Source organism: Dama dama, chromosome 1 (assembly GCF_033118175.1).
Source record: "Dama dama isolate Ldn47 chromosome 1, ASM3311817v1, whole genome shotgun sequence".
Lineage (NCBI taxonomy): Eukaryota > Metazoa > Chordata > Mammalia > Artiodactyla > Cervidae > Dama > Dama dama.
Window position 1 is genome coordinate 10,096,405 of NC_083681.1, and position 576,716 is coordinate 10,673,120.

Consider the following 576,716-nt stretch of genomic DNA (forward strand, 5'->3'; position numbering starts at 1 on the left):
TCCTCACAGTCCAACTCTCACATCTATACATGACCACTGGAAAAACCATAGCCTTGACCAGACGGACCTTTGTTGGCCAAGTAATGTCTCTGCTTTTTAATATGCTGTCTAGGTGGGTCATAGTTTTTCTTCCAAGGAGTAAGTGTCTTTAATTTCATGGCTGCAATCACCATCTGCAGTGATTTTGAAACCCAAAAAAGTAAAGTCTGACACTGTTTCCCCTGTCTCCCCATCTATTTCCCATGAAGTGATGGGACCAGATGCCATGATCTTAGTTTTCTGAATGTTAAGCTTTAAACCAACTTTTTCACTCTCCTCTTTCACTTTCATCAAGACGCTTTTTAGTTCCTCTTCACTCTCTGCCATAAGGGTGGTGTCATCTGCATATCTGAGGTTATTGATATTTCTCCAGGCAATCTTGATTCCAGCTTGTGCTTCCTCCAGCCCAGCGTTTGGTTGCATGGCAATGAGATTGTAGATAATTTCCTTTTTTCAAATTTCCTTAATCTGTTCCAAAAATTCTCGAATGACACAGTTTATGAAACAATTTGACCAGATAACTACATAAATTCCTTTTCACGAGTTCGCGGAACCTACCAGGAGGTGGTTGGAAGGTCAGAGCTTAGGATGAAATTTTGGAGCCATGCACAGATGATGAGACTACCCACATGGTGTTTACAATAGAATACAACATATAAGGTGGAGAAGGAAATCGCAACCCACTCCAGTATTCCTGCCTGGAGAATTCCATGGACAGCGGAGCCTGGTGGGCTGCAGTCCATGGGGTCGCAAAGAGTTGGCCACGGCTGAGCACACAGCACACAACATATAAGGCAAAGGCATGGACAGTGGGAACTTAAAAGAAACTGTTGGAAAGAAGATGAAGAGTCAGAAGAGATATGCTTCAAATAAAAAAAGCAGGGGCAGGGGGACCGGTGGAGAGAGAATTGCCCACGGCAGATTGTACAGAAAGTCAAGAAAGAGTCACTGCGTTTAAGAATGAGGACATCGTTGATGGCATTACTCTGCTTTATAAGCACAGTGGATATATAAGCCCAGTTCCAATAAGCTGAGGAGTAAAGGTTGAGATGGTTGGATGGCATCACCGACTCGATGGACATGAGTTTGAGCAAACTCCGGGAGTTGGTGATGATGGACAGGGAGGCCTGGCGTGCTGCAGTCCATGGGGCCACAAAGAGTAGGACATGAGTGAGCGACTGAACTGAACCGAACTGAGGAGTAAAGGAAACTGATTAAAGGCTGCAAATGCAGATGACTTTTTCACCAACTTAGATGACAAAGAAAGGGATGAAGTCAAGGAGAATTTAGAGTGAGACACACAGTTCCTTTTTTTTTTTTTCTTGATTCTGGAATTTTTGAAATGGAAAAGCTTGAGGAGAAAGAAAGATCCTTGAAAGGGGAGCAACTGAAGATTTTAGGAGGAAACTGATGGGGAAGGTTTGAAAGCAGGTAGGAAGGAATGGTTTTAGCAAGCTGCAGTGAGCACCGTCTAATGGGGACTTCTCTGAGACACTGAAGAAGGAGGTGCTATTGTAAATCATTTAGAAACAGAAAAGAGATAGCTTAGAAGCATTCCGGCTGCAGATGGTTCAGGCTTTTTTCCTGGATGTTTTTGACAGAGGAGTGTAGAGAAGAACAGCCTGCCCTTAGACAAGAGTTACATCTCTGAGCACCATTTAAGTGTGTTCTCTAGAAAGGATGGAAAAATCTTGCTTTCTGTTCTCTCATGAGAAATCAGTGCAGAGTCAAGATAAGTGATCATAGATAAATAGGTAAAGTTACACACACTTTTGGGCTTCTCTGGTGCCTCAAACAGTAAAGAATCAGCCTGCAATGTGGGAGACCTGGGTTCAATCCCTGGGTTGGGAAGATCCTGTGGGGAAGGATATGGCAGCCCCCTCCAGTATTCTTGCCTGGAGAATCCCCATGGACAGAGGAGCCTGGCGGGCTGCAGTCCATGGGGTTGCAAGAGTCGGACGCGACTGAGCGACTAAGCATAGCACAGCACAAATGCTTTTACTCCCACAGTCATTCCTGTAGCCTGAAAAAAATATATGTATATAAAAATTAAACCAGAGTCCAGTTAGAAAGTAGCATGCAGTACATTCCACTGATCTAGTGGGCATGGTTGTGGAGCTTCGTAACTGCTCTTTGGAGAGGGGCAAGAGAACGAGCACTGGTGTGTGAGAGTGGTGTTGGTGGTTTAGTCACTAAGTTTTGTCTGACTCTTGCAACCCCATGCCTGTAACCCACCCGCCTCCTCTGTCCATGCAATTCTCTAGGCCAGAATACTGCAGTGGGTAGCCATTTCCTTTTCCAGGGGATCTTCCCGACCCAGGGATCAAACCCAGGTCTCCTGCATTGCAGGGGGATTCTTTACCCTCTGTGCCACCAGGGAAGCCCAGTATGTGAGAGTACATGAATATAAGTTTGTGGAGGAATCCATTTTGGAGCAAAGACTATCTGATTTTCTAAAAACGTCCCAGGTCAAGAATCATTTTGTTATTTGCTATCTCGTAAGACATGGCCTTTGTGCCATTTGTCATTGCAGCGTAGCCTTTTCTCTCTCAGTTAAGCACGCATTTAAGGTACCTCTGTGTTCCTTTACTACTAACTTCAATTAAAAGAATGGATCTGATTTTAACATCAACTAATACAAAGTACTGGGCTTCCCAGGTGCTTCAGTGGTAAAGAATCTACCTGCCAAGCAGGATAATTGGGTTCATTCCCTGGGTCAGGAAGATCCCCTGGAGAAGGAAATGGCAACCCCCTCCAGTATTCTTGCAGGGAGAATCCCATGGACAGAGGAGTCTGCTGGGCTGCAGTCCTTGGGGTTGCAAAAGAATCAGATATGACTTAGTGACTAAACAACAATATAAAATACTATAGGAAAATTTCATGGTATTTTAAAATTGAAAATTCCAACTTTTAAGATTATTTTTAAACAAGCTGATGATGTTAAAAAGTCTCACAGTCTATTTCATAGGAATTCAGTGGGAAATAAAAAGTGCCAAAGGTGAATTTTCTAGTCAATTAATATTTATATGTTTAAGCCAACAATTTTTTTCATTTTCATTTAGCCTAAATAAATTAGGTTTCTCCATGCCTTATTAAATATAACATATTTTGGTTTAAATAATCATCATTGTTGAATATTAAATTTTATTCCAGACTTTTTGAAGGGTATGAGTAACCACTTATACAAAAACCCATCACAAAATGAACACAGGGTCATGTTTTACCCTTATTTCTTCTGTAATTCTTCTCTCCTGTCCTTCATTGAGTTTTTCTTATTGTTTTAAATTGTTCTCCCTTTATCATTATTTCTCTCCATCCTGTTTTCTAATTTTAGCCAAGATAAACCAGACAGTAAAGTCAGTATAATCAGTGATGGTTTTTACATGCTATTCAAATTCATGAGATTCTTGAAGAGTGAATTTGCTCCAAGATTTTCCAAAAGAATTAAGCACATAAGTTTTATTAAAAAGTCTATCACAGAGACTTCTTTGTCTATACCTGTTCTTTTGACAGTTTATATGTTAGGAAAAAAAAAGGTTTTACTGGAACTTGACTATCATAACACACTAATGCTTATCAGCAACACGTACCTAATCTTGAAATAACGGTTATCTAGACATTCTGATGCTGACACCATTAATAAGATGCACAGAAATATTTTACAAAAGATTTTTAAAGGAGTTCTGGAATTAGTTTCTAAGATGTGTTCCCCTCATTTAGGCTCCTGAAGGCACAGGCTTATTGAACAAGTTTAGAGCATGACAAGCATTCAGCTAGGCCGAGCAAGAGGCAGGCTGAGATAGTCATGCATTTGCTAATGTGCACCTCTCCTCTTTTTGGTTGTCACTGCATAAGCTTTCCAGCAGTCTTTGGATATTTTAAATAACTGTTCCTTTTTTGTTGTTTTTTAGGACAGCATAACTACTTATGTGCTGGAAGAAACGACTGCATTGTTGATAAAATCCGCAGGAAAAACTGCCCAGCGTGTCGCCTTAGAAAGTGCTGTCAGGCTGGCATGGTTCTTGGAGGTAATGATGTTTTCATCAATAACTGTCTGATATTTATATTAACTAAATTCTGTCTGATATTTGTGTCATAAAACTGTGGGTCAAAAAAAAAAAAAAAAAAAAACCTGTGGGTCAGACGATCTTAATTTTCTTATTTCTGTCTTGATTATTGGTGTCTGGATGAAGCAGTCAATACCATTTTATTAACACTGTTGGATTTCCAGCAGTTGAGGTTTGTCATAGATACGTAGTAAACCTCCATTTGTCTATATTGCTTGTATGTGGATGTTATGGGAAGGTCGGGCTTTCCAGGTGGCGCAGTGGTAAAGAATCCGCCTGCCAGTGCAGGAGTTGCAAGAGACATGGGTTAGACCCCTGGGTCAGGAAGATCCCCTGGAGTAGGAAGTGGCAACCTGTCCCAGTATGCTTGCCTGGAAAATTCCATGGACAGAGGAGCCTGGCAGACTACAGTCCGTGGGGTCACAAAGAGCTGGATGTGACTGAGCGCAGCATGGGAGTTCACCAGCCTCTCGTTAAGTGACCCGGGTTGAAGTGTAGGCTCTGCTGCTCCCCACCATGTGGCCTCAAGTACATCACCAGCCCTTTCTGGGCACCAGTCTCCGTCTGCAAAATGAGAGCAGTGAAGTCCCTTCCAGCTCAAATACTGATTCTGTGAATTGGATAAGTACATTAATCTCCATCTCTTCCTGCCTCCATCAACCCCTCCCTTTCGATGACCTCCGTCATTCTCTTTAAATAACTGAATATTGAGCCCTTACACTTACCAGGTACTGTTTTAAGTTCTGGGAGTTCTACAGTGAACATAATGGACCAAATCCCAGCCCTCATGGAGCTTATACTCTAGGCAGAGGAGAGCGATACATATATGTATATATATCAAGTGATGATAAATGCTATGCAGTGGATTAAACAGGGTTCATTAATGGGAGTGTCAGAGAGGGGCTTCACTCCTGAACTCTTTACTCTGATTAATATTTTCATTTTAGTCATTTCCTAAGCAATAATATCTCTAAAATCCTGAATTTGATGTAATAGTTCTAATTTTTCTACAATGAGTTTTAAAAATTCATAATTTATTGATTACATATTTAATATACTACTGGCCACAGTTCATATACCATAAATGGTATCTGTTACCTTGAGAAGGAGTGTACGAGACCCACATTTTTTGACTCCTCACTGTGTTAAGCACCCTGCTTAGTTATAGCTCTACTGCCTGTGAACATGTACAGTCTAATCCCTAATAAATAATTGTCAAACAGAAGCGTGAGTGATTTAAGAGTGGTCCCAAACATTATTATGCAGATAAAACAAAGGAATGAATTAATTCTACCTGAGGGAACTGGCAAAAGCTTCCGAGGGGAGGCTTTCAAAGAATGAATACAAACATTATCAATGGAAAAGGAGAAAAGTATTTACAATGAAAAACATGATACATTGCAGTGACGATTTTTCTGGAAAGTCAGTTATTTAGTGGGAACAACAACAAATGAAGCTGCAAAGAGTTGAACTTGACTTAGCAGACAACGTACTTGCATGCATTCTTGAATATAAGGTCCAGTGTAGTCATTACTAGAACACAAGAGTGTTTGGAGGAGGCAAAGGGGATGTGATTTCATGTAGTGTTTTTCATTTTGAGGAAGGGTGCTAGCCCTTTAAGCAGTCTTCCATTCCATGACTGATTTTATTTTACTGGTCTTAACTGTTATAATGGAAAACTGATTTAAGATGGACCAGTGTAAAAATGATGAGACACCTAGCCACTGAAAAACGAATTTGTTCAGAAGAGAGACGTGGGGGTTCCAACCAGCAACAAGATAGATGCTCAGTATGAAATAGAGTGATGAGGAGGAGAGAACTTCAGAGAAGACTCAGAACCAGGATGAAGCGGGAAGGTTCGATTCTAGGGACAGAGCGTAACACAGCATCAGAGCAGGGTCAGCAGCAATAAAAATCCTTCTACCTGTAACTTTGTGTGTATTGATTGAGAAGTTCTCGAAGTTCTCTAGGCTGTATATTTAGAAAGGTAATCAATTTCTGGTCCACTAAGATATTGTGTACCTTTAACCTTACTGTTACCTAATCACCAAATTACCCTCCAGAGTTTTTGCTTCTACCGATCTTTGAGAGCTCTTGTTGTTACGATGTTATGTATCCTTACCCGTATTTTCAACCTTTTAAATTCTTCTAATTTAATGGTCCTAAAGTTGATGTCTAATTTTGTTTTGATTTGTGTGTCCTAGATTATGGTGAGCGCAAATATTGCTATATTTTTTGGCCACTTGTACTTCCTGTTCTGTGATTTAGCTATCCATATTTACTGACCATTTTTCAACAGTATTGTCTTTTTTGTTACTGATTGATACAACTTACCTCTGTACTCTCCTAATTCTTTATTAGCTACATACAATCTACCTTGACTCTTTACTTTGTTTATAATATTTTTTTTCTAATTTTTATATGATCTCATGTGTCAGTATTCTCCTTTTGTGTTTCTTAGCCCTGAAATTGTATAGATAATTTACTGAAAATCATCTAAAATCTTAAAAGTTTATTTTTATATTCAAGTCCTTAATTTCCCTACAAGTATTTTTTTTGTGAAGGGAGATAAGAATGAAACTTTATTTTCTATATGGATAACCAATTGCTAGAGCACATTTACTGATAAATGGTTTTCAGTATTTTTTGATACTGCAGTCCTATAAAAGTAAAAATGTTCTGAGCCTCCACCCTGCCTCAGATCTAGTCACAAGTAAATTATACATATATACTACTATCAAATTATATATTAATGATACTTAATTGCATTTTTTTCCCTTACTAAAATATAAATATTTTTCTAGTACTCCAGTTAGAAATTCCACTGGAACTTGTAGTGTTATATCTGATGTATATCAAATTTCCATATGTATTTACTTCTCTTCCTGGTTTCTCTGATCTGTTCCATTGTTTATACCTGAACCACTACCATACACTCTGAAACTCTCTGAAACTGCTCTCAAACTGCATTTCAATACCTGGTAGAATAATTCTCCCTAAATTATACTTTTTCCAAATTATTGACTCTTGTTGGCCCTCAGAATTGTACTTTTAAAATTTTGATGCTTAAAAGGTTTATTCACAATGGTATCTAACACTTAAAAACATGAGTTCTAACCCTTGGGACTTAGTTATATATCAAAATTCTTTGCCTCTTTTTTTCCCAACAAATAATCTTTAAATCCTGTGGTCATCATCACAGACTGGGAAATACCATTTAATTATTTCATAAGTGGCTCTTCACAGAGGTTTATTAGAAAGAAGCTGGCAGCACACTCTGATATATCTGTCATGATGTTATTCTTCCTGGGAGAGTCAGTGGCAAGAGTCTGGGAGTCAGTAATCCAACTCCTGGAAACCAGGAAGAAGGTAGTAAATTCACTGGATCAGATTCTAATTGCTAGCCCTGTGTTAAATTTCTGGAGTAAGGGAGGATGTACTTGTGGTCTTTTGAGAATGAGAACTTCTTTTCATGATGATGAGAATTGCTCAAAGTTCAATTCTTCTATAATTAGAAGAGTTTCACTGAAGTAATAATTGCCTAGACACTGCTGAAAATAGAGCCTGTGTTCTGTCCCTCCTTCTTTCCATGCATCCTTCCTTCTTTTCTTCTTTCCTTAGTCATGTTTGTCACTTTTCTGAGGTTTTGCATTCCTAATATAGTTGTTCAGTCACTTAGTCATGTCCAGTTCTTTGAGACCCCATGGACTGCAGCACCCCAGGCTTCCCTGTCCTGCACCATCTCCCGGAGCTTGCTCAAACCCATGTCCATTGAGTCAGTGATGCCATCCAACCATCTCATCCTCTGTCGTCCCCTTCTCCTCCTGCTTTCAATCTTTCCCAGCATCAGGGTCTTCTCCAGTGAGTCAGCTCTTCACATCAGGTCGCCAAGGTGTTGGAGTTTCAGCTTCAGCATCAGTCCTTCCAATTAATATTCAGGACTGATTTCCTTTAGGATCGACTGGTTGGATCTCCTTGCAGTCCAAGGGACTCTCAAGAGTCTTCTCCAACACCACAGTTGAAAAGCATCAGTTCTTCAGCTCTCAACCTTTTTTATTGTCCAGTTCTAGTGCATGACTACTGGAAAAACCATAGCCTTGTCAAGATGGACATTTGTCAGAAAAGTGATGTCTCTGGTTTTTAGTACTCTGTCTAGGTTTGTCATAGCTTTTCATCCAAGGAGCAACCGTCTTTTAATTTCACGCCTGGAGTCACCATCCGCAGAGATTTTGGAGCCCAAGAAAATAAAGTCTGTCACTGTTTCATTGTTTCCCCATCTATTTGCCATGAAGTGATGGGACCAGATGATAATAGAGAGTCATTTGAATAACAATAGATGAAAAAGAAGAGAACATTGACTATTGTAAACAAAGCTGCAATGAACATGTATTTTCTAGTTAGTTTTTTTGTTTTTCTTCAAATAAATATCTAGAAATGACATTACTGGATCATATGGTAGTTCTGTTTTTAGTTTATTTGAAAACTTCCATGCTGTTTTTCCAATTTAAATTTCCACCAACAGTGCATGAGCGTTCCCTTTTCTCCACATCCTCATCAAAACTTGTTATTTCTTGTGTTTTTCATGATAGACATCGTGACAGGTGTGGGGTAATTGTCTCAGTGTGGTTTTAATTTGCACTGCTGCTGCTAAGTCACTTCAGTCGTGTCCAACTCTGTGTGACCCCATAGACGGCAGCCCACCAGGCTCCCCGATCCCTGGGATTCTCCAGGCAAGAATACTGGAGTGGGTTGCCATTTCCTTCTCTAATGCATGAAAGTGAAAAGTGAAAGTGAAGTTGCTCAGTCATGTCTGACTCTTAGTGACCCCATGGACTGCAGCCTACCAGGCTCCTCCGTCCATGGGATTTTCCAGGCAAGAATACTCCCCTGATATTAGTGATATTGAGCACCTGTTCATGGCCATCTCTATGTCTTCTTTGGAAAAATGCCTATTTAGATCCTTTACCTATTTTTCAATTAGATATATGATTTGCAAGTATTTTCTCCCATTTAGAAGTTAACCTTTTCAATGCAACATTATTTACAGTAGCTATGACATGGAAACAACCCAAGTGTCTATTGATGGGTGACTGGATAAAGAATACGCGCGCACACACACACACACACACACACACACAGACACACACACACACACACAGTGAAATATTATTCAGCAATAAAAAATGTCATTTTTGGCAACATGGATTCGTTGGACCTTAAGGGCAGTGTTCTAAGTGAAATAAATCAGAGAAAGATAAATACTGTCTTATCTCACTTCTATGTGGACCATAAAGAAGGAGCTCAGAGATAGAGGACAAATTGTTGGTTCCCAGAGGCAGGTGATTGGGGTGGTGAAATGCGTGAAGATGGCCAAAAGGTACAAAGTTTCAGTTATGAAATTAATAAGTCAGGGCTTTCCTTGTGGCTCAGTGGTAAAGAATCCACCTTCCAATGCATGAGATGCCGGTTCAGTCCCTGGGTCAGGAAGATCCTCTGGAGAAGTAAATGGCAACCCACTCAAAAATTCTTGCCTGGGAAATCTCATGGACAGAAGAGCCTGGTGAGCTATGGTTCTTGGGGTCACAAAAGAGTTGGATACAGCTTAGCGACTAACCAACAATGTAATGTATAACTTGGTGACTAAGGCTAATAATATATATTGTATTGTATACTGTATTGTATATTTTAAAGATGCTCAGTGGGTAGGTTTTTAAATTCTTATCACAAGAATGAAATGATTAGTAGCTATGCATGAGATGGATGTTAACTAGACTTTATTGCAGTGATCATTTTGCAATATACACAAATAATAAATCATTATGTGATACATCTAAAACTAATATGTCAATTTTACCTCAGTAAAAAAGAGAGAACATGAAAATATTTAAAAGAGTTGGTAAAATCTTATGATAGAGTATCAAAGGTCAGAAATGTTAGTGTTTTTTACATGTCATGGCATAGATTTGCAGGTTTGCTTCAGCAGCTGTGATCCGGCTATGAGAATTATGTTTGAGCTACTTGGTCTCTGAGTTGCATACGATTCCTGTTTTTAATGGCTCACTGCCCTTACCTTCACCAGGTCACAGTGAACTTTTGCATTTTGTTCATCCCTGTACAGTACTGAGTAGGAAAGAGAGTTATACTCTGAAGGATGGTAATATATCTTCTGGTTTAAGTGTTCTGCTTCTAACTTATTTCCTTTAGAAAACATTTTGTGTAACAACTCATAATTTTTTTTCTGAAATGAATATAGCTCTGCATTTTGTATTTATTGTAAAACTGTTAAACTATTATAAACATAATTAGCTCTTTCAAAAATAAGTAGCTTTCTACATAAAAAAATGATTAAATGCATAGTTATATTGCTGATTTTTTAAAGCTGGAGACTATTTTTATAGGTTTGTTTTTGTTTTGTTTTGTTGGTAGAGAGGCTTATCCTCAAATTTTAAAAGGTTATGTTTGAAAGAAGTTTCTCTCTTGCCTCCTCCTACACCTAGATTGGCTTCATTCTCTTGGCAAAGAGCTGCAACTTTCTGGGCTGCGGGATCGTGTGGTAAAGTGTTCTGTTTTCTCCTCCTTCTGCACTTGAAGACAACAGAACCTCCATTTCTTTTCTGAAGAAGTCCAAAATTCTTGACTTTGGGATGCTGAAAAGTACCTTTTCTGGAAGTTCAGATGCCTCCTCTATGCTTTTGATTACTATTTAAAAAATGAAATCTATCCTCTCTACTGCAGGAGTTGCTGTGAGTGATGCCTGCCACCTACCTCTTTAGAACTCTCATGGTCTTCCTCTGATGAGCACCGCCTTTTCCACCCAAACCCTAGTCTTTGCATCAGCAACCCCCGCAGAGACAGCACTCACACTGCTTCCCCACGTTAGCGTATGGAAGCCTGCAGCTAAATAATATGTTTTGGTCGCTGCCTTATTGTTCACCCTAAACTTCATCCCATACACGCTTGGTAAGAATATTCCTTAGAGCGGTCATTCTCGCTTCTTTGCTTCAAGTTTTATGGGCATTTGGAGGCGCTGCTTTTGTGGCTGCCAGCCTGAACACTTCAGTTGTGTCTATCAGTATCTCCCTTTCTCTAGACACAGTAAAAATTTAGGGCTGAAGGGTACAAGGATTCCCTTCCATTTGCAGTCTGGCTTCTTTGAAAGATAGCGACATTTACTCTTTTAAAAACTCAACTCTAATATACTTGTTTGGCAAGTACATATTTAAATGTTATACTCCCTATTCTTTAGCATTTTTGAGGTATTTTGATATGGCAAGTAGAATTAGATCCTGAAGGAGGAAACACAAGCTAAGTCAGTGCTGTTAGGGGTTGTGAGAGCATAGTCCCAGGGGACTGATCCCAGAAACATCATTCTTTTGCTAATCCAAAGTAACTGCATGTATCTAGACATAATCTACTGTAAGGATAGTTGCTGGTAAATTCACCCAAGCTACAGTATCATGTATGGATGTGAGAGCTGGACCATAAAGAAGGCTGAGCACCAAAGAATTAATGCTTTCAAATTGTGCCGGAGAAGACTCTTGAGAGTCCCTTGGCTTGCAAGGAGATCAAACCAGTCCATCTTAAAGGAAATCAGCCCTGAATATTCATTGGAAGGACTGATGCTGAAGCTGAAACTCCAATACTTTGGCCGCCTGATGCAAAGAGCTGATGCCTTGGGAAAGACCCTAATGTTGGAAAAGACCCTAATGTTGGGAAAGATTGAAGGCAGGAGGAGAAGGTGGCGACAGAGGATAAGATGGTTGGATGGCATCATCAATTCAAGGGACATGAGTTTGAGCAAACCTTGGGAGATAGTGAACAGGGAAGCCTAGTGTGCTGCAGTTCATGGGGTCACAGAGAGTCAGACACAGCTTAGCAGCTGAACAACAACAGTGATGCTTATTATAATCCTCATAATGTCAAAGGATTTGCACCATTACTTGTCTACTGATCTTTACCCTCTATTTCCCCATTTGATTCTCGAAAAGCATTCTGGCTGTCATAAAATTTCCATTTCAATATCCTACATAAAATTCTTCACTTACTTCTACTTAGCAGGTCCAGCATTATCTTGGGAGATTTTACATCTCAATCCAATATAAAATATTTTTGCCAGAAGTAAGACAAATAGCAGAAAGAAAGGCCCGGCAAAGTAAACAGCACACATTTTCAAACATGATCTAGAAATAATACTCAGTATTATTTTATTCAGTCTAGTAGATTACCTACATATTTAACTATTTGCTTGATTTTTTTCTAATTCACAAAGTCATTCAGTTTATTTTTGAAATAAACTTTATAAGTTCCTTCTGTAAGAATTTGTGATACTCATTCACTCTATATGTTTTAGAAAATATCTCTATTGCAATTTTAATTAATAATTTTGCTGGTTATAAAGCTGAGGGTTGAATTTTTTCCCCTCTACTTCTTACTAATGGAAAGGAAATGGCAACCCACTCCAGTATTCTTGCCTAGAGAATTCCATGTACAGAGGAGCCTGGCAGGCTACAGTCGATAGAGTCACAAAAAGTCAGACATGACTGAGTATCCATACCACTCCTAACTAATGTTAGTCTGCTGTTTTTGCTTGTATAATTTTTTCTGAGAATTCTCCCATGTATCTAATAGTTGTTTCTGTGAGGTGATAATTTCTCTGAATTTGTAGACAATGTTTTTTATACTTGGTTCTCCACTTTCACTGTAACATAACTAGTTTTAAATTTAGTTTTGTTTAAATCATTTTAACTTCTAAATCTGAGAATTTATGTCTTCTATAAGTACCAGAAGCGTTGAAACCATCCCAGTATTCTTCAAATATTTCCTTCCTTTTCATTGCCCCTTCCAGCTCCAGACGGCCTGTTAGACGTGTGTTAAGTTAGTGCATGTGTCTTCCCTATCTCACTTTTCCTCTTTCATCATCTTTCTGTGCTATGTTCTGTGTAATTTCATCAGTTCTGTCTTCCAGTTCACCATTCTTTCATTTTAGTGATGGTATATTTTTTGTAAACATTCTACATGGTTCATTTATAAATTTACCTATTTCTTTTTACTAGCATTTCCATTTCTGGTGTTTTCATTACTTATCATATATCTTTAATAATTATAGCATATCTATTGCAAATATTTGTGTTCGGTAACTTCAGAGCCCCATAACTCATCATCTCATTGTGCTCTTCTGATGTGGTGGCTAAAAATGTATCCTTGATTATGGAAATGGTTTCTCAGTGAGTTTTAATTTTTTGTAAAATCTGTGTGACCTTAATTGAGGGGGTTTCTCTCAGGATTTTCATTTTCTTCTTCCAGTTACAAGAGGGATTTCATCAGCAAAGGACCACTTTTCACAGTTACTTTTTGCCTCTGTGTTCCCCATACCTTGCACGTAGAAATAAGAGTATACCATCAGAACAGTAGGATTTGATTTCAGTTTCTCCAGTAACAGCTGCTGGACCTCAGGCACCTACACCACTTTTCACATCTCTATTTTCATTTCTATTATGACCACACAGTGAGAGTTATTATGAAGGTAAATGAAATGATGCACCTAAAGCATATAGCACAATGGCTGGCCTGCAAAGATTTCTTCGTCGTAGCTTAAAATAGCCTTTATTCTTAACATCATTTAGTGCAAACTCTATCATTGTCAGACTAAAGGTTTAACTTTAATGCAAAAGATATTCTTATTTCTTTTAAAGTGTTTCATTATTTTCTTGTAGGAATCATTGAAAAATCAATGTAGATATCTTGGAATTGAAATTAATTTACACAGTCATAGCCAGTAGAGGTGTTTACTTAACATAATAGTTATTAAATAGTCATTGTATATACTTATGTTCTCAAGCCATGTTTCCCATGGGAAGATGATCTGAAAGGAATGATATATATTTCACGTAGCAAAAAATTTTCTAAATGATTGAAAATATTCTTTAGTTGAAGATTTGGGAGTTTTGATTTTTTCCTTTAAAGGAGAATGTCCTATTCATATTGATTTTTGTAAGTGCTTTGATAAGCTGTTTGGGATAGAGCCTGTAACCCCAGGAACATGCTGGGTTATGAAAGATATTTGCTAATTTTATCCATCAAAGGCAAAGAGGAGAATTTGTGTGGTTTAGGGTGAAGAGAAGGAGGTAGGAGAAGTGAGGTGAAAAGGGAAGATGAAAGTGAGATGCCTACTGTGTGTACTACTTCCCATGGTCTTCCAAATCTTCATTAAAATACCTTCCCATGCTGTTAGAGCACGGGAAATGTGTATATGGCCCTTCCCATGAAATCTGTATATAATGCCATCATCTTTTTTATTAAAGTGTAGTTGATTTACAGTATTGTATTAGTTTCAGGTGACATAGCAAAGTTGTTCAATTATATGTATTTTTTAGGGTATTTTCCATTATAGGTAATAAGATATTGTGTTCAGTAATACATAATAAATCTTATATATAAGATATATATAAGAATATAGTTCCCTGTGCTATACAGTAAATCCTTGTTGCTTGTTTATTTTATGTACAGTTGTTTGTGTCTGTTAATCTCATACTCCTGATTTATCCCTCCCTCCTTTTTGTAACCATAAGTTTGTTTTCTGTGTCTATAATCTGTTTCTGTTGTGTATTTAGATTCATTTATATTAATTTTTTAGATTCCACGTACAAGTGATATCATATATTTGTCTACCTCTGACTTACTTCACTTAGTATAATATTCTCTAGGTCCATCCATGTTGCTATGGATGGCAATATTTCATTCTTTTTATGACTGAGTAGGATTCTACTGTGTGTGTCTGTGTATCACACCTTTATCCATTCATCTGTTGAAGGACATTTAGGTTGCATCAATGTCTTGGATATTGTAAATAATGCTGCTATGAACATTTGTATTTTTTCAGATTAGAGTTTTTGTCTTCTGATAAGGGCTTAATATCCAAAATATACAAACAGTTTAAATAACTCAATATAAAAAAGTCCAATCAAACAGTGGACAGAAGACCTAAATAGATATTTCTCCACCAATGGCCAACAGGCACATAAAAAGATGCTCAGCATCATTAATTATTAGAGAAATGCAGTCAAAGCCACAAAGAAGTACCACCTCACATTAGTCAGAAGACCATCATCAAAAAGTCTACAAATAATAAAGACTGGAGAGAGTGTGAAGGTAAGGGAACCCTCATATGCTGTTGGTAGGAATGTAAACTGGTGAAATCACTGTGGAAAACAATATGGAGGTTTTAAAAAAAAACAAAAACTAAAAATAGACCTACTTATGATCCAGCAATCCCATTCCTGGGCATACAATGCCATTGTCCATAGGCTTCTAATTTAACTGAAAATAAATCTGATGTTCTAATTTATTTTTCTTTATTGATCATCTGCTTCCTTTGCCTGACTGTGTGTTTCTTAATCCTCGATTTTCAGAAGTTTCATCAAGATTTAGCTCTAGCTTAATCTATTAATTTTCTTGAAACAAAGTAAGCTCCTCTGGGTCTGAAAATTTGAGTTTCCTTAGATGTTAGCAAAGTATTCTCTTAATATTACCTTTGAATCTTTTTTCCTATTTCATGTTTTCTTTCTCTTTTTCATGATCCCCAAGAATAACTATATGTTGATTCTCTATTTATCTGTCTTCTATATCTATCTCCTTTTCTCTATTAACATTTTAATCCTTTGAAACTTCATTTGACAGTTTTTCTCAAAACCTTCATGTCTGTGGTTTAGTTTTTACACTGGCAGTTCTCCTTTCTTATTCTTATGACAGGTTTTAAAATCTACAATGACTTTATTTATATTTTTTAATTTATTTTTTATCTGAGTATAGTTAATGTACAATACTATGTCAGTTACTGGTGTACAGTATAATGATTCACAATTTTTAAAGGTTATATTCCATTTACAGTTATTATGAAATTGGCTATACTACCCCTGTTTTGCAATGTATCCTTATGGTTTATTTTATGCATACTAATTTGTACCTCTTAATCTCCTACCCTATGTTGCTCCTTTTGCCTTTTCTCTTCCCACTAGTAACCACTAGTTCATTCCTCATACCTGGGGTTAAGTTTCTCTTTTGTTGTATTCACTGGTTTGTTGTACTTTTTAGATTTCACACGTAAGTGATACCATCCAGTGTTTGTCTTTCTCTGTCTGACTTATTTCACTTCGCATAACACCCTCCAAGTCCATCCATGCTGCAAATGGCAATATTTCTTTCTTTTTATGGCTGAGTAGTATCCCATTATATATATGTACCACATCTTCTTTATCCATTCATCTGTTTAGGGACACATATCTTAGCAATTGTAAATAATTCTGCTATGAACATTGGGTACACATATCTTCTTGAATTAGTGTTTTCAGTTTTTTTCAGATATATATACTCAAGAGTAGAATTGCTGGGTTATGTGATAGTTCTACTTTTAGTTGTTGAGACAACGTCATGCTCTTTTCCACAGTGACTGCACCAGTTTACATCCCCACGAACAGTGTCTGAGTATTTCTTTTTCCGCATCCTTGCCAACATTTATTTGTGTTTTTTTTTGACGATCGCCATTTTGACAGGTTTGAGATGATGCCTCATTGTGGTTTTGAATTGTGTTTCCACAATGATTAATGATGCTGAGCATCTTCTTATATGCCTGTTGTACATCTACATTTCCTCTTTGGAAACATGTCTGTTTAGTTCTGTCCATTTTTGGGCTTCCCTTGTGGTTCAGCTGGTAAAGAACACTCCTGCAATGCAGGAGACCTGGGTTTGATCTCTGGGTTGGGAAGATCCCCTGGAGAAGGGAAACGCTACCCACTCCAGTGTTCTTGGGCTTCCCTGTGGCTCAGGTGGTAAAGAATCTGCCTTCAATATGGGAGACCAGGTTTGATCCCTGGGTTGGGAAGTTCCCCTGGAGAAGGGAAAGGCTACCCACTCCAGTATTCTGGCCTGGAGTACTCCACAGACTGTATAGTCCTTGGGGCTGCAAAGAGTCATACACACCCATTTTTAATGGGGTTGTTTGCTTGCTTGTCTTTTTTTAAATGTTGAGTTGGAGCTGTTTGTATACGTTGGATATTAAATTTCTATTTCTGATAGTTTGTTGTTAATGTGTAGAAATTGTTTTTATAAATTAATTTCCTTTATTTTTAAAAACTTTTTCTCTGCCATCTCCCATTTTATCTCATTCTTTTTTGTAATTAATTTTATCTTTTATTTAATGTTTTTGTTTCTATTCTTTGATTTCATGAAATTGAGATGCCACTTTATCTTTGAAATGCAGTAAAAGGATTGCATAAGGCCATTTCCTACAACAATTCTTACTCTACTTTGTAATCATCTGATTTTTGATTTTACATTCCCTTTTTATCATTTCTAAAAATATTTTTGCTTAAATTCCAAATATGCTTGCTACTTACTTCATACTTAAGTCTACATAATTCTAACTTGGTCTGCTGTTAGACTTAGTAATTGCTAGCTGATTCTCCTTGTTTTCCTTTCTTGTTTGACTATCCATTTATAATTTGAGCTAGAAGATATGAAGTCTCAGCTGTTTGGTTTGATATGGAAAGAGAGAAACAGTGTTTGGGGACATAAATGTAGCTATTTTAGAAAGATTGTCAACAGCTGGTTTGCAGGCATATGTGAACCCAAACATTCTACTATAAAGTATACTACATTTTCTGCCTAGATTGTCTCTTTTACTAAAGGGAAATTCCACTTAGAGTTCTTCCTATTATTCAAGAAGTGGAAGTAATATGGCAGGAAGCCAGATTATTGTTCAAGCCCTTGTGGCAAACAAATTGGTTTGTTGCCATGCAGTTGTTAATTTGTTCAATAAAATGATTGTGTAGTGCTATATGCAAGTGCTATGCTTTTAGTAAGGAGCTTATGTTCTAGTTCAGGCAGAGATGATTATCAAAATAATTACGTAACATAAAATATTATATCCTGATAGGAGATGATAAATATTAAGAAAAAATAAAACAGGGAAGCAGGTTTGAAGGCATAAAAGGTTACTGTACATTTGCCTCTGCTCAGTCAAATATGACCAGTAACTCCAAAAGTAATTCTCAGTTTTCTGTTGCTTCTCTCTCTACCTCTTGTCTGGTTTGCCCCTCAGATTTAGGAGACCAGGTCATGGGGCTCAGCAGTTGGTATGACCACATAGTCCTGATTCAGTTGTCTGTTGCCATTCTGTTATGAAAATGGACTAAAGGACTTAAGTTCTCTGCTTTCCCTGTAGTCGTCATGTGCCCAAGTGGAGGTCCTCTCACTCACTACTTTTAACATATATTAAGGTGTACTGCATGAATTTCCTAGGTGTTACTGGGTTCTGCATTCTATTCTGATTATCTATATAACTATTCCATGAAACTATTAATAATTTAATAGTTTGGGTTACGGTAGTATTACTGTAAATTTTAATACATAGTATGGCATATATTAAAATGACAGTTGCTCTTTTAATGAAATTCTCTTGCCTACTATCACACACATTTATTCTTCTAGTGGTTGTTCATTCACTCAGTTGAGTCTGACTCTTTGCAACCCCAATCAAGTAGCCAAAATATTGAAGCTTCAGCTTCAGCATTAGTCCTTCCAAATACTCCGGGTTGATTTCCTTTAGGATGGACTGGTTGGATCTCTTTGCCGTCCAAGGGACTCTCAAGAGTCTTCTCCAGCACACAGTTTGAAAGCACCAATTCTTCAGGATTCACCCTTCTTTTTGTTCCAACTCTCATAGCCGTACATGACTACTGATTTATTCTGCTAAGTGAACAGTAAAACCATCATTCCTAATTCTAAAAAATATTAGATTTTTATTGAAGCAGTATAAAATATATGTATGAATTTGGACATATTGACACTTTAAGGTTTTCAATCCAGGTACAGATGTCATTTCATTAATTCACATTTTCTGTGTGTCCTGTGACAGAATTTTACAGTTTCAATACAGGTCCTATGCTTTGCTTCAATATGTTCTTGAGTATTTTGTAAACTTCATTCCTTGTGATAGAATATTGTCTATTTTTCAAGTGGCAATTGTTGGAAGCAATAAATCTAGTGATCTTTATAAACATGTTCTTTCTAGCCATGTAACTTAATTATCTCAATGCTTTGATAGATTATTAGTAGTTCTTTCAGTTTTCTATAGTCATTTTATCTAGAAGTTAAGTATTTCATTATTAATATTACTTCTACTTGCCACGTTTTGTATTTTCCTGGTTCATCTTTTCTCATCTTTTAATTTTCAGCTTTTTTTCTATTTTTTTTTTTTTGCATTTCTGATAAAAACTACAAATAGAATTTTGTAACCCAGGCTGACCTTCTTTGATGTTGACAGGGAAATTTAACCCATTAACATTTGTTGATACGATCTGTATGCAAAATTTTAGTTTCCTCCAGCACATGTTCTATTTTCTGTTCACTGTTTCTTTTCTTACTTTCCTGGCTTGGTCACATTTCTCTTCATTTTATTTTCCCTATTCAATCCTCCTTGTTAAATTGTTAAGTTTTACTCCGCTTTCCCATTTTGCTAATGCTTAACATCCCATCTTGATGTCATAATGAAATGTATATTCCTTTGTTATTATATAAGAATTAAACAGTAACTGTGACTAATCATTTAACCAATTGTTTTATTAACATATACTAAAGAAGTTCATAATCTTTTGTTCCTTCTCCTCCCCACTCTTACATATCTTTTCTCTCTCAAGAACCTTTCTTAATACTTATCTTACAAATTCCTACTCATGGTAACAGCATCTATTCAGATTTTCAGTTATGTATACTTCAAGAATAATTTTACAGTACTGTATCCTTAACTCAACATTCAGAAAACTAAGATCATGGCATCTGGTCCCATCACTTCATGGCAATAGATTAGGAAACAATGGAAACAGTGACAGACTTTATTTTCTTAGACTCTAAAATCACTGCAGATGGTGATTGCAACCATGAAATTAAAAGATGGTTGCTCCTTGGAAGAAAAACTATGACCAATCTAGACAGCATATTAAAAAGCAGAGACATTACTTTGCCAACAAAAGTCCATCTAGTCAAACTATGGTTTTTCCAGTGGTCATGTGTGATGTGAGAGTTGGACTATAAAGAAAGCTGAGTGTTGAAGAATTGATGCTTTTGAACTGTGGTGTTGGGGAAGACTGTTGGAGAAGACTCTTGAGAGTCCCTTGGACTGTAAGGAGAACCAACCAGTCCATCCTAAAGGAGATCAGTCCTAAATATTCATTGGAAGGACTGATGCTGAAGCTGAAACTCCAATATGTTAGCCACCTGATGCAAAGAGCTGACTCATTTGAAAAGATCCTGATGATGGGAAAGATTGAAGGCAGGAGGAGAAGGGGACAGCAGAGGATGAGATGGTTGGATGGCATCACCGACTCGATGGACATGAGTTTGAACAAGCTCCAGGAGTTGGTGATGGACAGGGAAGCCTGGCGTGCTGCAGTCCATGGGGTCACAAAGAGTCGGACCTGACTGAGCTACTGAACTGAACTGACTTTATGCTTTCTTTGCATGCTGTTTGAATGTCATAATTTTACTATAAAATATATTATTGATATATGACAACTTATGCATATAATGCATATGACCCATATGAAACAATGTAATGAAAATCCACATATGAATTCATCTGGCTTAGGAAAGTTTATTACCAATGCTCTTGAAAATGATTGTGTATTTCCTTCCTGGTCCTTTCAGTTTTTCCAGGAAACTTCTAGCTTAAATTTTAGGTTTTTCATTCTGTTGTATAATTCTGTAGGCTGTCTGATTATCTATGTGTCCCTTAACAATATATTCTTAAGTGTGTTTTGACTTTGAAGGCTATTGCATACAGTGCAGCTGTGAACATTCTTGAGTCTCCTGGTGCTCATATGCAAGAGTTTCTATAGGTAAGGTATGTACCTGATTATAGTATATGTTCATCTTGGTTTTACTAGATAGTGCCAAACTGTTTTCAAAATAGTTATACCAGTTCACATCCCCTATCAGCTCTGTATGAAAGTTCTTATTTTTGTGTCTTTGCCATGCTGGATAGGTCGTTTTCATGGTAACCTTAATTTGCATTTCTGTAGTTACTAATAAGATCAACTGTATTTTTGGTCCCTGTTTTTATTTTTTCGTCCTCTGTAAAATGTCTGTTTATGTCTTTCTCTTTGATTTATAGGGATTCTTTGTATACTGCCTGGAGAAGGAAATGGCAACCCAGTCCAGTATTCTTGCCTGGAGAATTCCACAGACAGAAGAGCCTGGCTGCAATCCATTGGGTCACAAAGAGTCAGACATGAGTGAGCTACTGACACTTTTGTATACTGTGGATATATATGTTACAAATATCTAATTATAGAATGAGAAAGCATAGCCTATCTGATAAAGTGGTTATGGTTATTGTTTAGTCAGTAAGTAGTGTCTGACTCTTGTGATCCCATGGACTGTAGCGCTCCAGGCTCCTCTGTCCCTGAGATTTCCCAGCCAAGAAAACTAGAGTGGGTTGCCGTTTGCTTCTCCAGGGGCTCTTCTGAACCCAGTATTGAACCTGCATCTCTTGCATTGGCAAGTGGATTCTTTACCACTGAGCCACCAGGGAATTTTAATCAAGTGATAGTTGGGCATAAGTCTAAATGAAATGAGAAATGAATCTTGTACATATTACATGAAAGACCATTTCAGGTAAGGGAAACCGAGTGAAGGCCTGAGGAAGGAACAGAATCAAGTTCCTCAGAGCTCAGCGAGTTCCAAGAACATGGGCATCAGGTGGATGGGGCTTGGGACGCTGTAAGAGACCCTCTCTTTGCAAAATGATGCCGGGCTCTGTAGAGTCTGATAAAGAATTTGGACTTCATTCTAAGTAGGATGAGTAGTCACTGAAAGTATTGAGCAAGGAGTAAAATAACCCGAATGAAGTTGTTGTTTTTTTTCCTCCATGGAAAAGCATTTTATTTTTATTATAGCAGTGTGTACATGATTGAAGTTTTTAAAGGCCCATTCAGCTCAGTAGAGAATAGGGTGTGGGGTACAAGGATGGGAGCTGGGAAATCAGCCAGCACATGCTGCGGTAATACAGCTCTGATGATGGTGGCTTAAACGATGGTGGAAGAAGTGGAAATGGGGAGAAGTGATTGGATTTGCATTATTATTTCATCGTAATGCACCAGGATCTGCTGATGAATTGGATATGAAGTGAGAGAATAAGTGATGGATAAGGATCACTTAAGCAAGGATCATCCATAAGCAAGGATGACATCACAGTTTTTCCAGAGCAAGAATGTGGATGGAGTTGAAAAATGGAACCTTCAATCTGGGGGCATGTGTATCAAAGTCTGCTTTAAAAACATTAAGTCTTGGGGAGGGTGTAATTAGATATACAAGTAAAAATGCTGAATAGTAAGTAAGATAGTTGAGTCTCGAGTTCCCTGAGAAAGTTGAAGCAGGAGTTATACATTTGCAACTGTTCCGTATCTACATGGCATAAAGATATGAGTAGATGCAGACACATATAAAGAGAGTGTAGCTGTGTAGGAGAAGTCTGAGGACTGAGCTTTGGAACTTCATGATTTAGAAGTTGAGAAGATGTAAAAAACAAGCCAGAGAGACTAAAGAAGTGGCCACAAGAGGTATGTGGAAGCCAAGAGAATAGAGTGTTACAAGTAGAAGGAAATGATCAGCTGTGTCGAGCACCACTGATGGTTTGGTTAAGATAAGTAGTAAGCACTGACCATTGTTTTTTTTTTTTTTGACCATTGTTTTTTGACCGGTGGAAATCATTGGTGTGCTTGCCAAGAGCAGTTCTATTGGAGTAGGGAGAAAAATCTGACTGGAATGGGTTCCAGGGAGAATGGGAGGAGAGAGAGTAATCTCACTTCATTGGATGGATCGTGCATGAGAGGAACTATTAGAGGGTGCAGGCAAAAGGGCAGACAGTTGCAGAGACAAGTCCTTGAGTAGATGAAAAAAAACAAAGATTTAGTGTTGAAGTGACAGGGGCACAGGCAGTCCATGCATTGTAGCAGGAAGGAAGCAGAGTATCGGGCTACCAGTAGTGTACATTGATTACAAAGAAAACATTCTCTAGATGGATCTCCTCTTTCCCTCAGCCTCAAAAAATTAGCTCCTCTGCTTTTGCTCCCATCCTCAAAACCATGTCCATTAGGTGGAATGAGGGACAACTATTAAGTCTTTCTCTCCACATTGTTTCTTACACCTCCACGCCCATCCCTTAGCATCTAAGCCCAACTTCGTCCTTCCAGCAAAACAATGAAAACTCCTGAAGATAGATGCCCTCGGGGGTGAGTCAAGGGTGGCTGCTGGGCTCACACACCTAGTCTCTACTTAGGTTACCAAACCACCAGGTACTGTTATTTTTCAGAAGTACATAAATAATATTACAGATTATGCAGAGTTATTCTGTATTTTCCTGAATTCTGGGTGCTTTTACCATTATCTTTTTTCTCAGTCAACAATCATATGAAATTATATAGATTTATTCATTATGTTATTTAACAGTGATTTTTGTACATGAAGGTTAGGAATCACTTCTTTGAAAGACCACCTTATATGAAATTCAGCAAATCAGAAAAAAAAAAAAAATCACATTGCTGTTCCCATTCTCTTCTTAGTATTCTTGCTGAGATATTCCTTTTTCAAGCTCTATGTTAAGCCAAAATAATAACTTCAGTAGCTCAAGAAACATTCCCTGGTGGCCCCCTGTGCGGTAGGAGGTTTGGAAGACTTCAGGTCTGCGTGGATAACTGCAGGAGACCTGGCCCCTGTCCTCATGGGGCCTGGTGGGGTGGAGGCTGTGTACTCTGAAGGAAGCAGATACAGCAATGGAGAAGAACTACAGAAAGACACAGTCATCTATTCTTTCATCCATTCAGCAGAGATTGATTGAGGCAGTACCAGACACTGAGTGAATACACAAAACTGACAAAGAGGCGGTCTCATCTTTGCAGATCACTGTAAAGAACAAGGGAAATTTTTTTTAACCCTCGTCTTCTCTTAACATTATCTTCCCTTGTGGACTCTGATTTGTATCTACAACAGTGTAAGTGGTTACAATGATTACATATCTAAATTTAAATATCTATCCGAATTTTAATCTAATGTTGTCCTCTGTGGGGCTCTGGACCTTAACTTAAAATTGCCATTTGTGGCAGAAATAAAGAATACCACTCCCTTCTATATTTTGCTCTATGATGAAACAAAGGCAATTTAAAAGTAAGATTGGTGCAGATGTACCTGTGTTTCTATGGTTCACATTTTATATAATGTCAAAAGGAGTTAAGGTTAACTATTTTTAATAACAGCTGGTTGTTTTATTTAACTTGCTAAGAGAAGAGTCAGAGACTGGATGCTGGACAATGGAACTAATGAGGTCCAACTCATAGTGAAAAAGTGTTAGTCACTCAGTCATATCTGATTCTTTGTGATCCCATGGACTGTAGCGCACCAGGCTCCTCTGTCCATGGGATTCTCCAGGCAAGAATACTGGAGTGGGTAGCCGTTCTGTTCTCCAGAGGATCTTCCCAATCCAGAGACTGAACCCAGGTCTCCCGCATTGCAGGCTGATTCTTTACCGTATGAGCTATAGGCTTGATTTCAAGTGCAAACATCGTAGAGAAAAATATTCTGAAGTAGTGTTTTCCAAACTGTTAATTCCCTGAGATACTAGCAGATCTTTCATCAAGTAAAAAGGCCAAATAAACTTGGAAAGCATGATATATTAACATTTTTCTCTTAGCGATCCATAATTCAATGTATTGAAGGTTCTGAGATACAGGACTAAGTAAGGTTAGGATATCACTTTAACTTTATTAATACAGTGTTGCTTAAACATATATGCCCATAGAAGCCTGTGTTGTTTGTTTGTTTCCTTGGGTTTTGGAGGGAGAGGAATATACGTGATTAGGAACATGTTTTAATGTCAGAAAATTCAAACAAACAAAGTTATAGTTTCACTTCCTCTCTCAATTCTTTCTAATCATGTTTCAAAAGTCAGAGCTAATGTTAGTGAGTGTCTGCTATATGCCAGGCACTTGACCACATACCTTACGCATTATCTTACCTGGACTGATGACAGTATTAAGAGGTAAACTCCCTATTTAAAAGCTAAAATAAAATAATCTACTCTCCATATAATGCTTTTAAATGATAGGATTCATACACAGATATGGCCAACCCAAGGTTCATTTTTCCCACATGCCACACATTCATGAGCTGTAGATAGATGAGTTATTACATCTCTTAAGATATGTTTTGGGAAGAACAAACATGTCTTGTAGGGGGTGGAGTGTAGAGGTGGCAAGATTGTAGCAATTTAGAGCTTCAGAAAAAGTGCTTCAAGAAAAGCCAGAGGAACAAGAGATCAAATTGCCAACATCTGTTGGATCAACAAAAAAGCAAGAGAGTTCCAGAAAAAACATCTACTTCTACTTCATTGACTATGGCCAAAGCCTTTGACTGTGTGGATCACAACAAACTGTGGAAAATTCTTAAAGAGACGGGAATACCAGACCACCTGACCTGCCTCTTGAGAAACCTGTGTGCAGGTCAAGAAGCAACAGTTAGAACTGGACATGGAACAACAGACTGGTTCCAGATCTGGAAAGGAGTACATCAAGGCTGTATATTGTCACCCTGCTTATTTAACTTCTATGCTGAGTGCATCATGTGAAATGCTGGGCAGGATGAAGCACAAGCTGGAATCAAGATTGCCAGGAGAAATATCAGTAATCTTAGATAATGCAGATGATACCACCCTTATGGCAGAAAATGAAGAACTAAAGGAGCCTCTTGATGAAAATGAAAGAGGAGAGTGAAAAAGTGGGCTTAAAACTCAACAGTGAGAAAACTAAGATCATGGCATCTGGTCCCATCACTTCATGGCAAATAGATGGGGAAACAAGGGAAATAGTGACAGGCTTTATATTTTCGGGCTCCAAAATCACTGCAGATGATGACCACAGCCATGAAATTAAAAGGCACTTGCCCCTTGAAAGAAAAGCTATGACAAACCTAGACAGTATATTAAAAAGCAGAAACATTACTTTGCCAACAAAGTTCCATCTAGTCAAAACTATGGTTTTTCCAGTAGTCATGTATTGATATGAGAGTTGGACTGTACTGAAATCTGAGAGCCAAAGAATTGATGCTTTTGAACTGTGATGTTGGAGGAGACTCTTGAGAGTCCCTTGGATTGCAAGGAGATCCAGCCAGTCCATCCTAAAGGAAATCAGTCCTGAATATTCATTGGAAGGACTGATGATAAAGCTGAAGCTCCAGGACTTTGGCCACCTGATTCAAAGAACTGACTCATTGGGAAAGACCCTGTTGCTGGGAAAGATTGAAGGCAGGAGCAGAAGGGGACAACAGAGGATGAAATGGTTGAATGGCATCATTGACTTGATGGACATGAGTTTGAGCAAGCTCCGGGAGTTGGTGATGGACAAGCAGGCCTGGTGTACTGCAGTCCATGGGGTTGCAAACAGTCAGACATGACTGACTGAACTGAACTGAACTGAGTGCTTCAGGAAAGCAATTGTTAATAATACTGTACATTTATTCAATTCTTTAAGTTAATTTTCCTGGTGTGTAAAGTTCTCTTTTAACATACACTGTTTGATCTGCTCCAAAAGAGTCATTAGCCTACAGATTTAGAGAAATAAAGGCTATATGAAGGGGCAGCAGTGTGGTCTTGTGGAAAGACCATAGTCTTTCCCTGACCATTTTAATTCTGTCTTGTTCCCTCAGGTCACTTTCTATTACCATTACCCATTTCACTCATAGTGCACACTATTGTTTGGTATTATCTTGCTCTTTATTTGTTTACAGGTCCTCTCCATATTCCCCTCAGAATATAAGCCCCACGAAAGCAGATACTTTGTCTGATTATTCAGTGCTGCAGTTTCAGAACCTTAAATGATGCCTAGCAATAAATATTTTATGAGTAAGTAAAAGAAAGGCTAAAAGGAATTAACCTTTGATTAATATCTCTGCTCTGGCATTTATTATCTCTATAAACTTAGCCAATTACTTAGCCTCTGTAAACCTATTCCTCATCTTAAAAAATGGAAATGCTTGTGTTTATTTCAAATGGTTGAGCATCAAGTTAAATTATATAAGATAGATATGTAAATGATCTAGTTCAATGTTAGTTCACCTTTCAATTTGCTTTTATCACATGTTCCCCCTTCTTTTTCACTGGGATTCATGAAAAGACTGGATCACAAACAGAAATGTGAGCATTTCTATATTAATTCAAATTGCACTTTATATTATCAACATGTTAGGAACTTCTCTTGGAATTTATTTTGTGTTTAAGAGTTTTTATACTGATCAAAGTGTAAAAAATTTGCTTTGGTTTTCAATAGAATTCCATGGTTTCATAGTGTAGTCAAATCCTGATAAAACCAGAACTAAACTCAGCTATAAAAAGGAACGCATTTGAGTCAGTTCTAATGAGGTGGATGAAACTGGAGCCTGTTATACAGAGTGAAGTAAGTTATAAAGTGCAACACCAATACAGTATATTTACATATATATGGAATTTAGAAAGACGGTAATGATGACCCTATATACAAGGCAGCAAAAGAGACACAGATGTAAAGAACAGACTTTTGGACTCTGTGGGAGAAGCTGATGGTGGGATGATCTGAGAGAACAGCATCGAAACATGTATGTTGCCGTATGTGAAACAGATGATCAGAGCAAGTTTGATGCATGAAGCAGGGCGCTCAAAGCAGGTGCTCTGGGACAACCCAGAGGAATGGGGTGGGGAGGGAGGTGGGAGGGGGGTTTAGGATGGGGGACACATGTGCACCCATGGCGGATTCACGGCGATGTATGGCAAAACCCATCACAATACTGTAAAGTAATTATCCTCCTATTAAAATTAATTCATTTTTAAAAATGAAAAAAAAGAGAAGGGCGGATAAAGTAAATTAAAAAGACAACCATGTTGGAGTTGTTGGGGAGAGAAGGGGCTGGTAAGGGTGTATGTCTTATTTTCTGTTAATCACAATATTTTAGGATTGGAAGGAATCAAACCTCTGTGCTTTTTTCCAGCATCTCTCACCTAAACTTCTTTTTCAGAATCCCCCCAGATGACCATGAAGTCCTTGCCTGAAAACACAGGGAGATGGTGTGAGAGAGAGTTTGAACTCAGAGTCCACATCATCCAAGTTCTGTCGCTCTAATGTTGGTCATGCCATCTTCTCTACTCTTCTTCTTCCTAATTTATAAACAGAATTAATAATTCCCACTTGCTGTGAGGCAACATGATACATATATAAAGCAGATACTCCACAAATATTAATTCTTTCCCCTCTAGGAACTCATTCCTTTGCAAAGAAACCTGCTTCATCTCCTTAAACACTTCTGAATCCTTTCTGTGTGTTGACTGACATTTGTTTCTCTGTCCCCTGCAGGTTCTAGCACAATTTGGGGGGACTCCATAGAATAAATAGAATCCTTTTTCTTAATAAGAATGCCTGAGCTGAGAAATCACAAGGGCAAGTGCTTGCCGAATCCAGGAAGGTCATTTAAGTGGGCAGAGTGATCCGATTTAAGAAAACTGACCAAAGGCCTACCACCAGTTTGCGGGCTGTCTGTGCCTCGTCCAAAGCAGCAGCTGCAGCGTGGCTTTAGCAGATTGGTGCCACCCAGCTAATTCAGAGATGTTTTCATAACTCTGGGAAGAATTGTGTGAGCCGAAGAAAACACGTCTGTGAGCCAGAACAGGCGTTTGAAGACAGCCTACTGCAACCTCTGCTTAGATGATTGCAAACCATTATCAAGCCTCCCTTAGCCTTTTTTTTCCTGGTGGAACAACACAGACACTTGATACCATTAAGCAGCCCATGCTGGCATAGAGTCGGCAGAGGCTGGAGTCCGGCCCGCCCTCTGATCCCCCCAGGGCCTCTGGGAACTAGCAGCGGCCCAGCTGTACATCTTGGTCCCCTTCAACCACTCCTCACATGGCGGATTTTCTACTTATCTTCCTGTCAGACCATTTTTCTTCCTAACACATCACAATTCAGCAGTGGAGAGAATTCTAGAAGTAGAAATTCTAGAAGTGGTCTAGAAATACAAATGTGGTCTGACCAACACAAGATGTGGACTCTGTCCCCCCTTAATTTAGAAATGAGGTTCTTTATTTTGGATCCTTAGATCTCATACTAGTCTGTGTATTGATTTCAGGGAATTTCAATTGATCATGAACTCACTGAAATTGTGTACAAGATTTTGTGGGGTTTGCATGTGTATATGCATATCCTTTAACAGATTCTTAAAAGAATAAAATTCAAAATAAGACTCAACATCTACTAAAGGTTATGTTTTAATTAATGTAGTTTTTAGCAATAATTTTGGGACAATTTGGTCAGAATAATAATAACTATTCTAATACTCCTATCAGAATATTGACCAACACTGAACTTGCGTGCGTGCGTGCTAAGTTCACTTCAGTCGTGTCTGACTCTTTGCAACCCTATGGACTGTACCCCACCAGGCTCTTCTGTCCATGGGATTCTCCAGGCAAGAATACTGGAGTGAGTTGCCATATCCTCCTCCACGGGATTTTCTAGACCCAGGGATTGCATCTCTTATGTTTCCCACATTGGCTGACGGGATCTTAACCACTAGCGCCTCCTGGGAAGCCCCCAAAACTGAGATTAGTCTCTACAAAGAGCCATTTGTCTTTTCTACATGGTTTTTTTTTACTGCAAAGCTCCATAACCTTGCCTTGGATACTGGTGTAATTACCCAAGCCTATCCAGTGAATGCTGCTGTAATTAATTCTTTAATCCTTGTCTGAGACTTAACATTTTTACTTAGTAGGTCTCATTGTATTAGACTGATACCAAAACCTATAATGCTATAATGCTGTAATTTTAAGACATCAGAAATAATTTTATGCTGGACTATTTAGCTTCTACGTATTTACATGATCTTCCTTTCTTCTTTTTTTTTTTCTTCTCTGTAGGCCGAAAGTTTAAAAAGTTCAATAAAGTTAGAGTTATGAGAACACTGGATGCTGTGGCCCTCCCACAGCCGGTGGGTATTCCAAATGAAAGTCAAGCCCTAAGCCAGAGAATCACCTTTTCACCAAGTCAAGAGTTGCAGTTGTTTCCCCCACTGATCAACTTGCTCATGAGCATCGAACCAGATGTGGTCTATGCAGGACACGACAACACCAAACCTGATACCTCCAGCTCTCTGCTGACAAGTCTGAATCAGCTTGGCGAGAGACAACTTCTTTCAGTGGTCAAGTGGTCTAAGTCACTGCCAGGTAATAATAATTTGTATATAATAGCACGTAATAAAAATTTTTACTATGGCTTCATACTAGTGGGTGGCTAAATAAAACAGGCCATGCAATAAATTAAATGGAGTGTAAACAGGGGGTTGTTGTGTGTGTTTCAGCAGTTCAAAATATTTATCTAGGACCCTATATTATATACTGTTTGTCTAGGACCCTAATGTGTGCTTTGGAAATAAAAAAGACATAGATAACATTTTGAGTCTTATTGATGAATTAAGAATTACATATATGAAGAAGTTAAGGAATAGCATAACTCTGTATTATCTACTAGATAGTATCGGAGTTCAGAAAAAGACAAATTGACCATCTTCTCAGAAATGTCTAGTTCATTCCAAATCCAAATTTAACCAACCTCATGTGGTTGAAAAATAAAACTGAATGTATCTATTCATATAACAAATAAAAATAGTATTCAGAGTGTAGCAAAGTATCTAAAGTCAATCAAGAATTAAAATTGCTAAACCTAGAAGAAATAATTTGGACACAGAGAAACCTCCAGTCACTATTTTTGTGAATTTATACCCAGAAAGTGAGAATTTAAATTATGTCATCATGAAAGGATTTTAATCACTTTATTAGTTACTTCTGCTCTCTCAGCACAGTTGCATAGGAGCCAAGAGACTGAAAGAATTACAGGGATGTAGTTCTCACCGGCTAAACCTTGGACTGCAGAGCTGAGATTAATATGTGGGTAGTAATTACTTGTCAGCTGGCGCTAGTGGTAAAGAACCCGCCTGCCAATGTAGGAGATGTAAGAGATGCCGCTTCGATCCCTGGGTTGGGAAGATCCCCTGGAGGAGGGCATGGCAACCCACTCCAGTATTCTTGCCTGGGGAATCCCGTGGTCGGAGGGGCTGGACAAGCTATGGTCCTTAGAGTCACGGAGTCAGACATGACTGAAACAATTTCACATGCATGTCCACAGTTATTTGTGGAGGCATTAATCCCATAATTAGAAATAAAACCTTTTTTACAGTTATTTTCTCTTTACACTGATAGTAACCTTATACTCCTTTAGACTAGTTTATTTCCAATATCTGATCGAGAATTAAACATATTATACATTTTAGTCTCCAAGTAAATTTAATAGCCTTTTTTTTTTTAAGAAAAGATTTCATTTCCCAATTTGCCTTAATACTATTTCTGTTATTCTGCCTGAAAGGTTTGAAATATAATAGACGAATTGTTATTGAAAAGTCAAGTTTACACGAGACAGAAAGAAAAACAGATTCATGTTTGTTGACTCTTTAAAAAAATACATGTTGAGAAAATTAATTAAACTAACTATTCTAGTGAAGATAAAGTAACATCAAAAATCAAAATACCCAGGTTCTTATTAGCTTCACTCTTGTTGAAAAGCTTTGGACAGGTAATTTTTTTTTATTAAGAAAGTTCTAAATTTTTTTTAAAGTTTACTGTAAAGTGGTTATCAAATTTGATAGATTTTTATTAAATTAAAATATTACAATAACATTGGCAAACTTTTTCAGTTTTAAAATGTGAGTGTTTATGTGTTTAAACATGTTTTTCTATTATTTGGTAAGGTTCTTTCTTTGATTTTTGTTGACATAGCTCATATTTCTTTTGTTTTCATTTTGTAGAGTCTCTACTGTCAAAAAAAGACTATTATCATTTGGCAAAGTTAGAAAATAACCAATTATAATTACAAAGATAATTTATTCATTTGGAAAAAAACTAATTGAGTCTCCTAAGTTGAAATACAACTGTCTGTCTAGGTATTTGATCCCCACGCATCCTCCAAAAGAGTGAGAGAAAATTTTCACATTGCATTTGGTGGCAACTTTTTGAATGTTGCAAAATGTAATTTGTGTATAATTACACAAAGAATTACACAAGAATGATGGCATCACCAGTATTACATATGTTGTTTTCATTAACTGTATAATAACTGTTATAATAAGGGAATAACTGTATAATAAGGGAAACATTAAAATTATCAAAGTACTGAGTGGCCCATGGTCTTTTAAAGCATATTTTCATGGTCTGAATTCTGAGAGTAACTTGAATGAATGTTCAAGTCAGTGAAGCAGAGTGACCATACTGACCTCTGTGAGAGGACTCAGAAGGACACGTGCATAGCAATTTGCTCTCAAAGCTACTAGCTGCTCAGAAACTTCCAGCTTTATTCACGTGAGTCACTCGAGAAGTGTCTATTGCATATATCTTTGTGCAAGACGTAAGCATTGCACGGTAGTGTTAGAGAAGCCAGCAGGCTGGGCTCCTGATGGCGTTGCACTGTGGTGCAGCACGTCCTTGCCCCTGGTCCTCAGTTCTGTACATAAGGGAAACTTATTTCATCTATTCGTTCACAGTGTTATTGGTCCGTGAAAGATGAACTTAGTTAAATGAAGCTTATTGATAGTTTACTTATTTAAAGTGGAAAAACAAAATATTGCTCGGAAAACATGTAGGTAGATCAGGCAGTTCTTTCACAAACAGAAAGTGTATTTGGGAGTCAGCTTAAGATAAGGTTTCAGGCATTCTGAGGCATCAGAGAAGAGAAATCTGCCCTGAAGCTCCAGGGAAAGTAATCATGGCCCTAAACTAAACAGGGACAGCACTTATTCACAATGTCCTGTGTTGTCTGGTTAGGCTCGTTTGAATAGTAGACCTGTAGGGATTTGAAGTGAAAACACTGTATGTAGTAAGTATTTGTTCAAGACCTAAAATTCCTTGGGTATATATGTTTATCCAGATAAACCAATGCCATTTAACTTTGCAAAGAAGAAAAAGATAATTTTAAACATTTCTTTGGGGGAGAAAAAGATCAGATGCAGGCTGATAATCATTACCAAGGTGTCAGCACGCATGAGAGCCACAGGGCGTGTGTCTGCAAACCCCCGAGAGGTCTTGTGCTGCCTGCCCAGGGACTCCGATGGCATCTTGTCTATGCTCTTCTTTTGTCTTTGACAAAAGTTACACTGATCACAGCATATCTGACATCTTTACCATAGTATTTCAGAAGTATCTTTGTTTTTCTGTTTAATGGAGACTCACAAAATATGCCTCGTGACAGTACATTTACAAGTGATCTCTGAGGATACATTGACTCTGATACATTGTGTCTACATATGAATGATTTTACATTGACATTTAGCTCTAACTTCCATGGGTAATGTTTTCCTTTCTGAAACTTGAAGTAGCATAGTATTTGCAAAATTTTAAAAATGAGCAAGATGTATTCCCTGTGTTAAGGAACATTCAAAACAGTGGAATGAAAGATACTCAAAAAAGTGAAAGTGTCGATCAGTCATGTCTGACTCTTTGTGACCCCATGGGCTATAGCCCGCCAGTCTCCTATGTCCATGGAATTCTCCAGGCAAGAGTACTGGGGTGGGTAGCAGTTCCTTACCAAAGGGATCTTCCTGACCCAGGGATCGAACCCAGGTTTCCTGCATTGCAGGGAGATTCTTTACCATCTGAGCCACCAGGGAAGCCCCAAACAACTATACAATTGACCCTAGTACAGCGAAGGAATTAGGGGCACTGACTGTCCAAGCAGTCAAGAATCCATATGTAAAGAGAAAGCATTCTGAATAGAAGGAAAAGTGTGGCTAATACTGTAAAATAAGGAAATCAAGAGGTATGTTTGGTGAGTAATAAGTTAGACCAGTTCTGCACCCACAGATTCAACCAACCATGGATCATGTAAGACTATAGTACTAAAAAACAATCTTGAGTAAGTGGACCCATGTTCAAATCCATGGTATTCAAAGATCAACTGTAGTAGCATGTGAAAGTGACATAAGGTACAGATATAAAAAAATGGGGACAGAAGAACATTTTCAGCTTTAGGGACAAGAGGAGGGTCCAGAGACAAGGTATCAGTTAAAGTACACCATGAAGGAGAAGTGAGACTTTGATAAATAGTGTTAAGAAGAGAAAGCATTCTGGATAGAAGGAATAGTGTGGCTGATGGTGTAAAATAAGGGAATCATGAGGTGTGTTTGGTGAACAACGAATTAGACCAGCATAAGAATGGTTCAAAAGTGAAGGTCCCTTAGTAACATAAAAATGTTATCATACCTTCCCCCCACAGTCTAGTAATTAAAATTGTTAATAGTTGCTGATTGAGAGATTACATTGTGCACATGGTTTCTCAAACACCACTGGCATTCTGGGGGTTTCATCATCCAAGAATTAAGAAACCACTGAGAAAATTACATTGGAGAGAATTGAAGAAAGTAAATTTAGAGGTGTACATTGTGGGCAGAGTCAGGGTAGGCTTTGGATACTGAATGTTTAAGTACTCATTCCAACGTCATCCTTATTCTTTATTCTGTGTATTATAGCAGAATACATCGTACCACAATTGATGTGAGAGAGAGGTTCAGGAGAAATATTTCGTTTGCATAAATTTTGCCTTGATTCTTCTATTTATTTGCTGGAAAAAAAAATATTCAGGCCAATGCTTTGACATTTGTAAACATATCTTACTTCTCAGTCAGACTACTTGCATTTGTCAGTATCAGAAGACTAGAACAGTCCTTTGCCTGGCTTTTTGCCTTTGAAGCATGCCAAAATATCTTTTGAGTCAGTGATAGCAATTTCATGCATGACAAAATATTTTTGTCTCTCTCCCCAAATCAAATGAAGAAGTTAAACTACTTCTCCCAAAAAAAGTGATGGAAAAGAAATGAGATTAGCCCTCTTGGAGTAAAGTCGGGCTTTGAGAGTATTTTCATGAAGACATTAAAGCATGATTTTCTAATATTCTATTCCACTGAAACTACTATTGTCAATGTCACCAAAATCTTTTGTCACATCAGTGAATACTTTCAGCCCTTACCATGTTTCGCATACCCCTGAAACCATGACGAAGTAGCCATGTCTTGCCGAAACTCTTCCTGTAGCGTTCATTCCCTTGCAGGCAGATATGTTTCTCTCAATTTACACAGCTTCCATTTCCTTTGTGGATTTGCTCTCCCATGAATTTGGCATTTCCTGGTTCCATCTTCTATTCCAGTAGTTCCTCAGTCTGCAAGGCTGGATGTGCTCACTTACCGCCTTTCTTCAGCTCCCATTATATTCTCATGATTCCTACTTAACATGGTGACAACCGAGGTCCCCTACAGAAGTATTGGACCATATATTTCTTGTGCTTATTATACATTTCCACCTGAATGAACTTCCAAGCCAGCATGACCTTCTACTCCGTAAGCCTAAGACCTTTCTCTGTATCTTGAAATGGCACTGCAGACCAAATCTAGGTTATAATCCTTCACTCACTTTTTTCCTTCACCTCTGTCAACTCTGCTTATTATATGTATGATTCATTACACATGCTATTTACCCTGCTACTACCTTGGGCTATTTTAAGTCCTTATCATTTTCCCCTAGATTTCAGTCACAGCCCCCGACTGACACTATTATCACACTTCACACTGCCCGCAGACAGTCCTCAATTCTGCCACTAGGATCATCTTTTCAAAAGCAATTATAATCTGTTACATTATTCCCTTCCCTTTCCAGAACATCAAACTTCTTAGCCTTAATATTTCAGGTCCTTCCGGCTCCTGGATTTACATTCTGTCTCACCCTCCCACTTCAAATACCTCTGAGGCTTGGTTCCCACAAAGCTCTTTGCTCAATTTCCAGCCTTTCTTCATCCACTTTGTTTTCCCTACATGGTGGCCCTTTGCTTCTCCTACATTTCCACCTGACTAGTCCCTAACTAGTCTTCAGGATGTTAATCAGCTTGCCCTAGGAAGATTTCTCCAAGCCTCCCCAGATTGAGTCAAAGGTCCCTTAGTTTTCTGAGAACTGTGCTGCCTTAAATCTTTGCACATCAAGTTCACATTTATGCATAAGGTCATCAAACGTATGGTAGTGATTACACTTGCTGTGATGAAGCTTCCTTGTGTTCCTCAAAGTTCATAGCTTGTGTGGGAAGATGCTGAGATAGTTGATGCTCTTCCCTTGTTATAGATTAACTATTTCAGTACATGACAGTTTTTACAGGAGCACAACCGGTATATTTTATCAAATCTTTGGGATTAAGCCAGAAGAACCTAGAAGGTCATGTAGGCTAGGTATCACCGTACACTTTCTTTTCAATTTGTTTTAGGCATTAAGGGTTGGACAGTTTGTGACAGAAATTATCAGGTCAAGTCACTTAAAAGGAAAGAGCATTTTTCTTTACTACTTGTTGAACACAATTATGGGTCATCCATCACTTCTCTGTGTGAAGGTTTTCATTTCGATCCTCATCTCAAATGTACTGAGTTTACCTGATCATTATCATCAATGGGAATTTGATCTCAGTGTTCCCGTCTTTGTTTCAGTATAAAGTAATGAATGATATTACAGTTAATGGTTAAAAAAATTGCACTTCTGTACTAAGCATGTTAAAGTCAATTTAACATTGTACACTTAGATAAACACACTTAAAGGGGGAGTAAATAAAGCTATTTTTCTGATCTTTTTTTCATTCTGTTACATAGAAAGGATATACTTTCTGCTATAAATATTGGTAATTTTATATTTTATTTCACCAAGATTTGCCTTTTCTATTATAACATACCAAAAATAAGCCAAGTCTATATGTGCCTCCCTTGAGGGAGTCTTGCTTTTCAGGAATGAGGAAACTTTATTATTTATCTCTTATCAAATGATCCTAAACTTAATGGAAGAAGTAATTACCCATTTTTTAAAGCCTATAAAGTATGCAGTTTACAAGTGGCATTTCTGTACTAGATGTATTGAGTGACTCATAATTTAAAAAACAAGTAATATATAAACATGAACTTCAAGATGCATGTATGACATGAAAATAAAGAGAGAATTATGAAAATTGCATGCCAAGTTTTTCTTGGCTGGTTATTTTTAGAGAGTCTTTCTGCACCTGAGCCAGTCAGGAAGTAAGCAATAAATACCAACTCTACTAAGTTTTAAAAACCAAAAACATCCTGCTATCAAAAACCAAAGAAAAAAGAAAAACATAATTTTCTGAAAAGACGTCAGGGATTCACTGAATAGAAGGACAAGTCTGAAGAGTAGGCAGAAACCAAGGTCTCTCTGGAGGGCCAAGACAAGCATCACAAATGATCCCATTGCATCCTGCTGTCATTAGGCACCACCACCATCATAAGTAAAGCCTAACCGTATCTTGATCTTTGCTTTACTATTTTTTGCTTCAAAGTCCAGGTAGTAGGTAGTCTATGGATCAAACCTAGGTCACAAGCCCAGGGAACCAGAGGCCTTAGCCAGCTTCCTTGTGGGAAGGTAGGGTACTTGCTTTTGTAATTTGGTTGACCAAACTGCAAACAATGGGAAGCTGTTCACATAGAGGGGAAAAGAGATGGGGAGTCGGAGGGAGGGGAGAAGGTGAGCACTGGAGAGGCCCGCCGCCTCTAAAGGGCAAATACCTGCTGCGGTACCGCTGATTATGAGTATGTGCTAAGGATGTTTTCGGTCCCTCTGCGACTAAGAATTTCCAGGAAGAAAAGAGTAGTCTTCCTGCTATTCATACGAAGATGGGAATAGCAGGAAGTACATGAAGGGAAGATAGCCTTTTCTATTTTGAGATAATTAACCAAATCAGGAAATATAGTTCTTTTACACTTGAGATCTAAGGAATTAAGTTTGACTCTTGAAATAGGTCATTTGTAAGTGGACTTTAGCAGTCTTAGAAAAAGTAGATGTTATTTGAAAAGTTTTATAGAACATGGTTGATGATCCTACCAAAATATTTGTTTTCTTTATACCTTTAATGAAATATTTCATCCACTTTTACTGTTTCAAGTACTCAAGTACAAATAATTAAGAGTTTTATATCTTTTGCTCGATATCTCCCCATACCTCTAATTCCTATGCAAATGGATCTTCCATTGGTCCCTCAAACACAGGTCCAAAGTTTACTCTTTTCTCTCTCGCCTGTTTTTTCTCCTTTATTTTGTCTCAGTAATGCTGTTATCATCATCATGCACCATCCAAGTAAAAACTGAAACATCTGTTTGACTTCCTCATTTTCCAGTCTATATACAGTCAGTTGCCCATTTCTTTAATTTTACTCTTTAAAACTTTCTCCTATGTGCTCTATCTTCTCTACTCCTACCTGTTGACTTATTTCGAGCTTTTATCATCTCTCTCCTGGTCTTTGGCAATAGCTCCCAACTTCTCTCCCTAACTTCAGACCTTTTCCCTTAAACACATCCTCCATGTGGCTACCAGTGAGCCGTGCATAGCGTAAATTAGGCTATATCACTCCCTTTGCTGCTTCCTAGGTGTGCAAGACCACCCATGATCCAACACCAGCCCACACCTCCAAACACCTCTTTGCCTTACCCTCCTTTATGTTATCAGTGCTGAACTGGTTATTTTTCCCCAAACGGGCAAAAAGAGAATTGGAAAGAGAGGGGAAAAAACGCTGACTATGTAAGTCAAGATACCTTTGCCCTTTTCCTGCCATTCTTCCCCTGCCACCAAAACCAGAGAAAGGCCTAAAAGGGAGAGGTTGTGAAGGTGTGAAAGGCCAGGACACACACACCCCCACACACAGCCCCCCCACACACACACACATACACCCCCCACACGCAGCCCCCCCACACACACACACACATACACCCCCCACACGCAGCCCCCCCCCACACACACACATACACCCCCCACACGCAGCCCCCCCACACACACACACATACACCCCCCACACGCAGCCCCCCCCACACACACACACACATACACCCCCCACACGCAGCCCCCCCACACACACACACATACACCCCCCACACACACTCCCACACCCCCCCACACACACACACCCCACACACACCCACACACACCCCACACACACACCCATACACACCCACACACCCCCCCACACACACACACACATACACACTCACACACACACACACACACATACACCCCACACACACACTCCCACACCCCCCCACACACACACCCCACACACACCCACACCCACACCACACCCACACACACACCCATACACACCCACACACCCCCCCACACACACACCCACATACACACTCACACACACACACACACACACACACACCACACCCCCACACACACACCCCACACACACCCACACACACACCACACACACCCACACACACACCCATACACACCCACACACACCCCCCCCACACCCACACCCACATACACACTCACACACACACACACACACATACACCCCACACACACACTCCCACACCCCCCCACACACACACCCCACACACACACACACACACACCACACCCCCCCACACACCCACACACACACCCATACACACCCACACACCCCCCACACACACACACCCACATACACACTCCCACACACACACACACATACACCCCACACACACACTCCCACACCCCCCCACACACACACCCCACACACACCCACACACACCCCACACCCCCCCACACACCCACACACACACCCATACACACCCACACACACCCCCACACACACACACCCACATACACACTCACACACACTCCCACACCCCCCCACACACACACCCCACACACACCCACACACACCCCACACCCCCCACACACACCCACACACCCCCCCCACACACACCCACATACACACTCCCACACACACACACACATACATACAGACTCTAAAGCTTTTAAGCCATATCAGAGTTTAAAATGAAACTGAATTAAGTTTCAGAAAGCAAAAGTGATCAGAAACCTATGGAATCCACTCAAACTTTAATTAAGAGTTGTGCAAGAAAAATTAGACGTAGCAAAGCTGAAAACAGTGGTTTTACAAAATAAACCCAATTTATGTTTAAATCCTGGAGAATTGCGATTCCTCAGCAGTCTGACTTTCTTCTGCTCAGGTGTTGTCTCTGTCTGGGGCAGTTTTCCCACTCTCTCTACTGCCTGGTGGGTTCCTTCTTACCTTCTCTATCTTTTAAGATTCTTTTAAGGGCAAGGGTTTTGTCTTACTGATCTTTTTAACCCAGTGTTTTAACACGGTGCCTGGTCCATAATTGACTCTCCATAAATAAATGTTGCATGAATGAATGATACATGTTTGATTTAATTAGTGAGTTCCCAGAAATGCTAAATCACAATGACTAATTTTAATGAATTCCAGTCTCTTATCCTTTTTAGTTTTTCCTGACTTTATTATTTCCTGATTTTTTTTGTATGTAAATATTTTGACTGAAAACTTTACCCTTGTTCTTGTTGTTCAGTTGCTAAGTCGTGTCCAACCCTTTGCAACCCCATGGACTGTAGCATAGCACACTTCCCTGTCCTTCACTGTCTCCCAGAGTTTTGCTCAAACTCGTGTCCATTTAGTCGATAATGCCATCCAACCATCTCATCCTCTGTCACCCCCTTCTCCTACACTCAATCTTTCCCAGCATTAGGATCTTTTCTAATGAGTCAGCTCTTTGCATCAGGTAGTCAAGGTATTAGCACATACCCTACTTACATCTGTTTTCAAATGTTTATTTTTCAGGTTTTGACACAGTGATTTTTGATACAGTGATCATTCTATTTTTAAATTTGTTTTGTAGGTTTTCGGAACTTACATATTGATGACCAGATAACTCTCATCCAGTATTCTTGGATGAGTTTAATGGTATTTGGACTTGGATGGAGATCTTATAAGCATGTCAGTGGACAGATGCTATATTTTGCGCCTGATCTAATACTAAATGAGTAAGTAGTAACTTGACTTTTGTTGTTATTATTATCAAAGTGTATATGTAGGATAATCTTGAAAACTACATTTCAGTAGATGATCATACACCTAGAGTCCTAAATAATAAAATTTTCCTGAAGTGTTTCTCAGAACTACCTCAAAATATAACTTGAACTGACAATATTAGTAAAAATGTATTATCAGTGATTTGATATTTAGAGCTTTTTCTTTTATTTCAATATATAGTAGTTGTCACAAATAAAAATTTTTTACCAAACTTCAGAAATGTATCAAGAAATACATTTGGTCTTCTTAAAGACCAAATAAATGTTTAGTTTATCAAATTAAAATTTTTACATTGGCAGTAATGAAGATAATGAAGTAAACGAGAAATATTTTTGCTTAAAAGTATTGACTTACCTTCAAAAAGTAAAAATATTATTTGTCTTCCTAGAGGATAAATTAGACTGGTAATTTATTTAAAACATTGGAAGATAATAAAATTGAATCCAATTTGCTTGATTATATTGGAATTACTATAATTAACTTTCTACATACAACTTTAAACTGAATAAGAATCTTTTCATGAAAGTATTTGTACTGTCCTAATAGGGACTGTTGACTCAGAATTATATAAAATGATAAGTTATAATTGTATAAGTCTTTACAGATTGCAGGTAACTTTCATATATGTTATTCTATTTTATCCCACAGTCACTTGAAATTTGTAAGGAATCAGCACCCTTTATTTCACAGTTCAGACAACTGAGGCAGAGGAGACTTAATAATTTGCCAAAGAATCCAAGTGATGGTTGGGATTAATTTTATCTCTCCTGAGTCAAATCTAGTTTTGCCTTGTTTTTCCCACCATTCCTGATCACTTCTTTGACTAGTGCAGATATTACAAAACAGTACATAACTGAGGAAATACCTTAAGTAAATGTCCTCAGTATTAAGAATTCATGTTTGTCTTGTCGATTATTTAATGCTGCTAATGTTCTCTTTTCTGTATCACCATATATTTCCTCTAAAATCATTCACAGTGCAGCCATTTTACATGAATATTCTAAACTGAATGCACTGAAGTATTCTACACTACTCAATTTCTGTGAATTGAATTCACTCTCACGTTGGTTTGCACACAAAATTTTATATATTTTATCCACAAGGAAAAAAAATCAGTAAATAAATATTTTCTGAGTGTTTCTCAGCACCACATTTTTAACTGCTACAACTTTGCTGTCCTTTCTTGGGTTAGGTTTTTTAAATGTGATAGTAAAAGTGAATAGCATCATTAGTCTTAGTTAATGTGTGTTTAAAATAAACTTCTAACTTCAAAATTTTTTAATCTCAAAATCCATTAGTGTGAGTAAATTTAGAAGACATTTAAAATTCCAAATATTGAGTTTGTTTATAAAAAGTCATGTTCAATAAATCAGGTGATAACTAAAACTCATAATCTCTCATGAATTACATAAACTAGCTAAGACCCTGTGTGTGGTTTTTCTCCCCTGTTGTTTTTTCTTCTGTGTGTTGTGTGTGGTGCAAGACAGCGGATGAAGGAGTCGTCCTTCTATTCCTTGTGCCTTACCATGTGGCAGATCCCACAGGAGTTTGTGAAGCTTCAAGTCAGCCAGGAAGAGTTCCTCTGTATGAAAGTATTGCTGCTGCTTAATACAAGTGAGTGAGCATAAGTAACTGAATGCAAGAGGTTTACTTTCTTAATTTTTAGCTCATTAGGGAAGTCTCAAACAGCAGTACTATTATATGATTATAGATGAGTTATGAATCTTAATGAGTTGGAAACTGCAAAAGAGAAGCATCCATAGACTATAATAAAATTACTTCATATTTGTCAGATTTTGCCTATCACTTAATATGAAAATAGCCCATCAAGTAAACCAGTTTCTATTCTTTTCTAGGTAAAACATGATTATATGACTTTTTCATATTCATCCAATTTAGTATTACAAACTAATTAATACTGTGTAAACACAGACTATGCTTCCCTTCACCCCCACCCTGCAAAGGATTTACTCTAGAAAACACACAGTTTTATTTGTAACTGTTCACTTTATGTCAGGATAGTCTAACAGTTATAACACATAACTGCAAGAATCAGTAGACAATATAATAGCAGTTTGTGTGTCACTCAGAGTCAGTCCAGTGGGTTGGCCAGGAAAACTCAGGCTCCTTTCATCCAGAGGCTGTACCCTTAGCATCAGCTTGGAGTCTTCCGTTTTGTCTGACTAGAAGATGAGCAGTGAGTAAGAGAAGCTTTGGAGACTAGATCTGGAACTATCTTCCCCCACGTTCTACGGTCCACCCTGACTGGAGGGGAGCTCGGGAACGCGCCCTAACTGTACACCCCGAAGAAATCGCGCTGGTCACCACAAGAGTGGGCAGACATCCGTTCATTCATTTTCACACACAGAGGACATGTGAACCTCTGCCTCCGAGGATCTCCCAGGGTCTGAGTGGAAAACTTTTTAAATTGTTTCCACATTTTACGCTTTCCTGTGCCCTTCCCGCACACAGGTAGACTCAGCCTTGACTGTCTGAATTGGTGCCTCCTTCAGTCCTTGTGACTTGAAAGGAAACCACAGAGAGCTGTGACCTGAGGTAGAAAGTGAGGCAGGAGTCTTTCTCAGAAAAGATTTCGGCAAGGACTTCCTTCTAGAGGCATGGATCTTACACGGTAGGGCCGGGGGAGTGTATCAAGAGGAAAGATAGAAAAGCCGAACTCTTAAGAAGGCAGTTTACCTCATGAAGTCTGTGCCCAGACACAGGTTAACACAGGATCTAGGGAACCATAGCCCTTTACCCAGCCCTTGGAAACTCTATCCGGAGCACAGATCTTCAAGCCTAATTTGATTAAAGAAAGCACAAAGTGGAAAAAGGAATTGATATGGGGCTGGCCAACAGAGTCAACTGAAAGAACTTTAATAATGCAGCAGTGAACTCCTGCCATGCTTTTCTTGATAGTAATGAACTCAATAGTAGATATATCATAGATGGTCCTAGATCTCCCAAATTAGTTGATATCATTAACGTAATACTGTATTTATGGGTAGGCTACATTATGCAGGGAACCAAACAAGCCCTAAACCTCAGTAGCTTTCAAAAATTTTTAAGTACTTATTCTTCTTGCTGTATTTTCACTGCAGATCGACAGGGAGGCTCGTTGTTATCACTCAGGTGTTCAGGCAGATGGAGGCATCACCTTGACACCTGCCTCCATAATCACTAGGGCAGTGCTGAGGGAAGACAGTCATAAGGAAAGGAAGGCACATGACTTTCACTCACATACCATGGAAGGCAAGGTTTTCGGCCATTTGCAACTTTAAGAAAAGGGGAAATCATGTACTTAGTTAATAGTATTACATATATACATATATATAATTATATATTGTTATATGTAATAATCTGTGTAGTAAAATCTACACAAATTTTAATGGAATTTTGAGGAGACATTTGGCATAGCTATTGAAATTCATCTTTAAATCTTAGAAAAATAGGTAAGTATTACAAAAATATGGGGGTGGGGAGAGAATTAGAAAGTTAGAATAATTAATAATGTGGAAAATGAATACATACTCTGAATTCTTAGTCAAATCAGACTAGCATATACTAGAACTTTATATCCTATAAAGAAACACTAGAAGTCTTTGAGTATGGAACAAATCAATATGGTTGAGAAAAGAAGCTTTATGTTTGAGGAAAACTTAGTTTGAATATTTAGCTCAAATTGTATCTCAAAATAAGTGGCTCATAGTTGTAAACACTTTAGCTTGTTAAAAATAAGCTAAAAGGAATAAAAATGAGAAATCTCAACGAATACTTTTAAAAAATATATGCAATAGAAAAGTTGGCAAAGGAAAAGTTCAGTGACTTGATAAGAATTTAAACCACCCATTTGCCATTAAAAATTAAAGTACAGATATCCAGGAAAATATGGCAGGTTGAATACACACTTAAATCATTGTTCCTTTTAAGCTACATAAAAATATTAGTCAAAGGATTTCTTAAAAAATAAAATAAAAAGTAAAGAAACTGAAAGAAATATCAGTAGCAATAAAATCCCGCAGGCCAGCAGGCAGAAACTAATTCAGTGTGCCTGAGAAAGTGGAGGGCTTCCCGGGTGGTTCAGCGGTAAAGAACCTGCCTGCCAGTGCAGGAGACGAACAAGATGCAAGGTTCTATCTTTGGGTCGGGAAGATTCCCCTGCAGGAGGAAATGGCAACCCGCTCCAGTATTCTTGCCTGGCAGAACCCATGGACAGAGGAGCCTAGTGGGCTAAAATTCACATGGTCTCCAAGAGTCAGACGCGACTGAGGGAGAAAGTGGTTTCTAAGCCAGAAGTAAGAGAAGTCAAAAAGCAAGCACCTTGATTTGTATCACTGAACCTCTAGCATGTTTTGCAGGTAGTGACAACAGTGATTTCTTTTTTTTTTTTAATGAGAGTGAAAGTAGAATTAAAAACACCAAGTTCTCTTGAAAATCGGTTTCTAAATATCCACCAACAGTGCAGTTGTTCTACAACTAAGGCCGAGATTGTAGGTTTATTCCCTGAAAAGGATGTAACTGACGGCAGTTGGGTTGGTGAACTGCAGGCACTGATGAGGGTGAAGGGGCATAGTGAAAACAGATTAAGATTATATCAAATATTGAGGCAATATCCTCCAAAATCACCAGTCCTCTAGAACACTGTCATCCAGGTTTATATTCTCCAGATAGGAAAATGAAAGATTCTTTTATAAAGAATTTATTAAGCTAGAAAAAAAAAGAACTAAATATTCCAATAGCAAGGCTTTCTCTTTTAAATAGCTCAGCCAGAATGCCCTACACTAAAGCTTACAGTCAATAATAACTACTCATTCAAACAGAACTAGCAATCAGCTTTTTAGTTTCCACGCCTGAATAAAAATAAACAACCAGGGCATCTGAGGAACATCTTTGATATCAAACATAAAGACAAAATAGAAAAATAATTTAGAGGAAAGAGAGAACCCGGAAGAATTTAAAAGCTATACCTTGTTGTTGTTCAGTCGCCCAGTCATGTCCGGCTCTTTGTGACCCCAGGGACTGCAGCACCCCAGGCTTCCCTGTCCTTCACCATCCCCCAGAGCTTGCTCAAACTCATGTCCATTGAGTCAGTGATGCCATCCAACCATCTCATCCTCTGTTGTCCCCTTCTTCTCCTGCCTTCAATCTTTCCCAGCATCAGGGTATTTTCCAGTGAGTCAGGTCTTCGCATCAGGTGGCCAAAGATTGGAGTTTCAGCTTCAGCATCAGTCCTTCCAATGAATATTCAGGGCTGATTTCCTTTAGGATAGACTGGTTTGATCTCCTTTCAGTCTAAGGGACTCTCAATTCTTCTCCAATACCACAGTTCAAAAGCATCAGTTCTTCAGCACTGAGCCTTTTTATGGTCCAAATCTCACATCCATACATGACTACCATAAGTGAATGTTGCTCAGTCATGTCTGACTCTTTGCAACCCCATGGACTATACAGTCCATGGAATTCTCCAGGCCAGAATAGTGGAGTGGGTAGCCCTTCTCTTCTCCAGGGTGTCTTCCCAACCCAGGGATCGAATCCAGGTAGCTTTGACTAGACGAACCTTTTCCAGCAAAGTAACATCTCTGCTTTTTAATATGCTGTCTAGGATGGTCATAGCTTTTATTTCAAGGAGCAAGCATCTTTTAATTTCAGGGCTGCAGTCACCATCTGCAGTGATTTTGGAGCCCAAGAAAATAAAGTCTGCTACTGTTTCCATTGTTTGTTTACCCATCTATTTGCTATGAAGTGATGGGACCAGATGCCATGATCTTCATTTTTTGAATGTTGAGTTTTAAGCCAGCTTTTTCACTCTCCTCTTTCATCATGAAACTCTTTAGTTCCTGTTTGCTTTCTGCCATAAGGGTAGTGTCATCTGCATATCTGAGTGACTGAGTGAGTGAAAGTCATTCAGTCATGTCTGACTCTTTGTGACCCCATGGTCTGTAGCCTGCGAGGCTCCACTGTCCATGAAATTCTCCAGGCAAGAATACTGGAGTGGGTTGCCATTCCCTTCTCCAGGGGATCTTCCTAACCCAGGGATCGAACCCAGGTCTCCCATAGTGCAGGGGTTTCTTTACCATCTGAGCCACCAGGAAAGCCCTATCTGCATATCTGAGGTTATTTATATTTCTCCTGGTAATCTTGATTCTAGCTTGTGCTTCATCCAGCCCAGCATTTTGCATGATGTACTCTTCATGGAAGTTAAACAAGCAGGGTGACAGTATACAACCTTGACGTACTCCTTTCCCAATTTGGAACCAGTCCATTATTCCATGTCTGGTTCTAACTGTTGCTTCTTGTCCTGCATACAGTTTTTGCAGGAAGGAAGGAAGTTGGTCTGGTATTTCTATCCGTTTAAGAATTTTCCAGTTTATTTTGATCTACACAGTCAAAGGCTTTAGCATAGTCGATGAAGCAAAAGTAGATGATTTTCTGGAATTCTCTTGCTTTTTCTATGATCCAACAGATTCTGGCAATTTGATCTCTTGTTCCTCTGCCTTTTCTAAATCCAGTTGAACATGTGGAAGTTCTCGGTTCATGGACTGTTGAAGCCTCACATGGAGAATTTTGAGTATTCCTTTGATAGTGTGTGAAATGAGTGCAATTGTGCAGTACTTTGAACATTCTTTAGCATTGCCTTTCTTTGGGATTGGAATGAAAACTGACCTTTTCCAGTCCTGTGGCCACTGCTGAGCTTTCCAAATTTGCTGACATATTGAATGCAGCACTTTTACAGCATCATCTTTTAGGATTTGAAATAGCTCAGCTGGAATTCCATCACTTCCACTAGCTTTGTTCACACTGATGCTTCCTAAGGCCCACTTGACTTTGCATTCCAGGATGTCTACTAGGTGAGTGATCACACCATCGTGGTTATCTGGGACATTAAGATCTTTTTTGCATAGTTCTGTGTGTTCTTGCCACCTCTTCTTAAAATCTTCTGCTTCTGTAAGGTCTATACCATTTCTGTCCTTTATTGAGCCCATCTTTGCATGAAATGTTCCCTCAGTATCTCTAATTTGCTTGAAGAGATCTCTAGTCTTTCCCATTCCATGTTTTTCTTTTCCACTGAGCCATCTGGGATGCCCTAAATACACGCTGACAAAATTTAAAACTTCGGTGCATCAAAGGACCCAAGACAAAGAAAGGTTAATCCATTGATTTGGTGAAAATATTGAAAAAGATATCTGCTAAAGTAAGAGTATTAATATTCAGATGACATAAAGAATCTCTATAACCCAACAACAACAACAACAACAAATAAACCAATTTAAAAATAAAAGCCTCAATAGGCATTTCTCAAAAGAAGATTTACAAATAGCTGTTAAGCACATGAAAAGATCCTCAGCATCACTAATCTATAGAGAAGCACAAAAGCCACAGGTGTATACCACTTCACATCCATCAGTATGGTTACTTACTCTCAGCAAAACAAAAAAATTATACTTGAAAGAAATCCTAGTGTATTCTATATGACTTGACTGTGGTAGCATTTTACATAGCTAAAATAATAAACACTGAATATTGATCTAACAAATATTATGAAAATTATATTAAGAAGATGAGGAATAGGAAGCTCTTCATATATGAGTATGTGATTGTGGTGTAGGGGTGATGATCTGGAATGTGAAAATAGAGCTATAGCCCTATTTTCCATACTGTTAAGAACTCAAGTAACAGCAATATAAGGGTATTGCTTAAAACTATGGAAGGAAAGATCAAAAGAAATAGTTGAAAAAATTGAAAGCATTGGCTTTCTGAGCATGGGAAAATTGGGGTTGCCTAGGTAGTACTCTTTGCCTTAATAAAGTTACAGCACTGATTAAATATTTTAAAACTGGGCTTTAAACCACAAACTTAGAAAATATTTTAAATATATCTTAATACAAAAAAAAACAAGTACAAAACAGAAAAAAATTTTAAATAAAACCAAATCACTAATGAGCACTAAAAAATCATTCAAACTCACTCACAATTGGAGAAATAAAAATGAGATTATATTTTATTTGTCTCTATAAAAAATAAATTACCCTAAATGAAAATTGCTGAGAACCAACCACCCAACAGTTAAACAGTAAGAAGTGTTGATAATTTAGAAATATATATTTTGAATGTTAAGAAAGTTAATGCCTTTTACTCTAATAATTCCACTTCTAAGAATATATCCTTTAAAAATCAGAAATGACATTTTTCATAGTTCAGTTAGTTCAGTTCAGTTCAGTTCAGTCGCTCAGTCATGTCCGACTCTTTGCGACCCCATGAATCGCAGCACACCAGGCCTCCCTGTCCATCACCAACTCCCGGAGTCTACCTAAACTCATGTCCACCAAGTCGGTGATGCCATTCAACCATCTCATCCTCTGTCATCCCCTTCTCTTCCCACCTTCAATCTTTCCCAGCATCAGGGTCTTTTCAAATGAGTCAGCTCTTTGCAGCTCTTCAGGTGGCCAAAGTATTGGAGCATCAGCTTCAACATCAGTCCTTCCAGTGAACACCCAGGACTGATCTCCTTTAGGATGCACTGGTTGGATCTCCTTGCAGTCCAAGGGACTCTCAACAGTCTTTTTCCAACACCACAGTTCAAAAGCATCAATTCTTCGGTGCTCAGCTTTCTTCACAGTCCACCTCTCACATCCATACATGGCCACTGGAAAAACCATAGCCTTGACTAGACGAACCTTTGTTGGCAAAATAATGTCTCTGCTTTTTAATATGCTGTCTAGGTTGGTCATAACTTTTCTTCCAAGGAGCAAGTGTCTTTTAATTTCATGGCTGCAGTCACCATCTGCAGTGATTTTGGAGCCCAAAAAAATTGTCTCTCACTGTTTCCATTGTTTCCCCATCTATTTGCCATGAAGTGATGGGACCAGATGCAATGATCTTAGTTTTCTGAATGTTGAGTTTTAAGCCACATTTTTCACTCTCCATTTTCACTTTCATCAAGAGGCTTTTTAGTTCTTCTTCGCTTTGTGCCATAAGGGTGGGGTCATCTGCACATCTGAAGTTATTGATATTTATCCCGACAATCTTGATTCCAGCTTGTGCTTCAGCCAGCCCAGTGTTTCTCATGAGGTACTCTGCATAGAAGTTAAATAAGCAGGGTGACAATATACAGCCTTGACATACTCCTTTTCCTATTTGGAATCAGTCTGTTGTTCCAGGTCCAGTTCTAACTGTTGCTTCCTGACCTGCATTCAGATTTGTCAAGAAGTAGATCAGGTGGTCTTGTATTCCCATCTCTTTCAAAATTTTCCAGTTTGTTGTGATCCACACAGTCGAAGGCTTTGGCATAGTCAATAAAGCAGAAGTAGATGTTTTTCTGGAAGTTTCTTGCTTTTTTGATGATCCAGCGATGTAAGCAATTTGATCTCTGGTTCCTCTGCCTTTTCTAAATCCAGATTGAACATCTGAAAGTTCACAGTTCACGTACTGTTGAAGCCTGGCTTGGAGAATTTTGAGCTTTACTTTACTAGCATGTGAGATGAGTGCAAGTATTGTTTATATTAGTAAAATATTGCATGATGTTGCATGATCAAGTGTTGAATAATAAAATAAATAAATTGTATTTACTATACATTTCTGTGATATTAAATTTTATGTGAGAATTAAAACATTCATTTTTGAATAATTTTGAATGATTTAATTATGTAACTATTCTCAATATAATACTATTAAATATCCCAAACTATTGGATTGTAGGATCTCAGGTGACTTATAGTTTTCTTTGTATTGTCAGTATTTTCCAAAATTTCTCTAATTTTGGAAAATACACATTATTTTTAAATAACTAAACCAAGAATAAGCATTATCTAAAGTAGTCTCATCTAAAATAGCAAGCATATGGCTGACTGCCCTTCACTCACTCTCCCCCACTTGCCACTAATATATTTACAAGAAATGCTGAAAACCCTCATATGGAATCAATAAGAATCTCAGAGGAAATTCTCCAGTCATGTATTGCTGAGTGTAATAATTAAGAAAACAATGAATTAATATAAAGAGCTCAAATAAAGTATAAATTTTTTTTAGAGCTGGTTCATCATCAATCTGAAATCTAAGGAAGAGAGTAGGAGACGAAAATAATTTTCAGAGATATACCAGGAGCATAGGATGAGAGCCTAGTGATTAGATTATCATATCCTCGGAGTGTGTTGTTAATGGTTGATACTAATAGGATGAGACAGGATGAGATTAGGTCTGATTTTCTTGAAGCAAGGATAATTGCTTCAAGTCTGGTCCTCAACAGGTAGATGGGTAGAGTCGAAGACTTTGGGTTACTAGGTTTCCAGCTCTTTAAAGTGCAATGAGAAAACAATACTTCAGTAATCAGAAGAAAAAATAATTTTATAGTCATGTTGAAGAGTGAGGGAGATGTGAAAATTGGTTGGGATGTTTAAAAAGAGTTATAGATGTTTAAAATAGATACTATATTAAGTAAAGGGAATAGGTTATGATACTATATGTTATGATACACATAACATATACATACAGTTAAGTTTTCAATTGGCACAAAAGTGTCCTATTGCCCAAATTACCTGTCCCTTTTATACTGAGGATCTGAGCTCCTGAAGACTCTAAACCAGAGTTAACTTTTAGTTTCTATTGGCTTATTATCTCCGGCCTTCTTTTTGCCAACGGAAGTGGAAGTCAAGGTCTCTTGGGATACAGGGAATAAAGAAAGAGGTTTTTAAAAAGCTTTATTTATCTACCTTTGCTGGAGACATAGAGTTGACTTTGCTCAAATGAAGTGCACTTGTCTCTAGAAATATTGCTAAAGGTCAAGATCATAAATATCTATATGCATAAATCCATAGATTATGTGATTTTTCTTTCAGTAATCTGGACATAGTTGCACGAATTTCACTTTGGTTGAAGATTTGTTTGTGGGACAGTTGAGACCAAAGTAAAAGGAAATGAGGGAGCTGGGAGTTCTGGTGACAGAGTTGCTAAAGAAATCAACCAGGACGTCTCAGACAGGTGACAACAGAAGAGCCGGGAAGACCTAGGAGAAAGGCTGTAGGTTTACTGACTGTGTAGTGGAAACAAGAGAATGGCCTGTAATAGGACGTTGTGCCTAAGATGTGGATGTGTGAATTAAAGATTTCTGAGGTAGAAGTGTGAATTACCAGTTAACATCATAATGGAAATGAGAAGCTTTATATCAATAAAATCAGCAACAAAATTGGAGTATTTAGTATTACTGTTATTATTAAATATTGTTCTGGAAGACTTAAACAATGTATTGAACCATGAAGGAGAAATGACAGCTACAACTGTTGGAAAGGAGAAAATAAGGATATTATTTGAGTATGGTCTTGTCGTACACCAAAAAAAAAAACAAACAAAACGATAATCCAACAAAAACTGTTAGATTTAACAATATTAGTAAATGAATAAATACAAATAACATATAAAATAGAGTATAGCCAAGTGGCTGCATATAAGAGAAAATTCAAACATCAGTGACTTTCTCTCGTATCAATAGTCAGGAGACAAAAACCAAAAAAGACACAGCATATGTGTATTTGTAAGCTTAAACTAAATATTTGAGACAGGAATGTACAATAATGTCAGATGCTCTTTTGAGCAGATGCTAAGTCAAATGAGTAATCCATTGATATGGTTCTAAAATAAGCTGAGATGTTCTTTAACTTAGCTAGCTGTTGGTACCACATTCTTCAAAAGTACTGGAAGTTTTACATGTCCTAAAACTGTTAGTAGCACTCTTTTCTATTTCAGATATTTGTTTCTAGAGTTGCATATTAAAAGAAATCACTGTACAGTTCAGAAGTTTATATTATAAAGTATTAGTGTCATCTTTTTAAACATAACTGCCACTTGTAATTATCTTCTTACAGTTCCTTTAGAAGGACTAAGAAGTCAAAACCAGTTTGAAGAGATGAGATCAAGTTACATTAGAGAGCTCATCAAGGCAATTGGTTTGAGGCAAAAAGGAGTAGTCCCTAGCTCACAGCGTTTCTATCAGCTTACAAAACTTCTTGATAACTTGCATGATGTAAGTATTTTGGTTTTTAGAATATCAGCGATTATTTTCTGAATTCCTATCTATTACTTCTTAAGTATGAAGTATAAGTTTTACTTCATGGGTGTTTGTCAAATTTATGTTTGTACTTACACTTTAAAACAGTACTTGCAAAAAAAAAAAAAAAATAGTACTTGCATCATACTGTTCAAAATTTATATTGTGCTTTTTTCATTTTCAGTATAGATCACTGGAAGATCCTTTTACTAGTATTTGTGAAATTTGAGAGTAATTTAATGGTTGATAGGAATTGTGATACATATTCCTGAAAATGCTCCAAAATGTTTTTGTCTTAAGTTAGAAAATTTTATGTAAACTGGAAAAGCAAAGATACAGATGTGGGAATACCATTTTGGGTGGAGTTATAAATCAGTAACAATGCTAATGGACAATCTAGCAGTGTGTGGCAATAGTTAAAGGTTGTATGCTTTTCAAATTCCCACTTTTTAGGGTTTATCTTAAATAATTAGGCAAGCATTTAAGATATGTATGCCTCACTGCTTATACAAGAGAGAAAAAAAAAAAAAAAACAGTTTAGAAATGCATAACACCAAACTGGATAAATATATAGGGTTAGTCAAGATGTATTGCATACAAACTTTTATCATTACTGTGTTCAGAAACAAGACTACAGTAATAATCAAGGCATAGAAAGTTCTCTGCTCACTAGATCAAATATGAGGCCTCACTGCTAAATGTGAACAGCCAAGAATTATTAGCTATTTAGATAAAGTCTCTCAAATCTAAGGCACAGAACAAAATAAACAAACAGAAAAAAAAAAAAAATGTAACTTGAAGGAAAAAGCTCCAGTGCAGATAACAGAAGAAAGAATCAAAAATTAAAATGCTCACAGAAGTAAGAATGATGTTGCATCCATGTAAAAAGAATAGAAAACATTTTAAAAAGAACATTTAGTGAGAAAATACTTTTGGATAATTAAAGGAGGGCATAAATTAAAAATTCAATATAAATATAAAACTCAGGAAATATAAACCTCAGGAAAACTCAGATAAAAGTAACAAAAAAGATAAAGATATGACAATGTAGAGAGATAGCAGATTTAAAATATTAATCCACAGGGCTTCATTTTCCAGTTCTTAGTAATTTCCAAAAGAAAGGATGGAGAAAATCAAGGAGAGGAAATTGCGTAAGTGATCTTAAAAGAAAGGTTGTTAGAACTGAAGGATATAAATTTTCTGAGTGTAAGGGCCCGGTATACAGACTCAACCCAATTGAACCAAGGCACATTATTGTAAAATTTCAGCATACTCAGAATAAAGAGGGCATCCTAAAATATACCAGTGAAAAAAGAAGCAAGTCACATCAAACCATCAGGATTCAGAATGTTGTAGGACTTCTCAACAAAAATACTGGAACCCAGAAAATAATAGAGAATTTTGAAGGAAAGAAAAATCTTCAAAGAATTTTGTACCAGCCAAACCATCAAACAAATATGATGACATCATGAAAGTATATTCAGACTTGCAAGGTCTCCTAGACCTTACTTACCTCAAATACAGCCTTTCTCAAGGGTATCTGCAGGATTTCTTACAACAGAACCCTGGCGTAAGCCAAAGAAGTATGAGATTCAACCCAGGAGAGACGCCAAGCAGTGTCCCAGCACAGTAACTGATGCAGAGTTTCAGGTTACTAGCACCAAGGGAAAAAAAAGTTAGATTTGAGATATTACTAATTGTATGAACATACTGAAGTAAGTTTTTACAGTTCTGTCAGAGAATTTGACTATGGCTTTGTGATAAATATAGAAAAAACAAACAAAAAACCCACAGAAACATGAGGCAATTAGCCCTAGCAAAATTAAAGTAACTCATATAGGAAAGGAAATGTAATCCAGCAAGAAACAATAAAAGTCTTTATAATATAAATGCTAGATATTGATTTAGCCAAAAATTGAGATATTTCTATATAGAGAATAGGAAGAAGAGAAAGTGTGTGAGGAGATGGGTGTATAATACAAGAAAGCTAAACCCTTATTTAATAGGATCTTAATAATGTAAACTTTGGGAAATATAATTTATTGGAAATACAGAGGTAAATATCAAATGACCCAGACTAAAGTAATTCAGAGTGGTTGCATCTGTGTTTTTGCTCCTGTGGGTCTTGCAGTACTATCTGACTTTCAAAAATGTGTGCATGAATTATTTTGACAGAATTAAAATTAGATTAAAATGATGCTTTCCTGGCAGCCCAGTGGTTAAGACTCTGTGCTGCCAGTGCAGGGGGCATGGGATCGATCCCTGGTTGGGGAACTAAGACCCCCATGCAGTATGGTGTGGCCAAAAAAAATTAGACTAAAGTGAATCATGTTGGGTTGTTTGTATTGAAATAGAAGAGTCTGCCTATTGTTATGTGGGAAAGGCTGGATTAAGAAATAGACTATAAAGTAATTTCATTTATGGAAATATAAATATACATATATATTATTATTATGCATATATATATATTATGCATGTACTTGAGTATGTGTAAACAAAAAACTTGAAATATACCAAATGTTCACACTGCTTATCCAGTAGGATTACAGAATACTTTCATTTCTTTAAATCTTTCTGTATATTAGAATATTTCATCATGTGTATGTAATATTTTGTATATTACTCTGGAAATGGAGGGAGTTTTCATTTCTGTAAAAAAGCAACACCTGAAGTATTTCTATTATTAGGAAAATAAGCTGCCATGTTTGCATAGTATAGGAATTTACTATTTTTCTTACGTGTTTCTTATTTATTTGTTAAACCGACAGCTTGTCAAACAACTGCATCTGTACTGCTTGAATACATTTATCCAGTCCCGGGCCCTGAGTGTTGAATTTCCAGAAATGATGTCTGAGGTTATTGCTGCACAATTACCCAAGATCTTGGCAGGGATGGTGAAACCTCTTCTCTTTCATAAAAAGTGAATGCCATTTTTATCTTTAAAAAATTAAATTTTGTGCTATGTCTGTTTTTTTGGGCGGTCATGATTATGAGGTCGAGAGTTTTTACTATGCTTTTCTCAGAGCCTTACATTTATAACGTATCATACTGTGTAAATTTCAAAGAAAAGTTGTGAGGTTTCATTGTTTTCCTTTATAAAGCATAATTCAGATTTTTAGTGTTTTTGTGCACCCATATTTTCCTTAAGAGTTTGCAAGGTTAAAACAGTACTAAAGTGATTGTTAACGTTAATCTTATCTGTATCATTTCATATCGTTCAGTGACATTTTTAACTTTCACATATAACAGATCCACTTTAGAGAAAAGAAGAATCTTACACGTAAAAACAAAAAGCTGTTCTGTGTTCTTTCTCTATAGCTCCTTTTGTCTCCCTGATTATATTTACAAAAATGAAACAAATCGGTATGCAAAATTGTATCTTTATGAGTGTATATACTTTTTTGTGAGAAGGTAATTTATAACCTTAGCTGTATTTTCCAAAGGGTTTTTAATGCAAAAAATATATAGAAAAAGAATTTAAAGTTCTTGAAATAGATTGATGCTCCTCAAACTAAGAAAACCAGCTTATATGTTAAGACTGTTTCCCAGATCTGAAACACAGATCTCTAAGGAGGTTATTAAGGAAGGAGAGCCATAGCCTTATGACAAGTACATCGTGAGTTTTGCAGTTTTCTACTAGCCTTTTGCGGGGGGAACTGTCCTTTAACAAGGCATTCCGAATTGAAATAGGAAGCCAGAAAGTCTGTGGTCTAACTCCACCCACTACATCTAGGGCATGTGGAAAGTCACTTATCCTTACCAAGTCTCTATGATATTTCCTCATCTTTAATACTGGTGTAATAATAAGTTTCCTGCAGAATGTTCCTTTTGGCCAGAGCTTGTTAGTCAGTTTTCACATCAAAGAAGAAAGGGAGGGAGGGTAGGTGAGGAAACAAATAAAAAGAAGGGAGGGAAAAAAAGAGAAGTATTATTCTCTTTCTCTACTGAGTGGGCATAGTGGACAAATCACAGTTAAAATGTTTTCAGTGTCTCTGATCCAGTCTGATATAGTTCAGGAAACATTAAATACTGGCTTAAAATAATACAACCAATAACTAGAAAACACACAATTCACATTGTTATATGAGCTGAAAATATCCCTTTAGGAGACACATGAGTTTTTTCTGAGATATCTCTGGACACCTAGGTGTCACTATTTTAAACAGGTCTATGTTAAAAAAAAAAAAAAAAAAAAGGCATCACTATTTTTTTAAATTGACCTATTTTTTAAAAAATACACACACACACATATAAAACAGAAAGAACCACTGGTAACAACAAAAACCAATCATTTTTTTCCTAAATAAAATAATTTATACCAATTTTAGGTACATATATAATTTTTAACAGTTCAGAAAAACTAGTAGACCTAATTCTTTTTTGAAATTTCTTTAAAATTGGACATTCCCTTATAAATAAAGCAGATTATATACTTTATACAGATTAATAGTTGTTAATGAGAAAAATCAAAAAAACTTTGAAAACAACATAGGAAACATTTACTAAAGCGTCTGATTTCTTAATGCATTTTTAAATTACCCATTCCCTTCAACTGATAGATACTTAAAGTTTACCAAGGGGCAATAACATAGAATAATCTTAATGAATAATAATATGACCCCCAAAACATGATAAAGTGATTTCATCTGACCAAAAACCCCTGACAGACCATAATGTTACCATAACTGTTTCTTGCGAGTAACTTCTTCCATTTTCAGAATGAATTAGATATAGAGCAACTGTAGACAGTGAATCCTCATAAGGCATTTGAAATAGGGATTAAAATGATTTCTAACCAGGACCCATGGCTTGAGTTCTTTAGGTCCATGTGCCAAACAGGTAATAAACAAATTTCATAATGCTTGGTTATAACGTTCAATAAGAGTTTAAACCAAGAATTTCAAATAGTCTTAACTAGTAAAAAAAAAAAGGTCTCTTCCTTAGTGTGTCTGTCTACATGTCTTTTTCAGTGAATACATGTGTGTTCCAGTACAATGCTGACTGCTATTTAGTCGTTCAGAGTCTTAAACAGAAACTCATTCTCTCTCCGTTCTCCAGGCCAAAGTTATTTTCCTAAAAAGGATCTAATTTTGACATTTCCTTACTGGAAAATGTTCATTGACTTCCAGTCACCTACTGCAGTGTTTCTCAACTATAGATATAGCTGCACATTACAGTCTCTGAAAGAGTTAATCGCTCAACTGTGTCTGACTCTTTGTGACCCCTGGACTGTAGCCCACCAGGCTCCTCTGTCCATGGAATGCTCCAGGCAAGAATACCAGAGTGGGTAGCCATTGCCTTCTCCAGGGGATCTTTCTATCCCAGCGATCAAACCCGGGTCTCCCACAATGCAGGCAGATTCTTTACCGTCTGATCCACCAGAGAAGCCCACTACCGTCTCTAGGAGAGCTTGTTACAATTACCCTTTCCTGGGATCCACCTTCAAAGGTTATATTTTAATTGGTCCACTCTTCTTACCAATGCAGTGACATAGGAGTCACTCTGAAATGGTGTTCAAACATCGGTTCCTGTAACTTGACTCTCTTTATCCTCCACTGTCATACATTCACCTTTTATTCCAGCCGCACAAGTCTTTAGAGTCAGTCTTCTGCCTTTATTTCCCCCTTTTGATACCAGTCCTGTCTCAGCTCAAGGCTCAGCAAAACATCACTTCTGTTGTATCTTCCCTGCATCTTCCAGAGAGTGACTTATTTTCTCCTAAGGTTCCCCAGATTTTGTGCAGATCTGGATTACAATAGTGCATTATTCTATATTCTTACTCTGCTACTAGTCTGAGAGCCACTTTGATGTAAGACAGTCGTGTACCTCGTCGGGGAGTTGAATGACATGTTCTCTGGGTTTGGTGTTACAATTAATTCCATGTGTGTTTGTTGCATCAGGACATGTTTCTGTGTTCATGACTTGATCACTTTCTCTTCCCATGGCCCCTATCTTAATCTCTTCAAATATCCCACCTTTTCTTTTCCTGCTTTGTGAGTTTTCTCCTTGTACTGACTATAACATAGAAAATATAAGTACATTTTTCATTTAGTAAGAACACACTTTATGCTCCCTGTTCTAAATTTTAAAACAGAGTGGAGTATTATTTCCCTCCCTAAGAAAAATTCCACAAACATAATTATTTCTTAAGAAAATATAAGTAGCTCTAAATTGTATTCTAAATACAATGGAGGTTTGTATTGAAAACCTCAGTATGCAAAATTTTCTCATGTCTGATTTCATTCAATAAATATTTATTGAGTGCCTGTTATAGCACAAGAAAATGAAGGTGTCTAAATCCTAGGATTTAATATTTCAAGCTAAGGTTTAAAAAAATTAAAGCTTTTGGAAAAGAACATGACATCAACCAAATGAAGATATGTTGTAGGCTCTAAATCTTTTCCTCTACAAATTTCTGCTTACTAACATTCCTGTTCCTATGTAGTTGCATAACTTTTATATTAATTTTATAGGTCATATGCTTTCTATAGGCTCTAAAGTGAAATTAAATCACAAGAAGAAGGTTATATATCAGACAATACTTGAAGGATACTGAAATAGATGATTGAGTTAATAAAAATATTTCCCTGAAAAAGGTTTGAGAAGCCATTTGGGTCTGAAACAATTATACCTCCAGTGTCTGTTGTTGCGTAACAATTGTGTTTTTATCTTTAAAATGGCACTTTTAAACTAGGCAGTACTATTATATTTCATATTTCACATTAAAATAATTAGTTGCTGCACAGATAATATGCAAATATGGTAGGTAGTATGCTTTCTACAAAAGGAATGCCTTTCAAATAGCCACACCATGTCAACCTGTAACTTCTAAACAGCTGCAGTGGATAGTGAGTACTGTGTAGTTCAGTTCAGTCGCTCAGTCCTGTCCGACTCTTTGTGACCCCATGAACCACAGTACACCAGGCCTTCCTGTCCATCACCAGCTCCCGGAGTCCACCCAAACCCATGTCCATAGAGTTGGTGATGCCATCCAACCATCTCATCCTCTGTCATCCCTTTCTCCTCCTGCCCTCAATCTTTCCCAGCATCAGGGTCTTTTCCAATGAGTCAGCTCTTCACATCAAATGGCCAAAGTGCTGGAGCTTCAGCTTTATCATCAGTCCTTCCAATGAATATTTAGGACTTATTTCCTTTAGTCCAAGGGACTCTCAAGAGTCTCCTCCAACACCACAGTTCAAAAGCATCAATTCTTTGGTGCTCAGCTTTCTTTATAGTCCAACTCTCACATTCATACATGACCACTGGAAAAACCAGAGCCTTGACTAGATGGACCTTTGTTGGCAAAGTAATGTGTCTGCTTTTTAATATGCTATCTAGGTTGGTCATAACTTTCCTTCCAAGGAGTAAGCGTCTTTTAATTTCATGGCTGCAGTCACCATCTGCAGTGATTTTGGAGCCCAGAAAAATAAAGTCAGCCACTGTTTCCACTGTCTCCCCATCTATCTGCCATGAAGTGATGTGACCAGATGCCATGATCTTGGTTTTCTGAATGTGAGAGCTGATCTATCCCTGCTGTCCATTTCTCTGCTGTTTAATACTGGATGAGCTGAGCAAGTCTGAGTAAACTGGCCTGTGCCAATTGTTTTGAAATTAACAGAAATGAAAATGAAAAGAAATACACAAGTGTTCAGAAATAGTAACTGCTATTTTTATTTTTTCTTTAAGCCATAGTTCTAGCTATGATTTTATCAGATTAATCTGGTATAGTCTATAGTGAAACCAAGGAATCTAGAAAATGAAGTTGCTTTATGGCTACCTCTGTGTGCATATGAATATTTAATATATTTGATTTGAAATTAGAGTTCAAAGTATTCAGTTGATTTCTTCCTCTGAAAAAAAATATAGTCTTTTGAGTTTGTGGCCTGCTTTAACAAAAATCTGAAGAGCCTGTTCCATTCATTATAATACAAAGAATAAAGGTACTGATTTTGACCTTTTTAAAGAAGTATTTCTTTAAAATATAGAGAGGTTGAAATAAAACACAGCCATTCTAAAAATCTATGCTATATAGTTCATGCTCAGATTATTTTTACTGTGGTAATAATTCTGCATAAAGGAACAATGGGTCTGGAAACATAATGAAGTTATCAGCTCCCTGAAAAACATTCCTGTTCTTAAGGCTACGTTATAAAATTCCCAGAAGAGATCTTCGTGTCTGCTTTGATCTTGCATTCTTTTGGTAAGAAAGCTACTAAATTTCTAGAGTTTTTGCTGTGAATACCTGAGCAATTTCTCTCATGTGTACTCTTTACATACCAGATTTCAGGATAGAATATGAATTCTTTTAAATAGTCATACAATCTCCAGGGAATTGTGTATAAGTACTCAAAGTAACTTTTTTTTCAATTTTAAAGCTATTTTATTTTTATACTTGAGACTCACCAACCAAGTCTCCATTGATAAAGTTAACGGATAAGCAGACAACCCAAGAAAGGGTAACTACCAGTGGGATATGGGGAATTTTTGCAGCTCTTAAATTTTGCAGGAAATACATAGCCAGAAAATCTCAAAGGTTTGCCAAGTCCTAAATTGCTTATCCACACTAGACTAAGCCATGTAATGATTTTAATGAAGATAATATTGCTTGATTTCTGTGGTTTCACCATGTTTGCCCTGCTCAAAGTTTAGTGAAAAAGACAGTCTCTAACTCTCCACCTTGCATCCATTATCTATTTAATATACCATTATTCTACACTCTCTGGTCCTTATCAAATTATCAAATTTCACAAATTGAACAAAAAGCAGTAAAATAAATGACTGCTTGCTTCATATTATGGAATCCAATCCAACCTGGATTGGGCTATGTCCATATGAATCCGGAATGTGAACTGGGTCTAGATAACTGCATTCAGGTTGGCCCACGTTCCCATTTAAACTCAGGAAAAGTCCTTACAGACCATCAGTTACTTGGGGCCAATAAAACCCGTACGTCCGGAGTTAGGCATGAAACAGTATGGCCTTAAAAACTTGAAAGAAAAGAGGCTAAATGTAGTTTTCTTTAATAATTTGTCTTCTCTATCATTAGACAAGATTTGAGAATTTAGGGAAGGGGGGCATTGGTGATAAGTTAAAGAGCAGCAGTTCATAGTCGTTCAGCCGCTAAGTCATGTCTGACTCTTTGTGACTCCATGGACTGCAGAATGCCAGGCTCCTCTGTCCTGCACTGTCTCTGGAGTTGCTCAAATTCATGTCCATTGAGTCAGCAATGCTATCTAACCATCTCATCCTCTGCTGTCCTCTTTTCCTTTTGCTTTCAATCTTTCCCAGCATCAGGGTCTTTTCCAATGAGTCAGCTCTTCGCATCAGGTGGCCAAAGTATTGGAGCCTCAGTCCTTGCAATGAGTATTCAGGGTTGATTTCCTTTAGGATTGAGTGACTTGTTCTCCTTGAAGTTCATAGTGGCAGTGATTTAACATGTATGATACCTAGATGTCCTATCGCCGAAGCAAAGACAATCTCAAAGGGTTCTGCTCCTCTCCTCGGAGTTGATCGCGTTCCAAGGCAGCGCTCCGGGCACTTGCCTGGAGGCTGCGCCCGGCTCGTCCACACCCTCTGCAGCTGCGGAGCTGGGAGAGTGTTACAGGCCTGCTGGCTTAGCCCCAAATGTCAACCTCATTTTCAGTTTACTGGCTCTTGTTGCTTTATGTCATGCTGACCTTACATGAGTTTGTTTGCTTTCTTTCTACTCATGGAGAGATGGGAAGGCATTACTTTTAGCTTTTGAAAGCTAAAGCTGGTTGAAAGCTTTAACTGACAAAAGACTTACAGAGAAATGTGAATCAAGCAGCTGAGAAAGCTTACCCTGTCCATTGCTTTAAAGAAAATGATTATTAACTGCAGTGTGATATCAGTATCATGGTCCACATTTAGATATATATGAGCAAACTATTTAAATGGTATTGTAATCTTTTGAAATTGCTCTTAATACATCAAATCCTAATATATCCAATTTAGCAAGCATAACTTTTTCTAAATGAAACCTACTTAAAATGTTTTCCTCTTGTCAATTACATATAAAGCTTTTTTCTTTCTATGAAATCTACTTACCTGTGAGTGGTTTTTGTTGTTGTTATGGATTATTTATAGAAAGCAGTAGTTTAAAACTTTTTGCCATTAAACTTTTACTAACTTCTCCCTCAGGAAGCTAGATTTTAAAGTATCTCCCCACCAAACTGTATTCATATTAAGAAATAATTGTTTTGTTTTCTTCACGTTTATTATTCAAAGAAATATCAATTAGAGTTGCTGAGTAATCATGTTGCATAGCAATCATGTCCACACTGATTTAATGGGTTTTGTGTAACTTTCACTGGGTAAATGAAAAAATGTTTTTTAAATATGTAATAGAAAAATAATCAATGGGCAGCTATCATAGCTTTCTCTAAGAGCTTTAAAATTCATGAGAAACACCAGAAGTTTTATGTAAAGTTAATATAATCATACCATATTCTCATCAAAACAGGGATATTCAGCTCTGCTTATTCTCTGTAGGCTAAGAATAGTATCCAATATTTACTTAAAATGGTGAGTCCTATATTTGATATAACTGAGGGTAGAAAGAGATTTTCAAGTGGCAGTCTTTAGAACTCATCATTTTCACCAATTCAGTTTCTTCTTATGAATTCCAATGCACATTTTCACTTTTTCTGACACATGCACATCCAGAAGAAAAGTCAGAACATAGAGGTTTTTTTTTTTTAATTTTTCATTGAAATTTGGGGAAAAAATAAGAAAAATATAAAAATTCTTCATATTTTACAAGGAGTATATACAATTTACAGAAGTGAAATGGAGAAGTACTCTAAACAGTAGTTTTTCGCCTTTATTATTGAGTGAACAATCATGCTAATGATACAAAATATGAATGATTATCTACAGTGATAACAATGTAAATGTTAGAAAAATAATCACATACTCTCCAATCATATAAAATATAAGTATGCCCGGAAGCTTACTTCTTGATTTTTAATAAAGATGACCATTTTCTAATTTGAGGGTACATAGTTTAGAAAAAAATCACTGATCTCTAAGTTTCTGTTTAGCTGCCAGTTAGGTGTCAACACTTAAAAAGCAGGGAGAGAAAAAGAAGAGGGGAGAAAGAGACAGGGAGAGAGAAAAGAGAGGGGGAAAGAAAGAGAAAGAGGGCAGGAAGGGAAGAATGAAGGAGGGACTACAAGAAAGAAAGAAGGGAGGAAGGGGGGAGGGAGGAAAAAGTTAGGAACAAATTATCTATTTCAACTCTGAAACTAAAAAAAAATTATTAATAGATTACATTAATATAAAGTAACTGACTCTCAGTTATCTATGTTAATAGAAAGAAAAAAGAAAAAGCTCTGAAATACAAAAACAAAAAGTTGTGGGGATTTTTTGCAAAGTTGAAAAGTCTTACATTAGGAGTCAGTTTTTAAATTTATTTATCTTATTTAGGAATCACTTTGTTCTTCACCAACCAGTTACAAACATTACTGTGTTGCATGTCGGTTATTCTACCAGAATGTGGAGATAAGCAATGCATACATTAGACAGCAATCCTACCTTCTCTGAGTTTACAGTTGGATGGGGACTGGACTCGGGTAGATAGATAGTTACAATGTTGTGTATTGAATGTCATGGTAGAGAAAGTACAAGGAGCGATCGGAGCACATGAGGGGCACCTAGGCTGAATTTAAGAGTGGACAAAGGCATCTTGATAAAAGGTTTCTCAGTCATGATCTAAAAGTGGTTTAATGATTAGTTGAGCATGCAGAATCAGCAGACCCCCAAGCCAGGATGAAAAGAGTATTCCAGGCAGGAGGTAACAGCACAGGCATGGACCTGACGGTGAGAGTACGGGGTGTGGGCTGATGATGAGGCAGAAGAAAACAAGGTCCAGGAAATTAGTGGTCTTGTACACCATGTTCAGTCATGTCGTCTTGACGCCTGTTTAAACAGGAGAGCAGCAGTTGCAGTATTCTAGTGGAAAATAATGGTCATAAACATAAGAGTTGGAGGTGATCATTTCCTCCTCCCTAGTTTTCCAGAGATTTAAAAAAAAAAAAAAAAGAATTGACAGAGTTTATGGAAATAGGTAAAATATGCCATATAAATTGTCAAACATAGGTCAGATGCCTGTTCTGTCACTGTTGAAATTTCAAAATTTTCTTTAAAAAAGATGATTAAAAAAACTAAGAAATTTAGTATACCAAGTTCTAGAATCCTATCAGTCCTTACCCCTCTGCCAATATCCTCACCTTTGCACATCTATTAAATCTCAAGATCCTGGGTTTTGCACAAAGGTAAGACTAGAACAGCTTAAGAATCAGCAAATGGGGGAAGAAAGGGAAACTAAGCTATATCCAGCTAAAAAAATAAATAAATAAAGATCTTTTGTATAGATCCTTCTTCAGATGCTGTTATTCAGTATAGTTGCAAGATAGTACGTACAAAAAATGCTTAGTTCTCTGCAAGGAGTCTTGACTTCTTGATAATGTCTTATTCATGAAGACTTCTTCGTGATGCCATCACAGAGTGAGGGGAGTCAAGGAAGGAGGGCTGGTGAGTGAGAGAGTGGGGAAAGAACTTGGCATGAAAATAGCATATTTATCACCTTTCGTTTCACAGAGGCTTATTTTGAATTACCTCCTGCAGTTTCCATCCAGTGCTGGTCTTCCTCTTCACTTCCACTAACCCGCGACAGCTAGGAAAAGGGAGACACTTACGTGGGGCCGTGGCCCTGGGAAGGGGTCTTCTTTCTCCTGGACCTCACTGGCCTCGCCCGTCCCTCACCACGCCTGGTCATCAGAACCCACCACTGTCACCTCTTGATTAAGACACTGGCTCATAAACGCATCTGTTCTCTTTTATCCAGGAAGGCAGGGTGCTGTGACTTGTCTGATTTTGTCTGATTGTCTGACTTGTCTGATTTTGAAGAAATCTTCCGTTCCTTCCTGGCTCAGCACATCCTTCTGAGGCCCAGCTGCTTTCCCCATCTGGCTTCTGTGCGTGGTCACCTTTTCTGCGAAGCCACCACCCAGCTGGCACCATGTTGAATCCAAGCTTTCCTGAGATGCTTATAGACTTTATAGCCATGCACAAAAGCCATGGTTTTCTTGGATTTCCCCTGACTTGTCTGGGTGTTCTTTAGCTCATCCCACTTCCTTCAAAACTGGGATGCTATCATACTCTTCCAATTCCCTCTTCTGAATCACAGATGCTTCTCACTTCCTCTTCCTGTCTGTTGAAAGCTTCCCCTGGGTCTTAGACTGAGTCTTCTTCATCTATTCCTGGGAATCCTTTCTGTTTGAGTCCACCGCTTGAGGATGTCTTTGAGATTTAGAGAATCTTTTTTTTTTCCCCCCCTTGGAAAGTCCCATTCTCCAGACTTGTCTTGCTCTAGATTTCAAGGACCGATTGTGCAATGAGAAGGTGAATATCAATTTCCTTTAAGCATTTCTGCTGTAACAGTTCTAATTCTTCTTGGAGCAACATGGCTGCTTCGAACTGACTAGGACCAGGTGTCAAAATAAAAAACACAAAAATTAATATAGCTCAATAAATATATTCTTTGGATGTGCTTTTGGAATATGAATTTTTCTGTCAAGAGGGTGACCCTCTCCCTTCCCCTGTACAAGCCTGGTTCTGTGTGTGTGTGTGTGTGTGCTCAGTCATGTCCGACTCTTTGCAACACCATGGACTGTAGCCTGCCAGGCTCCTCTGTCCATGGAATTACTGGATGATAACAAATGCATACCTATAAAAATTATAGCATAGTGGGCTTGTAATGGCATCATCACACTTATTTTTAATCTAATGCTTTGCACTCACCTGAAAGATTTAGTAGACTTCTTTACACATAGTTGATTTTTACATTTTGTTATGTTGAAGTTGATGAAAAATCCTCTCTATTCCTTGAGTAAAACTAGTGTAATATTTGGCAAGAGATACAAGGAATCATCATTTTCCTCTCTCAAGATCCATACCCCTTTAGGTTTCCATTGCTACTATCCTATTTTCAGTAGATTGTAGTGTTAATACAGAAGATTTATACCTTGAAAGATATTTTAGCCCCTATATACTTCTTGAGTCCAGTTCCACACTCCTAGATCCTCATTTTTAAGTGGAGAGATGATATTTGAAATTCATTTGAGCTTCTTATCGAGAGGATTAGACTCTCCTTTTATGTATGCCTGGCACGGGTTCCCTGGTGATGGTCGGGTGACAAATGCAAAAGTAAGAATCAGGCGATAGTGAGCACCTGATGATATAGTTACATACTTATTTTCAATCTAATGTTCAAAATTCCGCTTTGTTTTTACACTAGAGGTAGACTTCAGAGAAAATATTTTGTGATTCACATGAAAAAACTCAGTCAGTCTGCTCCACTTGACCAGGGGTCTGACATTAAATTGGTTTGTAGTTTGAAAGTGAAAAAAATATATATTTTCCAAACAACAATTTACCACTAATTAATTAGTATTCTTACTTGTTTGTTTGAAGTTAAAAATAAACACGTCTGTCTTTCTTAATGAATTAGAGCACCTGAAACCTCAATACAGTTATATACAAGATGCATAAGAATCATCAGTACATTCTATTTTATGAGTCACTTTAAATTTATAATCAACATTTCAGGTTGTATGGTAGTGAATGTGGTAAAATTATATAGGTTATATATTATATAGGTAATATACTTGACTGTGTATGTTTTAATGAAGCAAGGACTGACTCTCAAGACAATTACATTGAACCCCGCTAATTGTTCATGAAGACAGAATGCACTCAACTGTTTTCTAATAAGATTCAATAATGCAGTGTATCACACTGGTGAAGTAAAAGGTTTAATATTTATTATACAAAATATTATTGATTTTCATATGAAATTTAATGTACTTAACATTAAAGTGAAAAGAATGTAATTGTTAACAAAGTATTTCAGACAATTACTGTGAATTTGGTTTCATTACTATAAATATAGTTTAATACTGGACATATGCAAATATGCTCCTTTGGTAAATAAGTTCCTGTTGAAGTCATACATAGTTGTTTAAAAACATTCCCTTGATAGCTCCTTGTAAGATCAGAAAACATCCCTGCTGCTGCTGCTGCTAAGTCACTTCAGTCGTGTCCGACTCTGGGCGACCCCATAGACGGCAGCCCACCCGGCTCCCCTGTCCCTGGGATTCTCCAGGCAAGAACACTGGAGTGGGTTGCCATTTCCTTCTCCAAACATTCCTAGCATCAGTGAAATACGGTGTGAGTATATATTCAGTCTTCATTCATAGAACCCCACTGCTTCTGCTTCTTTTAATGTGTTGATATCAATTCCTGCTTATTTAGATCAGGAATCAGTATGCATTCAATAAATATCACCAGTGTTTTTAGCTGCTACTTAAGTAGATGCTGTGCACAGACCTTGTATGGGAAGGAGTTTTACATACATTATCTCTAGTTCTTATAGTAAGCTTTGCAAGTTAAATATTGAGTTCCATTTTACAGTAGAGAAGACAGAGGTTCAGAGTAGTTCACTAAATTTGAAAAACAATTTCTTGCACTATTGCTCTTCAAAAAAAGAGAAAAAAGGACATCCTGTCACTTTTTTTCCAAATTAAATTAGTTTTCCTGGCATACATATTAAATCTTTTGTAATAGTTTTTATTTGAGAAATGAAAAAACAAAATCGCGCTTATTAATAGATGTGCTGTATGTTTAAGCCTCATGAAGGTGAATTGGCTTTGGAATTCTGACTAGAAGTATAAAAAGCTTCTGGAATGGGGAGTCACTTTTCTGGGGAAACCAAAATATAAATAACATCAATTTCCCAACATTATAGCTTCTGTTCAGGAATTCATCAAATATCCAAAGAAGCTCAGCTCCTCCCCTACTAAATTTATTACTAAAGATTTAAGTCAGATTTAATCACTGGAAATTATATATAGAGAAAGACAGATAGAAATTTGTGCAAGCAGTTAATTGACATGGTCTGTGTAGTTGTAAAAATGGGTCTTTTATTGATAGAGAAATAACTTTGGATTGAACAGTTCACTGATAGCTTCTAGGTCTTAAAAATTACTAGAATACAGTGCCTTTTGAAATATATACATATTAAGGTATATTTTAAAATCCTACTCAAAGTGAAATTAGGGAGTATAATATACATCCTTAAAAGTCAAAGTTTCTTGATTTGTAGCCTCAGGGTGGCTCCAAGTGCCTTGGCAATGAGTGCTTTTTAGTGGTCGGAATTTTGAGGATATATTCTCAATATTTCCATTATTATATTTACTAAGTGGTTTTGATAAATTGATGCCTTAGTGCCTGTCCTACTTCAAATATCTTGCTTTATGTTTTAATCCTTATGTACCAAAAGGTTAAGGTAAATAACCATCTAATCTTTATTTAAAGGTAAGACAGATATAGACACAAAGTATTTTTGTGGAAAATTACTTAAAGCTGTACCGTGTTCTAGATAAAGAGAAACAATTGTGATAAATATAAAATTATTCATAGAATTCATATTTAAATTTTGAAATTCTTCCTGAATTTATTGACGGTTTTAGCGGAACTGCATGATGAAATTGTTTCTTTTAAGTAAGATTTAAATCAGACCAATGTGGATGATATGGAATAGAAGAAATGTTTTTATTTGTCAGACTTATTTTGTTTTTCACAAATTTTACACATTTCCTAATGGTGACAATGACTTAAAGATGTACTCTTCTTGCTGAAACATTATATAGTCATAAATAATTTATCAAAGGAAAGAATAATTTTAAGAATTTGGATCAATGTCCAAAAAGTATTAGATTTTTTGTGAAATTTTTATAGTTTACAAGCCATTATTACAGTTATTCAAGTTCTTAAATGACATTTAAATTACTGAAATTATGCATAGTAAGAAATTCATATTATCTAAATTCCCACAAAATGTGAGAAAATATAGAAAAGGGGGAAAATCTATAAATTATGCAACAAAATTTAAGCTGAGGGTAGAACTACTATATTCACATTAAATTGAGCCATGGTATCTACAGTTAGCTTGGTCAAATTTCGGAATTTTGGTTGAAGTATGTTGTTCATTTATTAAAGGATAATTATCACTAAGAATTTTTAATAATAATAATAATAATAATAATGACCTGGTTGATAAAAGGTAAACATGGAGTGAACCAAAACATGCATACTTGTTTATCTCGTAAATAGAGGTCTAAGCACCAGTTTCAAATAATTCTTAAGATTACCCAAATGCATGTAGAAAAAACAAACAGCAGTATTGCACTTAGTTTTAAAAGATTCGTCACTTCCCTAAAATGTAATGCTTTGTGATCATAGTATCTGTCTCCAATTCTTTGAAGCACAATGTCTTCACCTGTCTAGCAGAGAATATTTCAACAGCTTTGCTTTTAAGTGAGATGTCTATAAAATTCCTTCGCACACTGTAAAACACTATATAGATATATTTTTTCTAAGAAATAGATAAGCACATGCTGAAAATCCTTAATAGTTACAACATATATTTTATGAGGTAGGTAGTTAACATTAGTAAATCAACCTTTGGTGGCCAAACAAATATGATTTTTGATGACCAAACCAATAAACTCACTGATACAGCTCCTTATTTGTTGAAAAGCCATAAAAGTGAAAATCCTCACCCCGCCAGTGAGAATGCTGATCGGGCAGAGAGGCCGGGAGAGCAGGCAGTGTGTGGAGTCCCGCTGGGGGCTGGGCCCCCCAGTCCTGTGTGGACCTCCAAGCTGCTAAGCGCAGGCTTGAACTTGTGCACCTGCTCATTCTGCTCCACAACGACCTGTCACAGGCGATTGCTAAGAGGGCTTTTTCTTAAAAAAAAGGAGTCTTGTCCAAAATGGTTGTTTGCACATCCCGTGAATTTTTCTTCCTTCCAAATGGAGACTCATGTTCATAACTACTATTTAAAAGGACTTCATTTAAAGCACATTTTATGAAAATAAAATAATTCCATGTTTAACGTTCATGTATACTTAATATCTTCTCTACAAGTAACTCAGTTAATAGAGTGTTTTTTAATAACAAATATGTTTCACAGTGAGGAAACTGGCCCAAGTAGAGGTGTTCTGGGGACAGGAAGAGGTTATTGTTTGTTTCTAAATTATCTGAGTTGGCCATCTAAGACTCTTGTCTGGTGGTTCATTTTACCGTTGCTGTGGAGATACAAAATAAATTTCTTCCAAAAACGAAGAAAATACTCAATTCAGAAGCTATTCATATTTACATCATTTTTCATATTTTTAATAACTTTCTTGCATAGAATAAAGTTGCATATATCATGTGGAACTATAACTCTAACTTATTGCAATGTCAAGTTATCTATACCGAAGTAGGGCTTTTGTTGAAAGTATTCTGGGATGCAGAATGTCTCAATTCCACACGCATGCCTGAGTGCAAGCTCACATACACAGCAATCTAGAGAAAGATGTAGCTAAGTTCCTTTTACAAGAGAAAACAAGGGTCATCAGTGCAGGCTAAAATACAGGCTAAAAAACTTGTGTCCTACACTGTGCTCTGACACTTCCTCCTGCGCCAGTGTGAGTTACCCGACAGTTACCCTGTCCGAACCTCATTTTCCCTGTCTGAAAACTGAGGACATATGATATACAGGTATCTCAAACGTTTGGAACTTACAGTGCTGTTCACTGTATTGTAGACTCTTTAACTTTGCCTTTTCTTTACATTGAAATCTAGACAAAAGTAGTTCAATCTAACTTTTAACAGATCTTTAATTTATATCTTGGCTTTGTTTAACTTCATGCAATTTGAACTTGAGTGTTCCCATTTAGTTTCTGAAAAAAATGAAAGGAAAACTTACTCTTTATTTCCTAAACATCTGTCAATAATCTGAAAATTATAGTACTTAAAGAAATTTCCCCAGAGTGATTTTTACCCTCTCAGTTATAAAATTGGATACCTATAGTATATAACACTAATGAATCTTAAAATATTGACTTCTGATATTTTCAAACCTAATGTATTTTTCCTGCATTAAAACCTACTTTTCTGTACTTTATTGTCAGTAAATTCTAATTCTCTGAAATAGGGATTTGTGTCTGATACGCAAAAACAATATTCCTTTCGTCTTTCCAGCTCCTCTCTACACATTCCCTTTAATAACACCTTGGTTCTGAAAAACAAATTACGTTTTCCATTATACTTTCTTGAAGTTGATTTTAATGATATAATTCAAAATGTTAATTTGCATTTTAATTCTTCCCAGTTATATTCATATTATCCTATTGTTATAACTGCTTAAAATAATAAGCAAATAGCTTCAAACCATACCCCAAGGATAAATGGTTTAGACGGGAATACAGAAGTAATTTTATTAAATCCAAGTTAATTGTGAAATAATTTCAACTGAAGATTAACAGTGTGCATGATAAAGGTAAAAATTATTTAAAAATCATCTTCAAAATGTGTATTTCAAATTAATAGTGTCTTCTGTATTAATTTGAAAGTCATTATGTTTTAATTGTTCTCTGAATCAGTATATTTTTCTATATGGAATTTTTGAATGACATGAAAAGAACATTGTACCTCTAGAGATGTATAAGTTAATTCATCTTGTAATAAATAGAAGTTTATCATTTAAAACATTACTGTTAAAATGCGTTATTAATGCTGATATATTTTATTCACTTCTGCATATCAGATTCATTATTTTAACCACATTCCAAACATCACAGTCTAGTATCTAAATTGATCCTCTTACCCAGATATATGTTGTACTTGAATATCTTTTTAATTATATATGTAATATGTTTCTTCCCTTTTTTCTCTCATTATACTGTTTAAGGTGATTTAAAGCAAAAGTATGTTCAGAGAGTCATAGGATGTTAGAGTTACACTGGCCTTTAAAATTCCTCTGGTTCATGAGTTCTGTATCTGTGGTTCAAGGAGTGGCTTTGAGGCAGCATAAATCCCAAAACAGTCTGTGTATAATTTTAGTGTTCATATATACATGTGTTTTCCATTGCTTTCATTAACTTTTTAACTCAGCAACAACAACAAAAATTTGTAAGGAAACAAATCAATTCTACCACCTCATTTTGCAAGTAAAGAATCTGAAGCTCAAATGAGAGCACAAGTCATCCAAGGCCATAGAGGTTGTGAATGTAATAGTTGGAGTCAGGTACCAATTTGTAGGTTGACCACTGAATGTCACCAATCAGGTAGAACTCCCCACAGAGGTGGGTTTTCAGCTGATATAGAGGCTGGTAAATTGCAAGTTCCCTTTAATTTTTGTTTATATAGATTTGAGTTTAGTGAATTTAACCTCCCATTTCAGTTAGCATCACAATATTATTATGATACAACTGTAAGATAATTATCATTTTCTATCCATATTTTATGGATTAATATGTATAGCAATAAAATATGGATTTTTTGAAAAATTGAAATGAATTTCTCATATTTCTGCAGATAAATGAAGTTGTTTTGGGACACGTTAAACTTCTATCATGCTTTTTCTCAACCAAAAACAATGATAAAATGATAGAAGTAGGCATTTCTGCTCCACTGATGATTATCTTGGACCTAGTCATCAATAAATGTGTGAAATCTTTTACTTTCTTGTTTTCCAGGCTAAAAGAGAGACAAAAGCAAAGATCAGAATAAAGTTTAATGAAGAGTTTATTAGTTCTAGAAATTTGTAACTTATCTACATCTCTCATCACTAATTTGCACAAAATTCAGTAGAGTGATTTCATATATAAAATGAATAAATGAATGATCTCTGTATGTATTTTTTGCTTTGAAATATTTAAAATCACAGTTTTGTAGACCTGGAAGAAGAATGAAACTGCATTGTCTTTCATAAGTGACCAAGATTAAAAAAAAAAGAGGAAGAAGATGTAGGTTGTCAATTAAATGCTTGATCCAATGACCTTTAAAATAGAATCCTATTTTAATGAATGAAGGTCTATTAATAAATTGATTAAATTTATTAATTTAATTTAAAAATTAATTAAAATGATTAGGGGGGAATGAAATAGAAAACATTTCTTCAGACCATCTAAGGACCTGAAAAATGACAAGATGGAATGTCCCTCACTGTTCCCAAGAAATTAACCAATATACATCAAGGTTGTATCATGTGCCATTCAAGATCTTAAAGGGTTATCTAAGTAGAAGACAAAGTCCATCCACATTTAACTCATGATCTTATTAGAGCTGAGGAGTACTACACACATGATAAAAACTCAAGGAAATTTATGCCATTTTATAACTGAATCTTAAATCATAGGTTTCAATTCTAGTGTTATAATTCAGGGAAGAGAGAGTGGTTAGTGTAGCCCAAAGGAACGTAATCTGGAGCTGAGTCTGTTGGGCTTGGAAAAGCTGACAAAAAAGAAAATAGCAAGTCAAAGTGGTAGCATGAAATGCTTCATAGTTGCAAACTTTTGACAAAGTCCTTGGAGAACAAGGGCAATGAAAAAGCCAATGAACACAGAAGTGCTTGAGTATCTGAGAACTTCATATTATGAAAACAACATATTATTAAGAAGAGGCCTAAGACAAGTATCTTAAGTAAGAAAACTACCATGGTTTGACAGTGTCATTAAAAAGATGTTAAATAAATAAGAAAAACAAGAAAGATTATTCAAAGAGAAAACTTAGGACTTGAAAAAAGAATTAAACTGTATTATCACATGAAAAATGTTGCAGTAAATAAATCTTGTTCCCACAGTCTTCTGCAAGAGCTTTTCATTTTAGGAATTATTTGATAGCTAATTCTTCCTCAAAGCTCTGTTGCTGCTATTATGACTTATTTTTGTGTTTATTTTCCAAATAAAAATTTCAACATCTGAGAAACACAAACCCAACTATGTCAACAGAGCAGCCACTCACTTTACAAGCTACCCAAAGAGAGACAGAAAAAGAGCCTGAATACGTGCTGGAGGTGGGAGGCAGGGTGGGTGAGTTGGTCCCACAGCAGACTGTGGTCCCTTGTGGCGTCAGAGTCCTTTCATTGCCAGGAGAGGCAATTGAAAGGAAAGGTAACAAATCAGCTTCTCAATTACATTAACAAAGGCCTCAGCTTCCTATGTACAGTACTTTTAACACTCCTCTTGTTCTAGCTGTGAAGGTCAATGACCATTCCCATGAATCTTTGTGTGTTTATATCAGAAGTACAATGTGAACTTTGGCAAAGAAAGTGGCTCTGGGTTAGCTGGGCTTTTTAGGTAGTTACTGTAAATACAATTGAAAGCTAGCTAATTTTACACTATTGCTAAAGAATGAACACGTTTATTAATGGCATCCAAAGGCTCAGAAGTGATCCCAGAGAGCTGTGAAAGCAGAGCTCTGTCTTTTGCACCCACACTGCTACTGTGTCTCTGCCATTTCCCTTACGGCACCTTCCACGTGTCTGCAGGGGCTTAGGAAACTCAGTCAACCCCAGGCACACGAGCCTGCCCCAGCCCAGGTATTTGCCGCACACTATACCTGTCCACACTCACTCCCTGCAAACCCACTCAGAGAACTGCTTCATAGGAAGCAACTGATCAATTAGTAGTCTCAGAAGTAAATAAATTAAAAAATATACACCTTCCTATCACATCTATTTCATAAAGGAAAACATGTCCTATCCATAGGAAATAGTGTGATTTCTGTATTAGGCATAGGCCTCTTGGGGAGAGGTTTCCTGGATAGGGAGGTCTTGGAATTTAGTTCAATAAAAAGGTATTTTTGAAAGGATTACATTTTTTGGTGATGAGGGCTCCTATGGCTAGAAATAGTCCAGAGTAATGAAGGTCTAACATCTCTCCAGTTACTGCTATGAGAGAAGATGCAAATACTTTCCAATGAGATTAAAACTGTTACACAAGTGGGCCCTGATAACACTTCCACATAAATAAATGTGTATTTATTTCTTAGGGTCTGTTGGAGATCCTGAGAAGTAAATAAGACAATAAATGTGTTAAGAGTCCACAATTCATGTTTATTGTTTTAAGTGTCCAAACATCTTACAAATAATAGACTTTAGGGCAGGAAAGGACTGGGAAACGAAAGTGAACCCCACCCCCCCCTTTTTTTTTTACCTTGGCAGATTTGTGGGTGTTATGAGTTGGGTTTTGAAGGGAGCAGTATGGTTTAGAGTGAATCAGTACCCAGCTGAGTTCCACGGGTCCAGCCAGCACCTATCATTTACTCCATCCCTTGAACTGTCAATGTGCTCTGTTTTTTGTTTTGTTTTTTTTTTTCCTTCTTAAAAGGTCAAAAAGAGGTGCTTCAACTAGAAATATGCTTTTTAAGAGTACATTAATTCAGGTAATACTTGCATTCTACAACATAAAGTTTTAGCATATATCAATTGTGCATGTAAGTAGGCAAGTTGTACCACTCAGTTAGGTATAATTCTTAAATTTAAAACAGGTGAAGAGAAATAAGAACAATGAAATCAATGGTAACAATTTCCCATGAGTGTCCTCCTCTGCTTTGCTATTTGTCTTTTAAGTCTTTTATATCCTTTGAGGATTGAATCGAAATCTCCTTTCCTAGGATGATTTCCCTAATCCTTTCAGTAAGGAGCAATGTCACCTTCCTAGGAAGACCTTTCTTAGTGTGGTGGCCACAGAAGGCCAAGAAACACTGGAGAGGCTTTGCTGAGAGACAGGGGCCAAACACTCGCCAGTCAGTTTTGCTTCCCAACATCACTGACTCTTTTGTTACAATATCCCAGGAAATACCTATTGTGCTCTATGGAACTCTATGGAAAGGTTTTAATAAATGAGAGTCTTAGTTTGTTTAAAAATTTTATAAAGAAATTTAAAAAAAATTAAAATCCAAATATTTTAAGCTGTTCCTTCTTACCTCATACTATTTATTCTACTTATCTATTAATAGTATATTTCCTATAGGACTATCTTTCATTTTAAATAAGACTCGGGTATCTTTGAGATTTAAAGCACCAGGAATAAAAACAAAATAGGCACTAAATCTTTTAATGGAACATGAAAAAGAATATATATATATATATATATATTTTTATGTGTATGTATCACTGAATCACTTTGCTGTACAGCAGAAATTATACATCAACTTTGCTTCAATAAAATTTAAAAAAAAATAAAAAACAAAACACATAATGACATAGAAGTAGTAATTCAACTTCTCCCCTTAAATAATGCCTATGGATTCTTACACCATTAGAATTTAATTTAGCATGCCTTCTTCACTTCTTCAAGCAGCAGCTGACATATTAATAATTGCTCATATTTGGATTGACTTCTACCATTTGAAAAGCTTACATAATCACTGTCTCGTGTGTCGTCTGGAAAAGCATCCCTGATGGAAAGCAAGAATTTATTATCACAACATTTTTGAAGCACAGAAAATGAAACTCAGAAAGCTGTTCCGCCTCATCCAGTGGTAACGAGCTGAGCATGAGAAGGAAAAGCTTTAGTCCCTCTTCCAGTCCATTCCACTCTCCTCTTTCAGCTCCAGGTTTGCTTACGGTTAGACTAGCCTCTTCTTTGTTGGAACAGGTCAGTCTGGAGAACAATCATAATTCTATTCTTAACATTCATAGAGACGCTGGCTGCCAGTCAGGCTGACCATGTGATTTAATTTTTAAATTTAAACCATTTTCTAGAATTTTTTAAAAACCGCGTGAAAAGCTTTGAACAAGCATACCTAGCAGTGTTGTTTTCCTCCACCATTAAATGAAGGTTTTGAAAGTCTGGTATTTAAAACTATATTTATCCTATTCATCTATGTTATCCCAGGCAGCAGTGGGATAGCTAGCCTTGCTAGCAACATGGAAGATTTTTATTTAGTATTTTTGATTCTCATCTGAGAATGCCTACCTATTAAATTTGCATCTTTTAATGCATTTCTAAGACAAATCACTTGATACAACCAAGAAACCGAGCACACATTAGGCCAGTTCTGGTATCGTGATTAAGAGGAAAATTATCATCAATATTGGTGGAAATTATGCCTTAACTAGGGCTAAAAGAAGCAACGTGAATGTAACTTCCCATGAGAGGCACTAGTTATGAAGAAAAAATAAAGACTTCTAAACTTATACTTTCTTGTTATTTGTTGTTGTTTAGTCGCTAAGTTGTGTCTGACTCTTCTGTGACCCCTCGGACTGTAGCCGGCCAGGCTCTTCTGTCCATGGAATTCTCCAGGCAAGAATAATGGAGTGAGCTGTCATTTCCTTCTCCGGGGGATCTTCCAGACACAGGGATCAAACCCAGACCTCCTGCATTGCAGGCGGATTCTTTAAGGTCTGAGCAACCAGGGAAATAACCCTTTCTTGTTATTGCAGTTTCTTAAATTTATTCCACGTCTGTAAAATTTAGATAATACTTTTCTTTCTAGGATTGATATAAGAACTGATAATAATAGAAACTGTTTATTAAGGGGGCTTCCCTGGTGGCTCAGACGGTAAAGAACCCACCTGCAGTGCAGGAACCTGGGTTTGATCCCTGGAGAGGGAAGATCCCCTGGAGGAGGGGCTAGCTGTCCACTCCAGTATTCTTGCCTTGAGAATTCTGTGGAAAGGGAAGCCTAAGGACCATTTCTTGTAGTACTAATAATCTATGGGATATTTTATTAGTGTTCCTGTGTTATAAGTTAGAATATTAGGGTTTAGAAAATCAAGATTCAAATCCAGGAAGTTGGAGTTTAACCACAAGTCTCTCTGCCCTCTGTGAGGTGATTATACTGACATAGAATAAAACCATCAATACAGGTGATGCTCACAAGAGGGAAAAAAGTCAAGTAGAAGAATTCTATGAAAATGTAAAGTCCTTACCCAGAGAACAGAAAGTTCTTTTTTTCCCTTTTTTATTACTGAGCCCTTTGACTATCATTACATAAAAAGGAAACAAGCAGCTTCCAGGATTTCTTGCATGAGTCTGAAGGGTCCCAGGTCTATACGCCTGAAATGAAATGACTAAAATGACAGGCTAGCCTGGAGCCCGGGACAGTCAGCATTCGAGAGGTGAGGCCCTCCCTTCTCTTTGCAGTGGCCATGCCCCACCCCATAACCGCTCCACTCTTACTCAGAAACAAGCAATTCCACGCCGTGAGGACATTTTTTTAATTTTGAAGAGTTAATTCTAATAGATTTAATCTATGTTTTAAGAAGAATTTGCCAAATCCCACCTCAGCATAGGTCTGTGGCGTCCCTCGCCAGAACAAAGAAGTGGCAGAGAAAACTCCTCTCCCCCACCGTCTCTGAGTGGATGCTCCTAACGAGAAAACAGAAGGCAGTGGTATGGGTTAAAATGTGGAGGCAATGATATTTCAGTAAAGTGTGCTTCACAGTCACAAAGACTTGATATTGATTACAACTGGTCCTGAACCTGAGGATCTCAGGCTGAAAGATGCTGGACACTGGGTAAAAAATTCAAGTTTATTTATTTTTTTTCTGAGACCCCAGTAAGCCTCTTTTAGATGACCGTTTAAAATGTTCATGTTCTTGACCACCTCCTGGTCACACGCAATCATCTTTATTTCACACAGAAGCCAATTTTTCCCCTGCCCACTCACTGTGCCAATGAGATAATGCAGCTTTTCCTCAGCACCTTTAGTGCTCTCCTGTTTGTCCACAGCTATCTGCATCCAACTCTGCCAACTAGACATTTTTTTTTTCCTAATGGAGCCTGTCTGTTTACTTGTAAGGCAAATGAGGAAGTTGTGTTGGCGGCAAGAGCTTCAGACATTGGTAAGAGTTTCCTCATTCAAGAAGACCTATTCTTCAACCAGAAGAAAGGAACAGAAAGGTTGAAGCCTTCCCCTAAATTTACTGAACTCAAAGACCATGAACGGTAGCCCACTAGCTGCATTTAAGATTGTGTTGCTTGGTCCAATAAATCTTTTAACATTCTGAAATATCTGCCAACACTCTGAAAGCAAGGGATTACAGACAAATACCCAGATTTCAGCATCTCTCAAAAAATCAGAAAAGCCTACATTTTTGCATGGCGACACCCACTTATTTAATCCCCCAATAGTAAGTAAATGTGGTGAGAGGACATCTGTTCTAAAGAGAGGGAAACTGAGGCACAGAAAGACCATGTAGTTTTCCCCAAGTTACAGATAGTAAACCAGAAGGCCGGGGCCTGAGTGCAGACGGTCTGGCTCCTGAGCCCCTGAGTTCCACATCTCTCCTGTCTCCTGCACTGACACCAGCAGGGAAACCTTGCTTCTCTCCAGCCCCACCTGTTAGGGAGGGAGGTAAACCTTTGGGGTTTTCCCAGGTGGCTCAGTGGGAAGGAATCTGCCTGCCCACTGTTTATAATTGCCAGGACATGGAAGCAATCTAGATGCCCATCAGCAGACAAATGGATAAGGAAGCTGTGGTACATATACACCATGGAATATTACTCAGCCATTAAAAAGAATACATTTGAATCCGTTCTAATGAGGTGGATGAAACTGGAGCCCATTATAGAGAGTGAAATAAGCCAGAAAGATAAACACCAATACAGTATACTAATGCATATATATGGAATTTATAAAGATGGTAATGATAACCCTATATGCAAGACAGAAAAAGAGTCACAGATGTATAGAACAGACTTATGGACTCTGTGGGAGAAGTCAAGGGTGGGATGATCTGAGAGAATAGCATTGAAACATGTATATTATCAATTGTGAAACAGATCTCCAGTCCAGGTTGGATGCATGAGACAAGTTCTCAGGGCTGGTGCACTGGGATGACCCAGAGGGATGGGATGGGGAGGGAGGTGGGGGGGGGGGGTGGGTGGCGGGGATCGGGATGGGGAACACATGTAAATCCATGGCTGATTCATGTCAATGTATGGCTAAAACCACTACAATATTGTAAAGTAATTAGCCTCCAACTAATATAAATAAATGAAAAAAAAAGAAAGAAATCTGCCTGCCAATGCAGGAGACATAGGAGAGATGGGTCCAATCCCTGAGGCAAGAAGACCCCCTGGAGGAAGAAATGAAGCCCACTCCAGTACTCTTGCCTGAAAAGTCCCATGGACAGAGGAACCTGGAGGGCTACAGTCCATGGGGTCCCAGAGAGTCAGACACGGCTGAGCAGCTAAGCACGTGGAAATCTGTTAGTTGTTAGTAGGTCTGTGCCTTTTAAGTACAGCATTCTCTAAGTCATGACAGCCTTACTTGGCTCACTTTGCACTTTTATATTACCTGCCTGAACTCTAAGTTTGGCTGTAAGATCCCTGCTAATCCATGCTTTCTTGGCCATATCCCTGTCAGTAGATTCTGTCTTTCACCTTTTAAATTTTACTGAGGAGTACTCTGGGAGGAGAAGTACACCAGTTTATAAAAGTTTCATAACAAACTATATGATAGATATTATCTCTATTTTTTCTGATGGAGAAACTGAAGCTAACAGAGAAGGGCTGCACAGAATTAGACAACTAAGTCCATGGCTAAATGAGGACTCCAACCTGGTTTTCTGACCCCAAGCCCAGCCTCATCTCCATTTAATTGCTATTGACCACTGAAGCTTGTGTCAAGACATTTGGTGACAAGAACCAAATGACTGGAAGAATCAACACATATACTTAAATACAATTTATACTTAGAAATTAACGAGCAAACATGTTATGTGAAGCTAAGGAGGACTTCAGTCTTCCTTGACAGTGAGAGAGCTGAGGCTTTGCATAAGTGCAGAGAGAAACACTGGGTTGGGAGCTGGGAGGTAGGGAAGCAGACCCCTCCAAGGCACCCACTCACCGGGTCACTTTGAGACGGGCCTGGGGCCTGGGGCCCTTTGCTGCCATGCTACGATGCTTGCACCTGAGCACACCTCTGCTTGAGCGACAACATACAAAGAGACTCTGTGGAACTATAACTGCGTGCATGCCCAGCTGGGGCAAATTTTGGACCCAAAAGATACAAGGAGACCAAAACACCCAACTGCCACTTTTGAGGAACCTGGGGTCAAAAACAGGGTGTTGGGAGCAGAAGCAGGATACTGACACGCCCCCTGCACAGAACACCACCTAAGGGGTGGGCAAAAACAAGCCACCCCTCTGGCCCAACCCCTGGGCAATCCTACCTTCACTCTACTTTCACCTGCAGGAAGGGAGCACCTAGGGAACCTGGTGTCTGTTCTGGCTCCTCCCTGCTTGTTGGGGCAGGGGCCCCAACCAGCCTAGCGTGAGTTTCTTGTCTGGCCTCCATCCAATTTCCACTGGGGGAGGCCAAGAACTCTAATTGGTAACAGCATGAAAGTGAAGTGAGGTGAAGTGACGTGCAAGTTGCTCAGTCGTGTCTGACTCCTTGTGACCCCATGGACTATCCAGATTGTGGAATTCTCCAGGCCAGAACACTGGAGTGGGTAGCCTTTCCCTTCTCCAGGGGATCTTCCCAGCCCAAGAATTGAACCCAGGTCTCCGCACTGCAGGCAGATTCTTTACTAGCTGAAAAGGTCTCCTGTTTATCCCACACCTCCGTATGTACTCAGCATTTTATAGCAGTCTTCAGACATAAGTGGCAGCATCCTCCATTCAGAGACAGTCAGCTCTGTCTCTCTGCAACCCCTAAATTTTCTCTTCCTTCTCCCTTCTCCCTCTTTTCCCCTAAGTCTACCTTTTCTGACTATTTTCCCTGGCCTTTCTGTCCTAAGTCTATTTTGTCCATCTGAAGTAGAGCATCTCTCTGGAAAGTACTTAGAGATGAATACAGAGAAACGATTTATAATAGACAATGAACTGTATCTAGGTGAAAAGTGTTCCTATGGGCCATTTGCTGTAATACATACCTTTTAAAGCAGATTTATCATATTCTTATGGAATCACAAATAAAACTCATTATTATTAACAAAATACTCATTTTAAAGGTTAGTTTACAAATCTATATTATATAATTGCATTGGTGATTTCAGCATTTGAACATATAAATGGGGAGAAGCATAACACAGTGAAGGTCTGAAATGGGTACATTCATCAACCATACGTATTAAGTCATATCTCAAACATTGAGCCTTTCATATCAGGGTTCCTGGTTCCTTCAAAGATGCAGGTGAAACTAGCAGCACTCAGCCACCATGTATGTTAAGTACAGCATTTTTTCATGATTGATATTCTTCAGTTCTGCAAATGGTTTAGTAGAATCACTGACCGTAGCTGAAACTCAACTGTACTGCTTAACCAAATATGGTTTTTTCCTCACAAAACAGCACAATTTGCAGTTATATTCCACAATAACATAAATAACCCAGGCTCTTTCTTGCTTTCACCTTTAGGGCCACAAAATAGGTGCTTCACCTCCAGGCTCTCATCCAATTTCCAGGCAGGAAGAATAAGAAGAGAAATCACAATGAAAAAGGGTGTAGTACTTAATAAAAAAAAAAAACAAAAACTGAAACCTGCACAGAAACTTCCCATTTATAACTTTTACTTACATATTAGTGGCAGAAACTGCATCAGATAGTCTTCATATTGCAAAGGAGTCCAGGAAATACAGTTCTTCAACTGGGCATATCATCTCCTTGCTGTGCTGTGCTTGGTCACTCAGTACTGTCTGACTCTCTTGAGACCCATGAACCAGGCACCTCTGTCCATGGAATTCTCCAGGCAAGAATACTGGAGTGGGTTGCCATTCCCTTCTCCAGGGGATCTTCCCAACCCAGGGATTAAACCAAGGTTTCCCGCATTGCAGACGGATTCTTTACCATCTGAGACACCAGGGAAGCCCAAGATTACTGGAGCGGGTAGCCTATCCCTTCTCAGGGGATCTTCTCAAGCCATGAATTGAACCAGCGTCTCCTGCATTGCAGGCGGATTCTTTACCAGCTGAGCTAGCAGGGAAGCCCACTGTCTCCTTAAAGGAAATCTAAGTTCCATAAGCATGAGGGAGATCAGATTTGGGTAGGCCACTTACACAGTGCTCCTTCCCTGGGCTCAGAGAATGTGGTTTCCTGGGGCTCACAGTCTAGTGACTCACAAATAGCTACCAGAGAGATACAGCCCAGATGATGTACTCTGTGATGAAGACGTGATTCAGGTCGCTGCACACACTTCTGAATGTGCTAAGATCCAGAGTCCATTTCCTTAATTTAGACCACATGGAAGCCACATACGGGCTTCCCAGGTGGCGATAATGATAAAGAACCCACCTGCCAATGCAGGAGACCCAAGAGACAAGGGTTCAATCCCTGGGTCGGGAGGACCCCCCAGGTGAGGGCATAGAAACACAGTATTTCTGTGTATCTCCAGTATTTCTGCCTGGAGAATCCCTTGGACAGAGGACCACAGTGGGCTACAGTCTAATGGGTTGCAAAGAGTTGGACACGACTGAAGTGACTTAGCATGCATGCACGGAAGCTATATATACTCAGCTGGAGGACACGGTTTTGTTTACCTATGAGGGTTCCAGGTGCTGGTGACTAACTCCCCAAGCTAAGTAGCCAATCATGCCTACTTCCAGTTATTCCCTTGGCTGCCCTTTGACCTCCTGGAAAGCTTCTAGGGAAGCCCCTAGGTTTATGGCCCTGTGTCCCTCTTCCTGGCATCACTGCTTCCAAGATCTGTAGGTAAGCAGAAAATGAATGTATTTGTTAGCGTACAGATGCAGACACACGCAACAGAGGCTTTGAACGAAAGAGAAGCTTCTCTTTCATGTAACAGGCAGGTGGTCTAGGAGGACGGCAGCTCTGCTCCAGAAGTCATGAGAGGACTCAGACTTTTATCTTGTTGCTCCAGCCACACTTCCTGGGCAGCACAAAAGCACTCATCTTTCAAGAAGCTGGATGTAGGAACAGAGTGAAGAAGAGATTGTCTCCTATCTTTAAGAGTCAAGAAGGAAGTGGTAATTATTTATTCTCTTATTGCTTTGTTGGAATTTCATCGCACAGCCACACACAATACCAAAGAAGGCTGGAAAATGTAATTTTCTTTTGAGCTACCATGTCACAAGCTAAAAAAAAATGAGGTTCCTATTACTGTGAGAGAAAGGACGTTGAGAGTGCTGGGAACTGACAGTGTTCACCACACTCAGCTACAAAGCAGAGGAAGTCAGGATTCCCAGGGCTTGGGGCCCATGAGTATTGTTTCAATGATCTACATAGTCCCATAATTATTGTTTCAATGATCTATGAAAGTGAAAGTGAAGTCGCTCAGTTGTGTCCAACTCTTTGCGACCCCATGAACTGCATCCTACGAGGCTCCTCTGTCCATGGGATTTTCCAGGCAAGAGTACTGGAGTGGGGTGCCATTGCCTTCTCCAGCCAATGATCTATATGGTCCCGTAATTATTGTTTCCAGGATCTATTGGCTACACAGACTGTGCCAAAATTTGGTGGCTTAAAAGAATTCATTACTTGTCGTGCTTTTCTGTGTCAGGACTTGAACAAGCGTGTTGTTGTGTTCACAGGAGTTGTCTGGGGCCACACAGAGCTGGCTCCGGGGCTGGAGCACGCCACACTGCTCCTCCTCACGCCCTATTCCTGTGGCTCCAAAGAATTGCTCGTATTAGTCTCAGCTTCTTCACAGCGCAGTGAGGGGCTAGCTTCCCCGAGCTGGCCCAGAACCGGCACAGCACTTGTACCACGACCACGTTCTGGTCGCCACGGCCGGCCTACATTCAGGAGGAGCGTGATCGGCTCCAACTCTGGAAGGGCGGAGAGGAACGCGTGCGCCGTGAAGACTGTCTGCCACTTCTGGAAGACTATTTACCGCACTCACCAAGCACAGGTTGGAATTTTGATTCTTCCTGCCTCTCCTTTCCCTCACCCCTTGCGATTTTAACAGGCAGAAGGTGGAGGCCAGTTGGTCCTTAAGCAATTACCCACTATTTCCATGAATCAAGTTTTATTATCACTAAGAAAGGCAACTCTTAAAGCATCCATTATAAGAAGTATCAGTTTATTTAAGGTGATGTTTCTCACCTAAAAAGACCTGATAACTATATAGTTCTTTTTAACATATATTGGGGGAAAATGGTTAACATACCAGACGTCATAAACATTGCTATGACAAAACTAAAAATAAAATCCTCTGCCACCTAAGTCAGTTTCACTCACTCTACAACCCCTGCGCTTCGTGCTTCACACCACTCATCACTCCCTGGGGAGAGGGAAGACTGGTCTGCCCCAGGAGTCCCCAGACGCCCACCATCAGAGAGAGGGTGTGAAGGTCCCTCTGCTCTGCCAGGACCAGAAAATTCCTTCTGGCATAAGGATCTCATGAGTTCCCAAAGCAGAAGAAAGGCCACCTCCTCAGCTTCTAGGTCATAACTTGGCCCCAGGCAACAGGCTGGCACTGGGGTCTAAAGCCCTGCAGCCGCCTCTGGCCCCCGTTAGGACCATCCCCTCCATGTGTGCTGTGGTCTCAGCATTTCCTCATCAAGCAGCTGCAGCATTTGGCTGGCATTAGCTTTTGAGCTTAGTCAACAGAGCCTCATTCCTTGGGTCAAGGTGTCCCCACTCAAATTCCACTCCCACCTTCAGGGTCAACCCTTGGTTCTGACAGACACGCTGGTCACAAATGTTAGCTTCTATGTATGCAGCAGCATTTGGTATTCTTGATATTGGAGAAGGTATATCAACTGATTGCTGAAATTTGAGAGTTTGATCATATCTGTGGACCCTCTTGCTGAGAGGAAAAATGTGCATATACTGAGAACCTAGGAGCCCCCTACCCAGGAATCCTATCCTTTAAATGCCAGTTAAAGCCCCTGATTTTGTGCGCTGCACTAAGCAGTCAATCTCTTAAGCATTGCCGCTGGGCAGTGCCTGGAGTCAGCCCCTCAGAAGGGCTCAGGCAGGTGCATCCCATCTCTGAGCCTGTTACGCACGTCCACCACTCACGGTGCCCAGGGTTTCTGGCTGTTTCTTTCTGCATTGATAGTTTTGCCCGTTGCCCGTCGCCGGTATTGCTGTTCCTTCCCCAGTGCCCTGCAGACATCTGAGCCACATTTGAATCCCCTAAATTACTCATTCAAACAATGGCCATGTCATGTCACTTCGACCTCTGGAATGAATCATTTCCTTGGTCTGGCCCTGTTTGTCTTTCAGGGTTGAGGCAACATTGCCTCCTCAGCTTGCAGGGCCTGAGACACACACTCGACACTCAAACACAAGCTCACTCTGCTTTCTGGTCTCGGTAAAGCTCATCTGACCACATCTTTCTCCCTGAAGCCTTCCTGCCGTTCCAGATTGGCCCTTGTGAAATCAGCTCTGCTCCTTTGTACACCATCCTGTCCTCCCACCACCCCCCTTTAATCCTGAGTGGAGAAACCCCATTCCACTCTTCTTGGTGCTGGTGTTCAGTTGCTTTACAATGTTATGCTGGTTTCTGTTGTACAGCAAAGTGAACCAGCTGCACATATACATCTCCCCCCTCTTCCTTGGATTTCCTTCCACAGAGCACCAAGCAGGGTTCCCTGTGCTATACAGTCGGTGCTCATTAGTCATCTATTTTGTACATTGTAGTTCACATATGGGGCTCCCAGCTGGCTCAGGGTTATAGCATTTGCCTGCTCTTGCAGAAGATGGAGGTTTGATCCCTGGGTCAAGAAGGTCTCCTGCAGAAGGAAATGGCAACCCACTCCAGTGTTCTTGCCTTGAAAATCCCATGGACGGAGGAGCCTGGCGGGCTGCAGTCCATGGGGTCACAGAGTCGGACACGACTCGGTGACTAAACAGCAAGACCAGTGGACATGCGCCAATCCGGATCGCCCAGCTCACCCCACCCCCCACTCACTGTGAAGTCTCTGGGTCTTTCCTCCTTTTATTCCTTGCCTGTGTTCCATTCTTGAAGGTCTACTGAGGACACTTCCTTTCATGTGTAAAAGCTTTCACATGTGTTTCTCTATCACACTCACTTCATTTGTACCATTGTTTTTAATTCATGTCTGTCTCCCTCATTGAGCTTTGAACTTGAGAACAAAGACCATATCTTTTTTTTTTTTTTAAATGGTGAGCAAGTAGAACACCGTTTGGTGCTACGCTTTGTTATTTGAAAGGATGAAGACAGGGAAAAAGAGGACGTGCAGCTCACCCCAGCCCTTCCCCACTCCCCATTCCCGTCCCTCCCTCTCCCCACCCCTCACTCTGAGCACCTAGCTCTGTGTGAGGGGAACTCCCACCTGCCTGCAGAGCCCTGCCCGCTTCCGCTTCTGGCTGGATTAAGACATCCAGGCGCGGTCGCCCACACGTCTCTCTCTGCATGCAATCTACTAGTGTATTCCTTGTCATCACCTCTCCATCTCCTGGATTCAGAACAGCACCCCTCCTCTGGGGTCTCACAGCACACAGTACTCCATCTTTTCAACATTTCGGCATTTCATCGATTTTTATTTATCTGTTGTCCCAATAAACCACGGTCCTCTTGAAAGGAAGAATAATGTCTAATTTACTTGGGCTCTCCAATGAGTTGCATAGGTCCTGGGGCTCAATGATTGTCTTTTGAGACTTTGTCTAAATTCTTTTTTCTGTTTTTCTTTGTGAAGCCCTGACAAATGGTGAGTCATCCAGATGCACTTACACACCATGATGGAAAGCTGTGGTTTGAGTTCTCTCCTTGAAGTGTTAGTGATAAAACTACTTTTGAAAAAGCTTTGCATCAATTTTTATGACTTCTTCCAAGGGGTCTTATCTTTGGCCTTTAGAATAATAAGACATAAGCTCTGTCTCTTCTTGCCCTTAGATCTCCCTGAAAGCCTCATCAAAATTTCAATAAATCAGTGCTTTTCCAGTGTGGTGTTTATACAAATGCACTTGAAATCTTATTACAATCAGATGCTGCTTCAGAAAGCCTGAGAGTCTGCATCTCTAAACAGCTCTTGTATGGCTTCAAGGTTATACATGGAGTAGCAATACTTTGGTCTAAAACAATTTTCACAGAACAGGGCTTGTATCCTCTCACCATCTTCAGCTTTCTTCTGGGTAAGGTTGAGTTTGCCAAAGACCTCTTTCAAATGCAGTGGTCTGTGAGTTTTTACCATACCCACTTAGTGTAGCTCTTGGTGGTTCAGCTGTATAGAATCTCCCTGCAATGCAGGAGATACTGAGGAGACCGGATTGGACCCCTGGGTCAAGACGATCTCCTGGAAGAGGAAATGGCAACCCACTCTCAGTATTCTTGCCTGGGAAATCAAATGGACAGAGGAACCTGGTGGGCTACAGTCCATGGGGTTGTGAAAGAGTCAGACATACTTAGTGACTAAACCACACACTGATTATAAAGACTGCTGGGTTTCAAAGCAGACACGTGGGCTTGAGTCCACGCTACAACCATCAACTATCTGACCTTTGGGAAGTTGGAGAAAATAGCCTTTTAGCCTCAGTTTTCTTAAAAAAAAAAAAAAAAAGACATCCAATGTCTGTGTCTAGTAGTTGGAAGAAGGATCAGTGGTTATGTACCATGTTTTTAGTGCCATTGTTTAATGTCTATTATTACAATTTAAGGTTCCACTGGGTCTTTTGCCATTTACATCAGAAAGTTGCAAAACTGTCATACACCTAATAATAATTATTATCCAGTAGTATCTACTAGGTACAAGGCATTGGGCTAGATATTTTATATCTACTTTTCAGAAATTCTTGCACACCAAAAATAATTTTTTTCTTCCTTTTATAATAGCCAATGCTGGTGAATATTATCTTTTGCCTTCCCGTTCCATGTGTACCCATCAGGGAAGACACCCTTAATCAGAGGATATCCTTTCCAGATAAAGTTAAGACTTTTCAAAGGTCAAAGCATATAAGAAATTAAAATCTCATCTAAAAATTAGTGGTCAGATCACAGCAGAGGATTCCAGGATTCCACTGAAAACACACTTGAGATGGCCATCAGTTTTCTAATTAGTGATATGAGAGACTTTGACTCATTTCTAAATCTCGCTTTCAAAAGCCTCAAGGATTCTAGATGCCAAAGGCTGTGGGCCTGGATGGGGGGACACGTGGAGATGTACCCACTAGCAGCTGGGCTCACGTGTTTACATACTGGGTTCCAAGCATGAATTATTGAAGAAATATTTCTGCTTTTGTTTTTCCATAAATGTTTGAGAGACATTTGAACGGTAGTTGCTAAGGCAACATACGACAATCTGTGAAAAATAAGCTTGTCTATAGATACGTGACTTAGTGATATCAAAATCCATGATGAGTATTGGGAAATATGTTATTATTTTCCTTTCTCTAGCCCAGGCTGACCCAGGGAATCTTCTTTAGTAGACTGGCTCCTGGTAATTTGGAAAGGTAGAAAGTTTCAGGTAACTTATTTCTATCAACCAGCAGAGCCCTGCTGAACACCATGCTTGGCTCATTGACATCAAACACCCAGAAACAGCATTTGTAAGTATTCAATCAGTATTTTGGGAACTTGTGTTCCCAAGGGTGTCCCATATGAAGAGGTTTCAAATGTTCTCATCTACATTGTCTTTTTTTTTTTTCTTAAATAGGAAGAACTGATGTGTTTTGCAATTTTAAGAACTCAACTTCTCCGGTCCAAGAAATTCAATTGTAAGTTTAGCATAGCTTAATTTTCAAATTTTGGGTGTTATTTTATATGGAATGGTTTAGAAAATTGAGCACCTCCACATCGCTGCCAAATCATCCAGCTTAATTCAAATATTTACAGGCCTATCAGAAGATCAGAGACATTACTTTGCCAACAAAGATCCGTCTAGTCAAAGCTATGGGTTTTCCAGTAGTCATGTATGGATGTGAAAGTGAAAGTTGCTCAGTCATGTCAGACTCTTTGTGACCCCATGGACTGTATAGTTCATGGAATTCTCCAGGCCAGAATCCTGGAGTGGGTAGCCTTTTCCTTCTTAGAAGATCAAGTCTTATATAATCTCTATACGTAAGAACATTATAAAATGATCATGAGGAAGGGTATGTTTTCTCCATCAATATATAACTCACTCCAGTGTAAAACCATGCATTTAGGGGATGTCAAAGAATGAATCCCATTATTCCTGGGCAAGGAGACATAAACACAAAGGCAACACAAGTGGATTCTCCAAACTCTAGAAATGTTTATTAGTAGATTCATTCACTTAATGAAAGGGGCTGACCCTACTGTAGACCAAGCTCTGATCTAGTGCCTGGATTCAGTGATGAATAGGCAACATGTCCCACACACAGATCCCAATTTAGAAGGGGGATACAATTAAAAGTATTCGTCTTGAACAAAAGCAACTTAAATTCCACAAAGGAAATAAGGTACCCCCAGTTCATGTCACTATCTTGTGGCTACTTTCTGTTACTGTTTTAAATTTTTACATTATTAACTAAACTTTAGATTTTCTTTGGACATCATCAGTTTTTTCATTTATATCTTCTTTCCTTTCTAGAATGCAATCCACGGATCTAGTCTTCCAAGTCTCCTCTGATCTGTGACTCTTTCTCTGTATTATCTTATTTTTCAAGACTTTGACAATCTTGAGACGTACTGACCTAGTATCTATCCTGTAAAATGTTCTGCATCTGGATGTGTCTGACATTTTTCTGATGATTAGACTGGAGTTATGGGTTTTGGGAAAGAAAACCAGAGGTGATATGCTCGTCTCATCACATCGTCTTACAGGTTACAAGACAACCACACAATATCCATGATGATAATTTGTATCACTTGGTTAAGATCTTGTCTGCCAGCCTTCTCCTCTGTAAAGGTACAATACTTTTTCTGAACTCTATTTTTAGAAGCTAGTCATTAAACCTAGCCTATCCTTAAGTGGGGAAGGGTTTAATTCAAATCCCTAGAGGAAAAAATAATAAAATATCAATTGTTATTTGAAATTCTTCTGTACAGAATATTTGTCTCTTCTCTATTTTACATTTATTTATATAAATGAAATTTATTGCCATTTCCTTGCATCAGTGTGGTTATGGACATTTTACACTTCAGGTTATAATCCAATTAGCCTATACTACATGACTTATTTTGATGTTTAAATCATTCCAGATTTGCCTGTTAGGATCTATATAATACCTTTAAAAAATTATTTCTAAAATATCAGTTCTAAGGGATTCCATCTAGGCCAGTTCCTTCTAACCTAACACTCTCAAACAGTAGCTGATCCACAATGATCTCTAATACCTATCCTACAGTCCTTTCCTTCTTAATCATATGGGAATTTATTCACTTTACTATCTTTTTATTCCAACAGATCTTTGTCATGAATTTATTGCTTCTCCTCTTGATATGGAAGAAAGCTACAGTTCATTTGAATAAATCAGGTTGTATGCCCAATGACTCTGTTACTAACCCATCAGGCTTAGTTTTTGCAATATGATTTGTTACAATCTAATCCACTTAGCACCAAAAAATAAACACATGATTCTCTTTTTTGAGGGAGAAAATTAAAATTTCTAGCTAGAAGTCAGAGTGACCATGCGTGCTCAGTCGTGTCCGACTCTTTGCAGCCCCAAGGACTGCAGCCTGACAGGCTCCTCCGTCCCAGGCAGGAATACCTCCTACTCCAGGGGATCGACCCAGGGATCAAACTCCTGTCTCTTGCCTCCACTGCATTAGCAGGCAGATTCCTTCCCACTAGCACTGCCTGGGAAGCTAAACAATGACCAAAAGAGTCACAAACTAATAAACATCTAAGAGGATTATGTGTATGCTGATACGTCTTCCTGGTGGCTCAGTGGTAAAGAATCTGCCTGCAATTCAGGAGCTGCAGGAGACACAAGTTCCATCCCTGGGTCAGATGATCCCCTGGAGAAGGGCATGACAATCCACTCCAGTACTCTTGCCTGGACAGAGGACATGGACAGAGGAGCCGGGAGGGCTGCAGTCCAGTGGGTCACAGAGAGTCAGACACGACTGAGCACGCATGCTCTTCTTTCACAGTACACTTGTGAACTTTCATGTATTTATTTTATTTCAGGTAAGCCTACATACCTGTTTTTTGGATAATTTGTTTATGATTTATTTGCTGCTTTTTCCTGTAGACATCCGCATTATTATTCCTTTTAAAATTTTTATTTGTTTTTATTTATGGTTGCACTGCATCTTTGTTGCTGTCCACGGGCTTGCTTTATCTGCAGCAAGCAGGGCTACTCTTGCTGCGGTCCGCGGGCTTCTCATGGACGTGGCTTCTCTTGTTGAGGAACACAAGCTCTGGAGCCCAGGCTGCAGCAGCTACAGCATGTGGGCTCCAGAGCACACAGGCTTAGCTGCTCAGTCAGCTGGAATCTTCCGGGACCAGGGACTGAACCTATGTCCTCTCTACTGGCAGGCAGATTCTTATCCACTCTGTCACCAGGGGAGTCCAGTACCCACATTACTAGGAAGTTCCAACATTACAGTTGCTCAGGAAAGATCCAATTATCAGGAAAAAGTTATCAGTTCTGTTATGATTTTTCCATTCAGCCATACCCAAAATGACCATTCACAGTACCTGAAACTTTGATTTTTCTCTATATGGGTCCAAGACAGCTGCCCTCTAACACAGTGGGTTTTCAAATACAAAGACTAAATTAAAATGTGCTAAACATAGTTTATTTTTAAAGTAATTTAAAATACAGTGTAAACATACATTAAAGAAATTGTGGCAATTCAGATAAGGAATAACATGAAGTTATTTACATGTTTGTATATGTATGTGTGTGTGTATATATATATATATATATACACACAAAGTGCAGATAAATACAAGACACTACAAAATAAACAAAAAATTCAATATGATAATTTACTGACAATCATCTTCATACTTATTATTTAATTTGTTATGTTAATTAATGGCTTCAGACAAATTCCTAATACTGAAATATATCATCTAAATATTCAACTTTTATATAAACTATAGTACCTCAAATTTAACAGTATATAAATAGGATTTGAATTAAAAAAAAAAAGTCATCTTCCCTGCCACACTCCCAATGTATTGTAAAGGCTTCAGCTTAGAGTTCAAAAAGGCTCTTGAAATCACAGCCCTCGATATGTGATGACTTCTCAGCTGTTAAGCATAAATCATGACCGAAGGTACAGAGGCAGACATAAAATCTCCAACATTCTGCATCTAAAAAACAACGCACAGCATTAACCTTAGAGACAATGGATTCAAGGCAGAGCTGGGCTCTGGAAGGGGAAAGACCATGGGAACCTTGTCAAGAGATGGTGCAAAGGCAGAAAGTGGTCATCTACCTACGGTGGGGCAGGCACCGCCTCCAGCATCGGCGGTCCTCCCGTGGCCCTGGCCGTGACCACCGAGGATGGTGAGGGTCTGCAGCACACGCAGAGACCCTGTTCCTCCCTAAGGCACCGAGGAAAGGACGCCCAACCTCTGAGCGTGGTGTCCCTCCCGTGAGTGCCACGGAGAGAGGCTGATCTGTTAAGACTCCCTAAGTCACGCAATGACTTCTAAACTTTGGACCAGAACATGTAATCAGTTTTCTGCCTATGGCTTGCTGTGAGTGCTGTCAATGTACTTGAGATTTCTTGTTTAAACAGTGAACACAACAGTCCAAAAAAAAAGGTGAAAAATCCTATTTATTGATCTGATCCTCTAAAAGTCCATGCCATCCGTAAATGTGAATTTGTCCAAGGTTACTACCACGTAGATCTGAGGCAGGGAGATACTGGTGACAACAAATGGATACAGTGAATGTGGTGAAGAGATGTGAGAGTCGTTGACAAGTACCTGAATTATGTCTGAGGATCAACAGGAGACAGGTAGGATACAGATTATTCAGAAGTCTACTCAATAGGCTAATAATTCTCTGGGAAAAGTGTTTTGATTTTGGAAGGTAAGCAAACAGGGTAAGAGGGAAAAGTTAACAGCAATATCTACTCAAAGTGGGAAACGTATACTAATGAAGAAAATAACTTCTGGACAGTAATTAGGTCTCTACTTTTTTCCCTTAGCAAATGACATGACTTTGGGGTCTAACTCAGTGATGTTAGGTCATAGTAACAGCTGCAAATTACAAATGCATTGTAAAACTAAGGAACAAAACCCGTTCTGAGATGAGTCCACCTCTAACTTCAGTCAACAAAGTACAAATCAAGATGGAGTTCTAACTGCTGATTAAGGCACCCCAAATATCGAACTGGGGGAGGCATGCTAAAAATGGAAGGGGTTTGAAGAAAGGCTCTGAGGGACCCTTGTAGACCAGCATCCTTGTGAATGAGACCCTGCACGTCAGACACGCACAGACCTGAAGAAGGCCGGGAGTGAGGAGCTAGCAGGTTTTATTTCCCAAGACTGCAGAGCAGATTCAGTTTCCTGACATCATGGTGGATTTTTAGGGGGCATGCCACAATAAGTAAAAGCTATTACCACAAATCATTATGTCTCTTTGCCTTCTTTTCCTATTTGAGAACCTGGAAAGTTTGGAAGGCGCATTTGGAAAAAAAAAAACCTCTACCCTTCCTGGAAGAGCCATCAGTGAGCCACGGTTGGGATCCTGGTTATACCCATTCACGGTGCGAGGCAGAGAGCGAATACAAGGGTAAAAGCACCTCCGCCAAACAAGGAGAAACGGTACTTCCTCATGCCTCACAGACTTCAGAGCGATACAGCGATCATCTCACTGCTCAGGCATTCACACAAAACAAAAGCCTTCACTTAACCGACTGCTGCTTATAAGCCGGCAGATGTGGTACAAGGGTCACCTGTGAGACACAGGGAGGTCTTGTACTCAAGGATATCTTCATCTAACAGATGAGATGACTGCCTTGGACTCGTCAGTCTCCCGCACCCTCATTCTACTGTCAGCAGTGATTAGGGTGCCCACCTGGCCTGAAGTTTCCAAGGTGTGGATGTGGCAATTCTAAGGTATCCTCACTGAGTCTCTGAAAGGCTACAGTTTCATTACTGAAACACTGTTGTCATTTCAAATGTGATCTTCTTGTAGTGACTGACATGTACCTTCTGGTGTAATGACTATTCCATGTGATCACAGCACATGCCCTGGTTTTCTCAATGTTCATAAATACTTTTATCTGTTGGAAACATTTCTAGGGAAAAGCAGCTTCATTTGAGCGGTAGCATAGGGCCATGACTTGCTTCCATGAACAATCAATGTGATGGAAAAAGAACCATTCTCACAAATCTGTGAGATTAAAACTTCAAACAAAAGCATAACTGGGACAAGCATTTTGCAGCTTGTTTCAAAAAAGGGACCATATCAAGTACTGTCACAGCATATGACTCACCATGAAGGAGAGGGGCTTCATGCCCATGACTTTTAGAGCAAAAGGTTTAATTCCTCACTGACCATCTGTAGAATTAGCTCACAGACAACTCGGAGGCAGGAACACGCTGGCCATGTTAAAGGAAAATGAAGGTTGAGATTTCTCTCTGCAGCAGCAAGTGAAGAAGGACTCTGAATCTCTTTTCAGAGTCAAGTTGGTCTTTGAAAGAAAATCAATTTGCCTTAAGAGGCTTTAATTTAGCAGGATGCCAGATGCTAGCAAGGTGCTTAAACTGAGGGTCCTGTGGATGAAGAACCAGGTCCCCTAGAGAGACCACCTCTGTTCCAGCAGAGGGCAGTCAGGATGCCAGCAATGCAATTTCTAAGGACCACCAAGGATCTAGAGGTCAAGAAGCTCTAGCAAAACATAATCATAGTATACAAAAATCAACAGTAGCAGGTAAAAAAAAAAAAAAAAAAAAGGAGACAAATGTATCCGATTTTTTCATTATATTACTGATTTTTACAACATTAAATATTTTCCATTCCTTTATTTCCATGCTGATATTTATTTCCGGTTGTAATTCTGCCTACTGTTATTCTCTTTACCTCTAAATCCTAATCCATTATTCCATTTTTAATTTTAAAAGCATAAATGCTCCAAGGCATAGTTGTGTATGTATATAATTTAACCTATTAACTCTAGAAACATTAACTTAAAGTAGAAGAGATGGAGATTACAAAGCAGTATCATGTAAAAAGAACTGTCTACAGTCAATACCTGAGTGTCTATACAGTGAAGACCTTTGAAGTAGCATGTACAATACTGTGGCCAAGCGGGCCAGTGCTGTGGCAATCCGTGGCAGAGAACCAGCTTTTGGGAATCTTGAGAAGAAAGGCTCTTTGCCACATGCAGATATGTTAGAAATAGTATGAGGGTTATTAAATAGAAATAATAGAAGAAGTGGTCAACATATGACCAGATAATTATGGTATATATAAATGTATAGTAAATACCTATTTCTATGCTCTATAAACACAGTGAAATTTCTATTAAAGGCTGTAAATCGAAAGGCATAATGGAAAATTATATATGACTTTATTCCTGCTAAAGATGATGAAATAATTTCAAAATAATTTAAGAATCCTGTACCTTTATGTTAAGATTATGCCTCAACTAATCATAGACTTTAGAAGGCATAGTGTTCCAACCACTGTCTTAATACATCATCTTTATCATTTGGAGCCAAAAGGGTATCAATAAAATCCTTGGACACATTACAGAATAACAAGTAGAATTTAAGCTGTATGCTTGTATACTGTACTTTTCCATCATTTTCCTATCATTGTAATTACACATTTGTGATACCACTGTACTGATTCTAGCAGAGGGTATGTGCATATCACTTATCAGTATTTATGTTAATGGAGTAAAATTTCATAAAATCTCAAAGTAATACAGACAGTTTTACACATCCTCCAAACCAGGGATCAGCAAACCATGACCCATAAGTCAAATCTGGCTTGCCACCTGCTTTTGTATGGCACATCAGCTATAAATTTCTATTTTTAAATGGATTTTTTTTAAAGTCAAAGAAGCTTAATATCTTATGGCATGACAGATTCACAATTTCAGATTTCAGCGTCACGAAAGAAAGCTGTATTGATACACAGGCACACCCATTCACATGTTGTCTGTGACTGCTCTCCACTACAACGGCAGTCTGAACAGGGTGATGGAGACAATAGGTCCTGCCAAGCCCAAAGTATTTCCTATTAAGCTTCTGCAGAAGTTCTTTGCTGATCCCTGCTCTAAGCACATAGATGGCATCTGGAATGCTGGACAGAGTGTTTACAGCAGAATCAGTGTATGACTTAACTTGGTTTCATTTACAGACACCATATACATTACTGCTTTTGAACATTATCATTTACTTGGTAAACAAATAAAAATAAACTTATGTCAAAAAAAACCCTTATTTCTTGAAATGTTTAGGACCAGCAAAACAATCATATATAAAAGCAGTATATTTTTAAGAAAAAATAATAAATGAACAGATTAAATTACATTTTTTTAGCAATGATTTCAAGGTTTCTCAGAGAATACCAGACAGTAATGGGCAGGTCTTAAAAGTCTTATAGCAGATTTCTGGTTTCCAAATTTCTGGGATGTAGTACTTAACACAGTATTTGAGATTTTTATAAATGTTATTAAAGAGACATTGTGGAGAGTTACTTATTAAAAAAAAAAAAAAAAAAAAGCAGGGGATGGGGATAAGCTATTTCAAAATAAGAAATCAGCCCAAGATAAAAAAAGAATGGCAAACAACTTAAACATTTTTTTCCCTTTCTGTTAATGCAGCTACATATTCTGCAGTGGAAAACTCACTAGAAATGGATTATTTTTCATTTTAATGGGCTGATCCTTATATCTGTGTCAGATAAAATCATAGCACTTATTACTTGTTACCATGGATACCATGAAGATACTGCCGTCCACTAAATAGCATTAGAGGAAGACAACGTAATTTTCTGGGACGAGTCCTGTTTTGCCTTCATAAGTTGCCTTCAACCATCCTGGTTCCACTGATGGGTACACTGGCAAAGATAAAAATACATGAATAAATACCACTCAGTCAACATTAGCTTCAAATAATTACACACACAAATGGCTAAAAATCCACATCAGATCATATGCATATACTCAATTTGTCAAAACAACGTCACAGGACCTGTAAAGCTGGAAATGCCTTTTGCATTCATATAACCAATCACTCCGGTAAGGAAGATCCCCTGAAGAAGGGGATGCCTACCCACTCCAGTATTCTTGCCTGGAGAATCCCATGGATGGAGGAGCCTGGTGGGCTACATAGTCCAAGGGGTTGAAAAGAGTCGGACACACTGAGTAACTAACACTTTCACTTGCTCTCTCTCTGCCACAGGAGAGGAAATCTGTTCCAGGGGAATCTGATGTGTTTACTGGTACAGCTACAAAAGGCAGGCCTGGGCTGGATCCTGAGTCTCCTGGGTGTTACTTTAGACTGCTCCTGTGTCCTTCAGGACGGTAACCTTAGCACAGGGAACGGGTGGACTTACCGTTAGAGAATAGCGCCCCCTGTGGGAAGGAAAGCTCATGGCTGTGCTCTGCTTTACAGGAGTACATGGCTTTGGCTTGGCTGAAAGAGCAAGAGGCAATCTGTGAAAACTGCAACACTCAAGGATGTTTGCACTGGACGCTATTCTTAAAAAATGACACTAGCTTTCAGTTATGATTGAAGCATGATATACACAGTGTGCATACAGAAGCGTGCATGAGTGCATGTTACAAAGTGCACACGCCCGTGTAACCAGAGCACACGGACAGCACAACCAGAGCCTTTCTCGTGTTTCCAGGCAGTGCTCCCAAGAGTAACCACCTGACTTAGAGCAAATGAAGTAAGCTAGTTTTAAAGGATGCCAGGATTTGTTAGGATTCTGCTAAAGAGGCTATTTTCCAGCTCCACAGGGGTTCACAGGTACCTTAAAGCATGATGCATTTACTTGCCACTTTAATTTCAGAGTATCAGAGGTAAGCTCCACATATTAAAAGGCCTAGAGGGTATGGAAAATTAAGTGGGCGTGACATAAGAAAAACAATAGGATAAGCTGATGATGATGGGGATCCAACAACAGCCTCACTGTAAGGGGGACAGGAGACAGGCCTTTGTAAACCACAGTATACACAGCTCTCTAAAAGGGAAGCCAGTACCCCTCTCCGACATCTGTTCCCATATGGGAGTTCAGTCTTCATGTAGGCAGATACTCTGGCTTTTTTAAACAGGAGTCAGAACTTCCGAGTTTTGTATGAGACCTCCTTAAAAGGATCTGAGCTAACACTAAAAAGCCATCATCTGAGGCTGCTAACCAAGTCACCTAATCAGTGAAGTCGCCTTTACTCTGCAACATCGAATGACCTGACTACACTCCTCACCATCTCTACTTCAGCCGGAGTCCAAGCCAAGATCATCTCTACCATAGCTCATGGAATGGCCCCCTAACTTCCTAAATCCTCTGGGTTTCTTTCCTCTCCTGTCCCCTTGCCATCCATTCTACACAGAGCAACCCAGAGGGCAGTTTGAAAGGTTTTGATGATCACGTGGACTTCCCTGAAAACCACCCACCAGCTGGTTCCCAACTCTGGCCTCCACGCTGTACCCAACCAGGCGCCTGCTGGGGTCTCCTGCTTCTTCTGAACCTGCCTCTATGTACCTGCTCTACTTGCGTCACACTGGCCTGCCTTCTCTCCCTCAAACACGCCGAGCCCATTCCCTCCTCAGGGCCGGCTGAGATTCCTCCTGGTCTTCACTCAGCTCTGGCCTTCTACTTTACCTTAAACCTCCTGAGCGTCACTGAAGGCCAGGTCTTCCCTGCAACACACTCTAAAACAGTCCCAGGCAACTTCACATTCCCCTGTTTTAAGTCTGAATGGTATTCTGTTGTCATTGTTGGACAGAAAGTTATCTTCTCTTCCAATCAGAATGCAACCTCTGTGAACAATGCCTGATGCTAAACAGTAACTCAGTAAATACCTGCTGAATGAATGAGTATTTAAAAAAAAAAAAAGGGAAGATGCTGTGGTCCCAACCTTTTTGGCACCAGGGACTGGCTTCATGGAAGACAATTTTTCCATGGACTGGGGGTGGGGGGTGAGGGACGGTTTCAGGATGATTTAAGCACGTTCCATTTACTAAGCCGCCACTGATCTGTTGGGAGGTGGTAATGAGAGCAAGGGAGAGCAGATGTAAGTACAGATGGGGCTTTTCTCGGCTGTCCACGCTCACCTCCTGCTATGCAGCCCTTCCTGACAGGCTGCCGCCGGGCACCGGTCTATGGCCTGGAGGCTGGGGACCCCTGCTATGGACTCTTTCCACATGATGAGTCCTTTAAAATTTTCAAGGTACCCTGTCTTTCCTGCCTGAGGTCCCAATATTTTATCTGCGAAGAAGCATCAGCAGTATTTGCATTTGCATCCTCTCAAAGCAACAGTGTAACATGATGATTACATTTCTCTGTTGGAACAAAACTCTGGATCTTATCTCCATACTTTCAGGATGAGGCTCGGTCACCTAAACCAGGGTTTCCAAGTGGCTACTGAAGATCAGAAACGTTAGAGAGGAGAACTATGGCCCTGCCCCCGGAGTCTTTTTCTTATGAGGTGGGTCTCAGGCTGTACTTTCAAGAACTTGGCTAGGAGGGTCTGCAGCAAGCATGTTTAAGAAGGACTGACCACTAGCCCACACAACCCAACTTCCCAGTTAAACGTGGCTCAAAGGAAGAGCTGATGAAGTGGACACATGCCGAGAAGGACAGAGCTTCACAGTAAAGGGGAGCCACGCGCATGCATGCTGCACGTGGGTGTGCTGGCTGACACGGGCTGGGGGCAAGGAGAGGGTGCCGCCAAGCTACGAAGACTTCTGAGGATGAGACTCGGGACCTGACGCAGAAAGAACGTTAATTGTTCATATAAATCTTCCAGTCAAGTATACTCATTTGATCTGATATAATCTGGTGTATCTTGATCTGATATTCATAAAAAGAAAAACACTCTTCACTATCACTTATATATGGAATCTTAGGAAAAAAAACAACAAATGAATATAACAAAACAGAAACAGACTCACAGATACAGAGAACAAATAGTTGTTACCAGTGGGAAGAGGAACTGGGAGATGGGTCAAACAGGGGTGGGGACTAACGGATAAAAATTACTTGTATAAAATAAATAAGCAACAGGGATATACTTTATAGCACAGGGGCAAACAGTCATTATTTCATAATAACTTGAAATGGAGTATAATGTACAAAACTATTATATCACTATGCTATAAACCTGAAACTTATATAATGTTGAATTTTTAAAAATGAATTTTCTAGGGACCATTCTCAGACTTATTACACCAGAATCTCAGGTGTGGAGGTGGGGGTTGGGAGCTGTTATTTAAAAAATATAACCTTAGGTGATTGTTCTTTTTTCTGAGCTTCATTGAGATATGACTGACAAATAAAACTGGATATGTTTATTAAAAAATAATTTGATCTGATATCTGATACAATTGAAGGTTGCAGAGCCATTTCTCTAAAAATACGTAAAGACTTTTTAAAATGTCAAATTTTCTAGCAGCAATGATTTCCACCAATAAATACTATCTTATTACCTTGAATTATTAAAATAAATTAAGAGATACATAAGGAAACAAATTCTAGAGTTATAGAAATGATTAAGATATAGTAATTCTTGCAATGATATATCTCATACTTCAAATGCAACCTAATTAATTTATAATAATATTTCAGATATGAGTGTACTTAGAGTATTGTATGAGACTGGATGGTGAGGGAACACATGCAGAACAATATCACTAAATGAATGGATACTGTTAAATGTGTCAAAATACACCGCACAAAGTAATATCTGTTACAACTTTCCAATTATCGGTGCATATGACTTAAACAACTATAATTTTCTTCCACTGAGATCTGTAACTACAGGTCACAGCTCAGTTCAGAGCTCTGATGATTTAATGTAGAATTCTGTGACAGTGAAGTTTTCTTTCCAGGTGCTAATGCTTTTTCTTTTACTGTCTTGGTGTATTGAAGAAGATGTGAAAATAACACTGTCACCTATTGAGTCTGTTCACAAGATTGTAATATCCTTTGAAAAGGATTTTGAGGATCCTACTTTCTGTTGCATTGGAGAGTAAGGTAATGACGCTTGCTATCCTGAAAGCCCATTTCTTCCCTTATAGTTTTGAAGATGATCTGTTCACAAGCCCCATTCCTAATGCTAAACACTGTCTAATGCGAACGAGTGGACTTACACAGGTTTGACAAGGTCAGTGTGAGAAATTCACAATGCTCATCTTAATCATAAGCAAAATAAAAAATTCACCAAATCAAAACTGATACAATGTTTTCTGAAGGGCTACTTAACAACGACACACACACGCACACATGCCATCTCTCACATACACTTTTTGTATGCTAAGAATTTCACTTCTGAAGAGAGCGGGATGGTACTTCTGAGGGGAGAAGAAGATATAGTCAGAAGGGCAGCAAAGAAGTAACATACACAACAGCAAAGTTAAAAACAAACAGATCGCAACAATCTAAGTGTTCATCAGTAGAGAATTTAATAAAATACACCAAATTCAATGAATTAGTAGGTAGTTATTATGAATAAACCTACAGAGGAACACATAACAGGAGCAGTATTAGGAGGTAAGGCAAGTACTTTACAGAAAAATTAGTCACCAGCAAGACCTCTCAACTGCCCAAGATAATCTGCAATAAACATTTATAAATAATGCAATAAACACACATTTGCTTCTTGGTCACTGGTTGGAGACTTTTTAAAATTAGTTACACACCCTTTTCTTAGGTTTTTGTCAACAAAAATGAGCTGTTTCTGGCTTGGATATCTGAGTGTTGGATGCCTCAAAGCTACAAGTCTCTCATGGGAGCTTGTAGAGTTAAAGCTGCCATGTCAAAGAAAGAATATTGCAACTCTAATAAAAATGAACTGAACATACCAACAAAGTCTTTTAAGGTTAAAATGTGTATTTTATCTATTTACCCAGCAGTTCTGTTGAGCGTCTACTTTGTTGGGCACCATGGTAAGAGGAACACCATGAGCACCACCTTCCTGGGTCTTTTTCTGTGCTCTCCACAGAGGAGCGGGTCTCTAAGTGCTCTCAAGGGAATCTGGAAGGAGGGGCAGGCGGGACCTGAGAGGCACTGCTCTGACAGCTAATGGAACGTGTATGATGATCCATTTATTTCCCACTATGTCAGATATTAGGGCTTCCCTGGTGGCTCAGCTGGTAAAGAATCTGCCTGCCATGCAGGAGACCCAGGTTCGATCCCTGGAGAAGGGAATGGCAACACACTCCAGCGTTCTTGCCTAAAGAATCCCATGAACAGAAGAGCCTGGAAGGCTACAGCCATGGGGTCGTGAGTCAGACACGACTGAGTAACTGACACTCTCATGGCAGATATTTAGGAGATCTGCAGAAACGTAAAATAATGACAGTTTAGGGGACGAAATGCAAGTTTAGGGGATGAAATACAAGTTCCAGGCGATGAGCATTGTTAAGGGACAGAGGCTGACTGCAGCTCGGAGGGTGCATGGGGACAGCAGAGGAGCAGACTTCTGTGTGGCTTAGCTCAGGGGAAGAGGGAAAACAACTGTTGTCTTAGAAATATGACCTTTGGAAGAGGGAAGAGATGGGAAGGTGAGACCCTATTATGACCTTAGGGGTAGGCACATAAACTTTCTAACTAGGTTTTACAGAAAACAGTGATCCCCATATACTGGGGGTCTTGTGATCATCCAGATGACTTCGGTCATATAATGAGTTTGGATTTTGAAAGGAAACTTACATATTTCTTTGGTCTAACCTCTATAATGTGGAAATGAAGGTCAAGAGAAATTAACATTATGGCAGTCAGGCTAAAACCTACATCTCCTGATTGCTGACCTAGTGCATATCTGGTGAATCCACTTAAATGTCATCTGTAAAATCCCAAGATAACGTCACTGAGAAAATCACTTCTATTAAAAACAGCTGACTGTTAATGAAGAGTGAATAATCACATCTACACAGTGCTATTGTTATATTTTAGTTATATGAACTTATTTTTATTTTAAATAAATTCATAAACATTTAAAATTTTCTCAGTTTAAATTTCTAATACCACAAGTATTAATAGATATAACTCACACAAACAAAAGCTCTTTGGAGATGGTCAGTAAGTTTTTTAATTGTGTAAGTTGTTTTGAGACCCAAAACTTTTGAGAACCACTGTCAACTGATAAGACCAGATGGCTGTGCATCAAAATGCAGTTCTCTTTAGGGGATGAAATGAGTGGTGATTTTTTAGTGTTTTAGTATTCTCCATATTCTCTTTAAAAAAAAGAAAAATATAGCTATTCTTAATAGCCATGGCTTCCTTTGTCTTCCTTATGAGTGTTCTATCTTATGTGTGTCTCACATGCGTCACTGTGCTCTGAACCAGTGACCTACAGCCTTTTATTTATTTATTTTAAATTGTGTATTTATTTACTCAGCTGTGCTAGGACTTAGCTGTGGCAAGTGGGATCTTCAATTTTAGTTGCAGCATCAAGTTATCTAGCCAGGAATTAAACTGGGCCCCCTACGCCGGGAGCACAATCAGAGCCACTGGACCACCAGGGAAGTCCTCTCACAGCCTTTAAACAGTCAGATTCACTAGACGAGAAGACTGTGCTGAGGCTTGCTTTGTAATCATAAAAAAAAGATACTGTTTTTAGATTATTGTAATAGAAAATCTGACTGCTTATAATGAGTCAAGCACTCAATTCTTAATTAATTCTCTTATTTCTCAAGCATGTAATTCTCAATTAAATCTTCAGAAGATATTGGTATACCTTGCCTAAATTATAATACTTTAAAGTGCATTTCCCCACTGCCCAACTGTACCTGATTGAGACGGAGGTGAGAGCTTTATGGGTCCTGTTTTCCACAGGCTTTTGTAATGCTGAGACAGAGCCTAGCTCCATTTGCCTCTTGAAAGCATTTTATAGGTTGAGAGAAACATTTAGTACTATGGCATTTTTCTCTATTCCAATGGCTCTCAAAGGTTTTGATATACATAAGGATCACTTGGGGAAGTTGTCAAAAATACATATTCCCTAGGCCTCAGTCTCAGATACTATGGTGTATAGAGTCTGAGCAAATTCAAGAATCTTCATTTTAACAAGTCTGGCATGACAAGTTCCTTTGACAGAGAAAGCGACCCCTCCCATCCCACTGAACCCAAATTCTGAAAGGTTTCCAGTGAGGTCTTAGAGGTAAAAACCAATGCCTTCCTCTAATGATCTCCTTGATCTTTGGTTAGCATCCATCTCACTGACCTGGCTTTCTCCTCATGATCATTCCTTCACCTTTTCTGCCTGACCCTTAAATGAAACCAGTGCTCACAGGCCATTTCCCCCACGCAGGAAGCCCCAACACTGGGTAACCCCACCTTCATCTACGCAGTGTGGCCGCTCTGCACAAGTTTCTTAAACGGCATCAAGCTTCATGCTCTCCTGGCTCCAGCTGCAGGTCTCTAACTGCCTCTCAGTGCTCCTCAGACTTCTCAGACAACGGGGCTAAAACTCTCCCTGCCCTTCTATGTACTCACACAAGCTGAACTCAGAAGCTAAATCACCATTCTTTCTTGCAGTCAGTCTTAAAAACCTAGAATCTTCTTTACCTGTCTCTCATTCCCAATATCAAAGCAACTGCTCAACTCTAGTTCTATCCATAAAATTCTCCTTACAGTTTATCATGGTTTTGTTAATGCCCTAATTAAGGTCTTTTAAATATCACCTGTTCCATCTTAAATGGTTTTCTCCCCATCAACAACCTCCTAGAGAAGCCAGCTCAATTTATCTGATCAAGTGCATCACTGATTAGATCAGCTCTTTGCTCAATGACTCCCAGAGCCGCAGTCAATGCAGAAGTGTTACTTTTCTGTTGCTCAAGACCATCCACTAAAATCTCCCAACTGTGGGCTCTTTCCCATAATGGCTGGTCTCCCTACGACCCACTACTGGTTCATCCTTCTTTGAGGTCCTGAAATTCAAGAGTACCCTAAGTTCCCTAGAAGGAAATCAAAATAGGTATTGTGGGAGGTCAGTAAGGGAAATATCCTCAACTTTTGTTGTTCAGTTGTATTTAATGGTACAAAAGGGTTTCAAGTGACTGATAAATGTCCAAATATCCAATATATATTAATTAAAGGCTTGAATACCTTAAGTAGTTTCAATGATAATAGTTATAACAATATTAGCTATTATTGCAGAGGCAATATATGGAGCTGACTGTGTACTTCAAATACATTGCTTCCTACACTGATAATCTGTCAAAAAGGGAATAATGACCTTCACTTTATAGATTAAAAAAGTGTATTTTCCAGAGTTCAGACCAAGGTGACAGAGTAAGAGAATGTGGAGCTCATCTCCCTCTGTGAACACACCAAAACTACATCTACATGTGGAACAGTTCTCACTGAAAACTAACCAGAAACTGGCAGAACTCCTGTACAACCCAGGCTGAAACATACACACGTAAGGAAGGGAAGAAAAGCATCTGAATCGGGACTCGTGCCCCTGAGTGGGGACTTGTCCTAGACTCGTCCAGGAAGTGAGCCACAGCCTGGGGGCCCCAGTCCTGAGGTCTTGAGTAGGAGAGAAACCCTGGCTGGCTGGAGGGCTGGGGGAAGCCTGACTCCTTTTGGGAGGGGCAGGAAGGAGAGAGGTCGACCCTCGCGGTTGCAGGGTTTCCTGTGATCTCCTTGCTCAAGCCAAGCTAATGCTCCATCGCCACTGACTCCACATTCCAGCACAGTGCTGGATTTCTCCCGTGACTCGGGAAGAGACTTGACTGTGGGGTGCACAGGTGAGCCAGGGCCCGGCAGAGCCTGGGGGGCAGAGCGCCTACTCCAGCAGTGGATCAGAAGCTACCCAGACCACTGATGGTGGCCGTCCTACCACGGCTCCTTCCCACCCCACCCCATGCACACAGGGTCCATGTGGGCCCTGCTGACCCTGTGAAGTCAGCTGGTGAGCAGCCGTGAGGAACAAACGGGGCTTGTACCAGAGGCTGTGTCCGAGCAGACCCATGGGTGTCTGCACAAACAGCGCGTTGGGCCTCGATCTGCAGCTGACGTGGGCTGGGAGTCAGCCTGAGCCCCACCTGCGTTAGCATCTCAGGGGCAAGGGTCCCAATGCAGGGAGACAGGAAAACACACCTCAGGGGTACAGGGCTTCCCTGGCGGCTCAAACAGTAAAGAGTCTGCCCGCAATGCTGGAGACCTGGGTTCGATCCCTGGATCAGGAAGATCCCCTGGTGAAGGACATGGCAACCCATTCCAGTATTCTGCCTTGGGAAATCCCATGGACGGAGGAGCCTGGCAGGCGACAGTCCCCAGGTTTGCATGGGCCCAAACAGTTGGGCATGACTGAGTGACTTCACTTTAAAGGGGACAGAGCCAGGTCAGGCCAGACCATCAGGGCTTCTGCTCCATGAAAGTGAGATCAGTCCCGGTCCCTGGCAGGGCAGTGATGGTCCCTGAGCAGAGAAGCAGCCTCACTCACACTCTGCGGAGGCTCTGGTTCCTCCAGCACGAGCCACAACCCCGAGCAAGCTGAGAGAGGCCAGCACATCCTGAGAAAAGAGATGACTCGGGTCCACGTCAAACCCACCTCTTCCAACAAAGGCACTGGGCACACACAGTCTGTACAGGGATGTGCCACTTAAGCTTCCCCTTTGAAGGCCTAAAGAGGCAGCTATTTTACCTAAATGCATAAAGGCATACAAGGTTAAGCAAAATAAAAGGACAGGTGAAAAGTTATGACACCGTCCACAAGTACTGCGGACTAAGACTTAATCTTCAGTGTATCACTGAGTGAGCTCTAAATTTATGCTGACAGCTTATTAGCAGTGGATTTAGAGTATTTGGAGTGTAAAAGTATGTTTTAAATGCATAGGATGAGTGTTGAACATGTAAGTAAACTTATTGTATAACAGCTTCATTAATTTACTGTCATACTAATTTATTTCATTAATACCTTGCTGTCTTCAAGCTCTTAAAAGATTATCTCTTTGATTTCAGTACTTAATAGATTGTTTAGCATTTCCTAATAAAAGGGCTCCATCTAGTGGAGCAATTCAATCATTTTTGCAAGACAGAAGGTAGCAAGGTTAAATTCCTTATATTAAGGCCTGACAGTGGTGATAGTTCCAGGGAAATGCTTGTTCTGACGTGCACAGTGCCTAGTCTTCACCTTGCCTTGATAAAAAGGCAGAAGATGAAGGTAAGGTACATGCAAGTATGCCGGGATTTACTATATAAATTCAAGGCATTAACCATCAGTAAGACACCAAAGTGGCTCTCCTCTAAAAACACTAATTTACGGGTGCGCTCGCTAAGCTTTCGAAAACAGAGTTTGAAGTTTATTGTTGTCTCTAGTAAGTAGGACAAGCCTTATATTGTGTAGGTGCTTAAGAACTGCTGAAAAGGTCCACATTCTTTTACAAGGTCAATAAAAATGCTATGGCTGAATAACTTCTAAAAGAACTATATAGTAATACTTTAATCATATCTGACTCCTTTCTTTCACAGCCTCAAGTAGCTGGTTGTGGCCAGCTCAAAATTTCCTGGGTACATCCAAAAAAAAAAAATCTAGGTTGGTCCTTCAAATGTTCTCATTTATATTCCCTTTCAAAAAGCATTTATTAAATACTTGTGACATGCACTAGTTGCTGATGGTAAAAAAAAAAAAAAAATCCATTAGCTTAGACATATTCAAAATTAAAACCAAAGTCTAACAAAGATGAGAGAATCAATTTGTAGTAAGAGGAGAGGAAGCAGGAACCTTAGAAGCAAGCAAATGAATAGCAGCAAGACATAATAATTCATATCCTGTTAACAATGGAGCAGAAGGTAAAATCTGAAAACCCTGAATGGCGCGGAGCACTCAAACAGCAGCGCTGCCTGGGGTAATCAGCTCTGCAGCGCCACGGGGGGCACTAAGAATGAGCACAGTGCGGACCTAGGGACTGTCACACCGAGTGAAGCAAGTCCGCCAGAGAAGGGAAGACATGGTATGACATCCCTCAGATGTGGAATCGAAAAAGAAATCACACAAATGAACTTACCTACAAAACAGACTTAGGGAATGAACCTATCGTTGCTGGGGGTGGGGGGGAGAAGGAGGGGGAAGGGACAGTGAGGCAGCCTGGGATGGACAGGCACACACTCATATTTAAAATGGGTAATCAACAAGGACCTAGTGCCCAGCAAAGGGAGCTCTGCTCAGTGTCACGTGGCAGCCTGGATGGGAGGGGGTTTGGGGGAGAATGGACACGTGTATATATGGCTGAAACTATCACGGCATCGTTCGTTAACTGGCTATACTCCAGTATCATACAAAATTAAAAGTTAAAAAAAAAGAAAGTGTATGCAGTCTTTGGTGCATGTTCATGAAGCTTCTTCCAGAAAAAAAAAATGCATTAAATTTTACAAGACCAAAATATACATTTGAAAATTTTCCACAAACTGTCATCAAAAAAGTCTTTGGTGTACAAAGAGTTATTGCAACTTGTCTTTTAGAAAACCTGTTTGCTTAGAACTCTTCCTTTGTGAAGGTTTTAACAAACAAGGTACTGCAGTAACACTCTGAGATGCTACATGCTGTGTATGTATATGGTCATGACCATTTATTCCCCTGCCAAGAGACAGCAGACGTGAATTTGACCATTTGCAGAAGTGAGGGGCAGAGCAGTCAAAGATGACCTGCCACATCAACACAAAACCATGTCTCCACTATTTCTTTTTTATTTTTTTACTGGAAAGTTGAGAACTTACCGTCCAGAAGAAACTGACTTAACTGAACCAACGTTTTCAAATAGTTGGGCCTTTGCTGCCACACTGAAAAACAATTTCAAAATGCAAGTTTCATTAAAATGCATTTCACAGCTCAAAGTGAAAATCAGAGCTAGCAGTTAACCAAACAAAAAAAATGAGTTAAAATTTGCCCCAAAATATGAACTGAATTTTAATTGTTTTAAGTTCTAATACAGAAGTAAGTTTCAGATCTAGTGTCTCGTTCACTGAGTACCAGATGGGAATAAACCTGCATCTCCTTCCTCTGGGGATCACACTGTCTGCATTTTTTGCACCTCAGAAAACTGTGGGAGCAGAAGAAAAGGAACCTTTTATCTCCCACTCCACTCCTGGAAGTCCTGCTGTTGACTCCATGGAGCCACGAGGGAAGAGTCACATCAACAAGATAAAACAAGAGCTGCTTTATATTCTCATAGTCAAGACAAAACAAATTCAAAAATTGTTTCATGTATTTTTAAAATACTTGAACATACTTCCTATAAAGTGAAAAGAGAGAAATCTGAAAATATGACCAACAAGTAAATTTGTGGATTCAAGTCTTGTTTCAAAGCATGACACGGGAAAGGCAACATATGAAAAGTAAGACTATAGGGTAGAATGAAAAGAATTAAAACTAATGTAACCCAGCTAACTAGATAAGTTCCTATATTTACTAGAAGAGAATATAAATTTATTTGAATGATGTTTTAATGAACTGAATATTTAAAATCTACCTTATTTCTTAAATTGACAAACTTTTCTCTCAGAACTGAGTCATTTGATAATCTGCAGGATCATTTTACATCTAACGCAGAACAAACACTCTATAATTTAAGTTCTATTTTATCAGTAAATCACAAAATAGAAGCTCTTCTCTTTCCCTCACAAAGAATAAAGTTTATATTTTCTCATCTCCCTTTACACATTTGGCTTAAAATTCATTTCCCTTAAGGCCTAGAACTATACACACCAGGGAAAGACAAACTGACACAAAATCTGCCTATATTGTGGGAGCTGGATTTCTGACCATGAGAGAGAACGTATGTGAAACTCCCTCTGAAACCAAAGGTTCTTGTTAATAGGATGAATCAATGAATGTAAGACGTTGTTCCTATGGAAGCAGGCTTAGTGAAATGTCTTCCTGGACTTTCAGTGGATAATTAAGAGGCCAGCGCCACCGCCATATTACAACTGGGCGTGGCGGAAGAGGAACAGCACAGACTCAACTGGAGAACCCTGGGTTAGAAGCCTAGCTCCGCCACTTACTAGCCGAGTGAGTGCGGACTGCCTCCCTGACTGCCCATCATCTGTAAAACAAAGTTGATACTGCCTCCTGCAGGAGGACACTGTGGTCCTTAAAATAAGTAACATGTACAAGGATACTCAGCAATAGCACATGCTGCATCTGGAAAATCGCAGCGAAAGTCGAAACATTAAGATGAAAAGGAGGAAGAACTCTCCTCTTTGGATTCTGATTCCATACTTACCCCACTCCCCACTTTCTCCCATCTGCACCCTCATTGTTCTTGTCTACACACCCCACCCTCCCGGCCTTTACACTTCAGGGTCGTATCCTTCTCTTAGAAGCACACTCTCTTGCCTTTCCCGCTCCCTGTTCTCCAGGAGTTGTTTAAGTCAGTGAGTATTCAGGTTGGGGAGATGAATGGAGAGAAGAGGAGACCACCCCGGCTAGAAAACAGCTGTATTTCTAACAAAGACGTAGGACTGAGGATACAGGCAGTCCCAATAGCAGAGTGGTGGGTGTTTAGTTTCCAGACTCCAAACCACTATATTATACATGGCTTTCATGTCGTTAAGGAAAGCCTGCTTCTAAGGAAAGCGCCTGAAGTGTGTACTAACATTCACACCACTTGCAGAAGAGGACAGGGTCCTGCAGAAGTTGGTGGTACCCACTCTACGGATGAGCATTTGGCTGTGGGAATCCTGAGAGTTCTTTTGCACACGTTCAAGCCCTGTGTACCCACGGGAGACACAGAAAATGCCCAACAAGCACCCTGTCACTTACACGGAGCCGGGGCGCTGGTAGCCGTTACTGGAGGCGGTGTCCAGCCTTAACCTCCTACACATTTTTGGAGGCAGATCTGGGTTTGGCGTGGCTTTGGGTGTCTCTTTGGAACCTATGGAAGTTAAACTTTGAATGGATCCGCTGTAGCTCTTGTTTCCTGAAAAGAAAGCCCAAGAAAACAGGCGAGGTGCTATTAGACAAAATAATAGCAATAACACAGTCCATGCACGTAACAAAAGGAAGTCGTTTTCTCTGCGTCCAAATGAGAAGGCACAGAATGTTCTCTGGGCCCAGCAGCCCATCACTCAGGGAAGATCACAATCGGAAGTAATTGCAAAGCATCACCGCTCAGAGAGGGAAAGTCACAGCACACAGGAGGTTTCAAGCTCCCAGCCCAGGGACAAAGCAGAGAAGCAACGTTTGCCTCGCTGTTCACGCCTCCCTTCTGAGTCATCACGCTCAACAAGCCAGTAGGTGACGCAGAGACACGGCATTAGCCAAGGCTCCATCCTGGCTTACCTTCAGCCGCAGAGACGGATCTGAGGGAGGAAGCCGAGGCTCTTTTCAGTCCCGAGAGCCCATAGGGCCCCTTCTTGGCCAGGTCGATGGGTGGGGACACGTCCCCGGGACTGGTGACGGAGGTGACACTCTGGCAGTCTGATTCCGCGTCCGTTTTGGTTGCGTCTTCTCGAGAACTTGACTCGGGACTCGTGGTCCAGAGACCAAGGCTCTTCTGTCCGTTGCTGGGTGATGGGGCCGCAATCCACGGGATCCCGGCAGACCTCTCCCTGGGCGGGCAGGAGGCAGGCTTCGTGGCGCTGTTCTGCTCGGACGAGTGGGAGGAGAGGGACTCGACGCTCCCCATGGGCGTGCTGTCGGGGCTGCTGCTATAGGAGTCGCCTGGGGGTCGGGCAGAGACGGGAGCGTCAAGGACAGGGGCTCGCAGTCAGACCTGCACCGCCAGGCCGTCCTGTCCACAGCCTCCCCAGAGACGGGAGCATCAGGGACAGGGGCTCGCAGTCAGACCTGCACCGTCAGGCCCTTCCGTCCACAGCCTCCCCAGTGCTCCGCAGCCACCTTGCCCCACTGCAGCGCTAGACCTGGCTTACAGAACTGTCTCAGTTGCGCAGAGAGGCTTTAAAGCATTCGTCTGAACTCGGTGAACCCACTTTTTCTACACCATTCAAGGGAGGCTGTCTATATGCCCCTATGAAATCATGTTGCTTCTTGAAGTATCAGCAGGCTGACTTGAAATCAGACAAAATGTGCTGCAGAAACAGGATTCACCAGTAGAAGCAAGATGCCTTGATGACGTAGTAAGAAATCAATGGAAAGGGGGAATATTGAGACGTATTTCTGCCTTCTGCTCTTCTGATCCTAGGTGATTCTGAGTTACCATGTATCTGAGTCCTCCTGGTAGTAAAGGTGCTATTAAATGTCAGCAGCTCCACAATTTTTATTTTTATCAATTTGTTTTACAATTTTTAAAAGGAAAGCTTATGGAAGAAAATAGGAAAGGATTTCTTTCATTTCCTTGCTAAGAGTATAGCAACATAAGAAAACTTGCTATTTAACTGGGTGTATTTTTTAATGTTTCTAAAAGTTAAGGTATAAGAAAAAACATCAGAGAAGCAGTAAGGGAGTTTTCAAATACTACATCTAAACACCGATTATGGGGAAAACTGAGGGTGGAGGGAGAGGGCTGGGTGTACAAAATAAAACGAAAATGGCCAAAGTTGAACTCATGCTTTGCGCTGAAGCTACCACCCACCTATGGTAGGGCTTGGCTCAGAATAGTAAGTTAGGGATAATGTGTGGTATAGAATCTCTTTTTATTTCCTTTCTCTCTCTTTCAGACACTTTGATACCCTAGAGATGATGCTTTAGGAACATAAGGTGAAAGACAGAAAGAATGAAAATGACTGCCTGGGCCAGACTCTTTGGCTTTCTTCAGGACCACTTTGACAACAGGACAAAAGCTGCTACAAAATAGCACCTGATGTATTTTACTTAATCACAGCTACAGGAAAGAAGGGCACTGGGCGAAAACTATTTTTTTTTTCCCCTTTGCAGCAGGAATGAATTGGCTTGTCCAAGGTCTATCGTGACGTTGAATATTTAAATATGGTGGAGGGGGCTGGTGTTGCGAGACTGCGTCAGTAAGGATAGTTTCTCTTTCTACCTAATTGCCCATAGGTAGGATAAAGCTGAATTAACTAAGACGGCATCTCCCTGAGGGTGGGGCACTTACTGTCAGGTTCTGCCAAACACGGAGTATACCTCCCTCTGGGCTTCCGGGAGCCTGAGGAGAGGCAGATTGCACGTGTCCTCCGGGATCCGGATCGAGACTGAGGCTGAGGAAGAGGGATGCTGGGGTCTGGGGCAGTGTGAAAAATCTACATGGAAGAAAAATGGACCGAGGTCAACAGAAGGGTGACACTGACATTTTCATCATAAAATAAACTTTGAGTGTTATTAAATGATCTTAGAACTCTATGCTCCTGAATCAGTTGCCTGGCAAGAGACACTTGATACAAGAAATAAACCTTCTAGAGCAATTACAACTTTCTTTTCCATTTACACTTCTCTGGGTTTTTTATTCTTCCCTATTCCCCAGCAGTGAAATTCAGATTTTCCAATATTTTAAAGAAATGTGTCAAATGGCAACGAACATCTATGTCAAGACATACTGATTCTTTTCACTGTTACAGTCACTCTTCCACTTCATCCTGAACATAACCTGAGGGGAAGAGGACCCTGCTGTTATCATTCCCCAGCTAGCAGCCCCTTGCTTCTCAGAAGGTGTTGGCATGCTACCGGCCCTGAGCTGTGGAGAATGTGACGAGCTGTAGGCAGGCGTCTGAGCACGGCTGTAAGAGGCAGCTGTGGACTCCAGGGTTGTGAAAGCACTTCAGTCTGAGCAAGGCTCCAACACTATCCTCCTCTAGGCACTAGAAAGCAACTGGGAAGGAAAGAGGCACCCCCATCCTCCCACAGGGACGGTGTCAGACATAAATAAATCACAATGTTTAGCCCCTCGATGGCTGAGTTTGCTTAACAATCAGATCATTTTGGTCTTCCCATTTTCTCACTTTCATAATTATTCTAAGATCTCACTCTTAAAGAAAGCCTGCTTAGTGACTGGATATAGAGAGGATTTCAAGACTGTTCTCTGATTTTTATCTAAAATATTAGTTCTTCTGTATAATGAGAATCTAATTCAAAAGAGATAAAAAAAGTTACAACAGACTTAATTATAAAGTGATTCTAAAGTATTTTCCGAATACTGAGTAAAAACCTCATTACGTAAATACGAAAGAAGAAAATATTGACAAGCTAATGATGTAGAAAGAAGGGAAACCATCTACCTAGAGGATTTTTGAGAAGTATTTAAAAACTGAATAAGAAAAAAAGAAAAGCGAAGTCCGCATAAATAATTTATACAAAATTTATAAGACTGACCCCATATAGGAGCCTGAGAGCACAATGAGATCACAGATGGCACAAGTGCAAAATTCCTTCTTGGAAACAAGATAACAAAACTTTATACTTCCACGTGAAAATCCAGCCTACCTTTTCATAGTGCTCTATCAGAATTTCAACCACAATATTCTGAAACTTAATATTCATCATGGCAGCCACAGTTTCTTCCTGTGCTCTCATTAGAGTTGGACCAAATATGACACCAAGGTTTGAGACTGTCATCAGATTTTGTTGACTGTGTAGGGACACTCTGCAAATAAAAGCAACAAAAATATTTTAAGTTATAATTATGGAATGTTCTCGTCTACCAAATAATGGTAAGATGTAAATATGATACATTTTATGTATGTATGATACAGTAAATATGATACATAAGATGTAAATATGCCACTACAGACTAAATTTCTCAAATAGTCAGGTTCAGCCACTACCAGCTGGCATTAGGGGGGTATAGTCTAAATAGATGTAAAAAGTTAATAAACATTAGCACAATAAAACATAATTACTAAGATTAATCTCTTAAAGGAAAAAAAAAGTCTTATTTTCTTACATCAAGTACAATTGCCCTCGGGACACTACCAGCTATTTGGCAAAACCTATGGAAGTATATTCTTTTAGAACAAAGGGTTAAGAGTAGACTGGCTGAGATTATATTTGGACTTACCAAACACATTATTAAGAAACTACTGCTAAACATTTTCACAGATAACACTGTACTTAATTCTCCAAGAAGTCAGTTTTTCCTACTGTACAGATTTTAAAAAGAAAAGCTCCTAAAGTAAGCATGATGTACCTGAGGTCACAGCAAATTAGGGACACAGAGTTTTGTCTCAAGTTAGATCTCCTGACTACAAGGCAAGAGTCTCCCTGAGGTCCCCGTGTCAGATGGCTGGTCAGGGCATGTTCCCATCCTGTCTTCCATCCACCCATCCATCCACCCATCTCCCATTTCCCCGAGGGCCTCCCAAGTGCTGAGCAAACAGCAAGACAAGGAGATCTGGAAGTATTAGTCCTGGCTTGAAAATAAAGAGTCTCTGATATTACTGACCTTAGCAAAGTAACCCCAGTGAACTCTCAAAAACGACTTTGACTAGTTAATTTAATTTGGAGACGGGATACATTCTTAAGAGGTAACCTTATTTTATTTAACCAATCTTCTAGGGGAACCACTGCCTTTTCTATCTTACTCCCAGTGGGGCTGTGAGGATGAAAAATTCTAGTTAGGAGCACAACACAAGATAATGTTTATATGTGACTGAGTGTGCACACTAACTCCATTCTAGAAGCAAAAGTAAAATTTTATGAGGAATCCAGGATTCTGGATTATCCACCCAACATTTGACATAGGGCAGGAAGACCTGACTGTCGCATTGACCGAATTTACCCCTTGTGCCCGAGACAGCGTTAGCTAAGATTCTTGGTTAGCATAAGAATTTCATTCTAAGTTTCCTTTTTATACAACCAAATATTATAAATTAATTGTTTAATAAGAATTAGAGAGCCTAATAAGCCATCTGTAAAGGCAGTGAGCCTGTCTGGGTTTAAAGCTTGGGTCCTTCCAATGTGGAAGCTGGGTGCAATCAGCCTTGTTATTTAATCTCTCTCAAGGCTTCAGTTCCCTCATCTGTAAAGTATAAGAATAATAACCCTGATCTCAGTGTGTTGAGAAAATTAAATAAAATAAGTTAAATTAAATAAAATATGATCTTAAAATAATATTCTTCCTTGTAATTAAATTGGCTCCAAGTATTTTTGCTGAAAAGTAAGAGTGCCTGGTAGTATAAGTAACCTAGAATAAGATTAATATGAAGCTCACTGGGAATAAATTTAGAAATCATAAAAAAAAAACTGCTCTATTCTGAAAATGAAGCTGATAACCATATTCTTTGGAAGATGATATAATTTGATCACCATATTCCTCTTCACTGAATTTCCCTTCTGCTGGGCTAGTCAGCTGATATAGAGTCTTATCATCCCAGGTTTCAGCCAGTTCTGCACCCCACTCCCTCAACTTGTATATGAAACACATTCTGAACTGCACTTTTAAATACTTAAAGTTTAAGTCATAGAGGAGGCCACATAAGGCCTTGTCTTAAAGACAATGAATTCTCAGAAAGAAATCAATGATTTATACCATGTCTCAGAGCTAGTTACTGGGGACTTGTAATCAGTCACTGGTCCTTTAGGCCAGTGAGCAATCTAGGTCACTGATCTTAAATTCCCCTTAGTCAATAAGGTGGCCAGCGACCAAGATTGTTATCAGTTGCTACTAGTTTACTTAAATTAACTACTAATGCCCGCCTGGATGAAATACAAGTTGCAATCATGATTGCTGGGAGAAATATCAACAATCTCAGATATGCACATGACATCACTCTAACAGCAGAAAGTAAAGAGGAACTAAACGGCCTCTTGATGACTGTGAAAGAGGAAAGTGAAAAAGCTGGCTTGAAACTCAATATTCAAAAAACTAAGATCATGGCATCTAGCCCTATCACTTAATGGCAAATAGAAGGGGAAAAAGTGGAAGGGATGACATATTTTCTTTTCCTGGGCTCCAAAATCCCTGTGGACAGTGACTGCAGCCACGAAATTAAAGGACACTTGCTCCTTGGAAGGTAAGTTATGACAAACCTAGACAGCATATTAAAAAGCAGAGATACTACTTTGCCCGTAAAGGTCCATATAGTCAAAGCTATGGTTTTTCCAGTAGTCATGTATAGATGTGAGTTGGACCATAAAGAAGGCTGAGCACTGAAGAATTTATGCTTTCAAACTGTGCTGTTGGAAAAAACTCTTGAGAGTCCTTTGGACTGCAAGGAGATCAAACCAGTCAATCCTAAACAAAATCAACCCTGAATATTCACTGGAAGGACTGATGCTGAAGCTGAAGCTCCAATACTTTGGCCACCTGATGAGAAGAGCCAACTCACTGGAAAAGACCCCGATGCTTGGAAAGATTAAAGGCACAAGGAGAAGGAGGCAACAGAGGATGAGATGGCTAGATAACATCACTGATTCAATGGACAAGAATTTGAGCGAACCCTGGGAGGCAGTGGAACACAGAGCAAAGAGTTGGACCTGACAGTGAATGAACAAGAAGAAGAATTAAGTAAGTCATTGGTGATGTGAGCACACATTCTACTGCTGCTGCTCAGTCAGAGGAGACTGACATTTTTAGGTTCAGCTAGGAATGGTGGTGAAGTTTGGGCAGAAGAGTTTTCAGTACTCTTTAGTGGCTAGATATACTCCTTCTATTTCCTGTATTACAGTCACAATTAAAGGTGAAGCTTGTGTTCATCTAACATTCTGGATAATTAAGGAAAAATATTTTATGTGACACTCATGAAGCTTTTAAAGTGTATTTTAAAAGGCTTTGCTAAAAAATTAGCTTGAATGTAGCAAGAGAATGCCCACTAAATGTTGTATGGTTGTTTCAAGAAAAGGATACACAACTCAAAAACATAATTCAAGACTATGTAATTCAGACCAAGGTAGTGAGTCCCTGTTCATTAGCTAAATGCCAACAAGGGCAATCATTAACAACGAACTTGAAATGAAATCATTCCTAGTGGATTTCCTCTTATTTTAAGGAGGGCCAACTCATATTATCCTAAACCCTGCAAGTTAAGATGAGACTGATTAATATAGAGCACAGTTTCAAATGTGCATGGCTCAAATTAGCATAAATTGGGTTACTACTTGTAGCAAACAAGGAAGGATTAATCATTTGACTATGAATTGCAGTACTCATTAAGACAAAAACTATTCCCATTTGTAAATGAGACTATAAGAGAATTCTTAAGTAACTTTAAAACCTGAATTTGGACTTTTGTTTCCAGCAGCATGGTAACTGAACTGAAATCTCTGAATTAAATGTGTATGTGTGTGTGTGTGAATCAAGATAGATCTGTCACGGCTAGTATTACGTGCCAAATTTGCTAGGCTGCAGTACCCCAATATTTGGTCAAACATAATTCTAGATGTTTCTGTGAAGGCATTTTTAGATGACATTAACATTTAAGTCAGTAGGCTTTGAGTAAATCAGACTATCATCCATTACCTGGGTGGGCCTCATCTAAACACTAGTTTAGGGTCTTAAGAGAAAAAGACTGAGGTCTCCGAAGACCTGCCTCCAGACTACCTGGATTTGGACCACAGCATCAACTTCTCTGGGTCTCCAGTCTGCCTTGAAATCAGCCTCCACAACTGTGCAGCCAATTCCTTGCAACCAATCAGTCTCTCTTACATATACATGTATGTACACATAGACACACATACAACAACCTATTAGTTCTGTTCTCTGAAGAAACTTGATTAATACAATATTTATCAAAAGTTTTAAATACATAAGAGTCAAAAAGATCTTCAGAAACCAACAGACACTAGGACTCTGGGGAGGGAAGCTAATATTCCAATGGCATGTTGACCTGGTAGAACCTGGTGACCCTAGTAAAACCGAGACCTGGTCTTCAAACTTCAGGCTTACAATGCATCTAAAAGAACTGAGAAAGAACTGTATACTCCTTCATACATTTTTAAGTTGACATTCCATCATAAGTATAACAGTTGCAGGGATATAATTATTTGCATGTCATAAACACAGATACACACACACATAGATTATATCTTAAAAACAAACTGCTGCTTCATTTTTCAAGCAATTCAATGGACTCTGATTACAGTAGCAAAGTTACAGCTCTATCACCCCCTTTGAAAGACATGAACATCCTTAGACTTATCAGATGAACAAGTGAGTGAGCAGTCTGAGTCAGAGCATTACTTGACCAGGTGCTTTATTAAGATGTCCAGCATCTCTCTGTTTCTCTCTGGTAACTTGTGTACCAATGCATGTACAGCCTCCACCCGGTAGTTTTGGTCATCAGATTCTGTAACATAAAAAAAGGTTGCAAATATTCAAATTCTAATTCTATCAACATTAATAATTTAAACATCATAACCACTTCCATCCGTCATGCCTTATAAGCATTGCTTCACAGGGTAAGTATTATCACTATTATTTCCTAAGGCTTAGAGTCCCTGGGTAACTTGTCCATGATCTGCAATCACTAAGTAGAGAAGAACTCAGTTCTATCTAATCCTGACCTATGCTCTTAGCCTCTGAACTATATACTTCTATACAACTATAACTCATTTCCTCCTTTGGTTTTGTTACAAAAGGAGAGAATAAAACTTTTAGTAATATGAGTGATGGCAGCAGTTGTTACTGCTGGTCTAATGTGCCAGACACCACAGTACACTTTATCACACTGAAACCTCTGAGTGACTCTATCAGACCAGAGGAAGGAGGCATTCTTTTCTAAATTTAATAGATTAAAAGACGGCAGAGAGTTATTTTTCTCAGGTGTCAGGATAATTGTGCAACCAAAGGCCCAGTAGATTTTAAGCCCATGCTGACCATGGTACATCTGGGAAGAAAAAAAAGAAAAATCATCTCAAGCAGATTCAGTCTGCAAGGAAAAAGCCAAGAGGCTGACAAGTTGGCTAGAGAAACTTGTAATGCTTCAGAAAAAGGAATCTATTTAACACTCTCTTACTACAACAAACAAATTCTAGGGTGACTGCCCACCCTGCCAAGCCCTTTCTCCAGAAAGTGCCCACTGCACAGGGTTTATAAATGGGACCTTCCTCTCTTCCGGGCACAGCTATCTGCACACGAGGTGAGGAAAGGGCCTGGTTTTCATCGGGCTAAACATGAAGTCTTTCCCAGGATTTGGAATGGAGACACCAAAACTCTGATCTGTCTGCTGGATTCATGCAAAGGCAGATCATGTAAAACAAGGCAGACCATCACCAAATGTGCTCCCAAGTAAGAAAAATCTGTCTCCAAATGAGGTAGATATGCCGCAGAGAACAAAAATGAGAGACATCCAAAAAGAGCTGGGAGGGTGGATGAGAAACATCTCTTCCCAACTTTGCAGTTCCTCGATGCAGGCCACTGTAGGCAGGATCCTCTGCCAAGGAGTTCTGACAGACTCCCCTTAAGTCTCTGAGTAACTTCCCCTTTCTTCCTGAGCTAAATTTCTCTTGCTCGAAGCCAAATGGTACCTATTTCTATTATCCTTGACCCAGACAGAAGATGGATTCTTATACATGAGAAATGCTTTAATTATCATGATAGTGAATAATATGATCACTATTTGCCACAAAAGTGAAGAAAAAAAATCTTGCCACCAAATGTTTGCATCAAAACAACCAGCTCATTGAGCCATTCTAGCTAACTGGATCAAACACCGTTTGTTATAAAACGAATTTCTTGTAACAAAGTGTTCTAGGTTAAGAGTCAAAAATCCTGGCTTGTAGTCTTGATATTGCTATGAATTTACTAGGGTCCTTGGACAAAGTCACTTGTCCCCCTTTGGGTCCTGATTTCCTCGTTAATAAAATGAGGCTGGATTATATACTTTTAAAGGTCTTTTTCTTCTTACAAGGATGGATTTCTATAAAGAAGAAGTAGAGTGCAGAGCTTTCAGGAGAAAGCTAAGTGGTATAGATGTCATGAGATCATGCGGTCAGTCATGTATGCAGGGCTGCAAGCCAAGGTCATTCAGCTTCGCTTGACACTTTTAGCAGTAGATAACACCTCTTGTGACATTACAATGTGTGGTAATAAACTAATGCAGTTGATTTCTTTCTTGGATTGTGAAAAATACTCTTATTACAGTCATATCTTATATATCTTAACAATGAAATGCCAACTCTTAACTGTTACAACTTGAGACTGGCTCAGATGGCGACCTGGCCCTTGAGCCCAACGTTTTACACAACTCTAACTGCTCAGGTTACATGACTGCCACTGGCCCTCTCCCCTGCTCCCCATAATTTTGAATTAAATCTGTTTATTCATATAACATTAAGGCAGTCACAGATCTAAAGAAACAATATAGATATCTGATGAGTTTGTGAGTGTGTGTGTGCTCAGTTGTGTCTGACTCTTTGCGACCTCATGGACTGGAGCCCGCCAGGCTCCTCTGTCCATGGAATTTTCCAGGTAAGAATATAGGAGAGGGTAGCCATTCCCTACTCTAAGGGATCTTCCTGACCCAGGGATTCAACCTGCGTCTCCTGCACTGGCAGGCAGGCTCTTTACCACTGCACCATCTGATCATCATCAATAAATATAATAAGAGAGAAAAGGTGTTGTTGCCTTCCAAAAATAGCTGACTCTTTCTCCAGACTTAGGAACAAATCACGTGAGTACAGTGGAGGCGGGGGCATAACTGATTGTACCTCTTTGTGGTCTTGTTTATTTAACCATGAAGTCGCTCTTGTAAGAAACTGACATTCATTAATCAAGGAAAATGTAATTCGAGTAATTCCTCACAGTTCTTTCTAATCACACCATACGTGCCACCCCAATGAGCCTTACTAAGTAACAAAGTATCTTAGTTCATTCTATGACTTCTCATAACCATATTGTAAACTGTTAAGTATGAGGATGACAGTTTCTTAAGCCACAGGTAGGAAAATGTTAACTAGCAGGTTTTAAACTTACAACCTCTGATACAGCATAAAACCACATCAATCACAATGCATCCGATGGAAATGTACTTACTAACAGCAACAATAAAATCTTTGTGTAATCTGTAAGTCATCAGTGGCTCTGCAAGGCACCTACAAGAGAGAATACAGCAGATTTGAGAACAGTTACCTTCTGGCTTCCCCTGAACTTTCAGTGCTTCTGTGAGAAGTACAATAAAGTCCTACCAGAGAGTTGACAAGTAGCTCTAAAGTGCAGACCTCAAAGATACCAGTGTCCTGAGAACTTCTTGCTGCCACTGTATTAAAATGGGAGAGCCTGGGGGAATTATTTTTAATACTTTGTGAGAACTATTGGACTACAGGAACAAAATCCCTCTCAGATATGGGGGCAATAGTTTCTTTTTTTTTTTTTTTTAATTTCCAATTCAACTTGTGATGTTTTATAAAAAAATATACGAAGACCTGAATTTGAATCTAATATGAAACAGAAATTATTATTTAGTGCTCATAAACTATTGCAGCCTTTTAAGTTTACTGTTTGAAACAAGCACATATAAACCCCATAACACTGAACGTAACTGTGACCAGTCTGAGCTAGTCCACCTTCAGTGAATGAGCTGTGCCAAGGAGGGAAGAGGACCCCACGGGGCTCCCTGGGTCCACGCCGCCTGCCCACAGGGGTGACCGTGAGACCACAGCAGAGCGGCAGGAGGCAGGCCCCCCTCACCTGAGGTAGTTTTTCAGTCCACTTGTTATTGTCTTATTATCCCACAGTTCAATATCAATGTCCATGTCAGGAGGGGACTTGGGAGCTGAAAAGAATTAAAGTAAGATGTTTCAACTGTGCAATTCAAAATATCACGGGCACTATTAAGAAGATGGATGCGGACAAAAGTAGGTCAAAGAGAGGCATGCATTTCTTGGAAGGCCAGTGGAGCTAACTTTTGGACTGCTGTTTGCCTGAGCTAGTGCAAAGCACATTCTGACACTGAACCTCAAACATTTCTTACAGAACACAGTTTCTCAAGTCAGATGTTTGCCCATTGCTAACGTCACAGCACACTTACCATGTGCTGGGCGTGCTTCTCAGTGCTTTACGTGGACTAATGCATCACATTCTTATAATTCCAATGAGCCTCCTTCTATAAACGAGGAGGTGAAGGCACAGAGGGGTGAAGCAAATCACCCAAGGTCACAGAACTTTAAACTGGCTGAGCCAAGATTCCAGTTCAGGCCATCTGAATCCCAGCACCCATAAATCTTACTGTACCTCTAGCTAATCAAAGAACACTTGAGGAAAAAGTCAATATTATAAAAAGGGCCCCTTTACAAGTTCTGATTGGTCATCTATAATAATGGACATTAAAAATGAATACAAATATTAATTTTAGATATGACTTGAAAATACTCAAAGACAAGCAATAACCTATATCTCAAAAAATCCTATGGTTTGAATTTTCTATAAGAATGTAAAAGTTAAGTAAGTAACGGGCTTCAGCCGAAACTTACAAAATGTGGTATTCATGAGTTTCTGCACTTTGGAATTCACTCCTCCTATTCGGTAGAGACCTAAAATGGTGATGCCTAGTGAGAAGGAAAAAAAATCACAAGAAAACGGCATAAGACACAAGTTCCAAGGACAGAATGTTAAAAACTCAGATATATGCCTACATAAAATCTGGAAGGTATGCATCCAATTTTACAGTCTAACTTTAGCAAACCTACCCTGGAAACACTCATCAGACATATATTTCTTAGAGCAAAAATGAACAGTGATTTGAAAGTCTATGAAGAGCTTCAAAATGGCAAAGTACAGCTGTCTATTCACCACTACCTGAATATAAAAAAACATTCAAGATGAGAAAGAATGATCAGTATTTCTCATATTCTATTCCCTTAATCACGGAGTCCTATGTGTTGAACAGTTGGATGGAATTGCTAGCTTCACTTTAAAGCTGAGGATGGGACTGACATATATACACTTCTATATAAAAAAGAGATAACTAATAAGGACTTACTGTACAGAATAGGGAATTCTACTAAATACTCCATAATTGTCTATTTGGGTAAAGAATCTAAAACGGGGTCTATATATATGCATGTGTAAAACTGATTCACTCTGCTATACACCTGAAACTAACACAACATTGTAAATCAACTATTCCCCCCCCCCAAAAATTAAACAGAAATAAAGGTGAGAAGACAGATTCAGAGATTTTTAAGGAAACGACTTGACTTCTCAAAACTTAAATGGCAGCACCAAACTTTGATTATAAGTTTAAAGAATTCCAAAGCCCAACAGGAGGTTTTGCTTTAGACAAGTTTTCCTGGAAGTAAAAGGCAACTACAGTGGACTTCAGGACAGAGGTCATGACTAGACTGAAGACAGGTGCTGAATTTGTGACGGTGACAAAAATCACTGTGAGATATAATGCAGGGAAGGAGGAGAGCTGAATTCAAACTCCTCAGGAATTTTACTTCCTACAGCTTGGAAAAAAATAACAATATTGGTCCATCAAAAAGAAGTAAAGTGAGGCTATATCATGAAACTTCATGAAAAAGAAGTATGTCTGTAGTATGACTTTGGCAAACTGAAGCTCAAAGTATAGCTGTTTACATGTTTGCATAATTTATAAATCATATGTTTCTTAAAATTAAGCTCCTGTTGATAACAAAGTACATCCTGATTTCTGAGCAGCTTCTTTGTAAGAAGGGACCATGCATCAGTAATGGTGTACCCATCAGGCAGCACTGACCTCTCGTTTCCACAGCTTGGATGCATTTTCTCACAAAGTTGAACCCTGCTTCATTTAAGTACACTGGAAATAAAAGAAAACCATATTAGGTGTGTATGATGAACTAACATTACTGCTCCAGTCGGCTCTGTTGTTCCATGGCTTGATGGCACACAGGCTGTTACTGAATTTATCAAATATTTTGATTAGCATCTGATTTTTTATTTGGGGCTAGAAGTAAAAGAGGGAGATTCATATTCACCAATGTTTTTATATCAACTTGCTTCATTAAAAACACAGCTCTTTCACAGAAAGTAGTATGTAAAATTGAGCCCATCCGTTTCCCCTAAAATTAGCATTATCCTTTACTACGTATTTTTCTGGATGATAGAAGCAAATACAATAAAAATAAACTTTTAATGTGTGTTAATAATTATATTACAAAGCTATTCATATATTTTTCCCATGAGATTCTCCAAAGAATATTATGAGGTATAGATAAAGCACTGCAATCTTAAGGTGATTTACCAAGTTGCTGAAAACTGCTTTTTTTTTTGTTCTAAGGTCTAGAGCCACATTTTAACTCAGGTCTCCTGAATTCTATGTTCTATTCTATTTCATTTCATATCATATTCAAAATAGTTCAAAATATGCATAGTAAGTTCACTAAAAATCCTCTCAAAGATTCTCCATTATGAAACTGCACTTTATTTTCATTGCTTTTTGACAGATTTTCTTAAGGTTTAGAGGTTGAATCAAATTAGACTACTTGTTTAAAGAGAAAGGATTTAAAAATACCGAATAATAACCCACAGGGAAAATTCAAAAAGTTTTGATACTATAATGCAAATTGTTACCAAATATAGTGAATATATGATATTCCCAAATAATAATTTATGAAGACAAAGACAAACCATTAAAAAATTAAAACTGGTTTCCATTTAAAGATGGTGGATTAAACACATACATGCAACAACACAGATCCACAGAAAACATATATCAAAAAATTAGGCTAAAAAAAGGTGCCAGGAAAGATGAAAAACTTTGAAGAAATCCTAGGCATAGAAAATCACCAAAACTGAATTGACTGAAAAGTTTGAGAAATCTAAGATGAGAAATGAGAAACTGAAAAGCTAGAGGTACCACACTGAGCTATCACCTCACACCTATCAGAATGGCCACCACACACACACACAAACAAAACAAATAACACATGTTGGCAAGGATGTGGAAAAAAACAGAACCCTTGTACACTGTTGGTGGGAATATAAACTGGTGCAGCCACAGTGAAAACCAGTATAGAGGTTACTCAAAAAAGTAAAAATAGAACTACCATATAACCCAGCAATTCCACTCCCAGGTATATTAAAAAAGCAAAACAAAAACAAAAACACTAATTCTAAAAGATACACGCTGATGTATGGCAAAACTCATCATAATATTGTAAAGTAATTGTCAAGATGTGAAAGAATAAACTGTGTTGGCCAAAATAACCATGCATTTTTGCTTTATTGCCTTTGAACATCCTTTGCTATTGCCTGAAAAGAGTAGACGGAGGTTCCGTGATAGAGGTAACACTCAGCTTTGCTTAGAGCCAGGTGAACCTGGGGTTGGATCTCAACTCACGGCTTTGTGATGGAAGCGTGCCTATGAACCTTTATGAATGCTATCCTTTCATCTAAAAATGAGGGAAATAACACTACATGTCTTAAAGGATTGCAGTAAGATGAAGACAAAACCACGTGAACCAGTGAAGAGCACCAAACATGGAATAAATGTAATTAGATGCTGGATCCCTTCTTCATGTGCTCCTATCCACACACCACCAAGAAACAGAAGAAATGATAAAAACAAAGAAAACGGTCAGCCACTAGTGCTAAGCAGAAGAAAGAGACATAGTTACTCTCCCACTTAGTAACTGTATTACTGGGGATAGTTTTAATTCTTTATCTTATTTTCCTCTTCCATAAAATAAGGATAATAGTAATACTGTCTACATAGGGCTATTCCTAGATGAAATATGTTAACATTTGCAAGTATTGTAGAATAATATTTAGAATATAGTGCTACAGAGTGTTCGCTCTTATCATCATCATCATTGTTACTGACTAGAGGAGAATGTAAAATCTACATACGCAAATCACACGAACAAGGTATTCTTTGGGCAGGGCTGAAGTCCCTGGGGATTGAGGTACTATCGGCCTGGAGCATTATTCTTCAAAGAGCCATCAGTTCAGTTCACTCGCTCAGTCGTGTCTGACTCTTTGCGACCCCACAGGCGGTAGCACAACAGGCCTCCGTGTCCATCACCAACTCCAGGAGTTTGCTGAAACTAAAGTCCATTGAGTCGGTGATGCCATCCAACCATCTCATCCTCTGTCGTCCCCTTCTCCTCCTGCCTTCAATCTTTTCCAGCATCAGGGTCTTTTCCAGTGAGTCAGGTCTTTGCATCAGGTGGCCTAAGTATTGGGAGTTTCAGCTTCAGCATCAGTGCTTCCAATGAATATTCAGGACACATCTCCTTTAGGATGGACTGGTTTGATCTCCTTGCAGTCCAAGGGACTAACAAGAGATTTCTCCAACACCACAGTTCAGAAGCATCAATTCTTTGGTGCTCAGCTTGCTTTATATTCCAACTCTCATATCCATACATGACTACTGGAAAAACCATAGCTTTGACCAGATGGACCTTTGTCAGTAAAGTTACATCTCTGCTTTTTAACATGCTGTCTAGGTTGGTCATAGCCTTTCTTCCAAGGAGCGAGTGTCTTTTAGCTTCATGGCTGCAGTCACCATCCGCAGTGATTTTAGAGCCCAAGAAAAGAAAGTCCCTCACTTGGTTCCATTGTTTTCCCATGTATTTGCCATGAAATGAGGGGACTGGATGCTATGATTTTAGCTTTTTGGAATCTTGAGTTTTAAGCCAGCTTTTTCATTCTTCTCTTTTACTTTCATCAACAGGTTCTTTAGTGGCGCTTTACTTTCTGCCATAAGAGTGGTGACATCTGGTATCTGAGGTTATTGATATTTCTCCTAGAAATCTTGATTTGGCTTGTGCTTCATCCAGCCTGGCATTTCACATGTTGTACTCTGCATAGAAGTTAAATAAGCAGGGTGACAGTATACAGCCTTGACGTACTCCTTTCCTGATTTGGAACCAGTCTGTTTTTCCATGTTCAGTTCTAACTGTTGCTTTTTGATCTGCATACAGATGTCTTAGGAGGCAGGTAAAGTGGTCTGATATTTACATCTCTACGAATTTTCCACAGTTTGTTATGATCTACACAAAGGCTTTGGCATAATCAATAAAGCAGAGGTAGATGTTTTTCTGGATTCTCTTGCGTTTTTGATGATCCAACGGATGTTGGCAATTTGATCTCTGGTTTCTCTGCCTTTTCTAAATCCAGCCTGAACATCTGGAAGTTCATGGTTCATGTACTATTGAAGCCTGACTTGGAGAATTTTGAGTATTACTTTGCTAGTGAGTTGAGTGCAATTGTGTGGTAGCTTGAGCATTTTTTGGCATTGCCTTTCTTTGGGATTGGAATGAAAACTGACCTTTTCCAGTCCTGTGGCCACTGCTGAGTCTTCCGAATTTGCTGGCATATTGAGTACAGCACTTTCACAGCATCATCTTTTAGGGTTTGAAATAGCTCAACTGTAATTCCATCACCTCCACTATGTTCATGGTGATGCTTCCTAAGGCCCACTTTCACATTCCAGGATGTCTGGCTCTAGGTGAGTGATCACACCATCGTGGTTATCTGAGTCATGAAGATCTTTCTTATATAGTTCTCCTGTGTATTCTTATCACCTCCTCTTAATATCTTCTGCTTCTCGTAGGTCCACACTGTTTCTGCCCTTTATTGAGCCCATCTTTGCATGAAACGTTCCCTTGGTATCTCTAATTTTCTTGAAGAGATATCTAGTCTTTCCCATTTTATTATTTTCCTCTATTTCTTTGCAGGTTCACTGAGGAAAGCTTTCTTATCTCTCTTTCCTATTATTTGGAACTCTGCATTGAAATGGGGATATCTTTCCTTTTCTCCTTTGCCTTTAGCTTCTCTTCGTTTCTCAGCTATTTGTAAGCCCTCCTCGGATAATCATTTTGCCTTTTTGCTTTTCTTCATATTGGAGATGGTCTTGGTCACCACCTCTTGTACAATGTCACAAACCTCTGTCCTTGGATCTTTAGGCACTCTGTTTATCAAATCTAATCCCTTGAATCTATTTGTCACTTCCACTGTATAATCCTAAGGGATTTGATTTTTGTCATACCTGCCTTGTCTAGTGGTTTTCCCTATTGTCTTCAATTTAAGTCTGAATTTGGTGATAAGGAGTTCATGATCTGAACCACAGTCAGCTTCTGATCTTGTTTCTGCTGACTGTACAGACCTTCTCCAACTTTGGCTGCAAGGAATGTAATCAATCTGATTTCAGTATTGACCCTCTGATGATGTCCACATGTAGAGTCGTCTCTTGTGTTGTTGAAGAGGTGGTTACTATAAATAACAATGAGCAAACCCATCCTCTCACTGGAACTAAACAGATCACCGCAGTTTGGGACTATCGATCACCGTATTTGTTGCCCCGTCCTGTAGGATGGTTGTGTGTCTCAGCTCTCACTAAGACAGTTTGGTCCCATGATACGCACTAGCCAATGAAACATGAACGGAAGTGACAGACATTGTCATCCATCAGTCAGGAAGAACTGGTATGTAGGAGCTTGACATTTTCTAGGCCCCTCTGGCACAAGATCATCAATGTTAGAGAGACAAGGTACTCCATGAGCTTGGATTTTAGAGTAAAAACTATAAATAAGAGAATCACAGCTGACCTGAATGGACCTAGAGCATAATCAAGATAGGAACCTTCACTGTGGTAAGTATCTCAATCACAGCATAATCTGGTGTTTCTGATTTAATTATATATAACTTCAACAGTTTTCTACTCAAAAAGGACTAAATGAAAGAAAGGCAATCCCACACTCTTAGCTTTTACTTGCTTAACTGGAATGTAGCAGAGATTTTTTGGCTACTGACTTGCCAATTCCTATAAAAAGACATCAAAAGGCAATAATGGCAGTACCCATTCATGGCTGCCTTACAAACTACTACTCTTGCCTTCACACAGAATTCAGCAGTTTCTGCTGAGTCTGAGGAGAACATGATATGGCTTAAACATGCTCCAGAATCCTCTGTCTCCCGGTGACTGATGTAGGAGGAAGTCCCAAGGAGCAGTGCTTCTGAGGGAAGTAAGGGAGGAACACATTCTGTAAAGGATACCTTTCAGTCTTCCAAAGCCATGAAGGCTGTATTCCACTTAGTATGCTAGTGCTAAAGAGAATTCAACAAAAACAGGCCTCTATAGCTTATAAAAGAAAGACTGGGAACTCTCTATAGTGTTCAAATGAAAAATCAGTGTAAGGGACCACTAAAGGCTGAAAATGTATCCTAATTTTTCTTTAGTGGAGGGCAAGTATTCCTGTTGCAGCAGTAGAGAGGGGAGTATACCTGTCCATATGAAACACGGACTGCTCAAAGCCTCCCAGAGCAGGCACCCAAGGAATGCTTGCTGATTAGTGGCTGGTAGTTACCGGTTTGCAGCTGGCTTGCTCAAGTACCTTCTCTGGCTTCTACAAAGATTAGAGCTTATCAGCTAACAGAAGCTGCTTTGGTCAACTCTGCAGGACTCCTACCCAAGCACTGTATCTCTCTGTGAAGACCAGGGTTAGGCAGAGTACAACAACCACAAATTTCCAGGAATTGAAATCCTATAGTATTAATGATACTAGACCTTTAGGGGTAAAGCAGAAGATAGGCTAACTTAAAGAACTTAATGTATTCAATCAAAACTTAAAGAGAAACATTATTATTTCTCCCCCCACAACTAATGAGGGCTAAAGTTTTTACTGAAATCCAAGTAAGGTTCCCACAAGGCAGTTTAGCAACACAAAAAGCTATTAATCTCAACAGAATTCAAAAAGCCATGAGAAAAAGAATAGTCTTCCATGCAGCTAACAAAGTGAAAGTCCTTGTATCTTCAATTTCCTAGTAATTAAAAGCCCAGCATGTCCTTACAGATGTAATCTACTTGGCCTTACAACACATTCTCAGGATTGACAAAACAAAGCAACACTTGACTTTAATTTTGAATTCACATTTCTAATCTGCCATTTCAGATTAAAAGGCTCCTATCACATACAACTAATAGTACATGTGGCTAGAAAGAAACGGAAGAAAATGAGTGCATTTACGGGCATTCATGGTTCCCACAGGACCTTTTCTCTTCTCCCTAAAGGTGACTGCAGCCATGAAATTAAAAGACGCTTGCTCCTTGGAAGAAAAGCTATGACCAACCTAGACAGCATATTAAAAAGCAAAGACATTACTTTGCCAATAAAGGTCTGTCTAGTCAAGGCTATCGTTCTTCCAGTAGTCATGTGTGGATGTGAGAGTTGGACTATAAGGAAAGCTGAACGCCAAAGAATTGATGCTTTTGAACCGTGGTGTTGGAAAAGACTCTTGAGAGTCCCTTGGACTGCAAGGACATCCAACCAGTCCATCCTAAAGGAGATCCGTCCTGAGTATTCATTGGAAGGACTGATGCTGAAGCTGAAACTCCAATATTTTGGCCACCGGATGTGAAGAACCGACTCATTGGAAAAGACCTTGATGCTGAGAAAGATTGAAGGCAGGAGGAGAAGGGGACGACAAAGGATGAGATGGTTGGATGGCATCACTGACGTGATGGACATGAGTTTGAGTAAACTCCGGGAATTGGTGATGGACAGGGAGGCCTTGCGTGCTGCAGTTCATGCGGTCACAAAGAGTCGGACACAACTGAGGGACTGAAATGAACTGCAAGGAAGAGCAGGTAACTCTTCACAGCCTTGACCCAAACTCTTTTCTTTCTGTTCTGCCCATGAAGAGGACTTGACTTCCAACTCTCTTCCTTGGTCTTGGTGACGAGAACAGAACTGTACCTGATTAGGGGCCTTGGGGAGAAGGCAGTGAAGGAAAATGATTAAGCCAGGAATGTCTGGGAACTTCCATAACAGAACTACCTAAAGGGCAGTAGGAACTGCCCAAACGTTCATTACATTACAGCACTTGTCATGGATAAGAATGAGTTCACTTTTTCTGTTTGATTCCTGGGAGAATAAATTCCTTGAGTACACATGGGGAAAGCCACTGAAACACACAGTGGCAGAAATTTGGAGTTGTTGGGAAATTTTGGAACTGTCTTCTGGTCCGATACCTTTGGTTTTGTATAAGGACTGAGACTGTTCAAACACTTTACCACTATACAGCCTAGTAATACTTTAATTAGAAAGGTACAATTTGAAATAACTTCCTTTTTCTTATTCACAATGGTTCGAATAAACTAGTTCCATAATGGAGTATCGATGAACTGAATTGCATGAGAGAATGAGAACTAAAAAACTTGCCTTTCACAATTTCAGTTTCTCCAGACCTGGGATAGAAGGATCAGCTGAAAAGTCATCACACGAAACATATGCATGAGTGGAAACAAGGCCCAGAGCACCAAGAAAGAATGCCAAAAAAAGCAAGCCTCCACTCCTGTTAACAACCAGGGGCAGAAAAGATGCATCAAGAGAAATATTTTGTTTCTTTGAACAATGGGCTCAAATGGCAAAATTACATTTTCAATGGTACGGTCTGAAGGACAGTTGGATTCTAATGTTAATTGAGTGATATCTGTTTAGTTACTACTCTCAAAATAAATCCATTCCCAAAGTTAAGTTCAAGAAAAGGATGCTGTGGAATATTTTACAGCCAGCAAAGAATCTGTGGATTTAATATCCCGTGGCGAACTGGTGCTCTAGCTTTTTAACTTGATAGTTTTTTCATAAAGATGAGTCAAGTTTTCCTTCGCTACTGAATTATGCTAGTCTGATTTACGGCATCTATACTCTTCCCTGGTGGCTCAGATGGTAAAGAACCCACCTGCAATGCGGGAGACCCGGTTCTGTCCCTGGGTTGGGAAGATCTCCTGCAGGAAGGCATGGAAACCCACTCCAGTATTCCTGCCTGGAGAATTCCATGGACAGAGGAGCCTGGCAGGCTACAGTCCATGGGGTCACAAGGAGCTGGACACGACTGAGCGACTAAGCACACAGCAGCACACACTTTGAAAATGGGAAATTAAGAGTAACCACAAAGAAGGCAGACTCTCAGGTTAGGCCTGTACAGAGTCTCACTACTGTGCATTCACAGCAGAGTTTCATTCTCCACCTCATGGCATGTGTTCCCTGTATACACACAGCATGGTCCTATTTTAGGACACTAGATAGTTCTTCATTGCTTATGAGAGACAGATCATATGTCTGTCCATGAAAGCACAGACACATGATGGCTGCCAACGGCTGACATTCAAAACAAATTTTTATCTGAGTTTTGTATTTTACCATCTTAAGCTTCACTATTATCTTTCGCAATTCAAAAACACAAACACATTCCTAGCAAAACTGAGTTTCTAAAGGATAATAGGAATAATTTAACACAAAAGGAATCCATCTGAATTGCCAAGGCTATTAAGAAGCACTTCTCGAGGTGGCAAACGAATAAGGGCTGGTACTGGTTTCAGATGCCAATTGTGAGAGATATTAGAAGACTAAAATGGACACAGTGCCATGTTGGGAGAGAGTCAAGTGTCAAAAGGGGACACAGATCTCAGAGAAACAAGATGATATATAGAAAAATGGTCAAAGGTACAAACGTAAAGAAAACATAGCTGCTGAACTCAAAACAGGATGAGCCTGCAGGATTTATTCAAGACTTAAGAAAGAGGACTGAGACTTCACAATCACTAGAATATAATTTTGAACTGAAACAAATAAAATTCTGGATGTATCACTAGGAAGGAAATATCATGCTACTCAATAGGATCAAGTGCTTGAATCTGGAATACTGTTTAGCATAAAGATGTATCTTATGAGTTGTTAAATCACTAGCAAGACAGTGATACGATACATGAGAAGGGGGTAAAATTACAGCCTAAGCAAGAGATTCAAAAGCCCATTAATAAATATTAGGCCTTGATGTAGTAGATTATTCAAAATTACATGCAAAATGATTAAATTCTGAGGAACCGGCAAAGTCCTTCATTGCAAGTTGGATTGAAAGAATGTTCAGAAAGCCTCACCCATGGAAACTGCCAATACCAAAATGTCTACCTAGAGCAAGGGGAGTTTACTTCTTCTAGAAAGTGCATTCAATCACGTGTCTCTACTACGCAGTTACTTTTATTGGTGGCATATGCCATAGTCCTGACTTTTAAACAGAGCACTGATTCTGTAAACAAATTTGAATCCCCAAGAATGTGTAAAAACAACCAAAACCAAGTGCAATTTTGGGTCACTTGGTTTTATACCAATGTGTAGCAAGACGTTCTGAAACAGCTACACAATTTCACATATAATTTTAGAAAGTTTAGAATACTTTAAAAGATATTAATTTCTGCATTTATAAGCAAATTTACTAGACTACAAAAGTTGTCTGGTTGTTTAGCAAGATTATATTTACCAGAATCACTAATCTGTCTTATTAGGGTGTTAATCTCATCTTATTAGAGGATGAAGTTTACTGGCTTTGCAATTATAACTTGATATGTTTCTAGGTATCATACATATGACAAATATATAGATACATATGTTAGATATAGTTATATATAGATACAACATCAATAACCTTAGTTTGCAGATTGATACCACTCTAACAGCAGAAATCAAAGAGAAATTAAAGAACCTCTCGATGAAGGTGAAGTAGGAGAGTGAAAAAGCTGGTTTAAAACTAAATATTAAGAAAACTAAGATCATGGCATCCGGCCCCATTACTTCATGGCAAATAGAAGAGGTAAAGATGGAAGTAATGACAGATATCATTTTCTTGGGCTCTAAAATCACTGTGGATGGTGACTGAAGCCATGAAATAAGACAACTGCTTCTTGGCAGGAAAGCTATGACAAAAGTAGACAGCGTGTTGAAAAGCAGAGCCATCACTCTGCTGACAAAGGTCCTTATAGTCGAGGCTCTGGTCTTCCCAACTGTCACATAAGGTTGTGAGACCAGGACCGTAAAGAAGGCAGAGTGCCAAAGAATTGATGCCTTTGAACTGTGGTGCTGGAGAAGACCCTTGACAGTCCCTTGGACAGCAAGGAGATCAAACCAGTCTTTCTTACAGGAAATCAACCATGAATACTCATTGGAAGGACTGATGATGAAGCTCAAGCTCTAGTATTTTGGTCATCTGATGTGAATAGCTGACTCATTAAAAAAGTTCCTGATGCTGGGAAAGATCGAGGGCAGAAGGAGAAGAGGATGTCAGAGGATGAGATGGCTGGATGGCATCACTGATGCAACGGACATGAACTTGGGCAGACTTCGAGAGAAGGTGAGGGACAGGGAGGCCTGGTCAGACACACTGGGCACCTGAACAACAATGTTTACAGAAGCTTGCTTGATTAAATGTATAAGTGGGAGAATTCTATCAGATTTATGAAAATATGAAGAGGTGAAAATGACTTACTTTTAAAATTAGTACATGTATAAATAAGAGCTGTATGATGATTAAAAATGCATTTAAAGAAAAATTATGGCTTAAGACAAAATAATAAAAATAAAATTCAAAACAGATTTAAGATTTATAATTTCAAGTACTACCTATCAATAAAGCAAAGGTAATTTAAATACCCCTTTCATGATCAAAATCTTCCCCTTGGCAATAAAAGCCTAGTGGAACTGAGGAAGAATGAAACGAAGCAGGACCCTCTGGGGCCCCTGGGCAGGAAGCTCTTCTGTGTCTTCTGTTCCTGCTTTGTAGGGAACAGACTCCAGCCTCCATGACCTCCCCTGAGTTCCCAAGGGCAGACTGAAGCAGTTGCTAATCAGGGAAGGGAGGAGGTGTGGAGACAAGGAAGGAACAGCTAGGAAACAATGGTGCAGCCTTAGATACACGTAACAGTATCTTTACAGTTCTTCGTAGAACTAAAACCTAACAAAGGGAAGATGTCAGCATTCTTCAGGCCAGAGAAGACCACCTGAGGCTAGGTTAAGGGAACCAGAGTAGCTCACTGTGAGATTATCTTTAAAGACGTGCCAGCCGTGCACACACTCTGAACTTCTGAGAGACCCTACTCTTGAGCTATTGCTAAAAAATGCCTTGCCAAGTCCTTCTGGGTTGGGACACACAGTTTTTTAGGTTTTTTTTTTGGGGGGGGGGGTGGGGGACACAATTTTCAAGGTCAGGAGCTCTCTGTGCCCCTCTTTGTCTGGCAAAGCAATAAAGCTATTCTTTTCTATTTCATCCAAAACACTGTCACCAAGATTCCATTCAGCACTGGGGCAAAGAGGCCAAGTTTTCAGAATCAAGAATCAGAACAAATACGGGTTGAGCACACATCTCAGGGGAAGTTTGCATGGAGAACTATGGAGGAGAAATGCAATCTGTCACTAGGAGCTGAGGGAACTGGTAGAAAAACTAATATATCAAGAGTCAGAATGGGATAAATCATGCAAACACATGGACCCTTGGACTGCCATTTTTCTGAAAGACATATCAATTTATAATTACACCTGGTGGCAAAGAGATGCTTCAAGTGCCTAAGACTATAGGAAAGCTGATTTCCAAAAGAATAAGTCTTTACTACAAGAAGTATAATCTCCCTCCATCACAGCATAAGTATATGTGATAACTTTCTCATTCAAATTACCGAATTATGATAAAAAAAAAAAAAAACAAATCTAGTTCCAAGGTGCATTAAGTATCACATATATTCTGATTGACTTGATCACTTCCTATTCAAAAGCTCTATTCAGTATCATACAGATGTTCATTTGTTTTTCAGGGAGGATTGTCCTTGAGAAGGTTCATTTGAATTTGAAAGGACTATCTTTATACTGGATTTGAACAATGAAACCAGTGTTAGAAAACACATTTCAAACTCTAGTCAAATGCAAATTACACAATAGATTACTTTTTAGGTAATTGTTTAGAATGAACATTCAGTACTTATAAACCTCTTAATGGCTGGTTAATGTTTTTGTGATTAGATAAAAGTGGGCAATGAAAGATATACTACCATCACTCTGATTGGCAATAAAGAAAGAAACACAAGAATAAAAACTGGGAATATTTTTAAAATCTTTAATATTAAAGGTATTTTGAATTATGCAGTTTCTTTTGATAATTTTTGAAATTAACCACTAGGAAGCACTTCATTCAGATAAAATGATAGGCTTTGCATATACTCAATATTTATGACTTTCAAATGAGTGCTTTCCAAGCTTTTAATCTATACTCCATGCTAACATAGTTTAATAGCAATATAAAAGTCAGGGTTATTAAGGCTGTTTTAAAAATGAATTTAGACATCAAGAGAGAAAGTCAATTAAGTCAAATAAAATTTGAAAGTGCTTTAAAGGATATACAAATAACCTTAGAAACATATCAAACTTGATTTTAAATGTCAAATAATTTGACTATTATAAATTACATATGAAAATACTCTAACCTAACCGAGGATTAAAGGTGGCAGATGATTAAAATGGATTCAGAGTATGATGGAAAATACATAAAATGTGTTCATTCAGAATGGTTTGATACTAAGGATTCCGTAATGAAACAGTGACATGTTTTCCTATATATCCCAGGTGTTTTGACCATGTCCTTAAACCTCACAATCTTGTACACAATTTCCTAAAATTAGCAGTGTTCATGCCTTCAATCTTGTAAACTGGAGCGGAGAAAATAAAAGAAGGCTTCTATTATCAGTTAAAGAAAATAAAACTAAATATTAATGGCCTCAAATCTCTTTCTGGGATAAAGTAGGGTATATACTTCTAAGTAATAAACACTAAATAAATAGGTTACTATAAAGTCCAGTAGTTAGTGGTTTTAACGTGAGAAACTTGAGTGAAAATTTCAAATTTGCTGAATATCATCAGATCAAAGGTGTATTACTATGACTTTCCAAAGTTAACTCCTAATATTACATAATACCTCTGTGATAAAAATAGCTATGTGATGGAGGTTGAATCAAGATGCTGACTTGGGAATACGCTGATTCTACCTCCTCCCACAGGCACACAAGATCTACAACTATACAACAGATTGATTTCCTCTGAAAAAGACCTGAAAACGAGCTAAAAGATTCCTCAACAAAGGATTAAAGGACACCACCAAGATGGGTAGGAGAGTCAGAGGTGCAGCCTCACCCAAAATCTCACCTCTGGCCCAGCAACCCGGAGACGCAAGGGACCTCAGAAATGTGGAGTTTCTCCCGGAGAGCTGGGGTTTGTGCCCCGTATCAGGCATCCCAAACCTTACAACCTGTACTGCAGAGATGAGCTCCCAATACTTTCGGCTTTGAAAACCAAGAGGGTGGGGGTTCAGAAGATGCAAAAGGCTGAAGGGACTGAAAAGTTCCCTCATTCAGAGAAACGCACACCAGGACTCAGCACAAACCCAACAGTGTGGAAAGCTCCTAGACCATATACGGAGATCCATTAGTTAAGACTGAAGGCTCTGCCCGGAGTGCAGAGGTCTGTGACAACCTCCTGAGATGGAGGAGCTGATATTTTTGGGCTCTCCTGTCACACTGCTATAGCCATAGCACTTGCCTTGCCTCCACGCTCTCCCCAGTCCCCCTGAAGCCAGGGGGCTGACCCACATGTCCCTGTGGTCCTGTGATCCCACCCGGCCCCGCCGTGTTCCTGGGGCCTCACTGTGGCCAGGGGGCTACCATGCACTCCTGTAGCCCAGTGCAGCCAGAATCCCACGCTAGGCTCTCCTGTGGCCCACGGAGCTGTCAGGAATGTTCACTCCAGACAGGAGACAGACCTTGACCACCTGGCCATGGTCCAGGGATGACTGGATTTCTGGACCTTACGGGTCTGAAACAATTGAAGAGACAGTTCATGGTAGTGAACCATCACCACCATATAGACAGTAGACTGAAACACACCCCCGGACTTCCTGTGAAAAGAGCTCTATTTACTTGTCCCAGAGCTCCAGTGAGGGGAAGGCTTCAAGTTCACCACATATCTAGAAGCTACAGAGGAGCTCCCAGAGAATACAGACTGGGGGATGCCATCCTTACACCGTTCCCTGGCCTTGTAACAGCTCACTAGTACCTGCCAGAAAAAAGCTTATACATTCATTTGGGGCTCTGATTTTGGCAACTGTCACCAAGGGGACACCCCAGAACCAGTTGGTATTGAAGCTAGCAGGGGTTATAACAGTGGTCACATAAAACTGTGTATACACACACACACACACATGTTTTAAAAGCTGATTCCCAAAGGTCTACATTCCAAACAGCCTAAAGCTAAGTGTTGAATTAGATCCCTCTCTTTGGAACACTGATATGTCTTGGCAGAAACTCTGGGACTATCAAGAATAAAATTAAACTACTTAGATAATTACAAATGCTCCAGAGACAACGAAGAGCTAGGGCAGGGCTGAAAAAGAAGATTCATTTCCTATAACAAGTCACTCCAACAAGACTAGGAGAAGTAACTGCTTTGCCTAATTCATAGAAACAAACAGACACAGAGAAGCAAAATGAGAGAAAGAGGAATGTGTCGCAAACAAAAGAAAAGACAAAATTCAGGAAAAAAAAACAAACAAACAAAAACCTCATTGAAATGAAGGTAACTTAGCTGATAAATAGTTTAATGAACATAAAGACACTCACTGATCTCTTGGAAGAATAGATGAATACAATGAGAACGTCCACAGAAAAAAAGAAAATACAAGTAAATACCAAAAATAGATCACAGACCTCAAGAATACTATAACTGAAAAGAAAAATATACTAGAGGGTTTCAGAAGCAGACCAAATGAAGCAGCAGAAAGGATCAGCAACCTGGAAGACAGGAAAGTGGAATTCATCATAACAGATCAGAAGGAAAAAAAGAACAGACACTGAGGTTGAGGAGCATGGAGCCTTCCAAATAAGATGAACCCAAAGAGATCTACATGAAGGCACTTTATAACTAAAATGTCAAACATTAAGACAAGGAGAGAATCATAAAAGCAAGAAGAGAAAAACAACTTGTTATATACAAAGGAAACATCATAAGATTATCAGCTGATCTCTTAGCAAAAAATTTATAAGCCACAGGGAATGGCATAATATATTTAAAGTTCTGAAAAGAAAAACCATTCAACCAAAAATACTCCACAGGCATGGTTATTGTCCAGAACTGAAGGAGAAATAAATAGTTTTCTACAGAAGTAAAGGCTAAACATCATCAACACTAAATCTCCCTTACAAGAAATGTTAAGGGAAAAAAAAAAAAGAAATGTTAAGGGAACTTCAAGATGACAAAGAAGCCATTAAATAGTAACAAGAAAACATAAGAAAGTCCAAATGTCATGAGTAGAGGCAAACCTATAGTAAAGTTAGTGAATTAACCATTTATAAACCCAGAATGAAGGGTAAAAGACAAAAGCAGGTAGAACAGTAACTACAAATAGTTAAGGGAAACAGAAACAAGATATGACATCAAAAATATACAATGAAGGTGGGAGTACCTAAAATGTTTTCAGTTTTCAGAATGTATCAAACCTAAGTCGCTATCAGCTTAAAATAGATTACTATACACACATACATACATATATGTCTTTTACATATGAATTCCATAGAAATCACAAACCAAAAACCTATTGTACACACAGTAAAGATAATGAGAAGAAATACACATGTAATGTGAAAGAAAGTCATCAAATCACAAGGAAGAGAGCCAGAGAAGAAAGAAAGGAACAGAAACTATAAAAACAACCAGAAAATAAGTCACAATATGACAGGAAGTATTAACACATACTTGTTAATAACTACTTTAAATTTAAATGGACAAAACTTTCTGATTAAAAGCCAGAGCAGCTAAACATATTTTAAAAAAGACACAGTCATTTAGTGCCTACAAGAGACTTAATTTAGATCTGAGGACACAAACAGATAGACAGTGAAGGGATGAAAAAAGATATTTCTTTCAAGCAGAAACAAAAGGAAAGCTGGTGTAGCTATATTTACATTAGACAAAATAGATGTGAGAACACAGATTGTAATAAGAGACAAAGAAGGGCATTACGTAAGGATAAAGGAGTCAATCCAACAAGAGGTCATAATATTTTTAACTGTATATTAACTAATACAAAAGCACCTTAAATATAGGAAGCAGATATTAACCGACCTAGGGGAGAAAATAACAGGTATACAATAATAACATGGAACACTAACACCTTAATTTCATGAATGGACACAGATCATTCACACAGAAAATTAATAAGAAAACAATGGCCTTAACATATTAGATCAGCTATACTTTATAGATATGTATAGAACATTCTATCCAAAAGCAGCAGAATTACATTTTTCTCAAGTATACATGGAACATTCTCCAGGATATATTACATTTTAAGCCACAAAACAAATTTCAGTAAATTTAAGCAGAATGAAATCAATGTGAAATACTTTTTACGACCACAATGGTATGAAACTAGACCTAAGAGAAAACTGAAAAAAATCACAAATATGTGGAAATTAGGTAACACATTACTGAGCAACCAATGTCAATGAAGAAATTTGAGGTGAAATCAAAAACAATTTTAACAATGAAAACAGAAATACAACATTTCAAAATTTATGAGACAAAGCAAAAGCATTTTTTCTTTTAACTACTACTTTTGGCTGCCCTGGGTCTTCACTGTGGCGAGTGGTCATCTTCAGTTGTGGCTCACAGGTTTTAGACTACAGAGGTTCTATAGTCACGGGGAGCGGGCTTAGCTGCCCTGTGGCATATGGGATCCTTGTACCCCGACCAGGGATCAAATCTGGATACCCTGCATTAGAAGGTGGATTCTTAACTACTGGACCACCAACTAAGTCCTGGTGGACTTTTACGCCTTTTAAGAGGGAAGTCAGGCCTACCTAAAGAAAAAAGACAAATCTCAAACAATCTAACTAGGGGAAAAAAAAAATGAAGTCCAAAGGTAATAGAAGGAAGAAAATCATAAAAATTAATGTGGAAATCAATAAAACAGAGGTTAAAATAATAAAAAGATCAATGAAATCAAGAGCTAGTTCATTGAAAAGATAAAAAAAAGATGACAAACTTTTAGTTAGACTAACCAATAAAAGAGAGAAGGCTCAAACAAAGTGAGAAATGAAAGAGGAGAAATTGCAGTGATAAAAGAAATACAAAGAATCATGGGGGACTTCTAAGAACAATTATATGACAACAAATTGGATCAGTTCAGTTCAGTTACTCAGTTGTGTCCGACTCTTTGCGATCCCATACTGCCGCACACCAGGGTTCCTTATCCATCACCAACTCCTGGAGTTTACCCAAACTCAGGTTCATCGAGTCAGTGATGCCATCCAACCGTCTCATCTTCTGTCATTCCCTTTTCCTCCTGCCTTCAATCTTTCCCAAGGTCAGGGTCTTTTCCAAGGAGTCAACTCTTTGCATCAGGTGGCCAAAGTATTGGAGCGCCAGCTTCAGCATTAGTCCTTCCAATGAACACTCAGGATTGATTTCCTTAGGATGGACTGGTTTGAGCTCCTTGGACCAAGGGATTCTCAAGAGTCTTCTCCAACACCACAGCTCAAAAGCATCAATTCTTCAGCACTCAGCTGTCTTTATAATCCAATTCTCACATCCATACATAACCACTGGAAAAACCATAGCCTTGACTAGATGGACCTTTGTTGGCAAAGTAATGTCTCTGCTTTTTAATATGCTGTCTAGGTTAGTCATTGCTTTTCTTCCAAGGAGCAAGCGTCTTTTAATTTCATGGCTGCAGTCACCATCTGCAGTGATTCTGGAGCTGAAAAAAATGAAGTCTCTCACTGTTTCCATTGTTTCCTCATCTATTTGCCATGAAGTGATGGGACTGGATGCCATGATCTTAGTTTTCTGATTGTTGAGTCTAAGGCAAATTTTTCACTTTCCTCTTTCACTTTCATTAAGAGACTCTTCAGTTCCTCTTTTATGCCATAAGGGTGGTGTCATCTGCGTATCTGAGATTATTGATATTTCTCCCAGCCGTCTTGATTCCAGCTTGTGCTTCATCCAGCCTTGCATTTGGCATGATGTACTCTGCATATAAGTTAAATAAGCAGGGTGACAATATACAGCCTTGACATACTCTTTTCTCGATTTGGAACCAGTCTGTTTTCCATGTCCAGTTCTAACTGTTGCTTCTTTGACCTGAATACAGATTTCTCAGGAGGCAGGTCAGGTGGTCTGGTATTTTCATCTCTTTCAGAATTTTCCAGAGTTTATTGTGATCCACAGTCAAAGGCTCTGGCATAGTCAAAAAGCAGAAGTAGATGTCTTTCTGGAACTCTCTTGCTTGTTCAATGATCCAGTGGATGTTGGAAATTTGATCTCTGGTTCCTCTGCCCTTTCTAAATCCAGCTTGAACATCAGGAAGTTCATGGTTCACGTACTGTTGAAGCCTGACTGGGAGGATTTTGAGCATTACTTTGCTAGCATGTTAGATGAGTGTAATTGTGCAGTAGTCTGAACCTTCTTTGGCATTGTCTTTCTTTGGGACTGGAATGAAAACTGACTTTTCCAGTCCTGTGGCCAATGCTGAGTTTTCCAAATTTCCTGGCATACTGAGCACAGCTCTTTCACAACATCCTCTTTTAGGATTTGAAATAGCTCAACGGGAATTTCATCACCTCCACTAGCTTTGTTCATAGTGATGCTTCCTAAGGCCCACTTGACTTCACATTCCAGGATGTCTGGCTCTAGGTGAGTGATCACACCATCATGATTATCTGGGTCATGAAAATCTTTCTTGTATAGTTCTTCTATGTATTCTTGCCACCTCTCCTTAATATCTTCTGCTTCTGTTAGGCCCATACTGTTTCTGTCAGGTCCATACTGTTTCTGTCCTTTATTGTGCCCATCTTTGCATGAAATGTTCCCTTGGGGGGAGGAGCCAAGATGGCGGAGGAATAGGACAGGGAGACCACTTTCTCCCCTACAAATTCATCGAAAGAACAATTGAACGCTGAGCAAACTTCACAAAACAACTTCTGATCGCTAGCAGAGGACATCAGGCGCCCAGAAAAGCAGCCCATTGTCTTCGAAAGGAGGTAGGAGAAAATACAAAAGAAATGTTCCCTTGGTATCTCTACTTTTCTTGAGATCTCTAATTTTTCTCACTCTGTTGTTTTCCTCTATTTCTTTGCATTGATCACTGAGGAAGGCTTTCTTATCTCTCCTTGCTATTCTTCAGAATTCTGCATTCAAATGCATATATCTTTCCTTTTCTCCTTTGCCTTTAGTTTCTCTTCTTTTCTCAGCTATTTGTAAGGCCTTCTCAGACAACCATCTCGTCTTTTTGCATTTCTTTTCCTTAGGGATGGTCTTGATCCCTGCATCTTGTACAATGTCATGAACCTCCACCCATAGTTCTTCGGAGCACTCTATCAGATTAATCCCTTGAATCTATTTGGCACTGTATAATGTAAGGTATTTGCTTTAGGTCATGCCTGGATGGTCTAGTGGTTTTCCATACTTTCTTTAATTTAAATCTGAATTTTCACGATCTGAGCCACAGTCAGCTCACAGTCTTGTTTCTGCTGACTGTGTAGAACTTCTCCATCTTCGGCTGCAAAGAATATAATCAATCTGATTTTGGTGTTGACCATCTGGTGATGTCCATGTTTAGAGCCATCTCTTGTGTTGTTGGATGAGGGTGTTTTCTATGACCAGTGTGTTCTCCTAGCAAAACTCTATTAGCCTTTGCCCTGCTTCATTCTGTTTTCCAAGGCTGACCTGTTACTTCAGGTATCTCTTTTCTTCCTACTTTTGCATTCCAATCCCCTATAATGAAAAGGACATCTTTTCTGGGTGTTAGTTCTAGAAGGTCTTATAGGTCTTCATAGAACAGTTCAGCTTCTTCAGCATTACTTGTTGGGGCATAGGAATTGGATAACTTAGATCAAGTGGATAAATTCCTAGAAACATATAAACTTCTAAGACTGAAATATAAAGAAATAGAATATCTGAATAGGCTGATTATTAGTAAAGAGATTGCAAAAAAAAAAAAAAAAAATCCCAACAAACAGAAGTACAGCATCAGACAGCTTCACCTGTGAATTTTATCAAACATAAAGACTGAATATCTATCCTCAAACTAATCCAAAAAGTGAAGAAGATGGAACACTTCCAAAGTCATTTTATGAAGGCAGCATTATCCTGATAACAAAAATAGACAAGGACACATATAAAAAGAAAATTACAGGCCAATATCTCCAATGGAATATAAAAGTCTTCAACAAAATATTAGCAAACTGAATTTGTGTATGCTGCATGCTTGGTTGCTTCACGACTGTGTGCTAGTTATGCCCAACTCTTTGCAACCCTATGGACTGCAGCCCACAAGGCTCCTCTGTCCATAGGATTCTCCAGGTAAAAATAACGGAGTGGGTTGCCATGCCCTCCTCCAGGGGATCTTCTTGACCCAGGGATCGAACCCTCCTCTTTAGTGGCTCCTGCACTGGCAGGCAGGTTCTTTATCACTAGCGTCACCTGCGAAGCCAAACTGAATTCAACCATATATGAAAAGGATGATCATGATCATCAAGTAAGACTTGTTCCAAGGATGCAAAGCTTGTTCAGCCTCCACAAATCAATAAATATGACACTCATACTTACAAAATGAAGCATAAAAAATGTATGACTGTCTCCACAGATGCAGAGAAAGCATTTCACAAACTTCAGCATCTAATTATGATAAACACTCTCAATAAAGTGGGCAGAGAGGGTACATATTCTGACATAATAAAGGCTATATATGACAAACCCACAGATAATATAATACTCACTGGTGAAAAGCTGACAGGTATTCCTTTAAGATTAGGAACTATACATAAGAATACTCACTCTAAAATACTTTAATTCGACATAATATTGGAAGTCCTAGCCACAGCAGTTAGGGAAAAAAAGAAATAATAGAAATCCCAATTGGAAAGGATAAAGGAAAAATGTCACTATTTGCAGATGACATGATACTATACTAAAAAAAAAAAAAACAACAACTATAGATTCCACCAAAAAACCACAAACTCTTAGAACTAATAAATAAATTCAGTAAAGTTTCATCATACAAAATCAATATACAGAAATCTGCTGTATTCCTATAACTAATTACAAAATATCAGAAAAAGAAATTAAGAAAACAATCACATTTACAACTGCATAAAAAAGAAACACCCTGGAAAAAACTTAAACAAGGGGGTGAAAGACACACACTGAAAAGTTTAAGACGTTGATGAAAGAAATTAAAGACACAAATGAAAAGGTATACCACACTTATAAATTGGAAGAAGTAATATCATTAAAATGATCATATGAACCAAGGCAATTTACAGATTCAGTGCAATCCCTATCAAACTACCACAGGCATTTACCACAGAATTAGAACTAATAATTCAATAATTTTATGGAACCATAAAAGAAACTGATAAGGCAGATTTCAGACAAAAGAATCATCAGAAAAACAAAAGAATCATCAGAAAAACAACTCCTTGAATGAATAAATAAATAAATAAATAAAGCTGGAGGTATCAAACTCCTTGATTTCAAGGTAAACTATAAAGTTACAGTAGTCAAAAGAGTGTGGTATTGGCATAAATACAGACAAATAAATCAATGGAAGAGAGCAGAGGGTTTAGAAATAAACCCACATATTCATGGATAAATAATTTATAACAAAGGAGTCAAGAATATAAAATGAGAAAAGGCAGCCACTTCAATAAATGGTGCTTGGAAAATTGGACAGACACCTGCAAAGAAATGGATATAGTACCACACACAAAATCAAACTGAAATGGATTACAACTTAAACATAAGACCTGAATCCATAAAAATTCTAGAAGAAAACGTAGGCAATAAGCTCCTTAGGATCAGTGTTGACATGGAATTTTTTGGATCTGACCTCAAAAGCAAAGGCAACAAAAGCAAAAATAAGCAAGTGGGACTATATGAAACTGAACAGCTTCTGTACAGCAAAGGAAATCATCAACAAAATGCACTGGTGACCTACTGAATGAAGGGAAAATATCTGCAAATCATATATGTGATAAGGGGCAAATAACAAAAAATACATAAACAACTCAAACAAGTAAAAAACAACTTATTTAAAAATGGGAAGAGGATTTCTATATTTTATTCAAAACACATACAGATGGTCAACAGGCACATGAAAAGAACACCACTAATCATCAGAGAAATGCAATCAAAATGAGATATCACTCACACCTGCTAGAATGGCTATTATCCAAAGGACAAAAAAAAAAAAGTTTTACAGAGAATGTGGAGAGAAGAGAAACTTTGTACACTATTGGTGGGAATGTACACTGGAGCAGCAACTATGGAAAATAGTACAAAGGCACCCCACGGTTTAAGAACAAACTACCATACCACTTCTGGGTATTCATCCAAAGACAATGAAAAATACTAATTTGAAAAGATATATCCATCTCTATATTCAATGTGGCATTATTTACAATAGCTAAGATATGGACACAATCTAAATTAACACTGACGGGAGAACTGGATAAAGAAGATAAGGTATATACACAAAATGGACTACTGCTCGGCTATAAAAAAGGAATTTTTTTGTTTGCCATTTGCAATAATATAGAGAGAACTCAAAGGCACTTTGTTAAGTGAAGTAATTCAGAGAAGGACAAATACCATATGATTTCATGTATATGTTGAATATAAAAAATAAAACAAAGAAATAGAAACCAAACTCAGATTCATGGTTATCAGAGGGCAGGGGGTTGGAGGGTGGGTGAAATGGATGAAAGGGGACAACTTTATGGTGACATATTGAAGTAATCACTTTACAGTTTATAAAGAAATTAAATTATTTTGTTGTACAGCTGAAACTAATTTGTTATTTTTGTTGTTGTGGTTTAGTCGCTAAGTCGTGTCTGACTCTTTGTGACCCCATGGACTGTATCTTGCCAGGCTCCTCTATTCATGTGATCCCCCAGGCAAGAATACTGGAGTGGACTGCCATTCACATCAACTAAAAAAAAAAAATCTACATGATAACATTTCAAATAATTATTAAAACAACTTACTTTCTTCTTTCTTGCTGATAATCGCAGGCAGGGTATAAATCTGAAAAACAAAAGAAGTCAGCCAGTCATCTGCAGTTAATGAGTCCACAGCACACAATTACCAGAGTGATACTGGTTCAATGATATACAAAGGGAGTGTCTTGATTTCAAGGTCCTACAACTACTGTGTGCACAATGCCCTCCTCCAGTCTTGCCTTCCACTCCTTTTCCTCCCTTGCTGTCCTGCCCCGGGCAAAGTTTTACCCCTTTCCCTCTGATCTAAGCATCTCATTCTATTCTCCAACATGATGCACAATCTCCCTTCTTCAGGAAGTACCTCATGATGGATTGCACCTGACTGTTTCTTCCTCAAATTATCTGCTTAGTGTTTAGGGTAGCATGTACCCTAACTTGTGCTTGTTAAGCTATCACACTGTCTTCTAAATTTCCTCTAGGTCAGGGCTTGCCTCTCAACTATTAGCAGTAAAGAGACAAGTTGCTTTGCTTTTAATTTTTAATGACTGATAATTTTGTAAATTATAATAAAATGTAAATGTAATAAACATAATCAAGAATAGACAGTCCAAAATTTTTTATTATTAAATTCAACAGATGTAAAATGACTTCTAACTGCTTCAAAATCTTCCAGATCCTTAATCATAATCTCTGTACTCACTGTAGCCTGGTAATAGTCTGTAGGATAGACTCAAAGTCTAGGGTCCACACTTTGTGTAACTCTGTTGTTGCACAGGTACAAGGATGGTCACAAGCTGTTTGCCATTTAAAAGATGGCTTTCAAGGGACAGGCTGTGGTCTTCTACCGGCTCTGAGTGCTCATCTCTCTAAGCACTAGGTGCCTTGTGCTTCACAGAAGTCATCGGTGGCATATTCCCTTTTTATATAAGCCTCCCTGATCATTTTAAGTGAATTTATGTCAACATCAAATTACTGTTAGAAAAATAGGGCTCTCGACTGAGGGAAATGTCAAGCTATAAACAGTTTTATCAAAGGACATTTCTAACCCACGGTCTAGGTTACCCTGAAATTTGTTCATCATGCTGATCATAAAACCTCACACTGGCCTTGCAAAGAGAAGACACTCAAGAACTATTAACTAAAAAAAGCAATCCGACCAATGTAGCCAAACTAATGATTATAAGTAATTTTTTAAAGTAATTTTAGGGTTTTAAATTAGTCCTAGAAGTCTCCCTGAAAAGCAAATTCAGAAGTTGGTATTATGTGCCAGTGACACAACATGAGAAAATAGTAAGTCTCTACTCCTCGGATTTGCTATTTTAATATTTTCAAATATACTATATATAGGCATATAACTTTTTTTAGACATACTGTGCAATTATTAGAACAATAAAATCGAGATTATAGAATGTGTCATAATCCTACCGGTTCCTTCCCATCCATGGCTTCAAGCCAGAGTTTTCTATTAGCTTCCGAAAAGGCTTGCAATGTGATGATCCCATGCCTATTAAAAACAAGTATTTTATATATTCAATTCACTTTTTTATGCCTTTAAACATATGCTATTTATTTAAATTCTTAGTTAACTACAAAAGTAAAGTTTGAAGAAAAAGCAGGAAAGAGAAAAAAACGAAAAGAGAGAAAAGAATACAGATAGAGAAACCAAATAAGAAATTAAAAAACTGAAAAGAAATCCTAAGTATTTTAGGTGTAAGACTGTCCAAAGGAGGCTAGTCTCAAACTACTTCCCCTAAAATGACTGAAAAGGATGAAAGAGCTACATTCATCGAAGCTCAAAACCACGTAAACAATCCACAATATGCGAATGATTAAGAATATGACCCAGTGTATTATCATCTAGTCACTAAAAATAATTACAATGAGTATATAGCAATATGGACTTCACTGGTGGCTCAGACAGTAAAGCGTCTGCCTACAACGTGGGAGACTTGAGTTCAATCCCTGCGTCGGGAAGATGCTCTGGAGAAGGAAACGGAAACCCACTCCAGTACTCTTGCCTGGAAAACCCCATGGATGGAAGAGCATGGTAGGCTACAGTCCCTGGGGTTGCTAAGAGTCGGACATGACTGAGCCACTTCACTTTCATATGGCAATATGAGAAGCCTTATACCATAACTAGTTAATTAGACAGAAGACAATAAGACCAAAGTGTTTATACAATGATCACAGTATTACCATTAACACTTTAAAAAAAACAACTCTCTCCCATGTACCCATTCTGAAATAGCTACTTGAGGATGTGCTTCAAGAAAGAGCAAGCAAAGGGAGAGATGAAATCAATATGAGAGAGAAAGACAGAAAATCCAGGAAAAAAACGGGAAATTAACCTAATGAACTGTGCAAGCTGTTCATAGGATAAACAGAAACTTAGAAGGCTCTGGGACAAGGTACAACAAGAAGGAAATTTCATTTAAATATTGTGTAATTACAAGTCTAGAATGAGTTAAAACTGTGCAAAGGGATATATCTTCATGGATACAGGAAAATGGATCATTATAGTGATAAGAAATGGAGAAACTGATTATAAAGATCAAAGTAATTTCATCTTGGATAATTTAAGCCAGTTTAAAGCAGCAGTAATAACAACACTGCTTGTAGGCTGTTTGCTGTGAGCCAGGCACTGTTATGTCGCCCTCACTAACCCATTTACTCCTCACAACAGCCCTCTGACATGCGCAGTGATTAGCCTCACCCTACAGATCAAACAGCTGAAGCACAGGGCTTAACAGTGTGCTCCAAGGCTATATATCTAGAAAGCAGTGAAAAAAAAAGGAAAGAAAAATCACTAACATGTTAGTGTCCATCTACACAGAAGATCAAGAAGTTCCTATCACAAAATTAATAAAACCAATGGATGTAGATTGATATATAGAAAAGTTAATAGTCTTTCCACATCAGTTTCAACTATAAAACAAAAATGAGTTTTCTAATAATAACAGAATCCTATTCAAAATTTCAATGAAAAGAAGACACCCAAAAACAAAATGGGGGAAAAAAAAAAGATATATAAAATCTTAGGGAGAGCTCAATTCACCATTGATTAACTAATAACACAACTCCAGTCAAAAGTCCCGAAGGAATTTTTGGAGAGAAAAGGAAACTTACTCAGCAGATCTGCAAAGTATAAGAACACAGAGCCAAAACAGCTAGCACTGTTTTAGAGAGGCGTAAGGATGGGACCAAGTCCTACTAAATAATTATCATCTATGGCATATGTAAGCTATGGTATATAACAGTGTATACAGTATGTTAGAGTGTATAGTATATATTCACACGCAAAGCTAGAGTATTCAGAAGCATGGTGGCAATACAGGGGAAGAATAGCTTATGGAATACAACAGAGATCAAGAAACATACTTTTCCTTACTTTGTTTCTATTCTACTTGAAACGATAAATGAGTACAGGTAAACAATTCCACTAGATGATGAGCTTGGCTGCCCAGCCTTTATGTCTCTACCAATACCCTGTGACCAAGATTGCCCAGAACAGTGCAGTGTGCACGGAAGGCACTGAACTTCACTGAACTTCACTGGCCAAAGGAGGCTTATGGCAAGTGCAGCAGTGTCTTTTTTATCCTTCGGCACAAGGCCACCAGGTTTCAAGACCATACAGGAAGGCTGACCCAAGAGCCGTGAACAAGGCCGTCAGGCTCCTTCACTGGGATGGGGACCTTAGTCCACAATGTCTTCTTTTGGCTAAGGCACTCATTTACACTGGTTTTTCAGATTCTTCGCTGCGTGACATTACTCTTTGGTAGCACTCTGTGTCTAATTTATTTTTTGAAAGCATCATGTAATCCATATTTATTGAATAAACAAGTGAAAGAATGAATTAAACATATTGCTTTTTAAAAAAGAGACTGAAAAACAAGCACTTTAAGCTGTTTCATATTTACAGCTATGCACAGAAAGAAAAAAATAATTAACCTAAACAAATAATTTAGATTATTAAAAAATACAAAGTGAAAAGTTCAAACCTTTCGACCACTTCTATGTCAAAGCAGAATCGTTTATCAATTGAATCCGTCTTTCGTCGGATACAAGATTTTAATTTAAACATTTCTGGTGAGCTAGTAACAAGGCCATTCTGAAACAAGAGGTGGAACATATTTTTGACATGATGACAGAGTGAACTGAAATATATTAAATACACCATCTGAAGTTTCCATATTAAAATAACTTAGAGTACAGTTTATGTATAAAGATCATAATCATGCCCTATTTCTATAAATATTAATACAAAGATGTCTGGCTAATGTTAACTTCCCAACTGTAATACACCAAACCATTTATTAATAAATTAATCACATATATGTTTTATTCAAAGAACTCTGGGAATTCTGTGCCTATTACCCTTCAAAATAGCTACTTATGTTAAATTATACTATAATGTGTATATATTTGAATCCGAGCCGTGGAGTATTAAATGACAGCTGACAGGTGACTCCAAATCTCAAGAGAGTTACCAAAATAATAAAGCTCTAGTAGACACTTGTTATAACGCTATTACTATCATGCATACCATGTGATTCTTCTGCTGGTAACCAATTGCTAGTGTGCTTCTGAAACTAAACCTCTTTGGACAGAATCCAACATAAGCTCAATTCACAATTCTCTTCTATACCTGAAAAGCCATTCAATTTTGAGGAGAATATATACCTAATGCCTGGTTAATTCTACTGTCTCTGGTTGCAAGTCTTACAGATTTATTACTAGAACTCTGGCTTGGTCTCTTTATTATCTCACGACTGTCACATGAACTCACTTCTGGGCAACAGCTTCTCTTACAAAAACTTGAGTAGAAACTAAGGTGTGATTACAGCATTTAACAACTTCTCGTGATGGGAGCAATCTAAGATTTCTTTTTCTCTGGTATGTTCTCCTTTACTTTATATCTGTCACTTTGAATTATTAGACTCTATTGAATGCCCAAGCACAATAAGTTTCAGTTGATATATTTGAATATGTGCCTAAATTAGGCCAACATTTACCTACAGATACCACAAATTAGCTCGGGGAGTCACTTACTTTCTACCATCTTTATCTTCTAGTCAGTTAAAAGGAGGCGAGCCTCAGTGATCTTTAGGATAACTTCCAGCTCTAGGATTCTCAGATGACGGCTCAGTCATATTTGTAGGTCTCATCGTTTGCCATATTCATATCTTAACTCACAAAAAGATTGCAAACTACATGCAATAAAGGTGTTGCACTCTGCAGCACTTGCGCATACAAAGTACACAGAGTTTATACTGTTCACCACCCATGTGAGACTTTCAGGGACTGACTGACCTCAGGGGAAAAGCAGCACTCACTGATTTCTTCTGAGAAACTTTGTTGGCCAGCATTTCAGTAAGGAGGACTCAGTGCTTGCGGGGACTGTGGCATGCAGGAGCAAACGCGGGCTCCCACAGGAAACCACCGGGAAGAAAGAGGCGGACTCCGTGAGCCTCAACCCGCCCCTGACAACCTCTGTGGGCTGCTGGCAAACCAACACCACAAACGACCCTGCTGCCAGGAATGTAAGATGCCATCCACCAAGGGGTCCGTCCATGTAATGTAACTGCTTATCAAGAGTCACGGCCCAAGTGAAGGAGAAGTACTGTCTGTTCTTTTTAAGTCATCAAGGTCATTTAAAGTGAGAGAAAACTTTTGTGACTTTTCAATTTTTAAAAATTGTGAACACGTTTATTAGAAAAAGAAGCTCATATGATTTTTATTTCCATTATTTAAGTAACAAGTTCAGTTAAAAAACAATAGAAAAAAAGATGACTCACCATTTTCCCACTGGATTTCATTTCTGAAACACTCATTGTAAAAGTTTTACTTCCTTTATCATATGTACAATAATGTTTAATCCATGTAAAACCAAGAGGTCCTAATGAAAGGAAACAAACAATACAGACTGTTAATATAGGAGTTGCATCTAAGTTTGTGCAGTTTTCGATGCTATGAAGTACAACTGACGATTTCCATAGACCACGCAAGTCAGGAATGCTTCCTATGAGTGAGAAAGGCCAGTCTGGAGCCAGAGTGGTATAGGGTAGAGTGTCTTGCAACCAGACAACTTGGCTTAATTTGCAGCTCTGACACAGACTTGGTAAACTCAAGAGTTACTTTAGCTCTCAGCTTTAGTTGTCTCCGTGGTTTACCCACGGATGTGGGAAGGATGAGAAGGAACAGTCTGAGGTGCTATAACAGGTCTCCTTACATCTTCCTTTGTCACCAATTTTCAAAACTGCCAGAAATGCCCTGCTCAAAATTTAGCCAGGTCATTTCATCCTTTTGTTCAAAACTTTCCAGTCATTTCTCACATCTCCCCAGATATAAACTGAAGGCTCCAAATGATCTGGATAGAAGGATATTATTGGTCTTACTGCCTTTTGCCTCCTACACACGACGCTAGTTACACTGGACCCTGCTGGTCTCTGAACATGGAGAATGCATTTCTACCCCAGGGCATTTCCACTCACAGGACAACTCTTCCTGCAGATGCCTGCATGACTTGAACTGTCACTTCCTTCAGGTTTTTTCCTAAATGGCACCTTTATAATATGGCACTTTCTGTAGAGACAGCTAATATCACAACACCTTCACCATGACATTTCACTTCTTATCTCTCTCTTTTTTTTTGCTTTACTTTCTCCTCAGCAGTTAACACGTATATGCTAACACTTTACTAATTCATCCTGTTTGCTGTCTGCATCCATCACTAGAATCTACAGCTCTATGAGAGAAGGAACAAGTGATGTTCTGTGGAACAGCATATTCTTAACCCATAGAACAGGGCCAGACACATAGTTGCTCCTCAATAAAGATTTGATGAATGAAGGAATGAATTATTCATCTTTCTCTAAGACTTTACGGACCACACTGCTGTTCCCTTTTAACGCTTATCTGAAAAAATTAAATTCAAATCTCTCTTTAAAATGAAGGGTTTTCCTTGGTGTCTCAGATGGTAAAGAATCTGCCTGCAGTGCAGGAGACCCGGGTTCGATCCCTGGGTCAGGAAGATCCCCTGGAGAACAGAAAGGCAATCCACTCCAGTATTCTTGCCTGGAGAATCCCATGGACAGAAGAGCCTAGTGGGCTTACAGACCATGGGGTCAATGGTGCTAATGGTAAAGAACCCACCAGACAATGCAGGAGCCATAAGAGATGTGCATTTGACCCCTGGGTTGGGAAGATCCCCTGGAGGAGGGCATGGCAACCCACTCCAGTATTCTTGCCTTTAGAATCCCATGGACAGAGGAGCCTGGTGGACTACAGTCCAAGGAGTCAAACACAACTGAAGCAACTTAGCATTCACGCATGTATAATGTTCACTTTCTTTTTCTCCATAACCTCGCTGGGGTATGCAACCCTTTCCCACTGCATATCACTCTGTCATCCAGTGTTCTCCTTAGAAACTGGTCAATGCTGCTTCCCCAGGGCAAACGGATGCATCACAAGTTCAATGATTTCATGACCTCTGCAGAAGACTGCATCTTTCCCACAGGGAAGCCAATTATCTTGCACCCAAGTGCCCCAGTGGGCTGAGTGGGTTGGAAGTGGAGCTTGTTTCCTAAAGCTTCCCCACACAGGATCTCTCTAGCAACAATTATACACAATGTTATTGCTGGCTGGGTTTTATAACAATGTATTCAAAACCAAGAAACCAAATTGTAAAAATGCACCTCTTGAGAAAAGTGTTTCATGAGCCATTTGAATTTTTTTTGGTAATAATAGTGCCCTTGGTGTCATATGTAGCTTTAATACTTAAACCACTTCAGACTCTAAAATTATGGGGTGCAGCTATATACTTGGTAATCACAAAGGATTACTGCAATTAACTTCAATTCTGTTTGGGGACTATTTAATACTGTAATACTTAATAATACTTGTTGATAACTCTGTTACATGTGGTGTAAAATACTTAAAGGCTTACAATTGATTAGTGGAAAGTGGCTGGATAGAAATCCTTGTAGTGACTTTACTACTTAGGAAGCAATTTATGAAGCAATATCAGCTATAATTTTTAAATAAAACTGCTGCAACACTCTGATGACCTATTAGACCCAAGATGTTTCATCCTGCCTCTGTGTTAACTTCAGAACCCCATGCATTTGGTCTTCAAATGTGCTGCACACACAGGCTGCTTTCTTTAAAGTTGCTTGGCACCAGGCCAGGGCAGATGTTCTTAGGCAAGTGATTCTGAAGTCCCTAAAAAAAAGTCTGGGAAAATAAAATTTATTACAGCTCTGAAGCTGCAAACCAAAACAAGTTTAATTATCTTATCCAGTGTTCACCTGAGGTTGCTGAGATGATGTCTGTGGACTGGGAGGGAATTAACATCCACTGGATACCTAGTGTCAACATTATATCTAGGAACTTTCAGAGTCAGACATTATAAAGAGCATTTTACATAAAAGAAAATAAAGCTTAAGAGCGGCAGATGGTGCAGCTTTCTTCATTAACAGGGTGTGTGGTTGGAGCTCTTCTTTTTAGAGGAGTTGTTTTAAGAATGAAATGACACAAATACAAATTGCACAGAATAGTAAGGGCTCCTAGAAGTACAGTGGTCTTACTGTGTGCTACTACGGATAACAGAGACATTCTGTATACATTATCTCTAATTCTTACAATGTTATTATGAGTAGATATAAATATCCCTCTTTTATAAATGAGGAGACGGAGCTCAGAAAGTTGCCTACCCAGAATCACCCAGTTAACAGGTGGCATAACATTCCAATATAGTTCTATCTGACTCTGGACCCCATGCTCTTCCTGCTTAAACTGGAATCTACCAGAAAGCAATTCACTATATACCTGGAGGTGGGTAACATACAAATCACATACCCAGATGAAGTGGAGTGCTGTGTCTAAATAGCAATTATCTGCTACCATCCCATTACATCCATCTCCATTTATCAATCAGTTTACAGCTGTGATATTTACTATTGATCACTGGTTGCTAATTGTGTAAGTCTATCCATCTTGTACCTCCCACAATTGAATAAACATCTTGGAGCAATAGTCTTCATTTCCTTATCTCCTTTTCTGTTCTCCACAAGACGTACTCAGGGATAGCAAGAGCACAATCAGTGTGTCTTAGTGAAATGGCCAGATTTTCTTAATATAAATGCTCTCAAAGATTCCAAGAAGAAAGGGGCTATGAGTACTTTTTCCTCATAGAAAAATAATTCCAAAGCATATAATCCCATTCATTTTCCTTTTAAAATCCCTAGGCAAAAGGAAGAAGTGAGGATGGTTAAGTGGGAATGAAAGGAGTGAGGGATTACAGTGAGGCAAAATAACACTTTTGAGAGTGATGAATACATGGGTTATGTTGGCTGTGGTGATAGCTTCATTGGTGGATACATGTGACAAAACTGATCAAACTGTACATTTTAAATATGTGCAATTTACTGCATGCCAAGTGTGCCTCACTAAAGCTATAAAAACAGCACAGGCAGATATAGAGTAAAATGGAGATGGACGCTGTCCTGGGAACAGGAAGAATGTCATGAGAGAGGATGCTACAAATAGAGGGGTGCCTTGAATGCCATGTGTGACCACGGCCACCACAGGAGAGGCACAACCAAGCAAGCACTGCAGAGGAAGCTGCTGGAAGCTCTCTGAGAATGGACTGAGGTTGACAAGCCTGGAGGCGAAAAAGAACAGTGAGGAGACCAGTGCAAGACTATGGAGAAGGAGCGAAGGTATGGGTTCACAGGTTATTAAGGAGACAGACAGATTTGGTCCCAGGCTACAGAGACACTGGAACTGAAGATTTACCTGAGTTCTGTAGCCTAAAAGCAGATGTTAGAGGGATAGGAACTCTCAGAGAAAAGGTCAGTGCCACAAAGGGCTTTATGATCATTTCAGACTGACCCAGAGAAGAAGTCAGGTATCTGAGAATAAAAGATATCAACATCAGACAGGTGCATAAAACACTGCATTCTGTCCATGCATCCAGACCCCAGATTATTAAAGGGCTTATGCTTTCAGTATGATCCAAATGTCCAACAGCTGGGGAATAGGTAAGCAAACCTTGGCACCATCCAGTGGATGGGCTACCAAGTAGTGACTGAACAGGACATATGTCAAGCCTATGTATACAAGAATTTTGTGAGGTAATCCAAAGCTTTTTTGATTAGAACATGATGTTGCATACCCACAATGATTTTAGCAACTGTGTTAACAACAGGGGTGAGGCGGGACCTCAAGAAATAAAGTATTGCTGAGCTGCAATGAATAAAAAATCTTTGGGCAACAGGACCACACCTCCTCTACCAGATGCAGATTTGACAAGCCTCACTATCCACATATTCCCCCACGAGGCACAGTGTAAGCTCCTCTCCATGTACCCTCACACTGAGGCTCTCAAATATGGAAAAACCATTCAGTATGCAGAATCTTTCTTAGGGACCTGAGTCAGATCCATGTACTCTGCATTTATGATCAATGAATTGGTCTTTTTTCATGAAATTTTGGAAAAACCTATTTATTATATTTTAATTATAGATTATAAAGGCAGGACATTAGATTTATCATTTTAACATCTGTAAACAGTAGACTGGTCAAGGTAGATAGCTATGAGTGGGAAAATCCTGAAACCAGATCCCCTAAGCCAGCAGCCCACTATGACCAATGTAGTAATAAATGTTTGCTGAGACTACTGGACCAAACTGTTATCTGCTTGTGTACTGTTAAGGAACAAATGACAATCATCTGATCATGTCAAATATAAACTACCTTGGCATATTAGTGATCATTTTGCATTATGCCCCCAAAACTTTCACAGTCAACATCTACAGCTTCCACATCTCAAACCCTTTAACTATAATGTCTTCAAGACAACTACCCTGATCTATTGTCTAGAGATGGGGAGACTTAGGGCAATGCTACTCCATGTCATCTTCAAGTCCACACATGTGAGAAGAACTACAGAAAGTGAGAATAGGCATTTCACAGCTTTTAGAGCAATCTGAGATTACTGCACAATCCAGGCACGTGATTCTGTGTTTTATGAAGACCCTGACCCATGATGCACTGGAGATGCAAACAACTGTTCCTTCAACACAAAGAGTAAGAGAGTGTTTTAGGGCACTCTGGTTTGAAACAGAGTTAATTTAATCACTGGTTCCACTTAATGACAAAAAAGGACCCTAGTTATACAAGTTTGAATGGCTTTTATTAACTACTGTGAGAAAAACTTGTCAGTGTGAGGCAGTTATAATAGCGCTCTATTGGATCTGAAGCTTATTTCCCAACACCAGGAAGTAAACAGTCCCAGTTTGATATTACATAATTGCCAGTTTTACTCCTAAAAATTGTCAGAGCACAGAATTAAACGAAATAATGCTGCTGAAGGGGAAAACCACTACCAAAGTCACCAAGATGATCTATCTGATAATGGCTTTAAGTTTTAATTCTCCATGAAACTTTGCATTGAGATTAGACACCATAATTAAATTCTAAAACTGAACTCATGTTACGGTATCATCATGAAGATTCTAAGTTTCAAGTTCAACAACATACCAGCTTAGAGAATCCAATGGTGAAAAGTGGAAAAACTTCCACATTCAGTGATAGTCACTGGCCAAGCAGACCACATAGGATAAAGCTGTAAGGAATTTCAGTCTTCCTTCTTGAAGGAAAAGTAAGTAACCAACTCATGTCTCATGGAAAACAGAATGCTAATCTTAAGAGACATTAATCTACGTCTTTGCAACTCACGTTTCTCCTGGACATACAAGTAGCCTTCCATTGTCCACTGGCTGGGTGGCCGGTAATCTTGATTGGCAGATTTCATCCTCTGCATCAATCGCTCTACCTCTTGTCGAGTACTTTCAAAATTATTCCTCGTCTTTAGTAAATAGAAACAACAATTTCATTCAGTGTTTTCTACCAGTTTTGAGGAACACCCAGCCTAAGGTTTCAAGACTACAAATGGTTCTAAGGATAACTTTGACTCTTTCAGGTCCGTTCACCATATCCACCACCATCTACATTGAATCCTATGCTCTAATTTTGAATTGCTTTAGTGAAACTTTTCTGAATGACCTTCTGCATGTTTCTCTTTGAATCTATGTATGTCTGTGTGTTATCCACTTTTGCACTGCACATTATCTAGGGAACAACTTATAGCTTTACAAAAACAAGGTATTAATTAAAATAGCATTTTGTATCCCATAATACCTAAGATTAAAAAAGCAGATACACAGTAACTTGTTTTGAGGGTTAAAATAAATTCACATAGTTTTGATATATGAGGCACTTACCAAGAAAAAGCTTCATCATTTTTATTCCAAACACCTCTTTGAAGAAATATCACTTACCTTGTTTTCCCAAAATCCTAACATAGTTATCAGGAGGTCAATGCATAAATTAACACATAAAAATGAATAGGTTTCCAAGGTCTAACGTTTTCTATTGTAGGAAATAATTTACTTACACCATAGCAAGTTTACTTAAGGGAAGAAATAGAAAGTATATGGCTTTTCTCTATGAAAATCAATTTTGCATTTCAGGTCACATTATCTCAACAATATGCACTTGGAAACATAAGAATAATTACCAACCTGTGAGGCAGTGATGATTACCACTTTGTTATGGCCCCTAATAAAAGATCTGAATCTCAAAGTAAAGTTAGGAAAGTTTTCTTAATTGCCACTTTTGCTGCTTTTCCCATTAAAACATAAGGATCTGAATTTTTTCCAATATTTTACCTGTCTCTTGTTCTCAAATCCCAGGAATCTTACTGCCAATTGCATTTAATATGGAAATAATAAAAATACTTTGGGTTTATAATTTTCCCTTTTAATATTTACTGAGAAAGCCCAAATGCATTCCATATTGAAAAACAATGGAATGGACTGCATGTGAAATTGATTCTGTGAGAAAATCTAGGTTAAATAAAAAGCTAAATGCAAAACACAAGTAGAATAAATGCAATTACTTATTTCTCATGGTACGCTTCAACTCCATATTTCTATTTGCTGAACATCTTTACAATGGCAAAAATCAGGTAAGGAGTGAAAGGCATGCTTTTTATAGGAAATTAAGTGAAACCTTCACAAATTATTTTAGCTACAGAGTACCAGACACGGTTTCAGAAATAACTCTTGATTTACACAAAATCCTCAGCAATTAAGATTTTGCTATAGGCATCATCGACTCAATGGACATGAGTGTGAGCAAACCCTGGGAGATGGTGATGGACAGGGAGGCCTGGTGTGCTGCAGTCCAGGAGGCTGCAGAGTCCAGACGTGACTTAGCAATGGAACGACATATTTGATAATACAGAATGGACTGGCTAGCTTTTTAAAGTGTAACTGGTATCCAGTACATGTAAATCAGAATTCATACAACTGCAATCAAATATTAAAAGGATTTACTGGACAACTTTACAAAACAAACTCTCCCAGAAATAGATAGGATCTTTTTAAATAATTCTTCCTGAAGCTTTAAAGCAGCTTTTACGGATGCTTGAAAGCCACATTTAAATTTATTTTTAGAAAACAGTAAATATCAGCTATAAAATAAACAGCTTCAGGGAGGAAAGGGAAAGAGCATGTCCATTGTGAAAATTCCTTTCACAAATATAGAAATACTGCCCTCTCAGGAAATACGACATGCCTAGGGTCACTCAGTAAAATAATGAAAACACTAGATAAAGGCAACAGTTTCCAAGGTTTCTGCACTCAGATATTTTCATTTTCATGAAATTTGCCAGTTATATTTTTCTAACATAAGATTAGCTCTTATTTTAAAAAATTAATAAATTTACTAAGTGGTTTTTCTAAATGAATGAGGCTTTATTGTACTCAGATAAGTTTTTGAAAGCCTTCAAAGTTCAGCTTGGCTATAACTCAGTTGCCCTGGGATCATCTGATTAAGGAGAGGTGGTGAGAACAGGTATAGTCTTACATTCTGCAAGTTGAACTGCAGCTGTTGTTTATATGGTGCAAATTCCTGGGCGAGTTCATATCCCTCGTGGTAGAAAGTAAATAAACCCTGAAGGAATGATAAAAGCTGCAAAAAAAAAAAAAAAAAAAAAAAAAAAGAGAGAGATAAAAAATAAACCATAAAAATGTGTTTTCTTAAAAGGATGATCGTCAAATAAAATAAATTAGAGAAACTATGTTTCATTCTAATTCCTCAAGCTAGTAAGTTTTGAATATCCTTAGCAAAGTAGGCACTAGAATTACAGATATGAAACAGAAGCCATGGAAGCTAATTTTTACTTCCTTTTTGGCAGATGTGATTTAACTTTTAGGTCTTATCATGGACAGCTGTCACGTTAACTACTCTTCAAATGCACTTACAAAATATCCAGGAGAGAATTAATGGGGATAAAGATGAAAATGACACAGTTCAGTTCAGTACAGTCGCTCAGTCATGTCCGACTCATTGCGACCTTACGATCAATAGTCTTCTCCAACACCACAGTTCTAAAGCATCAATTTTTCAGTGCTCAGCTTTCTTTATAGTCCAACTCTCACATCCATACATGACTACTGGAAAAACCCTAGCTTTCACTAGACAGACCTTTGTTGGCAAAGTAATATCTCTGCTTTTTAATATGCTGTCTAAGTTGGTCATAACTTTTCTTTGAAGGAGCAGGTGTCATTTAATTTCATGGCTGCAGTCACCATCTGCAGTGATTTTGGAGCCCCCCAAAATAAAGTTTCTTACTGTTTCCATTGTTTCCCCATCTTTTTGCTATGAAGTGATGGGACCAGATGTCATGATCCTTTTCCGAATGTTGAGTTTTAAGCCAACTTTTTCACTCTCCTCTTTCACTTTCATCAAGAGGCTCTTTAGCTCTTCTTCACTTTCTGCCATAAGGGCGGTGTCATCTGTATATCTGAGGTGACTGATATTGCTTCTGACAATCTTGATTCCAGCTTGTGCTTCCTCCAGGCCAGCATTTCTCATGATGTACTCTGTATAGAAGTTAAATAAGCAGGGTGACAATATACTCCTTTCCCAATTTGGAATCAGTCTGTTGTTCCATGTCCGGTTCTAACTATTGCTTCTTCACCTGCATATAGACTTCTCAGGAGGCAGGTCAGGTGGTCTGGTATTCCCATCTCTTTAAAAATTTTCCACAGTTTGTTGTGAGTCACACAGTCAAAGGCTTTGGTGTAGTCAATAAAGCAGAAGTAGATGTTTTTCTGGAATTCTGTCACTTTTTTGATGATCCAACAGATGTTGGAATTTGATCTCTGATTCCTCTGCTTTTTCTAAATCCAGCTTGAACATCGGGAAGTTCACAGTTCACATACTGTGGAAGCCTGGCTTGGAGAATTTTTAGCATTACTTTGCTAGCGTGTGAGATCAGTGCAACTGTGTGGTAGTTTGAGCATTCTTTGTCATTGCCTTTCTTTGGGATTGGAATGAAAACTGACCTTTTCCAGTCCTGTGGCCACTGCTGAGTTTTCCAAATTTACTGGCATATTGAGTGCAGCACTTTCACAGCATCAGGAATTAGGATTTGAAATAGCTCAACTGGAATTCCATCACCTCCACTAGCTTTGTTCATGGTGATGCTTCCTAACACCCACTTGACGTTGCATTCCAGGATGTCTGGCTCTAGGTGAGTGATCACACCATCATGGTTATCTGGGTCATGAAAATCTTTCTTGTATAGTTCTTCTGTGTATTCTTGCCACTCCTTTTTAATATCTCCTGCTTCTGTTAGGTCCAAAGGGTAACAGGCTTCCCTGGTGACTCCAACGGTAAAGAATCTCCCTGAAGTGTAGGAGACCCTGGTTTGATCCTTGGATCAGGAAGATTCCCTGGAGAAGGGAATGGCTAACCACTCCAGGATTCTTGCCTGGAGAATCCCATGGACAGAGGAGTCTGTGGGGCTATACAGTCCGTGGGGTCAGAAAGAGTCGGACATGACAGAGCGACTAACAGCAACTAACTAACTAACCCTAGAAGAGATTCTAGCCAGAAGTCGGAGATCAAAAGCGTGCAGATGTGAGGAATACTAAACCAGTAAGCCAGAAATAAGAAGTGCCCGAGGACAAGGAGTAAGGATGGCCAGGTGAAATTCAGGAGACGAGCACAAGGTGGCAGTACTGGATTATGTAACACAGAATATTTGAGCAAGCGGCAGGAAGAGCTCAAAAAAGAAGTTAGAGCTGAGCAAAAACATGGAGCTAGATACAGATCTTTTCAGGTAAGAGTTAGAATAAAATTCTCTTTGCCAAAGCACAATTTCCATGACCCCAGCTTTCTAATCCCATATTCATATGCACTTATTTATGATGTTTTTTATCTGTAAAGTAAGAGCAGCTGTCCATGGAGTTATAGGACACGGTCATTTATATGAAATATTACAACTGAAAAATAATTTATTTAAATTTTTCATTTAATTTCCTGGGATTTTATTCCATATACATGTCTACCAATTCAATCTCTTCCACAACTTCTTCCTACAATAAAGTTAGAAAACACATTTGAGAAGATGCTAAAGTTTTTCTAATTCAAACAGCATAGCATGTCTGTAAACTATTATTTTATATGAGGAAAGAAACACAATTTGAAGCCATCTTCATATGTGAGTAACATCCTGTCATTTCCTCTGTCTGGGGAAGAAGGAGGATTCAGTCAAGCATCAGTTGGTATGTGTGTTATGATTTCCAACAGCTAAATACTAGTTCTGCAATGACCTAATGCTTCTCTTCCTAAACAAGTTAACTTCTTATAAAATCATACACATTTTGGAAAGCATATACTTTCAAATTGGTGTTAAGTTGTTACATTTTAAGGAATTTCCTTTATTTGTTCAACAGTTCCTGATGATGTGTCAAAATATACTGTCTGTAATTTTAGAATTATTTTATGCTGTCAATTTTATATCAACAAATAATTATTAGGGAAACTAAACATTTAATAGATTACCCTTTATTAAAAGGATGCTACATACATTTGTTAAATTATTCAATAATTTAAGATACATAGTCTGCACATATTATGACCCTATTTAAAAAATTGTATCTTAAAATAGGATTAAAAAACCTTTAATTAACCATGGCATAGATATGTAAATTTAGAGATTTTTAGAGACAAAATAAGAAAATACCTTTGAAGTGTATACTTAGGCAACAGTAGCCTTCTAAATACTTGCATAGTAGTTATGACTTTGTTGCAAGTAATATTGTTTCATTTCTTAATGTCTATACTGTCTTACTAGGAACTGGATATCATAAAAGAAAGATACTATTGTAATATTATGCAAAGTATAGAGAATTCAACTTACAAAGGAGATACTTTAAGAACATCTGCAATGAATATTCCTATAAAACACCCAATTCCCTGAGATCCATTTCCTACTGGCAACTTCTAGTAAAATTCAGATTTGCTTAGCAGTAAACAACTATGTTTTAATCTCACAGTGCATGCTGAGCACCCACTAGGGAAAGGACAATTCTTTAGGAGGTAGAGAAAAATTATATACAAAGACTTCTCTACCTTTTACTTTTGTTCCACATCTACTCTGGAAGTAGCATTTGAGAAAGTTTAATAAAGACAGTATGTAGGACATAATTGCCTCTAGGTGGTGGCAAAGTTAAATGTTTAGTTAATTTCATCCTGAACAAATTCCATGATGCTAAATCACGGGAACTTAACAGGACAGCCTGACAGTCTTGAGGAACTGCATTTCCCTGTGTCATTTTCCTTCCGTGTGCCTGGGTGGGTGCAGTGGCAGGGAAAAGACTATTGCCTCAGCTTACCTTAAAGTAAATCTGACTTTTAAAATGATAATATTAACATTATTATCCAATAAGCCAGTAGGTAGACTAGGTTTTAATATTAAGAAAGGCACTTTTACCATCAGGAAAAACTCACATAGCACTTTATCATTCCCAAGGGTTTTAGGATCAATCTACCTCGCCACCGGAACAAACTGACCAAATGTATAAACTGATACTGCAGTTACGGATGAATAATCATTTAGCAAAACCCATAGCAAGTAAACAAAGGAATAGCTTAATCACAATTTCTCAGCTGATTAATCACCAGGTCACAGCTCAGTTGGTAAAGAATCCACCTGCAATGCAGAAGACCCCAGTTCGATTCCTGGGTTGGGAAGATGCGCTGGAGAAGGGATAGGCTACCCACTCCAGTGTTCTTGGGCTTCCCTTGTGGCTCAGGTGGCAAAGAATTCGCCTGCAATGGGGGAGACCTGGGTTCGATCCCTGGGTAGGGAAGATCCCCTGAAGAAGGGAAAGGCTACCCACTCCAGTATTGTGGCCTGGAGAATTCCATGGACTCTATAGTCCATGGGGTCGCAAAGAGTTGGACATGACTGAGCAACTTTCACTTCAAGCCTTAAGGGCCCACAGTTACCAGTAAAACTGGGAATAGCAGAGAAAAGTGAGAAAAGGGGTTGGGACTAGCAAGGGGGTGAGGGGCACACCTCTGAAGCAATCCGGAGTGATTTCTGTAGTTTCCGATGACCGATGACCAAATTGGGCAAAACTGGAATAATGAACACAATGTGACACTGGAACAAGGACAGATATACACATCAACAGAAGAGAACTGAGAGTCTAGAAATAAACCGAGATATCTACAAACAACTTATTTTCAACAAGGGTGCCAAGATCATACAATGTGTGCTAAGTCACTTCAGTTGTGTCCGACTCTGTGCCACCCCATAGACGGCAGCCCATCAGGCTCCCCTGTCCCTGGGATTCTCCAGGCAAGAACACTGGAGTGGGTTGCCATTTCCTTCTCCAATGCATGAAAGTGAAAAGTGAAAGTGAAGTCGCTCAGTCATGTCCGACTCTTAGCGACTCCGTAGACTGGAGCCCATCAGGCTCCTCCATCCATGGGATTTTCCAGGCAAGAGTACTGGAGTGGGTTGCCATTACCTTCTCCAATACAATGTGTAAAGAATAGCCTTTACAACAAAGAACTCTTAGACCACTGAAGAGCCACATGGAAAAGAATGGAGTTGGACACCTACCTCAGAGCACAGACAAAAACTAATTAAAACTGGGTGAACTGAAGAGCATGTGTATTACATCACAATAATGTTTTCAAAAAATACAAACACTTCTCATAAACAGAGCATCATAATGTACTAAAGGAGATCAAAGCCTTATACAGACGTCTACATCTGGCCATTGAAATCTCCAAGAAGACTGGAAAACTAGAGCACAGGCAAGGCATGAATTTTCATCCTGTACTTGTGTCTGGCCTACGAGATAATCCTGCGGTCTCTGCTCTTCTTTACTTGGAGGAGGACAGAGAGAAAAATCACAAGGGATAGCTTCTGAATGACCACAGAGTGCTTTAAGTCTAATGTACGGATTGAACGGGAATGAAAAAGTATCACTATCTAATGCAATGAATGAGAAAACAAAAGAAAAAAGAGTCATGGATGGAAAGTGGTCAGTCACTGTGGCATAGGGGGACAGCTTGTCAAAGAGGGTAATAATCAGAGAAGCTATGTTGTTGCAAAGTCACTAAGTCCTATCTGACTCTGCAACCTAAGAGCAGCAGCACACCAGGCTTCCCTGTCCTTCCCCATCTGCTGGAGTTTCCACAAATCATGTCCACTGAGTCAGTGATGCCATATAACCATCTCATCCTCTGCCGCCCCCTTCTTCTCTTGCCCTCAATCTTTCCCAGCCTGCGGTCTTTTCCAATGAGTTGGCTCTTCACATCAGGTGGCCAAAGTATTGGAGCTTCAGCTTCAGTCCTTTCAATATATATTCAGAGTTGATTTCCTTTAGGAATGACTGGTTTGATCTCTCTGCTGTCCAAGGGACTCTAAGGAGTCTTCTCCAATGCCATAATTCAATAGCATCAATTCTTTGGTGCTCAGCCTTCTTTATGGTCCAAATCTCACATCCATTCATGACTACTGGAAAAACCATAGCTTTGACTATAAGGACCTTAGTCAGCAAAGTGACATCTCTGCTTTTTAATACGCTGTCTAGGTTTGTCATAGCCTTTCTTCCAAGGAGCAAGTGTTTTTTAATTTCATGACTGTAGTCAACCACCCATAGTGATTTTGAAGTCCAAAAATAAAAAAAAGAAAGAAAGAAAGAAAGAAAGTCAAGTCGCTCAGTCGTGTCCAACTCTTTGAGACCCCATGGACTGTAGCCCACCAAGCTCCTCGGTCCATGGGATTTTCCAGGCATGAACACTGAAGTGGGTTGCCATTTCCTTCTCCAGGCGATCTTCCTGATCCAGGGATTGAACCCGGGTCTTCTGCATTGTAGGCAGACACTTTACCATCTGAGCTACTAGGAAAGCCTAGTAGCTTTTTTTTTTTTTTTTTAAATTTTTTATTTTAAAAAAATAAAAAAAAATAAAATCTGTCACTGTTTCCATGTTCTCCCCATCTATTTGTCATGAAGTGTCATGGGACTGGGTGCCATGATCTACATTTTTTGAATGTTGGGTTTTAATCCAGCTTTTTCACTCTCTTCTTTCACCTTCATCAATAGGCTATTTAGTTTCTCTTCACTTTATGCCACTGGAGTATTAGCAACTGCACATCTGAAGTTGTTGATACTTTTCCCAGCAGTCTTGATTCCAGCTTGTGCTTCATCTAGCCCAGCATTTCTCATGATGTACTCTGCATAGAAGTTAAATAGGCAGGGTGACAATATACAGCCTTGACATACTCCTTTCCCAATTTGGAACCAGTGTGTGGTTCCATTTCAGTCCCAACTGTTGCTTCTTGACCTGCATACAGATTTCTCAGGAGGCAGGTCAGGTGGTCTGGTATTCCCACCTCTTGAAGAATTTTCCACAGTTTATTGTGATCCACACAGTCAAAGGTTTTAGCATAGTCGATGAAGCAAAAGTAGGTGTTTCTCTGGAATTCTCTTGCTTTTTCTATGACCCAGTGGATATAGGCAATTTGATCTCTGGTTCCTCTGTCTCTTCTAAATCCAGCTTCAACATCTGGAAGTTCTTGGTTCACCTACTGCTGAAGCCTGGCTTGGAGAATTTTGAGCATTTTTTGCTAGCGTGTGAGATGAGTGCAATTGTGCAGTAGTTTGAACATTCTTTAGCACTGCCTTTCTTTGGGATTGGAATGAAAACTGACCTTTTCCAGTCTTGTGGCCACTGCTGAGTTTTCCAAATTTGCTGGCATATTGAGTGTAGCAATTTCACAGCATTGTCTTTTCAGATTTAAAATAGCTCAGCTGGAATTCCATCACTTCCACTAGCTTTGCTTGTAGTAATGCTTCCTAAGGCCCACTTGACTTCACACTCCATGACGTCTGGCTCTAGGTGAGTGATCATACCATTGTGGTTATCTGGTCATTACATCCTTTTATGTATAGTTCTTCTGACACTTATATTCTTGCCATCTCTTCTTAATCTGCTTCTGTTAGATCCTTGCCTTTTCTGTCCTTCGTTGTGCTCATCTTTGCACAAAATGTTCCCTTGGTATCTCCAATTTTCTTGAAGAGATCTCTAGTCTTTCCCACTCTAATACTGTTTCAGTGTGCAGGATTCTCACTGTGGAGGCTTCTCTTGGTGCAGGGCACCAGCTCTACACTCACAGGCTCAGTAGTTCTGGTGCATGGGCTTAGTTGTCCCATGGCCCATGGAATCTCCCAGAGCAGAGACTGAACCCATGTCCCCTACATTGGAGGTGTGTTCTTAACTACTGGACCACCAGGGAGGTCAATGAAAAAATTACGAAAAAACAAATAAATGAATGAATGAATGAATGAACAGATATGAACACAGATTCAATTTATTTAAAAAGCCAAAACTTTCTGAAGTCATGGCTATATACTGCCTTAGTGTGAAGACTCACTGGAGTTCCTAAAGATGAATTTCCAATATTTCAAGGGGATGGAATTCAGATGAAATAGACAGAACTTAAACTTCTTTGGTAAAGAAACAAGGCAATCAAGACTAGTCAGCTTATCTTTTCAACTAAATGGGAATGAAGAAGGTAACGTGGCCATCCATGTGATAAAATCCAGCAGAAGCTATGTTTAGACCAGGCTTTTACATGATGGATTTCTAAAATGAAGTATAAGAGATGAGTCAGTTAAATAGATAGAATGCATTTTTCTGACTTCTCCAAAATTCTTCATGGTCTAACAGTCACTGCAAACTTCAAACTTTCAGTAACAGGACCTAGAACTAAATCCAAAGACCAACAAGCTTTTATTTAAATGTATGCAACCTGAGGAGAACTTTATTGTTTCATTTTTATAGAATGACTGCACTTAGATTTTTCAGCAGAATGGAAATCTAACTTTTAGTCCTACAATGTCTTTTTTTTTTAATGATACTGTCTTATTTTCTCACTTTAATCTACTCTAAATTTTCTATACTAAGGTTAACCAATTATATTAAAAATGAACACAAACTCTTTTGCTTTCAGGACCTGAAGGTCTACATACTATCTGATAGACCTTTTTAACTTAGCAAGTAGTTGTTCAGTTTAAAAATTATTCACATCTATTAGAAAACCTAAAAAGCATTTTATAAGCATACTTCATGATATAATAAGCTATAGAGCTAAAGCATGTTAACTAAATTACCTTGGATTTTCTTCAGAAAATGATTGAAAATTAAATTTAGTAGTCTAAGGGATGAGTATTAAAAGCAGCATGCTTTAGTTTATATTAAATTGCTTATTCTCACTTTTTCACATGACGTTTAAATACAATACAAAAAGTCTGAAGTCTAAAAAAATAAAGTGAAAATGTTCTTATAGAATTTAGATGTATATTTTAAAGCACATTAAAATTTAAAATGTGGTTTTGAAAAAGCTTTATCTGGCTTTGAAGCACACTGACAAATGACTCATCAATACTGTTTTCATATCTAGTGATAACAGTTCATGTGCAAGCTCACACTAGCTTACTGACCTTTATGACAAACCAGGTACTTTCTGCATTACCTGCATCAGATGAGACAATTCTGGGAACTACACACAAAGCTTATCCCTGACTGACAGATAAAAGCCTGAGGATCACAGAATTGGAAAAGCATTCCAAATTCACAGAGCTGTAAGAGTGAAGCCAAATTTCAACTTATGGTCACTCAGCCATTATACTTTGTCTCTACATGAAAAGTGGCCAGTTACCTGTGGCCTCGGGAGACAACTTAAAACAGAATAATGAAAGAAGGATGGACGAACAAGTGAAAGAATGAACAGATATGTGCATGGACTCAATCATCTTTACCAAAGTGAAGATAAATCTCTTATTTTCTTCTTCTAATTTTTAAGGAATTAAAATAGCTTTACAGTCCAGTTTTCTAGGGTCATCCATTTTGTTTGGTCAGAGCAAGCAATAAGAACTAATTTTTGTAATGAAATAGTCCTTAAGGCTGTTGGTGGTGTGAAATAGTTAACTTTGGACTTGGGATCTGGCTTCTTGGTTCTCCCTCTCTTTAGGTTTGTGACCTCAGGCAACTAATAGTCTTTCTGTGACTTAAGTTCCTCATCTTGAAGGATAAAAACTACCAATAATAAAGCCATGGTGGGGTTCACATGGGAGAAGGGAGAAAACACAGGACACAGAGTAGATGCTCACAGAACACTAGTCCCAACTAAGTACGCTTGCAGGATACAATCAAAACATAAACCAACTGCAGCTGAATGAATAAGGGAGTTAAGTTATAAAAAGATTCCTTTGGTTTTCTGAGTCACAGACTTCATGTTCCACAACAGACTTTCAAGACACTGCGCTCAACTCTCTTTTGTAGGCTGTTCATGTTCAGCTACTTCTCAAGGTTTTTCTCCTAATCCCTCAAAATTCTCATAAAATCTGGGCAACTCTGAGAATTAGGAGGATCTTACAATCAGAAATCAGGAAATCATATTTCTCCCTCTCTGATCTCTTTTCCCCCATTACAGACCTGAACTGACATATCTTGTTGGCAAATCTGAAAGGATACAGTCTAGCACTGCTAGACATAAATATAACACAAACCACAAATGCAAACTAATGTGAAAATTTTGATTTTCTAGTAGTCACAAGAAACTTAAGCAAGTGAAATTTAATATTTTATATGGTGTATTCAAAAGATTATCATTTCATCAACATGTAATCAATATAAAAGAGGATTTAATGATATTTCTTTAAAAAAGAAAGGCTTTCTTTTTTGTACTAAGCCTTTGCAATCTAGTATGTGTTTCAGGTTTGGAGCATATCTTAATCTACACTAGTCTCATTTCATGGGTTTGACAGTCATACATAAGTAGTTGCTACCACACTGAGTAGTGTGAGTCTAGAGATTATGAATTAGCTACCATCACATTCCAAATAAAACATGACAAACAGGGGGAAAAGGTCATTAAAATCATATAGCTAATGGAGAACTGAGTTTAAAAAGCTGGCTTTCTGTATACTTCAAAAACAGTAATTTATAAAAAATATATAAATGCCCCTCGTTTTCCATATTTTAGACCCAGATACTCCTAAGAATAATGAAGCTGTAGGAACATCTTTTCCTGGTACCACCTGAGCATTCTGTAGACATTTTATCATAAGTACGAGCTGACCCTTAAACAATGTGGGAATTAAGGATGCCTATATGCTCATGTGCGTGTGTGTGCACACAACACACACACATCCTTTGGAACTCTGTGTATAACTTTACAGACCAGTCGTGGCATCTGATGCTCTGCATCTGTAGACCCAACCAACCCACAGACTGTGTAGTACTGTGGTATTTATAGAAAAACATCCGCATATAAGTGAGATCCACATGGTTCAAAGTCGTATTGCCCAAAGGTCAACTATAGGAGGATCTTGACATGAACTGAAATCAAGGAAAATTAGTCTCAAATGATTATAATAAAGCAAGAATATTATTTAATGGGAATCAACAGGACTATTTATATTTTCTACTTGCTATCACAGAATCTGTTTAAGTCACATCCCCAAAGTATTTTGCTTTACTCTAATGCTTATTTGTTAAACAAATCTCAGCTAAACTAGCATAGATTGCTTCATTTCTTCAATATAAAGATTTATACAACAGGAATTGGATTTCTGCAGGAAATAACCTTCAAAGATATTAAAGTATCCTCATGTGTTTTTATCTTTATAGCTCCTGGGGGCTTTGTTTTTGAAATCTTAAAAGCTTTTTTCCTCTAAATCAATTTGTAAATGTAGAATGGAGCATGCCCATGTTCGAGTGCTCCTGTTTCTATTCTTCTCAGTACGGGGGTGGAAATTAAGTAAAATCCCATGGATGAGACTTTGTGGCTGGAAATGGAAGGAGACTAAACTGACAGTACTATTTGGTTTGGCCAGACATTCTAACAAGAAAAATCCAGCAGCCAGGAAAATGTTTTGGAAGAAGGACAAATTTAACATCGACCTTGACTGTGGTGTCACCAGAAAGGCATGCATTTCAGAAGACTTATCAGACCATCCCAGTATGGGATACCACAGAGGGAAGGAAGAAAACACATCTCAGTTGAAGGACAGTTTCCACTTCTCTACCTGTACTGTCATACGAAGTCACAAATTCTTAGCATTCCTTCTGTGACCTGTGAGCAAACGATTTTACAGTCTTTTCCTATATACCTGATGTCATCTTACAGAATGGTCTGGTTCACTGTTCCCAGACAGGATGGGCTATAAAAGAGTCTTGGATGGGGAAACAGGCTACACGCATGCCTCTTCAGAGGAGAGAGTTACTGCAGCTGTGAAGGGATCATTCCAGGTGCGAGGAAGACCCCGCAAAGCAGAGGAGCACAGTATCTGCAGGGATTGTGAATGCCTACAGAAGGAGGGGGAAGGGAAAGCATCGGAACTAATGAGGACACTCTAACAAAGAGCTGAAATTCAGAAATCCCAAGAGGCAGGCCAGGGGGGGAAGCGTGCCAACAAGGAGACAGGCTTCAAAAACCATGAAATGACTCAGAGGCAGGACCTACTCCACCAGAAGAGGAGGAGGAATTTTAAGAATCAGTCATCTTCCTTGATGAGGGCTTGTCAGGCTGACCATATGTCCATGAACCCCAGATGAGTTTCAGAAAGCCCCGTAGACATTTATCAGACCCCAAAGCAACTGCTAAATAAGAGGCTATCAATTCAAACTAGGGGGTTTGAGGACTTACTGTTTGGCAAACAGGACTTGCAGTCAAGGCTGTCATCGCAGTGAAAGCACTCAGTCGTGCCCGATTCTTTGTGACCCCATGGACTATACAGTCCATGGAATTCTCCAGGCCAGAATACTGCAGTGGGTAGCCTGTCCCTTCTCCAGGGGTTCTTCCCAACCCAGGGATCGAACCCAGGTCTCCTGCATTGCAGGCAGATTCTTTACCAACTGAGCTATATCAAGTTAAATTCTTGAGCCTGTGGTGTGGTCTCCAGTCCCTTAAAGCCTTCGAGGTGAAGGGTTGGTCTTGGAAACGTGCGAAGCGGCCAGCAGAAAGGCAGCTGGCTCTAGCTGAAGGGACAGAAGTGAAGCAGGGATACAGAGCCAGGCAGGGGCTAAGACTCTTCCTGGACTCTGCTCTGTCCCAGCTTCCCATCACCTTTAGGTAATCACTGATGGGTTTCATCAGGAAATAAAATTTCCAAATATATTTAGAAATGTGTCTTCCCTTCTCCCTATCATCCACTAAATAAGGAATAGGGTATTTTATTGCTCATAATAAGTAGTTTTTTTTTTTTTAAATAAACTGACATAGGAAGAAAAGAGGGGTTAAATTATATATTTGATTTCCTATATATTTTATGATCAATACTCTATCATCTTGACTATAGAACTTACCGTTATTCATCACAGATGATACCTCATGAAAATGCCTATTCAGGCAATATTGTAATATATTAAGGTATTACTAGGGAAAAAATGCCAAGAAAACGAAGTAAGTTTATAAAGACCAGCCACCTGTTCTTTTCTGCAATGCAGTTTACATTAGGGAATCCATTACTTTTTATACCGACTTAGGAAAATAAATGACTTCACTGGAAAGTCAGGCAGGTCTCCGCCTTGTAAGGAAGCAGAGTGGAACAAAGGAAGAAATACAGCCTTACCTTCTCTCCCTTCAACTAAAAGTTTGGTAAATGGGTCACTTTAGTGGTGAGGTGTTTTCCCTTAGGTATATGCAATATACATGCTTTAATGTTAAATTTTAGGCTTTTTAAATCAACAGGGTATTTCAGAGCAGTGTTAGATTTACAGAAAATCTGAACAGAAATTAGAGTTCACACACACCCCCTTTGACCCTTACCCACACAGGTTCCCATTATTAACACCTTGCATCAGTGTGGTACATCGGTTACAAAATGATAACCCAAGATTGATACATTATTATGAAAGTTTACAGTTTACATTACAGTTCACTCTTGGTATTGGACCTGCTGTGGGTTTTGACAAACGTATAATGAATAACATGTATGCACCATTACAATGTCCTATAGATTAGGACATTTCATTGCCCTAAAGTGCTCCATGCTCCACCTACATACCCTCCCACATTCTCTCCTTTTATTTTCAAAAACCATAATTGTCAACAGAAAAAAACTGCAAATTTTGCTTAGAAGATGTATTAACAGCTACTATTTTATACAGAAAATAGATCTTACCGGTTCGACAAATTCAAACTTCTTTTTTTCCTGAACCTCTTGAATTTTAAAGACATATTCTAGTGATGCCTCATAGAAGTTCTGATGTTCTCGGTCAATCTGTGTATCTGCCTAAAAAGCATAAAAAGGCAAATCATGACATAGGGAGTGATTATTGAAGGTTTGTGTTAGAGAGGAAATCAAATATTATTCTATTCTGAAACCTTTTTCAAAAATTAAGTCCTACAAAAAGTTTGAATATAGCAATTGTATCTTGGGAATACAAAGACTATGAAAACACAGTCCTTGTCCAAGAGATCTTATAGTGTATGGAATGGGACGAAAACATACACACACAAACAGAGCAAACATCCAACACTCATTAAATTAAAAATGATTATAAAAGGGTATGTAAATCCATATGAAAATCTAAGCAATCACAAAAGAGAGTCTAAATTCTGGGGAAAAAAATGGTGGTGTTCTGAGTTGAATCTTAAGATGAATAACTGGCCATGAGTAGTCAAAGATAAAAAAAGGGGTCACTCCCGTGAAAACGTAAAGAGGGATGAAGAAGTCTGACAGAGTCTGCCTTCAGAGTAAGTGGAGGGAAGGAGGGAGAGGCAAGGCTGGAATAACACTACAAAAGATCCTGAAAACTGCATGTGGTGGTTTAGTCACTAAGTCGTGTCCGACTCTTGCAACCCCATGGACTGTAGCCTGCCAGGCTCCTCTGTCCATGGGATTCTCCAGGCAAGAGTACTGGAGTGGGTTGCCATTTCCTTCTCCAGGGGATCTTCCTGACCCAGGGATTGAACCCAGGTTTCTTGCATTGCAGGCAGATTCTTTGCCACCTGAGCAACAAGGGAAGCCCTGAAAACTGCATAATGTCTCGATTTAATTGAGGAAGAATCATCTGAGAATATTCAAGAGCAGGCTTTCCTGGTGGTTCGGAAAGTAAAGAATCCTCCTGCAGTGTAGGAGACCTGGGTTCAACCTCTGGGTTGGGAACATTCCCTGGAGGAGGACCTGGCAACCCACTCCAGTATTCTTGCCTGGAAAATCCCCATGGACAAAGGAGCCTGGCAGGATGCAGTCCATGGGGTTGCAAAGAGTCGGACACGACCGAGCGACTAAGCACACACTTTACAGAGAGAATACTCGTAACAGGGTTCCCAAAGCAGAGGTTCTGAGCAATGACTCATGCTGCAACAACGCTGTGCACATTCTCTTCCCTCTTCTATGTTCATCATTGTCCTCGCATGCTGTCTTTAGAACTGACTGGTTCAGTAAAAAGGCATGCTTTTACCTTACTTTCACTGCCCAGCTACACTACTCCTCACCGCCAGCTGAGATTACTAAAGGCAGATGAGTAGAATGGCCTCTCCAGAATACTAAGTATCTGCCAGCAACAATTTGGGAATAGGACATTGCTTTGGAGCCATTTTACATTGATAATTTAACCAAAAAAAAAAAAAAAAAAAAGCTTAAAGAAAGATAAAACTAGGTTTTCTGGCTTTGACAGCATAGCATCTTAAAACTTCATTTGAAAGAAGGACTTTTAAAAATACTTACATAATTAAAAATAACCCAATAAGTAGTTCACTAGCGATGGTTAAACTTGAGAATTCCAAGTTTATAGTCTAATATATCAGAAAGTGAAAGTGTCAGTCATGCAGTTGTGTCCAACTCTTTGCAGACCCCATGGACTGTAGCCCCCCAGGCTCCTCTGTCCATGGGATTTCCCAGGCACGAGTACTAGAATGGGCTTCCACTGCCTTCTCCAGGGGATCCTCCTGACCCAGGGATCCAACCCGAGTCGTCCTCATTGCAGGCAGATTCTTACCATCTGAGCCACAGAAGAAAGCCACAATACATCAGAAGAAAATATAAATCAAGTGGGAAATTTGGACCAGTAGCTTTTCAGGACCCTAAGTCAGTATTTCACACAAATTATATACATTTTCATCCTACCACTTAGAGGAACACACTATTTATAGAATAAATGGTAAGGGGATATAGGGGGTGGTATGCTAATAAAGTTTAACAATTGGCTCCCGTGGGGGTGGGGGGAGATCTCTATTGACACCATTGGCTGGTCTTTGTGGTATAAATATTCCCAAAATAACCAGTTCCAAAGCTCAAATACAACATCACTGAACCAATGAGAAAGAGATGAGAAAACTGGCCCTCCAAGAGAAAGCTCCAGTACACCACAGGGTGTAAAAGATGCAAAAATATTTTCGGTCTCAGAGATAACAGTCTATCCCACAAGTTATTTCTGAAGCTTCTGTTTAAAAGATGAACTTTGCAGTCAGCTCGCACACAGGAACAAACCTGAATGCCTGAAACTCTCTTAGAGCCTAAAATGCTTATTTCTGGTTAACAACGCTGTGCGTAAAAGAGTTCGCAGAGCGGGCATGCTAGCCATTGAAAGGCCTACTCTGATTAAAGAGCTAACACTGGTAGCAGAGTTCCCCAAGGCAGAGGGTCTAAGCAAAGAGGCGTGCTCCGACACTAGGGGAACGTGGATTTTAGGAGGGTTCCCACCTGAAAGGAAGGCGTGAATGAGCAAGGGGGCGTGGTCAGCTCTCCTGCCAGGTCCTCTGGCTTCACCCCAGGCTTTGTAAATCACGACTGTGTAACAGCTGAGAGTCTTACAGCACAGGCGCGGGCCGTCACAAGGAACTCTTGTGGCCACGGGCTACCTGTGTTCCGGAAGCGTCTGTGAGCTCCACCTGAAAAAGCCCCTGGGGCCACCTTGCGGTGGGGAGGCTGAGTCACGCTGCCGCCGCGGTCCACACCGAGGCGGGAAGACGGCGTGTCTGCGGCTCTGGCTGCTGCGCCAGTGGGGAGAGAAGAAATGTGTTCGCAGCTCCTGCGGCTCCTCCAGTCTTCCCGTTTCCTTGCTCGCGCCTTGCCTACCATGGGTTCCACGAACAGTGTGCAACAGTGTCAACAGCGAGACACCACCCGCCTAACGGATGAAACTAGTTCACCAACGCTAAAACCGTGCAAGCAATACGGGCTGTTTTGAACCCCTGCTTTGTATCTGGGAGCCTGGAATTTGCGTACATGACAAGCAGAAGGTGTCTACATGACCAGCCTCCAGTAAAGACCATTGGCTCTCAGTCTACGAGATTCTGTGTGAAGTCCCTCAGTCGTCTCCGACTCTTTGCGACCCCATGGACTGTAGCCTACCAGGCTCCTCCGTCCATGGGATTCTCCAGGCAAAAGTACTGGAGTGGATTGCCATTTCCTTCTCCAGGGGATCTTCCCTACCCAGGGATTGAACCCACATTGCAGACAGACTTTTTACCGTCTGAGCCACCAGGGAAGTCCCTTAGGAGATTCTAGTAGGTACCATTCCACGTGCGTTGTCATGATTCCTTGCTGAGGGAATTAGGTCCTGTGTGAATTAAATCCCTTGGGAGAGGATTCTTAGAAGCTTGGGCCTTGTTTCCCTTAGACGTCAACAACTAAATTTACTACACAAATCTTCTGTGAAAGGTCATCTAGAATGCACGTACTAAAAGAATACAATAGCTTAATTCTCTTTTTCTTTTCAGTACCAGATTTAGAAAGACATTCTTTTACCTCAGATGAATTCCTTTAGTCCTTGAGCTCATAGCGTGTATCAGTTGCTATATACTCATTAGCAACTGTGGTCAAGTATTTTGTACTGGAGAAATAAGTTAACTATTTAATTCATAGTCCAAACTTTTAAAACTGAAAGGGAATAATAATTACTCCAGAACAACAGATTGCTTAAGTAGCTGTTGTTTACGTAGCAAAGTCATCCCAGTAAGAAACCAAGTTAGGTACATAAGAAAACCATACAGTTCAGCAGACCGCAGATACCTAAATTCCTCCTCACACACTCTAAGCTGTCTCAATTCAAACTAGAGGAAAAAGGGATAGTGAAAAAAAATATCACTCAGGTGACAGCTGTTGATTTATTCCCAGAGGAAAAAGGATTTAAGCTGGATGCTGAGGAATGGAGACGTTCAGAGAAGGTGGAGATAAAAGAAGAGTTTTAGTGAGGGACTAAAGTCAAGAGAGGTTATGCTCTGGTAGATGGTGCAAAGGGGTTTGTCTGAAACTGTCGGAGGCGAGAGCTGAGCCAGCACAGAGAGAATGAGTACACACCGCATCTAGTAAACCAGGCAAGGACTGGAGGAAGGTGTGGTCAGGATCAGAGCTGGACTTCAGGAAGGTCAGAAGATTATCGTGAGCGCAGTGTAGAATGTACTGATTCAACGGAGAAGCTGGGTGCACCTGAACAGAAGGGGACCTCTTACTTGATACGGGTAAACGTGTTTGGTATATCCTAGTAAGACAAGCTTGAGGACGTGGGTGTGAGAAGCAAAGGGGGGAAAGTCGAAGATAATTTTGACACAAGAAATAACACCAAGCATTAACAGAATTAAAGACGTGAGCAGCAGGGTCAAATTGGAGAAAACGGGTGAGATTTCACACATGTCACTATGGGGTCGTAGTAACACGTCAGTGGATAGTGCAGAGGTGGTCAGGATGGGAAGCACGGTGGGAAACACTCACTGAGATGTCACAGACAATATGAAAGGAGCAGAGCCTCTGGGGATGCAGAGAAGGATAAGAACAGCAGTAAGTAGGACCTGAGGGGTTACCTTCACTCAGGAGGTGGGCGAGGAGGTCCTGCTGAAAGCATCTTTACTTACAGATACTAATAGAAACCCAAACTCTTGGCTCCTAAAAGGAACCCCTATACTCTTCTAACTATAAAACTGATACATACTTATTACTAGATTCATTGTTCATTATTATAACAGGGAAATGTAAAGATAATAAGTTAGCTGCAGCCTCACTATAAATAGTTTGATGTACAACATGCACACAAAAAATTACTTTAAAAGACATGAATAATAGTATATATTCTGGTTTAAATCCTGTTATTCCACACTTAGACTAACAAATATTCCCAAATGTCTTTAAATGTTTTTTCAAATAAAAGTTTCACAGTCATATCAATTCTGTTTTTGGCCAAGCTCTGTTTGTGTATTTATCCCAGTCATTCTTTTGTGCTATTTTGGATGTTTCTAAAATTTTTATTGTGAATAACTCTTGGATCAACATATTCACACAACTTATTTTTATACTCATTTCTAATCATTTCTTCCAATCAAATTCCTATCAACAGAAATCATTTCAACTCTCTTGCACATATAAGGTTGATTGAAATATGGTCAAATATACCTCAAAAGTTTTTGAATGATTTCATATTCCCACCAGAAAAGCCAAAGTCTGCTCAGTTTCCCATACCTTCACTAGCAATGGATATTACCTTTTAATAAATTAACATGCTGCTACTATTATTAAATTATACTTTTAAAATGTATGATATAGAAACATAATGTTTATTATGGTTTATATTTCTTCTTTGATGAAATGCCCTTTCATATTCTTATTCCATTTTTTCCCACTAAAACCTTTATCTCTTCCACACTGATTTCCAAAAACATCTTATATGTAGGAGATGGTTGTCCTGTGTCATATAAGTCCTGTAATACTTCATCTTTTAATTTGATTTAAGGTCTTTTGAAAGAGACAGATTAGTTTTATGCATTTTGGTCTTTCTACATTTCCTTCATGATCTCTTCCTCTTGGTTTATGCTTAGAAAGAAATTATCTATTCACATTTCAAATATTACTTCTTTTAGTCTACTGTAAAGTCCATAATTTTGACAAGTCTATTTCCAATTCTGTGTACTCCAATGGTGCATCTAATAGATGGCCTTGGAGCTTTACCAACACAAGCTGACCCCTAATTCAGTCCTGGTAATGGGTAGTCACTCGGGTTTCCACGAGCAAAACGAGCAAAGACTCAGCTGTGTCCTTGAGAAGGCACAGAAAGGTCTTTCCGAGAACAACTTCATAGGCTTGGTGTCGACAGAAGGACCAGAGCTGCTCTGCAAGGGAACAAATGAATCTAATGCCATGTTACTGAATCAAACATGTGTGTAGCAGCATCTCCCTGTAACAGGTTTGACTCTTGGAAGGACCGAGGGAAAAATAGAAAATAACCTACATTTTTCCTTTTCTATACTATATGCTCAGAGGAGTTGCTTTACACAGTATTTGTGTTGTATTTGTATTTGTATTGTATTCTATCATGGGCTGTGCCTCCTGGAAAAAAAAGTGTGTGTGTGTGTGTGTGTGTGTGTGTGTGTGTGTGTATGTGTTTGTGTGGTGGGGCAAATGGAGGATGCTACTAACCATGTTATAGGTTTTTCTCCTAGCATCCAACTAAATATCAAGCCAGAATGAATATTCTATTCCGTCATATCCCAACGGATTAGGAGCCACTAACAAGTATTAAATATTGAGCTACACTGTCAGGGAAAATTAAAGCATAACCTCTAGAGGACTTTAAAATTATGATAGAGTTAGGAAGTCAAACCAAGCAATCCTAAAGGAAATCAGTCCTGAATACTCACTGAAGGACTGATGCTGAGGCTGAAGCTCCAATATTTTGGCCACCTGGTGATGAGGGCCGACTCACTAGAAAAGTTTCTGATGCTGGGGAAGATTGAGAGGAACAGGAGAAGGGAGTGGCAGAGGATGAGATGTTTAGACAGCACCGCTGACTCAATGGACATGAATCTGAGCGAACTCTGGGAGACGGTGAAGGACAGGGGAGACTGGTGTGCTGCAGTCCACAGGGGTGCAAAGAGTCAGCCAGCTAAGGGCAGCCTCTCATAGTCACCAAGAATCTGGCAACTCTTCAGAGACTCTATGAATTACCCTTCATCTGGAGGCAGTCAATTTTTGGAATGTGCCTGGGCCTTGTCTTTGGTACATGATGGTGACAACCGGGGGAGCCTTTTCTACAGATGACCTCGTCTGCATATTGCATTCTCTCTCAGGTTTATTCTAAGGCAATGTTTAAAAGTTTAAATAGATATGCATTTAAGAAGTTTAGAATATGTGAACACAATATTAAAGAACAACATAGTACACTATAAGATTAAAAATGTTCATGAAAATTAAAAATATAATTTCTCTTAATAATCTTAATAACAGATTTTTCTCCACTTCACATTAGCCCCAAAATCTTTCCATAGGCACCCAACTGTCTATTAAATTATCCTGTTTTAATAGCAGGTATTAATAACAAGTTATTCATTACAGTGAAATACAAATCTTTCCAACGTTCAACATTTTAAGTGAGGAAATTCAATTCCCTCTAGGGGAACATAAAAATACAGTAAAAAGGAATCAGCAGTAACTCTTCCATGCCTTTTGACTGCAGTTCCACTGCACTTGAACTCGTTAAGCATGCCTCGTGGCTGAACACGAAGGTCAGAGAAGTAAGGATAGGAGTAAGTAGGGCAGAGCACCAAGCTGAACTTGAACAACAGTTCAGGAAGGAAGGTGACTTTGCTAGGGAATCCGAATGAGACATTTAAAAGAGTTCAGCGATGCAATCCCTAGAAATACAGAGAGGAGATGGAGACGAGACTGAAGAGGCTCAGGACCCTGCGCCACTCCCTGGGGCGGGCTGTGGGCAGTGACAGCTGCAGGGGACCCAGCTCAACGACTCCCGCCCGGGTCAGCTTTGAGACTCACCACTGTGCGCTGGGGGGAGTGTGGGTGGTGAAAGACCACAGGGCCATTTAGAAAAACGAACAAAACATATGCTATCACTAGAGTGAAACTGCATCACTCCTCAGTAAAAGAATTCAAGACAGTATGGTACTGGCACAAAGACAGAAATATAGATCAATGGAACAGAATAGAAAGCCCAGAGATAAATCCACGAACCTATGGACACCTTATCTTCGACAAAGGAGGCAAGGATATACAATGGAAAAAAGACAACCTCTTTAACAAGTGGTGCTGGGAAAACTGGTCAACCACTTGTAAAAGAATGAAACTAGAACACTTTCTAACACCATACACAAAAATTAACTCAAAATGGATTAAAGATCTAAATGTAAGACCAGAAACTATAAAACTCCTAGAGGAGAACATAGGCAAAACACTCTCCAACATAAATCACAGCAAGATCCTCTATGACCCACCTCCCAGAATATTGGAAATAAAAGCAAAACTAAACAAATGGGACCTAATGAAACTTAAAAGCTTTTGCACTACAAAGGAAACTATAGTTAAGGTGAAAAGACAGCCCTCAGATTGGGAGAAAATAATAGAAAATGAAGAAACAGACAAAGGATTAATCTCAAAAATATACAAGCAACTCCTGCAGCTCAACTCCAGAAAAATAAATGACCCAATCAAAAAATGGGCCAAAGAACTAAACAGACATTTCTCCAAAGAAGACATACAGATGGCTAACAAACACATGAAAAGATGCTCAACATCACTCATTATTAGAGAAATGCAAATCAAAACCACAATGAGGTACCATTACACGCCAGTCAGGATGGCTGCTATCCAAAAGTCTACAAGCAATAAATGCTGGAGAGGGTGTGGAGAAGAAAAGGGAAACCTCTTACACTGTTGGTGGGAATGCAAACTAGTACAGCCACTATGGAAAACAGTGTGGAGATTTCTTAAAAAAACTGGAAATAGAACTGCCATATGACCCAGCAATCCCACTTCTGGGCATACACACTGAGGAAACCAGATCTGAAAGAGACACGTGCACCCCAATGTTCATCGCAGCACTGTTTATAATAGCCAGGACATGGAAGCAACCTAGATGCCCATCAGCAGATGAATGGATAAGGAAGCTGTGGTACATATACACCATGGAATATTACTCAGCCGTTTAAAAGAATTCATCTGAATCAGTTCTAATGAGATGGATGAAACTGGAGCCCATTATACAGAGTGAAGTAAGCCAGAAAGATAAAGAACATTACAGCATACTAACACATATATATGGAATTTAGAAAGATGGTAACAATAACCCTATATGCAAAATAGAAAAAGAGACACAGAAGTACAGAACAGACTTTTGGACTCTGTGGGAGAAGGTGAGGGTGGGATGTTTCAAAAGAACAGCATGTATATTATCTATAGTGAAACAGATCACCAGCCCAGGTTGGATGCATGAGACAAGTGCTCGGGCCTGGTGCACTGGGAAGACCCAGAGGAATCGGGTGGAGAGGGAGGTGGGAGGGGGGATCGGGATGGGGAATACGTGTAACTCTATGGCTGATTCATATCAATGTATGACAAAACCCACTGAACTGTTGTAAAGTAATTAGCCTCCAACTAATTAAAAAAAAAAAAAAAAAAAGAATTTTCTAGCTGGTTAACTATAGTTAAAATACTACCAGTGAGAAGAGCAAATTTTCAGGAAAAAAGGAAGAAATGCATCCCTTGTATGAGAACACTGTGTACATTAGTAAAATATTTCTGTTGACTTGTTTAAATTGACAAAAAATAATGAAGATATCAAAACATGTAACTGTATATCTTTTCTCCCTTAATGCTGATGTAGCGATTGAAGAACAGATATTTTTAACTTAATATAAATGTTACACGAATTTGGTAGGTCTTGCTATTTAGAATGGCTTCCTAGGTAGCTCAGTGATAAAGGATCTCCCTGCCAAGCAGGAGACGCAGGTTCAATCCCTGGGTTGGGAAGGCCCCCCAGAGAAGGAAATGACAACCCACAGCAAGATTCTTGCCTGGGAAATCCATGGACAGAGGAGCTTGGCGGGCTACAGTCCATGGGGTCACACAGGAGTAGGGCATTAAAATATGCCCAACAGGAAGAAAAAGAAATAGCCTTGTTTCACTCTTTTTCATTATTGAAGGAAATACTAATCTTTCTCTTGGGATTGTTAATTTTAAATGTCACAAAGCATGTAAAATGCTCAGCACCCTGCCTGTCTATCTATAGTAAACGCTCAATTAGCTTAAATTTTTTTATTTTTTTCATTTATTTTTATTAGTTGAAGGCTGAATACAATTAGCTTAAATATTCTTATTATCATTATTTTATTAAACAGGAGCAGATTCTGAGATAATGTCTACTTTTGGAAATCTGGACTTCACATGACAATGCTAATGCTCTTTTCACATTTCAACTGGAAAAACTTACCTCTTGCAAATGAGATTCCTTTTTCTTTGCAGACAAATTTAAATGTTTGTCAAGAATGGAATAGTATTTTTCACTCTCTTTGTCAAATTTCTTCTTTCCATCCTAGGAGATCACAAAAACAACAAAACATTCACATCAGAGAATCAAGATAACCTTGATTTCCATCATTCCCATCAAGCGTCCAATAAAATTATTTAATAAAGATTCAGTGAGCCTCAGTTATGTGGAAGACTTGATGAAGTGGGAAGAAGGATATGATGCAAAATCGTCCGAGTATGTATTCTGCTCTCAAAGAAGTTCATAGAACTACAGTATGGAGGAGGTAGGCTGCTTATAGTAGCATCCCGTTGAGCACTCTATAACTGATTCTCAAGAAATTCTGACCTAGAAGTCTGGGACATAGCCAAGAGAAAAATGTCTCTTTTAGGCTTTTTTGGTGAGTCAGATGAGTTAACATACAAACAGTTTATAGAGACCACTCACAAACTCTTTGCAAGGAATCATAATATTTCCCAAGTCACAAAAAAGATGCCTGATATTTCAAACAAGTCATTGTCTTTTTTTTTTTTAAGTAGAAGAAATTTTTATGGGCTTTCCAGGTGGCTCAGTGGTGAAGAATCCACCTGCCAATGCAGGAGACACAGGTTTGACAATCCCTGGATTGGGAAGATCCCCCGGAGAAGGAGATGGCAACCCACTCTAATATTCCTGCCTGGGGAATTGCAGGGACAGAGGAGCCTGGTGGGCTACAGTCCATGGGTTTGCAAAAGAGGCGGACACAACTTAGTGACTAAACAAGAAGAGAGCGGGAGATAGGGAGGGGCTATCATAAACAAAGAGTCCACTGGAGGAAATTGGGAGTTTGAAGTATAGTGGCTTTTCACTGGCTTAGTTTGACAGTTTCACATTGGCTGAGCTGTTCAAACAGCACATTCTTGATAAAAAGGAAAATACATCTTCACCAACTGGTGGCATGAAATAATTAGATCAGTTCAAAGTCAAATCAAAAGGATTAGAATCATCTGCATCATACACTCGACATAACTTAATAACTGACCTTTGCAATGCTAAAATTACATTGTTTTATGGGTTCAACTGTAACCAGGCTAGCCCTTTGTTGGAAGAGAATACTTCACCTTTCCCCTAAGGCTTACTTCTATAGAAATGCAAACAGAATACAGTTCTAAAGAGAACAGGGCATGCCTAGACATATGGTCTTCTCCAGCTATAAATATGTTATCCACCAGGTATGTTTTTTCCATTTATGAGTCCATATGAAATAATTACTACATGACCACACTCATAAATTTCACTGGCCAAAGAAGTACTACTCCTTCCTTTTATCTCAAGGCTTCTTGATGTGCAATGTCTGGACCACATTAATCAGAGTTAAGTATTTTAAAGGCTACTCAAAACATAGATTCCTATTTCCCTTATACAGAGATTCAGACAACTCTTTTTAAAAAGCTCTGTGATTATTATGGATAAAGCTTTTCATTTATTTGAATCAGTAAATATTTGGAGGAGATTAATTAAAAATAACAGTGAATGGATGGATGAGGAGAGGAGAGGAGACTCTGGGGGGAAGTGGGGAAGAGAGGAGAAGACAAGCAGGCCTCTGGTCTGTCTGTCTCACAACTCAGGTTGTCAGCTCCAGACTAACAGATGAAGGTATTCTGTTCTGATCCAGTAGCACTCTAAACTTCTATCCACTCAATTATATTTCCAGAAACCCATCATGATCTAGTTGCATGGATGGAACTTTAGAAACTTAACTGGTAAAGTTGCATTGAATGAAAAAAACAAGTAGGGTTCTGCTGTAAATGTTCTAGACCTTTGAAGAAGTGCAGGGATGTGTGTGCATTGCTGATTATACCTGGAAATAAGGCAGGGAGTCACATCTTCAAAGGATTTTTATCATTTAAGGAGAAAATGTCTACTAGGCGAGACACCATTGGAAAACACCAAGCGGCATCCCCACCCAGAAAAGGCCCCTGGGGGACTCCCACAGCAAAGTGTGGAGGAGACGCGGGAAGGAGGCAGGCAGGTCCAGGCTCAGCACGGGAGGCGCGCGTCCCTCCACTGTGAAGTCACTCCACAGACCGGAGTGAGCATTCCATTGTCCGCTCCTGAACCTTGCATCTTGTGCCCTCAGCTGACCTGTTCAAGCAATCTTCCCAAAAGCCTCTCTTGTTAGCCATTCTGAGCGCCTGTTCTTTGCACTCTACAGACTATATATATAAATGCTTATTTCTCCTAACACAGCTTCAAGTTAGAGCTACTCTTAGCATCCAGCTTAAACAGACCTCATTCACAAGTCCAATTCACCAGTTTCCTCTGCTTGTAACTGTTCATCTAATTTTATATATGGGTCTCTTACGGTGTTGAAGCCCTACATTGTAGCAGGGAAATGCATATCCTAAATTTACATCCTGTATATATATAAATATATAATATATAATTAGTGTAATATTAATATCGATATATATATTAATTAATATAAATATTTATATTTAAATAAACAAATAAATTATATATATATATATATCCTATGCTTCTTAAAATTAAAATTTTGAGAGAGTGCTTAATAAATATTTAATGAACATGCAAAATTATTCCTCTCGTAACAGTGGGCATTACAGTCCCTCACAAACATTCCATTTGACCAAAAAACCAATATCCATGATACAGGGGGTGATTCTGCACAAATGGCCTCAATTCAATCCCTGTGATACATGAGCACTGTAGGCGGTGGGGGGCTACCAGCTGCCTTAGAGACTAGGACAGGAAACTGACTCACGTCCATCTTACAATAGGGGGCTTAAAACTTCTCAGTGTGCGCAGAAGAGACGAGGTGGGGGAGAAGGGAGCACAGCTGTGGTAACTACACTTGCATCTTTGTTTTTCAGTGTTTGCTGGCATTATCGGAAATGTTAACTCAGTGCCAACACACCAGCATTCCTGGCAATACAAAAATCATTCCCAGAAGAACTTCCTGGACTCCTAATCAAACCCTGGCACTTCATACCACCAGGCCAACAAAAGAGATCTACTCAAAGGTTCCAGTGATGCAGATAACACAGACACACTCAGTTCCAGTATAAAATTAAAGAGCTGAACCGAAAGAGGAGGGCACATGAAGGACAACTATAATCTAGGGAACCATATTCTTGAAAACAGAGAGCACTTCTTGTGACTCACATTTCCCCCAAAAGCCATGATTTTCTCTCATGGAAGTCAGGTCCTATTTGGTTTTAGTAACTTAATACCACACAGCTATCGATTGTCTATTGTGTTACTTGTGGATATCAAGCTAAGAATTTTCTCCGAAACCAGTGCTGCAGAAGGAAGGGAAAATAGTGCACAAATCTTTACGCTAAATGCCGTATGTGATTACTGACTTCTCATCATCCTAACATGATTCAAATAAATGGAGACTATGTTATAATGGTATGACGTTTTCTACAGATCCACAAGAAGTGCATCTGAACCACGTAATCATGTACAATGAAGTCATATATATGTGTGATATATTTATATGTGTATATTATAAAATCTTAAAAAAATGCCATCAAAAATGGCAAGTTAATCCCCAAACCCAGTTATAATGGCAAATGTGTACGATAAGTTCAAGGTCTGTAATCAGTGTGTGCTCCAAGCTATCCTGCATTTACTCTGAGCACATGATCACATTATTATTTAGCATCTAAGATTAGCAACTGAGGTTGTGCTGCACTTTCATCATATCCCCTGAGCTAAGGAATGGCAAGAAAACTCCCAGTCCTAAAGTTGTGATATATAACAAACAAATAGGCAAAAAATAAGTCAAATACTCATATAGGTCTATCACAAGTTATATGCAAATGTTAAATACAAGGTCAAATCAACACCTTCTATTGACCAAAAGAGGATACCAAAGGTGAACAGACTCTACCACAGCACCTAGAAGGTCACAAAGAGAAATATTTCAAACTTTATCCAATTGTTTTTTCTCTATAACAGACAACTGCAAAGCTTTGTTTAAACAACTATTTTAGCAACCTTAATCTTAACAATATCATGATCAATTGTTTTTAAGTAGAGGCAGCGAAAAAATATTTTCTCTTTTTCTTTTAATGAAGCACACATTTAGAATTCATACATCCAATTTTTAAGACAATTTCAAGGTTATAATTGCCACACAGGATATTGCAAAATTTTCCATGCAACTATTTATGTTACCATGTTAGTACAGCCATTAGCTAAACAAGCACTAAACATATATTTTTAAAATCCTTTTAAGTGAGTGCACAGTAGCAGAAATAGTCATGTAAAGAGTAATAATAAATACCAGTAGATAAATTTCTATTTCACAAATGCATAATTCTTATGTACTGGCACTGTGCTAGGCATTGAGAGGACGGGATATAACCCTGACTACCAACCTTGGCTAGACTTCCTCCTTCTCTGATAGTGGGATTTCCTCACTGCTCAGAAGAGTGACCTAGGGTGACATCATTTCTAAGTCTCAGAATGAACAGCTGCTTGGATATTCCTTAGACCCAAGAGATTCCTGGTATCCAGAAACTCAGGTTGTTGAGACCCTTAATGCAGCTTTCACAACCATGTTCCAACTGTGGTGACTGCACCCAACCATTCCCCACCACGTCCCTCCTCCTCAATCTGCTGAAATACAGACATTTCGAAAAGGGCTTCTTTCTGCATAGCTGCACCAATATAATTCACCATATCTTCCCCATTCCTATTATCTTACACTACCACCACTACGTGGTTAGATTCATAAAAGCCAAAGGTTTCATATTTGCCTATATGAGCAACTCCTACAAAACGAAAAGATAGAAAAACAAATAGATGAAAATATAGATGAAGGATGTCAAGGGATAACAGAAGAGGGAAGTCAAAAGGCTAACAAGCATATAAAGAGTTTTTCAATTCATCAATAATTAAGAAAAAAACAAATTAAAATATTGAGATGTCCCATTATATGTATCAGATATTGGTTGGCAAGAGTTATAAAGGTGAATAACACTATATGTTGAATGCATGTAGAAAGAAACACAGGAATTCATAAAGGGGTACAGCCTTTCTAAAGAGAAATGTTGCATTCAACATTTCTAATTGGTATAAATGCGTGACCTAAAAACTAGCTTCTGGGTGGTGCATATCCCAGAAATATCCTCACAGAAAAGTCCATAAGGAAACATGAAAGAGGATCCATCCGGGACAGGAAGACAGCCGGGTATTTACTGGTGAATATAAATGCATTAGAAGCACACCACAAAGTCGCAGGCATGAAGTAAATCCTACAAATAGATGGATCTTAAAACATAATTCTGAGTGAAAACCACAAAACACAAAATAAGGGAAATAACACAAAATCATTTATGTAAATTGAAGACATGAATATAAAAATAATATTAATTTTTTAAGACAAATATATACACATTAAACTTATGAGACTGGCTGCTGCATAAGAAAGAAAATGTGAATGAGATATGAGGAAGGAATAAAACAAAAGAGCTGTGAACTAAAAAAGAAAAGAGATGAGAACAGATAAGAGAATCAGGAGATGAATCAGGAAAGCCAACATCTGACTAACAGAAGTACTGAAAGAAAAATGAAGGGAGCAATTACCAAAAAAAAAAATTCATGAAAATTTCCAGAACTAAAAAAAAAAAAAGGATCCATATTAAAATGACACAATATACACAAAGCACAATAAATGAGAAAATACCTGCAAGATATATCATACACTATTACAAAACCATGATTAAAAATGAAAAATCTAAAAACAGAGTTTGAATAAACATCATCAGAAACCAATGAGTTCACAACACAGGAAGTTATAAAACAAAGTGCAGTGCCTTTAAAATTCTGGGGAATAATGAATTCCAACTCTGATTTCTATATCCAAATTGTCAATCTAGATTCATGGTAGTACAAAAATATTTGCAAACATACAGGGTCTCAAAATTGCTGCTGCTGCTGCTAAGTCGCTTCAGTCGTGTCCGACTCTGTGCGACCCCATAGAAGGCAGCCCACCAGGCTCCCCTGTCCCTGGGATTCTCCAGGCAAGAACACTGGAGTGGGTTGCCATTTCCTCCTCCAAAGCATGAAAGTGAAAAGTGAAAATGAAGTCGCTCAGTCGTGTCTGACTCTTAGCGACCCCATGGACTGCAGCCTACCAGGCTCCTCCGTCCATGGGATTTTCCAGGCAAGAGTACTGGAGTGGTTGCCATTGCCTTCTCTGGGTCTCAAAATTATTAATATTTAAAATTTTGTACCATTTTCCAGAAAGATACTAAGGGATGTGCTCAACTAAAATGAAGGAATAAACCAAAAAAAAAAAAAAATCAAGACATAAGATCTAGGAAAACAACAGTTCAAAGAGGCAAAGAAAATTCCCAAGAAAATGGTAATATGACCTTCCATGAAAACAGATGGACAAATAAGCCTATGAACTTTAAAGAAGCAGTTAAGATTAGAGTCCCAGGAGGGATGTGTCTTTAAAAAATCTGGAGAAGATATACAATGTATACAAATGTACCAAGATGCATTTTGTAATTACATAAATGCATCTGGGAACAGACTTTTATACAAAATTTAAAGGTAACTATTAACTCTTTTATGTATATAACGTGTGTATATATAAGTGAAATAAATGGCAGCAATGGTACAAGGACAAGAGGAATTTTGTTATTCTCAAGTATTTGCACTACCCGTGAATTTGGATTAGTTGTAAATGTACATTTCAAATGTACAAATTTGTAAATGTACAAATGGATGAAATAGGAAAAAAGAGAAAAGGAAAGATGAGAAACAGAAAGAGTGGGAAGCAGAGGAACTTATAATGCCACTTTACGGCAACCATTAATGTTTTCAAATGTTTTTAAAAAGTATAATTGATACCGTAAGCAAGCAGAGAAAATGAAACCATATAAAGTACACAATTAAGATCACAAAAGGCAGAAAAACAGTGGAAGAAAAAAAATAGAAACAAAGAACAAGTGCAAAAAGTAGAAAACAACAGAAAATACGGTAGACATTAATCCAACTATATCAATCATCACTTTGAGGGTGAATGGTCAAAACCCACTGATGAAAACACAGACATGGTCATAGTGAATCTAAAAACCAAGACTCAACTACATGTTTTCTATAAGAAACCAACTTGAAATGTAAAGGCACATATATGTTAAGAGCAAAGACATAGAGAAAGATAAACTTTGCTAACACTAAAGAAGAGATAGCAGGAGTAGCTATATTAATGTCAGATAGATCAGATTTCAAAACAACAAAAGTTATTGGGGATAAAGAGAGAGGATTACATAATGCTTAAAAGGTCAGTTCTTTAAAGACAATGCTGCTACTGCTGCTAAGTCACTTCAGTCATGTCTGACTCTGTGTTACCCCATAGACGGCAGCCCACCAGGCTCTGCCGTCCCTGGGCTTCTCCAGGCAAGAACACTGGAGTGGGCTGCCATTTCTTTCTCCAATGCATCAAAGTGAAAAGTGAAAGGGAAGTTGCTCAGTCATGTCCAACTCTTAGTGACCCCATGGACTGCAGCCTACCAGGCTCCTCCGTCCATGGGATTTTCCAGGCAAGAGTACTGGAGTGAGTTGCCATTGCCTTCTCCATCAAAGACAATAATAATTCTCATTATGTATGCAGAGCATACACATACATTAATGTGTATGCAGAGCATAAGAGCAGAGCATCAAAATATGGGAGGCAAAGACTGATAGAACTTCAAGGAGAAACAGATAAATCCACTGTCATAGATGAAGACTTAAACACTCACGTGCTAGAAATGAACCAATCCAACAGGTAGAAAATCAGTAAGACCACAGCTGAACTCAACAGCACCATCAACCAACTGGATATAATGGTGTTCATTCAAGAACAGCAGATTATATACTCTTCTCAAGCTCACATCGAACATTTACCAACAAAGACTATACACTGTGGGCCATAAAATACATCTTGGCAAATTTGAAAGAATAGAAATCATTCTCAGAGCACAATGAAATAAGCTGGAAATCAATGACAGAAAGATAGCTGGGAAATCACAGAATACTTGGAGATTAAACAAACTAGTAAATGACACATGGGTTAAAGAAGAAATCTGAAAAGAGATTTTTAAAAAGCAGTTTGAACTTATTGAAAATTAAACATTAAAATGTGTAGGATGTAGCAAAATCAATGCTTATAGGGAAAATTACTGCACTGAAAAACATTAAAGAGAACAAATGGATAAAACAGGAAAAAACAGAAAACAAGATGAGAAACAGACAGAGTGGGAAGCAGAGGAGGAACTTATGATGCCACTTTAGACCGTGGGAGAGACAGAGAATGTTACTGAAAGTTTCTGATGATGTTTGATTGTTACCTGTCTCTTGGGCTGTGTGAGGACAGAGAGGACTGGGATTGGGTGGGGGAAGAATACTTGGAGTCGCTATAATCTTACAGACTCTGGCATGACATCATGGATAAAACTAATTTACACAACTGAGCAAACTCCAGGCAGGGTGTGTGGAACACACTCCAGACAAAATGTTTGGAAAATTACCCTGAGTGAATATAGGGATTTCCTAATTAAAAGTAACACAAAGCTTTGCTTTACACCCACATTCAAATTTCTGTTCTTCTTGCTTGACAGAGACCTTGGAGAATGAAACTAAATACTCAGGTAAAAAATCAAAAAGCACTGATAACATGTGAGGAACTAACCTGAGGACAAAAGACTGACACCGTGAAAGAGCGTGCTCATGAGAAGTCTGCGTCTGACCGACACAGAGACAGGTGTCTTTCCTTAACTCCCAGGGTGAAAGTCACAGCAAGTGGAATTTAATTTCACATATTATGCTAATATTATACTTTTTTAGTGCAAAATTCCTAGAAAACAGAGCCAGAGGCAAAGCTTGCCTGCTACAGCTGGCATGCAATCCATGGGGAGCAGGAGTAGAGAAAAAGGGAAGTGAGACAGGAAAGGAGGAAGGAAAACACAAGCATTTATTACTGAACTAACCGCAGAAACAGGATGAGAAACAGCCAGCTGCTCATGCAATAAGGCACACCTCCATTCAGGCTTCACAAAACCAACACACCTCTGGACATTTCAGTTGGGTGAGCAAGGAGGAAGCAAGGATTTACCTGCCACTTTCTAATTGGTCAACATCTGCCCCATGGATAAGAACTCTCCTGAGTTTGTTGGACTGTCATCTGCTTGCTCAACAGCTGTAGGAGAGGCCAGAGCCCAGGGCCCGCCGCACTCCATAAAGGGTCCAGACATGATGGGGAAGAGCCAGCAGGACCGTGAGGCTGTGTATCACTTGTGAGGGATATGAAGCGACAATCCTCGACCAGAGTTACCTTCTGAGCAAACCCTAAAGGTCTGGGAAGAGGATAAACTGTGCCCAACACCAATACACACATTCCTAAGATGCAGATATAAGATTTTATTGAGGGCACTATATTTGCAGTTTTAGATAATTAAAGTATAACATTTTCAAGGGATCTGCAGACTCATTCACAACCTTGTTCTCTTGAGCCTGTTTTGTATATTTAACTATCAGAGGGTTTTCAAGAAGATCATGTTTATAAATAGGAAAGAAAGAGTGTGCTATCATGACTCCTATGTTATACATTGGAAAAAAGGGATTCATGGAAATTAACCATAGGCCACTCAAATAGCAGATGGGTAGAGTTCAGACTAAACTACAAGATCTTTCTCAACATGAGCATAACTAACACAACTGCTCAGTTTTAACATTTTAAAAGAAAATGACCCCCATCCTCCATGGGATTGAAGTGCGCTGGTCAAGGTCAAAGAATTAGTCACATGAGTCCAAGCTTGGAACAGCCCTCCCCTGTGTGCAGAATTCATGGAATTCTAAATTTCTATTGCTTTTATGAAAAGCCCTTTTTGGCTGCATGCCATCCTTTTTCACAGTAACAGAACCCCTGAACTGTAGCAGGGCACACAGCTGCCACAAATAAAGAATACATTTCCCAATCTCCTCACAAAGAGATGTGTCCATGTGAGTAAGTTTTGTTTGAAGAATAGGAGCAGAAGCATTGCAGTGGGGGTGACCTCCAGAAGCCTCCCAGAAATGCCTGGTGCTCCTCGCTCAACCTTTGCTTGCACAAGGGAAGAAAAGGTTTTGATCGGCACTGCAGAATATGTCCTTTCTGCTCATTGCCTCTTCTCTGCCTTCCTCGACTTCCAACATTAGGTTCATCTCTTAAAAAGAGTTGTACTTTCATGAGAACAATTCCACAAAAAAGTTATTATTGCAGGTATTTCTGTCTAAAGTTCTAATTTCAACTGCCAGACTGAAGGACTTCCCTAGGATACAGATGAGTGGAAAGACAAGGAGACAGAATCAGAGAGAGAGACTGACTGACTGACTGATTCACCCAAACATGTTAATAGCGTGGAGGCTGAGAAATCCTTTACTAGTCTGTAAGCTAATACGGTATTTCCCAATAAAGAAGCCTCAATGTGTAACTGCTGAGTGAATGAATTATAACCAGACTATTCTGTAACCACTGTCACATAGTCATGGCCATCCTTTAGAACTGATCACCAACTGTATTACCTGGAACACTGAATAACTCTAGGGCCTTGGCCATCTTATCTGTCGCCTAACAGTTGACTCAATGACTTCAGCTTAAACAGTCTGGAGGCAAGTAGCATATAAAGAAGTGCTCGATTACTGAAAACACAAATACGATTATTTTTCCGGCACTGCTCTACATAAAGCTTTTCTTAGGTATACCCACCAAAAGAACCACCTCGGAGGGATGGCCATTGATGGCGTGGGCCTGCCAGCTGGCAAACAATCCCTGGTACAAAAAAGATCAATATCAGCAGTCGGTAAGGTAGGGATTAGTGAAAAATAGCTACCCGTTCACTTTCAGCTAGTATAATCTTAGTTGCTCCTTAGTCTTATTGAGCTTGGGGTTTTATACTCCAAAGATAAAATCCAATCCTCAAAATGTCACACTAATTGCCAAGAACATGAAGAGCTTGAAGGAAGGGGAGAAAGCACCACAGGTTGCCAGCGTTGGAAACTGTCCACTTGGCAGTTAAATGTGGAGGCCAGGAGGTATTGCTACCACTTGGCTACTTTCAAGCCATGTGACTTAAGCCACAAACTTCAGAATAAATCCCAGTTTTCATTCACAAGAATATACTCTCCACTGTGTGGGTTGAGCATTCAGTGCTGTTTGTGCCTGAAGTTTAAACAGCTACAAATCACCTCTGCTTTATAAATAAGAAGTCTCTCTGTTTCATCCTATAAACACGATGAGAACATTTGTGAGATGTAGTCTGTGTAATCTAGAGTCATCGTCGCCTCTTACAACATTACCAAAGTTACCATTCCTACAGCTTCCTGAAGTTTAGACCATATTTCTAATGATGCCAACTGGTCAAACCTGGTGCGATTTAACCGAAATACCCTGAAGGACTATTTGGCAGAATACATTTAGACACTTCTTCAGATCATAGAACTAGAAGAGTGGATAACTAAGAAATCTCTTTTATTTTTAATGGAATACAATTGTGCTAAAATTTAAAAACATCACTCACAAACAATGCTTAACTCTTTCTTGTTTATCAAATAACATAGAAAAACTAAAAGACTTTGGTTAGTAAAATGTGAGCTTAATTCCCAGGTGTGGAGTGATGCACTATTTCTCAAGAAATAATTAACAAACATTTTTAATGACAATCTTAGTCTAGTTTTGAGCCTTAAAACAACCAAGATGTTAAAGTGAACAATGAAGAAAGCTAAATTAATTTTTTCCACCAAGTGTACATAGAGCGTGATTTATGAAATAGAATTATTCTTTATCAGGGAACTTACCAAATAGAATTAACAAAAGTAATTCCTAAAAGTTTAGTTTTGCAGCTGCAAAAACTCCAAAATTGATTAATATGACTTTATATTATTATTTCTTCCAACTATTAACATGCCAATCAACAGAAATATTTAGGTATTATAATTTTCATAGATTTAATATCCAAAAATACTACTTCTCAAAGGAAGTTTAAATTTTATACCAAAGGATATAATTTTCTTTCAGTAAGTTAAATGAAAAGAGTAGCCATCTGTGGTCTCTGTCAATTATTTTTGATTCTAAGTTTTCTCTCCCCTTTGGGTCAGTCACTGTGGTCATTTCAAATAAGTGAAAAGGAATGTTTTAGCCCAACCAAATCGACTCTGCATATTATTCACAATACACTTAGAGTTTATTAAAAAGTTCATTTTAGTGCAAAGGCTAAGAATAGGAGTTATCTATTTGTTCTCTCTCAGAGTCCAAGGAGGACGAGGGAACGACAGAGAAAAAGATGGTTGGATGGCATCACCAACTCGATGGACATAAGTTTGAGCAAACTCCGGAAGATGGTGATGGACAGGGAGGCCTGGCGTGCTGCAGTCCCTGGGGTCACAAAGAGTCAGACACGACTGAGCGACTGGACAACAACAAGATTCCAAATATCCTCTCTCTTTACCAGAAGTCCAACCTTAAGTTCAATAAATTTAAGTTGAATAAAATAAATCTAGAACAGCCTAAAGGTACAATTTAAAACCCTAAGATTGAAAAAGCTCTAATTTAATCCCATAAAGAAACACATACACACACACTATGCTACATGTTCTCTAAAGAGTGGCATTGGCTGAAAAGGGATTCTATCATTTCTTATAAAATGATCCCTCGACCTGAAACCACGTTATTCAAACGCTTCTGGCATCCTGGAGGGATGAGCACAGGAGGGAAGCCCAAGGTGAAGGAAATAATTTACAAGATCTTCCAGCTGCTTGTAAAATCTGAGTATTTCACATGGTGACCACCTGCTCTCCAACTCCAGTTGAGGAAACAGAAGAAGGAAATGGACTAAACCGGAGTTATTTAGGTTAGTCATAGGGAAGAATTTTTAAAGTACTTAGGATATCTGACGATGCTGGTAGACATGAAGTAGTAACAACAATAAATATGACCGAGCGAGCCAGGAATCTTCATTCTGAGAGCTCAGTTACAGGGTTTACACGGAAAGCCAGAAATAAAAAAGTGCTTCTGTTTTACGGGCAGAGAAAATCAATAGCTAACTTGACAGTACAAGGGAATTATGGTGACTGACTAGAACCCTGGCATTTTAAGACTTGTCTGGAAGCAATTACAAGTCCTTCTTTGTGAATATTATTTTCTTCTTCATTTGGTTCTAGACAGATGTCATACATAATCAGTTCCACTTATATTTATAAAAATGACTTCTTTTTATCATATTTTCTAAACACAGGACTCAGACACCAGATTTGACAGTTCAATCAGGGATAAGCCTACAGCATCACCTTTTTTTTTTAATTTAATTTTTTTTTCATTTATTTTTATTAGTTGGAGGCTAATCACTTTACAATACCGCAGTGGGTCTTGTCATACATTGACATAAATCAGCCATGGATTTACATGTATTCCCCATCCCGATCCCCCCTCCCACCTCCCTCTCCACCCGATTCCTCTGGGTCTTCCCAGTGCACCAGGCCCGAGCACTTGTCTCATGCATCCAACCTGGGCTGGTGATCTGTTTCACTATAGATAATATACATATTTTGATTCTGTTCTCTCGAAACATCCCACCCTCGCCTTCTCCCACAGAGTCCAAAAGTCTGTTCTGTACATCCGTGTCTCTTGTTCTGTTTTGCATATAGGGTTATCATTACCATCTTTCTGAATTCCATATATATGTGTTAGTATGCTGTAATGTTCTTTATCTTTCTGGCTTACTTCACTCTGTATAATGGGCTCCAGTTTCATCCATCTCATTAGAACTGATTCAAATGAATTCTTTTTAATGGCTGAGTAATATTCCATGGTGTATATGTACCACAGCTTCCTTACCCATTCGTCTGCTGATGGGCATCTAGGTTGCTTCCATGTCCTGGCTATTATAAACAGTGCTGCGATGAACATTGGGGTGCACGTGTCTCTTTCAGATCTGGTTTCCTCAGTTTGTATGCCCAGAAGTGGGATTGCTGGGTCATATGGCAGCTCTATTTCCAGTTTTTTTAAGAAATCTCCACACTGTTTTCCATAGTGGCTGTACTAGTTTGCATTCCCACCAACAGTGTAAGAGGGTTCCCTTTTCTCCACACCCTCTCCAGCATTTATTGCTTGTAGACTTTTGGATAGCAGCCATCCTGACTGGCGTGTAGTGGTACCTCACTGTGGTTTTGATTTGCATTTCTCTGATGATGAGTGATGTTGAGCATCTTTTCATGTGTTTGTTAGCCATCTGTATGTCTTCTTTGGAGAAATGTCTGTTTAGTTCTTTGGCCCATTTTTTGATTGGGTCATTTATTTTTCTGGAATTGAGCTGCAGGAGTTGCTTGTATATTTTTTAGATTAATCCTTTGTCTACTTTTTTAAATAGCTTGAATCAATCAATACAAAACAACTTACCAACTAGTATGCAGAATATTCAAGAAACTGACTGCTGTTGGTTATAATCTGATGCAGATCAGGAGTCACAAAGTATCTGTTTTCAGAACAACAGATTACTCCCAGGATACAGCTAGCTTGTTCCACCATGCTAGTTCAAAAATACAAACAATGAAAAGCGTATCTTTCAGGTACTTCCATTGCTGCAACTTGTTCAGCCTCTGCCGACATTACACAGGGCTTTTGATTCAGGGCATTATATACATTTTTTTTCTTTAGTGCTTTTCTCTAGGAATGATCTAGGGAAGGCTACCCTTCTTCCCTTCCAAACACTCTGATTTATTCATTCAATGAATACTGAGCAATCAGGTCTCAAGGGGACAAACATGAGCAAGACATACTGTGTATGTTTAAGGCCCGGATAGTTTAGTGGGGTAAATGGACAAAGCAAAGCAAAAATAAAATGCACTAGTCAGACAAAGGGGACCAGCGCACAATCAATGTAAATCAAGACATGGGTCAGGACCAATGTCTTTTTTGACTACTTCAAAATGCAAAGAGGCTATTTGGGAGTTAAATCATGGCTGCCAAAGAATAAGATTTTTGCACATGATGAAAAGTTTTAGGCCTTAAAAACTATGCTTTATATCATTTGTAGATTTTTATTTGGAGGGAGGTTTCTTGGGCTCCATAATCACTGCTGATGGTGACTGCAGCCATGAAATTAAAAGATGCTTGTTCCTAGGAAGGAAAGCTATGACCAACCTAGACAGCATATTAAAAAGCAGAGACATTACTTTGCCAAAAAAGGCCCATCTAGTCAAAGCTATGATTTTTCCAGTAGTCATGTATGGATATGACAGTTGGACCATAAAGAAAGCTGAGTGCTGAAGAATTGATGCTTTTGAACTGTGGTGATGGAGAAGACACTTGAGAGTCTCTTGGACTGCAAGGAGATCCAACAAGTTCATCCTAAAGGCAATGAGTCCTGAATATTCATTGGAAGGACTCATGCTGATGCTGAAACTCCAATACTTTGGCCACCTTATGCAAAGAACTGACTCTTTAGAAAAGACCCTGATGCTGGGAAAGATTGAAAGCAAGAGAAGGGGACAACAGAGGATGAGATGGCATCACCAAATCGATGGACATGAGTTTGAAGAAGCTCCGGGAGCTGGTCATGGACAGGGAGGCCTGGCGTGCTGCAGTCCATGGGGTCGCAAAGAGTTGGATATGACTGAGTGGCTGAACTGAACTTAGTGACAGAGAAAGATCAGGTTTATTTTAAGTGATATTTCTCTGGCAGCAAAATGAAGGAAGCATTTGAGAGTGGAAGTAGAGCCAAGAGACAACTGGGGCCTGAATTAAAAAAAAAAAAGAACGAAATACAGGAATAAGCACAAAGGTACCAATTCAGGAAATCACTCATGACTTGGTGACTGTATGGACATGAGGGGTGTCAGCATGTGTGAACGAACACAAAGCTGGGGGGAAAAAAAACAGCTTTGTCTAAGAACTAAGACAGGAAAACTGCCATTCTTTCAGATTGCTCCCTTTCCCAAAACATCCACATCCATGCATCCTACCTATGACTTTTGCCTTCAAAGTATATTTCAAAACTTCCCCTTCTAGATTTCAAATTCACTGTAATAATTTAGGGCCTTCAGGTCTCCCAGATAAACTTCCAACTAATTAGCACGGACCTGGTCTTCCTGCAGTTGGTATTCATGTCCCTACTGGTTATCCATATTTCAATTAGAATAATTAATCTAAAACACAATTCTTACTATCACATTTCCCTAGGTAACTTTTCCAAAAACTACAGAAAAAAAGTCCACTCTTAGCACAGCAAATAAGATCTTTGGTAAAGCAGCACTGACACAGCTCTCTGATTTCATCGTCGATACTTCCCACTTTGTATTTTATGTTCTGGTGACACGAGCAAACCTGAAGTTCTGCCCACAAGTCATCCTCACCTCTTACCTGCTTTGCTATGCTCTGTTCTGCCCAAAAGGCCCTTCTTTCCCGGCAAACTCGCACTCATCTTTCGACTCACCTCAAGCATTGCCTTTTCAGAGACTAGACTTCCACGTCAGATCACGTGCCTTTTGTGTCCACAAAGCATCATGTACCTACATACACCTCTGTTGTTGTTCAGTCACGCAGCCACATCCAGCTTTTTGTGACCCCATGGACTGCAGCACACCAGGCCTTCCTGTCCCTCACCATCTCCTGGAGTTTGCCCAAGTTCACGCTCATTGCATGATGCCGCCCAGCCATCTCATCCTCTGATGCCCTCTTCTCCTTCTGCCCTTGATCTTTCCCAGCATCAGGGATATTTCCAATGAGTCATCTGTGTACATCAGATGACCAAAATACTGCAGCTTCAGCTTCAGCATCAGTCCTTCCATACACATATACCTCTAACTCAGCATTTCTCATGACATGGTGGATATAGAACCCACCTGGAATGCAGGAGAGGCCGATGATGCTGTTTCAACCCCTGGGTCAGGAAGATCCCCTGGAGGAGGGCATGGCAACCCACTCCAGTATCCTGGCCTGGAGAATTCCATGGACAGAGGAGCCTAGTGGGCTACAGTCCCTGGGGTCACAAAGAGTCGGACACGGCTGAAGCGACTGGGCATGCGTGCATGTACACATATGTACACTGTCTCTATTTCACCCATCAGTAGTCACTGACTTTGAGTTATTTCCTACAACATACTCATCTTTGTACTTTCAAGTCTAAGAAAAATATCTACCTGCCATGTAGAAGGTCAGTAAATGTTTTTAGACCAAAGTGTCTGAGAAATATATATAAATTGAGTCAATTGGGGGATTGGGTTCGGAAGGACAGGCAAAGAAAAGGAATTTGCTACAGGCTATAAAGATTTTTGGTCCTGATTATTCTGTGGATAACAGTCTCATGAAATATCTGCTTGGAACTAAAATAAAGTCATATTTTAGTAAATACTTTCCTTTTGGGGGGAGGGGCTAAGAGTTCAGATATGATGATTTATAATAGGAAATATATAGTCTTCATTCCCATTTCTGGCACAGGCCATCCAAAAACGCTTGGCATTCCCAAGTGATAAAAATGAATAAATATATCTTGATATTCATAATACATCTCTTTCATAAACATTTGAGTTTAAGTTAATAAGGTGACTTCTGAAAAGCCCCAAAGGATGGAAGTTGGTTGTCAATGGAACCAATTATGTGATTAGAGGGTTGGAACATTCAATTCCACCACATTTCCCCCACCCTGTACCTCCAGGAAAGGGAAAGGGCCTGGAGATGCAGTTCAATCATCAATAGCCAATGATGCAATTGATTATGCCTAAGTAATGAAGTCTCCATAAACCTCACAACGACAGGGTTTGGAGAGCTTCAGGGTTGGTGAACTTGTAGAGGTCCTAGGAGAGAATGGAAGCTCTGCATCCATTCCCATGTGACTTGTCCTACCCCTCTTTCATCTGGTTGTTCCCGAATTGTTTCTTTTATAATAAATGAGTCATGTAGTAAGTACAATGCTTCTTTGAGTTCTGTAAACTGTTCTAGACAACTATTCAATTTCAAGGAGAAGACTGTGGGAACCTCCCACCTACAGTGAGTCAGTCAGAAGCAGAGATGACAATCTGAACTTGCCATTGGTGTCTGGGGATCAGGGTGGGGGCAGACACTATACATTTGTAGAACTGAACCCTTAACCTGTGGGATCTGACACTATTCCGCAGGTAGTGTAAGAATGAGTTGCTTGGTGTTATAGGAAAACTATACACATCAGAAGAGTACTATTCCTTCTCATTAGTCTCATATGTCTCAGAAGAATCAGACTCATCCAGAAAATAATCTCAAAGCCAGGAAGTGGTTGTGGATAAGGGAGAGATGCCACCATTCATTTACCTTGTCTTCCCTGAGATGCTAAGAGCCCTCTCACTATCAACCACAACATCTCTCTTGGAGAGAACCATGGTGATGTGATGACACAGCTGTGAAGCAGGTGCAACCCTCAAAGACTTGGAGCTCTTTCTTGAAAAACACACTGCCATATACCTACCCCCCCCCCCCAGAAGACTTCTAGATACTAGATTATTTTAATTAATATCCTTGATAATAGGGTATCCCATTGCTCAGCAATGGAGTTTATGAAAGAGTAAAATTGATCTAAAATTAATAAAATGCTAGTTTTTGCCAGAGGCACAGAACACAAAGATAGTTCAGGCAGCATTTAATCAAAATTTTTACTTCAAAACCATTAAAATCTGTCTTATTGATTAAAAAATAATATTATGTAAAAATAATATATTATATCTATACCATATAATATAATATGTTATGAGCACAGTCTTTAGTGATAAGTCATACAGTCTGCTTCCAAATCCTGATTCTACTACTTAATATCTATGGAAGCCTTAATAGGTGATTTTACTTCTAAATTTTCCTCATCTGTATAATAGAAATAAAAATAGTGCTACCTATGAAGTCCTTCAGCTTCCCAGTGGCTCAGATGGTAAAGAATCTGCTTGTAATGCAGGAGATGTGGGTTTAGTCCCTGGGTTGTGAATATTACCCAGAGATGGGAATGGCAACCTACTCCAGTATTCTTGCCTGGAGAATTCCATGGACAGAGGAGCCTGGTGGGCTGGTTGCAAACAGTTGGACGTGACTGAGAGACTAACAATTTCTCTTTTACTTTCAAGAAGTCCTTAAAAGAAGTAACTGAAGCAATCTCTTGTAAATTATTTAGTATTGGGTTGGCCAAGAAGTTCTTTTGGGTTTTTCTGTGACATCATAGGGAAAAACCAGAATGAACTTTTTGGACAAACCAATATAGTTCACAGCACATAATGAATACTTGGTACTTATGGAACTTATAGGATAATATACAGAGTCATCAAAAACCAATTAGACCTTTAAACCATGAAAAGACATAAATATAAAAGAACTTTCAAAAGATCACCGGCCTGAAACTTGGGAGAAATGAAACACCAAGGATCAGGTGCTGGCTGCAGAGCTGCTTTAGATCATGAAGGACCATCAGTGGAGGCAAAAACACAGACCTTCAGAAGAAACAGCGGCAAGTGGCGGGGTCAGAATGTCAGAGTGAGAGCAGCCCTGACCTACCTTCTACCACTGTCTGTGAGAATGACCTGAAGACCAGCAGAAGAGGTGCTCCCCAACCAAAGACGCAGCAGACGAAGTCACAGTGAGACAGGCAGGAGGGAGACAGATGTGGTCTAGTCAGGACACACATTCCCAGATCAGTGACCCACAAATGGCAGAGTAAGAGCAACCCTGACCTACCGTCTACCACTGTCTGTGAGAATGACCTGAAGACCAGCAGAAGAGGTGCTCCCCAACCAAAGATGCAGCAGACGAAGTCACAGTGAGACAGGCAGGAGGGAGACAGATGTGGTCTAGTCAGGACACACATTCCCAGGTCAGTGACCCACAAATGGGTGAGATAGCACAATAGCAGAGATCCTACCCAATGGGTGAGGGACCTTAAATGACACATTAGACCAGATCAACTTAATAGATATCTATAGAACATTCTGTTCAATAGCCTCCAACTAATAAAAATAAATGGAAAAAAAAAAGAAAACTGAAAATAAATAAATAAATAAATAACAACAGCACAAAAGCAAATTATGTAAAGTAAAATTTTATGAATAAACTGATAAGTTTAAAAAAAAATAATAATACTTCATCCAGAGTGACATTCAAGTGCCCATGGGACATTCTCCAGGATGAATCACATGCTAGGCCACAAAACAAGTCTAAGTAAATTTAAGAGTGCATTCATGACAAGCATTCTTTTTTACCACGATGGTATGAGACATAAAATGAACTACAGGGGAAAAAGCACAAACACCTGGAGTTTAAAGGATATGCTAGTAAACAACCAATGGGTTACTGAAGAAATCAAGAGAAAATTTTAAATTATCTCGAAAGGAAAAAAAAAAAACAAAAACTTGAGATAAATGAAAATTAAACAGAAGCACAATGTTCCAAAATCTATGGGATACAGAAAATGCATTTCTAAGAAGGATGTTTATAGTGACAGAGGCCTAGCTCAGGAAACAAAAAAACTAAAATAAAGTAACCTTACACCTAAAAGAACTAAGAAAAGAAGAACATGCAAGACCAAATATGACAAGCCCACAATGAGCATCATAGTTTACCACAAAATGCTGAAAGCATTAAAGATCAGAAACAAGATAAGAGTGACCAGTCTCACCACTTTTATTCAGTATAGTATGCAATTCCTAACCATAGCAACCAGAGAACCCTGGGAAAGCTAGTCAGACACATATAAAAGAGTTACACATAAAAGAATGATTTTAAATAAATTCAAATGGATTAAAGACTTAAACATAAGGCCTGAAATCATGAAACTTCTAGAAGAAAACAGGTAGTACCCTCTTTCACATTGGTCGTAGCAATATAGTTTTTAATCTGCCTCCAAATGGGACTAAATCAAACTATTAAATAGCTTTTTCACAGTGAAGGAAACTAGCAACAAAACAAAAAGGCAGCCAACTGAAAGGGACAACATATTTGCAAATAATATACATGATTAGGGGTCAATATTCAAAATATATAAAGAATTCACACAATTAAATATTAAAAAGAAATCTGACTTTTAAAAGGGCAGATCTAAATAGACATTTCCCCAAGGGAGACACAGAAATGGCCAACAGACACACAAAAAGATGCTCAACATCACTAATTATCAGAGAGATGCATATCAAAGACTCAATGACATATTATCTCAAACCTCTTAAGATGACTTATCATTAAAGAGACAACAAATAACAAGTATTGGTGAGAATGTGGAGAAAAGGAAACCCTGGGGTGTTGTTGTTGGTAATAACAAATAGATGCAGCCCCCAATATAAAATAGTATGAGGTTTCCTCAAAAAATTCAAAATAGAACTACCATATGATCAAGCAATTTCACATCTGAGTATTCACCTGAAGAAAACAAAAATACTAATTTAAAAAGATATATGCACAATGTTTACTGCTGCATTACTTATAATCGCCAAGGTGTGGAAGAATGCTTAGTGTCCATTAATACACGAATAAAGATTAGTGTGGGTGTATGTAGATATGTATGTGTATCTGTGTGTGTGTGTGTGCGCATGTGTGCTCAGTTGTGTCTGTCTCTTTGCAATTCCATGGACAGTAGCCCACCAGACTCCTCTGTCCATGGAATTTTCCAGACAAGAATACTTGAGTGGGTTGCCATTTCCTACTCCAGGGCATCTTCCTGATCCAGGGATTGAACCCACATCTCCTGCCTCTGCTGCACTGGCAGGTAGATTCTTTACCACTGTACCACCTGGGAAGTATATATATATATACTATATATATATATATATAGTATATATATATATATATGTATATATGTATATACTATATATATATATATGTATGTATGTATGTATATATATATGTCATATAAATATATAATGTAATATTACTTAGCCTTACAAAATGAAATCTTGCCATTTGCAAGAACATGGGAAGATATAGAGGGTTCCACAATAAAATGTGAAATCTATAAAACAAAACAAACAAAATTTAAAAAGACTCACAGATACAAAGAACAAAATGGGAGGTATCATAGGGAAGGTGGTAGGGGGTTGGGCAAACAATTGAAGAGGACTAACAGGTACAAACTTCCAGTCATGAAATAATTAAGTCACAGAAATATAATGTAACAGCATAAGGAATAAGGCCAATAATACTGTAGTAACTTTATACAGAAACAGATGATTAGTAGACTTCTCTTGATCATTTCATAATGTATTTAGATGTTGGAATCACTGTGTTATGCATCTAAAGCTAATATAATACAGTACATCTACTATATTTCAATCAAAAAATTAAAGATGTGACCGCATGAGGAAAATCTGTCTCGAATTCCTCAGAACTGCCTTCATCAGAGTGCTGCCTTTATTGCTTAGTTCTCTAAGTCTGGGCCATCTCCCCATCCTTTGGATTTTGTGTCTTATTTCTTCAAATTTATTTCTTACCATCCTATTCCTTTCCTGACTTGACTTCAGCCAGAAAACGCCAAGTTTTTAAGCCCTCTGACTATGGTTAAGTCCTAAAAGCTGACCTTGACTATCTGTCACTAGACACAAATCTGAGAAATTGGACTCTGAAGAATGGCCAGAACATGGAAAGACGGACAAAGAAGGATAACAATTAAGTCAAGGAAATGAGGAAAGTGCGTGCATACATGAACTAACAAAATGTACTGCTAGAGGTGAGAAAAGACAGAAGAGAACATACAGACTTTGTCAGGACTAGTCTGATTTTCACCTTTCAGAAAAAACAAAAAACTTTAAATATCTATAGGGTAATAATAAAAGCGAACTGGATTAAATCCAAAAACTAGAGTGTAGACCAGATCACTTATTAAATGTACTAACAAAGGGAAAGTTTCTTAACCTCTCTGACCTTCACTTTTCTCATACTGCCTCAGTGATTCATTAAATATTCACTAAACACTTATGGCCTCTAACTATATTATTTAAGACACAGCTTTATTTCGAAGATCTTATTTTCAAGTAGATGAGAGAATTCAGTATGTATATTTTCACAAAGCACAACAGAAATTCCTATAGCAAATACCATAATAGAAATTTTGATAAAGTGCCTTGGAACCCAAAGGATAAAAGACTGGCTTCTGAAGTGAAAATACCACACCCAATAGATTTTTACACATTATAAAAATACGATGATAGTAGAACTATACCACCAACACCAGTGTGACCATCACCACTGAATATACCAGTTGCTGCTGCTGCTGCTAAGTCGCTTCAGTCGTGTCCGACTCTGTGAGACCCCATAGACGGCAGCCCACCAGGCTCTGTGTCCTTGGGATGCTCCAGGCAAGAACACTGGAGTGGGCTGCCGTTTCCTTCTCCAATGCATAAAAGTGAAAAGTGAAAGTCAAGTCGCTCAGTCGTGTCTGACTCTTCGTGACCCCATGGACTGCAGCCTACGAGGCTCCTCTGTCCATGGGATTTTCCAGGCAAGAGTACTGGAGTCGGGTGCCATTGCCTTCTCCAGAATATACCAACCAGCACCCTTCTTCATATCAGGAAGAACATACTCTTGCTTCTTCTACAATGTTACATATTTTTCTTTCTTTCATTTATTTTTTTTTAATTTATTCTTATTAGTTGGAGGCTAATTACTTTACAATATTGTAGTGGTTTTTGCCATACATTGACATGAATCAGCCATGGATTTACATGTGTTCCCCATCCTGATCCCCCCTCCCGCCTCCCTCCATATTTTTCAAGAAGCCTACTAAATCCTTTTTACTCTGTTAAGAATTAGAGTCAACTATTTTTATAATTCTAAAAGGTAAACTATTTGGAATGTTATTTTAAGCCTTTTTATGATAAAACAAAAAATTGGTTCCGTTTAGTCAACAGAATCCTTTTAAATGCCATGAAACTAATGGTAATTTGCATTTTCCACAGGCACTTACAATATACTTTAATAAGTGACCAAAAAATGCCAGAGCTAGAAGGAAAAGTAATACATACAATTACAACAAAACCTGCACGCATTCCCACACACATTCATAGCACCCTCCATTTTGTTTTAGGTCAACTATTCTATTCTTCTCTATGCAATGCTTCATAAAATCCCAGTATTCTCTAAAATATGTCTAAATTGTCATTTTGAGGGCACTTTTACAAAGATTGAAATAATCATTATGGACAAAAAGTTTGGTGCAGCCTGTGGATATATGTCAAGCTAAATTACGGAAAAGCATTGAAAAGGGAAAGGCTGTTTTTCATGGTGGTCAAAGACAGTGAAGCCCTAAATGACGGGTGTGGCATTAAACTTCACGGTGAAGCGTTCCTTCTTATTTAAAATGCTTCCATGTCTCTCTGTCTTAATCCTTTTCACCCTGAGGAAGGTTCTATTAGTCTTAAAACAGCTTTCAAAGAAAAAACAAAAAGAAGAAAGAAAGAAATGAAAAGGCATTATTAAATAAAATATGGGACTTGAGAGGGTAACAGAGAGCATTTTTATAAAGCACACTGCCGTCAGATGGGTTCTATCCATGACTGGATAGAGAGATGGGAACTGTGACGCGAGACACAAGCCAAGGCTCACAAGGTGTGAGCCTCTGGAGCTAGACTCATCAGTTCCAGCTGTCCTGGAGCGGGCTCTCCATGCCTTTTCAGCCCCGCTTCTGTCATCCACTGCATGTGGGCTGCCTGAATGTGTTCTTAACCAAGAGAGACCTGCGAGCTGGGAAGAATCTGACAGCCGTGGGTGTCTGCTCACCACGGAACTCCAACAGCAGGGACAGCAAGTCCCCCCAAAGGGGGATCTGGGTGGTGTGTCTCCGCATCTATCACTTGACTTCACGCAGTTATATTGTACCACAGCCCACCCCTTAGACAAAGGCTTCAAATGAAAATGCTAAAATTACCATGTAAGAAAGGCAGGGCTTTTTGAGCTAGAAAAGGCCCAGGGAAATCATCTAACCTCATTTCAAAAGGTGGAAAACAGACAGAAGGGTTCAAGGGGTTTGAATGAAGGTGAGGAGAGAGGTCTCATCTCTGATGGGATAAATATCCGGTGGAATATCGTGGAGAACAGGATTAGCTTCCATCAGCTCTACATGAGCCTGGAGAAGGGAAGCCACAGAGATCCAAAGGTGAACTTTCTAAGAACCTGGACTTCACAGTTGAAGTCAATGTGTGGCCAGTATTCAGAACGAGACTAGGTCCATAACAACTGAAATTTTCAATAAAGAACTTCCACACAAAGCTGTGGACAGCCGAAATGAATGCCTCAGAGGAGTTTCTCCCCCTCTGGCCTGAGTAGAAGACAGGGTGAGTACTAACGGAGGGGACTGGAAAGGGTGTGACAGACAGGTAGTTGGACTACATGGTAAGACCCCACTTGGGAGCTGCCATGACTCAAAATCCAAGTCTCCTAATTCCTAATTAGTGCTTTTCTTTTAAACTACCCAATTTAACATGATACTGAAAGAAATCTTCATTTTAAATCAAGGATAATCTACATAAAGTATAAACATGAGTGTTCTGCTGACTATAATTTATTTCTTCTCAAAAAAGTTAAATCATTACTGCAACCTTGCAAATACCTACAATCTTACTGTTAATCGGGCTTTAGGTGGATCAGCTAGTAAAAAATATACTCTGATTAATCTCTTATGATTTCTAATGATTAACTTCTTATAATTTATAATATAATTTCTTATAATTTATAATATAACTTTCAATACAATGCATAATGTATCAGTCATTGAAATAATATGTAACCCCCGAGCAGGGATATGGGCTTCATTTTGCACTGTAAAATTAGTCCAGGTACAAAAGCAAATTCTTTGTGACCATTATTAAAAAATTAGAAGGAATAAAGAGTTACTCCCAAAAGTCATGGGATAATTTCTAAACCAAGGAACAGCAAAAGGGAGTATCTTTCTAAAAATTTACAAAATTAAGCAATCAGAGAACCCTAGAGTTTGAAGAAACTAAGAGGTCATTTAGTTCACTCTATAAAGAAAAGTATTATTCCATATTCCCTACAGATGATTAGTCAGCCTCTGCAGGAACTTCTTGCCTCACTATTTTTCAAGAAAGTCAGTTCCCTGTAGGATAGCAATGCTTTTTAGATTAAAATAAATCACAAGAAAAAAAATGCTTGTTTTGAAAAAGGACAAGCTGGAAATAGGTTCATTATAATGGAAAAGAATAATAGCTAACAGTTAAATAATACTTCAGATTTCACAAAACATTTCACATTAGAAAATTCGTCTGGTTCTTTCAAAACACAAAGAGATGGCTATGAGAGGTATTTTTTGATACTAACTTTCCCAAAGTTATCCAACTTTAAAGCCTTAAAACAAAAAAGAATGCAGCCATCAGAACTTTTAATGACCTGGGTACATGCAAGAGATGTTACCCATTGAAAGAGGTTAAGTAAAAGCTCAACTTGTCCTCTTGGCTTTAAACTTACTCTGTTGAGAACTGTTTAAATCACAGTGCTGTTTGAGAGAAACAATGCACTTATTTTCCCAAAGTACTTAATTAGTCCTTTTTGTAGAAGTTTGAAAAGGATTTACATTCAGTAATTTGAACTATGTCTGCATAAATTTATACATACATTTGATTCCAGTCATCTTATCTGATTTAAAATATGTTATTAATTCTTGCAGTTGCATTTATTCCTGGGCAAAAAAAATTATAAAAATCCAATCTCAAGTTTTAGACAATGCACTTTTTCTTCTATTTATTATAATTAAGCCCAAGTACTTACATGTGATAAGTCAACAACAAAATGTGTTAAAGAAGTTAACTGAAATGTAGTTTTGCAAAGAAACTCATTATGAATTGGATTTCATAAAGCCAATTTTGAATAAATATACTCAAGCTCAAACACAAAGGTTTTTGCTTTTTTTGTTCTTTAAGTGGAAGTTAGGATAAGAGCATTTGATATTCCAGTGAAAATAACGGGAATAATTTATTCTGATTCAACGAGAAATGTAATTTGATGCTTGCTCTGCATAAGCTTTAAGGCAGAAGGGCAAGTGATATATAAATAATCAAAGCCAATGGTTGACATGAAACGTTCTGTAAGATTCTATAGGGAATCAACCTGGGATAACATAACAAACATACTTAGCTCCCTACACTTTCTGACACCAATACAGATGGTGAAATCATAGGACCCAATCACTGAATTAACTTAACTTGCCCCAATGCCCTGTCTGGCATAAGGAAAACAGCTGCTGCTAAATTTTCTTAGGCTTGTATGACAAGGCACAGCAGAAGAACCAGAGTTTTCAAGTCTATCGGAATCTACACCCCAACTCCACCATCTAGTAAGTTCTGCCTCATCTTTCTATGACCAAACCAGGCCATCTTTGGGTGCCGCTGGATCTAAGCTGGCAACTGTTGAATGTGCCACATACTCAGTGAGGAAGGAAAAATACTCTGCAGTGAGAAAGTAACTCCTACACTGACGCTCAGGCTCACTGCCAGGGAGAAGCAGGCAGGGGGAACTGGCTCCATTTGAATCTGCGATGACACCCAAATGACACATAACCCCAAAATTTTGTATTGTCTCCGTTATATGACCACCCAGGCTCTCAGTCTTCTTGGGCATTTTTAAGATTCGCTGCTTTTAGCATTCTTTCTGGGGCGGGGCCTTGCAGCAGAATTCAGATCACTTTGTACCATAATAAAACTCTGTATTTCTCAAATCCGCAAATTGCTCTATCTGATTGTTAGTTCTTGAGAGGTAAGTGCCCAGAAAGGATTTGGAGATCCTCTGAAATATGAACAATAAATGTCACTAAAGCCATAATGCAAAAGAAACTTGAGAGAGGTAGGAGCGGGGGACAGAACTCAAGTGAGACGGCAAATGAAGTGCTATAAATCTATTTTGTTTCATCAATGACATTTTCATTTTTGTGACTTTGTCATCTAATGATTCCATTTTGGCTTCTATTTAACATTTCTGTATCAATTTGCTAGCCAGCATTAAATGATTACTTTCAACATCCTTTGAGTTTATTAGGCATATAGAATTGTTTATGAAGTTGAATTTCTAACTTTGAAATGTTAGCCCCCTAAAAATAAATACAACAGAGTGAAAGAAAGAAGTCTGCATCAAAGCTTTGGGTTGGCTTTGGGGACATTCACAAAGGATGTATGCGGCATATTGTTTTTTAACGTGGACCAGTTTTAAAGTCTTTACTGAAATTATTACAACATTGCTTCTATTCTATGTTTTGGTTTCTCAGCTGTGAGGAATGTGGGATCTTAGCGCCCTGACCAGGGATCAAACCCACGCCCCCGGCATTGGAAGACAAAGTCTCCACCACTGGATGGTGGGGAGGTCCCTGTGTGGCACATTTTAAACCACTACCACCACCAACAGAAAGCTTACTGCTCTTAAGACAAGTTTTAACTTTTAATTACTACGGTGGTTATAAATTTTGCTGAAACAATAACTTGAGCAATTTATAGTAACCAGAGAAAACCAACTGGTACCAATCCCAGGTTGGTAGGTTTTATGTTACAATCAAGGAACTAAGCAACTACACATTATATCCTATAATGAGGACATAGTAGTAAGACCACACATAAAGGCGTGACTAAACGGTGCAAAGTGAATAGAATGAAAGGGCCAGTGCAAGAGTGGAAACAGTCACAGAGTTCTCATTCTAATCATGCCTAAAGTAGTATTAAAGATGAGTTTTAAGGGTGACAACCGTGCACAAACTGTTGTCATAAATGTAAAATTACTAGCGTCAAAATGTTCAGTATTGTACAGACAGGATAAACTACCCTGGATATTATCTTCTAAAAACATTCTGCACTCAGAGAACCACACTCACCTCCAAGGCTATGCAGTTACCTCACAAAGAACCACAGAGAGTCCTACCTTTCCTCCTGCTGACCCCAAGGATTAAGCCTGTCCCTTGTTCTTATCTAAGTATTTTTATCAGCAATCATCATCTCCCAAATCAAACACCCAGCTCCTCAGTCTGCAGAATTTTGCTATGAGTGAGCCAACAGACATGCTATATCAACACTAACACTTATACTGTCTTGCTCTGTGTCAAGCTCTGGAGCTATCAAACTGAATAAATAATCTGTCTTCCAGGAGCTCAGTCGAGAGACCAAGGTGGGCATGTAGGAAGATAAATTACAGCCTGGCTAAGAGGCTGCGTGCTGAGCAGGAGAGTTCAGTGACTACTAAAGCCCACTGACTCCAGACTAAGAGGCAACCTTAAAATTTGAGCCCAAAAGATTTTAGTTTTAGATTTTAACCCTTTTGCCAGATGATTTTCTCACCTGAAAATCATACTGAAGACAGAGGGGGAAAAAATGGCAAAGAAGAGGAAGGAGACCCAAAAGAAGAGAAGAGAAAGGGGGTGATTATCAATAGTTAAGAGAAGCAGTAACTTGGGACAGCAAGGAAATCAAACCAGTCAATCCTAAAGGAAGTCAACCCTGAATATTCATTGGAAGGACTAATGCTGAAGCTCCAATACTTTGGCCACCTGATGTGAAGAGCCAACTCATTAGAAAAGATCCTGATGCTGGGAAAGACTGAGGGCAGGAGAAGGAGACAACAGAGGATGAGATGGTTTGATGGCGTCACGGACTCAATGCACATGAGTTTGAGCAAGCTCCGGGGGTTGGTGATAGACAGGGAAGCCTGGTGTGCTGCGGTTCATGGGGTCACAGAGTCGGCCACGACTGAGCGACTGAACAACAAGAAAAGCAGGGAGAAAAAAACTCCAGTAATGTAGCCAGGGGAGGAGGAGAGAAATCAAAACTCACCAAACATCATGAGCTCAGAGTCTGCATGAATGTAAGTGACAAAGCAGAGGATGTAAATTGGGGGACTGAGGGTGGAAGATGAGAATCAGGCCAAAAGGAATGGTGATACCACAGTCTGCAATCTTCTGCCCCAAGAAGAAACCCCCAGCAACGCTGGTGAGCACTTATTATCTTCACACACGCACGCACACACACACACTCACACATAGCCCTTCTCTGAAGGAGCTGACAACTACAACCCAGCCAGAGATGACGGCGGTACAAGCAGACAAGTTCACATACACGCGGAATTGACAATTAAGCACACAAGCTGGGAAAAATAATTTTCACAGGTATCTCCTGAGTCATCTCTCTGAAGCCAATTAATTACTGCAAAACCCTGAGATAATCCCCAACATAGAGAGGACCTCATCAGAGCTGCAGATCCCCAGGAAGTGATGCAGAGCAGTGCTTCTTAAACTTTATAGTGCATTTGAATTAACTAGAGATCTTGTTACAATGAAGATACTAATTCAACAAGTTTGGAGTGGGGCCAAAGATTCTAGATTTCTAGTAAGCTCTGAACTGATGCTGCTGGGCAGTGGTTTTAATGAGAAGAATATGGAGAACCCTTTCTCTCCTGCTACAAAATAGAAAATTGATGACAGGAGCAGAGAGGATCAGCCAGATTATATGAATATAATCTAAAAGGAGGCAGTTTAAAGTGAGGCCAAGGAAAAGCTGGAATTAGTCCACTACTGGAACAGAATGAATGGGAATTGACATTTATTAAGCATCAGTTTTGTACCTGGCACGTTCACACACATTCACTCTCACAAATCCTGGGAAGAACGGGATTCTCCTTTTATTGTCATGAATGTTTAGGAACTGTCCTAAAGTTAATAAGTTCACATCAAACCAAGGTCTATCTGACTCAAAAGCCTGTGCTTTTTCGTCTAAAACAACTGACTCTGAAAAATCGAACTCAGGATACAGCCAATCCTGCGGCAGGAATTTTAAGGAGAAACCATGTAAAGCTGCAGCCTCTCTTTCCTAAACACGAAGACCTACAGGATAACTAAAGGAAATGCAATTAAAGATTCCATCGCAAAACTCTAACATACAGAGTAAACTTACATGAGCATATACAGTAAATACTGTAGAACCAAAAAGTAAACACAAATTTGCTTCCCAAAGGAGACTTGTTCTTCAAGGTAAACATTAAAAGCAAAGTTGCCCAAAGCCTAAATAAGGTAAGCGGCATAGTAGACCAGAAAATACATAAAGAAAATTTACAAACTGTCAGTGTATCTGAGTTTTAATTTTCAAAATAGAATACTATCCTTTCAGATTTGATGTAGTCCACAGCACATCAAGAAACACTACCCAAATACCATTTTACACTCTAATTCTAATGGATTAAAAAAAAAAATACAAGAATTTAGCTTAAAGAGACAGTACATCTCACAATGAGCTCACCAGCATTACCAGCTGGGGCCAGTTAACCACATTTACCAAATAAGGCAAGTTTTTTCAATGCTTAAAATCTTTCTACAGTGAGCTCACTTCACTTCTCACTGGGTTTCTAAAGTAATTGTAGAGGTCATCTCTCCACCTCAGAGCCAGTAAATCACCAGGCTCTCCATGCAAACGAAGGCACATAGTCCCTGGAGAGTATTCCGTTTGGCTTTATTACTGACCGTATACAGAAGAAAAAGACACAAAATCTACTCTAAAGGCAGAACAGCAGGAAGCTGTATGAAGCAAAATCTATTCATAAAATCAGTGAGAGCTGCTTACTACTGTGAATAAAAATGGCAGATCTTACTTTATTTTAATATATTTGTCCAGTTGCTGAACATGCTTCTTGTTATCTGGGACTGAGTCTATACAAACATATCCACAAGTTTTAATAATTTTGGTTAACAAGTGAATCATCTTATCTGCAGGATCCCCCCTCCATTTTTCCCACTTAATTGACTGTTTTTTTATAGTGTAACTGCACAAGGACGACAGAAGTTAAATCTCTGATGAGGTTTATCACATTCTTACTTAAAATGACACTCTCAGGTTCGGGAAGGGGTGTCCACCCTCTTCAGCAGTTCATAGTTAGATTTGAAACCTAAACAAAAGCCTGCAATTTTAAGTGGCTTTGACTTGGCCTTGTCTAAGTATTTAAATACATTCTCCTTCAGATTTAATAAGGATTTTTCACCTTCTTCTTATAAATGGCCTGTGTGCCAGACCACAAACTGAGCATATGTACTTGGCTTCAGAGGTAAAATACTCACAAAAAGATAAATATAGTTCATATAAAAACTCTGCTGTTTGTGTTACAAACATGACTTTCAGTCACTTGTCCACAGGGTCAAGAAGAGTCAGACACGACTGAAGTGACTGGGCACAAGCACACACGTGCTGAAGGTCACACCCAATTTGATCTTTTTAAAAATTCTGTAGTTTTCCAACATAGGGAGCTTAATCATGGTACTCATGCTGACTCTGTGATTATCAGAGAAGGTCCTGCTTTTTGGGGTTTTGTCTGTTTTTATTGAAGTATACTTGGTTTACAATGTCAGGCTAGTTTCAGAGGTACAGCACAGTTACTCAGCTATACATAAATGTTTATTCTTTCTCAGGTCCTTTTCCCTTATAGGTTATCACAAAATATTGAGTATAGTTCCCTGAGCTATACAGTAGGTCCTGGTTGTTATCTATTTGGTATCTATATTTTATATATGTATATATATATAAATGTTATCTATTTTATGTATAGTAGTATATATATGTTCAGAGAAGGCAATGGCACCCCACTCCAGTACTCTTGCCTGGAAAATCCCATGGACGGAGGAGCCTGGTAGGCTGCAGTCCATGCGGTCTCCAAGAGTCGGACATGACTGAGCGACTTCACTTTCACTTTTATGCATTGGAGAAGGAAACGGCAACCCACTCCAGTGTTCTTGCCTGGAGAATCCCAGGGATCGGGTTGCACAGAGTTGAACACGACTGAAGTGACTTAGCAGTAGCAGCAGTAGCAGTGTATACATGTTAATGTTAAACCCAAACTCCTAATTTATCCCTCTCCACGCTCTCACTTTTAGTAACCATAAATTTGTTTTCTATGTCTGTGGGTCTATTTTTGTTTTGTAAATAAATCCATTTGTATAATTTTTTTTAGATTCCACATATAAGTGATATGGTATTTGTCTTTCTCCATCTGCTTTACTTCACTTAGTATGATAATCTCTAGGTCCATCCATGTTGCTACAAATGGCATCATTTCTTTCTTTTTATGGCTGAGTAATATTCCATTGTGTGTATATTATACATATTGTCTTATATGTCATATCTTCTCTCATCATTCATCTGTTGGTGGGCATTTAGGGTGCTTCCATGCCTTGCTTATTATAAATGGTGCTGCTATGAACATTGGAATACATGTATCTTTTTGAATTATGGTTTCCTCCAGAAGGTTCCATTTGAATGAAGACTTAAGAGACTGCAGAGGTAAGAAATGAAATTTGTCTCAGGCTGTAGACCAAGGATTACAAACTGCTTTCTGCAACGGAATATTGTATGCTTCGTGGGCCATGCGGTCTCTGACATGACTACCCAACTCTGCAGCTGTAAGGTGAGAGCATGTAAAAAACCACAATGGGCAATGTAGTGTTCTAATAAAATTTTATTTATAGGCACTGAAATCTGAATGTCACATAATTTTCACTTATCACAAAATATTATCCTTAATTTTTCAAAAGCCATTTAAAAATATAAAATCACTTGCAGTTTGCAGGCCATACAAAAGAGACAGGGCCAGACTTGACTCAGTTTGCAAATCCTTAAACATAAAGAATAAAAAGTATATTCTCAGCTCAAGAAAGGAAACAAAGAACACCCTTAAACTCTTCCGGGTGGAAAGCATGGTAAGGTAGAATGGAAGCACCTAGGTCTCCATTGCGACACTTGCTCTGAGCTGGCGCTGGTGCAGAAAAGTTGGCAAAACCCCTCACAGGCGGGCAGGCTCATGTCTTCCTGTGCCTCCCTTCCTTGGGGAACTTGGTAACAGCAGAATCCACAGACAGAGAGATAAGTTTCTCATGCCCAAAGGGAAGGACAGAAGTAAATTTAAAAAGGAAACATGTTGCAGACTGGAGAACTACACTGACTTGAAAAGCATTACAATGGCAAGAGCTATTGAACCAAAGCAGAATGAGAAAGGCAATGCCAGAAAGAAACTGGAGGGTTAACAAAGAGGCTCCTCTGTGAACCCCACGGAAAAGACCAGGACTCCAGCAGTTTGTAATGTGCTGAAGGGTAATCAGTGGGGGCTTACAGTCAAAGACCTTTGCGATCGGACACAGGCTTGAGGTTGTCTTCTCTGGTGCCCTCCTGCTGGGGAGATTCTCTATTCCAAGCCTTGTATGGCTGGCAGTACGCAGGCATGATTGGATGCCCTGATGATTTAACAAAATTTATCCTGAATATTCTACTGAAGATGTTGATGAATTATTGACTGGGAGCCTGGTCTCTCTGACTCCACCTCTCACAATGCTCATAAACTATCTTCTCGAAATACAGATTCAAGGTCCAACTGGCCTCATGAGTACAGGGTCACGATCAGGGACATGTGGCTTATAGCCCAACTGCCTGGGTTCAAACCCTGCTTTGTTGCACACTAGATACCAAATCGGGAAAGGAGTACATCAAGGCTGTGTATTGACACCCAGCTTATTTAACTTATATGCAAAGTATATCATGAGAAACGCCAGGCTGGATGAAGCACAAGCTGGAATCAGGGCTGCTGGGAGAAATATAAAAAACCTCAGATACACAGATGACACCATCCTTATGGCAGAAAGTGAAGAAGAACTAAAGATCCTCTTGATGAAAGTGAAAGAGGAGAGTCAAAAAGTTGGCTTAAAACTCAACATTCAGAAAACTAAGTTCATGGTATCTCGTTCCCATCACTTCATGGCAAATAAATGGGGAAACAGTGGAAACAGTGGCTGACTTTATTTTTCTGGGCTCTCAAATCACTGCAGATGATGATTGCAGCCATGAAATTAAAAGACGCTTACTCCTTGGAAGAAAAGTAATGACTAACCTAGACAGCATATTAAAAAGCAGAAATATTTGCTTTTTGCCAACAAAGGTCCATCTAGTCAAAGCTATAGTTTTTCCAGTAGTCATGTATGGATGTGAGAGTTGGACTATAAAGAAAGCTGAGTGCCAAAGAATCAATGTTTTTGAACTGTGGTGTTGGAGAAGACTCTTGAGAGTCCCTTGGACTGCAAGGAGATCCCACCAGTCCATCCTAAAGGAGATCAGTCCTGGGTGTTCATTGGAAGGACTGATGTTGAAGCTGAAACTCCAATACTTTGGCCACCTGATGTGAAGAATTGACTCCTTGGAAAAGACCCTGATTCTGGGAAAGACTGAAGGCAGGAGGAGAAGGGGATGACAGAGGATGAAATGGTTGGATGGCATCACTGACTTGATGGACATGAGTTTGAGTAAACTCTGGGAGTTGGTGATGGACAGGGAGGCCTGGCGTGCTGCATTTCATGGGGTCGCAAAGAGTAGGACACGACTGAGTGACTGAACTGAACTGAGCTACCTTATCCTAGGCAAATTAGATAACCCCTCTCTGTGGCCCAATTTACTCTTTGGAAAGAGGGTGACAACAATAGCCCCTAACTTATAGGGTTGTTGTAAAGATTAAACAAAAGAATATAAGAGCTCCCTAGAAAACTGTCTGACATAAATGATCATTATCTAGCCTATCCTGATCATCATAATTATCATCAACCAAACAACTCCTTGATGCAGCACAAAACTCCCCACTATTGCGCCTCAGCTGAGTATTTTTCACTGATTTGCTCTTGAGTGAAATTTTCACTTAGTATTTTTCACTAATTTTACTGCCCCATTTTTCATTAATTTACCCATGTTTTCCATTTTCATACACAGGCTAAGCTCAGATGCAATATTTATTCATACTATGGGTTATAGCATACTAAAAAACACCAGATCACATCACGTGTATAGAAGCATATCAGCACATATAATCACTGCTTGTGTTCTGGTTTTGTTTTCTATTGGAGTAAAGTTGCTTTACAACCTCGTGTTAGTTTCTGCTGGAGAACAAAGTGAATCAGCAAAACACACGCTCATATCCCCTCTTCTCCAGACTTCCTTCCCATGCAGGTCCCCACAGACTACTGAGTAGAGCTCCCTATGCTATCCAGTGGGTTTTCACTCCTTATCGGTTTTACGTATAGTAGTGTATAGATGTCAACCCCAATCTCCCAGTTTGTCCCACCCCCTCTACCCCCTTGGTAACCGTAAGCTTGTTCTCTACATCAATGACTCTATTTCTGCTTTGCAAATATGTTCTTCTGTATCATTTGCCTAGATTCTACTTACAAGTGGTGTTACACAATATGTGTTTTCTCTTTCTAATTTACTTCGTCTGTATGACAATCTCTAGGTCCATCCACATCTCTGCAAATGGCACTGTTTTGTTCCTTTTTAAGGCTGATTAATATTTCATTGTACACATACCACATCTTCTATATCCATTCCTCTGTCAATGGACATTTAGGTTACTTCCATGTCCTGTACACTAAATAGTGCTGCAATGTACATCAGAGTGCAAGCATCCTTTCAAATTACGGTTTTCTCTCGATGTATGTCTAGGAGTGGGATTACTGGGTCATAGAGTCTGTTTTCAGTCTTTCAAGGAACCTCTATACTGTTCTCTGCTTTCCTGGTGGTTCAGATGGTAAAGAATCCACCTGCAATGTGGGAGACCTGGGTTCGGTCCCTGGGTTGGGGAGATCCCCTGGAGAAGGGAAAGGCTACCCAACTCCAGTATTCTGGCCTGGAAAATTCCATGGACTGTCTAGTCCATGGGGTCCAAAGAGTCGGACACGACTGAGAGCTTTCACTTCATTTCATACAGTTCTCTGCTCCCCTGGTGGTTCAGACGGTAAAAAATCGGCCTGCATTGTGGGAGACCTGTGTTTGATCCCTGGGCTGGGAAGATCCCCTGCAGGAGGGCACGGCAACCCACTCCAGTATTTTTGCCTGGAAAATCCCCATGGACAGAGGAGCCTGGTGGGGTCCAGTCCATGGGTTTGCAAACACTTGGACACAACTGAGCAACTAAGCACAACCGTACTGTTCTCTTTAGTTGCTGTACCAATTTACGTTCCCATCAAAGTGCAGAAGAGTTCATGTCTCTCCTTACCTTGTAAATTTTTTTGATGATGGCCATTTTGCCCAGTGTGAGGTGATATCTCGTTGTAGTTTTGATTTGCATTTCTCTAATAATTAATGCTGTTGAGGATCTTTTCACATGTTTGTTGGCCATTTATCTGTATGTATTCTTTGGTAAAATCTCCATTTAGGTCTTCTGCCCATTTTTTCATTGGCTGTTTGTTTTTTGATATACTTTGGAGAGTAATCCCTTGCCAGCTGCTTCATTTGAAAATATCTTCTCTTATTCTGAGGGTTGTCTTTTCATTTCACTAATGGTTTCCTTTGATCTACAAAAGTTTTTAAGTTTCAATGAGGTCCCATTTGTTTATTTTTGTTTTTATTCTTATTACTCTAGGTCGTGGACTGAAAAAGATCTTTCTTTGATTTATGTCAAAGAGTGTTCTTGCCTATATTTTCATCGAACAGTTTTATAGTATTAGACCTTACATTTAGGTCTTTAGTCCATTTTGACTTTATTTTTGTGGATGGTGTTAGAGTGTTCTAATTTCTTTCTTTCACATGTAGCTGGCTCAGTTTTCCCAGCACCACTTATTGAAGCAACTATTCAATATTATTTTTTCCATAGTACATTCTTGACTCCTTTATTAAGGTGCATAGGTTTATCTCTGAAGTTTCTAGTATAGTCTGAAGTCAGGGAGCCTGATTCTTCCAGTTCTGTTCTATCTCAAAATTGCTTTCACTATTTGTAGTCTTTTGTGCTTCCACATAATATGTAAAAAAATTTTGTTCTAATTTTTTGAAAAATGCCATTTGTAATTTGATAGGGATTGCACTGAATCTGTAGATGACTTTGGTAGTAGAGTCATTTTCACTATATTGATTCTTCTATTACAAGAATGTGTTATCTTTCTCCATCTCTTTGTGTTTTCTTTGATTTCTTTCATCAGTATCTTACAGTTTTCTGAGTAAGGTCTTTTGCCTCCTTAGATAGACTTATTCCTAGGTATTTTACTCTTTTTGATGCAATGGTAAATGAGATTGTTTCCTTAATCCCTCTTTCTGATCTTTTGCTGTTAGCATATAGGAACAGAAGAGGAAAAAAAAAAAAAAAAAGGCATGCAAGAGATCTCTGTGCCTTAATTTTGTATGTTGCAACTTTTCCAAATTCATTGATGAGCTCTAGCAGTTTTCTGCTAGCACATTTACAATTTTCTATGTAAAGTATAATGTCATCTGCAAACAATAACAGTTTTACTTCTTTGCCAATTTGGATTCTTTTTCTTTCTTTCCTTTAGCACTTATTGTAAGGCTGATTTGGTGGCACTGAATTCTCTTAGCTTTTGCTTGTCTGTAAAGCTTTTGATTTCTCCTTGACTCTGAATGAGATCCTTGCTGGGTAGAGTAATCTTGGTTGCAGGCCTTTTCCTTTCATCACTTTAAATATATCATGCCACTCCCTTCTGGCTTGCAGAGTTTCTGCTGAAAGATCAGCTCAAAACCTTATGGGGATTCCCTTGCACGTTATTTGTTACTTTTCCTTTGCTGCGTTTAATACTTTTTCTCTGCACTCAGTTTTTGCTAGTTGTATTAGTATGGGTCTTGGCATGTTGCTCCCTGTGTTTGTCCTGTATGGGACTCTGTGCTTCCTGGACTTGGGTGGCTATTTCTTCTCCCAGGCTAGGAAAGTTTTTGACTGTAGTCTCTTCAAATATTTTTCTCAGACCCTATCTCTTTCTCCTCTTCTTCTCCTTCTGGGATCCCAATAATTTGAGTATTGGTGCATTTAATACTGTCCCAGAAGTCTCTAAGACTATCCTCATTTTTTTTCATTCCACAGCAGCTATTTCTGTCATTCTACCTTCCAGTTCACTTGTCCTTTCTTCTGCCTCAGTTATTCTGTGCACATATACTCAGTGTATTGTGATATTAAGTGTACTTCTTAATGCAGTTCATGGTTTTTTGTTGTTGTAAAAAAAAATGCTAAAAGCAACAGCTCTAATCACACTAAAATATATCAAGCTTTTAAGCCACTCTGCAAACTTTTATGTCACTATCACTTTTCTTTTGTCAAGGATGCTATTTGCCAGCCTTTAAATTGCACCTGTGGAATATCAAAATTTCACAAAAGGCTATGCCAGACCCCCTTCCCCTGTTAGGAAGAATAAGCTGTTTCTTCCACTGTGCATATATAAGACTGCAGGTATATTTCAGATATACCACTAATCCCATTCCATCTTAATTATCTGTGTCCTTGGGCTTCCTCTGCTATTCTGTTAGCTGCATGAAGGTAAGCACCATGTTTTGTTTTTGAGTCCACAAACTGAACACCATGATTAGTTAGTATAAAGCAGATCAATACTGCAGTTCAATGCTTTTGTGTCAATAACTTAAGGCAAGATGACTGATGGCAGGCTCATCAGATTTCTAATGACTCAGAGCTTGGAAAGGAGAATGAGGTAGTAGAGACCCTGTCGATATGTTAGACGATAAACTCTAGATGCTAAAAAACTCATGACTTTGGAATGAAGTAACTGAAATATGAGTTTCACCACCAAATCCTAAAGCCTACCAGGCAAGCATGGACACAAAGAGCTCTAGTTAAGAGACACTGAGACTTAATTTTGACTGTAAGAAACAATGAGACATGAACAGTGAAAAGGTAAATAATTTTACCAGTCAGTATTGATACTTTTTGAAATGAGGTAATCAGGGGCTTCATGTTCAGTTTCCACTGCTAATGTTTTTAACAAGAATGCTGAAAAACTGAAGCTGTTTATAGAAAACAAGAGTTGGTAAGTTAAACCAACATGATATTTTAAAAAAAGAAGAACCAAAACTTAACAGGGATGTTGAACAAATTCAGATGCTTCCTGGCAATTTTCACATTTGGTAGTCAGTGACTTTTATTTATTTATTTTTTTTACTGAACTAAACATGAAAAGGTTCTGTATTTCCAATGTAACAAAAGGTTTTAATTAATTTTTTAGAGGAAGTAGCCTGTGATTCTTCATAATTTTTAAATCTGTATAAGTTTTCTAAATATTTAACACACTGATTCATAGTCTTTGTTGTTTAGTTGCTAAGTCACGTCCGATTCTTTTGTGACCCCAGGAACTGTGGCCCTCCAGGCTCCTCTGTCCATGGGATTCCCCGGGCAAGAATACTGGACTGGGTGGCCATTTCCTTCTCTACGGGATCTTCCAGATTCATGGATCAAACCTGTGTCTCCTGCATTGGCAGGCAGATCCTTTACCACTGAGCCACCAGGAAAGCCCTTCATAGTCTTTGGAAGGTTTCTAATTACTTCAATGTATATTATAAAGTTTTAATTCTAATTTGATACACATAAAATATAGGTGACGTCGACAGGAACAGACCAATAGAGAACCATTAAAATTGAAACACTGGCATAACTCATTTGCAAAACCCCCAAAGAATAGGTTATAATGTGTAATGTGTAAAAATTAGTATTCTATAAAATGATTTAGAAAATCCTTCATCTTTCATTTTCTTTCTTAGCTCACCCGGGTAATAAACTCTGATATTTCTATTTTTTTCCCCCCAACAAACAAGCAACAATTACATTATAAAGTAAAATACACGATAGCTTAGGTCACTGATGATAGTCATTTTATCAGAGATCCATAGTTAACATCAGATGGTGCTTACTAGACACCAACCTATTCCTGATGCTTGAAACAGACTTCTGTTTGTATCTACAACTGCTTTGAATTAAAAAATGTAAACATAATATAAAACGCTTCCAGTTTTACTGTCTTCTTCTTTTGAGTTTTCCACAGAAGTAAGTCTCCAGTTCCCTAAATATTTCATAGTATTTCCAACCACTTAAATGTGAAAAAAATAAAATAAAAAAGTAAATCCCAGATAGCTTTCCAAGCATCTCAAGGACCACTGGGAAGGCAGTGATCCTGAACAAATAAGGTAGAAGTAAAAATAGCAACATGCACAGTAATGCTGAACCAACACATGTATGCTGAAATGAATTTGAGGAATAAACTCTCATGTATGAAACTCTTCTGCAGCAGAGTAGCCAGTACAAAGGGTACAGGAAAGAATGCATCTACAAATAAAAACACCAAATCTCAGAACCACCATGTTATCTGGAGAAGGTACAAAGTTGACGAGGGCAGTTTGCTCTGTGGAGATGGAACTTTTGAACTACTTACAGATGCCCTATGTAGAAGCAAGAGACCTTGAAAATGTTCATTATTTCGAGTTTCTCCCTCCATCAGGTTAACCCTAAGTAACTGGATTTGCTATGGAGATTTCATTATAAGGAAATAGGTTTGATTCTCACTGAAGAAGGCTGACCATTGAAGAATGAAAAGAATCTGAACTGTACAGCAGATTTCACTCTCCAGATCTCTGGGCACTGATTTTAACAATGGTGCTCCTTAGTGAGGTTCCACTGTATCTTATTCTTATTTATGTATGGTATTTGTGAACTGTGTGAAAATTTTTAAAAATTATACATTTGACCTAAAAATTTAGCATAAGGATCTTTTGTAAAAATATATATTGTAGGGAATCTTAAAATATTTCTTAAGTATCAGTCTTCAGGCATCAACATAAGAATAATTAGGAGGGAAAATGGTGATAATCTCAACTACAATTTATTATCATTAAATTACAAGAGCATATCCTCTTATCTGAGCAAACAGCAGCCACTTAGTGAAGTTCACCATAATCTATATATGTATGTAAACACACACAGACATTCAATACATAATGTTCCAGTATGTGTGTGGCTCAGTTGTGCCCAACTCTTTGTGACTCCATGGACTGCAGCCCACCAGGCTCCTCCGTCCAAGGAATTTTCCAGGTAAGAATACTGGAGTGGGTTGCCATGTCCTCCTCCAGGGGATCTTCCCAGCCCAAGGATCAAACCCACGTGGTTTGGGTCTACTGCATTGGCAGGAGGACTCTTTACCTCTAGCGCCGCCTGGGAAGCTCCTAATACATAAAGATGTAATATATGTAAATTTGACTTGTTCAACAGAAAACGGTTTTTGGGTTACATTCCTACCCAGAACTCTATGTGAATTCTATGTGAAGAATTCCAGAATTCTATGTGAAGCTCAGCTTTCCTAATGACTGTCAGATTCTGAAATATACATAAAAACACGATACAATTAGAATTTTCAAAGTACACAGACACCTAATAGTACCACCTGTACAAAAATGACTACTGATTCATTGTCTCCAAGGAATGTGGTCTGGTTTGTTTCCCTAGTGGTGGCAATGGGGTCAATCAGGGCTGATAGTCACCTTACAAAACACTGTAAAGGATGGTGAAAATACACAATAAATTATATATTTAAAAAAAAGAAAAAGAGGTTTACATCCCCATGATGGAGCCAGGTGTCAAACCCCCGAGTCAGGGAACAGAAGCCCGGGATCTGAGCCCCAGGCAGAACACACGTGCACCTTGGGGTTACCAGCAACACCACTCGATCCTTCTGCGTCTCAGTCATCTGAAGAATGATGATAGTTCCGGCTCTGTAAGACTGTTATCAGTGATAAGCAACAGTGCTTCAGAGGTTGTAGAGTGCTATTAATTACAAGTAATGTACATCTAAGAGCCTCTTGCTTGGTAGCCCTATGAATCACTCTATGTAAATATTTAGCAATGAACCTGCATTTGTCTCTGTCCACAAAACAAAGTAAGACAAATTAACCTACATGAACAGTATTTTTACTGTGATACTTTGATTAATGCCAACAGAAAGTATTACTACTAATTATAAAATATGAACAATTAACATTGTACTATTTTTCTGAGGCTGAAACCAAGGCTTTAGAAAGTAATTATCCAAGTTCACATTTCCTTTAAGTATTAAATGCCAGGGTTTGATCTCAAATATGTATGATTCTACAGAACTGGCTATTAAACAATTAAAAAGATAGTAATCTTGCCCTCTAAATAAGCTAACCAGACAATGTTTCCTTTTCCCAGTATAGAGAAAAGGAATTTGTATCTCTTGAGCATCAAACATGTGGTGGTGCTACTGAAGTACTCTGCAGGCTTGATCTCATCTCTGGCTAAAATCTAACTCTACTCCTTTTGCGTACGCCTCTGCCCATTTGCTTAACCTCTCAGCACCTCATTTTCTTTATCTATGAGTTTTAGCAGTTTTCTTATCTGTTGGTTGTGAGGATTAAATTGAGTTTCACCTGGTGGCTCATCGGTAAACAATCTGCCAGCAATGCAGAAGACTGCCTGTAATGCAGGGGACGTGCGTTTGATCCCCAGTTGGGGAAGATCCGCTAGAGAATTAAATGGCAACCCAGTCCAGTATTCTTGCCCAGGAAACGCCACGGACAGAGAAGCCTGGCAGGCCACAGTCCACTGGGTCACAAGAGTCGGGCCCAACTTAACGACGAAAGCACCAGCACTACCACCACCGCTACATGTAACATGCTCAGGGCAGGCAGTACTTGGTTAACTATGACAAAGAGTAACTATTATTGCTTAAAAACATGACCAAATAACAAAATCAGTAATTCTGTAACTCTATATAACATAATAGAATCTACTGATAGAAGGTACAGTAGAGGGAATTGCAAGTAATTTCAAATCAACTATCAAATGGTTCCTAGTTTGCCCAGAAACTCAGTCCCAAATACAGTCACTGCCAGAGAGTATCTGTCTAAGAGACAGACTCAGCTCAGTGGCCAGCAGCAAACATGAAAATCCTGACCATTCTCTCTAGGATGTGTTCAAAACAGGAGGAAAGGAAGGTGATCTAAGTCCATTGAGCACAAGCTCAGTTACTTCAGAAGTGTCTGACTTTTTGTGACCCCATGGACTGCAGCACTTCAGATTTCCCTGTCCTTCACCATCTCCTGGAGCTTGCTCAAACTCATGTCCATTCAGTCAGTGATGTCATGCAACCATCTCATCCTCTGTCATCCCCTTTTCTTCCTGTCTTCAATCCTTCCCAGCATCAGGGTCTTTTCTAATGAGTTGGCTCCTTGCATCAGGTGGTCAAAGTACTGGAGCTTCAGCTTCAGCATCAGTCCTTCCAATGAATATTCAGGACTGATTTCCTTTAAGATTGATCGGTTTGATCTTGCAGTCCAAGGGACTCTCAAGTCTTCTCCAACACCACAGTTTAAAAGCATCAATTCTTCAGTATTCAGCCATCTTTATGGTCCAAGTCTCACATCTATACATGACTACAGGAAAAACCATAGATTTGACTAGATGTACGTATGTCGGCAAAGTAATGTCTCTGCTTTTTAATATGCTATCTAGGTTGGTCATAGCTTTTCTTCCAAGGAGTAAGCATCTTAATTTCATGGCGTTTAATTTCATGGCTGCAGTCACCATCCACAGTGATTCTGGAGACCAAGATAATAAAGTCTCTCACTATTTCCATTGTTTCCCCATCTATTTGCCATGAAGTGATGGGACCAGATGCCATGATCTTAGTTTTTAGAATGCTCCAATCTTTATTGGAGCATAGCTGGTTTACAATTTGTGTTAGTTTCTGTTGTACAGAAAAGTGATTCACTATATATCCATTCTTTTTAGGCTTCTTTTCCCACATAGGTCATTACAGAGTATTGAATAGTTTCCTATACCATACAGTAGGTTCTTATTAGTTACCTGTTCTACACATGTACTGTGCTTAGTCGCATAGTCATGTCAGACTCTTTGCGACCCCAATGGACTGCAGTCCGCCAGGCTCCTCTGTCCATGGAATTCTCCAGGCAACATACTGGAGTGGGTTGCCATGCCCTCCTCCAGGGGATCTTCCCGACCCAAGGATCGAAACCAAGTCTCCTGCATTGCAAGTGGATTCTTTACCATCTGCGCCATCAGAGAAGTAATGTGTATGTGTCAATCCCAATCTCCCAATCGGCCCACCGCCCCTCCGGCTTTCCCCTTTGGTAACCATAAGTTCATCACCTAGCTGAGTTATTCATCTAATTTAATGCTTGGATTCATAATGAGAACAATCCAAAAGAGAATTCCATGGAAGTCCAGTGCCCCCTGCAGTTGGAAAGCAGAGTCATAACCACTGGACCACTAGGGGATTTGCTTTTGGATTGTTCTCAACATGAGTTCAAGTATTTATTATGCTTTAAATTGGATGAATAACTGTTTAGTGACAAATTCTTTTAAATTTGAAAGCATCTGTAATTCTTCTAGATTCCCTAAACCACTTGCATATTTGAGACATCAAATTAGGATGCAATCATTTTTCACATGAAGGAAATCTTAAAGTTGTATAGGAATTAATTGTGACAGTTATCCACAGATATATTTTAGGCACCATATGCTAAAATTATTATTAACATGCCTTGTCATGTAATTAACAAATGTCCAGAGGCAGAACCAAATTCCTCTATGGACAAAACAAAGGGACAAGTATTATCCAGTTCTACTACAGTTTTCAATATGAAATTAATGTAAAGAAAATCAAGTTCTATTTTGCCATAACTAACATTATATCATTTATTTTTGTTTTAAAACCATGGAAGAATGTTCACATGATTTCCAGTAAAGTCTAAGTGAAAATGAAAACCAGTTTTAAAAACATTCCCCATAAACTGAAAATGTACCTTTTAACTTTAATGGGTAGTATTTCTCATGTCTCTCTTATCTAATAAAACCAGCCCATGTTAACTGCCTACTGTATGCTGGGGAATTTTTAAATCAAGGAAGATACATTAGTTAGGCTTGCTTCAAAGCGGTCATGTTTGGGCTTATTTGCAACATTTTTATCATTAAAATGTTTCACACTGAAACATTTATTTGCTAATGGTAGACAAAAAAGAAAAATTCACAAAACAGTATTCTAAAGAGCATCACAGAGGAATCAAAAGATTGATGGTCTGAGGAACTGAGTTTTGATCCTTACTCTGCCCCCAACTAACTGCTCAGTCTGTTTATATGTGGAAAAGGAGTCAGACAGAGATTTCTCTCTAGTACATGTGTCTTTGATTAGAAACTCAGGTATGAAGTTCTACCAATATTCTGGAGTCAGTTTATGCAGGAACATGTGTGCAGATATGACTTACAATTCATTCTCTCCAGGGGCAAGGAGAACACTTCCAATGCAATGAAATATATCCGTCAATATATACAAAAAATGTGAAAAAAAAGTTATATCTCATCATGTTCTACAATAATGCTGCCCTAGGTACATTCATATCGTGTGAATTTTAGCTGGCATTAATCGTTCTGAATACCTACTCTCCACTCATTTCTAGAATTTAAATCAGCAGTATATCAGGAGGCACATTAAAGAAACCAAACATTCACCTCTATACTTCGACATGTGTAATAGGTCAGCCCTGCAATACAGTTCCATTCTGCGTACACCCTCAGAATAAGAACCTTTAAAATAAATACACACTTGGCAAGCGTTTACAGATAATTCTAATCTTTAGCTGCTCACAAAGCAGGCCCCATCTCCCCTGTGCTTCAGTTAACACTCTCATCATTAATCCCTTCTAACGTCTCTCACAGATGCAGTGGTTTGTTTTTTCCCCACAACTGTAAGTCACTCAGGGCCTCACTTTCCACAGCGAAGGATCAGGTGTCTCAAAGCTCCATAAAAACACACTTCACGAAGGGAATGTTTGTGGTCCACGGACTCTATCCACTTCATCTGAACAGGATCATCTGCCTGTGAGGAAGGGCCATGTGGACGCAGTGTCTTCCACCAGCACCAAGCTGAGTGTGTCCTGCTGTAAGGGAACTCTCCTCTAGCTCCCTCATAGGCCTGCACTTGTGCAAAACCTCCACTGCAAAGACTGTGAGAATTGGCTGAGTGTCATTTGTAGAATTCACTTTATTTACCAAGTAAGAAAATAACTAAGTAGAACAGGAAGTAAAGCCGATAAAAAGAAATCAACATCTTCAAGATTTTTATTACTACCAAGATGCTTCTGTAATACCAGAAAAAAAGACATGTGTCATGACCTACACAAATATTGCAGAAGAGAATTCCTGCTTTCTATTCACTTTACTAAACAAGGATTACTTAGAAGCTGAGAAACAATATAGTACTAAGAGCTATCAGGCAAATAAAATACACAGAATCAACACCACCAGGAGGCCCACTGCAATCACATTTTTGCTCAAGATTTCATCTGAATTTATTCAATCGTAAGGTTAACCTCCCAATGAGTAGGCAAGATTGTAGAATGCTATTGTGTGCTCCCAGCTGATCTGTTCAGCAACTGAGATACTTAAAAATCAAAATAAAATGAGTGTATTCACTCATGCTACTACCCCTGTAGCAAACGTAAACAAATAAGAATTTATACAAATGTGAAATTTACTACTTTATATGAGCTCCAAACGTGGAATAGTCTGTGCTAGAAAAAGAATTCTTCACAAAGCTTTTTAATATTATAAAAACATCACTGATGAAATGAAAGTGAAGTGGCTCAGTCATGTCTGACTCTTTGTGACCACATGGACTGTAGCCCACCAGGCTCCTCCATCCATGGAATTTTCCAAGGCAAGAATACTGGAGTGGGTTGCCATTTCCTTATCCAGGGGATCTTCCCAACCCAGGGATCAAACCCAGGTCTCCCGCATTGCAGGAAGACACTTTGCCATCTGAGCCACCAGGGAAACCCACTGATGAAGTGAAATATTGTAAACCAAGACCTTGAAGGAAAATGGCTTGATTTCATACACAGAGTCTGACTTCCCAGCTCTGGGGTCTGGTGCATGCAGGAGACCTCACCGTTTGCCTCACTGTAAAGCAGACATAACTAACACCGGTATTCCCCTCCCAGGTTGCTTGTGAGGATTTAATCAGGTCACAGATTTAATAACTCAGTGAAAACCCCTGCAGTCTGGATCTCAAGGAAAATCAGCTATTTAACTCTTGAAAAGTCTCTTGCTTGCTCTAAGCCACCACATTCTCATATTTTCTTCCTCCTATCTTCTTCCTTCTCAGCTCCCTATCTGTCTTTGTTTCTTTCCAAACATCAAATGTTGAGAGTTCTCAGATCATCAAGAATTTAGGTGCTCTTCTCACTCTCTCCTTTCCCTAAGGGTTCTAACCTACTCCCATGATTTTAATTACCATCTGGAGGACAAATCCCAAACACATTCCTAATTCAGATCTGAACGCACACCTGCTAAGTCACTGTCCACTTGGATGGCGTGGTGAAACCCTGAGTTCAGTCACTGACCCAAGGCCAAACTCACCATTTCTGCCATTCAAATGTAAATGCTGCCTAAGCCAGTAAGCCGCTGGAAAAAACACGGAACCCTGGGAGTTATCCCTGAAAAGTCGTGTTGCTCCCTTTTCAGTCTGTAACCCATTTCCTACTCTTTTCGTTTTATGTCTGAAATATATTCTGTTGTCTCCACGGCGCCATCCCCTTCTACTAACAATTAACTCCCAAACTGGTTTCGCTCAAACAGTCCCCCCTCCTCCAGTCCCACCAGAGTGATATTTCAAGTGCAGGTACAATCGCTCCTCTACCTACATTTCTTTACATGATCAGTGGATAAGTAAAACAGAATAAGGAGTAAACACTGTGAACCACTAACAAGGTGTGCATATGTCCTCCATCCCCACGGTCCTCTATGTTCCAAATGCATGACAACGTTTTACTCTAAAATGCCAGGCTCTCTCCTTCTTCAAGGCCTTCATTCACATCCACCCTGTTCCCTCTTCGGGAATGTGAAAAGGGGCCCTCCCTTCCCCTGCCTGTATCCCCATTCCCAGCTGTTTCTTTCCTATCACTCAGCTCTCAGTTTAACCAATACTTCCTCCAGAAGGCATTGCCTGGTTCTCTGGACAAGGTCAGTTCCATTAATTATGTTCTCACAAAGCACCACGTACTTCTGCTCCACAACCCTCAGGGCATTTGTAAACACACAGAAGATAACAACTGACACCAGAACAGGGAGCTCCTCTGTCCTGCTTACAGTTGCACCCCTTAATCTCATCAAACGCCCTAAGTGGGCCACAGAGATACTGACAGACGTTTGCTGAATTAATGAACACACAATGGTTCTGGTTTCATTCTTGACTCGATAACGGTTCATAATTGGTGGGTAAGCGCACATAAAACTCTAACTCAAGGCAGACTGTGATAGCTTTTCACAGGAAATAAACATAGAGATTACTTGATCCTCTAAGAAAAAAAATCAATTCTGGAAGGGAACAGACGTATAGGGAAAGACCCATGTAAAGGAAGGCTTCTTTCTGGTGCAGAGATATGAAACAAGCCATGGAGAGCTAGCAAGACTTCAACAAGTAGGAAATATTCCAAGGAGGGGAAAAATTTCAGACAGAAGGGAGAAGGATAGAAGGAGAAATATTTCTGCAGGAGAATGAAAACACTGCTCAAAGGAGAAAAGGGTTTGTCATTGATTGGAAAACCGAAACAGAGAAAGGATGGGGGGAGTATGACAGATGATGAATTCTGGTTTAGAAACTCAAATTTTAAGTCCTTACATGATGTTGAAAATGTAGTTAAACATGGAACTAGGAAAGAAGTTACCAGTAAATTTCAGAAATTATTAGGCTCATAAAAATTTTAATTGATCCATAAGGAATTAAACATTAATGCAGAGGCATGACAAAGATGTCTAAAGTTATCCACAAACACATATTTTTATGAAGAATAAAAAATACAAAAAAATAAAAGCAATTTTATAATTACTGCCTCAATTTTCAACATACATACCTAATTTTTATTTTATATAGGTGTTAGGGATACTTACCGTATTTTTGCAAAATGATTTTACCCTCTTTAAAACTACTAATGTCCTACCATTGTTGGGATGGAAGAAACTCACTTATACTGACTTTTTCTCTATTCAGTAGGAGAATAATATCTTTCTTCTGTTTAAAAGAATTCCAGTCTTTGTAATAGGCTCTGTGCAAAAATTTTAAATGACGTACAGAATTTTTAAAAGGTCACTCTAATTTCAAAAATGTTAACATCTGAAATTACATCTATTATCTTTAATTATCAAGAGAATATATGAAGAATAATAAAATGTAATACTTACTTTTGCTGCACCTATTTGTTCTTTGCGAAATTTCTCAAGTGGTGCAATTAATACATCATTAGCATTTTGAATCTGAAATTAAAAATACAAATACATTAATTTCTGTATAATTTATGTAAACAATGTTGAAAAAAAGATATGTCCCTTATTCCACTTACTTAAATAAATGGTTTTTTGTTCCCTTTTGCTTCTATAAATGAAATAAAAAATACCTCATGCATGTCATATAGTCTTTTCCTACTTTATAATTAAATTTTCACAAATTATTTCACTTGTGAATAATGTGAAAACAAGTACACATGGCGAGATCTTAAATATTTAAACTTCATATTCTAAAATTTAACTACACATCAGACATTAAATTTTAAGATACCTTTAGTTATACTGGTTTAATGTAGTCAGTTCAAGCATCATTTGAAAATTGAGCCATATAAAAGCTTTTCATCTTGCCGCTAGAATATTGTAATTGTACAGCTGCAAGATAAAATCAAGCTTATTTTTTCCCTATTTAATTAGATTCCTTACACTTGGGCATTGCCTGCATGTTCTCATAATATTTCCATCCACACTAAAACAGTAACTGATTTTATTTCAATGAACAATGTTTTAGCCCAAAACTCCAAACTGGTTTCACTTAAACTTTCAAACAGATAAATCTTTAAATTGATCTGTACAAATACTGTGAGGGGTTTCAAGCTGGGTCAGGGGCAGTGACTGGATACAGAAGACATATTTCTAAGGGAAGCAACATGCTGGAAGGAAATCTTGATTTTTTAAAAAATCACTTTAAAAAGCATTAACATTAAACACAGGAACTTAAATGTTTTCATGACAAAAAGAAATAATAATGTGACAAGATGGAAATATTAGCTAATGTCATGATATTAACCATTTTGCAATATATAAATGCATCAAACCAACATATTGTACAATTGAAACTTCCATAATGAGAATTATATACCAATAAAGTTGAGGGGGGGAGGGGGAAGGTAGGCCCAGTTAACAAAATTATCATTCATTCTACCACTGTGATAATACTATGACCTATTACATAGTTAGCAAATGCAAGATGAAGAGAAAAATCTATTTTTCAAATAAGTCACTATTTTAAAATAGGTTAAAGCATATATAGGAGCTCCTTATATTCTTCTTACAATTTAAAATAAGTTTGACATTATATCACAATTTTAAAATTTCAATAAATGGGTTTTACTTTCAATTATTTTCACTAAGGAGAAGGCAATGGCAACCCACTCCAGTGTTCTTGCCTGGAGAATCCCAGGGATGGGGTTCTGCTGGGCTGAACCTGGTGGACTGCTATCTATGGGGTCACACAGAGTCAGAAACAACTGAAGCAACTTAGCAGCAGCAGCAGCATTTTTACTAAACTGGTTATTTCCTAGTCGAGCTTTATTTCTTAAATTCCATAATCTAACACACAAAGACCGTATTCACAAAAATAAAAACTAAATAATGCTTCCCATGATTCTGTCATTTTCCAATTTGTAGGAAGCTGAGACGACCTCTTGAAAAAAGTACCTAATCCTCCATTGTGGAAACATACAAAGTAGATCAATACTCAAAATCCTTCCCAAGGTGTTAAGAGTCACCACAGATACCTCTGACACCCATCACCTACCTCCTATCTGTGAGCTTGGACAGGCATTCATCCAGATACACTGAGCAGGCATTTTACTACAGAGAGATAACTGTAAACAGTAGCAAAGTAGCTCACTTTTAATTCTCCCTCTCTAAATCCTCTTTGTCCCGGTGAAACTCCAAATACACTGAAACACACACATATGTATTTCTCCAGATCTTACAGAGATAATAAAGAATGGATTCTGCCTTTAAAGTTCACACAAGGAAAGACAGTGTCATGGACACTTGAGTGTAATTTGGAAAAACAGCAACAATAAAGGCCAACAGTTACCGAATGTCTGCCTTATGCTGGAAACCAGCATGACCTCATATATTTAAAGGTAATGGTCTTAAACAAAGGGATATTTCTCAAGTGGTGAAAACGCAACAATGAGGTTGAATAAGAAGATATACAGCACAACGCTTAAGTACATGTATTTAAAATCAAGAATGGCTGACTTTCAACCCAATTCCATAGCTTATGAACTGCTATTTAAACATTCTGATCACCAGCTGTAACACCTAACAACTTGATTTTAAGGATGAAGATAATGAATGTAAAACACTTAGTTCTGTGCCTTACATCCAGAAAGTACTCAAAATTTAGTTTTTAATATCTCCAAATAAACATATATAACATATGTCCATCTGTAATGATATACCTGATACACTTCTATACCCGAATCTTCTACACTACCCTTTTGGTTGAAGTACCTCTATGTGCACATTCTGAGAAGGTATTTTCCTATGAAAGTCACAAAAGACAGATGGCCTAGACATTCCCACATTCAATCACCAGGTGCTTTTACATATGTGCCAAGCACACTACTGAGCTATGTGGGAAGGGAAAAAATTAAGGCACGGGCTATATATCTTCTAGAAAGCTGATGCCTACTTATGAAAAGGGGAAAAAAAATATTCATTCAACAAGTATTTAATGTCATAAAGTCCTGCTAAAATTTTCAGAATATTTGAGACAAAACTGATCACAGTACGTTGAGAATAGTTACACGATTAACTGTGCAGAATTTATCACAAACACATCAGAATTTTGACAACAGAAAAGATCCATGAGAACTAAATAAGTCAAGGTAGTATTTGAATAGTGGAGGTGAACAGGAAGTGGATATGAACTGGATACACCAAAGAGAAAAAATACCCTAGGAACAGGCATCACCATAAAAGAGGCAAGAGAGAGAATTATGCAAATGGCATGTGGGAAGGGGACAGAGGGTGCAGCGCAGGGAAAAATAGAAGCATTTACTACACGTTCATTAACAGTCCACCCCAATTGTGAGTGCACCAACCAAGTTACAGGCCTAAAAAAAAATGGAAATGGCACGGTGAATATAAAGTATGTTGAAAAGTTTTGGCACACAGCAGCTTCCATGTGTTATTAGCTAATAAAATCATCTAACTGGAGAAAAGTGTGTAATTACTATTAGAAAATTTAACTGCAGTAAGGAAAGGATACCCATAATCTAAAAGTAACCTGAACATGGAAATCACTGCTGGTTCCTAAAAAGAGGATTAATGTAAAACCTTGTTCTAGGAAGTAATATGCAGGATACTTTGAGAATGAAGAGATAAGGACAAGACATGCCAGTTGAATGGCTGGGAGAAGAACGCAGGTTTGAAGAGACGACCAGGTCAGAGGCCTGCGGCGTTGACAGACTGGGAGCAGGAACTGCAGAGGCGGAGGAATCAAAGGCGACACTAACTTTCAGCTTCAGGCACTGGAACTCCAGCATAACTGTAAGAACTGGGGTAAACGAGGTAGGGAGTGGATCTGGTAGAGAAAGAATAACGACAATGAATTTCACTTTGCACCTATTACTTTTGATGCCATGAAAGATTCACAGAAATATCGTAGCAGAGTATCCCACTTCAAAACATGGGACTAGTCAATACGAATGAAATGTTTTTTTATTGGGAAAGACAAGAAAAGAGAGTGGATGGCGGATCCATGTTCTAAGACGCTAGCACTCACATTCATATCCAATAGTTTAAATCTCTGCCACAGCTATTCTCTGGCTGTTACGTAAATATGGCCTGGGAATAAAACAAAACGTGAGAATATAAACTTGAGCCAAATGTGATAATTAACAACCACTCAGTGGGGCAAGTATTACTTCCTATCTCTAGTTCTTCCATATTTCTTCATCTCTTTCTTTTGTTTTTGGACTTGCTCGATTTTTTTTCTTTCTTCCCCCTGCTTTCATTCTATTAATGTGAAACTGAAGGAATAAAAACATAAGTTCCAGAGGTACTAAACAGAAAAAAAAAAAAAAAGAAGGGGAAGAAAAACATCCAACAGAGTGATAGAGATAACAAGAGATATGATTTGTTGAGTGTTTAATGCGTGCCAAGTACTATGCTAAGCCCTTCACAATATCTAGATTAAAGTTGATTTCATATGAGTAATGAAGTTCAAAATATAACAATCATCTGGAATATATTAAGAATGTGAATGCTGAAGTTAGACCCTGTTCCATTTCGAATCTCAGCACCTAAACTGCTAAGACTCAATGCCTTCATCTCGGTATCTCTTAAGAATTTCATAAAAATCAAAGGAAAAATACACATATTTAAAAAAATCACAAGCATAGATTTGGCATATGGCAGGCTTTCAATAAATGTTTGTTTCATCACAGAATTTACAATGTCAACTATTGAGTTCAGAGTCATCCTCAGCGGTCTGAGAATTTCCAAGATGATTTAAAAGGTAGTTATTCAAAAGGGAGAAATTGAAATCCAAATAAATTTAACAGAAACATTTTCAGAGTACCCATCTGCAGTGGTAGATAACAGGAACCTACATTTTCCCATAAACCATAATGACATATGTGTGGCTTTACATCTGACATATGATGCTTTTCTTGTATGCAGTCAATGGGCTGCTGTTCACAATATGTGGATCCAAATTCAAGAGATCAAAATGGAAACACCAACACTCAAAGGGTGCAAAGTGGATTTATAACCCAACTGTCTGCTCCTGACTCTCGGCTTTGAACACCCTTCACGGGACGAATGCCTTTTATCCCAACACACTGGTCAATCACACAGGTGAAATTCTCCAATTCTGACGTAATCCAAGTGTGAAGTAAAGAAGGTATTTAAAATTTAGGTAGGCTTAAAAGAGCTACTGTTACAACTGAATAGAAAATAACATACAGAATGCTAAGAAACCATAATTAAAAATCTGAATCCGGGCTACAACACTGGTGACACTCTCAAGAGTGTGTCACACTTAAAGAGCAATTGCATTGCTTTTTAAATTGCTAGAGAAATGCAATTCTGGCTCACATGGAACTCTTTCTCCTCAAATTTATACAGGGGGTTTGATAAAACTCCTTACAAAAGGTAATACTAGAGGATGGGGTGGGGGGTAGGGCATGGAACCAAGTCACAGAGTTCAGGAGATTCAAACTTCCATAATATTTCTGGAATGTGTTACTTTGTATGACCTCACTAAGAGGCTTTAGGAAAAATACAAATGCAATTTTAATGCTCTCCCTAGATATTGATAAGATAAATTTTTGAAAAGGTCATATTTCAGTAATTAAGGGTTAACTATTTTATAGTTTTTAACCATTATCTACACCTTGGTTTTAAAAAACTTATTTTTGTAAGTACTGGTCCATTTTTAAATTCAAAAATAATCACAGCTATTTCACTTATTTTCCGCATCAGAGAAGCAAATCTAATATTGGGTAATAAGCCTTTACAATACTGCATTTCCTGGGTAGACACACTTTGACTGTGGGTGTATTACATTAAAACCAGGCAATTCAGCTTCCTGTTGCTTTTTTTATTTTGCTATTTCAAGTGATTCTAATAAACAGCCACAAGGGAGTGCTCATAAATCGCTCAAAAGTAATGGTTAGAAAATGTTTTTATGTGGTTAGAAGAATCATTATCCAAACACGTTTGGGTTTTTTTCTCTCCAAGTACACATGAATTATAATTTTCTACAGACCATGAATTTTCAAAAGCTATATCCTATAGGAATTTTCAATGCTTGTTTTCCACTGCAGAGACCCTTACCATAACTTGTCTGTCCAAGGAAGTGAGTAGTGATGGAATAAAACAAATCTGAAAAGTAATTCTTCTTACACTTTTACTTTCTCTTCCCCTTCGAGGTCTTGGTTAAACTTGACTGTTGTTGGTACCAGTCAGAGCTCATCACAAATCAATGATTACAGTATCCTACCAAGATGTAAGATAATTCTCTACCTCTAAAAGCTCTGAAAGACTCCAGGTTTTGAAGAGATTGGGGCTTCCCTGGTGGCTCAGATGATGAAGAATCTGCCTGCCATGCAGAAGACCTGGGTTCAGTCCCTGGGTTGGGAAGATCCCCTGGAGAAGGAAATGGCAACCCACTCCAGTATTCTTACCTAGAGAATTCCATGGACAGAGGAGCCTGGCGGGCTATGGTCCATGGAGTCGCAAAGAATGGAACTCAACTGCACAACTAATACTTTTGAAGAGATTTAATGATTTTCTGCAGTGCTATCAAAGCAACTGTTTCAGAAGGCTACAAAGAACAAGCTATTTATAGAAATAAAACATGGATGATGTAGCTCGCTGCAAAAACAATTTCCTGTTGAGATGGCTATTATAATCAATCCACAAAGTGAAAATATCACAAAGGTATGTATACTGAGTAGACTGAACACAATCAATATGGAAGACACCTATGAACAGGCTGAGGTAAGACTGGCTCATGGTCTCACTGGTATTTATAACTGGGGAAGTCAGAGCAGAGTCCTTGGGATTACAAGCAAGTGTCTCTTCGCTGCCTGTTCCAACCCCCTGTCCTATTCCCGCCCCCCTTTTGGATAAAGCTATGGCATGTGGTCTTGGGATAGCCTGAGTTTCACTCCTAGATACTGGTTAAGTTAGCTCTCCACAACCTCACAAGAGGCTAAGTCAGTAAACCCACAGTTTTTCTAGTTGTCACGTGCATGCATGCTCAGTCATGCTTTGCAACCCCACGGACTGTAGCCCACCAGGCTCCTCTGTCCATGGGATTTTCCGAGCAAGCACACTGGAGCAGGTTGCCATTTCTTCTCCAGGGGATATTCCAGACCTAGGGATCGAACCCACGTCTCCTGCGTCTCCTGCATTGGCAGACAGGTTCTTTACCACTGCACCACCTGGGAAGCCTTGAGCGTTTCTAAACTAGAACTCAAAACCCAATCTCACAGAAAGTGTGGAGGACAGACATATGAACAAGACCTTCATATAATAAGTAATATGAAGTAAAAACTAAATGTATTTTACTTTCTATCCTTTAATGTAAATAGCAACATACTCTGAAAAACCATGCCTTCATCTTTTGAAAACATGTAAGGTTATCCGGCTACCGCAATAATCCATTAAACTTCTACTTGAATGTCACTTATTACTTCAATATTGGATGTTTTGATTCTACTTATTAAGTCAGTGTTCTATGATGAATCCTACTTCATTGGATTTCATCTATTTAGATCCAACTCACTTATATTTAATATTAGTTTCACCTTTACTTCTACCAGTAATAATACTTATAGGAATATATTTAGAAAAAGAAATTTAAGTTTTTGGAGAATGATGCTATAGTAATCCCATTTTTTATTTCAGAAGATAAGTAAATGTATACTCTCTAGGGAAGTACATGGGTTTGTATTTAATTCTTGAATTATCCCATGAAAATTGTTTAATTTTGGTCAAATTACTCAAACACTCCATGTCTGTTTCCTTTCTGTAAAGATGAAAATATGCCTTTATCTCATAGCCTGTTTACAAAAATTTTTACATTTTATATATAATGATCATAAGAGTCTATTAATACAAAGTTGTACTTTCTTCTTAACTAAATTCATCCTGTTTGAGTAGGTTAACTGTAAAACAATAATATATTTTTTAAATGACTTAGGAATTTGCTACTGGATTTTCCTATATTAATAAAAGAGTGAAATCTTACCAGCAGGTATTGGATGCCAAGACTTCGTAAATGGAACATGGTGGCTAGTAGGCTAAATGGCAACCTCTCTGCTTCTACAGCTTATGACTGTCTTGAATATAACTCAAAGTAAAGTTAGCTATTTTTTAATAAAAAACCATCTATACTCATAAGACAAGGGAGCAGAAAAGCATTCATCCAAGAAGAAATTGACCATTTTCATAGCATAGCTGAGAAAGTAGAAGAGAGGGGTAAATTGCAAAATTTCATACAATCCACTGTGATCTAATAGTGTCATAACTCTAGGTTGTACCAAATGAAATTCTCTGAATATTGATTTATCTGGACTAGAAAGGTAAGTTATTTTTCTTAGATTTTTTTTGTTGCTCTTAAACTACTTTTGCTTTATTCTTTCTTATCCAGCAATCTCTAACGGCAGATTAAACCAAAGATACTTTTAAAGTTTTCAAGCATTGTAGAAAACATCTGTAAACAACAGGTCTAACCATAACATATGCCTCCTCACAAACTTGTGTCTACTTATTGCCATCCTAATTACCACATTTATAACTATCATGTGAAAGTCACTCAGTCGTGTCTGACTCTTTGCAACTCCATGGACTATACCCTCCATGGGATTCTCCAGGCCAGAATACTGGAGTGGGTTAGCCTTTCCCTTCTCCAGGGGATCCTCCTGACCCAGGAATTAAACTGTTGTCTCCTGCATTGCAGGCGGATTCTTTACCAACTGAGCTATCAGGGAAGCCCATAATGGAGGCTTAAAAAAACAGCAGAAAAGGTCAAACTATATTTCAACTTTAAATAACAGATATATGAAGGATACAATTAAAACTGACATCTTAAAAATTACTTAAAACAATTACTCCAAACATCTTGCACATATGTTCATTGTAACAAATACTTTCCTTTTGATTTTGACCAAAAAGTATGCACTTAGGAAAACACTCCTATAGAATATATGACCACATTACCTCAAAGGTCATACAAGGAAAATGTTGAGGTTAAACCTACCTTTTAGAACCAGTCTCCAAATAATGCAAGAAATACTGCCACCTCAGTTGTTACAAGGTATTAAATAACTACTCTGCACTCCCCACTAGGTGAAAACATTATGCACAGAAACTGGTGGAGTTACTTCTGCAGTCCTCTACCTTTGGACATTCTCAGGAAACCCCATCATCCCCTCAATTTGTGTGCCTCCAGTGGCATTGGTATTAAATTTCTATGATGCCCTCATGTTTCTCAAGCCTATAAGAGATGACCAAAGATTTTCCTATAAGACAGTTTTCCCGTGTATATCAGTGTCCTCCTGCTGATGCAGACATACCTCTCCCCCTCTCCCCTACTTTAAAAATCAGTAACCCTGTATATCCCGAGCTGCACCAATTATAGCCACAAGGAAGATTTTTTTTTTTCCAGGTTTTATCCCAGAGTTTAGAGAAGTCAAAGTGGCTTCAAGTAAGGGGTCAGGGGGAAGGAGCCTCAACAAATTGACTATTTATGTAACTCCATGTCTATCACCTCCTCCTCTTTTTTTTTATTTTATTTATTTTTTCAGTGGGTTTTGTCATACATTGACATGAATCAGCAATAGATTTACACGTATTCCCCATCCCGATCCCCCCTCCCACCTCCCTCTCCTAATGCTACTTCTTCTTGCTAATTTTCCTCTGCCCTTCTAAGTAGTCACTACGAAAAACATCTTTCGAGAGAGAAATTAGAATCATGTGTTTTTTTTAAAGGCGTGTTTGTGAATTCAAGGAAAATTCCAATAGAAGTTTATAAAAATTTATAAAAGAAATGAAAATTCATTAAACAAAGTCAGTTAATTTATGACAGTTATATTTTAGTAGCTGGATCTTAATGTATTTTAATTATAATTGCTCCATATTTATGTAATGGCAGACTGTCAGACCCTTAAGAAAGATTTAAGATATCCCAATGTATATGCAATTCCTTAAATTTCTTATTGCAGCTTTTGCAATCACAGGAGGGTTGGAAGAGAAGAGAAGGCCAGGACAGAGGACAGAGGGAGGAAGGAGTTTTTCTCTGGACAGAGATTCATCTAAACAAAGCTGAGACTGACCTAACCAAAACAAGTAGCAACTGAGCAAGCTCAGGAAGGTGGGCGGGGGTGAGTGCTGTGCTGGGCGGGGGTGCTGGGAAGGCTCACAGTGGCTCCCGGGGTCACTATGAGGCATCTCTTCCCAGCCTACATTCAGCAACTTGGGCCAAATTCAGCTGAGGTAAAGATTTCTACACCTCGGAAATAGGCCAGCATTACACACCAGGGTTTATACACACGCACACACACAGCGCTCCCCAAGAGCTGGCAGTTTACTTTTTAACCACACCTCACTGCTTCAGAGCTAACCGTGTATTGGGAAGGCACTAATACTAAACCATAAACAACGGTAAAGAATGCTAACTATACAAGAGTCCTTTCATCTAGTTATTAAAGCATCTCTTTAAAACATGTATCTGTGGGCTTAAAACAGTACCAACTTAGTATGTCTTTCTCAGCACCTAAAAGTTTGAACTCAGTTGTACTTCCCTACACTTAAACTTACTTTTACACAAAACAAGGATTTTGTATTTCCTGGCTTCCATAGTGACAGGAAGTTTCTGTAGTGCTGATTTAATCGATTTTGAAGCTAAACCTGGACACTGCAGGCTGATCACAAGATGTTGGCTCTAAACATCTCTTGCCAGGAAGAACGACAGCACTCATGCTGCAGGTTATTCATACATCTACCTTCCGGCCCTGTAAAGGTAGAGATAATGTCTTATTGAATTTTGAATAGTCATTGCCTAGCAAAGTGCTTTTGCCATAGTGGAAATTCAACACACTACTGCTAAATTAGTAAAGTTATTTACAGTAGCCATAATTGGTACCTGCATGAATTACTGTAACAAACACTGTTCCTCATAATATTACTGTGGATGACAACCTGCCTATAGGAAACTAAGTATTTCTGAAAATAAGAAAAGTATTTTATAAAATATACTTTTGATATATGCTATATAACATAGGTAGCAATCTATAATGATACAGGTAGCAATCTGAAACTAAGCTAATCAATATTATCTTTAGAAAAAAATTCAGTCACAAAAAAAAAACAACCATTAATTTACAATGACTTCTACTACATTCACACAAAGGTCTTCACTTATAAATCAGTTTTGCAAAAAAATAAAGCAATATTATGCTTCAAGTCAAAATGCCACAGAGGGAAGATTATTATCATACAAACTGCCATAGTGGGTTAAAATGGAAGGAGCAGTAACTCCCTGAAATAAGATATGCACACCACCATCCAAATTCTTTCTGCTCCTCCATCCTTAAGGCTGGCTACACTGTTGTGATGAACTGAAAACTTGAGAAGGAAAATCACATGGCTCTGTAAGATTTTAGCTGGAAACCAGAACAGGGCTCTGAGCAGGGGAGTTACCTACGGAACACAGGCTGAAAGCATGGAGGAGGAAAGCAAGCAGGTCAGAGCCATCGGACAAAGGCTGGGAAAATGCATTCTGCAGTACACACATACAGTAGTTCAGTAACAGAACCATCAGACAAAGGCTGGGAAAATGCATTCTATGCTACACACGTACAGTAGTTCAGTAACAGAACCATCAGACAAAGGCTGGGAAAATGCATTCTATGCTACACACGTACAGTAGTTCTGTGACAGAACCATCAGACAAAGGCTGGGAAAATGCATTCTACAGTACACACATACAGTAGTTCAGTAACAGAACCATCAGACAAAGGCTGGGAAAATGCATTCTATGCTACACACGTACAGTAGTTCTGTGACAGAACCATCAGACAAAGGCTGGGAAAATGCATTCTACAGTACACATGTACAGTAGTTCAGTAACAGAACCATCAGACAAAGGCTGGGAAAATGCATTCTATGCTACACACATACAGTAGTTCAGTAACAGAACCATCAGACAAAGGCTGGGAAAATGCATTCTATGCTACACACATACAGTAGTTCAGTAACAGAACCATCAGACAAAGGCTGGGAAAATGCATTCTATAGTACACACGTACAGTAGTTCCGTAACAGAACCATCGGACAAGGGCTGGGAAAATGCATTCTACAGTACCCATGTACAGTAGTTCCGTAGCAGAACCATCAGACAAAGGCTGGGAAAATGCATTCTACAGTACACATGTACAGTAGTTCTGTAGCAGAACCATCGGACAAAGACTGGGAAAATGCATTCTACAGTACACATGTACGGTAGTTCAGTAGCAGAACCATCGGACAAAGACTGGGAAAATGCATTCTACAGTACACATGTACAGTAGTTCCGTAACAGAACCATCGGACAAAGGCTGGGAAAATGCATTCTATGCTACACACATACAGTAGTTCAGTAACAGAACCATCAGACAAAGGCTGGGAAAATGTATTCTACAGTACACACGTACGGTAGTTCCCTAACAGAACCATTGGACAAGGGCTGGGAAAATGCATTCTACAGTACACACGTACAGTAGTTCAGTAACAGAACCATCAGACAAAGGCTGGGAAAATGCATTCTACAGTACCCATGTACAGTAGTTCCGTAACAGAACCATCGGACAAAGGCTGGGAAAATGCATTCTACAGTACACACATACAGTAGTTCAGTAACACAACCATCAGACAAAGGCTGGGAAAATGCATTCTACATATACATGTACGTAGTTCAGTAACACTGACTATGGGCCCAGGGGATTCTCCTTCAGTCCTCACGATAGCTTCCTAAAGAAAGTACTATTATTATTCCCATTTTGTAGTTAAGGAAACTGAGATCCAGAGAGACTAAGTAACTCAAGTAAAGTCACAAATAGCTGGTATGTGCCAGGACCACACCATGAACCCAAGTAGTCTAACTATATATACCATATTGCACACTCTCAGACGATAAGAATACACTGCATGACCAAAAATAAGTCTTGCCCCCAAACAAAGTTATGTGATATATGAGAAGGCTATCACTAAACAAAGGAAAACCTGAAAAAAGGACTATAGTATTACAATGATAAGATGATTATTTTCCTGTTTACTAATTTATAAATGCTGAAATGTACATACATTATTTTCTCTATTCCATATCTTTTTTGGAAAATGAAACATGCTTTCTATTGCATCCCCAAATAATTTCATTGTTGCGCTGATGTCATATTTAACTGTGTGTGATAAAAGGTCAAGCTAAGTTGAATAATGAAGATTTTCTTGGCTCTTGAAATGCTAAGTTATAATAATGTAATGGTGAGATAAGAATCAGCATAGACACAGGGAAGATTAGGAAGAGATTATTGCAATTTTTAACTTAAAATAGGAGCATTTCTCCCACATAATTCTACCCAACTAAAGTTTAGGAAATGAGAAAAAAGGAGTATTCATTCAGAAACATAACCACAATAGTACTGCCTCTTCCTAGTTCACTTTCCCTGGTATAACACTTACTTGGGATGTTTATGTCACATACTATCTTGATATAAATAAATACAGGAAACATTGTAACTGGGACTTGTACAGTTCAGAAAAAAAAAAAACAGCACCAGAAGCTCATACACACCCAGAGTATCTTTCCTATAACTACCACTGTAGCAACTGCTTGTATGTGAATATTTTAAGGATCTCTGGGGGCTGGGGGAAGAGAAGATAATCTTTCGAAATAAATAATTCCTTAATTGAATAAACCAACAAACTGAATCACGGTGTTGTTAAAAATAAAACTGGGAAAAAAAATGGATTAAAAGAGAAACCTTCAGAGCTTTAATACAGAATTACAGAAGTCCATGAGTACCCAAAAGTTATCTAGGTCCTACAATTTAGCAAGCAAGAGATATGATTTATTTTGCAAACATTTTCTTTTAAACTTTCCCAGGCATCTGAGCACAGGCTCTTAGTCATAGCTAAGAATTACTTCTCAAATAAGTTCCATATGTTATAACTCTCGTTCCTGGTCTTTTCCAAAGCCAGATCTGGTCATAAACTATGAGCTAGTTTACCACACTGTACAGCTGTCAAAAACTTTTCTTACCCAATGAAGCAAAGAACCTCACTCAGCCTTTTCTGTGAGGTCTTATATCATGTGAAATATGAGGGATACGTCAATACTAGAGAAATTCTTCTTTACTACACACGACAAACATTAAAAAAAAATACATTTTTCCTTATCTGTGAAAAGGAAGTCCCAATAGAAAACACAATCATTTAATAAATCATTAACATCTGACCTCTTTGGGGTTTACCCTCAGGCTATGGCCTGAATTACATTCAGTTCATATAACTGGGTAAAAGGATGTTAAGATTCTTTTCCAGAAAATCAAGCTTGTAATTACTTTCCTTACTGACAGCAGGAGACAGCCTGAGACCTGCAGATTCTAGAGCATTCAAGATGTCACATAGAACCTGATACAACACAGAGCAGTAACGCTGTTAGGAGACACCTGAAAAGACACGGGAAAAAAATCTCTTGCTTCTCTCGTCTTCTGTTCCCTCTTAAAAAAATTAAGAGATAGTATATTTTGTGGAGAACAAAAGTTTGCACCCACCCCAGATGCCTAGTTTTGACAAACAAGAAGACAGATGCTGCTGGTAAAACCTGACTTATCTCAATATAGCCCACGTCTCCAAACCGGAGCCTTATGAAACAAGCCCCATGACTGTGACTGCAGACAGTTGCATCCTGTTTGTAACTTTCTAGTTTTAGTAATTCCTAACACAGTCCAGTGTATGACTAGAGTCAAGGCATACTTTAATGATTCTAAAAATTAATGAACCTGAAAGTGCTGGATGAGAAAATGCATTGTCAGATAATTTAGGAATATGATAAAGCTGAATGTTACAACCATCAGGAGAAAAACAGCTTTGCATATACCAACATAAAGACACAAAGCTAATGAACTCAGTACCCAACTCTACCCCATCCCTGCTAAGCCTACCATCGTGAGATCATCTTGGTATATCTTCAGGTCATCTTCAAAGGCCTTTTCACCTCATCAGCTTTCAAGAATGCCCTTGCAGAGTAAAGGGAGCAGACAGACTCAACTAACTTACCTTTACTCACATTGCAAGATAAAACTACATCCTATCCATGGATGACCTAGTGTAGTTTCACGCCTCAAACATTATAAGAAGAAAGAAAGTGAAAGTGAAGTCCCTCAGTCGTGTTTGACTCTTTGCAACCCCATGGACTGCAGCCTACCAGGCTCCTCCATCCATGGGATTTTCCAGGCAAGAGCACTGGAGTGGGTTTCCATTTCCTTCTCCAGGGGATCTTCCCAACCCAGGGATTGAACCCGGGTCTCCTGCACTGCAGGCAGACGCTTTACCATCTGAGCCACCTGGGAAGCCCATGACTTATAAATCTTTTCTTCAGCTCAGACATTTCTGCTAAACGCCCTCTCTGTAAACCAAGTGTCTGCCCCATTCCCATAGGTACCTCAAAACACATCCTCAAGACAGGGTCCAGTCTACGCTACTCTCCATTTGTCTCCTCTCAGAGAAGGGCACCAAATTCACCCTGCTGCTCCATGACCCCAGCCTGCAGCCTCCTCACCTTCCACATCCAATCCACGGTCTCCACGGCCTTAGCAAGCATCCCATCACCTCTTTCCAAGATGACAGCAACATCTACCTTAAACATCTCTCAGCCCCAGTACTGAAATCCTCTCATATTTAATTTCCCACACAACTGTCAGGATGGTCTCTACAAATTAAAAGATGAGTATGTTAATTTCCAGCTTGTATCATCTCTCCACAACCTTCAATATGAAAGACCTTTCTTTAGCATACCATCCCAAGTTCCTTAAGGAAGGGGCCCCTCCCAAGCTGCTAATGACCTTGTCTGCTGCGACTCCCCCACAGGAAGTCTCCTCTTTACCACACAGCATGACTTCCAAGCCCTAGATCACACTGTGACCTCTTCCAAACTTATCTTTCCCCAGTTTACCCATTCCATTCTCTATCTAAACGTCTCTCACGTATCCTTTAAACCTCAGCCCAAGTGCCACCTCCTAGGTAAGCTTTCCCTAATATTCCCAAGTGTAAGGTGTCTTGTTTTGTTTTATTGAAGTATAGTTGATTTATAATGTTGTGGTGGTTTCAAATGTACAGCACAGTGATTCAATTAGACCCACACACACACATACAGACACACACATTCTTTTTCACATTCTTTCCCCTTACAGGTTATTACGAAACATTGAGTTAGTTCCCTATGCTATACAGTAGATCCTTGTTGGTTATCTATTTTATATGTATGAGTGTGTATGTGTTAATCCCAAGCTCCTAATTTACCCCACCTTTTCCATTTTGGTAACCACAAGTTTGTTTTCTAAGTCTGTGGGTCTATTTCTGTTTTGTAATAAGTTTGTTTGGACTATTGTTTAGATTCTGCATATAAGTAATATTATACGGGATTAGTCTGTGTCTGGCTTACTTCACTTGGTGTGATAATCTCTAGGTCCATCCATGTTGCAGCAAATGGTATTATTTCATTCTTTTTTAGGGCTGAATAACATTCCACTGTGGACTTTAAGGACCTTCTTCCAACTCCTGGAGGACTGTGATCCTACACTGTCTCACCAGATCACAGAACACTGCAGGCCACCCTGGGCCAGTCTGTCTTCTCCGCCAAATTATGAGTATTTCTGAGAAAACGCCTGTGCCTCCAGCTTTCCCTTGTGTATCCTCCACATCCTAGAGTAGCATCTGAGGCATACTGTCACAGGCCAAAAAACATTTCCTGGTACAAGCTCATTGGCTGCAAGCAGGGATGGGGGAGCAGGTGGGGAAAGGGAGTGGAAGTTAGCAAATGAAAAATGCCAAGATCAAACTGAAGTAAGATGAACAAGCCTGGACTTCGTGTTGACACAGACTGTTATTTTCCTATTTATAGACTAGTTTTGATCTGAAATAATAATTTATGCACTCTTATACTAGTTGAGTGTGAACTAGTGACACTAATGAAGAAGCAGAAAATGGAAGTAAATGGAAATCAGTATTAAAGACCCCCCACCCTTGTCTCTTTTGGGAGAAGGAGGATTTTAACAGATATGAAGGTAACCCACCTTCTACTTGGACTGCAAGGAGACGAAACCAGTCAATCCTAAAGGAAATCAATTCTGAATATTCTTTGGAAGGACTGATGCTGAGGTTGAAGCTCCAATACTTTGGCCACCTGATGGGACAAGCCAACTCATTAGAAAAGACTCTGATGCTGGGAAGGGCTTCCCTTGTGGCTCAGATAATAAAGAATCCACCTGCAATGTGGGTGACCTGGGTTAGAACCCTGGGTTGGGAAGATCCCCTGGAGATGGGAAAGGCTACCCACTCCAGTATTCTGGCCTGGAGAATTCCATGGACTGTATAGTCCGTGGGGTTGCAGAGTCGGCCATGACTGAACGACTTTCACTTTACTGATGCTCGGAAAGATTGAAGGCAGGAGGAGAAGGGGATGACAGAAGATGAGATGGTTGGATGGCATCACCGACTCAATGGACGTGAGTTTGAGTAAACTCTGGGAGATGGAGAAGGACAGGGAAGCCTGGAGTGCTGCAGTCTATAGCGTCACAAAGAGTCGGACACTACTGAGTGACTGAACAACAACGATTTTCTACTTGGGCACACCAGGTTATAGATTTTCCACTATATATACAAACAAAAGTTAATTACAACAATAAATTTTCATTTCTACTTTTAAAGGTGAATGGATAAAATTAACTTCTGTAATTTATCCTGATTCTTTATTTACTCTAGTTACCATTTGGAAAGAAATCTTGAATAAGATTTCTGGGGATACGGGAGGGAGAGCAGGCAAGTTGAATGCTCTTTGGCAAACCAAGCTCTCCTTAAATGTTTATTAGGGATGAACAAGCAATGCCTTCTGTCTTATCATTGGAAGATGCCTTGCTACTCTGTGCCAAAACTTCAATTAGGCTTATAAACACCCTTGAAAGAATGAGGAATGAAACACAGAGGTTCTTGTAGACTTTGAACTTACCAGCCAGGGAGCATACTATCTACATTAAGAAGGCACTAAATTACATTACTGTGTTACAGTTAGAGCATTTACTGAGGACAAAAGGCAAAAAATAAGAGCAAGCTTACGTCAAGTTGTGAAGCGGGTAAAACTTGTTTTCAGAAACTTGTACCTCTTCAGTTGCCACCACAGAGGCTTTATTTGGCCTTTATTCCAGCGTGTTTATTCAGACCATGCACCACCATCCCCTTTCTCTTACTGGAGCCCCTCACCAAAGATTACACCTCCCAGGGAACCTAAGTTCTAAATATTTCCAACCATTACCCCACTCGTTGGCCCATCAATAAAGTCTTATTACTTCTCTGGCTTCTTTCATTAAGACTTTTCTCCATGCTTCCTAACAACCAGTAAATCTTGCTCACTGACAAGTGCTAATCTTCGTGTGTCTGAAAGCCATCGGCCTTTGGGAAATATCAGGCAGTATGACAGCCCAGGAGTGGGGATCAGTGCCACGCACGGTCCACTGAGAACTGGGCTTAGGAAAAAACAGTTGCCTGCTACATCTACATGTGTGGCAAAATGTGAATAGCTTCTTGTCTGAAACAACGACAACTTAACTGCAGGCTAGGCTCGTTCCAAGATAGCATGGTAACGATGCATTTCCCTCTTGGCTTAGATATATATAGATGATAGTGAATATAGGATTAATAGGCCATTCCAATGATGTTTATTGTCCACCTAGAAGCAATGCATAAATTATTCTTCATAACATTGCAAGTGAGAACTTAAAATTAACCACATATGAACTGCTTGTAAACCAAACCTAGAAGTTTCTGATAATTTAGTTTAAAATACAATCACTACTTCCCTGGTGGTCCATTGTTAACAATCTGCCTCCCAGTGCAGGGGATGTGGGTTTGATCCCTGGTGAAGGAACTAAGACCCTACAGGCCACAGAGCAGGGAGTCCACACACCCCAAGTAGAGAGCCCGTGAGCCACAACGAGGGAGAAGCCTGTGTACTGCAGCAAAGATTCCACGTGCTACAGCTGAGGCTTGAGGCAGCCAGAGATACTAAACAAATATAAACTAATAAATAAATAAAATGCTTCAATCATTAGGCTGTAATTCATGACTTATTTCTTGAGCTCAAATGGTTTTCAGGCAAATATTTACTACGGAATACAAAGGCCCTGCTCTCATGGCATTATAATTCAGAAAGACAGGCAAATTAAACAAAAGTAAATAAATAAGATAATATCAGATAATGATAGCCGTTGTGAAGAAAATGCAAAAGTTGACGTGACAAAAAATTATGGCAGCAGAGATATAAACTTGAGTGGTAAGCAAAAGGCTCAGTGAAGAGGTACCTCGGGGACTAAGGCATGAGTTATAATAACTCCTCACTCTCTATAATTTCCACTCAAAGATGTGGAGGAAGACTCCAGGCAGGGAGAACAGCAAGGGGAAGCATCCAAAGACAGAAGTATGCCGGACATGTTGATGGAAGAAGACCAGCACAATTAAAGCAAGGGGAAGGCAACAGAGAATGGCCTAAGATGAAAGCAGAGTCCAGAACATGCAAGGCCTTGAAAATCACAGTATGAAATTTGTATCTCATCCCAGAGGATGAGATGGCTGTATGGCATCACTGGCTCAATGGACATGAGTTTGAGTAAACTCTGCGAGTTGGTGATGGACAGGGAGGCCTGTCGTGCTGCAGTCCGTAGGGTTGCAAAGATTCGGACATGACTGAGTCACTGAACTGAACTGAACTGAACTGATACTAGCTATCACAGAAATACAGATTGGGATTAAAATGACAAAGGAATGCAAATTATCTTCAAAATAGAATTCCCATTTGTACTATTACATGCATTACTATTGATGAAAGTATTGAACCTGAGGTTTTTAAAGCTACTGTCACTGCAAAGAAGAGTGATCTCCACTGAGAGTTGAAGGGAAGTTCTGCCCCTAAGTTGAACTCAACTCCTCTACAAACCAAAAAGCAAAAACAACAAAAAGAGCTATGGAAAAACCCTTTGGTATTAACTGCCAAGAACTTCCCATCAGATAAACCCAAATACTCTCAGCTTTTCTCTATGGCTACACAGATAAGGTTAAAACAACTGCTTCCTAGGGTGAAAGAAAGGGAGTTTTTGTATCTGAATTAACCTGAGTGGTGACCTCCATTTATCACATTCAATGTCATCTAATTATAAAGTACGTGTCTACATACACAAAAGTGTATAGCCTTGATTTGCCAAGAGACTATATTTCATGGTATATCTACAAGTTGAATCTACTTTCCATATGTCAGGGTTAAAGTAAACTGAAAACAATCTAGAGCTAAGGGCAGCTCTGAAATGATCACATCCCCTATCGTCCCATTCAACAGGAGATTTAAGCCCAAAGAGGTTAAAACTGTACCCCTGTTGAATAGCACATTCAAGACCAACATTGTGCCTTTTACCCACTGAACTCGAGCAAACTTGTGTCTGTCCTCACTCGGTGATCACTTACTAACATTTTAATACAAACTTAAGGACAACTTTAAACACTCTTCCACATTATCAAGAAGCAATTAGGTACCTCATCAGAGAAAGACAGCTTTACACAAAAATACAAGAATCCTAAAACATGAATGCTTACGCTATCTCTCCTTTTTTCTTTCTTTTATTAAACCATTCCAACTGGTAGCATATAAGCAAGAGAAAGAGAAAAAAGAGGGAGACAGAGAGAGAGAAAGAAAGAGAAGCAAAGAGAAAGTGAGGTTATATTTTATCTTTTTGACATGTTCTAAAACCAACATATTTAGTCAAAAAAGTTTTAAGAAATCAGCGTTAAATAATAAATGCTTAGTATTGTTATTAGAATTATAAAGATAGATAATTCCAATGTACATAGCTTATTTATTGAATATCAAAGGCCTTTAGTTATTTGTGTTCAAAAGTGGGAAGTCATGAGCAGTTTCTTGAGCCACTCGTGGGAGGAAATGCTCAAGGGATGGAGGAACATTTTCAAACTCAGTCTCTTCTTTGAAAATTACTGCCCTAGAAAGACACTGTTAATGACAGAAGTGTGACAGGGGCCTCCGATGAGCTGAAACAAAGAACAAAGAGCAAGTGCTGTGTGACCTAACTATTTTAAGAGATTGTGGACTGTATGTTTAAAGTATACATTCAATATATGCTTTTAGAAGCTCTTTCCTCCTTTCTAATATTATTACTTCATAACAATGTAAAATTTAAAGGCTATCATGGTTTTTACTTCTGATTTAACCTACCATCCACAAAGTAAAAATCAAGGGCCATGTCGCACACCTAGAGTTGACAGGATGCTCCGACATTGTATTGTCTTTATAGGCGAGATCTGAGCAATCATTCCAGCCCTTAGTTTGCTTCTTACATCTTAAGAATCATCAATTATTTGACATAAAACTGAACACACTGCCTGATTATCAATTAGTTTCTATGGCAGTGGTTCACATGATATCAATTCTGTCCTTGGGCGATGGTACTTCTGCTCTGTGCCATCTCAGGACTTTATTCCAAATATTCTCAAGCTACTCCTTTCCATTTTCTTTATAGTAAATCCTGTTAAGAGTACTTCTGGTCAGCGGAGCAGTGGAAGTTATAGTATAATATATGTATCCCAATTAACCAGGGAATGACAACTTTAAAACTGCCATGTTCAAACTCACTCACATTCATCTTCTTGACTACAGAGAAAGTTCAGATTTTAAGAAAAAGGAGCCTTGTCTCCAATTAATGATTTATCTGAATGACCATAAAATATCAATGAAGTAAATTTAGGATTTTCAGATACTGTCACATCTCAAGAACACAAGTGTTGTAAGTAATAATAATGGCTCCATAAGAACTGAACACATACTTGCTTGCCACACCTTGCTAGATGCTAAGAGATTATCATGATGCTAAGGTTATCATGATATAGTTGTTTTCTATAGATGATATGTAGGCTCTATGCTAGAGCTTATACTACATGGAAGTAGTATGTAATACATGTCCTAAACAGGTTATAATCTCACTGAGACACTAGACAGATTGTTTCAAACAGTGAATGTTGGCGCAAGACTAAACAAACAAACAAAAATGGAATCAGGATGGTTCCCAAAGAAGTGAGCTGGGCTATTACTGAAAACATTCTACTTCTTTTCTTGTTGATCCTCAAAGACTGAAGAGTTATGTACTCTATAAACAGGCTAAATATGTCTCTTTTTTTCCCCTTTAAACTATCATGTTCTGATGCTTTTGAGTTGTGGTGCTGGAGAAGACTCTAGAGAGTCCCTTAGACTGCAAGAAGATCAAACCAGTCAATCCTAAAGGCAATCAATCCTGCGTATTCATTGGAAGGACTGATGCTGAAGCTGAAGCTCCAATACTTTGGCCACCTGATGTGAAGAGCCAATTCATTAGAAGAGACCTCAATGCTGGGAAAAACTGAAGGCAGGAGGAGAAGGGGACAACAGAGGGCAAGACGGTTGGATGGCATCACCAACTGAATGGACATGAGTTTGAGCAAGCTCCAGGAGATGGTGAAGGACAGGGAAGCCTGGAGTGCTGCAGTCCATGGGTTGCAAAGAGTCAGACATGACTGAGAGACTGAACAACAAAATACTACCAGGTTCTAAAACAGAATCTCCAAATGTCTTTCAAAGATGCTACACATGGCAAGAGAAAATAATTTTAAAACAGGGTCAAAAATAAAACAAAAGGAGAACAAGGATGGGAAGGAAAAATGGTGATGTGAAATGAACACACAGAATGTGTGCCCAAGGTCTTATAAGAGAACTCAAGAAGGTTTAAACATTATAGCTGTCCATAAGCAGAAGAGTGACATGAGCTAATGGTTAGTGCTCACCACCTTTGTATTGGGGACTTCCCAGGTGGCGCCAGTGGCAAAGAACAGGCCTGCCAATGTAGGAGACGTAAGAAATGTGAGTTCATCCCTGGGTCAAGAAGATCCCCTGAGGAAGGAAATGGCAACCCACTCCAGTATTCTTGCCTAGAGTAGAGGCTCTTGGGAAGCCTGGTAGGCTATAGTCCACAGGGTCGCAAAGAGTCAGACACGACTGAAACGACTTGGTATGCACGCGCCTTTGTATTACCAAAAAGATAACATGACAGCCATGAAATGTGTCTTCTGTGGAGTACTATTTGTTTGTATGTCTTTTGGTAAACTGACTGAAAGCCATAAAAAATACTTTTTGTTAGAATTATTAAGAGATATTCAACTTGTGGGTGAAAATTTGATGAGAAACAGGATGTCTACACACAGTCTTCTCTTACAAAGTGAAGTGCAGTCGTTCAGTTGTGTCCAACTCTTTGCAACCCCATGGACTGTAGCCTACCAGGATCCTCAGTCCATGGGATTTTCCAGGCAAGAATACTGGAGTGGGTTGCCATTTCCTTCAAGGGACTTGCTAATTCCAAAGGGGGAAAAGGGAACGTTATAGTGAGAAACATGTCAGATGCCATGTTAATCAAGAAATCAAAGTTTACAACAATGTAAAAAGACAGAGTAACTTAATTCTTGCCAAAACTTTACAACTTGAATTTATATGAAAACAGCAGACACAAAACCAAATTGAGGTACATGCTACAAAGAAGCTAGCACAAACCTTTCAAAAATGCCAGTGTCATGAAAAACAAACAAATGAAAAGAAGATGGAGGAATCATCCCAGATGTTCATGGTCAAGGTCAAGAAGAAATTTCTATACAAGGAGTAACTATGACAGCAACATTTCAAAAAATCTATGGTAACAGTAATCTCTCAGTGTAAACTTCCTAATGAGAATAACTACAATATAGTAACATAAGTGAATGTCTCTGTCTTAGGGAATATACACTTATTAACGGATTTTTTAAAAAAGCACAGTGGTGGCAATTTACGAGAGAAAGAAAGAATACTAAAGCAACTTTGGCAAAGTGTTAATAACTGGTGAATCTTGGTGACAGGTTCATGGAAGACTTTCATGCTATTCTTCAATAAAATTTAAATTATACTAAAATGAAAAGCTAAAGATTTTTAATAACTAAGAATGAAAATGTGAGAAATGTAAAATTTTGAATACTCTTCTCATATATTTCTATATTTCGACAAACCAAAAATATTTTCCTATAAATTATTTAGTCATGATACAGCTACATCCACAGAACAGAAAACAAAAAGTAATCCATAACATTCAAACTGCACAATAGAGACAGACTGAAAATAACAGCAAGGTGTTTTTAAGATGTATATTTAAAGGGATCTTAAACATATTTTTGTATATTTTTTATGTAATTTGAGGTCTTTCATTTAGTTTAGCTAAAATCACACCTTCCATGTCTCAAATTAGATTTATTTATTTTTTCTTTTTTTTTCAGATTTAAAAAAGAATACTCATCACTCTACAACAAAGAAAGCCTAAATACACATGAAAAGTTTTACGAAGTCAAATGAATGTCACCATTCATGACAAAATTTATCTATAAATTTAAATCATTAGGAAAAGCAGAGAGAACATTGAAACATAAATTCCTGCTCATTTAAACTTGACATTTTCCAACTATACTTCACGTTTCTTTAACTCAGTGTTCTCCTGACTGACCTCATAAATATTGCACACTCAATTTCAGACCTAAACTCTAAACATTGGCAATTAACTTTAGCAAAAGGGCTGATTGTCCATGATGGAAAGTTTGTTTTCTACCTTTAAAAGGTCTATATAATGCAAAATTCTAACCTTCCTTCAGGAATCACTAACATATCCACTGCTTTACACAACCTACAGAATTCCATTAGCATAGGAAAGTAAAAGTTGACCTGTGAACAATTAGGGAAAATATCTGGAACTATGAAACTAGAAGATTAAACTCTAATAACTAACTCTAATAACTAGCTGATCTTGGGCAAATAACTAGAACTTTCTGAGGCTCAATATCTTCATGTATTAAAGAATGAGATTTAAAACTAACTTACTTCTCATCAGTCATTTTCAAAGCTCTAGTGACTTGTCGGTCAGTAATTTCAGTTGCTCAGTCGCATCCAACTCTTTGTGACCCCATGGATTACATCACGCCAGGCCTCCCTGTCCATCACCAACTCCCAGAGTTTACTCAAACTCATGTCCATCGAGTTGGTGATGCCATCCAGCCATCTCAACCTCTGTCATCCCCTTCTCCTCCTGCCTTCAATCTTTCCCAGCATCAGGGTCTTTGCCAATGAGTCAGTTCTACGCATCAGGTGGCCAAAATATTGGAGCTTCAGCTCCAGCATCAGTTCTTCCAAAGCATCAATTCTTCAGCGCTCAGCGTTTTTTATTGTCCAGCTCTCATACACGACTACTGGAAAAACCATAGCTTTGACTATATGGACATTTGTAGGCAAAGTAATGTCTCTGCTTTTTAATATGCTGTCTAGGTTTCTCATTGCTTTTCTTCCAAGGAGCAAGTGTCTTTTAATTTCATGGCTGCAGTCACCAACTGCAGTGATTTTGGAGCCCAAAAAAATTAAGTCTCTCACTGTTTCCATTGTTTCCCCATCTACTTGCCATCAAGTGATGGGACCAGATGCCATGATCTTAGGTTTTTGATGTTGAGTTTTAAACCAGCTTTTTCACTCTCCTCTTTCACTTTCATCAAGAGGCTCTTTAGTTCTTCTTCCCTTTCTGCCATAAGGGTGGTGTCATCTGCATATTTGAGGTGACTTGTCACTCTTCTTAAATATGCTCTTATCTGCTATTTTTGTCTTGGTTCTGATAAATGACCAAAAATTCACAAGAATTCCTCATTCGGCAGCCATTATAATCACAGTAACATTCAGAAAACTAAGATCATGGCATCTGGTCCCATCACTTCATGGGAAATAGATGGGGAAACAGTGGAAACAGTGTCAGACTTTATTTTTGGGGGCTCCAAAATCACTGCAGATGGTGATTGCAGCCATGAAATCAAAAGATGCTTACTCCTTGGAAGGAAAGTTATGACCAACCTAGACAGCATATTAAAAAACAGAGACATGGAAGCAACCTAAATGCCCATCAGCAGACAAATGTATAAGAAAGCTATGGTACATATACACAGTGGAATTATTACTCAGCCATTAAAAAGAATACATTTGAATCAGTTCTAATGAGGTGGATAACTAGAGCCCATCATACAGAGTGAAGTAAGCCAGAAAGATAAACACCAATACAGTATACTAACGCATATATATGGAATTTAGAAAGATGGTAACAATAACCGTATATGCAAGACAGAAAAAGAGACACAGATATATAGAACAGACTTTTGGACTCTATGGGAGAAGGGGAGGGTGGGATGATCTGAGAGAACAGCATTGAAACATGTATATTATCAAGTGTGAAACAGATCACCAGTCCAGGTTGGATGCATGAGACAAGTGCTCAGGGCTGGTGCACTGGGATGACCCAGAGGGATGGGATGGGGAGGGAGGCGGGAGGGGGTTTCAGGATGGGGAACACATGTAGATCCATGGCTGATTCATGTCAATGAATGGCAGAAACCACTACAATATTGTAAAGTAATTAGCCTCCAGCTAATAAAAATAAATGAAAAAAATAAAAAGCAGAGACATTACTTTGCCAACAAAGGTCCATCTGGTCAAGGCTATGGTTTTTCCAGTGGTCATGTATGGATGTGAGAGTTGGACAGTGAAGAAAGCTGAGCACCAAAGAATTGATGCTTTTCAACTGTGGTGTTGGAGAAGACTCTTGAGAGTCCCTTGGCCTGCAAGGAGATCCAACCAGTCCATCCTAAAGGAGATCAGTCCTGGGTGTTCATTGGAAGGACTGATGTTGAAGCTGAAACCCCAATACTTTGGCCACCTCATGTGAAGAGTTGACTCACTGGAAAAGACCCTGATGCTGGGAGGGATTGGGGGCAGGAGGAGAAGGGGATGACAGAGGATGAGATGACTGGATGGCATAACCGACTCGATGGACATGAGTCTGAGTTAACTCCGGGAGTTGGTGATGGACAGGGAGGCCTGGCGTGCTGTGATTCACGGTGTCGCAAAAAGTCAGACACGACTGAGCGACTGAACTGAACTGAACTGAACTGAACTAGATAATTACAGGTGTAGTGTAAGCTTGGAACTCCATTATTAACCATATAATGAAAAGCATTCAAACACACTAGTGAAATTCAGATCTATTCCTGGAAAATACTGCCCTAAACCAAGAAGGAAAGAGAAATTAGCTCTTGCTACCAATTAGAAATCTAATAGAATATATATAAATATATAATATACAAAAAAACCATGTTTGTTATAATGAATGAAAACTAAATATTTAATTGAGATAAAAATATAGACATATGCAGATAATTAAGATGAAGATGATCTAAATCACACACCTTCTGGAATATTTTCGGCTATGTATAACATGTACTATGGTTGCGATAGGTACAGTTACTATGAGTTTCCCAGTCTCAGTATCTGAGAATCTTATGTTATTCAACTCAAATCTTCTATGAAATGCATCTGGCCAAAAGAAAAAAACTGATTTTAAGGAAAGTTACAATGCAAAGCAGTATTTAAGAATAAAAAAAGCATCACCATCACAAAATTCACATAAGAACATGATGAGGCACCAAATCAAGATCACTGTGGGTCTTATTAAGGTGTTATAATCAAGAATCTTCAGGATCAAATTAGAAGATTATAAAAGATTATAGTGTCCATGTATAACTGTGAATAAAAGGAATGTATATACAGACTACAAAATGATGCAAACTCATGTAATTCCTTTGAAGCTCAATAATACATGCAAAGCTGGACGTCTCTTGTAGGATATTAAGCAGGAAAAACAAACTACAGAGGAAGAAGGATTTCAAGGTTGATTTCCTCAATATTTTATTCAAACCCCTTGGGGAAGGACTTTCCACTTAAACAGTATAAAATACACAGATGTAAGGATGAACCTCGATGCTAGTTGACTCATTTCAGACTTTTCATGAAAGTATACAATTTAATGTTAAATATTATTTCACTCAGATGAAATAATTCAGGTGTTTATGAAATTGGGTGGATGAAGTTATCCCAAAATTAGTTTATAAGTCTGTAGAAAGTTTGAAACCAAGGTTTCTAGGAAGGAAGGCCCACTCAACATTCAAGAATAATCAGTGTACTGGATCAAGGACTCAAATATCAAAAGCTCCCCGTCTGAAGTAGAGGGATGGCCCAGCACACACACTGCCTCCTTACCCTACTCTCTCCTCTTTCTCCCCCATCACTTTGTTTAAATCTTGGTCACAGCACTTCTCATCTTCTATTTTAGTTCATTTGCTACAGTTTGTCTGGATCTCTGCCCATTTCCTTTTTGCTACTAATGATTCCTTCACCATTAATGGATGTCTCTTCATGATGTGAGTCTGAACTTTGGATCCTCAGTATTGTCTTTGCCTTCACTATTTGAATCCTCTTATGTCTTTCCAGCCTGCTGTTCATATTCTTTGGCTTGGCTTCAGTACCTAATGACAACTCATCCCAGGTCTGATTTCTATAGTTGTCTCAATCTACAAACTGAAGCCACATTTCAACTGAGACATCACAAAAGTTGTCCTGGACTTGGCCTCAATAGCCCAGTATACACTATATGGATCAAAACAAGATAGGCAGACTAAGTTTGGCTCCATATAAAAGAAATTTTCTACTAATCATAGAAGACACTCCCCCTCCTCAAAAACAAGGAATGCTCTGGGTCTAGAGAGTATATAGCAAACAGGCTATGAGAGCTGATTCTGGAATAGATAGACCTGGGCTCAAATCCAATTCCTCTGCTGTCTACCTACCTTTACCTCACTAAGCCTAAATTTTGCCAGCTAAGAACGAGAACAATAATCACCTTAATAAAACTTTTATATAGCTGTAAATGACTACTCGAGAGTTTTAAATGAGATTAAATATAAAGTGATAGAACAATGCCCACCACATAGAGCACCAACTTGGTCCATTAGAAATTGGACATATTTATTTTTCCAAACCTAAGCTTTTACTATGAGTCCTTAAAACAATATCATATTCAAGAAAATACCACAACTTCCTAATGATACTTAACATCATTCATTCAACATCTACCTCTCTCATTAAAAAAAAAAAAGTCTTCATATTGATTAACATTCCTCCCATCAAAAGGTGAAACCCACAGCTACATGCAAAAGAATGAAATTGTTAAACCATACACAAAAAATCAATCAAGATAAATAACAGACTTAAACATAAGATGTGAAACCATAAAAATCCCAGAAAAAAAAGATGGGGGTGAGCTCCTTGACATTTGTCTCACCAATGAGTTTTTTGGATTTGACACTACAAGCAAAGGCAACACAAGCAAAACAGACTGGAATTGAATGAAACTAAAAAGCTTCTTCATGGCAAGGAGACCATTAGCAAAACGAAAAGGAAACCTACCAAACGGGAGAAAATACTGGCAAATCATACATATCTGATAAGGTTTTAATATCCAATATATATAAAAGGCTTGTACAATGCAACAGCAAAAAAAAAAAAAATCTAATTAACAAATGGGCACAAGATCTGAATAGATACTGTTTCAAGGAAAAAACTTACAGATGGCCAACAGGTGCATGAAAAAGTGTTCAACATTATTAGTCATTAGGGAAATGCTAATAAAAACTACAATGAGATACCCCTTTCCATCTGTTGGAATGACTGTTATCAAAAAACTTGAACTAACAAGTGCTGGTGAGTATATTGACAAACGGGAACCCTTACGAATTGTTGATGGAAATATAAATTAGCACCACCATTACAGAAAAAAGTATGGACGTTCCCCCAAAATTAGAACAGAGCTACTATTAGGGGCTTCCTTGGTGGCTCAGACAGTAAAGAATCTAACTGCAATATGGGAGACCCAGGTTCAATCCCTGGGTCAGAAAGATCCCCTGAAGGAGCAACTGGCAACCCCCTGCAGTATTCTTGCGTGGAGAACCCACTGAAAGAGGAGCGGACTACAGTCCATGGGGTCACAAAGAGTCAGACACGACTGAGCAACTAACACATAACTGATATATATAATGTGAAAAAAACTTGTGTCCATTGATGGATGAGTGGATTTTTTAAAAAACGTGATACATACACACATACACATACAGGAATATCATTCAGTCATGTAAAAGAAGGAAACCTTCCAGGCGTGATCAGCCCTGAGAACATAAAATTATTAAAATAAGTCAGACAGAGAATGATAAATACTGTACCATGCGCTCTTACTCATATATGGAATCTTAAAGAAACAAAACAGTGAAAACAGAGAACAGACTGGTCACTGCCAGGGGCAGGGGGTGAGAGGTGGGTGCAAAATAGACAAAAGGGGTAAAAAGGTACAAACTTCCAGTTATAAAATAAGTCAGTCCTAGTGATGTATGTCGGAGAAGGCAGTGGCACCCCACTCCAGTACTCTCACCTGGGAAATCCCATGGACGGAGGAGCCTGGTAGGCTGCAGTCCATGGGGTCGCTAAGAGTTGGACACAACTGAGCGACTTCACTTTCACTTTTCACTTTCATGCACTGGAGAAGGAAATGGCAACCCACTCCAGTGTTCTTGCCTGGAGAATCCCAGGGATGGGGGAGCCTGGTGGGCTGCCGTCTATGGGGTCACACAGAGTCAGACATGACTGAAGCGACTTAGCAGCAGCAGTGATGTAATGTACAGAATGGTGACTATGGTTAATAATACTGAATTACATATTTGAAAGTTGCTAATGGAGTAGCAACTTAAAAGTTCTCATCACAGTAAAAAAACAAACAAACAAACAAACAAAACTGTAACCACGTGAAGTGATGGTTGCTAACTAGACTTATTGTGGTGATCATTTTACAATATACACAAATATTGGACCATTATGTGGTACATGTGTGTGTGCTAAGTCACTTCAGTCGTGTCCAACTCTTTGCGACCCTATGGACTGTAGCCCATCAGGCTCCTCCATCCACGGGATTTTCCAGACAAGAACACTGGAGTGGGTTACCATGCCGTCCTCAGGTGATCTGCCGGACCTAGGGATTGAACCCACGTGTCTTCTGTCTCCTGTAGGCAGGCTCCTTACCATTAGTGCCACCTGGGAAGTCCTATCATGTGGTACACCCAAGCTGATATAATGCTGTCAGTTCACTAAAAAAAATAACAACATCAACAGCAACAATAAAAACTAAACAGTGGCTCCTCGAATGATTGAGGACAAAGCTGTCTTTCCCTCCACTGTGTTTTCTCTACTTTTCCTGCTTCACCTCTCTTGGGAAAGCAGCCACACTCCCTCAACTGTTGCCTGAAAATGCCAAGAAATATATCTGCCCACAAACTAAGTTCATTCACAAATCTGCTCTCGTTCAACCCAGAAAACTGACTTCAAAACACCTTAAAAAGATTTATTCCAACAGGAACCTTCAAAAGTTACTGACAGAAATGTAGATGGTGCAGCTACTTTGAAAAACAGGCATTTCCTTAAAAAGTTAAACATACATTTATCATACACCTCAGCAGTCTCACACCTAGGTGTATAGCAAAGGGAAATAAAGATATTTGTCTACATAAAAACTTGTAACAAGTGTTCACAGCAGCATTATTCATAACAGCCAAAAAGCAGAAAACAACTCAAATGTCCATCAACTGCTGAATGGTTAAGAAATATATACGGTATGTCCATATAACAGAATACTATTCAGCAATAAAAAGAAGCAAAGTACTCACTGATGTTATAACATGGAAGAACCTCAAAAACATTATGCTAAGTGAAAAAAGCCAAAAACAAGTGACATACAATATACGATTCCATTTACATGAAATATCCCAATAAAGAAAATTTGGAAAGACAGAAAGCAGATTAAGTGATTGCCTAGGACTATGGACTAACTGTAAATGGACATAAGGAATTTTACTGTGGTAATGAAATATTCTAAAACTGGACTGTGATAATGCCTGTGACAACTGTATAAATTCACTAAAAACAAAACACTGAATTATTAAATTCAAATGAACTGTGCAAATTTATTTAAAAACATTGAATTATGAGTTAAAATGAGTGAATTTTATGGTATATAAATAAAACTGTAAGGAAAAAAGTATGCCATGTATAGACTACCTAAAAATAAGGTCATTCCACTCCTACTGCATTTAACTGCTTAAGTGCTGTGACACAGTTCCTATACTCAACAAACTTTAAATAGAACGTTAACATTTAAAATAAAAAATTGTGGGACTTCTCCAGTGGCTCAGTGGTTGAGAATTTGTCTTCCAGTGCAACAGACACAGGTTTTGATCCCTGGTTGGGGAACTAAGATCCTGAGTGCCGGAGGGCAACTCAGCCCATGCAAGCAACGACTGAGCAGCAAACCCCCACGAGACGCCCCCGCGCTGCGTAACAAAGGCCCAGTGCAGCCAAAGCAAAGCAAGCAGGGCAATACAGCCTCTTCCTGGCTCTCTTTCCACTTGGGACGTGAACTCTGGAAGTCTTGATTGTACATGTAAGACATCTACTCCCTAAAGGACCATGCTGAAGAGACAGCATAGAGAAATAAATGCCCAAGGAACCCCAGGCCAGTTTCAGCATCAACCAGGAGACGTGAGTGAGCCTTCAGATGACTGCAGCTCCCCTCTGCCTTCAAAATCACCCTAGGGGACACTGAGTAAAACAGTGAGGAGCAATCCCACCGAACCCTGCCCAAATTGCAGATTCATGAATAAAATGAATAGTGCAGTTTCAAGCCACTAATATTTGAGTTGGTTTGTTACATGGCACTGTAAAATTAGAACACTAGCTTATCCACATCTTAAAATATTGGAGAGCAGTTATAAGACAGAGTGGAAAAAAGGAACGATCTCTAGGAATGTATTCAAACTCCCTAAAGCTGAGAACTTTCAGCAACAGGCTGATCCTCTCCTTTCCAATAAAAATGGAAAAATTTCTATTCCCATCCTGGATAATGACTTTATTCTCAATGTTGAGTCTTAGAGCAGAGATAAAGCATTAAGAGTCAAAACAACCTCTGGGGCAGGGGAAAAGAGTAGCTATTCAGACAACTTAGGATATAGAAGTAAGCAAAATCAGAGTTAAGGTTTTTGTCAGCAGCCTGTATTCACAGGATATAAAACCCAGACCCTAGTCAGCTGTAATGCCAAGCACCACACTTGCCTCCTGTTAAACTGAAAAGGACCCCAGTTGTCTGCTCAGCTTACCCATCAGAAGCCCTCCACCTCATGTCACAATCAATTGCGCCGATTCAGGTCCAGTCTTTTTTTAGCGAAAGGAATTTGTTACCAGCAGGCTTGCTTCCTTCCAGTCCACACCCTGCACCCTGCACTGCCCAGGAGGGCACCACATCTGGTTGAGCTAACTTCTCAAGAGAGCGAGGGAGAGGAGAGAGAGGAAATCCTACCAGTGAGAGGATATAATCAATAACCTACGAGAAATCAAACAAGAGTTCACCACCACAGTGGACAAAGGCTCGTCAGATACTCTAGCAAACCAGACTCTTACCCCAACTCTCCAACCCTAAGAGAATTCATGACTCATGGATTACAAGATCCTAAAAGATTCTGCCCACATGTTGTGTTAGAAGCACTTTATTCTAACTCTTAAATCAGTTACGAGGTTTTGAAAACAAGAGATGGAAAACCCAGTTCAAAGTGGTTTAAATGACATAAACACATCAGTCCATAAAACAGAAGACATAGGAGTAAGAGAAGCTTTGGTGTTGGTTAATCCAGAAAGTGAAGGCCATCATCAAAGGCTCAGGGTTTTCCAGTCTCTCCACCTCTCTGGCCCAGAATGTCAGCTTTACCCACAGCTCCCTGTAGGAGAGCCATCAAGAGACTAAAGACCTTCCTTATTCAGGTCGAGCAGAGTAAAGAGAATACCTCTGCCCATAAAGTCAAACCCAAATCCCAGTCATTTGCACAACCAGGCCACCAGAGGCCTTTGGCTAACAGGGGAATGTTCATGCTGAATGGCCCGGCCGCGGGCCCACAGAGCCCTCTGGACGAGAGCGCGAGGACCACCATGGGCTTAGAGCTGCTGCGACCCTCGGGGAAACGGGCCTACTGAAAGCAACAGACCAACTTCCATATCCACTAGATTCCAAACCATCATTTAAATAGTCTTGTGATCGATTAGAAAGAGAGATTCTTTAGTTTCCAAGTGCATTTTGTTCTAAAAGTCCACCCCATGCCAGTTTTGATCTTGAAGTATGATTAGGGCATAGAATGCATTTTCCCACTGAAGTATTATATTTCCCCTGTGCTAAATTGGTTCCCGGTGCATTTAGACCATTTATAGTTGAAGTATTTAAGCTGGGAATACCTCTTTCCTTCTTTTCCCAGTGATTCAGAAAAAATAGAGACTCACCACCTATAGGCTGTCATGCCCTGGGACCAACGGGGTGAAAACAAGGAACTCTCCACAAGCAACCATCAGTAGGAGCACAGAGACCTCCAGGAGGAACCCGTAATCCAGAGCAGCAGCAGCTCAGAGGGTAGGTGGGCGAGTTTCCCAAAGGGCATCTGTGCTTACAGAATACCCATCAGTCACTGACATAAAAATATTTTATCTTGAATTAAAAATAACGAAAACTTTTATCTACTTTTTTCTAGCACAATGCTAAAACACCCTAGTAATGTGGATGCATATGTGTGTGTGAGTCACTCAGTCGGTGTCTGACTCTGCGACCCCATGAACTGCAGCCCACAGGCTCCTCCATCCATGGAATTCCCCAAGCAAGAATACTGGAGTGGGTTGCCATTTCCTTCTCCAGGGGATCTTCCCGACTCAGGGATCAAACTTGGGTCTCCTGCATTGCAGGTGGCTGCTTTACTGTCTGAGCTACTAAGGAAGCCAATAATGTGAGTGATTTCTTTTAAATTAAGTCAGTTCTGTGTTTTTTAATATTTTTTTATGTGTGTTCCTTGTAGGAACCCAGAAATCCATCATGGAATGAAAGTCTTGTTTAATGGCCTAACGAGGATTTTCACGAGAACACTGACAGTAAACAGAGCTGCGCCTTAGGCAGTACGTCCTGCGATCTAATCCTCATAACAGCCTGGCAAGGTCGCTGTTCAGTCGCTCAGCCATGTCCCACTCTTTGCGACCCCTTGGAAGAAACACGCCAGGCATGCCTGTCCTTCAACATCTCTTGGAGCTTGCTCAAACTCATGTCGGTGATGCCATCCAACCATCTTATCCTCTGTCATCCCCTTCTCCTCCTCCCTTCAATCTTTCCCAGCAGCAGGGTCTTTTCCAAGGAGTCAGCTCTTCACATTAAGTGGCCAAAGTATTGGAGTTTCAGCTTCAGCATCGGTTCTTCCAATGAATATTCAGGGTTGATTTCCTTTAGGATTGAGTGATTTGATCTTGTTTCAGTCCAAGGGAATCTCAAGAGTCTTCTCCAACACCATACTTCAAAAGCATTAAGTCCTTGGTGCTCAGCTTTCTTTATAGTCCAACTCTCACATCCATACATGACTACTGGAAAAACCATAGCTTTGATTACATGGACCTTTGACAGCAAAGTAATAGTCTCTGCTTTTTAATATGCTGTCTAGGTTGGTCATTACTTTTCTTCCAAGGAGCAAGTGTCTTTTAATTTCACGGCTGCAGTCACCACCTGCAGTGACTTTGGAGCCCAAGGAAATAAAGTCTCTCACTGTTTCCATTGTTTCCCCATCTATTTGCCATGAAGTGATGGAACCAGAAGCCATGATCTTTGTTTTTTTAATGTTTTAATGTTTTGAATGCTTTTTGAGTTTGAAGCCAGCTATTTCACTGTCCTCTTCCACCTTCACCAATAGGCTCTTTAGTTCCTCTTCGCTTTCTGCCATAAGAGTGATGTCATCTGCATATCTGAGGTTATTGATATTTCTCCTGGCAATCTTGATTCCGGCTTGTGCTTTATCCAGCCCAGAATTTTGCATGATGTACTCTCAAATTAAATAAACAGGGTGACAATACATAGCCTTGACATACTCCTTTCCCAATTTGGAACCAGTCTGTTGTTCTATGTCCAGTTCTAACTATTGCTTCTTGACCAGCATACAAGTTTCTCAGGAGACAAACAAGGTGGTCTGTATTCCCATCTCTTTAAGAATTTTGCACAGTTTGTTGTGAGCTACACAGCCAAAGGCTTTAGTGTAGTCAATGAGGCAGAAGTAGATGTTTTTCTGGAATTCTCTAGCTTTTTCTATTATCTAATAGATGTTGGCTATTTGATCTCTGGTTCCTCTGCCTTTTCCATATCCAGCTTGAACATCTGGAAGTTCTTGGTTCATGTACTATTGAAGCCTAGCTTGAAGGATTTTGAGCATCACTTTGCTAGCAAATGAAATGAGTGCAATCATGCGGTGGTTTGAACATTCTTTGGCACGGCCCTTCTTTGGAATTGGAATGAAAACTGACCTCTAAGGTAGACGTTACTGATCCGAGGTCACACACATAGAAACTCAGGCTAGAGGCACTGTGGTAATGTGCCCGAATTCACATGATTAGAATGTGGTGGGGAAAGGATCCCACTGTAACAGATTTGATTCTGAAATGCAAGCACAGACAATTCCAACTAATAAATTTGCAAGTACTTTATGAAATCTGGTCAAATAATCCTAAAAATAAAATTTAAAGTATTTACCTGTTTCCCATATTTTTAGCACCCTATACATTACTCATGATATTTTGAGAAGAGGGAAAAAAAAATATGTTCTAAGAATGTTTCCCTCCATATTTTCCCTTTGGTTCTGAAATAGTAACCTGTGGTGCCCACTAGCATTGCTCTAAGCAGGATATTGACCTTGCCAGAGTTGACAACCATTTCCCAACAATGCCAAATAATGGGTCACTGTATGACGTGATTGTTATAGCTGGCACTAAGCCAAGTCTAGATGACTGGTTCACTCCCTGCTCACGAAAAGCTGAAATTCTACCCAAGTAACAATTTGACAAGAATGCTGCTATCAAAGATGATCTGAGATATGATTCTCTAGATCAGGTCTTCTCAGACTTTAAGATGTACAAGTAACACCTGGAGATCTTGTTAAAACGCTGGTTCTCAGTCAATAGGTCCAGGGCACGCCTGAGATCCTGCATTTCTAACACGTCATAGGTTGGTTCTGACACTGCTGCACCATAGCTCACCCTCTCAGTAGTGACCATTCAGTTCATGGCAGAAAAAGAGAAGCATGGATTCTTCAAATTACAGTTCCAGCTCACCAACATTAATCTTAAATGGCACGGTGCATACATGCGTGCTAAGTTGCTTCAGTCATGTCCAACTCTTTGCAACCCTATGGACTGTAGCCTGCCATGCTCCTCTGTCCAAGGGATTCCCCAGGCAAGAATACTGGAGAGGGTGTCCATGCCTTCCTTTGGGGGATTTTTCTGGCCCAGAGATTGAAGTCCCCCGTCTCTTTATGTCTCCTGCATTGGCAGGCAGGTTCTTTACCACAAGCACCACCTGGGAAGCCCCAAATGGCATGGTATCCTTTTCTATACTGCCATATCAAATTGGTATTTTTACTTAGCACATTCCTGAATGTGTTGCCACCTCGTGGTCAGCACTTTCCAAAGAGTACTCAGTATGACGCTGGTCAAGTTTGGGCAGAGTTATATGCTGCACACTGTTCTTGGTGGGACACTGTGCGCGTGCATCTTTAAAACTGAGATGTGCTCTGGTACAAAAATAAAAGCTTGTACTAGATTTCTGAGTACAGCCTGAATGACAGCAATTTCTCAAATGTGTCCCTGGCTCAGCTTGGGTCTGAAATAAAAATAGCTGTAAGTAAAAGCCTCAAAGTCTTCCACCGAACTTTGCAAAGCACTGAGGAAATAAAACATAACTCCTCCTCCTCTTAGAGGGTGTAACGCAAAAGGTGAAAAGTCTTACCTACATTTTTGCCACTGATTATAAATCAGTATTGGTCAAGTGAGAAATCTGAATTGATTATGTCAAAAACCACTGGGACCCTAAGCATGAATGTCCTGCTAAAAGCCAGTTGACTTTTCCTCCATTGTCCTAAATCTGCTCAGAGCAAACAGTCCTTCACAAGGTCTCAGGATAAGACTCTGGACAGTCTCCAGGACTTTTCTGGACATTCAGGAAGACAGAAGTCTCTAAATTCCCTACCCTCCCATCCCACACTGTTGCAGGGGTAAACCTATGTTCTGTAAAGTGTAAACCCTAGCCGACTTCTTTTCTTTTCCACAAACCTAATTTCCCATTTACTTCTTTCTGTTAATAACCATTTTTCAGGATTTCTGGAGGCTACTGGGGAGGAAAGTTCCCACTTGATACTTAATAACAAAAGATTCTTGTTCTCTGGCCAGGGAAGTGGCTAAGGCCAACTCTCTCTTGCAGGTATTTATACAGGTTCTTTAGAAACTCACTCCCCTGAAGTCCCTCTACCTGCGGCTTCCCCAAAGTCTCTCCTTTGCTAGCCACTCCTCACCCTTCTCAGTTTCCATCCCTGGAATATACCCCACAGTGTCTTACTGATGGGTTCCCTACCCTCTGGCCTGATCCCTTTTTTAAATGATCACAGGTAAACATTTCTATCCTAGGTTCCCCAACACATCCTTGGCATTCACACATTTTTAAGATGCCACCAATTAGAAATACAGTCACCCCCTTAGGGGATCAGCTGTCTGTTTCATGAGTCACAGTCTACATCAATTTCCTAAAGGATGAGTTCACCAGACCACTGTGCCCCTCATTAATTACAGGAAAATCATATCAAGATCCACTGGTTCCACTGACAGTTTCCCATCACTCTACTGAAAGATATAAGACTCACAGCAAAGCTCTCTCAAGGAATCCTTCTCACCAAATCCTCTCTCCAGAGCCACTCTCCTTCATCCATGTGGAATATGAAAATTGGGAAATCGGTTTCTGTGATCTTTCTTTGAAAATCTGTAGCTTGGTCTTTTATCTCACCTCTGGATAGGGCATCAACAGCAAAATATTTTTCTCAGCTGAGCATCAGAAAGAAGTGCATGCCCCAGAAAGGCAATGGTAACAGCAGCAGGAGCCATTTCTCTGGAAATGCATGAGACAGTCCCTAGGATTTCTAAAAATCAGTAGGTAAGAAAAGAACTTTGGGGGTATGGAAATCATGTAATTTGAGGACTGGAGCAGCAAGCCAGTAAAACACGAGCTACTACTCTTAACACAATTTTATTAATGCTCAAAACCTGATAAGAGCTATACTAATTCAGCTTACTGAAATATTAATATAAGATGACAAATTCTTTATACACATCAATGAAGCCCAGAAATTGTATCCAAATTTATCTTTATTTGGTCTTGAATATTACATGATTCAGTGTGATTATCAATTACTTTCTAATGATACTGTCCCTTGGATAATAGCAAGGTTAATTTGGATATCCAGGATATACACCTCAGAGTCGAGAGGGATAAGCACAAAGGGAGTAAATACATTCAGAAGCATCCCGAGTTAACAGGGGTGGTCAGTTTAGAACTTCAAAACCAAACTACAAAAAGGCCACAAAACGGATAACATACATATTCAATAACCATCTGATTCATGTGTTTCCCCAACAGGAAATTACAGGATGTGTTCTACACCAAGCCACAAAAATATTTTCTTAAAATACTTTGCACCGAATCATGAAAATTCTGACATAAATGTTAGATGGATCCCTTCAATGCAATGCTCTCAAAAATACATTGAAAGAGAGAGAGGGAGTTTGAAAGAAACAACCTTTCACCAGCTATAATAAACATAATTCATCCATCACTTGGACTCATTAATCCTGGATATAAGCTTCTAATGTAGATATCAAAGACTAGTGAAGTGAAACATTTGACAATAACAGAATCTCAGTCACCGCATGGCTTTCCTCATCCTTTTAGGTCCTGAGCTCTCCAGCAATCTTGAGCAATTTGAAACAAATAAATAAATGAACAAACACAAAAGACTGTTTTCCAAACTGGCTGCCTAAATTGAAACCACAAAACACAGGCACACTGAATGTGGGTACATGCCCACACAAGCTGGACTTGTAAAGACCACAACGAAAGAATGCAAAACAGAAGAGATCTGGGATTTAAGAGATTTAAGGGAGCCTGCTGTTTAACAGATACAAGGCATCCTCACTTCAATCATGCACAAAAGGACTGCACATGTAGCCAACACAGCCTGAGAGGAGAGAAAGCACCATCTGGATGAGCTCCGTCCCAACATCACATAGTCAGACGCCAGGGTCCAACCGTTTTCTACAAATAAACTGGGAATTAAGGGAACGGTGAAAGTGTGCACTGACGAACTGATGCCTTCGGATTATGGTGCTAGAGAAGACTCTTGAGAGTCCCTTGGATTGCAAGGAGATCAAACCAGTCAATCCTAAACAAAATCAATCCTGAATATTCACTGGAAGAACTGATGCTGAAGCTGAAGCTCTAATACTCTGACCACCTGATGCGAAGAGCCAACTCACTGGAAAAGACTGATGCGGGGAAAGACTGAGGGCAAGAGGAGAAGGGGGCGACAGAGGATGAGATGGTTGCATGGCATCACTGACTCAAAGGACATGAGTTTGAACAAACTCCAGGAGACAGTGGAGGACAGGGAAGCCTGGCGTGCTGCAGTCCATGGGGTCACAGAATCAGACATGACTTAGCAACTGAACAACAACAGAAGTATTTATATTTGGATAGCTGATGTAAACAAAACACTTTAATGTCATTACATTAATGGCTTTAGAGTTAGCATTTTCCAAATATTAAATGGGAAATTTACATTACAGTTGTGTTAACCCTTTATATGATTAGATGGGTATATGGCCTCTTCTCATAAACTTACCAGAATTAACATCTAACTGGCTAAGAAATAAGGTATCACATGAGAAATAAACACAGAACATAATATGAACCAAAATTATCATGTAAAATATGAGTTTACACTACTCAATAATTATTAAATGAGTAGTTAGTCCACATTAGTTGAGTAATTATGAAGTATTTCAATTTTTCAGGAGAATTCTCCAAAATTCTTAACTATATAAAAACAAGGCACTTTCATTACTATTATCTTCAGAGTTACATCATTTCTTGTGATTAATGTGAAATACCCCCCAATCCTATTAACTGTTTTCCTTTGTTTCTCTATTAGTTTATACAAATATTCATTCATCAAAATGATTGAGCCCAGCTGTGCTGTGCTAAGGATTCTGAAACACATAAGAGGTACAAGGAGCCTACTGCTTAGAACAGGAAACAGAAAAAATAAGCAAAATGTACAACTGAGGTGCACATTATACAAAACTCCTCAGATTTCAAACTGTTTTCATAGACAATAAGTTTCTATATAACTCATGAATTAGGGAGGGAAATTATTTAAACTCTCAACATTAAAGGGCATGGACTCCAAAATTAAATCTATCATTCACTAATCAGCTGATTAGAGGCAGAATCTCAGCTAAAATAATGGAAGCCGAGACTCACATTATAAATTCTTTCCTCACAGTTCATGAAGGTCTGACAAAAAGTCATCATCATACCCACAACTCGTTACTGAATTCATATGCTTCCTAGATCTGCATTCATACTGAAAAGCAGAGCAGCTAGTACAATGGTCTCTATGCTCCGATCCTCTGAAATTTTAATGACACTCTATCCTTTATGCTCATTTCTAACCTGTCTCTCTTCCCCTTTCTTGTCTTCCCCTTTCAGTGAAAATGACCTGAGTTGTTAGTAGGCTGTGAATGAAAAACAATAAGGGCAACCCTCAGGTAAGTACCTCTAAACATTAACTTGGAAAAAGAGGGCCAAGGGCAGACCGCACAATGTATATAAGCATATACAGAAGCTGTGTGGCCACCGACCAGCTGAATAACAACTTCATGTTACCCGGGATTTCTCACACACAGGCATTCCTCAAGCTCTACTCCCAAAGGCTACGCTGCTCCCCTGGCCCCGCTGGCTTCAGACACGCGCACTGTCCTAAAGCACAGACAGCCCATCTCAACCACAACAAACTAATAAACTAGTGGTTAACTTCTGGCCAAATCATGCCCGAAAATGTTTTCAGCAGTGCTTAACTTGAAAAACCTTTGTTTTAATATTTTGCTTCTGTAATTGCCACCAAATTGCACATTCTTTTCAAATACCCTCAGAGATGACATTTATAGACTTTAAATGCAGGTGTGGTTTTTTTGGGGAAAAGAATGACTGTTATTAGAGGCAATTCTTTGTTTTGACCAATGACCTCATCATAGGACCAACTGGAGAGCTTCTAAAAGGAGGACAGAATTTATGAGGGCAATTAAATAATGGTATATATCTTATAAACTAATCATCGCAGTGTTTTAAATGACAATCCGCCAGATTCATGACTGAAGGGTTAAGAGAGGCTTTTTCCGGTTAGAAAAATATCTCAGACTTCACTGGCTGTTGCTTACTTCAAGGGCTTGCAAAGCACTTCAAATAAAATATTCCCTCTAGAAATACTTGGATTAAAATGGTGACTTGGGTGTTACGGCCAATGAGGACATTAGGGGATTGTAAGCCTCAACCAGACACAGCCTCTACAATATAAAGCTGAACCATATGTATGTTAGTTTCTCAACCAAATAAATGTGGTGGAGAGATGCCAACTAAAAAAAGAAAATCTACTGTCCCCCTGTCTGCACTAGTTACTAAGACAGCTCTGAAATACCCTTTTCCCGAGGAGCCCTTGAGCCAGAAGTAGTGCTTCTCGCCCAACTCAGAGAAGCCTGGGGAAAGGGCAGAACAAAAGAGACAACGCTCCAAGCTCTCCTTCGTGGCAAGATCGCACAGATGCTTTCTAGGAAAACAAACCAAATTAAATGAAGCAAACTATGCTCCTCGACCAAAAACAAGTAAGTTGGTTTCTAATTCTTTCTTCATCTGAAAGATTTTCGTGTGACCCTACCCACTGTCTGGGCTTCCAAGCTTAATGTTCATGTTTATTTCGCTTAATATCTATACTTATTTATAGATTTTACTTATCTATGTTTTATAGTTTATAATTTCTGGGAAGAAAAATAAGAGCTTCGAGACAGTGTAGTACAGTGGGAAGGCAACCAGACTCAAAGGGCTGGAAAACTGATGACTCTAGTCATTGCTATAATCCCCATCCCATTAATAAATCCTTAGTTATAGACATCAGTGAAGGTCACAAACTGTCCAAATTTCCATCTATTTGGTCTTGAGTATTCTATAACCCCCACCAGCGGTGTGACTGTCAACTTGTTTGGGTGCCAGGCTCCTCTATCAAATGGGACCACTAGTGGGCGCTCCACTTTAAAAAGCATCACTTGGCTAACAAAAGCATCGTTTTTGTATCACAGGCTGTTATGCACAGATGAATGTGTTAATTCATTCTTGAAGGGTAGCTTTCTGTTGCTACTAAATTACCTAAAGGCTTCTCACCCTTTGGTCACAAGTAATTACATCTGTCAAGCGCAAAACTTCCTGATCTGTTGGGGGAAAAAACTGCACACACTGTAGAATGAGACCACACAGTCCACACGGGCACAGAGCTAATAAGCATTTTATAATGATGGATGATTGCTCTCCTCAAAGCATCTGGGAGTCTTCCAGATTAAATCACTCTAGTCTACAAATCGTGTGAAAATAATTCAATCACTTCCACCATGGCTGAGGAAATTGAGGGATAAAAAGTTTTCAGAAACCAATCTGGAAGTAACATCCAACTATTCAAAAAACAACAAGAAAACCAATGGAATTATGGAAAATGACAGTGAAATAAATAGTAATCAGTTTTATTACTATTATAAGACTTGATGCACTTATTCATGACTGATCTCTATCTATCTATCTATCTAATCTATCTATCAGTGATTTCAACAGAAATTTATCTGGGCAAAGATGATAGAAAAATAAATGAGAAAATACATTGAAAAATACTCATAAGAAAATTCTTAAGTTTTTCTGAAGATACATCCTAAAATTTATAAATGACTTAAGGTTTTGCTTTGAGGTCACTCTAGTTTTTATTCCAGGGCCAAATTACTGAAAATACTTTCTTTCTGGACAAATAATAAATTGTGCAGCCAATTTATCAAACACCACAGTATCAAACACCACACTCTAGTTAGAGTTCATGACATCTAAGTCTTATGGAAAGATTGTCTTATAGGCTATTGGTAAAACAATTTCACATAACTACATGTTTTACTCAAACATTTCTCTGTACTTTCAAGGACAATCACTGGGTATTCAGCATCAGCAACAGTATCTATGTAGATGAAGAATACAGGAGAAAAATACAATTTAGTAGAAATGGAAATAATTTAAATCTAGAGTCATTAGGAATAAGCCCATCACCAGCAGCCACCAGAGCGTGTGGTTTGGATTAAGGTAAAATAAGAACGCACACACATATACACATACTGCTCAAGCTACTTCAGTTGTCATAATAAACTGCTGCTTCAAACTGTGTTGGAAAGAAAAGAAATGTAATATATAGGAAGGAAGAATTAATAGAAAAAATAAGATAGTGAAAAGGATAACTAAGTTGAGTTTTAAAAAGGCAATAAAAGGGAGTCTGCTGCTTTGATTTTCTTTTACACTTTACTCCTTTGGTGGGGTGGGGCGACAAGAGGAAAAGAGGAAAGTAACCTTCTCAGGAACATAAGCACAAGTTTACAGCCATGTTTCACTCCTCTGATACAACATGGGGGCAGTTCCTTCACAGTTTTCAACATTCTGTCCAAAATCATGCTCCATCTGCCTTCCTGCAACGGGCTTCTCATCACTCAAAACTTGATGATCTGGAAACTGGGAGATGGTATTTCCAAACTCCTGCCGATTAAACCCTGTCACTTGCCATCTGCCTCTTCAAGGATGGAGTCATTAGCCACTGCATCCTCTGACCTTCAACACCCTCTGAGAGGAACTCAGGGTGGAGATCAGGAATGAGGCACTCTGGGCTCTGGGAAAAAACTGGCAGAACAGGCCTTCAGATAGATCTTTTCAGGAGAAGATTTTATGAGCCCAATTTCTCGCATCTTCTTATGTCTAGAAAAGCACTAAAATCATTAATGGAGACATCTGCTCCTCGTAACCAGCAGCAACCTTTCTGGGAAACTTCTGTCAAAATGAGGGCTTGACCTCCACCCTTACCTCTCTGGAGTGGCTCTGCAGGGCTATTTGAGAGGCTGTTCCCTGGGCTACAGTCCTCATTTTGCCCCAAATAAAACTTAACTCACAACTCTCACTTTGTGCGTTTTTTGTTTCTTCAGTCAACAGTACATAACAAAGAAGTTCTTGCCCAAGCCACACATTCTCATTTCCTTCCCTCCCCTCCACTCTGGCTCTAGGAGGGAAATCTCTTCGCCACAGCCTCTCAAGGTCCTGCTCCTCACAGCTGTGACTCCCCCAACCTGAAGGAGTCTAGAATCTACCTGGTCTTTCCAAACCAAAATCGTACCCAGTCCTGGTCACCATTAGATCTGTTGACTTCACTCCATTCCAATTCTCTGTGTTTTCTAAATGTTGCATGTTTATGTTTTTCTCTGTAGTGAAAAGTGAAAGTCACTCAGTCGTGCCCAACTCTTTGCGAGGCCATGAACTGTACAATCCAAGGAATTCTCCAGGCCAGAACACTGGAGAAGGTAGCCTTTCCCTTCTCCTGGGGATCTTCCACACCCAGGGATCGAACCCAGGTCTCCCGCATTGCAGGTGGATTCTTTACCAGCTGAGCCACAAGGGAAGCCCAAGAATACTGGAGTGGGTACCCTATCCCTTCTCCAGGGGATCTTCCTGACCCAGGAATCAAACCGGGGTCTCCTGCATTGCAGGCAGATTCTTTACCAACTGAGCTATCAAGGAAACCCTTTTCTCTGTAAGTGGACACTAAATCTCACGTCAAAGTTAAATCAAATCCTTTTCTCATATTTCATCTAAGAGATGGAAAGGGAAGTACTTAATGTAAAAAAAATGGTTTAAAATAAAAATTTTAAAAACCTGATAGCTGGAAATTAATCAAAAAGAGCTCTCTTCCAAAACATAGACAGCCTGTGTACTGATTATAACTTATTCCAGGAAATCATAAACTGAAACTTTACTGCACCCTTGAAACACCCTGAGGACATCACACTATGACTCTGGGCTTCACCTGTTTCTGGCTTATTCTATTGTAACTCTTCCCACTTCAATGACCCAGGAACCGCAGAAGTAGGAGTGAATTGTCTTTACAAATTAAGAAATATCTTCAAAATTAAGGAAAAGAAGTTATAAAAACCCTCCTTTGGTAATTAACAGGTGCTGTCTAGAGACCACCGCTGTGAACATGAAACTCAATACTTGACTATGGCTTTAGTATCAATATTTTATCACATCTACTTCCAACGAGAACTATGGTGTACTAGCAGATATTGCACCAAACATATGCACCAAATATGTGCGGATGTGCTCAGTTGTGGCTGACGCTGTGCGACCCCATGGACTGTAGCCTGCCGGGTTCCTCCGTCCATGGGATTTTCCAGGCAAGGATACTGGAGTGGGTTGCCATTTCGTCCTCCAGGATGCACCAAATACTATCAATGAAAAAATCCAACTGTTCATATTCAAAAAGAAATGGGAAATGCCAAGGATGGAAAAATACTTCTGTGCTACTGAACTCAAAAGGAATGTTCTTTAGTCAAAAATTCTTGAGTATCAGGGAGAAAAAGTAGCCCACTAGCTTAAAAATCAAGTCATTCACGTTCTATCCTTTAATCCCCTTCATTAGTCTGTATTTAGATACAGATTTGAAGAACTCCCTAGTAATTGGATTTTACTGAACAAATAAGGATATAGCCTTAATGCAGTAGGCACTGTTCTAAGACCTTCACAAACATTTATCCTACAATGGTAGGATTCTTATCCTATTACTGACTGGGAAACTGACTATAGAAATACATGTGCCTGAGGTCACACACAGTTAATTTTACAGGGCAGATCCAGGGTCTGTCCATTTCAAACTCTGTGCTCCTAGCTATTACATTATGCTGGTTCCCCTAAAACACCCCAGGCTAAACTCAACACCCTCCTCGCCCTTCCCAATCCAGCATTCCCTAGAGGTGCAATGACATCCTCAGTCTCTATGTAAACTGCTACCACACCACATCCATATCGTCCATCTCTACCGCCCTATATCACTGGCCCCCTCCACAGTCACTTGTCCCTTAACTTCTGTTCCCACCCACCACTTGCTTCCATCCCTTCCTCTCTACCTCCACTTGTAGAGTTTTCATTTTGTTGTTCAGTCTCTAAGTCATGTCTGACTCTTTGCGACCCCATGGACTGCAGCATGCCAGGCTTCCCTGTCCTTCACCATCTCCCAGAGTTTGCTAAAACTCATGTCCAGTGAGTCAGTGATGTTATCTAACCATCTCACCCTCTCATCCCCTACTGCCATCTTCTCCTTTTGCCTTCAATCTTTCCCAGGGTCAAGGTCTTTCAGTGAGTTGGCTCTTCACGTCAGGTGGCCAAAGTATTGGAGCTTCAGCATCAGTCCTTCCAATGAATATTCAGGGTTGATCTCCATGCAGTCCAAGGGACTCTCAAGAGTCATGTAGGACCTAATTCCTCTTGGCATTAATACAACAGCCTTATAACTAATTTGGCCTGCCTCTGATCTTCTATGATCTTTTCTAAATACCACCAATAAAACTAATTCAGTATGCATTTGTCAAACCAGGTCCCTTGCTAAGTGCTGTGAAATTTAAAAAGAATCAAAGCCCTGATGCAGAGGCAGGGAACAACACAGGCGTTTCAACTCTGATAAGGTAATCTGAAAATACTCACTGAAGCTCTCCTGTTGGCTGAACTGTGTCCAAACTCCTTACCTGTCTTCCAGGTTTTCCACAACACTAAGTTTTTTCCCACTCTTTCACACAACCCCAGTCTTCCCCATTATATCCACCCATACTTAGACATCCCCTGTGTCTGTGTTCTCTTTCCTATCACAACACTGTCTCTGCCACCTCCATGCAGTCTAGCTGAAGTCCCACCCAACTACCACCACACAGCTTCCTCAATATTCCCAGCTAGACAACAGCTTCCCACAGACCAAGAACCTTAGCACCTTGAACCACACAGGACATACCCATCTGTCTTGTGTTCCCCTATTTGCAAACAGGCTCTGATTTACAAAACCACATATAAGTTTCTCCTTTGAGACGAATACATTCTCTGATACTTAACTTCAAGAAAAGCTGGCTCAGCTGAACCGTCCCTTCTTCCCGTATTTCACACTACTTGGCATCCTCTTCCCTTCTCTCCGCTTCTCCTTCATTTGTTGTGGCTGGTGTATCTCGCTTAAGACCTGTCACAAATGCAGTCTCCTCCATGAAGCCTCTCCAAGTCCTCCAGTTAGAGGCAACCACTCCCTCTTCTGAGCTGTCATAACATTGTTCCTGTGCATCTCTCCTAGCATTCACCAGTTGGTACATTATTGACACTATTTCCATACACCTCCACCAGTAACTCAGCAGCCCCAAAGTGGACACTTGCCTTACTCATTTCCAGTTACTTATTATTTGCTGAGTTCTGGGCTATGATAGTGAGAATGGATGAATAACAGGTAATGGGTGATTGCATTTCCATGTTGGTCCTGGTCAAGAAGCTAACATCATTAAAGAAAGTGAGCCAGATAACTGCAAAAGAGGCAGGATGGCGGGCCATGTACTTCCCTTCTCCTGTGGTCTCCAACCTGTCCTTAGTCTACTGGCGCCAACAGGAATGCTTGTAACGTGTGAAATTATGTTTTCACAAAAGCAATACCTAGGAAGAAATGAAAGTTCTTGACATGCTAGACTGGAACTCTGACGACACTCCTACAGACAGATGGCTACTATATTGGGTTGGTTCTATGTAGTCATTCACTGAAGACCTCACACAAGGACCTGAGAACCGTTTGGCTGCAGAAACAGTCGTGAGTGCAGTTTAGAGCTGCACTTCTGGATATAGGTTAAATTTTCAGTTCTGCCACTTATAAACATCAACAATACATAGGCCTCAATTTTTCCATGTATAAAAATCCAGATAGGGACTTCCTAGTGGTGCAGCAGATATGCATGCGCCTGCTAATGCAGGGGACATGGGTTCAATCCCTGGTCTGGGAAGATTCCACATTTTGTGGGGCAACCAAGCCCAAGTGCCACAACTACTGAGCCTGTGTGCTGCAGCTACAGAGGTCCATGTGCCCAGAGCCAGGGCTCCACAGCAAGAGAGGACCCCGTGATGAGACTCACCACCTAGAGAAAGCGCCCACGCAGCAGCGGAGACCCGGCACAAGCAAAAGTAAGTAAGCTGCTGAATTTTAAATATTGAAAATAATACTAGAACTTAGCTTCACACAGTGAAGGTGAGGATTAAATAAGTACATGCAAGCAAAGTGCTTAACAGTGGTCTGGCATATAAGAAGGGATTAAGCAACATTAGTTATTGTATAAATACGTAAAACAGTTTATTTGACTTTAAGAAATTTATAATCAAGTTGGAGAAAATAATATTTGCCGAAATACTTCTGAAATCAATTCGGCAACCATTTCCTGAACTTCTACTTACTAGACAATAGACAACGTTAGGCACTAAAGAGAATAAAGGTAAGAAACCGAGAATTTTTAAGTCTAGGAGACAAGGCCAGTAAGCATTCCCAATTAACTGTAATAAGTCAGATCATGTTAAGGAGTACCTACTAGATACACTGGGGCTGCCCAGACAGTGCCAGTGGTAAAGAACTCACCTGCCCATGCAGGAGACATAAGAGATGCAGGCTCGATCCCTGGGTCAGGAAGACCCCCTGGAGGAGGGCACAGCGACCCACTCCAGTATTCTTGCCTGGAGAACCCCCTGGACAGAGAAAGCCTGGCGGGCTACAGTCCCTAGGGTCACAAAGAGTCAGACAAAACTGAAGTGACTGAGCACGCACGTACACACACACTAGATACACAAGAATGGCGCCCTAGTAAATACCTAGTCCACTGGTTCTCAACTGGGGACATCTGGCAATGTCTGGAGACATCTTGGCTTGTCCAACTGGGGGCGCTGGGGCAGATGTGAGCTACTGGCATTTAGCAGAGGAGAGAGACGCTGCTGACCATCCTACAATGCTCAAGTCGGTCCTCAACACTAAGGAATCATTCTGCCCAATGTCAACAGTGCCAGGTCAAGAATCACTGCTCTCTTCCAACTGTAAACAACTCTGGTCTGAAGATCCAGTCCCCACATCTCTACCAACTGCCTGGATTCACTTCTGATGAAACAGGCATTGGCAGTGTGACACTCCGCCAGTCTTGTGTAATAGTTGTTTCTCTTGCAGACTTACCGCCCTTTGTTCAAGGCCTACCCTTCCACACGTCAACACATGCCCAACCATGCCATGATCAGATCTATGAAGCTGCCAAAGCTCCCAGTTTTATCTTCCCCCATTATGGCATCTCAGCCCTGCTCCAGCTCCAGTTACAACAACAAATGGTCTGCATGAAAATATCAAATTATCTTAATTTTTATAGCCTGCTTCTTGAAGCTGGCAGTAAAACCTTTTAAATCTTTGACCGAAAAGAATAAAAAGGTAAAGTAAATTACTGTTACCTAACTGTTGCCAATTAAAATAATGAAGCTTCAAATGACTGAATTATCCATTGAATAAATACACTTTAGACTTTTGTTTCCACAATGATCACCATTCTTAATGACTCAATAAAATAAAATGCAGACTAAAAATTCTTTTTTTATGTTTTGACATTGTCTACCCTATCACAAAGCATACTCTTCATCAGTGTCTTCTGAAACACTTAGCATTTCCCATTGCTTTAAAACATTCACTACCTGTTAACCTTGTAAATTCATGGATATAAAGCATATATCCTTGCCCACCCCAACCATACCTGAAAGCAAACTTAAACACCAAAGCTGTCACACCAAATGAGATGAAAAGTCAAAGTGTTAGTCACTCGTGTCCGACTCTTTGTGACCCCATGGACTGTAGGCCACCAGGCTCCTCTGCCCATGGGATTCTCCACGCAGGAATACTGGAGTGGGTTGCCATGCCCTCCTCCAGGGGGTTTTCCCAACCCAGGGATCAAATCTAGGTCTCTGACATTGCAGGTGGATTCCTTCCCATCTGAGTCATCAGGGGAGCCCACCAAATAAGATGGCTACTGTCAATAAAAACAAAAACAAAAAAAACAGCAAATGTTATGGTAAATATTAGCCAAGATATAGAGAAACAGGAACCCTTATGCACTGATGGTGGGAATGTAATGTAAAGGATTGTAAGCAGACTCTCAAAGAGAAATTTACTCTCTATATTTATAGCAGCATTATTCACAATAGTCAAAAGGTGCAAGCAACCCAAGTTTCCATCAATAGATGGAAGCTATCTGTTCTTCCATCAACAGACGGAAACTATAAACAGATAGCTGGACAAACAAAATGTCGTATATACATACAATGGAATATTATTTAGTCTTACAAAGGAAGAATTGTGATACATGTTACAACATGGACAAACATTGAAGATATTACGCTAAGTGAAAAAAGCCATTATGTGTTCAGTTCAGTTCAGTTCAGTCACTCAGTTATGTCCGACTCTGCAACTCCATGGACTGCAGCACACCAGGCTTCCTTGTCCATCACCAGCTCCCGGAGTATACTCAAGCTCATGTCCATTGAGTCAGTGATGCCATCCAACCATCTCATCTTCTGTCATCCCCTTCTCCTCCTGCCTTCAATCTTTCTCAGCATCAGGGTCTTTTCAAATGAGTCAGTTCTTAGTATCAGGTGGTCAAAGTATTGGAGCTTTAGCTTCAGCATCAGTCCTTCCAAAGAACATGGAGGATTGATCTCCTTTAGGATGGACTGGTTGGATCTTCGTGCAGTCCAATGGACTCTCAAGAGTCTTCTCCAACACCACAGTTCAAAAGCATCAATTCTCTGGTGCTCAGCTTTCTTTATAGTTCTCTCATATCCATACATCACTACTGGAAAACCACAGCTTTGACTAGATGGACCTTTGTTGGCAAAGTAATGTCCCTGCTTTGTAATATGCTGTCTAGCTTGGTCACAACTTTTCAAGGAGCAAGTGTCTTTTAGTTTCATGGCTGCAGTCACCATCTGCAATGATTTTGGAGCCCAGAAAAATAAAGTCTGTCACTGTTTCCCCATCTATCTGCCATGAAGTGATGGGACCAGATGCCTTGATCTTAGTTTTCTGAATGTTGAGTTTAAGAGGTTTTTCACTCTCCTCTTTCACTTTTCCTCAAGAGGCTCTTAAGTTCTTCTTCACTTTCTGCCATAAGGGTGGTGTCATATGCTATCTGAGGTTATTGATATTGCTCCCAGCAATCTTGATTCCAGCTTGTGCTTCTTCCAGCCCAGCGTTTCTCATGATGTACTCTGCATAAAAGTTAAATAAGCAGGGTGACAACATACAGCCTTAACGTACTCCTTTCCCTATTTGGAACCAGTCTGTTGTTTCATGTCCAGTTCTAACTGCTGCTTCCTGACCTGCATACAAATTTCTCAAGAGACAGGTCAGGTGGTCTGGTATTATCATCTCTTTAAGAATTTTACACAGTTTGTTGTGATCCACACATTCATAGAGTTTGGCATAATCAATAAAGCAGAAATAGATGTTTTCCTGGAACTCTCTTGCTTTTTCGATGATCCAGTGGAGGTTGGCAATTTGTTCTCTGGTTCCTCTGCCTTTTCTAAATCAAGCTTGAACATCTTGAAGTTCTCTGTTGAAGCCTGGCTTGGAGAATTCTGAGCATTACTTTACTAGCACGTGAGATGAGTACAATTATGCAGTAGTTTGAGCATTCTTTGGCATTGCCATTCTTTGGGACTGAAATGAAAACCAACCTTTTCCAGTCTTGTGGCCACTGCTGAGTTTTCCACATTTGCTGGCATATTGAGTGCAGTACTTTCACAGCATCACGTTTTACAATTTGAAATAGCTCAATGGAATTCCATCACCTCCACTAGCTTTGTTCATAGTGATGCTTCCTAAGGCCCACTTGATTTCACATTCCAGAATATCTGGCTCTTGGTGAGTGATCACACCATCGTGATTATCTGGGTCATAAAGATGTTTTTTATATAGTTCTTCTGTGTATTCTTGGCACCTCTTCTAAATATCTTCTGCTTCTGTTAGGTCCATAACATTTCTGTCATTTATTGTGCACATCTTTGCATGAAATGCTCCCTTGGTACCTCTAATTCTCTTGAAGAAATCTCTCCACAATTAAAACTTTGTCTTGTTAACATTCAATGTGGCAGTTCCAGGAATCTTTAACTCAAAATTCTCTACATATTTATGATTCTGTCAATTATGCATGTTTAGTTATTTCAGTCGTACCCGACTCTTTGTGACCCCATGGCCTGTAGCCTGCCAGGCTCCTCTGTCCACGGGATTCTCCAGGCAAGAACACTGTAATGGGTTACCATGCCCTCCTCCAGGGGATTTCAAGACTCAGGGGTTGAACTCTCATCTCCTACATCTGCTGCACTGCAGGCGGATTCTTCACCTGGTGAGCCATGGGGAGAGCCCTTGATGTCTGCTAGAGGGCAGGCATTCTTTGCTTCTTTCCTGCATTCCCCAGGGCTCAGTGAATGGCTCAGCATCCGCGGGGGCCGCAGTAGCTGATGACTGCGACATCTGTTGTTTACTGATATGGCAGGAAGTACTCCATTTCTCAATCCCATCAGGCCGAAAACTGGTGGTTTTCTATAGTTAAACTTCATCTCCCAGGGTATAAAATGTCTGAAAGGCATTTTTCACTCTCATAAATTGGAAGGAAAGGAAAGGGTCACATCAATCCAGGGTACAGAGGCCAGGGATCTCACTAAACATCCTTCCAGTGCACCAGGAAGACTTCCATAACAAAAACTTATCTGGCCCAAAATGTCAGAAGTGTTGAAGTGAAGAAGCTCTGTCTGTGAAGCAGAGTTGCCTTTTTTCTCTCAATCTGTACGTGATCAAGCAGCAAGCCATGTTAGTATCACCTACAAAATAAGCCCAGAATCTGACGGCTTCCACCGCTTTCATCCTGGTGCAAATAACCATGGTCTCCAATCTACTGGAATGACTAAAACAGCCTCCTGACTGTATTCATAGTTAGGCGATAACCACCCAGCTGTGTCCTCCGCACTATATAACTGTCAGGTAATCACTTAAAATTCTAGATCGGTTCACGTCCGTCCTCTGTTGACCCTTTCACAGAGCGACAGAAGCCCTACACACTCCTCACATCCCACCTCCCCCACTGCCCCTCTGCCGACCTTCCCGTCCGCTCCTGTGGTCCGACCACACTGGCCCGGGTGCTGTTCCCCAAGCCCCAGCCACTCTCCAGCCTCAAGGTCTCTGCACATGTTGAGCCGTCTGCACTACCACCAGAGACCTGCAGGAGAAACCGCTCTTTCTTTGGTCTGGCTGCTGCTTAAACAACACCTAATCGTGAGCCTTCCTCTGACCACCCTAGGTTAAAACACACCTGCATCCTCCCTACTCTCAGCCCTCTTTCACATTCCTTTGTCCAGAGCACCTATTACCATATGACACTGTCTGCTCCTGCCAACTGCAAGACAGGTAAGTCTTTTTGCCCAGAATCTGACTGCTTCCACCGCTTTTGTCCTGGTGCAAATTACCATGGTTTCCAACCCAATGAAATAACTAAAATAGCCTCTTGACTGGTATTTATAGTTAGGAGATAACCACCCAGCTGTGTCTTAGCTCCTGGAGAAGAAAATCAGCATCTGGTGAATAAATAACTGCTATCTTTCCCAACTACTTCAGTGTGAAAAATTACAGAAGCTTTGCTTTGTAAATAAAAAAGAGAAGCCACGCTATGCACACTGGTCTACCACCTGCTTTATTTATAAAGGTACCCAAATTCTACTGACAGCTTCAATTTTTTTCTGTAAGATACAAGCAGAATTTGGCTTAACCTATCACTAATGTGTTTACTATATGAAGGCTTATTCTTTCATAAGAAACTGAAATCAGATAGCTTTGGGCATAGTTCTTTTTTTTTTTTTTTCAATATGAGCTCCGTAAATGAGGTGGTGAACTTGGAGGGTAATTATTGGCTATGTCTAGCAGAGTATTCAGTCAGAGGAGGCAACCAAAGTCCAGAACATTTATAGCACATATATCACCTTTCCATGGATTCCAAAATTTCAGTCACTCATATACTACTTCCACAGTTTTGGCCATATCCATGTCCTACATTTTTACTTATAAATTGATCCACTTCTTTTATTATACTTACTGCATAATATTGCAAATTATGCTTACTGCAAAAATATTGCAAAGCAATAATTTCCATTAAACCCAGAGTTGTTCTTTATTCAGTACACATTAAAATAAGTATGGAACTACTAACATGTAAATTTTTCATTCATATAATGCTTAATTATATTGCTGGTGGTTTCCATTTTACACTCTGAGAAACACAGAATATTCTTCATTTATAAAAAAGAAAACATAATTCTAAGAAGCTTAGTGCTTTACTTGATGTCAACAACTGGAATTAAGATTTTCCCAACTCTGTGTTCTGGTTTCATACTGAGTAGGAAAAATAGATTTTATTTGCATTGCTTTAACAGAATTCTGTTATGTGTGGCAAATAGAAATTATACTGTGAATGAAATATAAATGTGAACAGAATTAAAAGTTTCAGATCAGTGGGGATATTTTACTATGAGAGGCTTGAATAGAAATATGATAATAACTATGTAAAGCACTGTTCCACCACCAACTTAGTTAGATATGGTTACACAAATGAAGAGCACCTCAGCGTTTCAAACAACAGTGTTTCTGTTGCTGAAAATATCTTAGATCCAAAGGTTTGGCAGAAGTTTAGAAATATGATTAAAGTAAGGTTTCCTACTTGACCACATTTTCCAAATGAAAGAAGGAAATACACTATCTTTAGGAATAGCCTGTGGTTTACCACTACACTAGTAAAAAGTTGATCAGATTGGTTAAGTTGGATTGTCACGGTAAGACTCTCTTGTCTGGTACAGCTGAGGGGAAAAGGCACGCTGGTGGAAATCATTCTTTTTAACTGGCTCCCTGTACTGCTTTCTGTTTAGTTATCCTTCAATTCCTTAAAACAAAGCATTGGAATTTCACACATAACAGTCCTGTACACCCTTTGTTGAGTTATTCTTAAATATCTTATTATTTTGTTACAATTTTGAGATGGTGTACAGAAATATAATTCATACATATGTATTTTATCCACCTGGCTAGGCTCATATTTCTAATAAATTCTCTGTAGATTATTGAGGATGTTCTATGTGGGAAAATCACATCCATAAATTATAGAATGAAGGAAACAAAATTAAGTCTTAGATCTTCCATGCCTCGGCTTTTATTTTACTCCATAGATTAGGTCCCCTCCAAAATAATAATGAATTTAAGTAGCATTAATAGTAGTGTATAAGGACCCTCATGGATCAGATGGTAAAGAATCTGCCTGCAATGCAGGAGACCTGGGTTCTGTCCCTGGGTTGCGAAGATCCCCTGGAGAAGGGAATGGTAACCCATTCCAGTATTCTTGCCTGGAGAATTCCACGGACAGAGGAGCCTGGAGGGCTACAGTTCATCGGGTCGTGAAGAGTTAGACATGACTCAGCAACTAACACAATCCCTGCATGACTCCTGTGAATGTTTCCAATGTTTGGATGGTGAGTGTTATGTTTCTAAGTCCTGTAAAATGTCAGACGTATATACAGTTCAGACACAATTCACTATCATAATATTCTGCTCAAATGACAACACTAACTGGAAATGTCCTAAGGTCATGACCATACTATAATAGACAAGAGTTGGGTAATTATCTAAATTACAGTAATTTCTTCATTTCTGAAAGTAATACTCATATTCAGAGGAACACATAAAACATACTCAGTTCCCAGGGCTTTGGGTGACTGGTCAAGGGTCTTTAAGTTGATCTTGACTGGGCCAATCAGAGTCTTTTAAAATTTTTTTTATTAATAGTTTATCAATGGAGTTTGTAACAGTTACCAGTGGAGTTTATAATTTTTTTTACTAATAGTTTACCAACGGAAACACCACCTCTGGTGGCTCAGATGGTAAAGAATCTGCCTGCAATGCAGGAGACCTGGGTTCGATCCCTGGGTCAGGAAGATCCCCTGGAGAAGGTAATGGCAACCCACTCCAGCATTCTTGCCTGGAGAATCCCATGGACAGAGAAGTCTGGCAGGCTACAGTAGTCAATGATATCACAAAGAGTTGGACATGACTGAGCAACTACACACACACACACACCCCAATGGAAACTAGACAGGCCTCCTCCAGAAACAATGTCTGTGAGGTATGGAAGCAATGTTTATGAATCTCCACGTGGAAGAACACTGAGGGAATGAAGGCACATGAAAGAGGCAAAAAAGCCCTCTCTTTTGAAAGAGCTGATGAAGCTAGCTGTTCCTGGATCCCACACGCAACCCAGCCCTTCCCACAGATGACTGAGACATCTCACTGTCTTCCCTGCCAGTGTGCTGTCTGCCTTGCAAATGAGTGTCCTGAATGACACACAAATGACAGACTCCATCCTGAAGGGACACAGAGCATGTTGGTAAGAATCCACTGAGAGTCAGACTTCGTCTGGAGACAATGAGTCCTGATTCTAGGACAAACGGCAACTTTATGAGTTTGCTGCTATTTTAGTATTACAATTTAAAGTAAAATGTAATGAGCTATTATATATTTACAAAGTGTCACCATTGAAACTGGTTAAAAAATACATAGGATTTCTGTGTTATTCCTCACAATTGTACATGAATTTATCATCATCTCAAAAAAAATTTTTACACATTTTTAAAGTGTAATTAAAAAAGCTTTCATTCTCTTTTATCTTGATGGTAATTAAACATGCAATTTCTTCTGTGAAGCTGAAACAACATGACTCTGTGGTTTAATCATGAAAACGAAAACCTTCTGCTCACTGAAGAGTATCCCAACCTCTTATTTCTGAGTATCTGTTTGGTCTGTCTACTGATATCTCCAAACCATCAACAGCTTTGTCATAACTTGCAAAACTTCCCCTCATGCTTATCTTTTACCTCTGGTTTTCTAGTCTAACTTATGTCTACTTAGGTTTATTTTCTTTGCCTTTTAAAATTAAATGCCCAATCCAGATCTTAAGACTTTGGGGTATGCTGCCAAAATGACTACACATTTACTATTTATGGTATCAAAGTATCTTTGTGCTTCTTAACTACGAAAAAAGAAGTCAAAACATACGGATGTATATAAACATAGTAAAGACTAACTAACACATACCCACCTGTATCAGTGAAATATGATGACCAATCCCACAGAATAAATGTATTTTTGAAAATATGATATACACAATTGCAAGAATTCAAAGTATAGCCTATACGCCTGGGGTCAATGGCAAAGGCAGGAAGACGGGAGGACCAGAGATGGGAGGGAAGACATGGGGAGCACAGGTGCTAGGAGCAGACTGCCAGGAGCAGACTCTTGCAGCCAAACAACAAAACCTAACCCCAAAGGTGCATGCCAAAGCAGCAAAACTAAAAGGGATATATTCAACACAGCTTATGTCTTGAGAGGAAAAAAAAAATGAAAGTCTGTTATTCATGTATCCTATTTAAAATTGATGGCTTTTAAAATAGCACTATCTGGAGGAAAAGTTCCCCTAAATCCTTCCAGACGGTCAAGGTTAATCTTAAAAAAATAAAAGAGGTCTTGGGAAATAGGAAAGTATAAAGACTGGATGCTTACTGTCACGTATCCATTTACAAATCTTTAAATCTAGCCATTTAATAGACACCCATGACATACCAGCTGTGAGAATGGTGTCAAGCAAATGAAAGGAAAAAAAAGTATGCCCAAATGTTAATGAAAGTGGTATACGTAAATGCAAATACAGTTCAAAATCAGGGCTACCCCAGTTCCCTCTGCTGACTGCTAGCCAGGACAGCAGAACCTACAACAGCATACAAACCTTAATTTAACTACAGACGGAACAAGCTGCTCTTCTTCTGCAAGAGCAAGTACAGAGCACGACAGTCAAGTCTCAGCTTCCTGTCCTTTATCCCCCTTCCTACACCGTGTGCAGAAGCATGTGCAGAAGCGTGAACAGCAGGGAATGGCTTGAAGGCAGCCTGCCAGGACAGCCTCCCTGTCTGACACCTACACTACAACTATTTGAAGATCTTTTCAGAATTTTGACAGACATTTCTAATCATTAAGTGTGCTAAGTCTTTTTCAGTTATGGAAGCAAAAGACATAATTCACAAATATGAACACTTTGAGGCATTTTCTGAAACCCTAGCAATTATTCTATTCAAGGCCTTCACACGAAATTAAAAAAATTTACTCAAAGAAAGTTTATTGCCCTTTTAACCATAATGAAATAAGCTAAACAATCTGAGAAATGGTAAATGAAAAACTGCAATAACTTTCAAAGACACCTTTTCTTTTTCTGTAAAGGAGTAAATTTTTGGACAACCAAGGTAGTTTTCACAATACCTGATATATAAAAGAAAAAGAATACAAAGCAGATTGGGCCTCTGTCCTCAAAGTGTTTAATATTTAAGTAAAAACGAACACACAGGATGCAACAGAACAGCGGGCTGAAGTCCAAAGGCCTGAAGTTGCGTCCGATGTCTTAGACTCTGTCACTCACTAGCGGCATGCATCACGTTCAGGGCCTCACTCACAGACTGAGCTGAGTTTCAGATTCTCAGAGGATAAGTAAAAATATATATGAAAGCACTTTGCACACGCTAAAAATTATAAATCAATACTGGGACTATCAGCAACACAAAAGAAACTGTCACTGCAGTCATGAAATCCTACCTTTTACTATCTCACCAAATAACTGAAAATCAGGGAAATCGTGGGAAGCCTTACAATCCAATAAAGTGAGAAATTAGAACTCTGTACATGGAGAACATTGAGTTTTGGGGTTTTTTTTTTTTTTTAAAATTTCAGGTGAAATCATTATATAAAAATGTTGGCATGTAGATGAGTATATTTAGCTTGTTTTTAATAAACGTTAACCTAGGACAAACCAGAAACATAATCCATACTCATATACGTGGGATGTTGGCATTTATTTATCTGAGATAATGAAAGGAATTGGATTACTTCACAGACAATCGGACTTAAGCATATAACAGCATCAATGCCAGAAATTCAGAGACTAATCAATATCATCTACGGACAGCATATGTGCAATGCAAAACTTTATACCAAATTTTCCACTTAACAAAGGAAAATCTTGCATTGAGAGAAATAAGGATATGCAGTTTCCTCAACATTTAAAATATTCCTCAATTCTTGGTTCAAAGGAGTGGGGAAAGACTTAGGCTCTCACATGTCAAAATGTAATGAGAAAACTGTCAACGGATTAATGAATTAATTGCCTGTTTAAATAAGAAGAAACTGAAAATCTAATTTCAAAACTTGTAACACCTGTGTTCTTCCCTAATTTTCGTAAGATACTCAACTAATACACCTACAGCACTTAATAAGCATTTCACATACTGTATTATAACATATGTTTGCTATTGTTATGCAGTTTTTAGTTTAAAAAGTCTTAGTTTGTACCCATATGGATTATGTGAAGGCTGTAAAGCCCAGAAGCCTGGGGTTGAACACTTGTGTACCACTTGTCATATGTGACTTTGACTATTCTCCTCTTTAAAATGGATCTATAAATGACATACACCTGAGAGGGTTGCTTGCAGATTAAATTTGTGCCTGTCCTCAGTCATGTCTGTCTCTTTGCAACCCCGTGGACGGTAGCCCACCAGGCTCCTCTGTCCATGGAATTTCTCAGGCAAGAATACTGGAATGGATTGTCATTTTCTTCTTTCAGGGTAACTTCCCCACTGAGATTAGACCTGTGTTTCCTGCATTAGCAGGAAGATTCTTTACCACTGAGCCACCAGGGAAGCCCTCTAAAGACTCATGTAAGAGACCAAAATCTTACATCAAGTAATTTATATTTGACACAATTTTCCCTTTTTTAATGCCAATCTAAAACTATTTTCATTCCTTTTATAGGACTGATTATAGGGTTCCCCTGATGGCTCAGTGGTAAAGAATCCATCTACCAGTGCAGGAGACACGGGTTCAGTCCCTGGGTCAGGCCAATCCCTTGGAGAAGGAAATTGCAACCAACTCCAATAATCTTGCCTGGGAAATCCCAGCGGCTGAATAGCCTGGTGGGCTACAGTCCATGGGATCACAAGAGTTGAACACAACTTAGAGACCAAATAACAACAACAACAGGACTGACTATGCTTTTTTAAAAAAAGTGTAACAACAAAACCAACAATGTATAACAAGGGACAAGTTTCAATACTCTTACAAAGGAAGTGATTATTAAAGTTATACATTTTCCCTTCTAGTATCTCATCTTTTTGCTGTTGCTGTTCCAAAAGATTGCCTAGACACCTAGCCCATTTCAGTAAAGTATTTTCATTGCCTAGAATAAAAAAAGATTAACATAGGCACTGAAGAGAAAGAATACAAATCCCAAGAAACCTGTCCACCACGGCTTGGCACTGGCCATGAGTGTCTGCCATCACATCTACAAGGATTAAATCACGCACTGCAGCAGCCGCTGACCTCCAACAGCCCCGAAGGGGTTCCAGGTGCAGAGCAGGATGAGGCACTCTGTGCTCCCAGAAACGGACAGGATGGGTCTTCAGACAGTTAGATATTCTCAGGAGCTGGTTTTCTAAGCCCAGTTCTTGTATCTCCTCATCTCTAGAAAAACCCTAAAATCCATCACGGTGACAACTTTCTCGTGACTAGCAGCAGCTTCACGAGGCCAGCAGAAACTTCCTAAAAGATACACGTGCTTGACTGCATGTTCTCCCCCTTTAGAGAAATCACATATACACTGACCTTCCTCCTTCCTCTTTGGAACAGTCTCTCAGAGCTATCTGAGGGGCTGTCTCCCAGGCTACAGTCCTCATATAGCCCCCAATAAAACTTAACTCGCAACTGTCACGTTGTGTATTTTTTTTTAAGTCGACAAACCTAGAGCAAAATTTATAACTTACACAGGTCCAATGTAAATGTTAAATGCTGTGGGTAATAACAGTCAAAATAAGAGGTTTCTTACATTAATCAAAATGAAAACTATAAGAAACAAATTCACCTGCATAAATTGTTCATGATAAACACAAGCTACAATATTCCAAAGCTGCGGCTTCCTTAACTAGAGACAAAGATGGCTTTGTTTCCTTAATTGGAGACAAAATCTACATTGCTTTGCATACACATCCACACCCAAAACAACCAAACAACACATGTACACACCAAAAATTTTCTTTGTCAAGGTGAGAGACTGAGAATACCCAGAAAGTGAGGGCCCCAGAGGCAAGGGTGGAGGAACAGCATAGGGTGAACCAGATGAAGTGGAGCCTCTATCCTGAAAGAAGGTGGAAGCCACTGGTTCACAGCGTGGGAGTTGCTATTTATTATCACTCGACATTTCCACTAAAGCCAGGAGAATAAATGGACTTTGAAGAAGCTGTCTAAACAGCTTTCTCCTGATTCTGCTACAGATCCACACCTCCTTTGCTGATTCTACCCCATCTGAACAAAACCTGGATCCTACGCTTCAGGGCTTGACCGTCCCACCTCATCTCTTCTGTCTACACGCTCACAGACTGGGTGAGCTCATACATTCCCTCAGCTTTAAACACTCTCAACATGTTGACAATGTCTAAATTTATATCTCCAGTTCCACCTGCTCCCCTGAACTCCAGACTCATATATCCATATGCTCCCTTGACAAGGCTACTTGGATATCCAGTAGGCATCTAAACAGATCCAACATTTAACCATTTCTTCCTCATCTCCCTCATCCCAATAAATGGCAACATATCCTACCAGCAACATTGGTTTGATTTCTAGCATTTATCTCCCTCAGATTTAATTTGTTAACATGTCTGTTTCTTCCCAGCAGAATGCAAACTGCATGAACGCAGCTGTTTCTATTGTAATACCCAGGAACCAGAGGAGACTAGTTTAAACTGCATGAAAATGTGGGCCCCGCGAGGCACAGGAGGTGAAGTCTGGAGGAGAAAATAGAGGCTCTCTTGAGAGGATATGGATCAGAATGCTCAAAGCAGAAGAAATGATGGATGCAAAGGTCTAAACTCAAACGAAGCTTGTAGAGAGACACACACACTAGAAGCAGAAAGAAAACCCAGCGGGATGGAGAACAGGAAAGCAGAGGAAAAGTACCGAGAAGGGAGGGATGGCAGGAGGCGGGCGAAGGAGAGTTTCAGAGCTTCTGGGAGAGGGGACGTCGGGACCAAAGGCCGACAGGAGAAAGGGTCAAATTCAGTGCTTCAAGAGAAATGACAAAGAGGAGGCTACCAAGATCTCTTCTGGAGGGCTTCAACTGAGCATTTCATTCTTCCCCAGAGGGGTCTCTGGATATGTTAATATTTGTTCATATTAATTTTGAACAGCCTGGGCAAAATGGTATCATTTGCACGGCCCAGTCAGCTGTGATCTGAAGTAAAATAGAGCAATTCCTATGGAAGTATGGAAATGGAAGAGATCTTACCAGGAAATTTACATGGCTGAGAATTCCCTCTCTGCATTGGGGATTGTCTCAAAATATTTCCACCAAGACATCCAATCTATGACATCTCTAATCAAAAGCATGGAAGTGCTGCACTCTGTAGGGGAAGATCCTAACATTTCCAATAAAAATGCACTTCAAAAAAAAAAAAAAGCCTATGTCATTAATCAATACCATATCCTGACTACAAGTATAATAATTTTACTAAAGTCATTACAAAAGGCTATTAAATTATTTCTTACACTTGTGCTGTTAAAAGGCTGTTCTCTCATAGCCACTTGATGGCAAATGTCAAAGGACATCTTGGGGAATGTCAAATCATGGAAGATGGATTTTTGAATGAGAAGTATTGAGACAGGATAAACTATACGCACACAAGTTCTGAAACGGATATTTTCAAACTTACTGTCCCTTTTTTGTTGCATTAAAATCATGCATTTTTTAAAAGATTTTTTTTTATGTGAACCCCATTTTCTAAAGTCTTTACTGACTTTCTGACAATACTGCTTCTGTTTTGTTTTGGTGTGCTGGCTGCGAGACACGTGGGATCTCAGCTCTCTGACCAGGGATCAAACCTGCACCCCCTGCCCTGGAAGGTGACATCTTGACCACTGGACCGCCAGGGAAGTCCCACAACTATGCACTTTAGGTTGACTTTAGCAGAATGTGCTTTTTAAAAATCCAATACTTGAAGTTAATAAAGAGTTAAGAGGAAGTTCCATGTCTAAAAACCAATGCTTCTTTAGCTCTTTCTCTGCAAATAGACTTTAGGTCAGCCGGATGATATAGTCAGTGCCGTAAGTCATCAGAAGCAACAGAATTTGTTTAAACTGTTAAATGTCCTTTCCATCTTCTTGAGATTTTATTTTTGTTTAGTCACTGTTAAGACATGCATAGGTTTTGGTTAAATTCAATTTAATATACAAGTGATGATTTATCACCAAAAAAAGAATGATTAATTGAATTTATAATCAATTACAGAACTGCTTTACACTTTCGTAGTTCACTTAAAATATTCTACTTCCTAAATGAAGCTCTACTTTTTAAAATACAAATTCTTTGCGCAAAATCTGCTACCAGCTCTATCTTCAGTTACAGTTACACCAAATGTTTGGAAGTGTTGAGTAAATAATCCAATATTTATATTTATGTATTTAAAGGCTTACTTTTATAGAATCTTTGTACAAATACAATTTATTAGGTTTTCAACTATAGAGACTTTTCTTCATTATTTTGCTTTTTTTAATCTCAGACCTTCTCTGAAACAACAAGTAAGGCAATCAAAACTGACAATGGGACTTTACTCATGAATACAGAATTCCCTTCTTGCCCCAATATGAGAGACACTGCTGAGGGCAGGAATAAAGATCCTTGAAACACTATGAGCTACAGGCCAATCTCCATTTCCACTGCTTATGAAATACAGTACCATATTCTTCAGCCACTGTTTCTTGGTTTTTTCCCTTCATTCTGTCATCATATTAAATCTCAATATCCTACTCATAAAACATCCGAATGCCAGAGCTCAGCCTTCCTAATTTCTAAGGACTTTCTCTTTACTCAACTACACCTTAACTTTATCACTATGCAAACCAGCGCCATGGCCAAGTCCACTGTTTCAACTCCCCCTCTTGATCACAGCTCCCTTGTCTCTCTGTGATCCTAGTGTAGCCTTCAATACAATTAAGCCATCACGCTTGCCCTCTCTGCTTCCTAAGGCTGTCCGTACCCTCCTGCCTCAATCATCGCTGTACTCATATCGTTATATACACAAACCCACAGCCCTGTAATCCAACACCATGTCTTCTGGGCCAACCACCCCCTGAATCCCTGACTTCCCAACTATTCTTACCGCTCACAACCCAGGGCTCTGGATATTGTTAGAAACATATGCGAAAACATGATCATCAATCTTTCCTGGACATATTCACAATGTCTAGCTTCAACGTCTCTTTATCCCTAGGCAGGAGTCCCTTTCCTCTTGTAGAAACTGCGCCTGGCTGTTCTAAACTATTTTTCCTAACTCCTCTCTCAGCAGATGACCATTTCTTCCTAACAGTATTATCCATCTGTCCAACCAACCAACTTCCTGTGCACAGTTCTGTGTTTTAGTCAATCCTCCTTTTTGTCCCAGCACAGAAGAGCTTCTCCCCTGATCCTTCCAGGCCTCCCCTCAGTGCGATAAGACATTCTCTTGGCTCATTTTCCTCTTGCAAGCCACAATACACTTTCACATATTCTTTATACATTTTCTAAAATTATAGCCCATGCTAGTTGACTTGAGGCAGGAGACAGATGGGCCTCCAAGCTAAGAAGCTGGTCTGTCCCCTGTGGACAGACACTCCAAATAAGCAGGAGCTCAAGAGGAGCTGAGCCCTGCCTAGATAAGAGATAAAGACCACATATTCTTCATTCTCGAAGTCAAGAAGACTTTACTCACCACGTACGCACAGAAAGGGTCCTTGGAGGTCAAAGAGAGGGGGCATCGCCTCATAGTAAGTGATGTTGACCTAGCCTTACGCTGCCTCACAAGACTCCATCCTGGCTGAGAGAGGCGAGCACACATGGGAAGATCTGATGTATACTAAACACGGACTCAGGACCAAGCAGAACAGAGACCCGGAAGAAACGCCCCATCAAAGTGATCCCAACTACCATGAGGGCGTGGACCTCTCTCTGAGTCCACCAGTGTATCTAACCATACATACTCTTTTTCTAATAAACACTTTGCTCACTACTTTCCATCTCTGTGTGGAAATTCCTTTCTACACAGCTGACAGGCCAGGGCCTTGTCACTGGTGCCTGGTGGTCTAGTGGCTAGGATTCAGCTCTCACTTCTGTGACCCAACCTCAATCTCCACTGGTAACCAAAGCCCTGCTTCAAAGCTGCTGCAGGCTGAGGCCACCCAGGATCAAACTCATAACTCTCCTCAACTATTTGCACAAGATTTGACTTGCTCAACGCAGAACCCCAACTAACACAGGAGTTAGGGGCACTGTGGAATATCCACATGTAACTGATAGTTGGCCCTCCGCATCCATGGATTCAGCCGACAGTGAATCATATAGAACTGCAGCATTTAATACTGAAAAAAATCTGCACATACCTGGACCCATGCAGTTCCATCCTATGCTGTCCAAGGGCCAACTATATTTTCCTAGCTCCCATGTAATTTCCAACTTCTTTTTTTCACCTCTCCTTAACCATTCTTTCCCACTTCCATCATCAGCTTGTGATCTGAGCCGTAAGTGCACATACTACCCACATCTCTCCATGGTACTTGAACTTCTATTGTGAAGCTCATAAAATTAGAGTGAAGATTATACTTAAAGCACTTGCAAGTCAAGTCACCTCCACAGACTGAGTCAGAGAGGATCAGTCTCCCACAATGACTGATCTCTACCTAGATTATACTGCATGGCTGTCTCTCTAATGGGACCAGACCTAAGGTAGGCTGATGTTTCCTGAGAAAATATGGTCAGCCCTCCTCCACAACATTCCTTCCTCGATAGTATCTCCCCCACATAGCCACCAAATTAATTTCTTCTAAATCTCACATCGATCCTCTTGTTCTATCAAAACCTCTGGCAATTTTCCCACAGACAATAAACAAACAACTCAAACACTCAAAGGCAGGGCTGGCTCAGTCTCTGTGGGGTTTCTGGGTGCTGGTGTGCACAAGGTTTTGTTTGAGCCCTCCAAGCATCTCTGGTGGGTATGGGGTTTGATTCTAAATGTGATTTCGTCCCTCCTACCATCTTGATGGATGAAGCAAAAGCTAGAATCCAACAAGACTGTTGAAGCTTGGCTGGATGAAGCATAAGTTGGAATCAAGATTGCCAGGAGAAATATCAATAACCTCAAATATGCAGATGATACCACCCTTATGGCAGAAAGTGAAGAACTAAAGAGCCTCTTGATGAAAGTGAAAGAGGAGAGTAAAAAAGCTGGCTTAAAACTTAACATTCAGAAAACTAAGATCATGGCATCTGGTCCCATCATCTCATGGCAAATAGATGGAGAAAAAGTGGAAACAGTGACAGTTTTTCTTTTCTTGGGCTCCAAAATCACTGCAGATGGTGACTGCAGACATGAAATTAAAAAACGCTTATTCCTTGGAAGAAAAGCTATGACTAATCTAGACAGCATATTAGAAAGCAGAGACATTACTTTGCCAACAAAGGTCTGTCTAGTCAAAGCTATGGTTTTTCCAGTAGTCATGTATGGATGTGAGAGCTAGACCAGAAAGAAACCTGAGCACCAAAGAACTGATGCTTTTGAACTGTGGTGTTGGAGAAGACTCTTGAGAGTCCCTTGGACTACAAGGAGATACAACCAGTGAATCCTAAAGGAAATCAATCCTGAATATTCATTGGAAGGACTGAGGCTGAAGCTAAATTTCCAGTACTCTGGACACATGATGGCAAGAACTGACTCACTGGAAAAGACCTTGATGCTGGGAAAGATTTAAGGCAGGAGAAGAGAATGACAGAGGATGAGAAGATTGGATGGCATCACCGACTCAATGGACCTGAGTTTGAGCAGGCTCTGGGAGCTGCTGATGGACAGGGAAGCTTGGCGTGCTGCAGTCCATGGGGTCGCAACGAGTCGGATATGACTGAGTGACTGAACTGGTAACAAACAACAGAACTTCTTAGCCCAGCTCTTAAACCCTACATATCCTGCAAACTACCAACCACTCTTCTACTAATGCCTTCTAAGAACCTTCTGCCTTATTCTACAAATGTACACAGCACTTTCTCACCCTGTGGCCCCTGCTCAGGGTCACTCACATAAACCATGCCCTCGTTGTGGGATCTCCCTCAACCCAGACAACGCTCTCCAGAAGTCAGGGCCACCTCAAGGACACCCTTCTCAAACTGCAGTTCCTCATCCGTGGGCGAAATGACAGCAAACTGTGCTGTTTCCCAGCACATTTAATTCACAACACGACCATTTTATGTATGTGAATCTCAACAAGGTGGTTTGGCCAGCGATATCGAATATGATGCTTTAAGTAAGTCTGTAACCCTCACTGTAACTGACAACCAACATCTTTATCACCATCAACATTTATTCATTACGTGCCAGGTGCTTCGACAAAGCTTTATAGTGATCCTGTGGAGTATATATTACTATTTTTCCCATACACAAATGGGCAGCATGGTTCATAGTCAGGGGCCTACCAGAACTTTGAACACAATGGGTACAAAATTATATCTGTGATTTGTATTCTCAATACATTTATATTAGTGATAAATGTATTACAAATAACTATGCTCTGATACTATTCATTAGTTAATCTGTCAAAGTAGAAAGTTTTCCCATTCTTCCCAGTCAAGCACAATCTTCTGAGCCTTCAAGACCCAATTCAAACGTCACCTCTTCAGAAAGTCTCCTGATAACACCCTGGCAAAGTTAGTTGCTCCTTCTGAGAACTATCTTTAATCTTTGTAATGTGTCTTCAATACAACACTAAGGTTATTTAGCAGACTGCTCAGTTAGAATGGGTTTCTTAATGGCAGTTTGTTCAATACTTTTAATTTTCAGAACAATTAAATGGAAAGTAAAATGAATGAAATTTATATCTGCTGGCCAAATAAAACAAAAGGAAATGGTATTATCTTATTAGCAATATTTGATCATCATACTCACAAATCTTTTCTGTAACATTCAGTACATGTATCATATTATAAAATGAGTTATGGCGGAGTGTAATTCAGAAGGTCTATTCTTCTTTTCAGTATGTCCAAACAAAGCTTTATTCTTAAGAAATGGGGAAGAGACTTACCAGTCTTCTCCTTTCTTCTTCTACTGCGATAAGTAGTCTTGCGAATTCTTTTAGTGACTGAGCTATTTAAAAGATAAATTTTTTAAAAAAAGGCATTAACCTCTTTACATTGCCAGTATCTAATTGCACAAGAATAAACATTACAATAAAGATACTCATAAATTTGTATATATTCGTGGTTTTATGTTTTTATAAGGACAAAACAGTATATACAATGGATTTCAACGACTAAAAGTTATAGATAAGAAATGGCTACAAACTGAAGCTTGGTACATATCAAGTATAATATTTTTTCTTCCTTCATAGGCACTAGGGGAATATAGTTTATAAATTTAATAAATAAAATTTACACATTAATAAACAAAAGTATAGTACTGGAATCACTTCTAAATAAAATTTTTACAAATAATAAATTCATTAAATCTGAATGCACCATCTATAAGAAGCAATAAATCCAGTTCTATTTAGATGTATTATATTTAGTGAAAGTGAGTGAAAACCACTCGGTCGTATCTGACTCTGACTCTTTGCGACTCCATGGACTTCTCCAGGCCAGAATACTGGAGTGGGTAGCCTTTCCCTTCTCCAGGGGATCTTCCCAACCCAGGGATCAAACCCAGGTCTCCTGCATTGCTGGCAGATTCTTTACCAGCTGAGCCATAAGAAAAGCCCAAGAATACTAGCCTATCCCTTCTCTAGCGGATCTTCCCAACCCAGGAATCAAACCGGGATCTCCTGCATTGCAGGCAGATTCTTTATCAACTGAGCTTTCAGGGAAGCTCACTATACTTAGTAGCAGCCAGTAATGCAAAGTCTCCCACTGACTTCTTTCTAGAAGCTCAACACTTATAGATACTTAGAAATGGATTCTGTATTCTGTCTTGCTGTATTACTCTCATATCCAAGGTACTTTAGACCTTTGCTAGTTGGAGTGGTCAGAGGATGACCAGCATCAGTATTTTGGGAGCTTGTTAGAGATAAAGATGCTAAGACCTCATCCCAGAATCTGAATTTTAAAAGGATCCCCAGGTGATCCCTTTATACATTAAAGTTGAGAAGCATTACTTTAGAAAACTGAAAGTGTATTGCTGTGGTTTGCAAAGTATTCAGAAACTCTGGAAGGACAAACAAAGAAATAAAAAAAGTGACAGCAGCATATTCTCTAAAAATGCACAGTGCTGTGAAAGATGAACTCATCCACATTAATTTCTGTACTTTATGCTTAATACGAATTATTAAGTAAAGTCAGAATGTTGGGAGTACAAAACTAACAAAAGAAATAGTGAATGCAAATTTTGTTTTAAGCTAGACCCTTCCCATCTATGTCTTTATTCTTTAGGCTCCCACCTCTTTCTTCATCCACACTGATAGTGAAAATACCGTGAGACTAGAAATTTAGTAATTCTGGCATAAAGTTTACAATAAAGGCAGGTGAGTAGTGATAATAACTCAAGAGTCTCATCAACAAAATTTATTGAATGCTTATAAGAATGCTTTCTATTCAAGAATTTAAAATTACAAACTTGGATTTTTTTCTTTCTCTTTTCTCAGAATTACTAGGCTTACATTAACTAAGCTCGTTTGAAATGCTACCCCTATGATAACTTCACACCGTATTTCATTCAGTTACCCGGACAGATTAATTTGATAAACATATAAATGGCCTTAGAGTTAAGTGTAACTTTTTTAAGTGTTTAGAAAATGTGATTTTAATTTCTGCAAAAATACCTTTAGATACTATAATACAATACAACCCAGTTTTGACAACAATAAGCTGAAGAGGAAAACATTTTATTAATACAAATAGACGATTTTAACTGGAGTGTGCAATAACATATTATATTTTTGTAACTTCAGTAAAAAACAAAGAAACAAAAAGTATCCAAACACCATCTGGCAACTATCTACTGCCAACTGAAGATCTGTCGAAGAATCTGAAAAAACAAGCCCAATAAAAGTTTGGATGCTGAAAGGTAATGTCATTATGCCTACAGAGAAAGAAGCCAAGAGACACTGGAGGCAGCAGATACTCCTCAGGTGAGAGGACAAGAGGAGACATAAAGAGTAGCTCAAAGTCTGAAAAGAAGCACTTTTCACCCCAGATTTTTAACTCAGTGCCTCCCAAACTTTTTAATAAGTATCAGAAACATACAAAAACAAAGAACCTTACCCTCATATGCTTCTTTTTATCAAAAGCTATTGGGTTAACACACTCTACTGAAACATGGGGACAAAACAAGAGCAAAGGATAGGAATTCTAGCAAATCAAAGCAGCAAATAAATTCTCAGGACAGTACAAAGCTACTCCAGAACAGCAGTTGTGCCAAACTTCCAGAGGCTCTTGTCTACACTGCAGCAACAGGTTAGAAGCTCCAGGAAAGATCTCCAGAGAAAGAAAACAAAGAATTGATCAATATCCTGACACATCTAAATGCAATGAGAAGAAATTTACATTCTTTTTTTTTTTTTTTTTAAAGAAAACTCAAAGGCAATTATAGTCAATGATCAAAAATATTGAGGAGGGAAACATTCCGAAAAGTTCCAAAGCTTGAATTTGCTACATGCTAGCAAATATTTACATAGCATTTACACTGTATTAGGCAGTATAAGGAACATAGAGATGATTTAATATAGTGTGGGATGGTATGCACAGGTTATATGCAAATACTACAGGATTTTACATAAAGGACTGGAGCAGTCAAGGAGTCTGGAATCCGGGGGTACCGGAACCAATCCCCTCCAAATACCAAGGAACAACTGTATTGACTCCTGGGAAAGCAAAGTGATACAGCTAACATGATCAAAATAGCTGAAATAACAGAGTTGTGAGTAATATGTACAAAGTCACTGAAATATAAACACTGACAGAGTCATTAAGGACAGGATACAACAAAAACTGGTTAAAACCAACTAACTCCAAGATGGTGGAAGATTTAGCTTTCAGGGGACCCTGAGCCTCATTATACACTCATTGTAATGAATTGGCATGCTAAGTGACACACCCACAGGTACCAGGACAGTTCTGAAGCCAAAAAGCAAGCAGTGGCCCAATTCCTGGAAATCTCCACGCCCTCCCCAAAACAGTTAGAATAATCCTGCCCCTTGTTAGCCTACGAAATTACCCAGCCTTATGAAACTACCACTCCACATTTTGGGGCAATCTTGCCTTCTGAAACAGACCACATTCTGCCTGTGGAGTGTGTATCTCTCAAAGTAAGTGTGCTTTCACTTAACTAAGGCTTGCTCTTGAAATTTTTCCTGATGGAAGCCAAGGACCCTCACTGGGCAGCCCGTCTCAGGGACCTGCCCAAGACCTGGGCATGACCATCTTCTAGCACCCCATTCTCCTGCAATAGACCTTCTGCGGAATTAGTGGCAGGGACTGGTAGAAATGGAGATTGCTTGTTTTCGTTAAGCTGAAAATAAATCTGTAACTTCTCAAACAAAATTGCAAATAAAAATGCTTTACTTCCCTGCTAGCCAACACCACAGGAGGGCACAGATCATGTATTATTAATTTTCTCAAAGGGTTAAATAAATATCTAGCACACCGAAGCCTATCAGCAGGTATTTTTGAAACACATGAGACAATAACTTAATGTTAGACTGGCAGGGGAACACTGTGTGTGTATTAGTCACTCAGTCATGTCCAACTCTACGAACCACATAGGCTATAGCCACCAGGCTTCTCTGTCCATAGGATTCCCCAGGCAAGGAAACTGGAGTGGATCGCCACGCTGTCCTCCAGGAGATTTTCCCAACCCGGGGACGGAATCCAAGTCTCCTGCATTGCAGGCAGACTCTTCACCATCTGAGCCACCAGGGATACACCAGAAACTCCCAACTGGTCAACCCAGAAAACGTTCACCACCCCATGTAGCATGCCCTAGTAGTCCCGGGGTGTATTTCAGAATGATGAACTCAGAAGTCCGAAGACTTCCCCAAGGTAACTACTACTCAAAAATTGTGGAGTTGTCTTAAATCAGATTTTGCTTACAAGAATCTGCCCTCAGTGCAGAAGATCTGGATTCTATTCTTGCCTGGAGAATTCCATGGAGAGAGGAGCCTGGCGAGCTCTAGTCCATGGGGTCACAAGGAGTCAGACATCACTGAGTGACTCACTCACACACACACACACACACACACACACACACACACGGAAACTCAAGTTCTCATTTGCTGTTGTATTTCCACCTCCAAACTTAACGATGCTGTTCTATACTTTACTTGAATGGTTTTCTGGTCTGCTTCCCTTATAAATACTATTTATAGGCTCAGTACAATAACAGTAGATTATAAAGACATAGTCGGAAGAGAAACCTTAACTTGTGAAAGCAGCTGCATGTTTGGCTCCTCACAACAAAAACTACTCGACTTCCAGCAATTTTCTGGGTCTGCCCCAATTAGACAATAACTTTTGTTCCCTCTTTTTCTTCAGTTGATTTTTTTCAGGGAAACGATTTCATAAAAATTAAACTAAGATTGTTCTCTTTAAAGATTATAGTCCTAGTTCTATAAAATCAAACTGTTTCTTGGTCTAAATGAAGCTTTCGGGTTCATCTTTTGTTCTATAAGACAATGAACAGCCCAGGAGTACTAAATAATAGTAATTTATTTCAGGAATTAGGGGCAGTGGCCAACTAATCTGTAAACCTATATCTAATGTTTTCCCTAAATCTTTATATCGTATTAGCAGTTTACTAAGCACAATATACCACAGAATGAAAACAGGAATTAACAATCCTATAAGGTAAGAATAAAACAACTCAAAGTATTATCACATAAATTGGGTTTTAGAAGGGGCTAATGGATAGCCAGTCACTTGCCTGTCCCACTCTCAAAGTCTAACAGGTACCTCTGACACAAATCAGGCAGATCCAAGCTGCCCAGTGTACCCCAGCAAGAATCTACAGATTAGAAGCCAGTTATTAGAATCTCCAATGCATGGGACCCACAAATGCCTTAAGCAACCACAAAAACAAACCTTCTCCACCAGGCCCTGGGCATAATACATATACAAAATGACTCTTCCAACACTCATCACAGGGTCTTATACAAAATGGCTACTGATTTTGTGACTGCTTGAGCCACTGTTTTCTAAGATTTTGCTTAAGCAAAATCTGAAAATATTTTTTATTACATGCAAATTTCTGATACCCAAATATTTCTCTTATAATAAATTATTTGTGATGCTCCATATTTTATTAATTTAATATCCACATAAATAAAAAACACTGCATTATCTGATTTAGGAGGTTCAAACTAACACTGATTATAACAGCTGGTCCTGTGACGCAGTGGTAAAGAATCTGCCAATGCAGGAGACTCAAAGAGACTTGGGTTCAATCCCTGGGTTGGGAAGATCCTCTGAAGGAAATGCAACCCACTCCAGTATTCTTGCCTGGGAAATCCCATGATGAGAGGAGCCTGGCAGGCTACGCTCCATGGGGTAGCAAAGAGTCAGACGTGACTGAGCTACTGAGCACACACACCTGCAATTATAGATTCTGACCATACCTAGGCGGTATGACAGGAGTTTGATTTAGTGAGAACAATATTCCAAAAACAATACTTAATACACAGTGGGCTTTCGATAGATGGATTTAAGGAAATATTCACCAGCTATTTTCTCTATAAGGAGAAACATACCAACTTATTCTAGGCTTCATAAAATATTATGAAAAGAACAGGCCACAGACTGGAAAATTATGTTAGCTATTCACATTCTTGCCACCTGCATGAAGCTTTCCTGGCTGTATTCACCAGTAATAATCTTTCCCCTTCCTGACCATCTGGACTATGAGATTACTGGAAAGCAATCAAAATACAGCTTTATATATAAAATTTAACTTTCAAAAAATTACTGAGGTCAAGAACTCTGCTATAGGTTTCCTTTTTATCTCTACAATGTGATATTGGAAAAACACTTTTGGAACAAAAGAAATCTATTACTCAGATGCATTTATGACAGTCCCAAAAGCATAAACATTCACAAAGATAACAGCTGAATTATACCTAGATGGTGAAGAAGTGTGATAATGGCTTCTATATTTACTAATACCATAAATTCTGAAACATTTATGAACTATCTAAAATATCTATTTCCTAACATTCTTTTCAAGAAGCTTAAATTCATCCTCCTATTTTAAACTGTGGAAAACTTGTTCAGAGTCTGGGAGTAAGAATGAGTAAGAATAAAGAAAATTAGTCCTTGTTATTGTTGATACAAACTCCACTATCTTAAAAACTAAGCATTATATTCTATTAAATATTTCAACAACTTAACAGCTTGGGCTTTACAGACTTCACAGCTAGAAGAAATGAAAAAGCATGTCTCTCCTGCATCTAATCAACATTTATATTACAGTCAGACAATGATGTGCTAAGTATTTCTTCTAGGAGTCTTTCCTCAAACCTAAAGAACATAAACACATACTCAAAAACAAAGAAACCAAAGAACAGGTCACAAATTCAGTGACATATAGAATTATGTCCACAACACATTTTTCTCACTTTATTAGACTGAGCAAATCACTTATGAAGTTCAGATATGCTGATGAAGAGAGGGAACTGGGTTAGCAGTAGGATTTAGGCTTAGATAAACCAAAAGGAAAACATGAAAACCTGTAAAAGTCTATAAAAGTCAGACTGAACCAATGCAATCACATTTTGTAAGTCCAGATGATGTCCCAATAGTCACTTGACTTTTCTATTTGGGTGTGACTGGGTTCTGTCAAGCTTTTTCTCTGGGACAGACTTTTCATGAAGAATAGCAGCAAGGCAGTAAAACATCAGTACTGAGCTGAGGCTGTGAGCCAAAGCAGGTGAATCCGTCACATCCTTCTGGGCCACATGGAGAAAAATTAGAGCAGAATCAACCTACACAGCCAAGGGACACCCAGCATGCAATGATCTAACCAGGTATCACATCAGCAGTTCACGGCTGGAACTCCCACTGAGGGAGTTTTAATTGTTTGAACACTAAAAAGATCAAAGGTAGCATACTGGCTGAAGTATTCAATGGAAAGTTTTGTTGGTTCAGGAACAATTTAACCCATAACCAGAGCAGGCAGCATGGTCAGTCTGTGGTATGTCTGAATAATAAATACTGTGTCTGCAAAACAGACAGAGTGATATAAAAAATGACACCGATTCTTCCACCAGATAGTGTAACAATTAATATCCCTACTGATGGGCTGTCCACTCTGTCTGCAATACTGGCATTATCTGCAACCACAAATTCTAGCTATTCTTTTCTGAAAGCCGCACATCAAATAAGATTTTTCCACTCCATTTGTGGCTTCAAGCTCCAAGGATGCCTAGTTGCAAAGTCAATAAATTGCTTCCTAAACCAACAGAAAAAAAAGTCACAGGCCCACTGTGGAATTCTGGCAGGTCACTATAATATACCCCAGTATTCAGAGCAACTGATCTTTTTTCTAGTGCTTCACAGGCCTGTGGCATCCAAGGTCTCATGGAAACACAAGCATATTAGTTCTCTTTGAGGTAACTGAACTGGGTCCTCCACAATGTCCTCCAGGAGGTTAGTGTTTTCTTTAATTGCCAAACACATCAAAAAACAAGATTAACCTTGAAAACAAGCCCCTCTAAATTAATTTAAACATGCATTTAAATTCTTTTGTCAATACACCCTACCAATGCATCCTTGTGTAGCATTGTATTCAAGTGAATTGCGCTTCAGTAAATATGAGATGTATCAAGTTAGAAAAGCATAGTAGATATTATTTTAGTAATAAGAAATTACTATCACTGTGTAATTTTTTAATTAAGTATTAAAGAACAGGAAGAAATGCAGAGCCTGCAAATGAAGACAGTTAATTTTAGTTATAAAATTAAACTTTTATCTGGTTGACCAGGACTCTGCACAGTTAGGAACCGCCTTGTCTCTGCTTCTCCACTTGGTTCCATTCTGCCATCAGCTGAGCTATTACCCATCTGGGCAGCACTCGGATGCCGATGCAGATGCTGAACAGGCTCAAGGGCAGAGTCCTCACTTTGGAATCCACTGGCTTAATATCAAGTGATTGCTTCCTGCTTTCTCTTGTTTCTGTTGATCCTCTACCAGAGTACCCAGATTTTTGCAGGGGTTATAACCAGTAATACAGTCTCCTTTTAAATTCCGGAGACTCCTGATCCTAGCGCCTCCCTCCATACTTGGGTTCAGACAGTCCTCGGGTCCCCAGGCACTAACCTCTGGTAGACTTTGATCAATATGGGTCCCAACATGAACTGTCACTGCACCTTTGGACTGAGATTCAAAACTTGTGGCCAAACTGTTAATCTTTGACTCTTTTCTGGTCTAACCAGATACGCAGTCTGGCTTCTCTTCTCCCCACTGGTTTAACAACCAAACTGAAAAGAAGAAGAGTACCTCCTGTAAGCCAGGGGCTTCACCCACAAACGAAAGCTACTGCTGCTTCTACTGTTATAGATTGTTAAGGTAATGACTAAAATACAGGAGAATTATGATGCCAAGATGAAAGTCACAATGGATGCACAGAAATAATTCTAGACTATACATAGTCTAGACATAGTCTAGTCCTTCATACAGTCTCTCTGAACAGGAATAAGACTTTTTAGTAAGATCTGCTTTACAACTGTCAAACTACCAGGAGTTTGAGAATTCTAATATTTTCTCTCTATACAGACAGATGATGTGATATATAGACAGGGTTTGGTATTTCATATAACAAGATATAAAGTAAGTAACATTTAGATATAAAGCAAATAATAATTAGATATAAAGTAAATAATAATTCACATAAGTCCAAGTTTTGGCAAATAAATACATACAAATACAGAAAGGCAGCCTTTCACTTTTGCACAATTCCAAATTTTGATTCCAGCTGCTTTCTCTCACGACTTCATCACGCTACTCATTACTTCAAATGAATTTCATCTGATTCCTAGTTAAGACTTTTTTTTTTTAACTAGAGATTTTGTGTTGATACAGTAAACATTGTTGTGCATAACATAGTCTATAAGTCATATATATTCATTTAGTTTTCTTTCCAGGCACGCATGTTAGTTAAAAAATGAAGAACTGTGCAATTCTGATGTTACTTTGTTTTAGCTCTTGTTTTGTGGTGTTTGACCTGTTTCCCAAAGCCAAAACAACTCCCGATTCAGAAAGCATTTTCCTAAGATGTAGACCACTCCCACTTTGGAGCACCTCTGTTAAGAGGCAGAGATGCTACATAAACTGTGTCATTGAATGGAGCTTATGACGGGCAGAGCTGAACTCAATGATATGAGGTATGGAAGTAAGCGTTATCTTCATTTTGCACACAAGGAAAGGGGCAATGAGCTGGTGTAGTTTGCCCGATGATATGACAGCTAGTAAGTGGAGAAGCAAGTATTCAGTTCTGATTGTTTGTTTCCAAAGTCTGTTCTCCAGCAAATCATTATTGCCAAAGGAGGTGAGTGGATAAAAGGTAGTGCCAGCCTACTACCCAGCTACATTACAGGAAATAACAGGCTTATTATCTGTAAAGGCAAACAGAGCCAGAGCTATTTGTGCTCAGAGAATAATCAGGCGCCAAGTATCCTGGCTTAAAGGGAACTTTTAAGTCAGTAACTTGCTGCTGACAAACAAGCACTTACACCAAATGCCCCCCTCCAGTCCTTCCTGCCGTCAGGAACTGACCTCCCAACACGCCTTCACATTCCACAAAGCCTGAAGCACACCCGCCATCCTCCTCCTCTGCACCCAAACCTCCCGCCACCACCTACTGAAGCTTCGGACATCTGCGCCCTCATCCAACATGCAACCTCTCTCTTCCACAGCCTCTTAACCCCCAATGACCTTCTCGCTTTTGTCATTTACACACCCACAAGAACACGAAGAGGTCAAGCGATCTAACCCCTCTGCTTCCTGGCAGTCTTTTTCTTCAACTCTAGTTTACTCCTAATCTTATTTCCCACAGTGGCTATCTAAGAAGAATGTTCTCCTTTCTCAAGAGCCTAGCCCCAAACTTCCCTTGCTCACACCAGATGGCCTGGCCTCCTGCTTCTCTGATCAACACTATCTCCATTCATTCTCCTCAATGCGCCTGTCTCAGAGGAGGGGCCCTCTTCCTCTCAAAAGTTTACAGCTCTCCATCAAGCCTCTGGTCTCACCATTTTCCATCTTCAGCTATACTTTTCTGTCTCCCTATCTCTGATTTCCCCACCATCACCCTTCTCTCCTCACAAGCTATTTTTCCTTCTCCTAGTCCCCAAACTGACTCCAGTTGAAGCCCATCCTCACAAAGGAGAAAGAGCTGGAAGCCAGGGCTGGGGAAACAGGAGACTGTGTATCTACACCAGCATGGTGCACAGCTATTTAATCCTCAGAACACCCTAGGAGGCACTCACAACTAAAACTCCCAGATCTTCTACAACCATTGTCCTATTTTTCAAATAATTAAACTGACATATCCAGGTTAAATAGTATGCAAGGTCATGGAGCTAGTGACTTGCAGAGCTGAACTTTAAATTCAAATTAGCTCACCTGAAACTTACACAATGTCCCTCTACTCGAGACAGAGTCCCACACCACCCACCTCACTGTTCTAAATTTAACAAATCCAATTATACATCCTCGGAATTTCCATTAGGAATTTTGTCTGAATCTCAAAACTTAACTTGTACTGAAACTTAACTCATAATTCTGCTCCACCCCCAGGAACCCTGGCCACATATAAACATATAAATGGACGCAACTCTTCTGTAATTCAAGTGATGGGTTACCCTCAGTCCTTCCTGCCACACATTCCATCACCAAAGGCTGGTGCTCTCTCCTCTATGCTTCCCCAAGCTCATGTAAGGGTAACACTTCATCTCTGCAATGCTATCACAACAGCCTGGTTACTGGTTTTCCAGCTCCTTCAGCTCCAACTCACCATATGCACTAACGGTCAAAATAAAATTCCTAAAGGGCACCTTTGATTATGTCATCATCCAACTCAAAAACTGAATGAGTGAATCAAGTCCAAAGTGTTGAGGCTTCAAATGATTTGAGGCTTCCATGACACGGCCATGATAAGCACCTTTCCAATTATGTTACCCTGAGATATTACTACTTCTAATCTCTAACTTAGGACTTGGAAACTACTAACATTCCTATAGTACCCCACTTCCATGTCTTTCCTTTAATACACATTTCCCAAGCTGTCCCTTACCTAGACATTAGGACCCAGTTCAAAAAACAGCTTCTTTCCGAGCATCTTCTGACGTCCCTTCTTCCAGCTTTGGTGATCTCACAGCATTTCTGTTACTATTATACCTAAAGCACTCAGCACATTCTCTTGAGTATTACAGTGATTGTATCATAAAGATATTTTTTGACCCCCTTCTATTTTCTAAGCTTAATAAGGATACAGGAAGATCCTATTCATGTTTGTATGTACCAGAGAAGGTTCTTCGCATTCAGAAAATATTGTCAGTAGGGAATTTTAAAGAATCCAACATCTATATGAACACAAACTAAGTCACATCTTCTATGTGATTTTAATGTGAAAAGCTGATTGTGTTTTTCATCCCCAGGAAATCTGCACAGCATCTACACTAGACCATGAACACTGTCTCTCATTCTAAGACAGACAGGCAGTTAGGCAGATAATTTGTCTGCATAAACCAAAACTCTTTTTAGGTTGTGCAGGAAAAGGGAGCAACAGATGACCAGGTTTCCCCATAAACACATGACTTCTTCGGCCTCAGTGGCTCCAGGGGCAGAATGCTGGGCATCAGGGGTCTGGGGACCCACGGAGCACACCTCTTCCCAGTTTTAGCACCTTCCCCAGCTGTGCCTCCCTCCCTCGGTATAAAGCACATGTACATTGTGTAGAGTAGTGGTTTCCACAGGCTACGTAAGACACTAAGTATCTCCATAAAATGAAAGGCTCCTAAACTCTCAACCCAGGGGATTCTACCCTAGTTCACATCTGGGGGTGGAGCTCAAGAATCAACATTTTAAGGCTCCCCATAGGTGACTCTGATGGTAGGCAGCTGACAATTGTTGACTTTGGTGGGTTGGGGAGGAATGCATGCTTTGGATGAGGAATTAAGGGTTTAAAATATATTTAAATAGAAAGCAGTATACACATATGTATGTGTGTGTGTAATTTTTTAAACTAAAATTTGTAAGCTGTCCTTGAAAGCAGATCTGTACTTTCAACGGCAGAAGTAGACTCGCAGCCCTCACTATTCCAGAGGAAATACACACTGTGTCTGCGTCCTAAGACTCAGGAGGGCCCCAAACTCCTCTCTCTACAGCCCTCCAAACCGCGACTCGGCACCCATCCTGAAGCCTCCCAGTGACTGGGAGATCACTCTGGATTAGCTCTGGTCCCAGCCACATACTCCTTGGCAACTACCCAGGGCGAGCTTTTCTTTGCTTTATAGGCTGTTATTTAACTGCTTTCTTGCTCTCTTCCTCCCTTAGTCCAAATCTCTGTCCATTGCTCCGTGTTGGCCCTGCCTTCTGTCAGTGAGTTTTCCGTTCGCCTCTGAGTACCCATACCCTGCCTTCTAACTCACCTATTTCCGACAGTCTTCAGAACCGTTGCCTTTCTGCCTTTCCAAGCCTTTCATGTCAGAACTGACCTGTAACTTTTACGATTTCATTCAAATTTAGAAAGGTTCTCTCTTGGTCTATTAAAAAATGCTGATGAAGGCAATCTCTGACTCAGCTCTGAACTGGCCAAGACTTCCGTGCTATAATTTATCACATATACTCGATCCAGAATAAACCTCTCATAAGGGCAGCTTCAGTCAAGCCTGAAGTGTCTCCTGAGGACATGCAAACTAAACTTGAGACTATGTGGCTAACACAGTCTCAGTGATATTCTCTGGAAACCAATCCTTGTACTCCAGTTAGGAAGGCACCTTTATGCCTTTTGCACCAATTGGTTCAAATCTAGAAACAGGTCAGTGCTCACATGGTCATGTAAATTTTACTGATTATGCAGGGAATGGAGGGTAAAATGAGGTTCATCTTATAGGCAGTTTACAGTAAAATCACTATCTTAAAATTAGGTCTCTGTATATTAAAAATACTGAAGAAAACTTTTAAGCAATCTCCTTTCTTTTTGTATCGCTACAGCACTTATGGTTGAATTTAATATATAATAAAGTTACATGTTTTATCATCTAACTCCTCTGACAAATGGCAAACCCATTAGGGTGGGGATTTTTCCTTTTTCTGTTTGGCACATTGATGTGTCTCCAGCACCCAAACAGTGTCTAACAAATCACACGTGCGTTACTGAGTGAATGGACAAGTAAATTCAGAGTCAAACTGCATTACCTAGGAGCCAAGCGATCAAGGTTCTAATACTTATGTGACTTAATAAAATCATTTCACCTAAATCAACATGAAATTTAGCTCTCATATTCTCCAAGGTCTCTCTCTACTCCAAGATACTAAGCTTGGGATTCTAAGAAACCAGACCATCATTTGTCAGAAGTAGGGTTTTCTGAAAATTAAAAAAAAAAAGTACTAAAAATAGCTTGTCCAATTTCCCACTCTCACATGGACATAAAGAAGGAACAAGAATTATCCTAGAACTAAAGAAATCCAGCTCCCAAATAGAAAGATATAAACTATTCCACACCAAGAAGATAACTGTGACACAAAACTGTTTTCAAAAGCTGTTTTCAAAGTGGATGCAGAATTTACACAGTGGATAAACTGTATTAAGCAAAGCAGAAATTTAACCGACAGAAGTGCAAACTATGCACCCACCACACACATGGGCCATGGCTTACCTTTTTGATACCTGATATTTACCAACATGCAATAAAACATATTTCTGTTATTATGCAAAAAATTATGACAAAAATGTCATCAAGAGTATGCCTCCCTTCAGACTTAAAATTATAAACGAATCATATGATTCCAAGGTCATTTCACCAAGGCCATTCTATTCATACTTAAAATAAAAGAAATATACTCCAACGCTGGTTCTGTGGCTCAGTGCAAGTGCTTGAAACAAACCAACCAAGTATTCACATTGTTAAGCTCTAAAGGCAAGTTTCCCATGCCCATAACAAAGAGTTATCAAGTCCACAGTCGCTCTGCTTGCTGCAAGACAGGCCCATAAACTGGAAATGAGGCAGTGGAGCAAGGGATAATGACTTCATTTAGAAAGCCAGCAGACTGACAAGATGGTACACTGGGATCTCAAGATAACCATCTTATCTGGGTCTGGATGCCAGGTTCTTTTATAGAGAAGAGAGGGAAGGAGGTAAGGAAGAAAAGTTAAAGGGGCATTAATTGTGCAAATATCTCCTGGAATGGGCAGACTTGGAATAGGGATGTGTTAAGCTCTTCTTTCTCACAGCCCTGCAGCAAGTCGACAGGGTCAGGCTAGTTCCCTGAACAGAGGCACTTTGGTTCACCATTCAGGCACAGGGGCATGGTTCCCCAAGGTTGAACATTACGTATAGACACCATAAAAAAAGCAACAGGAAGCAACACGAGTCACATTTTCTTCTTCCCTGTAACATTTTCTGTTGCGCGTAAATCCAGAGAAATGGCCAAGTACAACATTGTAAGAAAGTTCATCTGGGGCAGCCTTATTAAATGTTCCACACAGCAGTCAGAGTTCTTTTTAAATACAAATACAATATCATTTCTCTAATTAATGCCAAGCAATGGCCTTCCAGATCTTGTCTACCTGCCCATAACATTCAAAAGACATAACCTTTTTTCTCCCTCGGCTGTCTCCTTTCCTTCCCTAGACCTTTATTCATCCCTTCCCTAGATTCAAAGTGTTTGTCCTATTCCCCTTCAGCTACTTTAAGACCGAATTAAAAGTCACTTTTCTAGAATGGTTTTCCTTCATCTTCCTACTCACCTAACCAGACTTCAGTTCAGTTCAGTCACTCAGTCATGTCCGACTCTTTACGACCCCATGGACTGCAGCACAGAAGGCTTCCCTGTCCATCACCAACTCTTAGAGCTTGCTCAAACTCAAGTCCATCGAGACAGTGATGCCATCCAACCATCTCATCCTCTGTCGCCCCCTTCTCCACCAGCCTTCAATCTTTCCCAGCATTGGGGTCTTTTCAAATGAGTAAGCTCTTTGCATCAGGTGGCCAAAGTATTGGAGTTTCAGCTTCAACATCAGTCCTTCCAGTGAACACCCAGGGCTGATCTCCTTTAGGATGGACTGATTAGATCTGCTTGCAGGCCAAGGGACTCTCAAGAGTCTTCTCCAAAGCCACAGTTCAAAAGCTTCAATTTGTTGGTGCTCAGAACCATACATGACTACTGGAAAAACCGTAGCCTTGACTAGACGGACCGTTGTTGGCAAAGTAATGTCTCTGCTTTTTAATATGCTGCCTAGGTGCGTCAAAGCTTTTCTTCCAAGTAGCAAGTGTCTTTTACTTTCATGGCTGCAGTCATCATCTGCAGTGATTTTGGAGCCCAAGAAAATAAAGTCTCTCACTGTTTCCACTGTTTCCCCATCTATTCACCATGAAGCGATGGCACCGGATGTCATGATCTTAGTTTTTGAATATTGAGTTTCAAGGCAGCTTTTTCACTCTCCTCTTTCACTTTCAGCCCTGGTCTATCTTAAATATGTTCTCCTAACATAGTGCATTTTGCAGTTATAGCATTCGACATAATTGCGGCTGAACTGTAACTGGTATTTAACGTTTGTCACCCAAAGAAAGGGCTTCCCAGATGGCTCGCCAAAGCAGGTGACTTAAAAGACATGAGGTTGATCCCTGGGTTGGGACGATCCCCTGGAGAAGGAAATGGCAACCCACTCCAGTATTCTCACCTCGAGAATCACATGGACAGAGGAGCCTGACAGACTACAGTCCACAGGGTGGCAGAGAGTCAGACTCAATGTAAGCAACTTAGTATGCACACCTGCACCCAAGGAGAACAAATACAAATTACTTAACCCATAGATGGTTATGTAGATGTGGTTAGCACTTGAATATCTAGAGAATAAGTAAGTTTCACCAATAGGAAATAGAAGCATAAACAGGTCAAAAAGAATGGAAGAAAGCTACAAAATCAAGTTTCGTACTCTAATCTCTGGTTCTTTGGCTGGTTAAAATAACCAGGTTAGGCCAAAAATGGGGTCACCTGTACAAAACTCCACAAAGCCAAAGCAAAAACAAGCCCAGGGGTGGATGTGACTGGTGATGGAAATAAAATCTGATGCTATAAAGAACAATACTGCATAGGAACCTGGAATGTTAGGTCCATGAATCAAGGTGAATTGGAAGTGGTCAAACTGGAAATGGCAAGAGGGAACATCAACATTTTAGGAGTCAATAAACTAAAATAGACTGGAACGGGCAAATTTAACTCAGATGACCATTATATCTACTACTGTGGGCAAGAATCGCTTAGAAGAAATGGAGTAGCCATCATGGTCAACAAAAGAGTCTGAAATGCAATATTTGGGTGCAATCTCAAAAATGAAGGAATGATCTGTTAGTTTCTAAGACAAACCATTCAATATCAAGGTAATCCAAGTCTATGTCCCAACCAGTAATGCCGAAGAAGCTGAAATTGAATGGTTTTATGAAGACCTACAAGACTTTCTAGAACTAACACCTAAAAAAAGATGTCCTTTTCATTATAGGGGACTGGAAAGCAAAAGTAGGAAGTCAAGAGATACCTAGAGTAACAGGCAAATTTGGCCTTGGAGTACAAAATGAAGCAGGGAAAAGGCTAACAGATTTGCCAAGAGAGTGCACCCTCTTCCATCAATACAAGAGAAGACGTTTGGACATCAACAGATGGTCAACACCAAAATCAGATTGATTATATCCTTTGCAGCCAAACATGGAGAAGCTCTATACAGTCAGCAAAAAAAAGATCAGGAGCTGACTGTGGCTCAGATCATGAACTCATTATTGCCAAATTCAGACTTAAATTGAAAAAAGTAGGGAAAACCACTAGACCATTCAGGTATGACCTAAATCATATCCCTTATGATTAGACAGTGGAAGTGACAAATAGATTCAAGGGATTAGATCTGATAGAGTGCCTGAAGAATAATGGACAGAAGTTCATGACACTGTACAGGAGGCAGTGATCAAGACCATCTCCAAGGAAAAAAAATGCAAAAAGCAAAATGGTTGTCTGAGGAGGCCTTAAAAATAGCTGAAAAAGAAGAGAGGAAAAAGGCAAAGGAGAAAAGGAAAGAGATAACCATCTGAATGCAGACTTCTAAAGAATAGCAAGGCTTATTAGAAAGCATTCCTAAGTGATCAACACAAAGAAATAGTGATCAACGCAAACAACACAGTGAGAAAGACTAGAGCTCTCTTCAAGAAAATTAGAGATATCAAGGGAACGTTTCATGCAAAGATGGGCGTAATAAAGGACAGAAATAGTATGGACCTAACAGAAGCAGACGGTATTAAGAGGTGGCAAGAATACACATAAGAACTATACAGAAAAAGTCTTAATGACCCAGATAACCACAATGGTGTGATCATTGACCTAGAACCAGACATCCTGGAGTGCAAAGTCAAGTGAGCCTTAGGAAGCATCACTACGAACAAAGCCATTGGAGGTGATGAGTTCCAGTTGAGCTATTTCAAATCCTAAAAGATGATGCTGTGAAAGTGCTGCACTCAATATGCCAACAAATTTGGAAAACTCAGCAGTGGCCACGGGACTGGAAAAAGTCAGCTTTCATTCCAATCCCAAAGAAATGCTATGCCAAAGAATGTTCAAACTACTGCACAATTTCACTCATCTCATGTGCAAGCCAAGTAATGCTCAAAATTCTCCAATCCACGCTTTAATAGTACATGAACCATGAACTTCCAGATGTTCAAGCTGGATTTAGAAAAGGCAGAGGAACCAGAGATCAAATTGCCAACATCTGCTGGATCATAGAGAAACCAATAGATTTCCAAAAAAAATCTATGTCTGCTTCATTGACTATATGAAGGCCTTTTTCTGTGTGGATCACACCAAACTGTGAAAAATTCTTCAAGAGATGGGAATACCAGACAACCTGACCTGCTTCCTGAGAAATCTGTATGCAGATCAAGAAGCAACAGGTAGAACCAGACCTGGAACAACAGACTGGTTCCAAATTTGGAAAGAAGTACATGAAGGCTGTATATTGTCACCCTGCTTATTTAACCTCTATATAGAGTACATCATGCAAAATGCCAGGCTGGATGAAGCACAAGCTGGAATATAGACTGCCAGGAGAAATATCAATAATGTCAGGTATGCAGATGACACCACCCGTATGGCAGAAAGTGAAGAGGAACTGAACAGTCTCCAGATGAAAGTGAAAGAGGAGAGAGAAAAAGTTGGCTTACAACTCAACATTCAGAAAACTAAGATCATGGCATCCAGTCCCATCACTTCATGGTAAGTAGATGGAGAAACAATGGAAACAGTGAGAAACTTTATTTTGGGGAGCTCCAAAATCACTGCAGATGGTGACTGCAGTCATGAAATTAATAGACGCTTGCACCTTGTAAGAAAAGCTATGACACCTAGACACCATACTAAAAAGCAGAGACATCATTTTGCCAACAAATGTCTGTCTAGTCAAAGCTATGGTTTTTCCAGTAGTCATGTATGGATGTGAAAATTGGACTATAAAGAAAGTTGAGTGCTGAACACTTGATGCTTTTGAACTGTGGTGTTGGAGAAGACTCTTGAGAGTCCCTTGGACTGCAAGGAGATCCAACCAGTCCATCCTAAAGGAGACCAGTCCTGAATATTCATTGGAAGGACTGAGGGTGAAACTGAAACTCCAGTACTTTGGCCACCTGATGCGAAGAACTGACTCACTGGAAAAGACCCTGATACTGGGAAAGTTTGAAGGTGGGAGGAGAAGGGCATGACAGAGGATGAGATGGTTGGATGGCATCATCGATGCAATGGACATGAGTTTGAGCAAGCTTCTGGAGAAGGAAATGGCTACCCACTCCAGTATTCTTGCCTGGAAAATCCCATAGACAGAAGAACCTGGTAGGCTACAGTCCATGGGATCGCAAAGAGTCAGAGATGACTGAGTGACTTCACTTTCTTTTTCTTTCTTTCTTTCTTTCGGGAGTTGGTGATGGACAGGGAAGCCTGTTGTCCTGCAGCCCATGGGCTGCAAAGAGTCAGACACGACTGAGCGACTGAACCATGCTAAATGTGCAAAACTCCACATCAGCAAGCCAAAACTTAAGTTTCCATGCTGGCTCTCGAGAAAATAAGGCCTAGGTGAACCAATCACCTCTGGTTTGCTCAGCACAAGTTACTTACCAATTTCTAAAAATTCCCTTTGCTCCATATAAGGAAGCTTGTGTGTGTGCATGCTAAGTCATGTCCAACTTCTTGCAATTCCATGGACAGTAGTAGCCCACAAGGCTCCTCTGTTTATGGAATTTTCCAGGTAAGAATATTGGAATGGGGTGCCACTTCCTCCTCCAAAGGATCTTCCTGAACCAGGGATGCATCTCTTGTGTCTCTTGCATTGGCAGTTGGATTCCTTACCACTGCGCCACCTAGGAGGCCCCCTACATAAGGAAAGTAATCAGCAAACCTCTGCTGCTGCTAAGTCACTTCAGTCGTGTCCAACTCTGTGTGACCCCATGTACCGCAGTCTACCAGGCTCCTCCATCCATGGGATTTTCCAGGCAAGAGTACTGGAGTGGGGTGCCATGGCCCTCTCCGAGCAAACCTCTAATCACCCTGAAATAAGCCTTTTTTAAGTCATGTTATCCTAAAGAAAAGATATTGCTCCCAGTTTATCCTTTAGTCTGTATACTCCATAAGGAAAAAGCTTTGACTACTCTTTCACCAGCAGGTCACTAGGGATGGCCACAGAGCTGGTCACCTCACAGGTAGTCAGCGAACATTGAATAAACTAAAGAATTTAAAACGTTTAGCTCTGGTCTAGATATTTACAAATATTAAGATATTTGTTCCAAATCATTCTCATAAATGTACAAAAGCTGCATATATGTCTGTGCTATATTTGTGAATAAATACAGTTGACTCTGTATCCACGGGTTCAGCATCCTCAGTCAAATTCAACCAACTGTGAACTGAAAATACTTGAAGAAAAAAAAATTCCAAAATGTTTCAACCAGCAAAACCTGAATTTGCCACTTGCTGGCAACTATCTATATAGCACTTACATCAAAATTACAACCACTTGCATAGTGCTTATATTGTGTTAGGTATTGTAACTAAACTAGAGATAACAAAGTATATACACAAGAGGACTGTGTAAGTTACATGCAAACACTACCACCGCTTTACATATAAGGGGCTTGAGCATCTAAGAATTTTGGTATCCATGAAAGCTCCTGAAACCAACCCTTTGTGAATACTGAGGGATGGCTATATATGAACTATTTTCCCTCTCAAAATTTAGTTTATTACCATGCTGAAAAGAATCATCTAGATATATGCAAATATGTACATATTTCATTTTTTAACATATGATCCTAAAATTTTATTTATGTACCTTAGAGTGATTTGTTTCTATAAACACTTACTAGATTTTCCAGGTGGATTTTTATGCGATAAATATTTACTAAGCTTCTGCTACAAATAAGGTGCTAAAGAATGTTGCAGGAATCTAAATGTGAGAAAACTTTCTGACCTCAAAGAGCATATAATTTGCTGGAGAAGATAAGAAACTTGAGTTTTCTGTGAAAAATCCAACCACCTTTTGTTTAGTAGAATAAATCACAGAAGACCGAGAGGGGTTCTAATATATATCAATAAATAAATTTGTCTTTGAGACAAAGACAAATTTTTTTCTTTGAGACATGACTTTTAACATGATCAGTTTCTTTTTTTAACTTCAGATTCTGGAAAAACAACCTAAGACTTTGAATTGCAAATTAAATCAAATAAAGTTCTTTATTTTTTTTTAAATTAAATCAAATAAAGTTCTTTAAAATACAGAGATAACATGATATAAACATCTCCCTCAAATGGCATGTTTTTTTAAAGACAGGAACTCCACCTGAAATGTGCAACTTTCCCAGCTGTTTCAACCCTTAATTGTGGGTGGTTTCTGTGTGGGTGCAAAAATAAGGGTGGTAAAAGAAAATGCAAAACAATAATTCAATTGTCCAACTGAGAGCCATAAAAAGTCAAATATGCTTTCTCTACAGAGTTCAAAAGAAAATGTTATTTATATAAACAATTTAGGCATTTGGAAATGTTCCACTTTAATAGAGGACTTCCTGATTTATATAACCACATTTAAGTGGGTTGTAATGAAGGTCTGTAATAACTGATGGATTTTTTTTTGACTCAGCAAATGAGAAGGTAATTTGTTTCCTAGAATTTAATAAAATCGCAGGTCTTTTTTTTTTTTTTTTTTTTAAGAGTTCAGCTATGGTTGGTAATGGCATTGTCTCTGGTTTGCTAACTTTTTCCTAAGAGATGCCCAAGAACAGTTTCAGGCCATGCTCTACCTTATTCATCCTGCCATCATCAGACCAACGATAGTAGTGATCTCTATGGATGAGGATTTGTAGCTCATAACTAAATCCTGAGGAAAACCTTTACAGAAGCATTTTCAGTTTAGTAGCTTAATAACTGAAATTTATTAGTTTAACTTGAAGAAAACAGGTGTGTTTTTTGCTTAGCTAAAATCATTTATGATTTTATTTATGTTTTATTGTTTAAGTTAATTTCCTGAGATTTATAAATATACTAATCCTTTTTAACCTGAAATATAGGTTACTATTTCTCAAAGTGTTTCTATTCTATAAAGGAATCCTCTCAAAACACACAAAGAAAACTGTTTGCCATACCTCCCACACTAGACCATATTCTTGTTTATCACTTGGAAAACTGAATCAAACACTACCTTTCCATGAGACCTAACAGATGCATTCTCAAAGGCAATGGATGTATTTGATAAAAGATTTATGTATTTTCCCCCAGCCTGCAATGCAGGAGACCTGCTTTCAATCCCTGGGTCTCGAAGATCCCCTGGAGAAGGGAATGGCCACTCACTCCAGGGTTCATGCCTGAAGAATTCCATGGACAGAGGAGCCTGGCAGGCTACAGTCTATGGGTTGCAAAAAATCCGACACAACTGAGCAACTAAGCACAACTCCTCAAACAAGGAAAATGAAAATAATTTTCAAATACTCTCCTGAAAAATGTCTTCTACTTCACACCCTCCGAGAAGGCATTAATGATCAGTTCCAGGCTTCTGTTCACATTCTTGGGCGATTTCACTTAATCACTGTGTTACATTGGTGCACACTTAGCTTCAGAAAGGTAATCTAACAACAAATATTTGTACCTAGGTAAAGCACTGTTTGCTCAGGAAGATACAATAAAGTCCCTGTGTCAGAAAACGTCAGTATTTTAAATCCGTCTCCTATAGTCTTACCTTTCAGTGCAGTCTCCTGAAGTCAGAAAAGAACTCAAAACATAAGGCAGAGTCCAGCCAATTCAGTATAGAAAACTTAAGGGGTCAAGTTACCATCTGTCAATATGTACACATATGATTTACATGTAGACTTCCATGTAAAAGGGCTTTAATAAATATATTATGCTCTTCATTCTAAGAACTATTAAGCACTCACCACTGTTATGGCTATGTCTGCATATCTGCATTCAAAACAGAGACCTGAACACAGACACATGAGTTATGTCAGACCTATCTGGACAATTATTATGAAATATATTTTGATCTGAATCACCTATTATGGCCTCATTTCTCCACTCAGAGTTAAGAGCAATAACCTTAGTTGACAAGCGGTTGGATGTTGCCTGTCTCTACCACAGGAATTTTCTCTTTAGGTGTGTCTAAAGGAGTTAAGTCCCCACCTAAAAAAATATTTACTAGCAAACTGACTCTCCTTCTTGGTAAATGTTTAATCTCTTGAGTGCAAAGGTCATATGGGCCAGGACTTTCCTGAGCACTGCAATAGGCCATCACAGAACATCACTAACCAAGCTGTTTATGACAAACCACAACTGGACTTTCCAATAGTTTCCAAGATTACATAGAATGAATGAGCTTTGCCTCATATTAATGACTAATATTTTTACTGGCACTGGTTCAGCATGACTAACAATATTTGATTTTGTTTTTAATATAGACTTCTTTTAAGACTTGGTTAAAAGTGTTTTCAAACTACAGACACTGAGTATGCAGGAAAAAAAATATACTCACTTGCAAGCCCCAAACTTGGCATGGACATAAATTCTGAAGTGATACACTAAGATTTACAGACCTTTATTATCCCATAGTCTAAAGTGCTAAATTAACCAAGGGAAAAGCACCACCTCAGAGAGGTTCACAGTAGTATCTTGGAGCTTCTACTTGCTCGAATGAACCACTATTGAGTTTTCAAAAGAATAGTGTTTTTATGTTCTGTACAGAGTATTTTATTAACTACTAGTAAGGTTTTAGGGATGGACACATAACATCATCAATTTCCATGTATGTATCAGGATTAGTGCAGCAGGTATTATCTTCTGTATAATTATGGTTATGCAATGATACATTTGTATCCAGTCTGCCCCCATGGTAAAGAATCTGCTTGCCAATGCAGGACACGCAGGTTCAAATCCTGGAAGGAAAATGCCTTGGAGAAGGAAATGGCAACTCGCTCTAGCATTCTTGCCTGAGAAATCCCATGGAGAGAGGAGCCTGGGGTCACAAAGAGAGACTAAGCAACATCTAACCATATAAATAACGTTATTTGAGGGGCACTGACTCTTACGCCAGCTTGTGATCACTCTTCTCCCCTCCATCATCAGTTTCTAAGTCCCAAGTGTCCAGTTAATCAATTCCTAACCTATTCCTAACTCAGCGTGTTTCCTCAGTCCAGAAAAACAAAGCAGCATGAAAAGTGGGCAATGAGAACAGCTGTGGGAAGTTAAGCTGGATGGCCTCCCATTGGGCCAGAGCCATGGTGGGCAGATAAAAGGAAGCAATCAAATGCTCAGAGGCAGCTCAACCATCCTCAGAGGAGGACTGGCTTCCTGCTGCTCTAGGATGAGAAAGAGGTGCTCCAGGTAGAGCGCAAGACGCTCTGCTGCGTGGGACTTCAGCTGTGGAAACAACTGATCTGCTCTACGAGCCACAGAATTCCCCACTGGGTCCCAGACGACTAGTCCCATTTTGCTTCCTTCCAAGCCAGCAATGTCTCACTGGCACCAAGAAAACAAACCAACAAACCAGCAAGCACACGGCCAGAAGGGTGAGCGCAGATGGGGACAGCTGAAGAGTGGGTCTGACCTGCGGAACAGACACAGACCCACGCATCTCACAAACTCCCGGAACAGCTTGCACAGGTTCACTCGTGACCCTGATACAGTGACAGCACTCTCTTTTCCTTACTTTGCTCAAAACCTGTTTTTCACCTTATTCTACTGTAAGCATGCTAAAAGCAGACATCTTACTCATCTTCCACCCACTCTCACCACCATAACTTGTACACAGAAAAGTTCGCAAATGTCTTTATAAGTTATTTTGCAAAGACAATGCTTGCTTATAAAAGATGAGCTTTTTTTGAAAGTCACTGTTTGCAGTGCTTACATCATTGGTAAGTCTCAAGGCTGCTCTGGCTGAGGATATTGTGACTATTACTCAGTGTGAACCTTCACAGCTGTCCTCACTTCATTCCTCTTTCATTAAGTCAGAAGAATAAAGAAGAACCTGAAACTGGGGTTTCAGGGAGCTGTTTTAAAGACAGCTGAAACTTTACATCTTCCCATGTGGAACTGGAGCTGATGAAGGTAAGGGTAGTTCTTGCAACTCCATCCACACCAGCCTTACCCATTATCCTCAGGGATACATTCCCAGATCACTGTCCTTGGTACAACAGCTTGTGTTAGCCTCAAAGTCTTTTAGTTTTTATTATATACTAGTTATTTTTAACACTTTACAGTCCATTTGGTGGTGCAGTAAAAGGATAAAAAGTGCTGGTGAGGATATGGGAATATATCTATATTTTTACAATAGTTGTTTCAGAGATAATTTTTGTTTATAAATCTCTGTGCTCTAAATTAGGTTTTCCTATGAAAGCATTGGTGTTTAAATCAGATTCCCAGTAGGAGCTAAGTAAGTCTCTTGATTTAAAAATAGTGAGCAATAACATCTTTCCCCCATAAAGTATTCACCTTCCACTTGCCCAGCTTGGATCTAATTCCAAAAAGCCCTGAAAGCACTGGAACTTAGTATTCACTGCCTATCACAGTCCTCGCTTCCCTGGTGGTTCAGGGGTAAAGAATCCTCCTGCCAGTGCAGGAGATGCAAGTTCGATCCCAGGAAGATCACCTGGAGGGGGGCATGGCAACCTACTCCAGTCTTCTCTCCTGGAGAATTCCATGGACAGAGGAGCCTGGCAGGCTACAGTCAATGGGGTCACAAACAGTCGAACACAACTTAGTGACTGAACAATAACCATAAGCCTTCGCATACTGGTCAATTTACACCTTTCCAATCTAAACTGCAAGAGCCAAAATAATAACATCCATTCAGTCAAAGTGGAAAGAGACAGAGAACAGTTGAGATATTAAGTTCACCACAACTGGGGAAAACTGCCTACCATCGACCCGCCTGCACGGTTGAAGAACATATTGATTAAAGTCCCCTACCTCTGCTGTTATACCAGGTGACTTCAACAAAGTTTTTTAAGTAAGAAACTTAATGGAAATTATGAAGAAATGTATTTATTGTACCGTTAAAAAGTAAAAGACCAACTAGAAGCAACCTGAGTGTACCAAAGAGAGTATTTCATAAATTCATGTATAAAAACCTATGTAATATTTTAAAATCATAAAATGAAAAAGCATAATACCTATAAAAAATCCAGAAGTATTTGCCATAAATCTCTTTATAAAGAAGAAATAAATTGTATATAATATATAGCTATATGCAGTGTAACTATATATAATTGTATTAGAAAAAAATACACATAAATGAAAAAAATAAAGCTTATATGTGAAATTATGTCATTTATTCAACAATTTAACCAAGAATTTACCAAGAGTCAGACCCTGGATCAGGTACCAAAGTGAAATGACTGAAAGAAAAAAAAAAAAAGAAAGAAAAAGATCTGGCCTCTGTCCTCTTGCACTTTACAGTCTCATTCAGTTCAGTCGCTCAGTCGTGTCCGAATCTTTGCGACCCCAAGGACTGCAGCATGCCACGCCTCCCTATCCATCACCAACTCTCAGAGCTTACTCAAACTCATGTCCATTGAGTAGGTGATGCCATCCAACCATCTCATCCTCTGTCGTGCCCTTCTCCTTCCATCTTCAGTCTTTCCCAGCATCAGGGTCTTTTCCAGAGTCAGTTCTTCGCATCAGGTGGCCAAAGTATTGAAGTTTCAGCTTCAGCATCAGTCCTTCCAATGAATATTCAGGACCAATAGCCTTTAGGATGGACTGGTTGGATCTCCTTGCAGTCCAAGGGACTCTCAAGAGTCTTTTCCAACACCACAGTTCAAATGCATCAATTCTTCAGTGCTCAGCTTTCTTTATGGTCCAACCCTCACATCCATACCTGATTACTGGAAAAACCATAGCTTTGACTAGATGGACCTTTGTTGGCAAAATAATGTCTCTGCTTTTTACAGTCTCATTACTAAGTGGAATTAACTGCCATTATATGAGTATGTGGGTGTTCTTTCTTTTTTCTAAATAATAATGCTACTATATTAACATTTTAGTAATACAATCTAGGCTTTTGTCTGGTGAGGCGTGTGTTACAAAACCTATGTTGGGGGCTAGACACTTATGATATAGACGTCATGAAGCGACACACAGGATGACGCCATCGTTCCGGCTATGGGTGTCACGTGACCCCTGACATGCCCTGCCCCAGTCGGCCTGTAAATAGGAGGAAGTCACGTGGCCAGGGATCCACGTGGCAGCCCTCTCCTCCTTCTGAGAGGCACCGTACCTACACCTCCGCCAAGTCAGGCTCAGCCACCCTCCTCCACCAACTTGAGGGCGGAGGGAGCCCCTGGCGATCCTAACACCAGCCACCTCCATTTGGTACACCCCGAGTACCAAGTGTTCCCAAAGGGGAGGGCAAATCATGGACTGCCTGGCAGGGGCCTCTGCGAGAGCCTGGCCTGGCCACGCGGGGTCCATTCGAGGTGAACGACATAGCAGGAGCAGCGTGTCTGCGGACCGGGCAGCTGACCTCTCCAGGAGGGACCTTCGTGACTGTCACAAGCTAAAGCCGCCCAAGGAATCAGAAACTCTTCCGGCTTTTCTTCTCCTTGAGAGCCCTTTCCTTTCACAGCGGGGTTTGGACTTGATACTTTAGGTTTTCGAAAACAATAAAAATATTGAGAAATACGTGTACACCTGACAAAACTATAAAAGAAAAAGAAAATTCAGAGGAAGGAGAGAAATAAGATTGTGGAGAAGAGTGTCAGGGATTTCAAAGTCCTGCTACTCAAAAAAAAGTCCGTGGACCAGCCTTCAAGTGTGTAAGAAACGCAGAAACCACACTCCACCTGAGACCTTCGGAATCGCAGTCGGCATTTAATGAGATCGGCAGGTGTATCACATACACATTACAGTTCAGGAGTCTATATTAAATCCTTATAATATTCTGTTTTTATCTGGAATGTGAGCACCGTTGATGTATCATTCTCTAAAATGTATACACATATTTTATACAGTCTCCTGACTGCCTGGAGAATCTCATGGACAGAGGACCCTGGTGGGCTGCAGTCCATGGTCACAAAGAGTCGGACATGACTGAGCAACTTGGCACAGCTGACTGCCTGACTAACCCAGCACACAGGCTGACCCCATGTCTGCACACTGACAAGCAGGGATTGTTAAAATGTGGGGGAGAGAATGCTACATGAATCAGAGCTTCAACCAGTAAAAACTCAGCTACAGATAAAACTTGAGATCATGAAATCCAACCTTTCCACTAATGGGAAATGAAACTACCCGATTCAGGAAGGGGCATGCTTTCAGCAGGGTTGGATTGCTAAATATGAGGGAAAATCAGATTAAGGCTCAAGTCTCCTGATCCCAGTAATGTTCTCTGTCCTACACTAATACTGGCTAATACGTCATGACTGATACTTTTTTCTTTATAAAGAAATACTGAAGTTAAAAGAAAAATCAGTAGTACGTTTAAAAAATGTGAGATAATTCTTAAACTAATACCTTGTATATTTAATAGTAGATAACCAATATATATTTGTTTGAATGAATGATTCACTTTTGTTTTCCGTTTTCTTCTTCTTCTTTTTTTTTTGCCACAACCCACTGCCGTGGGATCTTAGTTCCTAGACCAGATATTGAACCCAGGCCTGTGGCAATGAGAATGAGGAGTCTTAACCACTGGACTGCCCAGGAATTCCCTGAATGATTCACTTTTAGGCAAAGAATAAAGGGTGTTATCTACATCTTCTCAAAGGGCTTAGCTGAATTATAGAATGATTAATTTCCTTATGGAAAAAACCATAGACCTCAATTTTAAAACAATTTATAACATTCTTCCACAGCAACCAAAAATCACCCTTACACTTCTATCAAAGTCAGAATATTTGACATACTTAGTATTTGGGTGTGTGTTATCTGTTTGATTTCAATGAAGTTATTATCTGAAGTAATAAGACTTTTAAAATTATTACTTAGGATATTGAAAAACAGCAGTACTTACCGATGCTAATTTCATCATCTGTTTCAGCATCACCAATACATTCAAACTGGAAATCCTGCAGTGACTGGGAAAATTTCTGTACTGCCATAGACAGATCTGTAATTAAAAGTTTTAAAAATTTAGTTTTAAAAAAATCCTAAGGTGAACATACCATGAAATACTCAAGATTTCCACATGTATTTATATAACTTTGCTGCTAATGCTATATTAACCAGAACCTTTTTCAATACCAACTTGAAAAACTTAAAATTTAAAGAGACTACAAAAGAAATGTTTTAGGGATTAGATCTGTTCTGCTTCCAAAGGAGATCTGCCCCTTTAAGAAAGTTTTGGTGCTAGCTGTGCATTATCTGGAACTCAATTTCCCAAAGTCTTTATCAAAGAATTACCACTCACTACATAAATGGACCATTTATGTAAGAAAAAAAAAAAGAAGGAAAGAATTCTACTGGGGTTACTAGTTGCGGGGCGGGGGGGCGGGAAGCATCAAATCTTTGATTAGAAAGTGTCACTGATGTTGTTCTACACAGACTGTGGAGGAGATAGGGAATGTGCTTTTATCAATAAACACATTCTCCTTATAAGTTGAAAGTAGACCTGAAAAGTTGTTTATGAATAACCTCGTGATTTATAGGAGACCTCATGTTAAACACACTCCTCAGTCCTGACTTCAGTCTGAACAAAGTCCAGAGAATAACTAAATCCAGAGGAAGAATTCTTTATTCATGGAGAGAGTAAAGAAAAGCCCAGAATAATGAGAAGTGAATCCCTGGGAGGCAAAAGCCTAGGATGCAACCTAACAGAGACTAAGAATGCAGACGCTGGAGTCAGGCAGCCTGGGTTGAAATCCAAGTCCTGCCATTTACTCATTATGTGACCTTGGGCAAATTTTTTAAACTCCTCTGGGCCTCTGTTTCCTCATCTATAAAGAGTGAACAACAGTGGCATAACCACTTTATAGGGTTCTTTTGAGGATTAATTAACATAACACTGTGAAGCATTTAGAACAGTCTGACAATAAGCACTATTTATGTTTGTTAAATAAAATTTAAAACAGTCTGATAGTGCAGCATCAGGGCAGCTTTAAAGGTCCCTCCTCTCAGGGCTACTGTGATCATCCATGCTAATCCTTCATAGAAGTCTGTGCCAATAGGAAAACTAATTTTTCTAGAAGTCACTCTGGTGGTAGTGGTTTAGTTGCTAAGTCATGTCTGACTCTCTGTGACCCCGTGGACTGTAGCCCGCCAGGCTCCTCTGTCCATGGAATTTCCCAGGCAAGAATACTAGAGTGAGTTGCCATTTCTTTCTCCAGGGGATCTTCTTGACCCAGGGATGGAACCCATGTCTCCTGCATTGCAGGCAGATTCTTTACAGCTGAGCCATCAGGGAAGCCCAGTGAGCACAGCTACTATACATCAAATGATACGAGATACAGAAAGGTGAACAGATGGGAACACATCACATATGTGTGACTTTTGCCTATTAGAAACTTAAGAGGAAGCTATATCCATATTAGTCACAAAGTCGATTTTCTATACAAAGGCATCTCATATGTGTTGAGGTAATTTGTGAAGTTTTATTCTGATTTCAAAAGAAGACTTCACAGTGGAAATGGCCGTCACTCTACACTTCATTTAATGTTACCTCCCAGGGGTTCATATCTGCCACCTTGAATGCTTAACACTGAACTCAAGCAGTCACACCTGACGAAGACCCTCTCCTTGACCGTCTTCAGTCAGGCTCCCCGGAGCCTCCTTCTTGTCCAGGCCTCTACCGGGCCCCGTGTCCTCACTATGCCTACCTATCCTAGTTTTAGCACAAATTCTGCCAAGTCAGTGCACACAGATTCCCGACTGGATATCTGACCAAGTTTCTCACCCCCCACCTCTGATGCTGAGGTCCTCGACCTGCCTCCACCAAGAACCTTCCAAGCCTTTGTCTTCTCTTGGTGATTTTCCATCCACTGAGAGAGCCCACCACCCAGTGGGTCCTTGGCTGCATAAATCCTCATTTGTTCTTGTTGCATTCAGAGTTGAACCTGAACCCTCTCCCCTACTCTAACACTCTTGACATCTACAGCAAGTCCTGAGTAAAGTCCTCCTTACCACTGTAACTAATGTTGGAATCTTTTTTTTTTTTTTTCTTTAAGAGAAGAATTGTGGCCTGGTGTCTAGGCCTGACACCATGACTTACTGTGAAAACCTACACTCAGAAACCTCAAGGCCACTTACCGATCACAGAAAGGACCCACAGGAAACTAGGCTTCCAAACACGAAAGTCACTTAATACCCCATGTGAACCCAGAAATTACCAACACCCTCACCATGACAGTTTTGAAGACCATAGGCCTTGAGCCTCAGAGAGGCTTTTAACACACACACACACATACACGCATGCACAAGAAAGACTGAGATTTTTTTTTAAAATCTTGTTTGAAGAAATAAATCATGCTCTGGAAAGAGGGTATTATACTCACAGACTAACACCTCTCCCCAAAAGAGGGAGAGGATTTTGGAGTCAGCTGCACATTCTAGCTAAGAAGTATTCTGAATTTAATGGAATGGAAAGGTCTGTCTACCAGCTTAAGAATGGTCCTGCTTTGGGTTCTCAGGAAGAAAACTGGAAAGAGCCTCCCTTGTGGATTGTTAGTCAATGAGGAAAACAAAGGCTTCATCAGAACTAGACCTCCCCGGCTACCTGTGAGACCTTGGGCAATCACTCACCCTTCCCAAGGCCTGTTTTTCTTACCTGTGCAACAGAGGTGCAATATGCATCTCAGGGGTTGTTATAAACATGAAGTGAGGTCTGGGCTTGCTACATACTAGGCAACTTAATAAATATCATCAATTGTTATCATTCAAGCTCAGCTCAAAAGGTGAGAGAGCCAAGTGGTTTTTCGGACAGAAAGGGGCTTCCCTAGTGGCTCAGCAGTTAAGAATCCACCTTACAATGCAGGAGATACAAGAGACTTAGGTTCAATCCCTGGGTCAGGATGATCCCCTGGAGAGGGCATGGATGGACAAAGGAGGCCACAGGGTTGCAAAGAGTGGGACACGCCTGAAGCAACTGAGCATGCACACACCTGACAGAAGGGACCTGTGTGTGCAAAGGTGTGCAGTTACGTGACATTGCATAGCTCTGGCTAAGGGTAAAGAAATCAGAGCACCTACATCAAATGTTCTCAGAAGACACACACACACAACAAGTCAGACTCCTAGGACAATTTTTCAGCCAAGCTGTGTGCAGGCACTCTCCCTGAGACTTTGGGAGAGTGTTCCATGTAGTACGTATTTACTTTTCTACCCCTAATGTATAATTGGCCTTATGCTAAACTGGACTTGAAGTCACAGATGGAATTCCTATAGAAGAGAAGGGGTAGTGGGTAATACGGGTGCATCAGGAAGCTTAGGAATCTTGGAACAAATAGCCTTCCTTCTCTCCCCTCATCACAAGTTCCTGTGCGTCTCCCCACAAACTCAAGGAGCTACCTGGAAGCTCTGTCCTAGGAAACTCCTGACACAAATCCTCACAACAGAACACATTTTCCAAGACCATTCTTTGCTTCCCGTGGCCTTGCTTCTCTACTGAGAAAGGCAAGCTGCTTCATCTTTTCACTGAGATCTCAGTGAGGACGCTGTACAGACCCCCGTCTGGAAGAAGAACACAGGAGCCCAGCATCAATCCAGAGTAGGGGCTCCAGGGGCAGATGACGTGGGCTGGCTTCCCACCTCTGCCAGGCAGTATGGCATGGCCGTGGGCCGCCTTTATAGCCACTCTGGACCTCATCTGTTAAGTGGAACAGAGCATACCTCCCAGGGTCACTGTGAGGACTAAATGAGTTAATACAGACGAAGCACTCAGAACAGTGTCTGACACATAGCAAAAGCATTTAACAAGTGTTGGCCATTTCCATGCTGAGCATCTCAGAAAAAAAAGGAAAAGTTTAATTTTCAGAAATGGAGCTGGCAGCTAGTAGGCCTCAGATAACCTTGGCAAGTGCTCAATAAAGTAGTCTGTTGATTGCCGTTTCAAATTCTCTCTTGATGCACTGCAATCAAGCCATAACACAGACTACCTGATTATTCAGTATTTCTGCATGAGGGGTGGGCATCTATTTCAATGCTGGATAGAATCAAGAATGCGTGAATGATCCTTTTTGAAGTGTAATGAGACAGGACTGTACAGGAAAAGATGGTTCTCAACTAGTTCAGATTAATTCCAAAAATACAGCCGAAGTTCAAAAAATGACTTATTTTCAACGTCAAGTGCCTGGGATCTTCATTTTCCTTTTATTTGTTCTCACTTTCCAAAAACCAAAGTAATAATGAGGTAAAAAATATGATGACATTATCTTATGATATTTTCTGGCAATCATATGGATCAATCTGAAAAATGAGGAATCCAGGTCATACTTTTAATCTTGACTCCTTCCCCCACCGAGTGAAATTCTGAACTAGAAAGAACAACACCTTTCACTGACATCACTCCACAGAACACATTCTTCCCTAACTGTCTAAAGTTTCTAAACAACAGTCAGATACACAAAACAAAAGTATCGGTCCTCCATGGACCTTGAATTTAAAACTTAATTCAGTTCTTATAGCTTATTGGTGAATTTCAAAGTCTCAAATTGTGTAATGACAGGAGTTACATTTCTCTTAAATACAAAAAGAAAGATCGAGTGTCTAAAATATGACAAGCAGAGACTCTAGTATAGTCAACAGTGTCTCTTTCTCCCTATTTCTTCCCAACTGTTAGAACTTGAGGGCAAACAAGGAAAAATCCCAGCCAGAGCCATCCTGGCTACATTCAAGGTGAAGGGGAAGGAATACCATAGGAATAACTAGGGGTTAAAGTTGTACACAGTAAAGATGCTATAAACATCACTCATACCACAGCCTTTTCCATACCTAACCTGCAGTTAAGCATAGGGTGTCTTCACATGTATTCACATTATAACTTTGAAGAAATTACAGTAGGCTCTAATTAGCCAGCAATGTTTTTGTATCAAGGAGTTAACCTGTAGCACCCATGATTAGATGATGCTAATGAAACATTAAAGCTTCATTTCATTACAAATACAACCTCGTTAGAGAAATACAAAACACTTGGCAAATATTTAATTACATTTCCTTACACATACACTTAAGAGCTGCAGTTACTGGTTACTTTGGAAGTATCAATGGACTGACTTTCACAGTGTTAGCTATATTTATCTTAGAACAAGTTCAACCAGCCGGTCCACTGATCTAAGGCAGCTTTTCTTGAAATCTGGTTGCTCTGGGATTAGATTTAAGTAAGACTCACAGGAGCAGGCATATGTGTCGTAGAATGATTATCTTCATACTACTGTACAGAAGGCAGACTATGAAGAGTATACAAAGGTAAAAACAAGATATGTCTTTTTCTCAAAAGTACACAGCCCCGTAGGGACATGCAGTATGTAAATAAATCATATCAGAGGACAATGGGTAAAACCTCCAACAGAGGCTAATAACAACAACATCACTGCAGACAGAACTTACTATGTGCCTGAAACTCATCCTAGAACTTAACGTAAATTAAACCATTAATCGTCACCACAGCCTCTTGAAGTAGGTATCATCACTCCCATTTTACAGATGAAGGAACTGAGGCACAGAGAGGTTAAGTGGCGTCCCCAAGGTTGCTCAAGCTAGTAAAGAACACAGCAAGAATTTCGATTCAGGGAGAATGGCTCCAGTCTCCACTTGACCACAACTGCTCTGCATACAGAAGTAGCAAATAAGGGCACAATCCAGCTTGAGTGCAGGGTGCAAGGCTTCTCAGAGGAATCAGTGAAAACAGGGACCTGAAAGGTGTGACAACAGGCAAGGCCAAATTAACAAGATGCCCAGAAGCTTTCAAAAGGCAGCTTGCACCTACACACCCAAAAACGGCGAATAAGACTCACATCAAGCTGAGGACCGGTCACCACCAGAAACAGACTGCTCAGTCTCTGTACTTACTTTTATAGCATCATTCCACCTTGTAAGGACCGTCTTCTCTCAAGTTCTGATTCAAGATCTCTCTCTCTTTCTCTCTCTCTCGCTCAAGTCCCTATTGCCTTCAAAAGCTCTTCCTGATCCCTTCCACCCTGGAGTTATCTCCTCCTTCATACCTCCCACTACATGCTGTGGCACTCTTGGTGTACTTTCTCTATTTTTACCTTCTATCAAGTTATCCATGAACCTAGGTTATTCACCTTATTTGAAAGTGTTTTAAAGGCAGAAAACTTTACCATCAATGAACATATTCCAAGTATGCATTATCATATCATCTATACAAGAGCTCATGTTGAAACCTTTAATCTCTGCAAGATGGATAAATGCTCCAACCTTCCACATGTAAAATATGAGTTATCTACTTATCCATCTTCCAAGGTAGGAAGAAGATGTTTTACTATTTACAAGAAGCTTTCACATACGTTTATAATAATGATAACAATAGTGTCAGTAAGACATTTTACTCGCTCCAAGTTCTCACATACTTTCCTTAATTATCACACAAAGCTATGAGGGCTGAAGTTCTGAAAAGTTAGGTAATAACTTATGTTGCCCAGGGTCTAAGATGTCAACTCCAGCCTGGACAGGTCCTATATTTCCAAAATTGGATGCTCTTTCTACTATATGCCATAGCCAATTCCCAAAGAAATTAAAACAAGGAAGTGTGCCACCTTTACATGACATCTAGTTAATCCCTTACCTGCTATATAAAATCTAGGCTAGTAAGACTTTGTGTATTGAACATGAGGGTGATCTAGGTGTACTTATTAGCCTGGAATAAGCTATCAGCAAAAGGCATTAATTAGATAGTCTAAACATCAAAAGAAATGCACATTCTTTCTTTTATTTTCTAGTGCCACAAGATAGAAGAAGGAAATGGCAACCCACTCCTGGAGAATCCCAGGGACAGAGGAGCCTGGTGGGCTGCCGCCTATGGGGTTGCACAGAGTCGCACACGACTGAAGCAACTTAGCAGCAGCAGCAGCACCCACAAGATAACTGGCTAATGTTAGAGGCGTTCAGTTTCTTCTTCTTGTTCAGTTAGTAAGTCATATCTGATTCTTTGTAACCACATGAACTGCAGCACGCAAAGCTGTGCTCAAATTCATATCCATTGATTTGGTGACGCTATCCAACCATCTCATCTTCTGCTGCCCCCTTCTCCTTTTGCCTTCAATGTTTCCCAGCAACAGGGTCTTTTCCAATGAGTCGGCTCTAGGAGCTTCAACTTCAGCATCAGTCCTTCCAAGAAATATTCAGGGATGATTTCTTTTAGGATTGATTGGTTTGAGCTCCTTGCAGTCCAATGGACTCTCAAGATTCTTCTCCAGCACCACAATCGGAAACCAGGAATTCTTCAGTACTCAGCCTTCTTAACGGTTCAACTCTCACATCCATACATGACTAGTGAAAAAACAATAATAACCCATAGCTTTGACTATACAGACCTTTGCCAGCTAACGGATGTCTCTGCTTTTTAATGCACTGTCTAGGTTTGTCACAGTTTTCCTTCCAAGGAGCAAGCATCTTTTAGTTTCATGGCTGCAGTCACCATCCACAGTGATTTGGGAGCCCAAGAAAAGAAAATCTGTCACTGTTTCCACTTTTTCTCCAACTATTTTCCATGAAGTGATGGGGCCAGGTGCCATGATCTCAGTTTTCATAATAAGCTTTAAGCCCGCTTTTTCACTCTCCTTTTTTTACCCTCATCAAGAGTCTCTTTAGTTCATCTTCACTTTCTGCCATTAGAGTGGCATCATCTGCCTGTTTGAGGTTGTTGGTATTTCTCCTGGAAATCTTGATTCCAGCTTGTGATTCACCCAACCTGGCATTTTGAATGATGTACTCTGCATATAAGTTAAATAAACAGAGTGACAATTACAGTCTTGTCATATTCCTTTCCCAATTTTGAACCAGTCTGTTGTCTCATGTCCAGTTCTAACTATTGCTTCTTGGCTTCATATACATTTCTCAGGAGGCAGGTAAAGTGGTCTGGTATTCCCATCTCTTGAGAATTTTCCAGTTTGTTGTGATTCACGTGGTCAAAGGCTTTAGCGTAGTCAATGAAGCAGATGTTTTTTCTGGAATTCTGTTGCTTTCTCTATGACCCAATGAATGTTGGCAATTTGATCTCCAGTTCCTCTGCCTTTTCTAAACTCAGCTAGTACATCTGGAACTTCTCAGTTCATGTACTGCTGAAGCCTGGCTTGAAGAATTTTTAGCATAACCTTGCCAGCATGTGAGATGAGTATAATTGTGTGGTAGTTTGAAATTATTTGGCACTGATGTTCTTTGGGATTGGAATGAAAACTGACCTTTTCAAGTACTGTGGCCACTGCCAAATTTTCCAAATTTGCTGGCATATTGAGTGTAGCACTTTAACAGCATCATCTTTTGGGATTTGAAATAGCTCAGCTGGAATTCCATCACCTCCACTAGCTTTGTTTGCAGTGATGCTTCCTAAGGAAGGCCCACTTGACTTCACACTTCAAGAAGTCTGGCTCTAGGTGAGTGGCCACACCATCATGGTTATCTGGGTCATTAAGACTTTTTTTGTATAGTTCTTTTGTATATTCTTGCCACCTCTTCTTGATCTCTTCTGCTTCTATTAGGTCCCTACCATTTCTGTCCTTTATCATGCCCATCTTGCATGTACTGTTCCCTTGGGATCTCTAATTTTCTTGAAGAGATCTCTAGTCTTTCCCATTCTATTGTTTTCCTCTATTTCTTTGCATTGATCACTGAGGAAGGCTTTCTGAGCTCTCCTTACCGTTCTCTGAAACTCTGCATTCAGGTGAGTCCATCTTTACCTTTCTCCTTTGCCTCTCGCTTCTCTTTTCTCAAGCTATTTGTAAAGCCTGCTCAGACAACCACTTTGCCTTCTTGCACTTACTTTTCTCTCTAAGCTGCTTAAAGGTAGGTATATATTGTTCCTCTCTCTTCACAATTAGTGCCCAAAGCAAAACAGACACAGAGAACAGAGGGACCCAAAGGGAAAAAGGGTACACCAACTACCAGTGGATTCATGACATAAGAATCCACCTGAGATAAATTACTGAAAAGCTTATGGTACTGGGAACATGAATGAGGACCACTGCAGGCCTTCACTTAGTAAAAAAACAGACCATGTATTACACAGGAGAATATGTCAAGGAATTACCAAACAACACTTGGCTTTCAATATCTGCAGTCATGCTTTTAATATTCTTTCACAGAACTTCAAGTGTTAGATTGTAAGATGGAGAAAAGTCAGAGGAAGACAACACCAGGTATGTGACTAAAAGTGTAAGAAAAAACATCATGAGACCCTCTTGTCAATAAGAATCATTCCCATGGCTCTTATTTGAACCAAGTTTGAAAATGCCCACTTTGGTACCAAATGTACAATCGTGGTTATATGAGGGATGTGCTCAGATATGAGAAAAAATCCTTCCTTCAAAGCAATCATTCTTTCTTGTATGGACTAAGTGTGCACAAGACTCAGACATGGACACCGATCCAGGGACCACTGCTTACTGCAATATTCTTAGAACAAGCACTTAGCTTTCCTGAATCTCGGGTTCCTCCTATACAAAGGAAAGATACTAATCCCTTACAAGAATGTCATGACCATTACATGAAATGAACTTAACACAGTGTCTGGTACAGAATAGAAACTTGAAGTTCTAGTCCTCAACAAATGTTAACTATTAAACCACTGTTTGTTATGATGGCAAGTGCAGAATATGAAATATTTTCATTGTAGGCATAACATTTAATCTGTGTATTAAATTACTATCTTCACAAGAGCTTCAGAGAAAATAAACAGTGGCACTGGCCTCTAATGAAGACCAAACAGTTTGTAATCCTATAAATGATATGTGTCTGGGAAGCAGTTCCAAAAGATTCCAGCCGAAAAACAATAAATAGGAACCAACACTTGGCCAGATTTTATCCAGTTTCTATAAAGCTACAAATTCCATAAAAATTAAAAATGAAAAACCACAAAGACTTCACTATTGCTACAACCCAAGTTAAAAATAGACATTTCAAAGGAAGAAATAAACCAGCCATCTTCCTACCCTGGGGATAAATCTCAGGGGTGGGGGGTGGCAGGGTGCACGGAAACAACACACTGCAGTTTCTCTGGATTCTCTTCCCAACTCTAAGCTTTCCTCTCCTGCCTCCTTTGAGATTAATCTTCCTTATGAGGAAGAGTATCTCTTCAGGACAGATAAACCAATCTCCAGCTACCTTGTTTTAGCTCAATATATGTTTTCTTTAAAAAGCACTACCTTTGTGTCCATATGTAGGCAACTCCTGAGTGGCCACTTAAGTCTGGATGCTGGAACTGCAAGCAAAAATGTATCAACTATCTCCCTTGCCTTTTTTTGACTTAACTAAAAAATATTGAGCTACCCAGCATGGAAAACCAGCTTTCCTAAGCATATCAACAATTAGGTATGGCCTGGCACACTTTCCTGAACTTCCTGGTCTACCTTCCTACACATGACCTCTTCCTTAGGCCAATCCTTGTTTGCTGGGCATCTACAACGTTTGCCCTTAGTGTTCCAGCCCTCTTTTCTCTCATCTACCTGAAGTATCTATGCAAGATGACGACTCTGGAAGAGCGCTTGGTGTTACCTTTTTTTTCACGTCACCCATCAGCCTGTCTCCAACTCTTCAAACAACTCCCTTTTCCATCAGCTCCTTCTTGGTACCATATGACAAACACATTTGTAATAAAATCATGATCTAACTAGTTTAATCTCCTTTTTAAAGCACCACACTAAATTGTTCAGTTCAGTTCAGTCTCTCAGTCATGTCCGATTCTTTGTGACCCCATGGACTGCAGCACGCCAGGCTTCCCTGTCCATCACCAACTCCTGGAGATTACTCAAACTCACGTCCATCAAGTCAGTGATGCCATCCAACTATCTCATCCTCTGTCGTCCCCTTCTCCTCTCGCCTTCAATCTTTCCCAGCATCAGAGTCTAAATTGTTACCTAGTAACTAATTACAGCATATCATCTATCCTTTATGTTTCTAAGGCCATCTTCTTTCTCAAACTGGTCTTTGCACCTTCAATGTTTTAGCCAAATCAAAGAATCTAAACTTCTGCTGTCTCAACATCCACAAAGCCATTCTTCAGGTTGGAAGCACCCATTTGTCTCTATTGTGACTTTCAAATGCCTTCAAATAAATCAGTACTCACAGTTCCACTGTGAAGCCGGATTGTACTTTATAAGAGCAGCTGGCTATCTTTGCGGACAGTACATGGAGCTTCCTTTAACCTTTTTCAGCACCCTATTAAGACTGGCTTCTTTCTAGATTAATTAGAAAGTCCCACCCTACATAAGGGCTTCCCTAGTGGCTCAGACGGTAAAGGATTGGTCTGCAATGCAGGAGATCCAGGTTCGATCCCTGGGCTGGGAAGATCCCCTGGAGAAGGAAATGGCAGCCCACTCCAGTATTCTTGCCTGGAAAATCCCATGGACCGCAGAGCCTGGCAGGCTACCGTCCATGGGGTTGCAAAGAGTCGGACACGACTGAGCGTCTTCACTTCACCCTAAATAATCCCACCAGGCCAGCACATCTGCTGATACTTATAAACACCAAATGCTGGCAGGCCGTACAGCACACAGGGTAGTGTGCTGGGAGCAGGAGTACGGAAGCCATGGACACCTGCAGAGTATTTTCCTGGTGCCACAACTTCTATTAGTAAACTAAAGAGAAGGAAGCAAAGCAGTTTTATCCTGTTTTACATTTTTAAAAAATGTACCATATCACCAATATCGCAGAATTTATATGAATTAACTTGACTCTTGTCACTTCCATTGAGGCAGCCAGTTTGGGTCATGTTTCCAGACTACTGAGAGTGTGTTTTTCCCCTACTCTGATAGAATACTCTGAGAAGTATGGTACTACCATAATCTAGCACCTTTTTGCATGACTACTGAAATACTCTATAATTATATTATATTATATATTTGATAATATTTGTGTCTAAGTCCCTACCCTCACCAAACACTAAGCCCATGGTTGACAGAGAACCTCTCCAGTCTTTACTGCCTCAGGCATAGGGCTTTAAAAAATAAGAGGTTGCAAGAATTTAGACTATTTAGAAAAGGTAAAACTAAGGTCTTTCCAGGACTGGCAAAGAGCAATTAGAGATAAGAAGCCAGGTGGTTAGACTCAACCCCATCTCTAGCTATAAAAGGTGTAATGGGAACAGAGGAGCCCCAGCAAACAAACACACCTAAGAATCAAGTCAAGTAAATGAGATCAGAGGGCCAGAGGGAATGGCTATAAGTTTCTTTCATTTAGGATCTGTTGACAAGCTTTACAAAAGGCAAAGGAGTGGAAGCTGACAGAAGCAGACCAGATATTTTAGGTGGTAACCTAAAATTTCAGTATTGCTTTAGAAAAAAATCCACCTCTAAAAATGATTCTGGTAATCTAATCAAGCTTGATGGAGAGAGCATCCAGTTAAAAAAGACAACAATAACAAACAAAAAACAACTAAAAGTTCCACAAACTTTAATCACTATAGAGAAAGCTAATCCAGGTTATTTCCTTGTATCATTTTCTAATACAAAGAAGTTTCATTTTAAAAAATGATAAGACCAATGGTTTTGGTGTCAAACAGACTACCAGTTTCGCTATATAGGAAAGTTACTTAAGCTCTTCAAGTTTCAATATATCTATTTATAAAATGAGTATAATATTAATATACCTACTTTGTAAGACTGTTGCAATGACCAGATGAAATCATGCATGTCAAGTACATAATAAGAGCCTGACAAACTATCATAATCATAACCGCCATTATTTTTAAGGAAGAAATCATTGGCTAGAAAGATATGTTACTGTTGGTTCCTGGTTACTACTCTTATGTTATGCTTACGTCTAAGGACCTAAAAAGACAATTACCATTTTAGGATGGCACCAAACTGAATGCAGCCAAAGTACCTTCCAACCAAGGAAACAGTCAAGGGACATCAAACATCATAACAGTCAACAGTCTCTATTTCAAAAGGTAAATTTATCATTTGCTCAACATTTCCCATCATTAGTTTAGATCAGACATCATTAGTAAGACTCACACTGCTGCTGATGAAACTTCATCTCAGTATCATCTCAGTAGTTAACAGATTATCCACATTCCAGCATCCCCTAAAAAAACATTTTGTTGTTGCTATTTAGTCGCTAGGTCTTGTCAGACTCTTTTGCGACTCCATGGAGCCTGCCAGGCTCCTCTGTCCATTGGATTTTTCACTCAAGAACCCTGGAACAGTTTAAACTTCTTTCTCCATGGGATCTTCCTGACCCAGGGGTCGAACCTATGTCTCCGGTGTCTCCTGCATCAGCGGAGACTTTACCACTGAGCCACTGAAATCTACTTAACCAAGCAAAGAAACAATCTAACATATGTGAACCTCCGAAAACATTCTAAGTTCAATTTAATGGAGTGGTGAGCTTAAAATGTGGGTCTAGCATTCTAATGTGGCTGGCTGTGTTTATTGTGAGCACATATTTGGGTTTTCACTATTCTATTTTTATTTACTTATTTTCTTTGGACAAACAAAAGTGCATTATAGTAATATCATGACTACACATGAACAGTATAGTATGGCAAAATAATTTTCTCACATAGCAACAAGGCTAACATCCTCTTAAAGACTGGAAACATTTTATAATGAATAGTAATTGAAAGCCGAATACATAAGCCTCTGTCTTGGACAAGATGTGGAAGTATGCTGGCATCTTGCCTTGTTCTTCCAAAAAGAACAGAAAAGGATAACACTGCAAAACACAGTTGAGCCTGGGCTGCCAGGGAAGTAAGGGCACAAAGATCATCATTCTCCATTTACACAATGTTTTCTGTAAGTTGTTTTCAATAAACTTGCTATCCCACATGTTTACAGACTTCATTTTTCTGCTGTCCTACCCCATTTTGAAATATTAAAGCAATGTCTCAGAATATTTCAGGAAAACTTGCATTTTAACAGTGTAGCTTTCATTTTGCACCTTTGAGCCCATCCCATCTTTAAGGTATCACAATGGAGAAAATTTTGTTGGGATACATTGTTTTATTACTTTTTTGTTCTACTTTAAGTTTCAAATATTCTGCTTTTGATTAACTGGCTTATTATAGTCATCTCACTATCTTAAAGTTGAAAAAAAAAAACAAACCTTTTTTCTAACCAGATCATTTGCAGTTTTCTTATCATTTTCTCACTTGAAAAAACAATTTCTTATTCTTATGGATCTTATTGCATCTCCATTATGTAGCAATTTTAACTGTTGGTGTATCATATATTTACATGGCATGGTCATTATAAAAATGCTTTAAGTGGCTTTGAAGAAGATACTTTAAATATATGATGTATACTGTTTTAAGGGTGACTGATTATACTCATCAAAAAACCTGAAAATAAATGTCAATCTTTTATTCCAAAAACTAAAACTCATTCACCTAAATACCATGCTATCTGAGTTTCCAACATGCATGCACAATGATCGGTACACAGTCAGCAATTGCCTGCTGTGACTCTGAAGAGCTAAGACTTTTATTTAGCAATCACAACTGAGGAATTCCAACTGTGTCAACTTGTGCAACTCTGTCTGGCTTCAGAGCTTCCCACACCCTGGGAGACACTTTGTCTCTAATTATTTTATTGCTGCAAATAAAGAGACTTTTTATAGAAACGATACACATAATTTATGCCAGGCTCTTATCAGACAGCACACAGTCAACCCATGATGAGGCCATCATTCAATTTAAAACTTAAAAACGTGTATGTGTGACCCCATGGCTGATTCATGTCAATGTATGACAAAAACCACTACAATACCGTAAAGTAATTAGCTTCCAATTAAAATAAATTAATGAATTAAAAAAATAAATAAAGTGAGTTCCAATAATTTAAATAAAGAAAAAAAAATCAAGTATGCTGCTTTCGAGTCTTCTAACCTGGTATGTTTTATCTACTTCAAAATTTATTAGTTTCTCAGCTACTAAATTTGAAAGTGCTATAATTTTTTACTTACTGTAGTTTATACATTCTAAAATGCTAAATTGTAAGCTCCCTACCCAATTTTAGAGATAAATAAAAACTACAACTTTGGCTCCCTGAGTCCCAGTGTATCTTTATATTTTATAGTTCACCCAGTAACCCTGAACAAGACATCTTCTGCAGCATTTGACACTGTCAAGAAAAGCATCACCCCCAACCTCAAGGAGTTAACGCTCTACAGAAACAGCCAGCACACACTGCACTGCTGCCAGGGCCTTTTTCTAACTCTGAATGCTACAGAAACCTACCACCAGGAAAAGCCTGTGTCAGAAATATTGGATCTCAGTTGTCCCTCCCCATTATGAGAGTGGGAAATAAGAAATCAGCTCTCTCGAGCTTAGCTGCTCATTTCTTTGACATATAAAATGCCTGAAGCCTTGAAGCCACCCTGTCTCTTGGGCTTGTTTCTGGGCTCCACGCCTAAAATAAGAGCCGAAGGAGCTTCCAGCAGCTGTGTGCTCGTGGAAGCCACCTGAGACCACCAGAAATACTGTAACCATGGGACTGTGGTCGCTATTTCAACAAGGGCTATGCAGATAGCGAACAAGACAGTAATGCACTGGAGGTTCCCTTTGTATTTTCAGGAAGAAAACTCATGAAAGAGAGAAAACCAAGGAATGAAACTGTGTACACTGTTTCTGTTTGCTCCACATGCTCCTGACTTAAGTTTTTCAGTGTAAAAAATTCTGTATATTCTAGGACTCACATTCAGTTCCAATGCAGTGCAGTTTAGGAGGTAACACATTGTGATTCAGGGTCTCTGACAGTCATGAAGTCAAGTTTGTGCATTAGTCATTTTAAGGCTAGGGTACAGCTAAGTATGGTCTTTAGCTGACTAATTTAGTAACTTGAGCTACATCAGAACAGTGAAAGGTATAACCTAAACTCTGAGAATCCCTGGAAATTATGCCTTTTAGTGACTAGTATCTGCTAGTATAGTAACACTGCAAAGTTACACTGAGTATCAGACTAACTATATATCTAACTTACTAGCTCATTTCAGTGAAATTAAATGGTGGATTTCTTCAATCACAACGACTCAAACCAAGAGAGTAAAGAAGTATTGACCAAGCAGAAATTTACCTTTACTAAATTGGAAACCTGATAAGTAATCAGGTTTCATTAATTCATAAAAACATCAATTAAATCTAAATGGTAGTTTCTAAAGGGCTTGAGAGATTTTCCAACTAAATCCCTTCAGTTTTTCCACAGGCAAATCTTTGTGCACCTTAGAGAAACTGTCTGCTTAAGCAAAGGTAAAATTTAACCCTGCATTAGTTGCAATGGCAATGAATCCTCAGGTAAAAACAAGTTAATGAGTTTCTTATTGAAAATGTTATGATGCAATAGATGGAAAAAATACCAAAGTGGTTCTTTTTATCAAAACTTTCCCACATAAGCTCATTCAGTCAATCCAAAGGTATGTATTAACATCCTTATCTGTGAAACTTCTAAGGCACTTGTTCTACAAAGATCTAACTTCCTATCACCCAGACCCACTAGTAAGAAAGAACTGAAGTGATCTGGAATGTCAAAGTGCTCCACGACTACTAGAGGTAGGTGGACAACAAGCTTGGCAGGATTACAGACATTGAAGAAACTACTTTCATCAACCCCAAACAATCAGCTGTGAGGGGAGTTTGTCAACTAAATTGAGAATCACCTTCAAATTCTAAAGGCAATGAGAGATGAATAATGACTGTATCCCAGCTCGCTAAAAATCACTAAAATGAGAATCGCTGAGAGTCGCTCAGTCGTGTCCGACTCTTTGCAACTCCATGGACTATTATGGTCCATGGAATTCTCCAGGCCAGAATACTGTAGTGGATAGCCTTTCCCTTCTCCAGGGGATCTTCCCAACCCAGGGGTCAAACCCAGGTCTCCTGCATTGCAGGCAGATTCTTTACCAGCTGAGCCACCAGGGAAGCCTCAAATGAGAATTTCAGTCAGTTCAATTCGGTCACCCAGTCGTGTCTGACTCTTTGTGACCCCATGGAATGCAGCACACAAGGGCTCCCTGTCCATCACCAACTCCCAGAGTTTACTCAAACTCATGTCCATTGAGTTGGTGATGCCATCCAACCATCTCATCCTCTGTCATCCCCTTCTCCTCCTACCCTCAATCTTTCCCAGCATCAGGGTCTTTTCAAGGAGTCAGTTCTTCCCATCCGGTGGCCAAAGTATTGGACATTCAGCTTCAGCATCAGTCCTTCCAGTGAATATCAAGACTGATTTCCTTTAGGATGGACTGGTTGGATCTCCTTGCAGTCCAAGACGCTCAAGAGTCTTCTCCAACACCACAGTTCAAAAGCATCAATTCTTTAGTGCTCAGCTTTCTTTATAGTCCAACTCTCACATCCATACATGACCACTGGAAAAACCATAGCTTTGACTAGACAGGCATTTGTCGACAAAGTAATGTCTCTGCTTTTAATATGCTGTCTAGGTTGGTCATAGATTTTCTTCCAAGGAGCAAATGTCTTTCTATTTTATGGCTGTAGTCACCATCTACAGTGTTCTTGGAGCCCAAGAAAATAAAGTCTGTCACTGTTTCCATTGTTTCCTCATCTCTTTGCCATGAAGTGACAGAACCGGATGCCATGATCTTAGTTTTTTGAACGTTGAGTTTTAAGCCAGCTTTGTCACTCTTTCAATTACTGTGGGATTCTTGCCCACATTGGTAGATAAAATGGTCATCTGAGTTAAATTTGCCCATCCCAGTCGATTTTAGTTCACTGATTCCTAAACTGTCAATGTTCACTCTTGCCATCTCCTGTTTGACCACTTCTAACTTGCCTTGATTCGTGGAGCTAACATTCCAGGTTCCTGTGCAATATTGCTCTTTACAGCATCAGACTTGACTTCCATCACCAGATATATCTACAACTGTGCAATGTTTTCACTTTGGCTCCATCTCTTCATCCTTTCTGAAGGTATTTCTCCACTCTTCTCCAGTAGCATATTGGGGACCTACCGACTTGGGAAGTTGATCTTTCAGTGTCATATCTTTTGCCTTTTCATAACATTCATGGGGTACTCAAGGCAGGAATACTGAAGTGGTTTGCCATTCCCTTCTCCAGTGGACCATGTTTTGTCAGAACTCTCCACCATGACCCGTCTGTTTTGGATTATGTCATATGAGCATGCTCATAATTTGATTGAGTTAGACAAGGCTGTGGTCCATGTGACCAGTTTGATTAGTTTTCTGTAATTTTGCTTTTCATTCTGTCTGCCCTCTGATAGACAAGGATAAGAGGGTTATGAAAGCTTCCTGATGGGAGAGACTGACTGTGGGGGAAACCAGGTCTTGCTCCAATGGGTGGGCCATGCTCAGTAAATCTTTAATCCAATTTTCTGTTAATGGGTGGGGCTGTGTTGCCTCCCTGTTGTTTGACCTGAGACCAAACCATGGTGGAGGTAATGAAGATAATGGCGCCCTCCTTCAGAAGGTCCCATGCATGCAGTGCTGCAGTCAGTGTCCCCGACCCTGCAGCAGGCCACTGCTGACCCACACCTCTGCCAAAGACTCCTGGACACACACAGGCAAGTCTGGGTCAGTCTCTTGTGGGGCCACTGCTCCTTTCTCCTGGGTCCTGGTGTGCACAAGGTTTTGTTTGTGCCCTCCCAGAGTCTGTTTCCCCAGTCCTATGTAAGTTCTGTAATCAAATCCCACTGGCCTCTAAAGTCAAATTCCCTGGGGCTTCTCAGTTCCTTTGTCAGATCCCCCGGTTGGGAAATCTGTTGTGGGTCCTAGAACTTTCTTAACAGTGCAAGAATTTCTTTGGTATAATTGTTCTACAGTTTGTGGGTCATCTGCTTGGTGGCTCTATGGTGGGGTTAATGGCGACCTCCTCCAAGACGGCTTATGCCACAGACTATGTGACCCAGGTCTGCTGCACCCAGAGCCCCTGCCCCTGGGGCAGGTCACTGCTGACCCAAACCTTCACCTTAAATGTTTTTCTCTCAAGTCAAGAATAAATTGGTTCTTGAATTGTCTAAACAAAGCCTCCCTCCCTCCCTCCCTCCCCACCTTCAAATATCACCTTCTCAGTAAGGCCTTCCCCTGTAATGATCCATACCTATAGATACCCAAACAGAATACCAACAGGACCATGTGCACATGCACACATACACACACCTATAATAACCTCGCCAATTGACTTTTCCAGTAGCATTTTCACCATCTGATCTATGACATATTTCTTTGGTTTTACAATTTTTTTAACTGAGATAGCATTGGTTTAAAACACTGGCTTCTTGTATACATTTAAACTTCTCTATACATTACTCTGTGCTCACCATGCACAGCTTAGTTCCCATCCATCACCATACAACTGACCTCTTCTACACATTTCAACCTCCCACCCCCACCTCCAGCTCCTTCTGGTTGTGGTTGCTGTTTAGTTGCTAAGTCATCTCTGACTTTGCACAAACCCATGAATTGTAGCCCACCAGGCTCCTCCATCCATGGGATCCCCCAGGCAAAATAATGGAGTGGGTTGCCATTTCCTTCTCCAGGGGATCTTCCCAATAAAAAAGGCAGTGTGCCAAAGAACTGATGCCTTTGAACTGTGGTGTTGCAGAAGACTCTTGAGAGTTCCTTGCACTGCAAAGAGATCCAACCAGTCTATCCTAAAGGAAATCAGTTTTGAATATTCATTGGAAGCACTGATGCTGAAGCTGAAGCTCCAATACTTTGACCACCTGATGGAAAGAGCCAACACATTGGAGAAGACCCTGATGCTGGGAAAGATTGAAGGCAGGAAGAGAAGAGGACGACAGAGGATGAGATGGTCGGATGGCATCACTGACTCGATGGACATGAGTTTGAGCAGTCTCTGGGAGATGGTGATGGACAGGGAAGCCTGGCGAGCTGCAGTCCATGGGATCACAAAGAGTCAGACACTACTGAGAGACTGAACAACAACAACCCAGCTGCATCTGGCTGTTTTTGAGAATTGTCACTTTCCACCCTCTGCTGCCTTTGCCAGAGTTGTCACCCAGTGCCCCTGTGCCACTGTTTGCACCTCCAGAGTCACTGGAGCCTTTGCTGCTGCCAGTGTTGCCAGTGTCACTAGCATTAATGCCGGGGCAACAAAATGGACCGGCACCTCCACCATGTCCAGGGTTGCTGCTGGTCACAGGTTCTGCTGCCATGTGGAGGGGCAGCCAGTGTTGTGGCAGTCTCTGCTGCACACAGGGTTTGAGGATTCAAAGGAACTGGTGCTGCAGGCAGGGGAACTGAATTAGTAGGTAACTCCATGGCTAGAATAGGTCAGTTTTCATTCCAATCCCAAAGAAAGGCAATGACAAAGAATGTTCAAACTATGGCACAATTGCACTTATCCACACGCTAGCAAAGGAATGCTCAAAATTCTCCAAGCCAGGCTTCAACAGTACATGAACCATGAACTTCCAGATGTTCAAGCTGGATTTAGAAAATGCAGAAGAACCAGAGATCAAATTGCCAACATCTGTTGGATCATCGAAAAAGCAAGAGAGTTCCAGAAAAACATCTACTTCTGCTTTATTGACTATGCCAAAGACTTTGATTGTGTGGATCACAACAAATTGTGGAAATTTCTTAAAGAGATGGGCATACCAGACCACCTAACCTGCCTCTTGAGAAATCTGTGTGCAGGTCAAGAAGCAACAATTAGAATCAGACATGGAACTACAGACTGGTTCCAAATCGGGAAAGGAGTACATCAAGGCTGCATATTGTCACCCTGCTTATTTAACTTCTATGCAGAGTACATCATGCAAAATGCCAGGCTGGATGAAGCACAAGCTGGAATCAAGACTGCCGGGCGAAATATCAATAACCTCAATATGCAGATGACACCACCCTTACGGCAGAAAGGGAAGAAGAACTAAAGAGTCTCTTGATGAAAGTGAAAGAGGAGAGTGAAAAACCTGGCTTAAAACTCAACATTCAGAAAACTAAGATCATGTCATCTGGTCCAATCACTTCATGGCAAATAGATGGGGAAACAGTGGAAACAGTGACAGACTTTATTTGGGGGGGGGGGGGGGGCTCCAAACTCACTGCAGATGGTGACTGAAGCCATGAAATTAAAATACACTTGCTCCTTGAAAGAAAAGCTATGGCTAACCTAGACAGCATATTAAAAAGGAGAGACATTACTTTGTCAACAAAGCTCTGTCTAGTCAAAGCGAAGGTTTTTCCAGTAGTCGTGTGTGAATGTGAGAGTTAGACCATAAAGAAAGCTGGGCACCAAAGAATTGATACTTTTGAACTGTGGTGTTGGAGAAGACTCTTGAGAGTCTCTTGGACTGCAAGGAAATCAAACCAGTCCATCCTAAAGGAAATCAGTCCTGGGTGTTCATTGGAAGGACTGATACTGAAGCTGATGCTCCAATACTTTGGCCACCTGATGTGAAGATGCAACTCATTAGAAAAGACCCTGATACTGGGAAAGACTGAAGGCAGGAGGAGAAGGGGATGACAGAGGATGAGATGGTTGTATGGCATCACCAACTCAATGGACATGAGTTTGAGTAAACTCTGGGAGTTGGTGATGGACAGGGAGGTCTGGTGTGCTGCAATCCATGGGGTCACAAAGAGTCACACAACTTAGGGACTGAACTGAACTGATTGCTACAGGGATGGGATCACAGATCAACACGCCACCTGGTTCCCTGTGATCATGCGTATCCCTGCAGCCAGCAACCTAGAGCTGACCACACCACCTCGCAGCTGCTACCAATGAAGTTCTCTGCAGCTCTGGGCTCAGCCAGCCTGGCTGGGCTCTTAGGTACCACCTCCTCTGGTTTTCCAGTCTACCCACCTTTACTTGGGTGGTACATTGGACAGAGGAACCTTTTTTGATTTATGGATGTTTTATTCTTTATAGATTGAAGATAAGAGACAGTGAAAGCATCCCACATTGCCATGATGCTGACCTGATCAATACATTTTATTCATTAATTTCCCTCCCCTAGTTAAAATATAATTTCTATGAAAGTGCAAATGTTTGCCTTTTTTGTTCACTGTTCAACAAACAGATCTGGGCCTGATATATGAAAGATATTTAGTTTTGCATAAAGAGTTGAAAGAATAAAAAAGCATGTAGTAAAAACTTCTAATAGTGCCCATTTTAAAATAGGATATGTGTATCATGTAGTGGAGTAATACAGGATAAGTGTAACACTTCATTAGGGGGAAAAAAGTATTATAAAAGAAAACTATTTAAAAAAAACAACACCACTCAAAAGAAGGTGTGGCTTGTGATAGACGGAATGGAGCTATTTAGTGATCAGTCAGGTAGGGAAGAGTAGTATGTATTCAGTATGGTTTGGTTTCCTCTTAGAAGTGATATTGTAGGAACATATGGAAAGTAACATTCTGGAACTAAAACTTAGCCAATAGAAACAATTACACTTTTTAACACACTTGAAACGAAATAAGTGTTTCCCAGTTACATATCTCACTATTAAGGAATCTTCAAAGCTACTGTGAATCAAGTATTTAAAGACTAAAATTTTCAGTTTCTTTCCTACAATTATGGAATAGAACTTAGCCATGAATAAAGGAGATAGTGAGGAATTGACAGAAAAAAAATGGACATGGCCTGAACTCAAATTTCCTTAAGTTACCAAGTGGTTTCTGAGATGAAACAGGCCCTCCTCAATCAATTGTGCCTTTTTTTACATCATAAACTTAGCACTTGTTACATGAAAAATCTTTTATTTAGTCTTTCTCCCCCCCAGTAAAGATTTTAAACATGTCTGATGTCTAGGTCAGTGCTCAGTTTTAATTCCAATTCTTTAACGCTCCTCCACAATCTACTAGTACCCTTGTTCACAATGACTGGTAAAAATCTGTATTTATCTAAATTAACTACTATGTTTAAGTGCCTTACCAATTTGATGGTAAGTGCCTTACCAATTTGATGAAAATGATTTTTTTTTAATCCCCCAAATCAGCTAGCTTAAATTTCATTTACATTCATTTTATCATGTGGTTATACATAGTTCTAAAGGGAATTAACTCGTTAAAGATTTAGAATTAAAATGCTCATCTGATATAATAAACATTTGTACCTCATGAAACTTAAAAATATGTAGACTTTGGGTTATTACTCACACATAACTGGACAGAGTGTCAGAAGTCAAGGGTTGCAGTCCCAGTTCCACTGGTATTTACCACATGGCCCTGGATGACAAGTTACTATGCAGTTACTTCTCCAGACCTGAGGGAGAACCTCAGTTTGGCATGAAGTAAGTGCTCACTAATTCAACGAAGAAGGCTTTCTAATTACTAGGATCTGTTGTTTCAAATTATTAAGCACTTTTCTTCCAAAGGAATCTCAAAGCATTTCAAATATATTAGCATCACCAACCACAGGTCACATGCCTGAAACCTCAGCTAGTCACAGCACTGAAAAGTTGAGCCCCTGTTATCTTGAACTCCATCCAGGCTCCTGCACCGCGTTCCTATAGGACAGTGAACTGCAAACTACAGTCACTGCAAGAGATGTCATGGTCATTTCAGTCCAGAGGCCAGCTTCCTGGCAAACTTTCAAAAGAAATGAAGGAAGACACTGGTTCTGGTTCAATAATGATGATCGGTTAACATGAGAAACACAAAGGCCTACCTATTATACAAAAGATAAGACCCTCTCTCTCATCCAGAGTAAACAGACTGGTAAAGACTAAAAACAGAGTAGTTTCATTTCTAGGATCCGTGTGATGACAGAATTTCACTCATGGTGAGACAGAAGCACAAAGAGAGGGTTTGATGCATGAGTATGAGCTTGCTTGGGGGGAAAAGGGCGGTGTGGGAGGCGGGAGGAGACTAGCTATCATTTGTTCAGAATAGCTGCCCTTCACTTTCTGTTTACTGAGATCACTAAGATTTTCTCTAAAGTTTATTCTTTTTTAAATCCCCCTCAAAAAAACAAAAAGTCTCAGATTAAAGCAGACCACCTGCTGAATTTCCTTCTCAAGCCCGGACACGCCAGAACTACACGTGGCCCATCACTAGCACAAATACAAAGTAATTCACGCTCTCGACTTGGTTAAGGAAAATAACCCCTTTTTCAGGTTAAGAGAAGTACTTCTCATACTAAGTCATTTTTACCAAAAATCATCTCTACTTTCACAATGGAACACCACAGAGGAAAAAGTTTTCTATAAGAGAAACCTGCTTTCCAGGCAGCATTTCAGGGACAAGTGTCCTCTAACCCTTTCAGTCAGACGCAGAGCAGTTAACCGGCATGGCCATCATCCAGCCTCACAGTAACAGAACAAGGAAGCTCAACTTCCGGGGTTCCTCAGTTTCGGCAAGGGCCGCAGAGAGCAGCCAGGGCTGGTAGGAGGTCAGTGACACAGCTGACAGGCTGGAACAGGAAACGCTCCACTGCGGAGCTTCTTGGGTCCCACACTCCTCTCCTCACACACGCAGCAGCTTCTGAGGAAGCGTCACATCTCACCAAGTCCAAGAGTTAAGGCTCCCTCTTTCTTCTCTTACAACCTGTACTCCACACAGCGGCCTGGAGCTGCTGCTGCTCAGTTGCTCAGTCATGGCCGACTCTTCCGCAGCTCCCACCATGCACTGCGGCCCGGAAGGCTCTTCTGTCCGTGGGATTTCCCAGGCGAGCACCCTGGAGTCGGCTGCCATTCAAACCCACGGACTGAACCCGATTTTCCTGCCTTGGCAGGAAGATTCTTTACACGCGGAGACCCCAGGGAAGCCCCAAGTGGCCTGTAGTCCATCAAATAAACCTGCCTGCTTTTCCACCCGGGGCTCACATCCTTGCTCTAGGAATAACTCACTTCATACAGAAGCCTGACACCTCCTGTCTCCTTAGGAGAGATGAAATCAAGGATCATCACGAGTATTCCCTTTATGTGTATGTCTCTTAAACAGTAAATTCCCAAAACTGGATTAGGGTTAGGGTCAGGGTTAGCCTCAGGGTCAGGATCAGGGCTGGAGGGCTCTCTCCTGGGGCAGCAAAGTCTGACACTGGACCACAGGACCAAGTTCCTACAGGACCGGACCTAGTTCCACGACTGACTAGCTTTTTGTTACCTTAGGCAAAATACTTAAGCTTTCCTTTGCAGTCTCAACTTTCTATATATAATAAAACAACGCTATTGCTTACTTCAGAGTGTTAGTGGGAAGTTTAGAGATACTCAGTTTTTCAAACAAACATGTTTCTCTCCCCTCTATAACAAAAGAAAAAATGTAATGCATCATATGAGAACTGAGGTGGAGGGTGGAATGGATTGTGACCAGCATAAACGGGTCACTTAGAAAACTCTTATGTTCATGATAAGTGACACAGAACAAGGGAATCTAAAGTATGTTTTAGCAACTAGATTTCACTGTCAGCAGCAAAATTTCCAGAAATAATACAAAAAGGATGTACAGGCACACACATACATACTAGCTTCAGTGAGTCCAAAATTAGAGAGAAAAAATACACACTAGTCAACCTGTAGTTTCCAGGATCACACCAAGTAACTGATTTTTTTTTTATTTTCTATATACATGCACACAAAATGCCTTCACAGACATTTACTACTCTAGGTAAAAGCCTTCCCCACTAATGCTGTAAGAAGCTGCAGCTGGACTCTGGGTCAGATGGCACAGCAGCTTTGTGTGTGTTGGGGGTGGGGTATGTCAGGAATGAATGTGGTTATCAAGGCATTTCTAAGTACGGAACCCTTGGAACAACATTAGAGCGAGGGTCATGGGAAAAGAAGTTTTGCTCACCCTACTTCCTGGCAGTATTTTCAGTGTGCAAGCCATAAGCAACTCATGTTTACAAGATGAAACAGGAAAAGAGGGGCTTATTAGATGAAGGGGTGCAGGGAGAATCAACGCATACATGCACACAGATTATAAATTATGTACACTTTTAAAATTTTTTTTAAAACTCCATAAAGTTTAAAAGTCTTGTATATCATGCTTCATTGTGCAAAATATCCTCACCTCTTAAACTGCATTAAGTTAGAATATTTTTATTGGTGTCAATCACACAAATGAAACTCAATCAGGAAGAAAACAATCATGATATATCTATTTCACATTTCTGAAGAAAAAAATATAATTTGGAATTATTTTTAGGAGTTATAGAAAAAAATATTTCTTAGGACTTCAGAGTTTCAAACCTAGAATTCTTCATATTAAAACAAGATTTTTTAAGCAGGACGTGAATATATCCTGAAGTTGGTGTAAAAGAGCATTTTATTTACCAAGGGTCAACAGTGCCTTACTTTTTAATCACCTTGCAAAAATTCACAGACAAAGGATAGCCAGTTAACAAATCTCAGATTATTCAACTAAGACTAGCTACCTCTTTTTTTGAAAAGAAGGGTCTAAGACAATTCAGCCTAAGGTGTGGGGGAGCCATAGCCAAATCTATATATTTCTAATTTGTGTTTCCTGGTTTTAATCCTGTAAATCTGGAGAATTATAAGCACTTTTCAAAAATACGTCAAACTAGGTCTGGGCGTAACAGGCAACTTTTTTCTTAAATTCTGAAGTACATGCTTTCTTTATAGCTATGGATTTACCAAGGAGAGTGTGCTCCTGATTGCCGTTATGCTTGAGTGTTATTAAACTAAACAGACAAAATATGAAGAACCGACCTTGGCATGGAATGCAACAGGCATAGTTTTATCTCCCCCTCTGCTTCTTCTTAAAAAGAAAACAAATATCCAAACTCGAAATGTAAAAATACAGATTTCCACATGTTTGCTTTACTTGTAACACAGCATTTCCACTCTTTGGTAGTAGTAGCAGCAGCAGTAATTATATAACATACTTTATCATTTTATGTAGAAGAATATATTGTTTACCAGCTTCACAAATATTACCCTCACGGATGAAAATCAAACCTTTTCCTTACATACTAAAAAGGTAAGATGCTCACATGCAATGTTCTGATCAAACTGCAAAATGGGAAGAAAAGAAAATCCATTACAATTATTGAACTACACTTGTTTTATATCTCTAAGCTAAAATGTCAGATCCTTTACATGGCTAGTTAGTATTTGAAACCTGAAACAAAGCCAGCACTTAGCTGTTCGATTCAGACTTCAGGATTCCCCCAACAGTGCTGTGAGGTTCTGAACATACAGCATCTCTGAATTATAAGCATCTAATATATCCTTGTTATTCCAGTGGCTTTCAGTCTTTCTACACGTGAATGCCAGTCTACATTAAAGAAATCTCTTTCCCACCCCCAATTATTAATATTCAAGGTGACGAGAGAAAACATAGGAAAATAATTGCCTCTGAAGAGCTATGATTACAACCAAATCAATATTTGACAGCTGTCAATTACAGACTACAACAATATCTCTATAACTAAACAGTTTCTCTAAGCACTTAAAATCACTTCTTATAGCACATATTCTCCTAACGCCCCATTAAGATATCAAAGAACAATTCCAGCACAAAATATAGTCTTCTTTGACATCTAGCATCTGCCTATTCCGTGCAAGAAACTACAGAAAGGAGTCTAATATGATTTCTTCCTCACCTTATAAAGAGTTTATAATCTAATTAGAATTAGTTTATAATCTAATTATAATCTAATTAGAATGACCACAGGAGCACTTTCTGAGGAAGAATGGACCTGATTGGGCAAAAAGTGAATGAATGAAACACTAATGTGAGGGTCCAGACACCAGTGTCCACTACAGTGCTAGAGTATACATGCGTGCATGCTCAGTTGCTTGAGTCATGTCTGACTCTTTGTGACCCCATGGACTGCAGCCCTCCAGGATCCTCTGTCCATGGGATTTTCCCAGCAAGAATCCTGGAGCGGGTTGCCATGCCCTCCTCCAGGGATCTTCCTGACCCAGCGATCGAACCCGAGTCTCCTGCATTCCAAGTGGATTCTTTACCTGCTGAGCCATCCAGGAAGCCCCTTTTATATCCTCACCCAGCAAGCTGGTCAATGTAAGTCCAGGATCATTTAGTACCAATAATAAGTGTTTCAATAAAGATTAATTTGTCTTAAGTTTTACAGAAAATAGAGTTTATTCATTCAACAAAATATTAAGCATCTATTCAAAGCAAGTCACTGGCCCTGATATAAAACTTAGTGATGACAGTAAACAGTGAACGAAGCCACGATGCGCCGAGATGTCTAAGACTTGTGGAACAGGTGCTGAAGGTGAGGACACAAACACGTTCACCAACAGGGAAGTGCACAGACATTTTAAAGAACAAGCTCACGTTAGAATTAAAATGACACTTGAAACTCACTTAGTGACAATAATAACGAAAGCAGTAACAGCAACAAGATATAAGAATCCCGGACCAGACTGTGCTGGGACCCTCATTCTATGTTCACATCAACCCTACAAAAGCCTCCATGATAATCATCTTCATTTTACAGACGCAGAAGCTGACCCTGAGAGAGGTTAAAGGACTTGTTTCACTTGTGCCATGTGGATGGGGAGACAGAGGGTGCTCTTACGTGACCATAAGGCTACTCCCATTTGTAACAAAATTAATGATTCTTTAATATCATCAAAAGCTAGTCCACATTTAAATTTCTCCAATTACCTCTAAGATTTGTTTTCTTACTTGCTTACAAATAAGGATCCTAGCAAAATCTACTCATTGCATTCACTTACATCTCTTAAACTTCTTAAATCCCTTTTAATATAGAATAGTTGCCTGTTTCTTTTTCCTTCTTGTCCCAAGCCACCGACTCTTGACTAAACTGATTCAGTCATTCTGTAGGATGTCCCAATTTCTGGATTTCGCTGAGTGCTTCCTCTAAGTGTTATTGATCTTGCTCCTCAATCTCTGGTGTTTCCTGGAGTCAGGAAGCTATGTGCAAAGGCTTGATCAAAAGTAGAAAGAAAACCAGAACAAGGGTGCTTCTCCTGCCCCTTTCTCTTTTTTAACAGGGAAAAAAAGTTTATGTATGCCAAGTTGACGTGACATATTTATTGAAAAAAGAAAAACTGTTTAGATAATAACAAAAAAAAAAATCAAGATTCTTTTAGAGAAATTAATTTGTACTCTAATGATCTTATTGTTGTTGTTCAGTCGCTAAGTTGTCACTAAGTCGCTAACACAACTCTTTGCAACCCCATTTTCTGCAGCACGCCAAGCTTCCCTGTCTGTCACTATCTCCCAGAGCTTGCTCAAATTTGTGTCCATTGAGTCAGCGATGCCATCCAACCATCTCATCCTCTGTCATCCCCTTCTCCTCCCACCTTCAATCTTTCCCAGCATTAGGGTCTTTTCCAATGAGCTGGTTCTTTGCATCAGGTGGCCAAAGTATTTAAAATCAGTTTCCTAAAAAAGGTGCTACAAGACTTTCTGCTGTTTGTTTTTTTGTTTCTGTTTTAAATATTAACAGTTCAGTCGCTTAGTCATGTCCAACTCTGCGACCCCATGGACTGCAGCACACCAGGCCTCCCTGTCCATCACCAACTCCCGGAGGTTACACAAACCCATGTCCATCGAGTCGGTGATGCCATCCAACCATCTCATCCTCTGTCATCCCCTTCTCCTCCCATCTTCAATCCTTCCCAGCATGAGGGTCTTTTCAAATGAGTTAGCTCTCCACATCAGGTGGCCAAAGTATTGGAGTTTCTGCTTCAACATCAGACCTTCCAATGAACACCCAGGACTGATCTCCTTTAGGATGGACTGGGTGGATCTCCTTGCAGTCCAAGGGACTCTCAAGAGTCTTCTCCAACACCACAGTTTAAAAGCATCAGTTCTTCGGTGCTCAGCTTTCTTTATAGTCCAACTCTCACGTACATACCTATCTACTGGAAAAACCACAGCTTTGACTAGACGGATCTTTGTTGGCAAAGTAATGTCTCTGCTTTTTAATATGCTGTCTAGGTTAGTCGTAACTTTCCTTCCAAGAAGTAAGCATCTTTTAACAGAGAGGGAAAAAAAAGAGTTGTTAGAAAAAAACACACACTCAAATCTCTCTTCTTGGGTGTGACTCTGTCTCTACAGCCCAATCCCAGGCTGTCACATTTGATAGCAACTCCAGTTTGTCTACCAGTCATTATCTATGTGCCCAGAGATCCATGATTTCTCAACCTACATTTATTCCAGAAAGGCAGCTCAGGGGATTTCCACCAAGTTTTCCCTCTCACCAGAGCCATCCTCAAGTGATAATCGGGAAGCCCTCGGTGTGGGTCCAGAGAGGTGACTGTGGAATATGAAGAAGAAGAATGAAAAAAGTTCACAAAGCTCCACAAGTTGAAAGTTCTCTAACCCTATTCCTTGCTCAAATCCAATGAGGCCTCAGCTTTCAAAAAAAAAAAAAAAAAATCAAACCTTGGGTTCAATACAATACATCCTCTCCCATCACCTTCTCTAGAAGAGTCCCAGGAGAGGTAGTTGGCCATGACTTTAAAGAAAAACATGTCCCAACTCTGAAAACTAACTTTCCCTTTCTACTGCTTTCCTTTACTTTTTAATTTCTGAGCACTGTATGAATGGTCTTTCCAAATTACCTATGTAATCAAAGACTCAGTAGCATATGAAACAGCACTTAAATGGCATCAGTGAGATACTGTCCTATCACAGACCTCTCTTCACCCATTTCTGTCCTAAGTTCTTCTTATTTCTAACTCACAAGAGCCCCTAAAAGACCGGATTCCATACAGATTTCTCCCTGAATTAGCACTGACACAGAAAATGACGTCAAGTGACTGCATTAGAGTCATTTTCAGCATTTCCTCTTCTAGAGTTTAGCAAGCCTTTTACAAGGCCAGAGACAAAAATGGGGGATTCCACTCCCTGAGAGAAACCAAACTAAGAGAAGGGGCAGGAATTCATTTGATCTGGCACTGGCTTAGCATTAAACCCCGAACACATAAAATTGAAAGGAATCATTAAAACAAAAATGTATTTACAAGAAAAAATCAAAGCAAGATGGGAAATTAGAGCTTGTTTTGGCAGACCTAACTCTTCACCTCACAGTGAGGAGCCCAAAGGGTTGGGAAGAAAATTTCATATCCGGTGGGGTTTTTTTTTGCTATTTTTTTTAAGCTATTTCACACTGTCTTTAATGTGTGTCTGTATCCCACTTCCCTCTCTTCCATCACTGTGAGCCAACTACCCCTTTATATTGAGAAACTGAACATGTTCAAGTTTCTGTTTTCATAGAACACTGAACACCTCCAAAAACTAGAAAATGGAAAACTTCAGTCTATTCTGCTATAATGTCTTCCTGTAATGTGAATTAAGCCATTCACGGTTAACAGATAAGGCATGACATGAAAGTCACATTTGGTTCAAATGTGATTTTTTTTTCCCCCAACACATTGACATTTTAAAGACATCAGGGATAGGCCTTTTCACAACTAAAAAGTTTTTTTTACCCATACAGAAAGACTTAAAAAGGAAAGCCAGAAATCCTGCAGAAGAACTTTCCTTCAGTGTAAGAAGTGGAGGATTTGGTTGATTCAGTATCTACTACATTTTCACAGCATTAAGTTATTTGGTAAAGCTGTACATGCAGACTCTGCATGTTTATATTAAGAACAAAAATTAAGGAACTCAATGTTATGGAGCAGATTTTCTGAAGAAAGCAAGAGAGCCAGAGCTTAAGGCTGTGTGGGATCTACTGGTGCTAGGTACAAAGGCCAGTCTAATTCTGCTGGTATTTTTATCAGAACTGTTTGTTTTTCTTGATACTCTAGTTAAAGTTGCAGACCATTTTAATTATGTGCCCTTAACCCTATTTATTCCCAGTAAGTCCTGATACCTGCAGAGGTATGTGTGTGGGGGTATGTACAGTATCTCAATAGGATAAGACATATGTATTTTCAAAACTACAATGTCTCACTATGGCAGAAACACCTGTATGTGAGAAAAAGCAAATTCATAAAATATTCAGGTTTCACAAATCCATCAAATCATGTAAAAGCAAACTACCCTTTTGTACCGCACCCTTGCTTGAGAACTGTTCAGTATGCTCTTTCTAGATATAGTCTAAGCACTTCTCAAAATTTTCTGAGCATTTGTATCCATTGTCAAACAGATCCTGATTCTGTAGTTCTCGCACAGGCCCTGAGGAGTTCACGACATTAAACAGAAGCTACTGGGTTGATGGGGATGCTGCTGGCCCATGAACCACTATTTGCGCAGCAAGTCTCTAGGAAACACAATTGTTCACTGGGATCTTCCCACCCCAGCTGGTGCAATGGTAAAGAATCCTCCTGCCAATGAAGGAGACTCAGGAGACTCACGTCTGACCCCTGGATCTGCAAGATCCCCTGGAGTAGAAAATGGCAACCCATACTAGTATCTCGCCTGGGAAATCCCATGGAGAGAGGAGCCTGGTGGGCTACAGTCCATAGGATCTGAGCTGGACACAAATAAGTATACACACACATCAGCAGTTGTTTTTTTTTTTTTTTTTAAGAATTTAGGGCTAAGCACTTCCTGAACATTTCTTCTAACACACATTACTAGGAGAGACAGGGATAGAGGGAGAGATAATTAAAATGAAAGTACATTTTATCCATTGATCCACTTCTGGCAGCATATAAAAAAAGAATTTGTTGAATCAATGAAACCCATTTCAGCAGACAATTTTGAGTCTTCATTATTAGGAAATCCTTTATCCTCTACGAATAAGCTATGTACTATTTAACAAATATTTTTCTGAAATTTAAGTTTTTTTGTTTATAGTATAATAAAAAATTTTATAGGATACTTCAACCATGGTCAAAACTGAATGGGATATAATATTTACCGCTATGTTTTTAAAATTAGAACTTACTTGAGAACAATGCCAGGTGCTTAAGATAAATCCACAGGCTCCACTATACTCCATAGTTTCATGTTTATGAAATTGGCCTTAGTGATGATTTTAAATACTGAGAGTTAAGGTATCATCTTGCAGTCTCTTTACCATGCAAGCATTACCCTGTTGAGCAAAAGTTGCAGTGCATAATACATCTAATATTTATACAGTAGTTGTTACACTTATATGACAGTATAAAACAATTTACAGAATTTGATACGTTCTAAAGTAAATGCTTTCTTGATCAAGCGTATGTGAGATAACTAGAGAAGAGAGAAGGTGAGGGAAGGGACAAAGAAGAATGAGGGAGGCAGAGACAGAGGCGATGGAAACTATATCCACATATTTTAGGACCCTCAAATGTATTCAGGCCTGCTCCTTCAAAACCAGAAATTCAGCCCTGTGTTTTTCTATTCCACCCCCCTCTTAGTCTCAACAGAGGTTAAAAATTAAATAGCTAGATAAAGCACTCCATATTGCATTAAACCCTTTGGCTTAATAACAAAGATCATTTAAAGAAAGAACAATCCTGAAACCTTGGCTTTTGCTGGAACAGTTTCTTTACTACTTAAGCGGTTTTCTAGAAACCACTGTGTACATCTAAGTTGTACAAGTAAAGTTCATCTTAAAAATATATAAGGAGAGCTTGATAACTTAATGATGTCTGCTCTTAATCTGTCTATGGCGTCCCACTCATCAAACCATTCATAACCAAAGTATGTGCTTAGAATGTGGTTTTACAAGTCTGTTTCCTTTCTTAACTCTATAGTGCTGTAGACACAAAAGATCTTCGACACGTGAATATATTTAAGCTAACATTTGCTGAGCACTTACTATGTGATAAACACTTTGCCAGGGGCTTTATAAGAAATCTTACATACTCATGACAACTCTGTAAGTTAAGTGTTTTCACTCCATGTCATAGACATGGAAACTGAGGCTTAGATATATTAAGTCTGAACCTAAATCTGAATCCAGCAGTCAAACTACAGAATCAGGGCTTTTAACCACTATGCTATTTTCATACTTGGTTTGCAAAGACTGCTGCTGCTGCTGCTGCTAAGTCACTTCAGCCGTGTCCGACTCTGTGCGACCCCATAGACGGCAGCCCACCAGGCTCCCCCGTCCCTGGGATTCTCCAGGCAAGAACACTGGAGTAGGCTCCCATTTCCTTCTCCAGTGCATAAAAGTGAAAGTGAAGTCGTTCAGTCGTGTCCGACTCTTAGCGACCCCATGGACTGCAGCCTACCAGGCTCCTCCATCCACGGGATTTTCCAGGCAAGAGTACTGGAGCGGGTCGCCATTTCCTTCTCCCTACATAAACTGAGTACATGACAAATTTCAAGCTTTACATGTGTATGTGATATACTGGATTGCATTGAAATTAATTATTTTACTATGAGTAAAATGAAATATGTGAATAAGTTAATCTGAAAACATCTTGGGGTGAGCTAATAAGTGTTCTAAGTGAATCAACATCTCGAAGTTAGATAATTCACATATAAAGTCTCTCTCAAGATTTTAGGTCTGGCATAAAAAGAATTAAGAGATAATTTTTCCATTGGTAACACTGCTGCTTCAGGTAAGGGATTTGCAGAGGAGTAAAAGCCCCTAGTCTTTGATTTTTTAAAAATGTATTTGGCTGTGCAGGGACTTAGGTCTTATTTGTGGCATGCGGGATCTAGTTCTCTGACCAGGGATGGACACCAGGCTCTCAGGACTGAGACTGCAGAGTCTTAGCCACTGGACCACCAGTGAAGTTCCTCCTCTTCTTTAAATGAATAAGAATAAAACACTCACGAAACCACAGGCCCAGCTCTCCAATCTACAGCTTCTTGGACTGGCTCCACATCAAAGATCCTGGCCGCTTAAGCTGATCAGAGGACTTACCAATCTTGTCCCAAGAATGTCCCAGCATCTGCTTTAGAGAAAAACTCTCAGGTAAGGTGTTGTTCATCGTAACTGAGGAACCTATATGAGGAATTCCCACAGCCAAACATGGCTGCTTCTTGCTGTTTAGTTGCTAAGTCACATCTGACTCTTTCACAACCCTGAACTATAACCTACCAGGCTCCTCTGTACACAGGATATCTCAGGCAAGAACACTAGAGTGGTTGCCAATTCCTTCTCCAGGGCATCTTCCCAACCTATAGATGGAATCCACGTCTCCTGCAATGGCAGGTGGATTCTTTATCACTGAGCCACCTGGGAAGCTATAGCTGCTCCTACTTACAATTAAAAGCCCACAGTTTTGGCTAAATTTGGTCTGAAGCAATATACCTACTTCTATGAGTTTGCATACCAGATTGATCATGTTCTCTGTGGCCAAAGATGGAGAAGCTCAATACCAAAAACAAGACTGGGAGCTGACTGTGGTTCAGATCAGGATCTCCTTACTGGAAAATTCAGACCTAAATTGAAGAAAGTAGGGAAAACTACAAGGCTTTTCAGGTATGATCTAAATCAAATCCCTTACGATTATACAGTGGAAGTGACAAACAGATTCAAGGGACTAGATCTGATAGACAGAGAGCCTGATGAACTATGGACGGAGGTTCGTGACATTGTACAGGAGACAGGAAGCAAGACCATCCCCAAGAAAAAGAAATGCAAAAAGACAAAATGGTTGCCTGAGGCGGCCTTACAAACAGTTGAGAAAAGAAGAGAAGCTAAAGGCAAAGGAGAAAAGGAAAGATATACCCATCTGAATGCAGAGTTCCAAAGATAGCAAGGAGAGATAAGAAAGCCTTCCTCAGTGATCAGTGCAAAGGAGAGGAAAGCAATAGAATGGGAAAGACTAGAGATCTCTTCAAGAAAATTAGAGATACCAAGGGAACATTTCATAAAAAGATGGGCACAATAAAGGACAGAAACAGTAAAGACCTAATAGAAGCAGAAGTTATTAAGAAGAGGTGGCAAGAATACACAGAAGAACTGTACAGAAAAGGTCTTAATGATCCAGATAACCATGAAGGTGTGATCACTCATGAGAAGCAGACATCTTGGAATGCCAAGTCAAGTGGGCCTTAGGAAGCACTACTAAGAACAAAGCTAGTGGAGATGATGAAATTCCAGTTGAGCTATTTCAAATCCTGAAAGATGATGCTGTGAAAGAGCTGTACTCAATATGCCAGCAAATTTGGAAAACTAAGCAGTGGCCACAGGACTGGAAAGGTCAGTTTTCATTCCAATCCCAAAGAAAGGCAATGACAAAGAATGCTCAAACTACTGCACAATTGCACTCATCTCACATGCTAGCAAAGAAATGCTCAAAATTCTCCAAGCTAGGCTTCAACAGTATGTGAACTGAGAACTTCCAGATGTTCAAGCTGGATTTAGAAAAGGCAGAGGAACCAGAGATCAAATTGCCAACTTTCACTGGATGATACAAAAGACAAAAGAATTCCAGAAAAACATCTACTTCTGCTTCACTGACTATGCTAAAGCCTTTGACTGGCTGGATCACAACAAACTGTGGAAAATTCTTAGAGATGGGAATACCAGACCACCTGACCTGCCTCCTGAGAAATCTGTATGCAGGTCAAGAAGCAACAGTTAGAATTGGCCATCGAACAAGAGACTGGTTCCAAATAGGGAAAGGAGTACGTCAAGGGTGTAGCTTATCACCCTGCTTACTTAACTTATATGCCGAGCACATCATGCAAAATGCTGGGCTGGATGAAGCACAAGCTGGAATCAAGATTTCCAGGAGAAATTATCAATAACTTCAGACATGCAGATGACACCACGCTCATGTCAGAAAACAGAGAGGAACTAAAGAGCCTTTTGATGAAAGAGGAGAGTGAAAAAGCTGGCTTAAAACTCAACAGTCAAAAAACAAAGATCATGGCATCTGGGCCCATCACTTCATGACAAATAGATAGGGTAACAATGGAAACAGTAACAGACTTGATTTCTTGGGCTCCAAAGTCACTGCAGATGGTGACTGCAGCCATGAAATTAAAAGATGCTTGCTCCTTGGAAGAAAAGCTATGACAAACTTAGACAGCATGTTAAAAAGCAGAGACATTACTGTGCCAATGAAGGTCTGTCTAGTCAAACCTATGGTTTTTCCAGTAGTCATGTATCAATGTGCAAGTTGGACCATAAAGAAAACTGAGCACCGAAGAATTGATGCTTTTGAACTGTGGTGTTGGAGAAGACTGTTGAGAGTCCCTTGGACTTCAAGGAGACCCAACCAGTCCATCCTAAAGGAGATCAGTCCTGAATGTTCATTGGAAGGACTGATACCGAAGCTGAAACTCCAATACTTTGGCCACCCGTTGGGAAGACCTGACTCACTCAGGTAAAAGACCCTGATGCTGAGAAAGATTGAAGGCAGGAGGAGAAGGGGACAACAGAGAATGAGATGGTTGGATGGCATCACCAACTCGATAGACATAAGTTTGAGTAAGCTCTGGGAGCTGGTGATGGACAGGGAAGCCTGGCGTGCTGCAGTCCATGGGGTGACAGAGTTGGACACGACTGAGTGACTGAACTGAACAAATTTGCAAGAGTGGAGATTATTGACTCTATGTGTTTCTAACTAGTGACATCAATGTAATCATCAATCATCGTTCAGTAAACATTTATTCAGCACTGTTTAGGTGCTGAAATCCAGCAGTAAACAAAAGATAAAAACCCCTGCCCTCAAGGAACTTACCTTCTAGTGGAAAGAGAAATGCATAGTGTGTTAGCTGGTGATTAAGTGCTATCTGGGAGGGGTAGGAAGGTGGCTGATGAGAGAAAGTTACTCAGCTATAAGATGGTAAGTGAAGGTCTCTCTGAAAGATCTGATAAAATACAATATTCACCAAATAGAAGCATGCATTCATATAACTGCTCACTGCATTGGGCAACTGGCTACTCAAAGATTCTTTTCTTGCCAGCAGTCTATTTAGAGACTCAGCATAAGTCAGCCCTACGCACTCAGCTTCCTCAATGGACAACTCTCACCATACCTGCTCCCCAGGCCCTGAGACTAGCCCCCCAAAGAGCCTGTCCCCCCAAGTTCAAGAACCCATTTCTCAGAAATAGCACCTTCCCATAAACCAGAGCTTGATATCCAGCAAAATGAAGAGATCTGCCCAGTTATTTAGAGTCACTAAAACACAGTTCTTTAGTCTTGACTTCAAATCTTTTAAAGTACACAAAGATGTAAATACAGGCTGTATGGTAAGGCAAAGCATCACTCCTTATTTTAAAGGGTATTCAAAATGCCTTTATATTGAAAGGTGAAAAAAAATACTGAAAGACAGCACAAAATGATACAGAAAAAAAGTAAAAACGAAGTATCATTTAAGCAACCCTTTTGAAGGGAAAAGATTGCAATTCAAACTCATTTATTTGACATGGCCTTTGTCAGCATTTGCATGAAGTTTAATCAAAGACATATGCCATTCTGATAGTCCTTGAGAGGAGAGGAATTCAAGCTTTGACGTGCATCTTCAGTGTTTCTTAAAAATCTCCTTGTGAGAAAGCAGGATCGGCTTTCCAGCTGTAAATAAATTCCAGCCTAAAGAGGCCATTCTTGGTCAGAGGACGTCTCTGCACTCACCCACACACTCAGCAGCATTAATACACAAGCTTTAATAGCCACAAGTACCTCTGAGGTCAAATGCAAGACAGCTGATCGTCACCTAAAGAGAATTCAGCGGCAGCTGCTTAGCAGTGAACAGGAAGTTGTGCCGCAGAGAGCAAACCCGTGACACGGTTTTTGAGCCTGTCTCCCTGCTGTGCAGTTGATGAAGGAAATCATGACACCCAGGTGGAAAATGCAGCTACACAACCCACCACATATCAAACCTTCCCACAGCAGAAAGCTGCCAGCTCGTGTATTCGGTCACACTCATCTTGAAATGTACATGACAAACTTACTAGTCAGGGGTTTTATTGACTTTGTAAACCCTGAGTCTTGACATTTAACAACTGGTACTAATAATTAATAAACACATTTTTTATAAAGGTAAAAGCTACCCCCACGGTATAGTGAGAGGTAGGGGAAAGTAAACCTCCATGAGATGCTGTTTACTCTCTAAAATATCTCTTTAGCTGTGGAGTGTTAGTCAATAAAAACTGAAAACTGAACTTTTTTCCTGTCCAGCCCATGGCAGCCCAAGGCAAAACAGATGACACCAGACATAAATAAAAGGGAAGAGTAAACTGGGCTCAGAAGCGGGAGGCCAAGAGTCCCCGTTGCTTTCTGAGACCCCTGCTACGCATCACCGGTGTCACGGGGCAGGGGGCTTAGGCACTCCTATGTGGTGGTTTAGTCGCTAAGTCGTGTCCGACTCTTGCGACTGTAGCCTGAGGCTGTAGGTTACCCCATGGACTGTAGCCCACCAGGCTCCTCTGTCCATGGGATTCTCTAGGCAAGAATACTGGAGTGGGTTGCCATTTCCTTCTCCAGGGGATATTCCCAACCCAGGGATTGAACTCAGGTCTCCTGCCTCGCAGTCAGATTCTTTACCGACTGAGCTACAGGGGAAGCCCAATGCGCACCTTGGCATCAAAACCAAAGATTTTATCTATTCATAGGCTTTGTGTTACCTAACATGAGCACAAGTACATCATTTCAGAAAGGTTTAAACTGTGACTTTTTGAAAGTTACCTTCATTTATCTATCACATGTAGGTGCACAGACACCATTTCCTCTTGCTGAGGAGTAAACTCACAAGAAGCACGGCTGGAGGATGACGACCAAGCAGTGCAGACTCTCTTCATAGGCCTGAAACATAACTTCATCTGGCATATTCTCCAAAACCAAGCCAAATCCAGGACAGTGGCAAAATCTCCTTAGCGGGTAATAGCTATGGTTTTCTTATGCTTTAATTTTCAACTTCTTGATGCCCAGTTTTTCTTTTGCCTCTTGAAATGTGAATATGCCTACTAACATCTGCTGAATGTCAAGATTCATGGTTTACCCCTACTCAGTAAGTTTGTCATCTTAAAGTCACCAAACATCCTTTGGCCAATATATTAATGAAGTAAACACAGGTCTATTTTTTGTTACAGTTTCCAGACAATTTAATGTTTGGGCTGAGAGAGGGCTTCCCAGGTGGTGCTAGTGGTAAAGAACCGGCTACCATGACAGATGTTAGAAACATGGGTTTGATCCCTGGGTTGGGAAGACCCCCTGGAGGAGGGCATGGCAACCCACTCCAGTGTTCTTGCCTGGAGAATCCCATGGACAGAGAAGCCTGGTGGACTGCAGTCCAGTGGGTCGCAAGAGTCAGACACGACTGAAATGACTTGGTGGTTTAGTCACTAAGTTGGATCCAACTCTTGCAACCCCATTGAATGTACTCGGCCAGGCTCCTCTGTCCATGGGGTTCTCCCGGCCAGAATGCTGGAGTGGGTGGCCTTTCCCTTCTCTCCAGGGGATCTTCCCAACCCAGGGATCGAACCCAGGTCTCAAAAATTGCAGGCAGATTCTTTACAGGCTGAGCCACCAGGGAAGCCCAAGAATACTGGAGTGGGTAACCGACCCCTTCTCCAGCGGATGTTCCCAACCCAGGAATCAAACTGGGGTCTCCCGCATTACAGGCAGATTCTTTATCAACTGAGCTATCAGGGAAGCCCCGAAGTGACTTAGCATGCATGCAACCGAGAGAAACCCTTAACACTTTATCTTCTGACTTTATTATTGGAGGTAGAAAAAATACATATACAAAGAAAGTTGCTCACATAATTTAATTTACTCAAAATTTATTTAGACCTACTATGTACCAAGCACATAGTTGTCTACTTCCATGGAGCTTACAGTGAGGACAACAGAGAATTGCAATTGCAATGCATGGTGTAAGTGCTACAACTGACCACTACTCCCACACAGGGGAAAGGGAGAAGATGCAACTCCATATTCTTCAGGGTTACTGTTTCTCGCCTAAGTCATTCTTAATCTCTCAACAAAAATGCTTCCAGCCCCTGAATCAATGATTGAATAGGAAAGCTCTGGAACTCCTACCCATGAGCCTCCACCTTCTCTGCCAAATCACCACCCAATATAGTTATTCCACCCCTACTTCTCCTGCAGGTGGAAACCCAGGTGTAGCCTTTTCATCAGCTTATTGCATGATTAAGGCGCTTCAATCTTAGCAGGCTCAGTGACAGAGGTATCAATACATGTAGTCTTCTCAGACAGGAACAAAATTTATTAACCAAGCCCATGTATATTTTTAGCAATCACTAGCATATATCATTGCATGCTAGGCTTCAGCATTACGCAAACCAGGAAGTTCCAGACATCCAAGCTGGGTTTAGAAAAGGCAGAGGAAGCAAAGATCAAACTGCCAACAGTCACTGGATCTAGAGAAAGCAAGGGAATTCCAGAAAAAACATTTACCTCTGTTTCATCAAGTACACTAAAGCCATTGAGTGTGTGGATCATAACAAACTGTGGAAAGCTCTTAAAGAGATGGGAATACCAGATCATCTTACCTGTCTCCTGAGAAAACTGTATGCGGGTCAACAAGCAACAGTTAGAACCCTGTATTGAGTAACTGATTGGTTCACGATTGAGCAAGGAGTACGACAGGCCTGTCTGCTCTCACCCTGTTTATTTAACCTATATGCTGAGGACATCATGAGAAATGCCGGGCTGGATGAGTCTCAAGCTGGAATCAAGACAGGCAGAAGAAACATCAACAACCTCACATATGCTGATGAAACCACTCCAATGGCAGAAAGTGAAGAGGAACTCAAGAGTCTTGATGAGGAAGGAGGAGGAGGAGAGTGAAAGAGCCGGCTTAAAACTAAGATCATGACATCCGGCCCGATCACTTCATGGCAAATAGAAGGGGGAAAAGTCGAAGTAGTGACTGGGCTTCCCAGGTGGCGCTAGTGGTAAAGAACCCATCTGTCAATGCAGGAGATATAAGAGACACAGGTTTGATCCCTAGAGTTGGGATGATCCCCTCGAGGAGAGCAGAGCATCCCACTCCAGTATTCCTGCCTGGAGAATCCCATGGACAGAGGAGCCTAGCGGGCTACGGTCCACAGCATCACAAAGAGTCAGACACGACTAAATGACAGAGCACAGCACAGTGACCAGTTTCTTCTTCTTGGGCTCTAAAATCAGTGCAGATGGTGACTGCAGCCATGGAATCAGAAAACGACTGCTTCCTGGCAGGAAAGCGATGACAAACCTAGACAGTGTGTTGAAAAGCAAAGACATTACTCTACTGACAAAGGTCCGTATAGTCAAGGCTCTGGTCTTCCCAGTGGTCACGTACTACTGAGAGAGCTGGACTGTAAAGAAGGCAGAGCACCAAAGAACTGATGCCTTTGAATTGTGATGCTGGAGAAAACTCCTGAGAATCCTCTGGACAGCAGCTCAAACCAGTCAATCTTACGGGAAGTCAACCCTGAATACTCACTGGAAGGACTGAAGCTGAAGCTACAGTATGTTGGTCACCAGATGTGAACAGCCAACTCATTGGAAAAGTCCCTGATGCTGAGAAAGATTGAGGGCAGAAGGAGAAGAGGGTGTCAGAGGATGAGATGGTTGAATGGCATGACAGATGCAACGGACCATCAACTTGGTTAAACTTTGAGATGGTGAGGGACAGGGAGGACTGGCATGCTACAGTCCACGGGGTAACAAAAAGTTGGACACGACTGGGAGACCAAACAACAACAATATTGATATCAATATCAACCCATGCAATAAATGGTAGTGATTTTCCAGGTATGTTGCACAAAACTGTTTCAAATCAAACTTTGTTAAAAAAAAACAGAAAGGAACGCTTTTCAGAATAAAACAATAATAATTTTCTCTTAGTCTTCCTTTCTTTCACCTGTAGCTCTTCAAACACATGGCAGCAGGCAGGTACTCTTTTTCACTGATCCCTGTTGAGGGGCAGAGGAATTAAAATCAACCTGCACTGAAATCATGCCCTTAAGTTGACAATTCTGCAGCATTCCGCAACTTTCCATCCCTTCCGGATCACCTCACCTCCCCCTTGCAAAGATGATTTCAAACTGGGCAACCTCAGATGAATGCCGAGTAAAGACCAGCTGGCACAGAAACAATCCTACACAAAAGTACCATGAGACGGTCACCCAGCTGAGCTCAGCCACTTCAGAGAATGCAACTCCAATCATTTCCGAGAGAGCAGAGCTCTGAAGGAGCTGAAATATGCAGGGCTTTCCTGGCAAGGTTCTATAATGACTCTCTGGTAGAGTTCCATGTAAATTACAGATATAGAAATACAGCTCCCGAAATAATAATGCTTTCTCTTGAAATAAACTCCATTTTCCTTAGAAGTAAAAAAAAGTTTCGGTCCTTTTTCCATTTGCATGACACAGTATTTCTAAACAAAACAGCTGCCATTTAACTCATTAGCTTACATTCACCAAAAATGCACAAAAAAGATATCTTTTACCCAAAACAATTATGTGGCACACACGAGTTTGGGTTTTAGTACTGTTGTTGAATAGCAGTGATCACTTACTGAGGACCTGCTGGGTGACAAGCTGACTTAATTACCTTACCTCCATTTAATCACTGTAACCCATCGGCACCATCAATACTTTTACATTTAACAGAGAATGAACAGAGCCAGTGACTTAAAGGGACTGTATTTCAATCCCCTTGCCTTAACTGTCAAGACTTGGGAGATTCTTTCTCAAGTGGACAGAACCAGAGACTTTGCTCACTACTCTAAGATCTTCAGAATACATTTCTTTCATCTGTAAGGTAAGAACCTTTAATTTCTACTCCTGAGTTCAGGCTGCAGTTAATTCTCCATTCTACTAAATTCTAAATAATTAATCAATCATTTGGGCAACAACTTGGACAGGTTGTTCAGAAAACTTGGAGAAAGAAACTTGGGAAAAGGAAGTCAATCAGTTGTTAGCACTTTGGATTCTAATTTCAGCACCTGATACTGTGGTGAGTGCCTCGATTTAGGGCCTCTCAAATCCATCTATGGGGACTAGCTCTGCTGCCAAAGTGATCTATCCTCCCGCTTAATTCACAACTCCCACTACTTCCATAACCCAGCCATTAACCCTGGACAATGACATACCTTGTTTTTCTATTTATGCTTATCAGCTTGTATGTTGTGCCTTAACTTTTCACTTTACTTCAATTTCACATCAAATATTTGATTTGATGCCTCCTACTCATTTATATACAATGATTCTGCTTACATTTTATAATGGAAGACTCAGTGGTATGCTTTTACAGTTTCTGAAAATAAAACCTGCATATAATAGTTTAAAGAGAATTATTAAAAATCTGTAAATCCAGTAGGAATACATACTAAATAAGCAATAGACACACGTTTACATAGAATGCAGTCAGAAGTGAAACACTACCAAGAAATGTTAAAACAGCAAACACTTGGGCATATTGGAACAACAGACTGGTTCCAAATAGGAAAAGGAGTACATCAAGGCTGTATGTTGTCACCCTGCTTATTTAACTTCTATGCAGAGTACATCATGAGAAACGCTGGGCTGGAAGAAGCAAAAGCTGGAATCAAGATTGCTGGGAGAAATATCAATAACCTCAGATATGCAGATGACACCACCCTTATGGCAGAAAGTGAAGAGGAACTAAAAAGTCTCTTGATGAAAGTGAAAGAGGAGAGTGAAAAAGTTGGCTTAAAGCTCAACATTCAGAAAACTAAGATCATGGCATCTGATCCCATCACTTCATGGGAAATAGATGGGGAGACAGTGGAAACAGTGTCAGACTTCATTTTTTTGGACTCCAAAATCACTGCAGATGGTGATTGCAGCCATGAAATTAAAAGACGCTTACTCCTTGGAAGGAAAGCTATGAACAACCTAGATAGCATGTTAAAAAGCAGAGACATTACTTTGCCAACAAAGGTCCGTCTAGTCAAGGCTATGGTTTTTCCAGTGGTCATGTATGGATGTGAGGGTTAGACTGTAAAGAAAGCTGAGCGCCGAAAAATTGATGCTTTTGAACTATGGTGTTGCAGAAGACTCTTGAGAGTCCCTTGGACTGCAAGGAGATCCAACCAGTCCATCCTAAAGGAGACCAGTCCTGGGTGTTCATTGGAATGACTGATGCTGAAGCTGAAACTCCGATACTTTGGCCACTTCATGCGAAGAGTTGACTCATGAAAAAGACCCTGATGCTGGGAGGGATTGGGGGCAGGAGGAGAAGGGGACGACAGAGGATGAGATGGCTGAATGGCTGGGTGGCTGAATGGCATCACCTACTCGATGGGCATGAGTTTGAGTAAACTCCGGGAGTTGGTGATGGACAGGGAGGCCTGGCGTGCTGCGATTCATGGGGTCACAAAGAGTCGGACACAACTGAGCGACTGAACTGAACTGGGCATATTGGAAGCTACGATTTCATCACGTGGTCTCCTCTCAATAACACTAAGGTTAAGTGAATGAATGGAGTCTGTTGATGAAGGTGAAAGAGGAGGGTGAAAAAGCTTGGCTTAATTCAAAAAAATGAAAAAGATGGCAGCTGATCCTATCACTTATGGCAAACAGATGGAAAAGTGGAAACAGCATTAGATTTCATTTTCTTGGGCTCCAAAATCAATGCAGATGGTGAATGCAGAAACGAAATTAAAAGATGCTTGCTCCTTGGGAGATTAGCTATGACAAAAGTGAAGTGAAAGTGAAAGTTGCTCAGTCATATCCGACTCTTTGTGACCCCATGGATGATACAGTCCATGGAATTCTCCAAGCCAAATAATGGAGTGGGTAGCCTTACCCATCTCCAGGGGATCTTCCCAACCCAGGAATCAAACCCAGATCTCCGATATTGCAGATGGATTCTTTACCAGCTGAGCCACAAGGGAAGCTATGACAAAACTAGACAGCATATTAAAAAGCAGAGGCATCACTTTGCTGACAAAGGTCCATCTAGTCAAAGCTATGGTTTTTCCAGTAGTCATGTATGGATGTGAGAGTCAGACTATAAAGAAGGCTGAGTGCCAAAGAATTGATGCTCTCGAACTCCAGTGCTAGAGAAGACTCTTGAGACTCCCTTGGACTGCAAGGAGACTAAGCCAGTCTATCCTAAAGGAAATCAGTCCCAAATATTCATTGGAAGGACTGATGCTGAAGCTGAAGCTTCAATACTTTGGCCATCTGATGCAAAGAGCTGACTCATTGGAAAAGACCCTGATGCTGGGAAAGACTGAAGGAAAGAGGAGAAGGGGGCGACAGAGGATGAGATGATTGGATGGCATCACTGACTCAATGGACTTGAGTTTGAGCAAACTCAGGGAGATAGTGAAGGACAGGGAAGTCTGGAGTGCTGTAGTTCATGGGGTTGCAAAGAGTCAGACACAACTCAGTGACTGAACAACAATTTTACTTTCAATATGTGATATTAATAGAAAAAGGCTACTAACCTAAAATTCTGAATCCAATGAAATTATCCTTCAACAGTGAAACAGAAATAAAGACTTTCTTAAACAAAAAGTGAGGGACTGTGTCATCAGTTGACCTGTCTTGCAAGAAATGTTAGTTCTTTAGGCCTATATTTAAAAAAAAAGAAAGAAAGAAAAAACAGAAGAAAAAAACAAAATAAAAATTTTGTTTTCTTTAAAGGAGAAATTGGGAATACTCAGATATAAGGTAATTGCCTGGAGAATTCCACTGACAGAGGAGCCTGGCAGGCTACAGTCCCATGGACAGAAAAGACTGGTGGGCTACAGTTCATGGGATTGCAAAGAGTCAACTGAAGTGACTTAGCATGTACTACAAATGATGCAGGATAATGTTATTTGAAAGTGGATTTGCACTAGTTGTATACTGTAGATTCAGGGGCAAACACTTTAAAAATAATTTAAAAAAATATAATGGCATGCAATAGAGGAGAGAAAATGGAATCATATAAAATCCCCGAATATTTGTGGAGATTAATCAACACACTTCTAAATAACACATGAGTCACAGAAGTCACAAGAGGAATTTTTAAATATTTCCCATTAAATGAAAATAAACAATGTAATAAAAAAAAATGTGGAAAGCAGTGCTCTGAGGAAAATTTATAGCACTGAATGCAAATATTAGAGAAGAAGATCTGAAATAAATAAGCTGACATCTTAGGAAACTAGAGAAAAAAGGGCAATATAAGCCTAAAGCAAGCAAAAAATACAAAATAATAAATATTATACAGAAACCAATAAAATTAGAAACAGAAAATCAATAGAGAAAAAAAATAAAGTCAAAAGCTGAACAAATATAAAATTAGAGAAATTACTATTAATGATATAGACATTAAAAGGACAATAAAGGAACAATATGAACAACTCTATGCCTACAAATTTGGTAATTTAGATGAGATTCACCATTTCCTTGAAAGACACTAACTACCAAATCGCACACAAGGAGAAACATTATCTCAACAGACCTATAAATACTAAAGAAAGTAAATCAATAATTTAAAATCTATGCCTCCCAAAGAGAAAAACACATCATGCCTAGGTGGTTTCACTGGTGAATTCTATCAAATATCTAAGAAAGAAATAGTAACAATTGTCTAAAAGTTTTGCCAGAAAATAGAAGCTGAAAGAATACTTCCCAAGTCATTCCATGAGGCCAGCACTACCATAAAACCAAACCAGACAAAGATAAAATCAAATTACTTCTCTCATGGTTGTGTTCAGTCACTCAATCGTGTCCGACTCTTTGCAACCCCATAAACTGTAGCACACCAAGCTTCCCTGTCCTTCACCATCTCCCAGAGTTTGCCGAAATTCACGTCCATTGCGGTCAGTGATTCCATCCAACCATCTCATCCTCGGTCGTCCCCTTTCCTGCCTTCAATCTTTCCCAGCATCAGGGTCTTTGCTAATGAGTCACCTCTTCGCATCAGGTGGCCAAAGTACTGGAGTTTCAGCTTCAGCATCAGTCCATCCAATGAACATCCAGGACTGATCTCTTTTAGGATGAACTGGTTGGATCTCCTTGCAGTCCAAGGGACTCTCAAGAGTCTCCTCCAACACCACAGTTCAAAAGCATCAATTCTTTGGCACTCGGCCTTCTTTACAGCCCAACTCTCACATCCATACATGACTACTGGAAAAACCATAGCTTTGACTACATGGACCTTTGTTGGCAAAGTAATATCTCTAGGTTTTTTAATACACTGTCTAGGTTTCTTATAGCTTTTCTTCCAAGGAGCAAGTATCTTTTAATTTTATGGCTGCAGTCATCATCTGCAGTGACGCTGGAGCCCAAGAAAATAAAGTCTGTCACTGTTTCCATTGTTTCCCCATCTATTTGCCATGATGTGATGGGACCAGATGCCATGATCTTCGTTTTTTGAATGGATATAGATATAAAAATCCTCAACAAAGTATTAGAAAGTTGAATCCAGTAATTATAAAATAACAAGATTTATCCTAAGTATAAGACTAATTCAATATTTGAAAATCAAATTAATGTAACCCATTACACCAATATTCTGAAGGAAAAATGAATCATATGATCACATCAATGGCTGTAGAAAAAGCATGTGACTAAGTCCAACACACATTTGTAATAAAAACCCAATAAGCTAGGAATAGAGGGGAACTCCCACAACTTGGTTTAAAAACATCTAAAAGACATCTATTGCTAAAATCATACTTAATGGTGAGAAACTTATAGACTTTCCCTCCAAGACTGGAAACAAGACAAGGATGTTCCTTCTCACTATCCTTCAATATCATGCTAGAAATCCTAGCTCATGCAATAAGACAAGGAAAGAAAATGAAAGGTATACAATTTGAAAAGAAAGAAAACTGACTTTGTTTACAGATAACATGACTATTTACATAGAATGTTCCAAATAATCAACAAAGACACTCCTAGAACTAATAAGAAACTAGAGCAAGGTTGTAGGATACAAGGATAATATATAACAATCAACTGCTTTTTCATATATCAGAAAAGAACAATTGGAATTTGAAATTATAAAACATTTCCACTAATGCCAAAAAGTAAAATATTAAGCATTAAATCTAAAAAAAAAAAAAAAAAAAGTACACGTTCTAAATGAAGAGCGTGTATGTACCACACATTCCTTCATTTAGAAATGAAGAAAACCACAAAACTCTAATGAAAGACATCAAAGAAGATCTTCATAAATGGAGATATATCCCATGTTCATGGATAGGAAGACAATATCATCAAGATGTCAGTTCTTCCCAATTTGATCTATAAATTCAATACAATCCTAATCAAAAGGCTCAGCAAGTAACTTTGCCTAACTGATTCTAAAATTTATATAGAAAGGCAACACAACCAGAATAACAACAAAATGTTCAAAGAGAAGAACAAAGCCAGAGTACTGAAACTAGCCAACTTCAAGACTTAGTATAAAGCTACAGTAGTTGAGACAGTGTAACATTAACAAAAGATAAACTGATCAACCAAACAGAACAGACAGCCCTGAATAGACCCCCAAAAGTAAACTCAAATGATATTTGACAAAGTAGCAAAAGAAATTCAATGGAATATGAACAGCCTTTCAATAAATGATGCTCAAGCAACTGGATATCCATATGACAAAAAAAGAAAAAGAAAAAACTTTTTTTAAAGAGTCTAGACATAGACCTTACATGCTTTGCAAGAATTAACTCAAAATGCATCCTAGATCTAAACATAAAACTCTTAGAAAATAACATACAAGAAAAAGTAGATGACTTTGGCTTTGGCAATGATGTTTTAGATCCAACACCAAAAGTACAATCCATTAAAAAAAAAAAAAAAAGTGGTAAGTCTGAAATCATTAAAAGTAAAAAAAAAAAAAAATTGCTCTGTGAAGGACACTGAGAAGAATAAAAAGCCAGAGACTGGGAGAAAATATTCATAAAACATATATGTGACAAAGGACTCATACCTAAAATACACAAAAACTGTTAAATCTCAACAAGCAAACAAACAACCCAGTTTTTAAAAAATGGGCCAAAAAAAAAAAAAAAAAAAAATGGGCCAAAGAGCTTCACACCTCACCAAAGAAGATCTCCGGGTGGCAAACAAACACTTAGAAGGAAAGAAAAAAGACAGATCCACATCACATCATAGTGAAATATAAGATACAACAAGATGCCACTACGTACATTTCAGAATGGCCAAAATCCAAAACACCGACAACATCACACGCTGGCGAGAATGTGAAGCCACTGAAACACTCACTCATCCATTCCTGGTGGGAATGCAGAGTGGTTCAGCCATGCTGGAAGAGTTTGGCAGGGTCTTACATAACTAAACGCACTCTTACCATACAATCCGGCAATTACACTCCTTAATATTTACCCAAGGAGGTGAAAACTATGTCCACACAAAAGTCTGCACACACATGTTTATAGCAGTTTTATTATAATTGTCAAAACTTGGAAGCAACCAAGATGTCCACAGGTAGGTGAATGGATAAACAAACTGTAGTAAATTCATACAATGGTCTATTTTTCAGCAATAAAAAGAAAGGAGCTGTCAAGCCACAGGAAAGCATGGAAGGACCTTAAAGCATGTTGGTAAGTGAAGAAAGCCGATCTGAAAAGACTATATATAACATTCTTGAAAAGGTGGAACTATTGAGGTAATAAAAAGATCAGTGCTTACAAGGGCTTTGGGAGAAAAGGAGAAACAAATGGTTTTATTAAGGGATGCACAGGGTATATTTTAGCCTTGTGAAACTACTCTGCCTGATACTATAATGATGAATAAATGACTTTATGCATTTGTCAAAATCCTTAAAACCATACCATATAAACAGTGAATGGAAAGGTAAACTATGGACTTTAGTTAATAATAGTATCAATACTAATTCATTCATTCAAATAAAAGTACCACACTAAAGAAAGATGTTAATAATACAGGTACCTGCATGTGTCTGTGGATGTGGGAAAGGGGTGAATAATATGGGAATTCTATATTATGTGCTCAACTTTTGTAAATAGTTTTTTTTAATGTGCATAAAAACTGAATAATAATTATACAGTTGTTGATTATAACAGCCTCTCTAATTTTGAGTGTGCTTGAATGTTTAGATAAAAAGTACTAAAAATGTTTAATAAAGCAAAATCCTAGTTAGATCATTCACATTTACATTTTAAATTGTTAAAAGCAGTATGTGCTCAATAATATTAGATATTCAGAAAAGAAACAATGTTACCTCAAACAATAGTCAGATAAAATTAACCTTAAAAAGTCAACATGTTAAGTTTCTTGGGTTTTTTGTTGTTTTTTAGAAAGATTTTTCAAGATCAAGAATCTAAGCATGTTACTTTTGTATTAATAAATGTGTAATTTTCATCTTAGGCTTTTTCCCCCTACAAGAAAAAAATCAGTTCTGTTATTATTAAGAACTATTACTACTATTAAATAAGCAATATGAAACATTAAAGAAAAATGGGAAAAAACAAAAGTAAACTATATTCTCATCATCAGAACAGTTACTTGTATGATTATCTGCCAATTTTTTCCCAACATTGTTAACAACTGTTACACATTAATAATTTAAATAAGGAAACCCTGAAAGTCAACTTAAACTTCCCATTCACTTTAGCTCTTAAGCAAAATAATCCATTTAATTAATCAGGTCATTCCGGTTTCTGGGTACTCAGTAACAGACTGGAACTGAATCAAGGGGATTTGTTTAGATTTCCCAGCCTCACATACACCAGGTCATCTTCCCATACAGCCAGCAACCATGGTGTGTTCAATTTAGGAAAAGCACGGCATAGGTCCATCACAACCAAAGCATGGAGGCCACTTCCCCCAGAGAGACAGATAAAGAACGGTGATCTCGCTCTAAAGCAAGGATTCCAAGGCTATATATGTTGACTGCAACACCAAGCCAGCTGGGGCACGATGACTCATCCCATAGCAGACACTGCACCAGCCAAATTCATCACAAGAGGCAAGGCTGGGAGTGAAACTATGGCTTGGAATAGAGCCTGGGATGCAGAAGTAATAAATAACTTTGCTTATAGGCTTTTTCGGCTTCTTTGTCTTTTTTCAAGCACCTGTCTCTATGAGTGTAAAAGATGGCTTCATTTTTCTTCTTTGTAAAATAACAGACTTAGGACGTGCAGTATCTGAAAGACAGGCAGAGTTGGTATGAGCCAAGTGTCCCTTTGCTGCCAACTTCACCGTCTGTTAGTCTGAGCTTGCCCACACACACACGTGGGCAGCACAAACACAAAGGCGAGGGCAGAGAGGGAAGCAGAGACATGGGTGAGGCTGCCTGTGAGCAATTGCCAGAACCTGGAGTGAAAGGATGTTTGCAGCACAGATCCACCCTCCAGCCTGCTGCAGAGTGCAGGCAGACACATGTAAGCTACAGAAAATGCTAATAGGATGCCCAGAGAGGGCCAGCTCCTGACTCCTGGACAGGACCACTTACGCTCCCCTGAAACAATTTATTTGCCTGCCTAGACATTTCCCCTTTGTTGCCATGCAGACTGACATTAAATAAATATCATGGCCAAAACTGCCAACTGAGGTCAAAGTGACCAAATCCTATCATCATAGCCTTCATCTACAATAATATCTGTCTAATCTGAAACTATCATTGAACATTCAATTGTTTTCTGATAGTATGCAACATGGCTAGTATTTCAGCAAAAAGAAAAGGACAACATCCAGTGGAAGCAAGAAATCTGAGTTCATTTAGCTGTGTTCTGACATTTAAGTTCATCCAGCACTAAGTACTTATTTTTAGTTTTTCAATTAATTCAAAGGTCTTTCCAATACTTTTCCAGTAATACCGGTTTTTTCAGGGCTTCCCTGATAGCCCAGCTGGGAAAGAATCCGCCTGCAATGCCGGAGATCTGGATTTGATCCCTGGGTTGGGAAGATCCTCTGGAGAAGGGAAAGGCTACCCGCTCCAGTATTCTTACCTGGAGAATTCCAGGGACTATACATGGGATCACAAAGAGTCAGACACGACTAAGCGACTTTCATTTTCACTTTCACAGTCCTTTCAATCTACTGTGGAATCACTCTGTTCAATAAGTCACATAAATAAAAATGCACAATGAATCATCACAACTTCCCCTAATTTCCTCCATCACAAGCACCATTCTAAAGCTTGAATCAGGTACCACAGGATCTATCAAATGCAATGAATGTTTAAGTAAGTTATGCTAAAAAAATACTGAACCATTATTTGCACAAGAAACAAATTTACATAATAATTTACTCACATAAGATTCAATTTAATTCATATTTTTTGCCAATATGTGCACTCAATATATAAACATATCCCTAAGTGAGAAATTACTATGCACCACATAGTAGATGATTTCAGTTTTATCAAATTTTTATTCTTCAAAGACACTTTTATTTTCCTCTTTGAAAGCCATTTTTAAATATCCTACCTATATGTAACTTTAATTTTTTTGCTCAGTGTATTCAAATTGTGTCTAATTTACTTATTATCCTTTGCTAACCTTGTAAGGTCACCTTGCTCATTGCTTCTGACTCACTCACTTACAAATCTTCCTTCTAACAAGCAAGCTATGCTCCTCCACAACTGTGAAATATTCTCAACAGAACAATACAAAAAGACATGGCTTCTTTTAGAAGTATAGGCATTCACACAAAAAATACCTGCTTTCAAGAACTAAATATATTCTCTTTCTTGACCTTGTGACTACCCTCAAGAGCTATTTGCACTGGAGTTGACCAGGATCTGCTTTGAAGAGCCTCCCAGGACCCACGCGATGTGCCACTTGCCAAGATCTCTGTGACCTCAAAACACCTGACGGCAACAGAGACTATCTCTTCCCCATGCACCTGACCGTTCACCTGCCTAAAGAAATCTTAGTCAGGCTTCACCCTGTATATCTTACACAGATGCACCTTAACTCATGAGATAGCATACTCATTTTTTTTACAACTCTTGAAAAAACATTGTGATTTTTTTTTTACATTTGTGTCCATGACTCACAGTAAGAAACACATTTTAGAATCCAAAATTGTCTACTCATTCACATGTACTTATAAAACAGAAACAAGTTTCATTAAACAACATTTTCCCTTAATACATTCAATACACTGTGATGTCTTATTTGTTCTATTTTTTCCCTAATACTAGTTCAACTTACCAAATCTATTTCAAGAACCCTCTAGGATCACAACTCACAGTCTGAAAACCAAAGGAAAATTTGAATATATAATATTTTACGTGAGTGAACTTCAGCGCCAGCATTAACAATCAAGGCAGCTCTGTGCAGAGTAAATACTAAACTCACAATAAGCTCAAATTATTTTTCCTTCACTACTTGCAAGAAGCAAAGCCAGGACTGCTTCTCCATGGTTTCCTTTTATCAACACGTCCTCTAAATAACCTAGAATCATCCTGAGATGATAAATGTTCAGTGATATTTGTTATTCAACAGATGTCTGAGCTGCTGGAATCCCCCATGAATACTTAATTCTGTAGCTTGAAGTACTTAAGAGCTCATCCTGGAATTTTCTTTCCTGACTCTCTCCTTCACTTCAGGGGCTCTGCGCTGATACCCACTGTGTTTCTCTCTTTGCTTATTTAACGTTTCTTGTTGCTCTCCACTCAACATATTCATTCTCAAAATAACCTTGAGACAGTTATCTTCCCCCAGTGAAACACGCTTTAACCCGAGGATATAAAATCATAAAAACACAGTTCTATTTCATGTCATAGACATGTTGTTGCTGTCTAGCCACTCAAACCTGTTCAACTCTTTGCGAGCCCACTAACTATAGCCCACCAGGCTCCTCTGTCTGTGGGATTTTCCAGGCAGGAGTACTGAAGTGGGTTGCCAGTGCCTTCTCCGGGGGATTTTCCCGACCCAGGGACCAAACCCATGTCTCCACATCTCCTGCACTACAGACAAATTCCTTACTGCTGAGCCACCAGGGAAGACTCGATAAACCTGTAAGTCAGGAGAAAGAGCTGATGCTTCAGCAATCAACAGTAAACTCACTCACTGGAAAACTTCTACTGGTTTATTTCTTGACTTAGGTACTCAGTTTTATTTTCTTCATTAACTATAGCATTGCTTTGACCCAGGATCCACCAACTTTTTTCACTTATATATATATATTAATAGTTAAGTTTCGGTGCCCTCATTATCTAAGCCTAAAAATATCCCTTCCAACACACCACAAACCAGTTTCAACTAAAATGCACACGCTGATCCACGCCACGTTTCTGGTCAGGGCGTGTTCAACATCTGACTCCACACCGCCTGAGGACCCAGCCCAGGTCACAGGACAGAAACTGCAGTGAATCAAGATACAGGGCAGGCGAAGCTGCCATGGAGCTCACATCTAGTGGACGCCCTTAGTCAGGGTCCTTCTCAAAGACTTTCACAATATACGTCTCCCCAGTTCTCTTCCCTTGCATATTTGGGGGCTTCCTGGTGGCTCAGACAGTAAAGCGTCTGCCCGAAATGCGGGAGACCTGGGTTCGATCCCTGGGTCGGGAAGATCCCCTGGAGAAGGAAATGGCAACCCTCTCCAGTATCCTTGCCTGGAAAATTCCATGGATGGAGGAGCCTGGCGGGCTACAGTCCATGGGGTCGCAAAGAGTCGGACAGACTGAGCGACTTCACTTTCACTTTTCAGTTAATGTAAGAAATCAATCTGCCAGCCCTCCTCTCCACTTCGGTGCTATTACCCACGCAATCCTACACAGCCAGCCTCTCTCCTCACACTTGTCCAACCTGAACACGGCACCCTCTCCGAGACATGCTGACTGCAATCCCTCTAGTGACCTCTCACCTTCCGAAGTGAATCCACTTTGTTCTCGTCACATCTCTGCTCTGCTTAGGTTACAAGCTTTTCAGGAACAGAAGCCACCGCTTCTTAATGCTTATAAAGCCCCCAACTATTGCTGATTCATGTCAATGTATGACAAAACCCACTGAAAAAATAAATTAAAAAAATAAACATATTAATAAATGAATAGATACAAAAAAAAATAAAAAAAAATAAAGTAAATGGGACTAATTTCAAAAAAAAAAAAAAAAAAGCCCCCAACAACTGGTATAGTTGTAGTTTCCCTGGTAAATAGCAGGTGAATCCTTTTGACATTTAGCTTTCCTTGTGTTGATATTTAGCTTTCCCGTTCAATTATAGTTTTAATTTTTAAAAAAAAAAAAAGAAAAGAAAACTTTTTAGTAGGGCCCGGAGTAGTGAAAAAGAAGCAATAATCTCATAAATCAGAACAAACATATACCTAAAGCCATAAGGACCTGCACTGTTTATTCTTCTTACCATCTTCAGATAAACATGTTCCCTAGCAGCAAGTTAAGTAGAAGAGGAAGTGGAATAGAGGCGGGGAGTCCCCTCACAAGCAGATCATTGCTTCCGCCAAGTTTTAAGTCTTGTCCCAGCCCAGGGCATTTAAGGACAAAAAGAGGAAAGTTAGGTCCCCCTATTCTCAAACCAGAGACAAGAGTTTAACAAGACTGCACAAGGGTATGATTACCTTGGGATCCAAAGTCAAAATTAAATAAGAATTGGGTTAGATCTGTCTCCTGGAATTCAGTCTAAACAAGAAAAAAAAAAAAAGAATCTGAGAAGCCTAGAAGGTATCTCCTGTCTTCTCTGACTGATGTTTGCTATCTCTTCATCAGGCCCAAGAATCATCCCTAGATGAGAGGGCTGACAGTCACATTTGCTCCAAAAAATTCTCTTCAAGTTGGAACTCTGAATTCCCATTCCCACTGGAGGTGGAAGAAAGCTAAAGGACCTCAGCAATGTTGGAACTAGGGGGGTCAGTGAGAATGGTTGCTTCAGATGGCAGTAAATGATCTCAAATATCACATAAGTGAAAACACATACAGTAATTTGTAACTTTTACATATAAATGGACATAAAATTCAGTTCTGTGTTCATCCTTTGAAGTGTTTTTATAAACTTTAGCAAATTTGGGAAAATGAAATCCCATTAACAAAAACCTTTTCACAATGCAGCATTTAAGAACTGACTTTACAGGTAAATACATTTTAAATCTCTTTAAGCAAATCATTTCATAGTCTTTCTAGATCATTTAAAACCTCTGCTAAAAAGATTCTGCTTATTTCCACAAAAACAGGATTTCAGAAATCTTTGCATCATTCTGCCCACTACAGTTACTCATGATTTAAATAACAGAATGCACAGGATACTGATACCATATTACAAAACCATACCTGGCCAGAGTGGCCAGACAGAGCCCATCAGCCAAAATTCTTGCCTTAGATTATTTTTTCTTTTTCATTAAAAATAAAAGAATAGAAAAGACAACTGTGGCATAACTTTGTTAGGAAGGATGACTAATAAATACAATGAAATTCAAATCACATTAAAAATAAAAGAGTCACAGATTACCAAAGTTAACAGAATGCAACAAATTTGCTTAAATTTAAGCTTGGCACAGAAAGGCAATGAACACATCAGACCACTTACAGTAATACTTCCAAAGGAACACATTTTTGCAGATTCCCTAAAGAAATCCCCAAAGTATAGTCAAAAAATAGTTGATGTTTTATTATTCCAAATTCTTCTCAACTAAATGCTTTAAAATTTCCAAGAATTTTTTAGCAGAAACTAAAGAGAACCAAGTTATCATTTTACTGTTTTTCTATAAATGTGATAATCTGAATTTAATTTAAAATACTATGTTCCTAGCACAATGCCTGATCTACAGTGGATCAGTTATCTGATAAGTGAATGGATTTAATTATTAAGCTTTCTCCTTTTAACTCTGACCCATCTGCTCTGATATTTGTTACCTCAGAGATTAATAAAGTCACATTTTCCTCTACGGGGTTTTCACAGGAACTAGATTTGCCTCTTATAGTTTATAAAATGTTACAAAAGAAATCAAACTCAGCCTAGGTTCTAATGCTTAAACCTTAACCAAAAATATACTCTCAACATCATTAAAAGCTGAATCTATTTTCAGGAGAACTCTTACTGCTACTAAAACTAGTTATATTTTAACAGAACACTAGGCATAATTAATTTGTCCATAAAAAGTGTGTTTATCTCCACCAAACAAAACAGCCCAGGCCTGTTTATGTGTATTTTAGCTGTGCTGTACTCCGTCACCTCTGACTCTGCGACCCCATGGACTGTAGGCCACCAGGCTCCTCTGTCCATGGGAATTCCCAAGCAAGAACACTGGAATGGGTTGCAATTTCCTCCACCAGGGTATCTTCCCAACCCAGGGATCGAACGCGCGTCTCCGGAATCTCCTGCATGGGCAGGTGGAATCTCCCCCACTTCACTATGTGGGAAGCCTACGTGTATTTTAGGATAGCCTCAATATGCTATTTTTAAAAGAATAAAAAGAGAAGCTGCCCAAAGACAAATGGATAAATGAAGAGAAAGCAAATGAAATAGCCAGAAACTGGAGGGTGGGAAAGGAAAGAATGTGAGGACTATAAATGAATGAAGTCACCAGCCAGTTATTCACAGGGAATTGTTAATGGATTGGGAAGAAATGCAGTTCAAGAGTAAAGACAGCATTTATCTCCACTACCTCATCAGCTCTCGGTAACTGGCTGGAGCTTATGAGCCAGCGGCCTCTGCCTCGACCTCCGCCCCACTGGAAAACAGCAAGGACACCTGCAACCGCAGCTGCAAAGCCTCGCCTAGGACTCCCTCCCAACACCTCCCGCGAGGGAATCTCTCATCACCACCCTCCTAAGCGTCCCTGCAGGGCATTTCCTTCTTGTACTATCACAAGCGTCTTTTTCTCTCATACAATGATGCAAACAGTACACATTTCTGTACCTTGTTTTTCATTAACTTAGATTTATAGCCTCAGGGTTCAGTTGAATTGGCTATTTAAGAAATGACTGTCAAAGTTTACAAAATTAATTAACTCATTGGTAATTATTTTCTAAGTGAATTTTAATTACTGACACAGGTTGTGATCAGGGTTCCCCAACTGCATGCAGTACCACCACAACCTCAGGGGGGCGCTGTTAGTGACTGAAACCTGAGAGAAACAGAGCTGGTGTCCCTTAAGTCAGAATGGTCAGAAATAGGTTATGGGCAAGGGCAGATGGGTTCCTCAACAAACCAGGATTTACCCCTGACTGGGGGAGAGGGTTGCGTTCCAGAACAAAACCAACAGATAAAGGGTTCTTACAGAAAGAAACCGCACAGACACTGGGTGGGAAATCAACATTACCCACTATAGGAAAAGAACCAAAATTGGGATCACTGTAGCAGTCTACTCACTAAATCCTTCAAGAGTCTTAAAGCATATTACTAATTTACAATGCTATCGGCAGCATAATGAAAGTAAATGTCTTCAGTTCAGTTCAGTTCAGTCGCTCAGTCATGTCTGACTCTTTGCAACCCCATGAAATGCAGCACACCAGGCCTCCCTGTCCATCACCAACTCCCGGAGTTTACTCAAACTCATGCCCATCAAGTCGGTGATGCCATTCAGCCATCTCATCCTCTGTCACCCCCTTCTCCTCCTGCCCCCAATCCCTCCCAGCATCAGGGTCTTTTCCAACAAGTCAACTCTTCACATGAGGTGGCCAAAGTATTGGATTTCAGCTTCAGCATCAGTCCTCCCAATGAACACCCAGGACTGATCTCCTTCAGGATGGACTGGTTGGATCTCCTTGCAGTCCAAAGGACTCTCAAAAGTCTTCTCCAACAACGTAGTTCAAAAGCATCAATTTTTCGGTGCTCAGCTTTCTTCACAGTCCAACTCTCACATCCATACATGACCACTGGAAAAACAATAGCCTTGACTAGATGGACCTTTGTTGGCAAAGTAATGTCTCTGCTTTTTAATATGCTGTCTAGGTTGTTCATAACTTTCCTTCCAAGGAGTAAGCGTCTTTTAATTTCATGGCTGTAGTCACCATCTGCAGTGATTTTGGAGTACAAAAAAATAAAGTCTGACACTGTTTCCACTGTCTCCCCATCTATTTCCCATCAGGTGATGGGACCAGATGCCATGATCTTAGTTTTCTGAATGTTAAGCTTTAAGCCAACTTTTTCACTCTCCTCTTTCACTTTCATCAAGAGACTTTTTAGTTCCTCTTCACTTTCTGCCATAAGGGTGGTATCATCTGCATATCTGAGGTTATTGATATTTCTCCCGGCAATCTCGATTCCAGCTTGTGCTTCTTCCAACCCAGCGTTTCTCATGATGTTTCTCACTCTGCATATAAGTTAAATAAGCAGGGTGACAATATACAGCCTTGACGTACTCCTTTTCCTATTTGGAACCAGTCTGTCGTTCCATGTCCAGTTCTAACTGTTGCTTCCTGACCTGCATACAGGTTTCTCAAGAGGCAAGTCAGGTGGTCTGGTATTCCCATCTCCTTCAGAATAGTACACCGTAATTAAAACAAGGTATTTTAAAAAATATTCTGGCTAATAGAAAATGGATACTTTACTCATATTCATTTGTAATTCTCTGACTCCTTCTGATAAAGGTTAACAACTGTATTTATCCTTCAGCTAATCAACTGTCCTGAGTTCTAGTGCTCAATTATCTACAAGCCTCCTAACCTCCCTACTTTTATCTTACAAATACAAATCATTTGGCTTTGGATATATATTCATCACAAATTTACACGTATTGAGAAAAAGTTCTCTTTGTACAATATGAATACCTACATTCAAGAGGAAGGAGGAGGTAAGGGAACTCTGAAAGACTAAGCAGAAAAAGTTGGGAAACTGAAGATTCTTAAGAGAATATGGCTCCACAGAAGTCAAGGGAGAAGAAGCTTCAGGAAGCAAACAGTGACTGGCAGGGTTAAATATACCATAATCCAGTACAATGACAACCACAGCATCCTTTACACTTAATAAGTGGTCACTAGAGTTCTAAGCTTTAGAATGTATCAGTGTTAAATTTCCACAGGCTTAACCTAACTGTGTATTCATTCAACAGTTACCTGGCCATAAATATGTACCTGGCAGAGTACTAGACACAAAGAGACAAAGACCCTAGTTTAGAGTGTCCTAGATAGAAACGTGCACACATGTGCAATTTGGTGGGGCAGGGGGGCGGGGGGGTGGGCGCTGGAGCAGCAGGGGAAAATTTAACAAGTGGTCAGAAAGACTACGTAAAGCCAAAAAATACCCAAGAGAATGAGTTTCTCCTAATTAGGACGTTAACTCCTTTAAAAAGTAGTGTTTATAACATATAAAAGATAAAGTAATTTATCATTCAAATAAACTAATAATTTAGTACCTGAAAAGAAACATACAAGAACTAAGTTGTCCACATTAAGAAAAATAAGCAATCTAAATGTCTGAAGAAGATTTAAAAATAGTAATTTTTGATTTCTAGTCAAGTTCAGGAGATGCCACAGTTACAGTCCAAAGACAGAGTACATTGGGGCACCCCAAATTCATGTTTCAAGGTATATATCATAGGTTTCATTTCAGAACAATAGATGAATGCAGATTCTTGACAGGAAAAATTCTTTAAAACATGAAAGTCTTATTCTATCACATAGCTGATGCATGATCCAATTTCCTTTTGGTAAAGTGCAGTATACTGCAGATGTTTCTTTATACAAAATGGAATCCACTCTGGTTTTACTTACATTTTGAATTCAGACTGCTCTAAATTACTTACACACAAGCATCACCTTCAACCTAAGGACTTTTGGCCATAAATATGCTAATAATAAAAATATGCAGAAGCAAGGAAAGTATCTGACATTATGGTATTAATTTATATATAAATGGTATGTACATTACTATTGTATGTTTTTAAGTATATTCATGTGGACATGGAAGGCAAAATGAAAAATAGTTTATTGTCCTAGAAAGGCACTGAAAACGTTTTCCATTTTAAACATCCTTTATATCAGGATTACTTCATTTTTTTCTGCTAAAAGACATAATGTGATTACTATACCAACCACTTGCTGACTTCCGTGTGCCAGGCATAATGGCTAGGTATATCTAACAAGAGTCTCAATCCTAACAAAAAACAAAAGCAGGGATTATTACTACTGATATTAATCTCATTATTAAAATGAGGAAACCAGGGCTTAAGAAGGAGAGTGACTTACTAGGGTCAGTCAACATACAGGCATGTGTGTGCTTGCGCGCGCGTGCACACAGACACACACACACACACACACATACACATACACACACTCAATATCTAATACAGTATCAAGTGCCTGAAGTGTGGTAGGCTATCCTGAAGTTTCCTGAATAGATCCAAATGAATGAAGAATGGACATCCATAGTCTCACATGAGATCCCTATGCTGCATTGACTGCTATAACTGTTCAGTTCGGTCGCTCAGTCATGTCCGACTCTTTGTGACCCCCATGGACTGCAGCACGCCAGGCCTCCCTGTCCATCACCAACTCCCGAAGCTTGCTCAAACTCATGTCCATTGAGTCAGCAATGTCATCCAATTGTCTCATCCTCTGTCATCCCCTTCTCCTCCTGCCTTCAATCTCTCCCAGCATTAGGGTCTTTTCCAATGAGTCAGCTCTTCACATCAGGTGGCCAAAGTATTGGAGTTTCAGCTTTAGCATCAGTTCTTCCAATGAACACCCAGGATGGATCTCCTTTAGGATGGACTGGTTGGATCTCCTTGCAGTCCAAGGGACTCTCAAGAGTCTTCTCCAACACACAGTTCAAAAGCATCAATTCTTCAGCACTCAGCTTTCTTCATGGTCCAACCCTCACATCCACACACGACCACTGGAAAAACCACTCTGTGAAACAGAAACGGTGTCTAGAGGCAACAAAGTGTACGCACGGCACCACTGAGGCCAAGCAGGAGCGAGCCGCCCAGCACACAGCATCAGCGGCACGGCCCGGCAGTGTGAACCCAGAAGAGCTGGGCCTCAGTCTGGGCTGGACTTCCAGGGCCGAGAACAGCATGAGGTACAGCAAGTGCCAAATAAACATGCTGAATGAATATGTGAGTGAAATTCCATTTCCTCTTTCTTCTCCACACCGCCTCTGGCTTATCACACTGTGACCTTTACATCTTCTCCTTGTTTTCTCCCCTCTGCTCCTCTGGCCACTCTCTGCATATATGTAAAAAGTATTATTATTCCGTATTTACATTATGAGATTTTTAAATACTTATTCACCTATAATGAAAATTAAAAGCACAAGGGAACATTTCCTCTTTAAATATCCACCAAATGATTCTGCTTTCTCCAACAAAACATAAAAGCCATCACTGAATTTGTTATGGAAGTTATACCTTTGCTTTAAATATACATTTAGATCTCAGACTGCTTTCTATCATAAGAATGTAACATAAATGCTTATAAAGCTATTAAATTTCTATTTATAATGGTGAGTTCCAACACAGAGTTAACATATGACCTAGCAATTCCACACCAAGGGATATATCCAAGAGAAGAAAAACATATGTCCACACTATGGACAGAAGAGCTAGGGCAGGCTACAGTCCATGGGATCGCAAAGAGTTGGACACAACTGTGAGACTAACTTTCTTTCACACAAAAACAGGTACAGGAATGTTTATAGTATTATTCATAATGGCAAATAATAATAATAATAATAAAGGAAACAGCCAAAATGTCCATCAGCTTATGGATGGATACACAAAATGTGGTGGTACATTCACACAACTGAATATTTGGCAATGAAAAGAATAAAGTACCAATACATGTCAAAATTCAGGAGAACCCTGGAAACATCCTAAGTGAAAGAAGTCATTCACAAAAGGCCACAAATCGTATAATTCTATTTACACGAAAAGTCCAGAGCAGGCAAATCTGTAGAAACAGGGGGAAGACAGAGAATAAGGAGTGGCAGCTAATGTGTGTGAGATTTCTTTGAGGGTGATGAAACTATACTAAAATTAGGCAGTAGTTCCAAAATATACACTAAGGAAAAAAACAAAAAACTCATGCAACTCAATAGCACACATAAAAAATCAAAATTTGACAAAAATAAGCAGAGAACCTGAACAGACATCTTTCCAAAGAAGACATACAAATACCCAAGAGGTACATGTAAATGTGCTCAACATCATTAATCACTGGGGAAATGCAAATCAAAACCACTTCACACCTGTTAAGTGTATTTATCACCAAAAAGAACAGAGAGGGCAAGCATTGGCTAGATATGGAGAAAAGGGAAGCCCCGGGCATTTCTGATAGGAATGTAAACTGGTTCAGCCACTATGGAGAACCCTACAGAAGTTCCTCAAAATATTAAAAATAGAAATACCACTGTTGTACAGTTGCTAAGTCATGTCCGACCCTTTGCAATCCCATGGACTACATACAGCATGCCAGACTTCCCTCTCCTTTACTATCTCTGGCAGTTTGCTCAAACTCATGTCCATTGAGTAGTGATGCCATCCAATCATTTCATCCTCTGTCACTCCCTTCTCCTCCCACCCTCAATCTTTCCCAGCATCAAGTCTTTTCCAATGAGTCAGCTCTCCACATCAGGTGGCCAAAGTATCAGAGCTTCAGCTTCAGCATTAGTCCTTCCTATGGATATTCAGGATTGATTTCCTTTAGGGTGGACTCGTTTGATGTCTGTGCAGTCTAAGGGGCTCTCAAGAGTCTTCTCCAACACCACAGTTCAAAAGCATCAATTCTTTGGTGCTCAGCCTTCTTTATGGTCCAACTCTCACATCCATACATGACTACTGGATAAACCATAGCTTTGACTAGATGGACCTTTGTTGGCAAAGTGATGTCTCTTCTTTTCAACATGCTGTCAAGGTTTGTCATAACTTTCCTTTCAAGGAGCAAGCATCTTTTAATTTCATGGCTGCAGTCACCATCCAAAGTGATTTGAGGGCCCAGGAAAAGAAAATCTGTCACAGTTTCCACTTTTTCCCCTTCTATTTGCCATGAAGTGATGGGACTGAATGCAATGATCTTAGTCTTCTTAATGTTGAGTTTTAAGCCAGCTTTTTCACTCTCCTCTTTTACCCTCATCAAGAGATTCTTTAGTGCATCTTCACTTTCTGCCATTAGAGTGGTATCATCTGCATATCTGAGGTTATTAATATTTCTCCTGCCAATCTTGATTTAAGCTTGTGCTTCATCCAGCCCCACATTTTGCGTGATGTACTCTGCATAGAGGTTAAATAGGCAGGGTGACAATATACAGCCTTGATGTACTCATTTTGCGATTCTGAACCACTGATCTGTGTCCAGTTTTAACTGTTGCTTCTTGACCTGTATATAGGTTTCTCAGGAGGCAGATAAGGTGGTCCGGTATTCCCATCTCTTAAAGAATTTGCCAGTTTGTTGTGATACACACAGTCAGTGGCTTTAGCGGAGTCAATGAAGAAGAAGTAGATGTTTTTCTGCAACTCTCTTGCTTTTCCTATGATCCAACATGGCAATTTGTTCTCGGGTTGCTCTGCCTTTTCTAAATCCAGCTTGAACATCTGGAAGTTCTCAGTTCACGTACTGTTGAAGCCTGGCTTGAAGGATTTTGAGCATTACCTTGTTTGCATGTGAAATGAGCACAACTGCATGGTAGCTTGAACGTTCTTTAGCACTGCCTATCTTTGGAACTGGATTGAAAACTGACCTTTTTCCAGTCCTATGGCCACTGCTGAGTTTTCCAAATTTGCTGGCATATTGAGTGCAACACTTTAAAGAGAAAAGAAAAGATATACCCAACTGAATGCAGAACTACCATATGATCCAGCAAACCTACTTCTGGGAACATATTCAAAGGAAATGAAAACAAGTTATCAAAGAGGTATTTGCACTCCCATTTCCACTGCAGCAATATTTATAGTAACCAAGATATGAAAAAAGATATAGTAACCAAGATATGAAAAAACCTAGTTGACTGTCAATGGATGAATGGATAAAGAGGATGTATATGCACAGTGAAATATTACCCAGACATGAGAAAGAAGGAAAGTCTGCCATTTGTAACAACACAGATGAACACAGAAGGCAGTATGTTAAGTGGAATAAGCCAAACAGAGGAAGAGAAATACTGCATGTTATCACTCATGTTAAAAAAAAAAAAAAAATCAAACTCATAGAAACACAAAGCAAATTGGTGACTGCCAGCAACTAGGGGAGTAGGAGAAATATGGAGAGGCTGGTGAAAGGATACAAACTTTAAGTTATCAGATGAATCAAGTATACGAATATAACATAAAACATAGTTGGTAACACTACTGGACAACTGAAATTTGCTAAAAGAGCTGAACCTAAATGGTCTCACAAAAAATGAAAAACAAGTATGCAAGATGACGGACGAGTTAACTAGCAAGCAGGGATTCATTGGAATTTTTCACAGTGCGTACACCTATTAAATCACAACTATATATACACCTTGTCAACTGTACCTCAATAAAGATGAAAAAATGTAATAAAATTAGACAGTGGTGATAGTTGCACATTTCTGTAAACTTAAGAAAAACCACCAGATTGTATTCTTTTAAAAAGTATGGATTTTACAGCAGTGAACTATACTTCAATAATACTATTTAAAAAGCAAATGACATTTTTAAAAGAAGGCATTTCCACACAATTAGAATCAACACTTTGAAATGGCATCTTGAAAACAACACATGCAGTACTTTGTTACAAATAGGAGACAACATAAATCATTTGTGCAATTACACTTTCTCAGCAGCATCTTTTGTATTCGAGGCACTAACATTAATGTCACTGCTGAAGAGAGAATTCATTCTTTAATACAAGTATCAATTCCTTGAATATGCCTGCTCGAAATCACTCTCATTCTGATAAATCTACATCCTATGCAACTGACTTGAATTTTCACTAAGATTTATTTTCATATAGAAAGTTTTGGAATTGGTTTCAATATTAAATGGAGTGACAACCTGTGGACTTCTCTATCTCCAAACATTAGTTTGATACCACTTGCTGTAAGTTCAATCATGTAACAGGCATTGACAAATAATGAATTATGTGTTCAGCTCCAGAGTCCCAAAGACCTGCTACCAATTCTTACACAGCTGACTTCCTAGAGAGAAAAACAAGCAAATAATCAGACGAGTAAACGAAAGCATGATGGATACCACGTTTTCTACGAAAGCACAACATCTCTGACATGGAAAAGATATCTTAAAAAGATAACTACACCATTCCATGGAAGCAATGACTTACTCCTCACTGCAAGCCACATGAATGATACCAAGTAATGAAACATTTCCACGTCCACAGCTCTCCCATCCACATTAAATAGAGTGCTCTCTCAACATATCCTGTACATCTCCCTGGTATGGTAGAGATTTTGCTTAGAAAAGCCACCTCACATTATGTTTTGAATAAAATATAATGGCAGTTGTTATTCATAACTTGGTCTCAACATGAGCTAGAAATGAGACAGATGAGAACATTAATTTTAATATCAAGTATCATACACGGTTCTAGACACTTTACATGTGTTATCTTAGTTAATCCTGCAAATATGCATATGAACCAAATATTCCTTCCATGTTACAGACAAGGAAAACTATAGAAGAAGCCAAATGACTCACTCACAGCCATGTAGCTAATAAGTGACAGCACTGGGACTGAAAAGCATCACTCTGGTTCTAAAGCCCAAGCTCCTTCTATTACAACTACACAGGGCTGACTGCTATTAATGGTAAATCTTCAATGAACCTACTTAACATTAAATTGTTCTGATTAAACATTTTTAGCACGGCACATGTGTGAACGATAATGCTAAACTTAGCTGAAGAGCAAGCCCTCTGTTTCTTTAAGCAAGATTTAATATTCAGGTTTAATATTATTATTTGGATATTTGGAGATTACCTTAAATCAATATCCGTTCTGCCGCTACTGCTGCTAAGTCACTTCAGTCATGTCCGATTCTGTGCAACCCCATCCCTGGGATTCTCCAGGCAAGAACACTGGAGTGTGTTGCCATTTCCTTCTCCAGTACATAAAAGTGAACAGTGAAGTTGAAGTCGCTCAGTCATGTCTGACTCTTCACGACCCCATGGACTGTAGCCTACCAGGCTCCTCCGTCCATGGGATTTTCCAGGCAAGAGTACTGGAGTGGGGTGCCATTGCCTTCTCTGAATACCTGTTCTGACAAAAGTGCAAAACGCAATCTCAAACAAGAAACAAGTGGGCCTAAGCTGTAACCTAAGGACTCAGAGTGCAACGAGTACCTAGAGACCGCCATCTGCTTCTCCCGCTCCTCCCCTCTTCGGTGGGCATCACAAAACCTCAAGCTCAGCCAGTCACAGGTACCCACTGGATCTCCACTCCATAAGGGCAGTCTGAGGAGCCAAGGCAACACTGACAGAAAAAAAATGCATCCAGCAGGGTTTAAACCTGACAAGTCTGAAAGTTCTCACTCACTTGCTACAACTATTCCTCATTCAGGATTATTCAGGATCTTTATTTTCTTTATCCCCTGAGACTGGCTTTTTTCAGCCCTTGCTTTCCTTTCCAAACTGTCCCCAAAGTCCAGACTTCCTGCTGCAGCCCCTGGGTAGAGCTTCTCTTTAAAGAATCTATTTTGTCTTTATGTGCCGAGCTAAGTCAGTTCAGTCATGTCCGACTCTTTGCAACTCTGTGGACTGTAGCCCACCAGGCTCCCCTGTCCACAGGATTCTCCAAGCAAGAATCCTAGAGTGGGTTACCATGCCCTCCTCCAGGGGATCTTCCCAACCCAGGAATCAAACCCACAGCTCTTATATGTCTCCTGCACTGGCAGGCAGATTCTTTACCACTGTGCAACCTGGAAAGCCCCGTCTTATCTTCAGGGTACCATCTAAATAGCCTCTTCCAGCGATTCTGACACCTATTCAATCACACCATTTTTTCCTGGATCAACTGGCTTACAAGTTCAATTTAATTTTCTCACTGAGCCAACTGAATCTTCCTCTTCAATTCCTAATTCAACGTTCTCTTTTCCCATAATTGCCTGCTCCTAGACCCTCCAGCAACACCCTACCAATCTCATCATTCTTTTTTTTCTTACCAATAACCACTAGAATGATATCACCACAAACATAATTACATTTACAAAACATCTCTGTAGCATAAGAAACACCTCAGAAAGCACTTTTCTAAGCCACTGTCTGCCTGCAATGCATGAATCAATGTGGGAAAAAAAAACCCCTTCTTCATTTTGACCTGTTATACTACGTGAAATGACCCAAGTATTTATTTCACTTCTGACAACATCACTTTTAACAACTTTTACAGACCAACGACCTAAGCCAACAGCATCAAGGCACCAGCAGACACATCAATAAAGTCTTAAAATCTACACTGCCAGTTCACGGGTATCCCTAAATGCCAACCCAGTGTGTCCTTGTTCCTTGGTTCCCAGATCATAGTAGATAATTATTTGTTTAAAAGTAAAAAGTTAAATCAAAACCAGGCCACATCCCATGATCACTTCCTACCAAAAAGATTTAATTTGGGGACAAACAAACTCATGCTTTACCTTTCCGTGAAAGCATTTCTATCTCAATTATCTTGTCTATGGAGGATGATAATAACACTGACAGGAACCTACTAAAGTCAAGCCTTGAAAAAGGCTGAAGTTATCTGGATTACAAAGATTCTGCCTAAAGCAAGTGAAAATAATACCACATTTTAAAATCATGTTGTTAGGCATTTTGTTCACTGGCCACATAAAAATCCTACAAGGAAAATATGGCAAATATATTCCCATTTTTTTCTGAAAATAGGGTCTGGGACAAATGGCTTCTCCTATGGCACTACTCATTGGCAGCGGCAGGAGTAGAATGAAGCCCCAACTCCAGATGCCCTCTGCCGCCCCCTGGGTTACCAGCCCTAACAGTCAGTAGGACCCTGGCAGGACAAATGTTCAAGAGCAAACTTGCAATCCTCATTTCCTGGCTCATTTGCTCCACAGATAATCAAAATCCTTCTCCGTATCGTGTTCTTAGTAAAATGTAACCTGATTAATGTTCACCATTACTGACTATTCACAAATAGTCAAATTAGAATACAGATATCCAAGCTCCTTCAAAGTTTATATTCAAAAGGCAAAGTAAAATTTAATAAAGATACACAGTGAATACTCTCTGTGCGACTGAAAAGGCAGAGACTGGAGTAATACAGCTACAAGGCGAAGGATGTCTTGGACTGCTGACACCACCACGAGATAGAAGTAGCAAAAGACATCCTCCCTTACAGCCTTTCGGCTTCCCTGGTGGCTCAGTTGGTAAAGAATCCGCCTGCAATGCGGGAGACCTGGGTTCGATCCCTGGGTTGGGAAGATTCCCCTGGAGAAGGGAAAGGCTACCCAGACTAGTATTCTGGCCTGGAGAATTCCATCGACTGTATAGTCCCTGGGGTCACAGAGTCTGGACATGACTGAGCAACTTTCACTTAAAGAGAGCATGCTCTGCTGACACCTCAACTTCGGATTTTGGCCTCCAGAGCTGTGAGAGGAAGCTAACATTTTACGCTAAGAAAAAAATTATTTCGTATCTACATACACACATACACAGAGACACACACACACTTAAGGACTGTTGGTGCAGGCAGAGAACATCACGTTTAAGATACTGTAAGCACAGAAAATTGCAGGACCAACCAAATGCTGGAATCTGGGTGGAATGAAAAAAAAAAAAAAACGCTTGCTTAAAACTGGAGTTTACAAACCAGAGGAGAAGGCGAGCAGAAGCATTAGAAAGACTCAGCGGTTTCTCTCTAAGAGGACCAGGTGGATGAGCGAATAACTGACCGAACACGCACATAAAGAACAAGCTGCAGGGCTAGAACTCCAGCTGGACACGTGGCGTGTGAAGAGCCCGCAGCACGCCTGGGTGGGGACACAGAGCAGGCTGCTGCAAATCAGACCCGGAGCTCGGGACAAGGAGGTGGGAGCTGGAGTCACACAAGGAAAGCAAGCAGCAGAAGGACCCCTTGCACATTGCCAACACCGAAGAGAAGGCTGGACGCAACAAGGAAGAGGGATTCTGCAACAGTGCACACCGCAAAAAAAAGAGGCCACGAAGCAGCTGGGACCCAGAGGCTGAAATAACATTTTCAAAAGGGTCACCTGAGGAAAACCAGGACTGCCAAGCAGTCAGTACAACCCTGCAAACGTCCCTTCTTATCATCTATGCTGACATGTTTTCAGGAGTACTCAACTTTCTCAAATCTTCCTCAAATGGTGTACCCCTTAAAAATTCACACCGATTATGTCTTAGTTGACAATTTTTACACTGGCCCTCAAACTTTCTGCAACCAACCTTTAAGACAATTGTAACCTTTTACTCCTTTGATCGTCCAGTGTCACATAAGAACTTGCTCACAGAAGGCACAAAGAGGTCTGATGCAAGTTCCAAAACCACACAATTTAAATTGTTTTCACAACTCACTTTAATCTGCTTCTCCTTGCTAATCCCTCCCCCACTACCACCACTCCTTTTGTATTTGTTTTGTTTGAGGCCATATCTTTCAAACATGTTAGGGAATAAGAAAATTAAATAAATGAAAAAGAAAAAAAAGTCTCACCGCAGCAAAGTAATCAATTTACATAGCTTCCATTCGAAAGGAGATACACTATACAATACTCATTTCACATATTACAAACACGCATCAGTTTGCTAAATTAAATCATCACTTTTCCTGTGTACTAAAGAGACAACTGAAGCTGGGGCTTTCATCTGGATAAACTACAGTATGTGTTTACACATGAGGGAATACTTTTGGCATGTCTTTCATAAACTAGCAAGCAGCATGGCTTTTTAGATTCGCGCAAGGAAATAAAGAAATTACACTACTGAGAAATGTGTCTGACTTTCAAATGAAAGGGGTCATTTTGTGTCTATCCACTTTTTCCCAGAATAAAGCCAAAGTTCAAGAGAGTACTATTCACGTAACAAATGTGTGTAAATTGTGCATTTCTTCCCAATATTTTCATACCACCCAACGCTGAGAATCACCCCAGGATATTTCCCCATGCTTCACAAAATATATTGCACCTGATAATCACCCAAATCAGATAAAACAACAATTTATAAAATGTCATGTTTGGGCATGTTAAAAATACCATTTGGAGAACTTTCTTGATGCTCCATGGCTAAGACTCTGCTCTCCCAACGCAGGGAGCCTGGGTTCAATCCCTGGTCAGGGAACGAGATTCCCACATGCCACAACTAAGAGTTCACAGGCCACGACCTAAGATCTGTATGCCACAACTGAGACCTGGCCCAGCCAAATAAACAAATACATATTTAGAAATACCATTAGGCATGGAGACTTTTACCATAAAATCTAAAAGCTGGAAGTCAAAAATCTATAATAATTAATATAAAATAATATACAAAGTGTTAACTATTAGTCTTATCCTAACCTTTCTTCCCACCATATTCCATGTAAAAATTACAAGTAGGTAAATTACTTTCACGGAGAAGACAATGGCACCCCACTCCAGTACCCTTGCCTGGAAAATCCCATGGACGGAGGAGCCTGGTGGGCTGCCGTCTAAGGGGGCGCATAGAGTTGGACACGACTGAAGCGACTTAGCAGCAGCAGCAGCAAATTACTTTCAAATGAAAAATTTTAAATCCTAGAAAAGTAGGGCTTATTTTTTTCTTCTATGCATACACTCTTCTGCAACAAAAGAAAAGGTTGGAAAAACTAACAGATTATCAGCTACTGTACATTACGCTGTATATGTGCTTAGTCGTTCAGCTGTGTCCAAGTCTTTGCAACATCACAGACCACAGCCCACCAGGCTCCTGTGTCCGGGTCTCCCGCGTTGCAGGCAGATTCCTGAGCCACCATGGATGCCCATATGGCACCTAGCTGCTGCTGCTGCTGCTAAGTCGCTTCAGTTGTGTCCGACTCTGTGTGACCCCATAGACAGCCCCCCACCAGGCTCTATTCTGCAATTCATTTTTTCTGAAACAAATCACTTCCATTACAGACTATTATGCATGTAGGTTTTGCTGCAACATTTTCTTCAGCATTATAACTAGATTCTTGATTATAAAATCAGAAAACTGCAGATATGAACAATGGCGCATTCTGATGAACCAAACATTCCACTTAGCTGGAATCCTAGAGAGGAGGTTCCACCATAACGGAAATATCCAAGCCAGTGTTTAAATGTGCCTGGCCAAAAACAAATCTGTTAAAATAACTACATTTCCATTATCTATCCTGTTATTATCCTACCCCAAGGACCATTAAAATTAACAAATTCAAGGAAGTCACTACACTTATATGAAACCCAGCCATTAAAAGTCAGAATACTAGCAGCTGCAAAAGCTGATGCACAGATTCCTTGAACTGGACAGCCAGGAGCTCAGCAACTGGTTTTCATTTTCATGATGAAAGTCAGCAAGAAGCAGGTAGCAAGTCCTCGGCTGATAAGGCCAGAGCCGCTGGGGATATGCTCCAAGGATGCTGAGATGCTGGGCAGAGGTTCAAGAGGCTGGAGGGAAAGGCAAGGCTGGCAGGCCTGCCAACTGAACCGGGTGGGCGGCAGGTGGGCCAACGGGGAGTCTGGCACCTGCGAAGAGGCTGGAATGAGTGGAAATTACCATCCAGACAAGACAACAGGGATGGCTGGGGCCAGAACAGGTGGTAACCACAGCTCTGGCAAGAAACAATACTCCGGAGAAAGATCCAAGACTAAATAACCCCCTTTTCTTCACCCTTCCTCATCTGTCCACAATAAACATTTCATTGATGCGTAACATTTACTGAATGTGGCCTAACAGCCTGAACACTTTAGTATTTCTCTTCATAAACCTAGAGAAGAGTTTTGCCACTCCATGCATACATTACTTGAATATGCTTGGCACCAAAGCAATACTGAATGTAAGCTTCATTATTTTTTCTTATAAAATCTGAGAAATGCTTCTTCAGCATCATCATGAACATGATCAAACTGGGCTCTAAGAAATGTTAGTAACTGAAAACATGTCTGTTGAAGCAGCTATTCAGTGATTTCAAAGTTCTGTGGTTACCTGAGTTTTCTGCATGCTCAGAACACCCTGACCATAATTGTCACGGGAGGCAATGTAAGAGGTGGCTACTGCCACGCCATCCTCTTCCAGTAGACAGGAAACAGGTTCTGTTCTCCCAGAAACCCACTACTTTCTAACAAGGCAGCTCCTCCATTACTACCTGCAGAAAAAGGAAATCCAGGACTTCCCTGGTGGTACAGTGGATAAGAGTCTGCCTCCCAATGCAGGGAACAAGGGTTTGAGCCCTGGTCTGGGAAGATTCCACATGCCATGGAGCAACTAAGCCCATGCCCCACAAATACTGAGCCCACACTCTAGAACCGGGAGTCAAAACTACTGAAGCCCAGGCGCCTAGAGCCTGTGTTCTGCAAGGAGAAGGCACCGCAAGGAGAAGCCAGTGAACGCGATGAACAGTAGCTTGGCTCAGGACAGCTAGAGAAAGGCCAAGTGCAGCAATCAAGACCCAACACAACCACAAATAAGGTGTCATTTTAAAAAGAGAAAGACAGTCAACAGAAATAAAGATACTGTTAGAGGACACCCATCAAGCTCATGTAGACAGTCAGAAGAGAGGCAGACGGAAGTTCTCAGCCAGCTGAATTTAATTCCACTTTAATGAACGCCCAGGCTCCCGTTTAAATGAACACAAATCGAACTGCTCTTACTTGTGTGGGGCTCTGAAGCAGAACCTTAAAGCACTTCATTCTTAATCTACTCATTCCTAAATTAATTACAGTTCATCTGAAAGATACAATTATTTCTGCTCATTTAACTCAGATTCTAATGAATGACTATAAGAACCAGACAAACGGTGGAAGTAATTACACATCCACATCTCTGACAAGGCTGCCCAGCTCAACAAGCAAAATAACGTCAGTGGACTAAGCAAGAGGGAAGGAGCTCTTGCAGGGCAAATGGGAATCTGCGCTGAGTCGTGGTAAACCAAACAAAATCTAGGTGCAAATTTAAATACCAAAAATAGCCTGCAACAATAGCAGTTCTCACTAAACGCTCAAGGATGACCAAGTAAACAGTGTAGTAACTACAGAAAGTCTTTTGAATTCCTTAAACTTGTCCCTTTTATTTAACTCCTTCCCTGTGCCACCCAACACTGGTAGCAAAGTGGACCCTGAACACACACAGAACAGAGACTGGCTTAAAGTGAAAAGCCGAGTGAAACACAGCAAATGGAAGGAAGGAGTCTCTCGGCCTCACCCTCCCCAAGATCTCTGAATGCAGCCTGTGCACTCAGGGTTGCTTTCACACTAAGCATCTACTTTATCCCCAGACCACAAGTGCACTGCAGCAGTGTGCTTCCAACTGAGGCTGTGGATACTGCAGGCAGACATCTCTGAGAAACTGTGTGTGTTTCCCAAATGAACTCACCTACAAAACAGACTCACAGACACAGAGAAACACAGTTGTGGTTGCCAAGCGGAAGGAGAGGCTGGGGGAGGGATGCAACAAGAGTTTGGGATTAGCAGATGCAAACTACTACACAGAGAAGGATGAACAACAAGCTTCCACTGTACAGAACAGGGAACTATTCAGCATCTTGTGATAAACCATAACAGAAAAGAACGTGAGAAAGAATGCGCATGAATGCATAACCGAGTCACTTTGCTACAGCAGAAAGTAACACAACATTGTAAACCAACTATACTTGACTAAATCTAAAACAAACAAGAAAAAGAGACTGTGTGCTTCCTCTTGCTAATGTCTTAATTAACTGCATATTCTGTATCAATTTATGAGCAACCAACTCCTACCATTCTACCATGCCCCTGTTTGTGCCATGGATCACTAGTGCCAGAACAACCACTTTAAGAACAGACGAATAAGGTTTACGAGTCAGAGAAGGCCATCAAAAAGACAAGTAGATTTTGAAAACCTGCGCTTTTTGAATCAGGAAAAGCGATAAGAAAACGAATCATCAACAATACATAAGATATTATCCGCAGTCTTTACAGAAGAGAAAATGTCATTTTGGCAAAATAACATCGTCCATTAGGTTGATTAAAGGTAGTTTTGTAAGTTTTGTATTGGATTCACAATATTATTTATATTTAATTTGCAAGCTGATCTGCCTTTAAGATGGCATTAATATGCCTAAGAATTAGTTTCATGAATATATTTAACTATCATAAAAAAAAATTATATTAGAGTCCACGAACTTTTTTTTTTCTTTAAAAGAAGCCCAGCCACACAAGGTTGAGAAACACTCTCCTCAAGGTAGAGGAAAAAACTGACCAATTCCACTTTAAGGTGATGAGAGAAGCATTACAATAGACAGTGATAAGAAGGGTGGGATGGCCAAGATGCTGCAGGGTAGATGGGAGGAAAGAATGTTGATAAGCTCTCCACACAATCAATTCTATTTAATAAGTACAATTCCATTTCAGCCTTTCCCCTCTTTTCCTCTCCTTTTCTTAGAGGGAGGGTCTGCCTATTGTTGGAAAGACTACGTTCTACTTAAAGATGGTTCTTTGAACTTAAAAGGTTTTATACAAGGTTTTGAATTCAAAAATTTTACATGAAGGGGAGATTATATTTTATATGAAGTAAAGGGGGAATTATATGAGAAAGACACTTTGAAATGTTTCTTTGGATATGAAATGTTTCTTTGGATATCATCTATAAAAGGAGAAAATTAATAAGCAAAACGAGCCTATGACTTCACAGCCTAAAATTTAAAACTGGCACCTGTTAAAGGAACAAAGTTCACAGACTAACATTTGATAAGAAGAGTAGAGACTGTGAGTCATATAGCATGAACTAAAACCCAATTCACCAGTATCATATATTCTCAAATACCACTCACCAAATGACTATATGGCATGTAACAAAATGAACAAACAGTCCTAGTGCTAAAATCTTTATAGCTGTTCCCTCCCCATAAGGAAAGGTAGGACCCAGAGGTTAAGTTACTTGTGAAGCATCACATAGCATTTGACAGCATCAGAACATAAACTCAGGTCTACATTAATCCCTGTATTAACTTGCTTACTGCCATCCATTTTCTCAGAGTGGATGTGAGAGTGAAATGCAGTTCAGTTCAGTTCAGTTGCTCAGTCATGTCCAACTCTTTGCGACCCCATGGACGGCAGCACGCCAGGCCTCCCTGTCCATCACCATCTCCCGGAGTCTGCTCAAACTCATGTCCATAGAGTCGGTGATGCCATCCAACCATCTCATCCTCTGTTGTCCCCTTCTCCTCCCGCCTTCAATCTTTCCAAGCACCAGAGCTTTTTCTAGTGAGTCAGTTCTTCGCATCAGGTGGCCAAAGTATTGGAGTTTCAGCTTCAGATCAGTCCTTCCAATGAATACTCAGGACTAATTTCCTTTAGGATTGACTGGTTTGATCTTCCTGCAGTCCAAGGGACTCTCAAGAGTCTTCTCCAACACCACAGTTCAAAAGCATCAATTCTTCAGTGCTCAGCTTTCTTTGTGGTCCAACTCTCACATCCATCTTAAAAATATGTTAAATACCTTATACATTTAAAATTCAAATCATCGAGTCAAGGACCTCATTTATAATGATCATTCAAAATTCGCTCCTAAAAAAATGCACACCCTGAACCCAAGCTGAAGGAGCACATGTGACTCTCACTGGAACAATAAAGCATGTGTTACCTAAGAGACCATGCCAAGACTTTCAGCAGAAAACTTATTAACTAGGTTGGAAATAATATAAGATGCTTAGAAATGCATGGATGATTGTCAGCTCAGGGAAGTTCTATTAAGAAACCATTCATTATAAATGACGGCAGAGTGCTACATAAAAATCTGAAGTGGATTAACGGATATACTTACTGAAACAACAGGTAGGGAGAATAGAAAGGCATAGTTTAAGGCTGGGGAAAACCGAAGGCTTCCTAAGGCAGAAAGGAAAAACAGAAGGGGCAGAACTGAAGAAAGGAGGGCTCCTTGGTGGATGTGGGATAGAATTAAGGCAGCTTCAAGTCCTTAGACACACTCCTGTCCTCCTGTGGGACCAGCTTCAGAGAGCAGGCATTTACCAGCTGCAGCCGAACCACAGAGCATCCTCCCCAAGGGACAGAGGTCGCCTGCTGGGAAAAAAAGAAGTGCCCTCACATGACTTCAAGGGTTTCTCGGCTCCAGATCTTTCCTGTTTGGCAGCTAATGTTGGAACTTCTTTTAATAAATGCTTTCTTTCCACTACAAGAAAAGTAATAACCAAATGTTAATGTAATGCACTGTCCTCACAAATCCTGGAAAGACAGATTGTGCATTTTAAGTGTAGAAGGTCAAGTTCATGAGGCAGTGTCTGTATGTTCAAGGAACTTAACACTCTGGAGATATCCTCACTTATAAATGGAAGAAAAAACCTACAAAGGAAGCACCTGATAGCTGCAAGGGTAGATTCAATCATAATACAGTTGATAAGATTACTAGTAGAATGATGTACATTTCAGAGGTTTTATCACAGCTATGGAAGTGTTTTCCACTTCTGAAGCACTGGAATTGATCTCTGGCAGAGCGAGGAGAAAATGTCACTTGTAGACCATCTGGCAGCTCGAGCAAGAATCAGTGCTCTGAGAGTGAGAAACTCTTTAAAGATGCATCATCTGCTCCAAGATGCAAAGAGGCTAGTCCAGAGGCCTCAAGTGGGCTTTGTAAATCAGATGGAAGCAGAGTTCACCTTTGTGTATACACAAGATGGACAGAACTGCAGATAAACGCGTGTATTTTTCACAAATCAGTAAATACTATTATTATCAGTAGTAGCGTCAAATTCAGAAATTAAGTGAATGTAGATACAGAACATATTTTCTTTACCCTGGCTAAGTTAACAAAAGTAATAAGTAAATGTTTTAGCAATTAGGATGGTTAAAATAGAAAGGATCTGGGAGCACGCTAATTTCAAGACATTTTGCTAAGGCTCATCTTTACCACGAATACATGCTTCTAAATAGAGATAAGATGCTAATATTGTCTTAGTTTCAGGCACACACCCACCTCCATAATGTTGTTAATGACATACACAATGATGTTTCCCCTACCTATATCCTGGGGTTGCCAGGTCACCCAACGGCCTCCCTTAACAAAAATACCTCACTCATCTAAGAGAGACCGGGATTTCCAGGGCTGCATTTCAGAGGCTTTCTATTAAAGAGCAAATAGGTCCTGAGAAAAGTAACCTATAAAGCCTTATCCTTTAGTCAGTCAATTCTCTATGAGAAGCTCTAGTGTTTCCTTTACTAAGACTCTCTGGGACCCCATGGAGGTAGCCTGCCTGTAGTCCTGTAGTCCTCTGTCCATGGGAATTTCCAGGCAAGAACACTGGAGTAGGTTGCCATTTCCTTCTCCAGGGGATCTTCCAGACCCAGGGACCGAATCAGAGTCTCCTGCATTGGAAGGCGATTCCTTTACCACTGAGCTACCTGGGAAGCCCAAGACTCTCTTTTGTGCTAGTAACTGAAAGTGAGGATTCAGAGAATGCAAGAAGCCCAGAAAATCTGAACGGGAGGTGTGTGGGAAAGGAAGTGGGAAAGGTTTCTAAATTGAGGCAGTCTTTACTTTCTATAGATCATCAGAAGTTCTGATTGGTCTTTAGCCACTAGGGACTCACCAACACCAGAGTTACAACGCAAACCGATAATTAAGAGGCACAAAAACCCTGGAAAGAGATAAAATCCACTGGTGCCATGCTCTCTCTCTTCACCTTACTAAATCGCAAAGCTACAAATCTATAAAGTGCCAATGCAATGATTTATTTCAATGATGAGTCACTGATGTATCTAAGAACTTAATCATCTTTTAATATCACTAAATAAGCTAGCTTCATTTTTATCCTTCAGATAAACTCTTGAATCCTTCCTCAAGGGCTTTTTTTCTTTTTTTAAGCGTTTAAACTAGGCAGAATAAAGTTACAAAAATGACCAACAGTCCCCAACACTGTTCCAGGGGCGTTATACAAAAAGATGCCTTTGAACAACGTTCCTCAGGATACACTCCGGGGTCCAGTAGAGACCGTTCCCTTCTCTGCAGCCTTGGAAGTAAATAAGTGAAGAACACCTCCGAACAAACTTTGTTGGCCACCAGCAGGGGAGCTCTTCAGCTTTTGTCCCCAAACCCATTCAAACAAAAGAAGCTCCGCTTCCTCCAACCCAGCCCTAAGACCCCCACCCCGCGGGGCTCCCCGTCCCCGCGCCCTGTCCGCCCGCGTCCGCCGGCCGCACTCACTCCTCAGAGCCCCGATGAGTAGGGAGCCGTCCTTAATGAGCTCCTTGATGAACTTGTTGGTTCGCTCCAGCTCAATCTCGTGACACTGCAGGCGCTCCCTGAAATCCGGGCTGTCCAAGTAGGAGTCGCTGAACTCCAGGGTCGGCAGCCCCATGGCAGCGGCACGGCCGCCGGCCGCCGGGGACGCGTCGGGGCCGGCGGTCAGGGCGGTCACAGCCGGCGAGCGCCGCCGGCCGCCGGGGCGCGCGATCGCGGGAAGCGAGGCGGGCCGCGCGGGCGAGCGCAGGGGGAGCGGGTCCCGCGCCTCCCGCGCCGGGCTCGGGGCTCAGGCTTCCTCGCCGGCGGGGAAGCGCGCGCACGCACGGGCTGCGGGTCCGCTCAGCTCGCCGTCCTCCGGGCGCATCGTCGCCGCGAGCGCGGAGGCGGCGGGGTCCCGGGCCGCGGGCGGCGCAGGGAGGCTCTCGGCCGGCGAGGAACGCGCTCGGGCAGCGCAGGAACGCTCGGGCGGCGCAGGAACGCTCCCGCGGCGCGCAGACGCTCCCGGCAGCTCCGCCCGCCGGCCCCCTCGACAGCGCTCTGCGCCGGGAGCCGCCAGCGCCCAGCCGCCGCTCCGGCCGGGCCGCCTAAACCCGCCCCCGCGCCGGACGCAGGCTCAGCGCGCCGGCCGCCGGGCCGGGATCCGAGACCCTCCTCCCGCCGCCGCGCCCCCGGCCCGCGCCGCCCCGCCCCCCGCCCGCCCCACCCGCTCTGCGCTCCCGGCTCCGCGCGCCGCCTGCTCCCGGGCGTCACTCCGGCTGCCGGGGGGCTCCGGGCTCCCGCTGGCCCCGCGGTAACACTCCGGGGTCCTCCAGTCCACAAAACGATCGCCCACTCCCGACCCGCCTCCCTGCCCGTCCTTCACCACCCGCTCCCTCGAATTGAACCAGCGTTAACTTTCCCTAAAGTTTAAAGCCAGGTTTGAAGATGCTCCTTTGGAGCGTTCGTTTAGATTTTACATCGCGAGTCTGCACTGCAAGGCATGTATATTCCAGGTTGAAAAGTTTTCCTCTCTTTCCCACCGTTCACTGCCTTGATCGTAAAGAGTCAAGTTTTTTCTTTTCTTTTTTTTAAATATTCTAAACGAAAAGCTACAGAGGCCCAAAGGCTGTTTTGTGGTTGTTCTTTTTCCTAGTTGCTGTGAGGGTGGGAGGATTTTAGGTCGTTTTTATTTTTCAAACAAGCACCTCGGCCTTCGGTGTTCCTCCTCTAGAAGAGGAACTGTTTGCATCGCAATACTGTATCTTTTATGGTCGCCTCACCTGGAGGGAATTGCCCTACAAGCATGGAGATTTTCAACTGTCGAAGTTGGCTGAAGTTCCAAATGAATAGTTAATTCGTACCAAGAGGCAGTTACCTCTCCTCTGGTACAGGCTCACCTAATAAATTTCTGTTCTCTGAAAACCTTGACAGCGAAAGAAACTACTGCTTTACTTCTAGTCCTGCCATCATCTATAGGATTTCTGAGAACTCAGTTATTTTTCTTAAGGATCTGCTTTTAATTTCTGTGTTTTCATTGCTTTGGCCATTTGAACCATCTGTTAAAAAAAAAAAAAAAAAAATCTACAGATCATGGGAAAAATTCCGTTAAAGTGCTTTACATTTTTCCCAATTAAGTTTCAGAATCTGTCAGGACTTTTAGTTTCATTTTTTTAAGTACACATGAACATTAAAAATAGCATGGAAACTAAACCAAGACTGATAAGATGATGTAAACAATGTATTTGATGGCTTTGATTTTAATTCTTCTGAGCCAAGGAAGTTGGACTTTAACTTTCCATGCATGTTTGCATCATTAGACGTCAAAATATTGGCAGAATGGCCAATCACGGTTAGAGTCATTTTAACGTTTTGTAGCTGACCTGTCAGTTGAATACTTCTCTTCTGGGAAGATGGGGTGGGGTGGAGGGCAACAATGTGATTTGTCAGTTAATGATGTGATACAAGCTGCAGTGGGGCTGGCTTTCTCCTGAGGTGATTTTTACATCTATTCATCGCACAGCCTGAAAGAAAAAATTAGTCAGGCCAAACAAATAGTTCCTTTTCAACTTTTGCCATGTTGCTGTTACAAGCAACTAAATCCAATGCCAACTGCTGAGATATGAAACAGGATAAAATATAATAATCTCTTCCTGTTTATCATTAAGTGAAATGAATTAATTTTTATGATTAATTCTTTAAAAATGCATCAACAGTCCTTGAAAAGTAACATTTCATAAGTTGGACGTCAATTTTCACCTTTTCTTTAAAACTTTTATATGTCAGGACAGATTTAATCTAGATTCTAAGATATACATCACCATTTACCCATTCATGTATGTAATCTCATGCTTTATGCCTACTGTATACATTATTAGGATCTGGGCAGAGAAGTGGTTTATAAAAGACACAGCAAACCATGGTGCCTGACCTTAAGCAGTTCTCAGAATAGAAAACATGAGTACCTATATGTCACCAGGCACAATATGCTGTGTTATGGAGCCTTACACAGACATTGGACCAATGATGCACTGATGCCATTGTTAACATGTTTTCACTCAAGCCCATCATCAGTTCATTTATATAGAGCTTGGATTTTTCCTCCTACCCTCCATCATTTAACCTCTAAAGTTTAGTGTGTTATAATGGACTTTTCCCCTGTAGGTGTTTTCAGAGTTACTCATGACTTATTCCTGTGATTCATACCTTAATTATACCTGCTAGTCAGGCTTTCTCATATGCCACATTAACCCAGACACTTGAGAGACACAAGAAATGGTTTTGCTTTGAGGTGGATTTACAGTCAGTTTTGAACTGACTGTAGTTGTTTTCATGTTTTATTTTCCCTACCATAATGATAAAAACAGATTCTTTCTTAACTTAAAAAACAAAAACAACAAAAAAAAAAAAGAGTGTCCATATCAGCAAGCTCTTTTTCATAGGAAATTTTAATGGACTGAAATGTAGCCTCTCCAAAACTTTCTACTTCATAGTATGTGGCCCTGTCAACTGCATGGTGAGTTTCACAAACCCTACTGGCTGACATACATGTTGGCATGGTTACTGGCTCAGAGAAATGTCTGTTTGCTTAATTCTGAAATGGGGTGTGTGGGCTTTGCTTGTCTGTTTATTTTAAAGAGCAAAATAATGAGGTGAGGATAGTAAACTGATATATATTTGTAAATCTACCTAAAACATTTGTCTTGACCTGTATTATGTCAGGCACTTAAGCCTGGTGCTTAATTTGTACTCAGTAAGTGAAACTGTTGGGTTATTATTAATTGTAATTAGTTTTGTAGATGTAGGCCTCCTAGACTAAGATATTCTGAGGCTAAATTCATGGTTTAGTAAGAGAGGACGAAATAGAAGGTGAATGCACCCAAGGAGACTAAATGCACCATTCAGCCCTTTCGATGGCGAGAATGCCATGCCATGTCCCTGTTTGCATTCACGTCTGGGTGTTATCTTTTCTCAAAGCATACTCCTTGAAAATGGGTTTATATCATGCTAGTTCAACTTTATATCAGGTCTAGAAAAACAACATTCACTCCAAATGCACAAAATGCATGATTCAATTTTTAACATTATTTTCTGTTGTGGTTTCATATATATATATATATATATATATATATATATATATATATATATATATACACACACATGTATATATACCCATATATATAAACATAAAATTTACCATTTTATTTACTTTAAGTGTACATTTCTGTGGCATTAAGTACATTCACATTGTTGTGCAACCATCACCAGCATCCATCTCCTAAACGTTTTCATCTTCTCCAGCTGAAATCTGTTATTCAACAACTTTCCATGCCCCACTTTCCCCAGCCCTTGGTCAACACCATTTTACTTTCTGTCTGTATGAATTTGACTTATAAGTACCTTATATAAGCAAAAATCACACAATATTTGTCTTTTGTGTCTGGCTTATTTCACTTAGATAATTTCACTATTAAATAGAGAAGCAAGGAAGACAAGACTCAGTTAGTGGGGCCATGGAAGCAGCAAGTCAAGACCACCAACGAGGAATAGCTGCAGATGGTAGAATTTGTCCCATGTAATAGCATGACTTCTAAAATTCCCGTCCAGAATTAAGATTTTATTATGATGACAGATTTCTGAAGAACAGGCTGAAGGAAAAGAACAGAATTCTAATATGAATTAACTGTTATCATGAGCCAACTACATTTACAAGGCAGAAGATACAGGGAGAGAGACAAAAAGAGAGACATGGGAGTAGGGGGAGAAATTGATTACTTTAGGGAAATTTTTTGGTTTGGGTTCTTTGTTTATTTGTGTTTTGGGGTCTTTTCCTATAGATTTCAATTTCCATTGAGTATTGCCCCCTTGTGGCAAACCATGATGTTTGCTGACAAAAATTGACAAAATCATACAAAGAGCAAAAGGGGACAAAAATGTCCTGTGCACCTCCATGTGTTGAGTTTGATAAGAAGAATGAATTTATATATTGCAGAGTGCTTACATGTGTCACCTGTTTAAACTTCTCCATGAGCCTCTGAGATAGGTATTGTCTAAGGACTGTTAGCCTCACTTTTGCCCTCCACTCTTCGAGGAAGAGGAACCAGAGATCAAATTGCCAACATCTACTGGATCACGGAAAAAGCAAGAGAATTCCAGAAAAACATCTACTTCTGCTTCAGTGACTATGCTAAAGCCTTTGACTGTGTGGATCACAACAAACTGGAAAATTCTTCAAGAGATGGGAATACCAAACCACCTTACCTGCATCGTGAGAAATCTGTATGCAGGTCAAGAAACAGAACAGCACATGAAGCAACAGACTGGTTCAATATTGGGAAAGTAGTACATCGACATGGTGTATATCGTCACCCTGCTTATTTAACTTCTATTCAGAGTATGTCATGTGAAATGCCAGGCTGGATGAAGCACAAGCTAGAATCAAGATTGCTGGGAGAAATATCAATAACCTCAGATATGCAGATGATACCACCCTTATGGCAGAAAGCAAAGAGGAACTAAAGAGCCTCTTGATGAAGGTGAAAAAGGAGAGTGAAAAAGCTGGCTTAAAACTCAACATTCAAAAATATAAGATCATCTGGTCCCATCACTTTATGGCAAATAGATGGGGGAAAAAATGGAAACAGTGACAGGCTTGATTTCTTGGTCTCCAAAATCACTACAGATGGTGACTGCAGCCATGAACTTAAAAGACACTTGTTCCTTGGAAGAAAAGTTATGACCAACCTAGACAGCATATTAAAAAGTGGAGACATTACTTTGCCAACAAAGGTCCATCTAGACAAAGCTATGGTTTTTCCAGTAGTCATGTATGGATTTGAGAGTTGAACCCTAAAGAAGGTTGAGTGCTAAAGAATTGATACTTTCAAACTTTGGTGTTGGAGAAGACTGTTGAGAGTCCCTTGGACTGCAAGGAGATCCAATCAGTCCATCTTAAAGGAAATCAATCCTGAATATTCATTGGAAGGACTGATGCTAAAGCTGAAGCTCCAATACTTGGGCCACCTGATGTGAAGAACTGACCAATGGAAAAGACCCTGATGCTGGGAGAGATGGAAGGCAGGAGGAGAAGGGGATGACAGAAGATGAGAGGGTTGGATGGCATTACCAGTTCAATGGACATAAGTTTGAGCAAGCTCTGGGAGATGGTGAAGGACAGGGAAGCCTACCATGTTACAGTCCGTGGGGGCGCAAAGAGTCGGACACGACTGAGCAACTAAACAACTTCCCCAGTGGCATATTGGACACCTTCTGATCTGGGGGGCTCAGTTTCCTCTATCATATCTTTTTGCCTTTTCATATTGTTCATGGGATTCTTGTGGCAAGAATAATGAAGTGGGTTGCCATTTCCTCCCCCAGTGGACTAGGTTTTGTCAGAACTCTTCATTATTACCCTTCCATCCTGGGTGGCCCTGCATGGCATGGCTCATAGCTTCATTGAGCTATGTAAGCCCCTTTGACCTGATAAGGCTTGATCCATGAAGTGTCAAAATTGGCAAAGGAGTATGACAAGGCTGTATAGTGTCACCCTGCTTATTTAACTTATATACAGAAATGCTGGGCTGGCTGAATCACAAGCTGGAATCAAGATTGCCAGGAGAAATATCAACAACCTCAGATATGCAGATGATGCACTCTAATGACAGAAAGTGAAAAGGAACTAAAGAGCCTCTTGATTAGGGTGAAAGAGGAGTGAAAAGTTTGGCTTAAAACTCAACACTCAAAAAATGAAGATCATGGCAACAAGTCCCATCACTTCATGGCAAGCGTGAGTGTGTGTGTGTGTGTGTGTGTGTGTGTGTGCACGGATGCTTAGTCACACAGTTGTGTCTGACTCTTTGTGATCCCATGGACTGTAGCCCACCAGACTCCTCTGTTCATGGGATTCTCCAAGAAAGAATACTAGAGTGGGTAGCTCATCGAAAATATAAAGGGAAAAAGTGGACCCAGTGACAGATTTTATTTTTTGGTCTCCAAAATCACTGCAGATGATGACTGCAGCCATGCTCTGGGAAAAAAGCTGTGACAAACTTAGATGGTGTTTTAAACAGTACAGACATCACTCTGTTGACAAAGGTCCATATAGTCAAAGCTATAGTTTTTTCAGCAGTTATGTGTGGATATCTTAAGAAGAGCTGAAGAATTGATGTGATGCTTTCAAATTGTGGTGCTGGAGTAGACTCTTGAGAGTCTTTTGGACTGCAAGGAGATCAAACCAGTCAATCCTGAGGGAAATCAACCCTGAATATTCATTGGAAGGACTGATGCCAAAGTTCCAATAGTTTGGCCACCTGATTTGAAGAGGTGACTCACTGGAAAAGACTCTGATGCTGGGAAAGATTGAAGACAAAATGAAAAGGAGGCAGCAGAGGATGAGCTGGTTGGATGACATCACTGACTCAATGGACAGGAATCTGAGCAAACTCCAGGAGATAGTGGAGGACAGAGAAGCCTGGCATGCTGCAATCCACAGGATTGAAGGGAGTCAGACACAACTTAGCAACCGAACAACAACAGCAAGCCTCATTTTTAATAGGTGGAGAAATCATGACTGAAAGTGGTGAAATAGCTAGAAGGTACTGGAATTGGAATTTCAACCCAGGGGCTATGCTTTAAAGAACCAAATGGCCTCAAAAGAAAGTTTTGGTATCAGTTATATGCCTGTCCTATCATAGATGCTGAGAATACAAGGGTAAGCATAAACTTACCTCATACCTGCTCTAGTGAATTATAGTAGAGACGTTAGTCACCTGGTTGCATAAAGGCCATAACATTGTTAGCAATGTTACTTAGGCAAAGTTACCTGTTCGGGTTTCTGTGTCCCCTCAATATAAAATCAGGGGTGATAGGGATTATTTTGAGCACTTGCAACAGGCTAGTCACCCTCCTAACCTCTTTGCATTCACTGTTTCACTCAGATTCCTTTGCATCCACTGCTTGACCTAAGTCCCTTTTGGCCCTGTACCGGAGACATCGCTGTGCCTCAGAGTTAAGATGGGGAATCTCCTCCACCCTTTCAAAAAGAATAGACTATGAGCAGAGTATTCTGACACTTCACCCATGTGTCCTGAGAGACTTACTGCTGCTTGGGGAGATATTTCCTTTGCTCCCACTGAAACCCCTCCAGAGGGGGTCTCTTTGGCTTCCACAGCAACCAGCAGACCCAGAGGAAGGCACACCGCAAGCTTTCCGCGAGCAGCTGCAGCAGTCCTGACCCACTCAGCCTACCACTCTCCACTGCACCTCTGGAGGTAAGAATTTGATAATGAAGATGAGGACACTCAGAAAAACCCACAAACAAGCCCACCCTCTGGGATAAGCAGCTCTCTGACTCGAAGACCACGCAACTGTGAACGTCTCTGTTACGATGCTTACGATACACGTTTGGATATGTAAATTGTATGTAGCTTTTTCCACACTGACATCCTCTGTTTTTGACTCTAAAGTCCATGTCTTCTCGCTTGTATCTCTTGCTCCTCACACACGAGCAGCCCGCAGAGAACGCCTAACTCATGTTGTGAATGCCGTACCATCTTCTAACGCTAGTGTCTTGACTTTTCGGGTAGAGGTGCCTGAGCAGATCTGTAGGGACATAGATGAAGGGTCCTCCCATTTCGCTCGGAGGTCTGCCTGGTCGTGGAAGGCAGCTGGAGCCCATCGTCCACGCTCCCGGGTCCCCCGTGTCCGCGCTGCCACCGCCGGGCCCAGCCGGCTCTAACAGGCCCGGGCGAACGCGGTGAAAAAGGCGATGAAGAAAACAAGCGCGGAAGGAGCTTAAGGAAACTAACTCAGATAATGAGTCCACACCCGCAGGGAGAAGTCATAACTCAATCAGAGTGAAGCATATTACCCAATGTGATAAGAAGGGTAATTGAAAAAGAACAGACCCACCCGCTCCATAGTTTGAGCATTTCAGATGGAAAAAAAGACCAAATCTGCAAGAGAATCTGCAACCTGTGATCCCAGTGGCAAGGAAGTTTATAAGAAAGTGTATACTATTATTCCTGAAAATGTACATTCACTTACATTCTGTCAGAGTGAACTGTATCTGATAATGGAATTAGACAATTTTACAAAATCATATATGTAATAATGCAAAGTTATTTTCAGAAGGGGTGAGTTCTTATTTTTACACGTCTTAATGAATTCTTTTTCCCCCTCCAGCTGCCAGTTTATAAATTTTTGTTGAGACAGACATGACTTACAGAGATTAGACTTTAGTTTACTAGATAAATAAAAGTCGTCTAACTGGTCTGGATTTCACTTAATGCTGCAGTACATTTTGCCTTCCTAATCCTTTCCTCTGTGATCTTTTGCAGAGTGCTGCAGAGATTTGTGAGGGTCTCTGAACTGTGTTACATTATGGTGTCAAGTACATCAACATTTACCATGTACTGAAAATCTCTTTAGTATGAGAGATAAATATCTGATGAATTATTTTAACTCTTCTAAACCTGCTTTTCCACTCAAATTTGTATTATAAAAATTTTCAAACATATAGAAGAGTCAAAAAAATAATACTATATTTATATACATATATAGTTCTGTTGAAGTGCTCAAACTATCTATCTATATATATATATATAATTAGGAGAGAGAAACAAATATCACAAAATGTGAACATTTTTTTGAATACAGGTAGAGAGCATGTAGATATCTATTATACATACAGCTATAATATATATAATCTATTTATAATATCTATATATAAAAACATTTTATTCATTATATATAACAGAAAGTAAAAAGTTATACTTCTTCATAATATATAGATACTATGGATAAATAGATTATATATATTGTAACTATATGTCTAATAGATACCTATTATGCTCTCTACCTATATTCAAAGAATGTTCACATTTTGCCATATTTGTTTCTCTCTCCTAATTTTACATATATATACATAGTTTGAGCACTTCAACCAACTATATATATAGATATATAGTGGTATTTTCTCAACTTTTCTGTATGTTTGAAAATTTTTATAATACAAATATAATAGATATCTATATATAAATAGATATAACAATATAATGTATACATACATTTTTCTCAAAGATTTAAAGTAAATATTAGATATCTTGACACATACATCACCAAAGAGAAGACATTCTCCAAACGACTAAAACTTAGATAAAATTAATATATTATTAAAAAATCATCAAATATCCCATTGTTCCATAAATATTCTCTATGGCTTAAAAAAAAAAAAAAAAAAAAAACAGGATCAAAACCAGTGTTCCAAACTGAGTCATAATCAATAGCCCATATAGCCACAAAATACTATTTTGGAGGACAGAAAACAAGCTCATCAATTATCATTCCACTAATTCACAATTTGAAATAACTGAGCCTAGATTATCTGAGGTTTCCCTTCTCACTGTCCAGAAGAAACTGTTTGCTAATCACTGGCTAATCAAATTAGTGGAATAAGACTGTGTTGAAGAGAACCATGTCAAAAAATCCCTAAGCCCCTGAATTTGTCACTGGGGGTTTCTGGGAGAGGACTGCCCCAGGGAAAGAGAATGCTACACAAAATACACTGTTTGTCATAGAGTGTGTGATCAGTAAATTTTTTTTGACTAAATTAATAAATGAAATAAAGTGGCGGACGGAAGACAAACTGAATCAAAATTGCATGAGAACTGGTTAGAAATACAAAATTTTCACCTCTGTCTATGAAATCAGAAACTCCTGGTGAGACCTAGCATCTGTATTTTAACAAAATCTCCAGGTAATATTGATGCTGGCTAGAATTTGAGCATCAATATCACCTGGAGGATTGATGCTGGCTAAAGCTTGAGAGGGAACCCAGGTGGTGCCCTGGTAAAGAATCGCCTGCTGATGCAGGAGACACAGGAGATGCAGATTCAATCCCTGGGTCAGGAAGGCTCCCTGGAGAATGAAATGGCAACCCACTCTAGTATTCTTGCCTGGGAAACTCCACGGACAGGGGAGCTTGGTGAGCTGCAGTCCATGGGGCCACAAAGAGTCAGACATGACTGAACACACGCACACAGAAATTTGAGAACAGCTGATCTGGGACTATTCCTGGTAGGCATAGGGAAGAGGAATCTTAGAAAACAGAGGGGAGGATGTAGCCTTAGGAGAAAAGATAAATGAAATGACAAGCAGATTCTTAAAGATGCACTCAGGGCCTTTACTGGCAGCTGACCACAAAGAAGCCAAGTCTCAGTGACATTGTTTCTGTCTAAAGATCTTGCTTTCACTCTCACTGTTGATGTGAGGTTTTGGTACACTTGCAGGTAGTTTTTATCTGCAGAGAAGTTGATCAGAGTGTGTTACTTCTTAATTTTAATAACTGACACTATTAAAATGATAGGGATACTTTGTTTTACTGCATTTATTACTTCTGGCAGATAACCCATTTTTTACAATTTGAAGGTTTGCGGCAACCCTGACTTGAGCAAGGCTATCAGAGCCACTGTTGTGATAGCATCTGCTCCCTCAGTTTCTCTATGTCACATTTTGATAATTCTCACAATACGTCAAGCCCTCCACGAGCAAAAGGATTACAACTCTCTGAAGGCTCAGATGATGGTTAACGTTTTTAGCAATACAGTAATTTTTCTTTAAAGTATATACATTGTTTTTGCCACAATGCTATTGCACACTTAATAGACTGTAGTATAGTATAAATATAATTTTTTATATGCACTGAGAAAAAATTTGTGTGACTTTCTTTTTTGTGATATTCACTTTATTGCAATGGTCTGAAATCGAACCTACAATATCTTCAAGGTATGCTTGTATGATTTTTTTTTTTTATTTCTATTACTCTTGGGATAAATTCTGAATTCCTTATCAAGGTCTAACTGACCCATATGATCAGATTCCTTTGTGTTTTTGCTTAGTTGTTAAGTCGTGTCAGACTTTACGACCCCATGGACTGTAGCCCGCCAGGCTCCTCTGTCCATGGGATTTCCCAGGCAAGAATATTGGAGTGGGTTGCCATTTCCTTCTCCATGTATGATTTATTTTTTAAAAATGTTTTAGTCATAGGCTTCTGAGTTCAAATTACAAATGGCATTATTCTACTTGTAAATATAGCAAATGTTGGCAATCATTCTTAAGGAAACTTTGAATAATGTTTGATTTCATTTACAAATGTAAACACCCTTCTAATTAACATCAGTTTAATGGACCAACATTTAAACATTTAATATTCATTTTTCCCTGTTTAGATCTTCAGTCTTCTGCCTAAACAAAATCTTTCTGAATCTGAACAGTTGTATAAATTTAGTACCATAACCTTAAAAACGGCCGATCACAAGTTCTCTTAAATATCCTAGTATTTTCATAAAATTTTTAAAATTTCAGTGTAACTTAACTTAATGAAGTTATTTTTAAAAAACAAATTCTCATAAACTTTACAAGTATATAAAATATCAAACTACATTTACCTGAAAATTTAATACTACAGTTTTCATTCTTTTAAATCTTTCTCAGTGTACCAAATTTTAAGTTGCCTTGGGATAAAATATGGCAACCCACTCCAGTATTCTTTCCTGGAAAATTCCACAGAGAGAGGAGCCTGGCAAGCTACAGTCCCTCTGCCGACTCACAGAGCCGGACACGACTGAGCAACTAAGCGCGCGAGCACACACACAGACACACACACAGACACACACAGAGACACACAGACACACTCTGAGGAGAAGCATGGAGACACCATGAGGAAGTGCTCTGGATGAGGGGTAGACGCAGCATTGTGAGCCAAGGGAACACTGCAGGTGTTTTAAGTTATTCCAAATAAGACGGACAGGGCCCCCCTCCAGGAGCTCACAGCCTACTGTGTGAAGAAGCCTCCCTAAGAACCATTGAGCACTGTTACATCTGCCATACCATCCAGCTGGGTTCCACTTGTTCTGGAGGAGAGGCCGAAAAGGCAAAGAAAAGAATGGGACTAGGCAGGAAAGACAGCCATAGTTGGCTGACAGGATGAGCCTCTTTTCCTGGTCCAGTCCCTTCCCTTGGGAGAAAATTTAGGTAAGACCGGGAAGGGACAACCTTCGTTTCCACAGTGACTCTCTGGATTAGGTGTAAGGGCAGTATCAGCGTGAAACAAGCATGTTGGCATCTTGTCTCGTAGGTGCTTTACTCAAAAAGTAGACAGATTGCTCAAGACCTGAATGACCTGACTTTTCTTTCATGCTAGAGATGAAGTCAGTGGAAGAGGGAACAAAAATATTGAAAGAGTGCATTTGACAAGGGTGGGAGAACTAAAAGGAGGAACTTCCAAGATATCTTTGCCCCTCAGGTGTACTCCAGGTGACTGAGAGTGACGGAACAGGAAAAGCAAAGAATGGGTGTGCATCTTTCTTAAAAGCCATGTGCACCTGTTGGTAAGATTTTGTTTCTTATAATAGCTTCTTTCTGCCTTTCTAGAGACTTTGTAGTGACTGATGTGAAGATAGCTAATGATGAACCTTCTCTATAGCAGGGAAAAGTGTTGCCTAACATTATTTTTTTTCCCCTCAAATAAGAAAAGAACTCACAGCTCTCTTTTAAGCCATTTCAGGACACTTTCAAAAATGTGAAAAACAACTGGTAGCTAAATCCTTTCTTTAAAAATGCATTTACTCTTGTTAACGTAGGAGTCAAGACCCTTAACTGTGACAATATGGAAAGAATCACAATTCTGTCCAAGAGTGTAGAACTAAAGTAGATTTTTCATAAACACTGAGAGTCCACTTTAATATGCAGATTATGTGACAGCAAGGCAATACTTTAAAATTCCACATCTTCTCCATAAGTTATTCCCTGATAATTCTGCTTGCAGTTGCTTTCACCCCTCCCAAACCTACATGTCCAGGCAGACTCTTTGTCACAGCTGCTCATGGGACATCGCTGTGGTGGATATTCTAAAGTTTCCTTGAACCCAGTATGTACACTTTGCTATGTTTAATCCTTTTTCCTAAACCTGCCCTTGGAATTGCTTTTCCTGCCTTAGTGGCTGAGAAAGCATTTTGACCTGCTATCAGTCACCAAGTCGCCTCCTTGCTATCTCTGGGGCCACCCCCCTCCCCCGCTTCAGCCCCAGCTTCTGTGCTAGGTCAGCCCTCCTTGCCGGGGCAATTAAAGTAAGCCCTTAGCTTGTCTCCATGGCTCCAGCCAGCCGTCCTCTAATCCATGATTGCAGCCCGAGTAATCTTCTGAAAAAAGCAAATCTCATCATTCTCTCCAGGGCTTAAAATCCTGCAGTGGCTGCTCATTGATTAACGGATAGAGTCCAAACTCCTTACTTGGCCACGCCAGGCCGACCTTATTGATTGCCATATCGTTTAACCCTGTAAACACATTTCAGTCAAGCTGGATTTTGTTACTTTTTAAATTTTATTTTTACTTTTGGCTGCGCTAGGTCTACATTGCTGCACACAGGCTTCCTCTTGTTGCGGGCGAGCGGGGGCCACTCTTCCTTGCAGGAGTGTCTGTGTTGTAGAGCACAGGCTCAGTAGCTGGGTGCACACATTTAGTTGCTCTGTGAATTTGGAATATTCCTGGACCGAGGATTGAACCTGTGTCCCCTGCATTGGCAGGAGGATTTCTTAACCAACGGACCACCAGGGGAGTCCCGTGGATTTCTTGAAATTCCACTCATGGACTAGCAAGAGAGACCCTCAGGAGATCAAGAGGTCCCTATGAGAAGTTTTCTATTTCATGTTTTAATTGTGATCATTATCTTCAAAAACAATATAAACACATTTTGAATCATCTAGAGTAGTGCTTTTCAAATTTTAATATGTCCAGGAATCACCTGGAGGTCTCATAAAGGGGCTGACTTTGATTCAGTAAGTCCTGTGTGGCCCGAGGCAGTTCTAATAAGCTCCCAGGTGATGCCAATGTTGCTACACTGTGGACCATATTTTGAGTAATAAGGGTCTAGAATGATCACTTTCTAATTGAGTACGACCACAAAATTGCCTTGTTGTTACTGATTAATGAATAAAGAAGAAAAGTAGATTTAATATTTTTAATGACATATTCGTTACAAATGAATACCAAGTGATGTCACAACTTGTATGAATAAAGATCTAACAATGGTTCTAGTTAAAAAGAAAGATGGAAGAACTGAATCATCATTTTATACAGAATAGTGTATAGGCATGTCAATCTCGAAAGAGTCACAGCAATTAAGACAACTCTGTCACAGTAAAACGTATTACTTCTACCATTTGATTGATATTTGGAATGATATTACTTTTGTATTTTTCTTTATAATCATATAATATCTATAAACATTAGAGTTTATACTTAGTCTTATGTCTAAACTTAAGAAAAAAACAATTTGACTTTAGGGTACAATAGGAATTTTATGAGTTCTACATATTATTCAAGTTTGAGAAACACTGGACTAAGCCAGGTCATGCCTCTTTGACTTTGTTCTTGCTGTCACCTCTGCCTGGAATCCCTCCTTAATCCCTTGCCAACCTTGCCACCCTTCCATGTCCATTTAACAACCAGCTGCTTTTCCTTATGGCTCTTTTTCAGAAACCTGTGGTCAGTGTCATATTACAGCTATGCCTTATTTTCATCTCTTTCACAAGCTCTCTAACATGCTGCTGCACATTTGGTTGCAAGTATTTGCTTATTTTGTTGACTGTCTCTTCTATCCCAAGAAAAAGGCCTTGTCTTTGTCTTCATATTTGTTCAATTCTTGGGATGTAACACTTGCTCAGTAAATGTTTTTGAATGCATGAATAGATACAAAACTTGGCTTGCTTCTGCTTGGAGAGAAAGAAAGAGTAATCAACATACCATGTGTTCACATTTGTGGGTGAAAAAATTAAAAGTGTAAAATAATTATAGTATTCTTTTACATGCAATTTGCTTTCCATGTGGTAATTCAAAGGCCTTGTTTCCTAGAGTGTCTGCTGATGAGTCTGTATTTTTACTAACTTTTCAGAGATCTGCTTGTTGAGGTTAAAGCCTAGAGAGTTTTAAAATAATGTTAAAAAAAAACACTGATTACATTTTGGTGATGTATCATCAGAACTAAAAATAGAATGGAAAGACTGAAAAATCTTCACTCAAACATCCAGCCAAAGAACAGTTAAACATTCATGGGTGAGCTGGAGCTGTGGCTGACTTTCAGCTTCCAGTTATGCAGGACAAATTTGGCAGCCCATAAAGACTCCTGACCCCAGCTTCCTCATGTTGTGGTTTTGCCATTCAGCTTTGGTTACCACCTTCACTGGAGTTGGAAGAGGGAATGAAGCCCAGTTTGCCTTTAAGAACAGGACAAAGCCTGACTTAGTTATTTATTTGATAGTGAAATCGATTTTCTGGCCTATATGCAAGAGGCCTACTTCCCAATAAGACCTCTAAATTAACCAGGATGATGTACAGTGTGGGATTGGGGTTAGGGTTGGGGTTGGAACGAAGAGCTAAAAACCACAAAATAAGTTCCAACCATTTCTGTCCTTAATGTAAAAAAAAAACATGGGGCTTCTCTGTGGCTCAGATGGTAAAGAATCTGACTTCACTGTGGGAGACCAGGTTTGATTCCTGGGTTGGGAAGATCCCCTGGAGAAGGGAATGGCTATCCACTCAAGTATTCTGGCCTGGAAAATTCCATGGACAGAGGAGCTCAGTGGGCTACAGTCCATGGGGTTGCAAAGAGCTGGACACTAATGAGCGACTAACAATTTCACTTTCAGTAGCGCTATGCAAACACCATTTGAGAGAATTGCTCTGATGGAACAAATTTGGGCTGGTGCAGCTCAGAACTAGGTTTTCACTCCTTCTGCATAACCATTGCCATGTCATTATCAGAACAACGTTCTTTTGATCCCAGAGCCGTGGAAACTTGTACAACTCAATGGTTTAGGAGTAATTAATTCATTTATGGCTTCAACTGGACATTTCTCTGCTTAGAATAAACACTCTCAGGGATTTCTCTTCTGACTCTTTCTGAGTTATTATTTTACTCTCTAGTAGTATCACAGTGTACTCCAAGCTCGTCAGAATTTCTTACCTCTTCCTGGAGTGTCCCTCCCCATCTGTGGTGGCTAATATTATGTCAACTTGACTTGGTTAACTGATGCTCAGATAGCTGGTAAAACATTACAGACAGGTGTATTTATGAGGGCATTTCCAAAAGAGATGAGTATTTGAACTGGTGAACAAAGATAAGCAGATGCCCCTTGCCAATGTGAGTGGACATCATCCAATCCACTGAGGGCCCTAAGGAAAAAGAAAAACCTCTTGGGGAAGGATGAATTGCTCTCTCCATTTGAGCTGGGGCATTCATCTTCTCCTGTCCTTGGACTTTGGTACTCCTGGCCCTTAAGTCTTCAGTCTCCATTGAAACTTACACCATTGCTCCTCTTTCCCTTCTCCTTCCTCTTCTCAGGGCTTTAGTCTCAGATTGAATTATACTACAGGCTCTCCTGATTTTCCAGCTTGCAGATGGCAGATTCTGGGACTTCTCAGTTTCTTAATCACATGAGCCACTTCTTATGATAAATCTCTATGTATATCTTATTGGTTTCCCTGAAGAGAACTAAAATATTGTCCAAGGAAAAATCTTTTTTTCAAAATCCTATCCAGGGTTTTTCCTTCAGAAAACTTCCCAACCATTCCCAGGGGGAATTACTCAACTTCTCCTCTGGACTAGTTTCACGTCTTTTATGAGGTTACTTAATATACAACATTCTATTAGTTGACTTGATCTAAACAGAGAAGGAATAGACAAACATAGGCATGTGGAAAAGAGCACTTGATTAGGAGTCAAAAGAAGTGGTATCAAGCCCTCCTCCTCTGTATGGCCAAGTAGAGAAATTTATCATTCTTGCATCTTATACGTTGAGTTTCCACAGTTGATTTTTCTTTTTGGGGGGAGAATATTAATCAGTTTGCAGGCCTACTCTCTCACCCCATTCCTGTCATATAGTGTGTGTTCAAATATTTATTAAATTGAGCTAAATTAGACTTGGCATTCTAGTTATTGCACCAACACTGTCATCTGTGTTTTACACACAGGAACTTGGTACAAAATCGCGGGCCCTTTTCCATTAGGTAAAGAGGAAAATTCTCAGAACAAAAACAGATTTGTCCCATTTATTTTGTGATGTGTCAGAAAATTGTTCAACCCACATGTCAGAACAGAAGGGCTATTTAACATCACTGTGCATTTTACTGTCTAGCATTATACTTATAACGGAACTGAGTGAGTCTTCTAGACTTTATTGTGCTTGATGTCTTTGCTTTACCTGTACACTACGTTCATTTCCAAACAGACTCCTATTCTGGGAATCCCATTTTTGAGACAGATATCTAAGCCACAATCTGCATTCTGAACATCTTAAGTGCCTACGCACTAACCACAACTGTTTGTTTATCCCCTATTACAACAGGGACAAATATAGTCACTAATTTTTGCCTTTTAAGGTAACAACCCAATTTAATACTTGGGAGAAGGAAGAGAGCCATCACAGTCATAGAAGAAACAAAAACACAAAATATCATAGCAATCTGTGTTCTTTGAACATTCACATTGAAGACTAAAACAATATTTATGCAATATTATTTAAGGGAACAGGAGCAATTCTATGATAGTCTATCTAAGTGATTGCTTTTGGGGGGGCAGCTTTTGAAACTTACATCATGTGGTAAGGTTCATCAGACCTCAGCCTGAATTTTCTTTATCCATATGCTATCACCAGAAATTCAGAGTGGTCTCCAGAAGGGAAAGTCCCCATCCCCTTTCCTGATTATTTTTGGTTATGGGATATGATTGTAGACCATGTAATGAGGATGTTCATATTTACCAAATGATCCCCACATGTTACAGTCCTGACTATACTTCTCTGACACCAATTTCTAGTCATGATAATTTGGGGGGCTGTCATCCTTGAACAGTAATGTCTGCACACATCTTTATACTTTGTATGCTTTATCTCAGTTAATCCTTTATATTAGTCTCAACTCCTTCAGTTACAAGGGATAAGAACCATTTTGAACCAGTAAAGGATTAAAGGGAGATCTTTTTGGAGAGCAAGGACTCACCTGAAAACCTCAGGGGGTAGTTCTGACTTTAAACCTGGCAGGACTAAGGTGTCTAACCCAGGTCAGGTTTTCTCTCTGCTAACTCAAAGTCACCTAACTGTAGCTTCACATATTTGTGTTTGTTACCCCAGAGGATAGAGTCTCTTTGTGCCTTCATAGAGCAAATCTCAAAGAAGGACTCCAACTGGCCCTTTGTAGGTCATGTGCCCTGCTCTGGGACCAATCACAGTGGAGAGAAGGTTGAGCTATTCTGACTGGCCAGATTGTTGTCACTTGTTAAACTTATGATCTGGAGATTGGTGGGACTCTGGGAATTAACAACTATATGGGGTAGAGAGTTTCAGTTCCCTGAGGGAAAAAGGGTTGCTGGGAATTGGAGGATAGATATCAACTCTGTTATCATGAATAATATGAGAGGTATTGTTTTTTCTATTTTAGAACCTCAGAGAGATTGATTTCCTAAAATTCATGCAGCTGGTAAGTAGCTAAAGTAAATCTTCTAATCTATCACATTCCTTTTCAGTTCAGTTCAGTTCAGTCACTCAGTTGTGCCCGAATCTTTGAGACCCCATGGACTGCAGCACACCAGGCTTCCTTGTCAATCACCAACTTTTAAAACTTGCTCAAACTCATGTCAATAGAGTTGGTGATGCCATTCAACCATCTTATCCTGTCATCCCCTTCTCCTCCTGTCTTCAATCTTCCTCAGCATCAGGGTCTTTTCCAAGGAGTCAGTTCTTTGCATCAGGTGGCCAAAGTATTGGAGTTTCAGCTTCAGCGTCGGTTCTTCCAGTGAATGTTCAGAACTGATTTCCTTCAGGATTGACTGGTTTGATCTCCTTGCAATCCAAGGGACTCTCAAGAGTCTTCTCCAACACCACAGTTCAAAAGTATCAAGTCTTCAGTTCAGTTCAGTCACTCAGTTGTGTCTGAATCTTTGCGACCCCATGAACTGCAGCACACCAGGCCTTCCTGTCCATCACCAATTCCTGGAGCTTGCTCAAACTCATGTCTATCGAGTCGGTGATGCCAGCCAGCCATCTTATCCTCTGTCATCCCCTTCTCCTCCTGCCCCCAATCCCTCCCAGCATCAGGGTCTTATCAAATGAGTCAGCTCTTCCCATCAGGTGGCCAAAGTATTGGAGTTTCAGCTTCAGCATCAGTCCTTCCAGTGAACACCCAGGACTGATCTCCTTCAGGATGGGCTGGTTGGATCTCCTTGCAGTCCAAGGGACTCTCAAGAGTCTTCTCCAACACCACAGTTCAAAAGTATCAATTTTTTGGCACTCAGCTTTCTTTATAGTCCAACTCTCATATCCATACATGACCACTGGAAAAACCATAGCCTTGACTAGATGGACCTTTGTTGGCAAAGTAATGTCTCTGCTTTTTAATATGCTGTCTAGGTTGATCATAACTTTCCTTCCAAGGAGTAAGCGTCTTCTAATTTCATGGCTGCAATCACCATCTGCAGTGATTTTGGAGCCCAGAAAAATAAAGTCAGCCACTGTTTCCACTGTTTCCCCATCTATTTGCCATGAAGTGATGGGACCAGATTCCATGATCTTAGTTTTCTGAATGTTGAGCTTTAAGCCAACTTTTTCACTCTCCTCTTTCACTTTTATCAAGAGGCTCTTTAGTTCTTCCTCCCTTTCTGCCATAAAGGTGGTGTCATCTGCATATCTAAGGTTATTGATATTTCTCCCAGCAATCTTGATTCCAGCTTGTGCTTCCTCCAGCCCAGCGTTTTTTATGATGTACTCTGCATATAAATTAAATAAGCAGGGTGACAATATACAGCCTTGACGTACTCTTTTTCCTATTTGGAACCCGTCTGTTGTTCCATGTCCAGTTCTAACTGTTGCTTCCTGACCTGCATACAGGTTTCTCAAGAGGCAGGTCAGGTGGTCTGGTATGCCTATCTCTTTCAGAGTCTTCAGTATTCATCAAGTCTTCAGCATTCAGCTTTCTTTATAGTCCACCTCTCAAATCCATACATGTCTTCTGGAAAAACCATAGATTTGGCCAGACAGACCTTTGTCGGCAAAGTAACGTCTCTGCTTTTTAATATGCTGTCTAGGTTGGTCATAGCTTTTCTTCCAAGGAGCAAGGATCTTTTAACTTCATGGCTGCAGTCACATGCAGTCACTTCACAGCTGCAGTGATTTTGGAGCCCAAGAAATCAAGTGTGTCACTGTTTCCATTGTTTCCCCATCTATTTTTCATGAAGTGATGGGACCAGATGCCATGATCTTTGTTTTTTGAATGTTGAGTTTTAAGCCAGCTTTTTCACTTTCCTTTTTTACTTTCATCAAGAGGCTCTTTAGTTCTTCTTTGCTTTCTGCCATAAGGGTGGTGTCATCTGCATATCAGATGTTATTTATATTTCTCTCATCAATCCTGATTACAACTTGTGCTTCATCCAGCCCAGCATTTCACATGATGTACTCTGCACATAAGTTAAATAAGCAAGGTGGTGATATGCAACCTTGACATACTTCTTTCTCAATTTGGAACCAGTCTGGTGTTCCATGTCCAGTTCTAACTGTTGCTTCTTGACCTGCATACAGATTTCTCAGGAGGCAGATAAGGTGGTCTGGTATTCCCATCTCCTGAAGAATTTTCTACAGTTTGTTTTGATCCACATAGTCAAAGGCTTTGGCATAGTCAATAAAGCAGAAGCAGATGTTTTTCTGGCGCTTTCTTGCTTTTTTGATGATACAATGGATGTTGGCAATTTGATCTCTGGTTCCTCTGCCTTTTCTAAATCCAGCTTGAAGATCCCCTGGAGAGGGAAATGGAAACCCACTCCAGTATTCTTGCCTGGAGAATCCCATGGACGGAGGAGCCTGGTAGGCTACAGTCCATGGGGTCGCAAAGAATCAGACACGACTGAGCGACTTTATTTCACTCACTTCCTCTGCCTTTTCTAAATCCAGCTTGAACATCAGGAATTTCTCGGTTCACACACTGTTAAAACCTAGCTTGGAGAATTTTGAGCATTACTTTGCTAGCGTGTGAGATGAGCGCAATTGTGTGGTAGTTTGAACATTCTTTGGCATTGCCTTTCTTTGGGATTGGAATGAAAACTGACCTTTTCCTGTCCTGTGGCCACTGCTGAGTTTTCCAAATTTGCTGGCATGTTGAGTGCAGCACTTTCACAGCATCATCTTTCAGGATTTGAAATAGCTCAACTGAAATTCTATCACCTCCACTAGCTTTGTTTGTAGTGATGCTTCCTAAGGCTCATGTGACTTTGCATTCCAGGGTGTCTGGCTCTAGGTGAGTGATCACACCATGGTAGTTATCTGGGTCATGAAGTTTTTTTTTGTATAGTTCTGTATATTCTTGCCACTTCATCTTAATATCTTCTGCTTCTGGTAAGCTTTGTAAAATAGAAATACAAAAATGTACAAACTTTTGCTATAACTCTTTTTTCCTCATTGGAAGTAACAATCTGAAAAATAATTATAATTCAAAGTTTTACTGTTGGTATCATTTAAAAATAAATTTGAAAAACACCACTACCAGGAAAAAAAAAAAAAAAACCTTTAAAATTCAGTATAATGTGCTTTTAAAAATACAGTTGCATTGATCCCGTTTTCCCATATATATTCCTATGGGATATCTAGGTGATGTGGCAGAAAGAGTTGAGTCAAAGTGACACAGGGGAAAGGGCAGAACCAGGTAAAGAAAGTAGCCTTTCTGTTAAGTGGTAGCTTCATACAGGTCTGATGACAAAGGAAACCCAGGTTCAGGAGAACAAAGGCAGTAATAGAGGTCATAGTAATAGGACTTCCCTGGTGGTTCAGATGATAAAGAATCTGCCTGCAATGTGGGAGATGTGGGTTCCATCCCTGGGTTGGGAAGATCCCCTGGAGAAGGAACAGCAGCCCACACCAATATTCTTGCCTAGAGAATTCCCTGGACAGAGGAGCCTGGCCAGCTACAGTTCATGAGGTCGCAGAGAGTGAGACACAACTGAACAACACACACACACACACACACACACACACACACACACACACGATCAAGCTGTCTGGTCAAAAAGCTAAGTGTATACACCTGACATATTTTGTCTGCTCATGGAGATGAAAAAGGAACCCAGTGGATTGTTCTCCCTTAAATCCTAGAATTTCTAAATCCTAATTATGAAGACACGTTTTCAAATTTAGCAATTGATTACTGTATAATTTCATCATAAGTTCTCTTGCTTTATAGAGTTTCCTAACAAGTAACAGATGCCATGATCTTAGTTTTCTGAATGTTGAACTTTAAGCCAACTTTTTCACTTTCCTCTTTCAACTTTCATCAAGAGGCTTTTTACTTCCTCTTCACTTTCTGTCATAAGGGTGGTGTCATCTGCATATCTGAGGTTATTGACATTTCTCCCAGCAATCTTGATTCCAGCTTGTGCTTCTTCCAGCCCATCTGGTCCCATGGCATCTGGCATCTGGTCCCATCACTTCATGGCAAATAGATGGGGAAACAGTGGAAACAGTGTCAGACTTTATTTTTCTGGGCTCCAAAATCACTGTAGATGGTGATTGCAGCCATGAAATTAAAAGACGCTTACTCCTTGGAAGGAAAGTTATGACCAACCTAGACAGCATATTAAAAAGCAGAGACATTACTTTGCCAACAAAGGTCCATCTAGTCAAGGCTATGGTTTTTCCAGTGGTCATGTATGGATGTGAGAGTTGGACTATAAAGAAAGCTGAGTGCTGAATAATTGATGCTTTTGAACTGTGGTGTTGGAGAAGACTCTTGAGAGTCCCTTGGACTGCAAGGAGATCCAACCAGTCCATCCTGAAGGAGATCAGTCCTGGGTGTTCACTGGAAGGACTGATGCTGAAGCTGAAACTCCAATACTTTGGCCACCTGATGGGAAGAGCTGACTCATTTGAAAGACCCTGATGCTGGGAGGGATTGGGGGCAGGAGGAGAAGGGGATGACAGAGGATAAGATGGCTGGCTGGCATCACCGACTCGATAGACATGAGTTTGAGCAAGTTCCAGGTGTTGGTGATGGACAGGGAGGCCTGGCATGCTGCAGTTCATGGGGTCACAAAGAGTCGGACACGACTGAGCAACTGAACTGAACTGAACTGAACTGTGGAAGTAACAGAATCATCAAAATAGCCCCTCAAGAAATTAGGAAGTTAAAAATAAAAACTACAAAATCATTGATAGAAGTTTTGTGAAGAAAATAATTGACAAGAACACTAGTATTATATTGGACTGAGGAGGAAAAAAAGTACAACTTTCTGCCATGGGCTTACAATGTTGATTGTAAAGAAAAATATGTTAGATTTTATGTGAAACCTTATTAAATAAGATAACCAAGATAAATTGTTAAGTATATGGTTTTAGGGAACCAAATTCCTGTATTATATATCTTGAGGTCTGACCAAGAAAAAAATGACCATAACTTAGAAATATTCTGTAAGCAATAAAAAATTTTAACCACATAATTAAGAGGCTTCTCAAAAATAGCCTAGTACTTAAAATAGCCTTGTGGATTTTTACTGAGAAGATGGGACAATATTTTTGGTGTTTAAAAAAAAAAACAGGCACTGGAGAATTAAAAAATGCTACACGTGTTTAAAATAAGCACTGTTTTCAAAATCATTTGGGGGGGATACACTGACCTCATGTTGTCTGTGGAGATTGGACAATGTCTGCAAATTTATATGCAACAACAAATAACAGATGTGTTAGTTTCAATATTTTTAAATATTTCCAAAATCTCCATGAATATAACTTATCTTTAAATAAGGAGTGGACATTTGATACTGATCTTGGTTATTTTATCTTTTATCACTTTTTCAAAATTATTTCCGAAATACCATACATTTTAGTAGCTAGTGGCAGCCTACACCAACTCTTCTTGTGTAAATCAGATGAGTTTTTGTTTTCAAGTGCAGCAGGAGAGAAAAAAACACAGTGACAGAGGTTTTTTAAAAGAGTTGATCCTCCCACTCTCATCCTTGGATTCTTATCTGCGCTCTGGTACAGCCAGAAAGTTCTTTGATGCTGCCCATTCAGGCAACTGGGTAGTGGCTGACCGATGCACCCAGCAAGTGGCTCAGCTGGAAGGGCCCAAGGGAAAAGCATTGACAGAGGATCAATATGTTCACCTACTGTTCAATGCTTCCTTCTCTGATGAACTTTCACCTCACCAATTTTCAGGTAGGAACAAAGATTCCCGATCCCTTATGGAACACAGTGTTGGCTATTATTTGTTTAAACCTCTATGGACTAACAAAAACTAAACTCTCATATGCTTCTTGGTATTTTATCTTTTTGAAAATAGTGGAGTTTCTCTATTTCCTAAGTGATGCAGGGACAAAAGCTTATGTGTGATGAGGATTTTTTTTGAGGGACTAAGAAATAGTGTGGCAGGTATACCCTCGCTATTCAATCTATAAACCATCTCAGAGCTACACTGAGACAGTTGCATTTGGTTTAACAAAACTGGAAAAACTTTCAAGCTTCAGCTCATAAACAAACCTGATGACACTGTCATTTGTTTCCAACTTGGAAACTCAGATGACTTAAACTAAAACTTAGAGTGACTCTGACTCTAGCAGTAGAAGTAGCTATTTTAAGAACAAGAGCCTACTAGTTTTTTCTTTATTATTATTGCAGCATAATTGCTTTACAATGTTGTGTTTGTGTCTGCTCTACAAGGAAGTGAATCATCTGCAGGTATACACATATCGCCTTCCTCTCGGACCTCCCCGCATCCCACTCACCTAGGTCATTACTGAATACCGAGCTGAGCTCCCTGTGCTATATGGCAGGTTCCCAGTAACTATCTACTTTACACAAGGGGCAAGAGGGACGAATTGCGAGCCTAGTAGTTTTTGCCTAGGAAACATATACTTTTGGCTATCAACTAGATCCTACAACAGTTTCAAATTCGTTTCCTCATTGTCTTGTTTGGTAAGTAGGTCTTGCCTCAATTATGATTCTGTAGCCTTTGTCCTAGATTCACTTAAAGACTCAGTCAGTCAGTCAGTTCAGTCGCTCAGCTGTGTCCAACTCTTTGGGAACCCATGGACTGCAGCACGCCAGGTTTCCCTGTCCAAAACCTACTCCCAAATCTTGCTCAAATTCATGTCCATAGAGTTGGTGATGCAGTCCAACCATCTCATCCTCTGTTGTCCCCTTCTCCACCTGCCTTCAATTGTTCCCAGCATCAGGGTCTTTTCCAATGAGTCACATCTTTGCATCAGGTGGCCAAAGTATTGGAGTTTCAGCTTCAGCATCAGTCTCTCCATTTCAGAACTGATTTCCTTTAGGACTGACTGGTTTGATCTCCTTGCAGTCCAGGGGACTCTCAAGAGTCTTCTTCAACACCACAGTTCAAATGCATCAATTCTTTGGCATTCAACTTTCTTTACAGTCTAACTCTCACATCCATACATGACTACTGGAAAAACCATAACTCTGACTAGATGGACCTTTGTTGGCAAAGTAATGTCTCTGCTTTTTAATATGCTGTCTAGGTTAGTCATAGCTTTTCTTCCAATGAGCAAGCATCTTTTAATTTCATGGCTGCAGTCATGACCATCTGCAGTGATTTTGGAGCCCAAGATATTAAAGGTTGTCACTGTTTCCATTGTTTCCCCAACTATTTGCCATGAAGTGATGGGACCATATGCCATGATCTTAGCTTTGTGAATATTGAGGTTTTTTTGTTTTCTTAATTTATCTTTTTATTGAAGGATAATTGCTTTACAGAATTTTGTTGTTTTCTGTCAAACCTCAACATGAATCAGCCATAGGTATACATATATCCCCTCCCTTTTAAACCTCCCTCCCATCTCCCTCCCCACCCCACCCCTCTAGGTTGATACAGAGCCCCTGTTTTAATTTCCTGAGCCATACAGAAAGTTTCCGGTGGCTATCTACTTTACATATGGTAATGTTAAGTTTTCATGTTACTCTTTCCATACATCTCATCCTCTCCTCCCTTCTCCCCATGTCCATAAGTCTATTCTCTATGTCTGTTTCTCCATTGCTGCCCTTAAATAAGTTCTTTAGTACCATTCTTCTAGATTCTGCATATAGGCATTAGAATATGATATTTATCGTTCTCTTTCTGACTCACTTCACTCTCTTTAATAGGCTCTAGGTTCATCCACCTCATCAAAACTGACTCAAATGTGTTCCTTTTTATGACTGAGTAATATTCCATTGTGGATATGTACAAAAACTTCTTTATCCGTTCATCTGTCGATGGACATCTAGGTTGCTTCCATGTTCTAGCTATTGTAAGTAGTGCTGCAATGGACATTGGGATACATGTGTATTTTTCGATTTTAGTTTTCTCAGGGTATATGCCTAGGAGTGGGATTGCTGGGTCATATGGTGGCTTTATTCCTAGTTTTTTAAGGAATCTCCATACCATCTTCCATAGTGGCTGTATCAATTTACATTCCCACCAAAAGTACAAGAGCATTCCCTTTTCTCCACACCCTCTCCAGCATTTATTGTTTGTAGACATTTTGATGATTGCCATTCTGACCAGTGTGAGGTGATATCTCATTGTAATTTTGATTTGCATTTCTCTAATAATGAGCAGTGTTGAGCATCTTTTCATGTGCTTGTTAGCCATCTGTATGTCTTCTTTGGAGAAAAGTTTGTTTAGTTCTTTTTCAAACTTTCTGATTCTGTTTTTTGCTTTTCTGGCATTGAGTTGTATGAGCTGCTTGTATATTTTGGAAATTAATCCTTTGTCAGTTGTTTCATTTGCTATTATTTTCTGGCATTCTGAGGGTTGTCTTTTCACCTTGCTTGTATTTTCTTTCGCTGTGCAAAAGCTTTTAAGTTTAATCAGGTCCCGCTTGTTTACTTTTGTTTTTATTTCTGTTATTCTAAGAGCTGGGTCATAGAGAATCTTGCTTCAATTCATGTCACCGAGGGTTCTGCCTATGTATTCCTCTAAGAGTTTTATAGTTTCTGGTCTTACATTTAGGTCTTTAATCCATTTTGAGTTTATCTTTATGTATGGTGTTAGGAATTGTGCTAATTACATTCTTTTATATGTAGCTATCCAGTTTTCTCAGCACAATTTATTGAAGAGGCTATTCTTTGTCCCATTGTATATTCTTGCCTCCTTTGTCAAAAATAAGATACACATAGGTGCATGGGTTTATTTCTGGGGTTTCTCTCTTGTTCCATTGGTCTATATTTCTGTTTTTGTGCCAGTACCATACTGTCTTGATGACTGTAGCTTTGTAGTATAATCTGAAGTCAGGAAGGCTAATTCCTCCAGCTCCATTCTTCTTTCTCAAAGACTTCTTTGGCTTTTCGGGGTCTTTTGTATTTCCATATGAATTGTGAAATATTTTGTTCTAGTTCTGTGAAAAATGTCATTAGTAATTTGATAGGGTTTGCATTGAATCTGTAGATGCATTTGGTAGTATAGCCACTTTCACAATACTGATTCTTCCTATCCAGGAATATGGAATATCTCTCCATCTGTTTATGTTGTCTTTGATTTCTTTCATCAGTGTCATATAATTTTCTGTGTACAGTTATTTTGTCTCCTTAGGTAAGTTTATTATTAGATATTTAATTCTTTTTGTTGCAGTGGCAAATGGGATTGATTCCTTAATTTCTTTTTCTGATTTTTCAGTGTTAGTATATAGAAACGCAAGTGGTTTCTGTGTATTGATTTTGTATCCTGCAACTTTCTTAAATTCGCTGATTAGCTCTAGTAATTTTCTTATACTATCTTTAGGGTTTTCTATTTACAGTATCATGTCATCTCCAAACAGTGAGAGCTTTACTTCTTCTTTTCCAACCTGGATTCCTTTTATTTCTTTTTCTTCTCTGATTGCTATAGCTAGGACTTCCAGAACTATGTTGAATAATAGTGGTTAAAGTGGACACCCTATCTTGTTCCTGATCTTAGGGGAGCACTTTCAGTTTTTCACCATTGAGAATAATGTTTGCTATAGGCTTATCATATATGGCATTTACTATGTTGAGGTAGGTTCCTTCTATGCTCATTTTTTGAAGAGTTTGAATCATACATAGGTGCTGAATTTTGTCAAAGGCTCTTTCTGCATCTATTGAGACTATTGAATGGTATTTATCTTTCAATTTGTTAATATGGTGGATCACATTGATTGATTTGTGTATATTGAAGACTCCTTGAATCCCTGGAGCAAACCCAACTTGATCATGGTGTATGAGCTTTTTGATGTGCTGCTGAATTCTGTTTACTAAAATTTTGTTGAGGACTTTTGCATCTATGTTCATCAGTGATATTGGACTATAGTTTTCTTTTTTTCTGTTGTCTTTGTCTGGTTTTGGTATCAGGATGATGGTGGCCCCGTTGAATGAGTTTGTAAGTGTTCCTTCCTCTCCCATTTTTTAAAGAGTTTTAGAAGAATAGGTATTAGCTCTTCTCTAAATGTTTGTTAGAATTCTCCTGTTGAAGTCATCTGGTTCTGGGCTTTTGTTTTTTGAGAGATTTTTGATCACAGCTTCAATTTCAGTGCTTGTAATTGAGTTGTTCATAATTTCTATTTCTTCCTGGTTCCGTCTTGGAAGATTGAACTTTTCTAAGAATCTGTCCATTTCTTGCAGGTTATCCATTTTATTGCCATATAGTTGTTCATAATAGTCTCTTATAATCCTTTGTATTTCTGCGTTGTCTGTTGTAACCTCTCCTTTTTCATTTCTAATTTTGTTGATTTGATTCTTCTCTCTTCTTTTCTTGATGCGTCTGGCTAAAGATTTGTCAATTTTGTTTATCTTCTTAAGGAATCAGCTTTCAGTTTTATTAATCTTTACACTTGTTTCCTTCATTTCTTTTTCTTTTATTTCTGCTCAGATATTTATGACTTCTTTCCTTCTACTCATTTTGGGTTATTTTTGTTCTGCTTTTTCCAGTTGTTTTAGGTGTAAAGTTAGGTTGTCTATTCGATGCTTTTCTTGTTTCTTGTGGTAGGATTGTATTGCTATAAACTTCCCTCTTAAAACTGTTTTTGCTGCATCCCATAGGTTTGAGTTGTCATGTTTTCATTGTCATTTGTTTCTAGAAATTTTTTGATTTCCTTTTTGATTTCTTCAGTAAGCTGTTGGTCATTTAGAAGCATGTTGTTTAATCTCCATGTGTTTGTGTTTCTTAGTTTTTTCCTTTTAATTGATATCTAGCCTCATAGTGTTGTGCAGAGATGATGCTTGATATGATTTCAGTTTTCTTAAATTTACTGAGGCTTGATTTGTGACCCAAGATGTGGTATATCCTGGAGAATGTTCCATGTGCATTTCAGAAGAAGGTGTATTCTTCTGCATTTGGATGGAATGTCCAGAATATATCCATGAGATCCATCTCCTCTAGTGTTTCCTGATTAATTTGTTGTTTCAATTATCTGCCCGTTGGTGTGAGTGGGGCGTTAACGTCTCATACTATTATTGTGTTACTGTGAACTTCTCCTTTTATGTCTGTTAGTGTTTGTCTTATGTATTGAGTTGCTACTATGTTGGGTGCATAGATATTTACAATTGTTATGTCTTCCTCTTGGATTGATCCCTTGATCATTGTGTAGTGTCCTTCCTTATCTCTTGTAATCTTCTTTATTTTAAGGTATATTTTGTCTGATATGAGGATTGCTACTCCAGCTTTCTTTTGTTTCCCATTTGCATGGAATATATTTTTCCATCCTCTCAATTTCAGTCTATGTGTGTCTTTAGGTTTGAAGTGGGTTTCTTGCAGGCAGCATATGGGTCTTGTTTTTGTATCCATTCAGCCAGTCTGTGTTCTTTGGTTGGAACATTTAATCCATATACATTTTAAGTAATTATTGATATATATGTTCCTATTGCCAGTTTCTTAATTGTTTGGAGTTGATTTTGTAGATCTTTTTCTTCTCTTGTGCTTCTTCACTATATAAGTCCCTTTAATATTTGTTTTAAAGGTGCTTTGGTGGTACTGAATTCTCTCAACTTTTGCTTGTCTGAAAATCTTTTTATTTCTCCATCACTTTTGAATGAGATCCTTGCTGGGTACAGTAATCTTGGTTGCAGATTTTTCCCTTTCAGTACTTTTGGTATATCCTGCCATTCCCTTCTGGCCTGCAGAGTTTCTGCTGAAAGATCAGCTGTTAAATGGATGGGGCTTCCCTTGAATGTTACTTGCTGCTTCTCCCTTGCTGCTTTTAATATTACTTCTCTGTGTTTAGTCTTTGTTAGTTTGATTAGTATGTGTCTTGTTGTGTTTCTCCTTGGGTTTATCCTGTATGGGACTCTTTGTGCCTTTTGGACTTGATTGGCTATTTCCCTTTCCATGTTGGGGAAATTTTCAATTATAATCTCTTCAAAAATTTTCTCATACCCTTTCTTTTTCTCTTATTCTTCTGGGACCCCTATAATTCAAATGTTGGTGCATTTGATACTGTCCCAGAGGTCTCTGAGACTGTCCTCAGTTCTTTTCATTCTTTTTACTTTTTTCTGCTCTTCAGAACTTATTTCCACATTTTATCTTCAAGCTCACTGATTCATTCTTCTGCTTCAGATATTCTGCTATTGATTCCTTCCAGAGTATTTTTTTTACTTTTTTTTTTTCATTTATTTTTATTAGTTGGAGGCTAATTACTTTACAATGTTGTAGTGGTTTTTGCCATACATTGACATGAATCAGCCATGGATTTACATGTGTTCCCCATCCTGATCCCCCCTCCCACCTCCCTCCCCATCCCACCCCTCTGGGTCTTCCCAGTGCACCAGCCCTGAGCACTTGTCTCATGCATCCAACCTGGGCTGGCGATCTGTCTCACACTTGATAATATATATGCTTCAATGCTATTCTCTCAGATCATCCCACCCTCTCCTTCTCCCACAGAGTCAAAAAGCCTGTTCTATACATCTGTGGTTCTTTTTCTGTCCTGCATATAGGGTTATCATTACCATCTTTTAAAATTCCATATATATGCATTAGTATACTGTATTGGTGTTTATCTTTCTGGCTTACTTCACCCTGTATAATGGGCTCCAGTTTCATCCATCTCATTAGAACTGATTCATATGACCCAGAAATCCCACTCCTGGGCATACGCACTGAGAGAACCAGACCTGAAAGAGACACATGTACCCCAATGTTCATCGCAGCACTGTTTATAATAGCCAGGACATGGAAGCAACCTAGATGTCCATCAGCAGATGGATGGATAAGAAAGCTATGGTACATATACACAATGGAATATTGCTCAGCCATTAAAGAGTATTTTTAATTTCAGTAAGTGTGTTGTTTGTCTCTGTATGTTTATTCTTTAATTCTTCTAGGTCTTTGTTAACTGATTCTTGCATTTTCTCCATTTTGTTTTCAAGCTTTCTGACCATCTTTACCGTCATTATTCTGAATTCTTTTTCAGGTAGTTTGCCTATTTCCTCTTCATTTATTTGGACTTCTGTGTTTCTAGTTTGTTCCTTCATTTTTGTAGTATTTCTCTGCCTTTTCATTATTTTTCTTTAACTCATTTTGTTTGAGGTCTCCTTTCCCCAGGTTTCAAGGTTGAATTCTTTCTTCCCTTTGGTTTCTGCCCTTCTAAGTTTGGTCCAGTAGTTTGTGCAAGCTTCCTATAGGGTGAGATTTGTCCTGAGTTTTTGTTTGTTTGTTTGTTTTTCCTCTGATGGGCAAGACTGAGTGAGGTGGTAATCCTATCTCCTGATGGTTGGCTTTGTATTTTTGTTTTGTTTGTTGTTTAGATGAGGCATCCTGCTCAACTGGTGGTTGGGTGATGCTGGGTCTTGTATTCAAGTGGTTTCCTTTGTGTGAGTTCTCATTATCTGATATTCCCTAGGGTTAGTTCTCTGGTAGTCTAGGGTCTTGGAGTCAGTGCTCCCACTGCAAAGGCTCAGGGCTTGATCTCTAACCAAGAAAGCATGTAGTCCAACATCAAAAAACATATATGATTATCAAGGAGGTAGATAATGGCATCTCTATTTTTGGTGAAGGAACTACAGTTCAGAGGCTATGTAACTGGTACAAAAGTCATAGCTGGGAGAGGATCAAATATTGAGTCTTAAGTCAGCTTTTTCACTCTCCTCTTTCACTTTCATCTAGAGGCTCTTTAGTTCCTCTTCACTTTCTGCCATTAGGGTGATGTCATCTGCATATCTGACGTTATTGATATTTCTCCTGGCAATCTTGATTCTAGCTTGTGCTTCATCCAGCCCTGCATTTTGCATGATGCACTCTGCATAGTAGTTAAAAACGCAGGGTGACAATATACAACTCTGCCATGCTCCTTTCCCAATTTGAAACCGGTCTGTTGTTCCATGTCCAGCTCTAACTGTTTCTTCCTAACCTGCATACAGATTTCTCAGGAGGCAGGTAAGGTGGTCTGGTATTCCCATCTCTTGCAGAATTTTCCACCGTTTATTGTGATCCACATAGTCAAAGGCTTTGGCCTAGTCAATAAAGCAGAAGTAGATGTTTTTCTGGAACTCTCATGCTTTTTCAATAATCCAGTGGTTGTTGGCAATTTGATCTCTGGTTCCTCTGCCTTTTCTAAATCCAGCTTGAACATCTGGGAGTTCATGGCTCATGCACTGTTGAAGCCTGGCTTGGAGAATTCTGAGTATTACTTTGCTTGTGTGTGAGATGAGTGCAACTGTGTGGTAGCTAAAGACTGGTATCAGGGAAAACACTTTTCTTTTTTATTGGGGTATAGTTGCTTTACAATGTTGTGCTGATTTCTGCTGTACAGCAAAGTGAATTAGCGACATGTTTATGCATATCCCCTCCCTCCTGAACCTCCCACTGCTTCCCCCATCCCACTCATCTAGGTCATCACAGAGCACCGACTTTAGTTCTCTGCTTGCTCTGCTCTATATTTCTGTGTTTCTATTTCACCAGCCACAAAAACATTTCAGGATTTCATCACAAGTAACCACTTTCAAACATCTTCCAGGGCTCAGACTAAAGAAGCTATACACATTTAAATATTATTTCTATAGGCTTTGACATTTGACTTTTTTTTTTCATTTTAGCAATTTTCATGAGTGTTTAAATATAATAATGCTTAATTATTATTATCTACTATTTATCCAATGATCTCATGATAACTTATAAACACTAATTAATTGAGATTTACAAAACTCTGTGAAGTTCCAAGTACAATGACCAGGTTATACTTAACCACTTATTTCTCTAAATGCTGCTTTGAAGTCTTTGAATGTCTAACTAGTGATTATAACTATTGTTGCTCTCTGGGAAATTTGAAGTAGACTCATTTTTATCTTGTTCCCATGGGTTTCAAATTAAGTTTTTATTCATGATTTCTGGAAAGAAAGAGAGAAAACTTGAGTAAGTAATTTTGACTTAGAGTTGAAACTGTATCTTTAAGTATTTTCAGATTCGTGACAGAGCTGTGCTGACATCCTCAGTCTGCAACAGCTCTTGTGGTGACAAAATGCATTATTTCCTTCTGTGCCTGTTCCACGGCAGCCTCTAAGGCTTCAGACTCTGACCTGCGGAGCACGCTGATTTCACAAAGATTTTGTCATGAATCTAGCTCCTCCTTTTAAGCCTCCTTTCTTGGCTTCTTTCTTTTGAACTCTGACCCAAATTAAAAGTATGGAATACAGCTATGACCTGAGTAAACAAAGGCCAATAGTCCTCTAAGTAGTAAACAAAAGACTAATTTCACCTGTTTAACATTGTTTTTTAATAACAAATTCAGGCAAAATGATACCTATCCTGTTTATCAACATCATGATCATCACAAAGTGAGATTATATATAAATATGGTTATTCTTCTTTGGACTCCCTGTGTGTTTTATTTTCACTCAACAAATATTTATTCAATGTCTCTTATGTGCCATGCTCTATTCAAAGGACTGAGTTTTTAGTTGTTAGTTGTTAGTGAACAAGCTAACAAATTTAAAAAAAAATTAATCATTGTTCTCATGTGACATATATTCTAGTGGGCAGGGAGAGATAAATAAAACATATAATGTTATATATGATAGTAAATATTACAGAGAATCCTGAGTCAATAGAAGTTCTACTACTTATGAAATTTGTGATCTTAAGAAAGTTAGCACACCTCTCTGTACCTCAGTTTTCTAATCTGTAAAATGGAGAAAAGAATACTACTTACATTTTAAGGTTGTTTTGAGAATTTACACCCTTCTTGTTACAAATTGCCCAGTTTGATATTCCAGTAAGATTTAATAAATTCCAATACATCTTACAGTCATGATAACAAGAAAGCAAAGAGAGTTTCTATGACAAACAGCTTGTATTTCTTATACATGAAATTTGAATGCAGGTGGTCTTATTTAAGATTTGTGTGCTTAATACTGGCCTATATTACCTCCACCAATAATAATAGCTAAGAGCTTCACATGTGTAACCTTATTTAATCCACACAAAAACCCTAGAAAACAATAAACATAATGTTCTCACTTCACAGTCCCCTCCTTCAAGCTGGAGAGTTACAATCACAGCTGGGTAGAATTCTCTCTGACAAATGAGAAGACAATAAAGGACAGAAACAGCATGGACCTAAAAGAAGCAGAAGATATTAAGAAGAGGTGTCAGGAATACATAGAAGAACTATACAAAAAAGCTCTTAGTGACCCAGATAACCCATCTAGAACCAGACATCCTGGAATGTGAAGTCAAGTGGGCCTTAGGGAGCATCACCATGAACAAAGCTAGTGGAGGTGATGGAATTCCAGTTGAGCTATTTCAAATCCTAAAAGATGATGTGAAAGTACTGCACTCAATATGCCAGGAAGTTTGGAAAACTCAGCAGTGACCACAGGATTGGAAAAGGTCTCCCACATTGCAGGTGGATTCTTTATATATATCATATATTGATCTTTTCTCATTGTGGATGTGTTAGATAAGTATTTCTTTGGATTAAATCATTAAAGAACAATGGCTAATAGTGTTGAGAGGTTTTATTCTGGCAGGGAAATTATGGATGATTTTTATTATCTCCTTTATAATATTCTACATTTCTTTTTTTTTGTTTCAATAAGGATATTTTTATTTTTGTAATGTAAAAAATGAAGTTATCTGCTGTCCCCTGATTAATGCCATTAATTTTGCCACTATCATAGGATGAATTTTACTTTGCTGTGATTTAGTGAAATAGCAACTTTCAGCTGTATAATAATCAAAATAAGTCATTAAGTCAGCTGAACTATTGCTATGGTTCATTTGTTTGATCAATTCTTTCTCCTCAAGGGTAAAAGTAACTTTCAGTAACTCAGAAAATCATGGCATCTCTAGGTTGTAAAGGACTTTAAAACATCATAAAGAAGACTTCAATTTTAATATTAAAATATATAAATTCTATAACATAATAAGTAGTTAAATATTTAATATGTTAAATATTAGGAAATCCTCAAGGCTTTCTAGTCTTCTTGCTCTGCTCTTTTCCTTGAAAAACTCATCCGAAACAAAAGTTTCTTCAGTTACTGACTATAATCATTCAAAATATCATCTGTGGCCTATAAATTCTCTGATCTCCACATGAAGTGAAGTGAAGTCACTCCATCGTGTCTGACTCTTTGTGACCCCATGGACTCTAGCCTGCCAGGCTCCTCTGTCCATGGGGAGTCTCCAGGCAAGAATACTGGAGTGGGTAGCCGTGCACTTGTCCAGGCATCTTCCCAACCCAGGAACTGAAGCTGGGTCTCTCCCGTTGCAAGCAGTTTCTTTATTGTCTGAGCCACAGGGAAGTATGTTTCTAGGAAAATTAAGAATAAAGATCTGCATTGGAGGAAATAGGATATAGACTGTATACGTAATAAAACTGGATCAAGAACAGAGGCAGATATCTAGCCTCTTCAGGTAGAAAAGAATACCTACGTTGGGAATAGAATGGAGGAGAATAGGACGTGACCTCTGGCAAAGACCAGGCAGATAGATCTGATTTAGTCCATTTATGATTTGATGAGTGGTGGGTCATCAGATGAAGAACTCAAGATCAGGGATGTCACATAACTCACTGATGCACAGTACAGGTAAGGCACCTGAAAGCCAAATCAAAGCATCAGTTCAGTTCAGGGCCCCCATAGACTGCAGCATGCCAGACTTACCTGTCCATCACCAACTCCAAGTTTGAGCTTGCTCAAACTCATGTTCATCAAGTCAGTGATGCCATCCAACCATCTCATCCTCTGTCGTCCTCTTCTCCTCCTGCCTTCAATCATTCCCAGAATCAGGGTCTTTTCCATTGAGTCAGTTCTTCACATTAGGTGGCCAAAGTATTGAAGTTTCAGCATCAACCCTTCCAGTGAATATTCAGGACTCTTTTCCTTTAGCATTGACTGGATTGATCTCCTTGTAGTCCAAGAGTCTTCTCCAACACCAAAGTTCAAAAGCATCAATTCTTCAGCACTCAGCTTGCTTTATGGTCCAACTCTCATATCCATACATGACTACTGGAAAAGCCATAGCTTTGACTAGACAGAATTTTGTTGGCAAAGTAATGTCTCTGCTTTTTAATATTCTGTATAGGTTGGTCATAGATTTTCTTCCAAGGAGCAAGTGACTTTTAATTTCATGGCTACAGTCACCATCTGCAGTGATTCTGGGGTCCAAAAAAATAAAGTCTGTCACTGTTTCCATTGTTTCCTCATCTATTTGCAATGAAGTGCTGAGACCAGATGCCATGATCTTCGTTTGTTGAGTGTTGCATTTTAAGCCATTTTTTTTTCTCTCTTCTTTCACTTTTATCAAGAGGCTCTTCAGTTCCTCTTAACTTTCTGCCACAAAGGTGGTGTCATCTGCATATCTGAGGTTATTGTATTTCTCCCAGAAATCTTGATTCCAGCTTGTGCTTCATCCGACCTGGCATTTCGCATGATGCACTCTGCATAGAAGTTAAAAAAGCAGGGTGACGATATACACCCCTTACTCCTTTCCAAAATTGGAACAAGTCTGTTTTCCCATGTCCAGTTCTAAGTGTTTCTTCTTGACATGAATACAGATTTCTCAGGAGGCAGGTCAGGTGGTCTGGTCTTCCCATCTCTTTAAAAATTTCCCACAGTTTGTTCTTTGAAGAAGTTATATTTTCAAATCATTTGCTTCTTTTAAAATTGAATTACCTGGCTTTATGCTGTCAAGCTGTAAGAGTTCCTTATATATAGTTCTGAATAATAACTCGTATCGGGTATATGATTTGCAATTAATCTCTCCCATTTTATAGGCTGGCCCTTCACTCTATTGATTCTTTCACATTAATGTGCAGATTTCACTCTGTTGATTCTTTCCTCTAATTTGCAGGAGATTTTTTAAAATTTTACTTGAAGGATAATCGCTTTAAGATTTTTGTGGTTTTCTGTCATACATCAGAAAGAAGCAGCCATAGGTACACCCATGTCCCCTCTCTCCTGAACTTCCCTCCCACCTCCTTCCTCATACCACCCTTGAGCCTGTCACAGAGCCCCTGTTTGAATTCCTCCAGTCATACAGCAAATTCTCATTGGCTGTCTGTTTTCCACATGATAATGTAAGTTTCCATGCTGTCCTCTCTGTACATCTCACCCTCTTGTCCCCTCCCCCATGTCCATAAGTCTGTTCTCTATGTCTGTTTCTCCATTGCTGCCCTGAAATATAAATTTATCAGTGCAATCTTTTTATAGTCCATATATGTGTGTCATTATATGATATTTATATTTCTCTTTCTGATTTATTTCATTCTGTATAATAGGCTCTAGGTTCATCCACCTCATTAGAACTGACTCAAATGTGTTCCTTTTTGTGGCTGTAGTATTCCTTGTATATATGTACCACAGCTTCTTTATCTATTCATCTGTTGATGGACATCTAGGTTCCTTCCATGCTCAAGCTATTGTAAATAGTGCTGAATGAACATTGGGTTACATGTATCTCTTTCAATTTTGGTTTCCACAAGGTATATGCCTAGGAGTGTGATTGCTAGGTCCTATGGTGGTTTTATTCCTAGTTTTTTAAGGAATCTCTGTACCATCTTCCATAGTGGCTGTTTCAGTTTACATTTCCACCAGCAGTGCAAGAGTGTTCCCTTTTCTCCACACCCTCTCCAGCATTTATTATTTGTAGACTTTTTGATAATAACCATTCTGATGGTGTTAGGTGGAATCTCATTGTAGCTTTGATTTGCATTTCTCTAATAATGAGTGATGTCGAGCATCTTTTATGTACTTTTAGCCATCTGTATGTCTTCTTTGGAGAAATGTCTGTTTAGGTTTCTTTCCCACTGTTTGATTGTGTTGTTTGTTTTCCTGGTATTGAGTTATGTGAGCTGCTTGTATATTTTGGAAATTAATTCTTTGTTAGTTGTTTCCTTTGCTATTATTTTCTCCCATTCTGAGCATTGTCTTTTCACCTTGTTTGTAGTTTCCTTTGCTGTGCAAAAGCATTTAAGTTTAATTAGGTCCCACTTGTTTATTTTTGTTTTTATTTCCATTACTCTAGGAGGTGGGTCATAGATGTTGCTGTAATCTATGTCAAACAGTGTTCTGCCTATGCTTTCCTTTAAGAGTTATAGATTCCGGTCTTACAGAATCTTTATGTTTTTAATCCATTTTGAGTTTATCATTGTGTATGGTGTTAGGAAGTGTTCCAATTTGATTCTTGTGCACATAGCTGTCCAGTTTATCCAGAACCACTTATTGATGAAGCTGTCTTTGCCCCATTGTATATTCTTGCCTCCTTTGTCAAAAATAAGGTACCTATAGGTGTGTGGGTTTATCTCTGGGTTCTCTATCTTGTTCCATTTGTCTATATTTCTGTTTCTGTGCTAGTACCATACTGTCTTGATTACTGTAGCTTTGTAGTATAATCTAAAGTCAGGAAGGCTGATTCCTCCAGCTCCATTCTTCTTTCTCAAGACTGCATTAGTTATTTGGGTTCTTTTGTTTTTCCATATGAATTGTGAATTTTTTTGTTCTAGTTCTGTGAAAAATGTCATTGGTAATTTGATAAGGATTGCATTGAATATGTAGACTGCATTTGGTAGTATAGCCATTTTCACAATATTGATTCTTCCTACTCAGTAACATAGAATATCTCTCCATCTGTTTATGTTGTCTTTGATTTCTTTCATCAGTCTTATAATTTTCCATATACAGTTCTTTCGTCTCCTTAGGTAGGTTTATTTCTAGATATTTTATTCTTTTTGTTGCAATGGTGAATGGGATTGATTCCTTAATTTCTCTTTCTGATTTTTCATTGTTAGTTATAGGAATGCAAGTGAATTCTGTGTATTGACCTTGTATTCACTGATTAGTTCTAGTAATTTTCTGATAGTTTCTTTTGAGTTTTCTATGTATAGTATCATGTCATCTGCAAGCAGTGAGAGTTTTACTTCTTTTCTGACCTGGATTCCTTATATTTCTTTTTCTTCTCTAATTGCCATTGCTAGGACTTCCAAAACTATGTTGAATAATAGTGGTGGAAGTAGACACCCTTGTCTTGTTCTTGATCTTAGAGGGAATGCTTTCAGTTTTTCACCATTGAGAATAATGTTTACTGTGGGCTTTTCATATATGGATTTATCTATGTTCAGGTAAATTCTTTCTATGGCAATTTTTTGAAGAGTTTTAATCATAAATGGGTGATGAATCTTTTCAAAGGCTTTTTCTGCATCTATTATCATATGATTTTTATCTCTCAGTTTGTTCTTATGGTGTATCACATTGATTGACTTGCGTATATTGAAGAATCCTTGCATCCCTGGAATAAATCTGACTTGATCATTATGTATGAACTTTTAAATGTGTTGTTGAATTCTGTTTGATAGAACTTTGTTAGGGATTTTTGCATATATGTTCATCAGTGATATTGGTCTGTAATTTTTCTGTGTCTGTGTGTGTTGTCTTTGCCTGATTATAGTATCAGGATGATTGTGGCCTCATAGAATGCGTTTGGAAGTGTTCCTTCCTCTGCAATTTTTTGGAAGAGTTTTAGAAGGATATAGGCATTAGCTCTTCCCTATATGTTTGACAGAATTCCCCTGTGAAGCCATCTGGCCCTGGGCTTTTTTTTTTTTGCGGGGGGTGGGGGGCCCTGATCACTGTTTTGATTTCACTGTTTGTAATTCGGTTGTTCATACTTTCTATTTCTGCCTGGTAGCCTTGGGAGGTTGGACTTTTCTAAGAATCTGTCCATTTCTTCTAGGCTGTCCATTCTATTAGCATACAGTTGCTCATAATATTATTTTATGATCCTTTGTATTTCTGTGTTGCCTGTTGTAACCTCTCCTTCCTCATTTCTAATATTGTGGATTTGATTTTTCTCCCTTTTCTTCTTGATGAGTCTGGCTAGTTGTGTCTCAGTTTTGTTTATATTCTTAAAGAACCAGCTTTTAGCTTTATTAATCTTTGCTATCATTTCCTTCATTTCTTTTTCACTTATTTCTGCTCTGATCTTTATGATTTCTTTCCTTCTGCTCACTTTGGGGTTTTTTTTTTTGTTGTTGTTGTTTTTTTTTTTTTGCTCCTATCTTTCCAGCAACTTTAGATGAATAGTTAGATCGTCTATTCAATGCTTTTCCTATTTCTTGAGGTATGATTGTATTGCTATGAACTTCTCTCTTAGAACAGCTTTTGCTGAATCCCATGCTTTGGGTTGTTTTGTTTTCATTGTCATTTGTTTCTAGGACTTTTTTGATTTCCTTTCTTATTTCTTCAGTAACCTCTTCGTTATTTAGTAATCTCCATGAGTTAATTTTTTGCAGTTTATTTTATTTTATTTTTTTCACCCTCCTGTAGTTGGTATCTAGTCTCATAGAGTTGTGGTCAGAGAAGATACTTGAAGCAATTTCAGTTTGTTTTTAAATTTACTGAGGCTTGATTTGTGGCCCAAGATATGGTCTACCATGGAGAATGCTCCATGTGCACTTGAAAAGAAAGTGTATCATTCTGCATTTGGATGGAAAGTCTTGAAGATATCAATTAGGTCCATTTGGTATGTTTAATTTAAGGTTTGTGATTCTTTATTGATTCTCTGTTTTGCTAATCTGTCCATTGGTGCAAGTGGGATGTTGAAGTCCCCTACTATTATTGTGTTACTCTCTATTTCCCCTCTTCTGCCTGTTAGTGTTTGCTTATGTATTGAGGTGCTCCTATGTTGGCTGTGTTAATATTTGCAATTGTTATGTCTTCTTCTTGATTGATCCCTTGATCATTATGTAGTGTCCTTCTTTATCTCTTATAATATTCTTTATTTTAAAGTCTATTTTTTTTTTTTGAAATAAGGATTGCCATTCTGGCTTTCTTTCTTTCTTTCTTTCTTTCTTTTTTTTTAACTCTCTTTCCATTCTGGCTTTCTTTTGGTTTCCATTTACACGAAATATCATTTTCCATCCTTTTACTTTCAGTCTGTCAGTGTCTCTAGGCCTGAATGGGTCTCTTATAGGCTGCATATATAAAGGTCTTAATTTTGTATCCATTCAGTCAGTCTGTATCTTCTGGTGCATGCATTTATTCCATTTACATTTAAGGTAATTATTGATACATATGTTCGTATTGGCATTTTCTTGATTGTTTTGTGTTTGTTTTTGTAGGTCTTTCCTTTCTCTTGTGTTTACTGGCTATGTAAGTCCCTTTAGTATTTGTTTTAAGGCTGGTTTGGTGGTGCTGAATTCTCTTAACTTCTGCTTGCCTGTAAAGCTTTTGATTTCTTCATCAATTTTTAATGAGATCTTTGCCAGGTATAGTAAGGTTGGTTATCGATTTTTCTCTTTCATTACCTTAAATATATCCTTCATTCCTTTCTGGCCTGCATAGTTTCTGCTGAAATATCTGCTGTTAATTATATGGGTTTTCCCTTGTATGTTACTTGCTACATTTCCCTTGCTGCTTTTAATATTCTTTCTTTGTGCTTATCTCTGTTAGCTTGATTAATGTGTGTCTTGATATGTTTCGCCTTGGGTTTATCCTGTAAGGGACTCTGTGCTTCTTGGACTTGACTGACTATTTCCTTTCCCATGTGGGGGAAGTTTTCAACTATAATTTCTTCAAAAATTTTCTGTGTCTTTCTTTTTTTTCTCCTTCCTCTGGGACCTCTATAACTCTAATGTTGGTGCATTTAAAATTGTTCCACAGGTCTCTGAGGTTATCCTCAATTCTTTTCATTCTTTTCCCTTTATTCTGCTCTTCAGCAGTTATTTCCACCATTCTGTTTTCTAGCTCACTTATCCATCCCTCTGCCTCAGTTATTCTGATAATGTTTCCTCCTAAAATATTTTTAATTTCAGTAATTGTGTTATTCATCTCTGTTTGCTCATTCTTTATTACTTCTATGTCCTTGGTGATTTTATTAACTGTGTTAAATGCTTCTTGCATTTTCTCCATTCTATATTCAAGTCTTTGGAGCACCTTTACTATCACTATTCTGAATTCTTTTAAGGGTAGATTGCTGATTTCCTCTTCGTTTATTTGGTCTTGTGAGTTTCTACCTTGCTCTTTCATTTGTACTGTATTTCTATTTAATTTGCTCTGCTTGATGTCTCCTTTCCCCAGGCTTTAGGGTTGTATTCCTTCTTTCTTTTGGTTTCTGCCCTTGTAGGGAAATGTTTGTGTGGTGGTTTCTGTTGATTTCTTGTTAGGCGTGACTTGTGCCTGTTTTCTAGTGGGAGGAGATCAAGCAGATCAAACTGGTAATTACAGAAATAATGGGACATATACACACATTTCCACACACACAGTTATAACCAGTCTTCTAAAGAAAAGAGTACAGGAGATTGACTTGGCTAACAAGGAAAACCAAAAGTTTTCCAGTTAAAAGCAGAGCTGGCTAATGCTGAATCTGGAAATCTGAACACGAGCGGAGGGCCAACTGGGGAATACAGCAAAGAGAGCTCAACAATGTAACTTACTCAGTGAAGAAAGAAAGAAAGTGAAGGGAAAAAAGGAGAATAAAAAAAGTAAGAGAGAAAAAAAAGAGAGAAAGGGAGAGAAAAGAGAAAAGGAGGGGGTGGAAAAAAGGGTAAAAATGAGAGAGAAAAGAAAATACAGAAAAGCAAAGATGAATAGATGTATGTGGAAAAGATTTATATATATTCAGGAAAAGCTACAGCTGGTAAAGAACTATAGAAAAAAGTACAGGAGACTGACTTTGTTAACGAGGAAAACCAAAAGTGATAGCAACCAATTTAACCAATTGATATTGATATCAACCAATATCAGTCAAAAACAAAATAAAAAAACTCATCAAAAAAGCATGTAAAATGAGAAAAAAGAAAAAAAAATCTTAAAATGAATTATTTTTTGATAAGAAACACAAAGAGCTCCACAGAAGCCTCCACAGCACTGCAAAAGGCTCAAGTGGAGGTGAAAATGTTTAGGGGGAATATACAGTGTCATTTATAAGAAAGAAAAAAAAAAAAGGTTCTCAAGGTCGTAGTTCTTCATGGTGGTGGAGTCTGCCCCTGTGAATGGAGTTGGGTCAGGGTCCTGTGATGCTTTCCTTTTTAGGGGAGCTTACGCCTTTGTTCAGGTTGATGGATCTGGATCTCATCTCTCTGAAGGGCAGGGCAGTGTCCAGTAGTAGGTCTATGGGTTCAGTATGCCTTTGGGCAGTCCTTCTGGCTTTGGCAGAGTTAGTAGACAGGTCCATTTCTGCAGCCGCTTCAAAGTGGCCCTCTCAGCGTACCTGCAGTGCTGCCCGCCGCCTACTTGTCCCTGGGGTCATCGTCGGTGCTTCTGTCCCCCTGTCCCGCCCTGCACTGCTGGCTGAAGCTGGCTGGGAAGGAGCTTGTGTGGATCTTTTCCTGTGCCCTCTGCATCGCAGAGACTTGTGTGGGCTTCCCTCAGCCCCCTGAGCTTACCCTCTGTCTTGTGGGTCTTGTGCGCCCTGGTCTCGGCTCCCCGGGCCTGCCTTCTGCAGCACGTGGTTGTGCTCCGTCGTCTCAGTTCCCGAGGCCCGCCCGCTGTGTCGCGGGGCGTGTGTGCCCTTGTTTCACCTCCCTGGCCTGCCCACTTTTTCACAGGGCCAAGCGTTCTTCTTTCTGCTCCCCAGACCCGCCCTCTGGGCCACGTGGGTTGCGTGCACTGCCCGAGTCTGTATGCCTCCCCTCTCAGGGCACCCGGGCCCGCCCTTTGGGCTGCAAGGGTTGTGTGTGCTCCGGGGGTTTGGACGCCACGCCACACTCGGTTCCCTGAGCCTGCCATCTGGTTGGGGCCACAGTTCATGAGCTGTTAACCGGCTGACCAGTGCAGTTTTCTGTTTTCTGCCCTCAAGTTCCTGCTTTTTCCCCCCCAAGACTCTGCAGCTCCCCGGTGGGCCTGCCTCCCAGCGAGCTTCCCTGGGCCCAGATCTCCTCCGCCTTCTCCTGCTGTGCCCAGCTCAGGGCACAAGTTCCTGCCCAGACGTTCTCTGTCTTTTTCCTTTTTATGTCTCCATCCTCTCTCCTACCTCATTCCAGGGAGCCTAGCCTGTCCTCCTGGAGGCCTGGAGTCTTCTGCTGTTGTCCAGAGGTTGCTATGTAGGAGTTGTTCCCTAAACTTGATGAGTTTTTGGTGTATTTGTGGGGAGGCTGGCAAACTCCCCATCTTGCTCCTCCACCATCTTCTTCTGCCTCTAATGTGCAGAAGCTTTTCAGTTTGATTTAAGTCTTGTCTGTTGATTTTTTTCTTTTGCTTTGTGATTTTTCTTGTGCTTTTCATGTCACATCCAAGAATTTGTTTCCAAACCTAATTTCTTGAAACGTTTTCTGTTTTCTTCTAGGAGTTTTATAATTTTAGATCTTATGTTTAGATCTTTGATCCATTTTGAGTCATTTTTGATACATGATACATAGTTTAGTATTCAAATTCTTTCTTTTGTATATGGATATCCAGTTTTTCAAATGCTGCTGCATAAGAATTCCACAGACGCAATAATGGGTTCTTCTCAGTCAGTTAGTTCATTTCTGAGGATAACTTCAATCATTTGGACAAGGTGATGTTTGCAAGGTTTTAGGAGTCATCACTTGACAATTGTTTCCTTTCTTCCTCTATGTTCAATTCATGACTTCCTCGTGTGGATTTTACTATTTAAATATTTATTGAATCCATCTATTTTTCTTCTGTGTTTCTGATCCAGTCCCACTGACCTTCACTGCCTCAAATATGCTTTTATTTTCTCTAGGAGCCCCACCTTGGTTGTTTTCACACCATCTTGATCCTTTGTTTTGTTTGTTTTGGTCTTTGTTCTGATCTCATCTTAAACACCACTACTTCTGGAAGGCCTCCCCTGAGGCCTGACCTTCATGATAAGAATAGCTCAGGTCTTTTATTTTACATTCTCAAAGCACTGTATACCTCTTCTTCATAGGAATGTAGTAAGTTTAGATTTGTTTGTGTAATTCTGGATAAACATTTATCTCCTTGATAAATGGCAAATTTATGTCAGCAGAATTTGTTGCTTGCCTTTTGACAGCTCAAAATGTCTGGTTCATAGCATTTGTAAATAATAATCTAGTAATAGTCACAATAGTTATAGCATCAATGCTGACTAGCTTTCAAACTGTGATGCTGGGGAAGACTCTTGAGAGTCCCTTGGACAACAAGGAGATCAAACCAGTCAATCCTAAAAGAAATCAACCCTGGATATTCACCGGGAGGACTGATGCTGAAATTCCAATACTTTGGCCACCTGATGTGAAGAACTGATTCGCTGGAAAAGATTGAAGGCAGGAGGAGAAGGGGATGGCAGGGGATGAGATGAGTAGATGGCATGACTCATTCAATGGACATGAATCTGAGCAAACTCTGGGAGATAGTGAAGGACAAGGAAGCCTTTCATGTTGCAGTCCAGCGGCACATGTTGCAAAGAGCTGTTCATGACTTAGTGACTGAACAGCAGCAATAACTCTACTAAGTTTTCACCATCTCTGTATTACCTTAGAAAAGCAAATGTGATTAAAATATAGCTCATGAAAACAATTTCTTTGAATGTTTATGAATTTTCACTTATGTAATCTTGAATAAATTATATAGTTGTGTATCTGCTTTAGGTAACTTATTAAATAGGTAAAACTTATTACAAACTGCAATAAGGGGTCTACAAAAAATGAAATCATATCTGTAATTTCACAGAGAAAACTGTATAAATAGCAACCAGTATTTCTTTAAAATTATTTTTGTGTTGAGACAGATACTTTTCTCCTGCATTTGTAATCTTACAAAACTCGAACTGCATGAAGAATTCTTTTTAAACAATGATCTTTTAAATTCTTTTTAAACAATAATTTTTCATTACTGGTGCCATTAGCAGAGTAAACAAAGAATGAGAATGTTATAAATTCATAGTGGAAAGTAAACCAGCCTTTGTATTTTTAAATGAATGAAATTAGAAAATTAAAGAAATCATTCCCCAAACAATCACACTATGGCTTAAATGTCATTTTTATTTTTCAGAAATTACCTGCAAGTATTTATTGGTCATATCTTCTTTTGAGGTCTTTGACTTCCATCACCAATGACATCCTCTGGCTTTAACGGCTGTGCCTGTGGTTTTATCTACCAACGGTCAACTGGAGAACATTTGCTTTGGACAACCTTTGAAAGGATGAACAGACCAGATTAACTTTATCAGTCTTTTAATTACAAATTGTGCGCATGCAATTCTGAGATCGTCAAGAGCATCCACAGGGTGCTGTGGAAGAGGAAGTGGTTGTTTTGCTTCTTTAGACTTTGTTTGCAATAGTTGTCATTAACTTGAATTTGATTAATGGTGTGTGTTGCTTGGGTTGAAGGAATAAAGAGTGAATCTTTTGGTACATATTGTACTAAAGATGCTCAGTGAAAATTAGCACATATATCTATAATTTATTTTAAAAAAGATATGCCTGGAGTACAAATATCAAAGTAATCGGTAAGATCGGCTGATTGAGTGAATTTTTCATTACTGGAAAAAAATAGTCGTTCCACATTTTTTTATAGATACAGAGAGTGGTCTTGTTATCTACATAAACTAAGAGCCACCTGAATTTGCTTTATTTTGGAATCTGGTTTAACCTCCATGTTCTCTTAAAGAGACTGAAAAAGCCTTGGCCATGTCAGGGCACAGGACTGGATTCTGGGGTCCAGTGTTCCCTTTAAGATGGGTGTACAAATTATTTTATGGAATAAGGGGAGAAATCTACTTTTATCTATGAATCTGACAGAAGAATATTTTATCATCAGCCAGAATATGAAGGAGAGATTGCAGTGCAGCCAGTTGATTCAAATAGAAATGATGTTGTAGCTCAATTTCTTAGGGCAATAAACTAAGAAACTTCTTTATGGTGTACAAAATAAATGTTTTTAAAAAAAGAAGCATTATGTGCTGTGTATCTGAGTACAGAGTTAAAAAAAATGTTGGATTTTTTTGTTATCAAATAAGTAGGAAACATAGAGGCAAAAAGTAAAAACATACATGTATATAATATCTTTAACACACACATCTACAATTTTTTATAGAAAAAAATGGGAACCAACTGTCCATTTGTCACTCAGCTGTATGTCACTGATCTCTTTCTGCAATTTAAAATATTCATCTGTAAGGTTGTTTTAAAATTAACTTTTAAAGCAGCATAACCCTTTTATCTATTATGTAGTCAATTTTACTTTACATTTTGAAAAAAAACATAATGGATCTGATTTAATTAGAAGAGGGATTGTAATCCACAAGATGACAACCCCACAGATCCAGGGCAAGTTCCTACTGCACAGTTCCCAGCATCATTTCAAATGCTGCGCAGTATCCACGATATTGCCACGTCATGATTTACTAAACATTTTCACTATTGTTGAGCATCATGCTGCTCCAAGTATTTCCTAGTCAAGTACAGAGCTGTAAACAATACCCTTGAGACTGATTTACACGCACATCCATGATTATTTCTCTGGAGTGATTTCTTGAGAGTGAAATTCCAGGGTGAAAAGTTAAATATTTTTAAAATATATTTTTAAATATAGATAGCTAAATTGCTCCCCAGAAAGGGCTTTTAAAATATCAATGTATCTCCCCAACAATAATGTTGGCAGAGTTTAATCACCAAAACATTGAATGAAGTATTGATTCAAGCAAGCACATGCTTGAAACTTGAAAACATTGCACTTAATGAAAGCAATCATAAAAGACCCCATGTTGTATAATTCCATTTATGTAAAATGTCCAAAATAGGCAAATTGTTGGAAACAGAAAGTAGATTAATGATTGCCTGGAGCTGGGGGGAACGAGGAACAGAGAGTGACTGCTAATGGATGTGTGGTTTCTTTCGGGAACAAGCAAAATGCACTAAAATTAGTTGTGATAGTTGCACAACTCTGTGAATGTACTGAAACCACTGTATTGTAAACTTTAGTTACTTTTATCTCAGTAAGGCTATTTTTTTAAAAATTAGAAAATTGGACCAATGAAGGGAAAAAGATAGTAGCTCTGGGATTTGGCTTTCCATTAATAGTGATATTGCACTCCCCCCTCCCCCCTCACCAACATGTATTGTTCCTTTTTATTTCTTTGGTGAGTTATTTGTTGTGTCTCTCATTCTTTTCCTTTAAAAAGTATTCAAACTTTTCTTAATAATTTGTGTATTTCTTTTATGAAAGAGGATAATAATGTCTGTCTTTTAATATGTAACTTTCTAAATACAAAAGAAAATACCTTTAATATACTCTTTTTAAATTTAATATTCTGGGCACAATGATACCTATTTTACATCAGCAAGAGGCTGAAGCAGGGTTTTAATACCTTAATTTAATTCTAGAATCCCTGTAATTTTGATAATTCTTTGGGAAGTAAAAAGCAAAAGCTATTGATTCCATCTAAATTAGTTTCAGTGTTACAGGTAGTCACAGCCTGCAGCAGCTGGCATTTGCTCAACCCCTAAATTAAATGTCAAATGTAACTAGAGAAGGAGCACAACCTGGCAAGTGCCCTAACAACATATATCAGCTCAGAACATGCTTTGGAAAGTTAGAAGATGCAGCAAACAATTGATGGTGCTAAATGCAAGATGTGTCACTGGTTATTTTATGATAAGGTAACATTTAATTCCATACTGCAAGGTAAATTCGGAGAAGGCACTGGCACCGCACTCCAGTACCCTTGCCTGGAAAATCCCATGGATGGAGGAGCCTGGTAGGCTGCAGTCCACCGGGTCGCTAAGAGTTGGACACAACTGAGCGACTTCACTTTCACTTTTCACTTTCATGCATTGGAGAAGGAAATGGCAACCCACTCCAGTGTTCTTGCCTGGAGAATCCCAGGGATGGGGAAACCTGGTGGGCTGCCGTCTATGGGGTCACACAGAGTCGGATACGACTGAAGCGACTTAACAGCAGCAGCAGCAGCAGGGTAAATTAATCAAGGACTAAAAATTTATTCTCTTACTGCTGAGAAAAATATTCATTGGGTAGACTAAAAAAACAAAAAAAGCAACATTCTTTCAAAAATGCTAGTTTGAAACACTGAAATCCAAATTTTACCATGTATTTGTAAGAAACAACACTAATACTTGAGGGGAAAAATCAACAAGACTGTGTTAAATGTATGCATCAATTATAATTGTGTTAAATGTATGCATCAGTTGGGCTTCCCTTGTAGCTCAGTTGGTAAAGAATCTGCCTGCAATGCAGGAGATCTGGGTTCAATTCCTAGGTCAAGAAGATCCCCTGGAGAAGAAAATGGCAACCCACTCCAGTATTTTTGCCAGGAGAATCCCATGGACAGAGGAGCCTGGCGGGCTGCAGTCCATGGTGTTGGAAGAGATGGACATGACTTAGCAACTAAATCACCACCAGCATCATCAATTATAAAATTCATCACAGGACTTCCTTGGTGGTCCAGTGGTTAAGAATCTGCCTGCCAATGCAGGAGAGGCGGGTTGGATCCCTGGTCCAAATACCTTGGGGAAGGATTCCACATGCCTCAGGACAACTAAGCTACTGAGTCTGAGCACCCTAGAGCACTGCTCCACAAGAGAAACCGCTACAGTGAGAAGGCTGACCATTGCAACTAGAGAGTTCTCTAGCTCCTTGCAACTAGAGAAAGCCCGTGTGCAACAAAGAAGACCTGCTGCAGCCAAAAATAAATAAGTCAAAAAGAAAAAACCCCGCTATTTTAGAAAAGCTACATCATGAAAGATATGTCTTAGTATTGTGAATATGAGGTGTTGGATGCCTTTTGATGTTAAAGAAATGGTGAACATTGAACTGGTAGGAGATTTTGTCTTCCTAAGGAACACTGGGGCCTCCCCTGGTGGCTCAGACAGTAAAGAATCTGTCTGCAGTGCAGGAGACACAAGTTCAATCGCTGGGTAGGGAAGATCCCCTGGAGAAGAAAATAGCCACCCACTCCAGTACTCTGGCCTGGAGAATTCCACAGACAGAGGAACCTGGATCGGGCCATGACTGAACAACAACAACAGTGAACATTAAATCCTTTTGTCCCTTAGTGTAAAAAGCTCATTTTCAACAATGGAGCCCAGAAAATGGTGCATTACATGCAGATGATGATTTTAACTAAGGAAGGAGTAGAACTACAGAGGCCAGATTATAATCTATACAGTTATGTTTATTGTGAATTTGTTATCTGGCCAAACGGAGGCCTTCAAATGCAATCCAAGAGCTAATTAACCGTAAGTTACTGCTTGCTAGTCACTGTACAAAGAGCCAGGATGCAAAGCTGAATAAGTCCTTGTTCACTGTTGCTGCCCTCGGGGAGATTTATACAATTGTTTTCTTCTGTTTGTTTGGGGGAGAGACTGGGGAGATAAGTACAAAATTTTAATTTGCTCCTTTTAAAATGTGAAAAGAGGGGTCGTTTCTCTAAGATTAAAGTAGGGTGAAGCAGAGACAGGAGTGGTAGAGAAGTCTGGGCCTAAAGAAAGAGCACCGGGGAGAAATCAAAGAATAGGTAAGAGCAAACCCTCTATGAAGGAGATGTTGGGGAGGGAAGACTTCTGGGTCAGGGGTAGTTCAACAGGCTCTGAGTCATGGGGAGAGCAGAAGCATGCTTTGCAGTGGGAAAATTGATGATACATCACAGCACAAACAAACAACCTTCTCAAAGAGTGGGTCACATGTCGAGAATGCTGAGAACAAGAGCAGGCAGGCTCCCTAGGAAGCCCTGTGGGGATGAAGGGAACTGATCTGGGGAGAGCAGTCAGAACACCATAGGAAGTTTGCAAGTAAACACATTTTTCAGACTCAGTTGAAAACATGTCTATTTAACACTTCCCATATAAGGACCTAGGAATGCTTTACCGACATTTACATTGATAGCTCCCTTGTATTCCCAGCGACAGAAACAGAATTGGAATGATTTGGGGAGCTGTCTCTTGTCTTGCAGTTTGATGGAATTTACTTCCTTTAAAAGAGAGACAATATAGAATCAGGGTTATGTTAACAATAGGGTGGTAACAATAAGAATAGAATTTTAGATGATTTTAATCCCAAATTACATAAAATGGGAGGCTATGAACAGGTTTGGTGACTTTTAGCTTCGTAACACACTTCTGACGTGGAGAGACCAGCGCTTTCATAGGGGACTCTATGGGGTTTTGATGAAGGGTAATGAGATTATATTTGTGCTTTGCACTTCTTGGAAGTGGTACAGGGCATTCACACATAAGTACTACACAGTCTTAGGTTTTTACAAAACTATAGTGAATATGGAATAAAGTGAGGCTTGAGTTTCTAAGGCTAAAATTTCATCCATTTTGGAGGGAAACCATTTTATCCAAGATTTGGTGTATTTCATCTACCAGTTTGACTTTTCAACTGTTCTTGTAATGTCTCAGAAGGCACCCTGCTCACAATTAAAATAGGAGTTTTAACAAATTTCTTAGGAATTGGGATTTGGAAATAAAAGACAACGTATATGAGTCTGCAAAGATACATGTAAAAATGTTTGCTTATGTATTTTTTTTCTAACTTTGCTACAATAAATATGTATATTTGTGCCTAATACCATAACCACTACAAAGAGGAAAAATTCAGATTTGAAGGATAAAAAATGACCATGATGGAAGACTACATTTGTAATTCTTTTTGTTGAAGTGTATCTTTCCTACAGAGAGAAACTTTCCATGTAAAAACTCATTCTTGAGCTTTCAGGGCATATGAAAACAACAGATGCTGCCAGAACAGTGGGAGACAGCAGATGGGAGCCAGAGGAGGGAGAGGAGGGGTAAGAGAGCACAAACATGGGGAACTCGGCGGGCAGCGGGCAAGCGGAGATCCAAGTGCAAGCCCGTAGGAGGCAATGGGACATACAACTTGTTGGGATTTTAGAGGCTGTTGAATTCCAACCCTTATCCTTTCATAAAACACTGCAGGCAGAGGGTTGAGATTTGCCAACGGTCCCAGAGCCTGCTCTGTGTCAGCACTAAACTCTCCGTCAATTATTTTCCTATACCCTGTGGGCCTCTGGCTGGACTCAATTTGTGACAGGAATCCTTTCCCCATGCAAGTGTGACATAACAATCTGGAATTGTTTCTAAGATAGCTTTTCTGTTTCTAAGATAGCTGAAAAGAATCACAAGGAAAACTCTGAGAAATCTATAAATGACAAAAATCCCAAAGATGGAAAACAACTCTGTAAATCCTCAACTCTCTCCTCTATGTCTCTTGTGCTCGGCGCTCCAGCTCGTTAGCAAGGTCTCTCATTTTTTACCTCATCTTGTTTTTCAGTAGGAGGAAGATTTGCACTGTGATTCAGCGTAGTCTCATCTCCTGGGTCTGAATCCTAGACTCTAGAAATGAGGTATAATATTGAGCTAGGTACAAAATGTTTTGTGCCTCAATTTTCCCATCAGTAACTTGAAGATTATAAAATAATCTTTACTTCCCATGGTGGTTGAGAGAAGTCAATGATTTGCTTAAAAGAGTGAAAATGGGATGCTTAGAACAGGGCGGACACTTGAAGTGTCCAGCACCTATTAACAGCTAATGTTATTTCAATCTCTACTCCTTTGAGTGTTTTTGCCTCTGCTACAAATGGCCAATTCGCCTTTCACATCTCAGTTCCTCTAGAAACATTTCCAGACTTTCACAGACTGCCTTGGATAACTTCATTTTTGCTCCTTTGAGCTTGTGCATACATCTATTAGAGCAATTATACTGAGTGGTATAACAGAAGAAAATACCGGTGTCATATTTGAACCGAAAATGATTTGTAGCTACTTTTGTTTAAGGTCCCCCACTGAATTTAGTAAATCTGAATGGGAAAATAAATATCCATGCTACTCTTTTGCCTTGTAAGGAAACTCGGGGCAGAAATTTCTTAAGACCGCTGACAGATTCTCAGGGCTGCTAAAGAATGGAGAACGGTTACTCGGCAAGGCTCTTAATTAAAAAGAGGTCTCTGGATTTGCAAGGTAGCTTGAGGTGAGAAGCTTGTCTCCATAGTTCAGGGTAAGTGGGATATCAGAGGCCTCTGAGGACAGTAAGGTCTGAGCAGCATGATGATGTAAAATACAATCGAGTGACATCACCTATTTATACAAATGTCATGGAATGGTAAAGTGTGCATGTGAATGACGGGAAGAGTCTCAGTTCTATGGCTGGGTCAGTGCAGTCAAGTTCTGGGTTCCCAAATATCACTAACACAATCTGTGATAAGACAAAACTGAGTGTATCACTTACCACAGTGAGGAAGCACCTCACCTCGACAGAGCTTTGGCACTGCCTTGGATTGGGAAAAGCAAGGTCAGAACTTAGACAGAAGTGGACGTTTGGTGCAGTGTGAAAGTGTGTACAGGACAGTAAATAGGTCTGTTCAACTCAAGTAGGTGCTCAGAGCTAAATTTTACTAGGCAACATGTAAGCAACCCCTAGAATTCTTGAAAGACTAGAAGAGACCCAAGGTTGAACATATGAAATGAACTTTGGGCAGTTTAATCAACAGTCTTCAGCAGTATGCCTTCCATTTCACCCCTGGTCAAGGTCGACAGTGACTCTGCAATTACCAGACCCAACACTCTTTTCAGGAGTCGCTTGATTGTTACGCATTTTGCTGTTGCTCTAGCGGTAGCAGGAAACCTTCCATCTCTTCTCTAAACTCCTGCTGCCGTCTCCTCTTTCATCAGACATTCCGTAACTTGCAGGCAAAGACTTCTGAGGCCCCTCTGCACTTTCTATGAAAATACTGAGTATCAACTTGGAGTAGAAGGTGGTTCATTGTGGACCCTTGGTAGTTACCTATCTCTCCAACCTCCTGAGTTGGTGAGCTTTATTCTTTGACCTCGTTTTCAACTGCACAGAACACTGCCAACCTCTCTGCTTAGAAAGTACCTGTGTGGTCTTTCCCCCTTCTAGCTAATGACACTTGCCTTTTAACACACTAATTCATCTTCCTTCTCTGATAGTTCTTTCTTGATAACACACTGGCTACATCAGTAATATATATATATATTTTTATCGGTAATATTTAAGGTACTGAACTTGGGAGTTTCCTGGTGGCCCGGTGGTTAGGATTTTGGGCTTTCACCTCCATGGTCCAAGTTCAATCCCTGGCCAGGGAACTAAGATCCCACAGTCACATGGCATGGGAAGAAAAGAACAACAACAACAAAAAGAGTGAAGTAATGAGCTTAACAGATGGTGCACATGAGCTCCAGCCAGTCAGAGCGACACGGGGCGGAAACAACAGTATAAAGTGCGGCTGTCCCGAGTGGATCTGCCCATTCTTGTGTGATGTGTTCCCTGACTCAGTAGACATATTCTTTACTTGTCTGTTCCCAAGGCCATCTTACCCTGAGACTGCAAGCCTCATGAGAGTATGGACCACAGATATTAATTTCTTTACTTCTAGAACCTAGTCATAATAAAGGCACATAGAGATTACTAATGTTTACTGACACTAAGAATGAGAAATATCAGAGAGGACTGAATGCAGCCTTGGCAAAAAAAAAAAAATAAAATAAAAAATATTCAAATATTTACCTGATGAAGAAAGTATGGCGGAAGTTAAGTAAATTTGCTTGTATTCCCACAGGTACTATGTAGATTCAAAACCGAGATAGCTGATCTCAAACTCGAGTTCCTGGTTTGCTCTGGGACTGGGGCTGGAAGCAACATAGGTCATCATTCCCTCTTCTCTCCAACACACTGTGGCATGCAACCTCACTTCGGAGTCTTCACTTCCAGGTTCACTTGCAGCTTCATTCATTTCTTCCTGTGTCCTTCCATTGCTTTGTTCCTTAGTCTCTGCTCTCCTCCATGATTATTCTTTGAGAAAGAAAATATTTTTTTTTGTCTCCACTGTGTCTTTGTTGCTGTGTACAGGCTTCTCATCTTCTATGTGTGGGCTTATTCCCCTCAGCATGTGGGATCTTAGTTCCCGACCAAGGATTGCGCCCACATTCCCCGCATGAAGGCAGATTCTTAACCACTGGACCACCAAGGAAGTCCCTGAAAAGTATTTTAAATGAACTGACACTTGGACATATGATTTAAAAAAGCAGGAACTTAAATAGATATTTGTACACCAGCATATTAGCCAAAAGGTAGAAGCATCCCAAATGTCCTTCAAGAAATAAATATAGTATAGATAATAGATGGGGAAACAATGGAAACAGTGAGAAACTTTATTTTTGGGGGGCTCCAAAATCACTGCAGATGGTAACTGCAGCCTTGAAATTAAAGGATGCTTGCTCCTTGGAAGAAAAGCTATGACCAGCCTAGACAGTATATTAAAAAGCAGAGACATTACTTTACCAACAAAGATCTGTCTAGTCAAAGCTATGGTTTTTCCATTAGTCATGTAGGGATGTAAGAGTTGGACCATAAAGAAAGTTGAGTGCTGAGGAATTGATGCTTTTGAACTGTGGTATTGGAGAAGACTCTTGAGAGTCTGTTGGACTGCAAGGAGATCAAAGCAGTCAACCCTAAAAGACAGTGCTCCTGAATATTCATTGGAAGGACTCTGGATTTGCAAGGTAGCGTGAGGTGAGAAGCTTGTCTCCAGAGTTCAGGGTAAGTGGGATATCAGAGGCCTCTGAGGACAGTAAGGTCTGAGCAGCATGATGCTGAAACTCCAATACTTTGGCCACCTGATGTAAAGAACTGACGCATTGGAAAAGACCCTACTGCTGGGAAAGATTGAAGGCAGGAGGAGAAGGGGAAGACAGAGGATGAGATGGTTGGATGGCATCACTGAGTCAATGGATATGAGTTTGAATAAGCTCTGGGAGTTGGTGATGGGCAGGGAATCCTGGCATGCTTCAGTCCATGGGATTGCAAAGAGTTGGATATGACTGAGCGACTGAACTGACTGAACTGAGATAATACTACAATAGAATATTATTTAGCCTTTTGTAAAAAGAATGAATTTAAGATGTATTCTGCAACAAGATGAGCTTTAAAAATAAAGTGAAATAAATTAGACATAAAGGAACAAATATTGTATGATTCTACTGACATGAGATACCTAGAATAGGTAAATTCAGAGAGACAGAGAGTGGACTAGAGGTTAAAGGGTGTGTGTGTGTGTGTGTGTGTGTGTGTGTGTGTGTGTGTGCTCAGTTGTGTCTGATTCTTTGGGACTCCATGGACTGTAGCCTGCTGTGCTCCTCTGTCCATGGAATATTCCAGGCAAGAATACTAGAGCAAGTTGCTGTTTTATCTTCCAGGGGAGCTTCTTGACCCAGGGATCAAACCTGTATCTTTTGTGTTGCCTGCATTAGCAGGCAGATTCTTTACCACCACACCACCTGGGAAGTCCCTAAAAGGGACTGGGTAGTGATTACTTAATGTGTACAGAACTTCTGTTTGGGATGATGAAAAAGTTCTGTAAATGAATAGTAGTAATGACTATACTAATGCCACTGAATTATACATTCAAAATCATAAACTTTATGTTTTAATATTTTACTGCAGTTAAAAATAGTACTGTAAGGCATGTAATAAAAGCTCTTAATAGTTGCCTCCCTCCATGTATCTTCCCATTTTCCAGTTTCAATCCTTAGAGTTAACCACTTGTTACTAATTTTCTTAAGTTATTCACCTGTGTATTTCTAAATATTTATATTTCTAATTCTTGATTTGTTACTTCTTGACAATGCCTGATTATGTCTTATGGCAAATGAGGATTTGGCTGTCATATGCTTCCTTTTTTAGAGATACAGGGGATGAAACTGGGAACTTGGGCTACAATTGGAGAGGAACAATTTGTACGTTCACAAGAGAACACAGTGCCACAAAGGTGGTGCTCCTGGAAGAAGCAGATGATCAGCGTCGGGCAGAAATAAGCAACACCAAGATGATAAAATAGGTGTAAGTGCTTGATTTGAGTACTTGAACGTCACGTTTTTCTTCTGTAATAATAATATGTATCATACCTTTTTCACAGGGTTACTATAAAGATTATAGTTAAATGTTTTAAATCTTTATAGTTAAAGATTGAGTTAAATGATACATATGAATGTATTATTCAGTTCAGTACAGTCGCTCAGTCGTGTCTGACTCTTTGCAACACCATGGACCACAGATGCCAAGCTCCCCTGTCCATCACCAACTCCCAGTGCTTGCTCAAACTCATGTCCACCAAGTTGGTGATGCTATCCAACCATCTCATCCCCTGCCGTCCCCTTCTCCTCCTACATTCACTCTTTCCCAGCATCAGAGTCTTTTCCAATGAGTCAGTTCTTTGCATCAGGTGGCCAAAGTGTTGGAATTTCAGCCTTAGCATCAGTCCTTCCAATGAATATTCAGGACTGATTTCCTTTAGAATAGACTGGTTTGATCTGGCAGCCCACGAGACTCTCAAGAGTCATCTCTGACACCTTAGTTCAATTCTTCGGCGCTCAGCTGTCTTTATAGTCCAACTCTCACATCCATACATGACTACTGGAAAAACCATAGCTTTGACTAGATGGGCCTTTGTTGATTTGAACAAATCAAGTAATGTCTCTGCTTTTTAATATACAGTCTAGGTTGATGATAGCTTTTCTTCTAAGGAGCAAGCATCTTGTAATTTCATGGCTGCAGTCACCACCTGCAGTGATTTTGGAGCCAAAAAAAAAAAAAAAAGAAATGTCTCTCACTGTTTCCATTTTGAGTTTTCCAAATTTGCTGGCATATTGAGTGCAACATTTTTATAGCATCATCTTTTAGGATTTGAAACAGCTCAACTGGAATTCTGTCACCTCCACTAGCTTTGTTCATAGTGATGCTTCCTAAGGCCCACTTGACTTCGCACTCCAGGATGTCTGGCTCTAGGTGAGTGATCACACCATTGTGGTTATCTGGCTCATGAAGATCTTATTTGTGTATTTCTTCTGTGTATTCTTGCCACCTCTTCTTAATCTCTTATGCTTCTGTTAGATCTATACCATTTCTGTCCTTTATTGTGCCCATCTTTGCATGAAATATTCCCTTGCTATCTCTAATTTTCTTGAGGAGATCTCTAGTCTCTCCCATTGTATTGTTTTCCTCCATTTCTTTACATTGATCACTGAGGAAAACTTTTTTATCTCTGTTGCTATTCTTTGGAACTCTGCATTCAAATGGGTATATCTTTCCTTTCCTCCTTTGCCTTTAGGTTCTCTTATTTTCTCAGCTACTTGTAAGGCCTCCTCAGACAACCATTTTGCCTGTGGATTTCTTTTTCTTGGGGATGATCTTCATTATTGCCTCCTGTACAGTGTCATGAACCTCCATCCATAGTTCTTCAGGCACCCTATCAGATCTAATCCCTTGAGTCTATTTGTCACTTCCATTGTATGATCATAAGGGATTTGGTTTAGATCATACCTGGATAGTCTAATGGTTTTCCCTACTTTCATCAATTTAAGTTGAATTTTGCAAGAAGGAGTTCATGATCTGAGCCACGGTCAGCTCCTGGTCTTGCTTTTGCTGACTGTATAGAGCTTCTCCATCTTTGGCTGCAAAGAATATAATCAATCTGATTTCAGTATTGACCATCTGGTGATGTCCACGTGTAGAGTCTTCTCTTGTGTCGTTGGAAGAGGGTGTTTGCTATGACCTGGGCGTTCTCTTGGCCAAACTCTGTTAGCCTTTGCCCTGCCTTGTTTTGTACTACAAGGTCAAATTTGCGTGTTACTCCAAGTATCTCTTGACTTGCTACTTTTGCATTCCAGTCCCCTATGATGAAAAGGACGTCTTTTTTAGATGTTAGTTCTAGAAGGTCTTGTAGGCCTTCATAGAACCGTTCAGCTTCAGCTTTTCTAGCATTACTGGTTGGGTCATGGACTTGGATTCCTGTGATATTGAATGGCTTGCCTTGGAAATGAACATAGCAGGTGTCATAGCAGGTATGAATCACAGTCCCAAATGTCCAGGGGCAAGAAATTTATTTTTTCATTGCAAGCTCAATTCCCTCTAACAACAGAAACTTCATTTTGGTCAGTTTGGGGTTTTCACATCTCCTTTCCTTTGCTTGCAGCTGAGTTCCTTGGATTCAATTTGGCTTATTTAGTCAATATCTGAAGACTCACCACATGCAAAACACTCAAGAAAAAAAAAAAAAGTTTGTTTTCTTTCACAAAGAAGCATGAAGTCCTGTACTTTCCTCCTTTTTAAAACTTTGCCTTGAATCCATTGTGATTCATGAAGATATCCAACTTTCTCTTGCATAAAATGTCCCATGACTTTGCTGCATGGTGTGACTTTCTAAGTCTACCACATAGAATGTGATGTGAATAGGATTGCAAACTTGTGTAGTGCCCCTGCATGAAACACAGTTTATTTTTTGATGTTCATTTTATTTGTTTTGTGTTCCAACAGGGATGCACTCATATATATAAGAGAATTTCACAAATATGATTTTGATTTATGAAGCTTGCCACTGCAGAGAAAGGAACCATGCATTAAAAATAAAGTTATTCAGGAGTACTGTTTCTAGGCATTACACTGTTTAGTTATTCCCAAGTCTAGCTAGTTGTTTATGTTCTGTAAATTACTTCCAATATTCAGTAAATGTACTCTGAATGCATGAATGAATAAAAGAATAAAGATAAAAAGAAAGTGATATGAAATAACATTTAACTTTGTTCTTTGGTGGTTTAATGGCAATTGCCTGGCCTCCCCACCCGCCACCTCCACCTCCACCACTAATGAAAAGTTGGCTCTCTCTCAGAGTATCTGCTCAAAGTTGATTGTCTGAGATGCAGAATTCTCCTCTCCCTCTTCTGATGTGTTTTCCAGGCTGGACCACCTGCTTGGAACACCTTCCTGGCTTCAGTTCTCCAGACTGCTTTTCCCATTCTTCAGAGAGCTCTTGAAACTGTGCAGCTCCAGATGAAATCACAGGAGGTGGCTTTCCAGAAAGGGAAGTATGCTGGAGGATGGCCAGGAATGATTAATTTAAAGCCTGAGGTGAATAGAGAGAGGCACCCTGGAGATTTGAGGGTATTGGAGACTGTAGGGGGCAGGTCAGTGAAGGTCTTAAAGCAGAACAAAAGGCTCTATAACTTAACCGAAAGGTGACTTGGAATTTCCTGCATACTTCCTGAAAGCAATGTGGGTTATTGTCTGCTTCAGTTGTCATGTATGAGAAATAGCAGCCTGGCTGGAGCTGCTCTCTATCTTGTTCTTGATCTTTATTATCCCATTGACCTTATAATTTACATATATATTTACATCTATTACATAAATAATATATATTTATTTTATATAATTATACATTATATATTAATTATACAATATATTATAAATAAAATAGAAATATAAAATATATAAAATTATATATATATTAGATCTGAATAAAAGCATTTCTAGTAGCCTTTCTTTCCATTCTTTCCCAACACAGGGAAGCCTGGCATGCTGCAGTCCATGGGGTTGCAGAGTCAGACATGACTGAGCAACTGAACAACAAATCTTTCCCTAAAATCTATGCGTTCACGGCTAAATTGTTATCTGTTCATTCCTAACCCATGTGTCTTTATCTTCCTACAGGAATATATGTGTGCTACAATTTCCAAAATCGTTTGGTCTCCAGGCAGAACCTCACCTCCTTGTCACTGTTTCACTCACTGAAGATGTCACTGTTTCACCCGCTGAAGATGTCACTGTTTGACCCGCTGACGATGTCACTGTTTCACCCGCTGACGATGTCACTATTTCATCTACTCTTTTCATTCTCCAGTTGCTAAATTTTTCCCTCCCTTAAAAGTTCCTCTCAAGTCTTACCTACTCCCCACATCTTGATGATCAATTGTCTAGGCTTGGAATACCTTCAAACCAAGTAAATTTGCACCTAATGTGCTTAATTACGTAAGTCCTGACATCTATTGTATAGATTCCAAATATCTGAGTAAAGTTTCTTCGGTATAAGAGTATCACATATTTATTTTAGAAAAGTGAGAAAATGAAAAAGAAAATTAAAAGAAGAAAATTGTGATCAACTTTAATGTTATCATTTTATAAAGCTGCTGCTTCTTACATAAAAACATTTTATGGATTCTCCACAAAATAGTTTCAATTTCAATATTTTGATTGAACAAGTATATGATGAATAAAAAGTCACTGTGATATCAGCAATGCTTTTAAATAAATCAATAATTTCTTTTCAGAACAACACTACCCATATTTTTTTGAAAACTAGTAGGTCATGTATGACAGAGAATTTTGCCTAGGTTACACTTTGAGTTTGGTAACACCTAATTTCAAGGTCTTTGTGTATTCTAGATTGACAAGCTTCCTTTTTTTTTTTAAATACAATATTATGTTATTGAGCTAGAGATTTGTAAATGCTAAGGAACTAGGCAAGCATTTAAACACATATACCTCTGTACCACTTGCACAGTCATGCAGGTATTTATTTACATGTTTTTAATGTTATATATAATGTATATGATGTCATGCTTATGTAATCTGTAAAAAAATCACATGGTTGAAATATTTATACCTTTGGAAGTCAGTGTTTTCCAGGTGGACAGATTCAGTTAAGTTCAGTTCAGTCACTCAGTTGTGTCCGACTCTTTGCGACCCCATGAACCACAGCACACCAGGCCTCCCTGTCCATCACCAACTCCCGGACTCCACCCAAACCCTTGTCCATTCAATCTATGATGCCATCCAACCATCTCATCCTCTGTCATCCCCTTCTCCTCCTGCCCTCAGTCTTTCCCAGCATCAGGGTCTTTTCCAGTGAGTCAGCTCTTCGCATTAGGTGGCCAAAGTATTGGAGTTTCAGCTTCAGCGTCAGTTCTTCCAATGAATATTCAGGACTGATTTCCTTTAGGATGGACTGGTTGGATCTCCTTGCAGTCCAAGGGACTCTCAAGAGTCTTCTCCAACACCACAGTTCAAAAGCATCAATTCTTTGGCACTCAGTTTCTTTATAGTCTAAAGTCTTTATATTTATAGTCTATAAATATATTTATAGTCTTTATACTCTCACATCCATACATGACCACTGGAAAAACCATAGTCTTGATGAGATGGACCTTTGTTGACAAAGTAATGTCTCTGCTTTTCAATATGCTGTCTAGGTTGGTCATAACTTTCCTTCCAAGGAGTAAGCGTCTTTTAATTTCATGGCTGCAGTCACCATCTGCAGTGATTTTGGAGCCCCAAAAAACCAAAGTCTGACACTGTTACCACTGTTTCCCCATCTATTTGCCATGAGGTGATGGGGGACCAGATGCCATGATCTTAGTTTTTTGAATGTTGAGCTTTAAGCCAACTTTTCCACTCTCTTCTTTCACTTTCATCAAGAGGCTCTTTAGTTTTTCTTCCCTTTCTGCCATAAGGGTGGTGTCATCTGCATATCTGAGGTTATTGATATTTCTCCCAGCAATCTTGATTCCAGCTTGTGCTTCCTCTAGCCCAGTGTTTCTCATGATGTACTCTGCATATAAGTTAAATAAGCAGGGTGACAATATACAATCCTTTTCCTATTTGGAATCAGTCTGCTGTTCCATGTCCAGTTCTAACTGTTGCTTCCTGACCTGCATACAGGTTTCTCAAGAGGCAGGTCAGGTGGTCTGGTATTCCCATCTCTTTCAGAATTTTCCACACTTTATTGTGATCCACACAGTCAAAGGCTTTGGCATAGTCAATAAAGCAGAAATAGATGTTCTGGAACTCTCTTGCTTTTTTGATGATTCAGCAGATGTTGGCAATTTGATCTCTGGTTCCTTTTCTAAAGCCAGCTTGAACATCTGGAGGTTCACAGTTCATGTATTGCTGAAGCCTGGCTTGGAGAATTTTGAGCATTACTTTACTAGTGTGTGAGATGAGTGCAATTGTGCGGTAGTTTGAGTATTCTTTGGGATTGCCTTTCTTTGGGATTTGAATGAAAAGTGACCTTTTCCAGTCCTGTGGCCACTGCTGAGTTTTCCAAATTTGCTGGCATATTGAGCGCAGCACTTTCACAGTGTCATCTTTTAGGATTTGAAATAGCTCAACTGGAATTCCATCACCTCTGCTAGCTTTGTTCATAAGGCCTACTTGACTTCCTAAGGCCTACTTGACTTCACATTCCAGGATGTCTGGCTATAGGTGAGTGATCACACCATTGTGATTATCTGGGTCATGAAGATCTTTTTTGTACAGTTCTGTGTATTCTTGCCACCTCTTCTTAATATATTCTGCTTCTGTTAGGTCCCTACCATTTCTTTTGCATTTAGAATTACAAAATTATCGGTGCTCTGTTGATGTTTTTGAAAGCCTAGCAATAGAGTAGCAGAGGCAGTTCAAAGAAAAAAAATTAGTATTTTTATTCAAGGATTGCCTTGCATGCTAAACTGGTTTTTGTTTGTCCCCAGAAAACTGTGTAACCCTGTCTAAAATGTCCCTTTTTTTGTGAGCCTGGGCTTATAGCCAGCATAATCTCTCCATGGTGACCTGCTGGGAACAAGGTGGGTCAGAGGCAACTGTACCATGTGTCAGGTCAATCTGAGATACCGGGCAGAGCTGAGGTTAGAAGGAAATAAGTGCTGTGGCTTGGATGCTTCTCTCAGATGCTTCTCTTCGGAGAGTAGGGGAGACCTAATGCAATAGCAAAGTTGAGATTTCAGTAAAAGTTCAACTCTGACTTCGGCTTTGGAAATATCATGACCACACTACCCAACCACTGAATCTAGGCTTCTCTGGGCTTGCCCATGTTTGATCACTTAATGAGAATATATACACTAATGTAAATACCAGCAGGAGAATGGAATATTTCCCACTACTGAAACAAAAATCTGCCATAATAACAACGAACACCTCCCCTTATAGAGCCTCTGTGCTTGTAGACATCAGAAAGAAGAAGCAAGTGAGAAAGTTAAAGAAGATAAATGCCAAACAGTGATCCTGGCTCCAGGAAAGTAACCCATAAAGCAGATAATTGAGAGTTTAGTATAATCTTTTACTAAGCTGCTTTCTTTCAGATTTTCTTGCTGCATAAATTGCTCAACAGAATTAAACTAAGCACCTTTAAAGTTCCACTAACATATTCAACCTGTGGAGTTACCATTAATGCTCTAAGGGATAACTTACTGAATTGTTAAGACTTCAGGGACAGAGGAGCCTGGTGGGCTGCCGCCTATGGGGTCTCACAGAGTTGGACACGACTGAAGTGACTTAGCAGCAGCAGCATGGCAGAAAAAAAAAATGTCAAGCTACTACAATGACTTAAGATTATAATAAGTAGCACATATATATATACTTGGAGTATTTCTGCTTAATCGATGTCAGCTGACCTTCTCTAATAGAAATAACCTGCGTTTTAAGAAAGAGGCGACAAATGGAAACTACCAACAAGTGATTCTTTACCTCTAGAAAATTCTCCTGTCTTCTCTCTCTGGATACTATGCTACTGTGGTTCTCCTGAGTAACTCAGTGTCTCCAAAAATTTATTCCATAGAAAATTTATTCCACAAGATGATATTTTTAAAAGTTTCCTTAACCAGATAGATTTGAGAAATGGTGCATACTATATCACTGTCTTGGAAATTAACAATGCACACTAGTATATTAACCATCTTAAAATTTTGCATATTAAAGAAATCTTTTTAACTTTGTTTAGTAGCTCATTTCCAAAAATTGTATAGTGAAGCAATATTAAAAAAATATTTACAGATGTTTTTCCATATCTGAAAATATTGCTGCTCTAAGGTTCCCACCTTTTGAAGCAATGAGTTTTGGAGTTTCAGGCACAACTAGAATGATAAAGACATTATTCAATTCTGGCTGTCGAATAGCATTTGTATTTGGCACCTAGGAAGGAAATAGTCTTGAGCAATAGGCTTTGTTAAAAGTTAAGATCCCTATATGCCACAGGTAGAGAGCTCTAAAGAGATGATATAAGGTAGTTCTTGCCTTAGGGAAGAAAGCCTGAATTTTCTAAATGGAGGCATATGGGATGAATAGAGTCAAAGGTAAGAAGAACAAATGTGGTCAATGGTTTCACCTTTATACTAAGACCTTGTGGCAGAGGATTGATAGGTTTATCTGCCATGAGGAAAAATCACAGTGGAGGGTTTTGTGCAGCATTTATGGGTCAGACCTCTGGGAAAACATCACTATACCAACTGTACCAGCTGGAATAAAAATGTGGTGTGGCAAATTCCTACAGACACTGAGCCTAAGTTAGCGACTCTGGACCTCTTTCAGATCCCAAATGGCGTAGAAAGATCCCAGGAGTTTCTATGAACTGGTTCCAGGTTGGGAAATCAGTACGTCAAGGCTGTATGTTGTCACCCTGTTTATTTAACTTCTATGCAGAGTACATCATTCGAAATGCCCGGCTGGATGAAGCACAAGCTGGAATCAAGATTGCTGGGAGAAATACCAATAACTTCAGATATGCAGATGATAGCACCCTAATGGCAGAAAGTGAAGAAGAACTAAAGGGCCTCTTGATGAAAGTAAAAAATGAGAGTGAAAAACCTGGCTTAAAATCAACATTCAGAAAACTAAGATCATGGCATCTGGTCCCATCACTTCATGGCAAATAGATGGGTAAACAGTGGAAATAGAGATTTTATCCTTTTTTTTGGCCCCAAATCACTGCAGATGGTGACTGCAGCCATGAAATTAAAAGACACTTGCTCCTTGGAAGAAAAGCTATGACCGACCTAGACAGCATATTAAAAAGCATAGCTATTACTTTGCTGATGAAGGTCCATCTAGTCAAAGTTATGCTTTTTCCAGTAGTCATGTATGGATGTGAGAGTTGGACCATAAAGAAGGTTGAGTGCCAAAAAACTGATGCTTTTGAACTGTGATGTTGCAGAAGACTCTTAAGAGTCCCTTGAACTGAAAGGAGATCAAACCAGTCCATCCTAAAGGAAATCAGCTCTGAATATTCATTGGAAGGACTGATGCTGAAGCTGAAACTCCAATATTTTGGCTACTTGATGCGAAGAACTGACTCATTGGAAAAGACCCTGATGCTGGGAAAGATTGAAGGCTGGAGGAGAAGGGGATGACAGAGGATGAGACGATTGGATGGCATCACCGAGTTGATGGACGAGTTTGAGTAAGCTCCAGGAGTTGGTGATGGATAGAGAAGCCTATTGAGCTGCAGTCCATGGGGTTGCAAAGAGTCAGACACGACTGAGTGACTGAACTGTACTGAACATATATACATCTAATACAGGAGCATCTAAATATATAAAGCAAATATTAACAGACATAAAGGGAGAAATTGACAGTAATATGATAATAGCAGGGGACTTTAACTCCCCACTTAAATTAATGAATGAATCACCAGGACAGAATATTAATAATGAAAGACTGGTCTTAAGTGACACATTAGACCAGTTGGACTTAACAGATATCTATAGGACTTTCTGTCCCCAAACGGCACAATACACATTCTTTTTCAATACACATGCAATATTCTCCAGGGCAGATCACATTTTAGGCCAAAAAAAGTCTCAACAAATTTAAGACAATAGACTTTATATCAAGTATCTTTTCCAGCCAAGTGGTATGAAACTATAAATCAATTATAGAAACAAAAGTGTAAAAGTATCAACACACTGGAGACTAAAAGCATGATACTAAAAAGAAATAATGAATTGCAATGAAATCAAAGAGGAAATCAGAAAATACCTACATATAAGTGAAAATAAATACAGAACTTTCCAAACACTGTGGGATGTTGCAAAAGTAGTTCTAAGATGGAATTTTAGAGTAATATAGGCCTACCTCAAGAAACAAGAAAAATCTTGAATAAACAACCTAACTTTTCATCTAAATGAATTAGAAAAAGAAGAATAAGCAAAGTCTGAAGTCAGCAAAAGAAGGATACATGCTTGGTCATTCATTCATGTCTGACTCTCTGTGGCCCCATGTAAGATAGCTCTCTAAGCTCCTACTCTGTCCATGGAATTTTCCAGGCAAGGATACTTCAGAGGGTTGCCAACTCCTACTCCAGGGGATCTTCCCAACCCAGGGATCAAATCCACATCTCTTGTGTCTCCTGCACTGGCAGGCAGATTCTTTATCACTAGCATCACCTGGAAAGTCTGAAGAAGGATATACTAGAGTGGAAATATGTAGAGACAAAAAGAAAAGAAAGAAGAAGAGATCAGTGAAAGCAACAGCAGGTTTTTTTGAGAAGACAAACAAAGTTGATAGATCTGTAGTCAGGTTCATCAAGAAAAAAGAGCACAAGTGAACAAAGTAATAAATAAAACAGGAGAACTAACAGTAGATATCACAGAGATACAAAAAATCATGAGAATGTGATTTAGATGGTAAAGAATCTGCCTGCAATACAGGAGGCCTGGGTTCAATCTTTGGGTTGGGAAATCCCCTGGAGAAGGAAATGGCTACCCACTCCAGTATTCTTGCCTGGAGAATTTCATGAACAGAGGAGTCTGGCGGGCTACAGCCCATGGAGTTACAAAGAGTTTGACATGCCTGAGCAACTAAGCAAGGAATGAACAGTTATGTGCCAGTAAATTTAACAATGCAGAAGAAATTAACAAATTTCTAGGAGTATCAAACCTTCCAAGACTGAATCAGGAAGAAATAGACAACCTGAACAAAAAAGAACTCTCAGCAAATAAAAATCCAAGAGTGGACATCTTCATAGGGGAATTCTACCAAACATTTAAGGAAAGTTAATACCTATCCTTTTCAAAGTATTCTGAGAAATTAGAGATGAAATAACATCCAAATTCATTCTACGAGGTCACCATTACCTTGATATGAAAACCAGATAAAGAACTATGAAAAAATAAAATTAAAGACCAATATCTCTGATGAATATAAATGCAAAAATTCTCAACAAGGTATTAGTAAACTGAATCCAACAAGATGTATAAAAAAAATCATACACCACCGTCAAGTGGAAATTATTTCAGGGATGTAAAGAATGGTTCAGCACTCAGAAATCAATCAATGTAATATATCACACTAGGAAAAGTAAGGATAAAATTACACAATCATCTCATTTGAGAAAATTCAACATCCACTCCTGGTAATCAAAACATCCACTCCTCTCATCAAAGCTGGTTTGTGGGATATATTTCAATATAGGAAAGGAAATTTATGACAAACCCACAGCTAACATCATACTCAATGGCACAAAGCTGAAAGTCTTTGCTCTAAAATCAGGAACACAACAAGCATGTCCACTCTCATCACTTTTATCTAACATAGTATTGAAAGTATTAGCCACAACAATCAGATAAGAAAAAAATGTAAAACCTCCAAATGGGAACGGAAGAAGTGAAACTGTCACTATTTGTGGGTGACATGACACCATGTATGGAAATCCCTAAAGCCTCCACCAAAAACTGTTCAAACTAAGAAAAGAATTCAGTGACATTTCAGGATGCAGCATTCCTATGTGCTAATAATGAACTATCAGAAACATAAAGCAAGAAAAAAATCCCATTTAAAATCACATCAAAATAAATTAATTAATTACCTAGGAATAAACTTAACCAAAGACCTGTACGCTAAAACTATGAAACATTGATGAAGTAAATTGAAGGTGATACAAATAAGTGGAAAGAGATTTGCATTCATAGGTTAGAAGAATTAGCATTTTTAACAATGTATATTGTTGTATAACAATGTATAACAATGTATATCCTACTAAAAGCAATCTACATATCTAGTGCTATCCTTATCAAAGTACGAGTGACATTTTTCAGAGGCTTAGAACAAATATACTTAAAATTTATATGGAGCCTCAAAAGACTCAAATAGCTAAAGCAATCTTGAGAAAAGGAACAAAGGCGGATACATGCCACTCCCCATCTTTAGACTGTACAGCAAATTGCTACTGCTGTTTAGTCACTAAATCACGTCCGACTCTGTCAACCCCACAGACTGTCGCCCACCAGGCTCCTCTGTATTCATGATTTCCCAGGCATGAATACTGGAGTGGGTTGTCATTTCCTTCTCCAGGGCATTGACCCAGGAATCAAACTCGTGGCTCCTGCTTGGCAGATGGATTCTTTACCACTGAGATACTTGGGAAGTCCATATAGCAAATTACAGTAATAAAAAACAATGTGTGTATACACATACACACATAGGAATATTAGTCATAAAAATGAAATTATATGTGCAAAAATGTGGACAGGTATAGAGGTTGTTATGCTTAGGGAATGACTCAGAGGAAGACAAAAAAAATCTATGTTATCAGTTTTCATGTGGATTCTATAAAATAAGACAAATGAATGAATATAATAAAACTGAAACAGACTCAAATGACATAAAGAAAAGTAGTGGTTACCCATGGGAGAGAGAAGGGGGGGAGAAGATCAGGTAGGGGATTGAGATAAAAGCTACTGTGTATAAAATAAATAAGTACAAGGATATATTGCACAGCAAAAATAAAAAAAATAAAATATATTTGACTTAGGCCCAACGGTTGGTTTCATGGCTCAGGTTTTCTTTCTTCTTGGATCTCTACTATCAGTTCAGTCACTCAGTCATGTCTAATTCTGCAACCTCATGGACTGCAACATGCCAAGTCTCCCTGTCCATCACCAACTCCCAGAGTTTACTCAAACGCACGTCCATTGAGTCAGTGACGCCATCCAACCATCTCATCCTCTGTCATCCCCTTCTCCTCCTGCCTTCAATCTTTCTCAACATCAGGGTCTTTTCTAATGAGTCAGTTCTTCGCATCAGGTGGCCAAAATACTGGAGTTTCAGCTTCAGCATCAGTCCTTCCAATGAACATCCAAGACTGATCTCCTTCAGGATGGACTGGTTGGATCTCCCTGCAGTCCAAGGGACTCTCAAGAATCTTCTCCAATACCACAGTTCAAAAGCATCAGTTCTTCGGTGCTCAGCTTTCTTTCTAGTCCAACTCTCACATCCATACATGACTACTGGAAAAACCATAGCTTTGAAAAACCATAGAAGGACCTTTGTTGGCAAAGTACTGTCTTTGCTTTTTAATCTGCTGTCTAGGTTGGTCATAGCTTTTCTTCCAAGGAGCAAACGTCATTTAATTTCATGGCTGCAGTCACCATCTGCAGTGATTTTGGGGCCAAAAGCTCTCTCACTGTTTCCATTGTTTCATATCTATTTGCCATGAAGTAATGGGATTGGCTTTTGAACTGTGGTGTTGGAGAAGACTCTTGAGAGTCCCTTGGACTGCAAGGAGATCCAACCAGTCCATCCTAAAGGAGATCAGTCCTGGGTGTTCATTGGAAGGACTAATGCTGAGCCTGAAACTCCAATACTTTGGCCACCTCATTTTGTTTTTGTTTTAGGATTTTTTGGGGTTTGGGTTTTTTTTAATTTTGGTTTTTTAGTACGGTGAAAGCCTTTTCATTTGCCTCTAAATATATGAAAGGAAATTGTGAAACTCCAGTTTAGTATGGTAACTGTTAAAAACTTTTCTATTATCATCTATTTGACTGAAAAATGTGTATTTTTCTAATTCATATTGATGTAACATTAGTCCTAATTGAAGAACTAGTATTTAAACGTACTATTTATAAAGATAAAACATCAAAAAGCTTATTTATTTTTAAATTTTTTATTTAAAAGAAGATTCAGTTTTAATTTTTTACCCCTGAGATTATGGGTAAAGAAGGCATTAACAAATTCATGTTTGTCTCCTTTCCCGCTTTAATTTTAAAGATATTTAAAGTGTTATAACGAAAGTATTTGGATAGTATATATGTTTGAATACATTTTTTTCTCATAGTTCAGTATATTGACTTTGTACTGTGAATTTTTTGTTTTTCTTATTTCTTAGATAATCTCAGGATTTGTATGGGAAAAAGAAAACCTTAACCTTATTTATGAGGCAAATTTCCATACAAAACTAGTCTCCATTACATAAACATATGCTCACATACACACATTCCTTTTTTAAAAAACAATCTCTTGTTAGTTTTCTTTCCCCTATTAAACTCTCCTTAAGAACCTAAGTATGTAGGTCTTTATGGACAGAACATAATTGAGATGTTAAAAACAGAAAATAAGATAACAATAAGCCTTTATTAAGTCAGTGATTATCATCAATATGAATTTATGGGTTGGGTTTAAATTTTGTGATTTACATAGGTAATCCCTTTATCACCCAAGCAAATCTCTGGGGTTCAAATTAAACTTCTGAAAAAAACAGATTTATTCTTTTATATGAAAAGCCCTCTGGGTTAATAATACCTTGGATCAGGAATCAGAAACATTTTCTGCAAAAATATTTTCGAATTTGTGGGCCAGATGCCCTCTGTGGTAACTACTCAACTCTGCCATTTAAGTATGAAAACAGCCACAGACGACACTCACATGACAGGCGTAGATGGATTGGGTCTTTAGTCTGACCCTGTGTTAGACAGTAGTTTCCTTACTTTAAGGTGCTCATGTCATTGCCTATGAGATATTTGTCACTGGAATTATGAGTTGTGCCTAACAATTAAAACTCTTGATAGCATTATGAAATCAGTATTTCAGTTGAGAAGATATTTTAATGTCTAATTATGTTTGTAGATTGAAAAAAATGGTGACCAGTTTTCAGGTTCACTAGTAAAAGTGGATTTGGCTTGGCAAGTATAACAGTAATCCTAATTTATTAAAACAATTGATATTAGAACATTTCTTATTCATTGCCTTATAGTGAAATTTACAGTTTAAACTTTTTTGTCATAAAGGAGGATTTATAAGGAAATTCTCTACAGATATGCATTTATTTATTTCATGTGATTAATATGTTACAAAAATCATGGTTGTAATCACATTGCTATTTTAAATGTCATTTTTATAAATTTTAAAAGTCTCATATTCTGAAAAGGTTTTTTAGTTCATGTTAGTTTAGATGTTAGGTTGTCATAGCTAAACTATGATTTTATCCCTTGTTTACTATCACTTTAAATTTGTTAACATCTGTCTCTTGTTCATCTACAATGAGTTAATTTTGTGGAAGATGTAACTTCTTACTGTATAAAGGATAATTTTATCTTTGGGCATTCATTGCATTAGAGAATCAAGTCAGCTAAATTCTCCTACAGTTATATCCTTAAAACTACTCTTAGAGAAAGAAAATCAGTGTCTTTACCTTATAAAGGGGAAAAACTTGTTCACTCCTGTGTTTAATCTGACTCATATAAAGATCATGTGAAGAATTTGTATTTTATAAATTTTCAAAGAGATATGATTAAAGGTCTTTATTTTTTTCTTGACTTTTCCTCCTGATCACTTATATCTTAGCAAGTGATCAACATGATGACTTAAAAGCCTAATTGTTGGTAAATGATTGAGGCACAGATAAAAATATGAATATCCACTGCTTACCACCATGTTTTTTGAAATATAGGTCACCATGTATACTATCTTGCTTGACGAAGTCTTTGACAAAAAGCAATATCTGTCATTGTAAATTTTCTTGTTCTAAAGAAAGCAGTTATATTCTGTAGATGTAAATTATGTAAATAAAAGTTATTTTATATTAAAAAAAAAAAGAATTGAATCATTTGAAAAGACCCTGATGCTGGGAGGGATTGGGGGCAGGAGGAGAAGGGGGTGACAGAGGATGAGATGGCTGGATGGCATCACCAACTCGATGGATATGAGTCTGAGTAAACTCAGGGAGTTGGTGATGGACAGGGAGGCCTGGCGTGATGCGATTCATGGGGTTGCAAAGAGTCAGACATGACTGAGCAACTGAACTGAACTGAATGGGACTGGATGCCATGATCTTAGTTTTCTGGATATTGAGTTTTAAGCCAGTTTTTTCACTCTGCTCTTACACTTTCATCAAGAGGCTCTTTAGTTCTTCACTTTCTGCCATAAGAGTGTTTATATATACATACATAAAGGTGTTTATATTTATATAACATAATTGCTTATATATACATATTTATGGACTTTCCAGGTGGCACTAGTGGTAAAGAACCCACTTGCCAATGCAGGAGACTTAAGAGACGTGGGTTCAATCCCTGGATTGAGAAAATCCCCGGGAGGAGGGCATGGCAACCCACTTCAGTATTCTTGCCTGGGGAATCCCCACGGACAGAGGAGCCTGGAATGCTACAGTCCATAGTGTTGCCAGGAGCTGGACATGACTACAGTGACTGAGGACACATTTGTTGTTGTTGTTCCTTTGGTAAGTTGTGTTTGACTCTTTGTGACCTCATGGACTGCAGCATGCCAGGCTGCCCTGTCTCTTTCACTGTGTCCCAGAGTTTGCTCAAACTCATGTTCATTGGGTCGGTGATTCCATCCAACCACCTCATCCTCTGTCTTCCCCTTCTCCTCCCACCTTCAATCTTTCCCAGGATCAGGGTCTTTTCCAATGAGTCAGTTCTTCGCATCAGGTGGCCAAAGTATTGTAGCTTCTGCTCCAGCATCAGTCCTTCCAGTGAATATTCATCATTGATTTCCTTTAGGATTGACTCGTTTGATCTCCTTGCTATCCAAGGGAGTGGCAAGAGTCTTCTCCAGAAACACAGTGCAAAAGCACCAATTCTTCAGCTCTCAGCCTTCCTTATGGTCCAATTCTCACACCCACAATAGACTGCTGGAAAAACCATAGCTTTGACTATACAGACTTTTGTCAGCAAAGATATCTCTGTTTCTTAATATGCTGTTTATTTTTGTCGTAGATTTTCTTCCAAGGAGCAAACATCTTTTAATTTCATGGCTGCAGTAAAATATATAAATATTTAACACTGTATACATATGCTACATATGTAAATTTGTGAGTCTCTATCTTCAGTGTGACACCACCTCTAAAGCTCAAGAATATAAAATTCATTTTCTTCTTGGTTCTCTGTCATCTTATCTAGTCAATATATTCATAACCAAAGCTAATGTTTTCACCACTCTCAAGTCAATTTCTACTTTCCTTACTCCTACTCTTCTTGGAATCAATCATTCTTCTTCCTTCTGTTCACACTCACTTGTAAGTAATGTTTATTTTACTTTTTACCTTATTTTTCACTCTCCTTGCCACAGCCTGAGTTCAAACATTCATGATTTCCCATCTAATTAATCAGAACAGTCACTGTGTATAATGATTTTTGTTTTATTTTAAAGACCTATTTTTTGTAAATAATTAAATGTTTTATCATAAAATTAGAAAGTATAAACAAAAATAAATAAACAAGCTAAAAATAACCCTTAAATTCCATTGCTCTATTTGCTAAATAGGAGTTGTTTAATCTAATTTAGCTAACACAACTTGCTAGACCTTTTGATCAGTCTTCTTCCAAGTTATGAATATGCGTATGTGTGCATGTGTAAGAGAGAGAGAGTGAGAGAGAGAGGCACTGTGCTAGGCAGTTTACATATATCATCTTCTCAGATATTCACAAACTTCCATGAGGCAAATATGATTATTGTACTTTTACAGATAAATAAATTGGGACTCGGAGAGTCTTACAACATTATGTAGCTAGTTAAGTGGAGGAACAAAAGAAGTCTGATAAAACCCAAGGTTTGTGCCTTCATCACTATATTATAACACAACCATGAGAGCACTTGTGCACACAATAAATGTGACTACTTTTATGCTTGTTATTGTTGTTTAGTCGCTGCGTTGTGTCCAACCCTTGTGACCCCAGGGACTGTAGCTGTCCGTGGGATTTTCCAGGCAAGAGTACTGGAGTGGATGGCGTTTCCTTCTCCAGGTGGATCTTCCTGACCCAGGGATCGAAACCGCAGCTCTGGCCATGTCTCCTGCATTAGCAGGTGGACTTTTTTACCCCTGAGCCACTGGGGAAGCCCAGATTAAATGTTCATTTTGCAAACATGGATTCATAGTGTGCATATTATATCTAACCAGATATTAGGAATTCCCTGCTGGACCCACGGTTAAGAATCCGCCTTTCAGTGAGGGGGAGGTGGGTTCAGTCCCTGGTGAGGGGTCTAAGATCCCACATGCCATGGGACGACTAAGCTCGTGCCCTCTGGAACCCTTGCACCACAGTCCATGCACCACAAAGAAGATCCTACGTGCTGCAGCTAAGACTCAACACAGCCAAGTAAATACATTTTTTTAATGTAATTTCAATTTTTTTGTATCAAACATATATTTAAAATTTTAATAAGATTCCATTGAATGGTTGCTTTTATCTGACTCTCTACTGACAGGTATTTTGTTATTTTCAGTTTTGCCTTATAAGAAAAAAATGTCAGTAAATATTTGTGTATATATATCTGTATGGATGGAGGGATTGCAAGTATTTTTTATGCTTATGTGAAATTCTCAACATTTAATACACACACACACATATACTGTGGACTGGCAGCAAATGGGGCAAGAGAATGAAGGGCAGTCATTGTCAGGGACCCAGGCCAGCTGCTGCCGTATTCTCACAGACCACAGACAAGCATGAGATTTCTAAACTCAAACCTGACCTTTTAGGCCCCCATGTTGTTATAGTTTTAAAGTTTTAAGAAAGAAGAAGAAAGGAGACAATCCTAGCCTAGTGGTTGCCTAATCTATGCTTGAATAATTGCAGAAGCAAGGAATTTGCTATTTTTCCCAAATCCCAACTGAGTTAAGATTCTGGGGGCCCAGAGCAAGAAGCCCACGTACTATGAACCTAAATATTTAAAATAAATATTTCAGGCGAAAAAAGAAACTATGCTTTTTCCCCTCCTCTTGGCTCCATCTGATACTATGAGGTACCTGGCCTATTTGTGTGTGGACATCTTGCCTGCAAGTCTGAGGTCTGCATATTCCTACCTTGGAGTCCCCAGGCTTTGATGCATACACAGGCTTGGATGCATACACTAGAAAGGAAACTCTTAGAAAAGGCTTGGGAATATGCATAAGGATGAGATTATTTCCAACTGGTGGAATGTTTTTATGCAAGTAGGGCATTTAAGCTATGAACTCCCAGCACTGGAATCATAGAGAAGGGAGGAACTATGTATGAGGTGTGGACAGAAGCGAAGGAAAGAGTGAATGCTGGTGTGAATGAGAAAATGGTGTGGTGAGGAAGTTGGTGGGGATTTTGTGAGACAAGGGCCTATGGTTGATTAGGAGGACCCAAACTGATGCAAGGAGGTAGAACTTTATCCTGTAGGTAGTGGCAAGTTGTTGAATTTGTGAGCATGGAAATGACACAATCAATTAGATATGTATTTTAGGTCACCAACTTTAGTAGCAAAATTGAAGGTGAATTTTAGTTAGTTATTGACCAGTAGAGAAGCTGAATAGTTTTTCAAATTTCCTGCCTCTGAAACTTTTCTTCCCAATTCCCTCATTTGCATGCCAATTCACTTCAGTCATATCTGAGTCTTTGTGACCCTGTGGACCATAGCCTGTCAGACTCCTCTGTCCATGGGGATTCTCCAGGCAAGAACACTGGAGTGGGTTGCTATTTCCTCCTCCAGGGAATCTTCCCAACCCAGGGATCGAACCAGCATCCCTTAGGTCTTCTGCATTGGCACGTGGATTCTTTACCACTAGCACCACCTGGAAAGCCCCAATTCTTTCACAGTAATAGAATAAAAATTATTAGTTGGAAAGTAGACTGTCATGTGTAGAAAGACAAATGAAGACAAACGGTGAGTTTAATGTTGGCCCCTAGGTCTACCATTATACAACATATATAGCAGAGGAATAGCAGCAGTATCTCAGCAGACCCTTGCCTTCAGAAAGATGTCCAGACCTTTTAATGCAGAACCTATATGATGTCATAAAAGATATTTTGGTTTTCAGAGTTTTGGCAGTAAGTTTTCTCGGTGTGTGTGTGTGTGTGATATTGAATACACAGATGCTGAAAATCTGAACCTCACTTGCTACCTACAGTGTTTGGAGAGGGGCAGAGAGCAACAGTTTTCAGCATGACTCTGTCCTGAAGGAGCTGATAAAAAGCAGAGAGAGGGAGAGAGAGATAAAGACAGCTACCTTTGGAGTCTAATTTGGGAACCTGGAGAACACTGCAAAACAAAATCTGTGTACACATGGGGGGAGTAAAATATCTAGCAATTATATTGTGTTACTCTAGGCATAATTGTGGACTTTAAAAAGACACATATTATTTATAAGGAACACTATAATTATACCCATTCCATGAAATACATTATTTCCTGGACTACCTGTAATAACTCCTTTGAGGCTGTCTGTGGAAGATCAAATTATTGTTCTAATTTTGGTCTGTTGACCACGACACAGAGCTGAGGGTTGGTGGCAGTCTTCACTGCTTATCAAATAGGCACGATCACACGCCGTGAGGAAATGTCAGGATATTTTTAGGGTGAAGTCCAGATATTGCATATAAAGCTTCTCAATTTTAAAAAAGGCATGTGGTTTGGGTTTGTTGTCTTATCTATTTACTTTGTGAAATTGAGTGCAGAGCTATTGGAGATTTCCCTGTTGCCGTCCCTCAGTCTCTGTTCTTACTGATGACGTCAGTGACATTTCCTTTTTTCTTTGCTCTGGTTATCCAGCCCTTCGCTCTGCCTCACAGCTTTTCCTGCTGACCCCTTCTCCATCTTCTGTGCTTGTCATGTTTCCTGCCAGCTCACAAACAAAGATCAATGAAGCAAAAGCTGACCATCAAGAAACTTGGATTTTTATAATCTCAGCTCAGTCACTGACTAACTGCATTAACACTGGGCAAACCCTATTACCTTCCTTACTCTAAATTTCTTTCATCAATACAAAGTGGAGTACGAAATAGGTGACCTCCAAGGTACCCTTTGACTCTGACATTTGTGACTCTACCAAACCTGGGATGTAACTATTATAACAGTTGTAAGAAGTATAATTAAAGGAAAACTGCTCAGAAATATTAAGTGCTTTTGTGCTAATACTACAGAGACATCATGAATGCTGTAGAACACTCCATGTTAATTAATTTTCTTATATTTTTATGAAGGTCTTTTCTCCCCCTAACCCCCAAACTATTTGTCAATGGAGAAATTTACTCTATTTTTTCCTTTAATCATCATATGTTACTGTATTCAAAATTTAAGGTCACTCTGGCCACTAATAATACATGCTAACATTTCTCGTGGAAGAATATTCAGTTAGTTGGTACTGCAGTTATTAAATCCCATGGATAATTGATTGGCTATATAACAGACACTGTTCTGCATCAAATAATAAACGAAGAGCAGTTATCCAGAAATTAAACATTTTGCAGAGCATTGATTAACACAAAGAAGTTGAGATTTGGAAGGCAAGACCTGAGTTTCACTTCTGGATTCAACAATTCTTAGTTTGTACCCAAATCCTGTTGGGTCCAACTGACTCAGAATCATAGCATTATATTTACTCATTGAGGAAAATATTCTTGAAAGAAAGCATGATGTAATTTCTAGCCAGAAAATAGAGCAATAGCAGTATTCATGAAAAGCAAAAGGCATTTTAGAAAAGTTATTAAGCAGAAATCAATAGGACCAATTGGATTTATGATCAAGGGAGTTGTATTTGACTAATACAACTCCTGGTTAATAAGATTCAGGCCAGAATGATTGTGGCAGAAATAAAGTCAGAAGTCATTTGAGGATGGGAAAAGTGGAGTAATGAGCATGGTGTTAGAATAAATGACTTTGAGGTGGCAGAAAAGTTATTTGTGGACATGTCTGACAGGAAGTGAAAATGAAGCCTGGCAGTATATGTTGAGGTGCTATTTGTGTAGAAGCCTTTTCAGTAGATCTCTGAGAGTATAGAGTACAGATTTTCAGACTTTAGTGGGAATGAGAATATTTTGGAGTTGGTGGTTCTGACCTCAGAGGTTCTAATTCAGTAGATTTAGAAATCCATATGGGACAAAGACATCCATATATTCTACTAGCACCCTTAGGATTTTTATGCAGAAAGTCTGTATGCTACAGTTTAGGGCAGCAGTTTTTAAGCTTTAACATGCATCAGAATTAACTGACGGGCTTGTTAAACTACAGATTGCTGGGCCTCACTTCTGCGGATTCTGATGCAGCAGACCACGGGGCCAGACAAATTACTACTCTAACAAGGCAAATCCTGATGTTGCTGATCAGGGGACCATGTTTTGAAAATGCCTGCCTTATGGTGCATTGATTTCACTGACATAGACTTTAATAGAGATTCAGGAGCAGAATTCTGGAAAGCAATTACATGCAGTGGCAGCACCAAGAAGGGGTGCATGTTTATGAGGCCAGAGGAAAGCACCACAGGAGGAAGGTGGCTGGGAGATGCGAGTGAGTGAGGGACTCAGAAAGGGAGCAGTGGTCTGAAACAGTCTAAAAGGATGCGGTCAAGTCGTAGGAAGAGCGAGTCTTTAAAATGAAGGTCGTATCACTTGACAGCATCAAATCTACAGCTACACATAGAGCAACTCTCACTGAAATGGACCTGGAGACAAACAGCTGGCTCCTCTACAACTGAGGTTGTAAAGAAAGAACCACGCTGGGCTTGATAGGAGGGGAGAAGTGATCTAGTTGGGATCTGAACTCCTGGTGGGTGACGCAAAGAACATGGGAGTATCATAGGCTCAGAGAATCTCTCCGGGGACTGAGGGGTTCAAGGCACACCCTAGGCACAGCAGTCAAGGGATCTGACACCTGGAAGACAAGCCCCTTAGTTGGTTTGAAAACCAGAGAGGTTTACAAGAGGGTTGTAAGAAACCCAGAATCTGTTCTCAGGGAGCAGGCACAGTCTTGCTTCGTCCTGGGAACACTGTGGAGCCTGTATTGAAAATTCCCTCCTGCTCTGGCCAGCTTGCCAGGACCACCTGGACATGACTTCCAGCACCATTGGGCTCCTGCTCCAGCATCTCCTACTTCCCTGCTAAGAGGAAGGCAGCCATTGCCAGGAAAAGTGTGCATATTTGAAAAGAATGGAATTGACCTGGGCCCTGACCCTGCCTCTGACCAGAGAGGAGGCAGATCGTGTCAGAGGAGGAGTCTGTGTAGCTTTGGGAGGGAGTGGAATCAGCTCTGGGGTGGCCTCCGTCACTGCAGGTGTGCGTATCCATGTGCAGACTTGGGAACATGTGGAGACAGCTCGGTAGTGTGACTCCATCCCCTTCAGTCCTGACCTGGTGTCTAACCACAATGGTGCCCCTGGGAAATAGTAAAACGGGTGCAAAAGTGCAGCCCCAGGACCGCAGGCTCCAGCTATAGCCTCAGTCATCATGGAGAGGGCTAGCACATCTGGGAGAAATCCAACACCCTCCACGCTCCTGCTCCAGCTCCTTGGGCCTGGCCCCACCCTTGATGGGGCAGTGGTTGCCCTCGAGCTTTTGGAGAAGCCCTGGCCCATACCTGGCTCTGACTCTAGCCCTTCTGAATCCAGCCCAACCTCCCAGCAAGGTGGTGGTCCTGGTGAGGAGGGAAGATTCAGTCTGAGATCATTTCAGATTCAGCTTTCCTGCCAAAGTTGCTGGGCATACATATGCTGCAAAGGGACACTCCCACAGAAGGATATGCCTTCAAGACTGGGGTAGATAACTGTTTCACCTAATTTCACAGAGACAAAGAAAGTTAAACAAAATGAGAAGACATAAGCATATGTTTCAAATGAAAGAGCAAGAAAAAAAACAACCCTGAAAAACCTTAATGAAAGAGAGATAAATAATTTACTTGATAAAAAGTTGAAAGAAATAGCAATAAGAATGCTAAGTGACTTGGGAAAACAGTAGAGGTGCAAGTGAGAATTTTAACAAAGAAATAGAAAATATAAAAAAGAACCAATGAGAACTGAAGAATACAGTGAAAGTGAAAGTGTTAGTTGCTCAATCATGTCTGACTCTTTGTGATCCCATGGACGGTAGCCTGCCAGGCTCTTCTGTCCATGGAATTATCCAGCAAGAATACTGGAGTGGGTAGCTATTCCCTTCTCCAGGGGATCTTCTCAACTCAGAGATTGAATCCAGGTCTCCTGCATTGCAGGCATATTAAGTCACCAGGGAAGCCTTATAACTGAAATGAAAAAATATGATAAAACAAAGTAATGGCAGATTAGGTGACACAGAACCCATAAGCAATCTAGAAGATAGAATAGTGAAAATCACCCAATAAGAGTAGCAAAAAGAAAAACAAATTTTAAAAAGTGAGGATAGTTTAAGGGACCTCTGCACCAGCATCAAGCATATTAGTATTTGCATTATAGGGGTTGCAGAAGAAGAGAAAAAAGGTGCATGAAATGTATTTGGTGAAATTGTGATTGAAAACTTCCTAAACCTGAAAAAAGGAAATAGATATCCACGTACAGGAAGCAAAGAGAATCCCAAAGATAAACCCCCCAAAAAACCATAGCAAGACATATAATTAAGTGGAAAAAATGAAGGATAAACAATTTTAAAGGCAGCAAGAGAAAAACAGAGAGTCACATACAAGGTAACCCCCATAAGAATATCAACTGACTTTTCAACAGAAACTTTGCAAGCCAGAAGGGAGTAGCATGATATACTTGAAGTGCTGAAAGGGAAAAAAACCTTCAACCTAGGCTATCTTACCCAGCAAGGTTATCATTCAGATTGAAGGAGACCTAAAGAGCTTCTCAGACAAGCAAAAACTAAAAGAGTTTATCAACACTAAACCTACCTTGAGTCTTCTCAAAGTGGAAAAGAAGAGGCTACAACAAGAAATAAGAAATTATAGAGAGGGAAAAAATCCCAAGGGTATTGGCAATTATATGGTAAAGGAAGTGGTTCAATCACTTAAGCTAGTATGAAAGTTCAAAGACAAAAATTATGACATCAGCCATAACTAAAATAGACAGTTAAGGGATATGCATGAAGATGTAAAATATGACATCAAAGAGACAAAGTGTTGGGAGAGGAGTATAAAATGTAGATCTTTTAGAATGTATTTAAACTTAAATGACTACCAGTTTAAAACAAGTAGATATAGGTTAGCACATATGAACCCCATGATAAATACAAGTCAAAAACCTACAATAGACACACAGAAACTAGAGAGAAAGGAACACAAGCTTACCAATACCAGTAAAGCATTCAATGAAAACATTGCTAAAATCATCAATCCACAGGAAAGATATGAACAGAAGAAGGAGAAGAGGATTAAGAGATACAAACTACTATACATACATACATACATACATAAAATAAGATACAAGGATATAATGTACAGCACAGGGAATATAGCCTGTATTTTATACTAACTTTAAATGAAGTATAGCCTATAAAAATTTCCAACAATTATGTTACACACCTGAAATTAATATAAACTTGTAAATCAACTGTACTTAACAATTTAAAAAGTTGAAAAAAGGTGCTCAACATCATTAATTATTAGGAAAATGTTAATCAAACCAAAAATAAGATAACTGCAACATACCTAAAGTAGATCTAAAATTTAAAAAACTGAAAAATTTTTTTAGTATTCACAGGGATGTGGATCATTTGGAACTTTCATATACTGTTGGTGACAATGTAAGACAGTATAACCATTTTAGAAAGTGGTATGGCAGATCCTTATAAAGTTAAACATGAAAAGCAGGGAATAGGTGCTGCTTCTAAAGTTGCCATGACAATTGAGACACTGATGAATGAGAGTATAATTGTTTCTCTTCTATTTAATGTAAAAAACAAAATTTGTGATATATTATATTTAAAGTGTTCCATTTAATATGAGTATTTTACCATAGTCTTTCCATCCACATTCACAGCATGGAGGATTTGGGAAGCCAAATCCTACCTACGTACCTACCTATGTACCTGTGTACCTACCACATGACCCAAACAAAAACCTATATATAAATATTTACAGCAGATTTTCTTGTAATAGTAAAAAGTGGAAACAAATAGATATCATTCAACAGGTGACTAGAAAAGTAAAACAGGTATATCCATACAATGGAACACTGTAAAGCAATAAGAAAAATGAACTATAAATGCATGTGTAAACATAGAGGAATCTGAAATGCATTTTGCTAAGTGAAAGAACTCAGATCTGAACGGCTACATGGTATATTACAATTATATGACATTCTGCAAAAGGAAAAATTATAGGAAGGAAATCAAGTCCAAACAAATGATGTCTGGAACCACTGGACGGGCAGAAGAGTTGTCCTTAAAGGTGTAGCACATGGGAATTTGGAGGCAGGGGGCTGGGTGTAGGGTGGGGAACAGAACTCTTCTCTATGGATCCATGGTGATAAATACATGACACCACACATTTATAAATCCTTCAGATATATACATCACAAAAATAAACAACCATTATTGCACATTACCAGAAATTCAACAAGGAAGAGAATAAAGATGGAACACAGGCTATACAAAAAGGAAAAAAAAATGAAGGCCATTGTTAACTAATTGGATGTCAGAAGAAAAGATGTCAAAATCAGAGGTTTTTTGAAATAAAGAGAGGGGAGAAATCTTCATCTACTTGTTCCACTGAGAAATCCTTGCTTTCTTTATTTTCTCTGGTGCATTTGTTGTAAAACTTTCCATTACATGTTTGGTCAGCTCCTAATATGGCTAATGAGTACCTCAAAGTAACTGAAACCCTCTCAGAATAAAAGTATCAACACCATATGGGGTTTACAGTTGGCACTACTGGTAAAGAATCTTCCTGCCAGTGCAGGAGACATATATCCAGGGTTTATCCCAGGTCAGGAAGATCCCCTGGAGAAGAGAATGGCATCCCACTCCAGTATTCTTGCCTGGAAAATCCCAGGAACAGAGGAGCCTTGTGGGCTCCAGCCCATGGGGTCGCAAAGAATTGGACATGACTGAGCACCTGAGCATAACCCCATGTGTTGTCCTATGTTTTCCCACCTAAGCTCTCTTTCACATTTTCATGTTCCCAAATCCATCTTTGAAATTGCCTAGCATATCCATCATATCTCTCCAAGACTCTCAGTGGATAATTGGACAGCCTCTTTCAATATCTTGAATCTTGACCCTTTTGTTTTATTTGCCAGTGTACAGAATAGAATAACTGATTCTCTATCATCTTCCAAAAGTGAGCAATGAGGTTGTTTTAGTATGATCAAGGACTTAGGGATTTGAAATTATTTTATCATGCTTTTATCAATTAAATTATTGTTTTCTTGATATTCAAATTATCACAGTTTTTCTTTTTAAAAAAATTATTTAATTGGAGGATACTTATTTTACAATATTGTGATTGTTTTTGCTCTATATCAACATGAATTGGCCAGAAGCATACAGGTGTCCCCTGCCTCCGGAAGCCCTTCCCACCGTCCTCCCCACCCCACCCCTCCAGGCTGTCACAGAGCACCAGCTTTGGCTTTGGGTTCCCTGTGTCATACATCAGACTCCCACTGGCTATCTATTTTACATACAGCAATGTATTTGTTTCAATACTGTTCTTTAAATTATTACATTTTTGTCCAGCAGGGAGTACTTCAAATTGGACCTGTCCTGCTGGTTTTTGTTGTTGTAGAGTCGCCAAGTCATGTCTGACTCTTTGCGATCCCATGGACTGCAGCATGCCACACCTCCCTATCCTTCACCATCTCTCGTGTTTGCCCATGTTCATGTTCATTGAGTCATGCTCAACGGACTTAGTTGAGTATATTGGTGATGCTATCCAATGATTTCATCTTCTTCTTCTGCCTTCAATCTCTCCCAGCAACAGGGTCTTTACCAGTGGTTCAGTTCTTTGCATTAAGTGGCCAAAGTATTGGAGCCTCACCATCAGCATCAGCCTTCCAATGAATATTCCGTGTTGATTTCCTTTAGGATTGGCTGTTTTGATCTCCTTGCTATCCAAGGGACTCTCAAGAGTCTTCTCCAGCACCACAGTTCAAAAACATCAATTCTTTGGTGCCTAGCATTCTTTATGGTCCAACTCTCACATCCATACATGACTACTGGAAAAATCATAGTTTTGACTGTACAGATTTTTGTCAGCAAAGTGATGTCCTTGCTTTTAATTCACTGTCTAGGTTGGTCATAGCTTTCCTCCCAAGGAACAAGCATCTTTTAATTTCATGGCTGCAGTTACCATCCACAGAGATTTGGGAGCCCAAGAAAATAAAGCCTGTCACTGTTTCCATTGTTTCCCCATCTATTTGCCATGAAGTGATGGGTTGGTTGCCATGATCTTAACTTTTTGAATGTTGAGTTTTAAGCCAGTTTCTTCTCTCTCCTCTTTCACCTTCATCAACGAGCTCTTTAGTTCCTCTCCGCTTTTTGCTATTAGGGTGCTGTTATCTGCATATCGGAGGTTATTGATATTTCTCCCTGCAATCTTAATTCCAGCTTGTGAGTCACCCAGCCTGGTATTTTGTGTAATGTATTCTGAATATAATTTAAATAAGCAAAGTGGCAATATATACCCTGACATACTCCTTTCCCAATTTTGAACCAGTCCATTGTTCCATGTCTGGTTCTAACTGTTGCTTTTCGACCAGCATACATGTTTCTCAGGAAGCAGGTAAGGTGGTTACAAGGTTAAAAAGTTACAAGCTGGAAATTATAGGGTGTTCAGAATTACAGGAAGTTTTCTATTCTCTTTTTGAAGCACCCTCCTATTGTTTCCAATACATGATTTTTCTTTAACTCATCTGGATGATTCTTCTCAGTCTTCCTAAATGTTGATTTTCCACACAATCTCAATATATACATGCTCATTGGGTAGTCATATCCATTCCTCTAAACTACACCCATATGACAATATATTTCAACATAAGCTACCAGCAAAGGTCTCTTTTATAAACTCTCTATTCCTTATCACATTTCTTCATTCTTTTTTCTTTTTAAAACTTTCCTTCCCTTACACCTTGTACCTCTCTCCATCCCTTGCATCTCTGTAACCCTGTTCCACCACCATCCATGCAGATTTAAGCCAAAAATCTGGGATTCCTTGTGGAACTCACCTCTTTTTCTCATTCCTAATTTGCAGCTCTTTGCTGAGTCCTGTCAATATAAACCGCTACCAGGAGGACTACAACACTAACCTCAGAGGTCTTTAACACTCCTCATGGGCATAATGTCTTGACTCTTGGACCCTCTTTAATCTGCTGTCATAAAGCAACTGGCAGAATTTTTAGAAATGCTTAAACATGTTACTGATTTCAGCCTAAAACCCAAGGCTTGTCATCACATTTAGAATAGAAACCCAACCCTTTCTCATGGTCTTCCAGGCCTCTGTTGACTTCTCAGCCCTAATCTGCCCCAGTCTCCCCTTGTTTACACTTTGCTAGCCAAATGGCTGAATCCACTCAGACATATGGCCTTCCCAGGTGGCGCTAGTGGTAAGGAACTCGCCTGCCAATGCTGGAGACATGGGTTTGATCCCTGGGTCAGGACGATCACCTGGAGTGGAAATGGCAACCCATTCCAGTGTCCTTGCCTGGAGAATCCCATGGATGGAGGAGCCTGGCAGGCTACGGTTCATAGGGTCACAAAGAGCTGGATTTGACTGAAGCGACTCAGCATGCGGGCCTGCACTCCTTAGACACACCAGGTTCATTCTTCATGTTGGGTCTTTGCTCTCTGCAGAGGCTGTCTTTGGAAGGTGTGTGTGTGTGTGTTAGTCACTCAGTCGTGTCCGACTCTGCGACCCCATCAACTGTAGCCTGCCAGGCTCCTTTGTCCGTGGGATTCTCCAGGCAAGAATACTGGAGTGGGTTGCCAGTTCCTTCTCCAAAAAGGCTGATGAAAGTATGTAAAATCAAGATGATAACTGCATTACCATAAGGGCATAGACTTGGAGTACTGTGATATTGAATGGTTTCCCTTCGAAATGAACAGAGATAATTCTGTTGTTTTTGAGACTGCATCCAAATACTGCATTTTGGACTCTTTTGTTGACTGTGAGGGCTACTCCATTTCTTCTACGGGATTCCTGCCCACAGTAGTAGATATAATGGTCATCTGAGTTAAATTCACCCATTCCAGTTCATTTTAGTTCACTGATTCCTACAATGTCAATATTTATTCTTGCCATCTCCTGCTTGACCACTTCCAATTTATCTTGATTCATGGACCTACCATTCCAGGTTCCTATGCAATATTGTTCTTTACAGTATCAGACTTTACTTCCATCACTAGTCACATCCACAGTCGGGTGCTGTTTTTGCTTTGGCTCCATCCCTTCATTCTTTCTGGAGTTATTTCTCCACCGATCTCCAGTAGCATATTGGGCACCTACAAACTTGGGGAGTTCATCTTTCAGTGTCCTATCTTTTTGCCTTTTCATCCTGTTCATGGGGTTCTCAAGGCAAGAATACTGAAGTGGTTTGCCATTCCCTTCTCCAGCGGACCACGTTTTGTCAGAACTGTCCACAAGGACCAGTCCATCTTGGGTGGTCCTACCTGGCATGGCTCATAGTTTCCTTGAGTTAGGCAAGGCTGTGGTCCATGTGATCAGTTTGATTAGTTTTCTGTGATTTTGGTTCTTTATTTGTGAGTTTTTTTCTACTGTCTTATTGAAACGGAGCAGGACCATATGGTCCTTGCCCCACCTCCCCCTGCCATATCCTGCCTGCCTTTTACCTGTGGAAAATTTTAGTCAAAGAATAAGTTTAACCAAAGGAGTGTGAAATGCTGGAACAAAGGAAAACAGATAAAGGAGATCAAATAAAAATAATGCAGTCTTTACGCATAGTCAAGCACCTTTAGCTCTTTCTCAATGGCTAAAGATAACATTCTGAGTCATGTCCTGTGAGCTGTCTTACAGACACCAAAACACCAGTTGGAGAAGTTAACTACAAGATGACCAGACTGTACCCAGGACATGAACTGCCATAGTTCTGAGAACTGACCACAAAGCAATGGGAACAAATGTACCTTCGAACTGCAGAGTAACTGTATCTGAACCAATCAAGATGATGCTGGTCAGACCACTGATGACCAGTTTGGAGTTCACTTTCGGAGATGACTATGCTGTTTCTGCATGGAACACCCTTCCCCCACTCAGTCTATAAAAGCTCTGACCCCTGGCTTCTCAGGGGAGGGGAACTGGCCTTTGGATAGATGTCTGCAAACCACCCCCCCACACCAGTGCTTGCATTTGAAATAAAGCAAACTTTCCTTTCCATCAACTTGGCCTGTTTATTGTCAGTGAGCATCCAGACCCACAAATCCTTTTAGTAACAATTTTTCCTCTATTGTTTCTGATGAGAAATTATAGACATTCAAATCGTTGTCCCCTATATATAATGTATAATTTTTTCTCTAGATGCTTTCATGGCATTTTTGCTTCTGATTAAAAAAACTGTTTTTTTAGCAGTGGGACTGTGATGTCCCTAAGCATATGGTTTTCTTTGCACTAACTCTACTTGGAGTATACTGGGCTTTTGAATCCATATATATATTTACAAAACTTGAGAATTTTAAATTTATTATTTCTTCAAACATTTTTTTCCTATTGTATTATCTCCTCTCCTTCTGGAACTTCAATTTTCCATGTTAGCTACTTTGCTTTCTTTCTATAGACCCTGATCATTTGGTTCCATTCTTTTCTTCTGTTACTAAGATTGGATAATTTGAATGATCTGTCTTTCAGTTTGCTGAGTCTTTTCCACTTTGTATCCTTTCTGCTTTCAGCCTGTCCAGTATATTTTTCAGTTTTCACGTTTTTTCATTTTAGAATTTACATTTGGTTTAATTTTATAGTTTCTACTCTTTTGCTAATATTTTCTATCTTCTTATTCATCACAAGCATATTTTTCTTTACATCACTGAGCAGAGTTGTAACAGCAGGTATGAAATCTTTGTCTACTAATTCTCACACATAGGTTATCTTGGAATTAGTTTCTGTTTTTTTTTTTTTTTTTTTTTACTCTTGAGAATTGTTGATATGTTCTTGATTCTTCATTTGTAAAGTGATTTGGCATTATATTCTATATATTTTGCATATTATGTGTGGTGGCTTCAAATTCTGTTACTTGCTTATGAGAAACGTTGTTTTTTGCTTGTTTGATGTTTATTTTTTTCAATGTTTCTTTGTTTAAGCAGACAATTAACTTGTTTGGACTCAAATGGAAAACTCTTTCTCTTTGGTGGAAGCTCCAGTTTCAAGCATATTCCCTTAATATTAGCTGGGTGAATTTTGGTTGCATGGTTCAAGGGTTACCAGAGTTTTGAGCACAGTTATAGAGAGAAGTTGCAGCTCAGTCGGTAAAGACTCAGCCTGCAAGGCAGGAGACCCAGGTTTGATTCCTGGGTCGGGAAGATCCCCTGGAGAAGGAAATGGCAACCCATTCCAGTACTCTTGCCCGGGAAATCCCACGGATGGAGGAGCTTGGTGGGCTACAGTCCATGGGGTCGTAAGAGTTGGACACAACTTAGTGACTAAAGAGAGAGAGAGAGAAGATGAGGGTCCTCTCTATCTTATCTCTATTTTTCAAAATTCCCCCTTTACTATCCAGTTGCTGTAGTTTCCTAAATTCTTTCTTAAATTTCTTCAGTCTACAAGGACTATCTGTAGGTTTTCAATAAATAGTTTTAGTAAATCCATTAGATACTGAGTGCCTTGACCCTCAGGTTAAAAGTCAAAAGAAAAGGAAAAACTGTCTACAGTAGTATCCTTTCCCTTTGTCCAAGTGCTGATTCCCTTCACCTGTTTGACCACTCTACAGCAACTTCAGGTACATTATTTTCTGTCTGTTTATTTGTTTTATTTTGTTTTGTTTTTGCACAGAGTTTATAGTTGGTATCTGCAGGAGACTCAATATAATAGAGGTGTATTTAGCTATCCTGGAAGTGGAGTTTTAAGGGATAGTCTTTTAGAAATAAAGTTTATGTAAAATTTTAATTTCCTTGATATCAAAGTGTAAGATGTATTTTAATAACAGACAATAGTTACTGTTTATTATTATCCAAAACCAAATTTTTTTTCCTTCAAGACTTTGCTTAGACTTTTAGAATTAAAGAGTATAGAATAATTTCATAGTTTTTCCTTTTACACAACTTATTAAGTACCATTTTCACTACTTGGTTTTATTCAGTGACAGTTGGGGGGCATAGTTTATGCCTGTGGATATGTGTTAAAGGGCAAATTAGAATATTTGCCCTCAAGAAGCTCTATTAATAGAGCAGACCAATACATCAATGAATATTGTGACAGAGGCTATTAACTGTTATATCATAGATAGGTCCAAAATGCTTTGGGAACACATGGAAATGTAAAATTAGCTTCACCTTGTAGAGTAGGTGTGGAGGGATCAAGGAAGACACCATAGGAAGGATAATACTTATAAACCAAGTCTTGAGAGTGTATAAGCATGCATAGGAATTTTAAAAAGCTATAAACACACACACACACACACACACACACACATACACACACACACAGTGGACGTAAAACGGAATAGTTTGGACTTACCTTTTGATTACTCTGTGCATACTGTGTAGCTATAAAGTCAATTGATTTAATACCGCAATTAATATTTAAGAAGAGAATGTGACTTCCTTAGGGAAGGCAATGATTTTTAATTCATTCAAAAAAACTTTTCATTTTGAAGTATAGATTTACAGGGAGTTGCAAAGATAATATAAAGAGTTTCTGTGTATTCTTCACCCATCTTCTCCCAATGGTCACATCTCACATAATTATAGTACAATATAAAACCCAGAAATTTAATATTGGTATAATGTGTGTGAGTGTATGGCTCTATGCCATTTTCACACATGTATAGATTTCTGTGGCCACTACAGCATCAAGATGACAGGACTATCCCATCACCACAAAGACCTCCCTCATGCAACCCCTTTATATCACATGCACCCACTCCCACCAACCAGCCCTAACCTCTGAAATCCACTAATCTCTTTTCCATCTCTATAATTTTTTCTTCTTGAGAATGTTATGTAAGTGGAATCACTGTGTGTGACCTTATAAGAATGGCTTTTTTCACTCAGCACAATGCCCTTGAGATCCAACCAAGTTGTTGCATGTATCTATATTTATTACTATATGGGTTTCTCTTAAGATTACTTTAGCTGCATTCCTAAATGTTATTAAGTTGTATTCTCATTTTCATTAAATTCAATATGTATTTTTATTTCCATTTAGACTTCTTTTCAAACCCATGGATTATTTCAAAGTGTGTTATTTAGATTCTGAGTGTTTGTAGATTTTCCTGTAACCTGTTACTGATACTGATTTAATTCCATTGTGCTCAGAGGACATACTTCATATGGTTCAATTCTTATAAAATTTGTTGAGGTGTGTTTCATGACTCAGAATAGGGTCTGTTGTGGTGTATGTCCCATGGGTGCTTGAAAAGAGCGTGTGTTCTGCTGTTGTTGGGTACTGTGTTCAATCAAGGTCTCTTAGCTCCTGTTAGGTAATATTTTTGTTTAATTCTTCTTTAGTCTTGTTGACAGAGGATGAGATGGTTGTATGGTACACAGACTCAATGGAAATGGGTTTGGGTAAACTCCAGAAGTTGGTGATGGACAGGGAGGCCTGGTGTGTTGCGGTTCATGGGGTTGCAAAGAGTCAGACATGACTGAGCGACTGAACTGAACTGAATTGAGTCTTGTTGATTTCTAATTATTTCACCAATTAGAGAGGAAGGGGGTTTAAAGCCTCTGCAACTGTGACTTTTTCTCCTCCCACATCTATCAGGTTTTTAAATTCAGGCATAAGTGAGTTACAATGTTGTGGTAGTCTCAGGAGTACAGTAAAGTCTTTCTTTTTCAGGTTCTTTTCCTTTATGAGTTATTACAAGATATTGACTGTAATTCTCTGTGCTATGCAATAAATCCTTGTTTTTTGTCTATTTTATAAGCAATAGGTGTACCTCTTAATCCCAAACTCCGAATTTACCCCTTACTCCCCACCCCCTTTCCCTTTCGGAAACCACAGCTTTGTTTTCTGTGTCTGTGAGTCTGTTTGCGTTCTGCAAATAAGTTCTTTGTATCATTTTTTTAGATTCTACATGTAAATGATGTCATGATTTTTGTCCAATTCTGTTGCCTCACTTTGCTTGGTATGAGAATCTCCATGTCCATCTATGTTGCTGTTAATGAGATTATAGCATTCTTTTTAAACTGAGTAATAGTTCAATAGACCGTAAGGAGGTGGGAGCTGAAGAATTGATGCCTTCAAACTATGGTGCTGGACAAGGCTCCTGAGAGTCCCTTGGGCAGCAAGGATATCAAACCAGTCAATCTTAAGGGAAATCAACCCTTAATACTCATTGGAAGGACTGATGCTGAAGTTGAAATTTCAATATTTTGGTCATCTGATGTGGACAGCTGACTCATTGGAAAAGTCCGTGATGCTGGGAAAGACTGAAGGAAGAAGGAGAAGAGGGTGTCAGAAGATGAGATGGCTGAGTGGCATCACCAATGCTATGGACATGAACTTGGGAAAACTTCCAGAGATAGTGAGGACAGAGAGGCCTGGTGTGCTGCAGTCCATGGGGTCACAAAGAGTGGGACACGACTGGGCGACTGAACAACAGCATTGTGTAGATCTCTATCTCCTTCTATTTATATGTTGCTATGTATATATACATATACACATATGTGTATCTTTATCTATCTCTCTCTCTATATATATACACATATATCTTTATCCATTCATCTTTCAAAGGGTACTTAGGTTGCTTTCATATCCTTCAGTAAATAGTGCTGCCATCAACATTGGTCATCTACCCTCTCTTTATCCTTTGTCCAAACTTTAAAGGAATAAGTCTGCAAAATTGGTCTTGAGACTAGAAAGTGGCATTTCCTAAGCCAGTTTTGACTCTGGGCATCAAATGTGGGTGGAACCAGAAGGAAGGTCCAGTGCTAGGTTTATAAAATCAGGAGGCAAGACCTCTTGATGTTTACTATCTTTACAACTGCTGCAATTCTTGCTGGGTCAACTTTGTTTCCTTATCCCTGGAGGCTGAGATTTGCAGGGGGCAGGGGACACGTTGAAAGTATGAAATATCAGGGTTTCTTGTGCAAAAACAGTGGGTCAGGAGTGGGGGTGGAGGGAGGGGGTGAGAGGCATGGGGGATGGCTAAGCCTCCACACGTTCTGGGGAAGGGCAACCCAGGAGAAAGATGGATGGGCCAGGACTATTTAGAAGTACCAGCTATGGCCCTGGGACTCTGACCTTTGCTAGGGTGTGGGCCTTGAAAATCAGTTTTACTTTTCAGTTGACAGTACCGTGTTCTAGACTCTGGGCTCGACCAGTGAAGTCCGGAGGGAGATGCTAGTCAGGCGCAGGGTGGAGGGGAGATGAGGAGAGAGGCAGGCCTTCCTGGAATGCTTTGGCCCCACACACCCCTGTGCTCCAGTTTAGAAGCAGCAAAGGAAGGAACTGCTGCCATGAACAAAGAGAAGACCCATGTCAATATCACTGTTATTAGCCATGTGGACTCCGGCAAGTCTGCCACCACCACAGGGCATCTCTTTTCAAGTGTGGGGGAACAGCAAGAGGACCATCAAGAAGTTGAGAAGGAGGCAGCTAGGCACCTGTGGTGTTAGTGTCTAGGAGTGGTGGGACTATATGCACAATGGTCATCCCCACAGTTGTCCGGGTTCAAGAGCCAGAATGTTGAGTGAAAGGAGGGAAATGCCACTGGGGAGACTCCGCTGGAAGCTCTGGACTCTAAGCTCCCACTCCCTTGCCTGTCAACAAGCCCCTGAGGCTGCATCTGCAAGCCTGGAGGTGAGGTGACCAGACTTCTTGAGGAACAGAGTTGAAGGAGCTCCAGTGTCTGACTAGCCGGGGTTCAGATCCTGACTTGCTATCTGGGATAAAGTGTCAAAACCTCCAGCATTTCCAGTTTATCTGATACATCATAAATTACCAGTCTTTGGATTCAGCACTTCCCACCGGTCCTGCCCAGGTGGCGCTAGTGGTAAAGAACCCACCTGCCAATGCAAGAGACACAAAAGACGAGGGTTCAGTCCCTGGGTCGGGAAGATCCCCTGGAGGAGGGCATGGTAACCCACTCCAGTATTATTGCCTGGAAAATCCCTTGAACAAAGAAGCCTGGGTACAGTTCATGGGGTTGGAAAAAAGTTGGACACGACTGAGCACGCGTGCCCCAGTCCTGTAGGTGACCTTGGTCCTCGATCCCCAGTACCAAGGAAGCCAGTTCTCACTGGGTGGGTCTGGAGTTGTTCTGACTGCCTGCCCTTTTCCTACGGCACAGGCACTGGCAATGTGCCTGTGGGCTCCGAGGAGACCAACTTCCTGAGACCTGGTGTGGTTGTCACTTGCCTCCAGCAATGGCACCATGGAGGCCAAGTCTGTTGGAGATGCACTGCGAGGCTCTGCCTGGGGGTTTCAGTGTGAAGAATGTCTGTGAAGGATATTCATCTTGGCTTTGTGGCCAAGGTGACCGGAAGGAGGATGACTGGAAGGAGGATGACAGCAAGAATGACCGGAAGGTGGTAGGAAGGAGGCCGGAAGCTTTGTGGTGCTGGTAAGCTCCCTGGAGGCCAGGGGTGTTGGTGGTCGGAGGTGGTAGAAGCAGGTGTAAGTAATTAACCCTAATTTCGAGGGAGGCCCCAGGTTGGTCCAGATTTGGTGCCAGATCACAGGTGCCATCAGACCTCTTCTAATTATTTTCCTCCCCACTTCCCCACCAGGTGATCATCTTGAATCACGCAGATCCACACCAGCTATTCCCCAGTGCTGACTGCCACGCATCTCGTGCAAGTGTGCCGAATTGAGGGAAAAAATTGACTGGTGCTCTGGCAACAAGCTGGAGGACGACCTAACAGGGCCCTGATGTCCGGCAATGCGGCCATTGTGCAGATGGTCCCCAGCAAGGCCATGCGTGTGGAGACCTTCTCTGAATACCCAGCTCTAGGTGAGCCGGGGACTGATGATGGCTGCTGAGCCCTGGGAAGGAAAGGACCTCTGACTGAGGACAAGGAGTCTTCCCTTCTGTGCCTCATTCTTCCTTCCTCTTCAGGCAAATGGCGGCCATTGGAGTCGTCAAGGCCATGGATAAGAAGACATCCACTGAGGGCAAGGTCACCAAGTTGGCAGTGAAGGACAGCAAGAAGTGAAGCATGATTTTCCTCCTGGCTGTTTCCTTGGCAATCTCTACTATATAAGACACTTTTGTGTATTTACTGAGTAAAATTAACAGCAGTGCTTAAACTTGTTATCTATCTTGGTTTCTTCCAATGAGGAAGGCACAAAGGTCAGTGAGGAACCTCTGGGTTGATGACAAACTAATTCAAGACCCATGGGCTTCAAAGTGTTTTCCCACCCAGAGGTCGATACCATCCTTTTCCTGTTTCCCTCACACTTAAAAGTATTTTACAATGGCATAATGCCAATAGGCTAACCCAACACTACCGTTTACGTCCCTCTCACCCACCCTCTCTTTAATATGTAATTTTTTTTTTTTTTTTACTAAAGTATAGTTGATTTACAATGTTGTGTTAGTTTCAGGTGTACAACAAAGTGATTCAGTTCTTTCTCTATGTCTCTAACTGTGTCTATACGTTTTCAGATTCATCTTCATTACAGGTTATGACAAGATATTATCTCTAGTTCCCTGTGCTATACAGTAGGGTCTTGTTATTTATCTATTTTATATACAGTAGTGTGTATCTGTTAACCCCAAACACCTAAATTACCCTTCTCATCACCTCTGCTTCCCCCTTTGGTTAACCATAAGTTTGAATCACTTTGTGGTACACCTGAAACTAACACAACTCTGTAACTCAGTTATACTTCAATTAAAAAAACTGATAGATGTGAAAGGAGATATAGCCAAGTCAGTTATAGAGACTTTTAAACCCCCTTTCTCTGTAATTGGTGAAATAATTAGACAGAAATCAGCAAGACTAGAGAAGAACTCAACAAAGATATAAGCTAACAGGAGCTAAGAGACCTTAATTGAACACTGTACCCAATACACACACTTTTTTTTTCCTTTACGTTTTATTTATTTATTTTTCATTTATTTTTATTAGTTGGAGGCTAATTACTTTACAATATTGTAGTGGTTTTTGCCATACATTTACATGAATCAGCCATGGATTTACATGTGTTCCCCATCCTGATCCCCCCTCCCACCTCCCTCCCCATCCCATCCCTCTGGGTCTTCCCAGTGCACCAGCCCCGAGCACTTATCTCATGCATCCAACCTGGGCTGGTGGTCTGTTTCACCCTTGATAGTATACTTGTTTCAATGTTATTCTCTCAAAACATCCCACCCTCACCTTCTCCCACAGAGTCCAAAAGTCTGTTCTGTACATCTGTGTCTCTTTTTCTGTTTTGCACATTGGGTTATCGTTACCATCTTTTAAAATTCCATATATATGCGTTAGTATACTGTATTGGTCTTTATCTTTCTGGCTTACTTCACTCTGTATAATGGGCTCCAGTTTCATCCATTCCATTAGAACTGATTCAAATGAATTCTTTTTAACAGCTGAGTAATATTCCACGGTGTATATGTACCACAGCTTCCTTATCCATTCATCTGCTGATGGGCATCTAGGTTGCTTCCATGTCCTGGCAATTATAAACAGTGCTGTGATGAACATTGGGGTGCACGTGTCTCTTTCAGATCTAGTTTCCTTGGTGTGTATGCCCAGGAGTGGTATTGCTGGGTCATATGGCAGTTCTATTTCCAGTTTTTTAAGGACTCTCCACACTCTTCTCCATAGTGGCTGTACTAGTTTGCATTCCCACCAACAGAGAACACAGACACTTTTCAAGCACCAATGGAACATACACCAAAACAGACCCTATTCTGAGTCATGAAACACAGCTCAACAAATTTTATAAGAATTGAACCATATGAAGTATGTCCTCTGAGCACAATGGAATTAAATCAATATCAGTAACAATTAGGTTACAGGAAAATCTACAAACACTTGGAATCTAAACAATACACTTTGAAATAATCCATGGGTTTGAAAAGAAGTCTAAAGGGAAATAAAAATACATATTGAATTTAATGAAAATGAGAATACAACTTATTAACATTTAGGAACACAGCTAAAGTAATCTTGAGAGAAACCCATATAGTAATAAATATAGATACATGCAACAACTTGGTTGGATCTCAAGGGCATTGTGCTGAGTGAAAAAAGTCAGTCTCATAAGGTCACATATTGTGATTCCACTTATATAACATCTCAAGAAGAAAAAATTATAGAGATGGAAAAAAGAGATTAGTGGATTTCAGAGGTTTGGGCTGGTTGGTGAGAGTGGGTGCATGTGATATAAAGGGGTTGCATGAGGGAGGTCTTTGTGGTGATGGGATAGTCCTGTCATCTTGATGCTGTAGTGGCCACAGAAATCCATACATGTGTGAAAATGGCATAGAGCCATACACTCACACACATTATACCAATATTAAATTTCTGGGTTTTATATTGTACTATAATTATGTGAGATGTGACCATTGGGAGAAGATGGGTGAAGAATACACAGAAACTCTTTATATTATCTTTGCAACTCCCTGTAAATCTATACTTCAAAATGAAAAGTTTTTTTGAATGAATTAAAAATCATTGCCTTCCCTAAGGAAATCACATTCTCTTCTTAAATATTAATTGCGGTATTAAATCAATTGACTTTATAGCTACACAGTATGCACAGAGTAATCAAAAGGTAAGTCCAAACTATTTAGTTTTTACCCTCAGTGTAAATACATGTAATATATTTAATATATATAATATATATATATATAATACCACTTTTTGAAATACCCTTGAAAACTTATAAACTTATAAGACTTCCAAGACTCATAAGTTTATACACTTTCAAGACTTGGTTTATAAATATTATCTTTTCTAGGGTGTCTTCCTTGATCCCTCTACATCTACTATACAAGCTAAAGTTAACTTTACCTTTCCTTGTGTTCCCAAGGCACTTTGGACTTATCTGCGATACATTTCACATGTGAGCAAGGTAATGCTCAAAATCCTTCAAGCTAGGCTTCAACAGTACATGAACCAAGAACTTCCAGATGTACAAGCTGGATATAGAACAGGCAGATGAACCAGAGATTAAATTGCCAACATCTGTTGAATCAGGGAATTCCAGAAAAAACATCTACTTTGGCTTCATTGACTACATTAAAGCCTTAGACCGTGTGGATCACAACAAACTGGAAAATTCCTAAAGAGATGGGAATACCAGACCACCTTACCTGCCTCCTGAGAAACCTGTACGCAGCTCCAGAAGCAACAGTTAGAACCAGACATGGAACTACAGACTGGTTCCAAATTGGAAAAGGAGTACGTCAAGGCTGTATATTGTCACCTTGCTTATTTAACTTCTATGCAGAAGGCATGTGTTGTGCTAAGTTGCTTTAGTTATGTTTGACTCTTTGCAACCCCATAGACTGTAGCCCACCAGGCTTCTCTATGGGATTCCCCAGGTAAGAATGCTGGAGTGGGTTGCCATGCCCTTCGTCAGGGTATCTTCCCAAAATGGGGATCGAACCCATGTGTTTCAAATCTCCTGAATTGGCAGGCAGGTTCTTTACCGCTAGTGCCACCTGAGAAGCCCTCTATACAGAGTGTATCATGCAAAATGCTGGGCTAGATCCATCTCAGCTGGAATCAAGGTTGCTGGGAGAAATATCAATAACCTCAGATATGCAGATGATACCACCCAAATGGCAGAAAGCAAAGAGGAACTAAAGATCTTCTTGATGAAAGTGAAAGAGGGGAGTGAAAAAGCTGGCTTAAAACTCAACATTAAAACAACTGAGATCATGGCATCTGGTTCCATCACTTCATGGCAAATAGATGGGAAAACAATGGAAACAGTGAGAGACTTCATTTTCTTGGGCTCTAAAATCATTGTGGAAGGTGACTGCAGCCATGAAATTAAAAGATGTTTGTTCCTTGGAAGAAAAGCTATGACAAACCTAGACAGCAGAGATACCACTTTGCTGACCAAGGTCTGTATAGTCAAAAGTATGATTTTCCAATAGTCATCAATGAGTTGGGCCATAAAGAAGGGTGAGTACCAAAGAATTGATGCTTTTGAACTGTGGTGCTAGGGAATGAACACTCTTGAGAATTCTTTGGACAAGGAGGTCCAAAGGAGGTGAAACCAGTCAATCCTAAAGGAAATCAATCCAGAATATTCATTGGCAGGACTGATGCTGAAGTTGAAGCTTCAGTACTTTGGCCAACTGATGCAAAGAGCCAACCCATTGGAAAAGATCCTGATTCTGGGAGAGATTGAAGGCAAGAGGAGAAGGAGAAGACAGGATGAAATGGTTGGATGGCATCCCTGACTCACTGGACATGACTTTGAGTAAACTCCAGGAGATGGTGAAGGACAGGAAGCCTAATGTGCTGCAGTCCAGGGAGGGTCACAGAGTCAGACATGACTTAGTGACTGAACAACAATGAAAATGATATAGCAGTTAATAACCTCTGATACCACATTTGTGGGAGTCTTCTCTGTTAAATACTTGTCTCCTCTGTTAAATAGAGCTTCTTGAAGGTAGATATTCTAATTTACCCTTCAATGTATCCACAGGCAAAAACTATGCTCTCTCCTACTAGTCACTAAATAAGACCAAGTAATGAAATTATTATTTAATAAGCTATAGAAAAGGATAAATTATGAAACTATTGTTTAATTTTTAATTCTATAAGGCCAAACAAAGTCTTGAGGGGGAAAAAGACTTTGATTTTGGGTAGTAATAGGGATTAACTATTGTCTCTCATTAAAATATATTTTTAGTACTTTGATGTCAAGGAAATTAAAATTTTAAGTAAACTTTATTCCTCAAAGAATATTCCTTAAAACTCCACTTCCAGGATAGCTAATTCACCCTTATTATAGTGACTCTCCTGAAGATACCAACTATAAACTCAGTGCAAAAAACAAAATAAAACAAATAAACAGAAAAAAAAAGTACCTGAAGGTACTGGAGAGTGATTAAAAGGAATAGGGAAATCGACACTTGCACAAAGGGAAAGGAAACTACTATAGAGACTTTTTGCTGTTCTTATGACTTTTAACCCAAGGCTGCAGACAGTCAGTGCCTAGTCGGTTACTAAAACTGTTTATTGAAAACCCATAGATGGTCCTTATAGTCTGAAGAATTAGAAGAAAGAATTTAGGAAACCACAGCAACTGGATAGTGAAGGGGGGCTTCTGGAAAAGAGAGCTAAATCACAAAAACTGCAATAGACAAGGCAGTCTTGAGAAAGATGAATAAAATTGGAAGCATCATCCTTCCTGATTTCAAATATTACAAATATTTCAAATATTTGTATTTCAAATATTACAAATATTTCAAATATTTGTATTTCAAATATTACAAATATTTCAAATATTACACATTTTTAGTTATCAAAACAGCCTGGTACTGGCATAAAAACAGATGCTTAGGTTAGTGGAATAGAATAGACAGCTCAGAAATAATACAAGACCCATGGATGAGTTGGATGAGTTCAAGACTTCGGTTAAGACATTAACTTCAGATATGGTGGAAATAGTAAGAAAACTAGAATTAGAAGTGGAGTCTGAAGATATGATTGTATTCCTTCACCCTAATGTTGCAATTTCAACAAATGCAAAGTTGCTTGATAAAGATGATCAAAGAAAGTGGTTTCTTGACAAGGAATCTACTGCTGGTGAGATGCTATGATGATTGTTGAAATTACTACAAAAATGTAGAATATTAAAAAAACAAGTAGAATATTACATAAGCTTTAGTTGAAGAAGCAGTGGTTTGAGAGGACAGACTCCAATTCTGAAAATAGTTCCACTGCGGGAAAAATGCTATCAAGCACCATTGTATGCTCGAGAGAAATATTTCTTGAAAGGATCAGTTATGCAGCAAACCTTATTGTTGTCTTACTTGAAAAAATTACCACAGCCACCCCAGGGCTTCAGCAACTTACCATCATGGTCAGTCAACAGCACTCAACATCAAGGAAACACCCTCCTCCAGCAGAAAGATGACAACTCAGTGAAGGCTCACCTGATAGCATTTTTTAGCACTAATTTTTTTTTTTAAATTGAGGTATGTACACTATTTTTCAGACAAAACATTTTGCATAAAATAGACTATAGTGTAGTGTGATTATGACTTTTATATTCACTGGATGAAAGATTAATGTGACTCACTCTATTGCAATATTCACTTTATTGTTGTGGTCTGGAACCAAACCTGTAATATCTCCAAGGTATGCCTGCATTTTGCATATACTGACAGTTTTCAGTTGCACTTAGTGAAAAGAACAGAAAAATGTACCTTTGCTCCATTTTTGTGGAAACTGAAGTCTGAGAATTTTCTAATTTACTGTTTTTTTTTTTTTTTTTTTTTTTTAGAACATGTAGTGAGTTAACATGATACAAAACCAACAAAGTATAACAACTTATATAGGAAAAAGTCACTTTTTCTTGTTCATCTTCTGCCCTATATCTACTCTGACTTCACCCACAGTTTCCCTTTTATCCCTTCAGAGTTTCTTTAGAAGGGAAGAAATATGAAGAAATGATAAAGTTTTTACCCCTTCTGTTTTATATAAAAAGTGGCCATATATATATTGTATAAAGTGAAAGGAAGAGTCCATCCTGCAGCAAACTTCATTGTTGTCTTATGTGTGTGTATGTATCTATGTCTATATCTATATAAATACACTGTACTGATCTTCCCCCTCCATTTAGCTATCTATTTTAGAGATCCTTTTATATTAAGTATGTAAAGAGCTTTCTTGTTTTTTTTTATAGTCCCATAGGTTTTACTCTATTAGTAGAAGACAGTGGTTTAATGGTCGTTTCCAAATTGTGTTGATAAATTGTGACTTTCCTCGGAAGTATTAATATCTTTTTATAATACATAGTCTATCAGTGTTTATTCTTAAACACTGTCACATGTTTGGGAAAGTTGGAGCCAGTTGGTATGATTTTCCTTCTAGAATTGTTTACATGTAATATGTTTATTTTGAAGATAAAGAACATTTGTCATATTCTTTTTTGTATACTGTGTTTTCCAGATGATCTCAGGGATTCCATGATCCTGACATCTTAAAAGAAAAAGATAAATGCCAAGTATAATTATGGGAGTTACAGAAGTGTTTAGTGTTTTTAACTATAAGAAATCTACGCAAGATTTGGATGTTCTCTTTCTACTTTCAGAAGAAAGCCAGTAAACATAGGCTTTCCCTAGACTCTCTTCCCTGTTCCAAAGGCATGTCTCATAAAGCCTGCACTCAAGTGCTGTCCATCTAAACTAATGTCATAACTTGTTTGAGATTTTTGGCAAAATAATATTTTACAAGATTGGCCAGATCACATGAATTAGTCCACCTAACCACCTAAGAAGTGAAAAGCTTTTAATTGGAACATAGGAAAATCAGTTCACTTGCCACAAGGAAACTGCAAAGAAGGAAACCAAAAGAGGTTTCAAGAGTTTTTCTTCAGAGAAGAGTTCTTTTTCTAGGTTTCTTGGCATCCTTCTTATAGGTTCTACTGTGACTGCTGTCTGTGAGGCTTACCTGCTGATAGGAGAAAGAATTGAGAGTGTAACTTTTCCTCCTATTTCTACAATCACCATTACGAATTAATGGTGATAACTGGAGGCAGATGAATCAGAATATAAGGATTTGGTTCATTTTAATGCAGTCATATTAGTAGGTTAAATGGCTGGTTGAAAGTAGCTATCAATAAACATTACTAAATAAACAATGTCAAGGAAATTAAGCTGCTTTGAAAGTATCAACTTGTTAGGTCTTAATTGTCTCATGACACTTGTAGCTGACATAACTTCTTTTTCCACTTTTTGTTTTTATTAGTGAAATAAAGATTTTTGCTGAGGGAAGGTGATCCTAGTCCCAACTCAGTGATAAATTCTAATTAGCCCAAGCCAGTCCCTTGCCAATGTTTGTCCCAGCAATAGGCATGTGATATAACTTTGGCCAGTGAAATATAAAAGGGAGTATTATTGGTTTTGTTTTGTTATTGCTTTCTCTTTTTTTGCTCACATGAAAAGAAACCCTTAGGAAGAAACAGGCTTTCTTACTCCTAGCTCTTTTGTCTGATCTTAACTGAAGACAAAGCCAGTTCTCTGAGGATGGTAGTCGCAGATGGGAAGAATTCAAGACCCTGATGTTATCACAAGTCTAGAATATACCAATGCTGGAACCTTGTTGTATATAATTTATGGAACATAATGAATTCTCTGTGTTTCTTAACTTATTGTAATTTGAGTTTTCTTTTATTTACAGCCAAAAGCATCTTAACTGATAAAATATCTTAATGTACTACATTCGAACAAAAGAGCAGTGATAACTCATTTGGGAAAGTACATATATTCAAATTGGTCATGTAGATTTGAATACATGGCAGATGGAAATGAAGTCTCCTTTTGATAATTCCATTTCTCCTCTGAAGAAATGGATTTTGAACTAATGTAGAATTATTTGATAACTATAATGTTACAATTTCAGAAGTTACAGATTTTGAAGAATAAAAGACACATTATTACATTATTTTGCAATCCTTTGGATATTTCTGAATTACTATATGTCTTTCCAAACGGTATAACTTACTTTCAAGAAAATTTGAAAGAACTGAAGGAGATCTCTGCTCATCAAAGAGAAATAGTTTTGATACATTTTCAGACCAAGTTTACAAATCCTTAGGTTACACTGGAATTTCTAACTATGTGATAAAACCCTGAGACATGTTTGAACCAATTTGCTCCCTGAAGGTAATATTTTCTTAGGAATGTACAGAACTCAAAATTGAGTGCTATTTCTATTTGCGTTTACAGGGGAGCCTGGCATGCTGTCGTCCATGGGGGCGCAGAGTCAGATTCCACTTAGCAACTGCAGGACACCAGTTTGGCTGTGCCAAGTCTTAGCTGTGACATGCAGGGACTTAGCAGGGATGTGCAGGCTCCTAGTGGCAGCAAGTGGGGTCTAATTCCCTGACCAGGGATTAAACTCAGGCCCTCTGCTTTGGGAGCTTGGAGCCTTAGCCACCGGACCACAAGAGAAGTCCTAGTGCTACTTTGTTTGATGTAAATCTAAAGCCAGAATTGAATTCTGACCCATGAACATTTCTGCATTTCCCCAGAAGAATTCAGTTTAGTCTGTTAAATATCACCATTCTTATTGGTTAACCATGGCCGATCAATGGTTGACACCAGGATTTTAAGGGTGGCAACAATCCATTCTAAGATGTCTACCTTATTGAAATTACAGCATATTGCTTTTAAGTCAGTATACCAATTCAATAGCCTTTAAAATTTCACAGTTATTATAATCAAAGCATGATTTAATTCTGTAGGGAATTATTTTTAAAAAGTTGAAATTGATGAAACAGCAATCAAGGTGGCCATCATAATAGAAAAGAAATAAACATTTGCACAGAGAGCCAGAGATAGGGAAAATGCCTCTTGTCATATTGTTCATTACAAAAAGCAAGAAATTATAAGCATTTATTGACATTGTAGAGGAGAAGTTTATAAAATTTCTTGTTAAAAATGAAATGTTAAATAATAATTAACTTAGATATTTCCATTGTTAGCCATTGATTATATAAAATAGTGTCATGTTTTTTATTCAGTGTGCTGTCTATATTAATTTATTTGAATACATGTTATCATATTTATATGTCTATAATCACTTTAACAAAATCAGTTGTGATTTCTGTTTCACCAGAACTGTTTTCCATCATTTTTGTCTTCTTCAAAGTGGAGGTTTTCAGGAATCTAACTTTTCCAATTCAGAAATATCTGCTATATATTGACCTTTTTGAGGGTTCAGTTCTCATATTACTGCTAAAAAAATCCATCTTTTTGAATAGATATAAAATAATAATTTTCATGGAGAATATATGTATGTACATATGTAAGAACATAGGTACCACTGGACTGCAAGGAGATCAAACCAGTCAACCCTAAAGGAAATCAATCCTGAATATTCATTGGAAGGACTGCAGCTGAAGCTTCAGTACTTCGGCCACCTGATGCGAAGAACTGACTCATCGGCAAAGACCCTGATGCTGGGAAAGATTGAAGGCAGGAGGAGAAGGGGATGACAGAGGATGAGATGGTTGGATGACATCACTGACTCGATGGACATAAGTTTGAGTAAACTCTGGGAGTTGGTGATGGACAGAGAGGCCTGGCATGCTGCAGTTCATGGGGTCCCAAAGAATTGGCCACGACTGAGTGACTGAACTGAACTATTGAAAAATAAAAATTGAACTTTGCATAAAATCATTTAGCAAATGCCAGTTGTGATATGTGATATACACATTTGATGTCTGTCCCTAGTTCCTGGCACAGAACTCCTAAATTTCTTGATATTCCTGAATAATAGAGGTTAGAGGAGTATGTTTGTTATTTCATAATAAGTCCCTTTTAACTATATCTTGGGTTTCCCAGGTGGCACAGTGGGAAAGAATCTGCCTGCCAATACAGGAGATGCAAGAGATGTGTGTTCAATCCCTGGGTCAGGAAGATCGCCTGGAAGAGGACATGGCAACCCACTCCAGTGTTCTTGCCTGGAGAATCCCCATGGACAAAGGAGCCTCGTGGGCTACAGTCCATGGGGTCCCAAAGAATTGGATACAATTTAGCAGCTCAGCACTTGCGTGTGCACACATACACACACACACACATATCTGAGTTTATGCTAGTGAGGATGAAGGTTGAAGGTTGGTTGCCAGAAGAATCAGCTGTGTGACTGGAAGATTAGAACTTTCACCCCATCCCCTGACTTAATCATCAACAACCAGTGATTTACTCAACACTACCTGCATAACAGAAGCTCCATAAAAACTCTAAACAAAGGAGAGCTCCCATATGCTCTCCTTTGGAAAGGAAAGTGGTGCACCCCAAAATCCATGGGGACAGAAGTTCATGTACAAAGGACCCTTCTGAACCTAGTTTATATACTTTCTCACATGACTGTTCATTTGCATCCTTCATAATAAACCAGTAATAGTAAATACATAATAAATAAACTAGTAATAAGCAATGCATTTCCCTGAGTTCTAGAGCCATTACAGTGAACTGTTGAACCTGGTGAGGAGGTTGTCAGGACCCCCAAATAGTAGACAAGTCAGAAGTGTGGTTAACCTGGAGAACCCAATACTTGCAACTGGTGTTTGAACTGGGGGACAGTCTTATGAGACTTGGGATTCCCTGGTAGCTCAGTTGGTAAAGAATTCACCTGCAGTGTAGGAGACCCCGGTTTGATTCCTGAGTTGGGAAGATCTGCTGGAGAAGGGATAGGCTACCCACTCACACCAGTATTCTGCTGAAATAAGAAGCACTAACATTAACTTATCTAGTAAGTAGTCACTGTGTGCAGAGATATAACATCATTTCTACTTGCTGGTGCTTATAAATTAGATGACTAATTTATCAGAGTAATCTGTTACAATATCTCAGCACTTTGAAAATAGGCTCAAAGTATAACAAGAAATCACAGATCAAAATAACCCACATAGGATGACCCATTAGTACCCGAAGCATGAACTCATTTCACAGAGTCTAGATGTTAGGTTAGGACACTTCTTTGCTCCACTCAAGAAGACAGTCATGAGTATGGGTATATTATCTCTCCCCTGGCTCTGCCACTTCCCCCCCCACCCCCAAAACTCAGATTGGATGGATAGGAAGCCTTAATTTTTGCACCCAGTATCTGTTATGGACCATTATTTCAAACCTATCTCTCACCAAATCTCTTTTGAAGTGAATTTTTATGTGTGCATGCTAAGTCGCTTCAGACTGTCTGTGACCCCATGGGTGGTCACGGGAGGCTCCTCTGACCATGGGATTCGCCAGGTAAGAATACTGGAGTGGGGTTGCCATGCCCTCCTCCAGGGGATGTTCCTGATCCAGGGATCAAACCCGCGTCACTTGTGTCTCCTGTATTGGCAGGTGGGACCATTAGCGAACCTGGAAAGTCCGTTCTTACCAATTATGTATAGTTTAACTACCGGCCTTTACAGATGATCAAGATTTCAGAGCGATGGTTGCTCGCAGAGAGGTAACCAGTGAGACTGCTGGGATTACAGAGGACAGCCGCCGCCGCTGCTGGTTAGTCACTAAGTCATGTTTGATGCCTTGCAGCTCCGCGGACGGCAGCCCACCAGGCAGGAATACTGGAGTCGGTTGCCATTTCCTTCCTCAGGGCATCTTCCTGACCCAGGGATTGAACCCGCGTCTCCTGCATTGGCAGGTAGATTCTTTACCACTGAGCCACCAGGGAAGTCCTTACGTAGGACTGATACCTTCCTTTTGAGGCTCTGGGACAGAGTGGAGTGGGGATCAAATTAGATATTGTGGAGGAGATAACATCTAAATTGACTTTTACAAAACAAGAGTGAATCACTCAGTTGAAAGAGATCAGAAAGAGCAGTTAAGGCAGAGAGTGCAGAACGTGTAAAGGCCTGCATATATGAGTGAGCATGGCACTTTCAGAGAATTGTGACTTAAGCTATGGAGTATGGCACAAGAAGTGAGGGAGGGGAGTGTAAGTGAGGCTAGACTGACCTAGGCCAGAGTATGAAGTTCCTGACGTGCCCTGTTTAAGAGTTCATGAAGGCCATCGGCAATCTGTAAATGATTTAACCAAGGGGTATGACATGATCTTATCTATATATATATCTGCAGTGGACTTTAAAATAAAGGGTTGTTAGAGGCCAAGGCAAGAAGAGGAGAGTGCAGGTGTGCAATTATTAACAGGAGGCAGCTACAATAATCCAAGCAAGAAGATAGTCAGTTCAGTTCAGTTCGGTTCAGTCCCTCAGTCATGTCCGACTCTTTGCGACCCCATGAATCGCAGCACGCCAGGCTTCCCTGTCCATAACCAACTCCCGGAGTTTACTCAAACTCATGCCCATTGAGTTGGTCATGCCATCCAGCCATCTCATCCTCTGTCATCCCCTTCTCCTCCTGCCCCAATCCCTCCCAGCATCAGGGTCTTTTCCAATGAGTCAACTCTTCACATGAGGTGGCCAAAGTATTGGAGTTTCAGCTTCAGCATCAGTCCTCCCAATGAACACCCAGGACTGATCTCCTTTAGGGTGGACTGGTTGGATCTCCTTGCAGTCCAAGGGACTCTCAAAAGTCTTCTCCAACACCACAGTTCAAAAGCATCAATTTTTCGGTGCTCAGCTTTCTTCACAGTCCAACTCTCACATCCATACATGACCACTGGAAAAACCATAGCCTTGACTAGATGGACCTTTGTTGGCAAAGTAATGTCTCTACTTTTTAATATGCTATCTAGGTTGGTCATAACTTTCCTTCCAAGGAGTAAGTGTCTTTTAATTTCATGGCTGCAATCACCATCTGCAGTGATTTTGGAGCCCAAAAAAATGAAGTCTGACACTGTTTCTACTGTCTCCCTATCTATTTCCCATGAGGTGATGATGGGACCAGATGCCATGATCTTAATTTTCTGAATGTTGAGCGTTAAGCCAACTTTTTCACTCTCCTCTTTCCCTTTCATCAAGAGGCTTTTCAGTTCCTCTTCACTCTCTGCCTTAAGGGTGGTGTCATCTGTATATCTGAGGTTATTGATATTTCTTCCAGCAATCTTGATTTCAGCTTGGGCTTCTTCCAGCCCAGCGTTTCTCATGATGTACTCTGCATATAAGTTAAATAAGCAGGGTGACAATATACAGCCTTGATGTACTCCTTTTCCTATTTGGAACCAGTCTGTTGTTCCATGTCCAGTTCTAACTGTTGCTTCCTGAACTGCATACAGGTTTCTCAAGAGGCAGGTCAGGTAGTCTGGTATTCCCATCTCTTTCAGAATTTTCCACAGTTTATTGTGATCCACACAGTTGAAGGCTTTGGCGTAGTCAATAAAGCAGAAATAGATATTTTTCTGGGACTCTCTTGCTTTTTCGATGATCCAGTGGATGTTGGCAATTTGATCTCTGGTTCCCCTGCCTTTTCTAAAACCAGCTTGAACATCTGGAAGTTCACGGTTCACGTATTGCTGAAGCCTGGCTTGGAGAATTTTGAGCATTACTTTTCTAGCATGTGAGATGAGTGCAATTTTGTGGTAGTTTGAGCATTCTTTGGCATTGCCTTTCTTAGGGATTGGAATGAAAACTGACCTTTTCCAGTCCTGTGGCCACTGCTGAGTTTTCCAAATTTGCTGGCATATTGAGTGCAGCACTTTCACAGCATCATCTTTCAGCATTTGAAAGAGCTCAACTGGAATTCCATCACATCTACTAGCTTTGTTCATAGTGATGCTTTCTAAGGCCCACTTGACTTCACATTCCAGGATGTCTGGCTCTAGGTGAGTGATCACATCATTGTGATTATCTGGGTCGTGAAGATCTTTTTTGTACAGTTCTTCTGTGTCTTCTTGCCACCTCTTCTTAATATCTTCTGCTTCTGTTAGGTCCATACCATTTCTGTCCTTTATCAAACCCATCTTTGCCTGAAATTTTCCCTTGATATCTCTAATTTTCTTGAAGAGATCTCTAGTATTTCCCATTCTGTTGTTTTCCTCTACTTCTTTGCATTGATTGCTGAGGAAGGCTTTCTTATCTCTCCTGGCTATTCTTTGGAACTCTGCATTCACATGGGGGTATCTTTCCTTTTCTCCTTTGCTTTTTGCTTCTCTTCTTTTCACAGCTATTTGTAAGGCCTCCTCAGACAACCATTTTGCCTTTTTGCATTTCTTTTCCATGGGGATGGGCTTGATCCCTGTCTCCTGTACAATGTCACGAACCTCCGTCCATAGTTCATCAGGCTCTCTGTCTATCAGATCTAGTCCCTTAAATATATTTCTCACTTCCACTGTATAGTCATAAGGGATTTGATATAGGTCATACCTGAATGGTCTAGTGGTTTTCCCTACTTTCTTTAGTTTAAGTCTGAATTTGGCAATAAGGAGTTCATGATCTGAGCCACAGTCAGCTCCTGGCCTTGTTTTTGCTGACTGTATACAGCTTCTCCATCTTTGGCTGCAAAGAATAAAGTCAATCTGATTTCAGTGTTGACCATCTGGTGATGTCCATGTGTAGAGTCTTCTCTTGTGTTGTTGGAAGAGGGTGTTTGCTATGACCAGTGTGTTCTCTTGGCAAAACTCTATTAGCCTTTGCCCTGCTTCATTCCGTACTCCAAGGCCAAGTTTGCCTGTTACTCCAGGTGTTTCTTGACTTCCTACTTTTGCATTCCAGTCCCCTATAATGAAAAGAACATCTTTTTTGGGTGTTAGTTCTAAAAGGTCTTGTAGGTCTTCATAGAACCATTCAACTTCAGCTTCTTCAGTGTTACTAGTTGGGGTATAGGCTTGGATTACCGTGATATTGAATGGTTTGCCTTGGAAACGAACAGAGATCATCCTGTCGTTTTTGAGATTGCATCCAAGTACTGCATTTTGGACTCTTTTGTTGACCATGATGGCTACTCCATTTCTTCTAAGGGATTCCTGCCCACAGTAGTAGATATAATGGTCATCTGAGTTAAGTTCACCCATTCCAGTCCATTTTAGTTCTCTGATTCCTAGAATGTTGACAGTCACCCTTGCCATCTCCTGTTTGACCACTTCCAATTTGCCTTGATTCATGGACCTAACATTCCAGGTTCCTCTGCAATACTGGTCTGTACAGCATCGGACCTTGCTTCTATCACCAGTCCCATCCACAACTGGGTATTGTTTTTGCTTTGGCTGCATCCCTTCATTCTTTCTGGAGTTATTTCTCCACTGATCTCCAGTAGCATATTGGGCACCTACTGGCCTGGGGAGTTCCTCTTTCAATATCCTATCATTATGCCTTCTCATACTGTTCATGGGGTTCTCGGGCAAGAATACTGAAGTGGTTTGCCATTCCCCCTCCAGTGGACCACATTCTGTCAAGCAAGAAGACAGGAGTATTAAATTACCGCAGCGTTACTGAGAATGGAGGATTCAAGATGGTGGTGGTTCTAGGAGCCCGGCAAATGACAGGTACTTGGTTTCTACCTTAGGCAACTGAGAAAATAGTGCTGTAACTTAGGATATGAATGGCTGAAAAAAAAGGTCCTTCTTGATTTAGCATGACCAGTTTCAAGGGGCAGTGAAAGAAACTGATGAGGTCAGGCCCCCGGGTTTGATGGCCACTAGAGAATTTCGAGAGAGTGAGCTAAATGACGTGAGGCGTACTGTAAACCAAGTTATAAGGGCTTCAAGGAGTGAGCAGGGGTGAGAAAGTGGAAAAATCTGGTTTATACCAGATTTTATTTTTTTTTTAGGCTTTTGGTAGAGAGATGAAGGTGAAACATGAAACATAATGGTTGATGGAAGGAATTATAGGGTAAATGGAGGTTTTGCAATTAATTTTAAAAATTATAAATGAGATCTATGCATGCTTTTAGACTAAGAGGGAGTAGGGAGAGACTGAAGAACAAAGAAGAATTAGGACAATGAAAGAAAGAAAGGCTCAGGAGAGCTAGAAAAAGGTGGAGACAGTAAAACAAACAACAAAAAAAGATGGTGGGTTTGGGTTTGGGAAAAATGACCGTGAATGAATCCTTTTCTCAAAGTCAAGAGGAAAGAAAAATGTTGATGTGAGAAAGGTAAAAGAGTTTTGTACGGAAAGACTAGTGGGAGTATGGAAGAATTTAGAGGCGGAGCAGCAAGAAGTCCCAGCAACTCATGTGAACAGTGTCCACCTCCTGGGGACACTCTGATGCTCATGCAAGCAGTTTGGTTTAGCGGTTTGGGGGATACGACTGGGAGTCAGTGAGTGATGGCTGATAGCATTGCAAGCATGAGCAAGCACATATTTGGAATCAGTTAGCATGAATTCATAGGAGATGTCTCAGCATTTTTATTTCAAAAAGCTTTTTCAGGGTTTAGTTGACTGTTGGGGAGAGAAAGACTAAAGGAAGACCAAGAGAGTGATCTGACAGCTGCCACCTCACGTCTCATTTCTCGTGTGCTGCATCCACTTTACATAATGTATATTTCTCAACTCATTCATGCTCTCCAAGTTTATCAGCGGCTATGTCTCACAGTTGGTAGCAGTGCTTACCAGTAAATGCATTCGTGACAGAAATGGAGAAACAGGTGGGAAAGTCTGATAGTGCTGGACAAGGAATCTTCTACATCCCAGCCACATCAATGGACTTACTGTTTCTTGGATGGAAAATTTCTGCTGTTTCCTGCCTCTTCACCATGTTTTTGCCTCTCTCCCAGAGTGTCCTTCTTTTTACCATCTGAACATCATTAAGATCTACCTCAAATGCTCCCTTGGAAGCCTTCTCTTGTCACTTCACTGAGAATAGATCTCTCATTTATGAATGTTTCTGATACTATGCACAACTTTTATGGGCTTCAGCATGTTTTATATTGTTTTGTGGATTGTTTGCATGTCTACCATCCTCATTTAGTTTGTGTGACCCTTGGGCAGAGCAATCATGTTTTAAATGTCTTTGGATCTTAGACTAGAGACTATCATATAATAATTGTTCAATAATGTTTACTTTTTAAAAAACATACAAATAAACAAAGGAGAACTGCTAATTGGTAACTCTGAGATGTAATGGCATACTGAAGAGACCAAAAGTTTTAAGGGCAGCTTTGAATTTGAACACTGCTGGTAATCAGATTACTAATGCTGTGATCTCAGATTAGCTACTTAACCTCTCTGAACTTCCATTTCCTTCTCTATAAAGTAAGGGTAATTATTGTTTTACGGATTTGTTAGGGAAATTAGACATGAGGTATTCATCAAGCACAAAACCTGATAGGTAGTATGTGCTCAGTAAAATGGGTTCAGTTCAGTCACTCACTCATGTCTGACTTTTTGTGACCCTATGGACTGCAGCATGCCAGTTTTCCCTGTCAATCACAAACTCCTGGAGCTTGCTCAAACTCATGTCCATCAAGTCAGTGATGCCATCCAACCATCTCATCCTCTGTTGTCCTCTTCTCCCCCCGCCTTCAATCTTTCCTAGCATGAGAGCCTTTTCCAATGAGTCAGTTCTTTGTATCAGGTGGCTAAAGTATTGGAGTTTAAGCTTCAGCATCAGTCCTTCCAATGAATTTCAGGGCTGATTTCTATTAGGAGGGACTGGTTGGATCTCCTTGCAGTCCAAGGGAATCTCATGAATCTTCTCCAACACTGCAGTTCAAAAGCATCAATTCTTCAGGGCTCAGCTTTCTTTATAGTCCAACTCTCACAACCATACATGACTACTGGAAAAACCATAGCTTTGACTAGATGAACCTTTGTCAGCAGAGTAATGTCTCTGCCTTTTAATATGCTGTCTAGGTTGGTCACAGCTTTTTTCCCAAGGAGCAAGCAGCTTTTAATTTCATGGCTGCAGTCACTATCTGCAGTGATTTTGGAGCCCCCCAAAATGAAGTCTCTCATTGTTTCCATTGTTTCCACGAAGTGATTTATTTGCCATGAAGTGATGGGACCGGATGCCATGATTTTGGTTTTCTGAATGTTGAGTTTTAAACCAACTTTTTCTCTCTCCTCTTTCAGTTTCATCAAGAAGCTCTTTAGTTCTTCATTTTCTGCCACAAGGGTGGTGTCATTTGCGTATCTGGGGTTATTGATATTTCTCCCAGCAATCTTGATTCCAGCTTGGGCTTTTTCCAGTCCAGCATTTCTCATGATGTACTTCACGTGTTAAATAAACAGGGTGACAATATACAACCTTGATGTACTCCTTTTCCTATTTGGAACGAGTTTGTTGTTCCATGTCCAGTTCTAACTGTTGCTTCTTGACCTGAATACAGATTTCTCAGAAGCGAGGTAAGGTGGTCTGGATTCCCATCTCTTTAAGAATTTCCCACAGTTTGCTGTGATCCACACAGTCAAACCTTTTGATGTAGTTAATAAAGCAGAAGTAGATGTTTCTCTGGAACTCTCTTGCTGTTTTGATGATCCAACGGATGTTGGCAATTTGATCTCTGGTTCCTCTGCTTTTTCTAAATCCAGCTTGAGCATCTGAAAGTTCAAGGTATATGTACTGTTGAAGCCTGGCTTGGAGAATTTTGAGCATTATTTTGCTAGCATGTAAGATGAGTGCAATTGTGCTGTAGTTTGAAAATTCTTGGCATTGCCTTTCTTTGGGATTGAAATGAAAACTGAACTTTTCCAGTCCTGTGGCCACTGCTGAGTTTTCCAAATTTGCTGGCATATTGAGTGCAGCACTTTCACAGCATCATCTTTCAGGATTTTAAATAGCTCAGCTGGAATTCCATCACCTGCACTAGCTTTGCTCATTGTGATGCTTCCTAAGGCCCACTTGACTTCACATTCCAGGATGCCTGGCTAGGTGAGTGATCACACCATCCTGATTATCTGGGTCATGAAGATCTTTTTTGTACAGTTCTTCTGTGTGTTCTTGACACCTCTTTTTAATATCTTCTGCTTCTGTTAGGTCCATACCATTTTTGTCCTTTATTGTGCCCATTTTTGTGTGAAATGTTCCCAAGTATCTCTAACTTTCTTGAAGAGATCTCTAGTCTTTCTAATTCTACTGTTTTCCTCTATTTCTTTGCATTGATCACTGAGGAAGGCTTTCTTATTTCTCTGTTGCTATTCTTTGGAACTCTGCATTAAAATGGGTATATCTTTCCTTTTCCCTGTTGCCTTTCTCTTCTCTTCTTTTGTCAGCTATTTGTAAGGCCTCCTCAGACAACCATTTGCCTTTTTGCATTCCTTTTTCTTGGAGAAAGTCTTGAATACTGCCTCCTGTACAATGTCACAAACTTCTGTCCATAGTTCTTCAGGCACCCTGACTATCAGATCTAATCTCTTGAATCTGTTTGTCACTTCCACTGTATAATCATAAGGGATTTGATTTAGGTCATACCAGAATGCTTTAGTGGTTTTCCCTACTTTTTTCAGTTTAAGTCTGAATTTGGCAATAAGCAGTTCATATCTGAGTCACAGTCAGCTCCTGGTCTTGTTTTTGCTGACTGTATAGAGTTTCTCCATTTTGGCTGCAAAGAACATAAGCAATCTGATTTCAGTACTGACCATCTGGTGATGTCCATGTGTAGAGTCTTCTCTTGTGTTGCTGGAAGAGGGTGTTTGCTATGACTAGTGAGTTCTCTTGGCAAAACTCTGTCAGACTTTGCTCTGCTTCATTTTGTACTCCAAGGCCAAATTTGCCTGTTACTCCAGGTATCTCTTGCCTTCCTACTTTTGCATTCCAGTACCCTATAGTGAAAAGGACATCTTTTTTGTGAATCAGTTCTTGATGGTCTTGTAAGTCTTCATAGAACTGTTCCACTTCAGCTTCTTCATCAATACTGGTTGGGACATAGACTTGGATTAGTGTGATATTGAATGGGTTGCCTTGGAAATGAACAGACATCATTCTGTTATTTTTAAGATTGCACTGGAGAAGGAAATGGCAACCCACTCCAGTATTTTTGCCTGGAAAATCCCATGGATGGAGGAACCTGGTAGGCTACAGTCCATTGGGTTTCAAGGAGTTGGATATGACTGAGTACCTTCACTTTCACTGTATTTCAGACTCTTTTGTTGATGGAGATTTTCTTCTAAGGGATTTTTGCCCACAGTAGTAGATATAATGGTCATCTGAGTTAAATTCACCCATTCCAGTCCATTTGAGTTCACTGATTCCTAAAATGTTTATGTTCACTCTTGCCATCTCCTGTTTGACCACTTCTGATTTGCCTTGCCTCATGGACCTAACATTCCAGGTTCCTGTGCAATATTGCTCTTTACAGATTGGACTTTGCTTCCATCACCAGTCACATGCTCAACAGGGCGTTTTCTTCACTTTGGCTCCATCTCTTCATTCTTTCTGGAGTTATGTCTCCACTGATCTCCAGTAGCATATTGGGCATCTACTGACCTGGGGAGTTCATATTTCAGTGTCCTATCTTTTTGCCTTTTCATACTGTTCATGGGGTTCTCAAGGCAAGAATACTGATGTGGTTTACCATTCCCTTCTCCAGTGGACCACATTTTGTCAGAACTCTGCACCATGACCTGTCTGTCTTGGATGGCCCTGAATGGTATGGCTCATAGTTTCATTGAATTAGACAAGGCTGTGGCCCATGTGATCAGTTTGATTAGTTTTCTGTGATGGTGTTTTTCATTCTTTCTGCCTTCTGAAGGATAAGGATAAGAGGCTTATGGAAGCTTCCTGATGGGAGAGACTGACTGAGGGGGAAACTGGGTCTTGTTTTGCTGGTTGGGGACATGCTCAGTAAATCTTTAATCCAACTTTCTGTTGATGTCTGTTGGGGCTGTGTTCCCTCTGTGTTGTTTGACCTGAGAGCAAACTATGGTGGAGGTAATGAAAAAAATGGCGACCTCCTTCAAAAGATCCAGTGCATGCCACACTGCCCCCAACCCTGCAGCTGGCCACCATCACCCATGCCTCTGCCAGGGACTCCTGAACTCACAGGTAAGTCTGGTTCAGTCTCTTATGGGGTCTTTTATTGTGCCCTCCAAGAGTCTATTTCCCCAGTCCTGTGTAAGTTCTGGCAATTCTGTGGTGGGGTTAATGACAACCTCCTCCAAGAGGGCTTATGGCACATCCAGATCTGCTGCACCCAGAGCCTCTGCCCCCAGGGCAGGCCACTGCTGACCCGTACCTCTGCAGGAGACACTCAAACACTCAAAGGCAGGGCTGGCTCAGTCTCTGCAGGGTCTCCTGGTGTGCACAAGGTTTTGTTTGAGCCTTCCGAGCATGTCTGGCATGTATGGGGTTTGATTCTAAATGTGATTTTGCCCTTACTACTGTCTTGCTGGGGCTTCTCCTTTGCCCTTGGACGTGGGATATCTTTTTTTTTTTTTGATGGGATCCAGCTTTCTCCTGTCAATGCTTGTTCAGCAGCGAATTGTAAATTTGGAGTTCTCACAGAAGATGAGCACATGTCCCTCTACTCTGCCATCTTGTAGGGAAAAAGAAAGAGGTAGCTATTTCTGTTATTATTTGCTTTATGATTTGTCCTTTTATTCTTAAAGCTTATGTAATGGAGTTGCAAAGTCCCCCATAGACACCCTATAGCTTAAATAGTAACAAGAGGAAGCCAGAAGTGAACTATTGACATGCTTTAAACTGAGCTGGAAGAAACCCAGGACACTGTGTTTATACTCTGGTCTTGGATCCAGTGAGGAACTGATCGCAGCTGCTGGATGGGTGCTCCACAAGGACATCAGGTGCTCTCAACCTTGCTGCTCAGTGAAAGCGCTTATCCAGGGGTCCATACTAACCCCTCAGAACATGGCTTCATGCACAGATGGTCTGGGCCTTACTTCATTTAGTTTGTGTAGTTGACCACAGCCAATCTGTCACAGGGAATAATCCTACCCTCACCAGATGGAGGGATCAATTCACCAAGTATTGTCTCCTTCTCATTCTCACAACTGTACAAACACGAAGCAATCTTTCTATCCAGAGAACATCTTTTACACTAACAATAAAGCTCACAGTTAATCTGGAGGAACTCTTTGCTCAGGGGTTCTGGAATTAGCACATGTGTTGTTGGGTGAGCAGAGGGGAACTGAGGTCTGCCACCCAAAGTGAAAACAGGCCACAGTGCAAGAGAAACACCAGTTTAATTGGACGCATGTATTCAGGGAACCATGAGGTTGCCAAGGAGAAATGCACTGTGAGGGGCTGTTTAGAATAGAGCAAGTATTTTAGGAAGAGAAAAAATATCCAGTTCTATTTTGCGAGACATCATTTGTAAATATCTTTCCATCCAGGGATGAAAGATTATATGCAAACAAGCACACCAATAACTCTTTTCAACAAACACTTGTCTAAACTTGGCTAAGAAACTTAACATTGTCAAGGAAGTTGTTGCAAATGATGTGCTTCTTTTTGCTAATATCAAACAGTCCTGAGCCGGCTAAACCATACTCTCCTCAAAGTCGCCTTCTTCGAAGATGTGTAGGTGGAGACGTGGCTGCAGCAAGCTCTGTGACTCGATTACTGGATGTGGCACTAATAATCTGGCTGATACAGGGGGTTCAGGCGTGATTAGTGCTTTAGGAATTTATAAAAGGTCATCCTCTGGGCTTCCTCCTCCCCAGGATCATGTCCTGAGATTCTGTCGCAGATTCTCTGCTTCAGTTATTCTCAGCTACTCGCGGTATCTCCAGCAGGCTGTCTCCTGCTTTCCCCTCCTCTCTGTATGCTGTTTTTATCTGTCTGGACACACCTGCGATGCTTTTCTTCTCACATAATTCTGAGTTTTCCCCCAGGTCTCAGAAATGCCCTGTGATAAGATGTGAAATCCCTCCCTTTAGAAAACTTCCCCTGAATACCTCCTAAGATGCCTCTCCTCTGTTCTCCTCTGCAGCTTGGTATTTCCCCGAACATAACGCATGTCATGTGATACATGATGACTATGCTTATTTGCCTGTCTCCCCGTTAGTCTGAAACTCCCTAGAGACAATGCTGGATCTCATTCGCAGTTAAATTCTGTGTCCAGCAAGTTACTTGGGACATAATGGGTGATCAGTAATTGTTTATTTAGCAAACAAATGAATAAATAAATAAGTGTACTCCCCAACAGCCTAAGAATACCAAAAGTTGATATGATGCATTGGCATGATGCTAAAGAAATCAGTCATAAAAGAGGTGAAACAAAAATATTTGGAGGAAATGTTTTACTTTTAAAAAGTAGTTCATTTTAAAAGAATCTTAATTACAGAAATGTTTCAAGGACAATATAAATAACTTTTATGTATTGAGTGACTGTGAGTAAAGTGTTGGTTGGATGTTCCATCATCTCCAAATACTGTATCTTTTTAAAGGGCATTGTCCTCTAGAATCCTACCTTGGTCATATTTCACAAGTAGCAACAAAAAGAACAATAAAAATGCTGCTTTATTTATAAAAAAAAAATAGACAAGTCATGGTTGATTATTTAAAATAAAATTACATGTTTAAAATGACAAGTTCTCCTTTAAATTTCAATATACATTTGCCTTGAAATTTAGAGAGTACTTAAGAAACTTAACGAAATGGGCTAAGATGAAAAACATGTTAATAACAGATTGTTAAAAAAGGGCACTTTTCAACATAACATAATACAGAGAATCAAAAACTTAACTTGATTAGTAAGTTACCAGGATATATTGTACAGTGCAGGGACTATAGCCAGTATTTTGTAATGACTTTAAATGGTGTATAATCTATAAAACTTTTTAATCACTATATTGTACACCTGAAACTAATATAATATTGAAAACCAACTATACTTCAAATAAAAAAATAAAATAGAAAACTAAGTTGGGTTGCTATCTAATCCTCAGGTCCCGTTCAAGTATGGATAAATTTTCCCAACATCAGCCTAGTCCAGAATCACAGGTTACATTTAGTTCTGATGACTTCTTAGTCTCCTTCAGTCTGGAGCAGCCCTTCAGTCTTTCCTTAACTTCCATGACCTTGATATCTCCAAAGACTTACAGGTCATTTTAAAAATCAAGTTAAATTTATTTTAAAAATAGTATATTCCATTCTGCATAGGTCAGATATTTTTCATGATTAAGATTAGAGTGGCAAGAATATCACAGAAACGATACTGAATTATTATTACCTTTGTATTTTATCCGATGGCACAGGATTTTGATTTGTCCCTTTATTGGTGATGTTAATTACTTGAGCAAGGAGGTGTCTACCAGTCTTCTCTACTGTAAAGTTACTCACCTGCCCCACCTTGGCCCCTTAGATTCTTGTAATTTTTAAGAGTTTTTTGGAGAGGTACTTTGAAGCAATGTAATATCTTGTTTCTCAACAACTTTTCTCTGTCTGTCTGTCTTTCAGTATAGTTTTCTGTCTTCCTTTACAGACTAAAATTCATTACTACCACTTATTTGGATGCACGAAGTGGTCCATATTTGGCCAGCAGGAGCACTTTAAAGCTGATTTTTCTGTACATTTGATGTCCACATCACTTGAGCATTTCTTTATTTTCTGGCATAAGAAGATACCCAAGTTCATCTTACACTTCCTTTGCTGCAGCCCAGGAATCAGTAATTTCTCCGTGGAGCCCTGTTTCCTTTTAATGGGGGATTGTGTTTATGATATGATGGTCTTTATTCTAGGGGGTTCAATTATGCTAGGTGGGCCATAGGGTCCTGCTGCTCCTAACCTCCCTCAGTGCTTGGATATAAGCAATGTGTAAAAACTGCATTCATGCCTACATTTATTTATATGTTTGTATTATTGAAAACCATGAGTTCACAGTGATATCTCAAATTTCAATCTAACACTACAGCCTTCTGTCTCATTCTCTTATTTTCCATATTTGTAACTTGCTTTCACAACGCTAGGAATCCTGGCTCCCATTCTCCTAAGTAAGTTCCCTGAATGGATCCATATCTCCTATATGTACTGACCTCCCATCTCTAACACCACATATACCTGAACGGACACCTTCTTTATTCTTTTTGAGCTCTGATATCCTCAAGTCATCACTGTTGCTAGCTCCTCCCACGTTGTGGCAGGATCGGTCAGTGTAACCAATAGAATATGTGACAAGTAACACTATGTCACTTCCTAGGCTAGATCATAAAAAACCCAGAAAAACCCAATTTCATGGCTTCTGTCTCTCTCTCTTGGATCGTTTGCCCTGAGGAGAGGCCCAGGCAGGGAGGAACAGAGACCTTCAGCCACAGTCACAGTAATCAGAGTAAATCCTTCACCTTCAGATGACTACAGTATTGGTCCTCAGCTTGACAATAATATCATGAGAAACCTGGATCCAGAATCACCCAGGAAAGCTGCTCCTGAATTCCTAACCCTCAGAAAAGAAAGTGAAGTCACTCAGTCATGTTTGACTATTTGTGACTCCATGGAGCCCGCCAGGCTCCTCCATCCATGGAATTTTCCAGGCAAGAATACTGGAGTGGGTTGCCATTTCCTTCTCCAGGGGATCTTCCCAACCCAAGAATCGAACCTAGGTCTCTCACAGTGCAGGCAGAGTCTTGACCATCTGAGTCACCAGGAAACGGACAAATAAGAAAGTGAAAGTGTTAGTTGTTCAGTCGTGTCCAACTTTTTGTGATCCCATGGACTGTAGCCCCAGGCTCCTCTGTCCATTGAATTCTCCAAGCAAGAACACTGGAGTGGGTAGCCATACCCTTCTCCAGGGGATCTTCCTGATCTAGGGATCGAACATGGGTCTCTTGCATTGTTTTAACTCACTAAATTTGGGGATAATTTATTATGCAGCAGTTGGTAACAAATACAGCATATTAGTAGTGTGACTAAATAATCCTGCTCTGCCTTTAATGTTGCTGGCCTTAGCACTGAAAGTCCCATGTCTTGGGAAGCCCTCTGTCTTGGGCAAACCAGGACAGTTGATTATTCTACCTGTTAGTCACAATATAAAGTGCATTCACATCATAAAAATTTGTCCTGACACACAATCATGAGTTAATGAGCATGGCAGATAGCAGCAGTTTAATCACCAGGGTAGTTAATATCATCTTTAAAAATGAAATAATTAAAGCAGATGTATCGTAAATTCCTTCCCAGTCCCAAATTAATTCTGTGACTTAAGTTTTTGGGTGGTGGCTGCAAAAATGATTCAATAACTCATAAGCTGAGTCAGTAAACGTTACTACTAAAGCTGCATCAGTGCAATAAGGGGAATGTCTTGTATCAATTCATGGCCCACAAAAGGGAATTTTAGTTTAAATCTTGCTTTCCTGAAAAAAATTTAGGTCTTTTTTTTTTCTCTGTAGTCTATATGGGATTTTCCAAAAACAAAAAAATAACTGTTCAAACCACTTATCACTTAAACAACAAAAACAGATTATTTTGTCCAAAGAACAACTTGTCACCCAGCCCAGCAGCCGTTTCATATGAAACTGCCCTTGTGTGCCTGTACGTGCGTGTGTGTGTGTGCGGACGACTCCTTTGTTGTTGTTGCTTAGTTGCTCAGTCGTGTCTGACTCTCTGTGACCCCATGGACTGCAGCCCACCAGGCTCCTCTGTCCATGGGATCCTCCAGGCAAGAAACCTGAAGCGAGATGCCATTTCCTTCTCCAGAGGATCTTCCCAACCCGGGGATCGAACCCAGGTCTGCTACATTGGCAGGCGAATTCTTTGCCACTGAGCCACCAGGGAAGCCCTGTGTATGACTCCTTACACACTTCAATATTGAAAAGGAATCTTATTTTCCCCTAGATATCCCAGGAACTTCAAAAAATAGTAGCAGAAGGTTCCATGGGGGCGCAGAGGGCACTTATGCAAACTGAAGAATCTGAGCATGCGCAGAGTGGGCCTTCCTGGAGAAGCACTGGATAAGGGACAAGGAGGATGCGGAAGCTTACGAGAAGCCCACTGGGTCGTTGTTACCACTGAGAGAAGCAGTGTAGCCATCACTTTCTCTGAAGACGGCCCTGTGGAGACCTGGGGCTGTGAGATGGTGCTGTGCATGGCACAGTGGAGCAGGTTGAACATTCAGCAGAGGTTCTACAAAGCTTTAGGGTGCAGACATAACCATTATATTACCAGGGAGATGGCAGGGTTTTTCCCAGCTTGTACTAACCAATTCCTGGGCTTCTTGCTTGTACTTTGTCGTTTGGGGGTACTATGTGGTACAGAAGACAGGGGCAAGCATAAAAGGATAAAAACGAATCTTCTGAGGTGGCGGTTTTAAAATATGCTGATAAATTATCCAACACTACTCCACACCAAATGCAGAATCCAATTCCCCTCACCTTGGACGTGGGCTGTCCTTAGGATTTGTTTCTTATGAAAAGAGTATGGTGGAAGTGAAGATGTGTGATTTTTGAGACTGCAGTAGGCATCGTGGCCTTTTCCTTGGTCTCTCTCAGATCACTGATGCTTTGAGTCATGAGGACACTCAAGCAGCCTTATGGAGAAGTCCATGTGGCAAGGAATTGAGTCTCCTTGTCAAGAATCAGCAAGGAACTAGACTGAGCACGCTGCCAACGGCCATGTGAATGAGTCACTTTGAAGCAAATCCTTCAGCCACCAGATGACTACCGCTCTCACCAGCAACTTGACTGCAACCTCATGAGAGGCTGTGAGGCAGAATCACACAGCTAAGCAACTCTCAGCTTCCTGGTTCAGAGAAACTGTGAAATAATACATGTTCAGAGATCTTAAAAATCAATTTAGTTTAATTTTTACTTCTAGCAGGTAAATGCAGGTAGCAGTGCAGGGGTGATCTCTGCTTCCTGCACCCTGACATGCAGAAGGCTCTCGTAATACTCCACATTCAAACTGAAGAGGAAAATGGAAATCTCTAATGAAGCTGCTGTGTGTATTTATGAATATTAATGAATAAAAACTGCTTGGATGGTTTACCTTAAAAAAAAAAAAAAAATTTGGCCAGGCAGCATGTGGGATCTTAGTTCCCTACCAGGCATTGAATACATGCCTCCTGTATTGGAAGCATGAAACTTTAACCACTGAACCACCAGGGAAGCCCCCTACCTTAATTTTAAAGAAATTTGTTATGTAGCAATAGGTAACTAATATATGTGTTAATCCAGACATGGACTCTTGGGCTTGTTTTAATAACATTTGGTGAAATGAAGGAATACAATTCTGTTTACTTGCTGAATAGTATATCATGTGGACCTAGTACAACAGGGATATTAAACAAAATGTGAGATGATAATATAGACCCCAGTTAATGGGTCCTGTAGGTGACCAGGACCTTTCTAAGGTCCTAAGAGGACTTTACCTCTTCTGTCCTGCTCTGTGGTTGATGGGAGCCTTGCCTCTCAGTTCAGTTCAGTTCAGTTCAGTCACTCAGTCGCGTCTGACTCTTTGTGACCCCATGAACTGCAGCACGCCAGGCCTCCCTGTCCATCACCAACTCCTGGAGTCCACTCAAACCCATGTCCATCAAGTCGGTAATGCCATCTAACCATCTCATCCTCTGTCGTCCCCTTCTCCTCCTGCCCTCAATCTTTCCCAGCATCAGGGTCTTTTCAAATGAGTTAACTCTTCACATCAGGTGGCCTCTGTAGACCGGTATTTGATGGTGTAAACCATGGAATCATCATGCCGTTTCAGGACTTAATGCCTGTATTCAGTTATGACAAACCAGCATACAAAAGCTAGTCTGTGGAGACGAGCAGGAAAAATGGAGCTGAGATTATTTGCCCCTTCAGAGAGAGGGGAAGACCTTAATTTTCAGGAGGACACACTGTGTTTTCTGCATTTAGGCTCTATGAGATTCTGCTGTACCCTTCTAATTGCTCTATTTATATTGAGATAGTTGGAATAGTTTCATCTGCCTTACAACCAAATGATTTCTGTAAAACAGTGTCTGAGGGGCTTGTTGAGATGCCTTGTTTCTTCTCTATAACAGCATCCAGGGAACAGAAGCTATTGCCCCTGGGATCGTATTTTCAGTAAGGCTAGATCTTACAACATGAGATTGGACAGCATACATGGAACTATTATTATAGAGAGAACTATTTTTATAGCAAGCTAACCCCTAACAAGCAAGCCATTCTTAGAGGGCTTCAGGGTATAAGACCAAGGTGAAGAAGGTTTGTTTCAGAGTTGAGTTTAAAGAAAATAAAAGTATGCTCTTTTCTTGAGCAAAATGTTTTCTAAGCAATCTTAAATTGTGCTCTAAATGAAAGATTTCAAGCAAAAATAATTTAAAAACTATACAAGATATTTCTGAATAATCAAAATGTCTCTGGGATTTCTCATCTAAATTTCAACAAATATTTGAGACGTGATAGTATGAAGTATTCATAACAATTTCAGGGACCCACTACAATTAAAAATATATAAAATGCAAGAAAACAAAAAAGAATATCAGCTGCCTCAACCCCAGAATAAAAAGCCTGTGAATAGTTTCCCTGGGAACTGAAAAGTGTCTGAGCTGTGCCACATTGATTCTTCATTGTTTGGTGAGCAAATGTCATTTTGCAAACACAAAGTGCATTAGGCAGACACTTACTGTCAATCTTCCAGAAAGAAGCACCCCTTAGGAGGAAATTCAACATAACTAAGATTACCGTTCAAAAATAGAGACGTTTGCAGGGTGAAAAGACTCGCCTGAACCACCCACATTCCAATACTTGCTTTTGATTTCTCCAAAGGCTTTGTTTACGGGTTCAATTATGACCTGATTCAGGTCACTGGGAATTCCCCATTGGCAGCGTCAACTGCAAAATTTATTTTAGTTTAAAGATGATTTGAATAAAAGTTGATTGTTCAGGTTGTCAGTACTATGAACATACAAAAAGAGAAACACACACAGAGTTCCAATAGGAAGATATTGCTGTGCTTCTGATTAAGTTTTGTTCTTGTTGTTCAGTCACTAAGTTGTGTCCAACTCTTTGTGACCCCTTGGACTAGAGCACACCAGACTTCTCTGTGCATCACTATCTCCCTAAGTTTGCTCAAACTCACATCCGTTGAATCAGTGATGTCATCCAACCATCTCATCCTCTGTCCTCCCTTTCTCCTCCTGCCCTCAATCTTTCCCAGCATTGTGGTCTTTTCCAGTGAGTCAGTTCTTCCCATCAGGTGGCCAAAGTATTGGAGCTTCAGCTTCAGCATCAGTCCTTCCAATGAATATTCAGGACTGATCTCCTTTAGGACTGACTGGTTTGATCTCCTTGCAGTCCGAAGGACTCTCAAGAGTCTTCTCCAGCACTATAGTTCAAAAGCGTCAATACTTTGGTGCTCAGCCTTTTTCATGGTCCAACTCTCACACCCATACATGACTACTGGAAAAACCATAGCTTTGACTATAGAGACCTTTGTCAGCAAGGTGATGTCTCTGCTTTTTAAAACACTGTCTAGGTTTGACATAGCTATTCTTCCAAGGAACAAGTGTCTTTTAATTTTGAGGCTGTAGTCACCAATAAAGTTTTGTTAAAAATAACTTTTCTGTTCTAAATTCTTTTTGCTAAAGGCTCAAAAATAATTTCATAGCATGCTTACTGGAAAATTTTTAAAAAATCTTAGATGGATATTTTAGAGATCAGAGCATGGATAGGAAGCAGAATATCATTCAGTCAAATGATTTCTTTCTAAAAGCGTTAAGGAATCTCTTCAGGGGCTCTAAATGAAGCAGTTTTGTTTTTTACCAAGTTGCCCGTGCTCATTTAGAATGCTGAGTAGATGTATTAGCTTTGCACTTTTGGAGATCTGGGTGGGATGGAAGAACACAGTGGCATTTGGGGTTTGGCAAAACTTCTCAAATTATTTTTCAAACACTTTAGGTTTGGCAAAGGCAGACTGGATTTTGCCAAATGCCTTTTCCCCTACTTTGGAACTCAAGTGTACTTCAAGGAAAATTTAATCCATATGCTTCTGATTTGTTTATTCTTCAGTCATCAAATTATCGTCTTGAAACAATGGACTAATGCTCAAGAAAACCTTTTGAACAATTTCATGAAATTGTTGTAAATCCTCCCTGCACCACATTCCAATCCCTTTGCCGCGAATGTTAGTGCATGTGATACCAGTATTAAATCAAGCCACAATTCTGGAAAAGTTACATTTGTTTCCTAGTTAGAACCCTGTGAGTATAAGGTGTGTTGACCTAAAATTAGAACATTACCCGTTATTTCTTTAAATGAAAATGGGTTTCTTTGGAATCAGCCAAGAATTGCAATTTGGGGTCCCCAACCATGTCAAGCCATGTGCAAACCCCTGTAGGTAGGGGAAGGAGAACGCTGTTACAGAGGGGAGAAGGAAGCTGGGAGGGCTAGAGTAGACAGAAAGTGCATGGCTTTTCATTGGCTGAGTCCTTGCTAGCAAAGAGAAGTCTTTCTTCTTGTTATTGGACTCTGGGAGAGCACACGCTTCTGGTCTCCCAACTGTTTCTAATTAAGCCTTCTTTTTGTTTATTTTTTACAGGTGGTTCTAAGATTAGCCAAAAATATAGCCTGTTGTTACTGGATAGGGCTTCCCAAGCAGTGCTAGTGATACAAAGAACCCTCCCGCAATGCAGGAGACATAAGAGATAAGGTTTGATCCCTGGGTTGGGAAGATCCCCTGGAGGAGGGCATGGCAACTCACTCCAGTATTCTTGTCTGGAGAATCCCATGGACAGAGGAGCCTGGTGGGCTAGAGTCCACAGGTTGCAAAGAGAGATATGCAACTGAAGCAACTTAGCATGCACATTACTGGATAACATGATTACAGGATTATGCAATTTTTGAGCTCAGTCTTTCCTCTGAAAAATTCCTTTTTCCATCCTTCTGAGCAGATGCTCACCCGCCCTCCATAGTTGCATACAGCAGGAAATAGTCTCTTTCTGTATCAGGTAACTCTAAATTCAAACTTTTTTTCTTAATTCATGATTCAAGTTCACAGTAGGTGAAGTGGTTATTGTTATGCCGGATGTCCGAATCCCTGAGCGGGAAGAGAGAAGCCTTCCAAGACAATGCAACTCGCAAAAAGGGAAGTTTATTGCTGACTCGAGTCAGGGCTCCTGCCGCATCCAATGCTGTGGTGCGGGTCAGAGAGCCCTGAGCCCAAGCTGTTACACAAATTTATAGGGTGAGCACACGCTGTTGGTAGTTGGTTTAAGCGGATTGGTTACAAGTTTGCAAAGCAATTTCATTGGTCAAAACTTTCACGCGCATGGGACTTTCCCGGGGGTTTCCGCCACATTCCTAATTTCCTAATTGGCAAACAGCGGTCAGTGTTTAAGCGAAAGCTGATTGGTTGTATCCAGGTGGCCTGATAATCTTACCACCCAGAAGTAGGAAGGCCTGCTCCTAATCTAAGCTCCTAATGGGATTACTTCTGCTTGCCTCACAGTTATCATCCAGGGAGGTTATGTCATGGTGACGGGAAATGTCAGCTGCGTTTGGAGTCACTTCTCTAAACTTAGGCTATACTCTTTGCTTCTGTGGGAGTTCTAAAATCACAGCAAGTCCCAGATGTTGTGAACTGATCTAATTTCTACTGCCAAACCTACTTTCCCCCCGTCTTTCCTAACCTACTTTCCCCCTGTCTTTCCTAACTTACTTTCCCCCTGTCTTTCCTAGCTCAAAGAATGGCTCCAGACTCCTCTGAGCCTTCTTCAGGTGACACCTACCCTCCCCCTGGTCTAGCAAAGGGTCTCAATCAACAAGCACTGTACTGAGCGCGGCTTCGGTTAGCGAATGAAAAGGGCTAAAGCCAAAAAGAAAGTGCCAGTCAAATGGATATTGAATGCACACCCCAAATTCTGTTCTGTTCTGAGTTTAAATGGCAAAGTGAGATTGGCCAGAGGTCTGAGGTAGGTGTGCCTTCTGATAACATCTGGCCAAGCAGAGGCAGGTGATGGCCACAGTTTGAAGCCATTTGATAAAATCAATATCGAGACCCTTATGACTGCCTGTCCTCAATTGACCCAGAGGTATCTAGGGAGCTTGCTTCCATTCAACTTTTATTTTTATGGGTCTTAAATTCTGTGACAGATTTTTGGTCAAGTTGTCACCACTAAAAACAGTACTGATCTAAAAAACTAATAACTTAAAACTGCCACACACAAAACAAATGGTCCACAAAGCATTTTCCTTTCCTTCAGAAGGTTTTACGATGCATTGTTATCATTAACCAGTCTTTAACTATTAAACTTAAATGGCCAATTGAGACAAACAGTTCTGAGATCATTCTTCCACCATTGATTAAGACTGGGGTGGCAGGTATTTGGGGATAATATTCATTTAGCTTTCTGAGATTTCTCAGCAGACTCGATGACTTTGCCAGCCTTCTTGTCCACTGCTTTGATGACACTCACAGTCACCAACTGCCTCATGTTACAAAGAGCATAAACTTCTTGGGCTATCTGATAATGACCTTACTCATAGGAAAGTGACTTTGGTGAAGGAGAAGAACAAAAAATTGTAGAGGGATTGCCTTGCATGGGGACAATGGCCTAATTTGGAGCCTGGCAAAAGGTGGGAATGAATGGACTATTTTGATGAAGAGCTCCAGGCCAAGAGGCTTGTTCCTCTCCTGGTGGTGCAGGATTTTGCAACGAGCACACAGCACGCAGTTCTCAAGTAAACCTGTCCTCATGCTTGTAGTCAAGAGATTTCTGTCATTCTCTGTAGCACTCAGGAATCTGGGCTGATCACTATGCTCTGGGTTCTTGGTGCTAAGAACTACATACTAGGTGTATAAATCTTTATCATTTCTTTTAGAACATTCAAGAAAGCAAATGCTGTAACAGTAAGTCTTGTGATAGGACAGAGTATAATGGGTGACTCTAGCAGAGACAACTGAGGTTACAATGATGAGGAAATGTTTCCCAGAGGAGGTAGCAGATGATTTGAGTTTGGAGAGAAGCTAGGAGTCATCCCTTAAGGAAATGAATAGGAACACATAGAAGGGTATTCCTGGCAGAGGTATCACCCTGGACCAGGGCAGGGAAATAAGATAGCCAGGCTTGCCCAAGAAACCACAAATAGGGAACTTCTCTGGTGGTCCAGTGGTTAAGAATTCATCTTGCAAAGCAGGGGACGAGGGTTCAGTTCCTGGTCAGGGAACTAAGATCCTACGTGCTGCAGGGAAGCTAAGCTTGCATGCTGAAACTACTGTGCCTGCTCTCTGGAGCCTGCAAGCTGTAGCTATGACCTGATGCAGCCAAATTTGTTTTAAAAAAGAAAGAAACCACAGATAGTTCATTGTGGACTATGAGGAAGGAATGGTGAAAAATGAGGGAGGAGAGATGATTTAAGGCCCAGTGCAGAGTGGGTTTTGTATTTCATGCTAAGGGATTTGGTATTTATCACAGAAGCAATGGGAGAATCATTAAAGGTTCTAAACTGAAGACTTACCCCATCAGATTTGTATATTAGGAAGATTGCCATGGTAACTCTCTGGAGGGGCAGGTTAGAGTCAATAGCATAAGCTTGGAGGCTATTTCTGTGATCCGGTAGAGGCATTCTGAGACACTGAAGAGCAGGAAGTATAAATTTGAGAGCAAACTGACAACCTGACTGATTAGATAGAGGTGGAAAAGGACAGGGACAGGCCAAAAGCAGCTCTTGAGTTTCTGTAGCTGAGGCATTGATGGTGCCATTTACTGCAAAGAGGGATTTGGTAAATGTAGGTTTCAGGATAGTAAGTCCAACTGTAGACATTCTAGGTCTGTGGGACATCCAAATGGACGCATCCAGATTTAGGTCTATGGTTCAGAAGACAGACCTAGAGGTCAGGGAATTGTCACCATATGAATGGCTTTTGCAGTCATAGAAACAAATTCCTCTTTCTAGAAAGGTATATATGGTGGAAAGAGGGCTAAAATAGAGTCCAGCGGCAGCGTTTTTTCTTCTGGCGTAATTTCCTATGAGATATTGATCCCTTCAAACGTAGGAAAGCTGAATGGGATTAACAGTGTCCAGACTCCTTGGGCAGATCGCCTCCAGGTGTGGCAGCCATTTCCAGAGACTCTCAATGGGATCTTTGACATAGCATCCCAGTCCTGTGTGCTGTGGTCTTGAGGTTGCCTAGCATGATGAGAGTCTTCTGTACCTTCCAAAGCTGCAAAACCCAGAATACAGTCAGGCATATAATCTACTGCCCCAGTATCTATCCTAGAGTGGAGGCAGCCAATTCTAGCATTTCTGGAGGAGCTGACCCCCAAACTTTGAGAGTGAGGGTTGGGAGGGTGGCAGGAAGGCCAGACAGAAAGGGGGGTGCAGCTCCAGGTGGCGGCTCCAAGTCTCTGATTCACAAACAGTGGGTAGGCCTGCTGGTTTGTGGCTAGGGTGGTACCCAAATGGTCTGTGATACCGCAAGTTCTTTAGATGAAGGCATCAGCATTTTGAAATCCTTGGTGTGAAAAAGTTCAGTCAATCAGATTATAAATTCACTCATGTTCACAAGAAATTTTAACATTACATTTTTCAAGGAAAGAAAAGAAAGAGCTCTCTTAGATTATGGAAACATGATAACTGTTGTAAATATTCAAATGGTTGTCAAAATTAAGAAAATATTTTTATCACCTACTTGTATGAACAAAATTGCTTATTGATGCTGACTTCTCAAAAATATAAAGAAATTGCCACTATAAAGCCTTGACAAGAAATTGTGAGTAGCCATTTCAAGGATAAAAAATTTAAAAAATTTAGCATTGCAAAAAAACAGTATTTAATATCTTTCCTAACTCTTTTTTCTCCTTGTAAATTATACAATATAAAGAGAAGGCAATTACTTTTTTCACCAATACCATAGATATATCCAAATAGTGTCCAATTTATCCTACATTGTTACAAATAGTTTCATTATCCTTGTACATTATGAGGTAATAAAGTTGGACTGACCTGGGAACACCAACATTTAAGGGATGAGTCAAAAAAAAAAAATAGTAGTCTATGGAAATGAAGTTGAAAAAAAATTGGCCTAAGAGTGGGTATCAAATAAGGACAGTGTGATATCAAGGAAGCTAAGGAGGAAGAGAGTGTGGTTCACGGTGTCACAGGGTTAGAGAGGCTGCAGGAGGTGAGGAAACCCATCTCCACTGACATCATTGGGAGATAACTGGTGATCTCAACGAGGACAGTGTCAGTGTGGTTCCTGGGGGCAGGATGTGGTTTGTAACAAATTAAGGAGTGACAGGAAGTGAGAATGTAGAGGTGGTGAGATAAATACTCACCACTCTTTCAGGAAGCTCTGCTTGGAAGGAAGGGAAAGGATGGCAGCTAGGGAGAGAACCATATAGAACCAACAAGAATTGTGAGGTTTTCCTCACAACACTGGAAAGGATGATACATACATTCATGAGTTGACATAAAAGACACATGAAAGAAAATGGTTCTATTAAAGCTATAGGAAGCGGGTGGGATGGGGATGAGTACTGGAATTGTCTCTGAAGAGTAGGAGGAGAGAAGACCAGAGTACAGGAGAGGGTTTGCCCCAAACACAAGGGACATGTCTTTCTTGGACCTTGCAGGAGTGGAGCTTGCATTGTGGCTGCAAATATTTGAGTGCATATGAACCATAATTCTGATTTTTCTCAGTGCATTAGGAAGTTAAATTAAAATAGGAGAAGGGAGCTTGAGAAGAGTGCCTAAGTTTGAAGAAACTGTGGCTGGAGATTTGTTTTCATAATGGTGCTAATCGGAAGAGCTGGATGATTTTCTCCAGCCTTATTCAATGTGTAAAGAGTAGAGAAGACTAATGGCTGGGCTCATTCAAGACTGAGAGTCTGCTGAGTTTCCACAGTGGAAAAGTTAAGTGAATGGGCTGATGGATGTGCTGGAAGGATGGTTGAAATGACAAACCACCGGCTTTGGGCAACAGAGGCAGGAAGAGAACCAACTTGATATCTCCAAGGTAGTAGTGAGGACTTTATTTCCAATGAAGCTAAAATTCTGCAAACACTGGGGAAAGGTTTTGGGGAGGGATGAATGGCAATGGAAAGAAAAAAACCAAGAGTGAGGAAGTATAAGGCAGTAAGAGGATAGAGAGGACCCTGGAGGTTTGCATTCAGGTGGAGTTGTAGGAGATGTAGGATCTTAGGCATGAGAGGGATCCTTGTATCCTCAGGTCTTGATGTCCGGGGGGAGAGAAGGTTGAACTGCAGGTGAAGGGGCCCCAGGAAGCCACTGTGGCCTCTCTGTGGGGCCCTAAGCAGAATATGGAAAGGAAAGCTTTCATCCCCCAGAGATGGCAAAGGAGATGGGAATTCAGCCCCAGAGGCCACCTGCTCAGGGGGGTCACTCGTCCTTCCAGCCTCAGCTCAAAGCTCAGATCCTCCAGGGTGCTCTCTCTCCATTAGGTAGTAAGCAAATATATATATATATATATATATATTTTTTTTTTTTTGATCAGGAAGGATGCCAGGCAAAGAAACTGGCTGAAGCAATGCAGTGGAGCAGGAAGCCGTTCTACCTTGGTGTTGTTTTAGTTTCACCTTCCAGGAAGTGTTCTGGGCTGAAGGATCCTGAGTCATGGTCAGTAGGTCCAGCTGGACTGCCACATGACCCTGGGACCAGCGCCATGTGCAAACCCAGAGACACTCCCAGAGTCCATCCTCCAGCCTCCAGGCTGGTCCAACTAAAACACAGCTTTGGCTCAAAAGAAAAAGGCATGTTACCGTCCAACTTTGCCACTTGAAATGAAACTAGGAAAACATCTTCAGAATAGAGGTAGGATGGTTGTTCTTGATTCATGCCTTTTTTCCCTGAAGGAGTTAGGGTTTTAATTATTACTGTATTATTTCTGTTCTAGATCTGATCTAATGCTGTATATAGCATTCATTTTGCCATAATTGTGTGAGGTGATTTGATGAAGAGGAAGTGCCCATTTTGGGGGAAGTGCTATTTGAAACATCTTTTTCAGAAACAGGATAACCCATAAGGAATTATGAAACTTATTTTTAAAAGCTGCCAGACATGAAGTATAACACATGTTTTTAATTATAGGCCTTTAAAATATTTTTATATAAAAATGGAATTTTCTTTTCATCAAATGTTTTGCTTAATTTTTTAAACAGTTGGCAGCACTAATATGATGGGGAGAGGAAGAGGGAGGAAGTAGATTACCTGTCAGTAGTTTGATATTATATATTTAAATAATAGCTGCTATACATTTCATTCTATCTCTTGACCCTGTCCAGTCTCCTGCTCATCAATATTCTGCTTCCCTTACTTACCCTCCAGAGGGCAAAGGACATATCTGGTATTTCATGGTAACCTCTTTCATACACTATGAAAGATGTAGGCCCTTTGCCCAGAAAAATGCTTACAGGGTTCATGGGCACATACATATGCACACACATAATTTCAGAAGATACATGCTTTCTGCCTTCACTCCACCTCCTCAAATCCCATCTCAAGCTCCCAAATTAAGTCCCTCTAGGGAGTTGGTGATAGACAGGGAGGCCTGGCATGCTGTAATTCATGGGGTCGCAAACAGTCGGACACGACTGAGCGACTGAACTGAACTGAACTGAACTGAGAGGCTTCCCAGGTGGTGCTAATGATAAAGAACCTGCCTGCCAATCCAGGAGATATAAGAGACGTGGGTTTGATTCCCACCCCAACATGGGTTGGGAAGATCTCCTGGAGGAAGAAATGGCAACCCACTGCAGTGTTCTTGCCTGGAGAATCCTTTGGACAGAGGAGGCTGGAGGGCTACAGTCTGTAGGATCACAAAGAGTCAGACACGACTGAGCACATGAGAACATTGAAAATTAGATAGGCATTATATAATATCTATGTAATCTTTATAATAACTATAGATATTATATGGGGCTGCCCAGGTGGTGTTAGTGGTAAAGAATCTGCCTGCCAATGCAGGAGATGCAGGAGACTCAAGTTCGATCCTTGGGTCTGGAAGATCCCCTAGAGGAGGAAATGCAACCCACTGCAGTGTTCATGCCTGGAGAATCCCATGGACAGAGGGGCCTACAGTCCTCAGGGTCGCAGAGTCTGGACAGGACTGAAGCGACTTAGCACACACAAGCACACTCTCTTAAAAGGACATTCAGTACAGAGCGCCAGCCGACATCAGGGGCTGCCTTTCTTACCTCTGTGTCCCTGTGGTGCCTAATGCCTTCCCTGGCATGGAGAAGACATTCAATCATGTTGACGAGCTACTACATGAAAGTTGTGCTATCTTGTAAGGGTGTGTAGGAAAGGAGGCAGGAGTCTTGAGCCTTGGGTTGTTAAGTGACCTCTGGGTGTGGGGAGGGTTCTCAGGGCAGAGGTGGGTGGCTATGCAGCAAGTTCCCAGCATATGAACGAGTTCTATTCCAAAAGCACGTTTGTAAGTCAAACAAAGTTAGCCTCGGTGCCCAACTAACACAATCGGACTTAGAGTACTGTATAGCAATAGGTTTATAATACTTTTAACACAAATAGTACATAAAAAGCAAACAAATGTATGAAATAAAAAATTTTAAATCTTATCATACAGTACCTCAAAAGGTACAGTAGTCCCAGCTACACCACCACTGTTTTTATACTTGCTTCTGGTTACCCTGGGCTTGAAATAAAGATACTGTACTACTGGACTCGATACATTACTGAAAAGTAAGATATGCAAAAGCATAACCACTTGGAGAGGATGCCTGCCTATGACAGGATACGCCAGACGTGTGAACTGATTTACATGATTGAACATGCAAACGCACGCTCACATCTTTGAAAGTCCACAAATTGAAGGTTCATATGTAGGGGACTTACTGTGTATTGAAGTGTAGCCCTTGTTTTCTCTTAGCTCTCAGCCAGCCGATGATACAGACCAAGAAAGAAGCATTCTTTGGTTAAAGGAAAGAGTCTTAAATTTCTGAAGCTGGGCTATGTTGATCATAGGAAAAAGTCAGCTAATCTCAGAAATGAGATGAGCTTCTAAAGAATGATGTGGATCAAAGAAATATCTAAAGGAGTGTTGAAACAAAGAGTAAACCACAGAGGGCCCAGCGGGATGCCTACTACCACCGACATTTTCCAGGTGAAGCTTAACCCCCCCTTGCCTTTACGGATCAAGTCAAGCTTCCCGAAGCCATGGGCTCAGGACAGACTCACTGCCTGTGTTGCTCTCTCCCAGCCAGTGGAACCAGGTAGCTCATTCCTCGGGCCTCTCCTGTGTCACCTGGACGAATAGGAATCATGCAGCATGCGTGTGGCATTTCCACCCAGTGTGATTCCACTTAATCACTGTCACAGTCAGAGAAAGCTCTGGCTTGCCTTCTCTGCAGCCTGTCTCAACTGGAGATCTCAGCTCTTGCCAGAAACAAATTCCTGATGTAGAGGACTAAAATAAAACTGCCTGTGAAAAGCTAGTTTATGCATCGAGACAGAGACATAGCTCTAACTGCAATTGTATTTACAGGGGAAAAAATAAACAACAGGATAGATCATCAAATAACACTCTCTTCTTCTTTATTCCCATCCCAGCTTTCCTTCTTTATTGTGCTCAACCCAGGATCTCTTTGTGGGTAGTTTATTTTATCAAAGAAGCTGTTTGATCAACTTGGAATATGTCAGCTGAAAACAAATCTATTTGATCTGGAGTGTCAAGAAAGCTTTGTCTTTAATCTGAAAAAAATGGCTGCTGAGATGATAGTTGTCATGGGGACAGAAGAAAGGCATCATAATTTTGATGTCTTCCATCACATTTCACTTGGATTCCATTTAAAACAAGGTCAGCCCCTCATCCACATACCAGCTGGAGGTCAAAAATCACTCTAGAATTTTTTTTGCTGCTTCCCAAATAAAGCCCTGATCTGCCAGTTTAGGACAAAAAAAGGTGAGACCTTCCAGTAGGTTCTCTCTCCCAGGAGATTCTGGAGGAGGAATCTGTTTTGTCATTCTCTTGGTAGGCAGGGTACACATGATACTGATCTGCTAAAGCAGACAATTTTATAGCTGGGAGGAAAAGAGTTATAAACTCTCCACCTCAGTTTGCTGGATTATTTCATCCTCTGTCATGATACAAATATCTATGCTGTTAGAGAAGTTTGGTATGAGATATTATACTCTTATCAAAATACGTGCTTGTTATTGTTGAATCACAGATTGATTAAATATGATCTAAATAGTTGTTAGTAATCAGGATTTGGTTTTCCTTTGGCTTAGTTTTTCCCATCTGGTTTTGGTTTTGTGGTTGCCTTTCCAGCTCTGAGCAAATGTAATAAAAAGGAAGATTAAGAAAATAAAAACACAATATGATTTGTGAATCTCCTCCAGTTCAACCCTCTAAATAAATATATTTTTAGGAAATCAGGGCTGAGTATGATAATATCCTTGAAACTCATGTAGTAAATACCCCAACCAATATACAGACAAAATGGACGTATTTCATTCTTGAGTGCCATGTTTAAGAGAGAAAAATGATTATTCCACTCCACTGTGATACTCTTAACAACGACAATAACAGAAAGAAAAAAAAAAAAACCAAGAAGGAAAAGAAGAAAGAAGAAAAGAAAGGAAGGACGACAGACGGACAGAAAGAAACTCGGTAAGGAGGGGAAAGGCAGGAAAATGTATTGGTTAGAGTTGCAAGCGATGGAAGCTCAGTTCTTGTGCGTAAAGATCCGTCCTCCTCTTGATGCAGAGGGTGCTGGTATTCCCCTCCACCAGATCTCATCTGTCAAGACACAGTGAAAGCGAATGCTCTCTGCGTCACCCTGGTCGCCTCCACCTTGGGACTATGGAGTCTACGTCTATCGGTCGTAACGTGAAGGTAAAAATAGTAATGACAATTCTCAACAATTGTGTGCCAGTTGTTGTATCAGGCACACCACGGACGTTATCTTTGGTCCTCCCAGCAATCCTCTATGGGATCCTCTGTGCCAGAGTTATTACTGCTTCATTTAGGGAGACTCGGAGCTTGGAGAGGCTGAAAGGCTTGCCTCGGGTCATAGGGTTAGTGAGAGGATGGGAAAGGATTTGAAGCCACACCTGCCTGTCAGCCCTTATCTTCATCCGAGGTCTCTGTGGTGTGGGACAGGCACCAACCAGGAAAAGGAAACCGCCTGGAAGGCCTGGAGCTCCCCCTCCGTGTTCTGATTGCCAGGTCGTGCTGTATGCTCCACCAGCATGCTGGTGATCACAGCCCATCTGCTTGCCTACCTTGCCCACAAGAGCTCCTTGCCAGTGAATCCGGAACACCAACAGTGACCCACAGTAGGGACTGAAGACATCGCTGGATGAAATACGCCAGAAGTGATTATCTACCGGAGACTTGTGATAATGATTGAGACCAGTCTTGCCTAGCTAATTCTGTATTCGTTTCTAGATATTTAATTGTTTGTAATTGTGTACCAACTTTTAAAATGTAGGCAGGTGTAGTTGAAAATGCAATTTGATGCATTATTGCCATTTTTATACTTGGCACTCGCAAATTTAATTCTAATTACAGAATTAACTGTTGCATTGTATTGAAAAGAAAAGGAAGTGTTTTAAATCAACATTTTAGTAGGAATTGCATGCATATTTACTAACTTTATTATAAAACTGTCATCAAACAATTTTTGAATATCTACGCCGCAAAACAAGAATTAGTTTTTTTGATGGAAGATGCAGTCTTTGGCTTGTTTTACTCACGGCATTACGTTGTACTTAGCTCAGTTTTCAGATGCCCTCTAGTGGTGATAAAAGTAAGTAGATAATAAAGGAGGTGAAAATGAGTTTATCTGGTAGTGGCCCTTTTACAGTCAGTAACTATATCCCTTCTGACTTATTATATAGATTAAATATAATAAAAAGATAGAATATTTGCTTTGTCTTCCCAGGTAAAGGTAATAACTTTAAAAAACATCTCATAGTATTAAAAAATACTAGTAAAAGCATACACACACATAATGGATAAATAAGAGAGTAAGGAAAAAAATGTGTGTGTATCTAGGACCTGGTTCAAGAGAGAGAAAAGAAAAACGTTCAGCATTTGATTTAAAAGACCACTGTCTTTCCATGACTCCATACTACAGTCAGCCCTCCGTAACTGCAGTTTCCCCATCTGTGGATTTCGATCTGCAGTTGGTTGAACTTGCAGATATGGACAGCCAACTGGCCTTTGTCATTTCATATAAGGACTTGAGTATCTGTGGATTTTGGTATCCGTGGGGGAAGGGGTGTGTGTGTGTATATGTGTGAGTGTGTGCCCTGGAATCAATCCTTCTTAGTTACCTAGTGTCAACTGTATTTACCAGGAAGCAAAACAAGAAAACCCATGCCCATGTGAATAAAATCAACCCTCTGCCTCATTAACAAACATTCTCTAGCCAGCTGATAAAAGCAATAGGTTTCAGTAAGGGAAAAAAAAGAGCAAGTTTTCATAATGCCTTGTACGTAGTGAACACTCAATAAATAATTAGTAACAATCTTGTGCTAATATGTCTTGATTTTTTGAATCCTTTAAAAGATATCCTGGGGAAATAAGAATTCTATCATGGAGAAAATTTAATACTCTATGCTTTTACATTAAATTATTTTGAATCATTCCCAGAGGAAATTTTCATTTACATTCTGAAAACAGAAACAAGATAACTTTTTAAATGTCTACAGATATAAAGCTCATGTAGTGTTTCTTTCAGTATCATGTCTCACAACTCAATCAGTTTAGACTACTTATGATTCAGAGAGAGTTTATTATTTTTCAGTGTATCAGAAATAGGTATGAAATGCTGTTATCGTAAATTTGTAGAGGACCAAACTGTATTTCTATGATCAAGTGGAGTCTGATGACAATTTCCACTTCATAAAAAGACAAAGTAGTTTTGCAACATTCAGAAACACACCGTGGCAACTGAGCATGCTTTTCCCACAAGATGTCACTATGGTACCTATGAAATATAATCACAGATTATTTATCAGTCTGTTAACTTTGTATTTAAAAAACAATCAGAAAAGATCTATGCACAGACCTATGACCCTAAAATTAAGCATGCACAGGAAATAACTGAATTCATAGATATCCAATATCTACCGTATGTGTATATATAACAGCAAGCATACTTGTTTGGATACATATTGAAACATTAACTATATGCATCGAAAGAGAAGTATAAAACTGATAATATAAAAAAGATTGTATGCAAGATTATCCATTCTTTGACAAATATTCTAAAAGTACCTGACATGTCACTCACACTGACTCTTCTCACCAAACATGTGATACAGGCGTGGCTGCTTACAGACTGAGTTCACACTTCACTCCGTGTGTGTGGGAGTTACAGGCTGAATACCAGGTGATTTCTGAGTGATGAACAGCTGGCGAATTCATGTCTGTCCTTTGTTTCTGCTTTAAATAAGCTAGAGGTTAAGAGCCAAGAAGTCAGAGCAGAGTTCAAAATGGAGCTCAACCAACCATACAACCTCTGCCCAGTTAATTAACCTCCCGAGTCTGCTTTCTTATTTATAAAATGGGCATGGCAATATCTATCCCATTGCCGTTGCCGTGAGAGTAAATGGAGACAATGCGTGTAAGGCACCTGGCGCAGAAGGGATTACTTAATAAGTAATAGTAATAATTATTAATTTCAAGAGGAAGTGTTACTGAGAATCACATTTTATGCTTTGATCACCGGCCTTAGCATATGAAAGCCCTGAGTTTTAGTCACAGATGTGGAATGCTTATGTAATAAAATTCAAGCAGATCTATAAAAACTTAAACACTGGCAATAACCGATATTCCATAACGGGCTCTAATCAAAGCTTTGTTTGCTAAACCCAGCCATTTGGAGAAGAAACAGAGGTCCTGCCTGGCTTTCTTGGGATGACTCTCCTCTGCTGGAGACAGTAATTGAAATTTGCCTTAGCTCTGGCAGCTGCACGTAGTTAAACATCATTTGGTCAGTGGTTAACGTGAATTGCAGGGTTCTTCTCATCCTCTTGAGCCAGTCCCCCTGCATGGCCTTGTGCTATTCTCCTCTGTTTAAGCCTCCCGGCCTCCCAAAGGCTCTGGGCATGTGTGTCCCATTAGCTGCATCAGCTTCAGATGTCCCCGCCCAGACATGCTCACCAGCAGCTCAGCAGCCACACTTTACAAATAAGGAATCTGGGTGCTCGGAGGCCGAAATGATCGGCCGAAGGAATGCTGCTCCCAAATGTCCGAGCTTAGACTGGAAGCTAAATGTCTCAGCGGTGCCATATCTGGCTGCGGAGGACTCCTAATTCCATGAGAGTGAGAATTTCTTCTTCCACCTAAGTGCTGTTAAAGACCCAGTCCAGGCTGGGATGGCAGCCTGGGTACTTGTTTTTCCAAAGCAGTCAACTTTTACTGAGCTGTCTTATGAGATGTTTCAAGAACCATAAAAATACATCTTTTTGTTTGATATCTCCTATTTATTTTTATTTTATTTTTCTCTAAATTAAAAGTTTTAAGTAAAATAATATCACTGACCATTTCTGCCTGTGGGCCGCGCTGAGGTCCAGTTCCAAGTGGGGACTCAGCTGCATTAGAAGTATTTATATGCTCTCCTACAGCTGTTAGGAGTACTGACAGCAGACCTTTGCTACTCAAAAGCATGGTCTGCTGGTCAGCAGCATCCGTATCCCTTGGGAGCTTGTTGGAAATGCAGAATCACAGGCCCAGCCCAGATCTTTAGAACTGGAATCTGCATTTTGACCAGGTTCCCAAATAACTGATGCAGGTAATCAGGTTTGAGGAGCATAGTCTTTAGCACTATATGACAGAGCCTCATGGAAACAGTGTTCTGTTTAGAGTCCTTCCTGACGCTCTGGCTTGGTTGTCCAAGAGAAAAGCTTGTGATGTCCTTGGCATAGTTATTGACACCCCTTTGAAACTCCACAAATGATACTCTTCTCCTTTCTTAGAACTTTATTCACTCTAGCTTGTCTGGCAAGGAGTTAGTTTAAAAAAAAAAATGGACGAAATATTTGGCTTCTTCTCTTGTCAAAGAAACATTTTTTTTTTCTTTAGAGGATATCTGGATGACATGTGGAAATTAGAAAATTATCTACTCTTAACCATCTTGATATAATGCCTTTCATAAATATAGGCATGTATATATGTGCACAATATATGTATGTATATGTGTACATATGTATATTGTGTATATATGTATATATGTGTATACATATATGTATATACATGTGCACATATATATACATATATATGTGTGTGTATACACATATATATACACGTATGATGTTTTGAATAAGTAATACAGTCATATTGTTAAAAAATTAAGAAAAGATATATGATAAATTATTTTTCCCATTTGTGGATGATATCTGCTCAGTTCTACCCCTAATCCCAATAGATAACCACTCATTAATTTTTTGTGTATCCTTCAACAGATATTTTAAATACAGTCACATAAATATGACGTGTATACATCTTCCACTTTTATCATAAATGATATCTTTGTTATGCATAGGTTTTTACATTTTATACAGTGCATTTCACATTATATTTTACCATAAGCATTTCCCATGTTTTCACAGAGTTTTCATAAATATTCAAAATGGTCTCACAGTGGCTCATTGTTATATATATTTGCAAAAGTTGACTTAACCAGTAGGGGTGACTGTCGCACCCTTGGGTCCTCCCCTCCTCACCCCCCGGCCCTGTCTATTGCAGATAACTCTGTGATGGAATTGTTTGTGCATAGAGTTCCTCCCACCCCCTGACTACTTGTGAGCTAGGGTAGACACACCCAACAGCTGCTGCTGAGAGCCCAGAGCAGCCCATACTCTTCTCCTTCTCCAGCTTTGTAGTTCAATTCCTTTTCAATTTTAGGGATTATGCTGTATCCTACTAATATAATCTCTCTTTTCTCTTAATATATGGGCATTTATAACTTGCAACAAAGTATAACTAACACATAAAACAATGAGAAAGAGCAAGCAAATGACACTTCCATGTGGCAAAGTGTTAATTTCGTATTGGATAGTAAAGGAATGGGATTGCTAATAAGGCAAGCAGAAATGAAAAACAAACAGGAATCCAAACTCACCTAACCCTGAGGAAATGGCAAAGAAACATCCATGGGAAATGAATATCATGGAGGAGTCAGCTACAGGAGGGAAAAAGGTTGGAAAAAGAGAAGCATTTCATAGAAAGGGTTTCTTAAAGTCTGGAGAACTCAAACAGCTGAGGAAACAAGTTGGCAGGGAGAAATGCATGGTCTACATCCCATCTCTGAAGCGACAGGCTGGGAAGGTACCAAACAGAAGAAAGTCCTTGTCAGAAGCTTTTGAAACTTATTCGCTCACCAGAGCAAACTCATAGAACCATAGTTTATCTCCAGGCAAATACTAGAGCAGGAGGCAGCTGACCATTGCAGTGTAAAGAGACGAGAAAGGATTAGGATAAACATAGAGGAAAGCACGACTGTGGGGCTGCTGGAGAATGCCCCTTCTCATGATGGGATAGGTGAGAACCTCAAGAGCCGAGGAATTCTGTCCTCAGGAGGGGGAGTGAAATCCAATCTACTCCTATCCAGTCCTATCCAACACTAAACTCAGCCTCAGAGAGTCAGTCAGTCAGCCAGGGGTTAGAGGAAAATTGAAGCCTTAATTATTTGTGATAGATTCCAACTGGAAGAGGGCCTCAGAAAAGAACTGGGGACTAGAGGGATATATACACACACACACACACACACACACACACATATATATATATATATATATATATATATATATATATATATACCTGGAGAAGGAAATGTCTACCAATTCAAGTATCCTTGCATGGAGAAGTCCATGGACAGAGGAGCCTGGCAGGCTGCCATCCAGAGGGTCTCAAAGTTTCGGATACTACTGAGGGACTAACACTTACCACATGTATAAATATATATACACACACACACATACATATATATATACACATACCTATATATATACACACATACATACATACATATGTATATACATGCATATATATACACACACACATATTAACTCGCATACTAAAAAGCAGAACTTGTAGGCTACAACCTTAAGGAAGCTATAATTATGCTCCCTCATTCTCTTACTTGGTCCATAGGAAATCTGCAACTTTGACACATCATGAATGGGAGTTCACTTACTCCTCAAATATTTCCAGAAACTGCACTGCTCTATAGGTCAATGCAACTAGCATCTCACTCTTTAGATTCCTCAGTCATGAGTAGGATACCGATATCATGTTTTCCTAACTCATAGCAGGTATATTTAGTCCCAGAAGCCATTCTTCACTGGGCCTCAGGGAAAGAATACCCCATCCCTCCCATGGGTAGGGAAAGTTCTCACAAATACTTATCTCCTGCTCTAATTCTTGATAGTCTGAAGGTGCATGGTTAGCTAAGAGCTATAAAACTACTTGTTTTGCAATTCATAATTTGGTGGTCTTGCACCAACAATTTTACATCTGATGGGATTAAAATACACCTTTTTGTTGTTTTCAACAGTTGCTAGGCACATGCATATGTAATTAGTTCATGTTCAAATGCACAGCAGTTTTAGAGTTGCTTTGTAACATCAAAGATATTGAGACTTTTGTGATATGTTATTCTAGGAACAATACAGCCTAGAAGGGTCTTGAATTTTCTTAAATTTCATTTTTATACCAAAGGAATCGCATAGCCTTGAACATTGAAACTTTCAGTTTGGAAGTGTATTTTATTTTCCAGAGGAAAAATTCAATATAATTTTTTAGAGGAACAAAGAAACGAAATCCCACAAGTGAGAAAACTGTTTAGGTTTGGGATTGTGCAAGTATGGGAAAGTTGCTGGATGTCTGTGAGATAAATCTGTGTGAGAAATGTCATTTTGGGATTATGTTTTTATGTTGTGGGAAGGAGAGAGATGCATAATTGACCCTTGCCATTTTAGTTTCCACTGGTTTCTCCGACAAGTAGAGAAAATGCATAAACACTAAATGTACACATAAAACTGCTCCTTGGCAGATGTGGATTATATTCCAAAGGGACACATTTAGAAAGCATCACCCAAATGACTTATTTATTCTTCGTCCCCTAAGCATGGCTCAGGGCAGGTCTGCAGTAGAATCATGTACAGGTTTACAGCTCTCTGTGATTGCTCTTTTGCTGTTTTAACCCTGAGTGAACCTAGTTTTGAGCAAACCTCCTATACAATTCATCTTGAGCAGATTTGTAAATCGGGGTTGGAATATTATTTTCTTAATACTAAATATGTTTTCCAGTTTACAAAAGTGTCACTATGAATTTCTCTAATATTAAATCTTCTTCAGCATAGTTTTAAAAATTAAAGTTACATAAAGTTAGTCTTAACATATTTGTAGTAACCTGCAGTTTCCTCAGAGGACACTGGGGGTGCATACAGTATCGAGGTGCCCCCAGCACCTGATGGGCAGTGGAGGCCAGTAGACAGGGAGGATGGATGTAGACCTATTCCTGAACTCCCCTGAGGCCAGCCCTGCCGAGGGGTGCAGGAAGTAGCAGGGGGATGGCAGTGGGGGGTGGGGGTCGGGCAGTCATTAGGGATCTCATGTGGGCAGGTATGGGATATGAGTAAAAAATATTTTCTTATTAATGTTAATATCCTCTCACTTGTCCCCACAGACAGGGTGAGTATGGGGGAGGAACTGGGGATGTCTAGGACATGTATCTTAAGGAGTTTTTTTTCCTCTGGGTCTTGTCTCTCTACCAGGATCTACCTTTAACAGCACATCCAGATTTGGCAGCTTGTTCAGGATCTAATGGCAGTCATAAATGAACAGCAAGATGAAGCTGGGACAGGGAACCCCAGAAGAGAAAGCCACATCTTATGCTCACATGAAAAGTGGGGAAAAAAAAGCTAGTGTTCATGTAAACTGCTTGAAGACAGGGACAATGTCCTCAGGAGTGACCATTCAATAAATGTTGCTTAAGAAAAGAACAGATGAATAGATAGATGGGGAAACAATGTAAATGGTGGCAGACTTTATTTTCTTGGGCTCCAAAATCATTGCAGATGGTGACTGCAGCCATGAAATTAAAGACACTTGCTCCTTGGAAGACAAGCTATGACCAATCTAGACAGCATTTTAGAAAGCAGAGATGTTACTTTGCCAACAAATGTCCATCTAGTTAAAGCTGTGGTTTTTCCAGTAGTCATGTATGGATGTGAGAGTTGGACTATAAAGAAAGCTGAGCACTGAATTGATGCTTTTGAACTGTGGTGTTGGAGAAGACTTTTGAGAGTCTCTTGGACTGCAAGGAGATCCAACCAGTCCATCCTAAGGGAGATCAGTCCTGGGTGTTCATTGGAAGGACTGATGCTGAAGCTGAAGCTCCAATACTCTGGCCACCTGATGCGAGGGACTGACTCATTTGAAAAGACCCTGATGCTAGGAAAGGTTGAAGGCAGGAGGAGAAGGGGATGACAGAGGATGGTTGGATGGCATCACCGACTCGATAGATATGAGTTTGAGTAAGCTCTGGGAGTTTGTGATGGACAGGGAGGCCTGACGTGCTGCAGTTCATGGGGTCACAAAGAGTCGGACACGACTGAGTGACTGAGCTGAACTGAAGAAAAGGATGAAAGTTTGGACCTCCCTGGTGGTCCAATGGCTAAGACTCTGAGCTCCTAATGCAGGGGGTGAGGATTTGATCCCTCATCTGGGAACCAGATCCCACATGCCACAACTAAAAAGGTTCCACATGATGCAACTAAGACCCTGTGCAACCAAATAAAGATTTAAACATAAAATAAAAGAATGAAAGTGTTAGTCTCTCAGTTGCGACCAACTCTTCGCAACCCCATAGACTGTAAGCCACCAACTCCTCTGTCCATGGGATTTTCCAGCAAGAATACTGGAATGGGTTGCCATTTCCTTCTCCAGGGGATCTTCCCAACCCAGGGATTGAACCCAGGTCTCCCACTTTGTAGGAGATTCTTTACCATCTGAGCCATCAGGGAAGCCCTAATAAAAGAATGACTGAACCCAAGGGCAGGCAGTTTAGTCTGCTAAGATGCCAGCCACATCTCTGATGCAGAGCATCAATCTGTCAGAATGTGAGATCTGGGACGGCAGAGCCCACCTGTGGGATTTTAGTTTCTCCCTCCTCTCCCTACCACTTGTGACTCCCTCCTCCCTTCGAGTATTGAGGAAGCCTCAAACTCCCAGCCTAATAAATGTTTGTGTAGGGTGGCTAGATTAGAGTCATTACAAATGTCTCAGAAATATGGTTGGCACCATTTTATTTTTGAATTTTAAGAATTATGTGAAACATGTATGTGCAATTTACAAAGAGTGGAAAATAAGTAAGATCAAAAGAAGAAAATAATTCACTATGGCACTAATTAGAGATAGCAAGATATATAACTCTGTACAAAAATGGAACCACACTGTACATATTGTTTGTGTCCTGTTTTTCCCTTTGTGACAAACTATGAACATTTTTTTTGTGTGGGAAGTGATTATAGAAGCACTCTATTAATGTAATGCCTATCTCTTATACTCTAATGGAGATTAATCAGCTACTGAATTTTTTTACTAAAATTGGCAGTTTTCTCCCTGCTTCTAATGAGTCATTGCCATTTATTATGCCTCTGAGATCCGGCAGACAGTGTCAGTTCTGCATGTGATATATGATACACATATTCGATACAATAGTGAAGAAATGAGTTCACCGAAAGAGGGGTTAAGTTTAAATATCTAGCTAACAGTACACAAAAGAGTGGCAAAACCTCAAGGAAAAGTTGAGCTTCTCAGAGAGAGAGTATGGCATCCTGGAGAATGTAGCACAGACTCTAACCTCCCCTGCTCTCCAACCACAGGTTCAGGGGCAGAGATGCCAGGAGTGGAAAAGATGCAGCTCCTTGGAATAGAGGGATTCGTTAGGTTATTAGTTAGGAATCCCAATTCAAAGGGATTGGTTAGGTTTAAATAAAATCCTGACAGTTGTTCTCATTCTGGGCTTTCCTGGTGGCTCAGTGGTAAAAAGTCCATCTGCCAATGTAGGAGACGCAGGTTCAATCCGTGGGTCAGGAAGATCCCCTGGAGAAGGAAATGGCAACCGACTCTAGTGTTCTTGCTGGGAAATCCCACCGACAGAGGAGCCTGGCAGGCTACAGTTCATAAAGTCACAAAAGAATGTCACCTAAATTAGTGACTAGACAACGATATTCCTTTTGTTTTTCCATTCACCAGGTGACAGGTGTTTGGGTAGTTTCCAGTTTTTGGCTTTCATGATTCATGCTGCTATGAACCTTTTTATGTGAACATATATTTTAATTTCTCTTGGAGAAGCTGATGTGTTTGAATATTCCTTTAATAAAAAATGTAAGGATTGGAAAACTCTTTGTTTTCAATTTTTCTGTAAACCTAAGACTGTTTTATAAAGACTACTAATTAATTTAAAAAATGCATGGATCATTATTTTTTAGTGTGAATGGTGATTCATGCCAGTGTGTGAAAGGCAGCGGCACACCAATAATTTGGCTGTTTTCTTCCCCATCCCCAGCTTTACTGACAAAAAAATCAACAAATAAGAGTGTATATAGTAGTTTTATTCCTAGTTTTCAAAGGAATTTCTGTACTGTTCTCCATAGTGGCTGGATCAATTTATATTCCCACCCAAAGTGCAGGAGGGTTCCCTTTTCTCCACATTGTCTCCAACACTTATTATTTGTAGATTTTTATGACCCAGAAATCCCACAACTGGGCATATACCCTGAGAAAGCAATAATTCAAAAATATACATATACCCCAGTGTTCATTGCAGCAATATGTACAATAGTCAGGATGGAGAAGCAACTTAGACATCCATCAGTAGATGAATGGATAAAGAAGTTGTGGTACATATATGCAATGAAATATTACTCTACCATAAAAAGGAATGAAATTGAGTCAGTTGAACTGAAGTGGACAAACCTAGAACCTGTTATACAAAGTGAAGTAAATCAGAAAGAGAAAAACAAATTTGACATATTAACACATACACATGGGATCTAGAAAAATGGGGCTGCGGAATCTATTTGCAGGGCAGGGATAGAGACTCAGATATAAAGAACGGACTTGTGGGCACAGCGAGGGTGGGATGAACTGAGAGGGCAGCACTGAGATATAACACATTACTGGGCATAAAATTGATGGCTAGTGGGAGGTTGTACGCGTAATACAAGGAACTCAGCCCGGTGCTCTGTGATGACCTACAGTGGTGGAAGAGGGCTGGTGCAGAGGAGGCTCAAGAAGGAGGGTGTGGGAGAAAGCAAATGAGCCAAGACGGCAGGTCCAGGCTCTCTCGCCCCACGTTTTGTAAATGCTGGCTGTGTGACAGCTGAGATTATTTATAGCACTGTGCTTGCGCGTCACGAGGGGCCGGCTTGGTCGGGGCTAGCCCGTGCCGTCCGCAGCTCTGAGCTCCGCCTCCAGCAGCAGCGGCGCTGCCGCGGCGCCACGGCTGTGTCCGCGGGGTCCGCCACGAGGCAGAGCGCGCAGCGCGCTCACTGCCCGGGCTGCTGCGCCAGCCAGCAGACAGGCCGAGTCTGCGGCCGTGGCCGGCTGCGCGCCCGCAGAGAGGAACCGGCTGCCGCTCCTGGGGCTCCTTGAGTCTCCTTCCGGCCTCTTGCCTACCCTGGGCTCAGTGAACGGTGCGGACAGTGTGAACAGTGCGGACTGGTGTTGTGAACAGGATGAAGAGCAATACAGAGGATAGATCACTATGATTCACGTTGTTGTATGACAGAAACTAACACAACAGTGTAAAGGAAGTATCCGCCAATTAAAAATTAAAAAAACAAATAGAAGAAGTTAATTCATTTTCATATAGATTAGATAGCATTATTAGTATTTCTTTTTAAAAAACATGAAATTTTTGATGACTGTATTCTGCTTTTTTCTGTGATCAATGAGCTAGGAATATAGTTCGGAGGCGTCTGTTTAGAATTATTTATTAATGAGGTACTGTTTTTTCTTTATATTCTGCTGTAAACAAATTTAATCATATTAAGACTTTTTTCCTTGGGAGAAAACACAAGGGGAACAATTCTGTTTCTAATTCAGAGCAAGCACTTCCACTTATTTTATCCTAGGGTCAAACAGTGCTGACCTTATATGAGGCAGAAAGCAGTGGGTCTCACCTAAAGGGGCATGCGGACATTTAAAAATTATAGTGGATCTGTCTGGAAATGGTAAGAGAAAATCAAGAAGAAATGTGAAACGAGGAAGAGAGAGTTTGGTTTTGCTATAGAATGAAAAGAGATAAGAAAAGGAAGTCTTGACTTTCACTGAGGTGATAGAGGCTACTTGACCTGGAAAATTTGAAAGCCAAGGAAAGCAAAGTCTAGGGGAGCTTAGGTGTGGAATTCCTAGACCCCACTGCCAGACACTCAGGTTTTGCCAGCAACCTGAGGTTAGCAAATGCTTACTGGTCATGATCTGTTCAATAGACCATTTATTTGTGATTATTATCATAACCAGATATGATGTGCTCTATTCAGAGGAAACATTTCACCACTGGAATTTAAAACCATCCGTGATACCTGTTTATTTGCAGATAATTAGAAAAATGTAGATAATAAAAATGAAATAAATTTATTTATTATGTCTCTTAAAGAATGTGAAAGTATCTTTTTATAAAAATGGCATGATACATTCTTACTATTGGTGTCTTGACTTTCCCCATATGAATCATCTATAAATAAATATATTTTCAGTAGCATAGCTTTTGGGGAGTGCATTGACAATTTGGTGATGTCTTTTCTTATCTTCGATTCTAACCTCAGCTATTGAAATTAAGACATTTTCTTGATAGAGGAAGCAGGCTTGCATCCTCTTCATGCCTCTGGTCAATCACTGCCTTTTGATGTGCCTTCGGAATCCAGTAAAAAGCGTTGGTTCCACATAGTTAGAGAAAAAAATAGGACTACCTAAAGGGGCATGTGGAAGCTAGAAAGAAAGAAAGAGAGAAAGAGAGAGGGAAAGAAAGAAAGAGAGAGGGAAAGAAAGAGAGAGAGAGAGAAAGAAAGAAAGAGAGAGAAAGAAAGAAAGGAAAACAGCTGTAACTGTAGGGAATTACAGAAGAATATCAGAAAGAATTGAATACCTGAAAGGGGAGTGAGGAGTATATCTTGCTGCATTACGAAAGAGAAATAAAAAGGGAGTAGGGGCCTTCTGTTTAGTGGTAAAGGTTACTGACGCCATGGGAGTTTTTAAAAATGAGGAAAGGCAAGATATTTTACATGAGCACACGGCACAGTCACGACTTCATTGCTTGCCCTGGTCCCCACAGCGTCTGGTATGGATGGTGTTGTTCATTTTCTGATGGAGGGTATGTGCTCCAAGCACTGAGAAAATAGTCATATGTTTAACGAGGTTATTTAGAAATAACCAGTGTTAGCTAATGGCAGCACTGTTATCAAGTTCACTTTCAAGTGTATGAAGTTATCTTTCAGATTTTCAAAATGGTGGGAGCAGTAGAGGTTTATTTAAGAAAAAGGAGAACACACAGATGGACAAAAGGTAATAATTACTCACTATATTACGTTAGGGGAATCATATTGTTCACGTCAAAACTTTTTGCAAAGCAAGAAGCTATAACACACTCTAGTGGCATCACTGTTGAGGTACATAACAACTTTCATGGTGTCTAATTACTATGAATTAGTCAGGATATTTTTTCAGTAATGGATGGGCAGCCACGTTCTGTCTCCAGCCAATCACTACCTTGCACTTATCCTCAGGTGAAAGCGTACCATTGCCAACTGAGGGTGCATTAAGGCAAGGACTGCTCTGTCCTCCAGGGGCATGCTCAACCTTCAAAGTCCTGCTGGAGCCACTTGACAGTTTAGAAGAGCACAAAGGGTATGAAGTACTGAAGAGAAGAGTCAGGTCAGGAGACGTGCTAGGTGTGAAGAATCCTGGGATTTCACTGTGGGTAGGAGAGATTACCCAGAGTCTAAAACCCCTAAAAGCTGAGGCAAGGTTTTATGGAGGAATACATGGCAAAGTCATCGGCCCCCACCCCGTTTTATCTAGGATAATGTATCTAGATAGTAGCGTTAGCTAGCATAATCTAGATAACGTTTTATCTAGGATAATACTGTGCATGTACTCAGAGGTTAATGGAACACTTAGATTGACTAGGATAATGGCAAGTTTAAAGGGGCTATACATATTTATAAGTGACTGCAATGAACTTAAGGGAGCTTTCAGATTCAGTGTCAGTGTTACTGGGGGAAATGGATTTCTGAACCGTGTCTTAGGACCAAACTAATGATCAGAGTCACATCAAGTGTAACAGTGGCACAGCAAGAATTTAACTCTTTTTATTTTTTCCCTTCTCTGTTAGGATTCTCTCTGGCCAGCAATGCTGCAGGCCATCTGCGTACCCTGTAGGGAACTCAGGGGTGAGGGAAAACCCAGGCCAAGGTGAGATGCATCTGTTCCCGCTCTATGCAGTTACTTCACTTCCATGACTTCTGAAATCCTGGCTTGGTAAATTGAGAAGATACAGCAGGGTATTTGTGTGTATTTTGTGTCTTCCTGCCAATATGTAACCCACCTGCAGTTATCTTTTTACAGTTTTAATGTGTCAGATACCACAAGTTATTTACAGAAAGCAAAAAAAAGGCTAGAAACACTAATCAACAGCAACAAAAATATTTAGGGTTATTCAAATCAAAGATAGTAATAAAAATATATTTTTGCAAATGGAATTATTTTGTATATACTGTCTACATCCTTTTTATCTTAGTACAGACTGAGAATGTCTTCTCCCTGGCAACATATTTGAATTGCATTCAAAACTGAATGCTGTTTCTTCTTTATGCTGTTCTCTAACCAATATTACCCACCGTAAAATTTTATTTTCCTGTTGAGCCAGTCATAATTCCCTTTCCTGTCCCATGAAAAGCAATAACACCCCCATCCTCATGATCCAACAAAACACTGTTGGAGAAAGAACGGGGTCTTCCAGAACTGAGTTCCTGTGGGAACTGCATGGAAATCGTAGCAGAATAATAGAGGGAAATAGAGCACTAAAGAAGTCAGTTCTTTCTGCAGCAGGAGAGCCAGGAAAAGAAAAGAGACTGGGTTTTCTTGCGGCAGTGAAGTTTATGCCAATTTCAGGAAATGCACAAGCTGCAGCGTCAATGAGTCTTTCTTTCTAGGAGAACACTGGCTCATCACCACCACTGTTAAGAAACACAATGGATGGTTATGATGAACAAGATTTTCTAAGAGGCTACTTTTTCATAATCCCATGACAGAGAGATGGTTTACTTTCAAACTTCTAAAATTATAAAGTAATACATATTCATTTCTAAATAGATAAATATAATGAAAGTGAAGAGGCAGAAAGTGAAGAGGAATGGAAGAGCCTCTTGATGAAAGTGAAAGAGGAGAGCAAAAAAGCTGGCTTAAACCTCAACATTCAAAAAATAAAGATCATGGCATCCGGTCCCATCACTTCATGGCAAATAGATGGGGAAACAATGGAAACAGTGACAGACTTTATTTTCTTGGGCTCCAAAATCACTGCAGATGGTGACTGCAGCCATGAAATTGAAAGACCCTTGCTCCTTGGAAGAAAAGCTATGACCAATCTAGACAGCATATTAAAAAGCAGAGACATTACTTTGCCAACAAAGGTCCATCTAGTCAAAGCTATGGTTTTTTCCAGTAGTTGTGTATAGATGTAAGAGTTGGACTATAAAGAAAGCTGAGCGCTGAAGAATTGATGCTTTTGAACTGTGGTGTTGGAGAAGACTCTTGAGAGTCCCTTGGACTGCAAGGAGATCCAACCAGTCCATCATAAAGGAGATCAGTCCTGGGCGTTCATTGGAAGGACTGATGTTGAAGCTGAAACTCCAATACTTTGGCCACCTGATGTGGAGAACTGACTCGTTGGAAAAGACCCTGATGCTGGGAGGGATTGGGGGCAGGAGGAGAAGGGGGCGCCAGAGGATGAGATGGCTGGAGGGCATCACCGACTTGATGGACATGAATTTGAGCGAGCTCCGGGAGTTGGTGATGAAGGGGAAGCCTGGCGTGCTGCAGCCCATGGGGTTGCAAAGAGTCAGACATGACTGAGCAACTGAATTGAGCAGAATTAAAGTGAAAAGAAAAATGAAGTGTTAGTCGCTTAGTCATGTCCACCTCTTTGCTACCCCCTGGGACTGTAGCCCACTAGGTTCCTCTGTCCATGAAGTTTTCCAGGCAAGAGTACTAGAGTGGGTTGCCATTTCCTTCTCCAGGGGATCTTCCTGATCCAGGGATTGAACCAGGTCCCCTTCACTGCAGGCACATTCTTTACCATCTGAGCCACCGGGGAAGCTCTTTAATCATGACCGTGTACCTTGACAACAAAACCTTTCATGATATAGAATGATAACACCAATAAATCTCTCAGCACATAAGAGCTGCTCAAAATTGACAACTCCCTGTCTTCAAATTGTACTTACATGTGAAATAAATATGATGGGCTTATTTTACAACAAAATAGGGTGCTATCAAAATCATTATTCTCTATGTTGTTCATTTGTGATAACATAACACTATACCTTATTTTTTTTCCCCAAAACTGGGATCATATTGTGAATTCCATTTTTTAGCCTTTTTTCTCCAAATATGCTTTTTCAGTTGTACAGTGGCTCATTTTTCTATTTGACCTGAAACATGATAATTAAAAAGAAGGTCCCAGCTGCCATTCTACCTTCAGCTGCCCTGGTTTCTTAACTTCCTGTCTTGAGTGTTCAATTCTTCCTTCAATTGAGATACTCCAGGGCCTTTTCAATAAACTGTCCCTTCTATTTGAGCTGAGGAATACTTTTTGGTATCTGATTACAAGGAAAACTTAAACAATGCACACAAAGGATTATGGAAAAGACAAAGGAAAATGGACAAGGATACTCAAGAGTTAGCAAAGGTGTTGCTCTCTAGGGGGCAAGTTGAAGTTAAAAATAAGACAAAATGAAAAAAAAAAAAAAAAAACCCTCATCTGAGACTGCATGAAAGAAAGAAACTTACTGAGAAATGGGACATTATTAAAAACAGAATTAGATCTTGCTGCAGCAAGAAAAGATATTAGAAATTGAGGAGTCTGCAATTTCATAAACTTAATAAATGATATCCAGAGCTTTAAAAAATAGCTTAAGTAATAAAAAAGGCAAGATTTTAGGGGGAAGTATGTGGTCTAGGCCTCTCTATGGATGTTAATATGGGGAGAACCAAACAGTAGTAATCCTAGCTTAGAGACTCTCTGAGGATTCTCCAGCTGGCAAAATCTCCAGTGAGACAATAGTGACGGGATGCAATGCCGAGGAAGAAGTGGGTCATCAGCCGAAATAGCAAGAAAGAAGACGAGAACAAGAATTGTTTCTTCAAAGTAATTTAAAAACTTTTCTGTATAAGTATTCTGAAATAAACAGAGCAGGAGGCTCTGTTTTCTTTAAGATAAAGTATACTTTTTTTTCCTGTTTTTTGAAGTACAGACTAATCTTTTAATTCATATACTTAGTGCTAATCTGGGCAATAGCAAAATCAGAAGCCTACATATGCAACAGTTTTTTTTTTTTTTTTTTTTAAATACAACCAAGACATTTTTGAATACAGGAATAAAACAAATGAAAAATTAGGAATCATGGATATCCTTAGAAGCTGGATCTTGAACATAATTTTAAATTGTTTCCTGTTTAATGTCTTTCATTACTTTCTTTATCCTAATTTTTGCTCTTTTGGCCAGTCTATTGCTAAATTACAGAGAGATTTTCTAAGAGATTTCAGCTGTTTTTTCCTCTCACCTTATACACTTTGCAGAGATTTATTATTGTGTTTTAAAATAATTGAATATTCTGAGCTGTCTTACAAGTATATATTTTTTTCTTTTTTAAAAATTACTCATTTTAATTGGAGGATAATTACTTTAAAACATTGTGATTTTTGCCATACATGACTCAGCCATGGGTGCACATGTGTCTCCCTATCCTGAATCCCCTTCCCATCCCCACCCCCCCATCTCTGTGTTATCCCAGAGCACTGACTTTGATTGCCCTTCTCCTAAGACAAAAAAAAAAAAAAAAATTCCAGGAGGAAAAGAGACTGTGTGGATTTTTAAAAAATTGACTATCAATTTTTTAATACTCCCAAGCTGGGAGCATCAAAACCCTCAAATTATACTGCATTACATTGCCCTCAAATTCAAGTCATGTATGGCTACCCATGATGGGTCTGTGTCCTATTTTATCATGTTTCAAGCTTGCTACTGTATTTATTGCCAATCAGTGTTCAGAGTTTACTAGGGCAGTAATGGATCTTGATCAGTGATCTCATTTCTTCAAATTCCTTAGCCATTATTATGTATGCTTTTAGAAATAGGTATCCATCTTTCATAGAGAAAGACACACTCATAGACAATAAGAAGTCACTGAGAAGCTAAAATAGATTTCTGTCAGTCTGTTTTTCTATTATTGGGCTCAATTCCACTGGTAATATAGAGAGGTATCTTAGTCCGGGAATAGATGTTGAATAGTTACATGTTTAGGAAGTTAGCATTTACTTCTGTTTTTCCTCTAAGATGTAGTATGGATAATAATTCGAGTAAACTGATGACAATAAAGTGAGAAATCTGATGCTGCCTTTGAGCACATTAACTTTGAAATAGAGGGAAGAAAGGAAAATCTTCACTGAACCTCTTTGAAAGCCCATGCTATGGAAAATGAATAGGAAGTTGAAGAGGAATCGGGGAAGGAGAAATACTCTAAGGATGGAGAAAAGGTGATTTGTTTTATTTTTCCAGATATGGTTCCCCAGGTAAATATAAGAAAAAGGACAAAGAATTTTAATTCCCATGAACAATATTATTTTTAGCTTATTTAAGTTACATCAGAAATTGACTACACTTATAAATGTTCTTTGGTATGGTTTTGTGAATTTTATTTTATTTTGCGGTTTATGTTGTGTTCAGAAACTTCCAACTCTGTCTTAGCTGAAGTAAAAGAAAAAGAACACTTTTCATTCTTTCAAGCTTTATGATTTTAAAGCATGCAAATCAAATCTGCCAAGGACCTCGTTTAGGAATCAAAGTCAAAAGCTCAGAGACTGTTAAGTACAGGAACAGATTTTGAGGCAAGAAGCAAGATGGAAACTGAGTTAGAAAAAAACTAATTGCCCTCAGAACAGGATTGAGATACCGGAACACTTTTTACCAGGTGGTAGAGTCCAATTGGCTCTGTTCCATTGTATATGAAATTACTTTTAGTGTAGATTTAGGGATGTGCATGAGGCTGCTTCTGGGGATCATCTCTGGGAAGAGGTAGCATGGTCTCTATAAATTTATGCCCCTATTCTTGTTTAGCTCTTCAGCTTTTATGAGGAGGTCAACTCCATCCTCAGCACAGTTCATTATTAGTATGTTTGGCTCTATACTCAACTGGCATCAAGAAATAACTCTTCCTCAAGTGCTGGTCAAGCTGCATAACCTTAAACCTGTAACCATCACGTAGCTATACTCTGAGGAGTACTGGAAAGGTATGTGAGTGTATTTACATTCATTTGTGCAGAAAGCTAATAAACTCATGGATTATCTTTCCATCAAAAAACAGAATCTCAGATTATATTACTGGTTTTCTGTAGAATTGCTTTTACTGACTTATGCCTTCCTGAGGGGCTGACTGGGTAGTGTGTGGGTTGACATAATTGGATCAGATATGTTGTTTCTGAATAAATGCAAGTAACTGGTTAGCTTGATTGGTTCAGGCTTTTGGCCTCATTTTTTTTTGGCCATGTGTGGCAAGGAAAACTGAACTAAGCTATTTCTGACTGAAGAACACTGAGTTGGCATTTTTTTAAACTGATGAACCATTGAGCTTTCTCCAAGTAATTATACTTTTCTCTAGTTTGGAGTCCAGACTGTTCATTCAGTCTTGACGTCAGCAATCTCTCCTCCCTGAGCAAAGAAGGCTACTATGAAATGGTTTCAAAACTTGGAAACAAGGCAAAAGGAAGACTGCATGTCATTTCAGAATCATTTTAGAGCATTTCCTAATAGGTTTATCAAAGGTTTATCTAATTCTTTAGAGGAAAATTCTTTGATTTACTATTTATTATTGATTAGGGCCAGAACTTTGTATAGTTAGATGCTGATAATTTACAAATGATTTTTGCCAGTAGAAACTAATTGAACCTAGAGATTATGGTTTTACTGTGTTACAAATATCATTAAAAATCTAATTTTATCTAATTTGTCTCATCACTACTTTCCTGACTATATAAACCCTGTTCTGAAAATGTTCTTTGAGTCAGGTCTACCATCCTGGTGGTCCCATCATTAATGACTTAAACAAATCTTTGGCACATGGTCATTATATATTTGACTGGAGTTGTATTTTGAGCACTTTTAAAATGGCACTTTGACAGAGCCTTTCCCTATCTGCTCCATGAAGGCCCATATTACACAATTTCAGGGTTTGTTTTTCTTTTGTCTCTTTTCTAAAGAGCTCTCTGTTCTTCCATCCATGTGAATCAGCTTGCTTCTGATGATTGTTAGGCAGAATAGTGTCATGAGCAGACTATTGGTTTCAGAGTCAGATAAAGTTGAGTGGAATTGTAGCTTCCTGACATAAAGCTTTGCAACCTTGCATACAGCAGTTAACTTCTGTAGTCATATCTTTCACTAAGATAGAATAAAGAACATATTTTGCAATCATTAAATTTCTCAGTTTATTTATTTGTAAAGTGGGGAAATCAAATCAGTTAATCTCCAAATTCCTCTTCTGTTCAAATATTCTATGATTCCAACATTTAACAACTTTATATTCCCATTTAACTTTTGAAAGTCAGTAGTTTAAGCACGCAATTTAAAACTCACTTCAGTTCAGTTGCTCAGTCGTGGCCGACTCTTTGTGACCCCATGAAATGCAGCATGCCAGGCCTCTCTGTCCATCACCAACTCACGGAGTTTACCCAAACTCATGTCCATTGAGTCGGTGATGCCATCCAACCATCTCATCCTCTGTTATCCCCTTCTTCTCCTGCCTTCAATCTTTCCCAGCATCAGGGTCTTTTCAAATGAGTCAGCTCTTCGCATCAGGTGGCCAAAGTATTGGAGTTTCAGCTTCAACATCAGTCCTTGCAATGAACACCCAGGACTGATCTCCTTTAGGATGGACTGGTTGGATCTCCTTGCAGTCCAAGGGACTCTCAAGAGTCTTCTCCAACACCACAGTTCAAAAGCATCCATTCTTCGGTGCTCAGTTTTCTTCACAGTCCAACTCTCACATCCATACATGACCACTGGAAAAACCATAGCCTTGACTAGACGGACCTTTGTTGCCAAAGTAATGTCTCTGCTTTTTAATATGCTGTCTACGTTGGTCATAACTTTCCTTCCAAGGAGCAAGAGTCTTTTAATTTCATGGCTGCAATCACCATCTGCAGTGATTTTGGAGCCCCTCCCAATAAAGTCAGCCACTGTTTCCACTGTTTTCCCAGTTATAGAATGGCAATGGTAGGTTGAGCAGTTCAGTTGAGCTCAGTTCAATCGTTCAGTCATGTCCGACAATTTTGACCCCGTGGACTGCAGCACGCCAGGCTTCTCTGGCCATCACCAACTCCCAGAGCTTACTCAGACTCATATCCATCGAGTCAGTGGTGTCATTCAACCATCTCATCCTCTGTCGTCCCCTACTCTTCCTGCCTTCAACCTTTTCCAGCATCAGTGTCCTTTCAAATGAGTCAGTTCTTTGCATCAGGTGGCCAAAATTTTGGAGTTTCAGCTACAGTATCAGTCCTTCCAATGAATACTCAGGACTGATTTCCTTTAGGGTGGGCTTCTTGGATCTCCTTGCAGTCCAAGGGACTTTCAAGAGTCTTCTCCAACACCACAGTTCAAAAGCATCAATTCTTCAGTGCTCAGCTTTCTTTATAGTCCAACTCTGACATCCATACATGCCTACTGGAAAAACCATAGCTTTGACTAGATGGACCTTTGTTGGCAAGTAATGTCTCTGCTTTTTAATATGATATATATGTTGGTCATAGTTTTTCTTCCAAGGAGCAAGGGTCTTTTAATTTGATGGCTTCAGTCACCATCTGCAGTGATTTGGAGCCCCCCAAAATGAAGTCTGTCACTGTTTCCATTGTTTCCCCCTCTATTTGGCATGAAGTGATGGGACCAGATACCATGATCTATATTTTCTGAATATTGAGTTTTAAGCGAGCTTTATCACTTTCTTCTTTCACTTTCATCTATAGGCTCTTTAGTTCTTTGCTTTCTGCCAGAGGAATGGTACTCTTGCCTGGAAAATCCCATGGATGGAAGTGCCTGGTAGGCTGCAGTCCATGGGGTCGCGAAGAGTTGGACACGATTGAGCGACTTCACTTTCACTTTTCACTTTCATGTGTTGGAGAAGGAAATGGCAACCCACTCCAGTGTTCTTGCCTGGAGAATCCCAGGGACGGCTAAGCCTGGTGGGCTGCTGTCTATGGGGTCGCACAGAGTCAGACACGACTGAAGCGACTTAGCAGCAGCAGCAGCAGCAGGAGAGGAGTGGTATCATCTGTGTATCTGAGGCTATTGATGTTTCCCTCTGCAATCTTGATTCCAGCTTGTGCTTCATCCAGCCCAGCATTTTGTGTGATGTACTTCACGCATAAGTTAAATAATTAGGGTGGCAACATACAGCTTTGATTTACTCCTTTCCTGACTTAGAACCAGTCTGTTGTTCCATGTCCAGTTCTAACTGTTGCTTCTTGACCTGCATACAGACTTCTCAGTAGGCAAGTCAGGTGGTCTGGTATCCCATTTCTTTAAGAATTTCCCACAGTTTTGGGTGATCTACCACTCAAAGGTTTTGGCATAGTCAATAAAGCAGAAGTAGATGTTTTTCTGAAACTCTCTTGCTTTTTTAATGATCCAATGGATGTTGGCAATTTGATCTCTGGTTCTTCTGCTTTTTCTAAATCCAGCTTGAACATCTGGAAGTTCAAGGTTTACTTACTGCTGAAGCCTGGAAGGGAGAATTTTGAGCATCACATTGTAGCATGTGAAATGAGTGCAATTGTGCATTAGTTTGAACATTCTTTGGCATTGCCTTTCTTTGGAATTGGAATAAAAACTGACCTTTTCCAGTCCTGTGACCACCGCTGAGCTTTCCAAATTTGCTGGCATATTGGGTACATCACTTTCACAGCATCATCTTTTAGGATTTGAAATAGCTTAACTGGAATTCCATCACCTGCACTAGCTTTGCTCATGGTGATGCTTTCTAAGGCCAACTTGACTTTGCATCCTAGGATGTCTGGCTCTAGGTGAGTGATCACACCATCGTGGTTATCTGGCTCATGAAGATCTTTTTTGTATAGTTCTTCTATGTATTCTTACCGCCTATTCTTAATATCTTCTGCTTCTGTTAGGTCCACACCATTTCTGTCCTTTATTGAACCCATCTTTGCATGAAATGTTCTCTTGATATCTCTAATTTTCTAGAAGAGTTCTCTAGTCTTTCACATTCTATTGCTTTCCTCTATTTCTTTGCAATGATCACCAAGGAAGGCTTTCTTATTGCTCCTTGCTCTTCTTTGGAACTCTGTGTTCAAATGAATATGTCTTTCTTTTTCTCTTTTGCCTTTAGCTTCTTTTTAATTCTCAGCTATTTGTAAGGCCTCCTCAGACAACCATGTTGCCTTTTTGCATTTCTTTTTCTTGGGGATGGTCTTGATCACTGCTTCCTGTACAATGTCATGAACCTCCACCCATAGTTCTTCAGGCACTGTCTATCAGATCTAATCCCTTGAATCTATTTGTCACTTCCACTGTATAATTGTAAGGGATTTGATTTAGGTCATACGCGAATGGTCTAGTGGTTTTTCTTTCTTCAATTTAAGCCTGAATTTGCCAATAAGGAGTTCATGATCTGAGCCACAGTCAGCTCCCGGTCTTGTTTTTGCTGACTGTATAGAACTTCTCCTTCTTTGGCTGCAAAGAATGTAATCAATCTGATTTCAGT

General features: G+C 39.6%; 2 protein-coding genes and 1 non-coding gene across 5 annotated transcripts in view; 1 reads left to right on the forward strand and 2 right to left on the reverse strand.

Annotated features, from left to right (window-relative positions):
- PGR (progesterone receptor) overlaps positions 1-69,775 on the forward strand; it is a 124,022-nt gene extending 54,247 nt beyond the window's left edge. The window contains exons 3-8 of one of the 2 annotated variants that reach the window (XM_061143556.1): positions 3,951-4,067; positions 30,085-30,390; positions 40,949-41,093; positions 42,626-42,756; positions 52,998-53,155; positions 55,948-69,775. In XM_061143556.1, the coding sequence (XP_060999539.1) occupies positions 3,951-4,067; positions 30,085-30,390; positions 40,949-41,093; positions 42,626-42,756; positions 52,998-53,155; positions 55,948-56,103 (1,013 nt within the window). In that variant the 3' untranslated portion in view covers positions 56,104-69,775. The remainder of the gene's footprint in view (positions 1-3,950; positions 4,068-30,084; positions 30,391-40,948; positions 41,094-42,625; positions 42,757-52,997; positions 53,156-55,947) is intronic. The other variant, XM_061143567.1, reaches the window with a different exon arrangement.
- A 26,980-nt stretch (positions 69,776-96,755) lies between these two features.
- Positions 96,756-414,995, reverse strand: ARHGAP42 (Rho GTPase activating protein 42). 2 transcript variants are annotated; one of them, XM_061143589.1, is made up of 24 exons: positions 414,790-414,995; positions 334,872-334,967; positions 306,241-306,302; positions 237,208-237,279; positions 187,158-187,259; positions 177,125-177,235; positions 163,488-163,592; positions 161,295-161,424; positions 155,351-155,451; positions 153,554-153,663; positions 150,981-151,059; positions 149,601-149,640; positions 126,480-126,542; positions 125,233-125,307; positions 124,451-124,535; positions 123,797-123,855; positions 121,004-121,109; positions 116,311-116,470; positions 114,989-115,133; positions 113,257-113,637; positions 112,738-112,894; positions 110,694-110,756; positions 99,357-99,436; positions 96,756-98,858 (listed from the first exon to the last, which is right to left on the reverse strand). In XM_061143589.1, the coding sequence occupies exons 1-24, from the start codon at positions 414,941-414,943 to the stop codon at positions 98,770-98,772; spliced, it is 2,625 nt and encodes an 874-aa protein (XP_060999572.1). In that variant the 5' UTR covers positions 414,944-414,995; the 3' UTR covers positions 96,756-98,769. The 2 variants fall into 2 exon arrangements, with proteins under 2 accessions (XP_060999572.1, XP_060999581.1); XM_061143598.1 differs by lacking the exon at positions 99,357-99,436.
- On the reverse strand, positions 252,105-252,176 carry TRNAC-GCA (transfer RNA cysteine (anticodon GCA)). Its single transcript has one exon. It is a non-coding gene; the product is annotated as a tRNA-Cys (tRNA).
- Positions 414,996-576,716: the final 161,721 nt, after the last annotated feature.

Bases quoted from the DNA above. Each gene is read 5' to 3' on its own strand.
- ARHGAP42 (XM_061143589.1), bottom strand. From the start codon at position 414,943: ATGGGGCTGCCGACCCTGGAGTTCAGCGACTCCTACTTGGACAGCCCG. The intron at 187,260-237,207 runs GTAAGTATTACA...GTGATCTCCTAG, and splicing joins AACAAATAGGTGCAGCAAAA to GATGGAAAGAAGAAATTTGA. The intron at 149,641-150,980 runs GTAGGATTATGA...TTTGTTTTTCAG, and splicing joins CCATGGATGGGAAGGAACCG to ATTTATACCCTGCCTGCGAT.